At 53.1% G+C, this 447530-nt stretch overlaps 11 protein-coding genes, 4 long non-coding RNA genes and 3 pseudogenes across 51 annotated transcripts, besides 69 other annotated features; 9 read left to right on the top strand and 9 right to left on the bottom strand.

The window, feature by feature from the left end:
• The first annotated feature begins 1519 nt into the window (after positions 1-1519).
• Positions 1520-11657, top strand: LOC105372244 (uncharacterized). The gene is made up of 3 exons (NR_187753.1): positions 1520-1573; positions 5387-5626; positions 11412-11657. It is a non-coding gene; the product is annotated as an uncharacterized LOC105372244 (long non-coding RNA).
• Positions 7113-7307: a silencer, noted in NCBI's record as "fragment chr19:3301113-3301307 (GRCh37/hg19 assembly coordinates)". NCBI's record gives its function as "represses an EF-1alpha promoter that drives an FKBP-Casp9 reporter gene in an ReSE screen in K562 erythroleukemia cells {active_cell/tissue: K562}" and the evidence as "EXISTENCE:reporter gene assay evidence [ECO:0000049][PMID:32094911]".
• Positions 11346-83761, bottom strand: CELF5 (CUGBP Elav-like family member 5). Of its 14 annotated transcripts, none has more exons than XR_430147.2 (13): positions 83424-83761; positions 57355-57437; positions 34499-34550; positions 32438-32566; positions 30312-30391; positions 27077-27223; positions 26155-26296; positions 25924-26070; positions 23458-23520; positions 22397-22480; positions 18048-18150; positions 14936-15103; positions 11346-13378 (listed from the first exon to the last, which is right to left on the bottom strand). XR_430147.2 is itself a non-coding variant. In XM_006722832.2 (13 exons), the coding sequence occupies exons 1-12, from the start codon at positions 83680-83682 to the stop codon at positions 14976-14978; spliced, it is 1458 nt and encodes a 485-aa protein (XP_006722895.1). In that variant the 5' UTR covers positions 83683-83761; the 3' UTR covers positions 11346-13378; positions 14936-14975. The 14 variants fall into 14 exon arrangements, 10 of the variants coding, with proteins under 10 accessions (XP_006722895.1, NP_068757.2, XP_006722896.1 ...); XR_001753733.2 differs by having other exon boundaries at positions 11346-11664; NR_033342.2 differs by lacking the exon at positions 83424-83761 and adding an exon at positions 82804-83144 and having other exon boundaries at positions 11346-11664.
• Positions 32120-32419: a silencer, noted in NCBI's record as "silent region_9835". NCBI's record gives its function as "represses an Ori minimal core promoter by ATAC-STARR-seq in GM12878 lymphoblastoid cells {active_cell/tissue: GM12878}" and the evidence as "EXISTENCE:reporter gene assay evidence [ECO:0000049][PMID:35858748]".
• Positions 32650-32779: a silencer, noted in NCBI's record as "silent region_9834". NCBI's record gives its function as "represses an Ori minimal core promoter by ATAC-STARR-seq in GM12878 lymphoblastoid cells {active_cell/tissue: GM12878}" and the evidence as "EXISTENCE:reporter gene assay evidence [ECO:0000049][PMID:35858748]".
• Positions 34825-35025: a silencer, noted in NCBI's record as "peak3244 fragment used in MPRA reporter construct". NCBI's record gives its function as "represses an SCP1 promoter by STARR-seq MPRAs in K562 erythroleukemia cells {active_cell/tissue: K562}" and the evidence as "EXISTENCE:reporter gene assay evidence [ECO:0000049][PMID:32103011]".
• Positions 78409-78948: an enhancer, noted in NCBI's record as "H3K4me1 hESC enhancer chr19:3229472-3230011 (GRCh37/hg19 assembly coordinates)". NCBI's record gives its function as "activates a minimal SCP1, AML or CMV promoter by ChIP-STARR-seq in naive H9 embryonic stem cells {active_cell/tissue: H9 hESC(naive)}" and the evidence as "EXISTENCE:reporter gene assay evidence [ECO:0000049][PMID:30033119]".
• Positions 79490-80029: an enhancer, noted in NCBI's record as "H3K27ac-H3K4me1 hESC enhancer chr19:3228391-3228930 (GRCh37/hg19 assembly coordinates)". NCBI's record gives its function as "activates a minimal SCP1, AML or CMV promoter by ChIP-STARR-seq in naive H9 embryonic stem cells {active_cell/tissue: H9 hESC(naive)}" and the evidence as "EXISTENCE:reporter gene assay evidence [ECO:0000049][PMID:30033119]".
• Positions 80030-80570: an enhancer, noted in NCBI's record as "H3K27ac-H3K4me1 hESC enhancer chr19:3227850-3228390 (GRCh37/hg19 assembly coordinates)". NCBI's record gives its function as "activates a minimal SCP1, AML or CMV promoter by ChIP-STARR-seq in naive H9 embryonic stem cells {active_cell/tissue: H9 hESC(naive)}" and the evidence as "EXISTENCE:reporter gene assay evidence [ECO:0000049][PMID:30033119]".
• Positions 83821-83940: a silencer, noted in NCBI's record as "silent region_9833". NCBI's record gives its function as "represses an Ori minimal core promoter by ATAC-STARR-seq in GM12878 lymphoblastoid cells {active_cell/tissue: GM12878}" and the evidence as "EXISTENCE:reporter gene assay evidence [ECO:0000049][PMID:35858748]".
• Positions 98847-122492, bottom strand: NCLN (nicalin). Of its 2 annotated transcripts, none has more exons than NM_020170.4 (15): positions 122208-122492; positions 115762-115952; positions 114994-115138; positions 112145-112239; positions 109525-109605; positions 106796-106899; positions 104578-104666; positions 104278-104417; positions 103671-103849; positions 102396-102483; positions 102232-102270; positions 101997-102160; positions 101171-101224; positions 100953-101031; positions 98847-100793 (listed from the first exon to the last, which is right to left on the bottom strand). In NM_020170.4, the coding sequence occupies exons 1-15, from the start codon at positions 122389-122391 to the stop codon at positions 100734-100736; spliced, it is 1692 nt and encodes a 563-aa protein (NP_064555.2). In that variant the 5' UTR covers positions 122392-122492; the 3' UTR covers positions 98847-100733. The 2 variants fall into 2 exon arrangements, with proteins under 2 accessions (NP_064555.2, NP_001308392.1); NM_001321463.2 differs by having other exon boundaries at positions 101997-102157.
• Positions 118070-118573: an enhancer, noted in NCBI's record as "H3K27ac-H3K4me1 hESC enhancer chr19:3189847-3190350 (GRCh37/hg19 assembly coordinates)". NCBI's record gives its function as "activates a minimal SCP1, AML or CMV promoter by ChIP-STARR-seq in naive H9 embryonic stem cells {active_cell/tissue: H9 hESC(naive)}" and the evidence as "EXISTENCE:reporter gene assay evidence [ECO:0000049][PMID:30033119]".
• Positions 118574-119077: an enhancer, noted in NCBI's record as "H3K27ac-H3K4me1 hESC enhancer chr19:3189343-3189846 (GRCh37/hg19 assembly coordinates)". NCBI's record gives its function as "activates a minimal SCP1, AML or CMV promoter by ChIP-STARR-seq in primed H9 embryonic stem cells {active_cell/tissue: H9 hESC(primed)}" and the evidence as "EXISTENCE:reporter gene assay evidence [ECO:0000049][PMID:30033119]".
• Positions 122006-122575: a silencer, noted in NCBI's record as "silent region_9832". NCBI's record gives its function as "represses an Ori minimal core promoter by ATAC-STARR-seq in GM12878 lymphoblastoid cells {active_cell/tissue: GM12878}" and the evidence as "EXISTENCE:reporter gene assay evidence [ECO:0000049][PMID:35858748]".
• Positions 122532-123414: an enhancer, noted in NCBI's record as "H3K27ac hESC enhancer chr19:3185006-3185888 (GRCh37/hg19 assembly coordinates)". NCBI's record gives its function as "activates a minimal SCP1, AML or CMV promoter by ChIP-STARR-seq in naive H9 embryonic stem cells {active_cell/tissue: H9 hESC(naive)}" and the evidence as "EXISTENCE:reporter gene assay evidence [ECO:0000049][PMID:30033119]".
• Positions 123086-123225: an enhancer, noted in NCBI's record as "active region_13731". NCBI's record gives its function as "activates an Ori minimal core promoter by ATAC-STARR-seq in GM12878 lymphoblastoid cells {active_cell/tissue: GM12878}" and the evidence as "EXISTENCE:reporter gene assay evidence [ECO:0000049][PMID:35858748]".
• Positions 127406-127455: an enhancer, noted in NCBI's record as "active region_13730". NCBI's record gives its function as "activates an Ori minimal core promoter by ATAC-STARR-seq in GM12878 lymphoblastoid cells {active_cell/tissue: GM12878}" and the evidence as "EXISTENCE:reporter gene assay evidence [ECO:0000049][PMID:35858748]".
• Positions 128066-128295: an enhancer, noted in NCBI's record as "active region_13729". NCBI's record gives its function as "activates an Ori minimal core promoter by ATAC-STARR-seq in GM12878 lymphoblastoid cells {active_cell/tissue: GM12878}" and the evidence as "EXISTENCE:reporter gene assay evidence [ECO:0000049][PMID:35858748]".
• On the bottom strand, positions 128090-129653 carry S1PR4 (sphingosine-1-phosphate receptor 4). Its single transcript, NM_003775.4, has one exon. It carries the CDS (start codon positions 129627-129629, stop codon positions 128475-128477), a length of 1155 nt encoding a protein of 384 aa, NP_003766.1. The 5' UTR covers positions 129630-129653; the 3' UTR covers positions 128090-128474.
• Positions 128336-128515: an enhancer, noted in NCBI's record as "active region_13728". NCBI's record gives its function as "activates an Ori minimal core promoter by ATAC-STARR-seq in GM12878 lymphoblastoid cells {active_cell/tissue: GM12878}" and the evidence as "EXISTENCE:reporter gene assay evidence [ECO:0000049][PMID:35858748]".
• Positions 128556-129205: an enhancer, noted in NCBI's record as "active region_13727". NCBI's record gives its function as "activates an Ori minimal core promoter by ATAC-STARR-seq in GM12878 lymphoblastoid cells {active_cell/tissue: GM12878}" and the evidence as "EXISTENCE:reporter gene assay evidence [ECO:0000049][PMID:35858748]".
• Positions 129436-129985: a silencer, noted in NCBI's record as "silent region_9831". NCBI's record gives its function as "represses an Ori minimal core promoter by ATAC-STARR-seq in GM12878 lymphoblastoid cells {active_cell/tissue: GM12878}" and the evidence as "EXISTENCE:reporter gene assay evidence [ECO:0000049][PMID:35858748]".
• Positions 130789-131671: an enhancer, noted in NCBI's record as "H3K4me1 hESC enhancer chr19:3176749-3177631 (GRCh37/hg19 assembly coordinates)". NCBI's record gives its function as "activates a minimal SCP1, AML or CMV promoter by ChIP-STARR-seq in naive H9 embryonic stem cells {active_cell/tissue: H9 hESC(naive)}" and the evidence as "EXISTENCE:reporter gene assay evidence [ECO:0000049][PMID:30033119]".
• Positions 144151-145011: an enhancer, noted in NCBI's record as "H3K4me1 hESC enhancer chr19:3163409-3164269 (GRCh37/hg19 assembly coordinates)". NCBI's record gives its function as "activates a minimal SCP1, AML or CMV promoter by ChIP-STARR-seq in naive H9 embryonic stem cells {active_cell/tissue: H9 hESC(naive)}" and the evidence as "EXISTENCE:reporter gene assay evidence [ECO:0000049][PMID:30033119]".
• On the bottom strand, positions 144673-172389 carry GNA15 (G protein subunit alpha 15). Its single transcript, NM_002068.4, has 7 exons — positions 171827-172389; positions 159647-159831; positions 158137-158291; positions 156587-156715; positions 152470-152599; positions 150541-150694; positions 144673-145629 (listed from the first exon to the last, which is right to left on the bottom strand). Exons 1-7 carry the CDS (start codon positions 171969-171971, stop codon positions 145403-145405), a joined length of 1125 nt encoding a protein of 374 aa, NP_002059.3. The 5' UTR covers positions 171972-172389; the 3' UTR covers positions 144673-145402.
• Positions 145012-145873: an enhancer, noted in NCBI's record as "H3K4me1 hESC enhancer chr19:3162547-3163408 (GRCh37/hg19 assembly coordinates)". NCBI's record gives its function as "activates a minimal SCP1, AML or CMV promoter by ChIP-STARR-seq in naive H9 embryonic stem cells {active_cell/tissue: H9 hESC(naive)}" and the evidence as "EXISTENCE:reporter gene assay evidence [ECO:0000049][PMID:30033119]".
• Positions 145012-145971: a biological region, named in NCBI's record as "Sharpr-MPRA regulatory region 13242".
• Positions 145677-145971: an enhancer, noted in NCBI's record as "tiled region #13242; HepG2 Activating DNase unmatched - State 10:DNaseD, and K562 Activating DNase matched - State 10:DNaseD". NCBI's record gives its function as "activates a minimal TATA promoter and a strong SV40 promoter by Sharpr-MPRA in HepG2 and K562 cells {active_cell/tissue: HepG2 | K562}" and the evidence as "EXISTENCE:reporter gene assay evidence [ECO:0000049][PMID:27701403]".
• Positions 152674-153631: an enhancer, noted in NCBI's record as "H3K4me1 hESC enhancer chr19:3154789-3155746 (GRCh37/hg19 assembly coordinates)". NCBI's record gives its function as "activates a minimal SCP1, AML or CMV promoter by ChIP-STARR-seq in primed H9 embryonic stem cells {active_cell/tissue: H9 hESC(primed)}" and the evidence as "EXISTENCE:reporter gene assay evidence [ECO:0000049][PMID:30033119]".
• Positions 152927-153016: an enhancer, noted in NCBI's record as "active region_13726". NCBI's record gives its function as "activates an Ori minimal core promoter by ATAC-STARR-seq in GM12878 lymphoblastoid cells {active_cell/tissue: GM12878}" and the evidence as "EXISTENCE:reporter gene assay evidence [ECO:0000049][PMID:35858748]".
• Positions 153057-153386: an enhancer, noted in NCBI's record as "active region_13725". NCBI's record gives its function as "activates an Ori minimal core promoter by ATAC-STARR-seq in GM12878 lymphoblastoid cells {active_cell/tissue: GM12878}" and the evidence as "EXISTENCE:reporter gene assay evidence [ECO:0000049][PMID:35858748]".
• GNA15-DT (GNA15 divergent transcript) lies at positions 153247-166846 on the top strand. Its single transcript, NR_110670.1, has 4 exons — positions 153247-153404; positions 158632-159806; positions 165229-165359; positions 165992-166846. It is a non-coding gene; the product is annotated as a GNA15 divergent transcript (long non-coding RNA).
• Positions 166376-166876: an enhancer, noted in NCBI's record as "H3K4me1 hESC enhancer chr19:3141544-3142044 (GRCh37/hg19 assembly coordinates)". NCBI's record gives its function as "activates a minimal SCP1, AML or CMV promoter by ChIP-STARR-seq in naive H9 embryonic stem cells {active_cell/tissue: H9 hESC(naive)}" and the evidence as "EXISTENCE:reporter gene assay evidence [ECO:0000049][PMID:30033119]".
• RPL35P10 (ribosomal protein L35 pseudogene 10) lies at positions 176985-177752 on the bottom strand (annotated as a pseudogene).
• On the top strand, positions 181791-184110 carry LOC124904615 (uncharacterized). Its single transcript, XR_007067092.1, has 3 exons — positions 181791-182814; positions 182955-183824; positions 184014-184110. It is a non-coding gene; the product is annotated as an uncharacterized LOC124904615 (long non-coding RNA).
• Positions 184423-214060, bottom strand: GNA11 (G protein subunit alpha 11). The gene is made up of 7 exons (NM_002067.5): positions 213635-214060; positions 198089-198273; positions 194938-195092; positions 193350-193478; positions 189369-189498; positions 189063-189216; positions 184423-187433 (listed from the first exon to the last, which is right to left on the bottom strand). The coding sequence occupies exons 1-7, from the start codon at positions 213768-213770 to the stop codon at positions 187243-187245; spliced, it is 1080 nt and encodes a 359-aa protein (NP_002058.2). The 5' UTR covers positions 213771-214060; the 3' UTR covers positions 184423-187242.
• Positions 200046-200547: an enhancer, noted in NCBI's record as "H3K4me1 hESC enhancer chr19:3107873-3108374 (GRCh37/hg19 assembly coordinates)". NCBI's record gives its function as "activates a minimal SCP1, AML or CMV promoter by ChIP-STARR-seq in naive H9 embryonic stem cells {active_cell/tissue: H9 hESC(naive)}" and the evidence as "EXISTENCE:reporter gene assay evidence [ECO:0000049][PMID:30033119]".
• Positions 203966-204015: a silencer, noted in NCBI's record as "silent region_9830". NCBI's record gives its function as "represses an Ori minimal core promoter by ATAC-STARR-seq in GM12878 lymphoblastoid cells {active_cell/tissue: GM12878}" and the evidence as "EXISTENCE:reporter gene assay evidence [ECO:0000049][PMID:35858748]".
• Positions 204236-204285: a silencer, noted in NCBI's record as "silent region_9829". NCBI's record gives its function as "represses an Ori minimal core promoter by ATAC-STARR-seq in GM12878 lymphoblastoid cells {active_cell/tissue: GM12878}" and the evidence as "EXISTENCE:reporter gene assay evidence [ECO:0000049][PMID:35858748]".
• Positions 204677-204971: a silencer, noted in NCBI's record as "tiled region #3290; K562 Repressive non-DNase unmatched - State 23:Low". NCBI's record gives its function as "represses a minimal TATA promoter and a strong SV40 promoter by Sharpr-MPRA in K562 cells {active_cell/tissue: K562}" and the evidence as "EXISTENCE:reporter gene assay evidence [ECO:0000049][PMID:27701403]".
• Positions 211294-212281: an enhancer, noted in NCBI's record as "H3K4me1 hESC enhancer chr19:3096139-3097126 (GRCh37/hg19 assembly coordinates)". NCBI's record gives its function as "activates a minimal SCP1, AML or CMV promoter by ChIP-STARR-seq in naive H9 embryonic stem cells {active_cell/tissue: H9 hESC(naive)}" and the evidence as "EXISTENCE:reporter gene assay evidence [ECO:0000049][PMID:30033119]".
• Positions 212282-213267: an enhancer, noted in NCBI's record as "H3K27ac-H3K4me1 hESC enhancer chr19:3095153-3096138 (GRCh37/hg19 assembly coordinates)". NCBI's record gives its function as "activates a minimal SCP1, AML or CMV promoter by ChIP-STARR-seq in naive H9 embryonic stem cells {active_cell/tissue: H9 hESC(naive)}" and the evidence as "EXISTENCE:reporter gene assay evidence [ECO:0000049][PMID:30033119]".
• Positions 212308-212397: a silencer, noted in NCBI's record as "silent region_9828". NCBI's record gives its function as "represses an Ori minimal core promoter by ATAC-STARR-seq in GM12878 lymphoblastoid cells {active_cell/tissue: GM12878}" and the evidence as "EXISTENCE:reporter gene assay evidence [ECO:0000049][PMID:35858748]".
• Positions 213268-214255: an enhancer, noted in NCBI's record as "H3K27ac-H3K4me1 hESC enhancer chr19:3094165-3095152 (GRCh37/hg19 assembly coordinates)". NCBI's record gives its function as "activates a minimal SCP1, AML or CMV promoter by ChIP-STARR-seq in primed H9 embryonic stem cells {active_cell/tissue: H9 hESC(primed)}" and the evidence as "EXISTENCE:reporter gene assay evidence [ECO:0000049][PMID:30033119]".
• Positions 213268-214391: a biological region, named in NCBI's record as "H3K27ac-H3K4me1 hESC enhancer GRCh37_chr19:3094165-3095152".
• Positions 213552-213681: a silencer, noted in NCBI's record as "silent region_9827". NCBI's record gives its function as "represses an Ori minimal core promoter by ATAC-STARR-seq in GM12878 lymphoblastoid cells {active_cell/tissue: GM12878}" and the evidence as "EXISTENCE:reporter gene assay evidence [ECO:0000049][PMID:35858748]".
• Positions 214002-214121: a silencer, noted in NCBI's record as "silent region_9826". NCBI's record gives its function as "represses an Ori minimal core promoter by ATAC-STARR-seq in GM12878 lymphoblastoid cells {active_cell/tissue: GM12878}" and the evidence as "EXISTENCE:reporter gene assay evidence [ECO:0000049][PMID:35858748]".
• Positions 214142-214391: a silencer, noted in NCBI's record as "silent region_9825". NCBI's record gives its function as "represses an Ori minimal core promoter by ATAC-STARR-seq in GM12878 lymphoblastoid cells {active_cell/tissue: GM12878}" and the evidence as "EXISTENCE:reporter gene assay evidence [ECO:0000049][PMID:35858748]".
• Positions 231731-231988: a silencer, noted in NCBI's record as "fragment chr19:3076432-3076689 (GRCh37/hg19 assembly coordinates)". NCBI's record gives its function as "represses an EF-1alpha promoter that drives an FKBP-Casp9 reporter gene in an ReSE screen in phorbol 12-myristate 13-acetate-treated (for megakaryocytic differentiation) K562 erythroleukemia cells {active_cell/tissue: K562(+PMA)}" and the evidence as "EXISTENCE:reporter gene assay evidence [ECO:0000049][PMID:32094911]".
• Positions 232948-242476, top strand: LOC105372242 (uncharacterized). Of its 2 annotated transcripts, none has more exons than XR_001754027.2 (4): positions 232948-233061; positions 237945-238142; positions 241596-241689; positions 242394-242476. It is a non-coding gene; the product is annotated as an uncharacterized LOC105372242 (long non-coding RNA). The 2 variants fall into 2 exon arrangements; XR_936250.4 differs by lacking the exon at positions 232948-233061 and adding an exon at positions 237770-237861.
• Positions 234857-235151: an enhancer, noted in NCBI's record as "tiled region #11171; HepG2 Activating DNase matched - State 9:DNaseU, and K562 Activating DNase unmatched - State 5:Enh". NCBI's record gives its function as "activates a minimal TATA promoter and a strong SV40 promoter by Sharpr-MPRA in HepG2 and K562 cells {active_cell/tissue: HepG2 | K562}" and the evidence as "EXISTENCE:reporter gene assay evidence [ECO:0000049][PMID:27701403]".
• Positions 241345-241553: a silencer, noted in NCBI's record as "fragment chr19:3066867-3067075 (GRCh37/hg19 assembly coordinates)". NCBI's record gives its function as "represses an EF-1alpha promoter that drives an FKBP-Casp9 reporter gene in an ReSE screen in K562 erythroleukemia cells {active_cell/tissue: K562}" and the evidence as "EXISTENCE:reporter gene assay evidence [ECO:0000049][PMID:32094911]".
• Positions 242462-242651: a silencer, noted in NCBI's record as "silent region_9824". NCBI's record gives its function as "represses an Ori minimal core promoter by ATAC-STARR-seq in GM12878 lymphoblastoid cells {active_cell/tissue: GM12878}" and the evidence as "EXISTENCE:reporter gene assay evidence [ECO:0000049][PMID:35858748]".
• On the top strand, positions 245456-255512 carry TLE5 (TLE family member 5, transcriptional modulator). 4 transcript variants are annotated; one of them, XM_006722664.2, is made up of 7 exons: positions 245456-245722; positions 247165-247262; positions 250680-250743; positions 252066-252110; positions 252696-252758; positions 254228-254302; positions 254385-255512. In XM_006722664.2, exons 1-7 carry the CDS (start codon positions 245495-245497, stop codon positions 254601-254603), a joined length of 792 nt encoding a protein of 263 aa, XP_006722727.1. In that variant the 5' UTR covers positions 245456-245494; the 3' UTR covers positions 254604-255512. The 4 variants fall into 4 exon arrangements, with proteins under 4 accessions (XP_006722727.1, NP_945320.1, NP_945321.1 ...); NM_198969.1 differs by having other exon boundaries at positions 254382-255512; NM_198970.2 differs by lacking the exon at positions 245456-245722 and adding an exon at positions 245927-246248.
• Positions 245712-245921: a silencer, noted in NCBI's record as "silent region_9823". NCBI's record gives its function as "represses an Ori minimal core promoter by ATAC-STARR-seq in GM12878 lymphoblastoid cells {active_cell/tissue: GM12878}" and the evidence as "EXISTENCE:reporter gene assay evidence [ECO:0000049][PMID:35858748]".
• Positions 246844-247113: a silencer, noted in NCBI's record as "silent region_9822". NCBI's record gives its function as "represses an Ori minimal core promoter by ATAC-STARR-seq in GM12878 lymphoblastoid cells {active_cell/tissue: GM12878}" and the evidence as "EXISTENCE:reporter gene assay evidence [ECO:0000049][PMID:35858748]".
• Positions 248703-248906: a silencer, noted in NCBI's record as "fragment chr19:3059514-3059717 (GRCh37/hg19 assembly coordinates)". NCBI's record gives its function as "represses an EF-1alpha promoter that drives an FKBP-Casp9 reporter gene in an ReSE screen in K562 erythroleukemia cells {active_cell/tissue: K562}" and the evidence as "EXISTENCE:reporter gene assay evidence [ECO:0000049][PMID:32094911]".
• Positions 249860-250424: an enhancer, noted in NCBI's record as "H3K27ac-H3K4me1 hESC enhancer chr19:3057996-3058560 (GRCh37/hg19 assembly coordinates)". NCBI's record gives its function as "activates a minimal SCP1, AML or CMV promoter by ChIP-STARR-seq in primed H9 embryonic stem cells {active_cell/tissue: H9 hESC(primed)}" and the evidence as "EXISTENCE:reporter gene assay evidence [ECO:0000049][PMID:30033119]".
• Positions 250425-250989: an enhancer, noted in NCBI's record as "H3K27ac-H3K4me1 hESC enhancer chr19:3057431-3057995 (GRCh37/hg19 assembly coordinates)". NCBI's record gives its function as "activates a minimal SCP1, AML or CMV promoter by ChIP-STARR-seq in primed H9 embryonic stem cells {active_cell/tissue: H9 hESC(primed)}" and the evidence as "EXISTENCE:reporter gene assay evidence [ECO:0000049][PMID:30033119]".
• Positions 253249-253814: an enhancer, noted in NCBI's record as "H3K4me1 hESC enhancer chr19:3054606-3055171 (GRCh37/hg19 assembly coordinates)". NCBI's record gives its function as "activates a minimal SCP1, AML or CMV promoter by ChIP-STARR-seq in primed H9 embryonic stem cells {active_cell/tissue: H9 hESC(primed)}" and the evidence as "EXISTENCE:reporter gene assay evidence [ECO:0000049][PMID:30033119]".
• TLE2 (TLE family member 2, transcriptional corepressor) lies at positions 260787-310778 on the top strand. Of its 6 annotated transcripts, none has more exons than NM_001144761.2 (20): positions 260787-260859; positions 262623-262696; positions 279619-279716; positions 280040-280103; positions 280549-280593; positions 283340-283402; positions 288649-288723; positions 288956-289139; positions 290563-290582; positions 292662-292769; positions 293808-293852; positions 294604-294753; positions 297262-297400; positions 298720-298880; positions 299477-299553; positions 301753-302002; positions 302454-302701; positions 302838-302985; positions 305919-306069; positions 310467-310778. In NM_001144761.2, the coding sequence occupies exons 2-20, from the start codon at positions 262634-262636 to the stop codon at positions 310496-310498; spliced, it is 2121 nt and encodes a 706-aa protein (NP_001138233.1). In that variant the 5' UTR covers positions 260787-260859; positions 262623-262633; the 3' UTR covers positions 310499-310778. The 6 variants fall into 6 exon arrangements, with proteins under 6 accessions (NP_001138233.1, NP_001138234.1, NP_003251.2 ...); NM_003260.5 differs by lacking the exons at positions 260787-260859; positions 262623-262696 and adding exons at positions 279142-279541; positions 307699-307775 and having other exon boundaries at positions 288959-289139; XM_011528230.2 differs by lacking the exons at positions 260787-260859; positions 262623-262696 and adding exons at positions 279142-279541; positions 307699-307775 and having other exon boundaries at positions 298720-298844.
• Positions 266617-266740: a silencer, noted in NCBI's record as "fragment chr19:3041680-3041803 (GRCh37/hg19 assembly coordinates)". NCBI's record gives its function as "represses an EF-1alpha promoter that drives an FKBP-Casp9 reporter gene in an ReSE screen in HepG2 liver carcinoma cells {active_cell/tissue: HepG2}" and the evidence as "EXISTENCE:reporter gene assay evidence [ECO:0000049][PMID:32094911]".
• Positions 271922-271981: a silencer, noted in NCBI's record as "silent region_9821". NCBI's record gives its function as "represses an Ori minimal core promoter by ATAC-STARR-seq in GM12878 lymphoblastoid cells {active_cell/tissue: GM12878}" and the evidence as "EXISTENCE:reporter gene assay evidence [ECO:0000049][PMID:35858748]".
• Positions 272642-272811: a silencer, noted in NCBI's record as "silent region_9820". NCBI's record gives its function as "represses an Ori minimal core promoter by ATAC-STARR-seq in GM12878 lymphoblastoid cells {active_cell/tissue: GM12878}" and the evidence as "EXISTENCE:reporter gene assay evidence [ECO:0000049][PMID:35858748]".
• Positions 272952-273151: an enhancer, noted in NCBI's record as "active region_13724". NCBI's record gives its function as "activates an Ori minimal core promoter by ATAC-STARR-seq in GM12878 lymphoblastoid cells {active_cell/tissue: GM12878}" and the evidence as "EXISTENCE:reporter gene assay evidence [ECO:0000049][PMID:35858748]".
• Positions 301067-301264: a silencer, noted in NCBI's record as "fragment chr19:3007156-3007353 (GRCh37/hg19 assembly coordinates)". NCBI's record gives its function as "represses an EF-1alpha promoter that drives an FKBP-Casp9 reporter gene in an ReSE screen in K562 erythroleukemia cells {active_cell/tissue: K562}" and the evidence as "EXISTENCE:reporter gene assay evidence [ECO:0000049][PMID:32094911]".
• Positions 301373-302307: an enhancer, noted in NCBI's record as "H3K27ac-H3K4me1 hESC enhancer chr19:3006113-3007047 (GRCh37/hg19 assembly coordinates)". NCBI's record gives its function as "activates a minimal SCP1, AML or CMV promoter by ChIP-STARR-seq in primed H9 embryonic stem cells {active_cell/tissue: H9 hESC(primed)}" and the evidence as "EXISTENCE:reporter gene assay evidence [ECO:0000049][PMID:30033119]".
• Positions 305095-305241: a silencer, noted in NCBI's record as "fragment chr19:3003179-3003325 (GRCh37/hg19 assembly coordinates)". NCBI's record gives its function as "represses an EF-1alpha promoter that drives an FKBP-Casp9 reporter gene in an ReSE screen in HepG2 liver carcinoma cells {active_cell/tissue: HepG2}" and the evidence as "EXISTENCE:reporter gene assay evidence [ECO:0000049][PMID:32094911]".
• Positions 313243-331021, bottom strand: TLE6 (TLE family member 6, subcortical maternal complex member). Of its 9 annotated transcripts, none has more exons than XM_011528300.3 (17): positions 330955-331021; positions 330138-330224; positions 328240-328322; positions 326839-326884; positions 326233-326274; positions 321531-321593; positions 321184-321439; positions 321050-321066; positions 320632-320698; positions 320448-320524; positions 320294-320331; positions 319109-319361; positions 318637-318887; positions 316438-316579; positions 314840-314990; positions 314327-314403; positions 313243-313522 (listed from the first exon to the last, which is right to left on the bottom strand). In XM_011528300.3, exons 2-17 carry the CDS (start codon positions 330186-330188, stop codon positions 313418-313420), a joined length of 1719 nt encoding a protein of 572 aa, XP_011526602.1. In that variant the 5' UTR covers positions 330189-330224; positions 330955-331021; the 3' UTR covers positions 313243-313417. The 9 variants fall into 9 exon arrangements, 8 of the variants coding, with proteins under 8 accessions (XP_011526602.1, XP_005259702.1, NP_001137458.1 ...); XM_005259645.3 differs by lacking the exon at positions 330955-331021 and adding an exon at positions 330803-330858; NM_001143986.2 differs by lacking the exon at positions 330955-331021 and adding an exon at positions 330812-330858.
• Positions 323894-324410: an enhancer, noted in NCBI's record as "OCT4-NANOG-H3K4me1 hESC enhancer chr19:2984010-2984526 (GRCh37/hg19 assembly coordinates)". NCBI's record gives its function as "activates a minimal SCP1, AML or CMV promoter by ChIP-STARR-seq in naive H9 embryonic stem cells {active_cell/tissue: H9 hESC(naive)}" and the evidence as "EXISTENCE:reporter gene assay evidence [ECO:0000049][PMID:30033119]".
• Positions 324929-325445: an enhancer, noted in NCBI's record as "H3K4me1 hESC enhancer chr19:2982975-2983491 (GRCh37/hg19 assembly coordinates)". NCBI's record gives its function as "activates a minimal SCP1, AML or CMV promoter by ChIP-STARR-seq in naive H9 embryonic stem cells {active_cell/tissue: H9 hESC(naive)}" and the evidence as "EXISTENCE:reporter gene assay evidence [ECO:0000049][PMID:30033119]".
• Positions 325446-325964: an enhancer, noted in NCBI's record as "H3K4me1 hESC enhancer chr19:2982456-2982974 (GRCh37/hg19 assembly coordinates)". NCBI's record gives its function as "activates a minimal SCP1, AML or CMV promoter by ChIP-STARR-seq in naive H9 embryonic stem cells {active_cell/tissue: H9 hESC(naive)}" and the evidence as "EXISTENCE:reporter gene assay evidence [ECO:0000049][PMID:30033119]".
• Positions 330827-331136: a silencer, noted in NCBI's record as "silent region_9819". NCBI's record gives its function as "represses an Ori minimal core promoter by ATAC-STARR-seq in GM12878 lymphoblastoid cells {active_cell/tissue: GM12878}" and the evidence as "EXISTENCE:reporter gene assay evidence [ECO:0000049][PMID:35858748]".
• Positions 357778-357847: an enhancer, noted in NCBI's record as "active region_13723". NCBI's record gives its function as "activates an Ori minimal core promoter by ATAC-STARR-seq in GM12878 lymphoblastoid cells {active_cell/tissue: GM12878}" and the evidence as "EXISTENCE:reporter gene assay evidence [ECO:0000049][PMID:35858748]".
• Positions 363056-363215: an enhancer, noted in NCBI's record as "active region_13722". NCBI's record gives its function as "activates an Ori minimal core promoter by ATAC-STARR-seq in GM12878 lymphoblastoid cells {active_cell/tissue: GM12878}" and the evidence as "EXISTENCE:reporter gene assay evidence [ECO:0000049][PMID:35858748]".
• Positions 363286-363535: a silencer, noted in NCBI's record as "silent region_9818". NCBI's record gives its function as "represses an Ori minimal core promoter by ATAC-STARR-seq in GM12878 lymphoblastoid cells {active_cell/tissue: GM12878}" and the evidence as "EXISTENCE:reporter gene assay evidence [ECO:0000049][PMID:35858748]".
• Positions 363451-375204, top strand: ZNF77 (zinc finger protein 77). Of its 2 annotated transcripts, NM_021217.3 has the most exons (4): positions 363451-363584; positions 369015-369141; positions 371718-371898; positions 373607-375204. In NM_021217.3, the coding sequence occupies exons 1-4, from the start codon at positions 363582-363584 to the stop codon at positions 374931-374933; spliced, it is 1638 nt and encodes a 545-aa protein (NP_067040.1). In that variant the 5' UTR covers positions 363451-363581; the 3' UTR covers positions 374934-375204. The 2 variants fall into 2 exon arrangements, with proteins under 2 accessions (NP_067040.1, NP_001413479.1); NM_001426550.1 differs by lacking the exon at positions 369015-369141.
• Positions 363676-363755: a silencer, noted in NCBI's record as "silent region_9817". NCBI's record gives its function as "represses an Ori minimal core promoter by ATAC-STARR-seq in GM12878 lymphoblastoid cells {active_cell/tissue: GM12878}" and the evidence as "EXISTENCE:reporter gene assay evidence [ECO:0000049][PMID:35858748]".
• A 14744-nt stretch (positions 375205-389948) lies between the features above and the next one.
• Positions 389949-407494, bottom strand: ZNF57 (zinc finger protein 57). 3 transcript variants are annotated; one of them, NM_173480.3, is made up of 4 exons: positions 407374-407494; positions 392774-392900; positions 392173-392344; positions 389949-391498 (listed from the first exon to the last, which is right to left on the bottom strand). In NM_173480.3, exons 1-4 carry the CDS (start codon positions 407374-407376, stop codon positions 390133-390135), a joined length of 1668 nt encoding a protein of 555 aa, NP_775751.1. In that variant the 5' UTR covers positions 407377-407494; the 3' UTR covers positions 389949-390132. The 3 variants fall into 3 exon arrangements, with proteins under 3 accessions (NP_775751.1, NP_001306012.1, XP_011525984.1); NM_001319083.2 differs by lacking the exon at positions 407374-407494 and adding an exon at positions 401263-401314; XM_011527682.3 differs by lacking the exon at positions 407374-407494 and adding an exon at positions 401178-401196.
• Positions 407297-407446: an enhancer, noted in NCBI's record as "active region_13721". NCBI's record gives its function as "activates an Ori minimal core promoter by ATAC-STARR-seq in GM12878 lymphoblastoid cells {active_cell/tissue: GM12878}" and the evidence as "EXISTENCE:reporter gene assay evidence [ECO:0000049][PMID:35858748]".
• Positions 407297-407877: a biological region, named in NCBI's record as "H3K27ac hESC enhancer GRCh37_chr19:2900543-2901114".
• Positions 407306-407877: an enhancer, noted in NCBI's record as "H3K27ac hESC enhancer chr19:2900543-2901114 (GRCh37/hg19 assembly coordinates)". NCBI's record gives its function as "activates a minimal SCP1, AML or CMV promoter by ChIP-STARR-seq in naive H9 embryonic stem cells {active_cell/tissue: H9 hESC(naive)}" and the evidence as "EXISTENCE:reporter gene assay evidence [ECO:0000049][PMID:30033119]".
• Positions 408057-408106: a silencer, noted in NCBI's record as "silent region_9816". NCBI's record gives its function as "represses an Ori minimal core promoter by ATAC-STARR-seq in GM12878 lymphoblastoid cells {active_cell/tissue: GM12878}" and the evidence as "EXISTENCE:reporter gene assay evidence [ECO:0000049][PMID:35858748]".
• LOC100419704 (zinc finger protein 57 pseudogene) lies at positions 411196-411826 on the top strand (annotated as a pseudogene).
• Positions 420660-420837: a silencer, noted in NCBI's record as "fragment chr19:2887583-2887760 (GRCh37/hg19 assembly coordinates)". NCBI's record gives its function as "represses an EF-1alpha promoter that drives an FKBP-Casp9 reporter gene in an ReSE screen in K562 erythroleukemia cells {active_cell/tissue: K562}" and the evidence as "EXISTENCE:reporter gene assay evidence [ECO:0000049][PMID:32094911]".
• Positions 424977-441087, bottom strand: ZNF556 (zinc finger protein 556). Of its 3 annotated transcripts, none has more exons than NR_145838.2 (4): positions 440998-441087; positions 434804-434926; positions 432146-432329; positions 424977-431149 (listed from the first exon to the last, which is right to left on the bottom strand). NR_145838.2 is itself a non-coding variant. In NM_024967.3 (4 exons), exons 1-4 carry the CDS (start codon positions 440998-441000, stop codon positions 430093-430095), a joined length of 1371 nt encoding a protein of 456 aa, NP_079243.1. In that variant the 5' UTR covers positions 441001-441087; the 3' UTR covers positions 424977-430092. The 3 variants fall into 3 exon arrangements, 2 of the variants coding, with proteins under 2 accessions (NP_079243.1, NP_001287772.1); NM_024967.3 differs by having other exon boundaries at positions 434800-434926; NM_001300843.2 differs by having other exon boundaries at positions 429905-431146; positions 434800-434926.
• On the top strand, positions 432353-433614 carry RPL35AP38 (ribosomal protein L35a pseudogene 38; annotated as a pseudogene).
• Positions 441088-447530: the final 6443 nt, after the last annotated feature.

The following is a 447530-nucleotide window of genomic DNA, read 5'->3' as shown; positions in this document are numbered from 1 at the left end:
ACAGGGAAGGTCTTGCCAGCCTTATAGGTCACAGGGAGGCTTTGACCCAGAGGAAGGTGGGAGCCTTGGAGTGCTGTAGGCAGAGGAGGGACAGGCCCTAACTCGGGTGCTCACAGCCCCCCTCTGGTGGCTGCTGCAGGGAGGACAGACTGTGTGGCAGAGGGTGGAGCCTAGGACCAAGGCAGAGGCAACTGCGCCAGGTCCAGGTGGGCAACGATGGGGCTGGACCCAGGCAGAGGAACAGGAAGAAGTGAGCGTTTGAGGATGGAATAGTGAGGGCAGGGGCGACAGGACCTGCTGATAGATTGGAGTTGAGCAAGAAACAAAAGATCCAGGATAGCGTTGATATTCGGCTCCAGCACCCGGAAGAATGGAACTGCCGGGCCGGGCGCGGTGGCTCACGCCTATAATCCCAGCACTTTGGGCGGCCGAGGCAGGCGGATCACGAGGTCAGGAGATCGAGACCATCCTGGCTAACACGGTGAAACCCCGTCTCTACTAAAAATACAAAAAATTAGCCAGGCGTGGTGGCAGGCACCTGTAGTCCCAGCTACTCGGGAGGCTGAGGCAGGAGAATGGTGTGAACCCGGGAGGCGGAGCTTGCAGTGAGCCGAGATCGCGCCACTGCACTCTAGCCTGGGCGACAGAGCGAGACTCCGTCTCAAAAAAAAAAAAAAAAAGAATGGAACTGCCATCAGCTGAGATGCAGACGACGAGGGAGGAGCAGGATTGGGGACCAAGGACAGAGTGTTGTCCTGACTAGCAACCCCTTAGCTGTCAGAGATTAGGGCTGAGTTCATTTGAGGCTTTGATGGAGGACAGACAGGCAGAGAAAGCTCAGACCCTTGTCCCCAGTCATCCTGCATGGGAGCCCCTGCGACCAGAGCCGGGAGCTGTCCGCGACCCCCGGTGCTGAAGCTCCCATTCTAAGCAGGAACTCCGGAGCCCCCGCTGGAGTAAAGTGTCTGACATGTAGTGAACGCTCAAAACGTATCCCTGAATTTCACCCAAGGTGGCAAAGCGATTTCAGCGTCATCGTACTGCGCTGGTTTCTATGTCCCGCACGCCCCAACCTGTACTTTACGGATATGCAAACTGAGACCATGAGAGGTTGCTGCACCTTTAAAAATCACGCAATGCATCACTTTATTATTATTATTATTTTTTTTGAGACGGAGTCTGGCTCTGTGGCCCAGGCTGGAGTGCAGTGGCACGATCTCCACTCACTGCCACCTCCGCCTTCTGGATTCAAGCGATCCTCCTGCCTCAGCCTCCTGAGTAGTTGGGATTACAGGCACTCGCCACCACACCCGGCTAATTTTTGTATTTTTAGTAGAGACGGGGTTTCACCATATTGGCCAGGCTGATCTTGAACTCCTGACCTCGGGTGATCTGCCCTCCGCGGCTTCCCAAAGTGCTGGGATTACAGGCATGAGCCACGGCGCCCGGCTACGTAATGCATCACTCTTGACGTCACAATCAGCTAGGCTCTGAAGACAAATCCGAGTTCAGGCTGTGGATTGGCTGATCCCTCATGAATATGTAGATTACTCTCACCCTTCACCTCGCTCTGGTAGGTTCAGAAAAGTGAGGGGGTGGAGAGGAGGCGGGGCTGGGGGCGGGGCTGGAAACTGTTCCTGTGAGGGTTGGGGCAAGTAGTGGGGCGGGGCCAGGGACTATGGACGTGGTCAGAATTTTTGTACATTTCGTTCCCTGCCTTCTCCCCAGTACCTTTCTACAACAGCTCCTAGTACCCAGTAGGTGCTTCATAAATGTTTATTGACTCTGGATTCCAGTAGGAGTGATGCCTGAGAGTTCACTTTTCTGACCGGGGAGAAGGTCCTATTTTGCCTATAATGTGATAGTATCATTGGTATCATTCATCTTGATCTGCCCAGTTCTGGATGTTTGCATAATAACCTGAGCCCAGGCCGGGCGTGGTGGCTCACGCCTGTAATCCCAGCACTTTGGGAGGCCGAGGCGGTTGGATCAGGAAGGCCGAGGCGGGCGGATCAAGAGGTCAGGGATTCGAGACCAGCCTGACCAATATGGTGAAACCCTGTCTCTATTAAAAATACAAAAATTAGCCGGGTGTGGTGGCGCGCACCTGTAATCCCAGCTACTCGGGAGGCTGAGGCAGCAGAATCTCTTGAACCTGGGAGGCGGAGGTTGCAGTGAACTGAGATCGCGCCACTGCACTCCAGCCTGGGTGACAGAGTGAGACTCCGTCTCAAACAACCAACCAAAAATTATGTGTATACACACACACACACACATACACACGTATATATACATATATACACACATATACATTATATGTATATACACACATATGTATGTGTATATATATATATACACACACACACACACACACACATATATATATATATATCTCATGAGCCCCGTCTTACAGATGAGGAAACTGAAGCTTGGAGAGAGAATGCAAGGCTTAAGGGCATGCATGTCTTAAGTCAATCAGCAAATATTGAGGACCCAGAGGTGAGGAACTCCAGCTCCCTTGGTCGGGACTCAGCTCCTATTTGGCCCTCAGTTTTACCCCCACACATCCTGCTTCAGTCCTCTGTGTGGTTTCGAGGCCACAGTTGAGGGGCTCTCTGTTTTCTAACTCGGACCTAGGTAATTCCTACTTTTTTTTTTTTTTTTTTTTTTTTTTTTTAGACGGCGTTTCACTCTTGTCGCCCAGGCTGGAGTGCAGTGGCGCAATCTCGGCTCACCGCAACCTCCGCCTCCCAGGTTCAAGCGATTCTCCGGCCTCAGCCTCCTTAGTAGCTGGGATTACAGGCATGCACCACCACACCCGACTAATTTTGTATTTTCAGTAGAGACGGGGTTTCTCCATGTTGGTCTGGCTAGTCTCGAACTCCCGTCCTCAGGTGATCCACTCACCTCGGCCTCCCGAAGTGCTGGGATTACAGGCGTGAGCCACCGCGCCCGGCCAGTAATTCCTACTTCTACCCCCACCTTTGCTAACGCCATGCCCTGGGCCTAGCAGGTCACGGGTGTCTCCATCCCAACCCAGCATCTCCGACCTCCAGGGTGGGAACAGAGTGTTCCAGGCTAGGGAAACCGCACGTGCAAAGGCCTGGCAGCCAAACCACATTCAGTTACTGGAGAGAAAAGGGGAGGAGGAGCGGGGCCGACCTTGCAGGCTAGAAAGTTTGCACGGGGCAACTTTTGCGTCCCAGGAGAGAAGCCAGGGAGTCCCCTCACAGTCTCCCTCCGAGCTCAATAAATCTTGCACATTTCAAGCCAAGGCACAGAGCCTGAAAGAAGGCATGGGTTTTTGCTGCCCCCTGCTGGTCGCTGGAGCGAAAGCATCCGGAAAGTAATTTTAAAAAAAAGTCTCATTCTGTCGCCCAAGCTGGAGTGCAGTGGCGGGAACTCGGCTCACTGCAACCGCCGCCTCCCGGGTTCAAGCGATTCTCCTGCCTCAGCCTCTCGAGTAGCTGAGATTACAGGTGCGCACCACCACACCCGGCTAATTTTTGCATTTTTAGTAGAGTTGGAGGGGGGGGTTGCCATTTTGTCCAGGCTGGTCTCGAACTCCTGATCTCAAGTGATCCGCCCGCTTTGGCCTCCCAAAGTGCTGGGATTACAGGCGTGAGCCACCGCACCCAGCCGGAAAGTGAATTTTTAAGGGCTGATTTATTTTAAAGCTTCTGCAGTGCTTTCTCCGGGCCAGGAAGGACTTTATACATATTAACGCTTTGTGAGCTGGATTGGCCTCGTTTTCCAGAGAGAGAGAGAAAAACTGGTCCCCAGAGGATTCAGCTGCTGGCTCAAGGACACACAGCCATTCAATGTTATAAACCGGTTTCAAACCTGGGACAGTCTGGTTCTAAACTCAACCATTGTGTTTTTAGTGCATTTATTAATGGTAAGCAGGTATCATGTGCTAGGCAACAGGGAACAGAAAAACAAAATTCAGCCAGGTGTAAGGGCTCATGCCTGTAATCCCAGCACTTTGGGAGGCCAAGGCAGGAGGATCGCTTGAGCCCAGGAGTTTGAGACCAGCCTGGGCAACATAACTAGTCCCCGTCTCTACAAAAAATACTGAAAAAAATTAGCCAGGTGTGATGGTATGCATCTGTAGTCCCAGGTACTTGGGAGGCTGAAGCAGGAAGATTGCTTGAGCCCCGGAGTTGGAGACTTCAGTGAGCTATGATTGTGCCACTGCATTCCAGCCTGAGTGACAGAGGGAGACCCTGTCTCAACATAAAAACAGGCTGGGCGTGGCGGCTCAAGCCTGTAATTCCAGCATTTGGGAGGCTGAGGCGGGTGGATCAGCTGAGGTCAGGGGTTCGAGACCAATCTGGCCAACATGGGGAAACTCCATCTCTACTAAAAATACACACACACACACACACACACACACACACACACACATACACACACAAAAATTAGCTGGGCATGGTGACCCATGCCTGTATTTTCAGCTACTCGGGAGGCTTAGGCAGCAGAATTGCTTGAACCCAACAGGTGGAGGTGGCAGTGAACTGATACCGCACCACTGCACTCCAGCCTGGGTGACAGAGTGAGACTCTCTTTCAAAATAAGTAAATAATTAAAAAAAAAAAACCCCATAACATTAAAACAAAGCCAAACACACTTACTGTGCACTCATACCATCCTGTCATGAAACCCGCCAGGTTATGTTGGGTAGACAGACATCAAACAAGCCAGCGCATACATAAGCAGGGGGTTATAACTGTGATCCCTGCAGTGAATGAGAAGGGAGGGGAACCGAGGCAGGAGTTAACGGGTCGCAGTTTCAAATCCTGGCTCCACCACATACCAACTGTGTGGCCTTGGGTTTTCCTCTCCACAAACCTGCCCCTCCGTTTTCTCATCGGCAAAGTGAGAATTATAATAGAAACCTACGTTGTTGGTTGGTTGTGGTGAGGACAAAAAGAGTTGATCACAAGCTGCACATAGCAGGTGCTCAATAGACGTAAGGCTTTACTGTGTGGCTGTAGCATGCTCTGGGGAAAAGGAAGCTACCAGAGTTGTGAAGAGTAAATGTTTGCAGTGGGCACAGTGGCTCACGCCTGTAATCCCAGCACTTTGGGAGGCCCAGCGGGGAGGCTTGCTTGAGCCCAGGAGTTCGAGACCAGCCTGGGCAATAGAGTGAGACCCCGCCACTCCAAAAAGTAAAATAATAAACTGGGCATGGTGACGCACACATTTGTAGACCCAGCTACTCAGAGGGATCTCTTGAGCCCAGGATTTCAAGACTGGACTGAGCTAGGATGGTGCCACTGCACTTCAGCCTGGGCAACAGAGCGAGACCCTGTCTCAAAACAAACAAACAAAAAGTCAGTGCAGTCTCTCTCTCTCTGTCTCTCTCTTTTGGATCACACTCCAGGAAAAACCAGCCACCATGTTGTAAGGATGCTCAAGTAGCACTATGGAGATTCACACGTGGCAAAGAGCTGAGGCCTCCCACCAACAGCCACATGAGGGAGCCAGAGTAGGAGTGGCTCCTCCAGCCCCAGTCGAACCTTCAGATGTGACAGACTTGGCTGCTGACAGTTTGCAATCTCATGAGACCCTGAGCCAGAACCACCCAGCTAAATCAGTCCTGGACTCCTGATCAACAGAAATGGTGTAGGTCAGATAATAATGTATGTTTTAAGCTGACAGACTGGGGGATGGGTAAATTGTTATGCAGCAACACCTAACTAATGCACCCTGCATGTCACTTAGCCTATGCCTCAGATGAGCACTTATAGCATAGCTAGTGTTCCTCTGTCCTAAGCACATCCTTGCTCATTCTTAAGGAGACACTCAGTGGCGGAATTGGTGTATTTTATTTTTATTTTTTAATATTTATTTATTTATTTGAGATGGAGTCTTGCTCTGTTGTCCAGGCTGGAGTGCAATGGCACAATCTTGGCTCAATGCAAACTCCACCTCACAGGTGCAAGAGATTCTCCTGCCTCAGCCTCCCAAGTAGCTGGGATTACAGGTGCCCACCACCATGCCTGGCTTACTTATTTATTTATTTTTTGAGATGGAGTCTTGCTGTGTCACCCAGGCTGAAGTGCAGTGGCATGATCTCAGCTCACTGCAAGCTCCGCCTCCCAGGTTCACGCCATTCTCCTGCCTCAGCCTCCCGAGTAGCTGGGACTACAGTCACCTGCCACCACGCCCGGCCAATTTTTGTATTTTTGGTAGAGACAGGGTTTCACCGTGTTAGCCAGGATGGTCGCGATCTCCTGACCTCATGATCCACCCGTGTCAGCCTCCCAAAGTGCTGGGATTACAGGTGTGAGCCACCGTGCCCAGCTAATTTTTATATTTTTAATAGAGATGGGGTTTCACCATGTTTGGCCAGACTGGTCTCGAACCTCCTGACCTCAAGTGATCTGCCTGCCTTGGCCTCCCAAAGTGCTGGGATTACAGGCGTGAGCCACTGTGCCCAGAATTGGTGTATTTTTAAGGGTGCACATTCTAAATGTTTAACAACATTGGGTTAAATTTTAAAAGCTTAAATTGGCCTATTTCAAACAATAACCTGAATTCTAATCTAATACATTTGATTTTGGGCCACTACACAGCAGCTAAGAGAATGCCAGAGAGCCAGGGTTCAAGTACTGCTGTGCAGCCTCAGGCAGGTCCCTTAACCTTTCTGGGCTTTAATTAACTTGTAAAGTGGGGATACTATTAACAGAACATACCTCAGGGAGTTGGGGCGGGTTAAATGAGTTGAGTCATATAAAATGCTTAAACCAGGCTGAGTGTGGTGGCTCATGCCTGTAATCCCAGCACTTTGAGACACCAAGGCCAATGGATCATCTGAGGTCAGGAGTTTGAGACTAGCCTAGCCAACATGATGAAACCCCGTCTCTACTAAAAATACAAAAATTAGCTGGGTGCAGTGGCAGGCGCCTGTAATTCCAGCTACTCAGGAGGCTGAGGCAGGAGGGTTGCTTGAACCCGGGAGGCAGAGGTTGCAGGGAGTTGGAGGTTGCAGTGAGCCAAGATTGTGTCACTGCACTCTAGCCTGGGTGACAGAGCGAGACTCTGTCTTAAAAAAAAAAAAAAAAAAAAAAAAAAAAAAAAAAAAAAAAACAGAAAAAAACCCCTGCCGGGTGCGGTGGCTCACGCCCATAATCCCAGCACTTTGGGAGGCCAAGGCGAGTGGATCACGAGGTCAGGAGATGGAGACCATCCTGGCCAACATGGTGAAACCCCATCTCTACTAAAAATACAAAAAAATTAGCCGGGCATGGTCGTGGGCACCTGTAGTCCCAGCTACTCGGGAGGCTGAGGCAGGAGAATGGCGTGAACCTGGGAAACGGAGCTTGCAGTGAGCTGAGATCACGTCACTGCACTCCAGCCTGGGTGACAGAGCGAGACTCCATCTCAAAAAAAAAAAAAAAAAAAAACCCAAAAAATAAAACATAAAATGCTTAAACCAGTGTTATATGATTGAACATTCTTTTTTTTTTTTTTTTTTTTTGACAGGATCTTGCTCTGTTGCCCAGGCTGGAGTGCAGTGGCGTGATCATAGCTCACTGCAGCCTTGACCTCCTGGGCTCAAGCGATCCTCATGTCTCAACCTTCTGAAAAGCTGGGACCATAGGCATGCACCACCACACCTGGCTAATTGTTTGATTTTTTTTTTTTTTCGAGTTGGAGCCTTGCCCTGTGGCCCAGGCTGGAGTGCTATGATGCAATCTCGGCTCACTGCAACCTCCGCCTCCCGGGTTCAAACGATTTTCCTGCCTCGGCCTCCCAGGTAGCTGGGATTACAGGCTCCTGACACAATGCCCAGCTAATTTTTGTATTTTTTTAGTAGAGACAGGGTTTCATCATGTTGGCCAGGCTGGTCTCAAACTCCTTACCTCATGATCTGCCCACCTCAGCCTCCCAAACTGCGGGATTACAGGCGTGAGCCACTGCGCCCAGTCTGTTTGATTTTTTTTTGTAGAGACAGGGTCTCTCTTTGTTGCCCATATGGTCTTAAACTCCTGGGTTCAGGCAATCCTCCCGCCTCAGCCTCCCAAAGGGCTGAGATTACACGCATGAGCTTCGGTGCCCAGCCTGGTTCAACATGCAACACAGCAAGACCCCGTCTTTACAAAAAAAATGTAAAAAATTTTGTGGAGGATGGTGGCGCATGCCTGTAGTCCCAGCTACTCGGGAGACTGAGGCAGGGAGATCACTTAAGCCCTAGGAGTTCGAGACTGCAGAGAGCTATGATTGTGCCACTGCACTCCAGCCTGGGCAGTAGAGCAAGACCCTGTCTCTAATCAATCAATCAATCAATCAATCAATCAATCTATTGTGTAGCAACTGTGGGTGAAGGTGTGGACCAATCGGAACCCTCATGAACAGTGCGTGGGAATGTAAAATGGTGAAAATGCCGCTGTGAAAAACAGTTCGGCGGCTGGGCGTGGTGGCTCACACCTGTAATCCCAGCAATTTGGGAGGCCAAGGTGGGCAGATCACCTGAGGTCAGGAGTTCAAGACCAGCCTGGCCAACATGGCAAAACCCAGTCTCTACTAAATACAAAAATTAGCTGGGTGTGGTGGCGTGTGCGTGTAATCCCAGCTACTCGGGAGGCTGAGGCAGGAGAATCGCTTGAACCCGGGAGGCGGAGGTTGCCATGAGCTGAGATTGTGCCCCTGGACTCAAGCCTGGGCGACAGAGCAAGACTCCATCTCAAAAAAAAGAAGAGGAAGAAGAAAGAAGAAGAAAAGGAGAAGGAGAAGGGGAAGGGAAGGGGAAGGAGAAGGAGAAGGAGAAGGAGGAGGAGAAAGAAGAAGAAGAAGAAGAAGAAAAAGAAGAGGAAGAGGAAGAAGAAGAAGAAGAAAGAAGAAGAAGAAGAAGAAGAAGAAGAAGAAGAAGAAGAAGAAGAAGAAGAAGAAGAAGAAGAGGAGGAGGAAGAAGAGGAGGAAGAATTATTTGGCAATTTCTCACAAAGGTCAAACATGGAGCCACCATTTGACCCAGGAATTCCACGCCTAAGTGTCTACCCAGGAGAACTAAAAACACACACATCCATGCAGGGACCTGTCCATGAAGCTCAGAGCAGCAGGCTCATAATAGCCAAGACATGGAGGCAACCCAGGTATCTACTGAAGGATGGATCAGGACAGCATGGTCCATCCACACACTGGAATATTACTTAGCCATGAAAAGGAAGGAGCCTCTGACCCAGGCCACAGCGTGGATGAACTGTGAGGACCTCGTGCTCAGTGAGAGAAGCCAGACACGAAAGGCCACGCAGTGTGTGAGCCCATCTTTCTTTCTTATTTCTCTTTCTTTTCTTTTTCTTTCCTTCTTTCTTCCTCTTTCTTTCCTTTCTTTTTCTCTCTTTCTTCTTTCTCTTTCTTTCCTTTCTTCCTTTCCTTCCTTCCTTCTATTTCTTTCTTTCCTTTCTTCCTTTCCTTTCCTTCCTTTCCTTCCTTCCTTCTCTCTCTTTCTTTCTTTCCTTTCCTTTCCTTTCCTTCCTTTCCTTCCTTCCTTCTCTCTCTATTTCTTTCTTTCTCTCTTTCTTTCTTTTTGAGATGGAGTTACACAGTTTCGCTCTTCTTGCCCAGGCTGGAGTGCAATGGCATGATCTCGGCTCACTGCAACCGCCACCTCCCAGGTTCAAGTGATTCTCCTGCCTCAGCCTCCCAAGTAGCTGACATTACAGGCATGCACCACCACGCCCGGCTAATTTTATATTTTTAGTAGAGGCGGGATTTCTCCATGTTGGTCAGGCTGGTCTTGAACTCCTGACCTCAGGTGATCCACCCGCCTCAGCCTCCCAAAGTGCTGAGGTTACAGGCGTGAGGTACCACACCCAGCCGTGTGATCCCATTTCTATGAAATGTCCAGGACAGGTGGACCCACAGAGACAGGAAGGGGATGCGTGGGTGCTGGGGGGTGGGGAAGGGGGTAGGGAGTGATGGCTGATGGGGACAGGATGTCTTTTGGGGTGATAGGCTGTTCTGGAATTAGAGGTGGTAGTGGCAACACACCGTGAATGCACTACAAACCACTGAAGTGCACACTTTTAAATGGGTAAAATGGTAAATGCTGGCTGGGCACAGTGGCTCAAGCCTGTAACCTCAGCACTTTGGGAGGCCGAGGTGGGTGGATCACTTGAGGCCAGGAGTTCAAGACCAGCCTGGCCAACATGGCGAAACCCCATGTCTACTAAAAATACAAAAATTAGCCAGGTGTGGTGGCGCTCACCTGTAATCCCAGCTACTCGGGAGGCTGATGTAGGAGAATCGTTTGAACCCAGGAGGTGGAGATTGCAGTTAGCCAAGATCGTACCACTGCACTCCAGCCCGGGCAACAGAGTGAGACCCTGTTTAAACAAAACAAAACAATAAATAAAATGGTAAATTCTGTTATGTGAACTTTACCTGCATTTTTTCAAAATTGTATAGTTTATTCTATAGTATCTCTCTGCCCCACTGGACTATCTCCATGAGGACAGAGACCAGAGCGATCTTAGTTAAACAACTGCTGGCTGTGGGCGGCGGTTCACATCTGTAATTCCAGTGCTTTGGGAGGCAGAGGCCAGATCACTTGAGCCCAGAAGTTCGAGACCAGCTTGGGCACCATAGTGAGACTCCATCTCTACAAAAAATATAAAAATTAGCCGGCTGTGGTGGTATGTGCCTGTAGTCCCAGCTACTCAGGCTGAGACAGGAGAATTGCTTGAGCCCAGGAGGTTAAGGCTGCAGTGAGCTGAGATCATGCCACTGCACTCCAGCCTGGGCGACAGAGCAAGACTCCATCTCAAACAAACAAACAAACAAACAGCTGTAATATGATCAAGAAATGCATCTGGCTTCAGCAGACAGATCCCAGATACCCGATCATTAGAGCTGGTAACTTTTTTTTTTTTTTTTTTTTGAGACAGAGTCTCACTCTGTCACCCAGGCTGGAGTGCAGGGATGCGATGTCAGCTCACTGCAAACTCTAACTCCTGGGTTCAAGTGATTCTCATACATCAGCCTCCCGAGTAGCTGGGATTACAGGTGTGTGCCACCAAGCCTGGCTAATTTTTTTGTTATTTTTTTTTTTTGTATTTTTAGTAGAGGTGGGGTTTCACCATGTTGGCCAGGCTGGTCTCGAACTCTCAACCTCAGGCGATCCACCTGCCTCGGCCTCCCAAAGTGCTAGGATTACAGGTTTGAGCCACCACGCCTGGCCCCTGGTATCTATATCTACATTTGGTTTCTCTGAATATCCCCTCCTTCAACCCCTCACCCTAAACCTGCATTTCTCTCCAGCCCAGGTGCTGGATGGGGCCAGATACACTTGGTCTGTGTGGATGACAGAGAGAGGAAAGAAAGAGAAGAGTCAGCCCTTTAGCAAGTAAAACTTTTATTAAATAAATTTTTAGTTGTTTTTTTTTTTTTTTTTTTTTCTCCAGACCAAAGAGAGGCGTTTTGAACATTAAGACGCTTTGCTGCTTCTCACCTGAAACACGTAACAGGAACACCAACCTCTTCAGCCGCGGGAAATCTTCTTTGACACAAAACTCAAACCGAGTCAACCCAAAGTTCCAAGTTCTTTGCTTTCTCTTCTGTGTGTGTGTTGGTTTGTCCCAAAAGTCAGTTTGCAAGTTGAAACTTCATGAAATTACTCGTAGCAGAAATAAAGTACATTGTACAAATCACGCAGGTCTGCGATGTGGAGTATAAAAATGGTATTTACAGCCAGTAAACATGGACCAGAAAGACACGTACAACTGCACACCGGCACACACTCCCAAGCAGGCCCTCGGGGGCCTCGGCGGGCGCCGCGGACACGGGTGAGGCCCCCTCGAGGCAGATTGGCATGGCACACGCTTGCACACGGGGACACACGGAACACAGGCACGCTAGAGGAGAGTCTCGAAACAATTATCAAACTCTGGAATATCGAAACAAGTTGGTTCAGAAGATTTTTTTTTTTCTTTTCTATTTTTTTTTCTTTTTTCTTTTCTTTTTTTTTTTTTTTTTTTTTTCTGTGTGGTTTCCCCCACCCTACCGCCCCCCCTCCGGGTCAGTCAACACATTTTGGTAGAAAGAAAAGGAAATGCTTGGTTTTTTTTTTTTTTTTTTTCTTTCTTTTTAAATGTTTTTTTCTTTTGAGCTTATTAAGTTATCTGGCGCCTCATTTGGTAAGAGGCCTTGCCGGATGTCCAAACGAACTTGATGCTGTGCTTTGACGTGGGTGTCGCGGATTGGGCAGCTGTACAGAGGCACCCTCACAAAGACACCCCACCCCACCCCACTCCCAACTAGGAAACAAAAATCCATTGTGGTTTGATTTTTTCCCCCCATCTTTTTCTTCTCTTTTCTTCTTTGTACCTGCTCAGAAAGACCGGAAAAAAAAAAAAATCTCTGTAGAGGTATGAAGGTCATTATCAAGTTCGTCTCCAGTTAAAGGGGTGCTTGGCCGGTCCGGGTAGGGTCTTCCGCTACGCTTGGCAATCCTGGTTACAAGACCTTAAATTCGAGGCTGGTGATTCGAAGGCAGGGACAATGGCTGCCTGGCCTTGGGAGGGGGTGGTGAGGGGCAGGGGGGCTCCCCCCAACCCTGTCCGCCCCCCCCCTCCGACGGAAAGCTAAGGGCTATTGGTCACATGAGTAAGGCTATGACTCGGGCAGGGGAGCAGAGAAGGGCTGAGGCAGGCCAGAGCGTCTCTGTTGTACCTATATCCATCCCGGAGGGCAGGGCTCTGGGACGAAGGGGCGAGGTGGGGTCTGGAGGCTGCAGCTGGGACCAGGGACACTGAAGCTGGCAGAGCCCAACGGCCCTGGAGAATTGGTGGTGGGGGGTGCCAAAAGTCCTGGAGGTATGTTGTGTTGGCGGGTTCCTGGTGGGATGTGCCAGCCAGGAGGTGGTGGGGGTGGGGGTGGGGCACCTGGTATGTGTTGCGCGGGGTCCCGCCAACCTCAGCCCTTCCTGTGTCCCCCGCTGAGTGACCGGCCCAGGGTCACTCTACTCGGATGGAAGGAAGTCGGAAAAGTTTGGTCCCATGATCCGTACTCAAAATATATATATACTGTCTATAGATCTATATATATATGCATATATATATATATAGGAAAAGGTGTGATTTAGTTTGGGGAAGTCACCAAGTTTTGTGGGGAAGAAGCGAGAGCGTTTCCCAAAGCAGGGGGGGCGTGTGAACACTTCTGCCCACGATTCAGGAGCCTCCCCCACCCCCGCCCCTGCCCCAGGACAGACCCCAAAGGCCCCTCGCCACTCCAGGTGGCCTCCAGTAGAGGGGCAGGGCAAGGGGAGAAGAGGGGAGGAAAGGGCTGGTGTCCAAAGAACGGTTGGAATTTATGGGTAAGTCCTGGATCGGTTGGAAGCAGAAAACCCTCCTGGGATGGGAAGGCCCCTCACCTGGGGGAGAAGGGACGGGCGTTAGGGAGTGAGAACGGGGCCACACAGGTGGACACCACCTCCCCACCCTACTCCACCCGGCCAGGCTGGGATCTAGGAACACAGGGGCTCCCATCTTTTCCAAAAGAACAGATCCCACAAAGGCCAGAGTTCAGAGGCCAACAAACCCAGCTTTCAAAGAACTTAATGTCACCATCACCAAGCCCATTTCCTCCTCCTCTGGCAGCTGGGGACAGATATTTCTGTTTATTTTCTGTCTCTCCTTCCCTACCCCCTGCCATCTAAGGCCCGTGAAGGGGGTTTCTCCCCTGTCCTCCATCCCCCGTTTCTGTTCATTCACAGCTGCGTCCCCGAGCACTGGAACAGTGCCTAGCACATAATAGATGCTCAGTTAAAAAAAAAAAGTGCAGACTGAGAGTTAAAAGTGAAGGGATCGCAGAGAGCAGCTTTGGATTTTGCTTCTGGTTGGCAGTTCCTGAAGGTGCGTTCTGTGCAGGTAAATACTCCCAAATCTGTGTGTGCTGACCCGGGAGAAGGTGAAAAGGCCAGACAGCTTCTAACTGAGCGTCTACTCTGTGCCAGGCCCTAGGCGAGACTCTGATGACGACAGCGATGGTGATTTAAAAAAAAAAAAAATCAAAACGAATCATCCAGAACTCTTTAGGTGATGGGTTCTGGGCTCGGCTGCGAAAAGATGCCCCACTCTGTTCCCTAGGTGGACCGTTTCCGCCGTCTCTGGGGAGATGACTTTCTTGAACCCATTTTACAGATGAGGCTCATCAAGGTTTGAGACCCACGGTTAAGTTTCCACAGTGGCCCCACAAGGTTTACTGTTCATCCCCCCACAAAAAAATGTTGAGAAAGTGGTTTGCCCTGATGGCAAACTACAGTCTGGGTTTCGTTTTGCTTGTTTTTCTTGCATGATGGTGGGTGGGGCACGAATCCCACTTTTCCATCAACTCATTGGGTAGGAATGACACCCAGTGAGGGGCCGCTTGTCCCAGGGGAACTAGTGGAAATGGAGCGGGGACACTGGAAGCTGTCAGTGCCAACTGGACTGGGCCCTGAGCACTGTCCCCACCTTCCACGCTCCACTCCTGGTTCCGAGTTGGGGTCCAACCTTAGGGTTTGGGGTCTGGGGTGGGCACTTGGCATTTCCGTCTGGTGTTGGGTTTTCAGCAGGGAAAACAGACTCATAGGACAGGACAGAACCCCCTCCCCACCGCACCCCCACCCCCAGAGCAAACCTGGCCTCTCAGGTGAACTTCTATTCAGCCCTCAAAGCCTTCTCCGGGAAGGATTCCCTAACCGACCTCACTGGGCCCTGGCTCACCTCAGTCCCTACCCCATTCCCACCCTCTGCTCCAGCCCCAACCACAGGGGGATCGGGGGTGTCTACATCCAGCTCTGTCCCCGCCAACCCAACCCGGAGGTTTCTTGTAGCCTCTTGAAGCATCACCCCACCTGGGGAGGGTTTGGAGCATGAAGTGGGCCGCGGGAGGGGGTTTCAGACAAGACGGGGGGCTTGGGCGGGGGTGGGGCCGCCTGGCGGCTCACCTGGGCCATGCCTACAGCCTCAGGGCGGCTGTGGGCGCGGTCAGTAGGGGTGTCCCGGGTCTTTGGGCCGCTTCAGCTGGACTTTGAGCCTCTTCATGCCGATCTGGAAGCCGTTCATGGCCTGGATGGCTGCCTGGGCGCTGGCCGGGTTATCAAAGCTCACGAAGCCTGCAGAAACCAGGGTGGACCTCCGTGGTTGGCGCTGCGGGTGTCCTCGGCTTGTTCCTATGCTGTGGCCCTGGCTTCCCGGCTCACGGGGTCCTGAGCAGGCCTGCGTGCACACCTGCACAGGCCAGGGTGTTTGTGGTGGAGGACACACAGCAGCCCTGGCTTTGTTCTGACACCTCTGGACTTGTATACCTCTGAGGATGGGGCACTCACTCCTTATCTTGGGGTCGGCTGTGCTGAGACTTCCCAGCTGGTATAGGGGCCAGGTGGGGCTTCCGAGGGTCCTGGAGGGCCACCTTTTCCCCACCTTCCCTCAGGAGGATGCCTGCCTCCTTCCAAGCCCTCTGTCCAGCCAGGATCTGTGTCTCCAGCTGACTGTGTGTCCACAACTTTGTCTCTCTCTTTTTTTTGCAGAAGGGAGTGGGGACAGGATCTCACTCTGTCACCCAGGCTGGAGTGCAGTGGCGCAATCTCAGCTCACTGCAGCCTCGACCTCCTTGGCTCAAGAGATGCTCCTGCCTCAGCCTCCTGAGTAGCTGGGACCACAGGCCCATACCACCATGCCCAGCTAACTGTCTCTGTTTCTCTCCCCTCCCCTCTTTCTCTCGTTCTCTAGCTTGAGTCTTTTCTTCCTCTCCCTCTCCTTCTGTCTCATCTCTGTCTCTTTCTCTCCATCTCTGTCAGTACCTCTGCTCCAGTCTCTGTCCAGAGGCCATCAGAAATACTCCACCCCATGGCCAGGCGTGGTGGCTCACGCCTGTAATCCCAGCACCTTGGGAGGCCAAGACGGGCAGATCACCTGAGGTCAGGAGTTTGAGACCAGCCTGGCCAACATGGTCAAACCCCGTCTCTACTAAAAATACAAAAATTAGCTACGCATGGTAGTGTCCACCCGTAATCCCAGCTACTCAGGAGGCTGAGGCAGGAGAATCGCTTGAGCCTGGGAGATGGAGCTTGCAGTGAGCCGAGATCGCACTGATGGCACAAGACTCCATTTCAAAAAAAAAAAAAAAAACAAAGTCAAGGGCTGACCCTTTAAACAGGACAGTGTGAGGTTAACAGTCTGGTCTTTGGCCGGGTGTGGTGGTTCACGTCTGTAATTCCAGCACTTTGGGAGGCCGAGGCGGGTGGATCACCTGAGGTCGGGAGTTTGGGACCAGCCTGGCCAACATGGTGAAACCCCATTTCTACTAAAAATACAAAAATTAGCCAGACGTGATGGCGGGTGCCTGTAATCCCAGCTACTCGGGATGCTGAGTCAGGAGAATCACTTGAACCCAAGAGGCAGAGATTGCGGTGAGCTGAGATCGTGCAATTGCACTCCAGCCTGGGCAACAAGAGTGAAGCTCTGCCTCAAAAAAAGCCAAAAAACAAAACAAAAAAAAAGAGTCTGGTTCTACTCCAGGTTCTTCTACCTCTTTCCTGCTGTGTGACTTTGGACAAATTGCAGCCCTTTTCAGAGCCTTAATGTCCTCTGTCTTTGGGTACAAGGAAGTCCTCCCTGAGGCTCACAAGGCCCTGGTCACCCTCCCCTGTCCCCTCTCCATGTTCCCCCTCCTCCCTCTCTCCCCCTCCTCACTCTGCTCCAGCCACATGGGCCTCCTCACTGCTCCTCCAACATGTCAGGCGCCGTCCTGCCTCGGGGTCTTTGCATGGGCTGTTCCCTCTGCCTGGGACACTCTTCCCCCAGATTTCCCATGCCTGGTGCTCCTCATTCAGGCCTCAGTTCTTTTTTTTTTTTTTTTTTGAGTCGGAGTCTTGCTTTATTGCCCAGGCTGGAGTACAATGGCACGATCTCGGCTCACTGCAACCTCCACCTCCACCTCCTGGGTTCTAGTGATTCTCCTGCTGCAATCTCCTAAGTAGCTGGGATTACAGGCACCCACCACCATGCCCGGCTAATTTTTTTGTATTTTTAGTAGAGATGGGGGTTTCACTGTGTTAGCCAGGATGTCTCGATCTTCTGACCTCGTGAACCACCCACCTCAGCCTCCCAAAGGTCTGGGACTACAGGTGTGAGCCACTGCGCCTGGCCATTTTTGTTTTTTTGTATGAGACAGGGTCTTGCTGTGTTGTCTGGGCTGGAATGCAGTGGTGTGATCATAGCTCACTGCAGCCTCGACCTCACGGACTCAAGGGATCGTCCCACCTCCATCTCCCAAGTAGCTGAGACTACCAGTGTGCACCACCAAGCCTGGCTAATTTTTTTTTTGTATTTTTTGTAGAAATGGGGTCTTGCTATGTTGCCCAGGCTGGTCTTGAACTCCTGGGTTCAAGGGGTCCTCACACCTCAGCCTCCTGAGTAGTTGGGACTACAGGCACACGCCACTAAGCTCAGCTAATTAAAAAGGTTGTCTTTTGTAAACACGGGGTCTCATTATGTTACCCAGGCTGGTCTTGAACTCCTGGACTCAAGCAATCCGCCCACCTCAGCCTCTCAAAGTGCTGGGATTGGCCAGGCGCAGTGGATCATGCCTGTAATCCCAGCACTTTGGGAGGCCGAGGCGGGCAGATCACGAGGTCAGGAGATGGAGACCTTCCTGGCTAACACTGTGAAACCCCGTCTCTACTTAAAAAAAAAAAAAAAATTAGCTGGGTGTGGTGGCGGGCGCCTGTAGTCCCAGCTACTTAGGAGGCTGAGGCAGGAGAATGGCGTGAACCCGGGACGCAGAGCTTGCAGTGAGCCGAGATTGCACCACTGCACTCCAGCCTGGGCGACAGAGCGAGACTCTGTCTCAAAAAAAAAAAAAAAAAAGAAACCCAAACCAAAACAAACAAAGTGCTGGGATCACAGGCGTGATCCACTGTGCCCGGCCACAGGCTGGTTCTGATTGTGATTATTTCAGCACAGCCCTGTCCCGAGGCCGACCAAAACCCTCCCATTCCCTGTCAGGGGGCAGGCGAGGGAGGTGGATGGGGAGGGGTGGCGTCGGCGGCCACTCACCGAAACACTTGCTCTGGTTGGTAGCTCGATCCATAAACACCTTGGAGGAAATGATATTGCCGAAGGGTAGGAACATCTGCGTCAGCTCCGTGTCTCCAAACTCCTGGGGGAGGTGGTAGATAAACAGGTTACAGCCCTCGGGACCTGCAGGTGGGGGAGAGAAAGACATAAAGCCCCCAAGGAGAGGAGGCGAACCCCCCCGGGGGAGGGGCACAGGTCTGGAGCCCGCATCTGGCTTCTCCAGCTGTCGGGAGAGGGGTGCCTCAGACACCCAGAAAGAAGGGGCCTGGCCACGGGCTGGGGAGGGAGACGGGACACACCCACCCCTTGCCTGCACTGTACGATCTCACACGGGGCTACTCCGCACCAAAATGGTCCTCAGACTCCAGATAACTGACAAGACCCAGGGGATCCCCTGCTCCCCAAAGCCCAGATCAACCCTCAATCTCTGACCCCAGATACCTGAAAACCCCGAGGAAGGCCACCCTCCAGAAAATCCCTCCCTAAACTTCAAACTCTGGATCATTTACAAAAGTCAGATGAGCTGGGTGTGGAGAATAAGGAAACTTGGTAATATCTTTGCAATAATAATAATAATAATGTCTCTAAAATAAAACTCATTTGTAAAACTCTGGTGTTCAGCCACCATGCGTTGCTAATTTTTTTTTTTTTTTTTTTTTTTTTTTTTTTTTTGAGATGGAGTCTCGCTCTGTCGCCCAGGCTGGAGTGCAGTGGTGCGATCTCGGCTCACTGCAACCTCTGCCTCCTGGATTCAAGCAATTCTCCTGCCTCAGCCTCCCAAGTAGCTGGGACTACAGGTGCCCACCACCAAGCCCGGATAATTTTTGTATTTTTAGTACAGATGGGGTTTCACCATGTTGGCCAGGCTGGGCTCAAACTCCTGACCTCAAGTGATCTGCCCGCCTTGGCCTCCCAAAGTGCTGGGATTACAGGCGTGAGCCATTGCACCCAGCCTGGCTAATTTTTGTAGAGGTTTCGCTATGTTGCCCAGGCTAATCTGGAACTCCTGGGCTCAACCGATCCTCCTTCCTCAGACTCCCAAGGTGATGGGATTACAGGGGTGAGCCACTGCGTCTAGCCAAAAAAAAATTTTTTTTATTATTTCCCTTTCTCAAACCCCAGCTAGGGATAACTCCCCAGACCTTGGATAATTTTCAAAACTCAGATGATGCAGAAACAAAATCAGGTGAAATAAAAAGATAATTCTCTGGTCCCCAGTCCCAGATATCCTAAAACTACAGATAATTAAACTACAACATAATATACCAACCATAAATAATTATTTTTAAGTTACAAATAATCCTCTAAATTGTCCCCTCTCCAAATCCCTGATGGATGGCTAATATAAAAACTATAAATAACAATAGCCTTTAAAACCTTGTTCATCTGAAGCCTTAAACAGTCCCTCAAGTCTGCTGCTAATCCCAAACCTAAAAATGACCTTCTTCCATTCCCACCCCACAACAAGAGGAATCCCTGCGCTTGCCAGCAATGGATTTTTTTTTAAAGGGACAGGGTCTCTTTGTTACCCAGGCTGGATTGCAGTGGCACAATCATAGCTCACTGCAGCCTCTAACTCCTAGATTCAAGCAATCCCCCCACTTTGGCCTCCCGAGTAGCTGGGACCACAGGCACGCACCACCATGCCTGGCTAACTTTTAATTTTTTTGTAGAGATGGGGTCTCACTATGTTGCCCAGGCTGGTCTTGAACTCCTGGCCTCAAGCGATCCTTCTGCCTTGCCCTGCCAAAGTGCTGGGATTACAGGTGTCAGCCACTGCACCTGGCCAAAGCTTGTTTTCTTTTGTTTTGTTTGTTTGTTTGTTTGTTTTGAGATGGAGTTTTGCTTTTGTTGCCCAGGCTGGAGTGCAATGGCGTGATCTTGGCTCATCGCAACCTCTGCTTCCCAGGTTCAAGAGATTCTCCTGCCTCAGCCTCCTGAGTAGCTGGGATTACAGGCATGCGTCACCACGCCCGGCTAATTTTTGTATTTTTAGTAGAGACAGGGTTTCGCCATGTTGTCCAGGCTGGTCTCGAACTCCCAACCTCAGGCAATCTGCCCACCTCAGCCTCCCAAAGTGCTGGGATTACAGGTGTCAGCCACTGCACCCAGCCAATGCTTGTTCTTGAAATGTAAGTCTGTTCCAATGTAACTGAACAATTTTGAGCATAACCTGAATTTTGCATTTGTTCGTGCACTGCTTCATCCCCACCAAAACTGTGGGCGACCGCTGAAAAACACATCCAGCTGCACTGACCTTCAGAAGAAAATACACGCTGCATGCCACACACCCTCCCACAGCTCCCCCAGTGTGCTGTGAGCTGCACCTTCCCCATCCGGGGTCATGCTATCTGTCTGATTTCAGACAACCCTCCCTCCACCGTTTCACAGTCACATGCAACAACCCTTTCGATGCCGTTTCCACGTGCACATTCTAGGTCTTCTCCAAGGCCAAGCACGGTATTTATTGTAGTCTCATGCATTTCTAAACCACATAACATGGAGAAAACAGTGCTACCATTTCTACTACGTTCCCATCTTTCTTTTCTCTTAACGTGTCACTGATAAAGATTTTTGATTTTGTTGTTGTTTTGTTGTTTTGAGACAGGGTCTCCCTCTGTTGCCCAGGCTGCAGTGCAGTGGCATGATCTTGGCTCAGTGCAGCCTTGACCTCCTGGGCTCAAGTGACCCTCCTGCCGTGGCCTCCCAAAGTGTTGGATTACAGGCGTGAGCCACCGCACCCAGCCAGCTTTCCTCGTTTTTATTTTTTTAATTTAATTTACTTATTTATTTTTGAGATGGAGTCTCGCTCTGTTGCCCAGGCTGAAGTGCAGTGGCGCAATCTTGGCTCACTGCAACCTCCGCCTCCTGGTTCAAGAGATTCTTCTGCCTCAGCCTCCCCAATAGCTGGGATTACAGACACACGCCACCACGCTCGGCTAATTGTTGTATTTTTAGTAGAGATGGGGTTTCACCATGTTGGCCAGGCTGGTCTTGAACTCCTGAGCTCAGGCAATTCACCTGCCTTAGCCTCCCAAAATGCTAGGATTACAGGCATGAGCCACCTCGATTGGCCTACTGTTTTAAAACTTCATTTAAGTGAAGTCTTTTTTATCTGGCTTCTTTCACTCAATATTCTGCCTGTGAAGTTATTCCATGTTGTTGTGAGTATTGGCTACTTATCCTTTTTCACTGCTGTATAGTGTTCCATCGTGCAGCTCCATCCTAATTTATTTATCCATTTACCTGCTGATGAACACTTGGGTTGTTACCAGCTTGGGATTTTTTTCTTTTCTTTTCTTTTTTTTTTTTTTTTTTTGAGACGGAGTCTTGCTCTGTCGCCCAGGCTGGAGTGCAGTGGTGCGATCTCGGCTCACTGCAAGCTCCGCCTCCTGGGTTCATGCCATTCTCCTGCCTCAGCCTCCCGAGTAGCTGGGACCACAGGCGCCCGCCACCACACCCAGCTAATTTTTTCTATTTTTTAGTAGAGACAGGGTTTCCCCGTGTTAGCCAGGATGGTCTCGATCTCCTGACCTTGTGATCCGCCCGCCTCGGCCTCCCAAAGTGCTGGGATTACAGGCGTGAGCCACCGTGCCCGGCCTTTTTTTTTTTTTTTTTTTTTGAGATGGAGTCTTGCTCTCTCACCCAGGCTGGAGTCCAGTGGGGAGATAGTAGCTCACTGAAGCCTTGACCTCCTGGGCTCAGTGATCCTCCTGCTCCAGCCTCCTGAGTAGCTGGGACTACAGGTGCACACCACTACACCTGGCCAATTTTTAATTTTTTTGTAGACATGGGGTCTTGCTAAGCCAGGCTGGTCTTGGACTCCTGGGCTCAAGTGATCCTCCCACCTCGGCCCCCAAAACGCTATGTAATTACAGGCGGGATCTACCGCACATGGCAAGAACTGTATGGATTTGAACCCTGACTGTCAGACTCCAGAATCGAATCCCTCCCTCCTTCGACAGCCTTGGCTTTACTGGGGAGGCCTCATTACCTGATACCTCATCGTGCCATGCCCCAGCCTCAAAAAGGGTTTCCTTTCCAAAAAATCCAGAGAATCACTCTTGGTTCTGGAGAGGGCTGGTAGGAAGTCACTGCTATTCCTACGGGGTCGGGGCGAGCATGGTTCTCTTTTCGGAGGAGGAAACAGAGAGGGAGATTCCCAGGGGTCAGCGGCTGCACCGGGACTCAACTCTGGCCTGTCCAGCCCCCAGGCCGCACTCTCAGCCCCGCGGGTCCCAGAGGCCCGGGCCAGACACGGAGCCTGCAGGTGGACAGGGCGGGCAGAGGGCGGGGCTGGCGCCCAGGGGAGGTTGCGGCCGCCTCACCTTCTCGCTGCTGCTGCTGCAGGAGGGGCGGCGGCTGGGGGACGCTGTGCGCGATGGGCGTGATGGCCGCGGTGGGGTACATGGCTGCGGAGACCGGAGCGAGACACAGGGCGAGGAGGGGCGTGAGGCCACGTGGGCGGCCTGGGCCGCTGGGCGGGGAGGGGGCGGGGCCATAAGAGGGTGGGGCCAAGGCAGGAGTGGGTGTGATCATGGCCTTTGTGGGGAGGGTTTGGGGGCGGGGCCAGGCCAGAGGGCGGGGCCAAGATCACAGACGAAACGGGGAGGGGCTATTGCCTGAGGGGCGGGGCCATGGTGGAGGGCAGGGCCAATACCGAGACGGGGCGGGGAAGGGGGGGTGGGGGCGGACCCCATGGCGTGAGGGGAGGGGTATAGGGGTTGGGCCACAGTAGAGGGCGGGGCCAAGGCTACAGGACAGTCCAGAGTGGGCGGGACCATTGCTTGAGGGGTGGGGTCACAGTGGAGGGCGGGGGCAAGACTGGGATGAAGGGCATGAGTGGGGCGGGGCCGTGACTTGATGGAGGGCTATGTGGGCAGGACCATGAGTTAAGGGGCGGGGCCGCAGCAGAGGGCGGGGTCACAGCCAGGCCTTAAGAAGTAGAGCCAGAGGTAGGGGCGGGGCTTTATCAGAGAGGCGTGGTCAGAGTAAAGGCAGGAAGTGAGGGGCGGGGCTAGGAGCTGCAGGAGGGAGGGTAAGGGGCAGGGCCGAGAGCTGGGGTTGGGTCAGAGCTAGAGACGTGGTCAAGGGGAATTCCCTCTCCCCAACACAGAACATGAGAGGGTAAGGCCATGGGTAAGCGCTGTCCTTAAAGGACAAGGGAAGGTCCTGTTTGCGGGTATAGGTGGTGGTGGGGTGGGACCAGTAACAGGGCCCGGGGTTGAATACAGGACAAGGGGCTAAGGGTGGGCCCTGAGGGGCGGGGCCAGAGGTAGGAGGCGCGGCTAGGCACAGAAGAACGACACGTCCGGGGCGGGCCCTGGGGGCGGGGCCCTAGGCGGGGGCGGGGCCAGGGCCCAGCGCGGGCACGCGGGCTGCCTCCTACCTGTGTACTGCTGGACTCCGGAGAAGGCAGGATGCAGTGTCTCGGCCACAGTCGGGCTCTGAGCTGCGGGCAGACAGAGGGGCTGAGTGGGGCGGGAGCAGCAGAAGTCTTCCATCCACCCCCGATCCTTAAGAGCCGCAAGGACAGCAACAAACACCCCGCCCAGCTTCTCCTCTGTGCTAAACCCTCTGTAGGACCAGGAAGCTGAGGCCGAGGAAGGTGAAGCCACTTGCACAGGGCCACTCAGATAGCAAATGGCAGAAGCTGAACTGGAATCCGGGTTTCTCGGACTCCAGAGAGAGATCACCATCGTCCCCATCTCCCTCTCCCTATCCCGACCCGGTTGCCTCCCAAGGGGGACCCTTCACTCCTCTCTACTCCCTGGATTCACCAGGACTTCAGCCTCCACCTCAAATCACCACCTGCCCCCATCCCCTGCCCCGTCTCCCTCTCCACATGAGTTTCCTCATCAGACACCCTGTAGCTCCCCCATCTAGCTGTAGCCTTCCTGCTACCGCTAGGGAAAGGGGTAGGGGAGGGAAGAAGTTGTCCAGGCCACCAAAGCTGATGATTCTGGGGAAAAATTCAGCCAAACAATTCTGCCCGAATGGAGAGTGTGCTGGAGGGCAGGGGATAGTGGTGGTGACTGTGACTTCAAAGGGGTGGCAGGAAGGAGTTCACTTTGTGGGCAAGAAGCAGTTCTGTATCTTCACTGTGGGAGATCCACAAGTCTGCATCTGTGACAAAATGGCAATTAACCGCCCCTGCACACACACACACACACGTGCACAGAGTGCATACAAAAACTCGTGAAATCAGCTGGGTGTGGTGGCTCACACTTGTGATCCCAACACTTTGGGAGGCCGAGGAAGGAGGATCGCTTGAGCCCAGGAGTTTCGAGACCAGCTTGGGCAACATAGCAAGACCCTCATTTCTTAAAAAATAAAATAAAATCGAAAATTAGCCAAGCATAATGGCACGTGCCTGTAGTCCCAGTGACTTGGGAGGCTGAGGTGAGAGGTGAGAGGATCGCTTCAGCCCAGGAGTTCGAGAGTTCAAGGCTGCAGCGAGCTATGATCACGCCACTGCACTCCAGCCTGGGCGACAGAGTGAGACTCTGTCGCTAAATAAATAAATGGTGAAATTTGAATACCGTCTGGAGTTGAATTAATTGTATGGTGCCAGTGTTAGTTTCCTGGGTTTGACAGTGACCTATGATTAGATAAGCTGCTGGCATCAGGGAAGCTGTGTGAAGGGTACCTGGGACTGCTCTGTGGTATTTTGGTAACTCCCTGTGAACCTCCAATCATTTCAAAATAAAATGTTAAGGCCAGTCACAGTGGCTCACACCTATAATCCCGGCACTTTGGGAGGCCTGCTTGAGCCCAGGAATTTGAGGCCAGCCTGGGCAACACAGCAAGATCCCGTCTGTACAAAAATTTAAAAATTAGCCGGGCGTGATGGCACATGCTTGTAGTCCCAGCTACAAGGAAGGCTGAGGTGGGAGGATTGCTTAAGCCCCAGAGATGGAGGCGGCAGTGAGCTGCGACGACACCACTGCACTCCAGCCTGAGTGACACAGTGAGACACTGTCTCTAAAACTAAATAAATAAAAATAATTAAAAAAATAAAAAGTTAGAAACAAATTCTCCTACATGGTGGAAAGACAGATAACTTACTTCACATAAATTAGATGTTGGAAGATGTTTGCCCTAAAATTGTAGGTGTAGCATAGAGAAAGGAAGGACCTCTGCTTCATGAAAGCAGGTGCAGCCTAAATCAGTGGGTCATTCATTCTGTGTTGAATGGATAAATGAATGAATCCAGGCATTGATATCTCCCCAAATGACACAGATGAATAATTAAGATTTATGGGCTGGGCGCAGTAGGTGAATCACCTGAGGTCAGGAGTTCGAGACCAGCCTGGCCAACATGGTGAAACCCCATCTCTACTAAAACTACAAAAATTAGCCGGGCATGGTGGCATGCGCCTGTAATCCCAGCTACTTGGGAGGCTGAGGCAGGAGAATCACTTGAACCTGGGAAGCGGAGGTTACAGTCAGCCAAGATTGTGCCACTGCAATGCAGCCTGGGCGACAGAGTGAGACCCTGTGTGAAGCCTTTTGCACACAGATTAAATTGTCAATGCAACCCTCTGAGGCTACTGATGTTATCTGCCCCATTTTCCAGATGAGCAAACTGAGGCTCAGGGACGTAAAGAGCCCATCCAGGGTCACTGAACTGGAATTTAAGCTCAGAAACATCCAGATGCACCGTTTTAATGTGTTATTACCCTGCCACGGCCTCCCTTCCTGTGTCCACAGCTCTTATCTGCTCAGCGGAGACACCCTTTTTCCTGCCCTTCTGTTCCCTGGGCACTGTGATGTAGGGACTCATACTTGTTCCAGAAACACCATCTTTATTCCCCACCACTCTCCTAGGCCCCAGAGGACGACCCCAATTTACCTGGGTAGGGCACAAGGCCATTGGCATAGACGGTTTCCAGGGCAGGGTGCCCACCTGGAAAGGGCACGACACCTGCAAAGCCATTGGTGATGGGAGCCACGAGGCCAGGCACAGCGGTGGTGCCCAGCAGCGGGGGTGAGTGCAGCCCTGCAGAGCGGAAGAGGGTCATGGGGAGGCCAGTTCTGGCTCCAGCCCTGCCCACCCATCCTTGGGTGCCTGGAGGAGGCTCACCAGAGGCAGGAGCGATGGGTGTGGCAGGCAGCCCGTTGAGGCTGACGGCGCCTATCTGCTGGATGTGACAGGGTGAGAAGGCCACGCCGGGACTCAGGTAGCTGCCCGAGGTGGACAGGACTGTTGTCTGCTGTTGCATGAGCTGGGGGTGAAGACATGTCACAGTTGGGGTGATATCTGCCCTGAGATCATGGCTTATGAGGGGAGGCTTGGTACCCCAGTTACTAGTGAGGAGGTCAGGCTGGGTATCTTGGCTCAGGCTGAGATCAGAATTGGAGCTCAGACTGGGATCAAGGCTCAGCCTGGGAGCAGAGATCGGTTCGGAAGTGAGGCTCAGGCTGAGATCAGGGCTCAATCTAGTCAGGAATTGGGGCTCAGCCTGGGATCAAGGCTCAGCCTAGGATCAGGGCTCAGTTAGAAAAGCGAGGCTCAGCCTGGGACTAAGGCTCAATCTAGGATCAAGGCTCGGTTAGGAAGTGAGGCTCAGACTGAGATCAAGGCTCCATCTAGGATGAGGGTTTAGTTAGAAATTGAGGCTCAGCCTGGGATCAGGGTTCAGTCAGGAGCTGGGGCTCAACTTGGGATCAGGTCTCAGCCAGGGTGGAGCTTGATCAGGTCAGGTCTCAGTTTGGGATCAGTCTGGATTTGGAGGTTCAGCCAGAATTGGGCCTAATTTAGACGTGGAGCATAGCCAGGTTCTGGGGCTCGGTCCAAGATTGGGTGTTACTGTGAGATTAGGGCTCAGTCTTCTGGATTTAGGGGCTCGGTCTGAGCTTGGTCTCAATTTGGAGTTGGGGTTCAGCCACGCCAGGAGAGGACCCTGAGTCAGGGAGATGGAGGGAGAGGCAGGAGCCCGACAGAGAGTAGACAGAGACTGAGAGAGACGGAGCCGGAGCCCCGAAGCTGTCACTGGGTCACTCACAGCCTGGGCGTAGGCACTGTAGGGGCTGAAGGGCAATGTGAGGGACGGCGTCAGGATGCCCAGCTGGCCCACCATCTGCTGCATGCGCCGGAGCGTCCGCTCCTTGTCCGTGTCGGCGAACTTGACCACCAGGCTGGAGGAGGCTCCCTGCAGGGGCAGCGGCGAGCAGGGAGGGAAACGGGCTGGGAGGTAGCCAGGACTCTGGGGTCCCTGGATTCATGTTAGCTCAGGCCTCCTGGGTGAGGGGTGTAATGCCAGTGGCTGTCAGCCATGTCCACGGGCCCCCACCCCAGGAGCCAGGGCCACAGCGAGGACCGCGTGGAGATCAGCATCCTGGGCCCAGCAGCATCTGCACAGGTGCAGCGCCCAGGCCTAGGAGGCTGTGATGGGGCACAGGTGGGGGCCCTGACTGTCAGCCACACACTCAAAACAGATGGAGAATCCCGCCGCTGGAGAACAGGGAGGCACAGCTGGAGGCACCTATGACTTCCGCTCACCTGAGAACAGGTGAGAAACCAGCTTCCGAAGGAAAACAGTGGGCTCAGGTGGACGAACCTGCCATTGTCACCCCACACCTGAAACTCCAGTCTCCAGAGAGGAACAACTGGGGCACAGATGGGTGAGCCTCCAATTCTCACCCACACCTGAGAACAGGTGAGACTCCAGCCACAGGAGAGGAACAAGGCGGGACAAGTAGATGATCCTGACTCTGTCCTCCATGCCCTGGAGCTAGCAGGCAGTTCGGACCCGGATTTTTTTTGTTTTGTTTTGAGACGGAGTTTCGCTCTTGTTGCCCAGGCTGGAGTGCAATGGCGCGATCTCGGCTCACTGCAACCTCTGCCTTCCAGGTTCAAGTGATTCTCCTGCCTCAGCCTCTTGAGTAGCTGGGATTACAGGTGCCCGCCATCACGCCCAGCTAATTTTTTTTTTTATTTTTAGTAGAGACGGGGTTTCACTATGTTGGCCAGGCTGGTCTCTAACTCCTGACCTCAAGTGATCCGCCCGCCTCGACCTCCCAAAGTGCTGGGATTACAGCCACCACGCCCAGCCCCAGCCCCAGATTTTTGTGCCCTTTGCAGGCAGATGAACCTGTGGCCCATCCACCCAGTGGACAGCGGACAGTAGCCACTGGTGGGGACTGGGGGCCCTGCTTTGCTGGGGCACAGACAGAAACCCATGTGACTGCCATCCCACTCCATGGCTGTCCAGGTGCCACAGGGCTGGGCTGAAATCCACCAACAGGCAGCCCTGGGCAGTCGAAGCAGCGGTGAGCCAGGGAGTGTCTGTCTGTGCAGTCAGGATGCTGCAACAGGTCCTGATATCGGTAACAAGAGAAGCCTGGTGGCCGGGCACAGTGGCTCATGCCTGTAATCCCAGCACTTTGGGAGGCCAAGGTGGGCAGATCACCTGAGGTCAGGAGTTCGAGATCAGCCTGACCAACATGGTGAAACCCCGTCTCTACTACAAATACAAAATTTAGCCAGGTGTGGTGGCGCGTGCCTGTAATCCCAGCTACTTGGGAGTCTGAGGCAGAAGAATCGCTTGAACTCGAGAGGTGGAGATTGCAGTGAGCTGAGATTGCCCCATTGCACTCCAACCTGGGCGACAGAGCGAGACTCTGTCTCAAAAAAATAAAAGAGAGGCCTGAGGCAGGGGCCAGGAGGCCATTCCCACCCCTCACAAACCAGCCCACACCCCGACTCTGGGGCTCAAGAAGGAAAATATCTTCCCCTTCGACCAGCTCCTCCCTGGTGAGCTGGCTCCCACAGGATGCACCCTGTTGCCTCCCTGTCTTCGCTGACATGCCTCCTCCGATAGAGAACTCACTCCTCCAGACGCCTACCAGCCCTGTCCTGGGACATCTCTGAGCTTGGGAACACTTGCCCTTGTGCTGAACTAAGCCCCTCCCCTGGGTTTTAAGAGCTGAGAGAGGTGGCTTGTTCCTCTCAGGTCCCATCTTCCTTGTAGCAGATTCGGAGATGTGGGTGCAGGAACAATGGCTTCTGGGGACTCCTTCCTCGGGGGAAGGGCAGTCCCCAGTGCCTCCTTGGTCCTCCCCAGCCTCTCACTGCTGCAGACTCTGGGACCTGTCCCCAATCCCCACCCCTCCCTCAACCAGTGAGTCAACAGGCCCCCCATCCATTCTCACCCTAATGTCTGTTTTCTGATCAGCCCTCCTCCCTGTCCACCTGGCCCCAGCTCAGGCCTCCTCCTACCTCAGCTGGACCTTGGCCTAGCCTCCTCTTTGGCCTCCCAGCCTCTAGTCTTGCACCCTGCCCATCCTCTACATTAGCCCCAAAGGGATATTTGCAACCGACCTGGCCTGTCTCCTCCCTTGCTCTAAACCGTCTGTGGCTCCCCACTGCCCTAGGAGAAAGTCCAGGCTTCTCAGCCTCGCATTGCGGCCCCATCTTCTATGGCTCCTCTGGGCTACCTGTTGCCACCTCCCAGCCTTTCTTTTTGTCAGGGCCTCTCCTGGCCTCAGCAAATCCAACCCAGGTGTCATCCCCTTAGGATACCCTTACATGTACACACATACACACTCACCCACTCACAACCTATACTCACACAGACCTGCATATACTCACAAACGTGTACACAATCACCCACAATACTGACACACTCACAGTCATGCACACACACAAACACACACACACACACACACAAACCTGCCCACAAATGCACCTGCAGATGCACACACATGTGCTTCCTCCCCCGTGGCCCAGGCATACTCACACACACGCTCACACACATAGAAACACACATGTACACTCTCATACACGCACACGCACTAGTATCTCTACACTAGCACACAATGGCACACTTATCCATACATATTTACGCACACCCCTCGTGCACACAGCACTCACATAACACTCGCCTACTAGTAATGACACACTCAAACACGCACTCACACACACACATGCATGCAGTCTCGGGCACACTCACACCCAGACATGCACACTCACCCACACGCACACACTTGTAATACATCCATGCACACACATACACTTCGCTTGCCTACTCACCTCCACATCTGCACACACTCACACGTGTATACCCACTCCAGGGACCACAGCCAGGGACTGCGCCTCTTTCTCCACCTGTGCCCCCTCTGAAGGACAGCCAGGGGCTACCGGATGACAGCGACGGTAGGAATATGGCCTGTTTCATCCCTGTCCCCCTCACCCCTTTCCCACCCCCACCCCCACGGCCAAGGGCAGCTCCAACTCACCGGCATGGTCTGGCTCCCATGCAAGGCGTGGATGGCCGCCTGCGCCTCCGTGTGGGAGGAGAACTTCACGAAAGCACAGCCTGCTCCAAGAGAAGAAGAAGAGGTAGAGGGTGATGGGGTCACAGGACTGGCTGAGCGGGGGCCACAGGAGAGGGGACACAGAGACCTACATGGCCAGTGTCAGACACATGCAGCCAGAGAGAACTGATAACAGAAAGACAGCCAGCCGTTTGCTCAGACGGACAGCTGGACAATCAGCCAGATCAAGGGTCAGAATGGAGGAGAATCACACAGACAGACAGCCACAGTTAGACAAAGACCTGGTCACCCACACAGCCAGCCAGGCTAATGCAGACAGACAGCCACACACACAGAGACCACCAGACACAGGTGAATGGAAACACAGTCCCACCGACAAAGTCCATAGAACATACAGAGGCCACTGCACCTGGCTCCAGACTGGTAGAGTACTATGGAAGGGCCAGCCATATTGTGGAGGGAGGGGGTGGAATGTTCTGGAATTACATAGTGGTGATGGTTGCACGGTTTTATGAATAGAAAAAAAAAGCACTTCATTGTACATTTTTAAAGGGTGAATTTGGTAGGATGTGGAAGACATCTCAATTTTTTTCTTTTTTTGAGTCAGAGTCTTGCTCCGTCACCCAGGCTAGAGTGCAGTGGCGTGATCTCGGCTCACTGCAACATCTGCCTCCCGGGTTCAAGCAATGCTCTTCCTCAACCTCCCGAGTAGTTGGGATTACAGGCGCCTGCCACCACGCCCAGCTAATTTTTGTATTTTTTGTAGAGACGGGTTTCACCATCTTGGCCAGGCTGGTCTTGAACTCCTGATCTCGTGATCCACCTGCCTCAGCCTCCCAAAGTGCTGGGATTACAGGCGTGAGCCACCACGCCCAGCCCTCAATTTTAAAAAGGAAGAACCAGGTAATGGTCTGAAACCGTCAGACACATTCAGTTCTAGTAAGGTAAGAAAGACCAGAGTGGAGTCGGTCCCACATGATGAGCTCTGTGGACAGAGACCGCCAGACACCGTCATTTGGACTCTCAGGCAGGAAGATAGACAGACAGACACAACCAGAGACCACCAGTCAGTCATATGGACAAATCACATAGACAGAACCAGGAGGAAACAGTTTTACGAATAGTCAGGTGGAGGAATCTGAGACCACAGGGCACAGGTAACTCTGTCCGTGGAGAAGCCCCGCCCCTCCCCAGACCCCGCCCCATCACAAGCCACGCCCCTGCATCCCTACTCACAGGCAGCACCTGGAGAAGCCCCCCCGCCTCCCACCAGACACCGCCTCATCCCAAGGTACTGCCCCTGCATCCCCATCCATAAGCAGCCCCTGGAGAAGCCTTGCCCTTCCCCAAGGCCACGCCTCTGCATCTCCGCCCACCCCACCGCAGCCCCGCCCCTCTTCAGGGCCCGTCCCCACAGCCAGCATGCAGAGAGAGCATGCAGGTAGGATCAAGCGGGACCAGTCTCTGCTCCACCCAACCCCTGTGAACCAGCTTCTCCCAGCCAGCCCCAGCCTCCTATTGGCCTGGCCCCGCCCCACCTGGCCAGCCCCACCCCCTATATGCTCAGCCCCGACCCTTCCCAGGGCCTCTCCCCCTGGAGCCAGTCCCTCCTAACTCTACGTATTTCACCCCTCCCTGCAGTACCTCCCCTACCCAAGACCCCACCCTTGCAGCCTCACCCACAGACTTCAGCTCTGGAGAAGCCTCGGGCCTCTCCAGGGCTACATCCTCAGAGCCAGCTCCTCCCCACCCCTGCAGCCACACCTCTCCCCAAGGGCCCACCTTTGGAGAAGCCCCACCCCTCCCCAGGGCCCTGCCCCACAGGCCCCGCCCTCAGAGGCAGCTCCTCCCCACCCTGCAGCCCCATCCCCTCCCCAGGCCCCGCCCCTGCAATTCCGCCCCTCTCCAAGGCCCCGCCCCTGCAGCCTCACCCACAGACTCCACCCCTGGAGAAGCCCCGCCCCTCCCCAGGGTCCCACCCCAGAGCCAGCTCCTCCCCATGCTGCAGGCCCCACCCTCCCCACAGGCCCCGCCCCCAGAGCTAGCCCGGCCCCTCTCGCAGTCCCGCCCCGGCCCCCGCCAGTCACCTTTGCTGCTGCCGTCAGGCCCCCGGAGCACGGTGCACTCGTCAATGACCCCGAAGGGCTGGAACAGCCGCAGCACGTCCTCCTCCGACTGCTGCTTGTTCAGCATCCCCACGAACAGCTTCCGGTCCCCTGTGGGCGGCGACACCCACCTCAGCCGAGTCCCCGGCCTCCGGGAGGGCCTCCGGGATTCCTCCCTCCCTCCAGCAGAGTGGAGGCGGCAGGGCAGGAAGACGCGGCGCCCGGGCCCTGCCGGCTCCGGTTCTGCGCGTGCGAGGGAGGACCCAGCCGCGCCCTTTCCCTGCCCCGGATCTCTCCACCCTCCCACGGGCCCTGCACGCTCCCATCTCCCGGCCTTTGCCCAGGTGGCGCCCCCGCCTGGAATGCCCTCCCTGCAGTCTTTTGGGGTCTCTGCTCCACTGCTCCCCCTCCAGGCGGAGATGACCTTTCCCTCTGGTGCACTCAGAGAGCCCGCACCGAGTACTAGGGCTAGGAGCTGCCTCGCCGGGCCTGGGTCCCTGTCTGTCTGTCTGTCTGTCTTTCTGTCTGCTCCCCGGACCTGCCAGGCGGAGGTGGGCACTGATGGTCCCCGCACTTTCACGGTGCCCAGCAGAGGCCCCTGCCCAACTTTGTCGGGATCAAGAGGGGCCAGGCAGTCACCATCTGTGGAGTGGAGTGAGGGTTCACGTGCTCAGTGGACCAGGGGCCTTGGCAGGCTGGACCCCCTGCTGGGTGGGGCTGGGCTGGAACCTGGTCTGAGGCCGGAGCTGGGCCAGCCTCTCCTGTGTGAGCTCTGCCCCCTTGGGTAACTGCATGCTCCCTGGTAATGGGGAACGTGGTGGCTTCATCTCCTAGGGACGGTGAGCTGGGTTACTATGGAAACCGCTCTCGGCAGCTGTCACTCATGGGGGTGGGAGGGAGAGAGAGAAACCAGCAGAGAGACTGAGAATCAGGGAGAGAGAGAGACAGATCAGAGAGAGAGTGCGCGCGAAAGAGACTGTGAGAGACAGAGAGAATAAGAGGGATGAAGAGACAAGAGAAGAGAAAAAGGAGAAGGAGATACAGAGGGAGATGGAGAGAGAGACAGAGAAATAGAGACAAAAATGGAGACATACAGACCCCACCTCGCTACTCCCTGTCCCACGCTGGCAGCCAGGGTGGAGAGTGTGAAAGGGGCTCCCATCCCAGAGGGCCTTTACCGGACTCCTACATATACCTAGGTATCCTAACACTCCTGCTCCATGCCTCCACTCAACCAAATCTGGCTGCCCTCCTTCAGTCTCCACTTGAGATGGAGAGGAAATATACAAATTTCCAAGAATGACTAGATTTGGGTCCCATGGGAACAGCTGAGTATGCCCCCACCATGGGCACACCCTGACACCAAGGTCCAGCCCCACACAGACAACACTGGCCCCAGCCTGCATGTCTGCCCACATGCCCAGCCTCCAACAGTCAGGCACACATGTGCAAACACACACACCCATGCGCGGGCTGGGCACACGCACATGCACACAGGCAGGAAGGCATCCCCACTGCATACCACACATGTGCGCTTATGTGCACCAGCTGCAGAAACACAAATGCACATGTGCACGTACTCACACACATCTGCACACAGGCATGCCAGGTGTGCACAGTCATATACACACACATTTAAGCATGCACACATAAACACACACATTTCCACACGGAGACCCCAGAGAGCAATCCACAGCCCTTCAGGCCCCCATTGTCTGTGTCTGAAGCCCCCCAGTTATTGCACCCTGAAGGGAGTGGAGTATTTCAAACTCAGGAGAAGGCAGCTGGACCTGGCTAGACCCCCCATCCTCCCTTGGGGCCTATGGACATAGCCCCTTCTGCTCTCTGGAACCTGCTTCTCCCCCCACCAAAAGGTGTGTGAGCAGGCATGCGACTACTGCATGCTTTGGGGCAGGGAGGCCAGTTCCAGATCCACAGGCCTCGGCCACTGCCCCTTTTGCAGGAGAGAGGAAGGAAGAGATTTTCCTTCTTCTCCCATTCCTCCGCCAACCCCCAGCCTGGCAGCCACGGAGAGATGACAACTACCTCCGCGGCTTTCACTGTCCGCAGGCTTCACCTGGATTGGCCGCGCCATCTGCAGAGAGAGGGGGAAGGGAAAAGTCAAGCTTAGCAGTGGGGGTGTGGCAGGCGGGGGGTTTTGCCTGAGCTCTGCAGGCCAGCCCTGCCCACCTCCCACCACCAGCCCTCAGCACCCCACCACCCAACTAACACCCCAGTCAAAGAAATTACACACTGTCCCACCTACAGCGGAAACTGTGTGGCGAACTCTTAGCTCTCAAAACCCAACAATATCCCTTCCTCCAGGAAGCCTCCTTGCTTCCCCAAATGTGATAGGCCCAATTCCTCCAGTCCCTTTATGCGATGTGACTTTGCAGTTCCTACCATCAAGAACTAGAGTCTATTTTCCCACTCCTGGCACCTGAACTTGGCCAAGTGACTTGCTGTGACCCATAGAATGTGGTGGAAGTTAAGTTGCGGGAGTTCTGAGCCTAAGCCTCAAGAGACCTTGTGGCTTCCACTCTTGGAACTCTGAGACTGCCAGGTGGATAGGCCCAGGAGGAGGCCCCTCCTCCTCAGTAGGGGAGGAGGAGGGGCCTCATGGAGACAGAGGCCTCTCTGACAGCCACCTCAGGGGAGTGAGGCCACCCTGACCCAGCTAAGCCCAGTCAAGTCTCAGCTGACTGCAGCTGCTTGAGCGACCCCAGGAGAGCCCAACAGAAGAGCCGTCCAGCTGAGCCCAGACCAAGCTTTGCAGAATCGAGAACAAATACAATGACTGGAGTAGTTTGTTACTCAGCAGTGCTGACTGATACACCAAAGTAGCTACATTTAGCCACATCTCCCAGGAGCTTTGGGTGGAGTCATGCCAGGAGCTTTGGGTGGGGACATACCTGAGTGGACCAGCCTGCCATCTGGATTCATTGTTCTAGACACTTTTGTCCCCCACCCCAGGCATTGAAAATGATATTTAATGAAAAAAAAATTCTCACTGGCACCAACTCTCACAACATACCAAGTCCTAGGTATGAGCTATTTTGGATCGTTGAGAACAGGCTCCAGGGATGTGAGAGTTGGGGAGGCATTTGCATCTCCACTGGTCCTGGGACACAATCCTTCTCCCAACCTGATGTCTGTGGCAAACTCCCACTCAACCTTCAAAACCCAACTTAAAAGCCCCCATGCAGGGACTCTTCCCACTCTTCTGGGCTCCTTCCTCCCCCTCCCTCAGGCTGTAAGTGTCTATGTCTTGCTCTGTCTCTCTCCAGACAGGGAACCACGGCATCTCCCCACATGGGGAAGGACACATGGAGGAATTGGAGAAACCTGCTGAACAGAATGGGCCAGAAGGAAGTGGCCAACTTCCACCAACACAGAAAGGCGTCTGGAATGGGAATGAGTGCTACTCTCAGACCTTTTTCCAAGTCAGACAAACTTGAAATAGATTCCCACATCCCCTGAGTCCTATGGGTTCCAAAGTGCTCTTTCTGATCTTCTGACTTTTGAGTTTCAGCAGAGAATACGCTTGAAAAAGTGCCAGGTTTTCTTTTTTTTCTTTTCTTTTTTTCTTTTTTTTTCTTGGGACGGACTCTCACTCTGTTGCCAGGCTGGAATGCAGTGACGTGATCTCGGCTTACTGCAGCCTCCACCTCCTGGGTTCAAGCAATTCTCCAGCCTCAGCCTCCCAAGCAGCTGGGACTACAGGCACGCACCAATACGCCCAGCTAATTTTTTTTGTATTTTTAGTAGAGATGGGGTTTCACCATGTTGGCCAGGATGGTCTCGATCTGCTGAGTTCGTGATCCGCCCACCTCAGCCTCCCAAATTGCTGGGATTACAGGCGTGAGCCCCTGCACCCGGCCAAATGCCAGGTTTTCTAATCACAGCATAGCTGCCCAACAAGCTTCAGAGAGAGGTGCAATTTTCACCCCTTTCTACAGATGTCAACATTGAGATTTCTGTTATTTGTCTAAGAGAGAAGTTATTTGTGTAAGGCCATGGTGAGTGAAGAGTTTCTGGACTCCAGATTCAGTGATCTGTCCACCCACTGCCATAAATAATGCCTCCTCCCCATTTTGGGACCCCCAAAGTCTCCCCACTGAGCTCTGTCCCTCGTGATCTGACACCTTCTCTAAGACCCGTTCCAGCTCCGTGCCCACTCTTCCACCCTCAGCAACCCCTTATTTTGCACTCCCCTCCTCAGAGACCCCTCTGGATTTCCACCTCCCACCCCCTCAGCTTCCCTCCTCTCGCTGAGCCTCTCCTGCTTCAGAGGCCCTTCCTCATCTCTGGGTCCCCTCCCCTCTCTAAGACCCTCTCCCATTCTGACACCCTCCTTCCTGAGTGTATGTCCCGGGCACATATGCTTTCCTCAATTTGAACTCAGTCTTTGGGGCCCCAGAAACCAAGAGGCCCCTGCCTCCCTGATCCTGTGCCCCCAATCCTCCCAGCCCAACCTTCCTGCCGCCCAGCCGCACCCTCAGAGGGACCCTGATCACCTAGGAGAGGAAAACCTCCATGCTCTTCCCCCACCCAGCCAGCTGGACCCCTTTCCCACCCCACATCACCCATGCATACACACCGGGGCCCTTTCCACCTGGGTACCACACCCTGCTAGGCTGGAGGCAGGAGGGGAGATGGTTTCAACCAGATGGGACCAGCTTCTGGGCTGGAAGCGGGGGGGTGCCAGGGGAGGTGGGGAGAGATGGGGGGGCACCTGCAGGAGCTCCAGACTCCTGCTCCCCCCACCCCTCCCACCCCACCTCCGTTGGCCCTCACCTCCTCCCCCCTCCCAGCACCTTGGGCAGATGAGGATGGGGTTGCCATGGCAACGCTGATTCACCACACGGAAGCTGGCAATTGTTGTTGCCATGGAAACCGCCTCTTAGGGGCGAGCCCAGCTCCTGCCTTGCACAAAAGAGATATTTAAATATAATCTTCTGGAGATGGACGAGGGAGGGAGGGAGGGGCGGCCGCGGGGAGAGAAGCTGCCCCCATCACCGAACCCTCCACCCCCACCTTGTTCTGGGGTTGGGGGGCTGGTGTACCTGCTCCCCATCTCCCCACCCGCCACAGAGCCTGGGACCTTCCGCCTCCTACTGGGAGGTCCCTTCCCCCCACCGCTGGGTCAGCTCGGGGAGAGGGTCGGCCGGGGAGAGGGGGTCCTGGTCTGGTCCAGTGAAGCCAGTTGGGTAGCCCCCTCCTCTCCAGGCCTCCACTCTAAAGCCGAGCTCCGCGGCCCGGCCGTCCCCACCCCGCGGCCCGGCGCCCGCCTTACCCACCGGCCTGGAGACGCGCGCCAGGCTGGCATCCACGTGCCGCCGCCCGCCCGCCCGGCCGCCCCGGGCGCACAGGCGCGCACCCGCCGCACTGCACGCTCGGGCCCCGCGCCGCGCGCCCTGCGCCCGACGCCCAGGCGGGCCCTGCCCGCGCTGCCCGCCCGAGCCGGGAGGAGGCGTGCCAGGCGGGGATCTGGGTCTCCCCACACCCCACCCCTCCTGTCGCCCCTGCCCGTCCATCTGGCTCTGCCCACCTCCTCCCGGCTCCCTCTCTCCATCTGTCCCACCGAGGTCTCTGCCGAGTGCACTCCCTCCCTCCTCCACCTTCTCTGGCTCCCCATGGCTGCGTCCCTTCCCTGACCCTTCCCTTCCTCTCCGTTTCTTCAGCAGTATTCCTGCTGTGCCCCATGACTCTCTGGTTCTGGGGCCCCCAAGGCTGAGTTCAATTTTGGAACTCCAGGAAGGACCCTTCACCAGCCTGGCGGAGCGGGAGACAGAGCCAGACACAAACTCTCCCATGGGGTCAGGGTTGGAGCTGGGAGAGCTGAGGGTAGAGGAGAGTGAAGAGCCAAAGGCTGTCCTGGGCCTGCACTGAAGATGGAAAATTCACTGTGAATTTTGGAGTAGGAGTCGGAGTTTGGAACGATTGGAAACAATTTTTCATGTTGGAGCAACACCCACATCTGCTGACCCGTTTAGTCTTAAGACAACTTAATGAGATGAAAACATGCATTTCCATTTTACAGATGGGCAAACCAAGACCAGAAAGAAGGGAGAGGTCGGGAGGCCAAGGAGGGAGGATCGTTTGAACCCAAGGAGTTTGAGGCCACAGTGAGCTATGATCGCTTCCACTGCACTCCGGCGTGGACGACAGAGCCAGACCCTATCTCCAAAAAAGGGAGAGGGGGAAGGGAGAGGTGTCCTAAGGACCTAGACATCCCTCCAACCAAGGGGTCCTGTGGGCTGGGGAGCGTTTTGGCACTGTGGGCATGGGTGGGCTTGCACTGGCTGGCCGAGAAACAGTCCTTTCTGTCTGACCTGTGTATGCTAGAGATGGGGAAACTGAGGCCCCTTGGGGGGTGGGGAATGGGAACGACTGCAGGAGGAGTGTCTTGCAGTGAGGCTGGGGCAGCCAAGGAGTCTCTGGGATCTGCAAAGTTGTGCCTTTGGAAGAGTAGAGGTTCAGAGGAGGGGCCGGGCGCGGTGGCTCACGCCTGTAACCCCAGCAGTTTGAGAGGTCGAGGCAGGTGGATCACCTGAGGTCAGGAGTTTGAGATCACCCTGGCCAACATGGTGAAACCCTGACTCTACTAAAAATACAAAAAAATTAGCTAGGTGCGGTAGTGCACGCCTGTAATCCCAGCTACTCGGGAGGCTGAGACAGGAGAATCACTTGAACCCGGGAGGCAGAGGGTGCAGTGAGCCAAGATTGTGCCATTGCACTCCAGCCAGGGCAATAAGAGTGATACTCCGTCTCAAAAAAGAGATTTAGTGGAAGCCCCAGATGGGTTATTTCCAAGTGGTGTGGAGAGAAGGAAGGAAGGTGGACCCCTTATCTGGGCTGCCCCAGACACCCATTGACCTTCCTCCCCTCCCACCTAGGCCCCAGTCCAGCCTCTCTGAAACACCCAGGCCAAGCCCCTCCCCTGCTCTAAACGCTGCTGTGGCTCCCTATTGCTCTCTGGGTAGAGGCTCAGCCCTTGATCCTGGCATTTGAGGGCCCTTTGCTGCTCAGCCCCAGTCATTCCTCCCCGCTCCTCCTGCCATGGCCCCCTGAACGTGGCTGGTGACAGAATGCCCCCCCGCTGCACCCCATCCTTACCCCTCAAACGCCACCTCCTCCCTGAAGTCTTCCGTGCTCTCTCTCCATCTGCTTCCATTGTCTTGCCCAGGCATTACCTTGATTACGACCCCTCCCCACTAAACACACACACTGCCCCTCACTTGGGGTAGCTCCGGTGGGAGGCAGGGGCACAAGGGCACTGGGCTTTGTGACCCTCCGTTCCCCACCAAGACCCTTAGCCCAGGGTCCACAAATGACAGCGGAAATGATACACGGGTTTGTAGACTCCTCGGAAAGCAAAACCCAGGCTCCATCCCCATCAGCCAAGAGCATGCCGGGCACAGTGCCTGGCACGGGAAGTCACCCAAGAGCTGGTGCCAGGCAGTGTCTTACAATTTGGTGTCTGCACAGGCCCAGAAAGATGACACGACGCCCCGAGTCTCGCAGCTTGACGTGCCCAGGATGGTTCATTCATTTATTCATTATTCATTCATTTATTCTGTGCCTGTGTGCCGAGCTCGGGTTCTGCGTTCAGCACCTGACAGGCCTCACCTTACAGAGTCCTCCAAACACTTCTAGGTGCCGGGTGTGGTGGCTCACACCTGTAACCCCAGCACTTTAGCACTTTGGGAGGCTGAGGCGGGCGGATCACCTGAGGTCAGGAGTTCGAGACCAGCCTGGCCAACACGGTAAAACCGCATCTCTACTAAAAATACAAAAAGTAGCTGGGCGTGGTGGCGGGCACCTGTAATCCCAGCTACTCGGGAGGCTGAGGCAGAAGAATTGCTTGAACCCAGGAGGCCGAGGTTGCAGTGAGCTGAGATCAAATCACTGCACTCCAGCCTGGGCGACAGAGCGAGACTCCATCTCAAAAAAGCAAAACAAAACAAAACAAAAATCTACTTCTAGGGCCCCATTTTATAGATGACAAAACTGAGGTCTGGGGAGGTGAAACTGTCACACTGGGCGTCTTAAGGCCCCTTGCCCATTCTCAGGTTTGGTTTCACTCTGGGCCAAGTCCTGCAGCATGGAGGTAAGCAGGGGAGGTAGGGGTCCTGCCAGGGGACCACCTCTGTGACCCTGCACAGAGAGGGGTTTCAGGAGGGCAGCATTACTCAAGGCAGCTGCCACGTCTGAGCAGGGAAGGACACGCAGACACACAAATTCATCTTTTTCCAGGGCAATCAGATGAGCAGCAGGGTGGCTGAGGGTGCTGGGATGTACCTCAGCCCCCAAGACTCTTGTAAAGAAAGAGACAGCAAAGTCCCAAAGGTCCTGGCCCCTCCCTCACTGGCCAAGGGACAGAAGCTGGACCCTCTGCCCCTCCCCGCACTGTCCCAGTGTTGGGGGGCTCTCTGTCTCCAGGAACCCCAGGCTCTGGCTTTGGGGATGGGAAGTGGTGTCCGGGGCTGTGACGGCCCAGCCAGCAGCTTCCCCTGGAATCTGAGCCTCAATTCCAGGGTCCCACGGTCCATTCCAGGATCTATTCTGGGATTCTGTTATTCAATTTCGGATCCTATTCCAGAATGCTGAGAGTTGATTAAACTACGTCCCCCATGGACACTGCTGTCACACTTGTGCGGGAACCGGAAACGGGGGGGTTGCCCTCTCTTCAGAAAGCAGCAGTATTGGGCCGGGCGGTTGGTGGGGGGGGCTCCCCTGTGCCAGGATGAGGGGGTAGAAGTGGAAAGTCAAGCAAATGACCTGGATCACTCCCCTCCTGGCTTATAAAGAGACAGAAGGGTCCACTCGTACTGTCCCCCAACACACACGCACACGCACACACACACACACACATGCACACACGCACACGCACACACAGAGGTGTTTTCTTGGGTGGGGGAAGCAGGGCACAGGAGAGATGGTGGCTGTCTCGGTGTCTCACGTGACCCAGCTCCTCCCCGACTCCCAGGCTGTGCTCGTGCGGGCGTGTGCAGGCACGTGAGCCGCCTGGGTGGGCTTTTCCAGCACAGGGCGAACCTCGTGCTTCAGCTCCCTGCAGAGGAGCTGTCAGCAGGAGCTCAGATGAGCGAGCGTGCTCAGACGTGGCTGGCAGGCCGGGGGGTCTTCCTCCCCAGCAGCCCCCATCCGCCCCTCACCAGCCTCCCATTCTCACTCCAAAAGGCTGGCTCCATTTCTGCAGGCATTCCTGGGAAAAGGTGGCACACGCCACAGGTCTCACCTTTGCCAAGCAGGTGGGTGTTAGCCACAGAGGCTGATGATCCTGGGGATACACTTGAGAGAAGTGTGACGTGTGTCCACCAAAGAACACCCTTGAGGATCTCTATTTGTCTCAACAGACATGTGAAACAACCCAAGTGTCCCCCAACAGGGGAATGGATGAGTAAATGACGTATTTGCATCCTGGAATACTAGACAGCAGTGAAAACGCCCAAGACGCTGATACACACAGCAACACACGTGATTCTTTCTTTCCTCTTCTTCTTCTTTTTTTTTTTTTGTTTGTACTGGGTCTCACTCTGTCACCCAGGCTGCAGTGCAGTGGTGCGATCATAGTGAGGTAGGAGGTGAGACTCGACTCAGGAGGCGGGGCTGAGATACGGGACCAAACTGAAGACTAGCTAAAACAGGGATGGAGTCGAAGCAGCTCTCCCTGAGACATGCCCACCGGGGTGCCATGTCCGTTTACCGTTGCCACAGCAACACCTAGAAGTTACCGCCTTTCCATGGCAATGACCCAATGACCCGAAACGTCCCACTCTTTTCTTAGAAATTTCTGCATAATCTGTCCCTTAATTTAAATGTAATTAAAAGTGGGGGTCGGGCGTGGTGCGCTCACGCCTGTAATTCCAGCACTTTCAGAGGTCAAGATGGGCAGATCACCTGAGGTCAGGAGTTCGAGACCAGCCTTACCAACATAGTGAAACCTCGTCTCTACTAAAAATACAAAAATTGGCTGGGCGTGGTGGTGGGCACCTGTAATCCCAGCTACTCGGGAGGCTGAGGCAAGAGAATCACTTGAACCCGGGAGACAGAGGTTGCAGTGAGCTGAGATCACGCCATCACACTCTGGCCTGGATGACAGAGTGAGACTCCATCTCAAAAAAAAGAAAGAAAAAAAGAAAAAGAAAAGAAAAGAAAGTAATCAAGAATGGCTACTGCATAGAGCAGCCGCCTGGGCTGCTTGTTGGCTATTTTTATGGTTACTCCTTGATCACATGCTAAACAAGGGATGGATGATTCACGAGCTTTCTGGGAAAGGGGTGGGCAGTTCCTGGAGCTGAAGGGTCCTCCACTTTTAGGATAATTTCCTGACATTGCCATGGCGTTTGTAAACTGTCATGGCGTGGGTGGGAGTGTCTCAAGATACTGCCTCAAAAAACAGCGAGACTCTGTCTCAAAAAATAAACAAAAAACAAAACCAAGTGGGTACAAATATACCTGCAGAACTGCCTCTGAACTTCTGCTCGGGGCTCACTGCCCATGGGGTGGCCCTGCTCTGCAGAGAGCAGGACCTCCACTGCCGTTTACACTGCTGTTGCAATAAAAGCTGCTAACATCACCAGCTCACCCTTGAATTCTTTCCCAGGTGAAGCCAAGAACCCTCCCAGGCTAAGCCCTTGTCTGCTTTGCATCAATAGCTCACTGCATCCTCAATCTCCTGGGCTCAAATGCTCCTCCCACCTCAGCCTCCTCAATAGCTAGGACGCCAGGCACAAGCCACCACACCTGGCTAGTTTTCTTATTTTTTTGTAGAGATGGGGTCTTGCTATGTTGCCCAGGCTGGTCTGGAACTCCTGGGCTCAAGCAATCCTCTGGTCTTGGCCTCCCAAAGCACCGGGATTACAGGTGTGAGCCACTGCGCCCGGCCTTCCATAGATAAATCTCGTCATCATTAAATTAAGTAAAACAGGCCAGGCCCAGTGGCTCGTGCCTGTAATCCCAGCACTTTGGGAGGCGGAGGCAGGCAGATCACTTGAGGTCAGAGTTTGAGACCAACCTGGCTAACATGATGAAACCCTATCTCTATTAAAAATACAAAAAATTAGCTGGGTGTGGTGGCAGACGCCTATAATCCCAGCTACTTGGGAGGCTCAGGCACAAGATTTTGAATCAGGGAGGCAGAGGTTGCAGTGAGCCAAGATCACGCTACTGCACTCTGGCCTGGGTGACAGAGTAAGAGTCTGTCTCAAAAAAGAAAAAAAAAAAAGGCCGGGTGTGGTGGCTCACGCCTGTAATCCCAGCACTTTGAGAGGCCGAGATGGGTGGATCACCAGGTCAGGAGCTCGAGACCATCCTGGCTAACATGGTGAAACCCCATCTCTACTAAAAATACAAAAACATTAGCCGGGCGTGGTGGCGGGTGCCTGTAGTCCCAGCTACTCGGGAGGCTGAGGCAGGAGAATAGCGTGAACCCGGGAGGCCAAGCTTGCAGTGAGCCGAGATTGCGCTACTGCACTCCAGCCTGGGTGACACAGCAAGACTCCGTCTCTTAAAAAAAAAAAAGAAAGAAAAGAAAAAGAAAAAGAAAAAACAGTGAAACAAGAAGGCACACATAAAAGATGACAGACTATTATCCCATTTATGTTAGGTTAAAAGGAAAACAGGCAAAAAAAAAAAAACACCTAGTGCTTTAGGGACATATTTATAAATGGCAAAACCATAGAGAATTTTGTTTTTTTTCAGATGGGGTGTCACTATGTTGCCCAGGCTGGTCGCAAGCTCCTGGGCTCAAGCGATCCTCCTGCCTCAGCCTACTGAGTAGCTGGAATTCCAAGGGCACACCACTGTATCCAGTAAAACCACGAAGAAAAGCAAAGGCGTGTTACCGACAACCAGATAGTGGCTCCTTCAGCAGAAAGAAAAGAGTTGGGCTTAGTAATACGGCATGGGGTGGATTCCAGAGGACCGGCTGGGTAGTGGTCATCAGGATGTTTGTTTTGTAAGTATTTATGTTTCATGCACTTTTCTGTAAGTGTGTGTACTACTTTTACTTATTTATTATTTATTTATTTATTTTCGAGACTGAGTCTCACTGTATCGCCCAGCCTGGAGTGCAGTGGTGCAATCTCGGCTCACTGCAGCCTCCATATCCCAGTTTCAAGCGATTCTCCTTCTTCAGCCTCCTGAGTAGCTGGAATCACAGGTGCCCACCACCACGCCCGGCTCATTTTTGTATTTTTAGTAGAGACGGGGTTTCACTATGTTGGCCAGGCTGGTCTTGAACTCCTGACCTCAGGTGATCCACCCGCCTCAGCCTCCCAAAGTGCGGGGATTACAGGCGTGAGCCACCGTGCCCGGCCGTGTGTAGTACTTTTAAATAGTTTAAGAAATATTTGTTTGTTTGTTTGTTTCTTTGTTTCTAGAAACAGTGTCTTGTTCTGTCGCCCAGGCTGGAGTGCAGTGGCACAATCTCGGCTCACTGCAACCTCCGTCTCCCGGGTTCAAGCGATTCGTGTGCCTCAGCCTCCTGAGTAGCTGTGATTACAGGCACGCGACACCATGCCTGGCTAATTTTTTGTATTTTGAGTAGAGACGGAGTTTCACCATGTTAATCAGCCTGGTCTCGATCTCCTGACCTTAGGTAATCCCACCTCTGCCTCCCAAAGTGCTGGGATTACAGGCATGAGCCACAGCACCCAGCCTGGTCTCCCCTCCCTTTTTTTTTTTTTTTTTTTTGAGACAGAATCTCGCTCTGTTGCCCAGGCTGGAGTGCAATGGCGTGATCTCGGCTCACCGCAAACTTCACCTCCTGAATCCAAGCCAATCTCATGCCTCAGCCTCCTGAGTAGCTAGGATTATAGGCGCCTGCCACCATGCCCAGCTAATTTTTTGTATGTTTAGTAGAGACGGAGTTTCACCATGTTGGCCAGACTGGTCTCGAACTCCTGACCTCAGGTGATCTGCCCACCTCGGTCTCCCAAAGTGCTGGGACCACAGGCGTGAGCCACAAATTTATCTATTTTTTTAATTTTTAAAAATTTTTTGAGACAGAGTCTCACTCTATCGCCCAGTCTGGAGTGCAATGGCGTGATCTCCACTCACTGCAACCTCCACCTCCTGAGTTCAAGTGATTCTCCTGTCTCAGCCTCCCAAGTAGCTGGGATGACAGGCATGTGCCACCATGCCCGGCTAATTTTTGTATTTTTAGTAGAGATGGATTTCATCATGTTGGCCAGGCTCCTGACCTTGGGTGATCCACCCCCCTCGGCCTCCCAAAGTGCTGGGATTACAGGAGTGAGCCACTGCGCCCGGCCCTTAAGTGTAAATTTAAATCTTGCCTTTCTCTTGCTTTAGATTCTAGACTCTAGATTTGTGCTGTCCGATATGATCCAGACCCTGGGTCTAGAATATTCTAGACCTATGCTGTCCATGATACAGTAATTGACCTCTCTGGTCTAGAACAGTCTACGTCCCATATGGTAGCTGGGCTCCAGTCTAGAACACTCTGGATCTGTGCTCTGTAACCCAGCAGCTGCCCCCGGTCTAGAACATGCTGGATTGCACTGTCCGATATTGTAGCCATTAGCCACATGTGGTGGTTTAAGTTTAAATTTCAAATTACTAAAACTAAGTAACATTAAAAATCAGTTTCTTGGCCGGGCGCGGTGGCTCATGCCTGTAATCCCAGCACTTTGGGAGGCCAAGATGGGCGGATCCCCTGAGGTCAGGAGTTTGAGACCAGCCTGGCCAACATGGAGAAATGCCATCTCTATTAAAAATACAAAAATTAGCTGGGCGTGCGTGCCTGTAATCCCAGCTACTCGGGAGACTGAGGCAGGAGAATGGCTTGAACCAAGGAGGCGGAGGTTGCAGTGAGCCGAGATCACGCCACTGCACGCCAGCCTGGGGTACAGAGAAAGACTCCGTCTCAAAAAAATAAAATAATAAAATAAATGAATTTTAAAAATCAGTTTCTGAGTACACTCGTCCCAATTCAAAGGCTCAACAGCCTCACGGAGCTAGTGATCAGCACACTGCACAGCACAGGCAGAGAACTTATCCACCACTGCAAATGTTCCATGGATAGTGTTGGCCTAGAACAGGCTTCAGCAAACTTCAGTCCATTCTGGGCCCCTCCTGTTTTTGTTTTTATTTTTGTCTGAAACAAAAATAAAACTCCACTGCCCAGGCTGGAGTACAGTGGTGCAATCCTAGCTCACTATAGCCTCAACCTCCTGGGCTCAAGTGATCCTCCTGTCTCAGCCTCCCAGGTGGTTGGGACTACAGGTACATGCCACCATGCCCAGGTAGTTTTTAAAATTTTTTGTAGAGATGGGATCTCTCTATGTTGCCCAAGTGGGTCTCAAACTCCTGGGCTCAAGCAATCCTCCTACCTCAGCCTCCCAAAACACTGGGATTACAGGTGTGAGAACCACCAGGCCTGGTCTTGAAAATTATTAATGAGCTATTTCACATCCAATCCAATTTTTCCATACTAAATGTTCAAAATCTGGTGTATATTGTTCTCTCACAGATTTGGACATTTAATTTCTTTTTTTTTTTCTGAGATGGAGTCTTGCTCTGTCGCCCATGCTGGAGTACAGTGGTGCAATCTCGGCTCACTGCAACCTTCACCTCCCAGGTTCAAGCAATTCTCCTGCCTCAGCCTCCTGAATAGCTGGGATTACAGGCATGCACCACCATGCCCAGCTAATTTTTGTATTTTTAGTAGACAAGGGGTTTCATTATGTTGGCCAGACTGGTCTTGAACTCCTGACCTCATGATCCCCCTGCCTCGGCCTTCTAAAGTGCTAGGATTACAGGCATGAACCACTGCACCCGACCTGGACATTTAATTTCTATCAGCAACCCTTGATCTGTAGGTGCATTTTGTAAAACTGATGAAAAAGTAGAGTCATGGCCAGGCACAGTGACTCACACCTGTAGTCCCAACACTTGGGAGGCTGAGGCAGGAGGATTGCTTGAGCCCCAGAATTTGAGACCAGCCTGGGCAATGTAGCAAGACCTTATCTCTACAAAAAAATTAAAAATTAGCCAGGTGGCCAGGCGCAGTGGCTCACACCTGTAATCCCAGCACTTTGGGAGGCCGAGGCGGGCAGATCACGAGGTCAGGAGATCGAGACCATCCTGACTAACACGGTGAAACCCCGTCTGTACTAAAAATACAAAAAATTAGCCGGTCATGGTGGCGGGCGCCTGTAGTCCCAGCTACTAGGGAGGCTGAGGCAGGAGAATGGCGTGAACCTGGGAGGCGGAGCTTGCAGTGAGCCAAGATCACGCCACTGCACTCCAGCCTGGGCGACAGCGTGAGACTCTGTCTCAAAAAAAAAAAAAAAAAAATTAGCCAGGTGTGGTGGCACACACCTGTGGTCCCAGCTTCTTCAGAAGCTGAGGCAGGAGAATTGCTTGAACCTGGGAGGTGAAGGTTGCAGTGAGCCATGATCTTGCCACTGCACTCCAGCCTGGGCAACAGAGCAAGACCCTATGTCTAAAAATAAAATAAAATAAAATACATACATATATTTAGCCAGTCTTCGGTGGCTTACGCCTGTAATCCCAGCATTTTGGGAGGCTGAGGCAGGGGGATCATTTGAGGTAGGGAGGATCACCTGAGGTCAGGAATTCGAGACCAGCCTGGCCAACATGGCGAAACCCCATCTCTACTAAAAACACAAAAATTAGCTGGGCGTGGTGGTGGGTGCCCATGATCCCAGCTACTTGGGAGGCTGAGGCAAGAGAATTGCTTGAACCCGGGACGTGGAGGTTGCAGTGAGCCAAGATCACGCCCCTGCACTCCGGCCTGGGTGATGGAGACAGACTCTGTCTCAATAAATAAAAAAAGAAAAATAGAAATACATAGACTGCATGTTAAAATGGTAAGAATTGGGATATATTGGGTTCAAATGAAATATATTATTAAAATTAATGTCACCTGTTTCTTTTTTACTTTTTAAATATTGCTCCTGGAACATGTTAAATTATATATGTGGCTCACATTCTCTTTCTATTAGATAACACTCTTCCAGAACATTACTTGCTCCTTATCTTCCTAGGCAAGGTCTCTCCCACCCGGGCACTGTGGACATTGGGGCCGGATCGTTCTCTGGAGTCGGGCCATCCTGGGCACTGCAGGGTGCTGAGTAGCGTCCCTGGCCTCCACCCACTCCATGCCAGCAGCACCCCCACGTCGTGACAACCGTAAATGTTCCCAGACATTGCTCAGTGTCTCCTGGGGGCTGGATCACCCCTGATTGAGACCCCCTCCCCAGGTTAGGGGATTCCACAGACCCCCAAGAGACTATGTCCCATGACCCGCTTCCCTGCTGAGGTCCCAGGAGGCTGCACACATTAAAATCCGCACCCTGAGTGGGGAGGGAGACAGGAGGTGAGTCCCAGGAGCTGGGGTCCTCCTGGTTTCTACTGTCTACCCCATCGGGAGCTTATTCTGGTGTCTGATGTGAGCAGGGAGAGGATTCAACTTTTTCCCCAAAGTAATGAACACAGGATCTCTCCCCCGGGCACTGTGGACATTGGGGTTGAATTGCTTTCTGGGGTGGGGCCGTCCTGGGCACTGCAGGGTGCTGAGTAGCGTCCCTGGCCTCCACCTACTCCATGCCAGGTGCATCTCCTCCCCAAGTCGTGACAACCACAAATGTCCACAGACAGCAGCCAGTGTCCTGGGGCGGGGGCAGGATCACCCTGGTTGAGACCCCTCCTTACCTAACCTGACCCCCTTCATTAGCTGACAGAGGCTCCCATGAGCTGCCACTCAACAGCACACTGGGCATGTTCTGGCCTCCAAATCTTGGTAAGTTTTGTCCCCACTCACCCCCATCTCCACCTCCATCTGTGAAAATCCTTCCATCTCTCGACTCATCCCAAACATTCCCTCCTTCAAGAAGCCACCCTGTCCACCCTTCACTAAATCGTCCACGCAGGCTGCCTGCTTCTCCCTCAGGGTGCTGTCCCTGGGTCACCCTGACATTTGGTCATTGGTTCTGTGGTCACCCCTGGAGTGAGTTAGATGGTGGCTCCCCAAAAGATAAATCCAGGCTAAGCACAGTGGCTCACGTCTGTAATCTCAGCGCTTTGGGAGGCCGAGGCGGGAGGATCGCTTGAGCCCAGGAGTTCAAGACCAGTCTGGGCAACATAGCAAGACTCCATCTCTGCAAAAAATAAAAAACTAGCCAGGCGTGGTGGCATGTGCCTGTAGTCCCAGCTACTCAGGAGGCTGAGGCAGGAGGATTGCTTCAGCCTAGGAGGTCAAGGCTGTAAAAAGCTATGATTGCAACACTGCACTCCAGCCTGGGCGACAGAGCAAGACCCTGTCTCTAAAAAATAAAAATAAAAAATATGTATATATATATATCCCCAAATCCTAGCCCTGGGGATCTGTGGATATGCCCTTATTTAGAAAAGAGGTCTTTTGCAGATGTAATTAAATGAAGGATCTTGAGATAAAATTATCCTGGATGTAGGCTGAGCCCTAAATCCAATGAGAAGTGTCCTTCTAAGAGAAAAGCAAAGGGACACAGACACAGGCCGGGCGCAGTGGCTCATGCCTGTAATCCCAGCACTTTGGGAGGCCAAGGCGGGAGGATTGCTTGAGGTCAGGAGTTCGAGACCAACCTGGGCAACATAGGAAAACCACTGTCTCTACAAAAAAAAAAATTAAATCAAAAATTTAAAATTTAAAAATCACAGGGCTGGGCGTGGTGGCTCATGCCTGTAATCCCAGCATATTGGGAGGCCAAGGTGGGAGGATCACCTGAGGTCAGGAGTTGGAGACCAGTCTGGCCAACATGGTGAAACGCCATCTCTACTAAAAATACAAAAATTATCCTGGCTTGGTGGCAGGCACCTGTAATTCCAGGTTGGGAGGCCGAGTCAGGAGAATTGCTTGAACCCGGGAGGTGGAGGCCACAGTGAGCACAGATCGTGCCATTGCACTCCAGCATGGAAAACAAGAGCAAAACTCTGTCAAAAAAAAAAAAATCAGCCAGGTATGGTGGTGTGCACCTGTGGTCCTAGCTACCTGGGAGGCTGAGGTGGGAGGTCAAAGCTGCAGTGAGCTATGATCGCACCACTGCATTCCAGCCTGGGCAACAGAGTGAGATTCTGTCTCAAATAAATAAATAAATAAATAAATAAATAAATAAATAAATAAATAAATAAAAAAAAATGGAGGCTGGGCATGGTGGCTCATGCCTGTAATCCCAGCACTTTGGGAGTCCGAGGCAGGCGGATCATCTGAGCTCGGGAGTTCGAGACCAGCCTGACCAACATGGGGAAACCCCGTCTCTACTAAAAATACAAAAATTAGCCGGGCATGGTGGTGCATGCCTGTAATCCCAGCTACTCGGGAGGCTGAGGCAGGAGAATCGCTTGAACCCGGGAGGCAGAGGTTGCAGTGAGCCGAGATTGCACCACTGCACTCCAGCCTGGGCAACAAGAGTGAAACTCGGTCTCAAAAAAAATAATAATAATAAATAATAATAATAAAAGTGGAAACAAACAAACCAGATCGTTCCTCTGGTTGCTACTGTCCCCTGGTCCCAGTCACCCTTGGAACAAAATTCAAGCTGCTCACTGTGGCGGTCCTGTCTCTGCTTCCTCTTCCCCCTCTCCTCCACCTACTCTCCCCCTCACTCCCCGTCACTCACTCTTCTTCACTCCTCTGACCTCAGTGGTCCTCACATGCTTCGGGCATGGTCCAGCCTCAGGGCCTTTGCACTGGCCGTTCCCTCTGCCAGAAACGCCCTTCCTGCAGAGAGTGCACGGCTTCCTCCTCTCCAGGCCATCTCCTCAGAGAGGCCTTCCCTGACCACCCTGTCTAAATGGAACTCCCAGCCAGGCACAATCTGGTAGCTCACGCTTGTAATCCCAGCACTTTGGGAGGCTGAGGTGGGAGGCTCGCTTGATCCCAGGAGTTCGGGACGGGCCTGGGCTACATAGTGAGACCCCCATCTCTGCAAAAAGTTTAAAAATTAGTGGGACGTACCATGAGCTATGATCGTGCTATGAGCTATGATTGTGCCACTGCACTCCAACCTGGGCGACACAGCAAAACTTTGTCTCAGAAAAAAAATAATAAGGCCAGGTGCAGTGGCTGACGCCTGTAATCCCAGCACTTTAGGAGGCCGAGGCTGGTGGATCACTTGAGGTCAGGAGTTTGAGACCAGCCTGGTCAACATGGTGAAACCCCATCTCTACTAAAAATACAGAAACTAGCATGGCACGGTGGCACATGCCTGTAATCCAGCTACTCGGGAGGCTGAGGCAGGAGAATCGCTTGAACCCAGGAGGCGGAGGTTGCAGTGAGCCGAGATCGCGCCACTGCACTCCAGCCTGGGCGACAGAGTTAGGCTCCGTCTCAAAAAAAAATTAATAATAATAATAATAATAATAATAATAATAATAATAATAAATGAAACCTCCGTCCTGAGTCATTGCTCTGAAAGTCACCCCATTTCTTGTCTCAATGTTGTTCTCACTGGCTTGCTTATTTTCTGTTTGTACTGTATCCTCATTCTGTCATAAGTCAGATGCTCAGTAAATGCTGAATGAACAAAGGGGTTTGGAGGACTCAGCCCAGGGACTGCCCTTGAGGGGCTCCCAATCTGGGGGAGTCAGAGCCAGACACAGACACCCCCAGCCCTGAGAGGTCAGGGATGAGCAGAAGGAGGAGACGGCCAGCTGTTACCTTGAAAGTAAGGTAGAAATTCTCCAGGCGGGAGAGGCAGTTACCCACGAATACTTTAGGGGTGGGAACCCTGGCTGGGTCGTCAGTGTCTGGGGAGTGAGAAATTTTTAGAAACTAAAGATGGCCAAGGACCAGAATATAAAGGCTTAACACCTCCAAAAATAGTATCCACTTCGCACCTTTCCTTTTTTTTTGAGACAGGGTCTTGTTCTGTCACCCAGGCTGCAGTACAGAGGCGTGATCTTGGCTCACTGCAACCTCTGCCTCCTGGGTTCAAGTGATTCTCCTGCCTCAGCCTCCCGAGTAGCTGGGATTACAGACCCCTGCCACCACGCCCAGCTAATTTTTGTACTTTGAGCAGAGATGGGGTTTCACCATGTTGGCCAGGCTGGTCTCGAACTCCTGACCTCAGATGATCTGCTCGCCTCGGCCTCCCAAAGTGCTGGGATTACAGGCATGAGCCACCGCGCCTGACCCACCTTCACGTCTTTAAATCTTCTCTGCAGCCTGTTAGGTGGAGAAAGTGTTACCCATATTGGAGATAAAGAAAACTGAGGTTTGAGGGGAAAGATGCTTGTTGAAGATTACACAGCTTGGGAGAGGGGAAGCTAAGGTTTGAACTCAGGAGAACACAGAGGTGGAAGCAGAGAGAAGGCAACAAATGAGAGGGCAGGATGTGGGGGCCATGAGCTCTGGGGGCGAGGAGGAGGGAGGAGAAGAGGCTGATGCCCAGGGACTGAGGGAGAGAAACTGGTTCAAAAAAAGCAGTCGGGGGCAGTAGGCTCAATGGCTTACGCCTGTAATCCTAGCACTTTGGGAGGCCGAGGCAGGTGGATCACTTGAGGTCAGGAGTTCAAAACCAGCCTAGTCAATATGGTGAAACCCCGACTCTACTAAAAATATAAAAATTAGCCAGCGTGGTGGCTCATGCCTGTAATCCCAGCTACTCAGGAGGCTGAGGCAGGAGAATCACTTGAACCCGCGAGGCAGAAGTTGCAGTGAGCTGAGATCAAGCCACTGCACTCCAGCCTGGGTGACAGAGTGAGACTCTGTCTCAAAAAAAATTGGGGGGTGTGCCATAGCCAGTTTGAGCCCCATTGGGTCTAGGGGGATGGGGACTGGGGGACGGCCACAGGAGTCACTCAGGAGGTGACCAGTCACAGAACTGATGATGGGAGTTTAGCATAGCGTGGGGTAAATAGTAGGTGCTTGATAAAAATTTGGTGGATAGATGGAAAGAAGTGTAGATGGGTGAATGGATGTGTGGGTGGATGGGAGGATAGATAGGTGGATGGATGTATACATGAATTAATAGATGGATGGGTGGAAGAGTGAGTGATGAATGAATGGATGGATGGAAGGGTAGATGGATGGACAGATGAATGGATAGACAAGTGGGTGGATGAGTAATGGATAGATGGATGGATGAATGGATGGATGGATGGGTGGATGGATGGATGGATAAAAGGGCAAATGGGTGAACAGATGGATGGATAGATGAGTGGGTGGATAGATGAGTGAGTGACTCAATGGATGAATGGTAGATGGATGGATGTGTGGGTGAATGGATGGGTGTGTGGCTGGATGGGAGAATGGAGGGATGCATAATAGATGTGTGGGTGGGTGGGTAGGTAATGAGTAGATGGGTGAATGAATGCATGGATGGATGGATGGATGGATGAATTGATGGGTGGATGGGTGGATGAATGGATAGAAACATGGATCAGTGTGTGAATGGATGGATGAAAGGGTAAATCAGTGGATGGATGGATAGATGGGTGGGTGGATGGATAGATGGATGGATGGATGGATGCGTAGATGGATGGACGTGTGGCTGGATGAGAGGATGGGTGGATGATGGATGTGTGGGTGGGTAGGTGGATGAGTAGATGGATGAATGAATGAATGGATAGGCAGGTAGATGGGTGACAGGTAGGCAGGCATGTAGACACATGGGCAGATGGGTGATGGGTGGATGGAAAGGTGCATGGATGGATGGAAGCTATGAATTTATGGGCTGACCCAGGGAGAGTAGGCATGGAGAGAAGGACAGAGTCCCCTCAAGATGGATGCAGAGAAGGAGCTGCTGGTGATTGCGGCATCTCTTCATCTCAAAGTGGACTCAGATCCAGGACACCAGCCTGGCAAGAAGGGCATGAGGTTTCGTGGCTCTTGGTCCTTCCACCCTCTTCCATCTTCCCTCCTGGCTGCCAACAGAGTGCAGAGCTCAGTTTTGGCCCCCAACAGGAAAAGAACCAGTTCCAAGGTCCCTAAGGCCTCAGACAGTGGAATAGAGACTGGGTTTGTGTCTCAGTTACCTTCATCAGGGAAATGAGGACAAAGGAATGGGGGAGAAGTGCTTAGCTGGGAGGACTCCTTAGAAGTGTTGGTAAATCTCCATCTATGTACAGATTTCTCTGGACAGAAGGACCAGAGCTTCCCCCAGGACCTGATGCCAAGCAAAAACATGGTTCACTAAACTTAGATGAATTAGGCAACAGCACAGGGTCTGGAGTCAGACTATGAAGGTCCAAATCCCCACTCTGCAGCTTGCAGGCTGCCTAACCTTGGACAAGTCCAGTATTGAGCTGGTTTGTTCCTTGAGTTCCTCCCTCCACCTTTGCCCCCCCTGCTCTGCACCCCTGGGCTTCTGGTGCTAGAATGTGGTGGAAATGATGGTGTGTAATTCCGAGGCTAGGGCTTAAAGGGGACTGTGGCTTCCTCCTTGATCACTCTTTGGTTACGTGTGCTGGGGGAAGATGCCATGTTGTAAGGAAGCTCAAGCAGCACTGTGGAGAAGCCCACGTGGTGAGAAACTGAGGCCTCCTGAACAGTCACTAGAGGGAGCCAGCTTGGAAGCAGATTCCTCAACCACAAACTCCTGCTGATATCTTGACTGTAACCTCCCTGAGCCAGGATCATGCAGCAAACTCAGTCCCAAATTCCTGACCCCTGGTAGCTGTGAAATAACAAGTGCTTATTGTTTGAAGTCTTTATTTTGGGGATAATTTGTTATGCAGCAATAAATAACTAATATGGTCCCTAGAACTCTGCTGTGCCCCTGGGCACTAATCTGTATGGACTGACCTGCCCTCCAGCTTCTGGTTGGTTTGATTTTTTGTTCGGTTGTGGGATTTCTTTCTTTCTTTTTTTTTTTAATGTACTTTTTTAGCTTCTGGTTGGTTTGGGTAGGCACCAGCAGAAGGTCCAAGATGAACAGTGAATTCAGGGAATTTACCGCAGACTCTAGATCACTTTTGCACATGCTGTTCCTTCTGCCTGGAGTGCCCTTCCATGCCATCTTTCAGGTTTTTTCTCAAATGTCACATCCTCAGTGAAGCCCTCCACTGAGCACCTTCTCTATAGATTGCTAGCCCACCCTGCCCTGTTATTCTCTTCCAGTGCTGAAGATCAGAGAGGTTAAGTCACTGGCTTACTGTCACACAGCAAGGATGGAGCTGAGCAACGAGCCCACAGATGTGGCTGCCAGACCCCACACTCTAACTTGCATCACATCACACCCAAAAGAGGGGCTCTCTATTCTTCAAGACCAAGCAGAGGCCACCCCCAGGCCCAGAACCTTCCAATGCTCATGGAGAATCAAGTCAAACTCATGCCATGACCTCGGGTCCCTGGAAGGCGCACGTCAGATTTCCTACAGTCAGCCAAGCACGAAGGCTACGAATGCCCTGATGTCCCTGGAGGCTGAAAGGTCCCTGAGAATTCCGGAGGGAAGGGTGAGCTCCCTGCCCCAGAGCTCACAAGGTGGGGCGCCGTGGCTCACTGTGGTTCCTTCAGTCTCCATCAAGAGGCATGGCCTGGGGACCCGGATTGACTGGCTCAGGGAGACCACTCATCCTTCACTGGGGGCAGGGGCCTCCTGCCCACCCAAAGAGGACAAAGCTGACCAGGAGAGACTCATCAGGCTGGGTGTGCTGGCTCACACCTGTAATCCCAGCACTTTGGGAGGCCGAAGCAGGAGGAACGCTTGAGCCAGGAGTTCAGGATCAGCCCGGGCAATATAATGAGACCCCGTCTCTACAAAAATTAAAAAATTAGCCACGTGTGATGGCATGCACCTATAGTCCCAGCTACTCAGGAGGCCGAGGTAGGAGGATCACTTGACCCCAGGAGGTGGAGGCTGCAGTGAGCCATTGTACTCCAGCCTGGGTAACAGAGCAAGACCCTGTCTCAAAAAATAAAAATAAGGAGAGACTCATCAGAGACAGCACCCAGGCCAGCCTCCTCTGCAGACAGAAATTGTGATGAAGAAGCCCCTGTGTTGGCCGGGCCTGGTGGCTCGCACCTATAATCCCAGCACTTTGGGAGGCCGAGGTGTGCAGATCACTTGAGGTCAAGAGTTTGAGACCAGCCTGGCCAATATGGCAAAACCCCGTCTCTACTAAAAATACAAAAATTAGCCAGGCATGGTGGTGCACGCCTGTAATCCCAGCTACTTGGGAGGCTGAGGCAGGAGAATCACTTGAACCTGGGAGGCGGAGGTTGCAGTGAACCGAGATCATGACACTGCACTCCAGCGTGGGTGACAAAGCGAGACTCCATCTCAACAACAACAACAACAACAAAAAAAAAAAAAAAAAAAAAAGAAGCCCTTGTGTTAAGGAACTGTGGCTCCGTTTGCACCATAAAGACAAGCGAGGAAAATCATTTTCCTTTTTATAGTGAGAAGCAAGCATGGTCTATGCTTCTCCCCATGGTCCACACAGCCTTCAGCAACCAGCCCTGTCACCTCCCCTGCCCTTCCCGCCTTTCTTTCTCCACCTCCTCACTCTGTTCCAGCCACACGGGCCTCCTCCCTGTTCCTCCAACACGTCAGGCATGGTCCTCCCCCGGGCCTTGGCACATGCTGTGCCCTCTGCCTGCTAATGCTTCCTTATCCTTCAGGTCTCAACCCAAAGACAACGACACACTGGGCCAGGTGCCCTTGTGCAGTATACAACCTGCACAACCACACACAACCACTCTGGTATGAAATATAGAGCACGGCACACAGTAGGCACTCAATAAATGCACACTATTATGATGATTTCTATACCTCTGCTCCTCATACCTCTTTCTGAGTCCCGAGACACACAGAATTCACAGCCAATCTCAGGAAGAGCCTTGGCTCCCACCCCAGGCTGAGAGCCATCCCCTGTCCCCTCCTCCCCAGACACCACACAGGACTCACTCCGGGCAAGGTCTTCTGCTCGTGCAGGGCAGTCTGAGCTTTGATGGCGGAATCCCTGGCACAGTAGGTGAGGAAGGCACAGCCTGGAAGGGAGAGAAACGGGGGTGTTAAGAGAGCACGGGCACACCCATGGTCACAGCAGCACCACCCACAGTGGCCACTAGGTGGAAGCAACCCAAGCTTCCATCCACAGATGCATAGATCTACACAACCTGGTGCATCCACGCAACGGAATATTATTCAGCCAAGAAAAGGAAGGAAATTCTGACACAGGCTGCAACATGGATGCACCTTGAGAATGTCACTCTCAGTGAAATAAGCCAGACACAGAAGGACAAATCCTGTGTGATTCCACTCCTAGGAGGTCCCTAGAGTCATCAGATTCACACAGACAGAAAGTAAAATGGGGAGGTGCCAGGGGCTGGGGAGGGGAATGAGGACTGAGTGTATCATGGGGACAGAGTTTCAGTTTGGGAAGATGAGAAAGTTCTGGAGATGATGGTGGTGATGGTTGCACAACCGTGTGAATATGCTTAATACCACTGAGCTGTGCAATTTTTATTTTTATTTATTTATTTTGAGACGGAGTCTGGCTCTGTCACCCAGGCTGGAGTGCAGTGGCGCGATCTCGGCTCACTGCAAGCTCTGCCTCCCGGGTTCACGTCATTCTCCTGCCTCAGCCTCCCGAGTAGCTGGGACTACAGGCGCCCGCCACCATGCTTGGCTAATTTTTTTGTATTTTTAGTAGAGGCGGGGTTTCACCGTGTTAGCCAGGATGGTCTCGATCTCCTGACCTCGTGATCTGCCCGCCTCGGCCTCCCGAAGTGCTGGGATTACAGGCGTGAGCCACCGCACCCGGCCTGAACCATGCATTTAAAATGGTTAAGACGGTACATTTGAAGTTGTGTATATCTTATTACAATCTCAAAAAATAAAAAGAGAAGAGGATGCTGAAGCCACCATGTTTTGGGAGGGGACAGTCGAAGTGGCTCAGTGTTTTCCACCCGTTCCACCCCTGCACACACATACACCCCCGCAAAGGGTGAGACCAGGAAGAGGGAGAGGAGGTCCAGCCATTAACAAAGTCAGTGGCTGAGCTCAGAAAAGAGATGCTGAGAGCCCTGGACAAGGTGGGGTGAGGGGAGTGGGCAGAGGGGCTGCCCAGCGGGGAGGATGGGGAGGGCACTAGTGGTCCCAGAAAGATGGAAGAAGGCCTGGCCCTGGGATAGGGAGCAGTGGGCTCTGCCACTGACCAGCAGTGTAGCCTTGGATCATGCGCTCCCCCTCTCTGGGCCTCACCTTCCCCTATCAGAGGGAGAGGGGATGGTCTGAGAGGACCACAAGTTGGACCAGCCAATGGATGGGGGTGGAGCTTGAGAGGGTGTGGCATGGTGGCAGAAATCAGGACCAATCAGGAGAGGTGAGGGGCGGGGCCAGCCCCGGAGTGGCCCAGAGTGAGGCTGGGATTGGATGACATTAGGGATGGGAGGCAAGGGGCGGGGCCAGCCCATAGAGTGGCCCAGAGTGAGGCTGTGATTGGGCAACATTAGGGATCGGAGGGTGGGAAGCGAGGGGCGGGGCCAGCCCTCTGGTGGCCCAGAGTGAGGCTGTGATTGGGCGACGTTAGGGGTGGGAGACCAGAGACGTTGACAGAGACAGAGACAGGAGACAAGCAAGTCAAGAGAACCCGCCCTCGCCCTGAAAGCCTAATTAGATCAAAAGTATTTTGAAAGACGTTTCCCCAAGGTGGGGTAGGGATTGCACACAGGAGGTCAGGGGTCCTGGGATGGATACAGGGGACTGAGTGGTCCTGTCTGGGGACCTGTGAAATGAGACCATCGTGGGCTGCTCCGATGTTGTCAAACCCTCGGTTCCCCCTCAAACCCCGCCCCCTATGGTCCCTGGTCTCCCAGGGACACGCTGTACGGAGCTCCACGGTGTCCACTTCTCCAGGCAGGAGCTAATTAAAGTGGCCACCTGCTGGTCGCTCCCGCCAGCTGGGCTGTGTGGTGGGGAGGGGGTAGGGAATCCGAGGGAACCCACCCCAGGTCCAAAAAGCCCCCTGGAACCCTGGGGGTACCAGGCAGAGCTGACAACAGTTTCCAGCATTAAGAAAAGAAAGAAAAGAAAAGAAAAGAAAAGAAAGAAAGAAAGAAAGAAAGGAAGGAAGGAAGGAAGGAAGGAAGGAAGGAAGGAAGGAAGGAAGGAAGGAAGAAAGAAAGAAAAAAGTTTGTAGTAGGAATGTAAAATGGTACGGCTGCTGCAGAAAACAGTTTGACAGTTCCTCCAGAAACGAAACACAAAATTACCACGGAAGCCAGCAATTCCACGTCTGGGTGTATATTCAGAAGAATTGAAAGCAGGGACTCGAACAGAGATATTTGTATAACAATGTTGACAGCAGTAAGATTCACAGTGGCCGGAAGGCGGAAGCAACCCAGGCGTCCATTCACAGATGAAGGGATCGATACAATACGGTCGACCCACACAGTGGAATATTATCCAGCCACAAAAAGGAAGGAAATTCTGATACCTGACACAACGTGGGTGAACCTTGAGAACACCATGCTCGGTGAAATAAGCCAGACACAAAACGACAGACAGAGGTTTCATAGGAGGACCACAGAGCCATCAGATTCACAGAGATGGAAATCAGGATGGGGGGTGCCAGGGGCTGGGGAGGGGGATGGGGAGTGAGTGTTTCACAGGGATACAGTTTCAGTTTGGGAAGATGAGAACGTTCTGGAGGCCAGGCAAGGTGACTCTCGCCTGTCATCCCAGCACTTTAGGAGGCCAAGGTGGGAGGATCACTTGAGCCCAGGAGCTGGAGGCTGCAGTGAGCTATGATAGCACCACTGCAATCCAGCCTAGGCAACAGAGTGAGACCCTGTCTCTAAAATAAAGTAAAATAAAAGTTCTGAAGATCAGATAGTGGTGATGATTGCAGAACAATATGAATGTACTTAATGCCACTGAACTCTATGCTTAAAAATGGTTAAGATGGGCCGGGTGCGGTGGTGCACACCTGTAATCCCAGCACTTTGGGAGGCAGAGGCCGGTGGATCATCTGAGGTCAGGAGTTCAAGACCAGCCTGGCCCAAAAGGCGAAACTCCATCTTTACTAAAAATACAAAAAAAATTAGCCAGGTGTGGTGGTGGGAACCTGCTATTCTAGCTACTCGGGAGGCTGAGTCATGAGAATCGTTTGAACCCGGGCGGCAGAGTTTGCAATGAGCCAAGATCACGCCACTGCACTCCAGCCTGGGCAACAGAGCAAAGTGCTTTCTCAATTAAAAAAAAATTTTTTAACGGTACATTTCATATTATGCATATATCACCACAATAAACATTGTAATTGGGATATATTACCAATGTACCCCTCTGAAAAGTGCAGAACACGTAAGCGTGCAATGTAACAAATGATTATAAATCCATACAACCATCTCTATGTCTCGACCCAAGACAACTATGTCACACTATGTCTTGGGTCGAGACATAGAAAGAGAGACCGGGCGCAGTGGCTCATGCCTGTAATCCCAGCACTTTGGGAGGCTGAGGCGGGAGGATCACTTGAGTTCACAATTTCAAGACCAGCCTGGGCAACATGGCGAAAACCCATCTCTATAAAAAATACAAAAATTAGGCCGGGCGTGATGGCTCACGCCTGTAATCCCAGCACTTTGGGAGGCCAAGGCAGGTGGATCACGAGGTCAGGAGATCGAGACCATCCTGGCTAACACGGTGAAACCCTATCTCTACTAAAAATACAAAAAATTAGTCGGGCGTGGTGGCAGGGGCCTGTAGTCCCAGCTACTCGGGAGGCCAAGGCAGGAGGATCGCTTGAGCCCAGGGTGTGGAGGTTGCAGTGAGCTGTGATTGTGCCACTGCACTCCAGCCTGGGTGACACAGTCAGACTGTCTCAACAACAAAAGTAAAAAGTGGCAGCCACCATGAAGCCACCAGAAGTCCTAGTGTCCCCCACCCCAGCACAACCCCCTCCATCCTGCAGGGGTAACCACCCCAGCTCTCGTGTATGCCTTCACGATGGTGTCCCCACCATGTGCGCATCACGTATCAATGTGATTGAGTGCTTCCTGTTTTTGGACTTATATAAACGAAATCATAGCATAGGTCCGCCCTTGTGTCTGGCTTCTTTCATTCAATATATAGTCAACAGCATGTGGTTGTGTGCATCATGGGGGAGTTCCTTTTTGTTTCTGGGTAGTATTGTGTCCTATGAATACACTAAAAATTGCTTATCCATTCTCCCATGGGTGGGCATTGGGATGTTTGCTATTTGGGGCAATTATGAATAAAGTTGCTCTGCAACAGTCTTGTCCAATTTTTGTTTTTTTGAGACAGGGTCTTGCTCTGTTGCCCAGGCTGGAGTGCAGTGGTGTGATCACAGCTCACTGCAGCTTCCACCTCTCAGGCTCAAGTGATCCTCTGGCCTCAGCCTCCCAAGTAGCTGGGACCACAGTTGCATGCCACCACACCCAGCTGTTATTATTATTATTACTATTATTATTAGAGATGGGGTCTTGCTATGTTGCTCAGGCTGGTCCTGAACTCTTGGGCTCAAGTGATCCTCCTGCCTTGGCTTCCCAAAGTGCTGGGATTATAGGCATAAGCCACTGCACCCAGCCTTGTCCATATATATATATACATATGAGAGAGAGAGAGAGCCAGAGAGAGAGAGAGAGAGAGACTGAGTCTCAATCTATCGCCCAGGCTGGAGTGCAGTGGCGCAATCTCAGCTCACTGCAACCTTCCCCTCCTGGGTTCAAGCGATTCTCCTGTCTCAGCCTCCCAAGTAGCTGGGATTACAGGTGTCCGCCACCATGCCCGGCTAACTTTTGTATTTTTAATAGAGACAGGGTTTCACCATGTTGGCCAGGCTGGTCTCAATCTCCTGATCTCAAGTGATCCACCCGCCGTGGCCTCCCAAATTGCTGGGATTATAGGCGTAAGCCACCGCACCCGGCCTTGTCCGTATATTTTAATGCAAAAAGCATACCCAGGAGGGACGTGCTGGGCATAAGACAGGCGTGTGTTTAACTTTCATCGATTCCTTCAAATCGTTTTCTGAAGTGGGTTGTGCCTATGTCGGGCTCTATTAGTGCTTCATCTTCACTAATGCTTGGTTTTTGCCAACCTTTTAAATGTTAGTCATTAAGGTGGGCGTGCAGTTGTATTTCATTGAGATTTTAATGCACCTTCCAAGAACTATTAATGAAGCTGGGCACCTTGTCACTTTGGGGGAGCTCTTCACAGAGTCTATGTGCTCATCTTTCCTGTTGCCGTTGTTGTATGTGATGGTCTATTCTTGATGTTTGTTTTCCGAATTTTATTCCCCAAGCTCTTCAAAAGAACTACACTAAGACAACGAGCCCTAAGGCCTGAGAGAAATCAGGTTTGATCGGCAAGAAATTGGGCTGCAGGCAGATGTAAAATAAGGGTAAAAAACCTTCTTCCTAGGTTCCTTTTTTTTTTTTTTGCCTGTGGACTCCTTGTCTGCAGGGTTTGGAGGGTGGTGGCCCTAGGAGGCTAGGGAGTGGGTAGGTGCCCTGAGCAACATTTAAGGCCATCAGCCCCAGGGTCTGGGAGCTCTGCAGTGAAAGGGAAAGAAACACCACACACACACACACCACACACCACACACACACGCACACACACACAGATGCATACACACACACGCACACACACACAGATGCATGCACACAAACACACGCACACACACAGATGCATACACACACCACACACACACAGATGCAAACACACACGCACACACACAGAGATGCATACACACACCACATACACACGCACAGATGCATATACACATCACACACCCACACATGCACAGATGCAAACACACACCACACACACACGCAAAGACACATGCACAACACACACAGAGATGCACGCACACACCACACACTACACACACACATGCACAGGTGCATGCACACACCAAACGCTACACACACACAGATGCATACACACACAACACATACGCACACGTGGACAAGATGCATGCACACACCACACACTACACACACACGCACAGATGCATATACACACCACACATGCACACACACACGCAGACAAGATGCATGCACACACCACACACCACACACACACGTACAGATGTATGCACACACCACACACACATATATGCAGACAAGACACATACACACACCACACACTACACACACACATGCACAGATGCATACACACACCACATACGCACACATATACCAGACAAGACGCATGCAAATACCATACACACACGCATAGATGCATGCACACACCACACACTACACACAAGGCACGCACAACACACCACACACACATGCACAGATGCATACACACCACACACTACACACACGATGCATGCACAACACACACTATGCACACAGATACATACACACACCACACACGCACACACACGCAGACAAGACACATGTGCACCACACATAGATGCATGCACATACCACACACATCACACGCAATGCATGCAAAACACACTACACACACACGCAGACAAGACGCATGCACACCACACAGATGCATGCACACCGCACACACAGATGCATGCACACACCACACACTACACACAGAGATGCATGCACACACCACACACTACACACACATACACACAATGCATGCACACCACACACACTACACACATACAGATGCACACACCACACACTACACACACAATGCAATAATGCATGCACACCATATACACTACGCACACACACATACTGCATGCATACCATACACACACACACTCGCACGCACAGGCCCATGCACACGCCACACACAGACGCATGCTCACAAAAGCCCGCCCTGACGCTGTCCCTGGTGCTGAAAATCTTCCTTATGGCTTCCGTGATCTCTTGGCCCAACCTCTTCTTGGCCTCTTTGCTTGTCGTTTCTAGCTGGTGAAAATGCGTAATGTTTACCCACCCCTGGATAAATAGAGCTTTGATTCACAGTTCCTGTTATGGGCTGAATGTGCTTCTCCCCCTCTCCAAATTCATCATTTGCAGTCCTAATCCCCAGGACCTCCGAATGTGACTTTATTTGGAAACGGGGTCATTGCAGATGGAATTAGTCAACATGAGGTCATCAGGGTGGGCCCTGATCCAATAAGACTGGTGCCCTTATAAAAAATGGAAAAATAGACACAGAGACACGCACAGGCAGGGGGACGTGAAGATGCAGGCGGAGATGGGACGATGCCTTTACAAGACAAGGAACGCTACAGGGGAACGGCCTGGAATAAACGCTCCCTCACAGCCTCAGAAGGAACCAGCCCTGCCAACACCTTGATTTCGAACTTCTGGCCTCCAGAACTGAGCAAAAATAAATTTCTGTTGTTTAAGCCACCGTGTCTGTGGTGTGTGGTTACGGCAGCGCCTGCAAACTCGTACAGTTCCCCATCAGCACAGACGTGCAGTGATGTTAATAAAGTCCACTGGGCCAGGTGTGGTGGCATACACCTGGAATCCCGGCACCTTCAGAGGCCGAGGCAGAAGGATTGCTTGAGCCCAGGAGTTCGAGACCAGCCTAGGCAACGTAGTCAAATTCCATCTCTGCAAATAATTTTAAAAATTAGCTGGGTGTTGTGGCATGTGCCTGTGGTCCCAGCTACTCAGGAGGTCAAGACAGGAGAATCGCTTGAGCCTGGGCCGTCGATGCTGCAGTGAGGCATGATTGTGCCACTGTGTTCCAGCCTGGCTCCAGCCAAGGTTTTGCGACATAGCAAAACCTTGTCTCAAAAAAACTCCATTGATATTTAATGTTAATAAGCTTATACTCAGAAAAAAATTAAAAAACACACACATACACAAATACCCCAAAACAAAAAAATTAAAAACCAAAGAAAAAAAGAAAAAACTGAAAAAGAAAAGAATAAGCTTATACTCTATACTGAATCATTTAATACTCATAGTAGCCCCTATGCAGTAGCTGCTGGCATTGTTCCCATTTTACAGATGAGAGATGGGGGCACAGAGAGGGGAAGTGGCTTGCCCAAGGTCACACAGGTGGTAAGTAGAATGTCCAGGCTTTATTATTATTATTATTATTATTATTTGAGATGGAGTCTCGCTCTGTTGCTCAGGCTGAAGTGCAGCAGCACCATCTCACCTCACTGCAACCTCCACCTCCCAGGTTCAAATGACTCTCTTTCATCAGCCTCCTGAGTAGCTGGGATTACAGGTACCTGCCACCAAGCCCAGCTAATTTTTTTTTTAGATAGAGTCTTGCTCTGTTGCCCAGGCTGGAGTGCAATGGCACAATCTCGGCTCACTGTAACCTCTGCCTCCCAAGTTCAAGCGATTCTCCTGCCTCAGCCTCCCAAGTAGCTGGGATTACAGGCGCCTGCCACTATGACTGTCTAATTTTTGTATTTTTAGTAGAGACAGGATTTTCACCATCTCGGCCAGGCTGATCTTGAACTCCCGACCTTATGATCCACCCACCTCAGCCTCCCAAAGTGCTGGGATTGCAGGTGTGAGTCACTGCGCCCGGCCATTTTTTTGTATTTTTAGTAGAGACAGGGTTTCACCATGTTGGCCAGGCTGGTCTTGAACTGCTGACCTCAAGTGATCCGCCCACCTCAGCCTCCCAAAGTACTGGGATTACAGGCATGAGTCACTGCACCCAGCCAATTTTTTGTATTTTTTAGTAGAGACGGGGTCTCACCATGTTGGCCGGGCTAGTCTTGAACTCCTGACCTCAAGTAATCTGCCCGCCTCAGCCTCCCAAAGCACTGGGATTACAGGTGCGAGCCATCGTGCCCGGCCAAATGTCGAGGGCTTAAATCTAGGTAGTCTAGCTCTGCAGACCATGCACTAACAGCTGAGATCCACTGCCTGGCTTTCGCATCTTTTCCAAAATTCTCCCCCAAGGAATATGAGGAAGAACACAGCCTCTTGCCGTACCTGCTTCCCTAGAAATAACCTTAAAATAGTGCCACCTTGGGCCGGGCATGGTGGTTCATGCCTGTAATCCTAGCATTTTGCGAGGCCAAGGCAGGTGGATAACCTGAGGTCAGGAGTTTGAGACCAGCCTGCCCAACACGGTGAAACCCCATCTCTACTAAAAACACAAAAATTAGCTGGGCGTGGCGGCGCGCGCCTCTGGTCCCAGCTACACGGGAGGTTGAGGCAGGAGAATTGCTCGAACCCGGGAGATAAGGTTGCAGTGAGCCGAGGTCGCGCCACTGCACTCCAGCCTGGGCAAGAGGGAGACTCTGTCTCAAACAAACACACAACAACAACAAACTAGTGCCACCTTTGTCAGAAACACGGGGCTGGATCAAATGCTGAGGGCCCTGTGGATCCCATTTCAACTGTGAGAGCTCTGGTTGGTTGCATCCTAGACCCAGAGGGATCCCCTGAAGGAAGCCTCAGCCTGAGCCACAGCTTATCCCCCACCCACGCCAGGTGAGCCTCTCACCGTGTCCCAGCCCCAGCCACTCCCACCCCACACACCTGCCCCAGATGGCAAGGGCACCAGAGGCAGGTGTGCAGCCTTGCTGCACACCTGGAGAGCCTTGGGGTTCTGGAGGGGGTAGACAGGGAAGTCCCACCTGGGATCAATGGTTCAGAATGCTCAGTGATTGGCAATCTGCACCCACCCTATTTTCAAAGCCTGGACAAGAACTGATCTTTAGGCCGGGCGCGGTGGCTCACACCTGTAATCCCAGCACTTTGGGAGGCAGAGGCGGGTGGATCACAAGGTCAGGAGATAGAGACTATGCTGGCCAACATGGTGAAACCCCATCTCTAGTAAAAATACAAAAAAAAAAAATTAGCTGGGCGCGGTGGCTTGTGCGTGGTGGTTCGTGCCTGTAATCCCAGCTACTTGGGAGCCTGAGGCAGAAGAACTGCTTGAACCAGGGAGTTGGTGGGTGCAGTGAGCCAAGATGGTGCCACTGCGCTCCAGCCTGGTGACAGAGCAAGACTCCGCCTCAAAAAAAAAAAAAAAGAACTGATCTTCAAGTTCATAGACAATGCACTGCACACAAATCTCTCGAGACCCAAGGGTACCAAGGGTACATTGGGGATCAAGGTGGGGGATCCTTGGGGAACATGAGATCTGCTCAATGGATAAGTTTCTCCAGCCCGGGCAGCTGGGGACCTCAGCCCAAAAGGACACTCCAGTCTCCAGCCCAGGAAAATGCTCTTTTTTGGGAAGTGATTCTCTGTGATCCTCCTGCTAGGAGGAGGCAGAGCCTGACACTCCTGTCCCCTCCACACCCTGTGTGGTCAGCCCGGGCCAAGAGAAAGGCAGGGCTGGGGACGCTCTGAAGGCAACCTGGTTCTGCTTGGAGACGGCTTCCTGAAGGATGATTCTTGGAGCTGGGGCCATAGAACAAGAGCCTGCCTGGTGTGTGGAACATAGGCTTTCAGAAGTGTGTGGTAGGGCCGGGCGCAGTGGCTCACGTCTGTAATCCCAGCACTCTGGGAGGCCGAGGCAGGTGGCTCACCTAAGGTCAGGAGTTCAAGACCAGCCTGGCCAACACGGTGAAACCCCCTCTCTACTAAAAATACAAAAACTAGCTGGGTGTGGTGGTTCATGCTTGTAGTCCCAGCTACGTAGGAGGCTGAGGCACAAGAATGACTCTTGAACCCGGGAGGCAGAGGTTGCAGTGAGTTGAGATTATGCCACTGCATTCCAGCCTGGATGACAGAGTGAGACCCCATCTCAAAAAAAAAGAAAGAAAGAAAAAGAAGGGCCAGGTGCAGTGGCTCATGCCTGTAATACCAGCACTTTGGGAGGCAGAGGCAGGCGGATCATTTGAGGTAAGGAGTTCAAGACCAGTCTGGCCAACATGATGAAACCCCGTCTCTACTAAAAATACAAAAATTGGCTAGGTGTGGTGGCGTGCACCTATAATTCCAGCTACTCAGCTACTCAGGAGGCTGAGGCAGGAGAATCACTTGAACTTGGGAGGTAAAGTTTGCAGTGAGCCGAGATCTCGCCACTGCGCTCCAGCCTGAGCAACAGAGCAAAACTCTTGCCTCAAAAAAAAAAAAAAAAGTGTGTTGCAGGAGATGGGGGATGCCATTGGAGGGGACAGATGAGGGTGAAACAGGCAAAGAACTGCTGGACTGATGTCAAGGGCAGTGGGGAGCCATGGAAGGTGTTTGAGCAGGGGTTGGGCATAGTCAGAGGTGTGTGCGGGAAAGAGCCTCCTGGGGCCAGCACGAAGAAGGGACTGGAGTGCAGGACAGAAGACTGGAGGCCAGTGAGGGGGCAGAGTCAAGGTCAGTATGGGAGAAGGTGAAGACTACCCCAGAGGGCCATGGGGACAAAGACAGGAAAATCTAAGGTAGGGCTTTGGTGGGGGACGAGGGGAGGGGAGGGAGGAGGCAAGGATGGCTGGGATGCACTTGGATGGTAGGGTGTGAGGATGTAATGGGTTGAATGGTGGCTCCCTGAAAAAGAGCTACATCCATCCTGAGCCTGGGCAACATAGTGAGACCCCAACTCTACTGAAAAAAAAAAAAAGTTAGCCGGGCATGATGGCTCACATCTGTAGTCCCAGGTACTCGGGAGGCTGAAGTGGGAGGATGGCTTGAGCCCAGGAGTTTGAGACGAGCCTGGGCAACACAGTGAGACCCCATCTCCAGTAAAAATTAAAAACAATTAGCCGGGCATGGTGGCACACACTTGCAGTCCCAGCTACTTGGGAGGCTGAGGCGGGAGGATTGCTTGAGCTCAGGAGTTTGCACCAGCCTGGGCAATGTAGTGAGACTTTGTCTCTAATAAAAAAAAAACAAACAGCTGGGTGTGGTGGTTCACACCTGTAGTTCCAGCTACTAAACGGGCTGAGGCGGGAGGATCCCTTGAGCCTGGGAGGTCGAGGCTGCAGCAAGCTATGATCATACCACTGCACTCCAGTCTGGGTGACAAAGTGAGACCCTGTCTCAAAAAAATTAAAATTAATTTTATAAAATTTTAAAAAAGATATAGCCACTCTGGAACCTGAAATGTGACCTGATTTGGAAAAAGAGACTTTGCAGATTTCAATAAGGAATTTGGGATGAAGTCAAGCTAGATGAAGGCAGGCCCCAAACACAAGGACAAGCATCCTTAATTTTTATTTTTTATTTTTATTTTGAGATGGAGTCTCGCTTTGTTGCCCAGGCTAGAGTGCAATGGTGTGATCTTGGCTCACTGCAACCTCCACCTACTGTGTTCAAGCAATTCTGCTTCAGCCTCCTGAGTACTGGGATTACAGGCACCCGCCGCCACACCCTGCTAATTTTGTATTTTTAGTAGAGACAGGGTTTCGTCATGTTGGCCAGGTTGGTCTCGAACTCCTGACCTCAAGTGAACCACCTGCCTCGGTCTCCCAAAGTGCTGGGATTACAGGCGTGAGCCACCACACCCGGCCTCAAGTGTCCTTATAACACAGAGGAGAGGAGACGCAGACGCACAGATGATGGAGCAGAGACCACAGTGATGCATCCATCAGCCAAGGACACCCGGAGTCCCCAGAAGCTGAAGAGGCAGGAAGGACCCTCCCCTTGGAGAAAGTGAGGCCCTACCCACACCTTGATAGCTGATTTCTGGCCTCCAGGACTGGGAGAGGCTGTTCCAAGCCCCCCAGTTTGTGGTCATTTGTTACAAAAGCCCTGGGACAACAAACCCAGGTAGGAACCCAGGAGGAGGTGCACTTTGGAAGAAAGACATGAACCCTGGTTTGGGCCCTGCGGGATCTCAGGGTTTGGGGGATATCAGAGGGAAGTACTGTCAGAAGCGTTTGAACCAGAGCAACTCCATCTTGAATAGGAGCTTGGTAACTGGGATTACAACTCTTGCCACTACTGCCCAGCTAATTTTTTATTTTTAGTAGAGAGGGGGTTTCGCCATGTTGGCCAGGCTGGGTCTTGAACTCCTGACCTCAAATGATCCATCTGCCTTGGCCTCCCAAAGTGCTGGGATTACAGGCGTGACCCATGGCGCCCGGCCAAGTTAGATATTCTCTTTTTTTTGAGACAGAGCCTCTCTCTTTCACCCAGGCTGGAGTGCAGTGGCGTGATCTCGGCTCACTGCAAGCTCCGCCTCCTGGGTTCACGCCATTCTCCTGCCTCAGCCTCCCGAGTAGCTGGGACTATAGGCGCCCGCCACCAGGCCCGGCTAATTTTTGTATTTTTTAGTAGAGACGGGGTTTCACTGTATTAGCCAGGATGGTCTCGATCTCCTGACCTCGTGATCCACCCGCCTCGGCCTCCCAAAGTGCTGGGATTACAGGCGTGAGCCACCGCGTCCGGCCTCAAGTTAGATATTCTTAATCACGAGATGAGATAGGAGGTTGGCAGAACGGTATCAAAAGATACAGGTCATAAAGACCCTGCTTATAAAACAGGATGTGGTAAATAAGCTGCCAAAACCCACTCAAACCAAGATGGGGGTGAAAGTGACCTCTGGTCATCCTCACTGCTCATTACATGCTAATTATAATGCATTAGCATGCTAAGAGACACTCCCACCCGCGCCACGACAGTTTACAAACGCCATGGCAACGTCTGCAAATTATCCTAAAAGTGGAGGACCCTTCAGCTCCAGGAACTGCCCACCCCTTTCCCGGGAAACTCATGAATAATCCACCTCTTGTTTAGCATATGGTCAAGGAGTAACCATAAAAACTGCCAACAAGCAGCCCAGGCGGCTGCTCTATGCAGTAGCTATTCTTTATTACTTTCCTTTTTTTTTTTTTTTTTTTTTTTTTGAGACGGAGTCGTGCTCTGTCACTCAGGCTGGAGTGCAGTGGCGTGATCTCGGCTCACTGCAAGCTCCACCTCCCAGGTTCACGCCATTCTCCTGCCTCAGCCTCCCGAGTAGCTGGGACTACAGGTTCCTGCCACCATGCCCGGCTAATTTTTTGTATTTTTAGTAGAGATGGGGTTTCACCGTGTTAGCCAGGATGGTCTCGATCTCCTGACCTCGTGATCCACCCGTCTCGGCCTCCCAAAGTGCTGGGATTACAGGCGTGAGCCACCACGCCTGGCCGGAGTAGCCATTCTTTATTACTTTACTTTTTTTTTTTTTTTTGAGATGGAGTCTTGCTCTGTCGTCCAGGCTGGAGTGCAGTGGCGCGATCTCAGCTCACTGCAATCTCCGCCTCCCGGGTTCAAGCGATTCTTCCACTTCGGCCTCCCAAGTAGCTGGTATTACAGGTGCAGGCCCGCCACCACACCCAGCTAGTTTTTTGTATTTTTAGTAGAGATGGGGTTTCACCATGTTGGCCAGGCTGGTCTCAAACTCCTGGCCTCAGGTGATCACCCACCTCGGCCTCCCAAAGTGCTGGGATTGTAGGCGTGAGCCATCGCGCCTGGCCTAGATTCATTTTTGTCCTTCCCCTCCCTGCCATGCCTAGCTCAGAGTCATTCAATATTCCTGAGCACCTACGATGCACCGATGGTGGTGGGGAAACAGAGACAGGGAATACATTGCTGTTCATCCTCTTCTTCTCTCCCCAGCCAGGAACCCCCCTCCCATCTCAACCCCTTTGATCCCGAACCCCCTGCATGGCAGGGGTCTCCAAGTTCTTAGTCTTTAACTCAGTTCTGTAATCTAGTGATTGGAGATAAGGATCAAAGCCAGCTCAGTACCTTTCTGCTGTGTGCTCTTGGGCCAGCCACTTAACCTCTCTGAGCCTTCACAGTCTCATCCACCAAATGGGAACCACGAGGCCACACATGCACTGAAAAGGACACAGGACCCTCCCTTCTCCACCTACTCAGCTTTGCTGCTCATCCTCTCCACTTCCTCCTCCACCTTCCTAGCCCAAAGTTCTCCCCAACTTCACTAGGAAAACCGAGACAGACGGGCTCTCTGCCCCCTTTTTACTGTCCCTCAATGCACGCATAAATGCCTTGATTCCTGTGCTGAGGCCCTGGTGTCCTCCTCCTGGACCCTATGTCAACCATGCTGCCTCCAAATGAGGTCCAGCCCTGCTGGCTGTGGCTCCTCAGCCTCCATGCTGCCTGCTCCTCTCCACAGCCTGACATATGGGGGTTCCTTGAGGCTCATTCTAGACCCCAGATCTCTCGCCCAGGCATCTTGACTCCTACGGCTTCAGTCCCCATCACTACACCAGAAATTTCCCCATCCATACACCCACCCAACTGTCCACCCATCCACTTGTCCATCATCCAATCAACCATCCTCCCACCTATTCATCCATCCATCCATTCATTCATCCATCCATCCATCCATCCACACATCCATCCATCCATCCATCCATCCATTCATCCATCCATCCATCTATCCACCCATCCACACATCCATCCATCCATCCATCCATCCATCCACCCATCCACACATCCATCCATCCATCCATCCATCCACCCATCCACACATCCATCCATCCATCCATCCATCCATCCATCCACTCATCCACCCATCCACCCACCCACCTATTCATCCACCCATCCATTCATTCATCCATCCACCCACCCATCCACACATCCATCCACCCATCCACTCATCCACCCATCCACCCACCCACCTATTCATCCATCCATCCATCCACCCACCCACCCATCTATCCTCGCGTGATGTTCAAAGCACTCTTTTAGGCACTGGTGACACAGCAGTACACACAAAGGTGAAAATCTCTGTGCTAATGAGGCTTACAGTCTATTAGGAAGGAGAAAAAGCAAATAAAATTAAAAGCGATATATATAGTATGTTAGAGGTCTTCATTTGCACAGGAAAAAAAAAAGGAAAGGAGGAAAAAGGAACTTGGAGTTCTGGGAGTGACTAGATTACAAATCCTGCCATCACAGGGGTTTCACAAAAAAAGGTGAAGCTTACAGAAGAGAAAGGAAGGAGCTATGTGAGTATCTGGGGGAAGAACATTTATGCAGAGGGCACAGCCCATGCAAAGGTCCTGGAGTAGGACCACGCCTTGCCTGTTGCAGAAACAGCAAGGAGGCCAGTGTGGCTGGAACAGAGGGAGCGAGGAGGAGAGAGGGGGCAGGGGATGGTATGAAGGGGATGAGGCAGGTCACGGGAGGACTTCAGCTTTGACTCTAAGGGAGGTGGGAGCCACGGAGGGCTGCAGGCAGAGGAGGGACGGGTCCTGACTCAGGTGCTCACAGGCGCTCTCTGGTGGCTGCTGCGGGGAGGACAGACTGTGGGGCGCGAAGGTGGGAGCCAGGGACAAGGGCACAGGGACTGCACTGGTCCAGGTGAGGGATGAGGGGGCTGGACCAGGTGAAGGCAGAGGAGAGAGAAGTGGGCAGATTCTGGAGAGGTTTTGAAGGCAGAGCCATCAGAATCTGCTGATGGAGGGATAGGAGGTGCGGTTGTTGTTGTGAGAGAGGGAAGTCAAGGGCATTCCCAGGTTTTGTCCTAGGTACCTTCAGGCCTCATCCCCAGGACACTGCACTGTGTGCCAACTGCCCAAGCCAGGTCACTGGTGTACCCTGGACCAGGGTTTCTCAGCTTCTGCACCGTGGATGCTTGGGGCCGGATCATCTGTCACCCTGGGCGCTGTGGGGTATTGAGCAGCATTCCTGGCCTCCACCCACTCGACACCACTCGCAGCCAGAAGCACCCCCAAATCATGACAACCACAAATGTCTCCAGACATTGCCAAGTGTCCTAGAATAACTCCCATTGAGAACCACATCATGGCTGGGCGCGGTGGCTCACACCTACGATCTCAATGCTTTGGGAGGCCAAGGCGGGAAGATTGCTTGAGCCCAGGAGTTTGAGACCAGCCTTAGCAACATAGTGAGATGCCAATCTCTTGAAAGAGGGAGGGAGAGAGAGAGAGAGAGAGAACGAACCACATCACTAGATCCCTTCCTCTTCCTCGCCTCCCTTGCCAAGAGCTGGTGAATTGACCTCCCCTCCTCTACCTGGGCCTCCATTTCCCTATGTGTACAAAGTTCTTCTGGTGGCTCCTAGCTCTGCTAGAGGCATGCCCTCTGGTCCTTCCCCCTAGTGGAGGGTCAGGGACAAGAATGCAAATCCTCTTGGATATAAAGACCCCACCCTCAAAGGCTGCTGGGAGAATGGGAGGGCACTGAGGGGCCTGCTCCACTCTGTCTTCCAGCTACCTCCAGGCGCCGCCGTCTTCAGGAGCTCCTCAGAAGAGCCAGGCATAAGCCTAGTGGCAGAACTTCCTGACACATTCTAGGGCCTTCTGTGCCTTAGTTTCCCCATCTAAAAAATGGAGGACCCAGAATCCACATTGTCCATATTCCCCTGAGAGACCCTGTCCCTCCCCTGCCACAGGTCTCCATGGCTCCACCTCTCTTGGGGTAAAAACCAAAGTCCTTCCAAGACACACAGAACCCGCTCAACAACCTGCGCGACTCCCTCTCTGCCCTCTTCTCCTCCCTCTCTCCCCCTCCTCACTCTGCTCCAGCCACAAGGGCCTCCTTGCTGTTCCTCCAACACACCAGATGTGGTGGTCCTGCCTCAGGGCCTCTGCACTCTTCCTGGAACGCCTTTCCCTTGGTTGTAGCATAACAGCCTTCCCATCTGTCATTCAGGTCTCGTCTCAAACGTCACCTCCTAGAAAGGCCATCTCTGGCCCCCAAGGAAAGCTGTCATCTCCCAACACACATCTTTAGTTTGTTTGTTCACAGCAGCTCACCTCACACCTATCTCAACTTTATTTGTTTCCTAGTTTATCGTCAGTCTCTCCTACCCCCTGAATTGCTTTATGTCCTCAAGCCTCGCTCAATGGCTGGCACACAATACAGACTTAATAAAGTTGTTGCCTTTTGAATTTTGAGACAGGGTTTAGATCTGTTTTCCAGATTGGAGTGCAGTGGCATAATCATGGCTCACTGTAGCCTCCACCTCCCCAGGCTCAAGCCATCCTCGCACCTCAGCCTCCCAAGCAGCTAGGGCTCTAGGCACATGCCACCACGTGCAGCTTTTTTAAAAACTTATTTATTTATTTATTTATTTATTTATTTTTAATTTTAATTTTTATTTTTTTTGAGACGGAGTTTCACTCTTGTTGCCCAGGCTGGAGTGCAATGGCATGATCTCAGCTCACCACAACCTCTGCCTCCCGGGTTCAAGCGATTCTCTTGCCTCAGCCTCCCGAGTAGCTGGGATTACAGACATGCACCACCACACCCGGCTAATTTTGTATTTTTAGCAGAGATGGGGTTTCTCCATGTTGGTCAGGCTGGTCTCGAACTCCCGACCTCTGGTGATCCACCCACCTCGGCCTCCCAAAGTGCTGGGATTATAGGCGTGAGCCACCACGCCCAGCCTAAATTTATTTTTTGTAGAGAAGGGGTCTTGCTATGTTGCCCAGGCTGGTCTGGAACTCCTGGGCTCAAGCAATCCTCCCACCTCAGCCTCCCAAAGTGCTGGGATTACAGGCGTGATGCACTGCAGCCAGCCTGTTGACTATTTTGACTGCCTGACCATTTATGGAGAACACCTACAATATGCAAGTCATTATTCAGGTTAATTACATGAATCACACCACATTTTTTTTTTTCTTTACAGACTCACTCTGTAAAGGGCCTCACTCTATCACGCAGGCTGGGATGCAGTGGTGCGATCATAGTTCACTGTAATCTCTAACTCCTGTGATCAAGCAATCCTCCCTCCTCAGCCTCCTGAGTGGCTGGGACTACAGTTGCACACCACCACACCTGGATATGGTTTTTATTTTTTGTAGAGCTGTGTTGCTCAGGCTGGTCTTGAACTCCTGGGCTCAAGGGATCCTCCCACCTCAACCTCCCAAAGCAATGGGATTACAGGTGTGAGCTACCACGCCTGGCCACATCATATAAATTAGTTCCAATTTTGACAACTGCTCTGTGAACTAGCTACCTGTATTACTTCTCTTTTACAAAGTAGCTAAGGTTCAGAAAAGATGAGGTGACTTTTTCAGGATTACACAGAAATTTAAAAATGGAGCCAGGATTGGAACCAAGCCTGTCTGAGAGCAAAGGTTCTGAACATTCGTATTCACCAGGTGAGGAGGAAGGTAGTAAAGGTTGAGGAAGCATCCTTCCATCCTTCAGTCTATCCCATCTTCTATCCATCATCCATCCATCCATTCATCCATGCACCCACCCATCTATCTAGTATTCCATCCACCAATTACCCATCCATCTTTTCATCCATCCATCCAACCATTAATTTCTCCATCTACCCATCATCCATCCATCTATTCATTCACTCATTCACTCATTCATTCATGCATCCATCCATCCATCCATCCACTCATCTATCCACCCACCTACCCATCCATCCATCCATGCACTCATTGACCCACCAACCCACCCACCCACCCATCCATATGCCCATCCATCGCTCCCCCATCATCCACCAATCTATTCATCCGCCCATCCATCCATCCATCCACCCACCTGCTCATCCATTCACCCACCAATCCATCCATCCATCCATCCACCCATCTACCATCCATCCATCTATCCATCCATCCATCCATCCACCCACCCATCTACAAATCCATCCATCCATCCACCCACCCATCTACAAATCCATCCATCCACTACTCATCCACCCATCCATCCATAAATCCATTCATCCACCCATCCATCCATCCATCCATCCATCCATCCATCCATCCATCCATCCGTTCACCCATCCATCAATCCATTCAAACCTTCCACTGATCTACCCACTTTTCTATCCATCAAATCCACTCATATCTAGAGTCACTGTCACCCATTCATCCATCCATCCATGTCTGTATCCATTGATTCACATATCTATCTCTCCATCCATCTGTTAGCCAGCCCATCCATTCTCCAATCCCCAGATCGTCTCATTTCCTCATGCCCTTGTTCATCCACAAGCTCACTTCCAAATGGCAAACAAGACACAATTTCTGCCCTCCTAGAGCTTACATATCACTGATGTTGACTATGACTCCAGACCAACTGGACTCCTGCTAGGCCAGTGTCTTCCAAACCTAACAGCCCTTCCCTTTGGCCCTGATCATCTTAAGTTCAAGGACAGCCAGCCTCCCTGGATGGCTCTGACCCTGGTCTATGTTTCCAAAATCATGTTTCTTTTTATCCTTCCAGAGCGGGTCAAAGCTCAGGCTGGGAGGCGTGAAGCCCAGCTGTACTGCTGTATGACTTGGGCTGGGTGTTGCCCCTCTCTGGGCTCCGATCTCCTCCTGTGCTTCACATGGAGGAGGGGAACTTGGTTCTCTAAGAGCCAATGTAATCGGAACACACATCTGCTTCTTTGTATTTCTCTCTTCCCACACTGTGGGCCTCACCCCAACTGGAAGCTTCTATTTTGTCCATCCAGGTGTGAAGGAAACGAGCATATTTTGAGCAAGGCTGGGAGGCTGGGAAGAGGCTGGTGGTGGCAATGGGAGTTAACAGGATGTGAAGCCCGCTTCCCATGCAGGTCTGCCTGAGTTCCTCCCTGCTCTAAACTCTTCCATGGCTCCCCAGTGCCCTCAGGAAAGAGTCCAAGCTCAGTCCAGCATCAGAGGCTTTCCTGGTCCAGCCCATGCTGACTCTCCAGCCTCATCTCCCACGCCTCACCTAATCCGTCCTCTACCCTAGCTGTGCAAATTCTTCATGCCTCCAGGCCTTCATAGATCCAGTTCCCTCTCCCTATATCCAGGAAGTCAAGACATGTACCTATCTTGTTCACTGCTGTGTTTCATGCCCATCATAGGGCCTGGAACACAGTAAGTGTTTCTGTGAATGCATAAATAAAATGCTTTCTCCACCTGGAAAGCTCCTGTCGATCCTTCAAAGCCCCATTTCTAATGCCCCTCCTCCAGGCAGAGCTCCTGCTTCATTATCCAGTTCCCTCAACCCTGCACCCCTCCCTCTGACCCAAGCCAGACCACTGGACTATAGGTGCCAATGTCTAGCTCTGGCCTCAGACCCCTCTTGCTCAGTACGAGGTAAGGCCACAGAAGGTTTTCAAGAAGTGTTGTGTGAATGAATGAATGAATGAATGAATGAATGAATGAATGAGTGTGGTCCTACCAGGTGTTTCCAATGGCCAAGGCCTCACTTGCCAATTTGAGGGGTGAAAGAGAGAGACACAAGCCCACTTCAGAGATAACCTCCCGGGTCCAGCCCCAAGCTAAGACCCCTCGGAAGAGCCTCAACAGGTGAGCCCCATAGAAGAAGGGGACCCTGAGCTCCCAAGCCCCTCTGCTCCTTTCCTACCAGGGCAAAAACTCCATCCTCCCTGCACCTGAGCTTCCCTGGAGTTAGCGCCCCTCTGGGCCCTCGCACATTGTCAGGAACACCTTTCCCCGTCAGTGCATCCTCCTCACGCTTCGGGCCTCAGCGTAGTCATGTAACAAGCCCGCTCCCACTGACCAAGCACATACTCTGTGCCCGGCCCCATGCCAACAGCCTCTTCTGTTCTCTGCTCTCCCTGCCACTTCTGCTCTCACCTCCCTCATTTCCTCTGAAACGGGAAGACCCACTGCAGCCTGGAGGGATGAAGACATCTGCCCAAGGCCACAAGACGCAGGGAAACCAGACTCATCTCATCTCCAAGCTCTCAACGACTCTCCTACACTAACTGCCTCCTCCAGGCGGCCCTCCTGGCCTCCACTCCTGCGGGGGCAGGGCCCCCCTCTGGGCTGTCACTGCTGGTGTGTGTTTTGCCATCATATTCCTGAGCTCGGTGCCTTGTAAGCCCAGTTCCCCAGCTGTCTCCGTCCCCTAAACTGGAATCTGGTGGGAGGGGAGGTCTGGATGGGGGGTAGGGATGGCAGATTTTATTTGTTTTGCCCAACCCAGTAGCCCAGGGTCTAGAACAGGGCCTGGTACACAGCAAGCTCTCAATAAATGTTGGTCATACAGGTGGACGGATTAACATCTAGCCCACTCCATCATGAATCCTACAAGGAATTCTGTTCACACCAAATGCCCAGCTCTGCATAAATGCTGGAAAACAGTAGGCGTTCAATAAATGCTCTTTGCCTGAAGCGGGGGGCGGGGGGAGGGAGGTGCAGAAACGATGTCACAGTCACAGGTGTGAGGCTCCGGGGCCTTATGAAAGTCTGTTAAATAAAGGAGAGAATATGCAGCAGGGGAAAACGAGGCACAGAGAGGGGCGCGCTCAGCTTGAAGCCACACAGCACCCCGGCAGGAGTCCTTCCCAGGCGCGCGCCCGCGTACACACACACACACACACACACACACACACACACACACACGCCGGCCAACCCTGCCAGCCACCCCCAGCCCCCTGCCGCTGTCCCCGCCACCACCAGGGGTGCCAACTGCTCCCGCGGTCCCCCCGCCAGGCCGCCCAGCCCGCCTTCTCCCTGGAGCTGGTGCGTCACACGCGGAATCTCACGCCTCAGAGCTCAGCCTGCTACAGCCTCCTCCTCCCCCCCTCCCGAGTCGAGCCGGCAGCTGGTGCTCCCATGGAAACCGCGGGCCCCCACCCGGGCCCCCGCCGGGCCCCCCCCCCACCTGCACCGTCCCCCAGCGCAACCTCCGCTTTAAGACAAATATTGTCATTAACATGCAAATGTATATGCGATTACCATAAACGGGGGGCCCAGTGGCAGCGGCGGACCAGTACCACCGTGGGCACCTTCCCCTGGCAGGGTGGGCACCCAGGCAGCCACCATCCATAGACAGGGGCAGCCACAGCTCCAGAGGTGCCTGCCTTGGAGGGAGGGTCCCCGGGGCAGGAACTGCAGGGGGGCCAGCGGGAGCCCCAATCCCAGCCTCCAGTTCTTGGCCTGAGCCCCTGGCCTGGGGTGGGGGTCCTTCCTGGGGGAGGTCCCCGCTCTCTGGATGCGGAGTTCTGGCAGGAGCAGGCTTGTGGTCTTCCTGTGGGCCTGCATCTCTCTGCAGCCCCCTCCCTGTCTGTGTTTCTCTGTCTCTGTCTCTCTGTGGGTCTCTCTGTCTCTCTTTCCCTGCGTGTCTCTCTCTCTCTCTCTGTGTCCTCATCTCTCTCTCTCTCTCTCTCTTAAAAACAAACCCAGCGCCCCAGGGCCTGCCCTCTTTCGGAAGACCACCTCGACGCATCCCTCTCCCCCTACCCCTGCCCCGCTCCTGGATGAGGCCTCCTGCCTTTCTCTGAGTCTCAGCACGGCCTCTAGGAATCTGGCTGCCCCCACGCCACCTTCGGCCAGGCCAGCTGTGGCTGTCAGGTGTCACGGGCCCCTCCATCCCCAGCACCATCTCTGGGGGCCTCACTCTTGGCTTTGGGGAACCTGTCACCCCTATGTCACACAGATACAGGCACAGCTGCTTCTCCTGGCCTGGGAGGAAGGCAGGGGGGGTAATGGGGGCCTAGCTCCGGTAAATGTGGGACCCAGGGTATGTCTCTCAAGCCCTCAGTTTCCCAGAAATGCGCTGTCACTCGGAGCCCACCTCCATGGCGATGGGTTCCATGGGGAAATCAAACAAGTCCCTGCAGCCTGGACACCAAGGAAGGGCTAGAGGTGGTACCAGCTGACCCCCTCCGGGCTTGTACCAGGAGCCGGGTGCACCTCCAGGGTGTTCTCATCCCACCCCACTCTACTCCTTACAGATCTCCTGTGCCCAGTCTCATGGGCCCCGCCGGGCATCCAGGGAAAGGGATTTCTCTCCAGGCCTGGGGTCCATATCCCCAAGGCCCTGCCACTCTGAACAGGCACACTAAACCACGCCAGGGCTCCCAGAAACAGCCCTAATAAGGTCATGTTGGTGGCAGGTGTCTGAACTCACTCCTCTCCCCAAAAATCCTGACTTCCCATTCACCATTCCACCTCCCTTCAGCCAAGGCCCAGAGAGGGCCCAGAGAGGGGCAGTCACTAGCCAGAAGTCACACAGCTGAGCCCCAAACGCAAACCTGGATCACAGATGCTGATTCTGAAGACACCCCCCCACCCCTTCGTGCCAAGCACCTGCAGGCAAAGACCAGGTGAAGTCCAGCCAGGCCCCACGCAGGTGGGGATTCACTTCCCCGAGGGTACTGGACCCATTTTCGACACGAGGTGAAGCCCCTGTATCTCACACACAGACGGACCTGGGACCCCTAAAAAGTGGAGGGTGATTGCCGGCTGTCGTGCACACGGCTTCTCAATTCTCACCCTCCAAGGAAAGCCCGCAAATGGGAAATACCCCCGAGGTACCCCAGGGACCCCAACATTCTCCAACCTGTAAAAAAAGAACTGGGGATGCGTCATGGTCCTGCTCTGTTGACAGCAGGGAAACTGAGGCTCAGGGCCAGGTGAAAACCCAGCCCCAGCCCCTCCTTCACCCCTCACTTCTCCCGTGCCCAGGTTTCCCAGAGATTTAAAAATAAGAAGGAAAAAAAAAAAAAGATGAAGAAGAGTCACCAGGATGCTCCAGTCCCTGCACCCCCACCTGTCTCTCCGACCTAGAGCTCAACCAGCGGCCTTTCAATGCAACCGTTTGGGGGGCCATGTGGACTCCCCCATTCCCACGGGAATCTTTCTAGAAATGGGTGCTTTGGGTGTACCCAGGGGTGGGGGCGTGTGGGAAAAGCCCACCTATCACCTCTGGACTCCAGATATTGACTTATGGGGGCCGCATGGGAGCCCCTCTGCCCTCCTAGGCCACATGGAGGAGTTAGATTTTTCAGGCCCAATTTTGTGTGTGTGTGTGTGTGTGTGTGTGTGTGTGTGTGATGGTTGGTTTTGAAAAGAGATGGGGAATGGGGAGGGGTTTCTTTCCTCCCTCAAGATAACCAGCTGGAGGGTCTAGCTGAAGTGACAGGCCTGGGCCCCATCTCACCAGACCCTCCCTAGGGCCTTCTTGAACCCCTTCATTCATTCATTCATTCATTCATTCATTCATTCAATTCATTCATTCAATAAACATGCATTCATGCTTACCGGGCACGCAGCGCTGGGGAAAAAGTGGGTGTAAAATAGGTCATGGGCCCCGGTCCTTCCCCAAGGCCTCTCCAGGGTCTTCCTGGAGGATGGGAGGGGGAGGGCCGGGGGTGTCCAGCACAAGGCCTTTGAAGTGGCACCCCCAGTCCCCAACACCTGACCGGAAGGCTGTCAAAGCCACCCCAATTCAGACGCTGGGCCCATGATGGGAACCAAGGGCTGGGGATACAATTGCCGGACACCCCCACCCGGGATGCCATCGGAGGGAGAATCCAGTGGGAGGGAGGCAGACAGGCCTGAGGCCGCCCACGCCTCCCTCCTCCTCCCTGTCCACCCCAGAATTTGGGCTCTGCCCAGATGGACACGTCCAAGCTCATTGTCTTGGGCCTGAGACCCCAACACATTGCTAAGAGGCTCGGCCAGTTTCAACTTGAGCCCAAGGTGGAGGCGGGGGAGGGGGAGGGCAGAGAAATGGAGGAGAGAATGCTGATCCACGCGGAGGTGGTGGGGCCAGGGGGTGGGCAGCGACGGGAGCCTCTCCGCCACCCGAGGCAGGCGAGGCGGGCGCGTCCCCCCGAGCCGGGCGCCCCCAACCCGTCTTCCTTTGTAGTTACCGATTAGCCTGGGGTCCTGGGCATCCGTGTCCCCCGCGGCCGGACCTGCCCCGCCGGCCTGGCTTTGTGAAAATAACCAAAGCAATGGAGTCCGCAGGTGCAAACTTCCCCGACGGGGCCTGGGGAGGCTGAATGAATGGGGGTGGGGGGGCAGGGAGGGGTGCCGGCGTTCCCGAGGCTCCCCTGGCAAACGGGCAGGAAAGAGTGGGGTGAGGGAGGGAGGAAGGGGTGGGGGTCTGGGGGATGGAAGGGTGAGGGAGGGAGGGAGGGAGAGAGAGGGTGCTGTGGGGGGAAGGATGAGAGGTCGAGGGAGATGGGAGAGAAGAGAAAGGGAGAGAGAGAGGGAGAGAGAGAGGGAGAGAGAGAGGAGATGCCGGAAGGTGGGGAGGGAGGGAGAGGGGGCGGAGGAGGGGAGGGGGCCCGCTCGGATCTGTCAGCTGCACCCCCAGAGAGGGGAGGAGGGGTGGGTGGGAGGGAGGGGGTAAGAACCGATGCTCCGGCAGAGGCAGGCAGAGGAGGGAGGTGAGCAGAGGAGGGATGGTGATGGGGGAGAGAAGATGCCGGAAGGTGGGGTGGGAGGCGGAGGGAGGGGGAGAGGGGGGAGGGGGCCGGGCGCCCACCTTTGTGCATCCCCGTGTAGGGGTCTTTGAGCACCGTGAGCTCGTAGATGCGGCCGAACTGCTCGAAGAGCGGCTTGAGGTCCTTCTCGTCCAGGTGCCGCGGGATCTGGCCCACGAAGAGTTTGATGGCGTCCAGGTCCTTCATGCCGTCGGGCTGCCCCCCGGGGGGCTCGGGCCCGCTGCTGCCCACGGGCGAGGGCCGCGGCTGCAGGAGCTGCTGCTGCTGCCGGCGCGCCTCGCTCTCCGTCAGGCGGGCCATGGCGGGCGCGGGACCGAGCCGGCGGCGGCGGCGGCGGGCGGCGGGCGGACTCGCAGCTGGAGCGGCGGCCGCGCCTCCCGCCTCCCTCCCGGGCCCCCGCGCCCTCCTCCCGCCCGCGCCCGCCCCGGCATCGGGACCACAAAGGCGGCTCCGCAGCGGCCCCTGGCGGCCGCGCCGCGCGGGGCAGCCGGCGCCTCCCCGCATCCCCGGGCCGCGGGGGGAAACTGAGGCCGGAAGGCCCCGGGCCCCGCCTACGGGTGGGCGAGGGCGGAGCTGCGGGCGGGACGGGCCTTAGCCGGCTTCCCAGGGGTCCCCGCCGGCTCCCGCGGAGGGCATCGGCCGGAAGAATGTCAAAAGTTGCTGGGATAATGTAGGGGGCTTGTCGTTGAAAGCGCCCGTGATCCTTAAAGTAGGTAACTCATCAATAATATTAATAACACTAATAATATGGCTGGGCGCGGTGGCTCACGCCTGTCATCTCAGCACTTTGGGAGGCCGAGGTGGGTGGATCACTTGAGGTCAGGAGTTCGAGACCAGACTGGCTAACACGGTGAAACCCCGTCTCTACTAAAGAATACAAAAATTAGCTGGGCTCGGTGGCGGGGGGTGCCTGTAATCCCAGCTACTCGGGAGGCTGAGGCAGGATAATCACTTGAACCCAGGAGGCGGAGGTTGCAGTGAGCCAAGATTGTGCCATTGTACTCCAGCCTGGGCAACAAGAGCAAAACTCCGTCTTGGTAAAAAAAAAAAAAAAAAACACCTAATAATAACAACACTAATAATAATTAATCAAGAGCAAGACAAAGTGCTCCCACTAATCACGACAGCACAGGAGAAATGGTAAAAGTATCTTCCAGTTCTATAGGGTGCTTACACATAGAAAGTGTCCTTGGCCCTTTAAGTATGTAACTCATCAATAATGTCATCAACAAGGAGGGAGACTGGCTCGCACTGATAATGACAGGATAGGAGAAATACTGAAGTATCTCCCAGCTCTAAAGTGCCCGTGATCCTTTACGTATGAAACTCATCAATAATATTAATAAAAATAATAATACGTGCTGGCCGTGGTGGCTCACACCTGTAATCCCAGCACTTTGAGAAGCAGAGTCAGGAGGACCACTTGAGCCCAGGAGTTGGAGACCAGCCTGAGCAACATAGTGAGACGCCATTGCTGTAAAAAATAAGAAAACAGGCCAGGCACGATGGCTCACACCTGTAATCCCAGCACTTTGGGAGGCTGAGGCAGGTGGATCACCTGAGATCAGGAGTTCGAGACCAGCCTGATCAACATGGAGAAAACTCTGTCTCTACTAAAAACACAAAAATTAGCCAGGCATGGTTGTGCATGCCTGTAATCCCAGCTACTCAGGAGGCTGAGGCAGGAAAATCGCTTGAACCCGGGAGGCGGAGATTGCAGTGAGCCGAGATTGCGCCATTGCACTCCAGCCTGGGCAACAAGAGTGAAACTCTGTTTGAGAAAAAAAAAAAAAAAAATCAGCCAGGAGTGGTTGGTGTGCACCGTTGGTCCCAGCTACTCGGAGGCTGCGGTGGGAGCATCGGTTGATCCCTGGGATATTAAAGCTGCAGTGAACCAGGATCGCACCACTGCCTCTGGTCTAGGCGACAGAATGAAATCTTGTCTCAAAAAAAAAAAAAAAAAAAACACTTCCCAAAGATGTCCCATAATTAAAGCCCAAGTCCTTCTTGAGGCCCACAAGGCTCTGCGTGTCCTGTTCTGCCTTGTCCCCACCTTCCCCTGCTCCCTCTCTCCCCCTCCTCACTGCTGCAGCTACACAGGCCTCCTCGCTGTTCCTCTCACTTGTCAGGTGCGGTCCTGCCTCAGGGCCTTTGCACGGGCTGTACCCTTTGTCTGGGATGTGCTCTCCCCAGATGATGTGTGGCTCATTCCTTAATTCCCCATCACTTTCCCCATCTACCTTATCTAAAACCGCTCAGTCACCATTATCTCCTTTCTCAGCCTTCTTTTTCCCTCCACAGAGTTACACCCATTTAAAATTTTATTTTCATTTTTATTTTTATTTTTTTCGAGATGGAGTCTCTCTCTGTCGCCCAGGCTGAAGTGCAATGGTGTGATCTTGGCTTACTGCAACCTCCACCTACCAGGTTCAAATGATTCTCCTGCCTCAGCCACCTGAGTAGCTGGGATTACAGTTGCACCCCACCACACCCAAATAGTGTAAAATTTTATTAACGTACTTATTTATTTATTTATTTATTATTGAGACAGAGTCTCGCTGTGTCACCCAGGCTGGAGTGCAGTGGCATTATCTCGGCTCACTGCAACCTCTGCCTCCCGGGTTCAAGCAATTCTCCTGTCTCAGTCTCCAGTGTAGCTGGGATTACAGGCATGTGCCACCACACCTGGCTAATTTTTGTATTTTTAGTAGAGATGGGTTTCACCATGTTGGCCAGGCTGGTGTCGAACTCCTGACCTTAGGTGATCTGCCCACCTCAGCCTCCCAAAGTGCTGGGATTACAGGCATGAGCTACTGCGCCCAGCCTAAAATTTAATTTTTAATTCTTATTTTATTTATTTTTTGAGACAGGCTCTTGCTGTCGCCCAGGCTGGAGTGCAGTGGTGCAATCTCGGCTCACTGCAACTTCCACCTCCTGGGTTCAAGTGATTCTCATGCCTCAGCCTCCTGAGTAGCTGGGATTACAGGCTCCCACCACCACACCTGGCTAATTTACAATTTTATTTATTTATTTATTTATAAGGCAGGGTATCGCTCTGTCACCCAGGCTGGAGTGCAGTGGCATGATCATAGCTTGCTGCAGCCTTGACCTCTTGGGCTCAAGCGATCCTCCTGCCTCAGCCTCCAGAGTAGCTGGGACCACAGATGTCCATGCCACCATGCCTGGCTAATTTTTAAATTTTTTGTAGAAATGGAGTCTTGCTATGTTGTCCAGGCTGTACGCAAACTTCTGGGCTCAAGCAATCCTCCCGCCTCAGCCTCTCAAAGTGCTGGGATGACAAGTGTGAGCCACCATGCCTGGCTTTAGAGGACATTTTGTGCTCCATCCAGCCAATGGAACACGACTCAGCCATGAAAAAAAAAATGAGGCTCTGACCCAAGCCATACCTTGAGCACATCATGCTTGGTGAAAGATGTCAAACACAGAAGACCACACAGCGTGTGACGCCATTTGTATGAAATGTCCACCCGCGTTAGAGGGGGAACTGAGGCCCAGAGAGCTCCAGTGGCTGGTGCAAGACCACACGGTAAGAGAGCTGGGATGTAAACCCAGGAAGCCAGACTCTGGAGCACACACACTTCCCACCATCCCATACCATCTCCCCACACATCAGGCAGCTGAGCCCCAGTTTCCTTATTTGCCAAGCAGGACTAAAGAGAGAGGAGAGGGACCGGGCACGGTGACTCACACCTGTAATCCCAGCACTTGGGGAGGCCAAGGCTGGCAGATGATCTGAGGTCAGGAGTTCGAGACCATCCTGGCCAGCGTGGCAAAACCCCATCTCTACTAAAAATACACAATTAGCCGGGCGTGGTGGCATGCACCTGTAATCCCAGCTACTTGGGAGGCTGAGGCAGAATCGCCTGAACCTGGGAGGTGGAGGTTGCAGTGAGCCGAGATCGCACCACTGCACGCCAGCCTGAACGACCAAGTGAGACGCCATCTCAAAAAAAAAAAAAGAAAAAGAAAAAGAGGATATGGTGAAGGCCCTGGTCTGGTGTGGACTCATGAACTAAAATGTGGGCTTAGCAGAGTGTCTGGGAGCTTAGCTCAGTGAATGGCTATTCATCATTGCTGTTACTGGCAGCCTCCTGGCCACCCCCAGATGGAACAGAACATCAGAACTGGGTGACGAGCAGAGCTGGGCAAGGGGTCAGGGGTTCTCCCACAACATCCTGCCACTCGGCCCAGCACAGACGCAGGTGCTTAGACTCAGCTGAGGCTTGGCCGGGCACAGCGTGGCACTGGGGCTGGTGGAGTCGGCCAGGAGACATAGGCTTCGTCTCCATGGAGACTCAAGCAGGATGCTCAGAGCCCCGTGAGCCTCTGGTGTTCTGGGAGAGTCCTTAATAAGAATTTTAAAAATCACGCCTGGCCGGGCGCAGTGGCTCACGCCTGTAATCCCAGCACTTTGGGAAGCCAAGGCAAGTGGATCACTTGAGGTCAGGAGTTCGAGACCAGCCTGGCCAACATGGTGAAACCCCGTGTCTAAAATTTGGCCGGGTGTGGTGGCTCATACCTGTAATCCTAGCACCTTGGGAGGCCGAGGCAGGCACATCATGAGGGCAAGAGATTGAGACCATCTTGGCCAACATGGCAAAACCCCATCCCTACTGAAATTACAAAAAGTTGGGCGTGGTGGTGTGTGCCAGTAGTCCCAGCTACTCAGGAGGCTGAGGCAGGAGAATTGCTTGAACCCGGGAGGCGGAGTTTGCAGTGAGCCAAGATCGCGCCACCGCACTCCAGCCTGGGCAACAGAGCGAGACTCCGTCTCAAAAAAAAAAGAAAAATCATGCCTGTAATCCCAGCACTTTGGGAGGCCGAGCTGGGAGGACTGCTTGAGCCCGGGAGTTCCACACTAGCCTGAGCTGTAACATAGCAAGACTCCATCTCTACAAAAAATACAAAAATTAGCCGGGTGTGGTGGCAGGCACCTGTGGTTCCAGCTACTTGGGAGGCTGAGGTGGGAGGATCGCTTCAGCCCAGGGAGGTCCAGGCTACAGTAAGCCAAGACTGTACCATCGCACTCCACCCTGGGCAACAAGAGCAAAACTCTGTCTCAAAAGAAAACAAAATCAAAAGAGAAACTCACAAACTCCTATGAGCCAAAGATGCACTTTTTTCAGCCTCTTCCTCCTCTTTCTTCCACCCAAAACAAGAGCCCAACCGAATTCGGGTCTGACTTCTGAGCACTTAAACCCAGCATTCTGCCTCCTGAATTTCATCCGTGGCACAGCTAAGGGGGTGGGTGAGCACGGAGAATAGCGAGGCTGTGAGCCTGGAGAATAGCGAGGCTGTGAGCCTGGAGAATAGCGAGGCTGTGAGCACGGAGAATAGTGAGGCTGTGAGCTTGGGCACATCTGGGTACCACAGGCCGGTCTCCCTGTCTTGTTAGCGGATGCAGTCTGGTGGGCATCGGTCACTGCAGGATGCCCGTGCCATGGATGTTACTGAGGAAGTAAAGCGCGTGGGAGTGGCAGGGCGCGGCGACTCACACCTGTAATCCCAGCACTTTGGGAGGCCGAGGCGGGCAGATCACCTGAGGTCGGGAGTTTGAGATGAGCCTGGCCAACATGGTAAAACCCTGTCTCCACTAAAAATACAAAAATTAGCTGGGCGTGGTGGCGGGTGCCTGTGATCCCAGCTACTCAGGAGGCTGAGGCAGGAGAATCGCTTGAACTGGGAGGCGGAGCTTGCAGTGAGCTGAGATGGAGCCACCGCACTCCAGCCTGGGCCACAGAGCGAGACTCCGTCTCAAAACAAAAAACAAACAAACAAAAAAAAGGAATCTGCAAGCCTTTTGTTCTTCTTCCTCCTCCTTGGCCTCCTTAGGTTTTTCTTTTTTTTTTTTCTTTTTTTGAGACGGAGTCTCGCTCTGTTGCCCAGGCTGGAGTGCAGTGGCACAATCTCGGCTCACTGCAACCTCCGCCTCCGGGGTTCACGCCATGCTCCTGCCTCAGCCTCCCGAGTAGCTGGGACTACAGGCGCCCGCCACCACGCCCGGCTAATTTTTTGTATTTTTAGTAGAGACGGGGTTTCACCGTGTCAGCCAGGATGGTCTCGATCTCCTGACCTCGTGATCCACCCGCCTCGGCCTCCCAAAGTGCTGGGATTACAGGCGTGAGCCGCCGCGCCCGGTCTTTCTTTCTTCTTCTTTTGAATTTTTCTCGTCTTCCCACGACGACCGTGAATCACTTTGGAATCGAGAAAGTCTAAAACTTGAAAACAGGAAGGGAAGCAGAGCCGATTTAGCAGTCACGGCTGTCAGATGGAGGATTTGGGTATCGAAGCCAACACAGCTTATTCTTTTCTCTTCGGTGCTCAAAGGAATTCAGAGCTTCCCAAAGCCAACTGGGCTCACCGGCTGCCTGGTCTCAAACCCACGCCATGCGGCGTCAAGGCGTCTCTGCCTTGCCGGCCAGCACACGGACCCCCTCCCAGGCCCCCAGGCCCGTCCAGCTCAGGGTGACACTGACTATTTATCTGCCACGTACCAGGCACGGTGTCCTCCGTGCACACAGCAGGACCTGTCATCCCCATTTCTCAGAGGGGCAAGTCGAGGCACCCAGAACTTCACAGGATGCAGCTCATGTTTTCCACCTTCATGGATTTTGCCAGAGCTGTGGGCTCCAGGGGCTATTTATCTATTTCTTTTTGAGACGGAGTCCCGCTGTGTCACTCAGGCTGGAGTGCAGCAGTGCGATCTCGGCTCACTGCAACCTCCGCCTCCTGGATTCAAGCGATTCTCCCGCTTCAGCCTCCTCAGTAGTTGGGACAACAGGCGTGCGTCACCATGACTGGCTAATTTTTGTATTTTTAGTAGAGACGAGGTTTCACCACATTGGCCAGGCTGATCTCAAACTCCTGACCTCAGATAATCACCCACTTCAGCCTCCCAAAGTAATGGGATAACAGGCGTAAGCCACCACGCCTGGCTTATTTTTTTTTTTTTTTTTAAACAGTGATAAAATACACATAACAAAATAATACACTTAACCATTTTGTATTTTATTCTTTTGAGACAAGGTCTCGCTTTGTTGCCCAGGCTGGAGTGCAGTGGTTCAATCATAGCTCACTGAAATCTCAACTTCCCGGGCTCAAGTGATCCTCCCACCTCAGCCTCCCGAGTAGCTGGGACACAGGCTCGAGCCACAATGCCAGCGAATTCTTTTATTTTTTGTAGAGATGGGGTCTTGCTATGTTGCTTAGGCTGGTTTTGAACTCCTGAACTCAAGCAGTCTGCCTGCCTCAGCCTCCCAAAGTGCCGGGATTACAAGGATAAGCCACTGCACCCGGTTTCTTTTTTTTTTTTCTTTTTTTTTTTTGAGACAGTCTCGCTCTGTCACCCAGGTTGGAGTGCAGTGGCGTGATCTCAGCTCACCGCAACCTCCACCTCCCAGGTTCAAGCAATTCTTGCCTCAGCCTCCCAAGTAGCTGGGATTACAGGTGCCCGCCACCATGCCTGGCTAATTTTTGTGTTCTTAGTAGAGACGGGGTTTCGCCATGTCGGCCAGGCTGGTCTCGAACTCCTGACCTCAGGTGATCCACCCGTCTTGGCCTCCCGAAGTGCTGGGATTACAGGCGTGAGTCACTGTGCCCAGCGTGACCTACTTCTAAGTGCACAGTTCAGCAGCGTTAAAAACACATTCACGTGGCTGTGCAACCATCACCTCCACCCTCTCCAGAACTTTATCTTCCCAAACTGAAACTCTTTGAGTCTATGAAACACTCACTCCCCATCTCCCTCCCCAGCCCCTGGCATCCCCATCCTACTTTCTGTCTCTGTGAATTTGATGACTCCAGGGACTTCCTAGGAGTGGAATCACACGGCATTTGTCCCTCTGTGTCTGGCTTCTCTCACTGAGCCTGAGGTCCTCAAGATGCCTCCGCACTGTAGCCTGCGTCAGGATTCCCTTCCTTTTCATGGCTGAGTAATATTCCACTGTGTGGATGGACCACAGTGTGTTGATCCATTTTTCTGTCCACCACCCCTTGGGTTGTTTCCACCTTTGGGGTTATTGTGAATTGTGCTGCTGTGAACATGGGTGTACAAATATCTCTGTGTCCCTGTTCACGGTGACACTGTTCACGGTGTCTGCCATACACCCAGCAGGAACTCTCATCCCCATTTCTCTGAGGGGGCAAGTCAAGGCACCTGGAATTTTGCAGGATGCAGCTCATGCCTTCCGTTTTGCTGGGAATATACCCAGGAGTGGGAATGCTGGCTCTTATGGCAATTCTATTTTTAAATTTCTTTTTTTTTTTTTTGAGATAGAGACTTGCTCTGTCACCCAGGCTGGAGTATAGTGTCACGATCTTGGCTCACTGCAACCTCCACCTCCTGGGTTCAAGTGATTTTCCTGCCTCAGCCTCTCGAGTAACTGGAATTATAGGTGCATACTACCACACCTGGCTTTTTTTTTTTTTTTTTTTTTTTTTAGAGAGACGGAGTCTCACTCTGTCACCCAGCCTGGAGTGCAGTTGCAGCGATCTTGGCTCACTGCAAGCTCTGCTTCCCGAGTTCACGCCATTCTCCTGCCTCAGCCTCCCGAGTAGCTGGGACTACAGGCACCTGCCACCACGCTGGGCTAATTTTTTGTATTTTTAGTAGAGACGGGGTTTCACTGTGTTAGCCAGGATGGTCTCGATCTCCTGACCTCGTGATCCGCTCGCCTCAGCCTCTCAAAGCGCTGGGATTACAGGTGTGAGCCACCGCGCCCGGCCACGCCTGGCTAATTTTTGTATTTTTAGCAGAGATGGGGTTTCACCATGTTGGTCAGGCTGGTCTTGAACTCCTGACCTCAAGTGATTCACCTGCCTCGGCCTCCCAAAGTGCTGGGAAAACACGCTTTTTTTTTTTTAATGGTAGCCATCCTAATGGGTGTGAGGGGCACCAGTACTATTTGATGTTTTCCTTGATATCAATCAGCTCTTTTAAAAATGCTTAATTTGCGGCCGGGCGCGGTGGCTCACGCCTGTAATCCCAGCACTTTGGGAGGCCGAGGCGGGCGGATCACGAGGTCAGGAGATGGAGACCATCCTGGCTAACACGGTGAAACCCCATCTCTACTAAAAGTACAAAAAATTAGCCAGGCGTGGTGGCGGGCACCTGTAGTCCCAGCTACTCGGGAGGCTGAGGCAGCAGAGTGGCGTGAACCCGGGAGGCGGAGCTTGCAGTGAGCCGAGATCGTGCCACTGCACTCCAACCTGGGCGACAGAGCCAGACTCCGTCTCAGAAAAAAAAAAAAAAAGCTTCATTTGACCAGGTGGCTGGCGTGGTGGCTCACGCCTGTAATCCCACTACTTTGGGAGACCAAGGCAGGAGAATCGCTGGAGCCCACGAGTTCCAGACCAGCCTGCGCAACAAAGAGAAACCCTATCTCTACAAAATTACAAAAATACAAAAATAAGCCGGGCGCGGTGGCACATACCAGCAGTCCCAGCTACTTGGGAGGCCGAGGTGGGAGGGTCGCTTGAGCCTGGGAGGTCTAGGTTGCAGTGAGCCATGATTGCGCCACTATACACCGGCCTGGGTGACAGAAAACACCTTACTATCTCTTAAAGGAAAATTTACACCACTGGCTGAAAAAAAAAAAAAATTAGCCAAGCATGGTGGCGGGCACCTGCAAATTCCAGCTACTCGGGAGGTTGAGGCAGGAGAATCACTTGAACCCAGGAGGCGGTGGCTGCAGTGAGCCAAGATCACGCCACTGCATTCCAGCCTGCGTGACAGGGCGAGACTCTGTCTCAAAAGAAAAAGAAAGAATTAAATGTCTAGCGTGGAATCAGGGAGGCTGGGCGGTCTCCAGGCTCTTCCAGTGTCTTCTCCCCAGCCCAGGAGGCAGGCCGGCTCCCTGGCTACTCGCTCCCGCTGGGGCTCATCCTCACCTGCTCTGTGGCCTCAGGTAAGTGCCGTCCATCTCTGGACACTGGTTATCCCGGTGACCTAAACCTGGGCCCTTTTCGCCCACTCCACTCAGTATGTGGCTAATGGCGTGGCCCTCAGATTCGTCCAATCCACGTCTGAACCCCTTGTGCTCGGCCTCCATGTTACCATCTGTAACATGAGCATCTGAAAAGCAATTACCCAAGTCTGGGCGCGGTGGCTCACACAGGTAATCCCGGCACTTTGGGAGGCCGAAGCAGGTGGATCACCTGAGGTCAGGAGTTTGAGACCAGCCTGGCCAACATGGCGAAACCCCATCTCTACTAAAAATAACAAAAATTGGCCAGGTTCAGTGGCTCACGCCTGTAATCCCAGCACGTTGGGAGGCTGAGGCAGGTGGATCACGGGGTCAGGAGTTCAAGACCAGCCTGACCAACACGGTGAAACCCTGTCTCTACTACAAATACAAAAATTAGCTGGGTGTGGTGGCACGCACCTGTAATCCCAGCTACTCAGGAGGCTGAGGCCGGAGAAACACTTGAACCCAGGAGGCAGAGGTTGCAGTGAGCCGAGATTGTGCCACTGCATGCCAGCCTGGGTGACACAGCAAGACTCCATCTCAATAAATAAACAAATAAATAAAAATAAAAAAATTAGCCAGGCATGGTGGCGGGTGCCTGTAATCCCAGCTACTCGGGAGGCTGAGGCAGGAAAATCACTTGAACCTGGGAGGTGGAGGTTGCAGTGAGCTGAGATCGTGCCACTGCACTCCAGCCTGGGCAGCAAAAGCGAAACTCCGTCTCAAAAAAAAAAGCAAAAAAAAAAAAAAAAAGCATCTACCCAGGGGCCCAGGCGCGGTGGCTCACACCTGTATTCCCACAGCTTTGAGAGGCTGAGGCGGGAGCATCACTTGAGGCCAGGAGACAGAGGCCAGCCTGTGCAAATAGCAAGACTCCATCTCTACAAAAAATATAAAAAATGAGAAAGATGCATAGAGTGGACAGCACCTCTGGAGAGAAACTGTGCTGGTTTCAAGGGACATTAGCTGATGTTTTATCAACTTAAAAGGCCTCCAGGAAGAGATCATGGCCCCTGGACCTGGCCTCTGGGAGGTAGTACAATACCCTTGCTGGGGGGACGTCTTTGTCTTCCTCGTTCACTGCTGCCCAGGGTTGACCGGGGCTAAGGTGAGGCCTGAGGGCACCGAGGGAGCCCCGGAAAGAGGCCTCACATGTGCCCAACACGGGCAGCTCGATGTCATTTCCTTTCTTTTTTTTTTTTTGAGACAGAGTCATGCTCTGTCGCCCAGGCTGGGGTGCAACGGCACGATCTAAGCTCACTGCAACCTCCGCCTCCTGGGTTCACAGGATTCTCCTGCCTCAGCCTCCCGAGTAGCTGGGACTACAGGTGCGTGCTACCACGCCCGGCTAATTTTTGTATTTTTAGTAGAGACGGGGCTTCACCATGTTGGCCAGGTTGGTCTCCATCTCTTGACCTTGTGATCCGCCTGCCTTGGCTTCCCAAAGTGCTGGGATTACAGGTGTGAGCCCCAGCGCCCGGCCTCGTTTCATTTTCATAACTGTCCTCTGGCTGCCGGTGACCTTTCCAGATTCAGTGAAGGTCAGACACCATTTCTGCTCTCCTTACCCTCCCCTTCCCCCAGGAGGCCCTGCATGGCCTGAAACCTCCCTGCTTCCTCCCTCTCCCTCCTCCCTCTCCCCTTCCTTTCTCCCCCTCCTCCCTCTCTCTCCTGCCTCACTCTCTCCCCCAGCTCACTCTGCTCCAGCCACATGGGCCTCCTCACTGTTCCTCCAACACACCAGGCGCGATCCTGCCCCAGGGCCTTTGCACCGGCTGTGCTCACTGCCTTAACCACTGTCCCCACATTTCCACATGATGTAATAATCCTTGTCATTCCAATTTCACTCAAAAGCCCCCTCCAGGCCGGGCGCAGTGGCTCACGCCCATAAACCCAACACTTTGGGAGGCTGCGACGGGGAATCACCGGAGGTCAGGAGTTTGAGGCAAGCCTGGCCAACATGGTGAAACCCTGTCTCTACTAAAAATAAAAAAATTTAGCCAGGTGCCTGTAGTCCCAGTTACTCAGGAGGCTGAGGCATGAGAATTGCTTGAACCCAGGAGAAGGAAGTTGCAGTGAGCCGAGAACACATCACTGCACTCCAGCCCGGGTGACAGAGTCAAACTCAAACAGGCCGGGCGTGGTGTCACACCTGTAGTCCCGGCACTTCGGGAGGCCGAGGCGGGCAGATCTCCTGAGGTTAGGAGTTCAAGGTCAGCCTGGCCAATATGCCAAAACCTGATTTCTACTAAAAATACAAAATTTGGTGGCATACCTCTCTAGTCCCAGCTACTCAGGGAGGCTGCAGCAGGAGAATCGCTTGGACCCAGGAGACGAAGGTTGCCGTGAGTCAAGATAGGGCCTCTACACTCCAGCCTGGGTGACAGAGCAAGACTGTCTCAAAAAAACAAACAAGCAAACAAAACAAAACCTCAAAGTCCCTCCTCAGGGAGCCTCCAGTGTGGACTCAATTGTAAAACAGCACCCAGCCATTGATCACCATCTGAAGGCAGCCCACCTACTTGACCACTTATTATCCAACTCCCACAGTGGACTGCGAGCCCCATGGCGTCCAGGCCAGCGTCTCTTGCACACGCCTGTATCCCTGAGCCTGGCACAGGACCTGGCAGAGCAGAGTTCAAGTGTTCGCTGAATCGATAGTTGAATGAAACTAATCCGGCCGGGCACAGTGGTTCATGCCTGTATTCCTAGTGCGTTCAGAGGCTGAAGTGAGAGGATTGCTTGAGGCCAGGAGTTCAAGACCAGCCTGGGCAACATGGCAAGATCCAATCTCTACAAAAATATTTACAAAATGTAGCCGGGCATGGTGGCATTTGCCTGCAGTCCCAGCTACTTGGGAGGCTGTGGCAGGAGGATCACTTGAGCCCAGGTCAAGGCTGCAGTGAGCTATGATTGCACCACTGCACTCCAGCCTGGGTGACAGAGCAAGACCCTATTTTATGTTTTTTGAGTCAAAGTCTCGCTCTGTCGCCCAGGCTGCAGTGCAGTGGCATGATCTTGGCTCACTGCAACCTCCGCTTCCCAGGTTCAATGGATTCTTCTGCCTCGGCCTCCCGAGTAGCTGGGACTACAGATGTGTACCACCACCCCCGGCTAATTTTTATATTTTTAGCAGAGACGGGTTTTCATCATGTTGGCCAGGCTGGTCTCAAACTCTGACCTCAAGTGATCCTCCTGCCTCTGACTCCCAGAGTGCTGGGATTACAGACGTGAAGCCACCATGCCGGGTGTGAGACCCTGTCTCTAAAAAAAAAAAAAAAAAGGAAAAATTACCTGTGTATGTTAGCAGGGAAGATGATGGGCTGGCTTTTCCTCTAAAATGGGGTTTGCCTGGGTCCACGATGGGGCCAAAGCCACCTTCTGCCTGCACAGAGGTGGGCAGCCACTGTCCACTCTTGGCCCTGCTAAGCTCCTGGAGAATCACGCAGGACCCCAAGAAGGTCAAACCCCTGGACCCTAGAGCCCCCTGAACTGGTAAAATTTGGTCCAGGGAGGCACAGCCCCCATGCCCCAGGGCCACACAGCACGTGGGGGCCGAACCTGGCCTCTGCTCGCCGCCCAGGGAAGCCCAAGCACTGCCCCCACCATTCCATCCCCAGTGGCCAGCGGCCCCATGCTCCGGGGTCAGGTAAGCACTGCCCCCGCCATTCCATCCCCAGTGGCCAGCGGCCCCATGCTCCGGAGTCAGGTGAGCCTCTTTCTTTTCCTGCAACCCTGCCCTGCCTGCCTTTCGCTCTGGGTCCATCCCCTCCCTCCTCTCCCTCCTGAACAAGCTTCTCCTGCCACATGTTTTGGGGAGGCAGAGACCCCGTGCTGGGTTTGAGGCTCTGTTGCCGATTCCTAGGGGACCCTGGTGGGGGGGTGGGTTCCCTGCCTGTTTCTGAAGTTCCCTGGTCTGAGAAGAGGCAGCTTTGACTGCAGGGATGTGGGTCTTGCTCAGGAAGCCCCCAGCAGTCCAGGTCTTGGTCCAGGCCACACACTGGTTCTGGAAGCATCTCTGTAGCCCCTCCTCTGCACTCCAGGAACACAGCGGTGGAGGGGGAACAGGATGAGCCCATCCTTCTCTGCCTCCACTTGTGCCAGCCCAGTCACCTCTACCCGGTCCTAGGCTAAACCCTCGCCACTCCCGTCTGTCCTCCCTGCGGTAGCCGTCAGAGGGCGCCTGGGAGCACCTGAGTCAGGGCCTGTCGCTCTTCTACCCACAGCCCTCCATGGCTCCCAGCTGCCCTGGGGTCAAAGCCCAAGTCCTCCCCGTGGCCCACCAGGCCCTGCACAACCTGCCCTGTCCCTTCCCCACCCTCACTCCCTCTGCTCGAGCCACACAGGCCTTCCTGCTGTTCCTCCAACACGCCCGGTGCCGTCCTGCACCAGGGCCTTTGCACAGGTGGGCTGTGCCTCTGCTTGCAATCTTCTCCTCCAGGTTTCACCCCGGCTGCCTCATCATTCAGGTCGCAGCTCAGACACCCTCCCTTCCAGCCAGTCTGCAGGACACTGCCTCCCTCAGGGCAGCTTCCTCAGCTGCCCTGGCCTCCCCACGCCCCCACCTCTCCCTGCTTCTTCTCACCGGCACATCTCTGCCTCTCCTCCTTCCCCGAGAGCACGGATCTCAGGCCAGGGACACATGGCAGCTCCACCAGCATTTACTGAGCCCGACAGCTGGGCAGGCCAGGAAGGGGGCCTGGGCACCGGGCAGAACCTGGGAGGGTCCCCGGGGCTTCTGACCAGGAGGGACCAACCCTAGTTCTGCACCTGCTGTGTAGGTTCTCAGTAAACCAAAGCTAGCCGAGTATGGTGCCCTGCTGGGACCTCTCTGAACCTGGGGCTGGGGTTGGAAGCCGACTTCACACAGCCCACTGCCCGCCATCCAGGGTTGCAGAGTCCTCCCAGATTCATGTCCAAAACAACCTCAGCCTTTAGCCTCAACTGGAAATGGGATCTTGGCAGAGGTCATTAGTTAGGGGGAACATCTTCCTGGAGCAAGATGGGCCCTGATCCAATGTGACGGAGGTCCTTGGAAGACAGGGACAAGGTGGGGGCTGGAATGACGCGGCCACAAGCCGAGGATGCTGGGAGCCCTAGAAGCTGGGAGGAGAGGCAGGAAGGACCCGCCCTGGGGGCCCTGCCAACACCCTGACTTTGGACTTGGGGCTTCGGAGACACTAAGGGTGGATTTCTGGTGTTCTGAGCCCCATAGTTGGTGGTGCTTTGTGATGGTGGCCCAGGAAACAGGTCCATCCATCACCTACAAGACCCTGTACACAGGCCCTCCTCTCCTGCACGGCCCAGCAGCCTTGGGCACAGGCCTGGCCCACGATAGGCTGGAGCCTCACTCCAGCAGAGGGCAAGTCAGTGACGTACTCTCCACACAGCCCTGCCCCTACTGTCACCCCCTGGAGGAACATGAACCCCCAACAGTTGTCACAATCCAATTCTCACAGCCCCCAGACCAAACACTGGTGGCGATCATTCAATATGGCTTTATTTTCTCATCGGCCGGCTGCATCCCACACCAGCCTGAGCCCCAGACGGTCAGTCAGTGCATCCATCATGACGACCTGTCCAGGAAGGAAGGAAGGAAGCTCCCTCCAAAATGCTGGCCCCGTGGCACCCAGACAGGAGCCTGCTGGCTAGCATGCAAGCACTCCCCAAATTCTCTCATGGTGACAAGGTGGCAGCTGCCTGGGTCCCAGAGTCTCAGCACAAGTGCCCAGAGGCCAGTGGTGATGGGCCCTTGGGCAAGTCTCTGGAGGAGGCGGGCAACCCGCAGGGCAGACGGGAGAAGAGGGTCCCCTGCCAACCTGGAGGAAAGAGGGGTGGTTGTCCCCTCACCCCTCCAGGCTGCAGGTTCTGGAGGGCAGAGGTGCTGGCCGAAGAACTGGTGGCCAAAGTGAGACCCCCTGGTCCTATCTGGACAGAACCCCAGGCTCCCATGGGCCGGCCCAGGTCCTTCGGACAGCAAACACCTCCCTGGGCCACGGAAGGGAGACGGCTGCGGGTGCCAGGCCAGGACTTGCCCAGCTCAAGTCCCTTCCCCACCAAGCCTGCTCGGCACGCACTGGGTAGGTTATATTGCTAAAGAACGGACACACCGGGGTCTCCCTGAGCTCAACACGGGCCTCCTTCTCTCCCACACACACACGACGCCTGGTCTGCGGGGTGGAGGGTTCTGTCCAAGGCTTCCCGAGGGCCCGGACCTTCCTCTCTGAGTTCCAGGAAGGGTGGCCCCAGAGGCCATGCCCCAAGTCCTCTCCTTCCCAGCAAACGTTCTCACCTGACGCCCCCACCCCGAACACATCCTTTCTATTGATGAGGAAGCTGAGGCCCAGGGCGAGGAGCGAGGGGAGGAGCCACAAGGCCTCCCCGGGCCACCTCCTGCCTCCCAGTACTCCACCCGCACCCAGTTCCCCAGGGAGGACCAACTGGCCGTGGCAAAGCCTGGATGGCCTGGGGGCCCAGTACCGAGCCCAGGAAACACCAGGCACTGGCTCAGGACTCAGGGCAGGGAGCTGGGCCAGGGCCAAGCAGGTGACGGCCCTGGGAGCTGGGCTGGGGCCGCAGAGGCACAGGGGCCGGAGGGATGGGCTGGGAGAAGAGGAGTGCAGGGGAACGGGGATTTGCAGTGGGTCGGGGGTCGGGGAGGCAGGGGCCCTGCCAGGCCCCCACGAAGCAAAGGCTGTCAATGATGACATCAGACCCTGCAGTCGGAGAAGGGGAAGGCTGGGTGATGCAGCTCCCCGAGCCCACTGTCAGGGGGACGGGTCACTGAGACCACATGGGGAACAAAAGGCTCCAGGAGGGCTGGAATCCCAGAACCCCAGGGCTGGCACTGCCCTCCTCCAGGCAAGAAGGAGCAGAGATAAATAACCATGTCCACGCCACCATCGGGGAGCGGGAGGGGACGTCCTAGGACAGACACGGAGCAGGGAGCAGGTCAGGCCTGCAGTCCAGGCCCCTTGCGGCAGGAGGCGGTGGGCGGAGGCCGCGCGCGATCGGGCAGGGGGTCCCGGCGTCTCCTCTTTAATCGTGCATGTGTGCTTACACCAGACCGAGGGCGGCCGGCTCCCAGGACTGGGGGGCTCGTCCGCAAGTCCGTAGCCTGGCCCCGGGACGTCTCCCAAGCTCTCCTCCAAGGAAGTTCAAAGACAAGGAAAAGAAGAAACAATCCCCCCCCAGTCTCGGAGAGCAACAGAAAAAAGCTCTGTAATTCAGTGTTCCAACCACCGCCGGGGAGGGAGAGGGCCCCTGTCCCTGCAGGGCCGCCCGCGGCGGGGCAGTGTCCACTCACTCGTGCTCGGCCCCAGGGACTGTGGAGCGGCGGGGGCTCCGGCTGTGGGGGTGGCTGTGTCACTGTGTCTTGGCCTTCACGAGCAGCCTCTGGACGGTCTTGTAGAGGAGGCTGAAGTGCTGGGGACACAGCAGGAGGGAGTGAGGATGTGGGCGGGGCCAGAGCCCCAGGTCATGTGACTCTAGGCTGAGCCAGGGGCCAGGATGCACTTGGAGACGCCCAGCCCAGCTCCTCCCGGCGGGCGGCCCCTGCCCCACCTGAGCCTGGGCACTGCTCACCTGGACAGCCACGTAGGCCATGCCGAGGTAGGCAGCAATGCCAACAGCCAGGAGCAGGTCAAAGACGGCCGGCTTGACTCTGTGGAGAAAGCAGGGTCCCTGAGGTCGAGGATGGTGCGCGGCAGTAACATGAACCCCTAGACCCCCGTGGGCCGCAGTCCCCTCGGCTGTAACCCGTAGGGGGTGAAGGGCTCCAGGTCCCGCTGGCCACCACTCACCTGTACGCATTCATCACTTGCTTCAGCTGGTCGTAGAAGACAAACTCTGGGTCCCTGGGGAGAGAGCACTTTCTCAGGGGGCACCACTGCGCCCAGCTAATTCTTAAAAAAGGGTTTGTAGAGATGGAGACTGGGCACGATGGCTCACACCTGCAATCCCAGCACTTTGGGAGGTTGAGGCAGGCGGATCACTTGAAGTCAAGAGTTCAAGACCAACCTGGCCAACACGGTGAAACCCCATCTCTACTAAAAATTAAAAAAAATTAGCCGGGCATGGTGGCGGGTGCCTGTAATCCCAGCTACTCAGGAGACCGAGGTCCGAGAATCACTTGAAGCCGGGAGATGGAGGCTGTAGTGAGACAAGATCACGCCACTGCACTCCAGCCTGGGTGACAGAGGAAGACTCCATCTCAAAGACAAATAAATAAAAACTTTAAAAAGTTTGTAGAGATGGGGTCTTGCTATGTTGCCCAGGTTGGTCTCCAACTCCTGGGTTCAAGCGATTCTTCCGTCCCGGCCTCCTAAGTAGCTGGGATTACAGGTGCCCACTGCCACATCCGCCTAATTTTTGTATTTTTAGTAGGGATGAGGTTTCACTATGTTGGCCAGTCTGGTCTTGAACTCCTGACCTCAAGTGATCCACCTGCCTCGGATTCCCAAAGTACTGGGATTGCAGGCACAGCCGCCGTGTCCGGCCCTCATCCCACCCTCTCTTTGTATTTGCTCCACCTGGCATCCCCCAGGGGTGAGGGGGTGGGAGATGCAGTAGGGGGAGGTCCCCCTCGGCCCCAGGCTGAACGGGGCCAGCGCGGAGCCCCAGCCTCACCGCTTGTCAGCCTTGACGTGGTGCTGCTTCACGTCCTTCAGGTAGCGGCTCAGGTGGTGCTCCAGCGTGCTGAGGAAGGTGCTGTCCTTGTCCACCAGCTGCGCGGCCCGCGGCTGGTTGGTGAGCCAGTCCATCACCGAGTCCAGCTGCTCCTGCTGGATCTGCTGTAGGGACGGTGGTGGTAGTCATGGCCTGGCCCCGCCCACCCACCCACCCACTGGCCTGGCCCCCTTACCATCTGCTCTGTGAACACCGGCATGTCTGGGGGTGTCCCCTGCGGAGAGAGGAGGGGATGGCCCTGAGTCCAGGCCCCTGCAGTGGGGCTGGGGCCAGGGGTGGGGCCGGGGCCGGGGGCAGGGCTGGGGCTGGGTCTGGCGGCACAGAGGGCTCAGGGCTCACCTTCTCTGTCAGGTTGTAGATGACTCGAGTCAGGGCCTCTGCAATGATCCTCGTGTTACGGGTCAGGGTCTTAGAATCCACCCGGGACCTTCACGATTCAAAAACAATGTTTTAAAATGTGGACTTTGGGCCAGGCAAGGTAGCTCTCACACTTGTAATCCCAGCACTCCAGCCTAGGAGACCGTGAGACTCTGTCTTTAAAAAAAAAAAAAAATTAAGCTTAGCTTTAACTACTTGGCTAACATGTAGATGCAGATTCACTGGGGGCCCCACACCTCCAGGCCCCTTGCCCTGACCCGTCCCTGTGCGCAGGTAAGGCTCACGCCCTGAGGCCTTGGTTCCTTCTGACTCGGTTTTCTGCTCTTCCAGAATTTAAACTGGACTATTCCGTCCTGGTGGAAGAATCCATTCTGGGACCCTCTGCAAATCCCAGGTGGCCCTCCTGGGCTGACCCCTGGTGGTCTTGAGAGAGCTCAGCACAGCTGGGACAGCCGTGCACCCACCCTCATTTCCTGGCAATCTTTCCTGGCTGGTGGGCGACCGCCACCTCCATCCTTTCCAGGACTGCGATTACCCAGGGATGTGCCCCTCCCTCCCGCCACTGGCTTCTGCAGGCCTCCGATGGCTGAGCTCAAACCACTCCTGAGGGCCCAGTGACCGCAGAGCAGAGTGGATGAACGGGAAGGATCTATGCCGGGACTGCGGGCGCTGGGGGAGGAGACGGCGCCCACCTGCTGGTGCCAGGACTGGCCAGGAGTGTGCCTGGGGTGGCCAGACAGTTCCAGGCTCCACAAAAGCCTGCCCAGGGGCTCACATGATGGCAGAGAGACGGGCAGGACACAGGGTCAGAGGACATAAGAAGCCAGAGACACAGTGCCCAGAGGGAGGCGGGGCGAGGAAGGGCCGGGGTGTGGTGGCGGGCCAGGCTCCCCAAGACGGTGGCCGGGGCCAGGCAGGACTTTCGGGCTGTGGCAGGGCCCTGAAGAGGCCCAGAGGCAGGAGCTGCTTGCTCCTAACTCAACAGGTGACGGGGTCTGGGGGTCCTATATGGGGCCACGACCTCAGGCTGCTGGCCTCGCCCTCCCTAGCCCCAGTAAGGAAGAGCTTGCGAACGGCCTGACCGTGCAGCCGGCCTTGGCCACGCACCGGCCCCTTCCTCGCAGCCTGTGTGTGGGGGCCGCTCCCTCCAGGCTCTCATGGCCTCTGCAGTTGCGACCAGTGGCTCAGCCCCCAGGAAAGCCCTAGGAGGGGCCGGGCAGGTGCTGCCGCGCTCACCGCACGTCCATGATGCTGCTGCGCTGGCCGTCACGGTGGCTCTCCAGGTGGGACAGCGTGAAGGCGGGCAGTCGGCGGATGGCGAAGCGCTCGTGCTCCCAGGCCAGCACGTCCTCCGCCAGGTTGATCCGCTTGTGCACCATGGAGAACCGTACCTCAGGGAACTGGTGCGCGGCCACCTGCAGCCGGAGGCGCCATTAGCAGAGGGCAGGCGGGGATGGCGGCCACCCCAGCCCATTCCCCAAATGCTCCAGGGGCCTCCCAGAACCCCCGAGGGTGCAAAATGAGGAGAAATCCACCTGCCCCCGGGGTCCCCCTAAGGCCTGCTGGAGCCCCGGCGGGCAATGAGCAGTGGGTAAGGAGGGACAAGGGGACACTCTGGGACAGGACACCCCAGCCCGGCCCTGACGCAGTGTGCCCCTCAGAGCCCCGGGGTTGGACAGCAAGGACACCCCAGGACAGAACACCCCAGCCCGACCCCGACACAGTGTGGCCCTCAGAGCCTGAGGGGCGGACAGCAAGGACACCCTGGGACAGGATGCCCCAACCCGGCCCCGATGTGTGTGCTCCGCAGAGCTCCGGACCCATCCATGAAAGGGGCACCCACCGTCTCCAGCTCCCGCAGGAAGGCGTGCTGCAGGGTGCCCTCCCGAGGCGGCTTGGACACGTGCAGGTGCAGGCTGCTGCCCCGGCCCACGGTGTCCAGGCACAGCACGAAGGCCACATTGTCCTGAAGCAGGCTGGAGTCTGCAGGACACCGAGAGCTGGCGGGGTGGGTGGGGACCAGGAAGTGGCCCCCGGCCCTCCCTCTGTGCCTCCTGGCTGCCCCCATGGCAACCCCTGGGCCTCCGTGCCTCCCCACGGCACCACCACCGCGGCACCCCCACCCCCACCCGGGGCCGCTCACCTGTGTGGTCCAGGTTGTCTTCCAGCCAGCGCTTGGTTCCCTGGTAGTTAAACTTGCCTCCTCCAGACGCAAAGAACAGGAGGTTGTAGCTGGGAGGGAAGACCCAGTGTTAGCTTTGACGGGCAAGCGCCTGGGGTGGAGGAGGGACCAGGCCAGGTCACAGGTCCCCCAGGAAGGGTATGAAGGTCTCCCCAAAGCAGGAAATCCTGACCAGCCCCTTAGGGCGGGGCATGACCCCTCGGCCCTGTGGACACTGGGGCTGGATGGTTCTCTGAGGTGAGGCTGTCCTGGGCACTTCAGGGTGCTGAGTGGCATCCCTGGCCTCACCCACCCCATACCGGGAGCTTCCCCCAATGACAACTGCAAATCACTCAGTGTCTCCAGGCAGCAGGGCCACCCCACGTTAGACCCCAGCTCTAGAGGCTTCTCTGAGCCCAGGAGGAACCGGGGTGACCGACCAGGCAACAGACACGAGGAGATCAAAAAAATAAAGTCTATTCACTTAAAGAAGAAGAATTCTTTTTTTTTTTTCTTTTGGGACGGAGTTTCGCTCTTTCTGCCCAGGCTGGAGTGCAATGGTGCAGTCTCGGCTCACTGCAACCTCTGCCTCCCGGGTTCAAGCAATTATCCTGCCTGAGCCTCCCAAGTAGCTGGGATTACAGGCATGCAGCACCACACCTGGCTAATTTTGTATTTTTAGTAGAGACAGGGTTTCAACACGTTAGGCAGGTCTCGAACTCCTGACAGGTGATCCACCTGCCGCAGGCTTCCAAAGTGCTGGGATTATAGGCATAAGCCACCCAGGCAGGCCAAAAATTCTAATGGAACACAGCCTTGGCTATTAGAAGGGTCACCAGAGTCAGAGAAGGAAACTGCTCAGCACGCCCCCTACCCCCATCTTCCCACATCTGCCCCGGACTCTCTCCAACCCAGTTTCCCTCTGCCCCAGAAACCCAACCTCTCCCCAGCTGCCAAGAAGCCCCCAGGCCTGGCAGAAACCAGCCCCGTTCACACGTTTTTGACAGCATGAGCTTCTCAAAAGGCATCAGTGGGGGGCTGGGGGAAGAGGTTCTGCAGCTTAAAAAAAAAAAAACAAGTTTTGGCTGGACATGGTGGCTCACACCTGTAATCCTAGTGCTTTAGGAGGCTGAGGCAGGAGGATCGCTTGAGGCCAGGAGTTCGAGTCCAAGTTCCTGCCTGAACCAGGACATGACTCCCGGCGCCTTGTGACTGTGAGAAGGCTGAGAAACGTCTCAGCCACAGTGGCCCTGGCCTCTCTGAGCTGCTGACACAATGACTGCAGCAGTACCATCTCGGGAGCAGGTGACTGGGCCGGGGTCTCACCCGGAGGTGATTCTACCCCACCCCGCACAGGAGACACAGTCATGTCTGGAGACATCTGTGGTTGCTACGTCTGGGGGTGCTCCTGGGATGGAGTGGGTGGCACCCAGGAGAGAGTCATGCACAGAAGACATCCACAGGGCCACGGGGACGAAGCCTGCATTCATTATCTGGGGAAAAATCAAGTCTGCCCCCTGCTCACACCAGACACCAGGATAAACTCCCAACGGGGTAGACGGGATAAACCAGGGGGACCCCAGCTCCTGGGATTCACCTCCTCTCTCCCTTCCTACTCAGGGTGTGGATTTCAATGTGTGCAGCCTCCTGGGACCTCAGCGGGGCAGATGATCACGGGACATAGTCTCTCGGGGGCCCGTGGAATTCCCTAACCCAGGGGGGTCTCAACCAGGGGTGCTTCTGCCCCCAGCGGACAGTGGGTGATGTCGGAGGGCACCTGTGGCTATCATGACTATGGCGTGTTCCTGGCATGGAGTGAGTGGGGCAGGGATGCTGCTCAGCGCCCTGCAGTGCCCAGGACGGCCCCCACCCCCAGCGAAAAATCCGGCCCCGACCACACAGGGCTGAGGGGATCCCCTAGTTCCAGGGCCCTTAACCGGGCGTCTCTAACACTTGCAGCTGACAGCATTCCCAGCAGGTTCCTGGGGTGAGCAGCAGCTGGGCCCTGTGGGACTCCAAGAGACAGAGCCTGCGAGGGCTCAGCTTAGCCCTCGATAAATAAGGCGCCCCAATTCCTGGGCTCAGGCCCACTTTGGGGCCAGGAGGCTCCAGAGAAACATCTGCAGAGGTGCCTGGTGGGCAGCGCTGTCCGGCAGTGTGGCCCCCGCACCCCCATCCCCCTGCCCACCCCGGCACTCACGCGGCGTGCGTGCGCTTGTAGGTGTAGAGCCGGGAGAAGAGGCGTGCCAGCTCCAGCAGCACAGAGACGCCGCTCCCGTTGGAGTCCGCGCCCAGCGACAGCCACTACAGGGACGGGAGAGGCAAGGCCACAGTCACCCCCGCCCGGCTCCCGCACCCCATGACCTCCGCCCACAGCAGCCACAGTCATCTCTCCGTCACCCCCACCCTACTCCCGTAGCCCCATGACCTCTGCCCACAGCAGCCACGGTCATCTCTGTGCTGTCCCCCAGCCCCTCTGCCACGTCCAGTGGGCAGCTGTGGTCGCTCCCCTCCTGTATTCAATCCCCGACTGATGGCCTGGGGTCTGCGGGGCCCCGCCAAGCCCAGGACTCTCCTCATCCACCTCGGCTCGGCCCGCGCCCGGGAGAAGCTACATGCAGAATTTGGAGCCCAGGGCCAGGCCAGATTCGCTCACAGAGGGCAGCATCTGTCCAGCCCTGGTCTCTGTGCGGGGTCCCCTCTGTGGGACCCACCCTTCCACCCTCGAGCCCCGGCTGTGGAGAGACCTGCACAGCCCGACCACATGCCCTTCCCGCCCTTGGATGCACCTTTGTGATCTAAAGCAGCATTCTCAATAAGGCCACACTGTTTCTTGGACATTGCAATGGCTTGGGACCGTCCCAAGGCCACAGCATATAAAGGGGACCTCGGTGGCACTGAATTCAGGGGGACAATAAACACCCTCCTCAGTGAGAGAAGCCAGATCCAAAAGACTTTGTCCACAGTGTAGGATCTGTTCATAGGACCCGTCCAACAGGCCAGTCCACAGGCACTGGGACGGATGCGCACATGCTGGGGTTCTGGGGCTGGGGAGGGGACCAGGAGTGACTGCTGATGGGGAGGGGCTGCTTTTTGGGGTGATGGAATGTTCTGGAATTAGAGGTGGAGACCGTACAACTTTGGATGTACTAAAACCCACTCGTACGCTCTAAAATGGTGAACTTTATGTTCTATCATTATCTCAAAAAATAAATTTGCCTGGGCTCGGTGGCTCACGCCTGTAATCCCAGCACTTTGGGAGGCCAAGATGGGCAGATTACAAGGTCTGGAGTTCAAGACCATCCTGGCCAACATGGTGAAACCCTATCTCTACTAAAAATACAAAAAATGAGCCAGGTGTGGTGGCACGCGCCTGTAGTCCCAGCTACTCCGGAGGTTGAGGCAGGAAAATCGCTTGAACCCGGGAGGCGAAGGTTGCAGTGAGCCCAGATCTCGCCACTACACTCCAGCCTGGTGACAGAGCGAGACTCCGTCTCAAAAAAAAAAAAAAAAATACATAAATAAAATAAATTTAAAACAAAAAAAGCTTCATAGGGGACAATGAGGACAGAGAAAGGCAGTGGGCGCGGTGGCTCATGCCTGTAATCCCAGCAGGTTAGGAGGCCGAGGCGGGTGGATTGCCTGAGGTCAGGAGTTCAAGAGGCATTGCTCTGAGCAGCTTGAGTTTGTGTGGGCCCAGCGGGACCAGGCATTCTCAAGGCTGGGGGCCTGGCCCTCCAAGGGGTCGGGCACTCAGCCAGGCAGCAGATCTGCCCAGACCCTCCGCACTCTGCCTGGTTCAGCTGATTTGTGTTCAAAGGAGGCAGGACTGGGTGCGGTGGCTCAGGCCTGTAATCCGAGCACTTTGGGAGGCTGAGGAGGGCAAATCATGAGGTCAGGAGATCGAGACCATCCTGGCTAACGTGGTGAAACCCCGTCTCTACTAAAAATAAAAAAAATTAGCCAGGTGTGGTGGCGGGTGCCTGTGGTCCCAGCTACTCGGGAGACTGAGGCAGGAGAATCGCTTAAACCCAGGAGGCAGAGGTTGCAGTGAGCCGAGATTGTGCCACTGCACTCCAGCCTGGGGGACAGAGCAAGACTGTCTCAATTAAAAAAAAAAAAAAAAAAAAAAAAAAAGGAGGAGGCAGGGTGCTGGTTGACACCGTGGTACATGCCCCCCCACCCCACTCCCGCTCAACCCACGCTGAGCAGAACCAAGCTTGTGCCGCAGGCCTGAGACCAGGAACCTGCAGCAGGGCCCCCGACCCTCGCTGACAGGACAGGCTCTGGGTCCAAAGCTGTTCCTGCAAACACCATGGTTTACACACGGGCCCTGCTTCCCTCCGGAGTCTGGAATCCCGGCATGGGCCAGGCAGCAGGGGCTGTAGAACCAGCTCCCATAGGAACCGGGCGCTGGGTCTCTGGAAGTCTCGCTGGTGACAGTGCTTTGGGCTGTCGTCCCAGCTCACTGCTGACAATGAGGCGTGTTCCACGTGACACACAGGGAGAGGGCCTGGAAGCCAGGACTGGCCTCCCCAACTCACCGCACGCGCCTTTCCCTTCGCGGACTCTGCTACGTGCTCCATGACCGCTCGCTGGGACAAACCACAGCCTCGAGGAGGCCTCGTGTGGAGCCACGGCACCCAGCGCTGGCCCGGGGAACCCTGACTCAGACTCCCTGGGCTCAGCCTCTGACACAGACACCGCCGTGCCCTGGAACCTGCGACCCCGGGGCAAGAGCCGGGCCTGTTTCAGCCCCACGACACCCACCCTGAGGCCCTCGCGGGGACCAGGATGACGGGCAAAGGCCGTCACAGGGAGAGCCGCTGACCCTGGCCGCCATCCCCTACAGGCGCTTTGCCTCGGCACTGGACTGGAGCCAGAATCCAAGCCCTGTGGGGTGGGGGGAATGGGGACACACATACGTACGGGGGCCACTCCAAAGGCGTCGTAGTGGGCCACGATGACGATGGTGGGAAGGTCCTCTCCGCCCAGCCCCGTCAGCCGCCCCTGTGGATAGAGAGCAGGGGAATGGCCTGGCTGTTCCTGGGGCAGGTGACCCGTGTGTGGGGCTTGGAGACCCCTCCCCTCTGGGCCACGTGGGGCCCGTCCGCTGGGTGCCAGCATCGGCCTCAGCACTGAGGACCACAGGAGGTGCCAGCCTCTGACTCTGGGAGCCCCAGGGAGCTCCTCCAGGGAGGAGGTAGAGCCGGGAACAGGGACCCACTCCTGCTCTGGCCCTCAGGTCGAAATCTTTAAAAATCGGGGAGAGCAGGAGAATAAGTTTTTTTTTTTTGTTTGTGTTTTTTTTTTTTTTTTTGAGACGGAATCTCACTCTGTCGCCCAGGCTGGAGTGCAGTGGTACGATCTCGGCTCACTGCAAGCTCCACCTCCCGGGTTCACGCCATTCTCCTGCCTCGGCCTCCAGAGTAGTTGGGACTACAGGCACCCGCCACCACATCCGGCTAATTTTTTGTACTTTTTAGTAGAGACGGGGTTTCATCATGTTAGCCAGGATGGTCTTGATCTCCTGATCTCATGATCCGCCCACCTCGGCCTCCCAAAGTGCTGGGATTACAGGTGTGAGCCACCGCGCCCGGCCAGGAGGTTAAGTTTTTATAGGAACGGGGCTGAGCCCCTCAGGAGGATAACTGTTTGTGGGAACGGGGCTGAGCCCCTCAGCCAGGCATTCGGGTTCCTTCAGGGTCTGTGTGCACCCCTCCCTGCCTCTTACCCCACCAAAGTCGGATTCTGCTCTAGCCCGGGGGCCAGCAGACTTTCATAAAGGGCCAGAGGGGATATTTTCAGCCTTGGGGACCAGATGGTGTCTGTTACAACTAAGAAACTGCCATGGACGGCTTGCACATGCATCAGCATGGCTGTGTGCCATAAAACTTTATTTACACAGCCCGGCACGGTGGCTCACGCCTGTAATCCCAGCACTTTGGGAGGCCAAGGCGGGTAGATCACCTGAGGTCAGGAGTTCCAGACCAGCCTGGCCAGCATGGTGAAACCCCGTCTCTACCAAAAATACAAAAATTAGCTGGCCGTGGTGGCGGGCACCTGTAATCCCAGCTACTTAGGAGGCTGAGGCAGGAGAATCGCTTGAACCTAGGAGGCGGAGGTTGCAGTGAGCTGAGATCGCACCATTGCACTCCAGCCTAGGCAACAGGAGCGAAACTCCATCTCAAAAAAAAAAAAAAAAGAATTACAAAAGATTAGCTGGGCGTGGTGGCACATGACAGTAATCCCAGCTACTCGGGAGGCCGAGGCAAGACAATCGCCTGAACCTGGGAGGCGGAGGTTGCAGTTAGCAGAGATCGCGCCACTGCACTCCAGCCTGGGTGACAGAGAGAGACTCTGTCTCAAAAAACAAAAACAAACAAGCAAAAACTTTATTTACAAAAGCAGGTAGAGGGCCGGCTGTGGCCTGGGGACTCCCCGTCTGGCTGTGGGAGTCTACTTGCTGTTTTTGCAACATGCTTTTCCACTTGGAGATCCTTCAACGGCTGAACTCAAAGCCCAGCTGCCAAGAGGGCTCTGCTCACAGGAGAAAGGGCACAGCCAGGGGAAAGGGAATCGACATGGCCCCATGGGATGCGGAGCCCAGCGCCTGTGCCACTGTGGAGTGACGCAGGCCAGGCTACCGGGTCTCACTGCACACTAACTGGCGCTGGGAATAGGACGCGCCTCCCGGGCCCACAGTACAATCCAACAGGAACAAACAGAACAGCCGCCATCGACAAACCCCAGGGCTCCTCCGCCAAGGCCTGTCTATGGGGAGCCGGGGCCTCCAGGACACTTTCCCCACCCCGGCCTAAGCCGCTGCTTTTCCACTCGGGCACCCCCCAACAAGGCCTGGGTCCCCAAAACAGCAAGCACGTCTTGTTCAGGGCTCCCCCGACAGTGAGGCAACCCCTCATCTGTGTGGACTCATCTGCACCCCTCACCGGCGCCGTCCCGCAGGGAAATGCTAGAGGAGTCGGTGGGTGCTTCCTCGGGTTTTAAGGCCCCTGCCAGTGCTGCAGCAGCAGCGACACAGGCTTCACCCTCTGGATCTGCCCTGATGATCCGAGAGGCTACTTCCGCACCGGCAGCTCCCCACCCTCTCTTGACTCTGCTGATATCCCGGGGTGCTCGGAAGGGTCTGTGAGGACGCAGCGTCTGGGCTGACGGGTGAGGTTATGTGATGAGAGGGGGCTGGCGACACTGCAGCCTGGAGGGGGCTTCCTGGGAGGGGCAGCCGGTGCAAAGGCCCTGGGGTGGGAGGCAGCGGCTTGGTGTGTGGGGGTCCATGATGGAAGGAAGGAGATGGGCCGGGGGCTGGCAGGGGCCTGGGCACTCCACAGAGCGACTCCCCGGCCATGTGAGGAGTTTGGGTTCCTGCAGCTGCCAGCGGAGCCACAGGAGGTTTTCAGCCAGGCAGGGGGGCGATCCGACTCCAGTTTCCCATCAGCGGCTCCCCTCTAGTACGGCCGAGCCGGGGAGCCAGGCGGATGGCAGGAACCCCTGGGGACGTGGGGCTGGCTCCGGGGCAGGCGGCACTCACCTCCACGCTGGCAATCAGCCAGTCACTCACGGCCTTGCTCTGTACCCCGCTGGTGACCATCTGGAAGCCGTTGGCAGTGGCCGTGCGCAGCAGTACTAGGGAGAGGGAGAGGGCGCATCAGCCTTGGCCCAGCCAGGGCCCCAGCCAGGGGGCATCCCCAGCACTGACACCCCAGGTTGGGGGCTCGGGCAGAGCCAACCAGCCGGGTGTGGGGACGTGACCAGCAGATTTCGATACCACAGGATGCCCGTGCTCCCCCTAGGACAACCTTCTCTCGAAATTATTCACATCTCCTTTCTGGAACGTTCTGCTGGGGAATTTCTCCTCCATGCCATTCTGATCCTTTCCTCCCGGGCCCTCAATAACAGCTGTTCACTTAGGGACTTAGGGCCAGGACCTGCCCGAAAATGCCTGTGAGTTCACACAACTTTGAGTCCGCACTTCTGTGCTTTAAAGCATTTTAAAAACACAACTTTTTTTTTAATTTGAGACAGGGTCTCATGCTGTCACCCAGGCTGGAGTACAGTGACGCAAACATGGCTCACTGCAGCCTCTACCTCCCAGGATCAAGCGATCCTCCTGTCTCACCCTCCCAAAGTGCTAAGATTACAGGCAATGAGCCACTGTGCCTGGCCTAAAAATACAATCTTTTGAAATAAAATAAAAGATAATAAGAAAGAATAAAATAAAAATGAAAACACAATCATCATAGGTATGTAAGATATGATCGGCCGGGCGCGGTGGCTCACACCTGGAATACCAGCACTTTGGGAGGCCGAGGCGGGCGAATCACGACGTCAGGAGATCGAGACCCTCCTGGCTAACACGGTGAAACCCCGTCTCTACTAAAAATACAAAAAATTAGCTGGGCGTGGTGGTGGGCACCTGTAGTCCCAGCTACTCTGGAGGCTGAGGCAGGAGAATGGCGCGAACCCGGGAGGTGGAGCTTGCAGTGAGCCGAGATTGTGCCACTGCACTCCAGTCTGGGTGACAGAACGAGACTCCGTCTCAAAAAAACAAAACAAAACAAAACAAAAAGATATGATCACTGGGGGAAGCATGCTCCTGGGAACTCTCTGTAATTTTTTTTTTTTTCAAGTCGGAGTATCGTACTGTCACCCGGGCTGGAGTGCAATGGCAAGATCTCAGCTCACTGCAACCTCTGCCTCCCAGGTTCAAGGGTTCAAGTGATCTTCCCACCTCAGCCTCCTGAGCAGCTGGGACTACAGGCATGCACCACCACACCTGGCTTTTTTAAATTTTCTGTAGAGACAAGGGTCTTGCTATATTGCCCAGGCTAATCTTGGACTCCAGGCCCTCAATCGATCCTCCTGCCTCAGCCTCCGTAAGTGCTGGGACAACAGGCGTGAGCCACCTTGCCTGGCCCTCAACATCATTTTTACCAGCTGCATAATACTCCACCAAGTAGAAGATTCCTCCTTCAGGTTGCAGTGAGCTAAGATTGTGCCACTGCACTCCAGCCTGGGCAACAGAGTGAGACTCTGTCTCATAAAAGAAAAAAAAAAAAAAAAAGAAGACGACTCCTCTTTCCTTCTTCTCTAACAGGATACTTAGGTATCTGCAGAACTATACTCTTCTATTACCACAACAAAAATGGCCACTGTCAAGACTTTTAATCTAAACCAGGGGTTGGGAACGTTTTCTGCAAAGGATCAGATAACACTTTCGGCTTTGCAGGCTGGATGGTCTCTGCCGCAGCCACGGCAATTCAGTTCTGCTGCTGGGAAAGCCACCGTGGACTGTGCATAAATGAATGTGGCCCAGTGCCAATAAAACTTTATCAACAAAAACAGGTGGCCCCTGGCCAGTGTTAGCCAACTCTGCATCTGGAATTCCACTGATCTGGCTGTGTAGGATGAAACTTTTTTTTTTTGAGATGGACATTTGCTCTTGTTGCCCAGGCTGGAGTGCAATGGTGTGACCTCAGCTCACCACAACCTCCGCCTTCCGGGTTCAAGTGATTCTCCTGCCTCAGCCTCCCAAGTTGCTGGAATTACAGGCACCTGCCACCGCGCCCGGCTAACTTTTTCTATTTTTTTAGTAAAGACAGGCTTTCGCCAGGTTGGCCAGGCTGGTCTCGAACTCCTGACCTCAGGGGACCCACCCGCCTCAGCCTCCTTTACTATAGCTTGAAACCACAGCACCAAACTGTTTTTGTTGGGGCTGGGCCAGGACACACCTGCCTGTTCTCTGCGGCCCTGGGCTCTGGCCTCCCTTCTCAGCCCTGCTCCCCCAGTAGCTGATGACAGCCCCGGGCAAGCCCCTCAGCTGGCTTCTCCAGTTCCTCTTTCTCCTCACTCTCCACAGCGGCAACTCCCATCTTTCCCCACCACAGGTCCCACCACAGAGCTCCGGGTTCCTGCTCTGAGTTCGCTGCCAGGGCCCCCGTTCACGGGGCTGGAGGAAAGGCGTGTGCCCCTTCTCCGTAAGGACACCGCCGACGCACCCACGCCGCCCACTCGAGATGTGATGCTGAGAATGTCCTTGGCAGGTAGAGAACTGAACAGATGCCCGTGTGTTTCATAAACCCCGAGCCCCTGAGGATCGGAAAGGCTCCTCCTGAGTCCGTGGTTCTGGTCTTTCGTGTGCACAGAGCCAGCAGCTGGGAGGGGGGACAGGCGGCTGCAAAAATGCAGAGTCCCAGGTCCCAGCCCGGAGGTGGTGATGTAGCAGGTCCACACGGGGCCCAGGAACCCCCACTGTTAACCCCGGCGAAGGGATGCCACACGCTGAGAGCAGAAACAGCCCAGGGTGACCGCAGCCCTTGGGATGGGGACGCCTCCCCACACCCACGCCCACGGGCCCCGTCCCTGCAGCCCAGAGCACACCTTCAGCAGCAGAGGCGGAGCCCTGGGAGGCGGAGGCAGCCTGGGTCTGCTTGTAGATAGACAGCAGGGCCTCGTCCTCCACGGCAAAGTACACGGGGACGGCGGTCTCCATGGCCAGCATCTCCGGCTCGATCTCCATGAATTGCTGTGGAGCAGACACACACTTAGGGGGCTGCTGGCCTGGTGGGGGTGGCAAGGTAGCAGGGGGCCCAGTGACTGTCCCTGGTGGGGGTAGCAGGGGGCCCAGTGACTGTCCCTGGAGGGGGTAGCAGGGGGCCCAGTGACTGTCCCTGGAGGGCAGGCAGGCCCTCAGAGGGCGGCATGAACCATGAGGCACTCACAGAAAACCAGGGCTTCCCCCAACCCACCCACCCCTTCTCATCTGCAAAAGTATCTTCACCCAGGGCGTCTGCTGGATTCTACCAGGTCTTGTTCACTCTAGGCAGGTTCTCCTGCGCAGCCCTGTGGACCCTGGGGCCAGATCACTGTCTGGGGCGGGGCCGTCCTGGGCACTGCAGGGTGCTGAGCAGTATCCCTGGCCTCCATCCACTCCACGCCCGGAGCGGCCCTCCCTGAACACCTCCGGTCATCACCCAGCGTCCTCTGAAGACAGAATCACCCCTTGGAGATCAATGGAGCAGGGGAACAGTCCATCCTACTTTCCAAAGGGCTCAGAGAGGCGAAGTGACCCGCCTAGGGTCACACAGTTGCCTCCAACTCCCGCCGCAGCTCTGGACCTGAGCCGGGCGGGGCAGGGCAGACGCTCACCCGGACGACGTCCTGGGGCACGGCGGCCATGGCCCTGGGCAGGATGATGACCACGGCGCCCGCCGACTGCCGCAGGGCCTTCTGGTACTGCTCGTAGGAGAAGTCCAGTAGCCGCATGAGCACGCAGCGGCGGCTCAGCACCTCCGCCGCCATCGTGCGCGCCTCCGTGTTCAGCACTGCATTCCGTGTGCCTGTGGGCACAGGGGCGGGGTCGTGAGCCTCGGCGGGTGGCCAGGCCGACGGGAGGGGACAGATCCAGGCCAGGGACCCACTCAGCAGCCCCAGCCCCAGCCCCAGCCCACAACCTGGAAGACCACCGATTCGAGAAGCTCCCAGGGTCCCCCCAGCCTGCCCCCGACATAACGGGTCACAGGGGCCATGAACGCGTGCCGGGTCCATGCCCACAGGCTCAGTGCCACGCGAACCCTGGGTCTCAGACCTCCTGAGAATCTTTGTTTTTTGGTTTTGTTTTTGAGACAGGGTCTCACTCTGTTGCCCAGGCCGGAGTGCAGCAGCACAATCTCGGCTCACTGCAGCCTCCACCTCCCGGGTTCAATCTATTCTCCTGCCGCAGCCTCCCGAGTAGCTGGGATTACCGGCACCCACCACCATGCCCGGCTAATTTTTGTATTTTTAGTAGAGACGGGGTTTTGCCTGTTGGCCAGGCTGGTCTCAAACTCCCGACCCCAGGTGATACTCGCACCTTGGCCTCCCAAAGTTCAGGGATTTCAGGCGTGAGCCACCGTGCCCGGCCCCTTTCTAATGACAGCAGAGCCCCTTCTCCTGGGAGAAACCCACACTTCCCACCCCACACCGAAGTCTACACAGGATCCTAGACCAGGGCTCGGCAAACCTCTTCTACAACAGGCCAGAGAGTGAGTATTTCCGGTCTGTGTCTCAACCACTCAGCTGTAAAACTGCAGGCAGGGTGAGTGCAGCCATATACAACAGGTAAGCCAACAAGTGGGACTGTGTGCCAACAAAACTCTTAAATAGGCCAAGGGCAGGCTGGATTCAACTCCTGTTACAGGGGGTCCCAGATGGGGACGGCCCTTCCCTGAAGCCTGTTGATGGGCCCCAGGTTAAACCCCTGTGTTGAGCCACAAGACCAGCATGGAGCGCCCCTCGGGCTCGCCTGCTCTAGGACCACCCTACTGCGCCTTGGACACGTAAGCTTTCTAGAAATCCAGGGGCTGGGGTGGCAGAAGGCTCAGCAGCTTGGGCTATGGTGTCTCTGGGGCGAGGCGGGGTCTTCCCTGGAAGGCCACGGCCGTCGCTGAGAGCCTGGGGCTGTCGCTCCATCACGGGCTTATTCACTTCTGCGGTGGCGCTCCCCACGGTCACCGCTCTGGAAACTCGCCAGGGCTTCTGGTTTCGCCGCTGCCTTTTGCTTCCTGGGACTGCTCTTCCCTCCTCTCTCAGCAAAACGTCCTCCACCCAACAAGACGCAGCTCAGGGGTCCCTGCTCCGCACACCTGAGCTGCACACGGACCCCCCACTTGCTGCCACTTCACCCCTGCAAGTCTCAGCACCGCGACGATCTCCCTGCTGCCCGCCACGCACCGCGACGATCTCCCTGCTGCCCGCCACACACCGCGACGATCTCCCTGCTGCCCGCCACGCACCACGACGATCTCCCTGCTGCCCGCCACACACCGCGATGGCCACCTGAGTTGCCCTGGAAAGACCCTGGAGAGCACCGGCCCCTCTAAAAGGGCCACCCACGTTCAGCTGGGGACACGGACCTCAGTGGACCACCCCAGAAGCCGGAAATCCCAATTCTTACGTCACATCACCCAAATGTTAAAAGACAAGCAACGCTCTAAAACATCTCAGCGCTGCACAAGCCAACAGAATGCCACGCAAAGCCCGCAAGCAGACCTGACGCAGGGGGGCCGGGTACAGGCCTGACGCAGGGGGGCCGGGGGCGGGCCCCGGAGCCTCCCGTGTGAGACCCGTGCAGGAAGCACTCAAAATCACGATGCCCAGGACCGACTCCAGCGTCCCCGTGGGAGCCAGCCTCGCTCTGAAGGTGGATGCTGGATGCTGGGGACCCTCATTCTCTCATCTCCCCACAGACGCAGCTCTTCCCGGGGCCTGCGCTGAGCCTCGGGCTTGGGGCCAGGGGCGTGCATGAGTCCCCAGCTCTGTGTCCAGCAATGTGCTGTCTGGGAAGCGGTGGGAGGGAAGCAGCCTGCTCCAACGGGGTGTCTGATGGGCTGAGCTGGGTGCATGGGGGGACAGGCGGGACACAGGTCTCAGGTGGGAATGGGCGGGGTCTCGGGTGCAGCACAAGGAGGTGGGCACAGAGAACCAGCTCTGAGGCCTGGGATGGAGGAGCCACAGGGGCCCACGCACCCCAGGCCCAGCAGCCTCACCCCTGCTCCCCTCTCAGAGCCTGACATCACCAGGCCTGCTGGGAGCCTTTCCTCTGCCCTTGGGAGGCCCCTCAGGGACATGGCAGCAAAGACCTCGAGGGAGTCCTTGGGGCTCCTGCAGTGCTGGGAGCACCCCTCCCCTGCACCCCACCTGTCCCCACATGCCCTGGCCTCCCAGGGGTGACTCGAATGTCACCCCTTTGGGGCCGGGAGATGAGGCCAACTGGCAGGCACCCCCGTTCTCCGGGCCTCGAGCTCCCGCAGGCGGGATAGGGAGTGAGCGAGGAGGGAGAAGGGAAGGAGCAGCAGCAAGTCAGAGGAACGGAGGGGGACACCAGCACCCAGAGCTCCCTGAAGGCCACGGCCTCCCATTCCGAAGCCCCGCCCATCGGAGCCCCGCCTCGCGTCAGCACCAGCCAAGGCCACACTGCCCTCTGGATCCCAGCCCCCGCTCGCTCGGGGCCCAATGGCAAGGGCTCTCTGTGGCCAAGGCCCATCTCCCCAGGAGAACAGATGGCCTTGGGTGGCCCCAGCCTCCCTCGAGGGCCAGGGTCGGGCCGGGTGGCCACAAGCTAGTGTGGACACGGCCCTCTGCGGAGGCGAAACCAGCACCAACTCCCTCAGACCCGCGTCTGAATGGGCTGAGACCACTTGTGGTGGACGCCATGGAGGGCACCGGGCATCCTGAGAGAAGTCACCAGTTGGCGTGACAGGACTGGACCTGAACAGTGGCCTGGGCACCTGTCTATCTATCGGGGGCCAGACGGCCAACCTTTCCCCTCTCGGGCCATAGGGCTCTGGCACAATCACTGGGCTCAGCTGTTTCTGCGTGGAAGCAGCCAGCGACAAGATGCCAATGGATGGGCATGACCGCGTGCCGATAAAACTTTATTAACAACAACAGGCAGAGAGCCAGACGTGACCTACAGGCTGCAGTTAGCTGTATCCCAGATGAAGGAGTTTTGGCAAGTCTGATGGACTTGACGGGTCCTGGGAGCTGGGCGCTCCAAGGGGTGCTAAGGTTCCCACCTCACATGGGCCATAAGCTCAACGAGCCCCACCTGCTGTGAACGGCCACCGAGCCGAGAAAGCCTTCACCCGGCAGGGCCAGAGTCCACTCCCAGGAGAGGGGTGCTGTGCACCTGGCCAGTGAGACCCAGATCACACCCAAACACAAAGGGCACCGCCCCGCCCTGTGCCTCTCAACAGCAGCAGGAAGGAAGTTGGGAAAGGACTCCCCAGCGAGTAAGGGTTGCAGCTCCTCCGGGTAGTGGGCCCGGGGGTGAAAGCACACCGGGAAGATGGTGGTGGAGGGTGGCCTCAAAGGCAGCACGCTGGGGCTTCTCAAGGGCCTGTCCTCGGCAGGGCTCTGGCCCAAACCACCCCCAGTCTCTCAGGGGCGGCCAGAGTGACACAGAGGGGTGTGCTGGCTGGGCCTCGCCTACCCTGCGAGAGCTGGACTGTGCTTCCCAGGGCGCAGATGAGGAGCATGGAGGCTGAGGCAGGGCGGCTGCCCCATGGGCTCCTCCGCTCACCCCGGGAGCCCACGGACCAGCTGGGCGAATGCCACATACAGGGAAAGCTGCGTCCAGCTTCCTCACTAGGAGAAAGAAAAGCTGGGGTCCAGGGAGGAGGGTACAGGGGAGGAGGCCAGTGAAAAGAAGACTCAGAAGAAAACCCAGGATTGTGGGCAAAGGCCCCAGAGAAGCGAGGAAAGAGAGAAAGGACTGCAGGGGAAAGGGAGGGAGGCGCCACCAAAAAGGGGCCGAGGGAATCGGGGAAGGAAAACGGGGTGAACGTCAGGAGGCTGCGAAGAACAAGAGGCCACACAAGGAAACTGGGAGGGACTCTAGGAGGCTGGAGAGGGCGTCCGTCTGGCCGTGGAACGGGGAGACATCTGCTCACTCGATAGACAACATGCATTCCCTGGGCGGACTTGCGGGGAGAGAAAGGGGGCCCACATCTGCCCAGGGACAGTGTAGGGAGCCGCCAACATGCATTCCCTGGGTGGGTTCTTGGGGAGAGAAAGGGGGCCCACACCTGCCCAGGGACAGTGTAGCAGCCACCAGATCACACCTGCCCGGGGGGCTGGAGGGAGGCCGGGTGAGCTGGAGGACCAGGCAGGAGATGCCAAGAGTGTGAACAGGGTATCTCGAGCTCTAGGAGTGGGGTCTTTGGGGTGCAGACTGCCCTGGAAACCCCACGGAAGCCGCTATGAGAGCCGCAGGCACGCGTGGCTACTTGCGTTTATTACCCTCAAGCAGCGCTGAAAATCCTGCCCCCCGGTTGCACAGGCCACGCTTTGGGGGCTCGGCAGCCTCCTGTGGCTGCTGGCTCCTGTGCCAGGCAGCAAAGATGGAGGCGATTCTACAGGATGGTGCCCGTCAGGACCCTTCCCCCGGGAAAATCCCAAGCAGCACGGAAAACGCGGTCACTGCATGAGGAGCCTCTGGCCTTCCACTCCCACCCTCCAGAGCCTGGGCCTTGGGTTTATACACCACCACTGTGGCCCCAGGGCGCTTCCCCTGGACACTGTGGACATTAGGGCCGGATCGTTCTCTGGGGTGGGGCCGTCCTGGGCACTACAGGGAATTGAGCAGCGTCCCTGGCCTCCACCCACTCCATGCCAGGAGCACCCGTGGTCGTGACAACCACAGATGTCCCCAGACATCACCCAGCGTCCCCTCGGTTGACAACAATGGCTCTAAGTAAAAAAATCGTAACTCTGGGGCAAAATGGGACCTGAGGCCAAAGTCTGGTTCCATCTCCAGAGATGGGCTCCCCAAGGGCTGGCAGAAGCTGGGGGTCCCCGCGCCTCAGGTTGAGCCTGAGATGTGACGAGAGGGACCAATCCAAGAGAATCCGGGCTGGGAACTAAGGGGGCCAGGAGAACAAGCGGACGGGACTCCTTCACAGGGAAGGCCAGGCCTTGACTTCCAGGGACCTGAGGGGCCAGGCTGAAAAGAAGAAAAACCAGGGACCAGGTTCTGGAATGTCAGGGACAGCTATAGCCAGGCAAAGACAAGGGGATGTGGAATGGTCTAGACACTGGGGTCAGGGCCACGACGGGAGGGGGCGAGGCTGTTGAGTGGGAGACTTGCAGAATGCAAGGGCAAGGGGGTGCGAATTTGGAAAGGGAAGAGGAAATCCTGGAAAGATGGAACAAGTGGGGTTCTGGGAAGTGGGTGTGAGGAGGCTGAGCTGAGGGCGTGGGTATGCATCAAAGGCGGGACAGAAAGGGGGTCAAAGGGAACCCCAGGCGAGTGGACTGAACTGGGGACGTGGGAGGAGACCAGGGAAGCTGGGCTAGCAGATTCTGAAACATGACTCACGAACTGGGACCAGAGAGCGTCAGGGGTCTGGGGACAAATGTGCCCTTGACGTGGGGGCCGGTGACTAGAGCGAGAAAATTCAGGGGAGTTGAATTTGGGCACTGGACAAAATGCACTTGGCACCCAGGGCCGTGGGAGGGGGTGGGGAATGCTGGACCACCGCGTCGGGTGGCTCAGCCTGGCAGAAATCAGTGCAGGGACCTTTAACTCCAAACGCAGTCAGCTAAAGGCGAGAGGCCTGGGAACACGGACGTGACCCAGTGAATCCAGAGACCAACCAGATGGTCTCCAGAACAGGACCCTGGGAGCTGGAGGTCAGGACGGGAGCGTCTGCTCAAGTGAGCCCGGACCAGGAAGCCTAAGGGGCGGAGGGGGCCCAGGAGGGAGAAACTCGGCAAGGCAGGCAGACGCCGGCCCAGCTGGGGACAGGAGAGAGGGGACTTAGGGCTCCAGGGACGCGGGACGCTTGGCCCGGCCATGGGTTCCGGGGCAGGGAGACCTAGGCAGGGGCCGGGGGCTGTGGGAGCGAGCGCGGGGGGTCCCTGGGCGCTAGGCAAGGAGAGCAGGGATTCCAGGGCGCCCGGGGGTCCAGGGCGGCAGGGCTCTGCCTCGCCTGGGGCCTGAGCATGGGTCGGGCAGCCCAGGCCGGAGCTAGGGATCGGCCTGGGGATCGCCGGGCCGGAGTGGCGTGGCCGGGGAGCCCGGGGAGCCCCGAGGGTGGGCCGGGGACACGCACCGTAGGGCTGGCCCTGCAGGTCGTACTGCTGCATGCGGTACACGGTGAACTCGTGCGCGGCGTCGGCGGCAGGCAGCGGCGGCGCCACCAGCAGCAGCACAGCGGGCAGGAAGACGATGAAGCCGAGCGGCAGACAAGACGCCTTCAGCATGTTCTCCAGCACCTCGCCCGCTTCCTCCAGCATCCTGGCCGGCGGCGGGGCCGCGCGGGGCGGCAGCTGGGACGGGACGGCGGCGGCGGCGGCTCCCGCGGACTCACCTCGGCATGGGTAGCCGCCGGGGTCCTGCGGGCGCCGCGCGGGGCAGCCCGCACTCGCCCTGAGGTCCTGTGGGCACCGCGGCGAACCGCCCCGCCAGCCGCGCTGCCTGTCGGGAATTGTAGTCCGTCCGTCCGGCGCTCGCGGAGCCCTGTGGGAGTTGTAGGCCCACTCTGGAACTCCCGGAAGGTGCGGCAGGCTGTTCGGCTAATACCGTTGAGGTTTCACATAAACTCCAAGTCATAAAATGCAATAAAATGCTTTAAAAAACTATTTCGCGATATCACTTTCTTAACCTTGTCTTTGGCGTTGGGGGAGCTAGGGTGAGGGGCGAAAGGTGGGGACAGGACGTGACCTTGCGACCTGGAAGGAAGTTGGGGATAAAGAGAAAAGGAAGTGCCTGCCTGGCGCGCTAGGTCTTCTGGGAGTTGTAGTCCCGTCAAACACACAAAGGGTCACGGGAACTGTAGTCGTCCTGGCAGAAATTGCTGAGAAAAACAAAAATCACTTAAAACTCCCGAGGATGTAGATGTCAAACTCCACGAAGGCAAAAACTTTTGTCTGTTTTGTGCATATGATGTATCCCCGGCATCTAGCACAAGACCTGGCGCACGGCGGGTGGCCTATACCATTTTTGAATGAATGAATGAAAAATAGAAAGTCATGATAGTCAGTTCCTAAGGGAGGCCGCAGTGGGTTGTGGGACTTGTAGTCTGGAACCTGCGGTTTGTGCAGGGGTCGGTGGCAGGTATTTATATTTATCTTTATTCATATTTGGGGCATACTTATACTAAAAAAGTATTTGTTGTTCATCAGAAATTTAAAGTTAAAACCCAGTGTCTCAGGGCTGGAGGTACCTAAGGAACGTCCCTTTGTACAGATGGGGAGACTGAGCCCCAGGGTGCAGCAGACAGTAGCCCTGGCTCTCAGCACGTTATCATCCCAGGCTCCGTACAGCTGCCTAAGGAGTCAGGGCTTCCTTTCTGTCCCAAGTGAGAAGTGGCATTGGTGCCGATTAAGAGCCTGGGCTCAAATCCCAACTCCTCCATTTCCCAGCTGTGTGGCTTTGGGCAAGTCGCTTCACCTCTCAGAGTCTCAGTTTCCTCAGATATAATGATAAAGAATCAAGCACTCTCCCTGCCAGCAGCATGTGAGAATTCTGTTTGTTTGTTTGTTTGTTTGTTTGTTTTTGAGATGTAGTCTCTGTCACCTAGGCTGGAGTGCAGTGGCTTGATCTCAGCTCACCGCAACCTCCACCTCCTGGGTTCAAGCAATTCCTGTGTCTCAGCCTCCTGAGTAGCTGTAAATTACAGGCGTGAGCTACCGCGCCCGGCTAGAAAGGGAGTTTCTGAGTGTGCTGCTGGGTCACTGAGCACCTACTGTGTGCCAGCCGTGTGGTGGGTGCTGGGGACACAGCCGGGACCCCAGCAAAGCCACACTATCCACCGACACGGAGCTCGAAGTCCAAAGGAGGAGGTGGATTGTGTGACCAGGGGTGATGGGAGCTGGGATAGAGGACACAAAGGCAGCTGGGAGAAGCCCAGAGGAGGCCTAGGGAGGAGAGGAAATCAGAGGAGGCTTCCTGGAGGAGGTGACACTTAAGCTGAAACTCAAAAGATGAGCCAGAGCAGATGAGTGAAGAAAGAGGGAAAGTTGTGCCCAGTATAAAGCAGAGCTGTCATGCAGGGAACACAGGCAGCTGTGGGAGCCTAGAGGAGACCTAGGGAGGAGGAGAAATCAAAGAAGACTTCCTGGAGGAGGTGACGCTAAAACTAAGGTACAAAGAATGAGCAGGCAGAAGTCAAGTGACGAAGGAGGGAAGGTGCGGGCTAACAAGGCCCCTTTATCAGGGACAACAAAGGAGGTTAAGCGAGAAGCCCCCAGAAGGGAAGGACCAAGAAATAATTCAGCTCAGCCAAAGCAGGGCAGAGGGGGCAACAGGGTCAGCCAACACGGGCCCAGAAGGCAGACAGAGAGCTCCAGGCCTGCCCAGACTCCACTTATCCCAAATTCCACCAACACCCCACCCTGCCTGCTGTGGTCCCCACTAAACACACAGAGAACAGGAATCAGGAAAAGATAAGAACTACCCTAGCTTATCATGCCTGCAGAGGGGTGTTTGGGACTTCACTGGTGAAGTGGCTGGCCACAGTTCCATCTGTCTGCAATTGGCCAGCCACAGTAGCTCATGCCTGTAGTCCCAACACTTTGGGAGGCTGAGGCAGGAGGATCACTTGAGCCCAGGAGATTGAGACCAGCCTGGGAAACATAGCAAGACCCTGTCTCTCTCTCTCTCTCTCTTTTTTTTTTTTTTTTTTTTTTGAGACGGAGTCTTGCTCTGTCACCCAGATTGGAGTGCAGTGGCACGAACTCAGTCCACTGCAACCTCGGCCTCCCGGGTTCAAGCAATTCTCCTGCCTCAGCCTCCCAAGTAGCTGGGATTACAGGCATGCACCACTACGCCTGGCTAATTTTGTATTTTTAGTAGAGACGGGGTTTCTCCATGTTGGCCAGGCTGGTCTCAAACTCCTGACCTAAGGTGATCCACCTGCCTCGGCCTCCCAAAGTGCTGGAATTACAGGGGTGAGCCACAGCACCCAGCCCCGTCTCTACAAAAAATATAAAAATTAGCCAGGTGTGGTGGTGTGCACCTGTAATTGCAGCTACTCGGAAACCCAAGGCAGAAGGATCACTTGAGCCCAAGAGATCGAGGCTGCAGTGAGCTATGATCACACCACTGCACTCCAGCCTGGGTGACAGAGCAAGACCCTGTCTCTAAAATATAAAAGAAAATAAAGAACTGTCCCATCAAAATCTACATGATCACATCCTAACCCCCAGGACCTCAGCATAGGATGTTATTTGGAAAATGGTTGTGGCAGATGGCATTAGTTAAGATGAGGTCATACTGGAGCAGGGTGGGCCCTTAATCCCATGTGACTGGTGGCCTTATAAAAATGGGGAAATCGGCCGGGCACGGTGGCTCACGCCTGTAATCCCAGCACTTTGGGAGGCAGATGGATCACCTGAGTCAGGAGTTCGAGACCAGCCTGGCCAACATGGCAAAATCCCGTCTCTACTAAAAATACAAAAACTAGCCAGATATGATGGTGCGTGCCTGTAGTCCCAGTCGGGAGGCTGAGGCAGGAGAATCGCTTGAACCCAGGAGGTGGAGGTTGTGGTGAGCTGAGATCGCGCCACTGCGCTCCAGCCTGGACGACAGAGCGAGAGTCCTTCTCAAAAAAATAATAATAACAATAATAATAATAAATGTAAAAATAGGAAAATGAGCCAGGCTTGGTGGTGCACTCCTGTAGTCTCAGCTATTCAGAAGGCTGAGGTGGGAGGATCACTTGAGCCCAGGAGTTTGAGACCAGCCTGGGCAACTTAATGAGACCCTCATCTCTTTTTTTTTTTTTTTTTTTTTTTTTTTTGAGACGGAGTCTCTCTCTGTCACCCAGGGTGGAGTGCAGTGGCCTGATCTCCGCTCACTGCAAGTTCTGCCTCCCGGGTTCACGCCATTCTCCTGACTCAGCCTCCAGAGTAGCTGGGACTACAGGCACCCGCCACCACGCCTGGCTAATTCTTTGTATTTTTAGTAAAGATGGGGCTTCACCGTGTTAGCCAGGATGGTCTCTATCTCCTGACCTCGTGATCCGCCCACCTCGGCCTCCCAAAGTGCTGGGATTACAGGCGTGAGCCACGGCGCCCGGCCCCTCATCTCTTAAAATAAAAAAGGTTGAAGGAGTTGGGGGAGTTTGGATACAGACCCAGGGAGGGCGCCTTGTGGAGATGGAGGCAGAGATGCGGCTGACGCTTCTCCAAGCCAAGGAACATCAAGGACGCCGGCCACCAGCAGGAACTGGGAGAGGCCTGGGCAGATCCCCGTCAGCCTCAGGAGGACCCAGCCCTACTCACACCTTCATCTCAGACTTCTGGCTTCCAGAATTATGGCAGCATAAATGTCTGTTTTCAAGCCTCTCCATCTGTGAGACTGTCATGGCTGCCCTAGCAAATCAATACACTGAGAGACTAAATTTTTAACTTTCATTTAATTTCTTTTTTGTTGTTGTTTTTGTTTTGTTTTTTGAGACGGAGTCTCACTCTATCGCCCAGACTGGAGTGCAGTGGAGCAATCCCAGCTCACTGCAACCTCCACCCTCCGAGTTCAAGCGATTCTCCTGCCTCAGCCTCCCGAGTAGCTGGGATTACAGGCGCCTGCCACCGCACCCAGCTTATTTTTTGTATTTTTAGTAGAGACAGGGTTTCACCATCTTAGCCAGGCTGGTCTTGAACTCCTGACCTCATGATCCACCCACCTCGGCCCCCCAAAGTGCTGCGATTACAGGCATGAACCAATGCACCTGGCCTAACTTTCATTTAATTTCAATGAATTTTCTTTTTTTTTTTTTTTTAATTTTTTTTTAGAGACAGGGTCTCACTCTGTCACCCAGGCTGGCACGATCACCGCTCCCTGCAGCCTCGACCTCCCGGGCTCAAGTGATCCTCCCACCTCAGCCTCTCGAGTAGCTGGAACCACAGGCATGCAACAACATGCTCGGGCTAATTTTTTTAATTTTGGAGGATTTTTTTGTAGAGATGTGGTTTCGCTATGTTGCCCAGGCTGGTCTGGAACTCCTGCACTCAAGCAATCCTCCTGCCTCGGCCTCCCAAAGTGCTGGGATTACAGGCATGAGCCACCACACCCAGCAATTTCCATGAATTTTCAATAGCCGTGTGTGCCTCACAGCTGCTGTGTTGGTGGGTAAATGGCCCCCACACACCGCATTCCCCATCGTACAGTGGAGAAATAATGACTTAAAGCAGAACTTTCTGAGCCCAGGCGGCGGGTGGTGTGGATTCTGACTCTGCTCAGACACTGGACTGGACGGGACTGGCTTGGTCCTGGGAGAAGGTGGGCGAGAGCTGTCTATGAGCTGCAGGTGCTGGAGGCTTCCGGATTTACATCTGCACTGAAACTGTGGCCACCCGCCCCATGGGGCTACCGAAATATAAACAGATTCAAATTAAACACAACCTACACTTCGAAATTCAGTTATCTGCTTGCACCGTAGCCCCGTGGGGCTGGCGTCTCCCATACTGAATGGTGTGGAGCTGAAACGTCTCCACTGGAGTTTCACGGGGCAGGCAGTTGTCAGCCCCTGTGGCTGGCGGGGAGCGTGTACAATCAACCCTGTGCTTCGGCTTCAGTGATTAAACTGTTTTACCCACCGGGAAAGCCGAGGCCGTTCATGCTGAAGGGGATGTGAGGGAAGATTCCCCCAGCCCAGGAAGCCAAGGTGGTGCCTCTGCCAGCCCCAGAGAGTGGGTCCCCAAAAGATGCAGAGGCCAGAGATGGGGCATGGGCCCTGCCATTTCTAAAGGGGAAGTGAACAAGAAGAGGCGGCATTAACTGTCATTGTCACCCCCACTTCCCGCAACGCCCAGAGGTTGTCCACACACACACACACACACACACACACACACACACACTCCACCCTCACAGGGCACTGGCCCGTGGCCCTCTCTAGCAAAGACACACCCGGCTGCCCCTAGATCCACAGCCCCCCTGAGCCACGGCCCCCACGCATGCACGCACCAGGGAATAAGAGGCCGCAACATCACGTACCATGATCGAACTTCAATGTTGCCAGGGCATGCATCCCACAGTCCACCCCTTGCAGCCTGGGAGCCCTACTGAGGCCCAGAGAGGGGCCGGGACTTCCCCAGAATCACACAGAAGCGGGGTTGTGGGGAACCCACTCGCCCCCACACCAGGGTGCTCTCTGCTCCTACGGGGAGGTGGGGTGGTTGCCTCCTTGTCCAGGGTGACCATGGGAAGCCCATTTGGCGTCAGAAGCCCCGAGAGGCCACCGGGAAGACCATGGGGGCCTGTCCCGTTCCCTGCTCCCCATACAGGCGAGGCTGCGTGCACACAGCTTCCTGTACCCCAGGAGGGCCTGCCTGGCACGCACCCGGTGGCTGCACCATCCACACGCAAGACTGCAACTTCAGATGCTCCGCACGCTGGAGATGCTGGACAGGGGCTCCCGCATCCGAAAGCTGAGCGAGCGGGAGCCGCGAAAGCTGTCCCTTGGCCTCAGAGAGCTGTCGGTGGTGGAAGCTCCGGAGTGAGCCTCGACGGCCCGGGCCAGGCAGTCCCCGGGCCCTCGCATGCCCAGCCGGAGACACCCGCAGCAGAGGAAGCTGAGCACGGCTCTGCACACCTCCCTGCTGCGGAAGGAGTAGATGATGGGGTTGACCGCCGAGTTGAGGACGGCCAGGGCCAGGATCCAGTCCATGCCCCGCAGGTACTCCTGGGCCCAGAGGTTGGAGCCAAAGACGTCGGCCAGCAGCAGCCCGAAGAGTGGGCCCCAGCACACCAGGAAGGCCAGCAGGATCATCAGCACCGTCTTCAGCAGGCGGCGGGCCTTGCGGCGGGCCGCTGGGCGTGGGGCCTTCTGCCCGCTGGCCTGCACCAGGCGGAAGATGGCCCCATAGAGGCCCATGATGGTGGCCAGGACGCCGGCGAAGATCACCAGGCAGAAGAGGATGTAGCGCTTGGAGTAGAGGGGCAGAAGGCTGGAGCAGCGGTCAAAGGCGCACAGGCAGTTCCAGCCCAGCAAAGGCAGCATCCCCAGCAGCGCGGCCAGCAGCCAGCAGAGGCCGATGAAGCCGTAGACGCGGCTGGTCTTGGTGGCCCCGCTCTCGGCCACCGGCCGCACCATGGTGGCAAAGCGCTCCCCTGCAGTGAAGAGCAGGCTGAAGGTGGAGGCGGCCAGGGCGGTGAAGAGCAGGCCCTCCCGTAGGAACCACTGGGCGGGCGCCAGACGGAAGGTGCGGGCCCCCGACAGCAGCACGTTGGCCAGGTAGGCCGCGCCCGTGAGCAGGTCACTCAGCGTGATGTTCACCAGGCAATAGTAGACCCAGCGTCGCGACCGCATGTGGCTGGTGATGGCCGCCAGCACCAGCAAGTTCTCCAGCACCACCAGGCAGCTGGCGGCCACCGACAGCCCCCGCAGGGCCCCCAGGCCGCCATCCTCCGGCCCCCCGCGCCCGGCCAGCCGGCCCGAGTGGTTGTAGTGCAGAACAATGAGCCGGCTGTGCCCGCCGGCCGCCAGCTGTTGGCAGGACTCGGGGGCCACCGGGGTCCCCGTGGCGTTCATGGCCTCCCCCGGGGGCTGACTGAGGCCCGACGCAGGGTGGAGCCACCCGCCTTGCTGGTCTTGGTTTCCTGTTATTTGAAATTTCCTGTTATGTTCAAGGTGCCCTCCAGGGTGGAGGTAAGGCCGAGGACAGGGAGGGGCACCCCAACGGTCGGCCCCCACCCGGGCTCCTGGAGCCAACGCGCTGGGGCTGCCCTGGCTGTGAGGACCCCCACCCCTGCCCTGGCTGCCTTCTTCCTGTCCTCGAAAGCCGGAGACCCGCAGGGAGCCCCGGAGCCGTCAGTCACGGAGGGGAAATGAGTCCCCACTCGGGATGGGCCACCCCTTTCCAGCCGGACGACTCCTCCCCACCAGCCCTGATCACCCCCGAAGCACCCGTCGGCTCCACTGAGGTCTCCCCACATGCTCCACCGGCGCTCAGCACACAGCAGGTGCCTAATAAATGTCAAGTGCCTGCATGCCCTTGAGCACTGACTCATCCGACTTGATCCCCGAAACAGGGCCTGATGCGTTACAGAAGAGGAAACTGAGGCCCAGAGAGCCCGGTGCGTTGCAGAAGGGGAAACTGAGGCCCAGAGAGCCCGATGCGTTGCAGAAGGGGAAACTGAGGCCCAGAGAGCCCGATGCGTTGCAGAAGGGGAAACTGAGGCCCAGAGAGCCCGAGGCGTTGCAGAAGGGGAAACTGAGGCCCAGAGAGCCCGAGGCGTTGCAGAAGGGGAAACTGAGGCCCAGAGAGCCCGATGCGTTGCAGAAGGGGAAACTGAGGCCCAGAGAGCCCGATGCGTTGCAGAAGGGGAAACTGAGGCCCAGAGAGCCCGATGCGTTGCAGAAGGGGAAACTGAGGCCCAGAGAGCCCGAGGCGTTGCAGAAGGGGAAACTGAGGCCCAGAGAGCCCGAGGCGTTGCAGAAGGGGAAACTGAGGCCCAGAGAGCCCGATGCGTTGCAGAAGGGGAAACTGAGGCCCAGAGAGCCCGAGGCGTTGCAGAAGGGGAAACTGAGGCCCAGAGAGCCCGATGCGTTGCAGAAGGGGAAACTGAGGCCCAGAGAGCCCGATGCGTTGCAGAAGGGGAAACTGAGGCCCAGAGAGCCCGATGCGTTGCAGAAGGGGAAACTGAGGCCCAGAGAGCCTGATGCGTTACAGAAGGGAAAACTGAGGCCCACAAAGGCGGCCTGAGGCCAACTTTCTGCCCATGGGAGGACACACAGGTCCAGGGAGAGAGACCCCCAGGGACAAGCTGGTAGGGTCTCGGGGCCAGGCGCCCATTTTGGGATTCATGGTTGCCTCTCCTGCCCCTGAGCTCACCCTGCTGGGAGCAGAGCTGCTGGCCCCCTGGGGCAGCCCCCCACTGGGATTGAGGTGCATAGGAAAAGTAGGGACTTGCTCACCCCATCCCCATGGCCCTGCTGACAACGGCTCACGGTGACTCAGCCTGAGGTGAGGTGGCTGTGGGTCTAAGTGGGAGACACACCCTGCTCTGGCGTCTGAGGAGGGAGGCAGGCTCTGCCCTGGCGTCTGAGGGGGAAGCTTGGACCTGCCTGGGGTCTGAGGGGGGAGGGTTGGCCTTGCCCTAGGTTCTGAGAGGGGAGGCATGACCTTACCCTGGGGTCTGAGCGGAGAGGCTCAGCCTTGTCCTGGGGTCTGAGGAGGGATGCGAGGCCCTGTGCTGTGGTCTGAGAGGGGAGACACACCCTGCCCTGGGTCTGAGGAGGGAGGTATGCCCTGCCCTGAGGTTTGAGCGGGGAGGCTTGAACCTGCCTGGGGTCTAGGGGTGAGGGTTGGCCTTGCCTTGGGGTCTGAGTGGGGAGGCATGGCCCTGTCCTGAGTCTGAGGGGGGAGGCGAGGCCCTGCCTTGGGGTCTGAGGGGAGAGGTGAGGCCCTGTCCTGGGGTCCAAGGGAGGAGGCGAGGCCCTACCCTGAGGTCTGAGTGGGGATGCTCAGCCTTGCCCTGGGGTCTGAGGAGGGAGGCTCAGCCTTGCCCTGGGGTCTGGGGCATGTAGGGGCTTGGACATCATCTGTCACGGATGGAGTGTGAGGTCTCTGCTCTCCAGCTCCCCCAGTGTCTGTGACCCCCCACTCGTCCCCATCCAGAAGGCCTTGGGGTGTGGGGTGATTTGGGAAATAATGCAGGCCCCAGAAGTGTGAGTAGGACCCAGGATAAGTCCCTGCTGGGAGCCTCCTCCCGCCTGCAATCACCCCCAGGCCAGGCCCACTTACCACCAAGGAGGGTCCTGAGGGGCCCCACCTGCCCTCTGTCCCCCCAGGAGCCTGTGGTCTTCAGCCTTCCTGAGACAATGGTGTCCTTGGCCTCAGGGTGGGGGCAGCTACACTAATTCTACCAGTAAGGTGTCCTGGAAGGGTCACAAGTGTACTGCGAGGACACAGGTGTCCCATGAGGGGCACAGATGTCCCGTGAGGGCTCAGGTGTTGAAGGCCGAAAGAATGAGGGTTGTGATCAACTCAGTATACCACTGGAGGCTACGTGAGTAAACAGCAAACTGTTCTCATGAAAGCAGGCTGTTGGCAAACTGACAAACTGCGTCTGCCGCCCAGAAGGAATGCTGAGGGCAGTCACGCCCCAGGCACAAGTGTTTCTTGCAAGTAGGCAAATCTGAAACCTGTTAGCAATAACGTGAACGTGTGAACAATCAAGCAGCTGGCCAATCGTTTCCTCCCCCTGCTTTCTACCCAATAAGTACGAAGGGCTGTAGAAGCTTGGGGGGCTGCCTTTGCTCACTAGAAGCAGGGAGCTCTCTTTTTCTTCCCCTGGTCCCTTCCTTTAAAACAGTTTCTTCTGTCTTAAGTTTTCATTTCTACATTCGTCCCTTCGTTCAGTCTTGTAATGATGGTCTCAAGTAGTAACAATAGTAACTGTCGTAGTGACAGTCTCAGGTAGTAATCATGGCAACCACACACAGGCGTCCCATGAAGGGTACAGGCATCCCATGAGGGCACAGGTGTCCCATGAGAATGCAGGCGTCCCATGAGGGGCACAGGCATCCCATGAGAACACAGGCATCCCATGAGGGGCACAGGCGTCCCATGAGGGTACAGGCATCCCATGAGGGCACAGGTGTCCCATGAGAATGCAGGCGTCCCATGAGGGCACAGGCATCCCATGAGGGGCACAGGCATCCCATGAGAGCACAGATGTCCCATGAGGGGTACAGGCGTCCCATGAGGGTACAGGCATCCCATGAGAACACAGGCGTCCCATGAGGGGTACAGGCATCCCATGAGGGCACAGGCATCCCATGAGAACACAGGTGTCCCATGAGAACACAGGTGTCCCATGAGGGCACAGGCGTCCCATGAGAATGCAGGCGTCCCATGAGAACGCAGGCGTCCCATGAGGGCACAGGCGTCCCATGAGGGCACAGGTGTCCCATGAGGGGCACAGGCGTCCCATGAGAACACAGGCGTCCCATGAGGGGCACAGGCGTCCCATGAGAACACAGGCGTCCCATGAGGGCACAGGCGTCCCGTGAGAACACAGGTGTCCCATGAGGGGCACAGGCGTCCCATGAGAACACAGGCGTCCCATGAGGGCACAGGCGTCCCATGAGAACACAGGTGTCCCATGAGGGGCACAGGCGTCCCATGAGAACACAGGCGTCCCATGAGGGCACAGGCGTCCCATGAGAACACAGGTGTCCCATGAGGGGCACAGGCGTCCCATGAGAACACAGGCGTCCCATGAGGGCACAGGCGTCCCATGAGGGGCACAGGCGTCCCATGAGAACACAGGCGTCCCATGAGGGCACAGGCGTCCCATGAGGGCACAGGTGTCCCATGAGGGGCACAGGCGTCCCATGAGAACACAGGCGTCCCATGAGGGGCACAGGCGTCCCATGAGAACACAGGCGTCCCATGAGGGCACAGGCGTCCCATGAGAACACAGGCGTCCCATGAGGGGCACAGGCGTCCCATGAGAACACAGGCGTCCCATGAGAACACAGGCGTCCCATGAGGGCACAGGCGTCCCATGAGGGCACAGGCGTCCCATGAGAACACAGGCGTCCCATGAGGGCACAGGCGTCCCATGAGGGCACAGGCGTCCCATGAGAACACAGGCGTCCCATGAGGGCACAGGCGTCCCATGAGGGCACAGGCGTCCCATGAGGGCACAGGCGTCCCATGAGAACACAGGCGTCCCATGAGGGGCACAGGCGTCCCATGAGAACACAGGCGTCCCATGAGGGCACAGGCGTCCCATGAGGGGCACAGGCGTCCCATGAGAACACAGGCGTCCCATGAGGGCACAGGCGTCCCATGAGGGCACAGGCGTCCCATGAGAACACAGGCGTCCCATGAGGGCACAGGCGTCCCATGAGAACACAGGCGTCCCATGAGGGCACAGGTGTCCCATGAGAACACAGGCGTCCCATGAGAACACAGGTGTCCCATGAGGGCACAGGTGTCCCATGAGAATTCAGGCGTCCCATGCGGGGCACGGGCATCCCATGAGAACACAGGCATCCCATGAGGGGCACAGGCGTCCCATGAGGGTACAGGCATCCCATGAGAACACAGGCGTCCCATGAGGGCACAGGCATCCCATGAGGGGCACAGGCATCCCATGAGGGCACAGATGTCCCATGAGGGGTACAGGCGTCCCATGAGGGTACAGGCATCCCATGAGAACACAGGCGTCCCATGAGGGGTACAGGCATCCCATGAGGGCACAGGCATCCCATGAGAACACAGGTGTCCCATGAGAACACAGGTGTCCCATGAGGGCACAGGCGTCCCATGAGAATGCAGGCGTCCCATGAGAACACAGGTGTCCCATGAGGGCACAGGCGTCCCATGAGGGCACAGGCGTCCCATGAGAACACAGGTGTCCCATGAGAGGCACAGGCGTCCCATGAGAACACAGGCGTCCCATGAGGGCACAGGCGTCCCATGAGAACACAGGTGTCCCATGAGGGGCACAGGCGTCCCATGAGAACACAGGCGTCCCATGAGGGCACAGGCGTCCCATGAGAACACAGGCGTCCCATGAGGGGCACAGGCGTCCCATGAGAACACAGGCGTCCCATGAGGGCACAGGAGTCCCATGAGAACACAGGCGTCCCATGAGGGGCACAGGCGTCCCATGAGAACACAGGCGTCCCATGAGGGCACAGGCGTCCCATGAGGGCACAGGCGTCCCATGAGGGGCACAGGCGTCCCATGAGAACACAGGCGTCCCATGAGGGCACAGGCGTCCCATGAGGGCACAGGCGTCCCATGAGGGGCACAGGCGTCCCATGAGAACACAGGCGTCCCATGAGGGCACAGGCATCCCATGAGGGCACAGGCATCCCATGAGGGCACAGGCGTCCCATGAGAACACAGGCGTCCCATGAGGGCACAGGCGTCCCATGAGAACACAGGCGTCCCATGAGAACACAGGCATCCCATGAGGTCACAGGCGTCCCATGAGGGCACAGGCATCCCATGAGGGCACAGGCGTCCCATGAGAACACAGGCGTCCCATGAGGGCACAGGTGTCCCATGAGAACACAGGTGTCCCATGAGGGCACAGGCATCCCATGAGGGGCACAGGCATCCCATGAGAACACAGGCATCCCATGAGGGGCACAGGCGTCCCATGAGAACACAGGCATCCCATGAGGGGCACAGGCATCCCATGAGAACACAGGCGTCCCATGAGGGCACAGGCATCCCATGAGGGGCACAGGCGTCCCATGAGAACACAGGCATCCCATGAGGGCACAGGCGTCCCATGAGAACACAGGCGTCCCATGAGAACACAGTTGTCCCATGAGGGCACAGGCGTCCCATGAGGGCACAGGTGTCCCATGAGAACACAGGTGTCCCATGAGAACACAGGTGTCCCATGAGGGCACAGGTGTCCCATGAGAATGCAGGCATCCCATGCGGGGCACAGGCATCCCATGAGGGTACAGGCATCCCATGAGGGGCACAGGTGTCCCATGAGAACACAGGTGTCCCATGAGGGGCACAGGCGTCCCATGAGGGTACAGGCATCCCATGAGAACACAGGCGTCCCATGAGGGGCACAGGCGTCCCATGAGGGTACAGGCGTCCCATGAGAACACAGCCATCCCATGAGGGCACAGGCATCCCATGAGAACACAGACGTCCCATGAGGGGTACAGGCGTCCCATGAGGGGTACAGGCGTCCCATGAGAACACAGGCCTCCCATGAGGGGCACAGGTGTCCCATGAGGGCACAGACGTCCCATGAGAACACAGGCGTCCCATGAGCGGCACAGTATCGGCCCTGAGAAGCGGGGGCACCCCAGGGAGGGCAGGGCTGGCAGGAGACGGGGGCTGATCGCAGCACATGCTGGGGCCCCATGGCCCCTCCCTTTGCTTACGGTTCAGTTCTGAAGCAGGACAGTGTCGGGAGGCTCCATGCGAGGAACTGACTGGGGAGGCAGCTGCCTTTTGTCACTGGAGGTCACCAAGCAGAAAGGGGATCTGGAGAGGGATGTGGGGCTCGGGGAGGAGGGGCCGGCAGCTGGGAGGTGAGGCCAGGAGGGAAACAAACAGCCAGGTCTTGCCCAGGCACTGCCCTGCCCAGTGAGTAGACAAGTGAGCCTCAGTCCAGCCTCACATGACTCAGGCACCTACACAGAGAGACATTGTGTGTTCTGAGGTTGAGTGCCTCATGATGGACTAAGCCCTGATCCCAGGCTAAGCCCCCTATGCTTGACTGAGCCCTGCTCCTAGGCCCAGCCCCCCACTCTGCACTGAACACTGATCCAAGGCTTAGTCCCTCATCCTAGACTGAGTCCTGATTGCTGAGTCCCAGGCCCAGCCCCCGTCCTAGACTGAGCCTTGATCCCAGGACCAGCCCCCCACTCTGTACTGAGCCTGCATCCCAAGCCCAGTCCCCATCCTAGACTGAGCCCTAATCCCTGGACTGAGCTCTCATCCCAGGCTCAGTCCACATCCAAGACTAAGCCCTAATCCCAGGCTCAGCCCCCTACCCTGGACTGAATGCTGATCCCAGGCTTGGTCCACATCCTAGACTGAACCCTAATCCCAGACACAGCCTCCAATCCTGGACCAAGACCCCCAGGTCCCAATCCCAACCTCCAACCTAGACTGATGCCTGACCCCAGGCTCAGCTCTGACTCCAAGATGAGCCCTGACCCTGGCTGAGCCCCAATCCTGAACTGAGCCCTGATCCCTGGCTGAACCCTGACCCTGACTTAGCCTATGATAATGGACAAACCCAGACCTTGACCCTTGATCCTGGTTAGAACTTGCTCCTGGACTGGACCGGGCACAGTGGTTCACACCTGTAATCCCAGCACTTTGGGAGGCTGAGACGGGCAGGTAATTTGAGGTCAGGAGCTGGAGAACATCCTGGCCAACATGAGGAAACCCTGTCTCTACTAAAAATACAAAAGTTAGCCGGGTGTGGTGGCGGGTGCTATTCGAAAGGCTGAGGCAGGAGAATCGCTGGAACCCAGGAGGCAGAGGTTGCAGTGAGCTGATCGAGCCACAGCACTCCAGCCTGGGAGACAAGAGTGAAACTCCATTTCAAAACAAAACAAAACTTAATCTAACCATTATCCCCACACTGCAGAAGGGCAGGCCCCTCTTCTAGAAATTCACCCTGAAGACAGGGCTCTAACGAGACCGAGTATATGTGCAAAAGGTCATCGCCTAAACTGCTGTTTGTGAATGCACAACGCTGGTTTCAACCCGAATGTGCACACACAGGACAGAGGTGAATGAATGAACTATGCCACAGTCCAGAAAGGAGGGCTCTGCAGCTGTGCAAAAGAACAAGAACGAGCTCCATGAATGGAACGCAGCGCTTGCCGGGACATGTTGGGATTTTACAATTTTTATTTTATTTATTTATTTATTTATTTATTTAGAGATGGAGTCTCGCTCTGTTGCCCAGGCTGGAGTGCAGTGGCACGATCTCAGCTCACTGCAACCTCCGCCTCCTGGGTTCAAGCGATCCTCCCACCTCAGCCTCTCTAGTAGCTGGGACTACAGGTGCACTCCACCTCGCCCAGCTAATTTTTTTTTTTTTTTTTGAGACGGAGTCTTGCTCTGTCGCCCAGGCTGGAGTGCAGTAGCACAAACTCAGCTCACTGCAACCTCTGCCTCCTGAGTTCAAGCGACTCCCCTGCCTCAGCCTCCTGAGTAGCTGGGATTACAGGCACCTGGCACCACATGCAGCTTTTTTTTTTTTTGCATTTTTGGTAGAGATGGGGTTTCACCATGTTAGTCAGGCTGGTCTTGAACTCCTGACCTCAGGCAATCCACCTGCCTTGGCCTCCCAAAGTACTGGGATTACAGGCGTTTTGTTTTGTTTTGTTTTGTTTTGTTGTATAGATGAGGTCTTGCTATATTGCCCAGGCTAGTCTTGAACCGCTGGGCTCAAGCAATCTGCCCGCTACAGCCTCCCAAAGTGCTGGGATTACAGACGTGAGCCACCATGCCTGGCCTTTTGTGTAGTTTTAAGCCCTATTCGTGCTTTCTATATTGAAAGATAAAATTGATCAACAAGGATGGAGGGAAAAGCTTTAAGATGGAATAACAGTAGAAAACAAATGAACCAAACTGTATTTCAAATGAAAAACGTAACCACATAGAGATAGAAAAGAATCAGCCCGCGGAACTTGTATACACAGTACTCACTCTAAAGACAAAAAGAGGCTGGGCACGGTGGCTCACGCCTGTGATCCCAGCACTGTGGGAGGCCAAGGCGGGTGGATCACGAGGTCAGGAGTTCAGCACCAGCCTGGCCAACATGGCGAAACCCCATCTCTACTAAAAATACAAAAATTAGCCGGGCGTGGTGGCGGGCATCTGTAATCCCAGCTACTCGGGAGGCTGAGGCAGGAGAATCGCTTGAACCCGGGAGGCAGAGGTTGCAGTGAGCCGAGATTGCGCCACTGTACTCCAGTCTGGGTGACAGTGGGAGACTCTGTCTCAAAAAAAAAAAAAAAGAAAAAAGTTAGCCAGGCGTGGTGGTGGGTGCCTGTAATCCCAGCTACTTAGGAGGCTGAGGCAGAGAATTGCTTGACCCTGGGACGCGGAGGTTGCCGTAAGCCGAGATTGTGCCATTGCACTCCAGTCTGGGTGACAGAGTGAGGCTCTGTCTCAAAAAAAAAAAAAAAAAAAAAAAAAAGAAGAAGAAGAGAGACAAAAATAATTGCAAAGAAACTTTGACCTTTATTTAGCGGATTTGTCATTGGGGAACGTATGGGTGGAGCAATTTTGAAACTATCATGTGTTTTACAGGACTGAGCAAAGTAGCAAATACAAAGATATTATTAGGAACTAGGGTCTTTGCTGGGAGAGAAAGATGTAAATATGACCTGGGAGAAAGCAAGAAAGAACCCTTGCAGGGTTAAATAGGACTTCAAGTTTCCCAGCCTGTGCAACACGGCAAGACCCCATTTCTACAAAAAATAAAAATGAAATAACATGGGTGTGATGGCATGCACCTGTGGTCCTAGCTACTTAGGAGGCTGACATGGGAGGATTGCTTGAGCCTGAAAGGTTGAGGCCGTGGTAAGCCATCATTGCTCCTCTGCACTCCAGCCTGGGTGATGGAGAGAGATCCCGTCTCTTAAAAAAAAAAAAAAAAAGGCCTGGCATGGTGGCTCATGCCTGTAACCCCAGCACTTTGGGAGGCCAAGGCGGGTGGATCATGAGGTCAGGATTTCGAGACTAGCCTGGCCAAGATGGTGAAACCCTGTCTCTACTAAAAATACAAAAATTGGACCGGGCACGGTGGCTGACGCCTGTAACCCCAGCACTTTGGGAGGCCAAGGCGGGTGGATCACGAGGTCAGGATTTCAAGACTAGCCTGGCCAGGATGGTGAAACCCTTTCTCTACTAAAAATACAAAAATTAGACCGGGGACGGTGGCTCATGCCTGTAATCCCAGCACTTTGGGAGGCCGAGGTGGGCAGATCACGAGGTCCGGAGATCAAGACCATCCTGGCCACTACAGTGAAACTCCGTCTCTACTAAAAATACAAAAAATTAGCTGGGCGTGGTGGTGCACTGCTGTAATCCCAGATACTCAGGAGGCTGAGGCAGGAGAATTGCTTGAACCCGGGAGGTGGAGGTTGCAGTGAGCCGAGATTGTGGCACTGCACTCCAGCCTGGGTGACAGAGCGAGACTCTGTCTCAGAAAAAAAAAATAATAAATAAATAAATAAATACAAAAATTAGCCAGGCACGGTGGTGACTACCTGTAATCCCAGCTACTTGGGAGGCTGAGGCAGGAGAATCGCTTGAACCGAGGAGGTGGAGGTTGCAGTGAGTCGAGATCGTGCTGCTGCACTCTAGCCTCAGTGACAGAGCAAGACTCTGTCTCAAAAAAAAAAAAAAAGAAAGGATTGCAAATATCAGTGTGAATTCAGGATCTCATGATTTATGCAAAAAACATAAAAAAACCCTGTCCTAACTTTCCACTGAGACAATCCCAGAGCAAGGAGCACCTAGTGCCCAGATCGTGGCTTCTAAAGATCACCTCCCTCCCCCTACAGCCCCTTGCTGAAAGGATCCAGGGAACCTGGGAGGAAGGGTTGATTCCAAGAGTAGGGCAGGAGATGAGCCTGGAACATCTCAGTGTGCCAGAGAGGGAGGGCGTGATCACAGAGGGAGGAGGACCTGGCAAAGAACACAGGAGCCAGCTCGGAGGGGCTGCTGCCGGCCAACCCTGGGTTAGAAATGGATGGATGACCTCAGCACATGACCCAGCAATTCTGTCGCTAGGGTCACACTCAAGAGGAATGCAAGCATGTCCACTCGAAAACTCACACCTGGCCGGACACAGGGGCTTATGCCTGGAATCCCCGGGGAGGCTGAGGCAGGAGGAACCCTTCAGCCCAGGAGTTGGAGGCAGCAGTGAGCTGAGGTTGCACCACTGCACACCAGCCTGGGTGACGGAGCAAGACCTTGTCTTTAAGGGGAGTAAAAAACAAACAAAACAAAACAAAAAGGCCAAATAGTAAATATTTTTGGCTTTTGGGGCCAGACAGTATCAGTGGCAGTTACTCAATTCCATGGATGCAGGAACAGCCTGCGTAGACACAGGTACATGAATGGACATGACCGTGTTTCAATAAAACTTTACAAAAGCAATTGAAGTAGTATTTGGCCTGTGGGTAGCAGTTTGCCGGCTCCTGACCTGGATGAAAAATACAGGGGAATACATTGTAATGGTTTTGTAACTTCTGTAGGTTTCAAATATTTTTGCACTAAAAATAAGCGAACAAAAGATGTGTTTCCGCAAAGACTTGGAACCAACCCAAATGTCCATCAATGATAGACTGGATTAAGAAAATGTGGCACAGGCCGGGCGTGATGGCTCACGCCTGTAATCCCAGCACTTTGGGAGGCTGAGGCGGGCAGATCACAAGGTCAGGAGATCGAGACCATCCTGGCTGACACGGTGAAACCCCGTCTCTACTAAAAATACAAAAAATTAGCCGGGCTTGCTGGTGGGCGCCTGTAATCCCAGCTACTCAGGAGGCTGAGGCAGGAGAATGGCATGAATCCGGGAGGCGGAGCTTGCAGTGAGCCCAGATTGCACCACTGCACTCCAGCCTGGGTGACAGAGTGAGACTCCGTCTCAAAAAAAAAGAAAAAGAAAATATGGCACATATACACCACAGAATACTATGCAGCCATAAAAAAGGATGAGTTCATGTCCTTTGTAGTGACATGGATGAAGCTGGAAACCATCATTCTGAGCAAACCATCACAAGGACAGCAAACCAAACACCGCATGTTCTCACTCATAGGTGGGAACTGAACAATGAGAACACGTGGACACAGGGTGGGGAACATCACACACCGGGGCCTGTCGTGGGGTGAGGGGAGGGGGGAGGGATAGCATTAGGAGAAATACCTAATGTAAATGACGAGTTAATGGGTGCAGTAAACCAACACAGCACATGTATACCTATGTAATAAACCAGCACAGTTGTGCACATGTACCCTAGAACTTAAAGTATAATAATAAAAAAAAAGACAAGATGTGTTTCCTCACTTGGTGCTCAGATTGTGGTCTCTAAATATCATCTCCCATTCAAAGGAAAGAGGGCTCCTTGGAGAAACGATCCAGTGCAGATCTGAAGCTGACAAAGTAAAGGATGAGTTAAAAGCATCTCGCTGTGCCCAGTCAAAAAACTCTTAAGACCCACTGGGTCATGGCTGGGCACAGTGGCTCACGCCTGTAATCCCAGCACTTTGGGAGGTCGAGGCGGGAGGATCACCTGAGGTCAGGAGTTCGATACCAGCCTGGCCAACATGGCAAAACTCCGTCTCTACTAAAAATATAAAAATTACCTAGGTGTGGTAGCGCATGCCTGTAATCTCAGCTACTCAGGAGGCTGAGGCAAGAGAATCGCTTGAACCCAGGAGGTGCAGGTTGCAGTGAGCTGAGATCACACCACTGCACTCCAGCCTGGGTGACAAGAGTAAAACTCTGTCTCAAAAAAAAAAAAAAAAAAGAGGAGGCTGGGCGCGGTGGCTGACGCCTGTAATTCCAGCACTCTGGGAGGCCAAGGCGGTTGGATCACGAGTTCAGGAGATCGCGACCATCCTGGCTAATACAGTGAAACCCCGTCTCTACTAAAAAATACAAAAAATTACCCGGGCGTGGTGGCGGGTACTTGTAGTCCCAGCTACTCAGGAGGCTGAGGCAGGAGAATGGCATGAACCCGGGAGGCAGAGCTTGTAGTGAGCCGAGATCGCATCACTGCACTCCAGCCTGGGTGACAGAGCAAGACTCCGTCTCAAAAAAAAAAAAAGAGGAAAGAGACTTAAGAGACACAGCACCCAAGCGCCACGCACGGGCTTTGTTTGGGTCCTGACTCCGACCAACCAATGGTGAAAAGACATCCGCAACGTATGATCGCCAGGGATGAGCCACTTTGTCATGATGAACCCAGTCAGGTGATGCCCTGAGTGGCTCTGACATCCCTTTCTGTCACCAGCAAACCTCACACCAACCCAACCTGAGGAACGGCTCAAGAAACAACCAAGCAAAACTCCTCCGACGTGTCACAAAGGAAACTGAGGCACTGCCCCAGAATGAGGAGAGGGAGGCAGCTCATGGCGATGTGGGATCCGGGATTGGATCCTGGTCCAGGAAAGGAGGACGGGAGCGAGAACCCGCCACATTCTAGTAAGGTCTACACACAGGTTCGTTCATAGGACGCTCGCTGATGTGAATTTCCTGGGTTGTACTAGGGTTACGTAAGAGGTAAGAGGAAGCTGGGTGGAGGGCATTTGGGAACTGTGTACAACTTCTGCAACTTTTCTGTGAGTCTAAAATTCTTACAAAACAACAACAAGAGGCAGAGCGCGGTGGCTCACACCTGTAATCCCAGCACTTCGGGAGGCCGAGGCGGGCGGATCACAAGGTCAGGAGATTGAGACCATCCTGGCTAACACGGTGAAAGCCCGTCTCTACTAAAAATACAAAAAATTAGCCAGGCGTGGTGGCGGGCGCCTGTAATCCCAGCTACTCGGGAGGCTGAGGCAGGAGAATGGTGTGAACCTGGGAGGCGGAGCTTGCAGTGAGCCGAGATCACACCACTGCACTTCCAGCCTGGGTGACAGAGTGAGACTCCGTCTCAAAAAAAAAACAGAAAGATAGGATGTGGTGAGAAGGGCTGTCACCACTGAGGTCTTCCTCCCTGAAACCCATCACCCCAGTCTGACCAGCAGCAAAATGTCAGACCAAACTCAGTGGAGAGGGTTTCTATAACATACTTTTATATTTATTTATTTATTTATGTATTTATTTATTTATTATTTGAGACAAGGTCTCACTCTGTCGCTCAGGCTAGAGTGCAGTGGCAGGATCTTGGCTCACCGCAACCTCCGCCTCCCGGGTTCAAGCAACTCTCATGCTTCAGCCTCCCAATTAGCTGGGATTGCAAGCATGCACCACCACGCCCGGCTCCTTTTTGTATTACAAAATACCTTTTATAGGTTCAAATGTGGCTCCCCTACAAAGATATGATGAAGTCATAACCCCCGGTATCTGTGAATGGGACCTTATTTAGAAATACGGTCTTTGCCGATGTAATCAAGTTAAGATGGGGATGACAGGCTGGACCCTGATCCAGTGTGACTAGTGTTTTTATAAGAAGAAAAATTAGGCCAGGTGTGGTGGCTCATGCCTGTAATCCCAGCACTTTGGGAGGTCGAGGGAGGCGGATCACTTGAGGTCAGGAGTTTGAGACCAGTTTGGCCAACATGGTGAAACCCTGTCTCTACTAAAAATACAAAAATATGGCCAGGTGTGATGGCACACAACTGTAGTCCAAGCTACTCAGGAGGCTGAGGCAGGAGAATCACTTGAACCTGGGAGGTGGAGGTTGCAGTGAGACGAGATTGCGCCACTGCACTCCAGCCTGGGCCACAGAGCGGGACTCCATCAAAAAAAAAAAAAGTAGCCAGGTGTGGTGGCGGGTGCCTGTAATCTCAGCTACTGCAGAGGCTGAGGCATGAGAATCACTTGAACCCAGGAGGCAGAGGCTGCAGTGAACCGAGATCGCACCACTGCACTCCAGCCTGGGCAACCAAGTGAGATTGTCTCAAAAAACAAACAAATAAAAAACCACAAATGTGTTCAACGTAGGAACAGGCTCCTGCCTCTGTCAATTCCAGGTGTGTGAGCTTAGTCAAATTACTCCACTTCTCTGCGCCCCGGTTTCCTCACCTGTAAAGTGGGGTGCTACGGCTTGCACCCCAGAACACTGCCCTGAGGATAGTAAGAGGCCTTCTCAAAGCTGGGTGGGGGCTGCTACTGGAATTTCAGGTCAGTAGCCACGGAGGAGTCTGCTTCAATGTCCCCCCCAGCCTGGGAGGGAGGTTGGACTCCACGTCCCGGCTTGCGGGACTCACAGCCTCCACAGTTCTGGGTACCATGGCCAGGACAGGTGGGTAGACAAGAAGTATAACTTTTTTCCTTCCTACTCCACGTTGCTCCCCGCACTGTAAGCACTGCCCCCGGGACACGTAAGCCGAGAAAGGAATGCAGAGGGGATAAACAGGACGCTGGCGACGCAGCCTCTAAGAAATCTTTAATTTCAGCCCGCACGGAGCCCTGCAGAAGGTGAGGGAATAAATACAAAAGGTTAAGATGCAGCATGCCCAGCCCCCAGCCTGCAAGGGATGGGGGGATGCTTGTGGGCCGCGATTTCTCTCGTCCGCAAACCGGGGCAGGACACGCTGTGAGCCACCGAGCTCTGAAAGTGACAGTGTTTTCCAGCGGTCTGTTACCCCTTGCAAAGGGAAGTCCCTGCACCCCTAGTCCACAGGTTCCTGGAAGGCGTTCCTTCTCCTGTCCACTAGAGTGCGCCAGAGTCCACGCCCGAAGGCGCCTGAAGGCTCTACTAGCCCCATCCCAGGGTGTGCGTCACCCACAGAGGGTCCCAGAACCCTGCCCAGGAGGTGACACGCCCGGAGATGGGGCTCCTGAGAGATGCCCACCCACCCAAGTCCTCAATCCCCTGATTTCTTCACCTTTTCATCCACCCTGGCATCCCAAATGGCCGTTTTGCTCCTTCCCTTTCAAAGGAGGGAAACTGAGTCAAGCAAGGGCAGGAGTACCCTGGGGGGCGGCTGTCCTGGTGAGAGGCAGAGAAGAGAGCGGCCAGCAGCGGGCCGTCCGTCCCCCGACTCCCTTGCGTGTGGGCCGAGGCTGGAGAGATAGACCAGGGACACTAGGGGTCCCTGCAGCCACTCCCACCTCCCACCCGCCCGCCGGTGCCGCCTGCCCCAGGTGGGGCCTGGGTCACAGCAGGTTGATCTCGTCCAGGTAGCGGGCGAGCACCGAGTCCCGCACGTCCTTGAAGACCTTGCGGATGTTCTGTGTGTCTGTGGCACATGTGTAGTGGCTGAAGAGGCGTCGGGATCGTGCGCCCTTCTTGCTGCCCTCGGGGCCGTCCACGCACCCGGTGTACATCCTCGTGTACATGTCCAGGATGAACCTCTTGGCTGCCTCAGCATCCTGCTTAGGGCCTGGGGAAACAGTGTGGGAAGGGGGTGAGGACCCTCCCTCTTTGGACCCAGGGGGCCTCTGGAGACCCTCTTCCCTGTAACCAGCACTGAAGGGACCCAGGGATCGCGCCTGTCATTTTTCTGTGCGTTGACTCCATCTTTTGTAGTCATAGCTGGTCACACGACTCCGGCCCAGCCAATGGGAACACAGGAGATTGTCTCACACGAGTCATGTGACCTGAAATGGACCAATGAGACCCAGCTCTGGGACTTCGGGCAGAACTGTGTTAAAGAGAGACACTCTCTTGGCCTCGCTTACAGCCAGTGCAGTTGGAAGACTGGAATCGCATAGACAAATATCCCAGGACTGTGAAGATGGCGGCATCAAGGCCAAACGAGGGGAAGAGAGTCCTCTTTTTTTTTTTCTTGAGATGGGGCCTCGCTCTGTCGCCCAGGCTGGAGTGCAATGGTGCAATCTTGGCAGTAGCTGGGATTACAGGCGCCTGCCACCATGCCCAGGTAATTTTTGTATTTTTAGTAGAGATGGGGTTTTGCCATGTTGGCCAGGCTGGTCTCGAACTCCTGACCTCAAATGATCAGCCCGCCTTGACCCCCCCAAAGCGCTGGGATTACAGGCGTGAGCCACTGTGCCCAGCCCTGCATAGGGTTTTAACATGAAGATTAAAGAAGCTTTGTAGAGTGCTTCCACCAGTGCGGTAGATGTGTTAGCTGCTGTTATCAATTTTATTATTATTATCATTATTATTATTATTATTATTTTGAGACAGAGTCTCACTCTGTCACCCAGGTTGGAGTGAAGTGGCATGATCTCAGCTCACTGCAACCTCCACCTCCTGGGTTCAAGCGATTCTCCTGCCTCAGCCTCCCGAGTAACTGGGATGACAGGCCCCCGCCACCACACCCAGCTAATTTTTGTATTTTTAACAGAGATGGGGCTTTGCCATGTTGGCCAGGCTGGTCTCAAACTCCTGACCTAAAGCGATCTGCGCGCCTCAGCCTCCCAAAGTGTGGTTTCTTATTATTATCACAAATATTATTTAGCACAGTGGAGGGTAGGGCTGGGAGTCAGCAAAGAGTGCACCAGTCACTTGTGCTGGGAGACAAGGATGAGTCATGGGTGGTTCCCTTTGACCTGAATGAAAAAAATATCTACCTTATCCTGTTCCCAAATTCTCTAAACTATGAGCTGATTCCCAGGGCTGCTTGGCAAGGAAGAGGGGCTATCCAGGCCACCATCCTGGAACAACTTGACGTCTATCTCCCAGACCCTGAATCTTGTGGGTATAATTGGCTAAAATTGGCCTCATGGGCTCTGAGACATGACAAGACCAGGGATCAAAACCTGGTGACTTCACCAAAGTTTATGTTTACTGATTGTGGACCTGGTGTCAAGCATGTACTAAGGACTCATCTACTATGGTTGCTTGTATATTGAGGTGAACAGTGTCCCCCAAAATTCATGTCCACCTGGAACTTCAGAATATGACTTTTAGAAATCGGATATTTGCAGATGTAATTAGTTAAGTTAAATTAGGTCATGGCCAGGCATGAGGGCTCACGCCTGTAATCCTAGCACTTTGGAAGGCCAAGGCAGGTGGATGACAGATGTGTGGTTGGGCCCAGGAGTTCCAGATCAGCCTGGGCAACATGGCGAAACCCTGTCTCTACAGAAATATACAAAAATTACCCAGGTGTGGTGGTGTGCGCCTGTAGTCCCAGCAACTCAAGAGGCTGAGGTGGGAGGATCACCTGTGCCCAGGAGGTTGAGGCTGCAGTGAACTGTGATCACACCACTGGACTCTAGCCTGGGCAACAGAGCAAGACCTTGTCTCAAAAAAAAAAAAAAAAAAAAAAAGTGGTCATACCAAAGTATGGGCCCTAAATCCAATGACTGGTGGCCTTATAACAACAGGAGAGGACACATAAAGGCATGGTGAGAAGACAGCCATGTGAACATGGAGGCAGAGATTGCAGTGATATGTCTACAAGCTAAGGATTGTAGGCCACCACCAGAAGCTGAGAGAGAAGCATGGAATGGATTTTCCCTTAGAGCCTCCAAAAGGAACCAACCTTGCCAATACCTTAACTTTGGACTTCTGTTGTTTCCTGTTGTTTTAAGCCACCCAGTTTGTGGTACTTTGTTACGGCATCCCCAGGACATGAAGGCAAGTTATCTCCAAGATGGCTGCCGTCACTTCCTTCCCTCCCTGTATGCATGTGTCATGCTGCCTTCAAGAGATGGAGTCTCTTTCTTTTGAATCCGGGCTGATATGAGTGATGTGCTTGACAAATAGAATGTGGCAGAGTAACGTCTGACATTTCTGAGGCTATCATGAGAAGCAGCTTCCACCTGGGCTGAAGTCTGTCTACCCTGAGGCAGCCATATTGTGAGTAAGCTCAAACCATGTGAAGAGGCTGTGGATCATGAGGCCCCAGATGGAGACAGAGAGAACAGGGGAGGTGGAAAAGGAGAGACAGACTAGGAGAAAGGGGAGGAGAGAGAGATGAGATGGGAGAGGGAGGCAGGGAGAGACACAGAGAGAGAGGCCAAGAGTGCCAAGAGCACCAAGGCACCAGACATATGGGGGAAGAAGCCATCTTGGAAGTTTATCTCCAATCCCATAGAGCCCAGCTGATGTCACATGGATCAGAGATGAACTTACCCAGCTCAACCTTTCCCAAATTCCTGACCCACAAAATCATAAGCAAAGGAAAATGACCAGTTTAAGTCACTAAGTTTGGGGATGGTTTGTTACTCGGCAGTAGCTAAGCAGGACACCCGCCACCACACTTTATCCTCACAGTGGTGTTCTGGGGAAAGTGCTAGTGAATATGTACCTTCCCCACGTTGGTCCCTGGATTAACCACAACTCTGCCTCCCCTTTGTAAAATATACTAAGTGGTGCCCAACACTAGATGGTGTTTCTCTGTAGTTGCCCTGTGGCCCTTTCACCCTCTGGATGGACTGAGAGTTTGTTCCCAAACCTGTTTTTGCCCATTGTACGTGTCTTGATTCATATGTAATTAAAAGAAACGTTATGCAAATCTGTAGCTACAAGTGCCGCATGAAAGAAGGTCATTGTATTACAAAACTAAGCTGTGTGCTTTGGAAACATTGTTCAAAGCTCTGCTTTAAAAATTAAAGAGAAAGGCCAGGTGTGGTGGCTCACGCCTGTAATCCCAGCACTTTGAGGCCGAGGCGGGTGGATCACCTGAGGTCGGGAGTTCAAGTCCAGCCTGACCAACATGGAGAAACCCCGTCTCTACTAAAAACACAAAATTAGCCGGGGTGGTGGCTCATGCCTGCAATCCCAGCTACTCGGGAGGCTGAGGCAGGAGAATCCCTTGAACCCGGGAGGCGGAGGTTGCGGTGAGCCGAGATTGTGCCATTGCACTCCAGCCTGGGCAAAAAGAGCAAAACTCCATCTCAAAAAAAAAAAAAAAAAGAAAAGAAATTAAAGAAAAAATAGACTGGGCACGATGGCTCACGCCTGTAATCCCAGCACTTTGGGAGGCCGAGACAGGTGGATCATGAGGTCAGGAGATTGAGACCAACCTGGGTAACATGATGAAACCCCATCTCGACCAAAAATACAAAAAACTAGCCAGACGTTCTGGCGGGCACCTGTAATCCCAGCTACTCGGGAGGCTGAGGCAGCAGAATGGTGTGAACCCAGGAGGCAGAGCTTGCAGTGAGCTGAGATTGCGCCACTGCACTCCAGCCTGGGCAGCAGAGCGAGACTCCGTCTCAAAAAACAAACAAAAAAAAATTAAAGAAAAAATGGATTAAAGAAAAAGAAATTGCTATCCAATTAGGGATAGATGAGATCACTATGAAAGATTAGAAAAAGAAACGTTATGGCCAGATGCGGTGGCTCACGCCCGTAATCCCAGCACTTTGGGAGGCTGAGGTAGGTGGATCACTTGAGGTCAGTTCGAGACCAGCCTGACCAACATGGTGAAACCCCATCTCTACTAAAAATAGGACAGGAAACTACTAAAAATTAGCCAGGCTTGGTGGCACGTGCCTGTAATCACAGCTACTTGGGAGGCTAAGGCAGGAGAATCACTTGAACCGGGGAGTTGGAGGTTGCCATGAGCCAAGATCGCACCACTGTACTCCAGCCTGGGTGACAGAGTGAGACTCTGTCTCAAAAAGAAAAAATAGAAGAAAGAAAGAAAAGAAAAAGAATCATTCTTAAAACCTAGGCAGATTCTGGAAATAGTAGACAATCTTTCCAGAAGTGCTTTACAACAGTGACCTCTACATAGCAAACCCATGCTTGAAGGATCTTGGCTCAAACCCCAAATGTTGGCCAACAAGCATAAAATAAAATGTTTGGCCGGGCATGGTGGCTCCTGTCTATAATCCTAGCACTTTGGGAGGCTGAGGCGGGTGGATCAGGAGGTCAAGTGATCGAGACTATCCTGGTCAACATGGTGAAATCCCGTCTTTTCGTACTAAAAACACAAAAATTAGCTGGGCGTGGTGGCGCGCACCTGTAGTTCCAGCTACTAGGGAGGCTGAGGTAGGAGAATCGCTTGAACTCTGGAGGGAAAGGTTGCAGTGAGCCGAGATCACGCCACTGCACTCCAGCCTGGTGACAGAGCAAGACTCTGTCTCAAAAATAAATAAATAAATAAAATGTTTAAGGTGTACGTGATATGCTACGTGTTTTTAGAATTCCTCACTTTACTCAGTTCCAAGGGCCTCTGCTATTTTATTCCATTCCACAGAAGGGAAAACAGATTCAATGAGGTCGGGCAGTGGATGGAGCTGAGTCTAGAACGCGGGTCTGATCCTATGTGAAAGTTCCGGTGACTCCAGGCTGAAGTAGAGTCTGGATTAGCATCTCTCTTCGGAGCTGCTTTTGGGAGTTGAAGGGTATAGAAAGTTCTAGAATTACTTACCCTGGAAACTGGGGAAATAGGTAGCCAGGTGGGAGGTGGGGATTTTCTCCTCCAGGATGTCGGTTTTGTTGAGAAAGAGGATGACGGATGTGCTTTTGAACCAGGGTAGTTCCAGGATAGTCCCAAACAATGCGAGGCTCTCCTTCATGCGGTTCTGTGTTGGGGGCAGAAGCAGGTTAGTGCTTCAACCAGCCAGGTGGGACAGGAAACCCTCCCATCGCGGAGACGGGGCTGTTGGCTCCAGGGGCATGGGCTCACCCCTATCTGCCTGGCTGGGGCTGAGGCGGGTGTGCCCGTGTTTCCATATGGACAGCTGCCTGGGTGTGCCTGACATGGTTTTGTGCCTGTGCTGGTTGGAAGTGTGTCCTCCCGAAATTCATGTCCCCCCAGAGCTTCAGAGTGTGACCTTATCTGGAGAGAGATTCTTGAACTCCTGGCCTCCCAGCGTGCTGGGGTTATAGGCATGAACCACTGCACCTGGCCTGGAGATAGGGTCTTTGAAGAGGTCGTTAAGGTGAGGCAATACTAGAATACGGTGGCCCTCAAGTCCGTGACTGCTGTCCTCATAAGAAGAGGGAGACCTGGCCGGGCGCGGCAGCTCACGGCTGTAATCCTAGCACTTTGGGAGGCCAAGGCGGGCAGATCACCTGAGGCCAGGAGTTGGAGACCAGCCTGGCTAACATGGTGAAACCCCGTTTCTACTAAAAATACAAAAAATTAGCCGGGCATGATGGCAGGTGCCTGTAAACCCAGCTACTCGGGAGGCTGAGGCAGGAAAATCGCTTGAACCCGGGAGGCGGAGGTTGCAGTGAGCTGAGATCGCGCCACTGCACTCTAACCTGGGCGACAAAAGCGAGACTCCATCTCAAAAAAAAAAGTACAATAAGGTCTCAAATGCCTTGTGTTATGGGGTACATCATATTTCCCCAAAATTCATACGTTCAAGACCTAACCCCCTAGAACCTCAGTTTGTGACCTTCTTTGGAAACAGGGCCATCACACGAGGAATTAACCCAGATGAGGTCGTACTGGAGTAGGGTGGGCCCTGATCCTAGACGACTGGTGTACTTATTAAAAGAGGCTATTGGCTGGGCACAGTGGCTCACGCCTGTAATCCCAGCACTTTGGGAGGCCGAGGCGGGCGGATCACGAGGTCAGGAGATTGAGACCATCCTGGCTAACATGGTGAAACCCCCTCTCTTCTAAGAATACAAAAAAAAAATTAGCCGAGCGTGGTGGCGGGTGCCTGTAATCCCACCTACTCCGGAGGCTGAGGCAGGAGAATGGTGTGAACCCGGGAGGCGGAGTTTCCAGTGAGCCGAGATCGCGCCACTGCACTCCAGCCTGTGCGTGTGCGTGCATGTGTGTGTGCACGCATGTGTGTGCCTGTGTGCCTGTGTGTGCGTGTGTGTGCCTGTGTGTGCGTGTGCATGTGTGTACTGTGTGTGTGCATGTGTGTGTTCATGTGTGTGCGCATGTGTACATATGCGTGTATTGTGCACGTGAGTGCATGCAAGTGTGCATGTGTGTGGTGCATGTGTGTTCGTGTGCATGTGTTGTGCATGTGCACTGCGTGTGTACATGTGTCCCGTGTGTGCACGTGTGTATGTGCATGTATTATGCACGTGTCTGTGCGTGTTTGTGTGCATGCATTGTGTATGTGCGTGTGTGCACTGTAGTGTGTGTGTGTGTGTGTGTGTGTGTGTGTGTGTGTGTGTCTGGGGTCCTGACCAAACAAATGCTGTAGGTCTGTGTCTTGGGTTGCTGCAATCTGACCACAAAAGGCTGAAGGGTCAAGTTCATAGCCATGCTGGGCACACACAGGCCCGTTCAAGAGCAGGGATCCCTCCCTTTCTGCACCAGAGCTTCCTGCTCAGGTGAGGGTCCCTGGGCCAACAAGTGGGCAGGGCGAGGGAGGCGGTGGCGCACCTCCTGGTTGTTCTCCTCCAGGCACTGGTCGTATTCACTCAGTGAGGCCAGGTAGATGAGGGCGATCACGTTCTCGAAACAATGGATCCATTTCTTACGCTCTGACTTCTGGCCCCCGACGTCCACGATCCTACAGGGAACCGAGGTGCCCCCTTTCAGAGCTCAGGAGCCTGCTCCGTGACACCCCCAACCCCCATCACGTCTGGGATATGCCAAGATCCATAATAGCGACAGCAAGAATAGGTGCTAGCCTCTCGTGGATTTGCCATGTCATTCCCGCGAGGCAAGGATGAGTCTTACGCCCATTTTACAGATGAGAAGCCTGAGATCCAGGGAGGAGCGGGGACTTTCCCAAGCTTCTACTGTGCTGGGCTGCCTGCTTTCTACCCCCATATTAGAGGGGAGCAGGTTGGACAGATCTGAGATGTGCCCTGGTGCTGGCTGGGCGACCCGGCGGAGGAAATTGCCAAACATCTCCAAAACTCAGTTTTCCCATCTGTGCTATGGGGCTCCTGTGCTCTGGCTGGCCATGGGCATGTCCAGTGGCCACACAGATGGGAATGAGGGCTGTTCCCAGAGCACACGTCCTCCCCTCCATCTGTGACTCAGCCCCACGCACCGTAACAAAAGCCTGAACCCTGCCCCCACCTTCCTGTTCTCTCTCTTCTGAGAAATGTGGGTCGCTGATAACCATCTGTGCGTCATTTCCCTGGGGATGCAACCGTTACTCAGGAAGTCCCAGAACAGAGGCTTTGGACGGGCCCGGCCCAGGGCCTCAAGCAAGAAGGGACTTGCCCCATTGCACAGGAGGGGAAACCGGGACTGATGATGAAGCAGTTAGGCTGCAGCTGCTGGATGTGTCTCCTGATCCCTGAGACCCACTCCTCCCATGCATCCTCAGAGTCCCTCAAACCCCACATCCAGAGCCAGACAGGGTAAGCAGCCGTCGAGAGGGGGCTCTGGAGACTGAGACGGGAGTGGGATCAGCAACTGACCAGTTGGGAACTGTGGGCATCACCTCTCATCTCGGGTCTCAGTGTCCTCTGAGCCCTCACTCCATTCATTCGTCTCACTCCTGGGCCACACCTAAAAATCACTTCCTTGGCCCAGACTTCCCCATGATTTCCCAGCCTCTACCTTCACTCCTAAACTTTTATCCACCCACCCACCCCATTCATCGATTTATTCACTCATCCATCCACCCATCCACCCACCCACTCATCCATCCACCCATCCAGCCATTCACTCATCCATCCATCTATCCATCTACCCATCTATCCATCCATCCATCATCCATCCACCCACCCATCCATCCACCCATCCAGCCATTCACTCATCCATCCATCTATCCATCTACCCATCTATCCATCCATCCATCATCCATCCACCTGTCCACCCATTTACGAAATCCACCCACCGACCCACCCATCCATCTCTCCATTTACTCATCCATCCATCCATCCACCCATCTGTCCACCCATTACCCAGCTACCCATCCATCCATCTACCCATCTATCCACTCACTCATCCACCCATGTACCCATCCACCCACCCTCCCACCCATCCACTCATCCATTCATCCACTCACCCATCCACCCATTCATCCATTCATCCGTCACCCACCACCCATCTACCCATTCATTCATCCATCCATCCACTCATCCACCCATCCATCCACCCATTCATCCATCCATCCATCACCCACCACCCATCTACCCATTCATTCATCCATCCATCCACTCATCCACCCATCCATCCACCCATTCATCCATCCATCCATCCATCCATCCCACCCATCCATCCATCTATCCATCCACCCATCCATCTATTCATTCACTCATCCATCCATCTATCCGTCTATCCATCTACCCATCTATTCATCCATCCATCATCCACCTGCCTGTCCACCCATTTACTCAATCCACCCATCCATCCATCGCTTCATCTACTCATCTATCCATCCACCCATCTGTTCACCCATTATCCATCTACTCATACATCCATCTACCCATCTATCCACTCACTCGTCCACCCATCTACCCATCCACCCACCCACACCCCCATCCACTCATCCATTCATCCATCCATTCACCCACTCATCCATCCATCCTTCACTCACCCATTCACCCATTTATTCATTCATTCATCCATCACCTGCCACCCATCTACCCATTCATTCATCCATCCATCCACTCATCCACCCATCCATCCATGCATTCACCCACCCATTCATCCATCCATTCATCCATCCCACCCACCCATCCATCTATCCACTCATCCATCCATCCTTCACTCACCAATCCACCCACCCATCCATTCACCCATCACCCTTCCACCCATCTACCCATTAATTCATCCATCCACTCATTCACCCATCCATCCACCCATTCATCCACCCATCTATCCATCTATCCACTCATCCACCCACTCATCCATTCATGTATCACCCATCCACCCATCTAACCATCCATCCATCCATCCATCCACTCATCCCTCTTTCAATCCATCCATCTATCCATCCATTCATCCATCCACCCACTCATCCATCTATCCATTGATTCATCCACTCATCCATCCTGCCACTCCATCCATCCACTCATCTATCCCTCAACTTATCCATCCATCTATTCATCTATCCATCCACCCATTCATCCACCCATCCATTCCCTTCCATCTTTCCTTTTTTTTTTTTTTTAAAGATTCCCAGACCAAGTATCTCTCCCATAGAAGTCATCCTTGGGTACTAACACTACTATTGTGTCCCAGAGCTGGTTCCTTCTCGTGGGTTCTCGGTCTCGCTGACTTCAAGAATGAAGCCGCAGACCTTCGCAGTAAGTGTTACAGCTCTTAAAGGTGGTGTGGACCCAAAGAGTGAGCAGCAGCAAGATTTATTGTGAAGAGCGAAAGAACAAAGCTTCCACAGCGTGGAAGGGGACCCGAGCGGGTTGCCCCCATTCCATCTTTCCAACCATCCACCCACATTTACCAACTTCTACTCTGACCTTTAGCTATTCACTAAAGAAGCAGAAGAATCAAACTCAGCCCCTAACCTTGTGAGGCTCTCCATCTTGTAGAGGAGACCCACAGAAAACAGATAAATTATGAACCTTCCTAGTAAGGACTATTGAAGAGGCCAAAACAATAGGTTTGGGGGATTTAGGGAAAGGAAGGCCAAATAGGGGTAGGTCAAACACAATCGCTGTCTCTGGGCATGACTTTGCACCCCTGCTCAGCTCCCCGCCATCAGCCCATGGAAACAGATCTTGCTAAGGTCACCAGTGACCCTCTAACTGCCAATCCCAGAGTCATTCTTCTCACTGTATTCTTGACCTTTCCTTTCCTGACCTTTGACATTGGCCATTGCTCTGCTGGGTTAGGGTTAGGGTTAGGGTGCTGCACTGGCCATTCCCACCTCTGTCTGCCAGCTAAGGTGGAGTCCCCCTAGGCCCCTCAGACTCAACCTGTCCCAAAGGACTCCATCACCACCTTTTCATCCTCTAGCCCACCGGCTCCACTGTCTACCCCCATCACCTTGACAAAAAACTCAGGTGTCATTTTTGACTTCCTGTTCTAATTCCCACACTCATCCAGTCCTGCCCATTCCACATCAGAAACAACTCTTGCCCATCCCTTCCTTTCCATCCCCACGCCCGCTGTCCTGGCTCCTCCTTTTTCTGAGTTTCCTGACTTCCAGCCTCACACTCTAGTCCATCCCCCAGTGTTGATGACTACAGGGATCACCTCTGAGCTCCCCAGACCAGGCCTCCCCAGACCTGGTCCTGACTGTATAGTCTCTATTTCCTCCTCCCCAGCAGCCCCTTCAGGGTTAGGACTACTGAACTCCTATTCGTCTTTCAAAACCCCATTAATATTCCCTCCTCCAAGAAGATATTCCCTCCTGGATCTCTGATGCCTCAGCCTGGGCTCCTACAGGTCCCAGTCCTGACTACCTGGGGGCCTGGAGGTGTCTACATGGAGCTTTGCTTCCCCTAGCTTGGCAGCTCCTTGAAGGCTGGGCCTAAGAAACTCCTACTCATCCCTCAGGGCCCCAGCTCCTTTGCCCTTCCTACAGGAAGCCTTCCCTGCCCCCTAGGCTGGGCCTAGGTGGAGCGCTCACCGCAGGTTGGTTTTCTGCACGGAGAAGCAGTACTCGTTGATGCCAGTGGTGGGCATGCGGCTGCGGAGCACGTCCTGAGCTGTGGGGACGTAGCCCTCCTCGGTGATGCGCTCCAGGTGGGACAGGTAGCTGCAGAGCAAGGAGTCCTGAGGCCCAGCCTTGCAGCCAGCCTCCCTTTGCTTCCCAGGCCCTACGAAAGGCCCAGCAAGGACCCTGCTGGGGGAGGAGAGCTCCCTGGGTGGAGGTGGGGTCCCTGGAGTTGGCAGATGGCCCAGGAGCGTCCCCCACCTGAGGCAATGGAGCCCCAAGGAAAAGCAGCTTCACACGCAGAGCAGGGTGACCCGAGGGATGGCGTGACATGAGGAATGGCCTCATCGAGGAGTGGTGTCCCCCGGGAGAGCTGCTATGGCAGGGGTGGCGCTACCCCAAGAATGCTGGTAGCCTGGGAACAGTCTTCCCAGACATCAAGCCACCTTGGACATCCACCATCACACCTAGTACAGGATCCCACTAGGAATAGGGTCACCCCCAGAACAGGGTCTCCCCTGGAACAGAGTCCCCCCTAAAACAGGGTCACTTTAGGAACAGGGTCCCCCCAGGAACAGGGTCACTCCAGGAACAGGGTCCCCCCAGAATAGGGTCCCCTCAGAAACAGGGTCACTCCCAGAAAAGGGTCCCTTCTAAAACAGGGGCACTCTAGGAACAGGTTCCCGCCAGGAATAGGGTCACTCCGGGAACAGGGTTCTCTAGGAATAGGGTTCCCCCAGGAACAAGGTCCCCCCAGGAACAGGGTCCCTCCAAGAACAGGGTCACTCTAGGAATACAGTCCCCCCAGGAACAGGATCACCCCTAGGAACAGGGTCACTCCAGGAAAAGGATCAACGCCAGAACAGGATCCCCCAGGAAATAGGGTCTCCCTGGGAACAGAGTCACCCCCGGGAACAGGGTCCCCCCAGAAACAGGGTCACCCCTGAAACAGGGTCCTCACGGGAACAGGGACTCCAAGGCCCAGGGTCACTCCAGGAACAGGGTTCTCCAGGAATAGGGTTCCCCCCAGGATCAGGGTTCCCCCCAAGAACAGGGTCACTCTAGGAATACGGTTCCCCCAGGAACAGGGTCACCCCTGAAACAGGGTCCTCGCAGGAACAGGGAACCCCAGGCACAGGGTCACTCTAGGAACAGGATACCCCCTAGAACAGGGTCTCCCCAAGGAACTGGATTCCCTCAGGAACAGAGTCACTCCTAGAACAGAGTCCCCCTATGAATAGGGTCATTCCAAGAACAAGATCACCGCCAGAACAGAGTCCCAAGGAACAGGGTCCACCCAGGAACAAGGTCATTCCATGAAGGGAGTTCCCCCAGGAAAAGGGTCACCCCCAGAACAGGGTCCCCCGGGAATTAGGGTCCCCCTGGAAGGACCTCATCCTGGAGCAGGACCACCTCACAGCCCATCTGCGCCCACAATATCTCCTGCTGCAGGAAGCCAGCCAGCCTGGCCCCTGCCCTCAGCCCCTCCCCACGCGCCCATCCCCCGCAGACCCCAGACTCACTACACGGCTGAATCGAGCAGGTGGAATTCCCGCCGACGCTCATAGCAGGCCCGGATGCCGGCATCCCTCCACAGCCACTGCATGGCCGCAGCGTAGCGCTTCTCAAACGTGGTCACTTTATAGGGGTCCTGGCTCATGACCAGGCTAGCGTGGTGCTGGGGAGGGAGGACGGGGGCAGTTAGGGTAGCCTTTCTGAGTGGGGCTGCCCTCCGCAGGCATCTCTGCAAGCCCCCACGTCCCTCCCTGAAACACGCTCTCTTCCCACTGCTCTCCTTCTTCCCCAGAGCTCCCGACCCCCCCGCACACTTCTGATTTGTCCTCCGTCTGTTCTTGCATGGATCCCCAGAGGGAAAAGCACAGACCACCACATGAGGGGCTGCAGAGGGCACATGTGCTCGGGCGAGCCCAGGCTCAGGGGGAGCATGGCACCCAGCCCCGCTCTTTACACTAGCTGGCTCCCAGGAAGCACGGCACTCACAGTCCCCCCTTCCACAGATGAAGCGACTAAGACACAGAGCACTGAAGCAATCTGCCCCTCAGAAGTCCCCCAGAGGCGCGTGAACCCTGAGCTGCCCCCCAGACTCTGGGTTTCCCCTTCTTTTCCCCAAACAGCCCTAGCTCCCCCCAGGCACTCGCGTTGCTCAGACCTTTGTGATGGACTCTGAGTGTTGTGTGTGCATTTCTCTGTGTTTGTTCATGTACAAGCGTGCTCGTGTGTGTGTGTGTATAGATGTACACATGTACATGGGTGTGTCTGGGTGTGTGATTTGTTTGCATATTTGTGTGTGGGGCACGCGCATGTATCCTTGGCTGCATTTGTGGGTGCGTGCATAGGTGTGCTTGTGTGTGCATTTGTATGTGTGCACACATGTGCGTGCATGTGCATGGGGGGATTGCATGCAGGCATGTGTGTATCCTTGTGTGTTTGTGTATGTGCATGTGTGTGTGTGCATGTGGGAATTTGCATGCATGCTTGTGTGTGTTTGTGTATGTGCATGTGTGTGTGTGCATGTGGGAATTTGCATGCATTCTTGTGTGTGTTTGTGAGTGTGTACACGTGCATGGGCGTGTTTGAGTGTGTACATTTGTGTGTGCACTTATTTGTGTGCATCTGTGTGGGGGCATCTGCATGGATCCTTGTGTGCATTTGTGTGTGTGCACACGTGTGCACGTGTGTGCATTCATTTGTGTATGTGTGTGGGTGTGTGCATGTGGGCATGCGTGTGTATCTTTGTGAGCATGTACGTGTGTGTCCTTGTGTGCATGTCTGTGCGTGTGCATACATGTGCGTGTGTGCATTTATGCGTGTATACTTGTGTGTGCACTTGTATGTATGCACATATGTCTGGAGGACATGGCCTTGCCCCAGGGTCTGGGGACCCTTCCCTGCCTGCCCTGCCCTGCCCTGCCCTGCCCTGAAGTCTGGGGAACTTGGCCCTGCTCCGGGGTCTGGGGAACCCTGCCCTGGGCCCCTGCCTGCCCTGGGCCCCTGCCTGCCCTGGCGGCTCACCTTGCTCTCGGGCCTGCTGAATGGAATCTGCAGCCGCTCCATGGCCTCGATCATGGCCCGCATGGACACGAAGATGTTCTGGTAGACCAGGGGCCGGAAGCCCTTGCGCTCCTCCTCCGAGTAGCCGGCGCCGTGGATGATCCGCATCTGCTTGATGAAGGTGCTCTTCCCGCTCTCGCCTGGGCCTGGGGATGGAGCAGCAGAACCGCTCAGCCCTCCACGGGACTCCCACCCCCGACACCCCCAACCCCACGTCAGACACCCCCAACTCCACGCCAGGCCTCCTGGGTTCAAACCCCGGTGCAGCCGGGACCTCACTCAGTGACCCTAGGCTAGCGGCTTTGCCGCTCTGTGCCTTGGTTTCCCCATCTGTAAAACATGAACCTCAGGCTGGGCACGGTGGCTCATGCCTGTAGTCCCAGCACTTTGGGAGGCTGAGGCAGGCGGATCACCTGAGGTCAGGAGTTAGAGACCAACCTGGTAAACATGGCGAAACCCCATCTCTATTAAAAATACAAAATTAGCCGGGTGTGGTGGCTCACGCCTGTAATCCCAGCTACGCAGGAGGCTGAGGCAGGAGAATCGCTTGAACCTGGGAGGCAGAGATTGCAGTGAGCTGAGATCACACCATTGTACTCCAGCCTGAGCGACAGGGCGAGATTCTGTCTCAAAAAAAAACAAAACAAACAAACAAAAAAAACAAAACATGGACCTCAACAGACCATGCCTGCTGCATCAAACTGAGGGCCAAATGAATTGATTATAAAATGCTCACGGTAAGGGTCGCAAACTCCGGCTGCTTGAGGGCCAGATCCAGTTATCTTTGTGTGGCCAGAAAGTTTTTGTTTGTTTTTGTTTTCTTTTTCTCTTCTTTTTTTTTTTTTTTTTGAGATGGAGTCTTGCTCTGTCACCCAGGCTGGAGTGCAGTGGCGCGACCTCGGCTCACTGCAAGCTCCGTCTCCCGGGTTCACACCATTCTCCTGCCTCAGCCTCTCTGAGTAGCTGGGACTACAGGCACCCGCCACCACGCCCGGCTAATTTTTTTGTATTTTTAGTAGAGACGGGGTTTCACCGTGGTCTTGACCTCGTGATCCACCCGCCTCGGCCTCCCAAAGTGCTGGGATTACAAGCGTGAGCCACCGCGCCTGGCCAGTTTTTGTGTTTTTAATACTTTTTATGGTTATGGTTCTTATGGGTTTTTTTCTTTTTTCTTTTTTTCTTTTTTTTTAGACAGATTCTCTGTTGCCCAGGCTGGAGTGCAATGGCGCAATCTCAGCTCACTGCAACCTCTGGCTCCCAGGTTCAAGTGATTCTCCTCCCTCAGCCTCCCAAGTAGCTGGGGTAACAGGCGCGTGCCACCACGCCTAGTTAATTTTTGTATTTTTAGTACAGCTGTGGTTTCACCATGTTAGCCAGGCTGGTCTCAAATTCCTGGGCTCAAGTGATCCGTCTGCCTCGGCCTCCCAAAGTGCTGGGATTACAGGCGTGAGCCACCGTGCCTGGCCTATTTTTATTATTTATCATAACAATACTAATATGTATTATTATTTGCTACAATAATTTCAGGTAGAGAAACTTTTACGAAAGAAATAACATAGGATAAATAGGGCAAGGAGTAATTAGGTGACTACGATAGCCACGCAGTCAAGGAAGGCCTCTCAGTGGAAGTGATTTGTGAGCAGTCAAGGAAGGCCTCTCAGTGAAAGTGATTTGTGAAGGCCGGAAGGTGGCTGTCAAAATCTTAGAGGGCACACCAGGTGACAGTAACAGCTTGTGCAAAGGCCCTGGGGCAGGGCCGCACCTGGCATATTGGAGGAACAGTGAGGAGGCCCTTGTGGCTGGAGCAGAGTGAGGAGGGGGAGAGAGGAAGGAGGGGAGGGTGGGTTGTGCTGGGCCTTGTGGGTTGCAGGGAAGTCTTGGGCTTTGACCCTGAGGGACTTGGGAGCCATGGAGGGCTGTGGGCAGAGGAGGGACTGGCCCTGACTCAGGTGCTCACAGGCGCCCTCTGGTGGCTGCTGCAGGGAGGACAGGCTGTGGGGGGTGGTCTGGGGGAGCCCGGACCAGGGCAGTGGGGACTGCGTTGGTTCAGGTGAGCAACCGTGGGGCTGGACCAATGTGGCTGTCATGGAGCTGGAGAGGAGAGGACATATTTGAGAGACACTGGGGAGACAGAATCGACCTGACCTTGCTGACAGATGGTACAAAATCTGGCAGGGTCCTTGCAGGGCCAGCCACAGATTTTCTGGGGCTGGGTGCAAGCTGAAACTTCAGGCTCTTCTGAGCCTGGAACCCTCTGGGACAGCCCAGTTCGCGCACCTGCCAAACCGGCCCTGGGTCCGGGATACTGATGCTGGAGTCTTCAAGAGCCTGGGACTAGAGGTTCAAAGACACCAGCTCAGCCCCCCGCTAAGCTCTGACATCCCAAGGCTGCCCTTCCCCCTCTCTGTGTCTCAATTTTCTCATCTGTAAAATGGGTATGATCCACCAGGTGGGAGGTGGGGGCTGGAGGCTTGCCCAGCATCTCGTCTGGCTCCTGGGGGCACCAGCATGGGCCCCAACCAGCGATGGGAGAGGGGATGGGACTGCTTCTGCCTCCAGGGTTGGCGTGCAGAGGGCGGGGGTAGGGGTCGGTGCAGGCAGGACTTGATCGAGCAAGCGGCAGCAAAAAGGGAAGGAGTGGCTTGGTTGGGGCCCAGAAAGAGGAAATGGGAGCAGAGGAGAAGGCCGGAGCACGGAGAAGGGGCGGGGGTGTCACCTCCCATCTCCCCAAAGGGCTGTCTCCAACGCCTCCAACTCCACCTAGCAGGTGCCACCTGCACACTGGAGAGCCATGGGGGCAGGTCGGGGGTGGCCGCCTCGACTCTCCAGTCCTCAGTTTCTCCAGGGGTCATGTCTATTTGGCTCAAAGTCAAGAAACAGGCTTTTCTCGGCTGGGCACAGTGGCTCACGCCTATAATCTCCGCACTTTGGGAGGCTGAGGTGGCCAGATCACTTGAGGTCAGGAGTTCGAGACCAGCCTGGCCAACACGGTGAAACTCTGTCTCTACTAAATATACAAAAATTAGCGGGGCATGCTGGTGGGCGCCTGTAATCCCAGCTATTCGGGAGGCTGAGGCAGAAGAATTGCTTGAACTCGAGGCAGAGGTTGCAGTGAGCTGAGATCGTGCCACTACACTCCAGCCTGGGTGACAGAGTGAGACTCTATCTCAAAAATAAAAAAATAAAAAAAGGTACCAGGTCTGCAACTTAGTCAAAAATGGTTCAGAAAACAGTGTATATGCTTGGGCATGGTGTAGCGGCTCATGCCTATAAATCCAGTGCTTTGGGAAGCTAAGGGAGGGGGGCGGCTTGGGCCAAGGAGTTCAAGACCACCCTGGGCAACATAGTGAGACCCCATCTCTACAAAAAAAAAAAAATATATATATATATATATATATATTTAGTCAGACGTAGTGGTGCACACTGGTAGTTACAGCTACTCATGAAGCTGAGGTAGGAGGATCATTTGAGCCCAGGAGGTTGAGGCTGCAGTGAGCCATGATCACACCACTGCACTCCAGCCTGGGTGACAGAACAAGACCTTGTCTCAAAAAAAAAAGTTTCCAAAAAAAATTAAAAACTAGGGCTGGGCGCAGTGGCTCATGCCTGTAATCCCAGCACTTTGGGAAGCTGAGGCAGGCAGATCACCAGGTCAGGAGTTCGAGACCAGCCTGACCAACATGGTGAAACCCTGTCTCTACTAAAAATACAAAAACCCTGTCTCTACTAAAAATACAAAAATTAGCTGGGCATGGTGGCGCGCACCTGTAATCCCAGCTACACAGGAGGCTGAGGCAGGAGAATTGCTTGAACCTGGGAGGCGGAGGCTGCAGTGAGCCGAGATCATGCCACTGCACTCCAACCTGGGTGACAGAGCCAGACTCTGTCTCAAAAAAAATAAAAATAAAGGGCCGGGCCCGGTGGCTCACGCCTGTAATCTCAGCACTATGGGAGGCCAAGGCGGGCGGATCACGAGGTCAGGAGATCGAGACCATCCTGGCTAACACGGTGAAACCCCGTCTCTACTAAAAATACAAAAAATTAACCGGGCATGGTGGCGGGCGCCTGTAGTTCCAGCTACTTGGGAGGCTGAGGCAGGAGAATGGCGTGAACCGGGGAGGCGGAGCTTGCAATGAGCCGAGATCATGCCACTGCACTCCAGCCTGGGTGACAGAGCGAGACTCCGACTCAAAAAAAAATAAATAAAATATAAATAAATAAATAAACAAACAAACTACTCAAACGACAACATCCCCCAGGTCCACAATCTGAAATTCTCTGATGCAGAGCTGTGAGAGCTTCAGATTCCAGAATTTATTGCATGTTAGGATGGGGACATGTCAACTCACTAATATTCCTGCAGCGGAATGTAGGAATGGGAGTCAGTGCAATAAACAAACATCCTCCCACCCGTTTCTTTGAGTTTCTCATGGAGACACTATGGGGGACCATCAAGTTTTTGGAGCTTTGGCTATTTGGGGCTAGTAGCAGAGGGAATTGTGAGCTTGCTGGCCCTTGACTGGGTGTCCCTGGTGAGCTAAGAGCTGGAGTCCCACCATCTGTCCTGAGCCTCACCACGAGAGGGGGACAACTCTTTTTTTTTTTTTTTGAGAGGGAGTCTTTCTTGCTCTATCGCCCAGGCTGGAGTGCAGTGTCGCGATCTCGGCTCACTGTAAGCTCCACCTCCCGGGTTCACGCCATTCTCCTGCCTCAGCCTCCCAAGCAGCTGGGACGACAGGCGCCCACCACCATGCCCAGCTAATTTTTTTTGTTTTTTTTTAGTAGAGACGGGGTTTCACCATGTTAGCCAGGATGGTCTCGATCTCCTGACCTTGTGATCCACCCGCCTCGTCCTCCCAAAGTGCTGGGATTACAGGCGTGAGCCACTGCGCCTGGCCAAGAGAGGGACAACTCTTAGCCCTGTTTCCATGTGGGGAAACTCAGTCTCGGGGCCGTTGAGGGAATTGCTGTGGGTCGCACAATTCCTTCAATGGTCCTGGTGAGTGGCAGACTGGGATTCAAACTCAGTTCTGTTTGAGTCTAGAGCCTATGGGCTTTTATTTTTTATTATTATTATTATTTTTGAGACAGGGTCTCACTCTGTCACCCAGGCTAGAGTGCAGTGGCTTGATATTGGCTCACTGCAACCTCCACCTCATGGGTTTCAAGCGATTCTCCTGCCTCAACCTCCAGACTAGCTGTCATTACAGGTGTGCACCACCGTGTCCGGCTAATTTTTGTATTTTTAGTAGAGACAGGGTTTTGCCATTTTGGCCAGGCTGGTCTCGAACTCCTGGCCTCAAGGGATCCACTTGCCTTGGCCTCCCAAAGTACTGGGATTACAGGCATGAGCCACCTTGAGCTTATGGGTTTCTAAATTATTATACCTGGAGGTTCCTTTACCCTGCCTGAATGATTATAACAATCATAATAAAAATCACAGCTAGCATGATTTAAATCTTACCGTCTTCCCAACCCCGAGCCCAGAGACTCTACGGATCCCCAGTTAATCCTCACAGATTCTATGATTTTCCCATTTGCAGATGAGACACAGAGGACCAGAGAGGTTTAGTGACTTAATTTGGGTCACACAGCAAGTGGAACCCCAGGGGAGTAAACTTGGGGTCGTGTGAGTCCTTCACCAACAAAATGGGACACGGCCAGTCGAGCTGGGGTAGGTGTCATTAACACGTCTGTTAAAGCAATGTTTTTACAGAGTCTGGGAGGCTCGACAGCTCCTTGGGGTGTGGCATTGAGCCCAACTGCCGATGACTGGACTTTTTGAGCTCCTGTCCCCCAATTGCCTTCCAACCCTCAGATCTTCTTCTTCCTTTTTTTTACTTTTTGTTTTTATTTTTATTTTTTGATATAGAGTCTGGCTCTGTCACACAGACTGGAGTGCAATGGTGTGATCTCAGCACACCGCAACCTCCTCCTCCCAGGTTCAAGCGATTCTCCTGCCTCAGCCTCCCAGGCAGCTGGGATTAGAGGCGTGCACCACCACACCCGGCTAATTTTTGTGTTTTTAGTAGAGACGAGGTTTCACCATGTTGGCCAGACTGGTCTTGAACTCCTGGCCTCAAGTGATCCACCCCTCCTCAGCCTCCCAAAGTGCTGGGATGACAGGCCTGAGCCACCGCGCCCAGCCAGGACTGGACCTTTTGGGCTCCTGTCCCCCAGTTGTCTTCCAACTCTCAGATCTTAGTTTGCCCCAAAGTGCAGAGAACAAACATAAGTCTTGGCAAGCAACAGTTGGCTTTATTTTGTGATGCACTGATTTTTTTTTCCTCTTCTGCTTTGTTATAGGAAATAAATGATAATCCTGTTGCCACCCGCGACACAGATTTGATGACTCAGGGATGGGTCATCACCCGAAGCCTGAAGAGCTGCGTGAGAACCCCCTCTTTGCAATCCATTGCTGTCCTGAAGCCACAAAGGATTCTGGGACCTCTCCATTGCCCCCCGACCCCCAGACATCCCCCAGCTCCTGGATAGAAATGGTGGGAGTGATCTGTTTTAGGATACCCCCAAAGGCCATGCGGCCCAGACGGGAAGTTCCTGCTTCCTCCTGGGCACGGAGGAGGACAGGAGGAAGTGGAACCGGCAGATGCCAGGAAGGAACTGGGTTAACCGTGCCAAGCCCCAGTCATCACAAGGCAACTGGAGCCAGCTATGTGCACAGAGTCCAGCACCAGGCCCTCACAGGAAACGCAGCTGCTGGGGAAGTGGGGAGCCAGGCCAGGCAGCCGCAGGGGCAGGAGGCTCGGCCTCTCAGTCCCGCTCTGGCTCAAACTAGCTGCTGACCCCCAATCAATCCTGCTGCCTCCTTGGGCCTCATTTTCCCCATCTGGCACTGGGGTTCTGTGGTGTTTCTGTCCCCCAAGGCAGGCGAACAGGGCAGTCAGGAGCATGGACTTTGGAACCAGAATTCTAGGTGCGAGTCTCAGCTGTGTGACCTTGGGCAAGTCGCTCTGCCTCTCTGAGCCTCAGTTTATCCTTTGGGGGAAACTAGGAGTGCCTGCCTCAAAGTGCTAAGAACAGGCCGGGCACAATGGCTCACATCTCTAATCTCGTCACTTTGGGGAGGCCAAGGCAGATGGATCACCTGAGGTCAGGAGTTCGAGACCAGCCTGGCTAACATGGTGAAACCCCGTCTCTACTAAAAATACAAAAATTAGCTGGGCATGATGGTGCACACTTGTAGTCCCAGCTACTCAGGAAGCTGAGGCAAGAGGATTGCTTGAACCCAGGAGGCAAAGGTTGCCGTGAGCCGAGATCGCACCACTGCACTCCAACCGGGGTGATAGAGTAAGACTCTGTCTCAAAAATAAAAATAAAAAATAAAATGTTTAAAGTGCTAAGGACATAACTGGTCCCTTTCACAGCTTTATTTTCCTGTTTTTGTTGTTGTTCACTTTCTTTTCTTTTCTTTTTTTGTTTTTGTTTAGAGACTGGGTCTCGCAATGTTGTCCAGGCTGGTCTTGAACTCCTGGGCTCAAGCAATCCTCCTGCCTTAGCCTCCCGAGTAACTGGGACTACAGGTATGTGCCACCATACCCGGCTCACGGCTTCATTCTGACTCTCCCCCTTCCCCAATATGAGGGTTGCTTCATGTCAGGGACAGACCCACCCCCACCCTGGTCCTTTTTGCCATCTTCCTCAAAAGGATCAGCCACCTCCAGGTAAAAAAAAAACAGCTTTTGGATTCAATTCCTGTTTCCAAGAAGGGACAGAGGTCTGGAGGTTGCCCTCAGACCTGTCTCCAGGGATGAGGTGGTTTAAACCACAGTCCACAGTGCTACATCAGTGCCTGGGGACATGGATGTCATCCCCTGCCCTCCATCAGTAGAAGGGGCTTCCTGCTTTGAGGCTGGCTGAGTAGTGCCCAGAGTGGTATGTGGAAGGGACTTTCCCAGCTCCAGGAAGATATGATACAGTGTCTGGGGGAAGTTCTCCCCAAAAATGATTCATTCATTCATTCATTCATTCATTCAGCATTTCTTGAGCATCTACTATATGGCAGGCTCATTGTACACCTGTGCTAGATGCTGGAGACACAGGGATGAAGAAGACAGATGTGGTCCCTACCCTTTTGTTGCTTGCTGTATAGCTGGAGAGATAAACAATAAACAAGTGAACAAATAGTGAGGGCCAGGAAGAAAAATCAAACAGAGTAAGGGGAAGGAGAAGATAGGACTGTCTTTATAGCTAGGGTAGTCAGGGAAGACTTCTCTGAGGAGGCGACACTTGGGTTGAGACCTACATGGAGTGAAAGGGCCAGCCAGGCAAAGGTCAGGGATAAATGACCTTGAGGTATTCGAGGAAAGAGCACTAAAAGTGATAAACCCCTAGCTTGATAGATCAAGAAAAAAATGAGCAAAGGCAGAAATGATCGATACCAAGAGCAAAAGAGAGGACATCACTGCAGATCCTACAGACAGTAGCAGGAGAACAAGGGAACGTTATAAATGTTATGCCAATAAATTTGATAACACAGGCAAAATGGACAAATTATTTGAAAGACACAAATGATCAAAACCCACACAAGAAGAAGTAGATAGCCTAAGTAGCCCTATTTATTTAAAATAATAAGACATATCGATATGATACGTCATAATGTGACATAATATGACACATTAATATGTCAAATATAGATAGATAGATAGATAGATAGATAGATAGATAGATAGATTTTTTTTTTTTGAGATGGAGTTTCACTCTTATTGCCTAGGCTGGAGTTCAGTGGTGTGATCTTGGCTCACTGCAACCTCTGCCTCCAAGTTAGAGCAATTCTCCTGCCTCACCCTCCCAAGTAGCTGGGACTACAGGTGCGCACCACCACGCCTGGCTAATTTTTGTATTTTTAGTAGAGATGGGGTTTCACCACATTAGCCAGGATGGTCTCCATCTCCTGACCTCGTGATCCACCCTCCTCGGCCCCCCAAAGTGCTGTGATTGCAGGCGTGAGCCACCGCACCCAGCCCTGATTTTTTATATTTTTAGTAGAGACGGGGTTTCATCGTGTTAGCCAGGATGTTCTCAACCTCCTGACCTCATGATCTGCCCACCTCGGCCTCCCAAAGTGCTGGGATTACAGGCATGAGCCACTGCACCCGGCATTTTTTTTTTTTTTTTTTTGAGACAGAGTCAGCTTTGCTCTGTCACCCAGGCTGGAGTGCAGTGGCATGATCATAGCTCACTGCAGCCTCAACCTCCCAGGCTCAAGTGATCCTCTCACCTCAGCCTCCCAAGTAGTTGGAACTACAGTTGCGCACCACCATGCCTGGCTAATTATTTTATTTATTTATTTTTTTTAGAGACTGGGTCTTGCTAAGTTGCCCAGGCTGGTCTGAAACTCCTAAGCTCAAGCAATCCTCCCACCTAGGCCTCCCAAAGTGCTAAGATTACAGGAATGAACCACTATGCCCTGCTGAGATATTCTTTTATCTCGTTCAGTAAGAGGGATCAAGGCTAGAGTTGAAAGGGCCCTTGACTGGGTGCAGTGGCTCACGCCTGTAATCCCCACACTTTGGGAGGCCAAGGTGGTAGGATCACCTGAGGTCAGGGGTTCGAGACCAGCCTGGCCAACATGGTGAAACCCCATCTCTACTAAAAATACAAAAATTAGCCAGGTGTGGTAGTGCGCACCAGTAGTCCCAGCTGCTCAGGAGACTGAGGCAGGAGAATCACTTGAACCCAGGAGGCGGAGGTTGCAGTGAGCTGAGATCTCACCACTGCACTCCAACCTGGGGGACAGAGCAAGACTCAATCTAAAAAAAAAGAAAAAAAAAAAAAAAGAGGCTGGGCGCGGTGGCTCACGCCTGTAATCCCAACACTTCGGGAGGCCAAGGCGGGTTGATCACCAGGTCAGGAGTTCGAGACCAGCCTGGCCAACATGGTGGAACCCCATCTCTACTAAAAATACAAAAAAAAAAAAAATTAACTGGGCGTGGTGGCGCGTGCCTATAATCCCAGCTACTCAAGAGGCTGAGACAGGAGAATTGCTTGAACCCGGGAGGCGGAGGTTGCAGTGAGTTGAGATCGCACCACTGCACCCCAGCCTGGGTGACAGAGCAAGACTCCGTCTCAAAAAAATAAAAATAAAAATAAGAAAAGAAAAAAGAAAGAAAGGGCCCCCAGTGAAGGTGCAGTTCCTGGGGGTCCCCACCATCCCACTCGATGTTCTCTCTCTTTCCTCTCGGGCGGCCTCTTCCCACTGAACGAGGAAAGGACGATAGCAACCATCACGGGATGATCAAGCTCTTTGCCCGGGGCAGACAAACGCGAGTCCAGAAGACTTGAGACCTTCTCCAGCCCCCAACCCAGAGCTCGGGGATCCCAGAAGACCCTCCCAGGCTAGCATCCCGGGCTTAGGCCAACGGGGCCATAATCAGGGAAAGGTAATTGGGGAAACAAGCTACGGGAATGAGAAGACCCCGAGGTTTCAGAGATCAGAATTTTTTTTTTTTTGAGACGGAGTTTTGTTCTTGTTGCCCAGGCTGGGGTGCAATAGTGCAATCCTGGCTCACTGCAGCCTCCACCTCCTGGTTTCAAGCGATTCTCCTGCCTCAGCCTCCCCAGTAGCTGGGATTACAGGCACATGCCACCACACCCGGCTAATTTTTTTGTATTTTGAGTAGAGACGGGGTTTCGCCACGTTGACCAGGCTGATTTCGAACTCCTGGCCTCAAGTGATCTGCCCGCCTTGGCGTCCCAAAGTGCTGGGATTACAGGCATGATTTATTTATTTATTTTATTTATATTTATTTATTTATTGACAATGAGTCTTGCTCTGTCATCCAGGCTGGAGTGCAGTGGCCCGATCTCAGCTCACTGCAACCTCTGCCTCCTGGGTTCAAGCGATTCTCATGCCTCAGCCTCCCGAGTAGCTGGGATTATAGCTGTGTGCCACCATGCCCAGCTAATTTTTGGTTTTGTTTGTTTGTTTATTTGTTTGAGATGGCGTCTCACTCTGTCGCCAGTCTGGAGTGCAGTGGCATGATCTCAGCTCACTGCAGTCTCCACCTCCTGGTTTCATGCAATTCCCCTGCCTCAGCCTCCCGAGTAGCAGGGACTACAGGCACGCACCACCACATCTGGCTAATTTTTGGTATTTTGGTAGAGATGGGGTTTCACCGTGTTGGTCAGGCTGGTCTCGATCTCCCGACCTTGTGATCCACCCACCTCGGCCTCCCAAAGTGCTGGGATTACAGGCATGAGCCACCATGCCTGGCAAATTTTTGGTATTTTAGTAGAGACGGGGCTTCACCATGTTGGCCTGGCTGTGTCTTGAACTCCTGACCTCAAGTGATCCCACCCGCCTGGGCCTCCCAAAGTGCTGAAATCACAGGCTTGAGCCACTGCACCCAGCCAGAGTTCAGAATCTTGAACCGTTACTGACGTCGACTCCCCCATCTGAAGCCTCCGCATGGAAGCCATCACCCTGTTTTGTTTTCTCCTAGATAATTCTTGTTGCCAGAATTATTTTATCTGCTTATGAGTTTACAGACTAAATGTCTTGGCTCCTTCACAGGAAATGAGATCCAGGAAGACAGAAATATCTTCCCCTGTTTGGCTGCCTCGTTCCTGGGAGCTACCCAATAAATCTTAAATGAATGAATAATGAATGAATGAACCAATGAACCAATCAATCCATCCTTTCTAGCCCCCAAAGGAGCCCTAGACAAGCCCTCTCCAGCCATGGCAGGGAGGTAAAGGCGAGAGGGAGCGTCCTGGTGAAGGAGAGGCTGGAGCCGGCCCCTCCCTTACGGGTGGGCTGGCCAGAACGGGTTGCACACCTGAGCTCATCATTCCCTCGCCATGACACAGACAGGTAGGGCGTGCTGGGCCTGCCCGGCAGGGGCCCGGTAGAGCCACGTCTGCTATTGTATATGCCCCACACAGTGGACAGGCCTGGGCACCTGGCCGCTGGTCGCACGTTGGACAAGGAACTTGGCTTCTCTGAACCTCAGTCTTTCTCATCTGGAAAATGGGTTCCAGGCTCCCCATTCCCTGGGAGGAGGCGACGGCTCCACGATGCCAATGTCTGACCTAGCCTGATCCGCCTCCTTGCCCCGACACCCCTGCCGGCTGGCCACCGCCCACTGCCCACCACCCACCGCCCACCGACCCTGGACTCACCCAAAAGCAGCAGCTTCAGCTCCCCGCGGTCCTGCTTCTTCTGCTCCAAGAGGATCCTGTTGATCTCCTGGTCCACCCGGGCGGCGGCCTTCTCATCCTCCGTCAGGCACCAGGGGCAGCAGCGCCAGGTCAGCGAGCGGGCCATGGTGCGGTGGCCTCAGTCGGCACCGGGTGGCATCGCCCCCGGGCCCCTGCTGGCCAGGGCAACCCCCAGCCCAGCCGGCCCTGGAGAGGGCTCCGGGCAACCGGGTGCGCAGGGAGGCTGCCTTTTCCTTGGGGGTCACCCCCCAGGGACCTAGACTTCCTTGCCTGAAACACCCAGGAAGCCCGGCTCGGCGGTGGCAAGGCTTGAGTGCTGGGAACAGGGTGGGGACGGGAGGAGGTGGGGAGGCCAGGGCTCCCCGCCCACCTCCAGACCTGCTCAGACCCGGCCCGACAGGTTGACGGTGAAGGGTGCCAGGAGAGGGTGAGGTGGGGGCCCCAGGGAGGGCGGGGCGGTGGCGGGAAAACCCCCACCGCAGACTGGGTCCTGTGTGACCAGCAGGGCCCTTCTTCCTCCTTCTGGAGAAGGGGCGGATTCTCCTCAGGCTTCACCCGGAGCTGTCCCCCTCCTCGGAGCCAATCAGGAACCGTCAGACCCGTGCTACTGCTGATACATTATATATATATCATATATATATGTGTGTGTATATATATATATGTGTATATATATATATATATATATATATATATATATATATATATATATATATTTTTTTTTTTTTTTTTGAGACAGAGTTTCACTCTTATTGCCCAGGCTGGAGTGCAGTGGCAGGATCTTGACTCTGCAACATCTGCCTCCCAGGTTCAAGCAATTCTCCTGCCTCAGCCTCTCGAGTAGCTGGGATTACAGGCATCCACCACCACGCCGGGCTAACTTTGGATTTTTAGTAGAGAAAGGGTTCCACCACGTTGGCCAGGCTGGTCTCAAACTCCTGACCTCAGGTGATCCACCCGCCTCGGCCTCCCAAAGTGCTGGGATTGCAGGCATAAACCACCACGCTCGGCCCTTCTGATATATTTTTAAGAAACAGCTCAGGCCAGGTGTCATGGACTGTTTCCAGCGACTCTGCCCTGACCTCAGGTGATCCACCCTGCAGAGGTGGGCAGCTTGCCTGAGGTCAGGAGTTCGAAACCAGCCTGGCCAACATGGCGAAACCCTGTCTCTACTAAAGATACAAAAATTAGCCGGGTTTTGGCTCACATTAGCTGGTTTTACACTCACATCACCCTGTATAGTTACTACTGTCATCCCTGTTTGACTGATGAGGAGGTTGAGGCATAGAGCAGGGGAGTGACCGGTGGGGCTGGCACAAGGCAGAGCCGGGAGCCTATCCCTCACCTGCGGGGCCCCAGAGTCTAGACGCCTACCAGGCAGATTCCAGGCAGGGCCATCCCTTCATTGTGCGTGCATTCATGGAGCGCCAACTGTGTGCCAGGCACGGTAGCCAAGAGACACAGATCCCAGACCTCCTTACCTAAGGTTCTAGTTAAAGAACAGATAATAAAATAAATTTTAGGCTGGGCCTGGTGGCTCACGCATGTAATCCCTATACTTTGGGAGGCCAAGGCGGGCAGATCACAAAGTCAAGAAATCGAGACCAGCCTGGCCAACACGGCGAAACCCCGTCTCTACTAAAAATACAAAAATTAGCCGGGCGTGGTGGTGCACGCCTGTAGTCCCACCTACTTGGGAGGCTGAGGCAAGAGAATCGCTTGAACCCGGGAGGCAGAGGTGGCAGTGAGCTGAGATCGTGCCACTGCACTCCAGCCTGGCGACGAAGTGAGACTCCATCTCAAAAAAAATAAAAAATAAAAGAATAAAAAATTTGGCCAGGTGAGTGCGGGAGCTCACATCTGTAATCAAAGTACTTTGGGAGGCCGAGGCAGGAGGATCACTTGAAGTCAGGAGTTTGAGACCAGCCTGGCCAACATGGAGAAACTCCATCTCTACTAATACAAAAATTAGTTGGGCATGTTGGCACGCACCAGTAGTCCCAGCTACTTGGGAGGCTGAGGCAAGGGAATCACTTGAACCCCGAAGATGGAGGCTGCAGTGAGCCGAGATCATAACACTGCTCTCCAGCCTGGGCAACATAGTGAAACCCTGTCTCCAGAAACAAACAAAACAAAACTCTCCCTCTCTCTCTATGTATATATATACACACACACACATACATATATATACACATACATATATATACACAATATATAGACACACATACATATATGTATATACACATACATATATACACATACATATATATACACAATATATAGACACACATACATATATACACATACATATATACACACATAAAAGTATACATTTTAATATACATATATGTATATTATACATAAAAATATATATGTGTGTATATATATACACACACGTGTAAAATATATATATTTTTTAATACACCTGAGCCCGTTGGATGGTGAAAAATTCTGCCAGAAAAATTAAGCAGAGATGTTGTTGGGGAAGGTTCAAGGTCATTGCTCTAAATGGATCAACAAAGGTCGCACAGACAAGTGATATTCAGGATCAGAAGTCAGACAGGCAGATCGGGTGTAAGAGGGACTTTGGGAGTGGACCTCACTGGTCAAGGAGATCTTCCCAATGAGTGCCATGAGGCCGCCCTGACCTGATCCCTCTGGGACTTCAGGGCCCTAGGGGTGGGCTGGTGGCTGGCAGCTTGGTAGAAACGTTGCTGCTTCCTAGGTACTCAGAGCCAGAGTGTTTGGGTGAAGATTCCCCACCCCCATTGACAGGCTGTAGAAAATTCTAGAAAGTTCTGGATCAAAACTCTCCTCCCCAAGAGATACACGTAATTCTTGTACTTCGGGGGCCTCTGGTCCCTTTACAGATAGGGCAAGGCACAGAGAGGGCGAATTACGTGCCCAGGGCCACACAGCCATTGGCAGCCACCGTCCCCACCTCCTCCCAGACACCAGGGCTCGGTGACAGCCGTTGACGCAGCTTCACCAGCTCAGCACAAACGTGTGGTTTTCTCCACTGTTGATTCATAACGAATGACAGATGGGAAGTACGATAGGGGCCCCCATCTGGTCACTGGGGCTGGCAGGTGCCATCTGCCCACCCAGCCACCCACCTTCCCGCCCCCAACCGGATAGCAGCAACGAGGGGCAGTCCCACCCAGGACAGGCAAAGAAACGCAGAAATAGGTCATGGCCGTGCAGATCTTCCAGGATGGTTGAAACAGAAATGACCAGCAAAACTGGGAGACGAGGCTGAGCCACAGGCCCCACAGGGTGAGCCCAGGGGGCCACTCTCCTAGCATCTCCCTGCGGCATTTTTGGACAGGATACCAGCACCCGCCATCTTCACAGCCTGGACCAGGGTGGCAGACCCTCTGTGGCTCCCGCTGGCTTCAGAATTAATGAGCCGGCTCCCTGGATCCAGGGCCCAGGCTCTGCCCACTTCTCCAGCTGCTGAACAAACCTCCCTTGCGGTTCCCTAAACGGGCTGAGCTACTTCCTTGCCACATGCTGAGCATTTGTCGTGTATTATTAGCTCAGCTGGGAACACCAGGGTGAGCTTGTGTGTGTAGAAAATATTTCTTTCAGAAAACACATAAAACCTGAATGTATTACCTAATAAATTGTTGTGAAGCCGGTATCCACAGAATCCACTGAGGCCAAGACTAAGGACATTTTCAGGCCGGGCGCGGTGTCTCACGCCTGTCATCCCAGCACTTTGGGAGGCCAAGGTGGGCAGATCACCTGAGGTCAGGAGTTCAAGACCAGCCTGGACAACATGGTGAAACCCCGTCTCTACTAAAAATAGAAAAGTTAGCCAGGTGTGATGGTGCACACCTGTAATCCCAGCTACTCGGGAGGCCGGGGGAGGAGTATTGCTTGAGCCTGGGAGGTGGAGGTTGCAGTGAGCTGAGATCGTGCCACTGCACTCCAGCCTGGGTGACAAGCAAGACTCTGTCTCAAAAAAAAAAAAAAAAAGACCTTAGCCCCACAAAGACCCCTAGTGTTTTCCTCATAGTAATCTCTACCTTCCCAGCAGTAACTATCATTCTGACTTCTGTGGTATTAATATTTATTTCCGGGTTTGGGGGGTATTTTTTGCTAATAAGATCTATTTCAGCTGGGCATGTTGGCTCATGCCTATAATCTCAGCACTTTGGGAGGCTGAAGTGGGAGGATTGCTTGACCCCAGGAGTTCAAGACCAGCCTGGGCAACATAGTGAGACTCTATCTCTTTTTTTCTTTTTTCTTTCTTTCTTTCTTTTTTTTTTTTTTTTTTTTTTTTGAGACGGTGTTTTGTTATTGTTGCCCAGGCTGGAGTGCAATGGCTCGGTCTCAGCTCACTGCAACCTCCACCTTCCCAGTGAGACCCCATTTCTAAAAAATAAAATAAAATAAATTAGCCGGGGGTGGTGGCTCATGCCTGTGGTCCCAGGTACTCCAGAGGCTAAGGTGGGAGGATTGCTTAGGCCAGAGAGGTTGAGGCTGCAGTGAGCTATGATTGACCCACTGCACTCCAGCCTGGGTTGACAGAGCAAGGGTCTGTCCCCCCCAAAAAAAGATCTTGTTTTTAATTGTCTAAATTTATGTAGCATTGTATTTACTTTCTTTGGTGTATGGTTCTATGAGTTTATTTATTTATTTATTTATTTATTTATTTATTGAGACGGAGTCTGTCTCTGTCACCCAGGCTGGAGTGCAGTGGCACGATCTCGGCTCACTGCAAGCTGAGCCTCCCGGGTTCACGCCATTCTGCTGCCTCAGCCTCCCGAATAGCTGGGACTACAGGTGCCCACCACCACGCCGGGCTAATTTTTTTTGTATTTTAGTAGAGACGGGGTTTCACCATGTTGTCCAGACTGGTCTCGATCTCCTGACGTCGTGATCCGCCCGCCTCGGCCTCCCAAAGTGCTGGGATTACAGGCGTGAGCCACCGCGCCCGGCCTGGTTTCTATGAGTTTTAACAGCTGTAGAGATTCGTGTAAATTACTGCTATAAACAGGATACAGAATGTAGTTCCATCACCGGAACAACTCCCTCCTGACCGTGGATTGGCTCTTTGTGGCTGTGTTTTTTGTTTGTTTGTTTGTTTTGGTGTTTTTTTTTTTGTTTTTTTTTTTCTCAGCCAGCTGTGCTTTATTGACAACGCGCCACTCGGGCCTTGACCGCGCACTTCCGCACTGGGGACAGCTGCTCGCTCTGCTGCTGCTTCTTGATCGTCAGGTTCTCCTCGTGCTTGCTGAGCGGGCGGCGCACGGCGCGTGTCTTCTTAGGCCGCAGGTGCAGGTGCTTGTACTTCTTGCCCTTGTAGAATTTCCCGAGGTTTTCTTTCTGAGTCTGGTTAATAACCGTGAGAACACGGGCAATGGATTTGCGGACGACTCGGATCTTTTTTTTTTTTTTTTTTTTTTTTTTTTTTTGAGACAGAGTCTCCCTCTGTCGCCCAGGCAGAAGCGCAATGGCGAGATCTCGGCTCTCTGCAAGCTCCGCCTCCCGGGTTCACCCCATCCTCCTGCCTCAGCCTCCCGAGTGAGTAGCTGGGATTACAGCCGCCCGCCACCACGCCCGGCTAATTTTTTTGTATTTTTAGTAGAGACGGGGTTTCGCTGTGTTAGCCAGGATGGTATCGATCTCCTGACCTCGTGATCCGCCCGCCTCGGCCTCCCTAGAGTGCTGGGATTACAGGCGTGAGCCACCGCGCCCGGATCTTAGGGAGCTTGGAGGCCGCGCCGCCCGTCACTTTGGCGACGCGCAGCTGGGACAGCTCCACCTTTAGGTCGTCCAGCTGTTTCAGCAGCTCCTCCTCCTTCTTCCCGAGAAGGTCTTGGGCCTTGATCCTGGCCGTTGCTGCACAGGCCGCCGCCCCCGCTCGCTCCGAGGGAAATAGCTGTTGCTATGTTTTTTATTTTATTTTTTGAGACAAGGCCCTTCTCTCTCGCCTAGGCTGGAGTGCAGTGGTGCAATCATGGCTTACTGCAGCCTTGACCTCCTGGGTTCAAGCGATCTTCCCACCTTAGCCTTCCGAGTACTGCGCACCACCACCATCTAATGTTTTTTTTTTTTTTTTTTTTTGAGACAGAGTCTCACTCTGTCGCCCAGGTTAGAGTGCAGTGGCACGATCTCAGCTCACTGCAAGCTCTACCTCCCAGGTTCAAGCAATTCTTCTGCCTCAGCCTCCCGAGTAGCTGGGATTACAGGTGCGAGCCGCCGTGCCCGCCTAATTTTTGTATTTTTAGTAGAGACAAAGTTTCCGCCCTGTTGGCCAGGCTGGTCTTGAACTCCTGGCCTCAAGTGATCCACCTATCTCAGCCTCCCAAAATGCTGGGATTACAGGCGGATGCCACCGCGCCCGGCCCTAATTTTTTTATTTTTGTAGAGATGGGTTTCTCTGTGTTGCCTAGGCTGCTCAGGAGCTCCTGGCCTCCCAGCTCAGCCTCTCAAAACGTTGGGATTACAGGCGTGAGCCACCGCACCTGGTCCAGAAAGTAGCTTTTGAGACTGGCTTCTTTCAGTTAGCATTTGCGATTCCTCTGTGTTGCCGAGTGTATCAGAAGTTCGTTGCTTTGGATGGTCCAGTGGTATTTCCCTGTGTGGATGCATTCCCCTTTATCCAACCGTGAGGGGCATTTGGTTGCTTCCAGTTTGAGGTGATCATGAACAGAGCTGCTATATACATTTGTGTACATATTTTTTTCTTTTTTTTCTTTTCTTTTCTTTTTTTTTTTTTTTGAGACAGCGTTTTGCTCTTGTTGCCCAGGCTAGAGTGTAATGGCGTGATCTTGGCTCATTGCAACCTCCCCCTTCCATGTTCAAGTGATTCTCCTGCCTCAGCCTCCCGAGTAGCTGGAATTACAGGCATGTGCCACCACGCCCAGCTAATTTTTGTAGTTTTAGTAGAGACGGGGGTTTCACCATGTTGGCCAGGCTGGTCTTGAACTCTTGACCTCAGGTGATCCACCCACCTCAGCCTCCCAAAGTGCTGGGATTACAGGCATGAGACACCACACCTGGCCAATAGTATTTTTGTTGTTGTTGTTTAGCTGTGGTTTGTTACAGATGCCCTTTATCAGGTTGAGGAAGTTCCTTTCTACTCCTAATTTGCTTAGAATTTTTATCATGAATGAAAGTTGAATTGTATCAAATGTATTTTCTTTATCTATTGATATGATCATGTAGTTTTTCTTTCGTCTGTTAATATGGCAAGTTATATTGACTGATTTTCCAATGTTGAGCTTGTCTTGTATTCCTGGGATAAATGCCACCTGGTGGTGAGGTGGTTTTCTTTCTGTATATCACTGGATTTCATTATTTCACTTGCTAATATTTTGTTAAGGATTTTAGTATCTATGTTTTTGAGTATACTGATCTGTAATTTCCCTGTACTGTCTTTAATTTTGGTATCAGGATAATACTGGCCTCTTAAAATGAGTTGGGAAGTATTCCATCCTCTTCTATTTTCTGAAACAGATTGTGAAGAATTTGATGTTATTTTTTCTTTAAATGTTTGATAGGATTCACCACTAAAACCATCTGGGCCTAAAGTTTTATTTTATTTTTCATTTTTTATTGTTGTTGTTGTTTGAGACAGAGTCTCGCTCTGTCACCCAGGCTGGAGTGCAGTGGCATGATCTTGGCTCACTGCAAGCTCTGCCTCCCGGGTTCACGCCATTCTCCTATATCAACCTCCCAAATAGCTGGGACTACAGGCACCCACCACCATGCCCAGCTAATTTTTTCGTATTTTTAGTAGAGACGAGGTTTCACCGCGTTAGCCGGAATGGTCTTGATCTCCTGACCTCGTGATCCACCCGCCTTAGCCTCCCAAATGTTTTATTCTTTAGAAGACTTTAACTTCAAATTCTGTTTCTTTAATACGTATAGGACTGTTCAGGTTTTCTGTTTCTTCCTGAGTGAGTTTTGGTAGCTTGTGTCTCTCGAGAAATTGGTCCATTTCCTTTAAGTTGTCAAATTTATGTGCATACACTTATTTGTAGTATTCCCTTATTATCCTTTAAATTTCTTTAGGGTGAGTAATGATATCCCCTCCTTTGTGCCTGTTGCTGGTAATTTCTTTTTCTCTCTGGAGGGTGAATCTAGACTAAAGGTTTATCAATTTCATTAATTTTTTTCAAAGAACCAGCTTATGGCTTTATTGATTTTTCTATACTGTTTTTCTATTTTTTATTCCATTGATTTCTATTCTATTATTTTCTCTTTAGTTTGTGTTTAGTTTGCTCTTCTCTTTCTAATTTCTTGGGAGTAGAAGCTTAAAATATTAGACCTTTCAGGCCAGGCGCAGTGGCTCACAGCTGTAATCCCAAAAATTTGGGAAGCTGAGGCAGGTGGATCACCTGAGGTCAGGAGTTCAAGACCAGCCTGGACAACATGGAGAAACCCTGTCACTACTAAAATACAAAAATTAGCCAGATGTGGTGGCAGGTGCCTGTAATTCCAGCTACTCAGGAGGCTGAGACAGGAGAATCACTTGAACCTGGGAGGCAGAGGTTGCAGTAAGCCGAGATTGCACCATTGCACTCCAGCCTGAGCAACAGAGCAAGACTCCATCTCAAAAAAAAAAAAAAAAAAAAAATCCTCAAAATCATGGTGAATTTTTGCCAGTTTTGAACTTTATGCACACAGAATTACATAAAATGAGTTCAGGTACATCTGGCTTCTATCATTCCACGTGATGTTTGTGTGATTAACTCATATTGTGTACATGGTTGTGGTTCATTAATCCTGATTGTCATAGACTATTCCTCTGGATAAATAAACTACAATCTATTCATCCATTCTACTGTTGATGGGCATTTGGTTAAATTTTAGTTTGGGGCTGTAATGAATAGGGCAGCTATGGGCATTTGGTACATGTCTTTTGTGATTATATGTGTGGCTTTCTGTAGGTAAATACCCAATGGTAGAATTGCTGGGTTATAAAGTATTTCCTAGATATTAACTATCTTTTGCCAAAGTGCATGCACCAATTTACACTTCCAATAACTCTAAGATTTTGCTTTTTTTTTTTTTTTTTGACACAGAGTCTCACCCTGTTGCCCAGGCTGGAGTGCAGTGGTGCGATCTTGGCTCACTGCAAGCTCTGCCTCCCCGGTCCATGCCATTCTCCTGCCTCAGCCTCCCAAGTAGCTGGGACTACAGGCACCCGCCACCACACCCGGCTAATTTTTTGTATTTTTAGCAGAGACCGGGTTTCATAGTGTTAGTCAGGATGGTCTCAATCTCCTGACCTCGTGATCCGCCCGCCTCGGCTTCCCAAAGTGCTGGGATTACAGGCGTGAGCCACCACTCCCAGCCACCTTTTTTTTTAGAGAAAGTTTCACTCTGTCACCCAGGCTGGAGTGCAATGACACGATCTTGGCTCACTGAAACCTCTGCCTCCCGGGTTCAAGCGATTCTCCTGCCTCAACCTCCTGAGTAGCTGGGACTACAGGCGCCCGCCACCACACCCAGCTAATTTTTGTATTTTTGGTAGAGACGGAGTTTCACCTTGTTGACCAGGCTGGTCTCGAACTCCTGACCTCAAGTGATCCACCCACCTCAGCCTCCCAAAATGCTGGGATTAGAGGCGTGAGCCACCACGCCCGACTAATTTTTGTATTTTTAGTAGAGATGGGTATGAGCCACTGCACCTGGCCTATTTGTTTATTTATTTATCTTGAGGAGTCTCACTTCTTCGCCCAGGCTAGAGTGCAGTGGCATCATCTCGGCTCACTGCTACCTTTGCCTCCCAGGTTCAAACGATCATTGTGCCTCAGCCTCCCAAGTAGCTGGGACTACAGGCATGCGCCACCACACCCGGCTAATTTTTTGAATTTTAAGTAGAGACGAGGTTTCGCTATGTAGGCCAGGCTGGTCTTGAACTCCAGACCTCAAACGATCCGCCCGCCTCGGCCTCCCAAAGTGCTGGAATAACAGGCATGAGCCACTGCACCCGGCCTCCTCGGAATTTTTAAACAGGGACCCTGTGTTTTCATTTTGCTCCGGGTCCTATGGATTCTGCGGGGGGTGCTGGAGCTGCCTGCCCAGCTGAACAGGCTAGGGCTGTTGTCAGGACCTAGGAAGGACTGGCCAGCCGTCAGGGCAAGCTGCCTCAGGCAAGACGCTCACCCTCTGTGCCTCGGTTTTCCTTTTAGGATGGGCAGGGGGCTAGGGGCAGGCAAGGAGCTGTCTGGGGCGACTCCTGCTGGCCACTGGGGGCACTATATGCACCTGCGATATCCATGCCGGGCCCAGCTCCCCCCAGCACTCAACGCCCCTTAGCTGACTCACCCACCTCTGCTTCTGCCATCTGATCCACACCTATCATTGCCACCTGCACCAGCCTTGTCCCCTGGCTCCCGCCCTCACCCGTCTGTCCTCCCAGCAGCAGCCACCAGAGGCCGCCTGTGAGCACCTGTCAGGTCCTGTCTCTGCTCTGCCTGCGTCCCTCCAGGGCTCCCACCTCCCTCTGAGGGTAAAAGACCAACCCTCCCTGCCCTCCCCCCCTCCCTCCGCTCCAACCACACGGGCCTCCTCGCTGCTCCTCCAACACATCAGGCATGGTCCTGCCCCAGGACCTTTGCACAAGCTGTGCCTCTGCCTGGCTCACCCTCAGGCCACAGCATGGCTCCTTCCCTTCCTGTCTCCCAGGATGCTACTCACGCACCACTTTATCAGGCTTTTCCTGTACAGCCCACCAGGAACAGCCCACCAGAATCAGCCACCATTGGCTGGGCGCTGTGGCTCACGCCTATAATCCCAGCACTTTGGGAGGCCAAGGCGGGCGGATCACCAGAGGTCAGGAGTTTGAGACAAGCCTGGCCAACATGGTGAAACCCCGTCTCTACTAAAAGTACAAAAATTAGCCGGGTGTGGTGGTGGGCGCCTGTAGTCCCAGCTACTCGGGAGGCTGAGGGAGGAGAATCGCTTGAACCCAGGAGGCAGAGGTTGAGGTGAGCTGAGACCGCACCACTGCACTCCAGCCTGGGTGACAGAGCTAGACCCCAACTCAAAAAAAAAAAAAAAGAAAAGAAAAGCAACAGCCACCATCTCCCCATCCTGTCCCACTTCCCTGCTCCATTTCTCTTCCTAGGTGAAGTCGTGCTGGTAAGTGCCACCTTCTCTGCTGCACTGTAGTATCTGGGGCAGCATCGGGCACAGCAAGGGGCCTTAAGCCTGACGGACAGGCCTATCGGACTCAATGAAACTGAAAGAGGATGTGGGGAAATCGCACCCTTGTGCACAGCTGGCGGGATGTGACATGGCACAGCTGCTGTGGAAAAGTCGGGCAGCTCCCCAAAAAATTAAAATAGAGGCCGGGCGCGGTGGTCCACGCCTGTAATCCCAGCACTTTGAGAGGCCGAGGTGGGAGGATCATGAGGTCAAGATGGAGACCATCCTGGCCAACATGGTGAAACCCCATCTCTACTAAAAATACAAAAATTAGCCGGGCGTGATGGCAGGCACCTGTAGTCCCAGCTACTCAGGAGGCTGAGGCAGGAGAATTGGTTGAACCCGGGAGGTGGAGGCTGCAGTGAGCCGAGATCGCGCCACTGCATTCCAGCCTGGCGACAGAGCGAGACTCCTCAAGGTGCATCCAAAAAAAGAAAGACCAGAGGACCCAGCAATGCTACCTCTGGATGCACACACACGAGGACAGACAGGAGGGACTCAAACAGAAGCTTGCACACGCAGGTGCACAGCGGCACGACTGCCAACAGCCACAAGGTGGAAACCACCCAGACGTCCATCGATGATAGATGGATCAACACAGCGTGGCCCATCCACACAGTGGAATATTACTGAACCACGAAAAGGAAGGGAATCCGGACATGGGCTTCAGCGTGGATGCACCTTGAGGACATCATGCTCAGTGAGAGATGCCAGAGACACAGAAGGACACACCCCGCATGGTTCCACTCCTAGGAGGTCCATAGAGCTGTCAGATTCAGGGAGACAAAAGGTAGGATGGGGGGTGCCAGGGGCTGGGGAGGGGGACGGGGAGTGTTTCATGGGGACAGAGTTTCAATTTGGGGAGATACAAGTTCTGGAGAGGATGGTGGTGATGGCTGCACAACCGTGTGGATACACTTAATGCCGCTGAGCTGTGCACTTAGAAATTTATCTGTATTTTACAATTTTTTTTCAAAAGGAAAAAATAACTGAAGGAAGGCTGCAGAGGTCCCACATCCGCAGCTTACAGAAACGGAGGCCCGGAGGGCATGATGTCCCCACAGGTGCCCTGGAAGGTGAGGGGCAGGCTGGCCTGGGACCTGGGCTCCTCCCCGTCTCACTCCCTTGTCCCCAGCCCCCAAACAAGGTGGCATTTCCCAAGCAGGTTGCTCTGGCCTGGTGCTAGTGAAATGAACTTGAAGTGAAGGGTCAAACAAGATGACAGGGGAGGGGCCCCGGGACACCGTGCGGAGGCACCCAGGCGGCCCCACTGAGGTCAGGCAATGCCCTAGGTAACTCCAGGGCTCCTGGGGGCCAGGCCTCTGCACACTTCCCCCCAGCCCCCTTTGAAGGACAACAGGAAATAAACCAGAAGGGGGCCGCCAGCATTTAGGAACAAAATTTATTCCAATTTAAAACAGAGTTCATTTCAGGAGAAAGATATGAAAAGTCGACTTCCATCGGTGTCTGGATTAAGGGTCAGGGCCGGTGGCTGTGGGAGGTGACACTGAGCCGCTCCTCAGCCCCTCCTCCCATCCCCAACGCGCACAACACATGCATTTCAAATGGTAAAAGGCTTAAAAACAGCTTGTATAGAATATTCTTTTTTAAATAGATTAAGGTTGAAATTGTCTGAAATCAGGACTGTGTAATATACAAGTATCACTGGGTCCCGTCCGCCAGGCCGGCCACAGGATCTGCTGCCACCACTGGGGGACATTGGCACGGGGATGCCTCCCTGGGGGAGCCGGGGGACCCAGGGCATGGGTTTGCAGTGGCCGGGGGCTGCTGCCGCCCGGGCGTAACATGGTCGGAGAAGGTGGTCGGCACTCACGAGAAATCGTTGGCAGGTGAGATTCACCAAGGTAAAAACACACACCCCACATGCCCACGTGGCCCCACACGTGGCAAGGGTGGGGGTTGGCTGTCCTTGCCCCTGGGTGCCACTGGCACGAGAACCACTGCCTGGGACTCTCCTGGGGCAGGCACCCCTGCCCTGGGCCTGCAACACCTACCTCTGCTTTTTTGGGGGGCAGGGGATCAGGCACTCAGACCCAGAGGATCCAGGCCACGACGTTTTGGCGGTCCCAGCCCGGCTCTGGGATGCTTGGCACGCCCCCTCCCTGGGAAGGCCTAATACTTAGCCCCGCAGCGCCCCGGCCTGCGTGCTGGGCGACTCCACCCTCAGGCCACGGCCAGGTCACCTTGTGCAATCTAGGCCCTCAGAGATGCCACAAGCACAGGCCCCCCAGAGGGCTCCGCTGCTGGAAAAGGTTGTAGCGGCCCTGCCAGGGGTGGCCCCATCTGCTCCCCCAGGGCACCGCCGGGCCCCAGCACTCGCCATGGGGGGCTTCTGGCACCAACCCTCTTAGGTAGACACCTGGCACAAAAAAAGGACGCTTCCGGGTGAGACAGAAGTGGTGTGGGGAAGCCGGGGGGGGGGTATCCCGCCAGCCCCGTCTCCCCATGGGGCTGATCACCAGAAATGTAGCTGCCCTGACCTGGTCTCCCCTGACCCTTCCACGGGGCTCCCCGCTCTTCTGCCCCCAGAAGCCAGCAGACAGCCCTGCGGACGAGGAGGCCAGGGCAGGCCTGACAGTGGCGGGCAGGCAGGCGGGAACTGCTGGTTGGAGTGGTCGTATTTTGGGGCTGTTTCTTTTGTCATCTGTCGAGGCCAGAAGCAGCCGTGCAGGGTCCCGGTGTGGCGGCGGGCGAAGGCAGCACAGGCGATCCATCCCTGGGACAGCTGTGCGAAGCCCGGAACCACAGGGCGCTGTAGTGTTCAGTCAACAGCAGACGAAAAAGCCACCTCCCCAAACACAGTCCCCTCGTTCCCCACCTTCCGAGTCTCTCGGGGAGAACCAGTCTCGGTGCCTCAGTGCCTCAAGGGGCCCCGGGAGGCGGCCCCCGGGGCTGTGGCTCAGTGCGGCGTGGCCTGGCGGGCTCCCCCTCGGGCCGTGGTCGTGGCCAGCCAGGCCTGGAAGCTGCCCAGGCCGGTGCCTGCCACCACCTTCCACGCGCCCCTGGCCAAAGTGCGAGTGCTGGCTTCCCGCTCCCCGGGGGCGGCGCTCGGGGGCGGGCGCAAGTGCTTGGGACAAGGCCACGCACAGAGCTGCCGGCCACGTCCCTCTCTCTGCCTCTCGGGTACACACCTGAGAATATTCTGTAAAAGTCCCCACCCACCCTCGCTGTTTCCAAATTGGTGACATCACAAAGCGGAACAAAACAGAAACGCCCCCATCCAAGTGGCCTTTCTCCCAGTGTCACCGGGGGACCATCCCTCCAGCCGCCCAGCCCACGTGGGCTCCGGTGGGGTGCGCTCTAGCCAGGGCAGGGTGGCCGTGCAGCCCTCTGGAGTCCCCGGGCAGCCCCAAGCAGCCAGTGTTGGCCCCGGAGGCACAGCCCAGAGAAGCCCCCGTGGCTCCAGCCCGGGGACCCTTCCCAGCCTCTGCAGAGGGACGGGGAACCCGGCCATGAGAGAGGGCCCAGGGTGTTTCTTCAACCTGTGAGTCAGGCGTTCTTTTTCCTCAAAAAAATAAAATAAAATAAAAGGTTAGGCACTTCCCAGGGTGGGCGACCGAGGGAGCCCCCCACCCCCTCTTCAGGAGTCCAGTGGGCAAAGCACAGCGTTGATGGGTGAAGAGGCGAGGCGCGCTGGGCGTCAATAACTTAAAAAAGGGGAAAAACGTCCGTCTCCGAGTCTCCACGCCTTTTGTGATGAAGAAAAGAAGCGGGCAGGAGAAAGAAAAAGCACGTGGGGTTGGAAGGACAGCCACGGGGGGCTGCGGTGTGGGGGCGCGTGACTGGCTGCAGGGCGGGGCCCCATGCTGGCTGGCGGGGGCTCTGTGAGGCCCAGAGTCACTGGGGGCACGGGGCGCTTGTGTGTTTTATGTTTCGTTGCTTTTTTTCTTTCTTTCTTTTTTTTTTTTTTTTAGAAAAAAGCGAGCCATAAGTCAAGGCCAGAAAAAGGCTGCCTTTGCCGTTGACAAAAGGTGAGAAGGTGCGCGAAGTGTACGGAGGGAGAGATGTACATCCCCTGATAACTGTGAAATAAAAACCATTTGTTAAAAATATGAAAAAAAAAAATCTCCTCCCGCGGGCAGAGGCCCCGGCCCGGACTCGGCAGCGCCACCCGCCCGGCAGCCGCAGGCTCCGTGGAAGGAAGGTCCTGCCCCGTGTCTCCATCCCGTCTCCCTGGGCCTGGGCGCTCAGACCAGGTTGTACTCCTTGAGGTTGAGCTGCAGGATGGTGTCCTTCACGGCCGCGAACACGAAGCGGATGTTCTCCGTGTCGGTGGCACACGTGAAGTGTGAGTAGATGATCTTGTCGCTGTCGGGGTTCAGGTCCACGAACATCTTCAGGATGAACTCCCGCGCCGCCTGGGCGTCCCGCTGGGGACCTGGGGGAGGGCAGAGGGTGAGGCTGTGCCCCAGCCCGGCCCAGGGCAAGGGACTCGTGGGCCCCTTTGTCACTCCCAGGGGATGAGCGAGTAAGGCCCACGGCCCACCCAGCTCGACCCCCAGCCCACTGCATGCCTGACGGGCCGCAGCTCCCCTCCCTCCCCAGGTGAGCTGCGGTGCCAATCCCACTGTAGCCCCAGGGCACTACTGTCACGGCCCAGGCCTCCAACCTGGGGCTCTGCACCCACCGCTGCTCCCTCTGCTCAGCCCTCTGCCGGCCTCTATCCACTCAGCTCCACAGCCACAGCCTTCCAGGGCAGGCCTCTGGCATGGCTGCCCTGCGAAGGCCCAGGGTGAGAGGAGAGGCCCCCAGGGCTGGGCACAGAGCCTACAGAGCAGGAACAGTGGCCCCCACCCACCCACGGTGCCCCTGCTGCAGCCAGGCCTCAGAGACATCCAGGGGCTCCAGCAGGGGCGCTGCTTCCCACCGGCCACCCCTGCCCCTCCACCACCCTGGACAATGCAGGCGACCCGCCCAGTAACTCCTGCCTGCCCCGGTGGAAAGGCCCCTGGGGGTGTTCAAGGGGCTGCTCTGGGGACTGGTGGGACAGGGGTCTATGCCCCAGTCCCTTGGCCTCCCCCCACCAGGGCTCTCTGAGCCCACAGGACAGGCTGCTGGGCAGGGGCCACGTGCGGCTGGAGCAGGTGCAGCGCCCCCCGCCACTCCCCTGCCCAGGGACAGCAGGGCCCTGCGCCTGCAGCCAGCGGCCGAGGCTATACCGTGTGCCAGACCCCTCCCTCTCGCTGCACATCCAGAGGCAGGGCACCCTGAGGGGCCCTCCCGAAGATGACACCCGAGACTCACGGGAGGAGCACAGATCCGGGGTGGAAATGAGGGCGCCAGAGCTGCCCAGGGCCTCACTGTGCCTGGCAGGGACAGCTCTGAGTGGTGACAGCACTAACGGCAGCCACTGACCACACAGACGAGGGCACACAACACCCTCCCCTGGCCGCCATCCCCAGGCCCAGAGAGGGCTGGGCATGTGAAGACCCTCAGTGCTCAGCTGCCCTGACACACCCCGTGGGGCAGGGGCCACGTAGGGAGGGACGGGTCCGAGGGTGGGGGCAGTAGGGCACAGAGGAGGATGCAGGGACTACCACCAAGGTCCCCACGGGGCTGCGCTGGCAGTGTGCGTGAACCCTTCCTGTGAGACCCCTCCCATATGGGATCACCTATACAGGACACCCCCATACGACAACTCCCTCCCGTACAAGACCCACCAATACAAGACTCCCCCTCCCATGGTGCCCTCCTTGTACAAGACTCCTCCCACCCGAGATCCCCCTGCCCGAGACCCCTCCCACCCGAGACCCCTCCTGTATAAGGAGTCCCTGCATTAACAGATCTCCCACGGGTATGAGACACCCGCGTCGGAGAACTCATTCCCGTACAGGCCCCCCTCATACGAGATCTCCCTTCCCTGAGACTCCACTCCCATACATGACACCTCCCATCAGACGCCCTCCCTTAGAGCTCCCGGCCTGTATGAGCCCCTCTCCCATATCAGCCCCCTCCCCCCAGTAAGGCCCTGCCCGCGAGCCCCTCCCCATGCCGCAGCCCGGCGCACCATCGAACTCGGGGAAGTAGTCCACCAGGTGCGAGTACAGGATCTTGTCCTCCAGCAGGTCCTTCTTGTTGAGGAAGAGGATGACGGAGGAGTTCTGGAACCAGGGGTAGGTGATGATGGTCCGGAACAGGGCTTTGCTCTCCTCCATCCGGTTCTGGCGGGAGCGAAGGCAGAGGGAATCAGAGGGGCCCTCCCCACTGCACACAGCCCAAGGGGCAGCTGGGGGGACCCAGGTGAGGGGACCCAGGCTTGGCAGGTGGGGAAGGCCCGGCCCCCAACGCTGCCCCTGCTCAGGGCAGGGCCCACCTCGTTGTCCGACTCCACCAGGACTTGGTCGTATTCGCTGAGGGCGACGAGAAACATGATGGATGTCACGTTCTCAAAGCAGTGGATCCACTTCCTCCGCTCCGACCGCTGGCCCCCCACATCCACCATCCTGAAAGGACACAGCGCCAGGACTCAGCCACCTGGCGCCCCAAGGCCCAATCTGCAATCCCAGGACGGCTCCCACCCAAGCCCCTCCTGCCACACCAGACTGACATCGGCTGGAGCAGGAAGAGCCCCCACTCTTAGAACGGGCAAGGACGCTCTCAGAGAGCGGCCGCACCGCCTCCAGGGGTGACCACCGCAGACCCTTCCCTCACTGGCAAAGGGGCCTGAGACCACTGGGCCCAGGGAAGCGGGCGCTAGTGTGGGGGTGTGAGAACCCAGAGGATTCTGGGCGCCAGCTGCTGCGGGAACCTGCGATGGGTGCCCAGGGACCCTACATCTGGCATCTGGATGTCACCCTGAGCACAGAAGCCTTTCCCCTCACTGGGCCAGGGACACAGATGTTCACCAAGCGTCACTCGCAGGAGTAAACACTGATGCCACAGTTGCTCCCTGCAGGGACCCTCCAGTGACGGCTGCAGAGGGCAGAGTTGCCGGTATCCTCCTGGGGCAGAAGAGCAGGCGCAGCGCCCTGCCCCGCGTGGTGAGCAGCTCAACCTCACACTCTCAGGCCACGCACAGGCGGGAGAAAGAAAATCAGCTCAGACGATGTCTGCGGGCGTGCGTTCCTTACGGGACGTTTGCCTCTTTCTACTTGTGACTTTTCTAAGTTTTCTATAACGAGAAAAGGCACTTTGGTCTCCTTGAAAGAATACAAAGGCAGAAGCGGAGAGTGCCCCTCAGGCCCTGGCCCCAGGCCCCAGGGAAGGCCGGGGTCCCTGCAACTCTGCCGAGGAGAGCGGGGCTGCTTTGGGCATGTGAGTGGTGAAATCCACCTGGTCTGGTCTGCGGGGGAGTCCAGCAGGCACCGGTGGATGACAGATGTGCCAGGTGACTCTAAGGGACAAGAGGGCCCGCACCAGCAGCTGTGGCCAGGCGGGAGGACAGTGGGTGTGCCGACACCAGGCCACAGCCCGTCTGGAGCGCGAGGCCTCTCCTGCACGCCTGCGGCGGCCGGCAGGGCTGGGATCCGGGTCCCCCCGTGTCTTGTCCCCACCTGAGGGAGCAGGAGCCTCTCCTCACGCACTGGGACGATCCCACCGGCCTTCAAGGCCTCCAGCTGCATCCCACAGCACCTGGCCGGCCCTCTGCCAGCGTGTGGTGGACAGAGGCGGCTGGCAGAGAAACAATGGTGGCAGAGGAGTAGGCTCAGGACGGGGGTCTGCACCCGGCACAGAGGGCACAGCCGGGCCGGGCGCGGTGGCTCACGCCTGTAATCCCAGCACTTTGGGAGGCCGAGGCAGGCGGATCACGAGGTCAGGAGGTCGAGACCATCCTGGCTAACATGGTGAAACCACATCTCTACTAAAAAGTACAAAAAATTAGCCAGGCGTGGTGGCGGGCGTCTATAGTCCCAGCTACTCGGGAGGCTGAGGCAGGAGAATGGCGTGAACCCGGGAGGCGGAGCTTGCAGTGAGCCCAGATTGCACAGCTGCACTCCAGCCTGGGCGACAGAGCAAGACTCCGTCTCAAAAAAAAGAAAAGGGCACAGCTGGAGCTGGGAAGGGCCTGGAAGATGGTGGAGAGGGGGTGACACACCCAGCCTGAGCTCAGCTCAGGGAGGGGACAGGACATTTCTGACAGAGGACACAGAGGCCTGCGCTGTTAAGAGGCCAGCGTGGGGCTGTGAGGGGACATTCATGCCACAACCTGGCCTATGCCTGGCTCGCCTCAGCTGTATCCTGGGGTCATGGGCCCCGTGTGAATAAAAAAGAAGAAAAACTTGAATTCTCGTAACAATATACACCATCGCCCATGTCCAGAGAGGACACCGCAGCTTCTGAGGGCCCAGCGCCTGCTCGGGTCCCCGGGAACCATCCCAGAGCTTGGCATTCCTTGGCTTGTGGCCACATTGCTCCATCCCTGCCTCCATCTTCACGCCGCATCCTCCCTGCCTGCGCTGGGAGGCCGAGCTGGGAGGACGGGTGGGGAGAACAGGCAGATGGCAGGGGGTGGCACCCCCAGCCCTGGGGTGGGTCTCAAGGCAGGGCTCTCGAGGAAAACCCCACAGACTTCCCGGAACCCTCACAATGGCCTCGGCAGTGCACCAGCTGGGTGGGGACACCCTGGCAGGGAGGCGTCATTCCCTCATGAGGGCCAGTGCCAGGGCGAGCTTGCACTGCAGGAGAAGGCACCCGCAACCGGAGCCACCGCGAGGCCCTCCAGGACAGAGCCGTCTAGCGCCCCACACGCACGAACACCAGAACCCGGGGACGGCTCTGATCTGGAAACAGGGTCTGTGCGGATGTCACTGGTTAGGATAACGTCACACAGAGGTAGGGTGGCCCTGGCCAAGGACAGGTTATAAGAGAACAGAGGCAAAGGCGCAGGCGGGGAGGACGCTGCATGAGGATGGGGGCAGGGATGAGGCAACCCGGCCACAAGCCAAGGATGCCAAGGATGCCAAGGATGCCAAGGATGCGGCCGCCACTAGGAGCCGAGTGAGGCCTGGGCAGATCCCCTCAGCCTCAGAAGGACCTGGCCCGGCCCACACCTGCATCTCAGCCTTCTGGCCTCCAGCACTGGGCGGGAATAAGGCCTGCGGTGGGAGTCTCACGCCCGACACCAGCAGCCCAGGACAGGCACGCATAAAGCCGGGACCTCAGCGCTGGAGATGTTATATGGGGCCAGGAGACAGGCAGGCAGGGTCCACGTTCCCAGGGACAGCAGAGTCCAGCCAGCTGAGCAGCCTACCAGACACAGGACCCACTGAGGGTCCCCAGGGAGAACCCGGCTCTGCTGGCCGGCCCCCAGCCACAGTGGACCTGGAGCCCCGGAGGCCCAGCAGGATCCGCAGGGGCAGCCCGTGAAGAACAGAATCCACCCCACACCACCCAGCTCCTCCACCCCAGCCTGGAGCCCTCCTCCCCACTCAGTCCCTATGACCCCTCCTCCCCTCAAAGCCTCGGTCCCCACGACCCCTCCTCCCCTCACAGCCTCGGTCCCCATGACCCCTCTTCCCTGACAGCCTCGGCCCCTATGACCCCTCCTCCCCTCACAGCCTCAGTCCCTATGACCCCTCCTCCCCACTCAGTCCCTATGACCCCTCCTCCACTCACAGCCTCGGTCCCCGTGACCCCCCCCCTCCCCTCACAGCCTCGGTCCCTATGACCCCTCCTCCCCTCACAGCCTCGGTCCCCATGAGCCCCCTCCCCTGGCAGCCTCAGTCCCTATGACCCCTCCCGCACCATGCGGCACCCCCTGCTCCGGCCAGCACTCCAGACCCCAGCCCCATGCTGGCTCCAACCAGGCCCCCGGCCCGTCCTGGAGGCCCTGTCAAATGTCCTCCCTGCCAGGTCTCTTCGGCTGCCGGTCTGGATGGATGTGGCCACGCCCCCCACACCCCCACAGCTCCTTCCCTGTGTGGCCCTGGCTCACACATACTTAGAGATAAATCTTATCCCCTGACCTGGTCAAACACACACTGAGGATGAAGACCAATGGGCTTTCTTTTGTTTAATAAGACGAAACAGGGTCTCCCTCTGTCGCCCAGGCTGGAGTCCAGTGGTGCCATCATGGCTCACTTCAGCCTCAACCTCCTGGGCTTGAGCGATCCTCCTGCCTCAGCCTCCTGAGTAGCTGGGACCACAGGTGCACACAACCACGCCCAGCTAATTTTTAAAATTTTTTTTAGATATGAGGTCTGGCTATGTTGCCCAGGGTGGTCTCAAACTCCTGGACTCAGGCGATCCTCCCGCCTTGGCCTCCCAAAGCACTGGGTGCGCAGGCATGAGCCGGCACACCGGGCAAATGAGCCTCTCAGTGCCCCCTCCCCGCCTGCTGTGGCCCGGGCGGTACCGGAAGATGATGTTCTCCAGGTCGAAAGGGTACTCGATGATGCCGGTGGTGGGCACGCGGACCCGCAGCACGTCCTGCTGGGTGGGCAGGTAGCCCAAGGTGGCGATGCGGTCAACGTCGGTCAGGTAGCTGCAACACAGCGGTGGGTGCTCAGGCCGGCTGCCGGGGGTGGGGGGGCAGGACAGGGACACAGCACCCAAACCAGCGGGAGGACGGAAAGCCACCAGGAGGGGGTGGACCGCGCACTGCGCCACCTACGGCAGTGTCTGAAGCAGCCCGGAGGGCTCGGGCCAATGGAGACCCTGGGGTCGGGATACGAGCCTCCCAACCTCTATCCTCTCTGGGGTCTCAGGGGACAGAAATGACCCAGCACAAGAGAAAGTCCCAGGACGAGGACTCCAGCTGGTTCGGGGGGTTTGTAGTAGAGCTGTCCAGAGACGGCCACCAAGGAGGGAGACGGTGACCCAGGGCAGGGGACTTCCCGAGAGAGGCCTGGCTGGCCCCAGGGATGAGGCTTCACAAACAAGCGCATCATTAGGAGAGTCGCAGCTGCAGAGGCTGCAGAGGTCCCAGCAGATCCCCGTGCCCGTCTCCCTGCTGCTCCCTGTACGTGGGTGCGGCACCCACCACGAGCAATGAGCCAGTGTCTACACAGCGCAGCTACTGAAGTCCACGCTTGATTCCGGCTTCCTTGGTTCCCCTCATGCCTTTTCCTGCCCAGCCCTCTGGGTTGGGACAGTTTCCCGTTTTTGACGCCCTGGGCAGTCCTGAGTGGGGCGCCCCTCGAGTGGTCTGCCTGGGGTGGGGGTTGTAAGAGGCCGGGTGCCTGCTCAGACCTTTCCGGCACCGCGAGGAGGCCCTGGCGTTTTGTTCCAAGTGCTTGGTTATCTGGGCCCTCCCACAACCTCCCAGAGGCAGGGAACACACAGAGGACGGGCAGGAGGGGCGGGGGACAGGCCTGTCCCTGTCGCCTTAGGGTCTCTCCCGGTGCTGGGGGAGGGCCGGGGCCTCTGCCTGCCAAGCATGGAGGGCAGCAGTGCACAGCCTGCCACGCGGGGGCCTCCACCTGCGGCCATGGCCCGGCCACCTGTCAGCACACAAGTCACCCCCTATCCCAGGCCCAGAGACTGGGAGAACCCTGACATCAGTCAAGGTCACAGCCAGTCACTAGTGGGAGACGTGGCTCTGGGGACGATGTCCCAGGCAGGAGCGAGACGGCCCAGGTTGTGTCTACCTCCCATCCCACGGCCCTCCTAGGAGACCCTGGGTTTCCCCCACAGGCCACAGGCCGGGCTCCAGCACCGAGGGTGGCCAGGAGCTCACTCCTGACCCAGGGAGGGCAGCGGCAGGGCCAGGCATACAAGCAGGCCAGTGTCACACCAGAGTCCACCGGCTCCTGCCAAGGCGTGGCCCCTCCAGGGATCTGCTCTGGTCCCTCCATCCGGCCAGGTGGCCCGGGCCCACCGCATCCCTGCCCCCGGCGAGCAGGCAGGGGGCACCACAGACGCCGCGGAGGCCTTCCCGAAGGGTCCCAGGCACCGGCCCGCAGCTGCCGTCCCCAGGCCGCCAGCGGTGCGGCCGCACTTACTACTTGGCAGAGTCGGAGAGCTGGTACTCGCGCCTGCGGTCGTAGCATTCCTGGATGCCCGGGTCCTCCCACAGGGTCTTGATGGCACTGACGTACTGATGCTCGAAGGTGGTCACCTTCTCCACGTCCACCTCCCGGATCAGGAGCGCATTGGCCTGCGAGGGCGGGCAGGGGAGACGTCGAGAGCTCGCTGGGGCCACACATCCACCAGAAAGCTTGTGACGGCCCCTCTTCCAGGCCTCGGCTGGCCCGGGCGGCATTCCGCAGGCTGTGCAGTCAGGACCACTGACAGTTCCGTGTGAACACGTGTCAGAAAAACGCGAGGCCGCCTGGCGGTGTGGTTCCTCCGAACAAGGCCCCACAAGCAAAGCCTCCCGGCGGTGCGGTCTGCAGGGTGCCGGGGAGGCCGGGCTTCGATTCACTTCTTAGAGGTGGGGAGGGGACGGTGTGGGGAACAAGCACGTGTAGAACACACACACTTCAAACCCAGGACCCACAGGAGGGCAGTGCAGCGCCGAGCACGACCAAGCACGACGACAGAACTAACCAACAGCCCCAGCACTCGCTGCCTCGAATTCTCCAGACACACCGGGAGGCAGGAAGCCCAGTCACAGGACGTTGCAACCAGCGGCATCGCCTGCAGTGTGCAGCTCCAGACTCGGTTTCTGCCCCGCCGGCTTCTCTCTTTCGTCCGAAAAATGCTTATCAAACATCATCAAGAGCAGATACCACACCCGGTGCTAAGGACGGCGTGTGGCCCCCGAGCTGCCGCACTCAACAGTTTACATGGTGCCCCAACACGAGCCGCCTCCCCCTCACGGAACCCTGGGCGGCGGGTGGCATCAGGCCCCAGCTTGCTGCCCTGTCACAAAGGAAGGCCAACCGCACAGACACGTGCTTGCACACACATGTGAACACCCTTTGGGGCAGACACTGTGGGGGGGCCATCCTTTCCCCTCCTGATGCTCTGTGTCCCCGTCCCCGGGGCGCACAGGCCGACATGACCAGCCACAGTTTGGCTGAGGGACTGGGGAGGGGACATACTGGGTGGGACCCAGATGGGAAAGAAGGGAGCCTTGCCCTGGGCTCTGGGAGCCACGGGGCCCTCCCAGGCCCCCCAGAGTGGAGACTCAGCCCTTGCTTGTCCCCTCTGAGCAACGCTCCCTGCCCCGGACTCCGACTTCAGCCCTCCCCTTGCCCTGCCCCCAGCCTCTCAATCTGGGCTGGGATAAGCACACCTAGGGGGACTTGGAAAAAGAGACACAAACCCCAAAAATCCCACTCCCTGGAAACTTCCAGATTAGACAGCAGCAATCTGCTTCTGCAGAGAGCCAGAGAGCACACCCAGCCTTCCCGACCACACGGACTGTCTCCAGCACTCGGCTCTGCTGCTGCTGCTGAAGCACCATGGGCAACATGGCAGAAATGGGTATGTGCCAATAAAACTTTATCGACAAAATCAGTCTGCAGTTTGCAGATGCGTGTTTCAGAAGCTGATGGAGATCTAAGCCCAAATATGAATATGGACTCTCAGAGAGGGCCACAGCTGGAAGAGATCACAGCGGGAGACAGGGCAAGTGGCAAACCAAGATCTAAGGGCAAGAGCCCTACCCCTGAAAGCAGGGCTACGAAAGCGGGATCAATGGCCCCTCAGCTGAAAGGCCCCAGGGAGGCCACTGGCAGGAGCCACGGCTGCACGGCTGCTGGGCCTGCCCCATAGGGCGGCCACTGGGGCAAACTCTCTGGACGCTTCTCAGAGGGCAAAGCCAGAGTCACCCTGGGACCCAGCAATTCTGCTCCCAGGCGTAGCATGCAACTGAGGGAAGGGAACACATCATCCACATAAACACACGTCCACAGACGGTCACGGCAGCTCCGTTCCCAACAGCCCACACATGAAGGCACTCAAATGTCCTCCAGGGGATAAATGGGCAAATACGCGGTCCCTCCATGCACTGGAACATGACTCAGCCATGAACAGGGACGAGGCTCTGACACAGGCCACTGTGTGGATGCACCTTGAGGACGTCACACTCAGTGAGAGACGCCGGACACAAAAGGCCACATGGCGTGCAATCCCATTTCTATGAAATGTTCAGGACAGACCGATCCACAGAGGCAGGAAGGGGATGTGTGGGTGCCGGGGCTGGAGGAGGGGGTGGGAGTGACGGCCGATGGGGAAGGGGCTTCCTTTGAGAAAATGAAATCTGGAATCCGACAGCGGTGATGGCTGCACGACTATGCAAACATATCGAAAACCACCAAATTATACACTTTAAGCAAGTGAAGTGCATAGAATGTGAATTATAACTCAATAAAGCTGTGATTTAAAAACAGGGCATCAAATGACCTCTACTTTATCAAAAAAAAAAGAAAAAAAACCAGGGCGGAGGCCAGGCATGGTGGCTCATACCTGTAATCCCAGCACTTTGGGAGGCCAAAGCGGGAGGACTGCTTGAGCCCAGGAGTTCAAGACCAGCCTGGGCAACATGGTGAAATTCCATCTCTACAAAAAATACAAAAATTAGCTAGGCGTGGTGATGCACCTGCAGTCCCAGCTACCCGGGAGGCTGTGGTGGGATCACCTGAGCCCAGAAGGTCCAGGCTGTGATGAGCCTTGACCATTCCACTGCACTCCAGCCTGGGCGACAGAGCGAGACCCTGTTTTCAAAACAAAACAAAACAAAACAAAACAAAAAAACAGTGTGAGAAGGTGAGAAGTACAGCCCCATGGGTGAGTGTCAGGGCCGAAACGAGGTGCCTGGTAGGCTGCTCAGCCTGGGGAAGGGGCCGGAACCAGGAGCTCACGCTGCTTACTCCCAAGGCGACCTGGGCGAGTGGCTCACCTCACAGGGCCTCAGCTTCCCCAGGGCCTCAGCTTCCCCACCCACAGGATGTGGGCGCCCACAGCTACTTGGGAGGGAGGCTGTGGGGCTTGGCCACGCAATGCCCATCACAACTCTCCAGTTGGCCCCCAGGAAGTCAGCGGTTGCTGTTTCCATGTCCATGACAGGAACGGATGGATGACCAGGGGTAGCCTGGGCCGGCCGGGACCCCCGGCATGGCCCCACCCTGGCAGCGCGGCCACCATGCTCACCACCAAGCCCACAGCTGCCCAGGCGCTCCCCTCCCCAGGCGCCCGCGGGCTCACCTTGTTCTGCTCGTACTTGTAGAGGATCTTGAGCGTCTCCATGGCCCGGATCATGGCCTGCATGGCGGTGAAGATGTTCTGGTAGACGAGCTTGGTGAAGCCGCGCTTGTCCTCCTCCGAGTAGCCGGCGCCGTGGATGATGCGCATCTGCTTGATGAACGTGCTCTTCCCGCTCTCGCCCGTGCCTGGGGGACGGGGCACGTGAGGGCGGGCGGCAGCCGGGGCCTGACTCTCGTGCTGCTGCCCCCTCTTACCCAGACCCTGCCGTGCTGCAGCACCCAGCACAGGAAACCAAGGCACGTGAGGCTGACCGTCTCTCCACCAGACGCCACGGCCTCCTGACTCCTCGGAAAGAGTTTACAAAGCGCCCTTCCCATCTTCCACCAAGCCAGGGTCTTACTGGAACCACCCCTTTTCCAGAAGTTCTGCAAGGACACACTTTCCTGGGGGCCAATTGTTGGTATTTACGTCAAAGACCACACGGTCTCAGGCCAAATCAAGTCGCACGGCACCGGCCCCGCAGCTGGGACTGTGCAGCTCCACCACGGTCACGCCAGTTCATGACCAATGCTCACCAGAGGGACAGCACACAGACGTGGCGGCGGTGCCCTGACAGACGGACTCACCCCAACGGCATCTCTGCACAGACCACCCCAAGGGCTGGGCGCCCCCTTCCCCAGAGCTTTGCTCAGCGGCCACGGCCACACTGCCCCCTGCGCACCAAGCACCCACGAGGCTCTCCCCTCTCCCTCTTGGTGCTGTGGCGGGGTCAGCCAGGACCGTTGTGCCTGCCACAGGTGGCCCTGAGCACATCCCTGAACCCCTTTACGTCTCCACGCCTGCCACGACCTTGCTAATACCCACAATGCTTCCAGAGACGAGTACGCTACCACCCCATCTCAGAGATGGGCACACTGATGGTCCCAGGGCCCCAGAGGATGAAAAGGATTAGCAAGTCAGCCTGGAAAAACTATCGGGAAGGGGGCCCATGTGGCCAGCTGTCGCTCCACCCCAGCCTCCAGATGAGCCCCCCACACATTCTGGGTGACATGGGGGTCCTCACTCCAGCCCCTCTCCTGCCTCTGCCTCTCACCTGGTCACCTCCTGGGCAGAGACTCCGTCTCCCCACTTTTCTTCACCCTCACACGCTGGGATGCCAATGCTGGGTTTTCCAGTGTGTCCACAAATCTCTGATGCTCATCCCTTCCATACTGGAACCTAATTCCCCTCCCCTTGAGCATGGGCTACACTTAGTGACCTGCTTCTAGCAAACAGAATGTGATGGAAGTGACAGTGTGCCATCTCCAAGGCCAGTTCACAAAAGGCACAGGCCTTCCTCCTTGCCCTCAGTCTCGGGTCAGGGGCTCTGGGGTAGGCAGCCGCCACGCTGTGAGGACCCTCAAGCAGCTTCACGGAGAGGCCCACGTGGTGAGGAACTGAGGCCTCCCACCAACAGCCACTAGAGGGAGCCAACTTGTGAGTGGCTCCTCCAGCTCCAGTCCAGCCTTCAAATGATGTGGCCCCTGCTTGGCTGGTATCCTGACTACAACTTCTGAGAGACCCCAAGCCAGGATCACTCAACAAAGTGCTCCCACATTCCCAACCCTCAGAAACTATCTGAAATAAGTTTTGTTAATTTAAGTTGCGAAGTTTTGGGGTGACCCCATTACACAGCAATAGTTAACTTCTAATTTCTAAAAAGAGACTGCCTCAACTCTCTACTCAGGTATTAACCTTGCTCAGGCCCCCGGTGCCCTAGAGACTCAAGCGTCACCGCCCCCTCCCAGCATGCCCCCAGCCCACTTCTCCAGGCTCGCCTTCACCACCCTGTGTCTCTGAATCTTCCGGCACCTCCCCACTTCCACACACGTCCTACGCTGTTGCCCTCTGCCCACAGTGCTGTTCCAATCACAGCTGCCTAAAGGCTGCCTGGTGCTGGGACCCAGCTCACTTCCTCTCACAGCCTCTGCTCTAGAAAGCCCCCAAGCCCCAACACAACTCTCCCTCCGGTACTTTCTGGAACCTTCCTTGCTGCCCATGGTAGATATCTTTGCACAGGTGCCTGTCGCAGGACCCCTCACCTGGCAGCTCCTAGAGATGAGACAGGCTGCATGTGTCCCACGGTGGCCACAGTGCTGCCTTCGGGAGGCCCTCGACAAAGCCCAGGAACTGCCCACAGCACCTGAGCTCCCTGTGGGGGGTCTCGCAAAACACCCAACACATCCCGAGTGGGGAGCCCCGGTGGCAGCTGCCTCTCCCCAGTACTTTTCTCAAACACCCTGAGTCCTTTTCAGAAGAAAGAAAATTGATTTTGATTGTCTCAGGTAGTAATCCACCTCTCAGCCCTCACCTCATCCACAAAAGGTCAAACCCACCCAAGTTCCAGGACAGGAGGAGTGAGGGTGAGTGTGAAGGTGAAAACACCTTCTCCCCAGAGGGACCCCCACACGCCCTTCCCTCACCGCGCCCTGAAGAGAAGGGCGGTGGCATGGAGGGGATGCAATCTGAGGCCAGGGATCCTCGGCCTCAGCTCTACTGACCGGTGCTGAACCCTGGGCCCTGAGGGGTGCTCAGCAGCAACCCTGGCCCCCACCCACTCCATCTCAGGAGCACCCCCCCGAATTGTGACCACCACAGATGTCCCCAGACAGTGCCAGTGTCCCATGGGTCAAGACTGCCCCCAGATGAGACTCTATGTCTAACAAAATGCTATTACAAAAGATGGCTGCTCCGTGTTTGTTTGGAAGGGTGTTTCACCTGGAAACAGCAAACACTCACACACACTGAAAGCCACACCTGACACGAGACCAGCACACACTGCAAGCCTGCACCCCAGCACAGGCCCCATGCTGCAGGCAGGAGGCGAGGAGGGCCCTGCACTCGGGTCAGAAGGCGCCGCCCCTTGGTAACTTTGCACCCAAGACACAAGGTCCCTCAGGCCATAAACATCTCAACTATGAAACAGAAAAGCAAGCCTCAGCTCTCAGCGAGGATGCCGGGAAGACCAAGACGGCCGAGAAGGAGTCTGAAACGCCACAGGTCACTGCCCAGATGAGAACTGGCTCGGTACTACTGTTTGGGGTTGTGTTTTGTTTTTTCAGATGGAGTCTTGCTCTGTTGCCCAGGCTGGAGTGCAGTGGCGCAATCTTGGCTCACTGCAAGCTCCGCCTCCCGGGCCCAAGTGTTTCTCCTGCCTCAGCCTCCCAAGTAGCTAGGACTACAGGCATGCGCCACCACGCCTGGCTAATTTTGTATTTTTAGTAGAGATGGTGTTTCTCCATGTTGGTTAGGCTGGTGTCAAATTCCTCACCTCAGGTGATCTACCTGCCTCAGCTTCCCAAAGCGCTGGGATTACAGGCGTGAGCCACCGCGCCCGGCCTGTTTTGCGTTTTGTAAGGAAGGCAAAAATGACAACCACAGCCCTGGCTCGCCAAGGACCCCCATGGAGCTCTGCAGAGGCAATATGGATACACTGATGGGGGAGGGAGGTGGCTCACACCTATGCACCCAGGCATGCACACATACATATGCATTAACGTGCATATATGCACACAATGCACACGTGCACACCCACACATACATGTATGCATGCATGTACATCAGCACACACGTGCATGGTGCACGCACACATGCATGTACATGTACACACACATGCAGCCCGTACACAGCTGGGTGGCTGGCATGTTAACCCATGTGCACCACTCCCGCTGGGTGAAGCCACTCGTGTCTCCCACATAACCCACCAAAGCCAGGAGAGGTTGCAGAGGGAGGCAGGAGCCCAGCAGGAGTTCTGGGCCACCGGAAGCCAAGCCAGGCCCAGGTGGCCCCGGGCCTCTGGTGGCCCTGAGGTGCTGGCCACTGTTAAGCCCTGCCGTACAGAGGCCAAGGGCGAGGCTCTGGACAGCACTCAAGCCAGGCAACGTGACTACATTTGGGTTTTCAAGATGCTTTGGTCCCAGCCTGCTTTTCAAATCGCCCTGTCTCCCCGCGCCAACTCAGCTGCTGCCGCCTCCCGTCACACAGCGTCTTGGAGCTGGGACGCAGGGGTCCACACACAGTGGACCCAATGTCTGAATGCCTGGGTCCTGCCTGAGACCTCACACCCCGCGGCTGGGGCTCAACATCCAGGGCCCTGGTCAGCAGAGACTCGCTCCCACCCGACCGGCAGCCATGTGGCCCCAAAGCCACAGCCCCAACTCGGGCCTCAGCCCACATGGCTCCACCCTGACCCAGCCTGCCCCACCTGCAGCCACACTCCACCTGAAAGACATCTGAGCTGGAACGCTCTTTTGGCTCCAAAATCTTCAACAGCTGCCCACTGGAAAGAAATGCCAGCCCACTCCTCCTGAGACAATGTGTGAGCCCCTCCGAGATGCCGCCTCACTCTGGACTCGTCCACAGCCCCTTGCCGGCCCTCATCTCCCGGTCTCAGGCCACTGCAGGGCACCTGCCAGGACAGAGCCTTCTGTCCACTCCTCACCGCACACCAAGCACCACGGCAGCTTTACTCGTAAAAGCCAAAAAGCCAAAGCTCCAGAGACCCTTCAGCAGGTGCACGGGTGCAAAGACCCCACGCACAGACCGCTGCTCGGCGCTGGGCAGGAATGGACCACTGACCACACCGCCACCCCAAGGGCAACGCACCAAGTGGTCCCACCCATAGCAATGAATGTCTGTGATCCCCCCAAATTCCTATGTTAAAATTCTCACCCCTAAGACAGTGGTGTTGGGAGGCGGGATCAGCTTCTTCCGCCACGGAGCTCTTGGGGGGCTCTTTCATGAGGGCACTGATGGTTCCAGGAGGGATCCCGTCCGCATGAGGACACAGCAAGAAGGCACCGCTGTCTATGAACCAGGAAACACAACCACCCCCTACACCAAATCCACAGCGCCGCTGTCTATGTACCAGGAAGCACAACCCCCCCTTCCCCCCAACCCCCCAAATCCACAGAACCTTGATCTTGGACGTCCAGCCTCCAGAACCATGAGACAAACTCGGGTAGTTTACAAGCCACTGTGCCTGCAGTATTGTCACAGCAGCCCGAGCTGACTGAGACGGTGACAAAATGTTAGGAAAAGAGAACACTGCAGGAAGCCAGGGATCCAGCCAGGGGTCCGGCCATGAAAGGGCAGCTGGGAGGGTCCTGCAGGACAGATGCTGCCTGGCCCCTGCCTGTGGCAGGGGAGCACGCACTCCACGGGTGACGAGTCAAACCCAACTTCACATGCACCCCTCCCACCCTCCCTCCCTGCCACGAGGCCACACCCACCACCGGTCCCGCTGTGAGACCCCCAGGTTCCTGCCTCAGACTGGGTCTGGAGCTGGTGAGCTCAGCCTCCCAGGAGGCCGTCGTGGGCACTGGCAGCTGTGTGCGACCCTTGCTTCAGCACCAGAGTTAAATATAAACTACCCCTTCCATCAGGTCCTTCCCCTTCCCAAACGCCCGGAGAACCCCCACTGCAGAAATCCAAGAGCCCGGCGTTCAGGAAGCGCCCAGCACCCCCACAGCACAGGCCCTTTGAGGGTGGCTCTGCCATTCCCTCCTCAGTGAGGTGTGGCAGTGCCCGTCTGCAGCCTGCCTCGCCAGCTTCCTGAGCGCAGGGGCTGTGGCTGCCCTGCCCACCTGCATCCCTAGCCCCTATGCAGAAGGCGCTGTGTACATGTTTCCTGAGCGAACCAAATGAACCTGGCCCTGGTCCACAGTGCTGGATCCCTCATGTCCCCATTGGGTCCCCCGCACTCCAGTGCCCGTCAGGATGGACCTGACTGCATGTCACCAGCCATGGCTCCTGGGAGAATGGGGCCCACATCTCCCACACCTGAGGGAGCCCCCCACACAACCACAAGCAAGGTGCTTTGCCTGTGCAAGCATGGTTCCTGGTGGGCCTGCCACAGGCCGCCCCACAGTGGACCCCAGACGCTAGGGAGCCTGCAGGAGGTACATCCTCAGGTACACTCAGCACGCCACCACTAGGAGGGGCCAGAGTCCGCCCACTGCTCCCACTGAGCCAGCTTCCAGAGGAGAAAACCACCCTCCCGACTGGACCCGCTGGCCAAGATCTGGAGAGGCCAACCAGGAGGAACGAAGTCCGTGCCCCAGCTTCCTTTTCCCCGGTGGGAAAGGAAAACGGAAGAAAAGGAGGCTCCAAGCGCCACAAGAGGGCGCAGCCCTGACAGCAGGAGCTGGGGGCTCATCCGATGCTCAAGATTCAAAGCCGGGCGCGGTGGCTCACGCCTGTAATCCCAGCACTTTGAGGCCGAGGCAGGTGGATCATTTGAGGTCAGGAGTTCAAGACCAGCCTAGCCAACATGGTGAAACCCCGTCTCTACCAAAAAATTTACAAAAATGGCCAGGCATGGTGGCTCACACCTGTAATCCCGGCACTTTGGGAGGCCAAGGTGGGCGGATCACGAGGTCAGGAGATCGAGACCATCCTGGCTAACACGGTGAAACCGCGTCTCCACTAAAACTACAAAAAATTAGCCGGGCATGGTGGCAGGCGCCTGAAAGCTGAGGCAGGAGAATGGCGTGAATCAGGAGGCGGAGCTTGTGGTGAGCTGAGATCGTGCCACTGCACTCCAGCCTAGGCGACAGAGCAAGACTCTTGTCTCAAAAAAAAAAAATTTACAAAAAAAAAAATTAGCTGGGTGTGGCAGTGGGCGCTTGTAATCCCAGCTACTCAGGAGGCTGAGGCAGGAGAAACGCTTGAACCCAAGAGACAGAGGTGAGCAAACATTCTACCACTGCACTCCAGCCTGGGTGACAAGTGAGACCTTGTCTCAAAAAAAAAAAAAAAAAAAAAAAAAAAAAAAGATTCAAGGCCGGGCGCAGTGGCTCACGCCTGTAATCCCAGCACTTTGGGAGGCCAAGGCAAGCGGATCACCTGAGGTCAGAAGTTGGAGACCAGCCTGGCCAACATAGTGAAACCACATCTCCACTAAAAATACAAAAATTAGCCGGGTGTGGTGGCATGCGCCTGTAATCCCAGCTTCTCGGGAGGCTGAGGCAGGAGAATCACTTGAACCAGGAGGCAGAGGTTGCAGTGAGCCAAGACTGCACCACTGCACTCCAGCCTGGGCAACAGAGTGAGACTCTCTCTCAAAAATAAATAAATAAATAAATAAATAACAAATAAAAAGTATATAAAGATTCAAGTAACCCATGACCCCAGTGGCAGGGCTGAGACCTGGGAGCCGACACCTGGGAGTCAGACTTCCAGGGTTCCAGGCTGCTTCCCGTCTACGACGCCTGAGCCGAGCCCCACAGTGCCCAAGACTGTGAGATGTGGGCCGAGAAGCCAGGAAGCCCCCACCAGGCTGCGGGGAGGCCAGGCCAGTGCACACACCGGGAGCAAGGCCAGAGCCACAGGGCCCCACCTGGGGGATACACATGACCGTTTGTCAGCACCCATGAGAAGGCGGGTGGTGGCAGCCCACGCGTGTGCATGCGTGTGCCTGTGATCTTGGCTCTTGGAAACAGCCAGGAAATCTAACCCTGACCAAGAGCTGTACTGGTGGGTGTGGGGTCAGAGCCAGGCACCAACCTGACGCAGGGGCCCGAGGAGGGGCAGCCCTCCTGCAGCGGAGGACGGACGCCCCTCATCCAGCTTCACAAGGGGCCTCATGCCTGCTTCGCTTCAGTCTCAGAACCCCAGGAGGTAGACAGCACCTCAGCGCCTGATTGACTGGAGGGGAAACTGAGGCACGGAGAGGACAAGCTGCCTCCCTGAAGTCACACGACCCCTAATGGCAGGGCCTGAAGAGACTTCGGTCTCCTGGCTCCGCAGCTTATCCCCGGCAGGCAGCCCAGGACGTGCTCTTCTGCTCCAGCACGCACCCTCAGGCAGGGAGGCAAGAAGACAAGGGGGCGCCCTGAGAGAGGAAGTGCACCCGGCTCACCCCGCTGCTGAGGCTCAAGAAAGAGCTGCCCCGAAACTCACTACCCCAGGTGGGGCATGACAGCCAGGGGCAGCGATGGCAGGACAGCCTCTGGACTGGAACCCAATCCCATCTCCACAGCAGCAGAGTCCCCAGGTGCCTCAAAGGTGCAGATACTAACTGCCCCTCGCCGGTCAGGGGCCATGCCACCTTGTTCTGTTCCCACTGAGGCTTCCGTGCAGACTGGCTCCCAAGTGGGAGTGACCCCACCCCTCCACTGGAAGCGGATGGTGTCACTCACTCATGTTTTCTACGTTTTTTTTTTGTTTGTTTTGTTTTGTTTGTTTGTTTGTTTTTGAGACAGAACCTCTCCCTCGGTCGCCCAGGCTGGAGTGCAGTGGTGCAATCTCGGCTCACTGCAACCTCTGCCTCCTGGACTCAAGTGATCCTCCCACCTTAGCCACCCAGGTAGCTGGGACTACAGGTGCACATCACCAAGTCTGGCTAATTTTTTGCATTTTTAGTAGAGACAGGGGTCTCGTCATGTTGCCCAGGCTGGTCTCGAACTCCTGGACTTGAGTGATCTGCCTGACTCGGCCTCTCAAAGTACTTGGATTACAGGCATGAGCCACCGCACCTGGCCATACAAAATTTCTAAGCTCCCGTCTCCTCACGTGCTGGGTCTTCCCACAGCCATTACTGAAGCCCCCCGACAGCCTGGGAGACTGGTCCCCAGCCTTGTGCAGCCCATCTAACCCAGTTGTGGGCACTGGCCTGGACATCTCCACCTGAGGGACAGGGACAGACCCCCGCCCCTGCCCAGCTCACTGACCATCGCCAAAGAGTGTGGGATAGGATCACTGATGGGGGAAGGGCAGGAGTCCGGAGCCCAGGCCCCCTCTCCAGACATCTACCCAGGCCACCAGCAAGGGCCTGACCGGTCAACCCTCGCCGCATCCAGTGGGACTAAGGCCGAGCAAACCAGTGTGGCTGGAGAAAAGGCTGCTTCATTCATCCCACAGCGTGGACCCGGCCCCACAGTCCCTGGGGGCTGCATTCATCCCACAGCGTGGACCCAGCCCCACCACAGCCGTGGGGGCTGCACTCATCCCACAGTGTGGACCTGGCCCCACAGTCCCTGGGGATTAAGACAGGCAACAGAACAGCCACATCTCTGCAGGCCGCACAAGTCCCGCTCGGTGGCGGGGCCCAGCACCCATCAGTGTGGACACGGTTAACAATAGCAACAGACACAGCGCCCTCCAGTTTGACCACACCCTTCAGCCCCCCACCCCACTCCGTCCCTGCAGGGCCCCTGAAACATCAGGGTGACCACACAGTTTGACAGAAGAGAAAACGGAGCCTGGGCCACCGGACGGTGCGGTACCCAGAACACCAACTCCGAGGTCAGACAGGGACAGAAACCTGGGCCAGCACCGTCCCTCCTGGAGCCTCCCAGGCCTTGGGGTCCCCATGTGGACGCCATCCAGGGAGCACCACCGCCCAGGGTTACTCCGCAGCTTTTCGGTGCAAAGCAGCCAGCAGGAAGGGCAGCCACAGGGGACAAGAGGGCTCCCTCCCCGCTGTCTGCCGCACTGGCCTCAGCTCATTTAATCCTTCCACAATCCTACAGGGGGAGGGACAGCCTTCCCACGTGACCGATGGGGAAACTGAGGCCGGGAGAGGGAAGTGACTCGCCCCTGGCTCCCTCCAGAGTGTGCCCCCACTGCCCCGTGCTGGCCAGCCCAGGGCAGCCCAGGCCACAGGCAGGACTCAGAAAGAAGCTTCTGAGAGCCAGCTGCGCACTGTCCCCGGAGACCCCTTCTGCCCAGTGCACAGGCCCACAGGCAGGTGGCAACCGAGCCTGCCCCAGCAGAGACCCCTGGCGTGCACCAGACCAGCCTGCAGGGCATTGGGGAGGTGTCGGGCCACTCCTCTCCACTTCCCTGCGTGATCTGCCTTCAGTCAGCCAATGACGGTCACTCGCCAAGCATCTCTGAGACCTGCACAGCTCAATGACATGGGCAGGGAAGCAGGGGACCAAGGACACGCAGCTGACGATGGCGACGAGAAGGGAAGGGGGCTGCTAAGACACACGGGTCAGGGGTCCTGCTCCCAGGGACACTAGGCGATGTCTGGGGACTTCTGTGGTTGTCACAACTTGGGGGTGCTCCTGGTCTGGTGTGGGTGGAGGCCAGGGACGCTGCTCAGTACCCTGCAGTGCCCAAGACAGCTCCACCCCAGAGAACGATCCAGTGTAAAACACCCACGGAGCCGAGGCTGGGGAATCCTGATCAAGGTGTCTGTGGGCAGATCCCAGATCCCAGATCCCAGGGCAGGATCCCCCATGGAGCAGTTTCTCAGAGCACCCAATGTGTGCCACACACGCCAGGTGCTGTGGACGCGACAAGATATCACCACACCGGCAGCGGAAGCAGCAGCCAGCATTCCGTGGGTCCCCACGTGCGGCAGGATGGGGATCACCACCGAGTCCTCACCCCACCGCCCCCTGAGGAAACTGAGGCACAGACCTGAAGTCCCACAGTTACAAGAGGCAGAGGTAGGCTCTGAACCTGAGTCTCCCCAGGCCACGTACCTGATCCGGACACCACACTGCTCCCAGGCCCTGCAGGTGGCCCGAAGACCCACCCACCAGTGCTGTCCTGAAAGCGCCTGTCGGCAGACTGCGGGAGGCCAGGCTGGACCAGGAACCCCCACAGCAGAGACCATCGGAGGCTTCTGACCCAGAGGCAGGGAGTGGGGATGGAGGGTGGGAGACTGGACCACAGACATCTTGATGGCAGGGGAGGGATGTGGCCAGGCCCAGATGACAGCGAGAGTCTGGATCCAGGGCAGCCAATTCTAAGACCTGCCAGGTGCCCTACAGATGACAGACATGGTGGGAGGCCCCCCGGGCGGGATGCTCCACACAGGGCCTGGCGGCAGGAGCTACATGCACCTGCAACCACCTGCACGCCAGCAAACCGGCACTTAGGATCCCGGTTCTGCGAAAGGACTTAATTTCTGCCAGATAATGACCCTGCACGTGGGCCTTCCCAGAGCCCCTGGCCGCCCCTAATCGCATCCACCGCTCTCAGTCACCCAGGTGGGCAAGCCATACAAGGCTTCCCATCCTCCACGCACAAGCTGGGGTGCCCAGTGGGGAGAACACAGCCCTGCTGGGGACCCAGAAGGGGCGCTGGGTCCCAGCTGTCTACAGGGTAGGGCCGAGCAGGCCCCGCGAGCGCCCCTCTAAGATCCGTCCGACTCCACCACACACCTCTCCAACCTCCTGATGCCACGGCGTCCTCCCCGTGCTGCCCAGGGTCCAGGTCCCAGACAGAGACAGGCTCCACCACAAGACTCAGAAAGTGAAACCTCTCGTGGTTAAATCTCGGAGGAAAGCACTTCCTCCACTCTCACTACAGCACCGGCAGAGCCGGGCAGGAGGCTCGGGAGGAAGCTCCACGGAGCTCACAGCTGTGGAACGGAGCTTCCCGGACCATGCCCGGGAAAAGCAGACCCTTTCAGCCACAATCATCATAACTGATTACATGTAAACACAAAGGACGTGAGAGCAGGCCCGGACCAAGTCCCCACGTCTCCCTGGCCTGGGCTCGGGCTTGGGAAGTCAAGGTTGGACGAGGCCATCCAAGGGCGCTTCCTGCTCCCAGAGTCTTCTGGGACACGGCACAGCCACCCTGCCAGGCGCCAGAGGCCACGCTCCACGCCTCCCAACACTGGGCCAACAGAGGCCCGGCCCTTCCCGTGGGGCCACCGCACCCCATGCTGGATCCCGGGCCTTGTCACTGCCCCGTGGGGGCTGGCGCAGGCCGGACAGGAAGCCTCCGGAACTAACCATCCTGCTTTATTTAGAAAGCCTGGAGCCACTCCGGCTCAGCCTCGCTAGCAGCCTCAGGCCCTGGGAACAGGCATTCCCATGGAAGTCCCCACGTTTCCAACCACAAACCTGCCACAAAGAACTATACGGGGGTCCCCTCCACAGTTTACCAGTGAGACGGAAACCTAACAGCCGAGGGCTGCCCGTGATAGGCAGAAGCCCAGCGGGCCTGGGGAATGGGAACCCAGATCCAAGAGCTGCTGGCAGGGCCTGCAAGAGCTCTCCAGGCCACAGGGCGGACCCCAGGATGGCGGCGGCGCGGACGGAGGCGGGAGCAGCGTGTGCACTAAGTGCGCAGTACGTGCTTGCCACTCCTGTACCCATCCACAGCTGTCACCAGCATCGACAGAAGTGTGCATAGGGACAAACCTGGAATACCACGGGTATAAAACAATACATGCATTCACATTCATGCATACACTGAGTAGTGAATTCACACACACACGGCTTTGACGGTGCTTAGAAAAATACTCTATAAGCACTCATGGAAACTTCTGACAAAATAATTTGCACTCATTATCCCTCAGCTTTGCCACGAGCATTTTACGTTGTACGCTACCACACAGTAAAGGGTCTCAAATGGGGGCAACGTGCCCCCCAAGGGACAATGGGCACTGTCTAGAGACATCTGTGGTTATCACGACTTGGGGGAGCTCCTGGCATGGAGTGGGTGGAGGCCTCGGACACTGCTCAGCACCCTGCAGTGCCCAGGGCAGCCCCACCCCAGAGACCAACCCGGACCAATGTGCACAGGGCCCCGGGGAGACCTGTTGTACGTAACGGAGAGGCCCATCTGAGGCGTGAACAGCACATTTTAGCCGCCGCGGGAGAGGCGGCACGGCAGCCGGAGCCCCGTCCAGCTCTAGGGCTCCGTAAGGTCCCCCCCACCCCGAAAACGGGGCACGGAATGTCCTCGCCAGGCTGACCGACCTCACAGGCCGTGTGCAGCCCCAGGGAGGCAGTGGATGAGAGCGAGCAGACGCGGCGTTCTTCCAGAACATGCTCCACCTGGTTGCAAACCCAGGAGTCAGGGCAGGGCCCTGGAGCCCTGCTGCCCCAGAGCCTGGAAGAAACCAGCACCACCCACATAAACGAGACCCTCCTGGGCCCCAGATGCCACAGGGGTGTGGTGGCAGGCCCCTGCCTCCCTCCCCGACATCCACTCCACAACGCTGTACGGGAGCCATGGGGGAGGAGGGATGGAGCCCCCACTGCTAAGGGGCAGGGGAGGAAAGAATTCTAGGGAGAGGCAGACCCAGCTTGGCTGGGCCTCCTGCGGAGTGCCAGGACCTCCACCCAGAGGTCTCTGAACATTCCGTGGGCCGCAGGCGCCATAGCCACCTGCTGCAGCCCAACAGCCCCTTCCTTCCGGGGAGCCTCGGCCCCACCCTCTAGCTGCTCCCTGAAAAACGGGGGCAATCGCAAGCTCGGGGCTGGCCTACTGGGAGAGTGGAATGAGTTCCCACAAGCAGGCAGGGAGCCTGACAGAGGTCCCCTCCCCTGCACCCTGAGGCCCCAGCCCCTGGACCTCAGGTGGTCAAAGTCCTCCCAGCAAGGGGCCCTCCAGCTGGGATGCAAGGTTGCTTGGACGGGAAGTTTTCTGAGGGTCTGTCGCATCAGATTCCCAAAGGGGTCCCTGGCTCCAACACCTTGGGTGTGAAGCCCTCCCAACCCCCTGACAGCCCCGGCTCTCTGCGTGGCACTGACACCAGTCCTCCTTGGGTCGCACGTGAGCTCACATCTTCCTCACTGTCCTATCTGCCACGCCTGGCCCTGAGCCTGACAGCAACCTCCCGTCTTACAGGCTGATAGGGGTCAACTTTCAGGCTCACAGAGTGGGAGGGGGTGGGACTGCAGACACAGGTGCTCCTGCAGCAGACACCCCCGGGCCACAGGCGGGCACTGGACAGAGGATGCGGGAAGGGCCGCATCACTTCCAGACTTGCTCCAAGCAGCCAAGGCGGCAGACACGGGAGCCCCTGACCTTCGTCCTTGAACCCCGTGTCAATCTCAAGTCCAAAGTGCAGGCACAGAAGACCGGGTGCATGCAGGGATGGCGGCGGGGGTTCTGGAGGTCACAGAGCCACAGGGCAAGGCCATCTGGTAAGATCTTTATGACACCAGTAATTCCTAACTCCCCTCCATCCAAACAAAGTCCACGACCCACTACAAAAGCCAGCCAGTGCCACTCTGTGCAAAGTGCCACCACGCGGGCCGCACTGCACATTTCCTCCAAACGTGAGGACCACGGCTCTGCCTACCCGCGGCCCCCTGGAAAGATGGCCCATTTTAGAACCCTTAGGTAAATCAAAACACAAGTTTGGGGAAAAAAATCAGGAAGGCGTTTCATCCAAGGCACCTCTGTAACCCGGGACACGGAGGGCCCTAAGAGGCTCACGGCAGGAGAGGCAACGTGTTCCCCACACAACATGCGACCTGCCTCCTCCCCAAGAGCCACCGCCACCAGCACGCCCCCTCCTCCGTCACCGCTGCCTCTCACGCATTTCCGACCTTCCCCACCGCCCCGCCCCCGGCCCAGGAGCTAACCTAGGAGCTCGGGAGGGCAGGGGCGGGGCAGGGCAAGAGCTTCTGTTTTGTAAACCACTGAAGGGGCCCTTATTTGGAGTGACAACACTTTACAGCTGGCCCGACTGGCTCCCTGCAGCAGGTGTGCCTTGGGGAGAAGGAGGTTCACCAGCAAACCTTCTCCAGGACGGTGGGGAGGAGCCGGCAGGTGGGGGGCTGCTCTCAACGAGGACTCAGCGTGGCTCCCACCAGGACTCTAAGGAAGGGGGCGGGGGAGGCTGCCGAGATAGCTGCTTGGGACAACAAGCAAAGGCTCCCTCAGGTGTCAACCGCCCCACCCTCAGCTGAGCGGAACCCTGAGGAGAGGAAAGACTGTCTTTTTCCCACAGGGTGCATTCCAGCCAAGAGGAGTACGGGGTTTCCCGGAACAGGAAGGCAGGAGAATGGCCCTGAAGGGAATGTGGGGATAGGGGACACGGAGGAGTCTTCGGGGGGATGGGGGGGTGTACAGGGCCTGCATGGAGGGTACAGGGCCTGCATGGAGTGTACAGGGCTCTGCCTGGAGGGAAGGGTCAACGCGGGGCCCTGAGCAGTGAGGGGTGAGTGTGCCCTGTGGGTTACAGCCCAAAGGTCTGGCCCTGAAGGGGTAGCGAGGGGTGGGTACTCCGGTGGGGTAAGGTCAGAAGGTCCCTGTGCAGGGAGGGACTGGTCCCTTGAGAAGGAACAGAGGGCAAATCCTGAAGAGTCCTGGAGGCCCAATGTAGACAGCAGAAGCTGGGAGCTGACCTAGGAGTGATCGGGGGCCTGATCCAGACAGGACAGACACAGGCTGACACCGGAGAGTCCCAGGTGCCAACATGAACAGTTAAGGCAGGGGCTGACCCCAAAGAAATCAGGGGCCCGCAGCTGACCCCGGAGGGTCCCAGGTGCCGACCTAGACAGCAAAGGCAGGGCTGACCCCAGAGGGTCCCGAGCCGACCCAGACGACACAGGCAGGGCTGATCCCGGAGGGCCCCGCCCCGACCCGGACAGGCAGTGAAGGCACAGGCAGGGCTGACACTCGAGGGTCCCGCGACCCGGACAGGCAGGGAAGGCACAGGCAGGGCTGACCCCGGAGGGTCTCGCGACCCGGACGGCACAGGCAGGGCTGACCCCGGAGGGTCCCGGCCCGACCCGGACAGGCAGGGCAGGCACAGGCAGGGCAGGGCCCGCAGCCGGCAGGCCCGGGGGCCGCACTCACCGAGCAGCAGCAGCTTGAGCTCGCGCCGGGCGTCGCGCTTGTCCCGCCGCAGCTGCTTCTCGATCTCGGCGTTGATCCGCTTGGACTCCTTCACCTCATCGCTCAGGCAACACGCCATCATGGACTCCAGAGTCATCGTCCCGGCCCCGGCCGACGCGGCCGCCTGCCCGCCGCCGCCCCCCGGCCCCCGGCCCGGCCCTGGCCGGAGCCGCCTCGGCCGCCGCCCGCCGCGGCCCTCCGGCCTCGGCCACCGGCCCTCGGCCCCGGGCCGGCCCGCCCCGCCTCGGCCGCCGCCTGGCGAGCCGCCGGGTCCCCGCTCGGGCCGCGCCAGCCGCGGACTCCCGCGCGGCCGCACTCAGCCCGCGCCGCCGCCGCAGCCACCGCCAACCGCAGCCGCCGCAACCGAGCGACAGCGCCGGACAACCTAGCAGGCTGGGAGCGCAGCCCGCGACGGGCAGACGGTGCGGCCAATGGGAGGGGCCGGCGGCCAAGCGCGCCCACCATGGGGGCGGGACTAGCGGCCTGGGCGGGGCGTCGGCGGGCGCGAAAGGGGCGGGGCGGGGCGAGGGCGGGGGGCCCGCGGGTTTGGTTGCGCCGACGTGGGAAGGGGGACGCGCAGCCGGGAGCCGGGGCGGGGCCGCCCGGGATTGTGGGAATGTGGCGGACTCGGCCCGGCCAGGCTCGGCTCCGCTCGGCTCCGTTCGGCCCCGCTCGGTCCCGCTCGGCTCGGCCCAGGCGCGGTGGCGGAGGCGCGCACGCGGCCGCTGCGCTCTCTGGGTCTCCAGGTGCCTGGGCAGCAGTCGCTGCCCCCGGGAAGCGCCCTGACATTGCCTGACAGGAACCTTCACTCATCCATTAAAAAGCGTTAATGGAGGTCGGGCGCGGTGGCTCACGCCTGTAATCCCAGCACTTTGGAAGGCCGAGGCGGGCGGATCACCTGAGGTCTGGAGTTCGAGACCAGCCTGACCAACAGGGAGAAACGCCGTCTCTACTAAAACTACAAAATTAGCCCGGCGTGGTGGTGCACGCCCGTAATCCCAGCTACTCGGGAGGCTGAGGCAGGAGAATCACTTGAACCCAGGAGGCGGAGGTTGCAGTGAGCCGAGATCACGCCATTGCACTCCAGCCTGGGCAACAAGAACGAAACTCCGTCTCCAAAGAAAAAAAAAAAAAAAGAGGGCCGGGCGCGGTGGCTCACGCCTGTAATCCCAGCACTTTGGGAGGCCGAGGCGGGTGGATCACGAGGTCAGGAGATCGAGACTATCCTGGCTGACACGGTGAAACCCCGTCTCTACTAAAAATACAAAAAATTAGCCGGGCGTGGTGGCGGGCGCCTGTAGTCCCAGCTACTCGGGAGGCTGAGGCAGGAGAATGGCGTGAACCCGGGAGACGGAACTTGCAGTGAGCTGAGATCATGCCACTGCACTCCAGCCTGGGCGACAGAGCGAGACTCTGTCTCAAAAAAAAAAATTAAAAAGCGTTAATGGGACACCTACTGTGTATCAGGCATTAATGGGACACATTCTATATGCCAGGCACGGACCAGAGATTAATGGAGTGCCTGCTGTCCATCAGGTGTCAATCAGGCCTTACTGCAGTGCCTGCACCATTCCAGGCCAGGTATACGCATTCATGAAATGCCTACAGGATACCAGGCACTGCTGTAAGCCCGTTAAGCTAACCCTACCCAAGGGATATCTTTTTTTTCTTCTTCTTTTTTTGAGATGGAGTCTTGCTCTGTCGCCCAGGCTGGAGTGCAGGGGCGTGATCTAGGTTCATTGCACCCTCTGCCTCACAGGCTCTAGTGATTCTCCTGCCTCACCCTCCCAAGTAGCTGGGATTACAGGCGCGCCACCATGCCTGGCTAATTTTGTATTTTTAGTAGAGAGCGGGTTTCGCCACGTTGGCCAGGCTGGTCTCAAACTCCTGGCCTCTAGTGATCTGCCCTCCTCGGCCTCCCAAAGCGCTGGGATTATAGATGTGAGCCACCTCACCCAGCCATATCTTTATCCTTACTTTGCAGATGAAATGGAAGTGGCCACCAGAATTTATAAAAACGTGTGTTCCCACCACCTTGCTGACTACTGAAAACCCTTTTCCCTCTCTGGCCTCCTTGGCCAACCCCTGAGCATCCTCTCCGTTTCAATTCAGACGTCAGCTCCTCAGGGAGACTTCTCCTGACTCCTCAGACCAAGCCAGGTACCTTCTCTTGAGCCACAACTTGAAATTGTATGTTCTGGCCAGGTGCGGCAGCTCCTGCCGGTAATCCCAGTACTTGGGAGGCCAAGGCAGGTGGACCGCTTGAGCTCAGGAGTTCGAGACCAGCCTAGATAACATGGCGAAACCCCATCTCTACTAAAAATACAAAAAATTAGATGGGTGTGGTGGCACATGCCTGTAATCCCAGCTACTCGGGAGGCTGAGAGGATCACTTGAGCCCAGGAGGCAGATGTTGCAGTGAGCGGAGATGGGGCTACTGCACTCCAGCCTGGGACACAAGAGTGAGACCCTGTATCAAAACAAAACAAAACAAAACACCAGAGTGGCCAACATGGTGAAACCCCCTCTCTACTAAAAATACAAAAATGACCCGGGCGTGGTGGCGGGCACCTGTGGTCTCAGCTACTTTTGCTGAGGCAGGAGAATCGCTTGAACCCGGGAGGCAGAGGTTGCAGGGAGCTGGGATCATACCACTGCATTCCAGCCAGGGCAACAGAACGAGACTCCGTCTCAAAAAAAAAAAAAAAAAAAGGCCGGGTGTGGTGGTTTATGCCTGTAATCCCAGCACTTTGGGAGGCCGAGGTGGGCAGATCACCTGAGATCGGGAGTTCAAGACCAGCCTGACCACCATGGAGAAACCCCGTCTCTACTGAAAATACAGAATTAGCCAGGCACGGTGGCTCATGCCTGTAATCCCAGCTACTTGGGAGACTGAGGCAGGAGAACCTCTTGAACCCGGGAGGCGGAGGTTGCAGTGAGCTGAGATCGCACCATTGCACTCCAGCCTGGGCAACAAGAGAGAAACTCCGTCCAAAAAAAAAAAAAAACAAAAAAGCAGGGTGTGGTGGCTCATGCCTGTAATCCCAGCACTTTGGAAGGCCAAGGCAGGCAGATCACTTGAGGTCAGCAGTTTGAGACCAGCCTGGCTAACATGGCAAAACCCTGTCTCTATTAAAAATACAAAAAAATTAGTGGACACCTGTAATCCCAGCTACTCGGGAGGCTGAGGCAGCAGAATCTCTTGAACCCAGGAGGTGGACGTTGCAGTGAGCCGAGACCACACCACTGCACTCCAGCCTGGGCGACAAGCGTGAAACTCCATCTCCAAAAAAAAAAAAGAAAGAAATTATATATTCTTCTGGGTGCCTCTCTGTAGACTCAGTTTCCCAAATTGGCCATCAGCTCCATGAGGTCAGAGCCTGTCTGGTTCACCTAGAACAAAGATTGGCAATCCACAACCCTCGGCCCTATGGTCCATAAGCTTCGAATGGCTTTTACTTTTTTTTTTTTTGAGACGGAGTCTTGCTCTGTCGCCCAGGCTGGAGTGTAGTGGCATGATGTCAGCTCACTACAAGCTCCGCCTCCCAGGTTCACGCCATTCTACTGCCTCAGCCTCCCGAGTAGCTGGGACTACGGCACCCGCCACCACGCCTGGCTAATTTTTTTGTTGTATTTTTTAGTAGAGATGGGGTTTCACCGTGTTAGCCAGGATGGCCTCAATCCCCTGACCTCGTGATCTGCCTGCCTCGGCCTCCTAAAGTGTTGGGATTACAGGCGTGAGCCACCGCGCCCAGCCTGGCTTTTACATTTTTAAACGGTTTTAAAAAATCAAAAGAAAGTAATATTTAGGTAGACATAAAAATTATATGGAACTCAAATTTCAGTGTCCATGTATAGGATTTTGTTGGAAGCCAGTCACATCCATTGATTTCCATACTGAGTGTGGCTACTCTTACCCCACAGGGCAGCATTACAAGAACTCTTCAAAGATTTCCTATGTGGTCCCTTACAGAAAGAGACCTAGAATGAGGCTCTAACACACACTAGGTGCTCAATCGATGTGTTTGGAATGATGGGAAAGGAATTAAAAAGCCTGGTCTGGGAAGAGTGGCTCATGCCTGTAATCCCAATACTTTGGGAGGCCAAGGCAGGAGGACTGCTTGAGGCCAGGAGTTTGAGACCAGCCTGGGCAGCATAGCAAGACCCCCACGTACACACCCTACAAAAGTAAAAATAAAATTTGCTGGGCACGGTGGCTCACGCCTGTCATCCCAGCACTTTGGGAGGCCAAGGCAGGCAGATGACCTGAGGTCAGGAGTTCAAGACCAGCCTGGCCAACATGGTGAAACCCCGTCTCTACTAAAAATACAAAAATTAGCCGGGCATGGTGGCTTGCACCTATATTCTCAGCTACTCCGGAGGCGGAGGCAGGAGAATCGCTTGAACCCAGGAGGTGGAGGTTGCAGTGAGCCGAGATCACACCAGGAGGTGGAAGTTGCAGTGAGCTGAGATCGCACCACTGCACTCCAGCCTGGGCGACACAGTGAGACTCCACCTCAAAAAATAAAATAAAATAATGAAATAAAATTAGCCGGGCATGGTAGCGTGTGCCTGTAGTCCCAGCTATTCAGGAGGCCAAGGTGGGAGGATCACTTGAGCCCAAGAAGTCAATGCTGCAGTGAGCCATGATTGCACCACTGCACTCCAGCCTGGGTAACAGAATAAGACCCTGTCTCAAAAACTGAAATTAAGGCAGGTGCAGTTGCTCACGCCTATAATCCCAGGACTTTGGGAGGCCAAGGCAGGAGGATCACTTGAGCCCAGGAGTTCAAGACCAGGGTCTCAACATAGTGAGACCCTGTCTCTACAAAAAAAAAAAAAAAAAAAAAAAAAAAAAGACAAAGGGAAGATACTAAAAATGAATACTAGAGCCTAGATTGTTCTTGGAGCTGGAAATTCATTTTAAAGAGGAGGAAACTGAGGCACCATTGCATACAACTTCGCTGACTGCCACGCCTCTCCCAGCCCCTGACACTGCCTGACCTCCCCACCACCTCCTCCCTCTACCTGGCCCTTCCCAGTTTCCAAATGTCAGGAGCCTATCCCTTATCCTCAGAGGTACACCTTGATAGACCCTTCTCCCTTGTCTTGAGATAAGAGGGCAAAGGGAGGGTCAAAGTCTCCGTTTATCAGTTCCTTGGGTGTGTGGGAAGATTAGCTCACTTTTTTTTTTTGAGACAGTCTTGCTCTGTCGCCCAGGCTGGAGTGCAATCAATGGCATGATCTCGGCTCACTGCAACCTCCACCTCCCAGGCTCAAGCAATTCTCCCATCTCAGCCTCCCCAGTAACTGGGACTACAGGCACCCCCACATCATGCCCGGCTAATTTTTGTATTTTTGTAGAGGCAGGGTTTCACCATGTTGGCCAGGCTGGTCTTGAACTCCTGACCTCAGGTGATCCACCCACCTCGGCCTCCCAAAGTGCTGGGATTACAGGTGTGAGCCACCACACCCGGACAAAAGATTAGCTCCTTGAAAAGCTCATCTTCTGGGGTTCCAGTCCCACCTCAGCTGCACGTAGCCAGGGGGCTCCTGGAGTTCCCGCCTCAATAGATCAAAGCTCCAATTGCATGTGAAACTTACAACCAGAGGGCAAATTGTGGCCAAAAACATTGTCACTCACTTGGCCAGGCAGAGTGGCTCATGCTTGTAATGCCAACACTTTGGGGGGCCAAGGCAGGAGGACCGCTTGAGCCCAGGAGTTAGAGACCAGCCTGGACAATACAGTGAGATCCTGTCTCTGTTAAAAGCAACAATATATGGCCGGGCGTGGTGGCTCATGCCTGTAATCCCAGCACTTTGGGAGGCCGAGGTGGGCGGATCAGGAGGTCAGGAGATCGAGACCATCCTGGCTAACATCGTGAAACCCCATCCCTACTAAAAATACAAAAAATTAGCCAGGCATGGTGGCAGGTGCCTGTAGTCCCAGCTACTCGGGAGGCTGAGGCAGGAGAATGGTGCCAACCCGGGAGGCCGAGCTTGCAGTGAGCTGAGATCGCACCACTGCACTCCAGCCTGGGTGACAGAGCACGACTCCATCTAAGAAAAAAAAAACCCAATATTGTCACTCAGGCCTCGGCTAAAAACACCTCCCCCTCCAATGGGTCCTACCTGAAAATCCATAACTAATGCCACCCCCACTCCAAGCCCTCCCTCCTGTCACGTCCTGTTGAGTTGCCTTCATAGCCCTTTTTGCAGCTTGAAATTATCGTATTTACCTCTTTATTCATTGATTACCTCTCCTGCCATGATACAGGGTGTATTTCTTTCTTTCTTTCTTTTTCTTTCTTTCTTTCCTTTTCTTTTTTTTTTTTTTTAAGACGGAGTTTCACTCTTGTTGCCCAGGCTGGAGTGCAGTGGCACTATCTCAGCTCACAGCAACCTCCGCCTCCCGGGTTCAAGCGATTCTCCTGCCTCAGCCTCTCCAGTAGCTGGGATTACAGGCAGGCACCACCACCCCAGCTAATTTTGTGTTTTTAGTAGAGACAGGGTTTCTCCATGTTGGTCAGGCTGGTCTTGAATTCCCAACCTCAGGTGATCCGCCCACCTCAGCCAGCCAAAGTGCTGGGATTACGGGCTTGAGCCACCATGCCCGGCTTTTTTTTTTTTTTTTTTGTGATAGGATCTTGATCTGTCGCCCAGGCTGCAGTGCAGTGACACGATCTCAGCACACTACAGCCTCGACTTCCTGGGCTCAAATGATCCTCCCGCCTTAGCCTCCCGAGTAGCTGGGACTACAGGTGCCCACCAATACGCTCAGCTAAATTTGTTTAATTTTTTGTAGAGATGGGATCTCACTAGCTTGCCCAGGCTGATCTCAAACTCCTGGGCTCAAGCAATCCTCCCTCCTCAACCAGTCTCTGCCATAACACGCTGTTCTTTTCTTTCAGATACTTTGTCACAATTTGAAATGGGATCTATTTATTGATGATTATTGATTGGGCGTCTGCTATGGGCCAGGTACTAGACTGGATATTTACTTACTTTTTTATTTTTACTTACGTTTTTATTTTTTTTATTTTTTTGAAATGGAGTCTCACTCTGTGGCCCAGGCCGGAGTGTAGTGGCATGCTCTCGGCTCACTGCAACCTCTGCCTCCCGGGTTCAAGCGATTCTTATGTCTCAGCCTCCCAAGTAGCTGGGGTTACAGACATCCGCCACCACGCCCAGCGAACTTTCGTATTTTTAGTAGAGATGGGTTTCACCACGTTGGCCAGGCTGTTCTCGAACTGCTGACCTCAAGTGAACTGCCCGCCTCAGCCTCTCAAAGTGCTGGGATTATAGGTGTGAGCCACCACACCCGGCCTTGAGCAATTTTTTTTTTTTTTTTTTTTTTTTTTTGAGACGGAGTCTTGCTCTCTCGCCCAGGCTGAAGTGCAATGGCGCAGTCTCGGCTCGCTGCAACCTCCACCTCCGGGCTCAAGTGATTCTCCTGCCACAACCTCCCAAGCAGCGGGGATTACAGGCATGCGCCACCATACCTGGCTCATTTTTGTATTTTTAGTAGAGCCGGGATTTCACCATGTTGGCCAGGCTGGTCTCAAACTCCTGACCTCGTGACCTCCCCACCTCGGCCTCCCAAAGTGCTGGGACTACAGGCATGAGCCAGCGCGCCCAGCCTTGAGCATTTATTAAAGAAACTCCGTGGACCGGGCGCAGTGGCTAACGCCTGTAATCCCAACACTTTGGGAGGCTGAGTCAGGCAGATCACAAGGTCAGGAGATCGAGACCATCCCGGCTAACACAGTGAAGCCCTGTCTCCACTAAAAAAATTCAAAAAAATTAGCCAGGCCTGGTGACGGGTGCCTGTGGTCCCAGCTACTTTGGAGGCTGAGGCAGGAGAATGGCATGAACCCAGGAGGCGGAGCTTGCAGTGAGCAGAGATTGTGCCACTGCACTCCAGCCTGGGCGACAGAGCGAGACTCAGTCTCAGATAATAATAATAATAAAAGAAACTCCGTGGAAACCCCCTCCTGGCTGCAGGGCTGTCCTGGGCATTGTTGGGAGGAGATCCAGTGGGGAGCAGGAACAACAGTTGGGGCCAGGCTCAGCGACTCACGCCTGTAATCCCAGCACTTCAAAAGGCTGAGGTAGGAGGATAGTTAGAGGGCAGGAGTTGGAGCCTAGCCTGGACATCACCACAAAACCCCATCTCTACAAAAAAATTTAAAAATTAGGCCGGGCGCGGTGGCTCAAGCCTGTAATCCCAGCACTTTGGGAGGCCGAGGTGGGCGGATCATGAGGTCAGGAGATCGAGACCATCCTGGCTAACACGGTGAATCCCGTCTCTACTAAAAATACAAAAAATTAGCCGGGCGAGGTGGCGGGCGCCTGTAGTCCCAGCTACATGGGAGGCTGAGGCAGGAGAATGGCGTGAACCCCAGGGGGCGGAGCCTGCAGTGAGCCGAGATCGCGCCACTGCACTCCAGCCTGGGTGAAAGAGCGAGACTCCATCTCAAAAAAAAAAAAAAAAAGAAAGAAAAAAAATTTAAAAATTAGCTGGGTGTATTGATGCACGCCTGCAATCCCAGCATTTTGGGAGTCTGAGGTGGGAGGATTGCTGGGGCCAGGAGTTTGAGGCTGCAGTGAGCTGTGATTGTGCCACTGCACTCCGGCCTGGGTGACAGAGTGAGACCCTGGCAGAAAGAAAAAGAAAAGAAAAGGCCAGGCGCATTGGCTCTCGCCTGTCATCCTGGAACTTTGGGAGGCCAAGGCGGGCGGATCACTTGAGGTCAGGAGTTTGAAGCCAGCCTGGCCAACATGGTAAAACTCTGTCTCTACCAAAAAATACAAAAATTAGCTGGGCATGGTGGTGGGCACCTGTAATCCCAGCTACTCAGGAGGCTGAGGCAGGAGAATCACTTGAACTCGGGAGGTACAGGTTGCAGTGAGCCGAGATTGCGCCACTGCACTCCAGCCTGGGCAACAGAGTGAGACTCCTTCTCAAAAAAATAAAGAAAAGAAGGAAAAGGAAAGGAAAGTAGAAGAGGAGAGGGGAGGGGAGGGGGAAAAGAAAGAAAGAAAAGAAACAGGCCAGGCGTGGTGGCTCACGCCTGTAATCCCAGCACTTTGGGAGGCTGAGGCAGGCGGATCACCTGAGGTCAAGAGTTCGAGACGAGACTCAACATGGAGAAACCCCGTCTCTACTAAAAACACAAAATTAGCTGGGCGTGGTGGTGTACGCCTGTAATCCCAGCTACTTGGGAGGCTGAGGCAGGAGAATCGCTTGAACCCTGGAGGTGGAAGTTGCAGTGAGCTGAGATTGCGCCATTGCACTCCAGCCTGGGCAACAAGAGCAAAACTCCGTCTCAAAAAAAAAAAAAGAAAGAAAGAAAGAAAAGAAACAACAACATCATGGGGGGTCTTCCGTTCTCAGTGCCTACTGTGTGCCGGGAACTGGGCCAGGACACAGAAAGCCTCCTGTGGGGAAGATGGGGAAACTGAGGCCCATCCAGAGATGGGGAGTTGACCCTGGGCCCCAACCCGGAGCTGAATACTGACTCCAGCGTCCCCACCCAGAGGCTCAGAGTGACAAAGTCCACACTCACAGCAGTGCCTTCATGGCGTTGGCGGCCCCTCCCTCCCTCCTCAGCTCCCCACGGCCTCCTCCCTTCCTTGTGGCCTTGGCCTCCTGGACCTTGAGGAACTGGATTTTATGAGGGCCCGGGGTGAGAACAAGGCCATTTCCTGGCACAGAGCTGCGAGCGAGGACAAAGGTGATGGGGACCCAGGCTGAGGACAGGCAGGGTGCAAGGGCACCTATTGCCAGAACTACAGCTCCGGAGTCAGGGGGCAGGACCCTCCGCACCCAAACACCAGCCCCTCCAGGCCTCAGGGTGGAAAATGAGCACTCATTGCCTGCCATAAAGAAAATCAGCCGGCGTGGTGGCTCACGCCTGTCATCCCAGCACATTGGGAGGCCGAGGCGGGTGGATCACCTGAGGTCAGGAGTTGAAGACCAGCCTGGCCAACATAATGACACCCCGTCTCTACTAAAAATACAAAAATTAGCCAGGCATGTTGGCAGGCACCTGTAATCCCAGCTACTCAGGAGGCTGAGGCGGGAGAATGGTGTGAACCCGGCAGGCCGAGGTTGTAGTGAGCCGAGATCACGCCACTGCACTTCAGCCTGGGCGACAGAGCAAGACTCTGTCTCAAAAATTAAAAAAAGAAAAAGAAAAAAGAAAATCATCAGGCCAGGCTTGGTGGCTCACGCCTGTAATCCCAACACCTTGGGAGGCCAAGGCGGGTGGATCACCTGAGACCAGCCTGGCCAACGAGGTGAAACCCCGTCTCTGCTAAAAATACAAAAATTAGCCAGGCATGGTGGCGGGTGCCTGTCATCTCAGCTACTCGGGAGGCTGAGGCAGGGGAATTGTTTGAACCCAGGAGACGGAGGTTGCAGCGAGCAGAGATGGCGCCATTGCACTCTAGCCTGGGGGACAGAGCAAGACTCTGTCTCAGAAATAAAAAATTTAAAAAATGGTCAAGCTGGGCATGGTGGCACATGCCTCTGGTCCCAGCTACTTGGGAGGCCAAGGCATGAGGGTCACTTAAGCTCAGGAGTTCAAGAGCAGCCTGGGCAACACAGCAAGACCCCATCTCTACAAAAAATAATAAATGAGTAAGGCATGGTGGTGCATGCCTGTGGTCTCAGTTTCTTGGGAGACTGAGGTGGGAAGATCGATCGAGCCCAGGAGTTTGAGGCTGCAGTGAGGTATGATCGCACCACTGCACTCCAGCCTGGCACACAAAACGAGAACCCCTGATCTAAAACCAAACAAAAAAAAAAAGGAAGCAACTGGGATTCTCCTCCATGACTGGTGGGAATGTGAAATAGTGCGGCTACTTTGGAAAAAAGTCTAGCAGATTCTTTATTTAAAAAAATATTTTTTTGAGACGGAGTCTTGCTCTGTTGCCCAGGCTGGAGTGCAGGGGCGTGATCTCGGCTCACTGCAAGCTCCGCCTCTCAGGTTCACGCCATTCTCCTGCCTCAGACTCCTGAGTAGCTGGGACTACATGCGCCCGCCACCACGCCCGGCTAATGTTTTTTGCATTTTTTAATAGAGACGGGCTTTCACCGTGTAAGCCAGGACGGTCTCAATCTCCTGACCTCATGATCCGCCCGCCTCGGCCTCCCAAAGTGCTGGGATTACAGGTGTGAGCCACCGCATCCGGCCGGATTCTTCAAAATTTAAACAAGATCAGTTGAGCGCTGTGGCTCACGCCTGTAATCCGAGCACTTTGGGAGGCCGAGGTGGGTGGATCACCTGAGGTAGGGAGTTCGAGACCAGCCTGACTGACATGGAGAAACCCCGTCTCTACTAAAAAAATACAAAAATTAGCTGGGCATGGTAGCGCATGTTTGTAATCCCAGTTACTCGGGCGGCTGAGGTAGGAGGATCGCTTGAACCTGGGAGGCGGAGGTTGCGGTGAGTCGAGATTGCACCATCGCACTCCAGCCTGGGCAACAAGAGCAAAACTCCGTCTCAAAAAAAAAAAAATTTAAACAGGATCTAGGGCTGGCCGTGGTTCATACTTGTAAATCCAGAACTTTGGGAGGCCGAGGTGGGTGGATCACTTGGGCTCAGGAGTTCGAGACCAGCCTGGCCAACATGATGAAACCCCATCTCTACTAAAAATACAAAAGTGGCTGGGCGCGGTGGCTCACGCCTGTAATCCCAGCACTTTGGGAGGCCGAGGTGGGCAAATCACGAGGTCAAGAGATCGAGACCATCCTGGCTAACACAGTGAAACCCCGTCTCTACTAAAAATACAAACATTAGCCAGGCATGGTGGCACACGCCTGTAGTCCCAGCTGCTCAGGAGGCTGAGGCAGGAGAATCATTTGAACCAGGGAGGCAGAGGTTGCAGTGAGCCAAGATCATGCCACTGCACTCCAGCCTGGGCAACAGAGTGAGACTCCTTCTGAAAAAGATAATATTAAATAAATAAATAGATAGATAAATAAATAATATAAACAGTATCTATTTATATTTATTTTGAATAAATAAACAGGATCCAGCCATTTCATTCCTAGGTATTTTGCCAACAGAAATGAAGACATGTCAGTACAGACGCCTACACTCCATACTAACAACAGCCGTGGTTTATGCTGCTGGAAGCTGGGAGTCCGGCTCTCTGGTTCTCATCCAGCACACCCTCCCCAAGCTGTGTGACTTTCAGGGGGAGACTTGCCCTCTCTGAATCTCCATCTCTTCATCGGTGAAATAAGCGTAGTGATAAAAATTTCCGTAGGCCAACGGGCACATGGAAAGTTGCTTGGCCAGGCCCAGTGCCGCACACCTGTAATCCCAGCACTTTGGGAGGCTGAAGCTGGAGAATCGCTTGAGCCCAGGAGTCCAAGAATAGCTTGAGCAATATATCGAGACCCTATCTCTACTAAAAATACAACATTAAAAAGTAGCCACGTGTGGTGGCATGCACCTGTAGTCCCAGCTACTCAGGAGGCTGAGGTGAGAGGATTGCTTGAGCCTGGGAGGCTGAGGGTGTAGTAAGCTATGATTGCACCACTGCACTCTAGCCTTGGCAACAGAGCAAGGCCTTGTCTGAAAAAAATAACCAGGCTTGGCCCCGTGGCTCACACCTGTAATCCCAGCACTTTGGGAGGCCAAGGCAGGCAGATCACCTGAGGTCAGGAGTTCGAGAATAGCCTGGCCAACATGGTAAAACCCCGACTCTACTAAAAATACAAAAATTAGCCAAGTATGGTGGCACGTGCCTGTAATCCCAGCTACTCAGGAAGCTGAGGCAGGAGAATCCCTTGAACCCAAGAGGCAGAGGCTGTGGTGAGCCAAGATCTTGCCACTGCACTCCAGCCTGGGTGACAGAATGAGACTCCATCTCAAAAAAAAAAAAAACAAAAAAAAACTCCCTTTCTAATACCACTTGCCCTTGAAATCTTTCCTGGGTGAAGCCAAGAACCCTCCCAGGCTAAGCCCCAATTTTGGGGCTCACCTGCCCTGCATCGAGGGGACCAGGGCAGACAGGACTTGGCTTGTCAAGCTGAGGGAGGATAGGGCTGGGTCCAGGTGGAGGCTGTGCACATGTGGAAAAGTTTTGGGGCAGATAACAACACAGACCCTGCAATCACAATCCCTGGGTTCAAATTCCCACACTCCCTCCTTGCTCTCCCTCCCAACTCCATGACCTTGAGCTGTGACCTTGAACCAGGGACTCCTCCTCCCTTAGCCTCCATTTCCTTTTGGCAAAACAGGGATATAAGAGTTACCTGTGGCCGGGCTCCCACCTGTAATCCCAGCACTTTGGGAGGCAGAGGCAGATGGATCACCTGAGGTCAGGAGTTTGAGACCAGCCTGGCCAAGAGGGTGAAACCCCGTCTCTACTAAAAATACAAAAGTTAGCCAGGCGTGGTGGTGGGACCTGTAATCCCAGCTACTCGGGAGGCTGAGGCATGATAATTACTTGAACCCGGGAGGCGGAGGTTGCAGTGAACCAATATCATGCCATTGCACTCCAGCCTGGGCAACAAGAGGGAAACTCTGTCTCAAAAAAAAAAAAAAAAAAAAAAATTGGGAAGCCGAGGCAGGCAGATCACCTGAGGTCAGGATCACTCCGTCTCTACTAAAAATACAAAAATTAGCCAGGCATGGTGATGCAAGCCTGTAGTCCCAGCTACTGGGGAGCTGAGGCAGGAGGCAGGAGAATCACTTGAACCCGGGAGGCAGAGGTTGCAGTGATCCGAGATCACACTACTGAGCTCCAGCCTGGGCCACAGAGCAAGACTCCATCTCAAATATATATATATATGTGTGTGTATATATATTAAATCTGGCAGGGTGCCATAGTGCACACCTTAATCCCCGCTACTCAGGAGGCTGAGGAGGGAGGATCACTTGAGCCCAGGAGGCCGAGGCTGCAGTGAGCTATGATCGTGCCACAGCACTCCAGCCCAGGCGAGAGAGCAAGACCCTGTCTCTAAAAACTATATATATAAATAAAGAAATGCACTAAATCCGAACGAATGAATGAAGGTTTTGGTTAAGCTCCTTGATTATCCCAATTCTGGCTTCGGGCAAATAACTGAGCCAAGACTTTCTCTTTTAAAAAAACAAACATTAGAAACCATTTCCTCCTGTGAGCAGGTTGAGTTTCTTATTCCCAAGTAAGGGCAAAACAGATTGCACCCAGGGCTGCAGGCTCTGGCCACGCACACGGCCTCCTACAAAGCTTCTGCCCACAGGCTCATCTGATCTTATGATTCGGGAAACACCCGGGACACGGGGTCACAGCTCAGACTCTGCCCCGCCTTTGCTGAATTAGACTGTGCGGAGAGCCAGCCCCAGGAAGCTGCATTTGAAACAAGCCCATTCCGAGCCCAGGGAGGTCTGACCATCCACAGACATCCCCACGCACAGCCAGGGACAGCTCGTGCCCGGTTTCTGCAGACATGGATTTAGTGGAGAAGCCTCTTCATGTTAAAGTCACACTGAATTATTGTTATTTTATTTATGTATTTATTTTTCTGATGGAGCATTATTCTGTTGCCCTGTCTGGAGTACAGTGGCACAATCTCGGCTCGCTGCAACCTTCCTCTCCTGGGTTCAAGCGATTCTTGTGCCTCAGCCTCCTGAGTAGCTGGGACTGCAGGTGCGTGCCACCACGTCTGGCTAATTTTTGTATATCTTAGTAGAGCCGGGGTTTCACCATGTTGGCCAGGCTGGTCTCGAACTCCTGACCTCAAGTGATCCTCCCCACTCAGCCTACCAAAGTGCTGGGATTACAGGCATGAGCCACCACACTCGGCCTTCATAACTGAATTCAAATCTGAGTCAGGGCCTGTCCCTCCTCGGCTCACAGCCCTCCATGGCTCCCACCTTCCTTCAGGAAAAGCCCAAGTCCGCCCCATGGCCCACAAGGGCCTGCACCAGCCCCTCCCCGTCCTCCCCTCCTCCCTGTCTCCCTTTCCTCCAGTCACACAGGTCTCCTTAGTGTTCCTCTAACTAGTCAGGCACAGTCCTACCCCAGGGCCTTTGCACAGCCTGTGCCTTCTGCCTGGAACTGTCTACCCACAGTGTGAGCTCTGTCCCTACACAATGTAACTTTGTCTATCCCTGTTACTCCTTCTAAACCCCTCCTTCTGGGCCTGGCAAGGTGTCTCATGCCTGTAGTCTCAAAACCTTGGGAGGCCAAGGCAGGCACATCACTTGAGGCCAAGCGTTCAAGACCAGCCTGGGCTTGTCAGGGAGAACCTGTCTCCACAAAAAAATAAAATAAAATCTGCCAGGCATGATGGCATACACCTGTAGTCCCAGCTACTCGGGAGGCTGCAGTAATCCCAGCACTTTGGGAGGTAGAGGCAAGGAGATAACCTGAGATCAGGAGTTCGAGACCAGCCTGGCCAACATGGCAAACTCTCGTCTCTACTAAAAATACAAAAACTAGCTGGGTGTGGTGATGCATGCCTGCAATTCCAGGTACTAGGGAGGCTGAGTCACAAGAATTGCTTGAACCCAGGAGGCGGAGGTTGCAGTGAGCTGAGATCATGCCACTGCACTCCAGCCTGGGCGACAGCGAAACTCCATCTAAAAAAAAAAAAAAGAGAGAGAGAGAGAATCCATGAATCTATTTGGAAAATAGACAGATAAATAAAGTGAGAAGGAGGCATTTATATTTATTTATTTACTTTTGAGTCAGAGTCTCACTCTGTCACCCAGGCTGGAGTGCAGTGGTGCAATCATGGCTCACTTCAGCTTCAACCTCCTGGGCTCAAGCTATCCTCCCACCTCAGCCTCCCAAAGTGCTGAGATTACAGGTGTGAGCCACCGTGCCGGGCTACCACTATTTTTTTTTTAATTTATTTTTTTGAGATGGAGTTTTGTTCTTGTCACCCATGCTGGAATGCAATGGCACGATATCGGCTCACTGCAACCTCCGCCTTCCAGGTTCAAGCGATTCTCCTGCCTCAGCCTCCTGAGTAGCTGGGATTACAGGCTCCCACCACCACACCCGGCTAATTTTTGCATTTTTAATAGAGATGGTGTTTCACCATGTTGGCCAGGCTGGTCTTGAACTCCTGACCTCAGGTCATCTGCCCACCTAGGCCTCCCAAAGTGCTGGGATTACAGGTGTGAGCCTTGGTGCCTGGCTCATTCATTTTTTTCTACAGTGGAAGGGCCTGGGGATGTTTCTGGAGTGCGTGATTCCCAGTCGCTATTTTAATTATTATTTTTTTCAGTCTGTGGGTGGAGAAATCAATTCAGTGGATCATGACCCATATATATTTTTTAAATGAAGTAGAATAGGAAACATCACAGTGCGTGGTGCTTTGCAGAGCGAAGAGTTATCTTGTGCAATTTTTATTGGGGTTATGCAGGTACTTAAACCTCTGTCCTGAGTACATGTGTGTATATGTGTGTTTGGGAGGCCGAGGCGGGCGGATCACCTGAGGCCAGGAGTTCGAGACCAGACTGGCCAATATGGCGAAACCCCATCTCTACTAAAAAATACAAAAATTAGCCAGGCATGGTGGCGGGCACTTGGAGTCCCAGCTACTCAGGAGGCTGAGGCAGGAGAATCACTTTTACCTGGGTGGAGATGTGATGGTCAAGAAAAGTTTACAGCTCCCTCACCTCATATAACTGCTTCTTTCTTTCTTTCTTCCTTTCTTTCTTTCTTTCTTCCTTCCTTTCTTTCTTCCTTCCTTCCTTCCTTCCTTCCTTTCTTTCTCTCTCTCTCTCTCTCTCTCTCTCTCTCTTTCTTTCTTTCTTTCTTTCTTTTGAAATGGAGTCTCACTTAGTCACCCAGGCTGGAGTGCAGTGGCGCGATCTCAGCTCACTGCAAACTCCACCTCCTGGGTTCGCGCCATTCTCCTGCCTCAGCCTCCCGAGTAGCTGGGACTACAGGCGCCCGCCACCACACCCGGCTAATTTTTTTGTATTTTTAGTAGAGACGGGGTTTCACTGTGTTAGCCAGGATGGTCTTTATCTCCTGACCTCGTGATCCGCCCATCTCGGCCTCCCAAAGTGCTGGGATTACAGGCGTGAGACACTGCGCCTGGCCATAACTGCTTATTTCATAATTTAAATATATTTATGTGTGGGCTGGGCACGGTGGCTTACACCTGTAATCACAACACTTTGGGAGGCTGAGGTGGGTGGATCATGAGGTCAGGAGTTCAAGACCAGCCTGGCCAATGTGGCAAAACCTCGTCTCTACTAAAAATACAAAAATTAGCAGGGTACAGTGGTAGGTGCCTGTAATCCCAGCTACCCGGGAGGCTGAGGCAGGAGAATAACTTGAACCCGGGAGGTGGAGGTTGCAGTGAGCCGAGATCGTGCCATTGCATTCTAGCCTGGGCGACAACAGCAAGACTCCATCTCAAAAAAACTAAATAAAAATAAAATAAACAAATAAATATTTATATGTGTGATGAGTTGATTCACTAGAAAGGAATTTTTGGCCGGCTGCGGTGGCTCACGCCTGTAATCCCAGCACTTTGGGAGGCTGAGGCAGGCGGACCACGAGGTCAGGAGATCGAGACCATCCTGGCTAACATGGTGAAACCCCGTCTCTACTAAAAATACAAAAAATTAGCTGGATGTGGTGGTGGGCACCTGTAGTCCCAGCTACTCGGGAGGCTGAGGCAGGAGAATGGCATGAACCTGGGAGGCAGAGCTTGCAGTGAACCGAGATCGTGCCACTGCACTCCAGCCTGGTTGACAGAGCGAGACTCTGTCTCAAAAAAAATTAAAAAAAAAAGAAAGGAATTCTCAGGTGGCGGTGATTTTGCACCCCTTGATCAAGAGATTGACAGCAGTGTCTGGGGACATTTCTGGTTGTCGGGACTTGGAGGAGGTGCTGCTGGCATGGAGTGGGTGGATGCCAGGGACTCCGCTCAGGACCCTGCAGTGCCCAAGGCGGCCTCATCCTAGAGGACAATCCAGCCTTGAATGTCCACAGTGTCTAGAATGGGGATCTCTTAGTTAATTATTTGGGGGGAAAATTGAGTCTGCTCCCTGCTCACACCAGAAAGCAGAATAAGCTCCCGATGGGGCAGATGGTACAAACCATGGGGACCCTTGGGATTCACCTCCTCTCTCCCTCCCCACTCAGGGTGTGGATTTCAATGTGTGTAGCCACCTGGGACCTCAGCAGGGCAGAGGATCATGGGATCCAGAGTCTCTTGGGGGTCTGCGGAATCCCCTAACCCAGGGATTCTAACCTGGAGGATGATTCTGCTCCCAGGGGGCACTGGGTGATGTCTGGGGACATCTGTGGTTGTCACGACTGGGGCGTGCGCCTGGCATGGAGTGAGTGGAGGCCAGGGACGCTGCTCAGCACCCTGCAGTGCCCAGGACAGCCCCACCCCAGAGAACCATCCCTCCCGTAAAGTCCACGGTGAGAAAGCATGGATAAGACTCTCTGATTTACTGAGCTGTCCCAGCACACAGCCTGGCACACAGCAGGTGCTCGCAAAGGATTTGTAAGCCGAGGGGCTGCTGTCTCCAAACCCCCAGCGGCCTGGCTCACCCTCCTGGGGAGAGGGCAGGTGCAGGCGACCTGAGCCAAGGTGCGCGAGATCCTGATGACACACTGCCCCCGTGTGGGCATCCGTGGAACAGCGGCCGGCGGCACGGGCGCCGCGTGGGTGGGGGGCGGGGAGCGTTTGCACCCGGGGAGGTCTCCGCGCTGCGCGGCCCGCTAGGACTTTCTGCCACATCGCCTACATTCTAGCTCCGTGGCGTCCCACGTGGTGGTCACTGGTGGGCTGCTGAGCCCCTGAACCGTGGCCAGGGCAACTGAGGAAATGCATCTTTCATCTCATTTTTATCTATCTATCTATCTATCTATCTATCTATCTACAGCTTGTCACTGCTACCTAGGCTGGAATGCAGGGCCGCGATCATAGCTCACAGCAGCCTCGACCTCCTGGGTTCAATCAATCCTCCCGCCTCGACCTCCCAAAGCGCTGGGGTTAATTACAGCCTGGCCCGTTTCCATCCATCTCAGTGTAAACCTAAGTAACCATGCATGGTTGGTGGCTATCGAGCTCTGGAATGAGGTCTCTCCCCTGGCCGCTGTGGACATTTGGAGCCAGATAGTTCTCTGGGATGAAGCCGTCTTGGGCACTGCAGGGTGCTGAGCAGCATCCGTGGCCTCCACCCACTCCATGCCAAGAGTACCCACCATTGTGACAACCACAAATGTCCCCAGACATCACCCAGTGCCCCCTGGGAGCAGAATCACCCTGGTTGAGACCCCCTGGGTTATGGGATTCCACGGACCCCCCCAAGAGACTCTGTGTCCCATGATCATCTGCCCTACTGGGTCTAGGAGGCTGTACACATTGAAATCCACACCCTCAGTGGGGAGGGAGAGAGGAGGTGAGTCCCAGGAGCTGGGGCCCCCTGGTTTACGCTGTCTGGCCCATTGGGAGTTTATCCTGGTCTCTGGTGTGAGCAGAGATTGGACTCAATTTTTGTGGCTCATGCCTGTAACCCCAGGTCTTTGGGAGGCTGAGGTGGGCGGATCATTTGAGGTCAGGAGTTCAAAACCAGCCTGGCCAAACTGGTGAAACCCCATCTCTACTAAAAATACAAAAATCAGCTGGGTGTGGTCATGGGCAGCTGGAATGCCAGCTACTCGGGAGGCTGAAGCAGGAGAATTGCTTGAGCCTGGGAGGTGGACGTTGCAGTGAGCCAAGATCATGCCACTGCACTCCAGCCTGGGCAACAGAGCAAGACTCTGTCTCAAAAAAACAAACAACAAAAAACCCCACAAAATTTGGCCAGGTACAGTGGCTCACAAATGTGATCCCAACAATTTGGGAGGCCGAGGCAGGTGGATCGATTGAGCCCAGTATTTCAAAACCAGTCTGGGTAACATAGGGAGACCCCTTCTCTACAAAAAAATTTAAAATTAGCCAGGTGTGGTGGTGTGCACCTGTAGTCCCAGCTACTCAGGAAGCTGAGCTGGGAGGATCATTTGAGCCTGGGAGGTGGAGGCGCAGTGAACTATGATCATGCACTGCACTCCAGCCTGGGGGACAGAGCCAGACCCTGTCTCTGAAATTTAAAAAAAAAAAAAAAAAAAAAGTAGTAATAACTGCGCCTACCTTGAAGGCCTGGATCAGTGCTGGGGCTCTGAGAAAATTTGGTAAACCTCAGCCATTTATGATAAAGGGGATGATTATTTTGCTGGGAGGAGAGGTTAGAGGTATCTGAGTAACAGAGCAAGAATAGTGGCTCTGGCTCCTACAGGACCATAGTATATGCCCACAGCCCACTAGATAGATGGGAAAGCAGATAGATGGGACCAGAGAGGGACAGCCACTTGTCCAGAGACACAGAGCCCACCTGTCGTAAAGCTGAGGCTGGCACTTACCCCTTGGGTGTCTATGGGGAGGCAATGGGGCCTCTGGAGGGCAGGCCAAGTAGGCAGCCACACTTCCCTGCTCCCCACAGTCCCCCGGTATCCCCAGGGAGACATCTGCAGGAGTCAGCCTACTAATCACCTAATTAGTGCACAGCCCCCGGGAAATGCTGGGAACACCTTTTAAAGGCCCTTAAACACCCCAACAGTGACTCACAGTCCTGCCAACACCAGGCTCCCAAGGCCGGCAGCTGGGGGCGCTGGGGACGGTGAAAAGCACAAAAACAAAACACATTTGGCCCAGTGCAGTGGCTCATGCCTGTAATCACAACACTTTGGGCAGCCAAGGGGGGGCGGGTGGCTTGAGTCTAGGAGTTCAAGACCAGCCTGGGCAACATAAAAAGACCCCCATCTCAAAACCACAACAGGCCAGGCGTGGTGTCTCATGCCTGTAATCCCTGCACTTCGGGGAACTGAGGCGGGCAGATCACGAGGTCAGGAGTTCGAGACCAGCCTGGCCTACATGGTGAAATACCATCTCTAGAAAAATACAAAAATTAGGCCAGGCGCAGTGGCTCATGCCTGTAATCCCAGCACTTTGTGCGGCCGAGGCGGGTGGATCACGAGGTCAGGAGATTGAGACCATCCTGGCCAACATGCTGAAACCCTGTCTCTACTAAAAATATAAAAATTAGACAGGTGTGGTGGCATGCGCCTGTAGTCCCAGCTACTTGGATGCTGAGGAAGGAGAATCACTTGAACCCGGGAGGTGGAGGTTGCAGTAAGCCAGGATCATGCCACTGCACTCCAGCCTGAGCAACATAATGAGACTCCATCTCCCCCCTCCAAAAAAAAAAAAAAAAAAAGATTGAAATGGAAAAGTCATGTGACCCAAGATTGGCCAATCAGAGTATTCCAGCCAGAACATAGGGATTATATCAGGGATGTCATGTCACCTAAGCCTGGCCAATGAGAATGAGTCCTGAGACATGCTGTAATTAAGCAGAAGGAATTGGCTGGAGTTGCTGAGCTGGGAGGATGAAAGCTTACAGCTGCTGGGGAACGGTGTTTGTTTGCTGCCATGGGAGACAGCTGTCCCAGCTATGCACAGTGACACAGGATCCCGATAATGTTGGAGCCCCTGGATCAAGCCATGCCTGAAGTCAGCCCTAATGTCATGAATGTTCAGTTCCATGGACTTAAGCCATTCCGTTTTTTTTTTTTTGTTATTGTTATTCCGTTGTCACATCCACTCAAAAAATACGACGTGAGATGAGAGACTGCTGCACTGAACAAGTTGATGGGGATATGAGCCAGGATGGTAACCCTATAGTTAGTGGGAATTGATTGGATTCTGGGTATATTGGTAAAGCTGGAGCCAATGGGATTGCTGAGGGATTATAACCACATATGTTTGTATAGTGATTTTATTAATGTCTGGCTCCCCTGCTAGGCTGTAAGGTTGGAGCTATGTGGGTCACTGTATCCCTAATATCTAGACGAAGACCAGGCGTGCAAGTGTTCAATAAAGCCATGTTGTGTGACAGAGCTCTGGGGGTGGAGAGGAAGGCAGACAAAATCCATGATCGCCCCTTTGTGAGCCACAGTTTCCTCATCTGGAATATGGGGATAATAAATAATTACTGTCAGCCAGGCACAGTGGCTCACGCCTGTAATCCCAGTACTTTGGGAGGCCAAGGCAGGTGGATCACCTGAGGTCAAGAGTTTGAGAGCAGCCTGGTCAACATGGCAAAACCCTGTCTCTACTAAGAATAAAAAATTAAGGCAGGGCACGGTGGCTCACGCCTGTAATCCCAGCACTTTGGGAGGCTGAGGCGGGCGGATCACAAGGTCAGGAAATCGAGACCCTCCTGGCCAACATGGTGAAACCCCATATCTACTAACATACAAAAAATTAGCCAGGCATGGCGGCACACTCCTGTAATCCCAGCTGCTGGGGAGGCTGAGGCAGGGGAATCACTTGAACCCAGAAGGTGGAGGTTGCAGTGAGCCAAGATCGCGCCACTGCACTCCAGTCTGGCAACAGAGCAAGACTCCGTCTCCAAAAACAAACAAACAAAAAAACACAAAAATTAGCCAGGCATGGTGGCACACATCTTTAATCCCAGCCATTTGGGAGGCTGAGGCAGGAGAATTGCTTGAACTCGGGAGGAGAGGCAGAGGTTGCAGTGAGCCGAGATCCAGATCATGCCACTGCACTCCAGCCTGGGGGACAGAGCAAGACTCCATCTCCAGATAAATAAATACTAACTCATTCTTTCATTTCACTAAGACCTGATGTTTGCACTGAGTAGAAATTCTTTGCCAGACCCCAAGCTGTGCCCTGGGACACAGCAGTGCAGAAGGCAGTCCGCTCCTTACTCTCATGGATCTTTCAGGGTGACAGATAATAAAGATGACAGCTGGCCTGCCTGGTGGCTCACGCATCTAGTCCCAGCACTTTGAGGGGCTGAGGTGGGAGGGTCACTTGAGGCCAGGAATTCGAGGCTGCAATCAGCTATGATGGCACCACTGTTCTCCAGCCTGCATGACAGCCCAAGACACTGACTAAAAAAATAAAATAAAATTAGGCCAGGCACGATGGTTCATGCCTGTAATCCCAGCACTCTGGAAGGCCAAGGTGGGAGGACTGCTTGACCCCAAGAGTTCAAGACAAGCCTGGGCAACATAGTGAGACCCTGACTCTTGGAAAAAAAAAAAAATCAGCCCAGCCAGGGTGCAGTGGCTCACACCTGTAATTCCAGCACTTTGGGAAGCTGAGGCAGGCAGATCACCTGAGGTCAGGAGTTGGAGACCAGCCTGGCCAACAAGGTGAAATCCCATCTCTACTAAAAATACAAAAATTGGGCCAGGCGCGGTGTCTCATGCCTGTAATCCCAGCACTTTGGGAGGCTGAGGCGGGGGGGATCACCTGAGGTCAGGAGTTCGAGACCAGCCTGACTAACATGGAGAAACCCCGTCTCTACTAAAACTACAAAATTAGCCGGGCGTGGTGGCACATGCCTGTAATCTCAGCTACTAAGGAGGCTGAGGCAGGAGAATCACTTGAACCCGGGAGTCGGAGGTTGCAGTGAGCCGAGATCATGCCACTGCACTCCAGCCTGGGTGACAGAGCGAGACTCCGTCTCAAAAATAAATAAATATCAAAATGTTAAATAAACATAAATAAATAAAAATAGATAACAATAAAATAGAGTGATATAATAACAATATTTTTTGTTTTTTCCATATGACTGGTTAGAGAAGGCCTCTCAGAGGAAGTAATTGTCCAGGCCAGGCCTGCTGGCCCACACCTGTAATCCCAGCACTTTGGGAGGCTGAGGCGGGTGGATCACGAGGTCAGGAGATCAAGACCATCCTGGCTAACACAGTGAAACCCCGTCCCTACTAAAAATACAAAAAATTAGCCGGGCGTGGTGGCGGGCGCCTGTAGTCCCAGCTACTCAGGAGGCTGAGGCAGGAGAACGGCGTGAAACCGGGAAGCGGAGTTTGCAGTGAGCAGAGATCCGGCCACTGCACTCCTGCCTGGGCGAGAGAGCAAGACTCTGTCTCAAAAAAAAAAAAAAAAAAAGAAAAAGAAAAAAGAAAAGTCATGTGACCCAAGGCTGGCCAATCAGAGCATTCTACTCGAGCCATAAAATTTGTCTCAAGGATGTCATGTGACCCAGGGCTGGCCAATCAGAACATTGTACTCAGGCCATAAGGTGTAGATTAAGGATGTCAGGAGCCAACTGGGTGCTGTGTGCTAATTACTTCCAGGGTCTTATCTCATTTAATTCTGCAACAACCTGGTGTGTCATCTTAACCCATTCATTTATTCATTCACTCATTCAGTAACTATTGGGCATTTATACTGAGCCAGGCCCTGTTCTAGGTATTGAGGATACAAAAGTGACCAGGACTCACCAAACCCCCTGCCTCCCGGGGCCTACATTCAAGAAAGTAAACACACAAACCGCATTACACGTCAGACAGTGCTGTGTCCCATGGAGCAGGGAAAACGCTGACCTCATGACCTGCACGCGGAATATGGGTTGAGGCCTCTATGAGCTGGGCCTAGGAGGCAGTCTGAGTGAGTTATGCAAGATTTTTATTTAACATTTTGATATTTTGTTCATTGTGGATTTTTTTTCATTAATTTTGATTTGTTAAAATATTGTTGGCTGGGCGCGGTGGTTCATGCCGGTAATCCCAGCACTTGGGAAGGGGAGGTGAGTGGATCACAGAGGTTGCAGTGAGCCGAGATTGCGCCATTGCACTCCAGCCTGGGCGACAGAGCCAGACTCCGTCAAAAAAAAAAAAAAAAAAAAAAAGTGGGCCGGTCGTGGTGGCTCACGCCTGTAATCCCTGCACTTTGGGAGGCCGAGGGGGGTGGATCACGAGGTCAGGAGATTGAGAGCATCCTGGCTAACACGGTGAAACCCCGTCTCTACTAAAAATGCAAACAAAATTAGCCAGGCGTGGCGGCGTGCGCCTGTAGTCCCAGCTACTCGGGAGGCTGAGGCAGCAGAGTGGCGTGAACCCGGGAGGCGGAGCTTGCAGTGAGCCGAGATCATGCCACTGCACTCCAGCCTGGGCGACAGAGCGAGACTCTGTCTCAAAAAACAAAACAAACAAACAAAAAAACACGTAGATTGCATCAAAACAGTGTTTATCCTGATGACTTAGGTATTTGGCATCCCCTTAACTTTTTTTTTCTTTCTTTTTTTTTTTTCTTTTGAGACGGAGTCTCACTCTGTTGCCCAGGCTGGAGTGCAGTGGTGCGATCTCGGCTCACTGCAAGCTCCACCTCCCGGGGTCACGCCATTCTCCTGCCTCAGCCTCCCGAGTAGCTGGGACTACAGGCACCCGCCACCACGCCCGGCGTGTGTGTGTGTGTGTGTGTGTGTGTGTGCGCGCACGCCAGGATGGTCTCCATCTCCTAGCCTTGTGATCCGCCAGTCTCGGCCTCCCAAAGTGCTGGGATTACAGGCGTGAGCCACCGCGCCCAGCCTTCTTTCTTTTTTTTGAGACAGGGTCTCACTCTGTCACCCACGCTGGAGTGCAATGGTGTGATTTTGGCTCACTGCAGCCTCAGCCTCCCGGGCTAAAGCAATCCTCCCACCTCAGCCTCCTGAGTGGCTGGGACAACAGGCACACGCCACCACACCTGGCTAATTTTTGTTTGTTTGTTTTTTGTAGAGTTGGGGTTTCACCATGTTACCCAGGCTGGTCTTGAACTTCTGGGATCAAGCAATCTGCCCTCCTTGGCCTCCCAAAGTGCTGAGATTACAGGCGTGAGCCACCTCACCCTGCCTCTCTTAAGTTTTATGCCTTAAGAAAGGACCTCACTCCCAGGTACATTCACCCTGGTCCTAGCCCTGCCTCAGTCAAATAGGGAAGCTGAAGGCAGCTTCATTGAGAGAGTGACACTTCAATCAAGAATGGGGCCAGGTGCAGTGGCTCACGCCTGTAATCCCAGCACTTTGGGGGGCCGAGGCGGGTGGATCACCTGAGGTCAGGAGTTCAAGACCAGCCTGGCCAACATGGAGAAACACCATCTCTACTAAAAATACAAACAATTAGCCAGGCGTGGTGGCTCACGCCTGTAATCCCAGCTATTCGGGAGGCTGAGGCAGGAGAATCGCTTGAACCTGGGAGGCAGAGGTTGCAGTGAGCCGAGATCGTGCCACTGCACTGCAGCCTGGGCAACAAGAGCTAAACTCCGTCTCCAAAAATATAAATAAATAAAAGTTTTAAGCTTATCAGCTCCAAAAGGTGGAGTGGGGGGATTTCTCTCCTTGGTCACTGCTCAGAACCTCCACTTACAAGCATGCCTGACACACAGTAACTGCTCTCTAAGTATCTGAAGCTGCATTTGGGAGTAGCAGTGGGGTGACCCTAAGGTCTTGAGCAGTGAGCTCTCATGGCCCCACGTCACCCGGCCAGGTAGCAGCAGTCCGGGAGCTCAACCCCAGGGCTGGACAGCTGAGTCCTACCTCCACCCGGGCCCAGCAGAGGGAGGTCCCTGCTTCTGCACGGCGGCCACCTGTTTCCTCCCCGGCCTGTGATTAATGGCCATGCGGCCCCATCCATCACGCGCCAGCGCCAGGCTCTGCCCTGGAGGCCGCGGGGCCCAGCGCTCATTTGTAACCAGGCCTTGAGCCTGGTCTCAGACGATTGGATCCATGAGACAGATCCCCGCCCCGCCTTGGCCCCAGATGTGGCCCTGAGAATCCCAGGGAGAGGAAGGACCGTGAGCCGGACACGTGGGGTCAGGGACGGGGGTGGGGGGTTATGTGTGTGGGGTAGGGGGGCTCAGTGGCAGCCACCCAGACACTGTGATGTGCTTAAACCCCAATTCTCGCCAATTAATTACACATTCCCTCCTGCGGCAAGCTGTCTGCCCTTCCTCACCCTCCCGCCATCTGCATTCTGTTCTTGTTATGCTCCCCAAAAAAGCTCTTTGCCATGGGCCCAGCCCAGGCTGCCCATCTCTCGCCTAATCCTCCCATCACACTACCGGGGAGAATCTTCTACCACCAGCTGCCCTGTTTCTTCCATGCTCTAAGCCAGGGGTGCTCATTCTCGTGTCATTGTGCCCCCCACGGGACACTGGGTGATGTCTGGGGACACCTGTGGGCGGAACATCTCGGGGGTGCCCCTGGCATGGAGTGAGTAGAGGCCAGGGACACCGCTCAGCACCCTGCAGTGCCCAGGACGCCCCTTGCCCCCCAAGAGAATGAATGATCTGGGCCAGAATGTCCAAAAAGCAGACTTTGCTATTTGACTGAGGCAGGGCTAGGACCAGGATGAGTGTACTTGAGAGTGAGGTCCTTTTTTTTTTTCTTCTTTTTTTGAGATGGAGTTTCATTCTTGTCGCCCAGGCTGGAGTGCAATGGTGTGATCTCGGCTCACCGCAACCTCTGCCTCCTGGGTTCAAGCGATTCTCCTGCCTCAGCCTCCTGAGCAGCTGGTATTACAGGCACCCACCACCACGCCCGGCTAATTTTGTAGTTTTAGTAGAGACGGGGTTTATCCATGTTGGTCAGGCTGGTCGCGAACTCCCGACCTCAGATGATCTGCCCGCCTCGGCCTCCCAAAGTGCTGGGATTACAGGTGTGAGCCCGCCCGGCCGAGAGTGAGGTCCTTTTTTCAGGTGTCAAACTTAAGAGGGGCCAGGCGTGGTGGCTCACACCTGTAATCCCAGCACTTTGGGAGGCCCAGGAGGGCAGACTGCTGGAGCCCAGAAGTTCAAGACCAGTCTGGGTAACATGGTGAAACCCCATCTCTATGAAAAACAAAAATTAGCCGGGCGTGGTGGCACACGCTTTTCATCCCGGATACTCGAGAAGCTGAGGTGGGCAGATTGCTTGAGCCTGGGAGGTCGAGGCTTCAGTGAGCCGAAGTCACACCACTGCGCTCCAGCGTGGGTGACAGAGTAAGAACCCTGTCTCAAAAAAAAATAAAAAAGCTAAGGGGATGCCAAATACCTAAGTCATCAGGATAAACACTATTTTGATGCAATCTACTTTTATTTTTTGAGATGGAGTCTCCCTCTGTCGCCCAGGGTGGAATGCGATGGCGCTAACTGAAGAATCTTGCTCTAAAACCTCCTGTGGCTCCCTAGTGCCCTCCAGGTAAAATCCCAGCTCCTCAGCCCAGCAGCACGTGCTGCCATCGTGTCCCGGCCAGAAGCCACACTGCAGAGTGCTCAAAGGCCCAAGGTCAAGATCAAAGGCCTGGGATAACATCGTGGTTCTGCCCCCTACCCACTTGGCCAAGTCACTTCACTTCTCTGTGACTCACTTTCCCCATTTTTTTTCGTTTTCTTTTTTTTTATTTTTTATTTTTGGAGACAGAGTCTCATTCTGTCGCCCAGGCTGGAGTGCAGTGGCACGATCTCGGCTCACTGAAACCTCCGCCTTCCGGGTTCAAGCGCTTCTCCTGCCTCAGCCTCCAGAGTAGCTGGGATTACAGGCGCCCACCACCACGCCTTAATTTTTGTATTTTTAGTAGAGACGGGGTTTCGCCATGTTGGCCAGGCTAGTATCAAACTCCTGATCCTCAAGTGATCTGCTTGCCTCGGCCTCCTAAAGTGCTGGGATGACAGGCCTGAGCCACCCTGCCGGCCTGTTTTCCCCCCATCTCTAAAATGGGTGTGACAACTGTACCTAAAGGTTAAAGTGCTTAAGGCAGCCCCTGGTGCGGAGCAAAAACATACAGACCTGTGTGGCTTGGTTGATTATTTATAGTGTGGGCCACCATTCTGGGCTGCCTTCTATGCAGAAAAAAAACCTATTTTCTAAAAACGATGATTTCACAATGACTCTCTCCTTCACAGGCCTAGGTCCCTGTGGGTGGCCCAGCCCTCACCTCACCGTGCTCAAGGTATCTGTGTCCAGTTCTGCTTCCCCTGACAGTGTGGGGGCTTCGAAAATGGGGCTGTTTGGTCACTGGGCGGGCACACTGATACCGGAAGGCGCCTGCCTAAATAAACACTGGCAGGTGGCCTCCCAGGAGAGGGGGTGTCTGGTCCCCACGGCAGTGGGGGTGGGGTGGCAGGGGTGCTAGCGGCAGGACTGGCTTCAGGGGCAGTCTAGGAACGCAGTCTCTCAGGGCCCTGCAGGAAAAACAAGGGTGTTGCGGTTGGTTGAAGGCTTGGCTGTTACTAAGTAGTATTAATCTCTGTTTCTTTGTTTCTTTTTTTTTTGAGACAGAGTTTCGCTCTTGTCGCCCAGGCTGGAGTGCAGTGGCACAATCTTGGCTCACCGCAACCTCCACCTCCCAGGTTCAAGCAATTCTCCTGCCTCAGCCTCCCAAGTGGCTAGGATTACAGGCGTGAGCCACCATGCCAGGCTAATTTTGTATTTTTAGTAGAGACGGAGTTTCTCCATGTTGGTCAGGCTGGTCTCAAGCTCCTCACCTCAGGTGATCCGCCTGCCTCGGCCTCCCAAAGCGCTGAGATTACAGGTGTGAGCCACCACACCCGGCCACCAAGTAGTAGTAATCTTAAAAATCCAAAATCCTAATCCTTTCTAGCCTCATCTTTTTTTTTTTTTTTTTTTTGAGACAGAGTCTCACTCTGTCACCCAGGCTGGAGTACAGTGGCGCGATCTTGGCTCACTGCAACCACCACCTCCCAGCTTCCAGCGATTCTCCTGCCTCAGCCTCCAAGTAGCTGGAATTAGAGGCGCCCGCCAAAACACCCCGGTAATTTTTGTATTTGTAGTAGTGACGAGGTTTCACCATGTTGGCCAGGCTGGTCTCGAACTCCTGAGCTTGTGATCCACTGGCCTCGGCTTCCCAAAGTGCTGGGACTACAGGCATGAGCCACTGCTCCCGGCTTACAAAAAATGTTAAAATTAGCTGGGCATGGTGGTGCACTCCTGTAGTCCCAGCTACTCAGGATGCTGAGGTCGGAGGATCACTTGAGCCCAGGAGTGGGAGGCTGCAGTGAGCTATGATTGCACCACTGCACTCTAGCCTATGCAACAGAGGACTGTGTCTGAAAAAATTTTTTTAGGCCGGGTGTGGTGGCTCGCGCCTGTAATCCCAGGACTTTGGGAGGCCGAGGCAGGCAGATCACGAGGTCAGGAGATCGAGACCATCCTGGCTAACACAGTGAAACTCCGTCTCTACTAAAAATACAAAAAATTAGCCGGGCGTGGTGGTGGGCGCCTGTAGCCCCAGCTACTCGGGAGGCTGAGGCAGGAGAATGGCATAAACCCGGGAGGTGGAGCTTGCAGTGAGCCGAGATGGCACCACTGCACTCCAGCCTGGGCCACACAGTGAGACTCCACCTCAAAAAAAAAATTTTTTTTTAATAAAAATATTAAAACACTGCTTTAAAGATTATTAATCTTGATCACTGAAGGCTATCACCCTTACCTGCCAAGGTAAGGAGCCTGGGGTTCCAAGTCTATTTTACAGATGGGAACACCCAAGGCCCAAATCAATTGCATTCATTCAAGGGAGCAGGCTGCCTAGTGGATGACGATGATGAAGAGACTGTGTTTCGCACCTGCCAAAGGGGGACCTTAATGTCATAGCCTTATTTCAGTAGCCTCTTTGGGACCTGTTCTCTGCGTGGCAGAGAGAGGGATCCTTTAATAACCGCCACCAGGTCCCATCCCTCCTCTTCCCACGGCTCTCCAGGATTCCCACCTCACTCAGAGCAAAAGCCCAAGTCCAGGGCCAGGCGCAGTGGCTCACACCTGTAATCCCTGCACTCTGGGAGGTGGAGGCGGGAGGATCACCTGATGTCAGGATTTCAAGACCAGTCTGGCCAATATGGTGAAACCTGTCTCTACTAAATATACAAAAATTAGCCAGGCGTGGTGATGCGCACCTGTAATCCCAGCTACTCAGGAGGCAGAGGCAGGAGAATCACTTGAATCCGGGTGGCAGAGGCTGCAGTCAGCCAACATCACATCACTGCACTCCAGCCTGGGCAACAGAGTGAGACTCCATCTCAAAAACAAACAAACAGCTGATCACGGTGGCTCACGCCTGTAATCCCAGCACTTTGGGAGGCCGAGGCGGGCAGATCATCTGAGGTCGGGAGTTCAAGACCAGCCTGACCAACATGGAGAAACCCCGTCTCTACTAAAACTCCAAAATTAGCGGGGCGTGGTGGCACGTGCCTGTAATCCAGCTACTCGGGAGGCTGAGGCAGGAATCACTTGAACCCAGGATGCGGTGAGCTGAGATTGTGCCATTGTACTCCAGCCTGGGCAACAAGAGCGAAACTCCATCTCAAAAAACAAACCAACCAACCACCAGGTCCCGTCCCTCCTCCTCCCACAGCCTTCCAGGGCTCCTACCTCACTCAGAGCAAAATCCCAAGTCCTCCCCAAGACCCACAAGTCCTTGCTGGACTGGCCTGCTTCACCAGCTACAGAGTTAGCAGGGCCCAGTGCAAAAGAAAACTCAAAGGCCCCTTGTTCAAAAATGATTAGAAATCTCAAAATGCAGCAGTAAATATTAACCCAAGCACAAGCCCTGCTGTGGGGTGGGGGGGCCCTGGACAAAAGCACGAAGCCCCCGGCCCTGCCTCCCTCCGGCCTTCCTGACCTCCCCCCGGGCACTCTGCTGCCAGGCACAGTCCTGCCCCAGGGCCTTTGCACCTGTTGGTCCTGCCTCTGACTACCTCTGTACCCCATCCCCCTGTTCTCCCTCCTTCTTCAGGTCGCTTTAGGGGTGGAGGAAGCCGTCTCTGATCCTCCCTCCCACCTCTTTAACTTTGCACCTTCCTACCCTGCCATTCTCCCGGCTGGTTTTTCTGCAGAACTGTCCCCACCATCTGACCTGCCAGGAATTCAGCTTGTGAATTTGTCTCTGTCTGTCTCCAGGCACCACCACCAGGGCAGGGACCCACCCCCGCCCCGCCCCACCCCAGGGCCCTGGAGCAGCGGGGCCTGGCACACAGTAGGCGTTCTATAAATGTGTCACAAGAATGGCTTCCCTCAGGAAGGCGGCATTACCGCTGCCTTTCTGCAGAAAAGGAAACTAAGGCTCAGCAAGAACCACCGCCCAGCCAGAGCCAAGGTCACAGAGCACGTCCGTGGCACGCGTCCAGGTCGTGCCACAGCAGGGCCGGCGGCTTCGACGCGGGCAGCCGGGTCCCTTTTCTTTGACAGATGGGGAAACCGAGGCCCGGCCGGCTGCCGGGTAGGAGAGGGTGGCGGGGGCCGCTGCCCGGGGCGGGGGCGGGCCGGGCCCAAGGTCACCGCGGCGGGCGGGCCACGGGGAGGCGGGCCGGCGTGGGGATCCGCAGGCCTCCCCGGGCGCGCGCGTCCCCCCCCTCGGCGGCGCGCACGGGGCACGGGCGGCGGCAGGTGGAGCCGAAGCCTCCGCAGCAGCCGAGCCGCGGCCACTGCCGGCGTCGCCGCCATTAGACAATAGCGGTGGGGCCGGGGAGCGGGGAGGCGGGCGGCGGGGAGGGGCGGGGAGGGGCGCCGGGCGCGCAGGAAGCGGGGCCCGGGGCGCGCCGGGGCCGGGCGCGCGGGGAGGGGGCGCAGGAAGCGGGCGAGGCCGGGCGCGGGAGGCGGCGGCGGCCCCGGGAGCTGCCGATCGGCGCCGGGACAAAGGCGCGGCCGCCCGGCGCCCCCAGCAGCCCGAGCCGGGGCGCACAGCCGGGGCGCAGCCCGCGCCCCCCGCCGCGATTGACATGATGTTTCCACAAAGCAGGCATTCGGTAAGCGGGGCCCGTCCGGCCGGCGCCCCCACCCCGGATCCGGGCCCTACGCCCCCGACCCCCGGCTCCCGGCCCCGCGCCCCCCAACCCCCAGGCCCGGTGCCTCCGGCCCGGCGCCCCCCCCAACTCCCCGGCCCTGTCTTCCCTCTCCAGCTCCCAGCCCGGCGCGACCCCCCTCCCCTCCTGCCGCCGGCCCCCGGACACCCCCCCTCCAGTTCCCGATCCACCCCAGCTTCCGGGCCCCGAGCCCCCCCGCCGCAGCTCCCGGCTTGGCGCCCCCCCCCCCCAACCCGCCGGGACAGTCAGGGCCTCGGACGGCCTTGGCCTCGGGCCTGGGGCGCTCCGGAAGCCCCGCGAGGCACCTCTAGCCCGGGGATCCTTTGGGGGCCTGTGGTGGGGGGGGTGATCCGAGGCGCACCCCTCCCGGAAGAGCGTGTCCCCGAGGAAGGGCGCTGGGAATCTGGGGTTGGGCCCCCCCGGAAGATTTCGAGCACCGAGAGAGAGACCCCTCCCCCAAGAGGACTTTGCAGGGAGGAATCGCTGCCCCCCAACTTGGGGAGGGGGCTCCCTAGGGCGCGTTTCTACCCCCCTCGGATGTGCACTCCCTCCCGGCGCTTTGGAGGGCGGTAGAGGGCGCACCCTGCCCCCCATCTAGGGCGGGCCTTAAAACGCACCCCCACTGCCTGGGGGTGGCGGGGGACGGGGCGGCTCCGGGCGCACCCACCCGCTCGGCTTCCCCCGGGAGAGGCGGGGGGCAGGAAGCGCGGGTGGGGTCGCGCCAGGGGCCGTAAACACGGGCCCAGGAAGTGGGGCAGGAGGGGGGGCGCCGCAGCTGCGCGGCCGCTCCCTCCTAGCCGGCCCTTGAGGGGGGTCCAGCCCACGCCTGGGCCTGACCCGGGCCGCCCCATCCCTACAGGGCTCCTCGCACCTACCCCAGCAACTCAAATTCACCACCTCGGACTCCTGCGACCGCATCAAAGACGAATTTCAGCTACTGCAAGCTCAGTACCACAGGTGAGCTGGGGGACTGGGGGTCCCTGCGTCCCGAGAATGTGAGTCCCCCCATTTCTTCTGCGCAGATGGCAAGGCTGAGGCCTGGAGATTGGGAAAATAATATATGCTAGACTCTGACCTAATCACTTGACAAATACTGAATTCATTTATTTTAAACAGCCCCATTTTGTAGAGGAGAAAACCGAGGCACAAAAATAGTTAAATAATTTGCCCAAAGATTCAGCTGTGTGGCTTCAGAGCCCCTCCCTCCTCCCCAATACCCCCAAGTCCCCCATTGGATAAAAGACCTTCCAACAATTGGAGTTACGGCACGGACTCGCCATCCCTCAACCCCCAAAACAGAAACATTCTGCAGCCTGGTCATCTCTCTCTTTGCCCAGTTTTGGAGAAAGGGTTCCCAGCACCCGTCAGATTCTCCAAGGTGCTGCTTCTTTCAGAAATCTGGCGTTTCTGAAGAGCTTGCCACGCTGCGGTATCTAAGGGGAAGGAACTATTTAGTCCTCTTACACTTAAAGAAACTTAAGCCCAGGCCAGGCGTGGTGGCTCATGCCTGTAATCCCAGCACTTTGGGAGGCCGAGGAAGGTGGATCACTTGAGGTCAGGAGTTCGAGACCAGCCTGGCCAACATGGTGAAACCCCGTCTCTACCAAAAATACATAGTTAGCTGGGTGTGGTGGCGGGCGCCTGTAATCCCAGCTACTCGGGTGGCTGAGGCAGGAAACTTGCTTGAACCCGTGAGGCGGAGGTTGCAGTGAGCAGAGATGGAGCCACTGCTCTCCAGCCTGGGTAACAGGGAGACTCTGTCTCAAAAAAAAAAAAAAAAAAAAAAAAGAAAGAAAAAAAGAAACTTAAGCCCAGAGATGTTATGATGTTATTTCCTCGGGGGTGTCCATAGCATTGAGGAAGTGGCAAGGCTGAGGTTTGCACCAGGTCTCTCTCCTGGTTTAAGGATATAGGTTCTCGCCTGCCCTGCTCTGGAGGGGCACGCCGGGCCTGGGAATCTGGAGAAAGTCAGGCTATGCTCAAACCCCCGTTTGGCCTTGGGGCCCTCTCTAAACTGAAGCGTGCCCACCCCAGAAGTGTTCCTGGAAGGATCCTGGATTTCCTCCAAGTAGAAAGGGGAATCTCGATTTTGTTGTTGCTGCTGCAAATATCCCACCTTTTTGGGTACTCCCTGTGTGCTCAAGACCGTTCGTGCCTCCTCGTGCTTCATCCTTCCTGTCGTCCGACTGTCGTACCCATTCTCAAGCTGGGCAAACTGAGACACTGACAGTCGAAGGTGCTGGAGTCAGCTTTCCATGCAGGCCCCAGAAGCTTTTGTGCGGGTTCCTCGATATGAAGGGTTGGATACCGCCTGGTGAGCCCCGGGGCTGACCTGATTCCACAGGGAAGGGATCAGATGGCGGTCACAGTGCTGTGTGACCTCTGCTAAGCCGGAAGCCCTCTCTGAGCTTTGGGGTCTCCATCCGCTGGGCCTGGGCTTCCTGCTGTCCAACGAGGGACCCTACCATATCAGAGGCACACACCGGATGTTCGAGGCGTAACAGCCCCTGGGTGGCCAGACCATCCTATTTTTCAAGAAAGGCCAGAAATGCAGGCTTTGGAGTGAAACTTCTTTTTTATTTTATTTTATTTTTTTGAGACGGAGTCTTGCTCTGTCGCCAGGCTGGAGTGCAGTGGCGCGATCTCGGCTCACTGCAACCTCCACCTTTGGGATTCAAGCGATTCTTCTGTTTCAGCCTCCCAAGTAGCTGGGATTACAGGCGTGCACCACCACACCCGGCTAATTTTTGTATTTTCGGTAGAGACGGGCTTTCGTTATGTTGGCCAGGCTGGTCTCAAACTCCTGACCTCAAGTGATCCACCCGCCTTGGCCTCCCAAAATGCTGGGATTACAGGCGTGAGCCACTGCACCCAGCCCCGGTTTTTTTTTGTTTTTGTTTTTGTTTTTAATGGTAGCAACAAATGCACATTTTAAAAGAAAACTAGAGAAAAATTGGTGGCGGCCAAAGCATCCCTAACCCGGCACACTCTTCTCCGGTGGAGCAAAATGCCAGGTTCCTGGGGTATCCTAAGATCCATGTGCATTTATGGGATGCTTACTGTATGCCAGGTACTGTTCTAGAACTTTTCTTGTCTGAATTCATTGACTCTTCTCCACCCCACCCTGCGAGGTTGTTAGTGGTACCTCACAGAGGAGGAAATGAAGCCCAGAGAGGTAGTGGAGTTTGCCTAGAGTCACACAGCAGGGAAGACGAAGGGCTGAGCTTTGAACCCAGTCCGAGAGGGGGTGGGGATGGCAGAAGCAGGTAAGCCACAGCCAGGTCCGCAGGGCCCCTGTGCTGGGTTGGATTTAAGTAGGTTAAAGGACACCTCCCCCACCACCATCACCAGTTCTTTTCCTGGACTGGGAGGCCCTCCTGCCTGCTCTCTTCCCTCCGGCCATGACGCCCTCATGGGGGCTTTGAGAAACGCCCCACAGCTCATCCTTCCCGGGAGGGCCTGTAGGAAGCTCTGGTGTCAGCCACCCGGACTGGCCAGGTGGAGTGGGAGAAATGGTGTGTTTTGTCCCAGCTAAAGAAAAAAGGCTGTTAGGAAGGACTAAGAGGGAGCTGAGGGGTCTGCCTGGGAAGTCCAGGCCCCCCATGAAGCTAGGGTCCCCTTGGGAAGTCCAGCCGGGAGCCGCCTTGCAGCCCCAGACCCTCTCAGCCTCTTTGTACGTTCTATTTGGGTCTGGAAAATTTTCCCCTGTGGTTGAGAGCTTGGGCTGCTGCTTGGCTGTGTGACCTTGAGCCAGTTCCTCACCCTCTCTGGGTGTCCACTGTGTCATCTATAAAAGGAGCGTGACAATGACGTTGCGGGCCTCGTCGGGACCGTGAGAGGTGAAGGCTCGTGAGACTCTCAGAGCTAGCGTTACCGTGCCCCCTCTAACTTCTGTTGTTCCTATAATGTTACTATAATGTTGCTTATTTCCCCCCAACCAGATCTGCAAGGGTGGTTTCATCACCCCCTTCTTACAGTCAGGGGCCCTGATGCTCTCCCCTCCCCGCAGCATCACAGAGAGCTCAACTCTTACCAACTTCCCTGCCCCTCAATTCAATGTCCTCAGCCCCTATGAAAGTTTACGGCTTCATTGACCAGGCACGGTGGGTGGCTCATATCTGTAACCCCAAGCACTTTGGGAGGCCGAGGAAGGAGGATTGCTTGAGCCCAGGAGTTTTTGAGACCAGCCTGGGCAACATAGGGAGACCCCCGTCTCAATTTAAAAAAAAAATTATTGCTTGACCCTCTGAGAATTGGCTGATCTTGCCCTTACAGGGGACTTGGAGCCTCAGTTTCCTCCCCTGGATAACGGAGGGTGGGGGGCTCCCGCCCAGCCGCCACTAACCACCCCATCTCCCCCCTGTGCCTCCTCAGCCTCAAGCTCGAATGTGACAAGTTGGCCAGTGAGAAGTCAGAGATGCAGCGTCACTATGTGATGGTAACGTCACTCCGCCCCCAGGTCCAGTGTTGGGGGCGGGCGACAGGGCCCTCCACATCCCCTCCACCACGGGCAGCTGCTCCCTCAACCCCGGCCACCTCCCCTGGGAAGCGCGAGGATCGGGGCCTGTTCTCCATTCAGCCGGCCCCTGCTGGGCTGAGCCTGCCTCGCTAGCCTGGCAGATGGCCGAGGCAGTGGCCGAGGTGCCAAACCGCCGGGTTGCAGACCGGCCCTGCCAGGTCCCCCGGCTGTCCTTGGCAGCGGAGGAGGGAGGAGAGGGAGGCTCACCGGCTGTGAAAGCCAACAGCCAGGAACTGACGTGGGGGAGCAGCCGAGTCCCTCCCCACCGCCAAGGTCCCAGCGTCCACACGCTTAACCCCTTTGGGCCCGAGCTCAAAGAAGAAGCCTGTGGGAGGGGGTCTGAGCCCTACCCATTTCGGGGGGCTGATGTGTGACACTGCATTGCTGCTGCCAGAACCACTTGCTCGGTTTTGTAACTGCCAGGTGACGATTTCTGCATCAAAAATCCCCTCCCTTACCCACCCTTGGCCTGGCCCTCGAGCAGCGATGCTGGGGTCTCAGCCCAGTACCCAAATCTCCCAGACTGTGGGGGAGGCAGAGCCAGACCCTGACCCTCCCAGCCAGAAGAATAGGGCTGGGGTCAGAGAGAGGGACCTAGGACCTGCCTGAGGAAGACTATATGGAGAAATGGGGCACACAGCTGGGGTCTTGCAGGATGAGTAGGAGTTCACCAGACAGAGACAGAGAAACTACGTGAAGGCCTGGGAATGAACTTGGTTTTCCCCCAGGGGTGACAGGGAGCCATGGGAGGGTTTAGAGCAGGGGAGGGGCAGGGTGAGATCTGGGGCTTGGGGTGGGGGTAGCTGCTGGCCCCAGAGCCAGCAGGCTTTGTTTACCCCTCACTGTTTATACCTAGGCAGGCAAACTTCCCTGGCGTCTGGGCCCACCCGCAGACAAGACATAGAAAGATACAAGATTAGGAGCCCTGGAATGCGTGTTCTCGCGGTGCACATGGAGTGGGGGAGGAGCCAGGCCAGGGCTAGGGACCTAAAGTGCCCCCAGTCTCCATCCGCAGCCCCAGCGGCCCCCTGCCCCTCTCCAGGGCGGGCTGGGATGCTGGGTGTGGGCGTCTCTCCCTCCTCTTTCCCTCCCACCTGCCTCTCCTTTCTTTCCTGCCCTCAGCTGTCTCTTGCTGTCTCCCCCCTTTGTCTGTCTCTGCCACTCCCCTATCTCTTTGTCTCCGTGTCCCCCCATCCTTCCCCACCCCCATCTCCCGCTCCCCCTCTCTCTCCCCCATACAGTACTACGAGATGTCCTACGGCTTGAACATCGAGATGCACAAACAGGTACGCCCATCTCCTCCTCCTCCTCCTCCTCCTCCTCCTTCCCCCTCCTCCCCCCACCTCCAGCCCCGCCTTGGGCACCCCCAGGCAGGTAGCGGCCGGCCCTCGGCTGGGCACCAAGCCAGCCCGGTTATCCTGTTACCTCCTAAGCCCTCCCCAAGCTCCCGCTCTCCTCCCCCCCGCCCCGCCTCTTTTTCAGGCCTCCCTGGGAGTGTTTCTCCCGGTGGTGGGGAGGGGCAGAGACCTTCCCCACAGCCTACGGCCCCCAGCCCTCCCTACATTCGCACAAGCGCTTACTACCTGCCAGGGGCCTGAGTGGCCGACCCCCGAGGAATGTGCAGTCTGGCCTCATCCTGCACTTACCTCACTCTAAGCTGCAGGCGACAGCCGGTGTCCAGCCCCACCTTTGCCACTGACTGGCTGCCCTCGGGCCCGAACACGGCTTTGCTCATCCCACCCTGGCCAGACCTAGCCCCTCTTAGAAGCCGCAAGTGGCAGGGCTGGGCCGGGCCCCGCGCAGGCCTCCTGTGGCTAGCCTGCACCTGCCACCCGCCCAGGACTGAAGCCGGCTTCATCTGTGTGTTCCAGGCTGAGATCGTCAAAAGGCTGAACGGGATTTGTGCCCAGGTCCTGCCCTACCTCTCCCAAGAGGTAAGAGCCAGGGCCTTGGGGAGGGGTTGTGAGGGGGCCCCGCACTTGCCCAGCCCCTGTCCACTGCAGCCATCTTGGGTGGTGTGCTGGGCGCCCCAGGGCACACGCCTCCCCTCTCTGGACCTCCCTGGCTCTGAACACCAGAGCCGGCCTGTGCAGAAGAATCCCCGGGCCAGAGACACTCCAGGGGTGCAGGCGTGTGGGGGGCGGGCCTCACCCTGCTCTGGAATTCCCAGCTGGAGTGAGTCATGTCATAGGTAGAAATGTCAGATGGGCCTAAACTGCACCAGGAATGTTTTTTTCTCATCTCTCTTCCTCCTTTCACCCTCTTGAGACATCCTCCTCCAGGCCATGCGGGCTGCACAGGACCAAGGACTAGAGGGTGTTAGGGGATTGTGGGGGAAGGGGTAGCACAGGGTGGTCACACATGGACACAGCCACACAGATAGGCACGAGCACATCAACACACGGGAGATACACAGATGCAGACACGGATACACGTGTGTGCAGACAGCACAGGGACACGCATGCAGGAATGTGCAGCTACACGTGGGCACACGTGATCCTGAGCACACATTACCACATGCACACACACACCCAGATGAACCTGACGCCCAGCTCCTCTTCTCCTTTCTTGGGTTCTGAGGCTCAGGATGCGAGGCCGCCCCTCCCCAGGGCCATGTAAGGCCCATCTCCTGTCCCTGCCAAGTTTACTGTCAAAAGTTTGTAACTTCCTCTTCAATCCCTGTGGGTATCTCAGGATCCTTTGGGTGCCCTGCTTTGCCCAGGGACAAGTCTTAGCAGGACCCAATGAAAGCCCTAGAGAAAAGGGCACTTGGAGCCCTTCAGAACAGAGGCTTCCTGGTAGCCAAGGCAAAAAGGGAGATTGGTAGATTCTAGCATCTGCTGGCCACAGAGTCAGGTGTTTGGGGAGAGCTCAGGGAGGAACTGCCCTGAATCTGAGCCCATTCCCCAGCCAGCCCTGCCAGAATTCATTGGGCCCTCCCCAGCCATGGTAGGAGAAGGGCTCAATTTGGCCAGACTCAGGGCACAGTCTTGGAGCTCCTAGGATCAGGACGTCCCTGTACAGTTGGGCAGGTTGTGTACTGCACAAACATTCACATGTTTCACATCTTTGCAGGTGGCTGTGCACATAGGATAGGTCAGGATCCAGGGTTTCTCCCGGGCTCACTCAAAAGCTGTTTCCTAACTACTTAGCACAAAACCCTTTTAATTGTTTTCTGCACTTTTCCATTTGTCTCTGTTGGCCAGACGAAGAGACGAGCTTGGTGAAAGGAAGCAGTTGGAGAGAGGGAGGGTGCTTTCTGATGGGGTTGAAAACCACTGGGAGGAGCAGACATGATGGCCCACTTGGTAGTGGGGCTCCTCCTGGCCTCAGGGCCGTCCCCCTCTCCTCTCCCAGGATCAGGAGGAATCACTGCCTCTCCTCTCCCCCGACCCCCTTCCAGCACCAGCAGCAGGTCTTGGGAGCCATTGAGAGGGCCAAGCAGGTCACCGCTCCCGAGCTGAACTCTATCATCCGAGTATGTATGGGGACCTGGGCGGGTGGGCGGGGGACAGGTGGGCCCCAGGCAGCTAATGTTCCCCTCCCCCGCCCTGCAGCAGCAGCTCCAAGCCCACCAGCTGTCCCAGCTGCAGGCCCTGGCCCTGCCCTTGACCCCACTACCCGTGGGGCTGCAGCCGCCTTCGCTGCCGGCGGTCAGCGCAGGCACCGGCCTCCTCTCGCTGTCCGCGCTGGGTTCCCAGGCCCACCTCTCCAAGGAAGACAAGAACGGGCACGATGGTGACACCCACCAGGAGGATGATGGCGAGAAGTCGGATTAGCAGGGGGCCGGGACAGGGAGGTTGGGAGGGGGGACAGAGGGGAGACAGAGGCACGGAGAGAAAGGAATGTTTAGCACAAGACACAGCGGAGCTCGGGATTGGCTAAACTCCCATAGTATTTATGGTGGCCGCCGGCGGGGGCCCCAGCCCAGCTTGCAGGCCACCTCTAGCTTTCTTCCTACCCCATTCCCGGCTTCCCTCCTCCTCCCCTGCAGCCTGGTTAGGTGGATACCTGCCCTGACATGTGAGGCAAGCTAAGGCCTGGAGGGTCAGATGGGAGACCAGGTCCCAAGGGAGCAAGACCTCGCGAAGCGCAGCAGCCCCGGCCCTTCCCCCGTTTTGAACATGTGTAACCGACAGTCTGCCTGGGCCACAGCCCTCTCACCCTGGTACTGCATGCACGCAATGCTAGCTGCCCCTTTCCCGTCCTGGGCACCCCGAGTCTCCCCCGACCCCGGGTCCCAGGTATGCTCCCACCTCCACCTGCCCCACTCACCACCTCTGCTAGTTCCAGACACCTCCACGCCCACCTGGTCCTCTCCCATCGCCCACAAAAGGGGGGGCACGAGGGACGAGCTTAGCTGAGCTGGGAGGAGCAGGGTGAGGGTGGGCGACCCAGGATTCCCCCTCCCCTTCCCAAATAAAGATGAGGGTACTAAAGTTGTCTTGGTTTTTATTTTATTATTATTTTTTTCTTTTTCCAGTATACTAGCTTGTCTTTTAAGAAAGGGGATATTAAAAAAAAAAAAAGACAAAAGTGTTTTTAAAAAAAAGCAACACCCACACCTGTGTCTGTATATAGTCAGCTTATCTCGTGTTCAATCGTCTGATCTCTACAGAGAGAAGTGGAAAATGCTGTATCAAGGGTGGGCTTAGCTGTGCCTTTCCAATAAAGATGTGAGAAGCTTCGGTGCTGTGTCCCTGCCTCTGTGTTGTGGCTGCCCCCGGGGGAGGACGGGGTTCCTTCCAATGTGAGACATCCTCCTAGAACATCAGGAGTTCCTAGCTGTGGCCCGGTGCGGTGTGGCTCACGCCTGTCATCCCAACACTTTGGGAGGCTGAGGCAGGCAGATCACTTGAGGCCAGGAGTTCGAGACCAGCCTGGCCAACATGGTGAAACCCTGTCTGTACTAAAAATACAAAAAAGCTGGGCGTGGTGGTGGGCAACTGTGATCCCAGCTACTTAAGAGGCTGAGGCAGAAGAATCACTTGAATTCAAGGAGGTTGCGGTGAGCTGAGATCGCACCACTGCACTCCAGCCTGGGCAACAAGAGCAAAACTCCATCTCAAAAAAAAAAAAAATACAAAAAGTAGCCGGGCATGGTGGCGTGCACCTGTAATTCCAGCTGCTTAGGAGGCTGGGACACAAGAATTGCTTGAACCCGGGAGGCAGAGGTTGCAGTGAGCTGAGATGATGCCTCTGCACTTCAGCCTGGGCGACAGAACAAGACGCTGTCTCAAAAAAAAAGAGTTGGTGGGTCACGCTTCTGCATTTGGCCTACACTGCTCTGATGCCTAGCCCAGAGAGGGTGAGCTGAAGACTTCAGGTCACACAGCATGGCCCAGGTGGTTGATGTTTAGACAGGCAGTTAAGGGGGCTTAAAAAGGCGAAGGGATCCCTAAGCTAGTAAGTGGGGAGGCTGAGGTGGGAGGATTGCCTGAGGCCGGGAGTGCAAGGACAACCTGAGCAACATAGCAAGACCCCATCTCCTAAAAAAAAATTTTTTTTTAATAATAAAATAAGTGAGTCAGTGGCAGAGCTGATTTCTGCACCCGAGATCTGAAGACCTAAAGGACATTCTCTTCCCTTAGAGAAAGAGGAGGCCCCAGTGCCCACACAGGTACACTTCTTTTCGGTTCTGGGTGGGTTTTTTTTGTTTGTTTGTTTGTTTTTTTGAGACAGGGTCTCACTCTGTTGCCCAGGCTAGAGTGCAGTGGTGTGATCACAGCTCACTGCAGCCTCAACTTCCCTGAGCTAAAGTGATCCTCCCACCTCAGCCTCAGCCTCCTGAGCTGGGACAGTGGGCATGCACCACCATACTCGCCTAATCTTTTGTATATATATATATATATATATATATATATATATATATATATATATATATATATATATATAATTTTTTTTTTTTTTTTTTTTGTAGAAATGAGGTTTCACCATGTTACCCAGGTCTCAAACTCCTGGGCTCAAGCAGTCCTCCCGCCTCAGCCTCCCAAAGTGCTGGGATTACAGGCGTGAGCCCCCGTGCCTGGCCAGTATACTCAGAGAGAACACTGACTCGCCCCAGCTGAGCCTCCATCCTCTAAGGAACAGCCAGAAGCCCCCCAACCCCCACCGCCTCACCCAAGCTGCACCAGCCGTGGGGAAGCCAGAAGGAAAGGGGATTGCCCCCAGTTTTCCCATCTTGGCCTCAGCCCCTGGCTCCTCTGGGACTTGGGCCAAGGGAACATGTTGCTGCCCACCCAGCAAATGGGAGATGGCCATTTCTACTCTGGAGGGACTTCACGGCAGGAGGAAGTCCGAGCTGAGGGGAGCTGACAAGGGTGGAGATGGACAGCCGACATTGGGGAAAATGTCTCATGTCCCTGAGGAGAGGGCTGGGAGTGGAGGGGACAGGGCTGGCTGATCACACCAGCCTCCTGGCAGGTCCCACCCCATCTCCACTGCAGCCAAAGTGCCTCTAAAAATGCCAGTTGCAAGGGATCATCCCCTGCTGACATTTACCCTTGTTGAAACCTGAACACGCCTAGGCACACCCCTTGGCAAGGGTAAATTCTTCTTATTTCCTTTTCTTTTTTGAGATGGAGTCTTGCTCTGTCGCCCAGGCTGGAGTGCAGTGGCACAATCTCGGCTCGGCTCACTGCAAGCTCTGCCTCCCGGGTTCACGCCATTCTCCTGCCTCAGCCTCCCAAGTAGCTGGGATTACAGGCGCCCGCCACCACGCCCAGCTAATTTTTTTTTGTATTTTTAGTAGAGACGGGGTTTCACCATGTTAGCCAGGATGGTCTCGATCTCCTGACGTCGTGATCCACCCGCCTTGGCCTCCCAAAGTGCTGGGATTACAGGCGTGAGCCACCGCGCCCGGCCAGCAAGGGTAAACTCTTACCTCTACTTCAGAAGGCCACTTGGCACCACATAATCCAGCAATTCCCCTCTTGGATCCATCTCCCAACGGAAATGTCATATGAGTCCATCAAAAAGACCCGAACAATTGGCCAGGCGCGGTGGCTCACGCCTGTAATCCCAGCACTTTGGGAGGCCGAGGTGAGTGGATCACCTCAGGTCAGGGGTTCAAGACCAGCCTGGCCAACATAGTGAAACCCCATCTCTACTAAAAATACAAAAATTAGTCGGGTGTGGTGGCAGCCGTGCAGTCCCAGCTACTCAGGAGGCTGAGGCAGGAGAATCGCTTGAACCCGGGAGGCGGAGGTTGCAGTGAGCTGAGATTGCGCCACTGCATTCCAGCCTAGGTGACAGAGTGAAACTCCATCTCAAACAAAACAAAACAAAACAAAACAAAAAAACAGACCTGAACAAGAGTGTTTAGAGCTGCTGTAATTTGTCATAATTGCCCCCAATCAAATAGATGGATTGTGACATGGTCACACAGCAGAATACTACACAGTCATGAAAAAAGATAGGCTGCTCCTGGTGGCTCACACCTGTAATCTCAGCACTTTGGGAAGCCAAGGTGAGAGGATCGCTTGAGGCTGGGAGTTCAAGACCAGCCTAAGCAACATAGTGAGACCCTATCTCTACAAAAATATAAGAATTATGGCCAGGCGCGGTGGCTTATGCCTGTAATCCCAGCACTTTGGGAGGCCAAGGCGGGTGGATCACAAGGTCAGGAGATCGAGACCATCCTGGCTAACACGGTGAAACCCCGTCTCTACTAAAAATACAAAAAATTAGCCGGGCGTGGTGGCAGGCGCCTGTGGTCCCAGCTACTCGGGAGGCTGAGGCAGGAGAATGGCGTGAACCCGGGAGGAGGAGCTTGCAGTGAGCTGAGATCGCACCACTGCACTCCAGCCTGGGCAACAGAGCAAGACTCCGTCTCAAAAAAAAAAAAAAAGAATCAGCCGGGCATAGTGTTGTGCACCTGTGGTCCCAGCTACTTGGGAGGCTGAGTGAGGAGGATTGCTGGAGCCCTAGAGGTCAAGGCTGTAGTGAACTATGATCATGCCACTGTACTCCAGCGTGGCTGACAGAGTGAGATTCTGTCTCAAAAAAAAAAAAAAAAAAAAAAAGATTATCTTTGGCTCTCACTGCCCTTGGAATTAATTCGAAATTCTTCACCTCGGCCCAGGAGACCCTACCCATCCCTCCTTTCACTCCTACTCAACAGGCTGCAGCCAAGGTGAAACATCTTGCTGTCCCTTGCCTTGAGGCCTTTTCACATGCTGTTCCCTCTGCCTGGAACAGGGTTCTCTTTATTTCCCCTCCCAGGCATTCTAATTCTCTGAGACTCCCTAGAAGTCACTTTTCTGAAGGCCTCCTCTGACTCTCACCCACCAAAAGCAGGGTGGGTTTCGCAACATCCCTACCCCAGTTCCCACACAAAGACCCTGAGTCCAGCCAGACACGCTGGCACACACCTGTAACCCCAGCACTTTGGGAGGCTGAGATTGGAGAATCACTTGAACCCAGGAGTTCAAGACCAGCCTGGGCAACATAGGAAGACATCATCTCTACAAAAAATAAAAATAAGGCGGAGTGCAGTGGCTCATGCCTGTAATCCGAGCACTTTGGGAGGCCAAGGTGGGAGGATCACTTGAGGCCAGGAGTTCAAGACCAGCCTGGCTGAGATGGCACAACCCTATCTCTACTAAAAATCCAAAAAATAGTCAGGCGTGGTGTTGTGTGCCTGTAGTCCCAGCTACTCTGGAGGCTGAGGCGGGAGGATTGCTTGAGCCCCGGAGTTTGAGGCTGCAAGGAGCCATGATCGCGCCACTGAACTCCAGCCTGGCTACAGAACGAGACACTGTCTTTATTAAAAAACAAAAGCAGGCCGGGCGCGGTGGTTCAAGCCTGTAATCCTAGCATTTTGGGAGGCTGAGGCGGACGGATCACCTGAGGTCGGGAGTTCGAGACCAGCCTGACCAACATGGAGAAATCATGTCTCTATTAAAAATACAAAATTAGCCAGGCATGGTGGCGTGCGCCTGTAATCCCAGCTACTTGGGACGCTGAGGCAGGAGAATCCCTTGAACCCGGGAGGTGGGGGTTGAAGTGAGCCGAGATCATGCCCTTGAACTCCAGCCTGGGCAACAAGAGCAAAACTCTGTCTCAAAAAAAAAAAAAAAAAAAAAAAAACTGAGTGCAAAAGGCATCAGCAGCTGTCACAGAAGTGGCACAGGTGTCCTAGGATGTTCCTCGGCATGGAGTGTCCAGCCTGGATTTAAATCCTGGCTCTTCCTCTCACAGCTGGTTGATTCAGGCAAGTGGCTTCACCACGCTGGGGCTTAGTTTCTCTATCTGTAAAATGGGTATAATCACAGAACCGATCCTTGTTAGGAAGACCCCATTTTAATCCAAGGAAAGTGCTCACAGCAGAGGCTGGTGCATTCATTCATTCATTTTTTAATTTTTTTTTGAGACAGACTCTCGCTCTGTCGCCCAGATCATGCAGTGGCATGATCTCGACTCACTTCAACCCCCACCTCCCGGGTTCAAGTGATTCTCCTGCCTCAGCCCCCGAGGTAGCTGGGACTACAAGCGCCCGCCACCACACCTGGCTAATTTTTTGTATTTTTAGTAGAGATGGGGTTTCGCCATATTGGCCAGGCTGATCTCGAACTCCTGACCTCAGATGATCCGCCCGCCTCGGCCTCCCAAAGTGCGAGGATTACAGGCGAGAGACACCGCAGCCCGGCCCATTCATTCGTCTGTGGAGACTCTACCCTGAGTCCCAGAGGCCCAGCAGGGAACAAGACAGAAAGCCCCGCCCTCCTGGCTGGGGTGAACAGATAAACAAGTAAAATATACGGCGTGTCAGCGGGTGTGTCGATAGAGAAAGACTAGGCGGAGGAGAACGGGGAACGGGGAGTGTGGGTTGCGTTTTTGTGTGTGAAATCTACACATAGAAAGAACTGCAGGAATGCCAACATATTTACTTGGGGCTCCTCATCTCCGACCCTTAGGGGTGATTCGGGGCAAGTGAAGTCACGCTCTGATCTCAATTTCTGGAAAATTGTACTGAGAATTAGAACTTCTGCAAGGGCTCAAGAGTGTCAGCTAGTAATAATAATAATAACAATAGTAAGTATTACTGATATTGATGTTGCTGGCAGCAGAAGGATGCCTGGGGGGGGGTCACAAGCCCGACACCCCCACAAGGGGTCTTCTCGGAAGAAGGGGTCCTGCCTACTCAGCCACGGCCTGGCCTGCGATCCGGGGGTCTCCCAGGCCCCCGCAGGGTTTGGGGAGGGTCCCGGGGCCCGCTGGGGGGCGGGTGGCAGGAGGCGTCCTGGGGGGGCGTGCTCGGGTCCGGGAAGCCGGGGCGGGCGGGCGGAGGCGCGGGCTCCGAGCCCCCTCCCCGCCGCGGCCGCCCCGCGCTTAACGACTGCGCCGCGGGCGACCTCGGCTAATTGATCGGCTAATGGGCCCCGCGCCGCGGCCGCGCCTAATGAGGCGGAGGACGGGGGAGGGTAGGGGGAGGGGAGGGGAGAGAACAGCGGGGAGGCGGGGGTAGGGAGAGGAGGGGGAGAGGGGAAGGAGGAGGGGAGGAGAGAGAGGAGGGAAGTGGAGGGAGGGGGAGGGAGGGGAGGGAGAGGGAGGGGCGTGGGGAGAAAACTGAGGGGAGGGAGGAGGGAGAGAAAATAGCAGGAAGGGAGGGAAGAATAGGAAGGTGGGGGAGAAGGAGGGAGGGAAGGGAGGAGGAGGGGGAGGCAGAGGAGGGGGAGGAGGAGAGGGAGGAGGGGGAGGCACAGCGATGCTCCCAGCTCCTTGGATGGGACCAGAGGGGAGCAGAGAGGACTGGGGTGGGCCCATATTCCTTTCTGGTTACCTCTCCCGCTCTAACACCCTGTTTCCTCTGGAAGCCCCTTCTCCAAGGCTCTCCCCTTCTCCGACCCCACCATTCTCCCAGCCCCCCTCCCCCATTCTGAGGGACGTTCCAGCAGGTGAGGAGATCCCCTGCCCGCTGGGCCTCGATTGCCCCCATCCACACAATGGTTCTCAGTGGAGGGAGGAGAATCCCACAGGCCCCGGTGGCAGGACTCTAGCGGAGGTGGGGTGGGGGGTGGGGGGGTGTCTGTCAGGGGACTGGGGACTCCGGGGTCTGAAATCCTCCATTTCCCCCCATCTGCACCCCAAAGGGCCAGGCTCTGGCCTCCAGCAGAGGGTGGGAGCACTTACAGAATCCCCCTTCCCCATCCCCAGCCCGGTTGGGGGCGGGGAGGGGTGGAGGAAAAGGAGCGGGGAATAGGAGCTAAAGCTAGGACGCATTAGACATTCACAGTCAGGCCGGCCAGGTGCCTGCGCTGGCTGAATTGTCTGCAGCTGAGCCTTCTCCGTCCCTCTGTGTGCCCTTCAGGCAGTCTTGGGGGAGAAAATAAAAGCTGCACCTGCAGTGCTGGTGGAATTAGGGAGCTAGAAATGATCCCGCTCTCTTCCCATGGTGCAGATGGGAAAACTGAGGCCCACGGACATCAGAACATTGCTCAAGGGCAGGAATAAGTCAGGGCTGTAGCTGAGTCTCCTGCTGGCTGCTCAGGGACCTCTTTGCCCCCCTAGGGGCAACCAGACTAATTAGGAAGGCAAAGATATCATAAAGATAACAACAGTAATACCGGCTGTGTTGTCCTGAACATCTATCACGCCTCCAGCAGTGCTTGAGTGGTACAGTGAAAATTGGATCTCTCAAAGGATTCTCTCTGAAGGAGGGTCTGTTTTACAGATAAGGAAACTGAGGCTCTAAGTGGTCACAGAGCCAGGGAATCTGGATTCAAATGCAGGAAATTCAGGATCTTAACCATTTGATTGGTTGTTTTTTGAGACAGAGTTTCACTCTTGTTGCCCAGGCTGAAGTGCAATGGTGCAATCACGGCTCACTGCAACCTCCGCCTCCCAAGATTCTCCTGCTTCAGGATTACAGGCGAGTAGCTGGGATTACAGGCGCCCGCCACCACACCTGGTTAATTTTGTATTTTTAGTAGAGACGGGGTGGGGTGGGGGGTGGTTTCACCATGTTGGCCAGGCTGGTCTCGAACTCCTGACCTCAAGTGATCCGCCCGCCTTGGCCTCCCAAAGTGTTGGGATTACAGGTGTAAGCCACTGCACCCAGCCAGGATCTTAACCATTTGGTTTAAGAGAAAGAAGTTTCTGGACTCACTGACTGGTGGGGGAGGAGGAAGGACTTGAAAGACCGATTCCAGGCAGAGTTGGGGTGCAGCAGGATTGGCTGAGGCAGGGCTGACCTTGGAGGCTCACGACCCCTGCCCCGTAGTCACTGCCTCAGTCTGACCCTTCCTGGCACCTTCCCTGTGGCTGAAGGTGTTCACGCATGGTCCCAGGTAGGGCCTTTCCCTCTGCCTGGAACACGCTGTTCCTACTTCAGTCATCCCCATCACAATCACTTTTTCCTGCATTCTTTATTTTTATTATTTTGAGACAAGGTCTCACCTGGGCAACCAGGCTGAAGTTCAGTGGCGCTATCATAGCTCACTGCAGCCTCAACCTCCCGGGCTCAGGTGATCCTCCCATGTCGGCCTCCTAAGTAGCCAAGACTACAGGCACACACCACCACATCCAGCTAATTTTTTTTTTGTAGGGACAAGGTCTTGCCATGTTGGCCAGGCTGGTCTGAAACTCCTGACCTCAAGTGATCCACCCACCTCGGCCTCCCAAAGTGCTGGGATGACAGTCATGAGCCACCGCGCCCGGCTTTCCCTGCATTCTTTATCTTCACAGCATTTTTTGCTCCGCACAATTTATCCCAACAAATATTCTCTTGTCCACTGCTTTTCTCCACTCTAATATGACTTTGGCGAAGAGAGTTTGTCTGATTTGGGTTTCTACTATAGATCCTGGGGCCTAGAATCATGCCTGGCACACAGTAGGTGTGTAGCGATTAGGGAAGAAAGTGAGAAAATGGCAGTGAAGGCCAGGCACAGTGGCTCACGCCTGTAATCCCAGCGCTTCGGGAGGCCGAGGCAGGAGGGTCACGTCAGGCCAGGAGTTTGAGACCAGCCTGGGCAACATGGTGAAACCCCATCTCTACTAAAAAGACAAAAATTAGCCGGGCGTGGTGGCGCACACCTGTAATCCCAGCAACTCAGGAAGCTGAGGAAGGAGAATCACTTGAACCCGGGAGGTGGAGGGTGCAGTGAGCAGAAATCGTGCCACTGCACTCCAGCCTGGGCGACAGAGCGGGAATCCTTCTCTAAAAAGCAAAGGGCAGAGAAGCCAGTGAGATGGGTGGATGTGGGCCAGCCCTGTAGAATCCTGCCTGCCCTACAGGCCAGGAGCTGGGGCATAGGGAGCCATGGATGGTGTTCGAGCAGCAAAGGGGCGGCACACCCAGATGTGCGATTATCGAGATCCTCCATGGGACACCAGGGGGGCAGGCTGGAGGGGAAACTGAGGCAGAAAGTCACGAGGAGGCCCCTGTGCCACTTAGGTGTTTTGGTTTGTTTTTGTTTTTTTTTTTGGTGAGACGGAGTCTCTGTCGCCCAGGCTGGAGGGCAGTGGCAAGGTCTCGGCCCACTGCAACCTCTGTCTCCTGGGTTCAAGCCATTCTCCTGCCCCAGCCTCCCAAGCAGCTGCGATTACAGGGATGCACCACCACGCCTGGCTACCTTTTGTATTTTTGTTGTTGTTGTTTTGTTTTTTGTTTTTGAGACAGAGTCTTGCTCTGTCGCCGAGGCTGGAGTGCAGTGGTGCGATCTTGGCTCACTGCAACCTCTGCCCCCTGGGTTCAAGCAATTCTCCTGCCTCAGCCTCCCGAGTAACTGGGATTACAGGCCCCCGCCACCATGCCTGGCTAATTTTTTTGTTTTGTTTTGTTTTTTTGAGATGGAGTCTCGCTCTGTCACCCAGGCTGGAGTGCAGTGGCACGATCTTGGCTCACTGCAAGCTCCACCTCCCGGGTTCACGCCATTCTCCTGCCTCAGCCTCCCCAGTAGCTGGGACTACAGGCGCCCGCCACCATGCCTGGCTAATTTTTTTTTTTTTTTTTGTATTTTTAGTAGAGACGGGGTTTCACCATGTTGGCCAGGTTGATCTCAAACTCCTGACCTCAAATGATCCGCTCGTCTTGGCCTCCCAAACTGCCGGGATTACAGGTGCGACCCATGATGCAGGTCCCAGGTAGATGTTTTCTGATATTAAAAGCTGCAGAGGCCAGGCATGGCGCGGTGGCTCACGCCTGTAATCCCAGCACTTTGGGAGGCTGAAGCGGGCGGATCACGAGGTTAGGCGTTCGAGACCATCTCAAAAAAAAAAAAAAAAAAAAAAAGCTGCAGAAGGGGCCGGGTGCCATGGCTCACGCCTATAATCCCAGCACTTTGGCAGGCCGAGGCTGGAAGATTGCTTGAGGCCAGGCCGGGCATGGTAGTGTACGATTGTGGTCTCAGCTACTTGGGAGGCTGAGGCGGGAGGATTGCTTGAGCCTCGCAGGGAGCCGTGATCTTGCCACCACACTCTAGCCTGGGCGACACGGTGAGACCTTGTCTCAAAGCAATAACAAAAAACAAAAAGCTGTGCCGGGCAAGATGGCTCATGGCTGTAATCCCAGCACTTTGGGAGGCTGAGGAGGGAGGATCATTTGAGGCCAGGAGCTTGAGAGCAGCCTGGGCCACACAGTGAGACCCCTGTCTCTAAAAAATAAAAAATAAATTAATTAAAAACTAGAGAAGGGAGCTGAAACCGCCCCTGCCTGGTTTCCCCTCTGAGGGCCTAGGATTCCCCTCTAACTTTCTCTCCTGGGTAATGTCTGTCTTTGTCCCCCTCCTTCTCCAAGTCCCCACTGCCGTTAAAAAAAATTTCCTTTCATTTAAATTGTTAAGTCGAATATGAAACCGACTTCCGAGCTAGTACTGGAGAATGGACTTAACTGTTTGGTGCTTAATGAGAACAGCTTCTACATAGGATCTCTGGGGACTTGGGGAGAAGGGACAAACCCCTAATATGAAGCAAATAGAACTCAGGTTTGAAACAGATTATCCAACAATCTCCCTCGCCTCGCCCCCTCTGTCTCGGGGGTCTCTGATGGTCTCGTCTCCCTCTTTCTGCCATCTCTGGGCTTCTCCCTCTGTCCTTCAAAGTCTCCAGCTTGGGTCCCCTAACCTTCCCTGGATCTCTTCATTGGCGCCTCCCTCCCTACCATCCCCGTCCCCGCTCCCGCCCCCAGCCGCTGACCTCCCCCTGCAAACCTCTCCCACCCACCCAGGCCCACCGTCCTCCCAGGCCCCCTTACCCCTCCCGCAGTTGCTGGGAGCCTGCCAGGCCTGAAAGCCCGTCCCTCCTCCGCCCCCTCCCTCTCCCGCCACCTCCGCCCCTCTGCCCCTCCCCCGCACCTCACCGCCCCCCCTTCCTCCCTGCCCCTCCACAGGGTCCCCTCCACCCGGGGGCCTCCTCCTCTCCCCTCCTCTCCCCTCCCCTCCCCTTTGCCGCCTCCCCCTTTGTCCCTCCGTTTCCTCCTCCATTCTCTCCTCCTCCCCCTCCTCTTCCCTCCTACACCCCCTTCTCGGGTCCCGGGGAGGGGCGGTCCCCACGCTCCCTGCGCTCCCCCTACTCCCCGCAATCCCCTCACTCCCCTGCTGGGCCTGCCCGGGCCTGTCGGGGAACACGCTGGGCCGGGCCCGCGTGGCTAATGGTGGGTTCCCCCGCAGCACCGCGGGAGGAGGGGGCGGGCGACCCTGCCCTAGGCCTGCCCAACCCTGGGACTCGGGGCCCCCCGCAAAGGCAGCCACAGAGCTCCCAGCTGGAGCGCGTGGCTGTGTGACCGTGGGCAGGTCCCTAGGCCTCTCTGGGCCTGGCTGCCCCCAAAGCCTCAATTCCCAGCAACTGGATTGGTGGGGAAGAAAAACCAACCTGGGGCAGCAGCGGGCCTTTCATTCCTGTATTTATTGGGCGCCTACTGTGTGCCAGGCTTGGGTATCACGGACCCAGACGGAGCGCCTCTCGACCCTCGTGGAGCTCACAGAGTCATGGGGAAGGTTTGGAAAATAGGTCAAGACCATTGCAGAGAACACCAAGTGGTAGGAAGAAAAATCTAGCAAGGGTTGGTGACAGAGAGAGACGGGGCTGCTTGGCCCAGGAGAGGAGGGGAGGCCTCTCTGAGGAGGTGACATTTGAGCCGAGGAGGGTTTGACAGCAAGAGCCCATGTTGGGAGGTGGCTCTCAGGGAGGGGCGGGTGCTCCAGGCAGAGGGAATCCCGGTGGCGAAGCCTGGAGGCGGCACTGTACCCATCACAGGGCAAGCTCTCAGCCCATAATTCGGAGGGCCATGGTGTGTATATCAACCAGGTAGCCCAGTGATAATAGCAATGGCAGGCTGGGCGCGGGGGCTCACTCCTGTAATCCCAGCACTTTGGGAGGCTGAGGCAGGTGGATAATTTGAGGTCAAGAGTTCAAGACCAGCCTGGCCAACATGGTGAAACCCCATCTCTACTAAAAATACAAAAATTAGCCAGGCGTGGTGGCACGCACCTGTAATCCCAGCTACTCGGGAGGCTGAGGCAGGAGGATGGCTTGAGCCTGGGAGGTGGAGGTTGCAGTAAGCCGAGATCTCGCCACTGTACTCCAGTCTGGGCGACAGAATAAGACTCTGTCTCAAAAAAAAAAAAAAAAAAAAAAAAAAAAAAATATATATATATATATATATATAAATGGCAGCAGAGGCTGTCATCAAGGGCCACTCTGGGGTTGGTGACAGTACCATGCCCCTTTTCCAGATGAGCAAACGGAGGTCCACAGGGGTTAAAAGGTCTCACTGCAAACCAGAAACTGGATGAGGAAGATTCAGATTGAGGTCGATAATATAGCAAGACCCCATCTCTACAAAATCTAAAAAAATGAGCCAGGCGTGGTGGTGCACGATTGTGGTCTCAGCTACTTGGGAGGTTGAGGTGGGAGGATTTTGCTCGAGGCTTGCAGGGAGCCGTGATCATGTCACTGCACTCCAGCCTGGGCGACGGAGTGAGACCTTGTCTTAAAACAATAACAAAAAACAAAATGCTGTGCCGGGTGAGATGGCTCACGCCTGTAATCCCAGCACTTCAGGTGGCCGAGGCAGGAGGATCCCTTGAGGCCAGGAGTTCGAAACCAGCCTGGGTAACATGGTGAAACCCCATCTACTAAAAATACAAAAATGAGCCGGGCATGGTGGTGTGCACCTGTAGTCCCAGCTACTCGGGAGGCTGAGGCAGGAGAATCACTTGAACCCGGGAGGTGGAGGTTGCAGTGAACAGAAATCGAGCCACTGCACTCCAGCCTGGTCGACAGAGCGAGACTGTCTTAAAAAAAAAACAAACAAACGTTAAAAAGAAGATTCAGATTGGGCCATGCGGCCAGGGGTTTGTTCAACCCCCATCTGTGCTGTGCCTTCCAGGGGGACCAGGCTGGGCGAGTTTGGGGCCCAGCAATGAGCTCTCCAGGGAAGGAGGGAGGGTGGAGATAGAGACGGGAGTCCATGGCGATCCTAGGAGGGTGAACCCCCAACTGGGTACAGAGGGGTTACACGTGGTGTGGGTGATGGGGTTGCTGCAATGACCAGAAGGCCCTAGGGGCTTAAAAATGGGGTTTGTCTGTGGTGCCAGCCCCAGCTCTGCTTCCGCACCCCAAATTGTCCCCGCTGGGCCGCACACACTCCCACACAATAATAACGGTCGGGGCCTTTTCATCTATCGAGCTATTTGATCGTGTGATGACTCAATGAGACGTTTCTATAATTATCCCACTGTACAGGATCACAGTGACGCAGTGGCGGAGGTGGGGTTTGAACCCAGGCTTGCACATCAGTGACACTGGGTCTCACAGCCTCTGGAGGTAGTGTGATCTCTGCGATCTCAGCTGACCCCTACAGGTTGTGTTAGCGCTGGGCAGGTTAGCAGGGGACCTGGCATCGCGTCCGTCATGCTGGGTGACCTTGGTGAGGCTCTATCCCTCTATGGGCTTGTCCACTTACTCTCCCAATAAATACAGTGTAGCCGGTGGTGTGTTGGGGCCTGGGCAGACCGTACACACAGGAGGGAGCAGATAGTATGTGTTCCCAGAGCCACGAGGCCTCGGAAGACTGAGGGAAGCTGAGCAGGTAGGAGGAGGGGAGCTACTCTAGCCAGGCTGGCCTCTCTAGGATGTGATGTTTGATCTGAAAGGAAGAGAAAGGCTGGCCGTGGTTCAGGCAGAGGGAACAACCAATGCAGTGCAGAGGTCTTGAGGCTAGACTCTGGTTTGAGGAAGAGGGAGAAGGCCTGTGTGGCTGGAACAGAGGGGGAGAAGTGGGAGGAGGTGAGAGGAGGGAGGCGATGGAAGTCAGATCACATAGACAGAGGTAGGGAGTTTGGATTTTATGTTGAGGGCAATAGGGAGCTATGGAAGGTTCTTGAGCAAGGGAGGGATGGACTCTGATTCACTTTTTTTTTTTTTTTTTTTGGAGTGGGGAAAGGATAGAGTTTTGCTCTTCTTGGCCAGCCTGGAGTGCAATGGCACGGTCTCAGCTCACTGCAACCTCCGCCTCCCGGGTTCAAGCAATTCTGTCTCAGCCTCCCAAGCAGCTACAGGTGCCCGCCACCACACCCAGCTAATTTTTTTTTTTTAATTTTTATTTTTTTTTTGAGTCGTGGTTTTGCTCTTGTTGCCCAGGCTGGAGTGCAATGGTGCGATCTCAGCTCACTGCAACCTCCGCCTCCCGGGTTCAAGCGATTCTCCTGCCTCAGCCTCCCAAGTAGCTGGGATTACAGGCATGCGCCACCACCCTGGCTAATTTTGTATTTTTAGTAGAGACAGGGTTTCTCCATGTTGGTCAGGCTGGTCTTGAACTCCCGACCTCAGGTGATCCGCCCGCCTCAGCCTTCCAAAGTGCTGGGATTACAGGCATGAGCCACTGCGCCCGGCCTTAATTTTTGTATTTTTAGTAGAGACAGGGTTTCACCATGTTGGCCAGGCTGGTCTCGAACCTCTGGCCTCAGGTAGTCCCTCCATCTTGGCCTCCCAAAGTGCTGGGATTACAGGCGTGAGCCACCACGCCCAGCCCTGATTCACATTTCAATGGATCATCAAGGATGTGGGTGCAATGGAGAATGCATAGCATAGATGTGGAGCGTGAGGGGAGAGTGGGAGAGAAGGACCCTTTAGGACATAGTGGGGGCTGGACACAGTGTTTCACACCTGTAATCCCAGCACTCTGTGAAGCTGAGGGAAGAGGACTGCTTGAGCCCAGGAGTTGAAGACCAGTCTGGGCAACATAGTGAGACCCTGTCTCTACAAAAAAATTTTTTTTAAATTAGCTGAGTGTGGTGGTACACACCTGTGATTCCAGCTACTCCGGAGGCTGAGGCAGGAAGACGGCTTGAGCCCAGCGAGGTCAAGGCTGCAGTGAGCTATGACGGTGGCACTGCACTCCAGACTGGGTGACAGAGTGAGACCTTGTCTCAAATAATAATAAGGACAAAATAAATGTTGGGAGTACAAATAGCTACCCTTTATGGAGCATTTACTATGCATTATTATTATTGTTATTGTTATTATTATTTTTTTGAGACAGAGTCTCGCTCTGTCCCCCAGGCTGGAGTGCAGTGGTGTGATCTCAGCTCACTGCAACCTCCGCCTTCTGGGTTCCAAGGATTCTCCTGCCTCAGCCTCCTGAGTAGCTGGGATTACAGGCGTGTGCCACCTTGCTCGACTAATTTTTCTATTTTTAGTATAGATGGGGTTTCCCCACGTTGACCAGGCTGGTGTCGAACTCCTGACCTCAGGTGATCCACCCATCTTGGCCCAACTAAGTGCTGGGATCACAGGTGTGAGCCACTGCACCCGGCCTACTATGCATTATTGTAAGTACTTTATAGGCCTTATTTGAAGATTCTATTATTAATCTTGTGTTCCAGACAAGGAAACCCAAGCAGAGTAAACGTGCCTGGCACTGAGCCGTTGTCACTCTGGGACTTCTCCCCCAGCCGCCCAGTTCTTACTCAGGGAGAGGCTGGAGTTCCTGAGCCCCTCAGCCAATCCTAGTGCCTCCTACCACGGGCTCCCAGGCCCTGACTCCTGCTGGTCAGAACCCACTGTGACTTCAGGACCCATGCGAAAGTAGGCACAGGGGCCTTCTAACCCTAGGGGGTATCTACCTCCCCGACACTTCACAGCTGGGGGATGTTCCCAGATCCACACAGCAAAGCTAGGGGTCAGAGCCCAAGGCTCACTCTGTCACAGGAAAGGGCTTAAGGCTGCCCCATCTTTCTTCTGTCCACTTAGGGTTAGGGTAATCTAAAGGCACTGCTCAAATGAGGCAACTCCTATGCATTCTGCAAAACCCTAGCTTAAATACCGAAACCCAACATCTTTTTGTTTTGTTTTGTTTTTGTTTTTGTTTTTGAGACAGAGTCTCACTCTGTTGTCCAGGCTAGAGTGCAGTGGCGCGAACTCGGCTCACTGCAACCTCTGCATCCCAGGTTCAAGCAATTCTCCTGCCTCAGTCTCCTGAGTAGCTGGGACTACAGGAGCGTGCCACCATGTCCGGCTAATTTTTGTATTTTTAGTAAAGACCGGGTTTCACTATGTTGGCCAGGCTGGTCTCGAACTCCTGGCCTCAGGTGATCCGCCTGCCTCGGCCTCCTGAAGTGCTGGGATTACGGGCGTGAGCCACCACGCCCTGCCCCAACATCTATTAAATACTACCACCCAACATCTAGAAAGCTATCCCAACTTCCCAATGGGGGCGCTAAATCCTGGCTGAGCCTGCCCCCACTCCCACCCCCAGCTCTGATCCTCCCTAACCCCAACCCCGACCACAGGGGTTCTGAGAGAGCTGGGCTGTCTCCCCCTCCTCCCAAACTTGGGAGCCCCTCCTTGAGTTTCCACCAAGGTCAGCCCTGGCTGCTCCCAGGCAGAACAGCACGGAGTATGGGTTTCATGAAAGTTTTGTCCAGCAATCTCACTGTGCATCTGGGTAAACTGAGGCTCAAAGAGAGGCCCTGGAGGTTCTAGGGAGATGGCTCCTCATGTTCCTGGGTGGAAGGAAATGTGTGTGTGATTTTTCCGGGGGGCACACCGCCAAGCGTGGCGGGGAGCTGAGGCTCAGAGGTCACCCGCGAGCCCGGGGCCAGCGGGAGGGGACAGGCCTGGCTGGTGGCCCGGCAGTTCGGCTGGAGGGGGCGGTAGGCAGAGGTTGGCGGTGTCGGAAGCCAAAGGCTTGGCCTCCCCGAGGGAGCCGCTTTCCCGGCCCGGGTCGGATCAATGGGCTGTAATTATACCGCGCCGGGCCGGGAGCCGGCAGGGAGGGAGCGGGAGCTGGCGGGAGGGAGGCGACGGGCGGGAGAGCGCGGGCCGGAGAGGTACCCACGTTACTTTGATTGACAGCCTGGGCGGGAGCCGCGCGGGAGCTTCTGGGAATCGTAGTCTTTTTCTGAAAACCCGTGCTCTCCTCCAGCTTCCACGCTCGGGGAAACTGAGGCACAAGGCCCAGCACCACCCCCCTCCACCCCTGACTACCTATAGGCCCATCCCCCCCACCTGGGGGTAAAACTGAGACCGTTCCTGGAGCCCCCAGGCTCGGGTAAGAGCTTCAGCTCTTCGCCGGGCGTCCAGCGTGACTTAACTACTCTTTGCTTCAGTTTACCTATCTGTGAAATAGGGAGAAAGATGCAACCTCTGCTCCGCCAGCTAGCTGGTAGCATATTGCACGAGGGTCCCTTGTTTTGAAGGGGAGATAGGCCAGGCTTGGGGGTGACTCGCTTTCCCCTGTTTCTGGATAATAATGGAGCCTTAGCCCCCCCTCCTCCAATCCGGTCGAGCTCGGGCGTCCACTAGGGTCTCAGATTCTCCTAGGGAGGGGGGCCACACTCGCCAAACCCCGCCGGGAGCGCCGAGCTGCCTTCCGATTGGCCCTACTGATCCCAGTGCCTCCTGCCATTGGTTGCTGGTCTCCTAATCCCCATTGGCCAGTTTCCTATGTGACGTCACTGACCCATGTGGGAGCGTCGCGAGCGGATTGGCTGGCGCCCCCAGCCAACCACCGCGGAGAAAGGAATTTCCACAGTAGCTGGGGCGGCCAGGCTGATTTAAGGTGGTCTGAGCAATCCGGGGTCCCAGCGCAGCTTCTCAGCTTTTTCCCTTTTTTTTTTTTCCGTAAACCCACATCCACAACGTAAAACCCTAGCCAGGAACCAGGGGCTGAGCCTCTCTGTAATGGGAAGGGGGAGATCGGCGGCTGAGCTCCTTTTCCCCTCTGGCAGCTTCTTCCCTGATGGTGCAGCTGGGGAAACTGAGGCGCAAAGAGGGGGTCCGTGAAGTCCCGCGTGGCAAATGAAGTCGCTGGGGACTCTACCCACGTTGGAACACGCCTGGCAGGTTGCTTCCCTGCTTCCTGCTCTGGCCGGATGTGGTATTTTGGGGAGTTATGGAGTCACAGGCGGCCAAGGGTTCCCCAGTATGCACACAGTTGCTGGCAGCAGAGTCTCCCCAAATTCCACCCGCTGCTCCCAAAGTTGGGGATGTTGCTGCCCAGAGCAAAAACTCCTCCTTCCTGGCGGATCACACACTAAGGGATGGGGTGTGTTCCTGTGTGCGTGTGTGGTCTTGTGGCTTCTCGGGCAATCCACAAATCTGTATTTACCCTCCCCGGTGCAGTGTGCCTGTTAGAGGGATCTGAAGACTGCTGGGTAAAGATCCCCTGCTCTAGGGAGCCTCAGCTCACTCACCGGGCAATGCCCCTGTTCCTCGCCCGGCTCTGCCTTCATCCTTAGCTCGCTCCTGTGCTGACACTGACCCTATGTGACCCTGGGAGGGTACGTGTCCCTGTACCTCTGTCCCCACCAGATGCTCTGGGAGCCCCTCCCTGGAAGGCCTAGGGCTGGATCTTCTCTAGGAATCCAGCCTCTTGCAGCATGTGGAGGTGTTCGTAGACTAAACATCCATTTATCCACCAACACCAAGCAGTTTATATCCAGTGTGTGTATGTGTGTGTGTGTGTGTACGCGCGTATGGAGAAGACAGGAGGCGAAGAAGACAGGAGGCTGGGGGAGAAGGCTTTTGCAGGAGACAGTTTTTGGGTTGGGCCTTGAAAAAAATGGACTTTCTCCAGGCATAAAAGGAGGGGGAGGGAATTCCAGGAAGAGATAACAAGCAGGGAAAGGCTCAGAGGTGGGAAAGAAAGGACACAAATTAGGTGATCTGGCCAGGGTGGCTGGAGGGGGTTGGGGGTGTGGTGTGATCTGGTGGAGGAAGGTGAAGCTGGCTGGGGCAGGGTTGCAGAGGTTCCAGTGCTAGGGTGAAGAGCTGGAAATTTATCCCTAGGGCAATAGGGAGCCAGGGGAGGGTTTGAGGGAAGGAGGGCCAGGCTCCAATTGAAGATCACCAAAAACAAAGGCTGCTCAGAGGGAGGAGGTGGCTGTGGTCCAGATGGGAGAGAGGACAAAGGCCTGGTCAGGGTGGGGGCTGCTGGGGTGGGGAGAACGGAGGAGGGTTGCAGGCCAGGTGTTGGGAATAGAGGGCTAGGGTGATGCTCTGGTTTAGAGTATCTGGGGGATGTGTGTGGGAACCCTGATAGGAGCAGGGGGTAAGAGTCTGAGATCTGGGGGACCTCTAGGGGAGATGCCCAGTTGGTGGCTGGACCCACAGGGCTGGGTCTCAGAGTAGGAACCGGAGGTGGTGCCAGAGCTTGCAGCCATCCTCACGAGGCGGTCACTGAAGCCTGGAGGGAGAGGCGGTGTCTCAGAGCCCTGGAAGCCAGAGGTGTGAGTCAAGTTGACATTCAAGTGACCGGGCTAAGGAAGGACAGAGACCTACGTTTGTTATTTTACTTTTTGTAGAGATGGGGGGTGGGGGTTGGGTCTCGCTATGTTGCCCAGGCTGGTCTCAAACTCCTGGCCTCTTTGGCCTCCCAAAGTGCTGGGATTACAAGTTTGAGCCACCACACCTGTGCTTAGAGAGGGAAGAGGGCCGCCCGGACAGGAGAGCCCCGCAGAGGGAGGTGAGGCTGCTCTGAGCAAGCATTGTAATGGAGGTCAAGAAGGAGCCATTGGGTTTCCAGAGCCAGGGGCTTAGGCAGAAGAAGGAAGATCTGGAGGGGCGCGGTGGCTCACACCTGTAATCCTAGCACTTGGGAGGCTGAAGCAGGCAGATCGCCTGCCAGGAGATCAAGACCAGCCTGGCCAACATGGTGAAACCATGTCTCTACTAAAAATACAAAAATTAGCCGGGTGCGGTGGCTCACGCCTGTAATCCCAGCACTTTGGGAGGCTGAGGCGGGCGGATCACGAGGTCAGGAGATTGAGACCATCCTGACTAACATGGTGAAACCCTGTCTTTACTAAAAATACAAAAAATTAGCTGGGCGTGGTGGTGGGCGCCTGTAGTCCCAGCTACTTGGGAGGCTGAGGCAGGAGAATGGTGTGAACCTGGGAGGCAGAGCTTGCAGTGAGCTGAGATGGCACCACTGCACTCCAGCCTGGGCGACAGAGTGAGACTCCATTAAAAAAAAAAATTAGCCAGGCTTGGTGTATGTCTGTAATCCCAGCTGCTCGAGAAGCTGAGGCAGGAGAATCACTTGAACCTGGGAGGCGGAGGTTGCAGTGAGCCGAGATCTGTAATCCCAGCTACTTGAGAGGCTGAGGCAAGAGAATCGCTTGAAACTGGGAGGCGGAGGTTGCAGTGAGCCGAGATCGTGCCACTGCACTCCAGCCTGGACGACAGAGCATGACTCCGTCAAAAAAAAAAAACAACCAACAAGAAGGAAGATGTGGGGTGGACAGTTGCAGACAATGAGGACAGAGGCTACCATGTATGCTCAAGGTCCAGGCAGGGGAGATGTTGGCCTCCCAGGAGCAGTGAAACACCTGCCGGAAAGGGTTTGGAATCAGCACTTCACAGACCCCCAAGAACCTGGAATCACGGACTCTTGACAGCGTAGAATGATGGCGCTCCCTGTTTGTGAGAATTTCCAAGCAGGGAGTGTGGCCGGCGGTTTCTGGCTTTAGGCTGGTTATTGAGCACTTACTGTGTGCCAGGCCCCGCAGAGACCTAGACAGGCTCAGTCCCTCCACAGCCTTCTTCGTGGTGAGGGAGACAAACAAGGACGCGAACAACCTCCGAGTAAACATACTCACATCCAAAACACACTGTGGGCTGGGCACGGTGGCTCAAGCCTGTAATCGCAGCACTTTGGGAGGCCAAGGAGGGTGGATCATCTGAGGTCAGGAGTTTGCGACCAGCCTGGCCAACATAGCGAAAGCCGGTCTCTACTAAAAACATAAAAATTAGCCAGGCGTGGTGGTGGGCACCTGTAATCCCAGCTATTCGGGAGGCTGAGGCAGGAGAATCACCTGAGCCCAGAAGGCAGAGGTTGCAGCAGTGAGCCGAGATCACGCCACTGCACTCCAGCGACAGAATGAGACTCCGTCTCAAAACAAACAAAAACAAAAAAACCGAAGGCCAGGCATGGTAGCTCACGCCTGTAATCCCAGCACTTTGAGAGGCCGAGGCAGGTGGATCACCTGAGGTCAGGAATTCAAGACCAGCCCGGCCAACATGGTGAATCCGTCTCTACTAATAATACAAAAAAAATTAGCTGGGCATGGCGGCGGGAGCCTGTAATACCAGCTACTCCAGAGGCCGAGGCAGGAGAATCGCTTGAACCCGGGAGGCATAGGTTGCAGCAGTGAGCCGAGATCGCGCCACTGCACTCCAGCCTGGGCAGCAGAGCAAGACTCCGTCTCAAAAAACAAAAACAAAAACAAACAAAAAGCCACACACTATGGTAGGAGCTGGGAAGAGAGGGAGAATAGGATGGAGAGTGTGAAAATAACGGGGTGGGCAGAAGCTGTTGAAATGGGTGGCTAGGAGGGGCCGTTCTGAGGAGGTAGCTTTTGAGCTGAGACTTGAATGATAAGAAGCAAGGGAAAAGCATTCCAGGTACAGGGAACAGAAAGTGCAATGGCCCTGAGGCTGGACTGTGCCTGGTGTGAGGCCAGTGTGACTTGGGCAGAGTGAGTGAGGGCGAAAATGACCGGAGTTGAGATCATGAAGCTGGCTGGCCGGGTGCAGTGGCTCATGCCTGTAATCTCAGTGCTTTGGGAGGCCGAGGTGGGAGGATCGATTGAGCCCAGGAATGCAAGACCAGCCTGGGCAACACAGTGAGACCTTGTCTCTATAAACAATAAACAAAACATAAAGAGATGGTGAAGGGGAAAAGGGGAAGAGTTTTGTGAAGAGCCTTGTGGGAAGAGAGATGAGTTTGGATTTATTTTGAGGGCAATAGGGAGCTAGTGAGTACTACACACACACACACACACACACACACACACACACACACACACACAATTGTATCTTTATCCCAGGCTGTGTCTCTTTTCCTCCCTTCCCAGAGCTGCCCAACCTCATCGTTCAGGTCTCATCTCCAAGGCTACCCTCCCCCAAGGGTCCTCTCCCAGACACCCCACATAAGCAGGTTTGCTTTTGTTCATCTCTATCACTGCCCTCTAAACTCTTCCTCTGTCTGTACAAATAGTCCCATAATTACCAAGCTGTGAACCTGCCTAGCCTGTCACTCACATCCCACAAACTCAGAGAGGGCAGGGATCTGTCTCCCTTATCCACCCTTACAATCCCTGTGCCTGGAAGGATGCCTGACACGTCATAGGTGCTCTGTAAATATCTGTGGGCTGGAAAACGATGGCTTTAAATTTGATAAGGGCTTTTTTTTTTTTTTTTTGAGACAAGGTCCTGCTCTGTCACCCAGGCTGGAGTGCAGTGATGTGATCTCAACTCAGTGCAGCCTTGACCTTCTGGGGCTCAGGTATCTCCCGCCTCAGCCCCCCAAGTAGCCGGGACCACAGGTGTGCATCACCATGCCTGGCTAATTATTTTTGTATTTTTTGTAGAGATACAAAAAACACAAAAATGTTTTTTTGTATTGTCGCGGTGTTGTCCACACTGGTCTTGAACTCCTGGGCTCAAGCGATCCTCCCTCCTCAGCTTCCCAAAGTGCTGGAGCTACAGGCATGACCCACCACCCCTGGCCCATTGATAAGGGCTCTTGTGCCCTTTTGTAAGGGTACAAAATGGGTTTTTGTAACCCTAACCCTTAGGTACCATTAGGTACTCGATCACCTAAGGACACAAGTCCAAGTGTCATCAAGGGGCATGGATTTTTCTCTGTTTTGTTCCCAGCTGTGCCCCAGTGTCTACAGCAGTGTGTGGTCCACAGTATGCATTTAGTACACGTTTGTTGATTGACTTCACAAACCTCTCCTGAGGTTTCTCCAAAGAGAATAAGAACTTCCCACTCCCCGGGTGGGCCTGAAGGATGCTGGCTGGATGTCTGTGGTCTCTGGTCGGGGCTGGAGCCTTTGCCGTGGGAGAGACTTGAGTCTGATGGCAGAGCTGTGGTTCTTCCAGTTCTGAGTGGGACACGGCTCCTGCCTTCAAGAAACCCAGTCTGAGAGGGGAGACAGCCCAGTCCACTGGTGATGGCAGTAGGAACACAATTCCCATCTGTGGAAGTTTGCTCTGTGTAGGGAGAGGCTGACAGCGTTCATGCACTATCTCATTTAAGTGCAGTGCCCAGTGCGGTGGCTCCCGCCCGTAATCCCAGCACTTTGGAAGGCCGAAGAGAGAGGCTTGAGTCCAGGAGTTCAAGACCAGCCTGGGCAACATAGTGAGACGCCCCCCTACTCCATCTCTGCAAAAAATTAAAAAATTAGCTGGGCGTGGTGGTGCACACCTGTAGTCCCAGCTACTGGAGAAGCTGAGGGGGAAGGATCGCTTGAGCCCAGGAGTTCGAGGCTGCAGTGAGCCATGATTGCCCCACTGTACTCCAGCCTGGGCAACACAGGGAGACCCTATCTCTGCAAAAAATTAAACCCTAAAGATAGCGCACCACCCCTGACCTTTTGCAGAGACTACTGAGGCCCCCAGAGGGCGAGGGCCCGGCATGATCTGGGAAGCAGTGTTTGCTGTGAGATTCCCTTTCTGGCAGGGTTCCCTGCCAGCGCTTGGCAAGGCTGCGTCCTGCTGACCCTTCAATCTCAACCCAATGTCACTTGCTCAGAAAAGCCATTTCCGACTCCAGACTGGTCCCCGCTCCCCGCAAGCCCCCCCCCCCGCTCCCACGGTGGGTAACACGGTGTGAATTTCTTCACTGGTTTTTCTTCTCCCGCCCCTCCGGGAGGGGGTGGGGACCCTGTTTTAAGGCACTGGGCGCCTCCCCACCCGGCCTCAGTTTCCCCAACGGCCCAGGGACTGAAGGAAGGGGGCGGGTGCCCGGGGGCCGGGGGGGGCGCGGGCGCGGGGAGGGGCGGTGCGCGGGGGTGGGCGCGGGGCGGGCCGCGGGCGCGTGGGGGCGGCGGCGCCACCTTAAGGCGGCTCAGCCCGCGGCTCCCGGCCGAGCCCCGCCGGAGGGAGGCGGCTCCGCGCGGGGCCCGCCGCCCGCGCCGCCGCCACCGAAACCCGGCCGCGGCGCGCCCGACCTTCTGCGCCGGCTGCCGCGGCCGCCCTCGCCGCGCTCCCGCCCCGGCCGCTGCCCCTGCCCGCCCCGCTCGCCCCGCGCACCCCAACCCGGGGAGGGGCTCCCACGACCCCGGGCGCGCGCGCTTGGGGGCGCGCCAGGGACTCCAGGGTCCCTTGCCCCGCGCCGCTTCTCCCTCCTCCCTCTTTCTTCGGGCAGCCTCCCCACCACCCCACTTCAGCCTCCCCCACTCTTGCCGCCTCCATATCATCAAGCTCTGGTGGCGCCTGGGGGGCTTTTCGGATCGGCAGGATGTACCCCCAGGGAAGGCACCCGGTGAGTGCGGACTGCGGGGAGGGGGCCCCCAGTGTCCGGGAACTCAGACCCTGACGTTTCCCCCACACCCCCCCCAGACCCCGCTCCAGTCCGGCCAGCCCTTCAAGTTCTCGATCTTGGAGATCTGCGACCGCATCAAAGAAGAATTCCAGTTTCTTCAGGCTCAATACCACAGGTGAGGGGGGCCGCCCCAGGGGCCGCGGGAGTTCACCTGGGCGCCGGGGCGGGGCGAGGCCTCCGGGGTATAGGGCGGGGAGGAGGGGCTCCCGGTTGGAGGGGGGGCGCGACAAAGGCCTCCAGGTGGAAGCGCAGGTGCAGAGGGGTCTGGGGACAGTCAGAGCTGGGGCATTTGGAGCCCAGGAAGGGGCGGGGAGGGACTGGGACAGGAGGTGGGGGGAGGTCTGTAAGGAAGTCGGGAGGGGGAGATCCAGCCTCTCACTTTGGAAGCCGGCCCACATGGGGCGGGTGGGAGCCCCTTGCCCTCTCTCTTCTTCTCAGCCTCAAGCTAGAATGTGAGAAGCTGGCCAGCGAGAAGACGGAAATGCAGCGACATTATGTCATGGTGAGGGCACTTATGATGCCAGGGTGAGGGGAGAGGCGGGCAGGGCTTTGAGTCACGGTGGACTCTGGGGTAGGTCCCTGCCCCACTCCGAACCTCGTCTTCCCCGTCTGTACATTGGGCAGGTTGGGATTTCAGGCTCTCTAGGAGGGTCCTCCCAGCTCTGGGAATGGGGAGACAGGGAGGACCCCTCGCCTGATGGGAGTCTCTGTCGGGCCAGGGCCTCTGGACACTTCCTACCTGCCCTGCCTCTCTGGGGAGAGTAGAGGGGGCCCTTCCAGGCAGAGCCCCCGCTTCCTCCTCTGGGACCCCGTGGAGCTGGGGGGGGCTCTGCTTCCTGCTGTGATTCCCCTGAACCTGGGGACTCTTGGAAGACCCTGGCATCACCTATCTGGAGGAGGGCACCCATCTCCACCCTAGACGTTCTTACTTGGTTTTTCCTTTGCAGTATTATGAGATGTCGTACGGGCTCAACATTGAAATGCATAAGCAGGTAACTGGGTTGGGGTTACGCGTGTTCAGGAGGGAGGGTGGGGGTCTGGAAGCCCTGAGAAGGACCCAGAGTGGGCAGCCGGGGCCAGAGCAGACCTAGGGAACACGGGTCTCATCCTGAAATCTCCGCAGAGGTCACAGAGGGCCCATCTGGGACCAGGAAGACAGATTTCAGCCTCGTGGAAGGAAAATGAGTCCCACCTTCTGAAGACAGTATCTAGCAGTTGGAGCGTCCAGCAGAGATGCAGGCAGTGGGCAGGGGCCACCAGGCATCCCCATCAAGGAGGGCACATAGCAGAGGCAGGGCAGCCAGGCCAGGGAGGCTGTGGAAGTGACTTCTGTCCTAGGAGGGAGCTGGATGGCCACTCTTAGAGGTCCCTTTCAACCCAGAAAGTCTGAAGTTTTGAGATGGACCCCAGGTTCTGTTGCTGCTTTGAAGCTTCTGAGATTGGTCTCAGTGTGATTGGCTGGAAGGTTCCAAGATTGTTCTCCAGGCCCTGAATTTGATGCCATGGTTCAGACTGTGACCCCACTACTCCAAAATAGACCTCAAAACTCTGTGGCTGTCTTCAGGGCTTTGAGATTGACTCCAGTGTCGTAAGGCTCTGAGCCTCTTCTGGAGCTTCTCAGTGTGATCCAAGGTTCTGAGACAGACTTCAGGGTTCTGAAATAGACCTCAGGGTTCTGAGATTGACCTCAAGGTTCAGAGATAGACCTCAGGGTTCTGAGATTGACCTCAGTGTTCTGAGATAGACCTCACGGTTCTGAGATTGACCTCAGTTTTCTGAGATAGACCTCAAGGTTCTGAGATAGACCTCAGGGCTCTGAGATTGACCTCAGGGTTCTGAGATAGACCTCAAATTTCTGAAATTGACCTCAGGGTTCTGAGATAGACCTCAAGGTCCTGAGATAGACCTCAGGGTTCAGAGATAGACCTCAAGGGTCAGAGATAGACCTCAGAGTTCTGAGATAGACCTCAAGGTTCTGAGATAGACCTCAGGGTTCAGAGATAGACCTCAAGGGTCAGAGATAAACCTCAGGGTTCTGAGATTGTCCTATCTGTGTACTGAGATGTGTTAAAAGGTTCTGAGGTGTTCCTGAACTTGTGATCTCAAGGTTCAGAGATAGACCTCAGGGTTCTGAGATAGACATCAGGGTTCAGAGATAGACCTCAGGGTTCTGAGATAGACAGGGTTCAGAGATAGACCTCAGGGTTCTGAGATTGACCTCAGGGTTCAGAGATAGACCTCAGGGTTCTGCGATTATCATATCTATGTGCTGAGATGTGTTAAAAGGTTCTGAGGCTATTCCCGAACTTCTGATCTCAAGGTTCTGAGATAGACCTAAAGATTTTTTTTTTTTTTTTTTTTTTTTAAATTTTGAGACAAAGTTTCACTCTTGTTGCCCAGGCTGGAGTGCAATGACCTGATCTTGGCTCACTGCAACCTCTGCCTCCTGAGTGCAAGCGCCTCTCCTGCCTCAGCCTCCCGAGGAGCTGGGATTACAGGCGCCTGCTACCATGCCTGGCTAATATTTTGTATTTTTAGTAGAGACGGGGTTTCTCCATGTTGGCCAGGCTGGTCTTGAACTCCTGACCTCAGGTGATCCACCTGCCTCGGCCTCCCAAAGTGCTGGGATTACAGGAGTGAGCCACCTTGCCCGGCCAATAGACCCAAAGATTCTAAAATTGACTTTAGTGGTCCATGCTTAATCCTGAGATCCTGAGACTGGCCAGTGGTTTCTAAAGGGATGAGAGGGGTCCCAAACTTCTGAGCTTCATGGGCTCCTAGATTCTATCAGAATATTAGAATCAATGAGCAGAACCTTGTATTGGGACTTCCCGGTGGCTGGGAAGGAGAAGGGGGTGGGCTGGGAGTGTGGGGTGCCTGGGGTTGCCCACCCTGGCATGCTTTCCTGCATGTGTGGGGGTTCTGTTGGTTCTGATGTGGGCAGGAGGGGGCTTGTCTGCTGAAGCATGGCGTGGTCCCATGGGTCCACGCAATAGACCCCCCTTTATGGGGTGCGGGACACCCTGGGATCCCAGTTCCACCCTCCTGGTGGGAATAGGAGACACAGACTTCGCCAGACACACAGCACACCTGTAACTCAGGCAGAGGCAAAGTCCGTGGCCATTGTATGCCCGCCCCCTTCCCCACCCACACGCCTTCTCGTCTGCTCAGCCTCTTTGGGGCACCTGGGCCCAGACCCTCTCCAGATGAAATCCTTCCCTTGAGTGTGGCGTGCTGAGATCTCCACCTGGAGGCATCCCCAGCTGGTAGATCAGTCCTGGGAAGCGGAGGAGACCAAGAAAGGGGCCTTGCCTGGGACAGACGTGGGCCAAGCCGGGGCTGGAATCTGGGACTCCAGGCGGAGGCCCCTTTCCTTTGTTTCAGCTGAGCCCAGCACCTCTGAGTGTCTGCGTCTGAGTTGGGTGTCTGAGCGTCTGCCTCCTGCAAATCCCTGGCGGGTGTGCGTCTGGCGGGTGGTGTATCTGTGACTCGTAGGACCTCAGCCCTGGTCTTCCCAGCTCCAGGCCACCCTGGGCCTCGCTCAGCTGAGCACGCAGCCTGGTGGGGCTCTGAATCCCACCTCGGCCCATGCCATGCTAGCCTGAGTTCCCTCTGTGCACCTGCGGGCGTCACCTCCCCAACCCTTCGGCTTTGCCAACACCTGGTCCGCCTGGGAGTCCAGAGCTGGGTTGCAAATCTCTACCCCGCTCCAAGCTTCCTCTCATTGCTTCCTGCCAGGCGGAGATTGTGAAGCGTCTGAGCGGTATCTGCGCTCAGATTATCCCCTTCCTGACCCAGGAGGTGAGTGGGCCTGGGGGTGGGGGGAGGAGGGGAAGGGAGCCGGAAGAAGACGGGAGGGGGTAGGTCTGGGCGAGGACGCCCCAGGCACTGATTCTGCCGCGTAGCCTGCAGCACGGATAGAGACCATTTTCACTGCAGTAGTCCCGCAGCCCTGAGGCCAGGCATCCCGCTGGGGCAGGGGCTGCAGGGATGGAGGGAGGTGTTGGCTGAGGGTGAGGACTGGGGGCTGTTTTCCCCCTTGATGGGAAGCAAGGCATAGAGCTGACCCCCTCAAGCCCTGCAAGTTGGCTGCCTGGGTCTGAATCCTGGCTGTGTGGCCTCAGGCAGGACACTTGTCTCTGTTTTTTCAGTAGCGTAGGTGTGAAGTTGAGATGAGCTCATACACCCAGGGTGCTGGAGATGATGGGTACGCTTACTCAGCACCTGATGAAAGTTAACCCTACCGTCTTGCTAGAAGAAGTCACTGAGGGACAAACACTGGGTGATCCACTCCTAGGAGGTCCCAGGGTCGTCAGGTTCACTGAGACAGAAAGCAGAATGGGGGGTGCCAGGGGTTGGGGAGGGGACGGGGAGTGAGAGTTTTATGGGGACAGAAATTCAGTTTGGGAAGATGGGAAAATTCTGGAGATGGTGCTGGGGATGGCTGCACAACCGTGTGTGTGCTTTATGCTGCTGAGCTGTGCACTTACAAATGGTTAAAATGGACTGTAATTCGGCCAGGTGCGGTGGCTCCTGCCTGTAATCCCAGCATTTTGGGAGGCTGAGGCAGGTGGATCACCAGAGGTCAGGAGTTCGAGACCAGCCTGTCCAACATGGTGAAACCCTGTCTCTGCTAAAACTTAAAAAAAAAAATTAGCCGGGCATGGTGGTGTTTGCCTGTAATCCCAGCTACTCGGGAGGCTGAGGCAGGAGAATAGAATTGCTTGAACTCAGGAGGCGGGGGTTGCAGTGAGCAGAGATTGCGCCGCTGCACTCCAGCCTGGGTGAGAGAGTTAGACTCCATCTCAAAAAAAAAAAAAAAAAAAGTTAGCTCTTCTGAGAGTGCCCCAGGTTCCTTTCATCCTCAGTACCTTTGCACAGTCCCTGTTTCTTTTTTCTTTTTCTTTTCTTTTGTGTGTGTGTGTGTGTGTGATGGATTCTTGCTCTGTTACCCAGGCTGGAGTGCAGTGGCATGATCTTGGCTGACTGCAACCTCCACCTCCTGGGTGCAAGCGATTCTCATGCCTCAGCCTCCTGAGTAGCTGGGATTACAGGCGTGCACCACCACGCCCGGCTAATTTTTGTATTTTTAGTAGAGACGGGTCTCCCTATGTTGCCCGGGCTGGTCTCGAACCCCCGGACTCAAGCAATCCGCCCGTGTCAGGCTCCGAGTGTTGGGTTTACAGGTGTGAGCCACTGTACCCAGCCTGCACTGTCCCTGTTTCTGTGTGGTACGTTCTCTCTTCAGAGAGACGTGAAAGATAGTTCTACTTCAGAGTGGATACACTGGGAGGATCCTTGATGCCTTGAGGACCAAACCCAGAGGGGAGATGCTCAGTTTGTTCAGATTCCACTGAGTCTGAGATTTCTGGAAGCTTGGGGTGGGGAGAGGTCCTGTGTAGACACAGAACATAAAGAGCATCTGCAGCGGAAAGTGGGGACGAGGTGGTCTAGAGAAAGGCAAGAGCCGCAAGAAGTTTAGGTAGGCCGAGCCCAGTGGCTCACGCCTGTAATCCCAGCACTTTGGGAGGCCAAGGCGTGCGGGTCATGAGGTCAGGAGTTTGAGACCCACCTGGCCAGTATGGTGAAACCTCATTTCTACTAAAAATACAAAAATTAGCTGGGCTAGTCCCAGCTACTCGGGAGGCTGAGGCAGGAGAATTGCTTGAACCCGGGGGGTGGAGGTTGCAGTGAGCCGAGTTCGCACCATTGCACTCCAGCCTGGGCAACACAGCGAGATTCTGTCTCAAAAAAAAAAAAAAAAGATTAGGTAAAATGACTGTTGAAAGGAATGAGTAAGGCACACATTTCCAGGAATTAGCAAACTGCAGCTCGAGGGCCAGCTCCACCCCTCCACTTGTTTTTGCAAATAAAGTTTTATTGACATAGCCACGCCCACTCATGTACATATCATTTCCAGCAGCTTTCCCATTACAGTGACAGAGTTTGGTAGTTGCAACAGAGACCTCTGGCCTGCAGAGGGAAAATGTTTTCACTCTCTGGCCCTTTCTAGAAAGTCTTCCAACCCATCCTACACACACCCACACACAGGTGCACCCCCATGGGAGCTCTGTATCCGCATCCTGATACCTCCTTGGTGGAGACAGCCCAGATGTCTGTCTTCAGGAGCGTGTATACACAAGCAGCCTCAGAGTGCATACAGTGGAATATACTACTGTTCCGCTATCCTACACGGCAGTCACCAGCCCCGTGTGATCATTTACACTTAGGTTAACTATTAATAATATTTAAATCTATTATTTTTTTCCTTAAAAAAATTTTTTTTTTTTTTGAGACAGAGTCTTGCTCTGTCGCCCGGGCTGGAGTGCAATGGCACGATCTCAGCTCACTGCAATCTCTGCCTCCTGGGTTCAAGCGATTCTTCCACCTCAGCCTCCCGAGTAGTTGGGATTACAGGCACCCACCATCATGCCGGCTAGTTTTTGTATTTTTGTAGATGGGGTGGGGGGGTGGTTTCACCATGTTGGCCAGGCTGGTCTTGAACTACTGACCTCAGGTGATCCATCTGGCTCGGCCTCCCAAAATGCTGGGATTACACGCGTGAGCCACCGCACCTGGCCTAAAAAAATTTTTTTTTACAAAAATTAGCTGGGTGTGGTGGCAGGTGCCTGTAATCCCAGCTACTCGGGAGGCTGAGGCAGGAGAATTGCTTGAACCTGGGAGGCGGAGGTTAGCGTGAACCGAGATCACGCCACTGCATTCCAGCCTGTGCGACAGAGTGAGACTCCGGCTTAAATAAGTATATATGTATAATGTAACAGAGAGGGAGTCTCACCATGTTGCCCAGGCTGGTCTCAAACTCCTGGACTAGCGTAATCCTCCCACTCCAGCATCCTAAAGTACTGGGATTACAGGCATGAGCCACTGCGCCCGACCTGAAATCTATTAAGTTAATTTTATATTTAAATTTATATTTAGGCTGGGCGCAGTGGCTCACACCTGTAATACCAGCACTTTGGGAGGCTGAGGGGGGCAAATCACTTGAGATCAGGAGTTCAAGACCAGCCTGGTCAACATGGTGAAACCCCGTCTCTACTAAAAGTATGAAAATTAGTTGGGTGTGGTGGTGCGCACCTGTAATCTCACCTACTTGGGAGGCTGAGGCAGGAGAATTGTTTGAACCTGGGAGGCGGAGGTTGCAGTGAGCCAAGAGCATGCCATTGCACTCCAGCCTGGGCAACAGAGTGAGACTACGTCTCAAAAAAGTAAAAATAAAAATAAGCCTATTAAATTTATTTTATATTTAAACTTGTATTCACTTAAATTTAATAAAATTAATCATTCTATTCATCAGTTGCACCAGCCACATGTCAAATGCCTGGTGGCCACACACATGGCCAGTGGCTTCTGTGTGGAACAGCAAAAATACAACATTTTCTTTCTTTCTTTTTTTTTTGAGACTGAGTCTCGCTCTGTCACCCAGGCGGGAGTGCATGGCACGATCTTGGCTCACTGCAATCTCTAACTCCCGGGTTCAAGTGTTTCTCCTGCCCCAGCCTCCCGAGTAGCTGGGATTACAGGTGCATGCCACCATGCCTGACTAATTTTTGTATTTTTAGTAGAGATGGGGTTTCACCATCTTGGTCAGGTTGGTCTCGAACTCCTGATCTCGTGATCCACCTGCCTCAGCCTCCCAAAGTGCTGGGATTACAGGTGTGAGTCACCACGCTCAGCACCCCCCCCCCTTTTTTTTTTTTTTTTTTTTTTTTTTGAGACTGGGTCTCACTCTGTCTCCCAGGCTGGAGTGCAGTGGTGCAATCTTGGCTCACTGCAACCTGTGCCTCTTGGGTTCAAGTGATTCTCCTGTGTCAGCCTCACGAGTAGCTGGTATTATAGGCACCCGCCGCCACGTCTGGCTAATTTTTTTTGTATTTTTAGTAGAGATAGGGTTTCACCATGTTGGCCAGGCTGGTCTTGAACTCCTGACCTCAAGTGATCCACCTGCCTTGGCCTCCCAAAGTGCTGTGATTACAGGCATGAGCCGCCGCGCCCGGCTCAGATATAACATTTTCTCGCAGCAGAGTCCCACAGCTCTGAAAGCTGAATATGCTGCCGCCACCCACCACATCATGGAAGAAGCTTAAAATGTTATGCTGAGAGGCCAGATGCCAAAGAGAACTCAGAGAATGAGCCCACAACGTAGTTGAAAACGGACAAATCCACGCAGGTTTAGGAAGGCGATCGTAGGAGGCAGAATTATACAGAAAAACAAAGAAATTATTGTCATGAAGGTGGAGGAGGGAGGGTGTTCTGATGGCAGGGAGTGTAGGGGGCCCCTGGAGTCTGGTACTTTCTGTTCCTTAACCTAGGAGAAGGGTCCATGGTGCCGATTTATCACAGTGTTTTTTTTTTCTTGGGGGTAGTTTTACCACCAGGAGACGTCTGTGGTTGTCACAACTGGGGGTGCCCCTGGCATGGAGTGGGTGGAGGCCAGGGATGCTGCTCGGCTCCTTGTAGTGCCTGGAACAGCCCCGCCCCAGAGAACAATCCAGCCCCAGATGTCTTTGGTTCTTCGATGCTCCAAAGGAGAGACTGTGATTTGTAATATATATATATTTTTTCTTGAGACAGAGTCTCGCTCTGTCACCCAGGCTGGAATGCATTGGCACGATCTCGGCTCACTGCAACCTCCACCTCCCGGGTTCAAGCGATTCTCCTGCCTCAGCCTCCTGAGTAGCTGGGATTACAGGTGTTTCACCATGTTGGCCAGGCTGGTCTCGAACTCCTGGCCTCAGGTGATCTGCCCACCTCAGCCTTCCAAAGCGCTGGGATTCCAGGCGTGAGCCACCATGCCCGGCCTGATTTGTAACTATTCTACCTGCACTTAGGTTTGGTTTCTTTCTCCGTGTGCTTATTTCAAAATTCCAAAAGGAAAGGGAGAGAGTGAGAGGGAAAAAGATAAAAGAGAAATGGGAAGTACCGGGGCAAAGATGAGAGGGTGGCGGGGAGAGGTCAGGTCCCCAAGGGCACCGCTAGCATGAGCAGGGGCTCAATGTACCCTCTACCTGATCCCTTCCACCCGCCAGCATCAGCAGCAGGTGCTCCAGGCCGTAGAACGCGCCAAGCAGGTCACCGTGGGGGAGCTGAACAGCCTCATCGGGGTGAGTCTCTCTAGCCCCTGCCCCGCCATGGGGAGACGCCCACTCCCAGGTCCCTGGCACCCACCCAGGAGGTGTTAAAGCTGGGGTGGTGTGTGGGCCTTGGCTCCAGTGGTCCTGGGAACCCCAGGGGCACATGCTGTGCTTAGGTCCCATCCCCTGTGTCTACCTCTTGGGCTGGGGACCGCTGGGCTCCTGCCGCCCCCCGCCCCGGCCCATCCTGCCTCCTTTCTAGCAGCAGCAGCTCCAGCCGCTGTCCCACCACGCACCCCCTGTGCCCCTCACCCCCCGCCCAGCCGGGCTGGTGGGCGGCAGTGCTACGGGGCTGCTTGCTCTGTCTGGAGCCCTGGCTGCCCAGGCTCAGCTGGCGGCGGCTGTCAAGGAGGACCGTGCGGGCGTGGAGGCCGAGGGGTCCAGAGGTGAGTGGGCAGCACGGGGTGGCATTGGCTGGGGAGACGGGGCTGGGGAGGACGACTGGCAGTCCAGGGTAGCAAACATCAGCGTGAGGGGATGAAGTGGCTCATGCCTATAATCCCAACAATTTGGGAGGCCGAGGCGGGAGGATCGCTTGAGCCCAGGAGTTCATGACCAGCCTGGGCAACAGAGCGAGACCCCGTCTCTACAAAAATTTAAAAATTTGCTGGGTGGGATGGTGCACACCTGTATTCCCAGGTACTTAGGAGGCCGAGGCAGGAGGATCACTTGAGGCCGGGAGTTAGAGGCCAGCCCAAGCAACATAGCAAGACGCCATCTCTATGAAAAATTTAAAAATTAGTCAAGCACAGGCTGGGCATGGTGGCTTATGCCTGTAATCCCAGCACTTTGGGAGGCCGAGGTGGCTGGATCACCTGAGGCCAGGAGTTCGAGAGCAGCCTGGCCAACATGGGAAAACCCCATCTCTACTAAAAATACAAAAAAAATTAGGCAGGAGTGGTGGCGGGTGCCTGTAATCTCAGCTACTCGGGAGGCTGAGGCAGGAGAATCGCTTGAACCTGGGAGGCGGAGGTTGCAGTGAGCCAAGATTGTGCCACTGTACTCCAGCCTGAGTGAGAGAGTGAGACTCTGTCTCAAAAAAATTAAAATAAATAAATAAATAAATAAAAATAGATAGCCAGGCACGGTGGTTCACGCCTGTAATCCCAGCACTCTGGGAGACCGAGGCGGGCAGATCACCTGAGGTCAGGAGTTTGAGACCAGCCTGGTCAACGTGGTGAAACCTTGTCTCTACTAAAAATACAAAAATTAGCTGGGCATGGTGGTGGGTGCCTGTAATCTGAGCTACTCGGGAGGCTGAGGCAAGAGAATTGCTTGAACCTGGGAGGCAGAGGTTGCAGTGAGCCAAGTCCAGCCTGGGCGACAGAGTGAGACTCTGTCTCATTCATAAATAAATAAATAAATAAATAAATGCCAAGCATGGTGGCATGCCCCTGGAGTCCCAGCTACTCGGGAGGCTGAGATGGGACAATCACTTGAGCCCGGGAACTCGAGGCTGCAGTGAACTGTGACTGGGCCACTGCACTCCAGCCTGGGCAACAGAGCAAGACCCCAACTCGTAAAGTGTGAGGGGATCAATGAGAGCGGCTGCAAGGCCCTGGGGTTCAACATCACCCCCAATGGGCTGTGTGTCTTGAGGCAAGTCACTATCCCTCTCTGGGCATTGATCTGAATGCAGGGGAGGGATAATCCACCACTTGCAAGGGTGTTGGAAGGGTAGAGAGACTCTGAGTGGGGTGGTGGGGGCGGGGGGCTTTATAAACTGGAGGGCTGTACCCTCTGGCGCCGTGGATACAAACGCCTCATTCTTTCTCCTTCTTTCTCTTTATCCCATTCCCAATCTGTCAGTGGAGAGAGCCCCGAGCAGGGTAAGTGAGTGGCACCCTGGGACTCTTTTTATATTCTTGGGAGGCCAACGCTGGTTCTGAGCTGATGGGGGCCTCAGAATGAGACCTAGGTCGATCATGGTGGCTCACGCCTTTGATCCCAGCACTTTGGTAGGCAGAGGTAGGAGAATCATTTGAGGCCAGGAGTTTGAGACCAGCTGAGCAACATGGCAAAACCCCGTCTCTACAGAAAAATACAAAAAGTTGGCTGGGTGTGGTGGTCCATGCCTGTTGTGTCAGCTACTCGGGAGCCTGAGGTGGGAGGATCACTTGAGCCCAGAAGGCCAAGGCTGAAGGGAGCTGTGATCGTGCCACTGCACTCCAACCTGGGTGACAGAGTAAGACCCTGTCTCAAAAAAAAAAAAAAAAGAAAGAAAGAAAAAAAAAAACCAGGCCAGGTGCGTGCCTGTAATCCCAGCACTTTGGGAGGCCAAGGTGGGCAGATCACTTGAGGCCAGGAGTTCAAAAGCAGCCTGGCCAACATGGCAAAACCCTGTCTCTACTAAAAATTCAAAAATTAGCCAAACGTGGCGGCGGGTGCCTGTAATCCCAGCTACTCGGGAGGTCAAGGCAGGAGAATCACTTGGACCTGGGAGACAGAGGTTGCAGTGAGCCGAGATTGCACCACCGCACTCCAGCCTGTGCGACAGTATGAGACTCTGTCTCAAAAAACAAACAACAGCAACCACAACAATAAAAAAACAAGATCCATAGCCCGGTTTCCTGAAGCCTTTCTGTGTGGGAGATACCCAGAAGGCTGTAGTGTTTAAAACCCCAGTACTTTGGGAGGCCAAGGTGGGTGGATCACTTGAGGTCAGGAGTTCGAGACCAGCTTGGCCAACATGGCGAAACCATATCTCTACTAAAAATACAAAATTAGCTGGGTGTGGTGGTGGGCGCCTGTAATCCCAGCTACTCTGGAGGCTGAGGCAGAAGAATGGCGTGAACCCGGGAGGCGGAGGTTGCAGTGAGCCGAGATTGCGCCACTGCACTCCAGCTTGGGCGACAGAGCGAGACTCCATCTCAAAAGAAAAAAAAATTTCAACCTCCAGCTTTTTTCGGGTAATTAAATAAATGAATGCATGACCTTGGACCCTTCTTCCCATCCTCACTTCCGTTCGCCTAGCCATCAGCCGTTCAGCAATATCTGTGGGTGCTCCCCAACAGAAATGTCATGTGAGCTGTGTCAGTAAGTTTTTCAAAAAATGGTTTAATTTTTTTTTTTTTTTTTTGAGACTGAGTCTTGCCCTGTCGCCCAGGCTGGAGCGCAGTGGTGCAATCTCGGCTCACTGTAAGCTCCGCCTCCTGGGTTCAAGTGATTCTCCTGCCTCAGTCTCCCAAGTAGCTGGGACTACAAGTGCCCGCCACCATGCCCGGCTAATTTTTTTTTTTTTTTTTTTTTGTATTTTTAGTAGAGACGGGGTTTCACCGTGTTAGCCAGGATGGTCTCAATCTCCTGACCTTGTGATCCGCCCGCCTCGGCCTCCCAAAGTGCTGGGATTATAGGCGTGAGCCACTGCGCCCGGCCAAAATGGTTTAATTTTGAAATAATTATAGATGTCAGAGAGGTTGCAGAAGAAGTAAGGCGCTGGTTGCGGTGGCTCATGCCTGTAATCCCAGCACTTTGGGAGGCCGAGGCAGGTGGATCACCTGAGGTCAGGAGTTCGAGATAGGCCTGGCCAACATGGCGAAACCCTGTCTCTATTAAAAATACAAAAATTAGCTGGGCGTGGTGGTGGCGCCTGTAATCCCAGCTACTGGGGAGGCTGAGGCAGGAGGATCGCTTGAACCCGGGAGGCGGGGGTCTCAGTGGGCCGAGATGGCTCCACTGCACTCCAGCCTGGGCAGCAGAGCAAGACTCCGTCAAAAACAAAACAAAACAGAAGAGAGAACAAAACCTTAGCACTGAGTCAGCCGTTGGAAGCTCCCATTTCCCAGATGGGAAGCTTGAGGTCCGGACCCTAATAATGGTGGGGGACCCTCAGTCTCGGCTGGATCACAATGCAATCTAGGAGCCCAGGGCCCTGACCCTTTCTCCCCCCGGCCTTTGTCTCTCCGCAGAGTGCATCTCCCTCGCCCCCTGAGAGTCTCGTGGAGGAGGAGCGACCGAGTGGCCCTGGTGGTGGCGGGAAGCAGAGAGCAGATGAGAAGGAGCCATCAGGACCTTATGTGAGTGGGGGCAGGTGCAGGACTGGGATGGGCGTGCATGGCCCAGACCAGCCTGGCCCCTCAGAGCCTTCCAGAGCCCAGCTCTGGCCATAATTCTCTCACTCCGGAGCCTCCCATAGCTCCCTACTACTCAGAGTACTGACCAATCAGAGGAGATCCTGTAATGCAAGGCTTAACTCCAGTTGCTTGAAGTCTCTGCGGCCTCTTGGCCGTACAGCCATTTTCCCACCCTCTAGCTTTTGCTCCAGCTGTTTTCTTTCCCTAGAACACACATGTTTTAGAAACCCATTTTTCTATCAAGAAACAAAGTGCCACCTCCTACAAGAAGCCTTCCCTGACCACCTCCTAGAGGCTGGGACCTCCTCTCATTGCCAGACGGCTGCACACTTGTAGTTTCCAACTCTAGCATCCCAGGGGCCAGGCCGAATGTGGGGAATGGGGCTGTGGCCAGCTGGGGAGCCCCTTCTCCCACCTACAGGGGCAGCTGCAACTTGATCCCCGGAGACTGGCAGGCTCAGGGTGGGCCAATATTGCTGTTTCTCAGAGAAGCCTTAAATCTTCCTTTTTACCTAATAGCTTTTTTTTTTTTTTTTTGGCAATGAATTTTATTTATTTATTTATTTATTTATTAAGGTGGAGTCTTATTTTCTTTGGCAATGAATTTTATTTATTTATTTATTAAGGCGGAGTCTTTATGAAGGCGGTAAGGATGATTGCTGGTCTCTGGCTCTCCCCTCACCATGCAGAGGGGTAAACTGAGGCCTGAGAGGGCCGGGAGTCACACAGGGCACTCATGTAGTCCACATCCTTCAAAGTCCTCTCCACAAGGTGCCCACCTGCCCTGCCTCCCCACATCCTTCCCGGATGCGGGCACGTGCAGCCTTCCCTTCTGCTATGAGCAAACGGGTGCAGTGGTCTGAGAATCCCAGTCATGCCCCAGGGCTGGCTGGGCTCATGCCTCCAACTCCTGAGGAGCGGATAGGGGGTGTGGAGGCAGGGGCATGACCACAATGAGCTCTCTCCCCCATCTTCCCCCAGGAAAGCGACGAAGACAAGAGTGATTACAATCTGGTGGTGGACGAGGTGAGTCCAGGGGTCCAGCCTCTTCCCCGACTCTGGGCACAGAGCAAGGGGTGGGTTTTCTGGACTGGGAGGACCCAGAGGTAGTGGGGATCCTGGTTCCCCGCTCTGTGGGACAGCTGGGATGGGGTCAGGAAGCGTCAGGGACTCCGGGACACCTCTGGCCGACCTCCTCTCCACTGCACAGGGAGTGACTTCAAGCCCAGGTTCACTGAGTGATTTGTGGGCAGTGACACCCCCTTCCCTGGCCTCACTTTTCCCCATCTGTTCAATGGGAAAATAAAACCAAGCCTTTATATAGTCCTCGCTATGGGTGCTTATGGAGTAGAGCCTATCATTAAACCCATTTTACAGGCCGGGCGTGGTGGCTCACACCTGTGATCCCAGCACTTTGGGAGGCTGAGGCGAATGGATCACTTGAGGTCAGGAGTTTGAGACCAGCCTGACCAACATGGTGAAACCTTGTCTCTACTAAAAATACAAAAAAATTAGCTGGATGTGCTCGCTTGAACCCAGGAGGCGGAGGTTGCAGTGGGCCATTACTCCAGCCTGGGTAACGGAGCGAGACTCAAAAAAAAAAAAAATACATTTTACAGATGAGTAAACTGAGGCAGCAGAAGATTTCATAATCTTCCCATGGTGGGTCATGGGTACCCATTCTAGAGATTGGGGTGGGAGTCGGGAGGAGGATAGAGAAGGGACTCTTCTTTCCCTCTCATTTCAACTCTGCTCAACGTCACCTCCTCAAACCCAGGACCAACCCTCAGAGCCCCCCAGCCCGGCTACCACCCCCTGCGGAAAGGTACCCATCTGCATTCCTGCCCGTCGGGACCTGGTGGACAGTCCAGCCTCCTTGGCCTCTAGCCTTGGCTCACCGCTGCCTAGAGCCAAGGAGCTCATCCTGGTAAGGAGGAGGGGAGGGCCTTGAAACTCACTTTATTCATCCCGGGGGCCCCGAAGCAGACGCTACCCCATGATGCAGAGGGCAGTGATGAGAAATCAGCCAGCCGGGCTGGCATTGTCCACCCTTTCCCTGTGCTTTTTTTTTTAAACCTCCTGCTTGGACTGACTTTGTTGAACCTCAGTAAATATTAAAAGGCAACTTTGTAAAGAAGCTTTGTAGATAAATTTTAAAAGGCAATTCACTACCTTACATGGAAAGCAGGTCTCTCTCTTGCAATCAATAGGAAATCCCATGGAAATAAACATAGTGAAAGCCCAGCCAGCTAGGCTGGACTCAGGCCTGCATGTGTTGAGCCCTTCCAGAGGCGCTTAGAGACACACCGGCCCCAAGCTGAGATGTTGTCCCCGGAAGGAAAGATAATTAATATAGGAACAAGTTTTCAGTTGGACCTCCTGGAGTTTAATGCCAGGCATGTGAGCCATCTAAAAGCACCCCCAGGGCATTAGAAATTCAGCTCCTTTTGCAGCTCCCCTCACCCCAAATCTTCTCCAGACCCCTCCCCTACACTTACCAGGGAAGAGTATGTCGGTTTCTAGGCCTCCCCTCCCGGTTTCAAGGCCTCCCTTCCTGGCAGGTTACCATGGCAACCGCCAGAGGTTGGGGCTCCCATTCCATCTTAAGTGCCCACCTCCCACTGCGGGAAAAACCTTACAAGGGGATGGGTCAGCTCCGTTGTATTGGAGAAGCCCTCAGGGGTCCTCCCTGACCCCACAGTCGTCCCATCCACTCTCTCGCGGGTGCCGGTGTTGCGTGGCTGTCACTGTTTGTGCGATGGTGTCATGGGAAGCCGAGACAGACGCAAGACAAGGATGCGAAGTTTCTTGGGAGGCAGGGGAGGCAGGGGAGGCGATGACATGAAGCCGAGATAACAGAGCCTGCCCCTAGATGGAGGTCCAGCTGCTGCTTTCCTCAGAGCTCTCCTTGGGGAGGGACAGCTCTGGGTGACACCTCCCTCTCTGTGGGGGCTCAAGGAGGATTGCAGTGTGTGCTAGGCACTCTTCCTTCACCTGGGAATATGCCGCTGTGGGGTCTGCCTCTCCACGAGCCCATCCCGGAGTTTCTAATTCCTTGTTGTTCAAGAATCTCAACAGTGGCTGGGTGCTGTGGCTCATCCCTGTCATCCCAGGGCTTTGGGAGGCCAAGGCAGGACGATCACTCGAGAACAGGAGTTGGAGACCAGCCTGGGCAACATAGTGAGACCTTGTCTCTATGAAAAATTTAAAAAGTTAGCCGGGCATGGAGTCGTGTGCCTGTAGTGCCAGCTACTTGGGAGGCTCAGTCGGGAGGATCACTCGAGCATGGGAGGTTGAGGCTGCAGTGAGCTATGATCGTGCCTTTTGTTTGTTTTTCGTTTTGGAGATGGAGTCTCGCTCTGTCACCCAGGGAGGAGTGTGGTGGCGCAATCTTGGCTCACTGCAACCACTGCCTCCCAGGTTCAAGAGATTCTCCTGCCTCAGCCTCCCGGGTAGTGGGTAGCTGGGACTACAGGCACGTGCCACCACGCCTGGCTAATTTTTTGTATTTTTAGTAGAGACGAGGTTTCACTGTGTTAGCCAGGATGGTCTAGATCTCCTGATCTCAGGTGATCCGCCCACCTTGGCCTCCTAAAGTGCTGGGATTACAGGCGTGAGCCACAGCGCCTGTCTGATCATGTTAGTTTTGAGAGCAAGACCCTGTATTAAAAAAAAAAAGAATTGCAAATCTTGACAGCCTATAACTTTGTAACTTTGTTGCCTTTTTTTTGTTTTGTTTTTTGTTTTTGTAGAGTTTTGCTTTTGTTGCCCAGGCTAGAGTGCAATGGCGTGATCTCGGCTCACTGCAACCTCTGCCTCCCGGGTTCAAGCAATTCTCCTGCCTTAGCCTCCCAAGTAGCTGGAATTACAGGCATGCGCCACCACGTCCAGCTAATTTTGTATTTTTAGTAGAGATGGGGTTTTCACCATGTTCGCCAGGCTGGCCTCAAACTCCTGACCTCAAGTGATCCACCGGCCTCGGCCTCCCAAAGTGGTGGGATTACAGGCGTGAGCCACTGCGCCTGGCCTGTTGTTGTTTTGAGACAGAGTCTTTTTTTTTTTTTTTGAGATGGAGTCGCTCTGTCTCCCAGGCTGGAGTGCAGTGGCGTGATCTCGGCTCACTGCAAGCTCCGTCTCCCGGGTTCATGCCATTCTCCTGCCTCAGCCTCCCAAGTAGCTGGGATCACAGGCACATGCCACCACGCCCGGCTAATCTTTTTTTGTATTTTTAGTAGAGATGGGGTTTTACCATGTTGGCCAGGCTGGTCTCGAACTCCTGACCTCAGGTGATCCGCCCGACTGGGCCTCCCAAAGTGCTGGGATTACAGGTGTGAGACACTGCGACTGGCCGCCCCCAACCCCAGTTTCTGATCAGATCGTTGGGCCACAAGACACCAGGTGCCTGGTGGCCTTCAGTCCTGCCCTTTCTCTGCAGAATGACCTTCCCGCCAGCACTCCTGCCTCCAAATCCTGTGACTCCTCCCCGCCCCAGGACGCTTCCACCCCCGGGCCCAGCTCGGCCAGTCACCTCTGCCAGCTTGCTGCCAAGCCAGCACCTTCCACGGACAGCGTCGGTGAGCACCTTGCCTGTTGGTGCCTGTCTGGAGCAGGCCTCGTCTCTGGGGAGATCTAGGAAAAGGGGCTGGAGAGGCAGAATGCTGGGATTCCAGGCTTGGTGTTCATTGCCTTGGTCCTTTTTGTGACTTCAAGTTAGACGCTGCCTCCCTCTGGGCAGTTCCTCATTGTGTCAGCTCGGCGGGTAGGGAAACTGAGGCCTGGAGAGTGGAAGCGGCTTAGTCGGGGGTTTCAGCCTAGTGCACTGGAAAGACAATCTTTGGGGCCAGACAGACTTGGGTTTCAGACCAGGCTTGGGCATTCACCAGCTGGGTGACCTCGGGCAAGTGACCCAACCTCTCTGAGCCTCAGTTTCCCCATCAGTAATCTGAGGAATGACAGTGCTCATCTTTTCTGCCTTATGGTCAGGCCCTGGGCTGGTTCTGGGGCCCCTGAAAGAAGCTGGCCTTGGAATCTGCCCTCAAGGAACTCCCAGGTGGCAAAAAGGGACAGGACCCAGACCCCAAAACTCACAGCCCTGTATAGTCAGGGCTGGTACCAAGGCAGGTACCCAAGATGGGCAGGGCTGGAGGTTGGCAATGGGGAGGCTCAAGGATGTTTCTGAGATGTTAATGGACATTGGGCCTGGGTTTTGTTTTTTTTTTTCCTTTTTTTTTGAGACGGAGTTTCACTCTTGTTACACAGGCTGGAGTGCAATGGCACCATCTCAGCTCACTGCAACCTCCCGCTCCCAGGTTCAAGCAATTCTCCTGCCCCAGCCTCCTGAGTAGCTGGAATTACGGGCATGCACCACCATGCCCAGCTAATTTTTGTATTTTTAGTAGAGACCAGGTTTCACCATGTTGGTCAGGCTGGTCTTGAACTCCTGACCTCAGGTGATCCGCCCACCTCGGCCTCCCAAAGTGCTGGGATTACAGGCGTGAGCCACTGTGCTCGGTGGGCCTGGGTTTTGAAGGATGGATAGGAGTTTGCCAATTAAAAGAAGGAGAATGGCCATAGTCCCAGCTACTCAGGAGGCTGAGGCAGCAGAATTGCTTGAACCCAGGAGGCAGAGGTTTCAGTGAGCCGAGATCGCGCCACTGAACTCCAGCCTGGCGACAGAGCAAGATTCCATCTCAAACAAAAGAAAAAAAGAGAGAGAGAAAGTCGTGTCCACTGGAGGAACGATAGTGCAGAGGTCTGGAGGTGTCCCAGGCTATGGCCAATGTGGAACCAGCACATGGAAACTCTAAATGAAAGGCCAGGGAGCTCCCAAGGCAGTGGGAGGCGGGATCTGGGTCCAGGGCGTCAAAACCTGTCCCCGACTCTTCCGTCTCAGCCCTGAGGAGCCCCCTGACTCTGTCCAGTCCCTTCACCACGTCCTTCAGCCTGGGCTCCCACAGCACTCTCAACGGAGACCTCTCCGTGCCCAGCTCCTACGTCAGCCTCCACCTGTCCCCCCAGGTCAGCAGCTCTGTGGTGTACGGACGCTCCCCCGTGGTGAGTCCTTGGGTGGGGGCGCAGGAGGTGTCAGCAGGGCCCAGGGGCTGGGGGCCGGGAGGAGAAACCAACTACACAAGGAGAGACAAGGGAGTGCAGAAAGGGAAGGGAGCCCTGGCTCAGCAAGTATGCATGGGAAGACAATCTGGGGGTCTCAGTAGTCCCACAAGCTTAATACAAAGCAAGACTTCTGATTGTGGAAAAACGCAACAGCGATTAAGCTGCATGAAGAGGAGCAGTAGGGCCTTGGCCTCGGGACACTGTTTACAAAAACAGGCAGTGGACCAGATTTGTCCTGGGAGGGGCTGGAGTTTTCAGAACCCTGGCCTAGAGCCAGTCTGGGCATTGGATGGAGAACCCTTCAGGATCCTTGGAACCGTGGAGTTCTAGGATTTCCTGGATAGAGATTTTGGTGTCGGTGTGCTCAAGTGAAAACCTCAGCCCTCTCATCTGTAGTGTGACAGGCAGAGAGAAGGCATCTCTGCTGCCTTGGGGAGGGGTGATAAACAGAGAGGGGTATGGCAGGTGGGCGTGGGGTGGCACAGAGGTGGGTTGGAGTCACCTGCCTCACTGACACCCCCCTGGCATTCTCACAGATGGCATTTGAGTCTCATCCCCATCTCCGAGGGTCATCCGTCTCTTCCTCCCTACCCAGCATCCCTGGGGGAAAGCCGTGAGTACCAGGGTGGGGCTCCCTGCCTGGGGTCCCGGGCCAGCCCCCCACCTCCTCTGAGGTCTTACCCTCTGTGGTTGGGGTCTCCCTGCTTCCCTTCTAGAAAGTCTCTTGTGTGGGCCGGGCACAGTGGTTCACTCCTGTAATCCCAGCACTTTGGAAGGCTGAGGCAGGTGGATCACTTTAGGTCAGGAATTTAAGACCAGCCTGGCCAACATGGCAAAACCATGTCTCTGCTAAAAATACAAAAATTAGCCGGACGTGGTGGCGGGCACCTGTAATCCCAGCTACTCGGGAGGCTGAGGCAGGAGAATCACTTGAACCTGGGAGGTGGAGGTTGCAGTGAGCTGAGACCGTGCCATTGCACTCCAGCCTGGGCAATAGAGCGAGACTCAGTCTCAAAAAAAAAAAAAGAAAAAAGAAAAAAAGTCTCTTGCATAAGCTACTCAGAGTTCCACTGGCTCTCCATAGAAGTAGACTCTGACCCCCCAGGGGACACTGGGCGATGTCGGGGGACACGTGTGGTTGTCACAGCTGGGGGAGGAGACGTTCCTGGCCTGGAGTGTGGAGGCCAGGGATGCTGCTTAGCATCCTGCATTGTCCAGGATGGCTCCACCAGAGGAGATCTGGCCACAGTGTCCACAGAGCTTTCTGCAGTGATGGAAGTGTTCTAGACCCACTGCTGGCCAACCCAGTCGCCACCAGCTGGGCGTGGCTTTCAGTACTTGAAATGTGGTCAGTGCAACTGAGGAGCTGAAAAGTTTTGTTTTGTTTTGTTTTGTTTTCTGAGACTGAGTTTCGCTCTGTCCCCCAGGCTGGAGTACGGTGGTGAGATCTGAGCTCACTGCAACCTCCACCTCCTGGGTTCAAGCGATTCTCCTGCTCCAGCCTCCTGAGTAGCTGGGATTACAGGCACGGACCACCGCCGGCTAATTTTTGTATTTTTAGTAGAGACAGGGTTTCACCATGTTGGCCAGGCTGGTTTTGAACTCCTGACCTCAAATGATCCACCCACCTTGGCCTCTCGAAGTGCTGGGATTCCAGGTGTGAGCCACTGTGCCGGCCTGAAAATGTTTATTTAATTTCAGTTCATTTAAGTGTTTTAACTGGTCACAGGTGGCCGGGGCTCCTAGGACAGACCCTCTAGCTGGTCTGGAACACTCAAGGTTTCTTTGTGGGTCCTCGGTTGAACGAACATTTATTAAGTGCTTGTTTACCATGCGCCACACCACAACCTAGACTCCCTGTGTATTTGTGCCACCCACTGACTGTCCCATATCACCTTTGACCACATTGTCCTGCCTTTTTCCTAAATCAGAGGCCGAGCACCATGGCTCACTCCTGTAATCCCAGTGCTTTGGGAGGCCAAGGCGGGAGGATCACTTGAAACCAGGAGTTTGAGGCCAGCCTGGGCAACATAGCAAGACCTCATCTCTACAAAATAATAACAGAGAAAATTACTTTAAAAAATGCATCAGAGGCTGGGCCCGGTGGCTCATGCCTGTAATCCCAGCATTTTGGGAGGCCGAGGTGGGAGGATCATTTGAAGTCAGGAGTTTGAGACCAGCCTGAGCAACATGGTGAAAGCCCATCTCTACTAAAAATACAAAAAAATTAGCCAGGCGTGGTGGCCTGCACCTGTAATCCCAGCTCCTTGGGAGGCTGAGGCAGGAGAATCACTTGAACCCCGGAAGCAGAGTTTGCAGTGAGTCCAGATCACGCTACTGCCCTCCAGCCTGGGTGACAGAGCGAGACTCCATCTCAAAAAAGAAACAAACGCATCAGGCTGGGCATGGTGGCTCACGCCTGTAATTCTAGCACTTCGGGAGGCCGAGGCGGGCAGATCACTTGAGGTTAGGAGTTCAAAACCAGCCTGGCCAACATGGTGAAACCCTGTCTCTATTAAAAATACAAAAAACTTAGCCAGGCATGGTGGCGCATGCCTGTAATCCCAGCTACTCGGGAGGTTGAGGCAAGAGAATCGCTTGAACCCAGGAGGCAGAGGTTGCAGTGAGCTGAGATCGGGCCACTGCACTCCAGCCTGGGCGACACGGCGAGACTCCCTCTCAAAAAACAAAACAAAAAATAAAAAACACATCAGAGGGTGCCAGGCAGGACAAAGGCGTCTCCCTGCCCTCCCAGGTGCGGGTGCGGGGGCGTGGTGCCCAGGGCTGGGTCATGCCCCGGCTTTCTCTCCAGGGCCTACTCCTTCCACGTGTCTGCGGACGGGCAGATGCAGCCGGTTCCCTTCCCCTCGGATGCACTGGTAGGCGCGGGCATCCCGCGGCACGCCCGGCAGCTGCACACGCTGGCCCATGGCGAGGTGGTCTGCGCGGTCACCATCAGCGGCTCCACACAGCATGTGTACACGGGCGGCAAGGGCTGTGTGAAGGTGTGGGACGTGGGCCAGCCTGGGGCCAAGACGCCCGTGGCCCAGCTCGACTGCCTGGTGAGGGCGGGGTGGGACAGTGGGCGGGACTCACAGGTGAGGGGTGGGGCTTATGTTCCAATGGGGCGGTGTTCGCAGGCTGGCCGTGGGTGGGGCTACAGGTGAAGGGCGGGGCTTATAGGTGAGGGGCGGAGCTCGTAGTCGCATGGGACAAGGCTTGCAGGCCAAAGGGGTGGGGCTCTGGCCAATCTGAATTGGACTTGCAAGACAATCAGGACAGGGTTTGCAGGCCAACCATGGGTGGGGCTTATAGGTAAAGGATGGAGCTTATAGTCAGATGGGGCAGTGTTTGCAGGTCAAAGGGGCGGGGCTCACCAGCCAATCAGGGTAGGGCTTGCAGGCTAATCAGGATGAGGCTACATTGGGCTCCAGAGACCCCCACGTTGAGCTAGGCTCCTAGAGACCTCACCTGGGACCAACCCCCAGCCCCTGCTTCTCTCCCCGACCCCAGAACCGAGACAACTACATTCGTTCCTGCAAGTTGCTGCCGGATGGCCGGAGTCTGATCGTGGGCGGTGAGGCCAGCACCTTGTCCATTTGGGACCTGGCGGCGCCCACCCCCCGTATCAAGGCCGAGCTGACTTCCTCAGCCCCAGCCTGCTACGCCCTGGCCGTCAGCCCCGACGCCAAGGTTTGCTTCTCCTGCTGCAGCGATGGCAACATTGTGGTCTGGGACCTGCAGAATCAGACTATGGTCAGGTGGGTGGCAGGTGCGCTGGGACCTTGGGCAAGCCCCCGGCCGCTCTCGGTGCAGGGGGAGTGGAGGAGTGTGACCTGGGACGATGCTGGGGCAGCTCGAATTCCAGGATGGACGCCTGGGCCCTTCTCCCTCCAGGCAGTTCCAGGGCCACACGGACGGCGCCAGCTGCATTGATATTTCCGATTACGGCACTCGGCTCTGGACAGGGGGCCTGGACAACACGGTGCGCTGCTGGGACCTGCGGGAGGGCCGCCAGCTGCAGCAGCATGACTTCAGCTCCCAGGTGCTGTTCGGTTCTGGCAGGAGGGGGATGGAAGCTCTAGGAATACAGCATCCCTTCCTCTCCTTGTGAGGTGCCCACTTCCAGAGGCAGGACAGGACAGGACTCCCATCTGCTGTGGTGTCCATCTTTCTTGTCCCCCAGACACATCCACAGGCTTCCCCTGTAACTCTCTAAAGATGTAGGGGAACACAAAAGAGCTGATTCATAGGAAGCTGTGGGGCTACTGAGACCCCCAGATCATCTTCCCCACCTGCTTTTGTCCAGCCATACCCTTATATGTGCCTTTCCTCGTGTAGCTGGGTGGTTCTTCTAGCCTTTAATCTCTGGACGCCGCCGAGAGCGCGGGACACACACTTCCCAACTGAGGACTAACCATGGGGGAGCTACTGGCCAGGAGGACAGAGTGGAGGTTGATGTAGGAGGAGCTGGGCATGGAGAGATCCCCATTGAAGGTGGAGTCTAAGCTGAAGGACATGGTGAACAGGCTGGACAGAGCTGGGGGCTCCTCAGGGCTGGGCAAAGAGAGTGAATCTTCAGGCACCGTGACCCCAGATCCTGCCTCTCACTGCTTTGGGGGCAGCTGTGAGCTCCTTCTTCTGTCATTCAGGGTTTCCATGGGCTGGTCTCATGCACACCATACTCCGGGACAGCTCTGAGGCCTCTGCACATTTGTTCCCTGTGGCTGAAATGCCTTTCTCTTCTTTCTGTAATTGGCAAACTCCTATTCATCCCTCAAGACCCATCTCATTTGCCCCTCCTCCTTGAAACCTAAGAGGAGCTAACTCCTAACTCCGAAGCTCCTCTTTTTTTTTTTTTTTTTTTGAGACAGAGTTGCTGTGTTGTGATCTCAGCTCCCTGCAACCTGCGCCTCCCAGGTTCAAATGATTCTTGTGCCTCAGCCACCTGAGTAGCTGGGACTACAGGAACGCACCACCATGCTCGGCTAATTTTTGTATTTGTCGGTAGAGACAGGGTTTCACTGTGTTGTCCAGGTTGGTCTTGGATTCCTGGCCTCAAGTGATCCACCTGCCTCGGCTTCCCAGTGTGGGAATTACAGGCCTGAGCCACCGCGCTTGCCCTCCCAAGCTCTTTATGTCCAACCTGCTCTTCTCTTTCAGGAGTGCAGGTGGACACAGCTCTCCATCCCGTGGCCCCGAAGCTTAGGTGGGCTAAGAACATTTCTAGGGATCCCATGGTGAATATCTCCTAGCTCACTGGGTGTCCCCCAATGCGTCTTTACACAGAAACACTTCTGTATGGCCAGGAGAGGACATTTGAAGCCCTCCAGTCTTCTCTTCTGCAAATGTGTGGTTATTTCCACAGGCATCTTGTTAGTGAGACTCCAAGAGGTTTGGGGTGGAACAGAGCCTGATTCCTGTTTGTGCTTAAAATGAGGTGGAGGACCCTGAATCTTTTAAAAATCAAACCGAGGCCGGGTGCAGTGGCTCACGCCTGTAATCTCAGCACTTTGGGAGGCCGAGGTGGGTGGATCACTTGAGGTCAGGAGTTCGAGACCAGCCTGACCAACATGGAGAAACTCCATCTCTACCAAAAATACAAAATTAGCCAGGTGTGGTGGCACATGCTTGTAATCCAAGCTACTTGTGAGGCTGAGGCGGGAGGATCACTTGAGCATGGGAGGAGGTTGAGGCTGCAGTGGGTCATGATTGCACCACTGCACTCCAGCCTGGGCGACAGAGCAAGACCCTGTCTGTCTCAAAAAGGAACATTCCAAGCTAAGAGTGAGAAGTTCTGTCTCCTAGGCCTGGTCTGTCTTATTTTTTTTGTTTTTTGTTTCTGAGACAGAGTCTTGCTCTGTCACCCAGGCTGGAGTGCAGTGGTGCAATCTCAGGTCACTGCAACCTCCACCTCCCAAGTTCAAGCGATTCTCCTGCCTCAGCCTCCCGAGTAGCTGGGATTACAGGTGCCTGCAGCCACGCCCAGCTAATTTTTGCATTTTTAGTAGAGATGGGTTTTCGCCATGTTGGCCAGGCTGGTCATGAACTTCTGACCTCAGATGATCCGCCCGCCTCGGCCTCCCACAGTGTTGGGATTACAGGCCTGAGCCACAGAGCCCGGCCAAGGCCTGGTCTTTCATAGTCTTGCTCTGTGACCTTGAGGGGACACTGCCTCAGCTTCCATCATCTGCTTAAGGGGAGTGATTGTCCTTGCCTGGCTGTTCCCTTCTCTGTCCCTCCTCCCTCCTCTCTCCCTCCTCCCTGTGCTGTTGTGCGCTCAGAGCAGATAATGGATGTGCAGCCCTAGGGTTCTGTGTAATTCTGATTAATATTAATGATTCGACATGCAGTTGTCTGCTGTGTTCCCAGTCCTGGGCCAGCTGCCTTTCTCTAGGGGGGTGCTGAAGAGGGAGAATGTTGGACTCCACCCCCGCAACCCCTGATGGTGCTGGGCACCCCCCAATATCCAAAGGGGCTCGTAGGCTGACATGGTGGCTCACACCTGTAGTCCCAGCACTTTGGGAGGCCGAGGCGGGCAGATCACTTGAGGTTGGCAGTTTGAGACCAGCCTGGCCAATACGGTGAAACGCCGTCTTTACTAAAAATACAAAAATTACCCGGGCGTACTAGCAGGTACCTGTAATCCCAGCTACTTTGGAGGCTGAGGCAGGAGAATCCCTTGAACCTGGGAGGCAGAGGCTGCAGTGAGCTGAGACTGCAACATTGCACTCCAGCCTGGGTGACACAGTGAGACTCTGTCTCAAAAAAAAAAAAAGATTATCCAGCGTGATGGTGCATGCCTGTAGTCTCAGCTTCTGGTGCTGAGGCAGGAGGATCTCTTGAGCCCTGGAGGTCAAGGCTGCAGTGAGCCATGATTGTGCCACTGCACTCCAGCCTGGGTGACGGAGTGAGACCCTGTCTCAACACAAAACAAAGAGGGGCTCGTGACCCCATCTCTTCCCTCTTTACCCCCAGATTTTCTCCCTGGGCCACTGCCCTAACCAGGACTGGCTGGCGGTCGGAATGGAGAGTAGCAACGTGGAGATCCTGCACGTCCGCAAGCCGGAGAAATACCAGCTGCACCTCCACGAGAGCTGCGTGCTGTCCCTGAAGTTTGCCTCCTGCGGTGTGTCTTCTGGGGCGGGGTGGCACGCCCTCAAAACCCCAACAAAACCCAGGGTGCCTATTCAATCTGAATCTTAGATAAATAACAAATAATGTTATTTATATACTAAGTTTTATATACTCAAAAGCAAATCGTTAGTACAAGTATATCCCAAATGGTGTGTGGGATATACTTATACTAAAAACCAAATAATGAAGTATTTGGGATATACCTGTCCTAAAAATTACTGATGACTTATCTGAGATTCAAATTTAAGGCTGGGTGTGGTAGCTCACGCCTGTCATCCCAACACTTTGGGAGGCCAAGGCAGGCAGATCACCTGAGGTCAGGAGTTCGAGACAAGCCTGGCCAACATGGTGAAACCCTGACTCTATTAAAAGTACAAAAATTAGCCAGGCGTGGTGGTGGGCGCCTGTAATCCCAGCTACTTGGGAGGTTGAGGCAGGAGAATTGCCTGAACCCGGGAGGTGGAGGTCGCAGTGAGCCAAGATCATGCCACTGCATTCCAGCCTGGGAGACAAGAGTGAGATTCTATCTTAAAAAAAAAAAAAAAAAAAAAAAGAAAGAAAAGAAATTTAAGCCAGGCACAGTAGCTGATGTGTGTAGTTTCAGCTACTTGGGAGGCTAAGGCAGAAGGATCGCCCAAGACCAGGAGTTCAAGACCAGCCTGGGCAACATAGCAAGACTTTCTCTACAAAAAAATTAAACAGCCAGTAGGTCGCACCTGTAGTGCCAGGTACGAGGGAGGCTGAGGCAGGAGGATTGCTTGAGCCCAGGACTTTGAGGCTGTAGGGAGCTATGATGACATCACTGCCCTCCAGCCTGGGCAATACAGTGAGACCCTATCTCTTTTTAAAAAAAAATCATTCATTAGTGTAAGTATATCCTAAATAGTACATGGGATATCTTATACCAAACAAACAAACAAACAAAACTTGGGCTGGGCACAGTGGCTCACACCTGTAATCCCAGCACTTTGGTAGACCACGGTGGGAGGATCGCTTGAGGCCAGGAGTTTGAGACCAGTCTGGGCAGCATAGTGAGATCCCAACTCTACAAAAAATATTTTTTTTTTTTTTTGAGACAGAGTCTGACTGCGTTACCCAGGCTGGAGTGCAGTGGCGCAATCTCAGCTCACTGCAACCTCTGCGTCCTGGGTTCAAGCGATTCTCAAGCCTCAGCCTCCCAAGTAGCTGGAGTTACAGGTGCCTGCCACAATGCCCAGCTGATTTTTGTATTTTTAGTAGAGAAGGGGTTTCACCATGTTGGCCAGGATGGTCTCAAACTCCTGACCTCAAGTGACCCAGCCACCTCTGTCTCCCAAAGTGGGGATTACGGGTGTTAGCCACTGCCCCCGGCAAAAAATAAAAATATTAGCTGGGCGTGGTGGTGCACACCTGTGGTCCCAGCTGCTTGGGAGGAGCGCTTGAGTCCAGGTGGTGGAGGCTGCAGTGAGCTATGATTGTACCACTGCACTCCAGCCTGGGTGACAGAGCAAGACCCTTTCTTGGAAAAAAAAAAAAAAAAAGGGAGAGGCCAGACCCAGACCCAGCTTCCCCGACCTCCCCCTGCAGCCCGGGTCTCTCGTTAGTGCCCCCTCCTTGAACCCTGCTGCTCTCCTTCCCCAAGGACGGTGGTTTGTGAGCACCGGGAAGGACAACCTGCTCAACGCCTGGAGGACGCCGTACGGGGCCAGCATTTTCCAGGTACTCGGCGGTCTGGAGCCCCCACTCTGGCAGGGCCATGTGCCCGGGTATGCCAGGGTCAGACAGAGAGATTGCCCCTGTCCCTGTCCCCCAGGTCCCCCCGCCACCCTAACCCCTCCTCAGGGTCCTGCAAGCCTCCCTACCGCCCAGGTACTAAAGCAGAGGTTGGAATTTCAGCCGGAGGCCTCGCCTCATCTGCCCGTAGCCTGTTGGTTTTTCTAAAATTTAGTTGCAGTAACATGCATATAATATTATAAAATTTAAAATTTGCCAGCCGGGCACGGTCGCTCATGCCTGTAATCCCAGCACTTTGGGAGGCTGAGGCAGGCGGATCACGAGGTCAGGAGATCGAGACCACCCTGGCTAATATGGTGAAAACCCGTCTCTACTAAAAAAAATACAAAAAAATTAGCCAGGCGTGGTGGTGGGCGCCTGTAGTCCCAGCTACTCGAGAGGCTGAGGCAGGAGAATGGCATGAACCCAGGAGGTGGAGCTTGCAGTGAGCTGAGATCGCACCACTGCACTCCAGCCTGGGCGACAGAGTGAGGCTCTGCCTCAAAAATAAATAAATAAAAATAAAATTTGCCATCTTACTCATTTCTTCTTTTTTTTTGGAGACAGAATCTTGCTCTGTCTCCCAGGCTGGAGTGCAGTGTTGCGATCTCGGCTCACTGCAAGCTCCACCTCCCGGGTTCAATCGATTCTCCTGCCACAGCCTCCCGAGTAGCTGGGATTACAGGCATGTACCACCACGCCTGGCTAATTTTTGTATTTTCAGTAGAGAGGGGGTTTCACCATGTTGTCTAGGCTGGTCTCAAACTCCTGACCTCAGGTGATCTGCCTACCTTGGCCTCCCAAAGTGTTGGGATTACAGGCGTGAGCCACTGCGCCCAGCTGTTTTTCTTTCTTTTTTTTTTTTTGAGATGGAGTCTCACTCTGTCACCCAGGCTGGAGTGCAGCGGCACTATCTCTGCTTACTGCAAGCTCTGCCTCCTGGGTTCACACCATTCTCCTGCCTCAGCCTCCCGAGTAGCTGGGACTCCAGGTACCCGCCACCACACCTGGCTAATTTTTTGTATTTTTAGTAGAGACGGGGTTTCACCGTGTTAGCCAGGATGGTCTTGATCTCCTGACCTCATGATCCACCCGCCTTGGCCTCCCAAAGTGCTGGGATTACAGGTGTGAGCCACCACACCCAGCCTGTTTTTCAAATTTTATATCCCCATCAGCAGTGATTGAAATTTTAAAATTCTCTGCATCCTCACCAACACTTGTTATTGGCTGTCTTTTTAATATGCCCGTCCTGGTTGGTACAGTGTTTTTAATATGCCCGTCCTGGTTGGTACAGTGTTTTTTTGTTTTTTTGACACGGAGTCCTTCTCTGTCGCCCAGCCTGGAGTGCAGTGGCGCAATCTCAGCTCACTGCAGCCTCCACCTCCTGAGTTAAAGCGATTCTCCTCCCACAGCTTCCCAAGTAACTGGCATTACATGTGCCCGCCACCATGCCTGGCTAAGTTTTGTATTTTTAGTAGAGACGGGGATTCCCCACGTTGGCCAGTCTGGTCTGGAACTCCTGACCTCAGGTGATCCACCTGCCTCGGCCTCCGGAAGCGCCGAGCCACCGTGCCAACCCTTTATATTTTCAAAGGGTTGTAAGAAAAAAATCCCAGAATATGTGACATGGACTTATTTAGACTTTAGGCAAAGCCTAAAATGTTTACCAGGCCCTTTGTGAAGTTTGCTGATCCCTGGTCTAAGCCATTGCCTTGGCCCTCTGCTGTGCTGTGTGACATCATGCCTGGTGCACACCCACTCTGAGCTTCCAGAAAGGGCAGCACTTCAGTTCCATCTCTCTTGGTATTGAGGGAATGGAGGCCCTGTTCTGCCCATTGGACTTAGCTCCAAAGCACCTGTCTGTAGAAAACAAGTCGCTCTGCCGGGCGCGGTGGCTCACGCTTGTAATCCCAGCACTTTGGGAGGCCTAGGCGGTGGATCGCCTGAGGTCAGGAGTTTGAGACTAGCCTGGCCAACATGGGGAAACCCAGTCTCTACTAAAAATACAAAAATTAGGCCGGGTGCGGTGGCTCATGCGTGTAATCTCAACACTTTGGGAGACCAAGGCAGGCGGATCACCTGAGGTCAGGAGTTCAAGCCCAACCTGGCCAACATGGTGAAACCCTGCCTCTTCTAAAAATACAAAAATTAGCCAGGCATGGTGGCATGCACCTGCAATCCCAGCTGCTTGGGAGTTCGAGACAGGAGGATTGCCTGAACCTGGGAGGCGGAGGTTGCAGTGAGCAGAGATCACACCATTGCACTCTAGCCTGGGCAACAGAGTTAGACCCTGTCTCACAAAAAAAAAAAAAAATTACACACACACACACACACACACACACACACACACACACATTGGCCGGGCGTGGTTGCGGGCGCCTATAATCCCAGCTATTTGGGAGGCTGAGGCAGGAGAGTGTCTTGAACCCGGGAGGTGGAGGTTGCAGTGAGCCAAGATCGCACCACTGCACTTCAGCCTGGGCGACAAGAACAAAACTCCATCTCAAAAAAAGAAACACGTCACTCTGTAGGCGAGTCCTGACCTCCCGTTCCTGACTCCGCCCCAGCCTTGCCCACACACCCATCTGTGGGGACCATGCCTCACTGTGCCCTTTTCTCTCTCCCTTCCCTTGGCAGTCCAAGGAGTCGTCCTCAGTCCTGAGTTGTGACATCTCCAGAAATAACAAATACATCGTGACAGGCTCGGGGGACAAGAAGGCCACCGTGTATGAGGTGGTCTACTGAGACATGACCCCCCTTCCTGTACCCGAAGTCCAGACTCCCAGGGGAATCAGCAGCCAGGACAGACATCCTAGCAGCCGCCTCCCAGCCCTGCCTAGGAACCGTACATCCCATCTGCTCTCTGGCCAACGGCTTCACACCTTCCCCTGCTGCATGTGGGGGCCGATGGGCAGGGGACCTCGGTGGAAATAAAATGTATCTATCACATCCGCACTTCTCTCTCGGGCTGGGGAACCGGTGATCATTGTTCCTCTTGGGCACGGTTACTGGGAGGCAACCATGTCCTGGGGATGGGGTCATACGTAACGAGAATTCTTTCTGCAGGATATTCAGAGGTGTCTGCCTGGTATGTGAGAGCCACTCTGAGACACAGGAGTTGCGCTGGGCAGGATCGTTAAGATGCTGTTGCGTAACAAGTAGTCCCCGAGTCTCAGGGTTCATGCATTTTTTCCTTGCTCATACCCACATGGTGTACGGGGCTCTACTCCAGGTAGTCACTCAGGCCTCCGGGTAGAAATTTTTTTGAGACAGTCGCACTCTGTCTCCCAGGCTGGAGAGTACAGTGGTACGATCTCAGCTCACTGCAACCTCTGCCTCCTGGGCTTAAGCAATTCTTCTCCCTCAGCCTCCCGAGTAGCTGGGATTACAGGAACACCACCACACCCAGCTAATTTTTGTATTTTTAGTAGAGACAATGTTTCTCCATGTTGACTAGGCTGGTCCCAAACTCCTAACCTCAGGTGATCCACCCACCTCGGCCTCCCAAAGTGCTGGGATTACAGGCGTGAGCCACTGCACCTGGCTAGATTCCAAGGATTTCTAAGAGCCCTGCGCATGGCAAAGGGCTGAGCAAACGTCCCTGCCCAGTGGAGGGGAGGGGTACACTGAGCACTAAGGGATGAGAAACAGCCCCCAGAGCCCTGAGAAGACTGTTCTGGAAAGAGGAGAATGGCGGATGCGATATCTCAGAGGCAAGGGGAACTCGGCCTGGTGGTTACCCAGAAGACAGCCAGGTTCTGGAGAACGAGGCCTGCAGACAAGGCTTCAGTGGGGAGCGGGGAGAGTGGGGGGCAATCAGCCCCGTGTTCTGGAAGCTCAGGTGGGCTACCACGTACAGCAAGGGTTAGGACCGGTGCTGGGGCTCACACCTGTCATCTGAACACTTTGGGAGGCTGAGGCGGCAGGATTGCTTGAGCCCAGGAGTTTGAGACCAGCCTGGGCAATAGTGGGACTCCATCTCTAGAAAAAAAATTTAAGGCAGCATAGGTTGGGCGGAGTAGATGCCGCTGGGAACATTCTAGAAGGAGATGGGAGGGTTCCTGCTGAGAACAGAAGGCACGCCCTGGTGGATGTTTCTGGAGACACCGCAGGAAAGGGGATAATTCTCTGGGTTAAGGAGCCTAGGCCCGTTGACATCTGGGCCCCTTCATAGCTTGGAAAAGGGAGGGTGGGCAAGTGGCGTTTCCAGAGCCCTAGCTTGTGTGGGAAGAAGGCCGACCAGTGAAGCTATTGGAAATTTGTTTCGACCTTAGCACTGTGGACCTCGGGACTGGACCATCCTCTGGGGTGGGGCCGTCTTGGGCACCACAGAATGGTGAGTAATGTCCCTGCCCCCACCCACTCCATGCCAGGGGGACCCCACAAGTCGTGACAACCAGAAATGCCTCCAGACATCGCCTAGAGTCCCCGGGGGGCAGAATCACCCTACTGGAGACTACTGGTCAAATGGGACATGTCTAGGACAGGACCACTCACACTGCTCCTGGAATCACACCAGAAACATCGGACCAGATTGGAGCTGCTCCGGGCGGCGGAGGTGGAGATCTGCTACCCCAACAGCAAAGTCTGTGGCTGTGACTAGATTCCCAGAGAACGAGGACGGAAACGGCTCAGAGGGCTGGGCACGGTGGCTCATGCCTGTAATCCCAGCACTTTGGGAGGCCAAGGTAGGAGGATCGCTTAAATCAGGAGTTTGAGACCAGGCACAGTGGCTCACGCCTGTAATCCCAGCACTTTGGGAGGCCGAGGTGGGAGAATCACATAAAATCAGGAATTTGAGACCAGCCTGGGCAACAGAGCAAGACCCTGTGTCTACACAAAATTTTGTTATTTCTATTAATTTGAGACAGAGTCTCGCTCCGTTGCCAGGTTGGAGTACAGTGGCACGATCTTGGCTCACTGCAACCTCTACCTCCCGGGTTCAAGAGATTCTCCTGCCTCTGCCTCCTTAGTAGCTGGGATTACAGGCACGTGCCACCATGCCCAGCTAATTTTTGTATTTTTAGTAGAGATGGGGTTTCACTGTGTTAGTCTCAAACCCCCGACCTCAAAGTGCTGGAATTACAGGTGTGAGCCACCACACCCAGCATCTACAAAAAAATTAAACTAGCCGAGCACGGTGGTACATATATGTAGTCTCAACTACTCAAGAGGCTGAGGCAGGAGGATGGCTTGAGCCCAGGAGTTGGAGAGGCTGCAGGGAGTCGTGATGGCACCACTGCACTCCAGCCTGCATAACAAAGTGAGACCCTGCCTCAGAAAAAAAAAAAAAAAAAAAAAAAAAGGCTTAGAGCCACCAGGCTGGACGAAGTCCTTCCAGATTTCCACAAGTTGAGCAGGGACGGGATGGGAAGGCCCCTTTCCCTTCAGAGGACAGGACGCGTCCACACTCTGCCTTTCCCGGGTGCTTTATTACACGTGATGGCGACCAGTCTACACCACAGACTAGATCGTGCGATGCCACAGAAGAGCCTTCCCGCTTCCCTCCACCATGTCCCCCTTGTTGGGGGGGGGGAAGGGGGGGGATGAAAAGAGGAGCCGGAGTGGGATGACAGCAGCGAGGCCCCTCAGTAGGTGATCTGGTACACGGAGGCGTGCTCCCCGGAGCCTGTGACAACGAGGCGGTTGTTGGAAGAGACGTCACAGCACGTGACTGGAGACATCTCAGGCACCTGGAGGGGGGGCAGTGGGCAGTGAGCTGGGGTAGGGCTCACACACCCCTGGTCTCCACCTGTCAGCTCAAGCATGAAGCATCGTCTCTTCAAAGAAAGACAGGGTCTTGCTCTGTTGCCCAGGCTGGAGTGCAGTGGTGCAATCTCAGCTTGCTGCAGCCTCGACCTCCTGGACTCACACAATCTTCCTGCCTCAGCCTCCCAAGTAGCTGGGACCGCAGGTGTGCACCACCACACTCAGCTAATTATTATTTTTAATTTTAAAAGTGTTTTTAATTATTATTATTATTTTTTTAGATGGAGTCTCTGTCACCCAGGCTGGAGTGCAGTGGCACAATCTTGGCTCACTGCAAGCTCCGCCTCCCTGGCTCACGCCATTCTCCTGCCTCAGCCTCCCAAGTAGCTGGGACTACAGGCGCCCACCACCACGCCCAACTAATTTTTTGTATTTTTAGTAGAGACAGGGATTCACCGTGTTAGCCAGGATGGTCTTGATCTCCTGACCTCATGATCTGCCCGTCTCGGCCTCCCAAAGTGCTGGGATTACAGGCGTGAGCCACCGCACCCGGCTCAGCTAATTATTTTTTGTAGAGATGGGGTCTCACTATGTTGGCCAGGCTGGTCTCGAACTCCTACACTTAAGAGATCTTCCTGCCTCAGCCTCCCAAAATGCTGGGATTAAAGCCGTGAGCCACCACACCTGGCTACTTTTTAAGTTTTTTGTGGAGACAGGGTCTTGCTGTGTTGCCCAGGCTGGTCCCTTTGGGGCCACCCCCGGGTCCTGCCCCCAGCCCACCGCAGTACCTCGAACACTTTTGTCCCCGCCGGCATGCTGTAGACGCCAAGGAAGTCGTCCATTCCAACGCTTGCCCACCACTGGCCTGGGAGAAATGGAGCATCAGCGAGACTTAGAACCACTACCTTTTTCCTTCCCAGAGTTCATCCTCCCCACCCACCTTTTTTTTTTTTTTTTTTTTTTGAGACAGGGTCTCACTCTGTCACCCAGGCTGGACTACAGTCAGTGGTATGATCACAGTTCACTGTGGCCTCAGCCTCCCCGGGCTCATGGGGACACCAGTGGCTGAAGGGGGAAGGGCGGAGGCGGACCGCGCCGGTGGGGCGGGTGGGGAGGAAGGGCCCAGGCACCCACCCCCTTCCCTCCCTCATTCCACTATAAGAGCATCCCCAAAATTGGTTTCTGCTACAGAAGGGTTCTGAGGTGTCCTAGAGGGTTGGGTGGGGAGCTGGCATTAGGTGGGGTCTTGTGGGAGGCTGGGGGCTGCAGGGGAGTCCCCTCATCTTCCGCCAGCCGCTTACCAAAGGGGGAGAACTTGACGCTCAGGATGACGCTGTCTTTTTGCCCCACCATGTGCCGCTGGCTCCCGCTGGTGCTTTGCAGCCACTGCTGGCCATTGGCCATGCCCAGCAGCACCCAGTCCTCCTGGGGGCTGTGGGACAGGCTCATTATCTAGGTAATGGGCAGTGGGGAGGGAGGAACCTGGTTAGGTCCCAGCCTGGCCCAGGAAGCAGGCAGGAGCCTGGGGACCTATCCTGGAGGCCGGGTGACTGACCCCTTCCTAGCTGTGCAGCCCTGGGACAAGCAACTTCGTATCTGTGCCTCAGTTTGTTGGTGTGTAAAATGGAGAGTCTTCCCTACTTTGCACCTGATACAGCATGAGTGTTTATTTTGAGACGGAGTCTCGCTCTGTTGCCGGGCTGGAGTACAATGGTACGATCTCGGCTTACGACAACGTCTGCCTCCTGGGGTTTAAGCGATTCTCCCGCCTCAGCCTCTTGAGTAGCTGGGACTACAGGCATGCGCCACCATGCCTGGCTAATTATTCTGTTTTTTTTTTTTTTTTTTTTTTTTTTTAGTAGAGACGGGGTTTCACCATGTTGGTCAGGCTGTTCTTGAACTTCTGACCTCAAATGATCCACCCGCCTTGGCCTCCCAAAGGGCTGGGATTACAGGCGTGAGACACTGCGCCCGGCCTGCAAAGAATATTTCTAATGATCTCTGTGTTTGGAGCATCAGTGAGACTTAGAACCACTACCTTTTTTCCTTCCCAGAGTTCATCCTCCCCCCCCCCCACCCGCCTCCCCCCCTTTTTTTTTTTTTTGAGACAGGGTCTCACTCTGTCACCCAGGCTGGACTACAGTCACTGGTATGATCACAGTTCACTGTGGCCTCAGCCTCCCCGGGCTCAAGCCATTCTCTCACCTCAGCCTCCCAACTAGCTGCGACCCCAGGTACGTGCCACCATGCTCAGCTAATTTTTATTTTTATTTTTTGTAGAAACAGGGTCTCACTATGTTGCCCAGGCTGGTCTCAAACTCCTGGGCTCAAGTCTTCCTCCCACTTCTGCCTCCCAAAGTGGTGGGATTGCAGGCATACGCCACTGTGCCTGGCCAACCTCATTTGTTTTTGAGACAGAGTTTCGCTCTTATTGCGCAGCCTGGAGTGCAATGGCACGATCTCGGCTCACCACAACCTCCACCTCCCGGGTTTAAGCGATTCTCCTGCCTCAGCCTCCCGACTAGCTGGGATTATAGGCATGTGCCACCATGCCTGGCCAATTTTGTATTTTTAGTAGAGACGGGGTTTCACCATGTTGGTCAGGCTCGTCTTGAACTCCCGACCTCAGGTGATTTGCCCTCCTCGGCCTCCAAAAGTGCTGGGATTACAGGTGTGAGCCTCTGCGCCCAGCTCTGATTTTTGTATTTTTAGTGGAGATGGGGTTTCACTATGTTGGCCACGCTGGTCTCAAACTCCTGACCTCAGGTGATCCACCCACCTTGGCCTCCCAAAGTGCTAGGATTATAGGCGTGAGCCACGGAGCCCGGCCTCAACCTCATTTTTTAATCTGAGGACCAGAGGATGCCTGGCCAAGCAGACCCCATCCCGGCCTCCGCACCTGAGACTTGAATTGGTACTCCAGAGGTTTCATGATGGTCCTCTGGTCCCAGCACCGCAGACAGGCATCCGGACCCCCAGTCCAGATGTTGTAGCCCTTGACCACGATACTCTTGACTCCATCAGGATAACCCTTGAGGTCCCTGGCCAGAAGGGACATCGGGAGGCAATCAGGTCAAGACTCTGAGGTTTGGGCCCCCGGAAACACCAGTCACTACATTTGGGCATGAAAGGGACAGTGCCACCACCCAAAAATCTCTGCCTGCACAGAGTGTCAAAGTTGGCAGAAAACAGACACAGGATCTAGTGCCGGCCCCTCCCAGCCCTCAGCCTCCCTTCTCCGTCCGCCTGGGCCTCCCCTTGGCCTCACCTAGGCCTCCCCTTGCCTCTTCCACCCTGAGTCCACCCGAGCTCTGAGGCAGGTCTACAGGAATCCCTTCAAGCAGGGAAGGGGAATAGTGCCGGGCGGGTGGTGTGCTGTATTTTACGTCAGCCATTGCTTCCTGCAAACATATGCTGATAGATATCTTATATGTTATAAATACATATATTATATATATGTGTGTGTGTGTGTGTGTGTGTGTGTGTGTATATATATATATATATATACGTATTTTTTTTTTTTTTGAAATGGAGTCTCGTTTTGTTGCCCAGGCTGGAGTGCAGCAGCACGATCTCAGCTCACTGCAACCTCTGCCTCCTGGGTTCAAGCGATTCTCCTGCCTCAGCCTCCCGAGTAGCTGGCATTACAGGCATGGGCCACCACGCCTGACTAATTTTGTATTTTTAGTAGAGATGGGGTATCTCCATGTTAGCCTGGTCTCAAACTCCCGACCTCAGGTGATCTGCCCGCCTCGGCTTCCCAAAGTGCTGGGATTACAGGCATGAGCCACCATGCCCAGCCTATTTACATATATTTAATATGTGTGTGTGTATACATATATGTATGTATGTATGTATGTATGTATGTATGTATGTAAAATTTTTTTTTGAGTCAGAGTCTCACTCTGTGACCCAGGCTGGAGTGCAGTGGCACCATCTTGGCTCACCACAAACTCCGCTTCTCAAGCGATTCTCCTGCCTCAGCCTCCGGGGTAGCTGGGATTACAGGCATGTGCCACCACGCCGGCTAATTTTCATATTTTTTAGTAGAGAGGGGGTTTCGCCATGTTGGCCAGGCTGGTCTTGAGCTCCTGGCCTCAAGTGATCCACCCACCTCGGCCTCCCAAAGTGCTGGGATTACAGGTGTGAGACACCGCACCCAGACTGTTTTTTATATATGTATATATTTATGTATATATTTATGTATATATTTATGTATATATTTATGTATTTATATATATATTTATTTATATATGTGTGTATTTTTTTTTCTTTTTTGAGACAGAGTCTTGCTCTGTCGCCCAGGCTGGGAACGCAGTGGCACAGATCTCGGCTCACCGCAAGCTCCGCCTCCCGGGTTCAAGGGATTCTCCTGCCTCAGCCTCCCGAGTAGCTGGGACTACAGGTACCCACCACCGCGCCTGGCTAATTTTTTTGTAGTTTTAGTAGAGACAGGGTTTCACCGTGTCAGCTAGAATGGTCTTGATCTCCTGACCTCGTGGATCTGCCTGCCTCGGCCTCCCTAACTGCTGGGAGTACAGGCGTGAGCCACTGCGCCCGGCCAATTTATATATACATATTTTTAAATAGACTATATAAAAATTCTATTTAATTTTTATTAAATAAAATTTATTCTATTTAATAAAAATAGAATAAATTCGTTTTATTCATTACCCAGGTTAATCTCGAATTCCTGGGCTTAAGCATTTGTCCCGTCTTGACCTCCCAAAGTGCTGGGTTTACATGTTTGAGGCACCAGGCCTGGCCTGCTGTTTTATATTTTTACAACAAATTTGCCCTCTAACAAGCCTTTGAGTTTGGGGCTGTCACATCCTGTGTCCAGGTGGGGAAACTGAGGCAGACAAAAAGTAAAATGCCCTGGGCTGCAAGGAACGCAGTCCAGCCAAGATTCAAGTCCGCACCTCTAAACTTTCTCAAATCCAAGTTCAAGGGGGCAAGGGGTTTTGGCTGGGAGAGTGCTATATCCCAGGTTCAGGAGGTGGCAGGAAGGCGGGCAGAGGTGGTAGCAGTAAGGTGGGCAGAGGTGGCCACAGGAGGCTGGCACAGGATGCTTCCCCTTCCCACCCCCCAAACGCACCTGACCACACTCTGATCCCGCAGGTCCCAGATCCTGACCACACCACTGGTGAAGCTGGCGAAGGCCAGGTTGGCATCCAGGTTGGCATCCAGGGCCTGGCAGTTGAGACCTGCACAGGGCAACTGCTCCTTCACATGCAGGGAGGGCGCCGCCAGGTCCCACACGCTCACGCTGGCCAGGTTGTAGCCACCGGTGAGCAGGCTCCTGCTGTTTGAGGACAGCAGGCAGGTGCGCAGGAAGGCCCCAGGGGTCTGGGATGGGCAGAGTCACTGTGAGCTGTCGCCCCCCGTGGCATTCTGCCTGGACTGCTTTGCCTCATGAGAGCGAACTCCTATTCATCCTTTAGGTTCCTAGCTATTATGCCCCTTTTCCCTGGAAGCCCTCTCTCCACGATCTGGGCTCTGCCAGACTCAAACCTCAAACCCCCTGTTCCCAGAAGCCCTGCATCCCTGGAAACCAAGGCCGTCCTCACCTGTATAGGCAGGTGGCTCTCAGGGAACCTGTCCTCAGCCACCTGTCCAGTCAGGCTCCACACCTTGATGCCTCTTCTGCCACAGGTGAACACGTGCCGCGTGAAGCTGCTGATGGCCGTGGCGAGCACGAGCTCCCCGTGTGCCAAGATCCGCATCTTTTCCAGTTTGCACGGGACGGCGAGTCTCTTTGACTGCCCGGGCAAGGCATCTGGCCTCTTCCATGCATCTTCAAAGTCCTCAGGGTCCCAGGATCTTGGGAGGGGAGGCCTTGGGGTAACTGACCTGCTTGTGAGCCCCTTTGCCCAGTGGGAGCCACACATCAAGGCCTAGAGGGGCTTCTTTTTCAGATTTTGGGGTCCCTCTCTCAGGCCTTGTTTTACCCTCTAGACTCCCCTCAATGTCCTGCTCATATTCCTTCAAGTATTGTCCCTTTGCCACAGCCCTCCACATACTTCTGCCTTCTTCCTAGACTGCTTTGCCCCAGGAGGAAGAACTCCTATTCATCCTTTATGGTCCTAGCTATTATGCTCCTTCCCCAGAAAAGCCTTCTTTGCCCCACCTGGGTTCTCCCAGCATCACTCCACAAGGTTGGGACAATCTGCATCCAGTTCTAACACAGCTACACCCCATCCCCTTCCATGAAAAAGTCTTCCCCAAATGCCTTGAGCCCAGTGTTGGGGCGGCGATCCTGTGAGCCTAACACTGCACTTTTTTTTTGAGACGGAGTCTTGCTGTCACTCAGGCTGGAGTGCAGTGGCGCGATCTCAACTCACTGCAACCTCCACCTCCCGGGTTCACGCCATTCTCCTGCCTCAGCCTCCCGAGTAGCTGGGACTAAAGGCACCCACCACCACGCCTGGCTAATTTTTTTTGTATTTTTAGTAGAGACGGGGTTTCACCGTGTTACCCAGGATGTTCTCAATCTCCTGACCTCGTGATCTGCCCGCCTCGGCCTCCCAAAGTGCTGGGATTACAGGCGTGAGCCACCGCGCCCGGCCTAACACTGCACTTTTCTACCCAGCCTCTGCAGCGGCTGTTGGAGAGGATGGCAGAGTAGTGATGGGAAAAGGGGAAGAAAGTCTTACACCTCTGTTCCCCTCTATGTGTCGGGAACAGAGGTATAGACAGGAAGGAATTCCCGCTGCCCCTCACCCCGCCCAAAAGCAAACAGTGCAGACACTTACATGGACTGTAGAAACCGAGAGGCTCTTCCAGGAGGCTCCTGCAGGCGGGGGAGATCACAGCTGCCCCCAGCCTCCCCGCACATCTGTGCCCACCTCCTCTACCCCACCCTGGGCAGCCTTCACGCTGGGCTACCAGCTCGGGCCTGGGTCTCACCTGGACCACACCCCAACTTGTGTTCCTGTCTTGGGAACCCTCAGGGGGACTGGAGGAGGCCTCAGGTGGCCTGGGGGCTAGTGGGGAGACAAGAGGGGCTAAGCGGCTTGCATTGGCTCCTCAGCACAGGATGCCCCCACCCCATCCCGCCTGGAGTCGGTCGGCCCCTGCCCGCTGGGATTACTGGAGGCATCTTCAGGACATGGGTCTGTTCCTGGGTCACAGGATCCTGGTGCCTTGCTTTCCTGCCCCTGGAAAATGGAAAAGTCTCATCAGGCCTGCTGACCTGCCTGTTAGGACCAGAAGACCTCGGATTCCTGGGCAGCTTGCACAGGGCTTGTCAGCTGCCTGGGGTCCTGTCTGCGGGTCCAGGCAGAGTTGCAGAGAGAGAGTCAGGGTATAGGGTCCTGGAAGCCCTGGGCTGTGGGTCCTGGGCTACTCCAGTATAGCCTCCTGGATCACCCAAGTCCCCCCCGGGGGACCCGAGGGGCAGGATGGAAGGAAGACAAATCCCACAGGAACCCCAGTGCCCTGACCTGGGGGAGCCCAACCGCCTGCCCGGAAGCCCACCCCTCTGGATAGAGCTGAGGTTGTTTACTCACCAGGCCTGGTGCCTGCTCTGTCACCATGACAACGGAGAGGAGGAGGGGGACAGAGAGAACAGCAGGGTTCACTGCACAGCCCCTGAGACGCAGCCTGTGGCTGCCCCTTCCCCCTCACCCTCAGGGACACTCACGTCTGTCTCTGGGCTTTGCCTTCTCATCGTGGACGCCGGCAAAAATCCGCCAGAGTTGCTCGGTCAGAGTGTCGTGCCAAAACCAAGGCTCCTTGTCCCAGAACAGCTGGGTCTCCGGCTGATTGTCCTCCCCCAAAGGCCGCCGGAGCCAGTCGGAGGACCTGGTGGCCATGATGTCCTCAAAGCTCGACTCCTGCAGGGTCTTGTCCTTCACCTGCTGGGGCGTCCCAGGGCTGGCTGGTTCAGCAGGTGAGACCTGGCCCGGCAGGAACAAGGCAGTGAGAGCTTTGAGGATGAGCCTTCACCCAAGCCTGTCCCCTCCCCTCCTTGAAGACCCAGAAACTCACCTCCTCAGACTGGAAACCCTGGAGTTGGCTGCAGCTCTCCACAATCTGTAAGACGTTTCCTATCTAGAAGGAGGTTGGCAGCAAAACAGTTAAATGTTGTTGCAGTTAAGGGTTTGCAATCCTACAGCATGATTATCCCCACCTGTAGAAGAAGGTATATCAATCTACTTGTTTTTTTGAGACAGAGTCTCACTCTGTCACCCAAGCTGGAGTGCAGTGGTGCAATCTCGGCTCACTGCAACCTCCGCCTCCCAGGTTCAAGTGGTTCTCCTGCCTCAGCCTCCTGAGTAGCTGGGATTACAGGTGCACACCACCACACCCAGCTAATTTTTGTATTTTTAGTAAAGATGGGGTTTCACCATGTTGGCCAGGCTGGTCTCCAACTCCTGACCTCAGGTGATCTGCCCACCTCAGCCTCCCAAAGTGCTGGGATTATAGGCATAAGCCACCACCCCCAGCCTTCATCTACTTTTTTGCAGATAAGATCTCACTCTGACACCCAGGCTGGAGTGCAGTGGTGCGATTACAGCTCACTGCACCCTCAACCTCCCAGGCTCAAGTGATCCTCCCATCTCAGCCTCCTGAGTAGCTGGGGTTACAGGTATGCACCACCACGCTCAGCTAATTTAAATACACTTTTTGTAGAAATGGGAGTCTCATTATGTTGGCCAGGCTGGTCTTGAATTCCTGGCCTCAAACTATCCTCCCACGTGTGCCTCCCAAAGTGCTGGGATAACAGGTTTAAGCCACCGCATCCGGCCTATCGCACCTGGCATATATCTTTTTTTTTTTTTTTTTTTTTTTTTTTTTTTTTTTTTTTGAGACAGTCTCACGCTGTGGCCCAGGCAGGAGTGCAGTGATGTGATCTCGGCTCACTGCAACCTCCGCCTCCTGGGTTCAAGCAATTCTCCTGCCTCAGCCTCCCAAGTAGCTGGATTACAGGCGTGTGCCACTACACAGACTGATTTTTGTATTTTTGGTGGAGACAGGGTTTCACCATGTTGGCCGGGCTGGTCTTGAACTCTTGACCTAAGATGATTCTCCTGCCTTGGCCTCCCAAAGTGCTGGGATTACAGGTGTGAGCCACCACACCTGGCCCCAGCTACTCTTTTTGGGATGTTTTAAAAAGAAAACCTGACCACCACCACACTTTGCTTCAAATGACTTCAAGCAGGCCGGGTGCGGTGGCTCACGCCTGTAATCCCAGCACTCTGGGAGGCCGAGGCGGGCGGATCATGAGGTCAGGAGATTGAGACCATCCTGGCTAACATGGTGAAACTCCATCTCTACTAAAAATACAAAAAAAAAAAAAAAAATTAGCCAGGCATGGTGGCAGGTGCCTGTAGTCCCAGCTACTCGGGAGGCTGAGGCAGGAGAATGGCTTGAACCCAGGAGGCGGAGCTTGCAGTGAGCCCAGATGCGAGATGATGCCACCGCACTCCAGCCTGGGTGACAGAGCGAGACTTGTCTCAAAAAAAAAAAAAAAAAAAAAGGCTTCAAGCAGCAAAACAGCATACCTAGGTCTCCCTAGGTGAGGAAGACGTTTTAATTTGCTTAAACTTTGGAAAGATACTAAGAAACTGAGGGTTACCTGCTGGGGAGAATTGATAGAAACAAGTCAGTGGTAATTTTTTTTTCTCTTTTGAGACAGTCTTGCTCTGTCGCCCAGGCTGGAGTGCAATGGCACCACCTCTGCTCACTGTAACCTCTGCCTCCTGGGTTAAAGCAATTCTCCTGCCTCAGGCTCCCAAGTAGCTGGGATTACAGGCACCCGCCACCATGCCCAGCTAATTTTGTATTTTTAGTAGAAATGGGGTTTCTCCATGTTGGCCAGGCTGGTCTCGAACTCCTGACGTCAGGTGATCTGCCCACCTCAGCCTCCCAAAGTGCTGGGATTACAGGCGTGAGCCACCTCACCCAGTCTGGTGTTTTATTTAAAACGAACAAACAACAACAAAAATCAAGCCATCTGACCACTGTCAATCCCGAAGTTAAATGTAGTTTCTCAGTAAACAGAATAAAATCGAGATCAATACCATCCAGTACAAGTAGAATTGGAATAATACATAAATATAGTCATGCATATGGAATGTCTAGTAGCCATGTTCAAAGTATAAAGAAATTGGCCAGGTGCGATGGCTCACACCGGTAATCCCAGCACTTTGAGAGGCTGAGGCGGGCGGATCACCTGAGGTCAGAAGTTCGAGACCAGCCTGGCCAACATGGCAAAACCCTGTCTCTACTAAAAACATAAAAGTTAGCCAGGCATGGTGACACACACCTGTAATCCCAGCTACTTGGGAGGCTGAGGCAGGAGAATCACTTGAACCCAGGAGGTGGAGGTTGCAGTGAGCTGAGATCCTCCCACTGCACTCCAGCCTGGGAGACGGAGCATGATCCGTCAAAACAACAAAAAAAGAAAGCAAGGCGAGTGATCCTATCTCTTAAGTTTTTTTCTACAAAAAGGCTACCTGTCTGTTTCCTTAGCAGGACGGCGGAGGGAGGGGCCGGGAGGGGAGACCCTCCATCGGAGCCCCGCGGGGGGGGGGGGACTCCAGGCTGATGCCTCCTGGGGCAGCCAGTGATGGATTTCCCAGCTGAGCCCGCCCAGCAGCAGCAAATCCCAGGGGAGCCCTCTCCAATTCACCCCGCCTCGTTAATGCGCAATTTACCGGCACTTTAATGCGCTCAGCATGAAAAGTGTGGCTCCCTTGTGCCTGCTAGCAGCCCTCCCGGGGGAGAGTGGCAGGCGGGCTGTCGGAGGAGGGGGCTGTGCTGATGGCGATTTTGAAAGCACAGCGAGGCGGCTGGGAAAGCCCGGAACTGGAAGCAGCGGGTGGGGGAAGCGGACTGCCCAGGACCACAGGCCAGGCTGGGCTGCCAGGGATCCTGGGGCCCCCTGCAGTGGGGGCTGGGCAGGGACCCTCCTGGGTCTGGCTGCAACCGAAGTGGCTCCTTTGCTCTGGAGCCCTCACCCCCTGCGTATCCTGATGCTCAGCAGCTGCGGTCAAGTTCCTCCCAAAACACGTCCACAATTATTCAATTACTTCTCATCACTAAGCAACCAGCATTCCACACCTGGACTGTCCTAACTGGTTCCCGGGCTTCTGCCCTCATCCCTCCTCCTTCTTCTCTGTCCTCTCCGCAGTAGCCAGGGCCTGCCCTCTGTCTGAAGCCCTCCATGGCTCCCACCTCCCTCCCTCAGGGTTCAAAGCCCAAGTCCTCCCTGAAGCTCACAGGGCCATGCGTGGCCTGCCCTCCCCCCCTCCTCCTCTCACTCTGCTCCAGCCATGCGGGCTTCCTCGTAGTGCCTTCAGGACCAACACAACAGGCACCGTCCTGCCTCAGGGCCTTCACACAGGCTGTGCCCTCTGCCTGAAATATCCCTCCCATCCCAGACAGCCACACTTCCTCTTTGATGTCCTTTAAGCCTCCGCTCAGATGTCACCTTCTCGCATGCCTTCCCTGACCACCCTGAATTGCAACCCTCGCCCACCCTGGCCTCCCCAATCCCCTTGGGGCTGCTCTCTTCCATCCCCCGCCTTGCCCAGCCCTCATCCCCTAACACTCCATCTACCAGGCTCCACTCGCCCCAAGGGTGGGAAGCTCTGCGTCGTTCTTTGCTATTTTCCTGGCTTCTACAACAGTATTTGGCAAGGAGGTGATGGATAAATATCTGCTGAATGAATAACCATGTTTTGGTTGCTTCCTGGCCCCCCCTCACCCTGTTCCCTTCGCTGCCCCCCTCCTCCCAGGCCCTGCTAAGTTGCAGACACGGCCCTGGGCCCCTGCCAGTTACATCTGGCACAGGCGGAAAATCCTGCCAGCGCCTGGGAGAAAAGGCCAGGTGGCGGGAGGACAGGCAGGGCTGGAAGGCGTACTTCTGCTTGGGCCAGGCGCCCTGGGCTGGGAGATGGGAGCCCGGGCGCCCCCTCCCATGCAGAGCTCCCCTCACTCCCATGTCATATGGCCCCTCATTGAACACTCAGACACGCAGGGGAACACAGCCGGGTGCCTGCCCCATCACAGGCTCTCTCTGTCCAAAGCAACTGACCGGCAAAGGGTCATCTAGGTTGCGCAGGGGCCCAGGGAGCGGAAGGAGCAGGACTGACCCTCTCTTGGAAGCAGCTCAGAGACAGGACAGGAGATGCTCCCCAAGATATGGGGCCTCCACTAATATCACGGGGGCTTCCAAGTCAGGGCATGTCCCTCCTCTGCCAGCAGTCCTCCATGGCTCCCACCTCCCTTGGGGTCAAAGCCCAAGTCCTTCCCACGGCCCACAAGGCTCAGCATGACCTACCCCTCGTCCTCTGTCTTCACCATCCCCCACCTCCTTTTTTTTTTTTTTTTTTTTTTGAGACAGAGTCTCGCTGTCGCCCAGGCTGGAGTGCAGTTCCACGATCTTGCCTCACTGCAATCTCCACCTCCCGGGTTCAAGCAATTCTCCTGCCTCAGCCTCCCAAGTAGCTGGGACTACAGGCGCCCGCCACCACGCCTGGCTAATTTTTTTATTTTTAGTAGAGACGGGGTTTCACCATGTTGATCAGGCTGGTCTCGAACTCCTGACCTCAAGTGATCCACCCTCCTCGGCCTCCCAAAGTGCTGGGATTACAGGTTTGAGCCACTGTGCCCGGCCCCCCTCTGTGCTTTCTCATGCCTTTCATGGAGGGACAGCCGCACCCCTGAGCTCCTGGTCACCCACCTGCTTGTGATGTTCTGCCACATCCTGCTGGATCTTGTGCAGCTGCAAAGGGAAAACAGAGATCCCATCGGGAGGTGGTCCGGGTGTGAATGCTGTGTGACCCTGGGCAAGCTGCTCTACCTCTCTGGCCCCTACTCCCCCACCTTAAATTTTTGTTTTCACCTTGTTTTCTCTTTTACTTTCTTACTACACTGATGTATGGTCCCTACCTTTTTTTTCCTCAGAGAGAGTCTTGCTCTGTTACCTGGGCTGCAGTACAGTGTGATCTCAGTTCACCGCAACCTCTGCCTCCTGGGCTCAAGCGATTCTCCTGCCTCAGCCTCCCGAGTAGCTGGGAGTACAGGCACCTGCCACCATGCCCGGCTAATTTTTGTATTTTTAGTAGAGACAGGGTCTCTACTATGTTGGCCAGGCTGGTCTCCAACTCCTGACCTCAGGTGATCCACCTGCCTCGCCCTCCCATAGTGCTGGGATTACAGGCGTGAGGCACAGTGCTTGGCGGAAAAGAACCTCTCTAGGGCACTCAGGAGGCAGGGCCGGGAAACCAGGGCCTCAGCTTGTCCCAGTGGGGCCCTCCTTGGTTGGGGCTGCCTGGGTCTGGCTCACCGAGTAGTAAATGCTCTCCAACTCCGCAGCAAAATGAGGAGAAAACCTGAGGGGGAAGGAGGACAGGCTGGAAGACCTGTGGCTTCAGGACTCCCTCCCCAGAGTGAGCCCCACCCTCAACCCCTAGGGAGGGTCTCAATGAAGCTGGAAGGCACTGGCTCCAGAAGCCAAATTTAAGGCAGTGTCAAGAAGTTCAGTAAGATTTTAATGCAGTATATTCTTTTTTTTTTTTTTTTGAGACAGAGTCTCACTCTTGTCACCCAGGCTGGAGTGCAGTGTCACTGCAACCTCCGCCTCCTGGGTTCAAGAGATCCTCCTGCCTCGACCTCCCGAGTAGCTGGGATTACAGACACCTGCCACCACACCCAGCTATTTTTTTGTATTTTTAATAGAAACAGTGTTTCACCATGGTGGCCAGGCTGGTGTCAAACCCCTGACTCCAGGTGATCCGCCCACCTCGGCCTCCCAAAGTGCTGGGATTACAACAGGCTTGAGCCACCGCGCCCCGCCACTTTCTTCAATTTTTTTTTTTTTAAACAGAATCTCACCCTGTTGCCCGGGCTAGGGTGCAGTGGTACAATCATGGCTCACTGCAGCCTCCAATTCCTGGGCTCAGATGATCCTCCTGCCTCAGTCTCCTGAGTAGCTGGGACTACAGGTGTGCACCACCACACTCAGCTAGATTTTTTTTATTTTTTAAGAGATGGCATCTCGCTATGTTGCCAAGGCTGGTATTGAACTCCGGGCTCAAGCGATCTTCCTGCCTCTGCCTCCCAAAGTGCTGGGATTACAAGTGCAAGCCACTGCACCCAGCCCATGCAGTACTTTTTTTTTTTTTTTTTTTTAAAGACCGAGTCTCACTCTGTAGCCTTAGGCTTGAGTGTAATGGTGTGATCCTGGCTCACTGCAACCCTCCGCCTCCTGGGTTCAAGAGATTCTCCTGCCTCAGTTTCCCAAGTAGTTGGGATTACAGGCACCCACCACCAAGCCTGGCTGATTTTTGTATTTTTTGTAGAGACGCGGTTTCACCATGTTGGCCAGGCTGATCTTGATCTCCTGACCTCAAGCAATCCGCCCGCCTCCGCCTCCCAAAGTGCTGGGATTACAGGTGCGAGCCACCATACCCAGCCGTTGCAGTATTTTTCAACAATAAAATTGAATGCCAACAAATCCATGTCGAACAGGAAAATCAAAATTTTAATATTTGTTGGTAATTTTGTTTAATCAAAAGCTGGGATGGGTATTGCCGGGTTCTCCATGCTGGGTATCTGCATGGCTTCCTGTTCCTGAGCCTGGCTCTTGGGCCAGCAGCCTCTAGACCACTCACTAGGACCCCCGGGAGAGAGGCCAGGTGGGGCTCCTTCCCAGCGTGAGACCTCCGGCCCCTGGAATTGCTCTCACCTGGGGAACTGCTTGAGCCGATTTAGAATGCCCTGATAATTCAGCGTCGGAGAGCTCTCAGAGTTCGAGATCCCAGGACAAGGCTGGAAAGGTCAAAGCAAGGTTACATAAAACTTACAATGCTCCAACACCCAAGACCCCCGGTCTCCACCTCAACATGGCATAGGCATTAGGTTGGTGCAAAAGTAATTGTGGTTTTTGCTTTTTTTTTTTTTTTTGGAAACCGAGTCTTGCTCTGTCGCCCAGGCTGGAGTGCAGTGGCACAATCTCAGCTCACTGCAAACTCTGCCTCCCGGGTTCAAGCGATTCTCCTGCCTCAGCCTCCCGAGTAGCTGGGATTACATGCGCCCGCGCCCCCCTCCCCCGCCCGCCCCCGGCAACACACCTGGCTTATTTTTGTATTTTTAGTAGAGATGGGGTTTCACCATCTTGGCCAGGCTGGTCTCAACCTCCTGACCTCATGATCTACCCGCCTCGGCCTCCTAAAGTGCTGGAATGACAGGCATGAACCACCGCGCCCGGCCTCTCTTATTTCAGTAAAGAGCATCTTCCATTTTGCACTTTGGCCTAAAGTCTAAAATGTTCACCACATTCTTGTGATGAAAATAGAAGCACAAAATATTTTTAAAAATAAAAGTCCGGGCAAGGTGGCTCATGCCTGTAATCCCAGCACTTTGGGAGGCCGAGGTGAGCAGAACACCTGAGGTCAGGAGTTTGAGACAACCCTGGGCAACTCAGCAAAACCCCGTCTCTACTGAAAATACAAAAATTAGCCGGGCGTGGTGGCGCGCACCTGTAATCCCAGCTACTCGGGAGGCTGAGGCAGGAGAATCACTTGAACCTGGGAGGTGGAGGTTGCAGTGAGCCGAGATCGCGCCACTGCACTCCAGCCTGGGCAACAAGAGCAAGACTCAATAAAATAAAGTCTCTTGGCCAAGTGTGGTGGCTCACACCTATAACCCCAGCACTTTGGGAGGCTGAGGCAGGCAGATCACGAGGTCAGGAGCTCGAGACCAGCCTGGCCAACATGGTGAAACCCAGTCTCTACTAAAAATACAAGAAAAATTTGGTGGTCATGGTGGCAGGTGCTTGTAGTCCCAGCTACTCGGGAGGCGAGGCAGGAGAATCACTTGAACCCGGGAGGCAGAGGTTGCAGTGAGCTGAGATTGCGCCATTGCATTCCAGCCGAGGTGAGTGTGAGACTCCGTCTCAAACATAATAAAATCATAAAGTCTCAAAACAAAATATCCCTCATCTGACTCCTTTACAAAAAAAAACGTCTGCTCAGCCCTGAGAGCCTAAATTTACAAATGGTCATCTCTGGGACGCAAAGTGCAGGGAGCGGGGATTGCTTGTAAAACATCAACCAAATACATGATGTGTTCCTGTGTTTTTATCACATATGTGATTAGATGCTACATTTTTTTTTAGATGGGATCTCACTGTCACCAAGGATGGAGTGCAGTGGCACCATCATAGTTCACTGCAGCCTCAAACTCCTTGGGCTCAAGCCAACCCTCTGCCTCAGCCTCCCAAGTAGCTGCAACTACAGGCCCACGTCACTAGGCCCAGCTGATTCTTCTAGTTTTATTTTTTACAGAGACAGGGTCTCACTACGTTGTCCAGGCTGGTTTCAAACTCCTGGGCTCAAGTGGTCCTCCTGCCTCGGCCTCCAAAAATGTTGAGATTACAGTTGTGAGCCACAGTGTCCAGCCTACACTTAATTTTTTTTAAAAAACACGGCTCCTTGGCACCTGTCTTGAGTGTAGCAGCGACCAGTATTGTCTTCAGCTGCGAGGCCTGGGCGGGGCCAGCCCAGGTCACAGGTGGAAAAGGGGCAGAACCACATTGGGCCCGGGTTTCCCTTGAGGGCTGATCCCACCACATGCCCTCCTCACCGAAGTGCTTTTCGGGGGGCCCTTGGGTCTGGGCTGGTCCCTAGAGGTCATCTTCAAGGCAGTAGCCTCCAAGACTTTAGCCAGAGTCTAAAACAACAAGGAGACGGCAGGTCTTGAGGGACAGAAAATAAGGCAGTGCCAGGGAAGCAAGGCACCCGTTACCCCACCCGCACCTCCCAGTTTGGTAAGTCTCCAGGGACCCAATCCTGCGGTTCTCCCATGCGTTCCCTAGGTCCTGTCCTCACTTATCAATGCCTCCAGCTGCCCAGATTCATGGGGGCGGGGACCCAGAAAGAACTGAGCCTTGCCTCCCAGGCCTCACCCTAGGAGGCTGGGGTGGATAGTGCACATACACTCCCTGCTGGGGGCAGTCAGGGACGGGGGAGCCCAGGGAAGGTCGCCAAAGCTCAACCTTAGTTTTGAGACAATTTCCTAAAGCGCAGGGAGATCACTAGAAAGGGGTTTTGAAGGATGACTAGGAGTTAGCCAGGTGCATTAGGCGGAATTCATCAGACAGAAGAAACGACCTCTCTCCACCTCCATCCCTGCTGCAGCACCCAGCTTCTTCCTTGCCTCAGTCCTGCCCCTCCACGCCCCTGCAGCCCCTTCCCCGGCCGGGAATCCTGGAGTCCCCCCAGCCCCCTAGAACACGCCTGGCAACTCACGTCCCTCACCGGGCGGAAGCTGCGGAGGTCAGCCAAGTTCAGGCCAAGAGGAAACTCCTCCTTCCCCCACCGGGGGCCATTTGACCCATCGGGCCCCGCCTCGTCCCGCCTTGTCCCCGCCCCGTCCCGCCCAGGCCCCACCCAGCCGCCACCTGGACCGCGAAGCAGATCAATGAAGGCGCAGTAGCTGCACGTGGGTTCGGGCTCCGGGGGGGGCAGGCCTCTGGCGGCGCCGGCCAATAGCGAGGCCGTTTACGCACGTGGGTCGCGTACGCCCTCCCTGATTGGTCGGCTCTCCCCGGCCGCCGGCCATGCTGTCACTCAGCGAGCCGGGAGCCTCTGCTTTACCCTTTCGGTCCCGCTGCCGGGAAGGGCGGACTTGCAGAGCTATAGGCAATTTGGGGTCCCAGCGGGGGCGGGGATATTTAGGAGGGCGTGGGGCTTGAGGCTCAGAGGCTGGAACTTGGGCAGGGATAGGTGGCGAGTAGTTGCATTGTTTTACGCATTTTTAGCCTTGTCCGGAAGTGGCTTATGGCTGGAGGTGAGGAGTGGGAGGTGGGTGGGTTCAATCTTTAGCGCTGTCACCCCAATTCTTAGATACGGGCTAATTACATTTTCCTCAATATTAAATAACGTGCAATGCAAACGAAGCTTCAAGTCCTCTTTCTGGAGCCAACTTACTGGGTCCCCTTGATGGTCCCAGCCCCGGGCTATGCATTTATCACCGAATTTTCCCAACTGCTCTTCCAGCCCAGTGACAAAGGCTCTGAGAGCAGAAAGCGGGACAGCAGAGGCCCTGAGGCTGATACAGTATTGCCGGATGCAAGCGCGGGGTGGGAGAGAGTGGTGGGTATTCCAGACGGAGGGAATAGCGGAACCTCTCAGGCAGAGCTGGGCTGGTTACAGGAGCAGCCAGGGAGGCTAACGGGGCTGCGTGCACTCCGAACAGGCCTGGGATGATTTCCGAGAGGTAAGTGGGTTGCTGCAGAGCGAGAGAAACCTGCTGTGTGGGGTCGTGGGGATAGGAGTAAGGGGATTTCGGAGTTTTGTTTTGGCCTATTCAAAATATGAAGCCAAGTCACCATGGCTCACACCTGTGATCCCAGCATTTTGGAAGGCTGAGGTGGGAGGATTGCTTGAGGCCAGGAGTTGGAGACCAGCCTGGGCAACACAGTGACACCGCGTCTCTACAAAAAATTTAAAAATTAGCCAAGTGTGGTGGTCATGCACCTGTAGTCTCAGCTACTGGGGAGGCTGAGGCAGGAGGATGGCGTAAGCCCAGGAGGTTGAGTCTGGAGTGAGCTATGATCGTGCCACTGCACTCCAGTCTGAGCAACAGAGCAAGACTCCATCTCAAAAAAATATATAGCTATAATATATATAAAGTATATATATTATATATATAGTGGTCAAGCTGCAGTTCTGGAGTGAGAGCCCGTTTCTTTCTGTTTGGCCCAGGACCTGGTACTGGCATTAGCAGTTCACTCTGCCAGGGACAGTCTCTCTCAGACAGCCACCGGCTGGCTCCTTACTCCCTCAGCTCCCTACTTAGAAATCACCACGTTGGGCCAGGTGCTGTGGTGCACGCCTGTAATCCCAGCACTTTGGGAGGCAGAGGTGGGTGGATCATCTGAGGTCAGGGGTTCGAGACCAGCCTGGCCAACATGGTGAAACCCCAGCTTGGCCGGGTCACACCTGTAATCCCAGAACTTTGGGAGGCCGAGGCGGGTGGATCACGAGGTCAGGAGATCGAGACCATCCTGGCTAACACGGTGAAACCCCATCTCTAATAAAAAATACAAAAAAATTAGCCGGGCGTGGCGGTGGGTGCCTGTAATCCCAGCTACTGAGGAGGCTGAGGCGGGAGAATGGCGTGAACCCGGGAGGCGGAGCTTGCAGTGAGCCAAGATTGCGCCACTGCACTCCAGACTGGGCGACAGAACAAGACTCTGTCTCAAAAAAAAAAAAAAAAAAAGAAAACCCCAGCTCTACTAAAATACAAAAATTAGCCAGGCATGGTGATAGGCACCTGTAGTCCCAGCTACTCTGGAGGCTTAGGCAGAAGAATCACTTGAACCTGGGAGGCGGAGGTTGCAGTGAGTCGAGATTGTGCCACTGCACTTCAGCCAGGGTGACACAGCAAGACTCTGTCTCAGAAAAAAAAAAAAAAAATCACCACATCAGGCCAGGCGTGGTGGCTCACGCCTGTAATTCCAGCACTTTGAGAGGCCGAAGCAGGAGATCACTTGAGGTCAGGAGTTCCAGACCAGCCTGGCCAACATGCTGAAACCCTACCTCTACTAAAAATACAAAAATCAGCCGGGCACGGTGATGCACATCTGTAATCCCAGCTACTTGAACCTGGGAGGCAGAGGTTGCAATGAGCCAAGATGTCGCCATTGCACTCCACCCTGGGCGACAGAGTACTCTGCCTCAAAAGAAGAAAAGAGTTCATGACCAGCCTGGCCAACATGGCAAAACCCCATCTCTACTAAAAATACAAAGGTCAGCTGAGTGTGGTGGCAGACGCCTGTAATCCCAGCTACTTGGGAGGCTGATGCAGGAGAATCGCTTGAACCCGGGAGGTGGAGGTTGCAGTCAGCCAGGATCGTGCCATTGCACTCTAGCCTGGGCAACAAGAGTGAAACTCCATCTCAAAAAAAAAAAAAGAAGGGAGGGAGGGAGGGAAGGAAGGAAGGAAGGAAGGATCTCATTGAAGAGACCTCCCAACCCTCCCTTCCCTTCCCTATATTTCCCTTTATTTCCTCTTTTTTTTTTTAAACACAGGGCGAGGGGGAGGGGAGTCTCAGTACATTGCCCCGGCTGGTCTTGAACTCCTGACCCCAAGTGATCCTCCCACCTCCACCTCCCAAAGTACTATGGATTACAGGCATGAGCCACTGTGCCGCCACCGGGCCTGTATCTCCCTTTCTTATTTTATTTTTTTCCGAATGTGGTTTGGATTGCAGCTAATCTTGTAATCTCAGTGGCTCCTGTGGCGGGAGCCTCCCACGATAGCTCTAAGCCCTGCATGTTCTAAATGCAGAGAATGCTGTCAGGATTCTCCTACAGAGACGCCTCCCATCCTCTGACCTCCCCATGTGACACAAATGCCCGATAGGTCTGCTGACTTCAGATCCAAACCCAGCCAGAGAAACTCTTCCCTGTTTTCTGTTCTGTGCTCTCTCGCTGCGGGGAACTGAGGGTTTCAATGCTGGGACAAGTAGCCCCCAGAGGTGGTGATGTGCACACGTGACTTGGGTTTTGCAGCTGGTCCATGGAGAACAAAGGGAGGGGCCGTCATGAAAGACCTGCAGAAAAGCTTCCCACCCACGAACCCTCCACTGTCCCATAATTATTATTTTTTAATTTTTATTACTTATTTTTTTGAGACAGAGTCTCTCTCTGTCCCTCAGGCTGGAGTGCAGTGGCGCGATCTTGTCTCACTGCATCCTCCACCTCCCAGGTTCAAGCGATTCTCCTGCCTCAGCCTCCCAAGTAGCTGGGACTACAGGCGCCCGCCACCACACCCGCCTAATTTTTGTATTTTTAATAGAGATGGAGTTTCACCATATTGGCCGGATCGGTCTCAAACTCCTGATCTTGTGATCCACCTGCCTTGGTCTCCCAAAGTGCTGGGATTACAGGTGTGAGCCACCACGCCTGGCTATTATTATTATTTTTTTGTGACAGAGTCTTGCTCTGTCGCCCAGGCTGGAGTGCAGTGGCACGATCTTGGCTCACTGCAACCTTTGCCTCCTGGGTTCAAGCGATTCTTCTACCTCAGCCTCCTGAGTAGCTTGGATGACAGGCGCCCGCCACCACACCACCTCCAGCTAATGTTGTATTTTTAGTAGAGATGGAGTTTCACCATGTTGGCCAGGATGGTCTCAAACTCCTGACCTCAAGTGATCCACTCATCTCGGCCTCCTAAAGTGCTGGGATTACAGGCGTGAGCCACTGCACCCAGCTGCATAATTAAAGTGTGTTTTATTTATGGTCCAGCCTCCTAATATGGGCTTTGCTTTTTCCCCTCCCTCTGATTGTAGACTTTCAGCTGGGCACGTTGCTTTATCCAAGACTCACAGGGTTGTCTCACAGGGTATCCAGTAAGCACATGTGGCTATTTAAGTTAAAATTAATTAAAATGAAATACAATTTAAAATTCCATTCCTCAGGCACCCTGCCCGCATGTCAGGCGCTCAGTCGTCACTGGCGTCTGGGGGTCACCGTACTGGACAGCGAAGATCTAGAACATTCTGTCATCACAGAAAGTCCCAGTGGACAGCACTGATTGGAGGCTCCTAGGAAAGAGAAATTCCTCCAGGGTCCATGTAGAAATCGGAAGCACATTTTCAGTAGTCATTCCATTTCTACTCTTTTTTTTTTTTGAGAAGGGGTCTCACTCTGTTGCTCAGGCAGGAGTGCAATGGTGCAACCTCAGCTCACTGCAACCTCCACCTCCCGGGTTCAAGCGATTCTTCTGCCTCAGCCTCCTGAGTGGCTGGTATTACAGGCACGTGCCACCACACTCGGCTAATTTTTGTATTTTTAGTAGAGACAGGGTTTCATCATGTTGGCCAGGCTGGTCTCGAACTCCTGACTTCAGGGGATCCACCCCCACCTCGTTCTCCCAAAGTGTTGAGATTACAGGCCTGAGCCTTTTTTTTTTTTTTTTTTTTTGAGACAGGATCTCACTCTTGCTCAGGCTGGAGTGCGGTGGCACAATCTTGGCTCCCTGCAGTCCCAACCTCCTGGGCTCAAGCAGTCCTCCCGTCTCAGCCTCCCAAATAGGTGGGACCACAGGTGCTTGCCACCCAGCACACCCAGCTCATTTTTGTATTTTGTAGGGACAAGGTCTTCCTGTGTTGCCCAGGCTGGTTTTGAACTCCTGGGCTCAAGCGATTCTCCTGCCTCAGTCTCCTAAAGTGCTGGGATTACAGGGGTGAGCCACAGAGACTGGTCCATTCTGTTTCCCCCTGCCTTTTTTTTTTTTTTTTTTCCGAGATGGAGTCTCGCTCTATCACCCAGGCTGGGGTGCAGTGGTGTGATCTTGGCTCACTGCACCCTCTGCCTCCCAGGTTCAAGCAATCCTTCTGCCTCAGCCTCCTGAGTAGCTGGGATTACAGGTGTGCGCCACCATGCCCAGCTAATTTTTGTATTTTTAGTAGAGACAGGGTTTTGTATTTTTAGTAGAGACAGGGTTTCACCATGTTGGTCAGGCTGGTCTCGAACTCCTGACCTTGTGATCTGCCCACCTTGGCCTCCCAAAGTGCTGGGATTACAGGCGTGAGCCACCAGCGTGGCCCATTTCTCCCTGATTTAAAACCCCCGTGAGTGGGGTTGGAGGGAATTCCCTGGAGTGTGGTCACCCTGGGTCCTTCCCTTTGGCTGTGCCCTGGCCACTCCAGCCCAGCCAGCAGGGAGCAATTTCCCTTGACCCCTCAGGGAGGAGACAGATGACACAGCAGACAGGAAGGAAGGAAGCCAATATTTCCTCCTTGTTCTTGGCTTTTGAGTTGTTTGGTTGACTTGGAAACTCAAAGTCTAGAAGGTTTGAGACAAAAGGCATTTGCATTCCAAATACTTTGGAGTTTTTGTTTTACACAAGCAAACTACCTTGCTGGGTGCCGTGGTTCATGTCTGCAATGCCAGCACTTTGGAAGGCCAAGGCAGGACGATCGCTTGAGCCTAGGACTTCAAGACCAGCCTGGGCAACAAAGTGAGACCCCATTTCTATAAAAAATAAAAAATTAGCCAGGCACGGTGGCACACACCTGTCGTCCCAGTTGCTCGGGAGGCTGAGGTGGGAGGATCACTTGAGCCTGGGAAGTTGAGCCTGCTCTGAACCGAGACTGTACCACTGCACTCCAGCCTGGGCAACAGAGCAAGACCCTGTGTCGAAAAAAGAATTGCGGCCAGGCGCAGTGACCCATGCCTATAATCCCAGCACTTCGGGAGGCTGAGGCGGGTGGATCACCTGAGGTCAGGAGTTTGAGACCAGTCTGGCCAATATGATGAAACCCCACCTCTACTAAAAACTCAAAAATTAGCGGGGCACGGTGGCAAATGCCTGTAATCCCAGCTACTCAGGAGCCTGAGGCAGGAGAATCTCTTGAACCCGGGAGGCAGGGGTTGCAGTGAGCCAAGATTGTGCCACTGCACTCCAGCCTGGGAAAGAAAGAAAGAAAAAAGAGAATTGCTTGAGTAGATCCTGAATTCCAGCAGAACAGCTGACACCAGCTAGTGTGAAGGCCCCCAGAGAGGAGCAGGATGAGCATGAGAACATAGCTTCTCCCTCCCCCGTCCCAGAACTTCACCCTGCACTCTTCAACCAGTCAACAGGCGCCACACTCCAAAACTTTTTTTGTTCGTTTGTATGTTTCAGACAGAGTTTCATTCTGTCCCCCAGGCTGGAGTGTAGCGGCATGATCTCATCTCACTGCAACCTCTGCCTCCCAGGTTCAAGCAATTCTCCTGCCTCAGCCTCCCGAGTAGCTGGGATTATAGGCACTTGCCACCATGCCCGGCTAATTTTTGTATTTTTAGTTGGTGGGGGGGAGTCTCACCATGTTGGCCAGGCTGGTCTCGAACTCCTGACCTCAGGTGATCTGTCTGCCTCAGCTTCCCAAAGTGCTGGGATTACAGGCGTGAGCCACCATCCCTGGCTTTTTTTTTTTTTTTTTTTTTTTGAGACGGAGTCTCGCTCTGTCACCCAGGCTGGAGTGCAGTGGCGCCATCTCGGCTTACTGCAACCTTTTGTCTCCCGGTTTCAAGCGACTCTCCTGTTTCAGCCTCTCAAGTAGCTGGGATTGCAGGTGCCCGCCACCACGCCCAGCTAATTTTTGTATTTTAAGTAGGGACGGGGTTTTCCCATGTTGGGCAGGCTGGTCTCCAGCTCCTGACCTCAGGTGATCCGATCCACCCACCTCGGCCTCCCAGAATGCTAGGATTACAGCCGCAGGCCACCATGCCTGGCCCTGTTCTTGTTTTTTTAGAGATGGAGTCTTGCTCTATTGCTCTGGTTGGAGTGCAGTGGTGCAATCATAGCTCACTCAGCTGTGACCTCCTGGGTTCAAGCGATCCTCCCACCTCAGCCTTTTGAGTAGCTGGGACTACAGGCGTACACCACCATGCCTGGCTAATTTTTAAATTTTCTGTAGAGATGAGGTCTGGCTATGTTGCCCAAGCCAGTCTTATACAGCTGGGCTCAAGCAATCCTCCTGCCAGGGCCTCCCAAATTGTTGGCATTACAGGAATGAGCCTGGCCTGCTTAAGCAATTCTTAAACAGAAGTATTTTGCTTCTAACGTCAGAGATGGTATCTATGTGGTGCAAATGGTCAGTGTCTAGTGCAATGTGCTTTTCTGTTACAAGGAAGCAGGTCAGAGTGCAGCCAGATTAATGCTTCATTTTAATTTTAATTTTTTATTTTTTGAGATGGAGTTTCGCTCTTTTTGCCCAGGCTGGAGTGCAGTGGTGCAGTCTCGACTCACTGCAACCTCCACCTCCCGGGTTCAAGCAATTCTCCTGCATCAGCCTCCCTAGTAGCTGGGATTACAGGCGCCCGCCACCACGCCCGGCTAATTTTTTGTCCTTTTAGTAAAGACAGGGTTTCACCATGTTGGTCAGGGTGGTCTCGAACTCCTGACCTCAGGTGATCCACCTGCCTCGGCCTCCCAAAGTGCTAAGATTACAGGCGTGAGCCACCAGGCCCAGCCTAATGCTTAATTATAACTATATGTCTGTACATAATTCTTTTTTTTTTTTTTTTTTTGAGATGGAGTCTCGCTCTGTCACCCAGGCTAGAGTGCATTGGCACAATCTCGGCTCACTGCAACCTCCACCTCCCAGGTTCAAGGAATTCTCCTGCCTCAGCCTCCTAAGTAGCTGGGACTACAGGCGCCTGCCACCACGCCTGGCTAATTTTTTTTTATTTTTAGTAGAAACGGGGTTTCACCATCTTGGCCAGGCTGGTCTCGAACTCCTGACCTTGTGATCCACCCGCCTCGGCCTCCCAAAGTGCTGGGATTACAGGCGTGAGCCACCGCTCCCGGCCAATCTGTACAGAATTCTTGTTAACCCTGTGAGGACAGCTTCACCCCCACCCTCAGGCTCCACACCAACCCCCTGTCACAGGAAGAGTGAGTTTGTGGAAGTGGCTAGGATTGATGAGGTTTGCCTCCTGCCACCTGGTAGAAAGAAGCTGATATTTGTTTTCTGTAGCTGCTGTAACAGATGACTGCAAACCAGGTGGCTTCAGACAACAGAAATGTATTTTCGCACAGTGACGGAGGCCAGAATCGAGGTGTGGGGAGGGCCACTGTGCTCCCTCTGAAGGCTCCAGGGGAGGGTCCTCCCTGCCTCTTCCAGTTTCTGGTGGCGGCCAGCAGGCTTTGGTGTGACTTGGCTTCACTCCAATTTCTGCTTCCATCACTGCTTGGCTTTCTTCCCTGTTTGTCTCTGTGTCTGTGTCCAAATTTCCCTCTCCTGATAAGAACGCCAATTATTAGATTTAGGAGCTGCCTTGAGAATCGCTTGAACCCGGGAGGCGGAGGTTGCAGTGAGCCGAGGTGGCGCCACTGCACTCCAGCCTGGGTGAGGGAGTGAGACCCTGTCTCAAAAAAAACAAAAAACAACAACAACAACAACAAAAAAACAACAGATTTAGAAGCTGTCTTAATCCAATGTGACCTCATCTTAACTAATCTTTTTTTTTTTTTTGACTCGGAGTCTTGCTCTGTCGCCAGGCTGGAGTGCAGCGATGTGATCTCGGCTCGCTGCAACCTCCGCCTCCCAGGTTCAAGCGATTCTCCTGCCTCAACCTCCCCAGTAGCTGGGACTACAGGCGCCCGCCACCACCACGCCCAACTAATTTTTGTATTTTTAGTAGAGATGGGGTTTCACTCTGTTGGCCAGGATGGTCTCCATCTGTTGCCCTTGTGGTCTGCCTGCGTTGGCCTCCCAAAGTGCTGGGACTCCAGGTGTGTGCCACCATGCCCGTCTAATTTTTGTATTTTTTTGCCGAGGGGAGTGTTGGCGTGTTGCCCAGTCTGGTCTCAAGCTCCTGGCCTCACGTGATCCACCCACCTTGGCCTCCCAAAGTGCTGGGAGTACAGGAGTGAGCCACTGCATTCGGCCATAACTAATCATATCTGCAATGACCCTATTTCCAAATAAGGTCGCATTCCCAGGTACAGGGGATGGAGGGGGCTTTTGGACTTCAACAGATATTTTTGGGGGACAAAGTTCTACCCACTACAAGGCTCAAAAAAGAAACTGTCAACCTAAATAACAAACAAGGAGAAGCTCTCTAAAACAAAAGGATATTTATTTGGAAATAGGGCTTTGCAGTGCTATAGTAAGTAAGCTATGCACATACTGAGGGAGGTAATAGAAGACAAAGATTTCTAAAGGAGAATTGAGGAAGATGACGTAACTATTTTGAGGTAATTATCCTTCGCTACAAGGATCAATAACAACGGTAGGCCAGGCACGGTGGCTGACGCGTGTAATCCCAGCACTTTGGGAGGTTGAGGTGGGCAGATCACCTGAGGCCAGGAGTTCAAGATCAGCCTGGCCAACATGGAGAAACCCCATCTCTGCTAAAAATACAAAAATTAACCGGGCATGCTGGCGCCTGCCTGTAATCCTAGCTACTTGGGAGGCTGAAGCACAAGAATCACTTGAACCCAGGAGGCGGAGGTTGCAGTGAGCTGAGATCACACCACTGCACTCCAGCCTGGACGACAGAGTGAGACCCTGTCTCAAACAAACAAACAAACAAAAAACAAGGATAAAGCTGGTCTTGTTGAAAAGATGTCCTGTAGAATAAGGTTGTGACGGGAAGTTTGATGCGGCCAGGCGTGGTGGTTTACGCCTGTAATCCCAGCACTTTGAGAGGCTGAGGCAGGCGGATCACGAGGTCAGGAGATCCAGACCATCCTGGCTAACACAGTGAAACCCCGTCTCTACTAAAAATTTAAAAAATCAGGGCTGGGCGCGGTGGCTCACACCTTTAATCACAGCACTTTGGGAGGCCGAGGTGGGCGGATCACGAGGTCAGGAGATCGAGACCATCCTGGCTAACACGGTGAAACCCTGTCTCTACTAAAAATACAAAAAAAATTAGCCGGGCGTGGTGGTGGGCGCCTGTAGTCCCAACTACTCAGGAGGCTGAGGCAGGAGAATGGCGTGAACCCAGGAGGCAGAGCTTGCAGTGAGCCGAGATCCTGCCACTGCACTCCAGCCTGGGCAACAGAGCGAGACTCCATCTCCAAAAAAAAAAAAAAAATCAGCCGGCATGGTGGCGGGTGCCTGTAGTCCCAGCTACTCGGGAGGCTGAGGCAGGAGAGTGGCAGACGGAGCTTGCAGTGAGCCAAGATTGCGCCACTGCACTCTAGCCTGGGTGACAGAGCGAGACTCCATCTCAAAAAACAAAAAGAAAAAAGGAAGTTTGATGCAAATTTTTGGGGTTTGCAGCCTTTTATTTTTTTCTTTTATTTTTTTGAGACAGGGTCTCATGCTATTGCTCAGGTTGGAGTGCAGTGGCCCCATCATGGCTCACTGTTGCCTCAACCTACGAGGCTTAAGTCATCCTCCCACCTTAGCCTTCTGAGTAGCTGGGACTACAGGCATGTGCCACCACGCCTGGCTATTTTTTATTTTTTATTGTTTTGTAGAGGCAGAGTCTGGCTGTGTTGCTCCGGCTGGCCTCAAACTCCTAGGCTCAAGTGATCCTCCTGTCTCGGCCTCCCAAAGTGCTGGGATTACAGGTGTGAGCCCCGTGCCCGGCATGCAGTCTTTTGTGATATTTTCTTGTTATCAGGCATCCATGCATGAGAACGCACTATTCAAAGCTGTCCCTGGCTCTATTTGTCACTTTGCTGTTGTTGTTGTTTTTTTGTTTTTAGACAGAGTTTCACCTTGTCACCCGGGCTGGAGTACAGTGGCGCGATCTCGGATCACTGCAACCTCTGCCTCCTGGGTTCAAGTAATTCTCATGCCTCAGTCTCCTGTGTAGCTGGAATTATAGACACCCGTCACCACGCCCAGCTGATTTTTTTTGTAGTTTAGTAGAGACTGGATTTCACCATGTTGCCCAGGCTGGTCTTGAACTCCTGAGCTCAGGCAATCTGCCAATCTCTGCCGCCCGAAGTGCTAGGATTACAGGCATGAGCCACTGCACCTGGCGTCACTTTTTTTTTTTTTTTTTGAGACGGAGTCTCGTTTCGTCGCCCCAGCTGGAATGCAGTGGCACAATCTCGGCTCACTGCAAGCTCCGCCTCCCGGGTTCACACCATTCTCCTGCCTCAGCCCCCCAGTAGCTGGGACAACAGGTGCCCGCTGCCACGCCCGGCTAATTTTTTGTATTTTTAGTAGAGATGGGGTTTCACCGTGTTAGCCAGGATGGTCTTGATCTCCTGACCTTGTGATCCGCCTGCCTCGGCCTCCCAATGTGTTGAGATTACAGGCGTGAGCCACCGCGCCCGGCCTTTTTTTTTTTTTTTTTTTTTTTTTTTAACACAAGTCACTCCATTTTGATTCTGACAACTTTCTTTTTTTTTTTTTTCTTTCATACGGAGTCTCGCTCTGTCTTCCAGGCTGGAGTGCAATGGCATGATCTCGGCTCACTGCAACCTCCGCCTGCCGGGTTCAAGCGATTCTCCTGCCTCAGCCTCGCAAGTAGCTGGGACTACGGGTGCACTTCACCACACCTGGCTAATTTTTGTATTTTTAATAGAGACGGGTTTCACCGTGTTAGGATGGTCTCGATCTCTTGACCTCATGATCCACCCGCCTCGACCTCCCAAAGTGCTGGGATGACAGGTGTGAGCCACCGCACCCAGCCTGATTCTGACGACTTTCATATGAGTAACTATAACAACTCAATGTTTTCATCAACCACTAAATCCCATTTTACATAGGAGGAAATTAAGTCCCAGAGAAGCTAAGTGACCTACTTAGGACCACACAGTTGCTAAGTAAACTAGGATTTTATCCCAGGCAGTCTTGCTCCAGGAGGTATTCCCATAACCCTTACGCCATCATAGAGAGATCCAGTTAGGATCTGCTCAGGTAGTGGCATTAGACTGGACCTCCTCATGAACCCAAGCTTGGAGGAAGGGGCATCCACATCCACTCCAAAAGTGGGTTTTGAGGGCCAGGCACGGTGGCTCACGCCTGTAATCCCAGCACTTTGGGAGGCCGAGGTGGGCGGATCACCTGAGGTCAGGATTTCAAGACCAGCTGAGTCAACATGATGGAACCTCGTCTCTACTAAAAATGAAAAAACTAGCTGGGTGTAGTGGCGCGCACTTGTAATCCCACCTACTCGGGAGGCTGAGGCAGGAGAATCACTTGAACCCGGGAGGCGGAGGCTGCAGTGAGCCGAGCTCCCACCACTGTACTCCAGCCCGGGTGACAGAGTGAGACTCCACCTCAAAAAAAAAAAAAAAAAAAAAAGAAGTGGGTTTTGAATCTCCTGGACCTGGCTTTCCTCTCAAAAGAAATCCAGAGACATTAGTTAGCTATTGCTGTGTAACAAATTGCCCCTAAACTTGCTGGGCCATTTACACGAATTGTTGAAACAATCAACATTTATTATCTCACAGTTTCTGATGGTCCAGAATCAGGGGGCAGCTTTGTTGGTTCAACATAGGGTCACTGATGAATAATTATTCATGTTCAAGCCTCTATTTTTTTTTTTTTTTTTGAGACAGGGACTGAGACTCACAGGCTAAGTGCAGTAGGGTGATCACAGCTAACTGCAGCCTCAAACTTCCAGGCCCGAGCGATCCTCTGGCCTCAGCCTCCTGCGTAACTGGAACTACAGTCCCCTGCCACCACGCCCAGGTAATTTTTGTTTGTTTTTGCAGAGACAGGGTCTCCCTATATTGCACAAGCTGGTCTCGAACTCCTGGGTGTTTGAGTCTTTCTTTATCCCCTCTTCAATCGAACACCCTCTGTCATCCAGAATTCAATTAACAAATCTCTTCTCAGTGATGTTTCTCTTATTGTATTTATTTATTTATTTATTTATTTATTTTGAGACCCAGGGTCTCTCTCTTTTGCCCAGGCTGGAGCGCAGTGGTGTGATCTTGGCTCACTGCAACCTCTGCCTCCTGGGTTCAAGTGATTATCCTGCCTCAGCCTCCTGAGTAGCTGAGATTACAGGGGCGCACTATCATGCCCAGCTAATTTTTGTTTTGTTTAGTTTTGTTTTTGAGATGGAGTCTCGCTCTGTCGCCCAGGCTGGAGTGCAGTGGCGCAATCTCGGCTCACTGCAAGCTCCGCCTCCTGGATTCACGCCATTCTCCTGCCTCAGCCTCCCAAGTAGCTGGGACTACAGGCACCTGCCACCATGCCCGGCTAATTTTTTTTTTTTTTTGTATTTTTAGTAGAGACGGGGTTTCACCGTGTTAGCCAGGATGGTCTCGATCTCCTGACCTCATGATCCGCCTGCCTCGGCCTCCCTAAGTGCTGGGATTACAGGCATGAGCCATCACGCCCAGTCTACTTTTTTTTTTAGTAGAGATGGGGTTTTGCCATGTTGGCCAGGCTGGTCTCAAACTCCTGACCTCAGGTGATCCCCCTGCCTCAGCCTCCCAAAGTGCTGGGATTACAGGTGTGAACCATCGCACCCAGCAGACACTTCTCTGATTTAAATCACTCCATCTTTCCCGAGTTTTCCTAATCGTCCCACCACCCTGTGATATTTTCTTGTTTGTTTCATTCTTCCTTGTCTGTCCTGGACGGGCTCTGTAAATTATTGCTAGAAGGAGATGACTGAGTGGGGAGAACTTTTTTTTTTTTTTAAGATGGAGTCTCGCTCTGTCGCCCAAGCTGGAGTTCAGTGGCGTGATCTCGGCTCACTGCAGTCTCCGTCTCCCAGGTTCAAGCAATTGCCCTGCCTCAGCCTCCTGAGTAGCTGGGATTACAGGTGCGCGCCACCATGCCCGGCTAATTTTTGTATTTTTAGTAGAGACAGGGTTTCACCATGTTGGCCAGCCTGTGCTTGAACTCCTGACCTCAAGTGATCCACCCGCCTCAGCCTCCCAAAGTGCTGGGATTACAGGAGTGAGCCACCGTGCCTGGCCAGAGTGGGGAGCACTTTAACCCACCCACATGCATGTTTTTTGGTGTCTGCTTTCCTTGGATGTCTCAGTTGCGAGGGTCCACGCTAGCTTTGCCCCTATGGCATGCCTGGGCCTGATGGGGCCCTGCACTTCCTCTGGACACTGGTTCCCATCAAGGCCAGTTATGGTAGCTCACACCCTCAGTCCCAGCTACTCTGGAGGCTGTGGCAGGAGGCTTGCTTGAGCCTAGGAGTTCGAGACCAGCTGGGCAACATAGCAAGATCCCATCTCTACAAAAAATAAATAAATAAAAAACAAAAAAAGAAAGTAAAGGATTGGAGTCTTTTGAAGGTCAAGCTGTGGATCGTAGTTTACATTTTACCCTTTAAGAACCATCCCCTCGGGCCAGGTGCAGTGGCTCAAGCCTGTAATCCCAGCACTTTGGGAGGCTGACGCTTGCAAATCACCTGAGGTCGGAATTTCGAGACCAGCCTGGCCAACATGGTGAAACCCCATCTCTACTAAAAATACAAAAATGAGCCAGGCATGGTGGTGCATGTCAGTAATCCAAGCTCCTTGGGAGGCTGAGGCAGGAGAATCGCTTGGACTTGGAAGGTGGAGGTTGCAGTGAGCCAAGATTGCACCACCACACTCCAGCCTGGGTGACAGAGGGAGACTCTGTCTCAAAAAAAAAAAAAAAAAAAGAAGGCCAGGCGCGGTGGCTCACGCCTGTCATCCCAGCACTTTGGGAGGCTGAGGCGGGTGGATCACCTAAGGTCAGGAATTCAAGCCCAGCCTGACCAACAAGGTGAAACCCTGTCTCTACTAAAAATACAAAAATTAGCTGGGCGTGGTGGTGGGCACCTGTAGTCCCAGCCACTCGGGAGGCTGAGACAGGAGAATTTCTTGAACCCAGGAGGCGGAGGCTGCAGTGAGCCGAGATCATGCCACTGTACTCCAACCTGGGCGATGGAGTGAGACTCCATTTAAAAAAAAAAAAAAAAAAGAAGAGAACCATCTCTTCCGGGCTTGGAGAGGGGATGTGGCTTCTCCTGGTTCCGTGGTCAAGAGACTCAACTCCCCCAGCTAATTGGTATAAATTTAGAACTGAGTGTGGCCACAGTTAGTTAAACAAGGCATTTTAGGCTATTGAGGGGAAATTCCCAGCTGCCCAATTCTTCATTCCAATCAGGACTCCTAAGTGAAAGGGATGGGTTCATCCCATTGAGACTCTCAAGGCAGGGAGGGGCTGTTCTGAATTGAACTTATGGTCTCTGCTACCCCCTACAGGTCAAATGTTATATGAGCGCTTCGTTGACGTAATTTACATAAGATGACGTCATACATTTAAAGCATATTGTTCAATGACTTTTAGCAAATGTGTCCAACTGCACAACCATAACCACAATCCAATTTTAGAAAATTTCCATCACTAGGCCGGGTGTGGTGGCTCACGCCTGGAATCTCAGCACTTTGGGAGATCGAGGCGGGCGGATCACGAGGTCAGGAGATCAAGGCCATCCCGGCTAACAGGGTGAAACCCCCGTCTCTACTAAAAATACAAAAAAATAAGCCGGGTGTGGTGGCGGGCGCCTGTAGTCCCAGCTACTCGGGAGGCTGGGGCAGGAGAATGGCGTGAACCCAGGAGGCGGAGCTTGCAATGAGCTGAGATGGCGCCACTGCACTCCAGCCTGGGCGACAGAATCCGTATCAAAAAAAGAAAGAAAGAAAGAAGGAAATTTCCCTCATCAGAAGAATGTTCCTCTTGTCTGTTTGTTGTTGTTTTCAGACGAAGTCTCGCTCTGTCGCCCAGGCTGGAGTGCAGTGGTGCGATCTTGGCTCACTGCAACCTCCGCATCCCGGGTTCAAGTAATTCTCCTGCCTCAGCCTCCTGAGCAGCTGGGATTACAGACAGGCGCCACCATGCCCGGATAATTTTTGTATTTTTAGTAGAGACAGGGTTTCACCATGTTGGTCAGGCTGGTCTCGAACTCCTGATCCGCCCGTCTCGGCCTCCCAAAGTGCTGGGATGACAGGCATGAGCCACCACGGCCGGCCTCTTCTGTTTTTGTTTCTCTTTTTGCAAAGATGGGGTCTCGCTGTGTTGCTCAGAGTGGCCTTGAACTCCTGGCCTCAAGCGATCCTCCCACCTCAGCCTCCCAAAGACTTTCATATCTTTAAGTCAGTGGTTCTTAAATTTGAGTGTGCATCACAATTACCTGGGGCGGGGGGTGTTAAAACTCAGATTGTGGACCCCCAACCTAAGACTTTTTCAGGCAGCAAATCTGGGCCTGGGGCCTGAAAACGTGCATTCCTAGCAAGCTCCCAGGTGACAATGCTGCTGCCGCCACTCAGGGAACCACGGTTTGAGAACCGCTACTCTCTTTTTTTTTTTTTTTTTGAGACGGAGTCTCGCTGTCTCCCAGGCTGGAGTGCAGTGGCGCGATCTCGGCTCACTGCAAGCTCCGCCTCCCGGGTTCACGCCATTCTCCTGCCTCAGCCTCCCAAGTAGCTGGGACTACAGGCGCCCGCCACCAGGCTCGGCTAATTTTTTTATGTTTTTAGTAGAGACGGGGTTTCACCGTGTTAGCCAGGATGGTCTAGATCTCCTGAGCTCATGATCCGCCCGCCTCAGCCACCCAAAGTGCTGGGATTACAGGCGTGAGCCACCGCGCCCGGCCAAGAACTGCTACTCTCAATACTAAAGCTCAGGCCGGGCACGGTGACTCTCGCCTGTAATCCCAGCACTTTGGGTGGCTGAGGCAGGAGGATCACTTGAGCCCAGGAGTGGCCAACATGGTGATCAGCCTGGCCAACACGGTGAAACCCACCTTTACTAAAAATATAAAAATTAGGGCCGGGCACGGTGGCTCACGCCTGTAATCCCAGCACTTTGGGAGGCGGAGGCAGGCGGATCATCTGAGGTCAGGAGTTCGAGACCAGCCTGGCCAACATGGCGAAACCCCGTCTCTACTAAAAATAAAAAAATTAGCCGGGAGTGATGGCGCGCACCTCTAATCCCAGCTACTCGGGAGGCTGAGGCAGGAAAATTGCTTGAACCCGGGAGTCGGAGGTTGCAGTGAGCCGAGATCGTGCCACTGCATTCCAACTTGGGTGACAAGAGCAAGACTCCATCTCAAAACGAAACAAAACAAAAATTAGCCGGGCATGGTCGCGCATGCCTGTAATCCCAGGTAGTCAACAGGCTGAGGCAGGACAATCTCTTGAAACTGGGAGGCTGAGGTTGCAGTGAGCCAAGATTGTGTCACTGCACTCCAGCCTGGGTTACAGAGCGAGACCTTGTCTAAAAAAAAAAAAAAAAAAAAAAAAAAAAAAACTAAAGCTCAGCGTTCTATTTTTGGATTTGCAATGGTGATTTTTGATTCCATGCAATAATAGAGGACGGAGCTTTGCTACACCCCCACCCTGCCCCCCATCTCGCTGCCCGCTCTCTGTCTTCTTATTTGAGACAGGGTCTTGCTCTGTTGCCCAGGCTGGAGTGCAGTGGCACGATCATAGCTCACTGCAGCCTCAACCTCCCAGGTTCAAGCAGTCCTCCTGCCTCAGCCCTGCCCAAGTAGCTGGAACAACAGGTGTGTACCACCATGCTCCCCTAATTTTTGTATTTTTTGTAGAGACTCAAAAAAAAAGTTAGGTAAGATCCCGTCCCTCCTCTGCTGATACTCATCCTATGGCCCCACTCACTCAGAGGCAAAACTGAAATCTTTGGAATGGCTTTTGAAGGGCCCTTGGGATCTTTTCTTTTCCTTTCTTTCTTTCTACAGAGTCTCGCTCTTGTCACCCAGGCTGGAGTGCAGTGGCACTATCTCAGCTCACTGCAACCTCTGCCTCCTGGGATCAAGTGATTCTCCTGCCTCAGCCCCCTGAGTAGCTGGGATTACAGGCACTCGCCACCACACCCAGCTAATTTTTGTATTTTTAGTAGAGATGGGTTTCACCATGTTGGCCAGGCTGGTCTTGAACTCCTGACCTCAGGTGATCCGTCTGCCTCGGCCTCCGAAAGTGCTGGGATTACAGGTGTGAGTTATCGCGTCTGGCCTGCTTGCTTGCTTGCTTGCCTGCCTGCCTGCCTGCCTGCCTCCCTCCCTCCCTCCCTCCCTTCCTTCCTTCCTTCCTTTCCTTCTTTCTTTCTTTTATTTCTTTTTCCTTCCTTCCTTCTTTCTTTTTTCTTTTCTTCCTTTTTTTTTTGACACAGGATCTTGCTCTGTTGCTGTGTTGTGGAGGCTGGAGTGCAGTGGTGCAATCATAACTCACTGCGACCTCCGCCTTCTGGGCTCAAGAGATCCTCCCACCTCAGCCTTCCAAAGTGCTGAGATTATAGGCATGAACCACTGCACCCAGCCGGGCTCAATTTTTGCACCAATCCTATCTTCAGCCCTGGAGTCAGTTGGGCATCTTATTAAGTATGCGGATTTCTGACCCCAGCGTTGGGCTTCTAGCTCAGCAGACTGGGGAGTAGAACCTGGGGGATCCCTAGGAGACTAACATCTTTTTAGGGAGCTTCCTGATGGGTTTGGGGGATGGGAGCGTTAGAGGGAGGTGGGTGTGATTGTAGAAGGATCCAAGGGGACATCCTTGTGGTGCGGACAAAGTTCTGTACCTTGACTGTGATGGATACACAGACTTACCCAGGTTAACTTCACACACACACACACAGACACACACACACACACACACACACACACAAGTAAAATGGGGCCATGGGAAGAAGATGGATAGATTTTAACAGCGTCAATATCAGGGATGTGGTAATGTACTTTAGTTTTCCAAATGTCACCATTGGAGGAATCTAGGCCAAGTATAGAAAAGATGTCTGTACAGCAAGACTCTGTTTCAAAAAAAAAAAAGAAAAGATCTGTCTGTATTTTTATCATTATTATTTATTATTATTATTATTTGAGACTGAGTCTCGCTCTGTCCTCCAGGCTGGAGTGTAGTGGCATGATCTCTGCTCACTGCAAACTTCGCCTCCCAGGTTCAAGCAATTCTCCTGCCTCAGCCTCCTGAGTAGCTGGCATTACAGGCGCCCGCCACCACGCCTGGCTAATTTTTTTTTTTTTTTTGTATTTTTTGTAGAGACAGGGTTTTGCCATGTTGGCCAGGCTGCTCTCAAACTCCTGACCTCAGGTGATCCACCTGCCTCAGCTCCCCAAAGTGCTGAGATTACAGGAGTGAGCCACCGTGCCCGGCCAATGTCTGTGTTATTTCTTAGAACTGCATATGATTCTACAATTATCTCAATAACAATTTCAGTGAAAAAAAGAGACAAGCTAATAGAAATGTAAGAAAACCATGTTATGATGAGAATACCAATAGCGTTAGAAACCAGAAAAGAAAAATAAACGGATACATTGTCTGCAGATTGCAAGCAATGGTCATTTGGAGCTAAATGAATGAATTTTCCCTGTCATTGTCCAATTACAATGCTTTTACCACGATAAATTTAAGAATAACATCCAGGATTAAATACAAAAAGCAAAGAGCTTCTGGGTGATTCAGGTTAGCAACTTTGTTTTGGATGACCCGTCTTCAACTGCCAACAGACTATTCTCAAATTCCTGAAAGGGCGAGGCGCAGTGGTTCCTGCACCTGGCACTTTGGGAGGCCAAGGCAGGAGGATCACTTGAGACCAAGAGTTTGAGACCAGCCTGGACAACATGTAAGAAAATTGAAAAATTAGCCAGGCGTGGCTGGGCACCGTGGCTCACACCTGTAATCCCAATACTTTGGGAAGCCGAGGCGGGTGGATCAGGAGGTCAGGAGTTCAAGACCAGCCTGGCCAAGATGGTGAAACCCCGTCTCTACTAAAAATACAAAAATTAGCTGAGCGTGGTGGCACGTGCCTGCAATCCCAGCTACTCAGGAGGCTGAGGCAGAGAACTGCTTGAACCTGGGAGGCGGAGGTTGCAGTAAGCCAAGATCACGCCACTGCACTCCAGCCTGGGCGACAGAGCAAGACTCCATCTCACAAAAAAGAAAAGAAAAGAAAAGAATAAAAAGAAAAATTAGCTGGGTGTGATGGCGTGTGCCTGTAGTCCCAACTTCTCAGGAGGCTGAGGTAGGAGGATCACTTGAGCCCATGAGGTCAAGGCTTTAGTGAGCTATGAGGCTGCAGGTACTGCTGCCACACTTGCTAATTTTCATATTTTTTTGTAGAGATGGGGTCTGGCTATGTTGCCCAGGCAGATCTCAAACTCCTGGGCTCAATCGATCCTCCTGCCCCAGCCTCCCAAAGTACTGGCATTACAGGTGTGACCTACTGCACCCAGCCCAACTTTTTACTTTGATATAACTTCAAACTTACAGAAAAGTTGGAAGAATAGTACCAAGAACCCCTGAACGCATCTTTCCCCGCGCTTCCCCCATGCTATTTTTGTGCCTTCTGTTGCTTTATCCTTCTCTGTGTGTGTATGGACATGCGTATTTAATATATGCATATTCTCCCCCTTAACTCAGAGCAAACAGCATTGTTTGCCTTCTGTGAACATTTCCAAAGAACAGCAAAGTGGTGGGCTGGGTGCGGTGGCTCACACCTGTAATCCCAGCACTTTAGGAGGCCGAGGCGGGCGGATCACCTGAGGTTGAGAGTTCGAGACCAGCCTGACCAACATGGAGAAACCCCGTCTCTGCTAAAATACAAAATTAGCCAGGCGTGGTGGCGCATGCCTGTAATCCCAGCTACTTGGGAGGCTGAGGCAGGAGAATTGCTTGAACCCGGGAGACAGAAGCTGCGGTGAGCCGAGATCAGATCGATCACACCATTGCACTCCAGCCTGGGCAACAAGAGCGAAACTCCGTCTCAAACAAAACAAAACAAAACAAAACAAAACAAAACAAAACAAAACCCACAAAAAAACAAACAGCAAAGTGGGACGTTTTGGGTGTAAAAGTGTGCCCTCTGGTGGTCATGCAATTTTTCCATTGACGTCATTATATATTCTAGATACAATTAGTATAATTGATTCTCGTTATCTGCGGGTTTCTTGTCCTCGAATTCTGTATTTGCTGGTTCCATACCCGTGGATTCAGCAGAATCGAAAATATTTGAAGCCAGGCGTGGTGGCTGCACCTGCGGTCCCAGCTACTCTGGAGGCTGAGGCAGGAGGATTGCTTGAGCCCAGGAGTTCGAGGCTGCGGTGAACCGCCATCCCACCACTGCACTCCAGCCTGGGTGACAGGGCAAGACCCTGTCTCAAAACAAAACATTTAAAAAAAAAATGGAGAGAAAAGAAGAAGAAAGCATTTTAATAAAAACAATAAAATTAACAATACAAGAAGAAAAATAATGCAAAGTTTAAAATACAGTATAACAACTATTTACATAGCGTTGATGTTGCACTAGTTATTATAAGCAACTTAGAACTGATCTACAGTATATGGGAGGGTGTGTGGAGGTTTTACACAAATACGGCACCATTTTATTTTATTTTAATTAATTTATTTATTTTGTTTAAGACGGAGTCTTGCTCTTGTCGCCCAGGCTGAAGTGCAACGGCATGATTTCAGCTCACTGCAACCTCTGCCTCCTGGGTTCAAGTGATTCTCCTGCCTCAGCCTCCCGAGTAGCTGGGATTACAGGTGCCTGCCACCATGCCCAGCTGATTTTTGTATTTTTAGTGGAGACGGGGTTTCACCATGTTGGCCAGGCTGGTCTCGAACTCCTGACCTCAGGTGATCCACCTGCCTTGGCCTCCCAAAGTGCCGGGATTACAGGCATGAGCCACCGCACCCGGCCACGCCTTTTTATTTTATTTTTTTGAGACAGGCTGTCACTCTGTCCCCCAGGGTAGGAGGCAATGGTGTGATCTCAGCTCACTGCAGCCTTGGCCTCCCAGGCTTAAGTGATCCTCTCACCTCAGCCTCCCAAGTAGCTAGTACCACAGGCCCCAGCTACCACACCCAGTTAATATTTGTATTTTTTGTAGAGATGAGGTCTCACTATGTTGGACAAGCTGGTCTCAAACTCCTGAGCTCAAGCAATCCTCCCACCTTGGCCTCCCAAAGAGCTAGGAATATAGGCGTGAGCCACCGCGTCTGGTTACTGCACCATTTTATATCAGGGTCTTGAGCATCCACTGACTTTGATACCTGCAGGGATCTTGCAATCTCCTGCAGACATTGAGGGACAACTGCGTGTATACATTTCACAAATATTTTTTCTTTTTTTATGGGGGGATGGAGTCTTGTTCTGTTGCCCAGGCTGGAGTTCAGTGGCACGATCTTCTCTCACTGCAACCTGCACCTCCTGAGTTCAAGCAACTCTCCTGTTTCAGCCTCCTGAGTAGCTGGGATTACAGGCATGCGACACCTTGCCTGGCTATTTTTTTTTTTTTTTTTTTTTTAGTAGAGATGGTGTTTCACCATGTTGGCCAGGCTGGTTTCGAACTCCTGACCTTAGGTGATCTGCCCTCCTTGGCCTCCCAAAGTGCTGGGATTACAGGCATGACCCACCGTGCCCGGCTGGGATATATCTATTAACATGCTATTTATCAACATGGTTAACTTTCTGTCCTTCCCTATTGGAATCTAAAGGATATAGAGAAGGATATGTGTGATGTTTACTGCTGTGTTTCCCAGTGCAGAAAACAGAGTCTGGGACATAGAAGATGCTTTATGAGTATTTATTAGACAATAGGCACACATTTCTGTGTGCACACACACACGTCTTTTTTTTTTTTTTTTTTTTTTTTTTTTTGAGATAGAGTTTCACTCTTGTTGCCTGGGCTGGAGTGCAATGGTGCGATCTTGGCTCACTGCAACCTCCGCCTCCCAGGTTCAAGTGATTCTGCTGCCTCAGCCTCCCGAGTAGCTGGGATTACAGGCATGTGCCATCACGCCCGGCTAATTTTGCATTTTTAGTAGAGACGGGGTTTCTCCGTGTTGATCAGGCTGGTCTCGAACTCCCGACCTCAGGTGATCCGCCCGCCTCAGCCTCCTCCCCTTTTCAGACCATATAAGGTAACTTCCGGACATTGCCATGGCATTTGTGAACGGTCATGGCACTGGTGAGAGTGTCTCTTAGCATGCTAATACATTATAATTAGCATATAATGAGCAATGAGGACAACCAGAGGTCACTTTCTTCGCCATCTTGGTTTTGGTGAGATTTGGCGGCTTCTTTACCATGTTCTGTTCTAACAGCAGGGTCTTCGTGACCTGTGTCCTGTGATACTGTCCTGCCAACCTCCTATCTCCTCCTGTGAGTAAGAATGCCTGACCTCCTGGGAATGTGGCCCAGCAGGTCTCAGCCTCATTTTACCCAGCCCCTATTCAAGATGGAGTCGCTCTGGTTTTTTTGTTTGTTTGTTTGTTTGAGCCGGAGTCTCGCTCTGTTGCCCACAGGATGGAGTGCAGTGACGTGATCTCGGCTCACTGCAACCTCTGCCCCCCGGGTTCAAGCGATTCTCCTGCCACAGCCTCCCGAGTAGCTGGGATTACAGGCATGCACGACCATGCCCAGCTATTTTTTTTGTATTTTTAGTGGAGACGGAGTTTTACCATGTTGGCCAGGCTGCTCTCGAACTCCTGGCCTCAAGTGATCCTCCTGCCTCGGCCTCCCAAAGTGCTGGGATTACAAGTGTGAGCCACCGCGCCTGGCCAGGCTTTTGCATTTCTGACAACCAGATGGACACCCCTGGCCCATCCTGTGGCCTCCACCCAGAAGTGGACTCACGGCATGAGGGCCGTGTTCCACATCCCTATGATCCCATCCCCAACTAGCCAGCAGCACCTAGACCCTAGCCTCCTGACCACCAAACTATCTTCAAAAAACCCCTGAGTGGGTGCAGTGGCTCACGTCTGTAATCCCAGCACTTTGGGAGGCCAAGGCTGGTGGATCCCTTGAAGTCAGGAGTTCAAGACCAGCTTGGCCAATGTGGCAAAAACCCATCTCTACTAAAAGTACAAAAATTAGCCGGGCGTGGTGGCGGGTGCCTCTAATCCCAGCTACTCAGGAGGCTGAGGCAGGAGAATCACCTGAACTTGGGAGGCGGAGGTTGCAGTGAGCTGAGATCATGTCACTACACTCCATCCTGGGCGACAGAGCCTTCAGGGAGCTTGGTTTGAGTAATGACTCCGTTTCCTGCATGGCATAGCCAGCCTCAGGCCAACTAAACTCTTTTTACTGCAATGCCACGGTCTTTGTGAATCGATTTTGTTTGTGCAGTGAGCAGGGAGAACCTGTCCGGCAGCTACAACTGTTGCTGGTGGGCTGGGCAGGTTCTTGGCTTCACTGCACAAATAATTTGAGAGCAAGTCCAAAGTGTGAGTAAGCAAAGAAATTTATTGCAAAATGAAAGTACTCTCTAAGAGGCAGAGCAGACTATTCACAGGGAGAGGCAGCAGCTAGTGCCTTAAGATAAATTCCTTTTTGGGGGCTGTACGTACATAGTCAGAAAATACCGGTGAGGTCAGGTGTGCAAAGGTGGACCTACGGTTGGACTCAGCATCTGCCTGCTCTAACACACATTGCATGTATCAATAGCATACAAAATCTCCACCTAGGGGTGGGTTTTGTTTTCGTTTTTGTTTTTGTTTTCGAGAGTCTTACTCTGTCACACAGGATGGAGTGCAGTGGCACGATCTCGGCTCACAGCAACCTCCGCCTCCCGGGCTCAAGCATTTCTCCTGCCTCAGCCTCAGGTTTTTTTTTTTTAACTATTAAAATGAGGAAAATGTTGGCCCGGCGCTGTGGCTCACGCCACAGTAATCCCAAAGTAATCCCGACACTTTGGGAGGCTGAGGCGGGCAGATCACCTGAGGTCAGGTGTTTGAGACCAGCCTGGCCAACGTGGTGAAACCCCGTCTCTACTAAAAATACAAAAATTAGGCAGGTGTGTTGGCAAGTGCTGGTAGTCCCAGCTACTTAGGAGTTTGAGGCAGGAGAATCGCTTGGACCCAGGACTTGGAGGCTGCAGTGAGTCTTGATTGTTCCACTGTACTCCAGCGTTGGCAACAGAGTGGGATTCCATCTCAAAAAAATAAAATAAAATGAGGAAAAGTTTACTATTAGCTAAACCTTAACTCTAGCTGCACATGTGGGGCCTGGAAGAAGTCCCTGGCCCCTTTTAAGGCAGGAATTTTTTTTTTTTTTTTTTTGAGATGGAGTTTCACTCTTGTTGCCCAGGCTGGAGTGCAATGGCACGATCTCGGCTCACGGCAACTCCACCTCCTGGGTTCAAGCGATTCTCCTGCCTCAGCCTCCCAAGTAGCTGGGATTACAGGCATGTGCCACCAAGCCCAGCTAAGTTTTGTATTTTTAGTAGAGACAGGGTTTCACCGTGTTGGTCAGGCTGGTCTTGAACTTCCGACCTTAGATGGATCCACCCGCCTCAGCCTCCCAAAGTGCTGGGATTACAGGTGTGAGCCACCACACCCGGCCTTAGGCAGGAATTTGTAGCTAATAGCTTCTTGGGCTTTTTGGTGTTGATTGGCTGGAGATTGGGGAAGCTGATGAAGCCGATTCAGGAATAAGGGACTTTTGTTCTCTTTCGCTGGCAGTACCGGATATGAGGAATTTGTAACCCATCTGGCGGTCTGCTGGTATCCTTCAGGACTGCTTACCTTGTAAAAGAGATAGGTGCTCAGGCATGGGAATGCAAGGGATGCGGAGCCCGCTGGGTGTCACACAAGGGGACAAGTCAGGATGGCCTCCTAATCTTAGTTATGATGCCTCACAATGGAAGGCAAAGACCCCTGCATTTTTCCTGTGTCTAAACTCTAAAGCTAAGTTCTCCAACTCAGGGCCTGCAGGCCGGATGAAGCCCAGGATGGCTTTGAATGCACCCAACACAAATTCGTAAACTTTCTTAAAACATTATGAGATTATTGGCTGGGAGTGGTGGCTTACGCCTGTAATCCCAGCACTTGGGAGGCCGAGGCAGTCGGATCACGAGGTCAGGAGATCGAGACCATCCTGGCTAACACGGTGAAACCCCGTCTCTACTAAAAATACAAAAAATTAGCCGGGCTTGGTGGCGGGCGCCTGTAATCCCAGCTACTCGGGAGGCTGAGGCAGGAGAATGGCTTGAACCCGGGAGGCGGAGCTTGCAGTGAGCCGAGATCGCGCCACTGCACTCCAGCCTGGGCGACAGAGCGAGACTCCGTCTCAAAAAAAAAAAAAAAAAAAGAAAAAAAAAACATTATGAGATTATTTTGCAATTTTTGTCTTGTTTTAGCTCATCAGCTATAGTTAGTGTTCCTGTATTTTATGTGTGGCCCAAGACAATTATTCCAATGTGTCCCAGTGAAGCCAAAAGATTGGACACCTATGTCTAAAGCAACTAAAACAAAATATCCGCGAATTTGAAAATGTGAGCTACGTGGCCATCTAGTGGCCAGAAGGGAACATCACAACGCACTCATTAATAAGAAAAGCCACATGTAAATGCATAAAAATGACCTTATTTCTGGAAGAAATAACAGACATTCAAGGAAGAAAAATCCCAACAATGGGAATATCTTTGTGCAGGAGTATGTTATCACGAGGAATGTGTTGGCTGGAGGAAATGAGCATTTATTACTTATTTTAGCGTTTATTGTTTATCAGGGTAATTGGGCGTTGGAGGATTGCGCGAAAGACCACGCCCCCAACCTCGTCCCGGGACCTCGGTCTTGTTTTAGCCACGCCCCGGGGAGGATCCAGTACAAGCCACGCCCACAGCGCGATTCTGTCCCGAGACTTGCCCTCGAGGGGCGGATCTGCCAACAATGCCAATTATCTCCCAGACGGCGGAAACTAGCTTTTCCTGCTCAGCGATTGGACGACGTAGGTCGTCCCGCCTATCTTTGAGGCTCCACCAATCCCAAGCTCATTACTAGCCCACTTTTCAGCTCCCAGCCGCCCCGGAACCGGAAACGGAAGCATCCGTCTGTGACCCGCGGCGGCCGTCTCCCTCAGTGGCCGCAGCGCCTCCCGTGAGAGCGGTTTCTCCTCCTTGTACTGCTGGACCTGGCCCCGTATCTTCGTGGCAGAGGCCAAGCAAGGGGACTCCGATGCCGGGGCGTAGGGGGGTTTGGGTCAAAGGATGGGGGCAGAGTTCAAAGTGCAGGGGGCGGGCTCGTTTAATGGCGAAGTCCTGGCACCGCGCCCCAGGGAGGAGGCTCCGGAGGCCAGTGGAACCCCGCTAGACTTCAGGGGTCTTGGTTGGGGACGCGGGGCGTTTTGACCCCCTAGGCCTGAGGATCCTAGGCCTGAGTAACCCATCGGATTTGGAGGGAAGGGTGGGGTTTAGGTGAAATGTAAATACTGCGTGGTTTCCATTTGGCAAAGAGCAAGCTTGTAAAGGGGTCACCCTCGGGTCTGGGCTGCGAAGTGCAGCCGGGACCTGTTTCCTTGGGAACCACAAGATAAGACCGCTGTAGATTGTTATGTCCGGAAACCGCTTATCAGAGCCCTGCACCTGGGTTGGAAATGGAGACGGATTCTCTGTGTCCAAGAAAATCAGACCCTCCGGCCGGAAAAGGGAAGTTTATTCTTACTGATAAAATGTCAATCACTGTGTATGATTGTAATGGGCAAGGAAGGCATTTAGCGAGCTAGAAGACATTGATGGCTCAGAAAAAGGTGTCCTTGGCAAAAATACTGTTTTCTGTTAATTTTCCAACTGATACCATCTGGGTCTGTCCTCCCAGCCTGATGAATGTGTAGGCAGATACTTTCTCAGTCGGAGTTGATTTTTATTATCTTGATTGCTGCATCCTGTGCACAGAGGTTTTCTGCTCAGCTGGGCTTCATCCTGGGGTCCCAGTCCTGGCCCCAAGCCTTAATCAGCTCTCGGGTGATATTAGGCAAGTTGCCAAGCCCCTAAGTGCCTCAGTTTCCAGGTCTGTAAAATACATAACATTACCTGCATTTGTCAAATAGTGCTGTGTGTGGATTATTATTGGCAGCTCATCATCACCATTATCACCCTCCTGTAAACGTCTTGGACCCCTTAAGTGAAGACAGCAGGGTTACGGCGGATAAAATGATGGACTTCAGAGAAAAGACTCTAAGACCAAATAGAGTCTAAAGCAGTGATTATCAAAGAGGGGAGGAGAAATTTTACGCCCAGGGGACACTGGACAATGTCTGCAGACTTGGTTGTCACAACCGGGGATGGGGTTGGGGCGACTGGCATCCAGTGGATGAGGAGGTCTAGGGTGCTGCTCAACACCCTGCAATGAATAGCACGCCAGTCTTTTGGATTTGAGCCCACCTTAATCTCATTTTAATCGAATTGCCTCTTTAAAGGCCTATCTTCAAATACCTTCTGAGGTACTGTGGGTTAGGCCTTCACCTTACGGATTTGTGGGGACGCAATTCACCCGTTAACGCTATACATACACAAAAATTCATAGACTACACCTCAAAAGAAAAATTCAACATGACCATATAATACTATAAAATAAAAGAAGATGCAATACCTGGTTTGGGGTTGGATCTTCGGAGGACCAGCTGTAAAGACCATTTGGGGTATAATTGAAGGAAATACGATTATGGGCTAGGTATAAAGGAATGATTGTTAACTATCTAAAGTGCGAATATGAAGTGTGGACTTTTAGATAAAAATACAGATTTTTCTCTAAAATAGCATTTGGGAGGTGTTTAAGAGCAGAGTGTTACAGTGTCCTCAATTTACTTTTTTTTTTTTTTTTGAGACGGAGTCTCGAGCTGTCGCCCAGGCTGGAGTGCAGTGGTGTGATCTCGGCTCACTGCAGCCTCCACCTCCCGGGTTCAAGTGATTCTCCTGCCTCACCCTCCCGAGTAGCTGGGACTACAGGTGCCCGCCACCACACCCAGCTAATTTTTGTATTTTTAGTAGAGATGGGGTTTCACCATCTTGGCCAGGCTACTCTTGAACTCCTGACCTCGTGACCCGCCTGCCTCGGCCTCCCAAAGTGCTGGGATTACAGGCGTAAGCCACTGCCCCCAGCCACTCAATTGACTTTGAAATAATTCTTTTTTTTTTTTTTTTTTTGAGACAGAGTTTTGCTCTGTTGCCCAGGATAGAGTACAATGGCGTGATCTCAGCTCAACGCAAGCTCCGCCTCCTGGGTTCACGCCATTCTCCTGCCTCAGCCTTCCGAGTAGCTGGGACTACAGGCACTCGCCACCACGCCCAGCTGATTTTTTGTATTTTTAGTAGAGACGGGGTTTCACCATGTTAGCCAGGATGGTCTTGATCTCCTGACCTTGTGATCCGCCCAACTCGGCCTCCCAAAGTGCTGGGATTACAGACGTGAGCCACCGCACCCTGCGACTTTGAAATAATTCTATGTAGATATTGGCTGTCAGTCGGCTAGAACAATTGATCAGGAAACATCTCTGTCTTCACAAATTACCTGATATGTTGAGTAATGTGAGTATAACACGAATTTCATATTTGTTTATGTTCAGTTTCAACCCTAAGAAACACTAAGTGAACAGAAGAAATTGCACATAACTGAAGAGTCTGGTAGGAAAACAGAAAATGCGCGCACACACCTCAAATACCAAGTCACACTGTTTCCTCTGCTTTAAAACTTAACATTAGATTTCCGACAACCCTCTCTCCACCACTGCATACTAACTCTGGAAATTTAGATTCCCTTGCCCAATTCCACAAGCAACCTTTGGATCTTCTGCAAGGTACGTTGCTACATTTATTATAGTATTTATGTGTTTCTTTTCCTTTTTTTTTTTTTTTTTTTGAGACAGAGTTTTGATCTTGTTGCCCAGGCTGGAGTGCAGTGGCATGATCTCGGCTCACTGCAACCTCCACCTCCTGGGTTCAAGTGATTCTCCTGCCTCAGCCTCCCGATTAGCGGGGGTTCCAGGCATTTGCCACCATGTCCAGCTCATTTTTGTATTTTTAGTAGAGATGGGGTTTCTCCATGTTTGTCAGGGTGGTCTCGGACTTTGGACCTCAGGTGATCTGCCCACCTTGGCATCCCAAAGTGCTGGGATTACAGGCGTGAGCCACCGCGCCCGGCCTATTTATGTGTTTCTTAATGATGTAAGGTGAAAAGCTGTGCTACTGTTTACTTCTTCAGGGACTCTGATAATAGGCATGTTTTTCTTTCCTGTCTTTTGTTCCCACTGCTTCCTCTCTGACAGTTATTCCACTGTTTCCTATCACTTCCAATTTCTTTGTAGTTTCCTTGCCTCTTATCTTTGACACAATGTGAGTATCCTAAGCTTCATTAATATCCATTGATGAAGGCTGAGGCAAGCGGATCACTTGAGGTCAGGAGTTCCAGACCAACTTGGCCAGCATGGTGAAACCCCATCTCTACCAAAAAATACAAAAATCTGCCAGGCATGGTGGTGCAACATAAGACAAGCTTTGAGTAGCAAAAGATTGGAAACAAGTCCACTGTCTATTTAGAGAGACCTTGTTACATCAGCTTACATCATCTTACATCTGTAAGGAGTAAGGAAGTCACCTATTAAGATGAAGAGAGGTGGAGGATTTATTTTTTTCATTGAGCCACAAAAACAATTGTAATGCAATGTGTACACCATGGTACTTTTTAAAAATAATAAAGCGGGGGGAAACAAAACGTGTCGTTCAAATGGCGTTTTTTTGTTTGTTTTTGTTTTGAGATGGAGTCTCGCTCTGTCACCCAGGCGGAGTGCAGTGGTGCGATCTTGGGTCTGCAATCCCCGCCTCCCGGGCTCTAGTGATTCTCCTGCCTCAGCCTCCCAAGTAGTTGGGATTACAGGCATGTGCCACCACGCCCGGCTAATTTTTATATTTTTAGTAGAGACAAGGGTTTTGCCATGTTGGCCAGGCTGGTCTCGAACTCTTGACCTCAGGTGATCCACCTGCCTCAGCCTCCCAAAGTGCTGGGATTATAGGCGTGAGCCACTGCGCCCGGCCCTAGAGAATTTCTTAAAGTAAAAGGCTGTACTGTTCCTATGGTAATTGAATTCTTATTTTAACTCATTTGAGAAAATAATCATAGAAGTTTAAATAAATTTGAACTCGACGTGAAAATTCTGAATACTTTTATTCAGTTGAGCCGCAATTCCTAAAGCCTGGAACGCGACTGCTCATCTCCGAAAAGACTTTCCAGCTTGAGACAGAGTAGAAGTATAAACTCTATATCGCTTGCCATTTTACATACAAACATAATTGTCGTAATTCATGTTTTTACTGTGTCGACCTAAATAACAGGCTGTCTAAAAACGGTGGTAACAGTTCATTGCAGTGGGAATATGCGCGGCATAGCAAACTATGTGCTTATTCAGGGAGGTAAAGGAAGACAAAGGTTGTTTTTGGTTTTCATTTTTTTGAGACGGGGGTCTCTGTTGCCCAGGCTGGAGTACAATGGTGAGATCACAGCTCACTGCAGCCTCAATCCCCACGGGCTCGAGCGATCCTCCTGCTTCAGCCTATCAAGTCGTTGGGACCATAGGCGCACACTCCTTTATTCCCAGCTAATTTTTGTATTTTTTGTATATATGGGGTTTTGCCATGTTGCCCAGACTGGGACAAAGGTTTATAAAGGAAAAAAAAAATTTTAAATGAGGATTACATCATTTTTCAGAAATAATTATCCTTGTCTACAAAGATCAGTAACAAGGGTCACACCAGTCTGAGTGTCCCTGTAAAAGTATTTTTTGTTTAAGCCTGTGGTTTTTGTAGAGTCTTTTTCGTTATTAAGCATATAAATGTGAGACCTCTCTCTTCATGACCTTACGTGGTTCTGTTTGTGGGAGGGCTGCTTTTTTTTTTTTTGAGACTCAGTTTCGCTCTTGTTGCCCAGGCTGGAGTGCAGTGTCCTGATCTTGGCTCACTGCAATCTCCGCCTCCTGGGTTCAAGCGATTCTCCTGCCTCAGCCTCCGGAGTAGCTGGGATTACAGGCGCCCGCCACCGTGCCCAGCTAATTTTTGTATTTTTAGGAGAGAAGTGGTTTTCGCCATTTTGGTCAGGCTGGACTTGAACTCCTGACCTCTGATGATCCGCCGGTCTCCGCCTCTCACGGTGCTGGGATTACCGGCGTGAACCACCGCGCCCGGCCGAGAGTTTTAAGAACACAGGGAGCGCCTGGTGGGGTCCGGCCTCCTGGGGCCTCGTCGTCTGGTCTCCAGATCTCCAGGTCTCTGGACCCCAGGCGTCCGCGCCCACGCGGGACAGCACGGTGACGTCACGCACGCGGGTCCCGCCCCCACGCAGGACTCCGCCCCATGGGACTCCGTGCCCTTCCTCTCCTCCCCGCACGAGGGGCCGCTCCGAGGGGAAACTGAGTCTGGAGTTGCCGTGCAGTCAGGGAGGAGGACGCCGCGCCCTCCCTGGACTGGAGTGAGTTCTCCCAGATCCGCGGCTGCCCGGCTAGAGGGTCAGCCACGCGTGTTCTCGACGAGCCCGTCACTGAGGAGAGAATTATCCAATCAGGACAGGCAGGGGCGGGGCCTAGGGAACTGTCCAATCAGAGACGTTAATCCGAAGCGGAGCCCTGCCCAATCAAGGGCGCTAGGGGGACGGACTGGAGAATTCTCCAATCAGGGGTGCGGAGTCGACAGCACTGTCCAATCAGAGTCTCCACTTCCCGAGATCTGTCCAATCAGACCCCGAGGACGGTAAGCCGAGTTCCCCTCTGCCTTGCGCGCTTCCCCGCCTACCCCGAGCGGCTCAGGTGTCCTGTCGTGCTCACCTGCGCCGGTCGCTGGACCGCGGGGCGCTAACCCTGGAGAGCCCAGGAGCGGGCGGGACATGGTGAGTGCCGGGCGGGAGCCGAGCCCGGGCCCAGGGCGAGGTGGGGCGGCAGGAACCGGCTTCCGCCCGAGTTCGCAGCCGGAGAAAGCTGAGGGACGCGCGGGGCGGCGCACGACGAGCGCCTGGGCCCCGGGGACGTGGTCACAGCGGCCGAGGGGTAGGGCTGGGGGCAGTCTGGGGTGACAGCAAAAGCGGTCAGGGGCTCGAGGGGTAGTTTCTGGGGACAGTACAGGTCAGGAGTTTGGGGAGAGCTTGTGGGGACAGCAGAGGTGGTCAGGGGCTTGAGGCAATTTAAGTGGACAGTAGAGGTTTAAGGGGCACAGGGGCAGTTTGCGGGAACAGACACGGTCAGGGGCTCGGCGGCAGTTTGGGGGTTCAGTGGAAGGGAGTCAGGCTCAAGGGCAGATTAGGGGGCCAATAGCAGCGGTCAGGAACTCGGGGACAGTTTGAGGGGGCCGTAGAGGCGGTCATGGGTTTGAAGGGGCAGTTTTGGGGGACAGGTGATCAGGGGCTCGAAGGCAGTTTAGGGGGACAGTAGCTGCAGTCGGGAGTTTGGGGGCAGCTCGAGGGGACAGCAGAAGCAGTCAGGGGCTCAGGGGCACTTTAAGGGGGGCAGTAGAGGCGATCAGGGGCTTGAGGGAAGTTTGGGGGGACAGTAAAGGGAGTCGGGCTCGAGGGATGTGTTGGGGGACAGTAGAGGCAGTCAGGGGATCGGGGAGAGTGGGAGGAGAGGGCAGGAGCCGTCAGGGGCTTGGTGGTCAGTTTGGGAAGGTCTGCCAAGGAGGAGGTGGTGCCCTGTCCTGGAGCCTGTCAAATAATAAAATCCTGGGCCGGGCGCGGTGGCTCACGCCTGTAATCCCAGCACTTTGGGAGGCCGAGGCGGGCGGATCACCTGAGGTCAGGAGTTCCAGACCAGCCTGGACAACATGGCGAAATCCCGTCTCTACTAAAAATACAAAAATTAGCCCGGCGTGGTGGCGGGCGCCTGCAATCCCAGCTACCAGGGAGGCTGAGACAGGAGAATGGCGTGAACCTGGGAGGTGGAGCTTGCAGTGAGCCGACATGGCGCCGCTGCACTCCAGCCTGGCGACAGAGAAAGACTCCGTCTCAAAAACAAAAACCAAAAAAAAAAAAAAAAAAAAAAATCCTGGCTAGAGAAGGAGAGAGAAAAATAGGGATAAGCCCCAGCCTCCGAAACCTGCCAGGTCTCAAAATCAACCAGGAAAAGGCTTTACTTTCATACACAAGAAAAGGTTTGGAGGAACGTTTTAGGGGACAAGCAGAAAGGAGGTTGACAGTAAATGTACCTCCTCGTGGTCAGCTAGCTCAGGGGAGGTGACAGGGGACTCCACACTTACTGCTTGCTCAGACTCGGGGGGGCCAAAGTTCAGGGGCCTGCGGAGAGGACAGAAGGCTGAGTAAAGTTTGGGGAAGAAACGGGAGGCTGCGAACATGTGGTCAAGCTTGTGTAAACCCAAACGTAGTAAGGAAACTTTTATGAAAAAGGATTATTGCGAGGTATTGGGGGAGGGGGAGAAGGGGCTGTTGCAATAGGGAGAAGGGTTAGTTGGATTAGAGGCAGGAGAGTAATGCCAGAGGCTTGAGGTTCTATTGCAGTGGGGTGGGGGTATAAGCAACAGGGGCATGGGGACAGTTGATGATTGAGCTGCGGGACTAATGCTGTAGCCACAGGGAGACAGCTGCAGGGGGAGAGCTCTGTGACCGTCAAGTATGCAGGCATCTGAAGAGTTGGCTAGGCCTGGCGCGGTGGCTCATGCCTGTACTCCCAGCACTTTGGGAGGCTGAGGCAGGTGGATCACCTGAGGTCAGGAGTTCAAGACCAGCCTGGCCAACATGGTGAAATCCCATCTCTACTAAAAAATACAAAAATTAGCCGGGCGTGGTAGTGTGTGCCTGTAATCCCAGCTACTTGGAAGGCTGAGGCAGGGAGAATTGCTTGAACTCGGGAGGCAGAGGTTGCAGTGAGCCATGATCACACCACTGCACTCCAGCCTGGGCACACCTAACCTAGTGAATCATTTCTGATGACAAAGAATGGGATTTCGGAGGGTCTGAATCTGGCCTTGTCATCTGCGTGAATCTTATCTAAGTCGTATGGGAAGGGAGGGTCCTGGCTGTCCCAATTCCAGAGCACAGCAGGACGGGGTTTCACCTTTGCTGGTTTCCAGGAGCACAGAGCTGAAGTCAGTTCAACATTGTCACCTGACAGCTGCGAACAGCCTCGTCTGTGTCCAGCTCAGCATTGGTATTGTTCCTATTTCAGCCCCAGGTTTTAGTAAATGTAAAATAATGAGGCCGGGCATGGGGATGCGCACCTGTGGTCCCAGCCACTTGAGAGGCTGAGGGGGGAGAATCGCTTGAGCCCACGAGTTTGAGGCTGTACCACTCCACTCCAGCCTGGGCAACAGAGCTAGACCCTGTCTGGAAAAAAAAAAAAAAAAAAAAAGAGCCGGGCGCGGTGGCTCACACCTGTAATCCTAGCACTTTGAGTGGCTGAGGTGGGCGGATCACAAGGTCAGGAATTCAAGACCACCCTGATTGACATGGGGAAACCCCGTCTCTACTAAAAATATCAAAATTAGCCAGGTGTGATGGCAAGTGCCTGCAATCCCAGCTACTTGGGAGTCTGAGGCAGGAGAATCGCTTGAACCGGGGAGGCGGAGGTTGCAGCGAGCTGAGATTGTTTCACTGCACTCCAGCCTGGGAGACGGAGCAAGACCCTGTCTCAAAAAAAAAAAAAAGAATAAATGCTTTTTGCCTTTTTTTTCTTGTCCTTAGTGAGGGCAGTCATTGTCTTGGATGTGTTCTTTGCCTTCTGCCACTGCCTGGTGTTATACCATGGCTTAGCCCGAGAAGGCTGCTGTGGAAAACTCTCAAACTCGGAAGACGTTGCATCTTCCATTAGGATGAGGGGAAAGGCGCACACACAGCCCCATGCCATATTGTGAGGTGGGCGAAGGTGTGGATTGAAAACATTCATGAAACTAGCACTGACTTAGGCAGGGTGCAGAGTTTGTGACAGTGGGGGACCCTGCTCCGTCTCCTGTTAGTATCTGCGCATCAGACAGATGCGCATTCTGTAATATACGACCCACAGTACAGAGAAGCGGCAATTCCGATTAGGGGACTGACGAACAATTTATCATGAGGATAATCATTAACTGATACCTGTTTTCTGCATGAGACCCTAATCATTAACTGATACCTGTTTTCTGCATGGGACCCTTTGTGGGACAGAAAAACTTCTAGATCTTCTAGAATCCACCACTCACCCCTTTGTCCTTTAACACGGGCTGAAAGTGGTGATTTGGCTGTGTTCTTACTTATTTTTATTTTTTTTTTGAGACAGTCTCACTCTGTCACCCAGGCTAGAGTGCAGTGGCTTGATCTCAGCTCACTGCAACCTCTGCCTCTGGGTTTAAGTGATTTTCCTGCCTCAGCCTCCCAAGTAGCTGGGATTACAGGCATGCACCACCACACCTGGCTAATTTTTGTATTTTTAGTAGCGGTGCGGTTTCACCATGTTGGCCAGGCTGCTCATGAACTCCTGACCTCAAGTGATCCTCCCGCCTTGGCCTCCCAAAGTGCTGAGATTACAGGTGTGAGCCACCTCACCCAGCCTTTTTTTTTTTTTTTTTTTTTGAGGTAGGGCGTCTCTCTGTCACCCACGCTGGAGTGCAGTGGTGACATCGTGGCTCACTACAGCCTCAACCTCCTGGGCTCAAATGATCCTCCCACCTCAGCCTCCTGAGTAGCTGGGACTCCAGGTGTGCCCCACCATGCCTGGCTAATTTTTGTATTTTTTGTAGAGACAGGGTTTCACCATATTGCTCAGGCTGGTCCCAAGCTTCTGGGCTCAAACAGTCCTCCCACCTCAGTCTCCCAAAGTGCTGGGAGTATAGGCCTGAGCCACCAAGCCCAGCTGCTGATAGCATTTTATTATAAAATTGAACACATGTAGAACTTTTGTAAGACAATTACAGAGTCAGTGGAAACGTCCTCAAGTGAACAGTGTGTAACGACAGCCAGGCCATGTCTTCGAAGAAGCCTTGGCATCCAATTTGAAATGATGTGTAATGGTAGGCTTCTCCCTCCAGATCAGGCCAGTATTCTACATTCTTTTTTTTTTTTTTTTTTTCTTTTTTGTGATGGAGACTCACTCTGTTGCTAGACTGGAGTGCAATGGCGCCATCTCGGCTCACTGCAACCTCTGCCTCCTGGGTTCAAGTGATTCTCCTGCCTCAGCCTCCTGAGTAGCTGAGACTACAGGCGTGTGCCACCACGCCCAGCTAATTTTTGTATTTTTAGTAGAGATGGGGTTTCACCATGTTGGCCAGGATGGTCTTGATCTCTTAACCTTGTGATCCGCCCACCTTAGCCTCCCAAAATGCTAGGATTATAGGCGTGAGCCACCACGCCCGGCCTATCCTAAATTCTTTTAGCCTTTTTTTTTTTGGTAGAGACAGGGTTTCACTGTGTTGTCCAGGGTGATCTCGAACTCCTGAACTCAAGTGATCTGCCTGTCTTGGCCTCCCAAAGTGTTGGAACTACAGGCGTGAACCACCACACCTGGCCAATATCCTAAATTATAAGGAAATAATCTCCTTGCTTTTCTTCATAGTTGTATTTTTAAAATTTAATTTAATTTAATTTTTTTTTTTAAGAGACAGGGTCTTTGCTCTGTCACCCAGGCTCGTCTTGAACTCCTGGCCTCAAGCGATCTTCTCACCTTGGCCTCCCAAAGTGCTGATATTATAGCTGAATAAGAAATAATAAAATTTGAGCAAGTCATGTCAATTTCCATGTTACCTGAATGATTGATTTATTTTATTTTTTTGAGATTGGGTCTCACTCTGTGGCCCAGACAGGAGTGCAGTGGCACAGTCATAGTTCACTGCAGCCTTGAACCCCCGAGCTCAAGCGATTGTCCCTCCTCACCCTCCTAAGTAGCCGGGACTACAGGTGTGTACCACCATGGCTGGTTAATTTATTGTATTTTATTTTTTTTGTAGAGACGGGATCTCACTATGCAGCCCAGGCTGGTCGCCAACTCCTGGCCCTAAGCAATCCTCGCACCTGAGCCTCTCAAAGTACTGGGATTGCAGGCATGAGCCACCAGCCTTAGCTTAATGATGTTTTCAGATTTTTCAGTGTTTCCCCACCCTCATACCTGCCGTTTCTCAGTAATTCTTTGTAAGTCTCTGGCAGAGGCCGTCATTGCGCTTTGCTCCCTGTTGGGAAGGTACTCACGGCATTGAGTGTACTGCACTTTTTCATACTGTTGGTCACCTCTCACAAGGACATAAGCTCTGTGTGGCTCAGTTCCCCAGGCTGTCAGCCTCACCCCTCTTCCTGCGCACATGGGGGAGGCGGTGCCTTTGCTGAAGTGGGATGTGTGGAATGTTTTAGGACTGCGTGATCTTTGAGGAAGTGGCTGTGAACTTCACCCCAGAAGAGTGGGCATTGCTGGATCATGCTCAGAGGAGCCTCTACAGAGATGTGATGCTGGAGACCTGCAGGAACCTTGCCTCCTTGGGTAAGGGTGGTGTCATTCCCTCACTGCCTCCTTGGGTAAGGGTGGCGTCATTCCCTCACTGCCTCCTTGGGTAAGGGTGGCGTCATTCCCTCACTGCCTCCTTGGGTAAGGGTGGCGTCATTCCCTCACTGCCTCCTTGGGTAAGGGTGGCGTCATTCCCTCACTGCCTCCTTGGGTAAGGGTGGCGTCATTCCCTCACTGCCTCCTTGGGTAAGGATGGCGTCATTCCCTCACTGCCTCCTTGGGTAAGGGTGGCATCATTCCCTCACTGCGTCCTGGAGAGCAAAGAGACCTTGGTTTTCTTTTTTTTTTTTTTTATTTTTTTGAGACGGAGTCTTGCTCTCTCGCCCAAGCTGGAGTGCAGTGGCACGATCTCGGCTCACTGCAAGCTCCGCCTCCCGGGTTCATGCCATTCTCCTGCCTCAGCCTCCTGAATAGCTGGGACTACAGGTGCCCACCACCACGCCTGGCTAATTTTTTGTAGCTTTAGTAGAGATGGGGTTTCACCGTGTTAGCCAGGATGGTCTCGATCTCCTGACCTCGTGATCCGCCCGCCTTGGCCTCCCAAAGTGCTGGGATTACAGGCGTGAGCCACCGCGCCCGGCCTAAGATACCTTGTTTTTCTTTTTATTTGAGCTCAAAAATTGAAATATGTTGGAAAAGAGATAGACATGATCCCAACACCCATGGAACATGGGAGTCAAAATGCTTCTCCATGAAAACAAAGTTTTGTGTATGATTGATATTTAGGTTTTCTTGATCACCAGTCCTTGGCTGCCCACATTTTATAAGTCTGAGTAGAGTATTCTGTGTCACGTTGGGGCAACAAAAGCAGCTTTGTGGTTCACCACACAGAGTAACTGTACTTTGAAAATCAAAGTACACTGTGATAAAGTAAATCCAAGTTACACTGTGAGTAATCCACGTTTGACATGGTAATTTTGCTGCAATTAAAACTCACACTCGGACATCATCGGTGGTCTGGGAAGTCAAAGTGTTGGCCTGTCTCAGGGGAACATTTGTTGCCCTTCACAATCCTTCCTCATCATGTGATTCTCCAGGAATGGGTGGTGCTCACACCTGAGGGCAGCCGGGCATAGTGGAGGAAGGACTCCTGTAAGGGCCCTGTGCCTGTGAGCACCAGGAGAGCAGCAGCCCTCGGGAGGAGTGGGTTCTGGATAAGAAGGTTCCGTTTGGCATCGTGGGTTAGAAGTACAAACCCCTGGCCGCACGCAGTGGCTCACGCCTGTAATCCCAGCACTTTGGAAGGCCTAGGTGGGTGGTTCACCTAAGGTCAGGAGTTCAAGACCAGCCTGGCCAACGTGGTGAAACCCCATGTGTACTAAAAATATAAAAAGTAGTCGGGCGTGGTGGCAGGTGCCTGTAATCCCAGCTACTCGGGAGGCTGAGGCAGGAGAATTGCTTGAACCCAGGACACGGAGGTTGCAGTGAGCCAACAAAGTGCCACTGCACTCCAGTCTTGGTGACAGTGTGAGACTCTGTCTCAAAAAACAAAACAAAACAAAAAAAAGAAACACAAACCCTTCTCTGAGGAGGAGGAGGTGTGTCCTCTCTCAGCTGCCCTGTGTGGCTTCTCCTGCACCCCCCTGCACTGTCCTCCTTCGCAGGGGAAAGCCTCTGGATTTCCTCGTATACGAGGAGCATTTGTGCATGTGCAAACTTTGCTTTTCTGATAATATTTTACTAAACATCAGTCTCCATCTGTTTGGAACTATTCTGTTTCTTAGTAAATGGGTTGCCACGTTTATCTCTTCTTTTTTTTTTTTTGAGACACAGTTTCACTCTTACTGCCCATTGCCCAGGCTGGAGTGCAATGGTGCGATCTTGGCTCAATGCAACCCCCACCTCCCAGGTACAAGTGATTCTTCTGCCTCAGCCTCCCGAGTAGCTGGGATTACAGGCACGTGCCACTATGCCCGGCTGATTTTTTGTATTTTTAGTGGAGATGGGGTTTAACCATGTTGGTCAGGCTGGTTTCGAACTCCTGACCTCAGGTGATCCACCCGCTTCGGCCTCCCAAAGTGCAGGGATTACAGGCGTGAGCCACCGCATCCAGCACTATTCTTTTTTTGAGACAGGGTCTCACTCTGTCACACAGGCTGCAGTGCCGTGGTGCAATCATGGCCCACTGCAGCTTTGACCTCCTGGGCTCAAGTGATCCTCCCTCCTTGGCCTCCCAAGGAGCTGGGATTATAGGCACACAACACCACGCCTGGCTAATTTAAATTTTTTATTGTTGTTTAGAGATGAGGTCTCCTTATTTTCCTATGTTGCCCAGGCTTGTCTTGAACTCCTGGGCTCAAGCAATTCTTCTACCTTGGCCCCGCAGTGCTTTGAGATTACAGGCATGAGCCACTGCACCCGGCTCATCTGCTTTTTATTATTGCCAAATTCTCAAGTAGATGAGGTCCTCAGAGTCTCACTTTGATAGCATGTCTATTCTTCCTTATAAACGGTACATTTTTGGATTACTATATGAAAAGAAATCCGTATGTGGTCTATTTCCTTTATCCCAACATATTTCTCCTAAGAAATTGTGTAATTGATTGTTGCAGATTGTTACATTTATGTTAGAACCAGTGGATCAAGTTCTCAGAGGGACGTTTTTGGGAATGGAATATCCAATGATGAAGAGATTGTAAAGTTCACAGGAAGTGATTCCTGGTCTATTTTTGGAGAAAATTGGAGATTTGATAACACTGGAGATCAGCACCAAATCCCACAGAGGCATCTGAGGTGAGTGGCGCTCAACCGGAGGGATGGGCCTCTCCGCAGAGCATCAAACTAACTTGCAATTCAAAGAAAAGTATCGGCTGGGCACAGGGGCTCGCGCCTGTAATCCCAGCACTTTGGGAGGCCGAGGCGGGTGGATCACCTGAGGTTAGTAGTTCGAAACCAGCTTGGCCAACACGGAGAAACCCCATCTCTACTAAAAATACAAAACATTAGCTGGGCGTGGTGGCTCATGCCTGTAATCCCATCTACTCAGGAGGCTGAGGAAGGAGAATCGCTTGAACCCAGGAGGCGGAGGTTGCAGTGAGCTGAGATCGCACCATTGCACTCCAGCCTGGGCAACAAGAGCAAAGCTCCATCTCAAAAAAAAAGTATAAACCAACTACACAATTTCAGACCCACAGAGACATTTTTTTTCTTTTTCTTTATTTTCTCTTTTTAAAAATATATTTTAATAATTACTTTTATTTATTTTATTTTATTTTTATTTTATTTATTTATTTATTTTTGAGATGGGGGTCTCACTCTGTCAACCAGGCTGAAGTGCAGTGGCACGGATCTTGGCTCACTGCAACCTTTGCCTCCTGGGCTCAAGCAATCCTCCCACCTCATCCTCCCAAGTAGCTGGGACTATAGGCACACACCACTGCACCTGGCTAATTTTTGTGTTTTTGTAGAGACGGAGTTTCACTGTGTTGCCCAGGCTGGTATCAAACTCCTGGACTCAAGCAGTCCACCCATCTCAACCTCCCAAAGTGCTGGGATTACAAGTGTGATTCACCGTCCCTGGCTGAGACTTTTCCTAAGAGAGTATTTTTATAAATGTGATGTCAATGTCACGTGTCTGAAACAGTTGGAAACAATATCAGGAAACTTCATCTATAAGAAACACCGTGGGCTGGGCGCAGTGGCTCACGCCTGTAATCCCAGCACTTTGGGAGGCTGAGGCAGGTGGATCACCTGAGGTCGGGAGTTCGAGACCAGCCTGACCAACATGGAGAAACCCCATCTCTACTGAAAAAAAAAAAAATACGAAAAAGAATTAGCCAGGTGTAGTGGTGCACGCCTGTAATCCCAGCCACTTGGGAGGCTGAGGCAGGAGTATCGCTTGAACCTGGGAGGTGGAGGTTGCGGTGAGCTGAGATCATGCCATTGCACTCCAGCCTGGGCAACAAGAGTGAAACTCCATCTCAAAAAAAAAAAAAAAAAGGCTGGGTGTGGTGGCTCACACCTGTAATCCCAGCACTTTGGGAGGCCGAGGCAGGCGGATCACGAGGTCAGGAGATCAAGACCATCCTGGCTAACACGGTGAAACCTCATCTCTACTAAAATACAAAAAAATTAGCCAGGCGTGGTGGCAGGCGCCTGTAATCCCAGCCACTTGGGAGGCTGAGGCAGGAGAATGGCATGAACCTGGGAGGTGGAGCTTGCAGTGAGCCGAGATGGCGCCACTGCACTCCAGCCTGGGTGACAGAGCGAGACTCCATCTCAAAAAAAGAAGAAAAGAAACACCGTGAAATTTATGGCTGCAGTTGAGCCTTCAGCTAGAGCATTAAGCTTGTTCTCCATAGAAACCAGGCAGACAGTGCTGAAAATAGAACCATTCAGTGAAATTGGCAAATAATGTAATCAAAATAATCACTAAAAACCATTAATAAATTAATCACTTATAGTCATTCATGACTAGTAGCTTGCTTCCCATTTTGAACAGAAGTCAGCTGGGGAGACTCTGTGAAAGTAATGAAGGTCATCAATGCGGAGAGACCTTGAGCCAGACTGCGAACCTTCTTGTGCACAAGAGTTACCCTACCGAAGCTAAACCCTCTGAGTGCACTAAGTGTGGCAAAGCCTTCGAGAATCGGCAGAGATCTCACACTGGACAGAGACCGTGTAAGGAATGTGGGCAAGCCTGCAGCTGCCTCTCCTGCCAAAGCCCTCCTATGAAAACGCAGACTGTAGAGAAACCCTGTAATTGCCAGGACTCAAGGACAGCATCTGTGACATACGTGAAAAGTCTCAGCAGTAAAAAGTCTTATGAATGTCAGAAATGTGGAAAAGCTTTCATTTGTCCCTCATCTTTCAGGGGACATGTGAATAGTCATCATGGGCAGAAAACCCATGCATGTAAAGTATGTGGGAAGACCTTTATGTATTACTCCTACCTTACACGGCACGTAAGAACTCACACAGGAGAGAAACCCTATGAGTGTAAGGAGTGTGGGAAAGCCTTCAGCTGTCCCTCATACTTTCGAGAACATGTCAGAACACACACTGGAGAGAAACCGTATGAATGTAAGCATTGTGGAAAATCATTCAGCTGTTACTCCTCCTTTAGAGATCACGTGAGGACGCACACTGGAGAGAAACCCTGTCAGTGTAAACATTGCGGAAAAGCGTTCACTTGTTACTCGTCTCTTCGAGAACATGGGAGAACGCACAGTGGAGAGAAACCCTATGAATGTAAGGAATGCGGCAAAGCCTTCAGGTACCCCTCCTCTCTGCGAGCACACATGAGAATGCACACCGGAGAGAAGCCCTATGTGTGCAAGCAGTGTGGGAAGGCCTTCGGATGTCCCACTTACTTTAGAAGACATGTGAAAACACACAGCGGGGTGAAGCCCTATCAATGTAAAGAGTGTGGGAAAGCCTACAGTTTTTCCTCCTCCCTTCGAATCCACGTGAGGACGCATACTGGAGAGAAGCCCTTTGAGTGTAAGCATTGTGGGAAAGCCTTCAGCTGTCACTCCTCCCTTCGAGAGCATGTGCGAACCCACAGCGGAGAGAAACCGTACGAATGTAATCAATGTGGGAAAGCCTTCAGCCACGCTCAGTACTTTCAAAAGCATGTGAGATCACACAGTGGGGTCAAACCCTACGAATGTACTGAATGTGGGAAAGCCTACAGTTGTTCCTCGTCCCTTCGTGTGCACGTGAGAACGCACACTGGAGAGAGACCGTATGAATGCAAGCAGTGTGGGAAAACCTTCAGGTATCTCGCATCGCTTCAAGCACATGTGAGAACACATGCTGGAGCGTGAATCTACGAATACAGTGGACCTGGGAGAGTGTTCAACCGTAAAACCTTGTTGTAAATGTGAGAAACGTTATTTATGTAGAGCATGTAGGAAAACCTGGTATAGCACTTATTTTGTACCTAAAAATTCAGAGTAGGAGAGAAATCTCTTAATTATGATTAATATGGTATTGCCTTTACATGCCTCAGCCTTAATAGTGATTCCTTTTGTATTAATTTCTAGTGTATGTTTGTGATATAAACATTTAATAAATATCCTGTTTTGTACGCTTTCAGCTATGTATATTTTGTAATTTAGGACTTTAAATAATTGTAGTTATATAAAATCTGTCTCATTTCCATTGAAATGTCTTTTGGACCCAGGGATGCACAAGTTGGTGTGAGTTTAGATGAAACGTTTTTGATTCCTACTTTCTTGTTTTTTTTTTTTTTTTTTTTTTTGAGACAGAGTCTTGCTCTGCTGCCCAGGCTGGAGTGCAGTGGTGCCATCTCGGCTCACTGCAAGCTCCGCCTCCCAGGTTCATGCCATTCTCCTGCCTCAGCCTCCCGAATAGCCCGGCTAATTTTTTCTATTTTTCAGTAGAGACGGGGTTTCACCGTGTTAGCCAGGATGGTCTTGATCTCCTGACCTCGTGATCCGCCCGCCTCGGCCTCCCAAAGTGCTGGGATTATAGGCGTGAGCCACAGCGCCTGGCCATTTTTTTTTTTTGAGATGGAGTCTTGCTGTGTTGCCCAGGCTGGAGTGCAGAGGCACGATCTTGGCTCACAGCAACCTCCACCTCCCTGGTTCAAGCAATTCTCCTGCCTCAGCCTCCCAAGTAGCTGGGACTACAAGCACGTGCCATCATGTCCAGCTAATTTTTGTATTTTTAGTAGATATGGGGGTTTTGCCATGTTGACCAGGCTGGTCTCGAACTCCTGACATCAGGGGATCTCCCCGCCTTAGGCTCCCAAAGTGCTGGGATTACAAGTGTGAGCCACCATGCCTGGCCTCATTCCCACTTGCCATTATGTTTCCAGTGTGTGATCATGAGACTGTTATTTCTTTTCCAGTCCACTATTGCAGGTACTGGAATTTGCTGTCACTCTGCCTTTCCCTTCAGTCATTTTTTTTTTAATTAAAAGTTTTATTTTATAGAGGTAGTGTCTTGCTATGTTGCCCAAGCTAGGCTCGAACTCCTGGGCTCAAGCAGTCCTCTCGCCTTGGCCTCCTAAAGTGCTGGGATTACAGGCATGAGTCTCCATGCCCAGTGTCCTTCAGTCTTTATTATTTAAAGATGTGTCTTCCAGCTGGGTGCGGTGTCTCATGCCTGTAATCCCAGCACTTTGGGAGGCCAAGGCGGGCGAATCACGAGGTCAGGAGATTGAGACCATCCTGGCTAACACAGTGAAACCTTGTCTCTACTAAAAATACAAAAAAATTAGCTGGGCGTGGTGGCAGGCGCCTGTAGTCCCAGCTACCCTGGAGGCTGAGGCAGGAGAATGGTGTGAACCCGGGAGACGGAGCTTGCAGTGAGCAGAGATTGCGCCACTGCACTTCAGCCTGGGTGACAGAGCAAGACTCCATCTCAAAAAAAAAAAAAATGTGTCTTCCACATTTGTTTGTTCCTTGTGGATACCACTTGTGTGTAACTCAGATACATTAGTCCTTATAGAAGACTCTTGACAGACATCATTCTCAACTGGTTTCTGGTCATATTCTGAATTACAGGCATGAGCCACCACGCCTGGCCCTATTTTCTTGTTCACTGTCCTTGATCTTGGTTGGAAATTGGACAAACTGCATTAAGAAGAAAGACCTTTTGACATGAAGATGAAAGTTAGTGTATAGCTTGTTCTACTTGATTGTACTGTCAGCCCTAATAAGGTTGGAAACTATATATCCAAGACTCCCTTCTGTTTATGGTTGTGAGTTAATGTTCATGAGAAGATGAAGGCACATGAGTTTTGAAAAGTAGAAGCGAAGAAGGCATTATTCTCAGTTCTTTTTTTTTTTTTTTTTTTTTTTGAGATGGAGTCTCACGCTCTCCCCCAGCTGGAGTGCAGTGGTGCGATCTTGGCTCACTGCAAGCTCCACCTCCCGGGTTCACGCCATTCTCCTGCCTCAGCCTCCCAAGTAGCTGGGACTACAGGCACCTGCCACCATGCCCAGCTAATTTTTTGTATTTTTTTTTTTTTCAGTAGAGACGGGGTTTCACTGTGTTAGCCAGGATGGTCTCGATCTCCTGACCTCGTGATCCACTCTCCTTGGCCTCCCAAAGTGCTGGGATTACAGGTGTGAGCCACCGCACCCTGCCTATTCTCAGTTCTAATAGACTACCCGGAAACAAACACGTGGTAACCTTACGGACCTAAATTGCAATACATTTTTCTGACTTCTGGCTCTGCTAGTCTAGAACAGCCCCCAAAGCCAACATGACATTTGACTTTAGTTTCCTCTTAGCACACTCCATAGACTGTTCCACAAGCATCCCCACCACCGTCCCCTCTTTAGGATTCAGGTACACAGAGATCCTTGGATTTCACCATCCCTCTGGTTTTCATCAGGCCATTCCAGGCTACTGCATTTAGTGATCTCCTTTCTTCCTGTGAACCCCTTTATCTCCAACTCTTCTCATATTTACATGATTTCTGTAGTAAGCGTCTTGTTCCTTAATCGTAACCTGTTTCCTCACTCCACCCTGGCAGTTTTAATGTTGCAGCCAAGAATGCATTCGTTGCATTGCTGATGCTGAGTGGCGGCAGTGACCACTGAGCCTCCATTTTCTTTTTCTTTTTTTCCTTGAGATGATTTTCACTCTTGTTACCCAGGCTGGAGTGCAATGGCATGATCTCAGCTCACTACAACCTCTATCTCCTTTTTTTTTTCTTTTTTTTTTTGAGATGGAGTTTTGCTCTTGTTGCCCAGGCTGGAGTGCAATGGCACGTCTTCTGCTCACCGCAACCTTCACCTCCTGGGTTCAAGCAATTCTCCTGCCTCAGCCTCCCGAGTAGCTGGGATTACAGGCATGCGCCACTATGCCCAGCTAATTTTGTATTTTTAGTAGAGACAGGGTTTCTCCATGTTGGTCAGGCTGGTCTCGAACTCCCAACCTCAGGTGATCCGCCCGCCTCGGCCTCCCAAAGTGCTGGGATTACAGGCGTGAGCCACTGTGCCCGGCTCAACCTCTATCTCCTAGGTTCAAGCGATTCTCCTGCTTCAGCCTCCCGAGTAGCTGGGATTACAAGTGTGTGCCACCACAACTGGCTAATTTTTTTGTATTTTTAGTAGAGACAGGGTTTCACCATGTTGCTCAGGCTGGTCTCGAGCTCCTGACGTCAGGTGATCCACCTGCCTTGGCCTCCAAAACTGCTGGGATTACAGGCATGAGCCACCACACCCACCCTTTCTTTTCCTTTTTGATACTGAGTCTCACTCTGTTGCCCAGGCTGGAGTGCAGTGGCATGATCTTGGCTCACTGCAAGCTCTGCCTCCCAGGTTCAAGTGATTTTCCTGCCTCAGCCTCCTGAGTAACTGGGACTACAGGTGCACACCACCACAGCTGGCTTTTCTGTATTTGTATTTATCTATTTAATTTTTTGAGACAGTGTCTCACTCTGTTGCCCAGGCTGGACTGCAATGGTGAGATCTTGGCTCACTGCAACCTCTGTCTCCTGGGTTCAAGCCATTCTCCTGCCTCAGCCTCCCAAGTAGCTGGGACTTCAGGCATGCGCCACCACACCCAGCTAATTTTTGTATTTTTAGTAGAGACGGGGTTTCACCATGTTGGCCAGGCTGGTCTCGAACTCCTGACCTCAAGTGACCCGCCCACTTCGGCCTCCCAAAGTGCTGGGATTACAGGTGTGAGTCACTGCACCCGGCCTATTTACTTATTTTTGCGACAAAGTCTCACTCTGTTGCCCAGGCTGGAGTGCAATGGCACAGTCTCGGCTCACTGCAACCTCCAATTCCCAGGTTCAAGCAATTCTCTTGCCTCAGTCTCCTGAGTAGCTGAAATTACAGGAGTGCATCACCACACCCAGCTAATTTTTTGTATCTTTAGTAGAGACGGAGTTTCACCATGTTGGCAAGCTGGTCTCAAACTCCTGACCTCAAGCGATCCAGCTGGCTCAGCCTCCCAAAGTGCTGGGATTACAGGCATGAGCCACCATGCCTGGTCTTCTTCTTTTTAATTATTAAAAAAAAGAAGAGACAGGGTTTCGCCATGTTGCCCAGGGTGGTCTCGAACTCTTGAGCTAAAGGGATCCATCCACCTTGGCCTCCCAAAGTGCTGGAATTACAGGCATAAGCCAGCGTGCTTGGCCTCTATTTTCTCTTTTTTTTTTTTTTTTTGAGATGGAGTCTTGCTGCTTCACCCAGGCTGGAGTGCACTGGTGAGATCTTGGCTCACTGCAACATCCACCTGCCGGCTTCGAGCGATTCTCCTGCCTCAGCCTCCTGAGTAGCTGGGATTACAGGTGTACGCCACCATGCCCAGCTAATTTTGTATTTTTAGTAGAGACAGGGTTTCACCACGTTGGCCAGGCTGGTCTCGAACTCCTGACCTCAACCGATGCAGCTGGCTCGGCCTCCCAAAGTGCTGGGATTACAGGCATGAGCCACCATGCCTGGTCTTCTTCTTTTTAATTATTAAAAAAAAAAAAAAAAAAGAGACAGGGTTTCGCCATGTTGCCCAGGGTGGTCTCGAACTCTTGAGCTAAAGGGATCCATCCACCTTGGCCTCCCAAAGTGCTGGAATTACAGGCATAAGCCAGCGTGCTTGGCCTCTATTTTCTCTTTTTTTTTTTTTTTTGAGATGGAGTCTTGCTGCTTCACCCAGGCTGGAGTGCACTGGTGAGATCTTGGCTCACTGCAACATCCACCTGCCGGCTTCGAGCGATTCTCCTGCCTCAGCCTCCTGAGTAGCTGGGATTACAGGCGTACACCACCATGCCCAGCTAATTTTGTATTTTTAGTAGAGACAGGGTTTCACCACGTTGGCCAGGCTGGTCTCGAACTCCTGACCTCAACCGATCCAGCTGGCTCGGCCTCCCAAAGTGCTGGGATTACAGGCATGAGCCACCATGCCTGGTCTTCTTCTTTTTAATTATTAAAAAAAAAAAAAAAAAGAGACAGGGTTTCGCCATGTTGCCCACGGTGGTCTCGAACTCTTGAGCTAAAGGGATCCATCCACCTTGGCCTCCCAAAGTGCTGGGATTACAGGCATAAGCCAGCGTGCTTGGCCTCTATTTTCTCTTTTTTTTTTTTTTTTTTTTTTTTTTTTTTTGAGATGGAGTCTTGCTGTTTCACCCAGGCTGGAGTGCACTGGTGATATCTTGGCTCACTGCAACCTCCACCTCCCAGCTTCGAGCGATTCTCCTGCCTCAGCCTCCTGAGCAGCTGGGATTACAGGCGTACGCCACCATGCCCAGCTAATTTTGTATTTTTAGTAGAGACAGGGTTTCACCATGTTGGCCAGGCTGGTCTCGAACTCCTGACCTCAAGCGATCCAGCTGGCTCGGCCTCCCAAAGTGCTGGGATTACAGGCATGAGCCACCATGCCTGGTCTTCTTTTTATTAAAAAAAAAAAAATAGAGACAGGGTTTCACCATGTTGCCCAGGGTGGTCTCGAACTCTTGAGCTAAAAGGATCCACCCATCTTGGCCTCCCAAAGTGCTGGGATTATAGGCATGAGCCAGCGTCCTTGGCCTCTATTTTATTTTCTTTCTTTTTTTTTTTTTTGAGATGGAAGTCTTGCTGCTTCACTCAGGCTGGAGTGCAGTGGCGAGATCTTGGCTCACTGCAACCTCCACCTCCCGGCTTCAAGCGATTCTCCTGCCTCAGCCTCCTGAGTAGCTGGGATTACAGGCATAGGCCACCATGCCCAGCTAATTTTTGTATTTTTAGTAGAGACGGGGTTTCACCATGTTGGCCAGGATGGTCTTGATCTCCTGACCTCGTGATCCGCCCGCCTCAGCCTCCCAAAGTGTTGGAATTACAGGCGTGAGCCGCCACACCCGGCCCTATTTTCTATTTTGGTTATTTCAGACTAGGAATACAGAGACGCAGAAAACTACAGCTGTGCACTGAGACCACTGACACTTGGGAGTCACCGCACTCCAGGTACAGGGACCGCCACGAACAAGCGAGTCCTCCCAGACACGCAGGAGTAGCCCCCAAGGCTGACAAAAATCACATTTGTTCCAGGGACAAAAGGATGGACACATCCAGAGACACGGACACACCCACAAATCATCGCCCCCACTCTTCAGCCTCACAGCGGCCCCCTGGTCCCTCCAGAATCTCTGTCATCAGTCACCCCCATACACAGAGCATCGTCCATCGTGGGTGGGGGCCCCGCCACAGATGCCACTCCCCAGACCCAGAAGATGACCGCAAGCTGCTGCAACGCGGGGCAGGGGTTCAGGATGTCCGTAATCTCCCGCCTCGCCCTGTCTGAGTCCCCTTTTCTGTCGCCTGGAAAAACCACAGCAGCCGCCCTCGCAGAAGTAGGGAAGTTCGCCCGTGCTACAGCGGCGTCCGCAATCCCAGGGGGCCCCACGGGACGAGGCTTAAGAGGCGAGGCGCGCTGCATGCCGGGAGGAGCTCGATGGGCGGGGCTTTGAGCGACTGTGCAGCCTCCGTTTGAGGTCGCCGTTTCCCACAAGCCCCCGGGGCAGGGACCTCGCCGGCGCAGTTGTCGGGCTGGGACTGCGCGGGTGCTGCGGTGAGCTTCGGGGTCTGGTATGGCTGGTGCTTGTGCAGCCACTGCCTCCGGCCTCGGTGATTGCGAAACTGAGGGGCAGTTGGGTGCAGGTGCGCCTGCAGGTGTGAGGGACCGAGGGGCGGTGGGTGTGGGTGGGCCTGCTGGTGAGGGTGGGTGTGGGTGCGCCTGTGGGTGTGGGGGACCGAGGGGCAGTGCATTTGGGTGTGGCTGCCGGTGTGGGGGACAGAGGGTGGGTGTGGGTGCGCCTGCAGATGTCGGGGACCGAGAGGCAGTGGGTCGGGGGAACCTAGGGTGGGTGTGGGTGCGTCTGCGCTGGTCGTGGTGGGGCGCCTTTGAGGTTGGTGGTTGCGGTTGTCCTGGGGAGCCGAGGTGGCTACGCGGCTGTGGGGTGGCTGTGGCCGTGGTCGGCGGGTGTCCGTGGAACATGGACCCAACCACTCTTTTTCCAGCTCTTTCTCCCGGCAGCCGCAACTGTGCTCCCGAGAGGGTGCAGGTGCGGGTCTTTAATGAGGCTTGTTGGGAAGAAGTCGTGGAACTGGGTTGTTATGGGAGCTGGAGAGTCGAAACTGGCCTGAAGCCAAGTCCTCGGCTGATGCTTGAGGATTAGGACCCCCCACTAGGAAGGGTCCCCCTTTGGGAGAACTGGAGTGCGCTTTTAGGTTTTCAAAACCACAGCATCTCCAAAGATCTGACCCTGGGGACGTGAATAAACTGAAATCTCACAGAAGCGTTCTTAGCAGGCGCGGCCCGAAAGGGCATTTCCTAACATCAGTACAGGCAAATTTGGGGCATGAGCCCTCCTTCCTCAGACCTTCAGTGCTTCCTGAGTATCCAAAGGTGGTAAAAGAAACGTTGCACGTTTTCTTTTCTTTTCTTTCATTTTAATTATTTATTTATTTATTTATTGAGATGGAGTTTCGCTCTTGTTGCCCAGGCTGGAGTGCAGTGGCGCTATCTCGGGCTCACCGCAACCTCCGCCTCCCAGGTTCAAGCGATTCTCCTGCCTCAGCCTCCCGAGTAGCTGGGATTATAGGCACCTGCCACCACGCCCGGCTAATTTTTTGTATTTTTGTGGAGACGGGGTTTCACCATGTTGGTCAGGCTGGCCTTGAACTCCTGACCTCACGTGATCCGCCCACCTCGGCCTCCCAAAATGCTGGGATTACAGGCGTGATCCACCGCGCCCAGCCACATTGCATGTTTTCAAAGTTCAGGAGAGTTTACATTTTCTCTTAGTAAGCGAAAGCGGTTTGTTGTTGTTGATTATTTTTAATATACATACAGTAAGACTATTTTAAGCGTATTTCTATGAGTTTTCATAAATGCATATTTACACCACCAAAACAGAGAACATTCTATCACTCCCCAAATACTCTTGGATTGCCCAATTGTACTCAACCTTTCACCCCTAACCACTGATCTGCTTTAGCCACCTGTATCTTTGCCTTTTCCAGAATGTCATGTTACGTGAAATATGTAGCCTTTTGAGCCCTGTTTGTAAAATTCGATGCCATATTTGTAAAATTAGCTAATTATACTTGTCATTTATTGATTGATTGAGACAAGGGTCACATCCTGTCACCTAGGCTGGAGTGGGAGGGGCACAGTCATAGCTCACTGCTGCCTCAAACGTCTGGGCTTAAGTGATCCTCCCGCCTCAGCCTCCCCGGTAGCTGGGACTCCAGGCATGCAGCACCATGCCTTGCTAATTAAAAAAAATTTTTTTAGTAGAGACAAGGTCTCCTTATGTTGCCCAGGCTGGCCTCGAACTCCTGAGCTCAAGCAATCCTCCCACTTTGGCCTCCCGAAGTGCTGGGTTTACAGGTGTGAGCCATGGCGCCCAGCCTATTATTGTCTTGTAGAATTTTCAGTTTAAAAACATTTGACAGGCTGGGCACAGTGGCTCACACCTGTAATCCCAGCATTTTTGGGAGGCCGAGGTGGGCGGATCACCTGAGGTCAGGAGTTGGAGACCAGCCTGACCAATACGGAGAAACCCCGTCTCTACTAAAAATACAAAAAGTTGGCCGGGCATGCCTGTAATCCCAGCTACTCAGGAGGCTGAGGCAGGAGAATCGCTTGAACCCAGGAGGCAGACGTTGCGGTGAGCCGAGATCGCGCCATTGCACTCCAGCCTGGGCAACAAGAGCGAAGCTCCGTCTGGAAAAAAAAAAAAAAAAACAATCGACAGAGCTAAGTATAAGAGGTGGCAGATAACAGGCCTTCAAAACTGAGAGGTTAAATTACTATGTTTACATCAAGATATGTGAGTTAAGGTTAAGATTCTGTGTTCCTTGTGCTTAACTTTCTTCATTTGTATGATGGGAGGGAAGCTGGGAACAGGAGGTGCAATGAGATGGTAAGTCATATTAATCTCTGCAGTACTTAACATCGAGAAATTGACAGAATTTCATTTGCTTTCCTCATTAACAAAATGCAAAGCTATTGGCCAGGGGTGGTGGCTCTCAACTTTAATCCCAGAGCTTTGGGAGGCTGAGGCAGGAGGATTACTTGAGTCCAGGAGTTCCAGACCAGCCTGGTCAACATAGTGAGACCTCATCTCTACAAAGAAACAACGCCCCCCACCACACGCACACAGAAAGCTATTACATTTTCTTCTCTTTCCTGTGAGCCCATTTGGTGGAAGTGCAAACTTATGAAAATCATATCTTTGAAAAGCAAAATGGGCTTTTTGAGCTTTGCAGATTATTAAAACACAAAACTTCCATCCACTCTTATGAAAATGCCTTTAAAATTTCCCAGTTTCAGGATGTCAAGTGTACTGGGGGGCCTCAAGGCCACCCCCAGTGGTTCAGTGATTTGTTAGGGGTACTGAAGGGAACTGGCATATAGTCAGCCTTACAGCTAAGACTTATTACAGTGCAAGGAAACAGAGCCAACTATTAGCAAAGGGATGAGGCACATGGGGTGAAGTCGGGGAAACCAGGAATGAGCTTCCAAGGGTCCTCCCTGGTTGGCAGCGTACAAGATGCTTTTACTGCCCGGGAAACTAATTGTAACAGCATGTGTGACTATTTACCAACCTGAGAAGCTCAATAGATACTCTGCCAGGGTTTTTTTTTATTGCCAGCTGGTTATGATGCACTCACTGCTTGGCAAATACCAAGATTCCAGATGCCTGGAATGAATGGTGTTTTGCATAAACCATATTGCTTGTGCAATTTTGACACAGCTGACCTTGTAAACGGGCCTTTCAAGGGATAGCACTCAGGCCTGTTTTGCTAAGTTTTTTGCAGTGCAGCCTATTGGCCCCTGCTTTACAACAAAATAATCATCAGTAAGACCGTCACAGCATGGGGGTAATGAGCTTGCAGGAATGATTCCAGCTATGCCCTTTAGGGGTTTCGGACTTAGTTAAAATAAAGGTCTATTTTAGAAAGCCACCTGGCTTCCTCCTTAAACTTGTGTATGAATCCTTTTTACCTGTCCTAACTTACCAAGTGTGTGGTAGAGCAGAACTCTTGCCAGTAATTTGAAGCTTCCACAGCTCAGACGGTGTTGCAATAGGTTCCACACCTGATTACAGTCCCACAGGACACACAAGGTACTGCCGGAAACTGAGTTTACAATTGTCAGGGCAACCTAAGCAAGACATCCATTAGTCAGCAGTGAAGGTTAACAGACACTCAGCGCGGACTCCCCCTGTAGGGAGAATTCTCAGTCCTGTCCAATGAGGTTAGTTGAGTCCCCGATTTCAGAGGGACTGCCTGAGGCAGTCAGTTCCACATGGTTTGCTTGTCTATGACCACAGATCATCACTTTCACCACTGTGGCCCTAAGGGTGTTCTGCAGGGCAGGAATAGCAGCTGGGTGGCTCCCTCACGGCGTGTCAGGGTGGTCTAGGCTCAGCAGTCAGTTTGCGTTCAAAGAACTTACTGGGCGGGCACATTGGCTCACGCCTGTAATCCCAGCACTTTGGGAAGCTGAGGCAGGTGGATCACCTGAGGTCAGGAGGTTGAGACGAGCCTGACCAACATGGTGAAACTTCATCTCTACTCAAAATACAAAATTAGCCGAGGATGGTGGCGCATGCCTGTAGTCTCAGCTACCTGGAACGCCAAGGCAGGAGAATCGCTTGAACCCAGGAGGTGGAGGTTGCAGTAAGCCAGGATCACGCCATTGCACTCCAGCCTGGGCAACAAGAGTGAAACTCTGTCTCAAAAAAATAAATAAAATAAAATAAAAAGAACTCACGGGACTTTGGAAAGCAGCACAGAGGGTTTTCCTTCAGGAGGAAGGAAAAAGTTGCAGGAAAGATTCTGAAAAATAAGATGAACACTCGCCTCTGCCCTCCTCCAGCCACCTCCTCAGATGCTTTTGGATATTTCCTCCTGTTACAAAGTCACTGTGTCCCATTGGGCAATCATTTTACATTTAAAAAAATCATCCTTTAGTGTTATCCAGACCTTTCTTCTGGAAGGGTTGTATGGAATAGGAACAGTTTTTCCACAGAAAAACCTTTTAATGCTATTTACTCAAAGACACAGGTTTAAAAATTGGTTGTGATAAAATATGAAATTATCAAAAAAATTTCAAGATGGCTTTACGTAACCTCCCATCCCTTTTGTCCTGATCATTTATCCAGTGAGCAGCTCAGAAAAGATGTCTGTTTCCGAGGGATAAGTACCTTACTAAGTTGTGTGTACCAGGAGATGGTGAGGGAAGCAGGGTCAAACTGTCCATCCACTGTTACAAACTGCAGTGAATCCAGAAAGCCAAACACAAGCCATCAGCAGTGAGGCATCCCCCAGGTGGGGGGTCAAGAGCCCAGTGTCAGGAATGGGTGGAGGTCACAGTGCCTGGCTATGCCCTTACCAAACTCCAGCTTTTGGCAGCAATCACGTTTGCCATGCAGTCATTCTCCGTATAAGATGAACCCTCTACTATTTATGAAATTTCAAAAATTTAATGTTTTATGTCAATTTTTAACATTCAGATGCAAGAGCCACATACGACAAAGGCTTTTATTTTTATTTATTTTTGAGACAGAGTCTTGTTCTGTCGCCCAGGCTGGAGTGCAGTGGTGTGATCTCAGCTCACTGCAACCTCCGCCTCCCGGGTTCAAGCAATTCTCCTAGCCTCAGCCTCCTGAGAAACTGGGATTACAGGCATCAGTCACTGCGCCCAGCCAATTTTTGTATTTTTTAAGTAAAGACGGGGTTTCACCACGTTGGCCAGGCTGATCTCAAACTCCTTACCTCAAGTGATCTGCCTGCCTTGGCGTCCCAAAGTGTTGGGATTTACGGGCGTCAGCCACCTGGCCTGGCGAGCCTTGCCATACAAAGGCTTTTTTATTTTTTAAAGACAGAGTCTCGCTCTGTCGCCCGGGCTGGAGTGCAGTGGTGCGATCTCGGCTCACTGCAAGCTCCATCTCCCGGGTTCACGCCATTCTCCTGCCTCAGCCTCCCGAGTAGCTGGGACTACAGGCGCCCGCCACCACGCCCGGCTAATTTTTTGTATTTTTACTAGAGACAGGGTTTCACTGGGGTCTCAATCTCCTGACCTCGTGATCTGCCCGCCTCGGCTTCCCAAAGCGCTGGGATTCCAGGCGTGAGCCACCGCGCCCGGGCTTTTATGAAGGCCCCCCCTTTATAAAATAATGGCAATTGTGCCCCCAGTATCAAATGCAGCATTTGTAGCCTTAACATCATAGCCGTCAGATGTTGGATGTCACCCGGCACCCAGGTTGGAATGCAGGAGGCTGGGGGAGGGACCTGCTGCAGCAGGAGCTAGGCTAACACTCAACTTACAACTTGTGTAGGTAAGATGCTCTGTGGTCCACATCAAATGGGAACCCTCTGATCAGTGACAATCATGTTCAAATTCATGGCCGCATATCACATGGCCTAAAAGTTTAAACCATTGCAAAAATGAAGCTGAAGCATACCCGTGTTTATTGTTACGGGGAGTCATTACTGTTAACTCCAACAATGCACACCTGTGTATCTATTGCTCCCCACCATTTAAACAGCCCTGAGTAGTTCTTTGGTTAAGATTGTCAGGGTAGAAGTGCCGGGTGTGGTGGCTCACGCCTGTAATCCCAGCACTTTGGGAGGCTGAGGCGGGTGGATCACGAGGTCAGGAGATCGAGACCATCCTGGCTAACACGGTGAAACCCCATCTCTACTAAAAATACAAAAAAATTAGCTGGGCGTGGTGGCGGGCACCTGTAGTCCCAGCTACTCGGGAGGCTGAGACAGGAGAATGGCGTGAACCCAAAGGCGGAGCTTGCAGTGAGCCGAGATCACCCTACTGCACTCCAGCCTGGGCGACAGAGTGAGACTCCATCTCAAAAAAAAAAAAAAGAATTTATGTTAATGTCAAAAGTTTTAAGTATATGAAAAATTGACCTTTAAGAAGAGTGCATGAGCTGGTACACATCTGGGAATGCTAATAGATAGTGCCTAAACTGACAGAATTACAAAGTTGATTTCATATTCCATAATTGCAATGGAATATTTATATCTTCAGAGTAAAAATATTTGTTATTATATAATTTATCTGAACATGGTTGATAAAATCTAAGAAACCACTACAGAGGAATTTGACAAAAAGTGTCTTGTTCTTAATAGCATATAATTAAACATAGTATTGAACATATACTGAAGGGTTGCACTCGGCTCTGAGTAATAGGAAACTCCACCAGTCTGCCTGATATGAGAGGTGATTATTCTTACATGGACTAAGTAGTCATTCAGCGATGCTGTACACGATCAAACGTGTGTGTGCGCGCTTTTTGGCTGGTGCATAGGCTGTCATGGTTGTGTCTGCACACAGAACCATAAGCAGTACTAAGAGAACAAAAGAAAATGTTTAGTATAAAAATAAGGTAAGACCTGGGCTGGGCACGGTGGCTCACACCTGTAATCCCAGCACTTTGGGAGGCCAAGGCAGGTGGATCACGAGGTCCGGAGTTCAAGACCAGCCCGGCCAACATAGTGAAACCCTGTCTCTACTGAAAATACAAAAGTTAGCGGGGCATGGTGGTGCATACCTGTAGTCTCAGCTACTTGGGAGGCTGAGGCAGGAGAATCGCTTGAACCCGGGAGGCGCAGAGGTTGTGAGCCGAGATCACACCACTGCACTTCAGCTTGGGCAACACAGCAAGACTATGTCTCAAAAATAAATAAATAAAATAAAAATAAGGTAAGACCTAAAGGAGGGAGTTAGCTTCAGAGATGATCACCACGACAGTCAGAATCAGTGGCCTGGTGGACGTGGCAGGTGTTGTAGCAATCCACACTAAATGTCTTCATGTTGGGAGAGCTCATGGAGATGTCTGGCTGAAAGTTAGGCAGCTGGTGTCTGTTGTAGAGACACTCTTCATTAACAGTGGCAGGAATGAGTACAATGATCCAGAAGGCTGTGTGCATGGTGCGCCTGTGTGCCACCTTTATGTCTCTGAGTATGCTGGCTCTACAAAGCGGGTAATGACTTCTCTAGTCCTGACTGCCAAACCTCATGCACAGTAGAAAATCAGCAGATTTTAACTTGGTGCCATAAAGGAAAGACATTCAGGGAAATGTCGTTCCCAGCCTTACACATATATCCGTAACAAAACCATCTACAGATTTCATTCTTGTTTTGTAGGTCCCCATTCCTAATTCAAAGGCTGCTGTCTAACTCCCAGTGAGAAATGAGGAAAAACAAATTGCAAAAGATGATTAGAGACTATACTTTATAGAGAACTCTGCATATTTACCAGGTTTTGCAAAAAAAAATTTGGTAAGGTACAATATATAAAATAGGTAAGTGATATCCACTATCTGTAGCAGTAGGCCAGTAAGAAATACCAAAGTTTTATTGTTGTAATGATCCCATACAGAAAAATATAGAAACTATAAAAATTATGTCATGTTTGGCCGGGCATGGTGGCTCACGCCTGTAATCCCAGCACTTTGGGAGGCCAAGGTGGGCAGACCATGAGGTCAGGAGATCGAGACCATCCTGGCTAACACGGTGAAACCCCATCTCTACTAAAAATACAAAAAATTAGCCAGGCGTGGTGGCAGGTGGCTGTAGTCCCAGCTACTTGGGAGGCTGAGGCAGGAGAATGGCGTGAACTTGGGAGGCGGAGCTTGCAGTGAGTGGAGATCGCACCACTGCACCCCAGCCTGGGTGACAGAGCAAGACTGTCTCAAAAAAAAAATAAAAAAAAAAATTGTGTCATGTTCAAAGTATGCTTCAAATCACCATGGGTCTAATACAGTTCGAAATGAAAATATTTAAGAGACAAAACACTTAACTATTAAAACTTAGGTACTATAGCTGAAAGAGGACTTAGAGAATTATTTTCTCACATAAACATTTATTTTTGAAAGAGCTGGAAATTCACGACTAATGGGTCTGTTTTACAAATGAGGTATTGACAAAGACAATATCATACTTGTAAGATTTCTCTCCTGGTGTGAATTTTCTGGAGCATTATACATGAATTAATGTGAGGTTACCCCATTAAAGTTATAGAATTTCTCTTTAGTGTGTGCTCTCACTGGTTTTAGAAAGAATGACTTGGCAACTGAAGGCTTTTGAGTATGACTGACATTCGTGGGATTTCTGTCCTGTGTGCATCCTCAGATGGTTCCGGAAGGAGGAGTGCCACTTGAAGGACATCCCACATTGTTTACATTTGTGAGGTTTCTCTCCAGTGTGCATCCTCACATGATTATGTAAGGTTGAGGACCAAGTGAAGGTTTTTCCACATTGTTTACACTCATAAGGCTTCTCTCCAGTGTGCATCCTCAAATGACCTTGGAATGCTCTGGAAGAGGTAAAGGCCTTCCCACAGTGTTCACATTTATGGAGCTGCTCTTGCGTGTGAATTCTCACATGTTCTCTAAACGTTGAGGACCAAGTGAAGGTTTTTCCACATTGTTTACACTCATAAGGCTTCTCTCCAGTGTGCGTCCTCAAATGACCTCGGAATGATCTGGAAGAGGTAAAAGCCTTCCCACATTGTTCACATTTATAGAGCTGCTCTTGCGTGTGAATTCTCACATGTTCTCTAAACGTTGAGGACCAAGTGAAGGCTTTCCCACATTGTTTACACTCATAAGGTTTCTCTCCAGTGTGCGTCCTCAAATGACCTTGGAATGATCTGGAAGAGGTAAAAGCCTTCCCACAGTGTTCACATTTATAGAGTTTGTCCCCAGTGTGGATCCTCATGTGGACTCGCAAGGTTTCAGACCAACTGAATGTTTTCCCACACTGCTTGCATTCATAGGGCTTCTCTCCCGTGTGCGTCTTCTCATGTCTTTGAAAAGCCTGGGGGTAAGTGAAGGCTTTCCCACAGTGCTGACATTTATAGGGCTTCTCTCCAGTGTGTGTTGTCATGTGTCTTTGAAATGTCGAGGGATAAATGAAGGCTCTCCCACATTCCTGACATTTATATGGCCTGTCTTTTGTGTGAGTTCTCACATGTCTAGTGAAGCTTGCGAACCCATTAAACGCCATCCGACACTGCTCGCATTTGTAGGTTTTCTCTGCTGTGTGAGTCTTTACGTGGTGGGAGAGGTAACGAGGATGTTGGAAAGTTTGCCCACATGCTTGACACTTATACGGCTTCTCCTCAGTGTCAGTTCTTCCGTGACTGTGTAGGTGTGAGGGACAAATGCAGGCCTGCTTACATTCCTCACCTGGAGGTGCTTTTCGTCCACAGTGAGACTTGACGTGCCTTTTAAGAGAAGAAAGATGCGTGAAGACTGTCCTGCACTTGGTGCATTCATATGGTTTTTCTCCAGCAGAAACTTTCTTGTGCAGGGTAAGATCTGGCATTTGATGGATGGCTTCTCCATATTGATTACCTTCATTATGTGTACAGAATCTGTCCACCATATGATTTCTGTTAAAAATGAGAGACATTTTTATGTATGGTATGTTTAGTAATGATGTGTTGAGATGTATTAACAAGTATTAGAAATAATGTCTAACTACATTTCAGTATACGTGAAGTTTTTCTATTCTGAATTGTTTGAAGAGACATATTTTTTAATGCAGTATTTATTATATATGGGGTTTTCCTGTAATTTCTTTTTATTTATTTATTTTTTGAGATGGAGTCTCACTCTGTCACCCAGGCTGGAGTGCAGTGGCGCAATCTCAGCTCACTGCAAGCTCTGCCTCCCAGGTTCACAGCATTCTCCTGCCTCCGCCTCACAGGTAGCTGGGACTACAGGTGCCTGCCACCACGCTCGGCTATTTTTTTTTTGGTATTTTTAGTAGAGGCGGGTTTTCACCATGTTAGCCAGAATGGTCTTGATCTCCTGACCTCGTGATCCGCCTGCCTCAGCCTCCCAAAGTGCTGGGATTACAGGCGTGAGCCATCGCGCCCGGCCCCCTGTAATTACTTCTAACAATTATGTTTCAAATTCTCAATGTCTTAGTCAAATACAAATTTTTTTTTTTGGTTAAAATTCTGAGGAATAAACAAATTTGGAGCAATGCTTATATTTGGAGCAATACTTAGATATATATTTAATTGCATACAAGGATTTTTCTCTTGTGAGTGCAACTCACCTCAGATTTTTGTGGTGGTCTTCAGTGCCATAGCCTTCACAATTTTTTTCTAAAGTGTAGGCACAGGAATTATTTCCTGTGAAGTTTGGTATTGTCTGTTCCTTAGATTTTTCTTGCCCGTACATATCCTGCAGAGAAACTGACCCATTGGCTTTAAATTGAGTCCCATCATCTGCAACAAAAAAGTAAACAAATCTCAAAAGGAATAAGACACGTATTAAGCAAAGGAAGACACTGAGGAGTTTAGCATTTTGAGGACCTCATCAATAACAGACATAAGGGGTCAAAATGTTAGGTATTTCACAAACACAGTAAGTCACAGGTATCAAACAAGGAACCACTCTGTGATCCTAAATGACCAGTGAAATCTATACCCCTACTAATGACACTAAAGGAACTTCAAGTCCTTTAAACCAAGACAGAAATAACATCTGTTTCACACATGTTTTCACTGTTAGGGAATAATGACTAGATTCTAGGTCCATGGTGGCTGTGAACATGTCTGTCTTAGTCCTTTCCCACATTTCACATCTTGCAACAGAACTGATGAGAAAGAAATGAGTTCATTAAAAACCAAGGGAAGGAATGATGCCATCCTCACCTACTGAGGCCAGGTTCCGGAAGGTCTCCAGCATCACATCTCTGTAGAGGTCCCTCTGAGCAGAATCCAGCAAAGCCCACTCCTCCAGGGTGAAGTCCACAGCCACATCCTCAAAGACCACTGAGTCCTAAGACAAACCACACAGGTGTGCAGGAGGATTGGAGACACTGAAAGTACTGGGGAACTGGACTCAATTCATAAATTCAAACAAGATTCTGTGGTGTCCCAACACCTCCTCTATGACGCGAATGTTAGATCTTTTACTTATTCACAATCACTTCCTAGTAAACTTCATGGCACCACTATCAGTCTGAACTTATCTCTGCCTTTTTACTGCGACTGCTCTTATTTTCCTCTACCAGGAGGGTCTAGAGAAATGCTATGCAAATGAAGTAACTTTTCCATTTGAAACGTTGCATAACGCAGCAGGCCTCGGTTGTCCAAACGATGCACATTTCATAGGACTTTCGGAAAAGCCTTCCACCAGCTACTGCAGAAAATGGTAAGTCCTTGGAATCCCCTGCCTGGTGAGGGGATCTTTGTATGGACGGGCCTGAGGCTGGCCAGGGAGTTTCTAACAATGTGACTTAAGAATTCCTGTCTTTGTCTGCCTGGAGCCCTAGGCAACATTGTATCCGTTTTCCCCCTTTATTCCCCTTTATTTTCTTAAATTATTTTAAAGGCAACTGTATGAATATGTTTGGAAAGCACTGTTGGATGTATAACACATAAGAATACCTATTTGCCAATAACAGCACAGAGGAGGAGGGTGGGAGGGAGCAAAGGCATATTTAAGCAAAGGGACATGACTACAGATGGTAAAGTACTAATTAAAACGCACTGTTTTGGCATATAATATTCATGGATGTAGCATGTATTCATATTGCCATAGAAGTTGGAGGGGCAGGAAGGAATAGAGCTACACACGCAGCATTTCTGTATCTCACTGGAATCGAGCGATGAATATAAACCCGAAGCTCATCTGATAAGCCTCGCATTGACAATACAGTAACCCCTAAAGAGACCAACAAACAGTAAAAAGTTAAACAACTGAAAGGTTTCATTAGAAAATACTTAATGAAAATGAAAGTAGTGGCCGGGTGCAGTGGCTCACGCCTGTAATCCCAGCACTTTGGGAGGCCGAGGCAGGCAGATCACCTGAGGTCGGGAGTTTGAGACCAGCCTGACCAACATGGAGAAACCCCCGTCTCTGCTAAAAATACAAATTTTGCTGGGCATGGTGGTGCGTGCCTGTAATCCTAGCTACTCAGGAGGCTGAGGCAGGAGAATCACTTGAACCCAGGAGGTGGAGGTTGCGGTGAGCCAAGATTGTGCTCTCCAGCCAAGAATGTCACTCTAGCCTAGGTGACAGAGCAAGACTCAAAAAAATAAATAAAAATAAAAGAAATGGATAATTAAAAATACAAGTTGAAACATAAACACCCATTCTTTTTTCTTTTTTAGTTGAGCACAGCATCATCAATTACCCCACTTTTTAATGAGAGAACATCTAGGTGAAATACGAGGAAATAAAATAATTGAACACTATAAGTCATTTAGACATAGCAGACATCTGCAGAACACTGAACCCAACAACAGCAAAACACACATTCTTCTCAAGTGCAGAAGAACGTTCTGTAAAAGAGACCCTTTGCTAGGCCATAGAAGAAACCTCAACACATTTTAAACAATAGAAATACAAAATATTGGCCGGGCGCGGTGGCTCACGCCTGTAATCCCAGGATTTTGGGAGATCAAGGCAGATGGATCGCTGGAGCTCAGGTGTTCGAGACCAGCCTGGGCAACATAGTGAGACCCTGTCTCTACTAAAAATGCAAAAATTTGCTGGGTATGGTGGCACACACGTGGATTCCCAGCTACTTGGGAGGGTGAGGCACGAGAACTGCTTGAAGACAGAAGTTGCAGTGAGCTCTGATCACATCACTGACAGAGTGAGAGTTAGTCTCCCCCCACCAAAAAAAAAACCAGAAATAAGTATGTTCTCTGACCACAATGGAATGAGAAATGAAATCTGAAACTAATACAGAAAATTTGGCAAATTCACTAATATGTGGATATTAACACACTCCTCCATAACTAATGGATCAAAGAGAAATCAAAAGGGAAATACTTCGAGATGGATGTAAAATAAAGACATAATATACCAAAACTTATATAAAGGAAGTTAATAGCTATAAATACCTATCCTAAAGATTGCAAATCAACAACCTAACGTGGTCCACCTCGACACAATAGGAAAATAAAACTAAACCTAAGCAATTAGGAGTAAGGAAATAATAAATATTACAGGCAAATTAATGAAATAGAGAACAGTAAAACAATAGAGAAAAATCAATGAAACCAAAGCTAGTTGTTTGAAAAGATCAAACAAAACTGATTTAGCAGCCAGGCACAGTGGCTCACACCTGTCATCTCAGCACTTTAGAGGTGGGTGGATCACAAGGTCAGCAGTTTGAGACCAGCTGAGCCAATATGGTGAAACCCCGTCTCTACTAAAAACACAAAAATTAGCTGGGCGTGGTGGCGGATGCCTGTAATCCCAGCTACTCAGGAGGCTGAGGAGGGAGAATCGCTTGAACCCAGGAGGCAGAGGTTGCAGTGAGCCGAGATCGCACCATTGCACTCCAGCCTGGGTGACAGGGCAAGACTCAGTCTCAACAACAAAAAAGTGGGGAAAGGATGTAAATAGACATTTCTCCAAGAAAAATAAACATTGTCAGTAATTAGTCATCAAAGAAATGCAAATCAAAACAAAAAGGAGATACCACTTCTCACCCACTAGGATGGGTAAAATAAAAAACTAAAAAAGAAAATAAGTTTTGGCAAGGATATGGAGAAACAGGAATCTTCACACATTGCTGGTGGGAATGTAAAATGGTACAACCAATTAAGAAAACAGTGTGGCAGTTCTTTTTAAAAGTTAAATGACTTCTAGTTTTTGGTCCAGCATGTAAGGAGCTTGGAAGTTATTATTCCCTTGTAACAAAAAGCTGAACAAACTGAAACCTCAACAAGCTCTTCTTCCATCCTTCAGAGAACTGATGTCACAAGGCAAGCTCTGCCCCCTCAAACTGAAGAGAGAGGCGGATACAGAGAGTCATAACTTACCAGAACACGCAACCATGAACAGAAGCCTCTGTGGGAACCGTTACTTAGATGGGAAACCCTGAGCTGTAACTGATGAATTGCTGGGGGCACAGCGGGCCCAAGTCTGAGTTAGCAATCTCAGGGGGCCCAGTCTTGTAGAGGAGAAGAATAATGATTTTGAAATAGGCTAGATATTTCTGCTCTTTCTCACCGGGCCTTTCCCTTAAAACTATTTGATCAGAGCCTCACCTGTTGGGGTTTCATCAGTGTCTAAATTACCTGTGGAAAGAGATGTATCCCCCATCATCTTCCTCTATTCATCTTGTCCCGCCAAGTGAGAGGAGAAGGAAGAACTGAGAAGCACTTGTGAAGTTCAGTGTCGCGGGGCACAGGCTCAAGAATAGACTGAGACGTCATCAAAGGATCAGGGAATCCTTGCCCTCTGCCCACATCTCACCACTGGGTTACTAAAGGTCTATTTACTTCAGTGCCTTTCACCCAGTACATTGCGTCTGGCTTTCCAGAAAGAAATGACAAGGCATACTAAAAGGCAAAAGACAGAGCTTGAAGAGATAAAGCAGAACCCCTCATATATGGCAGGGACATTGGAATTATCAGACTGGGAATTTAAAACAAGTATGATTAACAGGTGAAGTGCTCTAATGGAAAAAGTAGACAACATGCAAAAACAGGCAATACAGGCTGAGAAGTGGAAATCCTAAGAATGAAAAAGCCATGGGAGAGATTTGAAAAGCACTGTAACAGAAATGGAGAATGACTTTAATGGACACATGAGTAGACTGGGTGTGGCTGAGGAAAGACTCTGAGCCTGAAGACATGTAATGAAAACTTCTAGGTTGGGTGCGGTGGCTCATGCCTGAAATGCCAGCATTTTGGGAGGCTGGGGCGGGAGGATTGCTTGAGGCCAGGAGTTCAAGACCAGTCTGGGCAACATAGTGACACCCTGTCTTTACAAAGTTTTTTTTGTTGTCGTTTTTTTTTGTTTTTGAGACAGACTCTCCCTCTGTCGCCCAGGCTGGAGTGCGATGACACAATCTCAGTTCACTGCAACCTCTGCCTCTCGGGTTCAGGAGATTCTCCCGCATCAGCCTCCCGAGCAGCTGGGATTACAGGCACCCGCCATCATGCCCAGCTAATTTTTTTGGTATTTTTGTAGAGACAGGGTTTCACCATGTTGGCCAGGCTGGTCTCAAACTCCTGACCTCAGGTGATCCACCCACCTCGGCCTCCCAGAGTGCTGGGATTACAGGCATGAGCCACCGTGCCCGGCCACAAAAAGTTTTTAAAAATAAGCTGGGCTTGGAGGCATATACCCTGTGGTCCTAGCTACTTGGGAAGCTGAGGTAACAGGATGGCTTGAGCCCAGGAGATTAAGGCTGCAGTGAGCCATGATTGTACCACTGCACTCCAACCTGGCTGATAGAGCAAGACCCTGCCAAATAAATAAATAAATATCTCTAGGGCTATCACTAAAAAAAGGAAAGAGAAGCATACCTGACTTGCTAAGAAAGGAGAAAAAATGGAATCACACAAAACATGCAATCAAAACCAAAAAAGGCAGAAAAAGAGTGGAAGACAAAATAAGGAACAACGAACCAGGGCAACAAAAACAGAAAACAGTAACCAGGCCGGGCCCGGTGGCTCACGCCCGTCATCCCAGCACTTCCGGAGGCCGAGGCGGGCGGATCACGACGTCAGGAGATGGAGACCATCCTGGCCAACACAGGGAAACCCCGTCTCTACTAAAAATATAAAAATTAGGCCAGGCGCATTGGCTCACGCCTGTAACCCCAACACTTCGGGAGGCCGAGGCGGGCAGATCACGATGTCAGGAGATTGAGACCATCGTGGCTAACATGGTGAAACCCTGTCTCTACTAAAAATACAAAAAATTAGCTGGGCATGGCGGGGAGTACCTGTAGTCCCAGCTGCTGGGGAGGCTGAGGCAGGAGAATGGCGTGAACCCAGGAGGCGGCGCTTGCAGTGAGCAGAGATCGCGCCACTGCACTCCAGCCTGGGAAACAGAGTGAGACTCTGTCTCAAAAAAAAAAAAAAAAAAAAAGAAAAGAAAAGAAACAGATCAAGCACGTGGAACATCAATAAGCACAGAGTTGAATTCAACAGCACCCCCAATGATGAATGTCTGTAGACAACTTCAACAACAGCAGAAAACACATTCTTGTCAAGCTCACGTGGAACACTCCTCAACCTAGACTGTATTTTGGGACATAAAACACCTTAACAAGTTTAAAAGAATATCGTACATCATATGCTCTTAGACAATACTGGAATTAAATCAGCATTGCCCTAAAATAAAACATACAGGTATAAATCTAACAAAATGTGCACAAGATCTTAGGAAAATTGTAAAACTCTGACAGAAGAAATCAAAGAACTAAGTGAATAGTTATTCCATGTCCACGTATAGAAGACCCAATATTGTCAAGACATTGGTTCTTCCCAACTTGATCTATAGATTCAACACAATCCCAATCAAAATCCCAGCAAGTTATTTGGTGGATATTGACAAACTGATTGTAAAGTTTATATGGAGAGGTAAAAGACTCAAAATACCAACACAGTATTGAAGGGGAAGGTTCAAGTTGGAAGACTGACACTATGCATTTTCCAGGCTTTCTGGAGAGCTGTAGTCATCAGGAGAGTGCGATGTAGAGTAAAGCATGTACAAATAGGCCAGGTGTGGTGGCACATGCCTGTAATCCCAGCATGTTGGGAGGCCAAGGTGGGAGGATTGCTTGAGCTCAGGAGTTTCACATCACCCTGGGCAACACAGTGAGACCCCATTTCTAAAATTAAGAAAAAATTAGCCAGGTGTGGAGGCTAAAGACCTTAAGACAACTCATCTGTGAAGATATAGATGGCAGATGAGTATATAAAAAATGCTCCACATCATGTCATCAGGGAAATGCAAATTAAAACAAGATACCGGCCAGGCACAGAGGCTCATGCCTGTAATCCTAGCACTTTGGGAGGCCGAGGCGTGCGGATCACGACGTCAAGACTATCCTGGCTAACATGGTGAAACCCCGTCTCTACTAAAAATACAAAAAATTAGCCGGGCGTGGTGTCGGGCGCCTGTAGTCCCAGCTACTCGGGAGGCTGAGGCAGGAGAATGGCGTGAACCCAGGAGGCAGAGCTTGCAGTGAGCCGAGATCGCGCCACTGCACTCCAGCCTGGGCGACAGAGCGAGACTCTGTCTCAAAAAAAAAAAAAAAAACAAAAATAAATAAAATAAAATCTATTATAAGGAAAAAAAGTTAACATAGTATTATCAAATGGAAATTCCACTCCTAAATATATACTGAAGAAATTTGAAAACATTTAAAGAAACATTTGTACCCAAATGTTCACAGCAGCACTATTCACAATAGCCAAAAGGTGGAAACAACTCAAAGTTGATCAACTGATAAACAAAATGTGGTACAGCCCACACAGTAGATATGACTCAGCCATGTAAGGAATGGAGCTCTAACAGGCTAAAACATGAATGACCCTGAAAACATGCCCAGTGAGAGAAGCCGTCAGAAAAGAACACATATTAGGATTCCATTCATATGAAATGTCAAAAGAACAAAAGAATAAAAAGGAAAAAAAGAGAAACAACATACGAAATGTCAAGAACAGCCAAATCTCTAGAGACAGAGGCAGATGAGTCATTTCTTAGGGTGGTGGAGGGGCTCCGGGGCAATAGGAGAGTGATAACTGAAGGGTCTGGGGGTTTCTTCGTGAGGTGATGGAAATGTCCTCAAGTTGACTGTGGTCTTGGTTGCAGGATTCTGTGACTGTAAAAACCAATGGCCGGGCGCAGTGGCTCACACCTGTCATCCCAGCACTTTGGGAGGCCGAGGAGGGCGGATCACGAGGTCAGGAGGTCGAGATCATCCTAGCTATCTCTACTAAAAATGCAAAAAATTAGCCGGGCGTGGTGACGGGTGCCTGTAGTCCCAGCTACTGGGGAGGCGGAGCTTCGAGTGCGCGCTACTGCACTCCAGCCTGGGCGACAGAGCAAGACTCCGTCTCAAAAAAAAAAAAAAAAACCAAAAAAATAACAACAACAATGAAATGTGCACGTTAAATGGCTGTACGTTCTATATGTCAGTAAAGCTGGTTTTTAAAAAACATAAAGAATGTGAAGTTCACTGTCTTCCTCAAAAACATGATACACAAAATGAAGACGCCCATGACCTCACCTCTAGTCAACGTTATACTAGTTCCAGCACCACCAGGAAATATACAAGAATTATAAAACATAAACTTGTCTTTTTGCAAATTTCTAAGAATTATGCACATAAAACCCCAACAGAACAAAGAGATAATCCTAGAAAAAGATTTTTACCAAGATTCCAAGAAATTGCATTATGTTTCTACTTCATAATAGTTGGAAAATTAATTTTTAAAAGCTGATACATACTATGGGAAAATCCAAAGTTAAATAAGTACTTAAGGCTAGTAAAGGATTTCAATGGAGAAACAAATCTTGATTGGGGCCCTGTGAGGTGGTTCATGCCCATAATCCCAGCATTTTGGGAGGCCGAGGCAGGAAGACTGCTTGAGGCCAGGAATTTGAGACCACCCTGGGCGACATAAGGAGACACAGTCTACAATTTTTTTATTATTTTTAAAATTAGCCAGGCATGATGGCATGTGCCTGCAGTCCTAGCTACTAGGGAGGCTGAGGCAGCAGGATCACTTGAGCCCAGGAGGTTTCAGTGAGCTGTGATCACACCACTGTACTCCAGTCTGGGCAACAGAGTGAGATCCTCTCTTAATGAGACTTTTTAGGACTTGACAAAACTACTTTCCAAATCTAACAGAGAAAAAGAGTCTAAAAATAGCCAAAACTTTCCGAAGAACAGGGTGAAGGCTTACCTAACACAGGGCAAGGATTTAAGAGCTGTCAATCTTGCCAGTACAGTATTAGCAGAAGGATGGACAAACGAACCAATGGAAAAGAATGGATCTCTCTGTGACATAACGATAATGAAAATCCTACTGAAGTGTAGGATGGGGGAAAAATAATTCCTATGACATTATGAAGTGCAAGAGGGTAGCTGGCCTTGGGGATGAGAGGGTTTTAGATTTTAGAGATTTAATTTGCGCTTTCGGAAGAGCCAGGCACGGGGACAGGCTCGTGGGCCTGCTGCAGAACTTTCCAGGTGGGGCGAGCTGCTGCACCCCACTAGACTCAAGTCCCCACCACTTTGTTCATATTTCTGGTCGTTATTTGAAGCAGCAGCCCAGGCAGGAAGCATACCTCATTTATCAACACCCACGGCCAGAGCAAGCCTAACACTTTTTAGGTCTATCTGGGTTTTGGAGAGAACGTATTCCTCACTTACAGGTTTTACTCTGACCCATCTGTGCGATCAGAAATCAGCCTACTTGTGGGACAACAGAGGTTCTAGATTCTGTGGAAAATGCAATGACGACAGGATTCCACTCTGCCCCGCCCCCACCCCCCGCCTGGACTCCTCTGGAGAGGTTCTCGAAGCCTCCGCTCCAGCCTCAGGGAATCTCAGACCAGTCCCAGTGGCGGTGAATTGGCCATGGGGATCTGGTGCAAGACACTGTCCTCCCATGTGGCCTCCACAGCCCACTAGAGACCGAGGCTCCCACGGGCCCTGTGCCTCTCTGCCCGGAGCTGCCCTGATGCCTCCGGTGGTGACACTCACGGGTCCACAGAACCTCCTTCCTGAAATGGAAATGATACTTATGGCACCGAGGCAAACCTGGGCCCTCTGGCCCATCCCCCGAGGACAGTCTTGTGCGCACACAACACGGATGTCCAAGTCCTTCTAACCACACACAGCAGACAGTGACTGTCTGGAAGCTTCACAGCCAGGACGACGCTCCCTGGTAGCCACGCAGCAGATGACCGTGTGGCTTTGGACTGTTTCTTTACTGGCCAGCTAGGGAGGGGGCGGTTTCGGCAAAGGGGCTGCTTCTTGCATATGGGTAGACGGGCAAGGCTGTGCAATCAACTCCACAATGACAACAGAATAATCAACATTGCTAAAATACTTGATCTGAGCCCCACTGGCATATTTTTCTTGCTCTGTCTTCAGTGTTCCAAAGCTCCTTCAGGCCTGCTTGTCCTTACTAAGATACACTGCTTGGGCATTAGCCTTTTAAAATTCACACTCAGGGCCGGGCACCATGGCTCACGCCTTTCCTCCCAGCACTTTGGGAGGCTGAGGCGGGAGGATCGCTTGAGCCCAGGAATTTGAGACCAGCCTGGGCAACACAGCAAGACCCCAGCTCTATAAAAATTTTTTTTAATTAGCTGGGTGTGGTGGCATGAATCTGCAGTCCCAGCTACTCAGGAGGCTGAGGCCGAAGATCGCTTGAGTGCAGGAGTTTGAGGCTGCAGTGAGCCATGATTGCATCACTGCACTCCAGCCTGGGCAACAGAGGAATTTTATATCTAATGAAGGATATAAAACAATCATCATGGAACAATTATAAAACACTACCGAATGACATCAAAGGAGAGAGAAATGAGAGATGGCACGCGGACTGAGGAAGGAAACAATGCCACCACGTCAGCAGATCTCTCAGACCGATCTGGGGTTTGAATACAATTCCATTACATCCAAAACCAGCCTCATTTTTTTTCCTTGTTTTTGAATTTATGAAAAACTACTTCTAAGAACTGAAATGAAAGGCAAATGTCTAAGAACAATCAGGTTTCCTACAGAACAAGGTAGAGGGACAATTCTTTTTTTTTTTTTTTTGAGACAGAGTCTTGCTCTGTCACCCAGGCTGGAGTGCAGTGGCGCAATCTCAGCTCACTGCAACCTCCGTCTCCTGGGTTCACGCCATTCTCCAGCCTCAGCCTCCCGAGTAGCTGGGACTACAGGCGCCCACCACCACACCCGGCTAATTTTTTGTATTTTTTAGTAGAGACGGGGTTTCACCCTATTAGCCAGGATGGTCTCGATCTCCTGACCTCGTGATCCGCCCGCCTCCGCCGGTAGAGGGACAATTCTAAAACACATCAAGGCACTTAAATCACAATCATAATTAGGAGGGCCAGGTGCAGTGGCTCACGCCTGTAATGCAAATACTTTGGAATGCCGAGGGGGGGGGGGCGATCACCTGAAGTCAAGAGTTCGAGACCAGCCTGGCCAACATGATGAAACCCCATCTCTACTAAAAATTTAAAAATTAACTGGGCGTGCTGGCATGTGCCTGTAATCTCAGCTACTCGGGAGGCTGAGGCAGAAGAATCGCTTGAACCCTGGAGACGGAGGATGCAGTGAGCCAAGATTGTGCCACTGCACTCCAACCTGAGCAACAAAGCAAGACTCCATCTCAAAAAAAGAAAAAATAGTAATTAGAGGATGGTATCGTCAGGATGGACAAATAGACCAACACAAAAGGATGGGAAGCTGTGTTTATGGTGCATGAATATATGACAGAGCAAGCGTTGCAACAATGCTGGAAACGAGGGGCAGTTTAACACCTGGGCAAGGAGAGATGCTATCTATGGGAGAATAAGGAACATCCACATCAACTGCAAGTTCAATCGTCGGCATAATGCACATCTCACTGTGAATGACAAGAGCAGAGCCCATTCAGAAGTTAGTTCTTACAACGTCCAGGCATGGAAAGTGCTCACATATGCCCACACACAGACAGTAAGCTACGAGGGAGGCCAGGTGCAGTGTGGCTCACACCTGTAATCCCAGCACTTTGGGAGGCTGAGGCAGGTAGATCACTTGAGGCCAAGAGTTTGAGACCAACCTGGCCAACATTATGAAACTCTGTGTCTACTAAAAGTGTAAAAATTAGCCAGGCTTGGTGGCACATGCCTGTAACCACAGCTATTCGGGAGGCTGAGGTAGGAGGATTGCTTGAACCCGGGAGGTGGAGGTTGCAGTGAGCCGAGATGGTGCCACTGCACTCCAGCCTGGGCCACAGAGCGAAACTCTGTCTCAAAAAAAACAAAAACAAACAAACAAAAACAAAGAAACAAACAAAAAAAACTTTGGCTGGGTGTGGTGGTGCACACCTGTGGTCTCAGCTACTTGGAAAGCTGAGGTGAGGGGATGACTTAAAGCCAGGAGTTTGAGACTGCAGTGAGCCACGATCACACCACTGCACTCCAGCTTGGGCAATAGAACAAGACCTTGTCTCTAAAAATAAATAAGTACACAAAATAAATGAACACACTTGAATTAACCCAAGCCTGACAAACGCTGGAATGATTGAACTAACTGCGTCACCCACTGTCTCAGACACCAGCATGTGCGCAAAGGAAAGAAACCACAGAAAAGCCTTTTGAGCTGCTATTCACGGTGCATTAATGGTCACAGTCACTTATTGAAATTTCAGGCCAGGTGCAGTGGCCCATGCTTGTAATCCCAGCACTTTGGGAGGCCAAGGAGGGCAGATCGCTTGAGTCCAGGAGTTTGAGACTAGCCTGGGGCAACAGCGAGGCCCCCCGTCTCTACAAAAAAATATAAAAATTAGCCAGGAATGGGCCGGGCGCGGTGGCTCACGCCTGTAATCCCAGCACTTTCGGAGGCTGAGGCGAGCGGAACACCAGGTCAGGAGATCAAGACCATCCTGGCTAACAGGGTGAAACCCCGTCTCTACTAAAAATACAAAAAATTAGCCGGGCGAGGTGGCGGTCGCCTGTAGTCCCAGCTACGCAGGAGGCTGAGGCAGGAGAATGGCGTGAACCCCGGAGGGCGGAGCCTGCAGTGAGCCGAGATCGCACCACTGCACTCCAGCCTGGGCGACAGAGTAAGACCCTGCCTGAAAAAAAAAAAAAATTCAAAGGAGGCAAAATTAAAACTCTGTATGGTGATAAATAATAAATGGTAAAGGTAGAGAGAATGAAAAAAAAAATCAGGACAGTGGTTACCCTGGGGGCAGAACAGAGATGAGCGCTGGGAGCAGCACACAGGTGTTGAAGAGAGGCCGGAGGCCTATTTATGCGGGCAGTAAGGCCACTGGTGTTTATATTAAAACTTAATCCAGGCCGGGCGCGGTGGCTCACGCCTGAAATCCCAGCACTTTGGGAGGCGGAGGAGGGTGGATCACTTAAGGTCAGGAGTTTGAGACCAGCCTGGCCAACATGGCGAAACCCCGTCTCTACTAAAAATATAAAAATTAGCCGGTCGTGGTGGCAAGTGCCTGTAATCCCAGCTACTCGGGAGGCTGAGGCAGGAGAATTGCTTGAACCCGGGAGGCGGATGATACAATGTGTGGAGATCACGCCACTGTACTCCAGCCTGGGAGACACAGTGTCTCCAAAAAAGAAAAACAACACTTAAAGCATAAACTAAACCCACTGCTTAGAAACGGCTCCAAGACAGCACAGGTGCAACCTCAGAAAGGCTAAAACGCCCACAAGCACATCTCCAGGACAATCGTCTTTCCCATGCTCAGCAGCCTCAATCAGCATGAACAGTTCCCGCTGCGGCTGTTCTACGAGGCAGGAGGACTGAGCAAGTGGAGGCTGCCCAGCCAGACCCCGCTGCACCCTCAGCGGCCTCCAGTGCAGGCTCAACTGTGGGCTCAGCTGGAGTCACCGGTCTTGGGGCTCACCTCCCTGCTCCAGGTGCTACACTTTAAATGCCACAAAGACCCTCATCCCGTAGAGTGAGAATGCAGCAGAATCAGTGCTTTCCACCCCTTGTGTAAGTGGGGGAAGGGAGTTCCAAGGCAGTCTTTATGACTTTACATGGCCAGAAACTGCTTTTCCCAGTCAGCAAACAGATGATGGATCAGTGAAGCAATACTCCTGGTGACAAACTGGAAACTAACCAGAATGGAACACGCCTCAGTTTTACAGGTTTTTGCAGAATTTGCATTAATCTCATGTCTAGCTGAACTGAAATGGAACACGATCACACACTGTCGCAAACTCTGCACCTTGTATGGAAGAATAACTATTATTTTTTGTCTGATTGCTTTGGCATTTGAAAAACTACTATTTTTATGAACATTTTAATCCATCTCTAGCTGCTATAAGATGTGGAACTGCGCACACTTTCTCTACAATTCTGGTGGGAGACAGAATATTCCTGAGAGACTTCCTTAGGCCATGCTTAGCCTGTACCCCACGATAAACAGGTGTTATCCTGACGGACCAGAAGGCAGAAAACACACTTGAACATTTTCCTATTGTCACTAAGGAGAAGAAAAAAGCCAAACAGGAGAACAGTACAGTACATTTACTGACACCGGCTGCCCGAATAAAGCTTTCACAGCATTAGTGATACCCTGCAACAAAACCCCCAGGGCAGCTAACTCCCACCGCTGAGGTCGTCCCCCAAACTGCCTCTGACCCCCAGGCCGTCCCTTGCCATCCCCCCAAGCTGTCCCCTGTAAGGTTCTCTGAGCTGGCCGCACCATGGTCAAGCCCCCCGCCCTTGTGATAATGTACTTTGTGATATTCCCCCGCCCTTGTGAATGTACTTTGTACGATACGTCCTCCTCGCCCTTGTGAATGTACCCCGCCCTTGTGACAATACACGCTCGCGCCCTTGTGAAGGTACTTTGTAATATTCCTCCCAGCCCTTGTGACAATACATCCCCCAAGCCCTTGTGAATGTACTTTGAAACATCGTCGCCGCCCTTGAGAATGTACTTTGTAACACCCACCAACTGTCCTCAAAAAAACTGCTCCTAACTCCGATGCCTGTCCCAAACCTATAAGGACTAATGATTGCCGGGCGCGGTGGCTCACGCCTGTAATCCCAGCACTTTGGGAGGCCGAGGCGGGCGGATCACAAGGTCAAGAGATCGAGACCATTCTGGCCAACATGGTGAAACCCTGTCTCTACTAAAAACAAAAATTAGCCGGGCGTGAGGGCGGGCGCCTGTAATCTCAGCTACTCCGGAGGCTGAGGCAGGAGAATCGCTTGAACCCGGGAGGCGGAAGTTGCAGTGAGCCGAGATCACGCCACTGCACTCCAGCCTGGCGACAGAGCGGGACTCCGTCCCAAAAATAAAAAAAATAAAAAAATAAAACCAATAATAATCCCATCACCCTTTGCTGAGTCCTTTCTCAGACTCAGCCCACTTGCACCCAAGTGAGTAAACAGCCTTGTGGCTCACACTAAGCCTGCTCAGGTGACCTCTTATACGGACACGCGTAACATCCCCAACCTGCTGACCGTCCCTTGCCGTCCCCCCAAACTGGTCCCTGACCCCTGACCGCCCCTACCGTCCCCCCAAACTACCTCCAGCCCCCCTCCTGCCCAGGCCTCCCCCTAAGTTACCCCCAAGCTCCTTGCCGCCCCTTCCGTCCCCCCAAACTGCCCCCAGTCCTCCAGCCCGGCCGCTGTGATGGCGTCCCCGGGTCCCAGGTGCTAGTCCTGCGCCGCCCCGCGCGTCCCTCAGCCAATCCCGGCCGCAGACTTCGGCGGACTCTGGTTCCAGCCGGTTCCCGTCGCTCCGACCGTCCCCTGGCTCTGCTCCTGCCTCGCACTCACCATGTCTCCCCTGCTCCTGGGCTCTCCAAGGCGAGCTCTCCGTGGCCTCGCGGCCGGCGCAGCTGAAAGGTACAGGTACTCCCGGGCCGCTCGTGGTAGGCAGGGCACGCGCGGCAGGGAGGACGAAACGTCCCGCCCTCGGGGCCTCGGAGCTCAGGAAGCGGCGCCCTGATTGGACAATCTCTAAGCCCCCGCCCTTTCAACGCTCTGAGCGGACAGCGTTTTGGACACGCCCCCTTCACCCCTGGGGCCTTCGATTGGACACTACTGCAAACCTGCAATCCGCTTCCCGGTGTCCGCCCCGTGCCTTGATTGGACAGTTTTCCGGACCCGCCCCCGGAGCACCTGATTGGAAGATAACTTCCGCGCCGCCCCGCCTCCTGTCGCCCGAGTGACCGGCGCGTAGCCAACGCTAGTGGCTGACCCGCCAGCGGTGGACACTCCCGTTTGCGCGAACTCGCTCTGGCCCGGGGTGAGCCCAACCTCTCCCCGCAGCTCGGCCGCGCCTCCCGCGTCCTTCTCCCGAACGGGCACGAGAAGTCCAGACTCAGTTTCCCCACGGAGCAGCCGGAGTGCTGCGTGGAGGGGAGGGGCGAGCGAGCGGCGTGGGTCGCGTGGGGTGAGCCCTTCGTGGGGCGGGGTCCTCAGCCGTGACGTCACCGCGCTGCCCCGCGTGGGCGCGGACCCCATGGAGGCCCTGCCCCGTGCTGGAGCACGTGCTGTCAGTGTCCTGATTTTTTTTTTTTTTTTTTTTTTTTTTTTTGAGGTGGAGTCTCGCTCTGTCGCCCAGGCTGGAGTGCAGTGGCGCCATCTCGGCTCACTGCAAGCTCCGCCTCCCGGGTTCAGGCCATTCTCCTACCTCAGCCTCCCGAGTAGCTGGGACACAGGCACCCGCCACCACGCCGGCTAATTTTTTTGTATTTTTAGTAGAGACGAGGTTTCACCGTGTTAGCCAGGATGGTCTCGATCTCCTGACCTCGTGATCGGCCCGCCTCGGCCTCCCAAAGTGCTGGGATTACAGGCGTGAGCCACCGCGCACGGCCAGTGTCCTGATTTTTTTACCCAAACGTTTCCCAGCCTCCTGTCCTTCCCACAGGCCCCTGCACTTTGGCTCGCCCCCGACATCTGAGCCTGCACTAAAATAAGGACCAAACCTCGAGTCACCTGATCCCGAAAATGGGCGGACCCCAGGGAGCCCCTATCCTGTCTGGCCTCGCTGGATTTGTTTTTTTGTTGGACATTGTTTTTTGTTTTATTTATTTTTTTATTTTGAGACGGAGTCTCACACTGTCGCCCCGGCTGGAGTGCAGTGGCGTGATCTCGGCTCACTGCAACCTCCGCCTTCAGGGTTAAAGCGATTCTCCTGCCTCAGCCTCCCGAGTAGCTGAGATTACAGGCGCCTGCCACCACGTCCGGCTAATTTTTGTATTTTTAGTAGAGACGGGGGTTTCACTATGTTGGCCAAGCTGGTCTTGAACTCCTGACCTCGTGATCCGCCTGCCTCGGCCTCCCAAAGTGCTGGAATTAGAGGCGTGAGCTACCGCGCCCGGCGGACATTCTTTAGATCAAGAAATCCGGGGCCGGGCATGGTGGCCCAAGCCTGTAATCTCAGCACTTTGGGAGGCCGAGGCGGGTGGATCACGAGGTCAGGAGATCGAGACCATCCTGGCTAACACGGTGAAACCATCTCTACTAAAAATACAAAAAAATTAGCCAGGCGTGGTGGCGGGCACCTGTAGTCCCAGCTACTCGGGAGGCTGAGGCAGGGGAATGGCTGAACCCGGGAGACGGAGCTTGCAGTGAGCCGAGATGGCGCCACTGCACTCCAGCCTGGGCAACAGACGGAGACTCCGTCTCAAAAAAAAAAAAAAAAAACAAAATCCAGGCCAGGCGTGGTGGCTCACACCTATAATCCCAGCACTTTGGGAAGCTGAGGTGGGTGGATCACCTGAGGTCAGGAGTTCAAGACCAGCCTGGCCAACATGGCGAAACCCTGTCTCTACTAAAATACAAAAATTAGCTGGGCCTGGTGGCGCGTGCCTGTAATCCCAGCTACTCAGGAGGCTGAGGCAGGAGAATCGCTTGAACCTGGGAGGCGGAGGTTGCAGTGAGCTGAGATCCTGCCACTGCACTCCAGCCTGGGCAAAAGAATGAGATACTGTCTGAAAAAAAAAATTAAATTTAATTTAAAAATAAAATTAAATAAATAAATTTGGGATAAACCAGTTAACTGTCTCTCAATCTCTCTCTCTTGTTTTTTTTGTGTTTTTTTTTTTTTGAGACAACGTCTTGCTCTGTTGTCCAGGGTAGAATGCAGTGACAAGATCATAGCTCGGCCGGGTGCAGTGGCTCACGCCTGTAATCCCAGCACTTTGGGAGGCCGAGGCGGGTGGATCACGAGGTCAAGAGATCGAGACCATCCTGGCCAACATGGTGAAACCCTGTCTCTACTAAAAATACAAAAATTAGCTGGGCATGGTGGCGAGCGCCTGTAGTCCCAGCTATTCGGGAAGCTGAGGCAGGAGAATGGCTTGAACTAGGGAGGTGGAGGTTGCAGTGAGTTAAGATCGTGCCATTGCACTCCAGCCCTGGTGAAAGAGTGAGACTCCATCTCAAAAAAAAAAACCAAAAAACAAAAAACAAAAAAACCAGCTCACTGTAAACCAGAACCCGTGGACCAGTTAACTCTTTTTATTTTTTGTAGACAGGCTCTACCTATGTTGCCCAGGTTGATTTTGAACTCATGGCCTCCCGCCAGGACCCCAAAATGCTGGGATGACAGGCATGAACCACCGTGCCTGGCCCACTGAACTCAATATGCTTACAGAATGCAAATGCATTTGAATTGAGGAGTCTTCGCCCTCACAAAGTTGTTTATATACCCATGGGCGACCTCTCTGTCACCTTCTCATGAGATACCTGAAATTGTCCTCACACAGACCCGGCAGGTGGTGTTTAGCCTCTTCCTCAATATTTTATATACTTTTTCCAGAAAATGAAATTTTAGTCCATCAATACATTTAATTATGTATATTGCACGTATTTTATCAAGTTCTGGCAGTTTTGCAGTTATGTTTAGTTTCTCAGAAAAGCAATATTATCACTTCCAATGACAAGATTTACTTCTACCGTTACATTCTTTTTATCTATCATGGTGATTTTTGACGATGTTACATTCAAGCAGGGATAAATAATTGAAGTGAAAATGGGTGTTCCTTTCACTTGGAAGCCTGCTGGCACCTACCTGTTCTTCTCATGTTCTGTAGCCAGACCTTCTATGAGTAGCAGGCTGGCCTGTCAGTCATTGTGTCTGAAATTGACCAGAGAAATTTTAGCAATGGAAAGTAATTGAAAAAAATGTGGCCGCCTACTTAGAAGGTTTTATGCAAGTTGGGCCAGATGTGGTTGCTCACACTTGTATTCCCAGCACTTTGGGAGGCCAAGGCAGGAGGATCGTTTCAGTCCAGGAGTTCGAGATCAGCCTGGGCAACATAGGGAGAGCCCATCTCTATAAAAAAAATACAAGCCGGGCGCGGTGGCTCATGCCTGTAATCCCAGCACTTTGGGAGGCCGAGGCAGGTGGATCATCTGAGGTTGGGAGTTCAAGACCAGCCTGACCAACATGGAGAAACCCTGTCTCTACTAAAAATACAAAATTAGCCAGGCATGGTTGTGTGTGCCTGTAATCCCAGCTACTCAGGAGGCTGAGGCAGGAGAATGGTGTGAACACGGGAGGCGGAGCTTGCAGTGAGCTGAGATAGTGCCACTGCACTCCAGCCTGGGCGACAGAGCGAGACTCCGTCTCAAAAAAAAAAAAAAAATGTTCACAGTCCAGAGAAAGCCTACAAATGCAAAGAATGTGGGAAGGCCTTCTTTCGTTCCTTCTACCTGATCATACATGCCAGAATGCACACGGGAGAAAAAGCCTACAGGTGTGTGGAATGTGGGAACACCTACAGTTGGCCCTCGGACCTTAGGGTTCACATGAGAACACACTCTGGGGAAAAGCGCTGTGGATGCAAACAGTGTGGAAAATCCTTCAGTTCTCCCTCCTCCTTTAAGGGACACATAAGGACTCACACTGGAGAGAAACTGTACACCTGTAGGGAATGTGGGAAAGTCTTCAGTAGTCCCTCATACTTCCGAACACAAGTGAGAATTCACATTGGAGAGAAACCCTATGTGTGTGAGCAGCGTGGGAAAGTCTTCAGTTGGTCATCATCTTTTCGAGGACATTTGAGAACTCACAGTAGAGAGAAACCCTACGAATGTAAGGAGTGTACAAAAGCCTTCGGTAGACTCTCGTCCTTACAAAGACATAAGGATTCACATTGGAGAGAAACTCTCTAAATGTATGCAGCATGGAAAAGCTTTCTGTGGTCTCCCATCCTTAAAATAACACATGAAAACTCACACTGGAGGGAAACCCTATGTTAGTAAGTAATGTGGCAAAGGTTCCGTGCGGATGACTTACTGTACTGAATAAATTCAATACCGTTAGAAAATGTTTATAAAGGTCTTAAGTCGAGCCATGGGTTTATTAGTGCCTTATGTTAAAGTAGACCTCTAGCCCATTATTTCTCATTCTTTTTGAGAGAAACAGCTGGTAAATACTCCTTTAAGTGTTTGCAAGGGGTGCTGTAACAAATCACCACAAAGTTGGTGGCCGAATGAAACATATTTATTCTCTCATAGTTCTGCAGGCTGAAAGTTTGAACTTAAAGGTTATTTATTTTCGTTTTTTTTGTTTTTTTGTTTTTTTTTTTTGAGACGGAGTCTCCCTCTGTCTCCCATGCTGGAGTGCAGTGGCGCGATCTCGGCTCACTGCAAGCTCCGCCTCCCGGGTTCACACCATTCTCCTGCCTCAGCCTCCCGAATAGCTGGGACTACAGGTGCCCACCACCATGCCCAGCTAATTTTTTTTGTATTTTTAGTAGAGACGGGGTTTCACCATGTTTTTTGAGGGTTTTAGTCTTTAGTATTAGAAAATGTATATTCAGCATTTTTTTTACTCAGTGGACACAGTATTTCATGATCCTGGCAGAAATTGCAAAATACAAGGCTGTGGCCTAGGGACACCCTCATCTGACTCATTTTTCTCTTTTACCCTTTTCTGTGTCTCCCAGCTCCTGGCTGGGAATTGGACACAAAAGTTATGAAGTAAGAAGGTAGACCTTGTTATTTGAAGATGATAAAATCTAGAGTACATCATGTGTTGTACAAGATTTCCCATGTCAACGTCGGTACTTTTTTTTTTTTTTTTGGAGGCAGAGTCTCACTCCCTAGCCCAGGCTGGAGTGCAGTGGCGTGATCTCTGCTCACCGCAAGCTCCGCTTCCCGGGTTCACGCCACTCTCCTGCCTCAGCCTTCCGAGTAGCTGGGACTACAGGCACCCGCCACCATGCCCGGCTAATTTTGTATTTTTAGTATAGACGGGGTTTCTCCATGTTGGTCTGGCTGGTCTCAAACTCCCGATCTCAGGTAATCCACCCGCCTCAGCCTCCCCAAGTGCTGGGATTACAGGCGCGAGCCCCCGTGCCCGGCCTGTCCTCATGTTCTTGACTGTACCCTGAAAGTTACAATTATGGCATCAGGAAATTGTTTCCTGATTGTAGTGTTGGGTGGTTGCATTTACCCTGTACTTTTTGTTTCTGGACAATACATATGAGAAGTATGCACTTTGTAGATATACGAAACAGATTATAGGAGTCTTCTGTCATTCAGAGCTGAATGCAGTTTCTAAATGATAAACTTGTGTTATCATAATTTTTATGTTTGCAAAAATAATCTACTTTTTTGCCAAACACAAGGTTCTGTAGGTATTTCTTAGAACAATCCTAGAACTGTTTTTATATTTGCTGTAAACTTAAAATTTTAACTATCTTTCATGTATTGAGAAGGGATATGTTAAAATATTCCAGTACAATTATGGATTGTCAAATCATGTGTATAACTGTATATTTTTAAATATGTTCTGATGCTATAGTGCATGTTCCAGAATTTTTATGTGAATTTTTAAACTCTTATAATGTTAAACATTTTTCTCATTAAAATGACTTATTCAGAAGAAGAAAAGCTCACACATTAATTATGTCAATGCTCACCAGCCCAAACCCATGAGAAACACAACTGCAGTTGAACAAAGTAGGGTCTGTTGACTTATTTCACAATGAGGTGACCACACAGCATGAGGAATGGAAATCTCAGAAGTTGCATGTTAGAAGGCTGGGAGCGCCAGGTGTGGTGGCTCACGCCTGTAATCCCAGCACTTTGGGAGGCCGAGGTGGGCACATCACGAGGTCAGGAGTTCGAGACCAGCATGGCCAACACGGTGAAACCCCGTCTCTACTAAAAATACCAAAATTAGCTGGGTGTGGTGGTGCGCGCCTGTAATCCTATCTACTCGGGAGGCTGAGGCAGGAGAATCGCTTGAACCCGGGAGGCGGAGGTTGCAGTGAGCTGAGATCGCACCACTGCACTCCAGCCTGGGTGACAGAGTGAGACTCCATCTCAAAAAAAAAAAAAAATTTGGTATTCTTTCTTCTTTTTTTTTTTTTTTTTTGAGACAGAGTCTCACTCTGTCGCCCAGGCTGGAGTGCAATGGCCTGATCTCAGCTCACTGCAACCTCCGCCTCCCGGGTTCAAGTGATTCTCCTGCCTCAGCCTCCCGAGTAGCTGGGATTACAGGCGGCTGCCACCACGCCCAGCTAATTTTTGTATTTTTAGTAGAGACGGGGTTTCACCATGTTGGTCAGGCTGGTCTCGAACTCCTGACCTCGTGATCCACCTGCTTCGGCCTCCCAAAGTGCTGGGATTACAGGCGTGAGCCACAGCGCCTGGCCTGTTTGCATAATTTTTTATTCCGTGTAATGACATGATTACACAGTACTCTTTGTGAAGCAGGTTCAGTGTGCACTGGTTAGCAACTTATCTGACTCTGGTGAGAGAGAACACCCACATACAACAAGTTACATGGAACTCGTTGAGTTACATGGAATTTCATGGGTTTATTACTTACAGATAGGCAGCAAGGGACAACAGAAGCCTACAATTCATTGTGAGCTGCTCCTCCAAGGCTCAGACAGCTGCCTGGAGCAGATGGAGTCTCAAATGGAGCAGATGGAGCCTCACTTGCACTCCATATTAGGGACCCCAAAAGGCAGCCTGCCCCAGGTGATATACCTCAGGGGCAAGAGAACATGCTGGGCTAAAGCAGAACATCCTGTTCTTGCGGGGACTAGAGCAGAACCTGAGTGTTCTAGCCAGCTCCCCGCTTATCTCGGAATGTTGCATTCCCAGTACATTCTTTCTTTTTTTTTTTTTTTTTGAGATGGAGTCTGGCTCTGTCGCCCAGGCTGGAGTGCAGTGGCGCAATCTCGGCTCACTGCAAGCTCCGCCTCCCAGGTTCATGCCATTTTCCTGCCTCAGCCTCCTGAGTAGCTGGGACTACAGGCGCCCGCCACCATGCCCGGCTAATTTTTTGTATTTTTAGTAGAGACGGGGTTTCACTGTGTTAGCCAGGATGGTCTCGATCTCCTGACCTCGTGATCCGCCCGCCTCGGCCTCCCAAAGTGCTGGGAGTACAGGCGTGAGCCACCACGCCCGGCCAATTCTGTATTTTCAGTAGAGACGTGGTTTCACTATGTTGGCCAGGCTGGTCTCGAACTCCTGACCTCAGGTGATCCGCCCACCTTGGCCTCCCAAAGTGCTGGGATTACAGGCATCAGCCGCCGTGCCCGGCTGCATTCCCAGTACATTCTAGTTATTCTTGAGAGCTACAGTCAAGAGTGGGGAAGATTGGGTCAGTCTCAGGCCACCTGGAGAACTTCCCTGCACTCTTGTTTTTGCTTTGCTCATTCTCACCCCGTGGCCCCATCTGATGTCGGGGTGGTGTAAAATCATTGCTGTTCAACAGAATCATGTGGCGTGGGACGAATGCCAGGCCAGGTCCCAGTTCTCAAGGGCTGATTTTTCCTTCCATGTAAAGAGTTGAATATTGCTTACCATATATCTGGTATGGTTTTGTTTCCTATAATTCAATGAACATATATAAATTCACTTAATCTTCCAAAACTATAATGTAGATACATTTATTGTCTCCTTTTGTGGGTAACAGACTTACAGATTACAAAGCTAGCAAGTTATAAGGTAGGATCAGGATTCAGAACAAGTCTTCGTAGGCTGGGTATAGTAGCTCACGCCTGTAATCCCAGCACTTTGGGAGGCTGAGGTGGGCGGATCACTTGAGCTCAGCAGCTCAAGTCCAGCCTGGGTAACATGGAGAAACCCCATCTCTATAAAAAATACAAAAATTAGCCATGTGCAGTGGCATGTGCCTGTAGTTCCAGCTACTTGGGAGGCTGAGGCAGGAAAGTCACTTGAGCCCGGGAGTGAGCCGAGTTTGTGCTACTGCACTCCAGCCTGGGCAACAGAGAAAGACTCTGTCTCAAAAAAAAAAAAAAAAGAAAAGAAAAAAGAAAAAGAAAAAGAAAAGAAAAGAAAAGAAAAATTCCTTCTAGCCCAAAGACCATGATTTTAACCTGATCCTACTTTTTGAGCCTCTCTTATATACCAGGCATTGTAAGCTCAAAACAAAAAATTAGGCTGAAAAGTAATCAAGACACAGCAGGCTCTCAATATAGAATAAGTCCTCGCAGTTCGAGGGCGTGTATTTTTCTGGGAAAAGAGATTTTTTTTAAAAAGTAAAGATTTTAATGTAACAAGTAGAGACTTGATATAAAAAATACGGGTCTTGGGGACCAGGCGCGGTGGCTCACGCCTGTAATCCCAGCACTTTGGGGGACTGAGGTGGGCGGTTCATGAGGTCAAGAGATCGAGATCAGCCTGGCCAACATGGTGAAACCCCGTCTCTACTAAAAATACAAAAATTAGCCGGGCCTGGTGGCAGGCACCTGTAATCCCAGCTACTGGGGAGGCTGAGGCAGGAGAATCACTTGAACCCGGGAAGTGGAGGTTGCCGTCAGCCGAGATCCTGCCACTGCACTCCAGCCTGGCGACAGACCAAGATTTCGTCCGAAAAAAAAAAAAAAATGGGTCTTGGAAGAAAATAATCCACAAGGGAGATAATCGGGAAAACAGAGGGACGTATTTTGCATTTTTTCTATGGATGGTGGGGCATTGGAGAATGAGGATGTATTTATTAATTTATATTTCCATCACTCAGTATGTGTTAAGTAAACACTATCACAGGGACTGCTCAGGGTGTTTGTAAATAGTGTGGAGTGATACCCAGTCCTGCATTCATGGAGTTAACAGAGTAATAATTTCCTACAAAATAAAACTCTCATGGTCCATCTTTATTTATTGATTGATTTTTTGAGATGAAGTCTTGCTCTGTTGCCCAGACTGGAGTACAATGGCGCAATCGTGGCTCACTGCAACCTCCGCCTCCCAGGTTCAAGTGATTCTCCTGGCTCAGCCTCTTGAGTAGCTGGGATTACAGGTGCCCGCCACCACACCCGGCTAATTTTTTGTATTTTTAATAGAGATGGGGTTTCACCGTGTTAGCTAGGATGGTCTCGATCTCCTGACCTCGTGATCTGCCTGCCACGGCCTCCCAAAGTGCTGGGATTACAGGCGTGAGCCACCATGCCTGGCCGGTCCATCTTTATTTTTGCAATGCTCAAAAGCTTTAGGTAATATGATATGTACCTATGAAGTGAAAAGGTCACCAGAGTCTCACCAGTTATTCGGGCCATCAAGTGTGGCTGTTTATAGAGTCCTTTTGAATGAATTGTAAATTGTATTAAAGAGGTGGCCTTCTCAATTTGCTGCTAGTGTAGTCTGAGAGAATCTGTAGCCTAGGAAGCCACAGAGTTGCCCCTGGTTTGTAAAAGGATGTGGTCATCTGCACGGTTTTAATCCAGCATGTGCCCTTTCCTACAAGCAGAATGATAGCTGTGCAAGTTCTTGGTGATCCGGTAGATGCAAGAAGAGCTGTGGATGGTAAGGGAGAGTCTAGGAATAATGAAGGTGAGCTGCAGACACTGTGTCATTTTGAACAGCGTCCCAATTTAGTATCAAAGGATATTTGGCATTCTCAAAAATACTTTGATACTAAATTGGGACGGTGTTCAAAATCCCAAATTTTGGAAAATTTTAATGCCCTTTTATAGGAGATGGTAGTTTTTGTTTTGTTTTGTTTTTGAGACTGAGTCTCACCCTGTCACCCAGGCTGGAGTGCAGTGGCACAATCTCGGCTCACTGCAACCTCCGGAAAGGCCAGATTTTTTTCTAATGAGGCATAATGCCCAAACAGGAGCACATGCTGCTCTTCACACTCATTATTTCCATATGCTCAATTTTCCGATACATGTCACAGCAAAGCAGAAATACAACACCTTTTTGCTGAATTAAACAGCAAGTCGGCCAGGTATGGTGGCTCACGCCTGTCATCCCAGCACTTTGGGAGGCGGAGACAGGTGGATCACATGAGGTCAGGAGTTCAAGACCAGCCTGGTCAACACGGTGAAACCCGTCTCTACTAAAAATGCAAAAATTAACTGGGCGTGGTTGCGAATGCCTGTAATCCCAGCTACTCAGGAGGCTGAAGCAGGAGAATCGCTTGAACCCGCGAGGCGGAGGTTGCAGAGAGGTTGCACCATTGCACTCCAGCCTGGGCGACAGAGCGAGGCTCCATCTCAAAAAATAAATACATATAAATAAATAATAAAAATAAACTCACCTGAACCTTTTTAGATAAGCAAAACCAATTTTTTTCCACTTCCTTGGCAACCGAACAGAGAATGGCGTGAGAAAGAAGAAATCGCGAGCCGTCATTGCTTTCTTGGAACCCAACCTGAAATTAAGAAAGGCCACCAGGGCCATGCCTCTCTCACCTCAGACACAGATTCAGAGAGAAGCGAGAAGGCACCTCTGTCCCCAAGTTCCTGGGGCCTGAGCTCTGCACACACCGTAGGTCTGAAACGTGAACTTCCCTTTGAGGGTCATCCTGGGCGGAATTCCAGTCCTTAGGTATCTGCACGTATTCCCAGGCTTGAGGCCATTTCAACCCTAAATCAGGAATTCCAAGTCTGGTTTTGTGTCTTCTGACTACGAATCTTGCCTAGAGATGCAAAGGTGTGACCGGGTGTGCTGGCTCGCGCCTGTAATCCCAGCACTTTGGCAGGCCGCGGTGGGTGGATCACCTGAGGTCAGGAGTTCGAGACCAGCCTGGCCAACATGGTGAAACCCCGTCTCTACTAAAAATACAAAAATTAGCTGGGCGTGGTGGTGCGCGTCTGTAGTCCCAGCTGCTCGGGAGGCTGAGGCAGGAGAATGGCTTGAACCTGAGAGGTGGAAGTTGCAGGGAGCCAAGATGAGGCCACGGCACTCCAGCCTGGGTGACAGAGCGAAACTCTGTCTCAAAAGAAAAAAAAAAAAAGAGGCCAGGCGCGGTGGCTCATGCCTGTAACCCCAGCACTTTGGGAGGCCGAGGCAGGCAGATCACAAGGTCAGGAGATGGAGACCATCCTGGTTAACACGATGAAACCCCGTCTCTACTAAAAATACAAAAAATTAGCGGGGCGTGGTGGCGGGCGCCTGTGGTCCCAGCTACTCGGGAGGCTGAGGCAGGAGAATGGCGTGAACCCAGGAGGCGGAGCTTGCAGTGAGCCGAGATTGCGCCACCGCACTCCAGCCTGGGTGACAGAGCGAGACTCCGTCTCAAAAAAAAAAAAAAAAAAAAAGAGAGATGCGCAGGTGTCTCATCTTAAGCGTATTCCCCTGGAGGCCTGCCATGTGGCAGTGAGGTGACCGGAAGTAGAAAACGAGGACAATCAGACCTCGAACTCACACCCCTCAGCTACAGGAACCGGCGCTGCCACCTCGTCATTTCAGCATCAATCCTGCAGGCGTCACGCTACGTCACATCCGGGAGAGGCCGCGCTGCCGACAGGTGCAACATGCGGCGGCGACGCCCCACTCTAGTCCCGAACGCTAGCCTGAGGCTCGGGACCGCACATGCGCATTCCCCACGGAGGCCACCGCCCCCTGGCTTCCTGGTAGTCCGTGGACACCAGGCGGTGTCTGTGGTCCCCTCCTTCTCGGGCACCTTGCTCGTCCACTGCTTGGGGCACCACTCGGGGAACCCGAGCGCTTTGGAAATGTGGTTCAAAAAAGGACAGCCCTTAAACGCTAGGGTCCCGCCCCTCAGATTGCTCCCAGCATGCAACGCGGCCCCTCCTCCAAAGCCGCTGTGCCCTGGAGGCAGCTGGGAGCTCCAACCGAGCATGGTGCACAGGTGCAAGCGGGTTGTGCTTCCTGTTTGGGGAGTTGTGTCGTTGGTTTTCCGGAAAGCTCGGAAGGAAGGGGCTCCACCACAATAAGGATTTGTGTATCTAAACATACCGAGCCATGCAAAAGGCACAGTTTTCCAAAGACGTTGTAGCAACTTAGCATTTTTTTAATTTTTATTTATTTTTTCTTTTTAGAGATGGGGGGGGTGGTCTCACTGTGTTGCCCAGGCTGGTCTTGAACTCCTGGGCGCAAGCGATCCTCCCGCCTCAGCCTCCCAAAATGCTGGGACTACAGGCGTGAGCCACTGTGCCAGCCACAACTTAGCATTTCTGTTGCACATATTCAGCAATAGCATTTTCCTGGATGTTTTGGGCTTTCAGTCAGTATGGTAGGGAGTAGTAGTATGTCATTTTCGCTCTAATTTGCATTTCCCTTAAGAAAAAACTGAATTATCATTTAAATATTAGCCACTTGGACAAGCTTCCTTTGTGAATGATTAATCAAATCTGTAATTTTACTTCTCTATTGTGCTGCCTGCCTTCTTAGTAATTTATAGGAGCGTTTAGACTCTGTATGCAAGCCCTTTGCCAGATCTGTGTATCGCACGTTTCTTCTTCCATTCTATAAACTCTCTTTTCACTCTGCTATGGTGCCTTTTGTTTTGTAGCTTCTAATATCTGTTCATTCTATTTTATGGTGTTTTTGTGTTTTCAGAAATGTTTGCTTATTCCAATTCATGATCTCTTATGTTTTCACATTTATCTTCGGTGATAAATCTGGAAACAATTTTCATTTATGGCATGATGTAGAGGTATAGATACATTTTATGTTTGTGTAAAGTTCCTGGCTAAGGGGCAGAGGCAAGGACATGACCAAGCAGACACATATTGGCTGGAAATGCTCTCAGAGAAAGCGGGAGAAGCTCAGCTCAGATCCACGTGGAGATGTACTGAAGAGTTCCGGTAGATGGCGGGTGGTACCAAAGCAGAAAAAATGGTTGTAACCATCAATAAGGCCACGCAGCACTAAATGCCAGCCTACACTGACAGCCACTTGGCAAGACACAAGGTCCAACAGTAGAGGACTTTACAAAGGTTCCTGGGCCCCACGTGTGTGTAGAATGGGTGGGCTGCTTCAGCCATAGCCTTGGTCTGAGCAGCTTCCTAAATACTACAGCCATTGGCTTCGCTTGCTTGAGCTGGTTTAACCCTCTTTTATTAATTCTGACCGATGCTCTCTGCTACCATCTAGTGATAACTAATGAAAACGCAGACTACTTAAAACCTTAAAACAACTGATGTCAGGCTATTTACAAGACTGCAGAGGACAATGACTTGTGCATTTTAGAGCTCAAGCCAGAATAACCTTGCTCTTTTGTGATGGGTTTGACTTTCTTTCATATTGGATTAAATCTAGACTTACTGATGGTGCAGTAAAAATTGACACTTGTGTGCACAAAAAGAGAAAAATGACACCGTCCTGTTTTATGTGTGAACATTGTTACTTGCCGTAAAGTTCCCCATGGTTCCCGAGATAAAAAGACATCGTGAAAGGCCCTATAAAAACGAATGCGAAAAAACCACCCCAATTTGTGCCCGTGTGGAACTGGAGAATGGCAAAGATGAGCTGCCTCTGCCCAGTCCTGGATAAATATCAGGTTCCTCAGCAAAATAAATGTGGTTGTTGTGATCTAAATTTTAGGGGGGCGGGGGCAGGCGCGGTGGCTCACACCTGTAATCCCAGCACTTTGGGAGACCGAGAAGGGCGGATCACCTGAGGTCAGGAGTTTGAGACCAGCCTGACCAACCTGGAGAAACCGCGTCTCTCCTAAAAATACAAAATTAGCCAGGCGTGGTGGCACATATCTCTAATCCCAGCTACTCGGGAGGCTGAGGCGGGAGAATCGCTTGAACCCGGGAGGCAGAGGTTGCGGTGAGCCGAGATCGCACCATTGCACTCCAGCCTGGACAATAAGAGCAAACCTCCGTCTCAAAAAATAAAAAATAAATAAATAATTTTGGGGGCGGCATTATGCAGCCATAGAAAGTCAGAACACTGGCATTATGTGACATGTCCTTCCATCCACACCAGGTGACCCTACTAATGTATGAAGTCTTTGAATTTGGCTCTAATTTTGAGATAGTTGTATTTTTAATCACTTTAAGGAATTATTTTCCTAAACAAGTATTTTTACGCTTGATCTTACCCAAAAGGCCGAGAAGCGATCTAAACAAGTATTTCTAAACAGAAATAGAAATTTACTTATGTACAAATACACCCTTACCTCCCTGAGGATATTTCTCATCTCCTTGGTGAATTATATGAACGTATTTGGATTTTCCAATATGGAAACATTTAAGTTCCTGGAATAAGTCCCACTCCTTTATAAATATATGAACAGTTGGGCACCCTATTGTCCCATTAGGATTCATGATTCTTCATTCAAATGTGAGATTACTTTATTCATATATATATATATATATATATATTTTTTTTTTTTTTTTGAGATGGAGTCTTGCTCTGTCGCCCAGGCTGGAGTGCAGTGGCGCGATCTCGGCTCACTGCAAGCTCCGCCTCCCGGGTTCAAGCGATTCTCCTGCATTAGCCTCCCGAGTACATGGGACTACAGGCATGCGTCACCACGCCCGGCTAATTTTTGTACTTTTAGCAGAGACAGGAATTCGCCATGTTGGCCAGGCTGGCCTCTAAGTCCTGACCTCAAGTGATCCGCCCGCCTTGTCCTCCCAAAGTGGTGGGATTACAGGCGTGAGCCACTGTGCCCGGCCTGGACGCTTCTGAAGCTCTAACTTCACGTCTCTTGGCCACAGGCAGGTGTTTTCCACGACCAAGTTGCTAACTGGAAGCGTAAGCGACAGCGTGAGGGGCGGGACTAGAAGGAAAGCTCCTCAGCACTTCCGGTTCTGGTTCTGAACTTAGCGTGTGTTCCAGATCTCCAAAGATATGCAGGTTCAACTTGCAGGCCCAGGCGGGCGAATCACCTGAGGTCAGGAGTTCGAGACCAGCCTGACCAACATGGAGAAACCCAGTCTCTACTAAAAATACAGAATTAGCCGGGCAGGGTCGTGCATGCCTGTAATCCCAGCTACCCGGGAGGCTGAGGCAGGAGAATCGCTTGAATCCGGGAGGCGGAGGTTGCAGTGAGCTGAGATCGCGCCATTTCACTCCAGCCTGGGCAACAAGAGCAAAACTCCGTCTCAAAACAAAAACAAAACTGGGTTTGACCCTGATATGTCAGGGAGCTAGAACTGAGCTGCAAATGGCCTCAGGATAGAACCTTGGAAGACGTGATTCAAATGCCCAAGGATAAGACACTCCTTCCCTCCACCCAAGGATCCCCTTTGGAACTCTGTAGAATTCCTTTTAGGTTCCAAACCACAGCATTCTCAGAGTTCTGACCCCAGGAACTTGGTGTGAACTTAGAGGGGCATTGCTGGTGCCCTGTGGCTTCCCTCAGGTTAAGTGGCTGCGGTGAGGGCAGCTATGACCCTGGCAAGTGCTTCCTAACTTTATAATGGGTTCCAAAAAAGTCTTGATGGGTCACGAGTCTTTGAGAAGTGGAAACTACTATTGTTGCAAACTAAACATCAAAGATTGGATGAGTTTTAATTTTTTCTTAGTTCATCAATGAGACTTTGCTTATTTTGTTTTCCGTTATTTAAAATTAGTAAACTTTACAATTTAAATGGAGCTGGGTTTTCACAAATGCATACTTGTACCACCATAATCAAGATACAAAACACTCTGTCACCCCTAAAAGCCTCCTTCTGCCCTTTTGGAGACAAACTGTCCTGTGACCCTTAATGCCTCATCTGGTTCTAAATTCCTATACTCTTGCTCTATCCAGAATGTCATATAAATGGATGCTTTTGAATACTCTGGTTAAAAACTAACGCTGGCCGGGCACGGTGGCTCACGCCTGTAATCCCAACATTTTCGGAGGCCGAGGTGGGTGGATCACCTGAGGTCAGGAGTTCGAGACCAGCCTGGCCTACATGGTGAAACCCTGTCTGTACTAAAAATACAAAATTAGCTGGGTGTGGTGGCATGCGCCTGTAACCCCAGCTACTTGGGAGGCTGAGGCAGGAGAATCACTTGAACCTGGGAGTTGGAGGTTGCAGTGAGCTGAGATCACGCCATTGCACCCCAGCCTGGGCAACAAGAGCAAAACTCCATCTCAAAACAAACAAACAACAACAACAACAAAACACCTAATGCCATACTTGGCAAACTGTGTAATTTTATTTTTTATCCAGAAGAAGATGACTTGTCTTGAAATATAAAAATTCGAACAGTGCCCAATACAGGTGGTAAGACACATCAGGCTTTCACTATGGAGACATTCCATTACTATTTTGGGATATGTAAGGTTAACCATGAGTCTGCTGCTTGTGATTAACTTGTCATTTTGAGGCAGGAGAATAGGGAATTAGGATAACCAGTTAAGGCATAAGCAAAGGAACAGCAGGTGCAGCCACTTCTAGGCAAGATTAGGCAGAAACAGGCCACATCCTCACTGCTGTGATAACAAGATAGAAGTCTCCACTTCAGACTCTGATTTGACAGGGCCAAGTCTCCACCTCAGCCTCTGATTGGCCATGGCCAAGTCTTCACTTCAGCCTCTGATTGGTTGCAGGCGAATCCTTCATAGGGGGTAACCAATTGGAGTTCTCTAAAGGGCACCTAGGGGTGTTACAAAATTCTTGTAGCCTTATAAAAACCCTAAAGAACATTGCAATCAGGGCTCTTGAGCTGCCCGCTAGGGCCGGCTCCCGCTCCGTGGAGTGTACTTTCATTTAAATAAATCTGCGCTGTCATTGCTTTGTGTGTTTTGTTCAATTCTTTGTTCAATGCGTCAAGAACCTGGACATCTCACAGTCAGCACTTTCCATCTGGTACCAATTTGTACAATGAGAGGAATGTAGGGAAGGAGTGATCAAATAAGCTAACTGTGATTGTGAAATGACACGAAGTCTTTGCAGTGCTATCAAGACTATTTTTTTTTTGAGGTGGAGTTTCGCTTTTGTTGCCCAGGCTGGAGTGCAGTGACGCCATCTCGGCTCGCTGCAACCTCCGCCTCCCGGGTTCAAGCAATTCTCCTGCCTCAACCTCCCAAGTAGCTGGGATTACAGGCACGCACCACCATGCCCAGCTAATTTTTGTATTTTTAGTAGAGACAGCGTTTCTCCATGTTGGTCAGGCTGGTCTCGAACTCCCGACCTCCGGTGATCTGCCCACCTCAGCCTCCCAAAGTGCTGGGATTACAGGCGTGAGCCACTGCGCCCGGCCCGCTATCAAGACTATTAACATTGAAAATGGACACAGACTGGATTTCATTTGCCTTTAATTAAACACAAAGCTGTTACATATTTTTCTCTTCTAATAGCTGCTGGAAGTCTAAGCATATGGAAACGATACCTATGAAAATCAAATGGACATTTTGGGCTTTGTGGATCATTAAAGGTTTACACTTAAAAATTATTTTTTAATTAAAAAAATAAAAATTAATTAAAGGATGACAAATACATTGGGATGTTACTCAAAATGATAATCCTGTCTGCAGCTCACTTCAGTTATTCCTTGACTAGTTCTCTCACCGTCCATAGATTTTATCCTCACCAGGAAATCATGGCACACTTGCCTAGATATCACTGTGCACATGGGAAAACACTCGCAACGGGCTACAACTGTGCAGATGACCATAACTCTTCCTCACCCTGTGAGGAACTCTAGTTTTCTGCAGAACACAATTTTTCCATCAGTGTGTAGGGGCAGCAAAGTGACAATGCCAAATATATAAGGCAATTTAAAATTATTTCACAAAGGTATTAAAAACAAACACCCACATTGTGGTTCAAATCCAGATGAAGTACCTGGTCCCAGATGCCAATGTCCAAACTCATAAAAACATATGACATGGGCCTGGTGCGGTGGCTCACGCCTGTAATCCCAGCTCTGCGGGAGGCCAAGGCGGGCAGATCACGAGGTGAAGAGATCGAGACCATCCTGGCCAACAAGGTGAAACCCCACCTGTACTAAAAATACAAAAAATTAGCTGGGCGTGGCGGGGCACGCCTGTATTCCCAGCCACTTGGGAGGGTGAGGCAGGAGAATCGCTTGAACCTGGGAGGTGGAGGTTGCAGTGAGCTGAGATCGCACCACTGCACTCCAGCCTGGCAACAGAGCAAAACTCCGTCACACACATTCACACACACACACACACACACACACACACACACACTATATATATATATATATAAAATGTATACATCATGCCCTAAAATTTTTAATATTTGCAGAAATGAGGCTGAACCATAAATATACCTTTTGTCTCTTTTTTTTTTTGAGACAGAGTCCCACTCAGTCGCCCAGGCTGGAGTGTAGTGGTTCGATCTCTGCTCACTGCAAGTTCCGCCTCCTGGGTTCACGCCATTCTCCTGCCTCAGCCTCCCGAGTAGCTGGGACTACAGGCACCTGCCACCACGCCCAGCTAATTTTTTGTATTTTTTACTAGAGACAGGGTTTCACCGGGTTAGCCAGGATGGTCTTGATCTCCTGACCTCGTGATCCACCCGCCTCAGCCTCCCAAAGTGCTGGGATTACAGGCGTGAGCCACCGCGCCCGGCCAGGGAAATAATTATTGTTTCTTTTTTTCTTTTTAATTTGACACACGGTCTCATTCTGTCACCCTGGCTGGAGTACAGTGGCAAGATAACTCATTGCAGCCTGGACCTCTTGGTCTCAAGCCATCCTCCACCCTCAGCCTCCTGAGTAGCTGGCTCTACAAGTGCACATCACCATGCCTAGATACTTTTAAAAATTTCTTTTTATAGAGACTGTGTCTCACTATGTGCCCAGACTGGCCTTGAACTCCTGTGCTCAAGTGATCCTCCTGCCTCAGCCTCCCGAAGCTTTGGAATTACAAGTGTGAGCCACTGCCCCTGGTCCTGCCGTTATTTCTGTATTACTGCTCACTATTTCCTAACTCATGAGCAGTTCTTGAAATAGTATTAAAAAAAAAGAAATAGTATTTAAGACATATTACATGGTGGAACTATAAATGAATTCATGATGAGATTGTCACTTACTGAAGCCCGATCCTTTATTCTGCATTCCCTATTATCTACCTTGTCAAGTTTGATACTATACTTTATTCTGCCTTGATATTATCCAAAAAAAAAATTTTTTTTTTTTTGAGATGGAGTCTTACTCTTGTCGCCCAGGCTGGAGTGCAGTGGCGCAATCTTGGCTCACTGCAACCTCTGCCTCCCGGGTTCAAGCGATTCTCCTGCCTCAGCCTCCCAAGTAGCTGGGATTACAGGCGCCTGCCACCACGCCTGGCCAATTTTTTGTATTTTTAGTAGAGACAAGGTTTCACCATGTTCACCATGTTGGCCAGCGTGGTCTCGAACTCCTCACATCAGGTGATCCACCCGCCTCGGTGGGTCCTGGGATTACAGGCGTGAGCCATTGCTACTGGGCTCCAATAAAGTTTAAACTTGTTTTATTAGTTATCTTTTTATGTCTTTTGCTAGACTTATTTAATACTTAAATTTATAAAACCGTTACGTAAGTTTTTGTCATTATGAATAAACAAGAATTTATTAGGCTGGGCGCGGTGGCTCACGCCTGTAACCCCAGCACTTTGGGAGGCCGAGGTGGGCAGATCACAAGGTCAGGAGATCGAGACCAGCCTGGCCAGCATAGTGAAACCCCGTCTCTACTAAAAATACAAAAATTAGCCGGGTGTGGTGGCGGGTGCCTGTAATCCCAGCTCTTCAGGAGGCTGAGGTAGGAGAATCACTTGAACCTTGGCGGGGGGGTTGCAGTGAGCCAAGATCACGGCACTGCACTCCAGCCTGGGTAACAGAGCGAGAATCTGTCTCAAAAAAAAAAAAAAGAATTTCTTAGACAAAATTATAACAGTATAGGAAACAAATGTACTAGAAAGAAAATGTCTAAATCTGAATGCATCTGGTAATATTAATTCAGAAGTATAATTCTTTTTTTTGAGACGGAGTCTCGCTCTGTCACCCAGGCTGGAGTGCAGTGTCGCAATCTTGGCAAGCTCCGCCTCCCAGGTTCAAGCCATTCTCCTTCCTCAGCCTCCCGAGTAGCTGGGACTACAGGCACCTACCAGCACACCCCACTAATATTTTGTATTTTTAGTAGAGATGGGGTTTCACCGTGTTAGCCAGGATGGTCTCGATCTCTTGACCTCATGATCTGCCCGCCTTGGCCTCCCCAAAGTGCTGGGATTACAGGCGTGAGCCACTGTGCCTGGCCCAGAAGTATCATTTTTAAAGTCACCATGTTGATTTGGCAATTTTCAATATTTTAATACATTCTCCCAGTAAATAAAAAACAGAGATTGACATTTGTTAGTATACAACTTATTTGAAAAACTCAGTTAAATAGGCTATTTCTAAGAAACATTTTATCCATTTGTATAGAATCCAACTTCTTTAAAAACACAAACACAGTAAATAGATATTTCTCAGAAACAGAAACTTTTGTTTTAATAATACATAATCAAACATAATAACTGAACACATACTGAGAGATTGTATTCAGCTCTATGTGACAGGAAATTTCCAGAGTTTACCTGATAAGCCAGTATTGTCTTTCATTTTCTCATGAAAGGTAAGATTTATCTCACGAAGAATACTAGGTCACAGTAGATGCAGTAGGGAAACAATCCCCTGTGCTTTTTTAAAAAATTATTCTTTATTTATTTATTTTTGAGACAGAGTCTCGCTCTTTCGCCCAGGCTGGAGTACAGTGGCACGATTCCAGCTCACTGCAAGCTTCGCCTCCCAGGTTCACGCCATCCTCCTGCCTCAGCCTCCCGAGTAGCTGGGACTACAGGCGCCCGCCACCACACCTGGCTAATTTTTTGTATTTTTAGTAGAGACGGGGTTTCACCATGATAGCCAGGATGGTCTCGATTTCCTGACCTCGTGATCCGCCCACCTCAGCCTCCCAAAGTGCTGGGATTACAGGCGTGAGTCACCGCGCCCAGCCGCAATCCCCTGTGTTTTTATGGTTGTACCATTGTATCTGTCATGGAAGCAGGAACACAGAAGCACAAGAAATACTGAGACAATGAGGTATTAAGATAATGATAATATGGCCAGGCATAGTGGCTCACACCTGTAATCCCAGCACTTTGGGAGGCCAAGGCGGGCAGATTTCAGGAGTTTGAGACCACCCTGGCCAACATGGTGAAACCCCGTCTCTACTAAAAATACAAAAATTAGCTGGACATGGTGGTGCATGCCTATAGTCCCAGCTACTTGGGAGGCTGAGGCAGGAGAATCGCTTGAAACCGGGAGGCGGAAGTTGCAGTGAGCCGAGATCGTGCCGTTGCACTCCAGCTTGGGCAACATAACAGGACTCTGTCTCAAAAAAGAAAAAGAAAAAAAACCCAAAAAAACCTATTTTCCAATTCCAACCCAGAAGCCAGGTCAAAGAGCAAACAGCAACAGATGAAAAAAATAGTTCCCACGAGACTACACTCCTCCAAGAATTTGCATGCATACGTATTTCTACCAACTACCTATTAGTCCACAAGCAAAATGAAGAAGGATTCTCTGACCAATAGCATAAAGCCACTGAATTACTTGCCTGTATAAGTAGAAAGTATTAACATTAAAAATAGTTTTTCCCTGTAAAATGGAAAGGTGGAATAAAAGTAACATGGTAGTAATATCCAGCTTGGAACACACAGGGCCAGTCAGAAAATGTCAACAAACACCCATATTTCATTGGTCTAATGGCCTCACACGGAGTAACAAAAAAAATATATAAAAATTAAAGTTAATGCATATTAAAATACATCAGATCACCCATGGGTGCAATACACTTCTAAATGAAAAGAGAAACATTAGTAATTTATAAGAAAAAACCATTATGTATCAAAATTTCAGTACTATAGGTGAGAGAGGACTTACAGGATTCTCCCCTCAACTTTACCTGCAAGAGAACTGCAAATTCATTTGCTAGAGGCCCACTTTTAGGATGTGGTCCTGATAAAGGCAATACCATATTTATAAACGTCATGAGATTCTTCTCCTGCCATGAATTTTCTTTTTTTGGAGATGGAGTCTCGCTCTGTCACCCAGGCTGGAGTGCAGTGGTGCCATCTCGGCTCACTGCAAGCTCCGCCTCCCGGGTTCACGCCGTTCTCCTGCCTCAGCCTCCTGAGCAGCTGGGACTACAGGTGCCCGCCACCACGCCCGGCTAATTTTTTGTATTTTTTTTTTTTTTAGTAGAGACGGGGTTTCACCATAGCCAGGATGGTCTTGATCTCCTGACCTCGTGATCCGCCTGCCTCGGCCTCCCAAAGTGCTGGGATTACAGGCGTGAGCCACTGCGCCCGGCCCTCCTGCTGTGAATTTTCTGAACCATGTATGTGAATTAATTTGCACAGGTTTTCCCCCATTACTTAGATGTACAGGATTTCTTTCCTGTGTGACTTCTCACATGACCTTGAAAGGCTTTGGGACAACTGAAAGCTTTCCCACATTTTTCGCATTTACTGGGCTTCTGTCCAATCTGCGTTCTTACATTTTTGGAAGAGCAAAGCCCGCCTGAAGGTTTTCCCACACTGGCTGCATTTACAGGTTTCTCCCCAGTGTGCTTTCTCTCATGTTTGTGTAAAGATGAGGACCAACCATACGTTTTCCCACACGTTTCACATTTATAGACTTTCTCTCTAGTTTGTGATTTGACATCTGTGGAGGGGCGAGGCCTCGCGGAAGACTTTCCCACGCTGCCCCCACTCACAGGTTTCTTTTTAGCATGCGTTCTCGCGTGTTTGTGTAAGGATGAGGGCCAACCGAATGCTTTCCCGCATTTTCCACACTTATAGGGTTTCTCCCCGTTGTGAATTCTCACGTGTCGTTGAAAGGATGTTGCCCAGCAGTAGGCTTTCCCACACTGCTTGCACTCATACGGTCTCCCTCCGGCGTGCATGATCATATGGACTCGAAAGGATTTCTGACACCTGAAGGCTTTCCCACAGTGCTTGCACTCATACGGTCTCCCTCCGGCGTGCATCATCACATGTGCGCGAAAGGATTTGGGACAACTGAAGCCTTTCCCACACTGCCCACATTCGTAGGGTTTCTCTCCAGTGTGAGTCCTTACATGTTCAGTGAGAGAGTGGGAACGAAGAAATGTCTTCCCGCAAGATTGACAGGCATAGGGTTTCTCTCCACTGTGAGTTTTCTCATGCGTCTGTAGGTAGGAAGGGCGACTGAAGGCTTTCCCACATTCCTTACATTTATATAATTTTTGTCCAGAGTGAGCTCTTTTGTGCCTTATCAGGGATGAGGAATGGGTGAAGAGTTTTCCACACTGACTGCATTCGTACCGTCTTACACTAGTACAACAATTCTTGCGCAGATGACGATTACAATTTCGAGTCTTTCTGAAGGTTCTTCCACGTTTATTACCTTTACTGCTTTTACATGGTCTCTCCACCCTTGGATTTCTGCTAAAAATGGGTAGCACATTATTAATGGTTTATGCCTTAATAATTTCTTTTTTTTTTTCCTTGAGATGGAGTTTTGCTCTTGTTCCCCAGGCTGGAGTGCAGTGGCATGATCTTGGCTCACTGCAACCTCTGCCTCCCAGGTTCAAACAATTCTGTCTCAGCCTCCTGAGCAGCTGGGATTACAGTCACATGGCACCACGCCCAGCTAATTTTTGTATTTTTGGTAGAGACAGGGTTTCACCATATTGGTCAGGCTGGTCACAAACTCCTCACCACAGGTGACCCACCTACCTTGGCCTCTCAAAGTGCTGGGATTACAGGCATAAGCCACTGCACCGGCCAATTATTTCTTAATATATATTAATGAATATTAGGATAACATTTTTGCCATTTTCTATACAAGGGTAAGTTTCCTGTACTGTTGAAATTATTTCAAACTAGAATAAACGAAATACTCTGGTAGATAGTTCAACCACAGTCCATTACAAAAACAATAGTAATATGTGGGGCTCTCTGATAATTGTTTCTAACAGAATTATCATTTTTTTTTTTTGAGATAGAGTCTCACTCTGTTGCCCAGCCCAGGCTGGAGTGCAGTGGCACGATCTTGGCTTGCTGCAACCTCCGCCTCCTGGGTTCAAGCAATTCTCCTGTCTCAGCCTCCTGAGCAGCTAGGATTACAGCCACATGCCACCACGCCTATTTTTGTATTTTTAGTAGAGACAGGGTTTCACCATGTCGGTCAGGCTGGTCACAAACTCCTCACCCCAGGTGATCCGCCTCCCTCGGCCTCCCAAAGTGCTGGGATTACAGGTGTGAGCCACCGCGCCCATTTTTGTATTTTTAGTAGAGACAAGGTTTCACCATATGGGTCAGGCTGGTCACAAACTCCTCACCCCAGGTGATCCGCCTCCCTTGGCCTCCCGAAGTGCTGGGATTACAGGCATGAGCCACCGTGCCTGGCGATACTGCCTTTTTCTTCTAAGTACAACTCACCTCAAATGTCTCTCCTTGGTGTTGTGCTTGTCTTTAACGCTATGTTCTTCCCAATTTTTTCCTAAAAGGGAGGCCCATATATTCTTTCTTGTGAACTTTTCTATTTTCTGTTTGAGGGATAATTTTTCTCCAGAAGTATCCTGCTGAGAAATAGACCCACTGGCTTTAAGCTGAGCCTCATTATCTGAAACAAAAAAGTGAACCAATATGATGAGGAAGGCATCTGCAAAGAAAGAAGTAATTCAGGTGTTTAATTGTTTCATGACTTCATTATGTGATTTTATTTTATTTATCTATTTATTTATTTATTTTTGAGACGGAGTCTCACTCTGTCGCCCAGGCTGGAGTGCAGCGGCGCGATCTCGGCTCACTGCAAACTCTGCCTCCCGGGTTCAAGCGATTCTCCTGTCTCAGCCTCCCAAGTAGCTGGGATTACAGGTGCGTGCCACCATGCCCAGCTAATTTTTTTTATTTTTAGTAGAGACGGGGTTTCACCATATTGGCCAGGCTGGTCTTGATCTCCTGACCTTGTGATTCGCCTGCCTTGGCCTCCCAAAGTGCTGGGATTACAGGTGTGAGCCACTGTGCCCGGCCTGACTTCATTATGAAGAAGTACAAGAGCTCTCCTTCTGCCATCTTGGAGCCTGTGGAGGCCTGCAGGGAACACGACTCCCAAAAGAAAATGTGTCTGGAAGGTGGTGGTCCAAGGCCATTTTGGCTGCCTATAAGCAGGGTCTCCAGAACCAAAGGGAGCACACAGTTCTTCTTAAAATTGAAGGTGTTTGGCCGGGCGCAGTGGCTCACGCCTGTAATCCTGGCACTTTGGGAGGCCGAGGCGGGCGGATCACGAGGTCAGGGGATGGAGACCATCCTGGCTAACATGGTGAAACCCTGTCTCTACTAAAAATACAAAAAATTAGCCGGGCGTGGTGGCGGGCGCCTGTAGTCCCAGCTACTCGGGAGGCTGAGGCAGGAGAATGGCGTGAACCTGAGACACAGAGCTTGCAGTGAGCCGAGATCGTGCCACTGCACTCCAGCCTGGGCGACAGAGCAGGATTCTGTCTCAAAATAATAATAATAGTAATAATTGAAGGTGTTTATGTTCAAGATGAAACTGAATTCTATTTGGGTAAGAGACATGCTTATGTATACAAAGCAAACAACAACACAGTAACTCCTGGTGGCAAACCAAACCAAACCAGAATCATCTGAGGGAAGGGCATTCAGGCCCACAGAAACAGTGGCATGATTCATGCCAAATTCTGAAGCAATCTTCCTGCTAAGACCACTGGACACAGAGTCCCTGTGATGCTGTCCCTCTCAAGGATTTCAACTAATGAGAAGCAAAAAAAAAAAAAAAAAAGTACAAGCAGTCAAAATGGTAGACAATTTTAAATACACAGAAAAATCATCACAAGGTTTCAAACAATTAACCTCTCTGTGCCGCCAGTATATACCTGCGCTGGTAACACAAAAGGACCCTAAGTCTTTTCTTTTTCTTTCTTTCTTTCTTTCTTTTTTTTTTTTTTTTTTGAGACAGAGTCTTACTCTGTCACCCAGGCTGGAGTGCAGTGATACAATCTCGACTCACTGCAGCCACTGCCTCCCGAGTTCAAGGGATTCTGCTGCCTCAGCCTCCCAAGTAGCTGGGACTAAAGGTGCCCTCCGCCACACCTGGCTAATTTTTTGTATTTTTAGTAGAGACAGGGTTTCACTATGTTAGCCAGGATGGTATCAAACTCCTGACCTCGTGATCCGCCCGCCTCGGCCTCCCAAAGTGCTGGTATTACAGGCATGAGCCACCGCGCCTGGCTGATCCTAAGTCTTTTCAACAAGGCAGAAAGAAAAGTACAGATTGATAGGTAGATTTTTATTATCACAGAGAAGCTACTGAATTTTAGGTCCAGGACATCAATGATTATAACTGTCTTATTAACCAATGTATTCCCCTTCTGCATTCTAAATCTTAGAATAGGCTTAATGAGCAAGAAATATTTATTTATTTATTTATTTATTTTTTGAGACGGAGTCTCACTCTATGGCCCAGGCTAGAGTGCAGTGGCATGATCTTGGCTCACTGCAACCTCTGCCTCCCGGGTTCAAGCAATTCTCCTGCCTCAGCCTCCCGAGTAGCTGGGATTACAGGCACGCACCACCATGCCCAGCTAATTTTTTGTATTTTAGTAGAGATGGCATTTCACCGTGTTGCCCAGGCTGGTCTCGAACTCCTGAGCTCAGGCAATCCACCCGCCTTGGCCTCCCAAAGTGCTGAGATGACAGGCGTGAGCCACCGTGCCTGGCTCTTTTTTCTTTTTTATTTGAGACAGGGTCTCAAGTTGTCACCCTGGCTGGAGTACAGTGGTGTGATCATGGGTCACTGTAGCCTTGAACTCCTGGTCTCAAGCGATTCTCCTGCCTCAGCCTCTCAAGTAGCTAGGACTACAGGAGCATGCTACCACACCGGGCTAATTTTTGATTTTTTTTTTGTAGAGACAAGGTCTCACTATGTTGCCCAGGCTGGTTGTCAACTCCTAGCCTCAAGTGATCCTCCTGCCTTAGCCTCCTAAAGCACTGGGAATACAGGCATGAACCACTGCAACCAGACAAAACATTTATTATCTAATAACTAAGTGCAGAAATAATGCTATCCTCACCTACTGAGGCCAGGTGCTTGAAGGTCTCCAGCATGACATCTCTGTAGAGTTTTCTCTGAGCAGGATTCAGCAAGGCCCACTCCTCCAGCGTGAAATCCACAACCACGTCTTCAAAGACCACTGTGTCCTAAAACAAACCACATATGTGTACATGAGGATGGGGTAAAACTCACAGCACTGCGGAACTGAACTCAGTTCATAGGACACTCACACAAGATCCTGCAGTCTGCCAATATCTATTTAAGACTCAGTCCTCAGACCTCTTCCCCTCTGTCTGTAATCACTTCCTGTGTCGTAGGTTTTTTTGTCTTTGACAAATAAAAGTTGTATACATTTAAGGTGTAGGTGATGATTTGATACACATATACACTGGGAAATGACTGCCATGAAGTTAATTAACACATCTGTTACCAGTTACCTTTTTAAAAAATCTGATGGTAAGAACAAGTAAGATTTACACTCTTAGTACATTTCATTTTTTTTTTTTTTGAGACGGAGTCTTGCTCTGTCGCCCCAGGCTGGAGTGCAGTAGGGCGATCTCGGCTCACTGCAAGCTGCGCCTCCTGGGTTCAAGCGATTGTCCTGCCTCAGTCTCCCAAGTAGCTGGGATTACAGATGCACACCAACATGCCTGGATAATTTTTATATTTTTAGTAGAGATGGGGTTTCACCATGTTGGCCAGGCTGCACTTGAACTCCTGACCTCAAGTAATCCAGCTGTCTTGGCCTCCCAAAATGCTGGGATTACAGGCGTGAGCCACCACACCCGGCCTTTTAGTATATTTCTTTTTTTTTTTTTTTTTTGAGATGGAGTCTCGCTCTGTCACCCAGACTGGAGTGCAGTGGCGCGATCCCGGCTCATTGCAACCTCCACCTCCCGGGTTCAAGCAATTCTCCTGCCTCAGCCTCCTGAGTAGCTGGGATTACAGGTGCCCGCCACCACACCTGTGGGCAGCAAGCCACCCAGGTGCCGAGGCAAGAGACCGAGGACATGAGCTGTTCCAGTATAATAAAATATCAAGTAAGAATAGTTATACCAGATATAGATCTTAGATATGATTATATATGAATATAATTAATCATCAGTTAGTAGTACTTACTCTTTATTCCAATATTATAATAATCCTCGCTCTATAATCATAACCTAGGAAAAACCAGGCCATACAGAGATAGGAGCTGAGGGGACATAGTGAGGAGTGACCAGAAGACAAGAGTGCGAGCCTTCTGTTATGCCCAGACAGGGCCACCAGAGGGCTCCTTGGTCTAGCGGTAACGCCAGCGTCTGGGAAGACGCCTGTTGCCAAGTGAACCGTGGTCTAGCGGTAGCGTAAGTGTCAAGGAAAAACACCCGCTACTTAGCAGACCAGGAAAGGGGAGTCTCCCTTCCCCCGGGGGAGTTTAGAGAAGACTCTACTCCTCCACCTCTTGTGGAGGGCCTGACATCAGTCAGGCCCGCCCGCAGTTATCCCGAGGCCTAACCGCCTCCCTGTGATACTGTGCTTCAGTGGTCACGCTCCTAGTCCGCTTTCATGTTCCATCCTGTACACCTGGCTCTGCCTTCTAGATAGCAGTAGCAAATTAGTGAAAGTACTAAAAGTCTCTGATAAGCAGAAATAATGGCATAAGCTGTCTCACTCTCTGTCTCCTCTCTCTCTCTGCCTCGGCTGCCACGCAGGGAAGGGCCCCCTGTCCAGTGGACATGTGACCCATGCATCCTTACCTATCATTGGAGATGGCTCACACTCCTTATCCTGCCCGTTTGTCTTGTATCCAATAAATATCAGTGCAGCCTGGCATTCGGGGCCACTACCGGTCTCTGCGACTTGGTGGTTGTGGTCCCCCGGGCCCAGCTGTCTTTTATCTCTTTGTCTTGTGTCTTTATTTCTACGCTCTCTTGTCTCTGCACATGGGGAGAAACCCACCGACCCTGTGGGGCTGGTCCCTATACATGCCCAACTAATTTTTGTATTTTTAGTAGAGATGGGGTTTCACCATGTTGGTCAGGCTGGTCTCGAACCCCTGGCCTCGTGATCCACCCACCTCAGCCTCCCAAAGTGCTGGGATTACAGGCGTGAACCACCGCACCAGGCCCAGTGTATTTCAAGTATACATTACAGTATCCTTAAATACAGTCACCATTTGGACACTGGATGTAGAGAATTTATTCACCTTACAATGGAAAGTTGGTTCACTTTGACCAACATCTCTCCCCACTTCCCCTGTCCCTCAGCCGCAGGCAATCACTCTTCTACTCTCTTCCTCTAGGAATCTGGTTCTTTTTGATTCTTCATGTAAGTAAGATCATCCGGTATTCATCTTTCTATGCCTGGTTTGTCTCACATAGCATAATGTGCCCCAGGTTCATCAGTGCTGTCACCAATGGCAGGATTTCCTTCTTTATTATGACTGAATAACATTTAACTGTATATATGTGTATGTCATATACTTTTTTTTTTCTTGAGACGGCATCTCACTCTGTCGCCCAGGCTGGAGTGCAGTGGCGTGATCTCAGCTCACTGCAACCTCTGTGTTTTCATATATTCTTTATCCTGTGTCATAGTCTTTAGAATTTTTTTTTTTTTTTGAGATAGAGTCTCGCTCTGTCACCTAGGCTGGAGTGCAATGGTGCGATCTCGGCTCACTGCAACCTCCACCTCCAAGGTTCAAGTGATCCTCCCGCCTCAGCCTCCCGAGTAGCTGGGATTACAGGCACACATCACCATGCCTGGCTAATTTTTTGTATTTTTAGTAGAGACAGGGTTTCACCGTGTTAGCCAGGATAGTCTCGATCTCCTGACCTTGTGATCCACCTGCCTCGGCCTCCCAAAGTGCTGGGATTACAGGTGTGAGCCATCGCGCCCGGCCTTTTTTTTTTTGAGATGGAGTCTCACTCTGTCGCCCAGGCTGGAGTGCAATGGCATGATCTCGGCTCACTGCAAACTCCACCTTCAGAGTTCAAGCGATTCTCCTGCCTCAGCCTCCCGAGTAGCTGGGATTACAGGCGTGTGCCACCACGTCCAACTGATTTTTGTATTTTTAGTAGAGATGAGGTTTCACCATGTTAGCCAGGCTGGTCTCAAACTCCTGACCTCAAGTGATCTGCCTGCCTCGGCCTCCCAAAGTGCTGGGATTACAGGCGTGAGCCATCGTGCCTGGCCAGAAAATTTTTTAGAGACAAGGTCTCACTCTGCTGTGCAGGCTGGAGTGCAATGGCGCAATGAGAACTCGCCGCAGCCTTGAACTCCTGGGCTCAAGCCATCCTCCTGCTTCCCAACTAACTGGGATTACAGGTGTGTGCCGCCATGCCTGGCTAATTTTTATTATTATTATTATTTTTTAGTAGACTCAGGGTTTTACCATGTTGGTCAGGCTGGTCTCGAACTCCTGACCTCAACTGATCCACCTGCCTCGGCCTCCCAAAGTGCTGGGATTACAGGCATGGGGGCCCAACCCAAAATAGTAAAATGTCATCTGTTCCCTGAAATTAGCGACAAGAGAAGCTTTCAGATGTGATCCAATTTAAATTAATCATGGCGAATGTAGTATACAATGAAAAAATATAGAAAGGAGAAAATTGTTCTGGGTGGGAGAAACAGCCAGAGGTTAGGCCCTATGGAAGGAGCGGGTCTTGGCTCTTTCAGGCACAGCCAGAGCCTGTGTGACTGGACAGAGGGGAATGGGGAGTGACAGCCAAGGGGGGTCGAGTGACAGGAAGTGAGGCACATCACTTTGTGGGGAACTCATCAGCCACAGTAAGGACTTTGGCTCTGAGTGACTCCTCCAGGCCTTTGCACAGAGCAGTGATCTCATCTGACAGCTGAGACTAGATCATAGGGGACACATACAGACACCGGGACACCAGTTAGGAGGCGAAAGCCGCACTAGATGAGAAGTAGGCGTGTCAGCTTGGGTGTCACAGTGCAGTCCTGTGCAAGAGCAGCATAAGAGGAGATCTAGGCCGGGCGCGGTGGCTCACGCCTGTTAATCCCAGCACTTTGGGAGGCCGAGGTGGGCGGATCATGAGGTCAGGAGATTGAGACCATCCTGGCTGACAAGGTGAAACCCCGTCTCCACTAAAGTACAAAAAAATTAGCCAGGCGTGGTGGAGGGCACCTGTAGTCCCAGCTACCCAGGAGGCTGAGGCAGGAGAATGGCATGAACCCGGGAGGCGGAGCTTGCAGTGAGCTGAGATCGCGCCACTGCACTCCAGCGTCGGTGACAGAGCAAGACTCCGTCTCAAAAAATAAAAAATTTAAAAAAAGAGGAGATATAAAATTTCCTCATGGGCTCAAGGTGGGGCAAGACAGAGCAGGAAGAATCAAGGAAGACTAATTATTTCACACAGGAAAGCTGGAATAATGGAGTTACCAGCAACTGAGATGTAGGCGGTAATATGTGGACCAGGCTCTTGGGGAGAGGATGAGGATATACTGCAGTGCAGCTGAGAATAAGGCATTCAAGTGGACACACATGTAATAATGTCTTTAGGGGCACTGGTCACAATGGAAAAAATTTGAAAATACCCGAATAGTCACTAGCAAGCAGTGGAATTAATGAACACTAACAATATATCCCTATGAGTGAATATAAAAGAGTGATAAAGGGGCCAGGTGTGGTGGCTCACGCCTGTAATCCCAGCACTTTGGGAGGCTGAGGTGGGTGGATCAGCTGAGGTCAGGAGTTCGAGACCAGCCTGGCCAACATGGTGGAACCCCGTCTCTACTAAAAATACAAAAATTAGCTGGGTGTGGCCACACGTGCCTGTAATCCCAGCTATTCGGGAGGCTGAGGTAGGAGAATCGCTTGAACCCAGGAGGCGGAGGTTGCAGTAAGCAGAGATCGCGCCATTGCACTCCAGCCTGGGTGACAGAGCGAGGCTCCATCTGAAAAAAAAAAAAAAATTAGCTAGTCATGGTGGCACATGCTGCCTGTAATCCAAGCATTCTGGGAGGCCAAGGCGGGTGGATCACCTGAGGTCAGGAGTTGGAGACCAGCTTGGCCAACATGGTAAAACCCTGTCTCCACTAAAAATACAAAAATTAGCTGGACGTGGTGGCACACACCTGTAGTCCCAGCTGCTGGGGAGGCTGAGGCAGGAGAATCAATCGCTTGAACTCAGGAGGCGGAGGTTGCAGTGAGCCGAGATCGCGCCACTGCACTCCAGCCTGGGTGACAGAGCAAGACTCCGTTTCAAAAAATAAAAACAAAAAATAAAAGAACAGAATTATCATCTATCACAAATTCTCCATCCTGGAAAAGGAGAATAACTGATATTTTAGCGAGTTTTTGTAATTCACCAAATTATATACCAAACATTTTTTTCTTGTAGGAATGTATTCATTTCGGGGCGTGTCATAATAAAAGAGAGATTTTCTCTCTTTCTCTGCGATTCTTTTTCCCGGGAGCCCCGTCAAGGGCTAAGCCCTGGAATCCCATTTGTCATCACCGAAAATAAAACAACAGATGTGAGAAACTTAACCACACGGGCAAAAAAGGAACAGAAAATAAAAAGAAAAAAAAAAGGCACGCTAGAATTTTTAACAAATGGAATGTAAGACGAGAACTTTATTTTTTTCTGAAATTCACCTCCTTGGAAATATTTTATCTTTCAAACTCTATTATTTACTGTATGTTCCATTGACTGAAAAAATCTGAGGCTCAAGTAACCAAATCAATCTTTAGAAGGAGAGAGGCCCAGGCAGGGGCGGCTGGGCTGGAGTCCGGCCTGCGGGCCTTTGGGGTCAGGCCAGCCCGTGCCGCCACGTGGAGCGCCCGCACCACCTGTCCACCCCTCGCCCCTCCCAGGGACGTGGGCCTGGGCCCAAAGTCTGCATCCAAAGCGCATTCTGCTTTGGGGCTGTTGCACCGCCTCGCTGGGGTGAGGTTTTTTTTTTTTTTGTTTTGTTTTTTGTACTTTGGGTTAGTTTTTCTTCCAATTAACTTCGCGAGACCCCACAGGGCAGGAGTCATTTCTGCCTTTTTTTCCCCTCCATCCCAGCGTCCTGACAACTACGACTTTCCAGGGAATGAAGACTGGGGCAGGGGAGGAAACTCCCCGCAGGACCCGGGGGTGACACAGGGACAGAGGCTGCATGGGGGTTCCGGGCGGCTCCCCCGGGAGTTTCAGCGTGTTCTGGCCGCTTCCAACCCTCCCCTCCCAGGGCTCCGGCTCCGGCTCGGCTCCTGCCCTGCACTCACCATGTCCTGTCCGTTCCTGAGCTCTTTGAGGAGCTCCCTGCTCCTCGCAGCCGGTGCAGGTGAGCACGACGGGGACACCTGTGGTCACTCAGGGCAGGCCGGGTGTGCTCTGCAGGGAGGACAGCAACGCCCCGCCCCTGGGGCTGTGATTGGATGGTTCTCTTCTCTGCTCATCTCTGATTGGAGAGTTCACCAGTCACATCCCAACTCCCCTGATTGGACAGTTCTTTAGACTCTGCCCCTCCTCTTCTGGTTGGTCAGCTTGCTATCCCCTGAGCTCCCCTGATTGGGCAGTTCTTCAGGCCCCACCCCAGCTTTCCTAATTGGTCATGTTTCCACGCCCTGCCTCAGCTCCTTTGATTTGACAGGTCTCCAGGCTCTGCCCCAACCCCCCTGATTGACAGTTCTCATCCGGATGCTCCACCTCAACTCCCCTGATTGGTCAGTTCTCTAGGCCCCACCCCAGCTGCCTGATTGGTCAGTTTTCAGGTCTCGGGTCCTGCAGGCAGCAGCCCCCATCCACGGTGGTCTCCTTCCTGAAATGAAAGTGGTACTGACTTAGAGGGAAACCTGGGCCCTTGGGGTATCCACCGTAGAAAAAAGCAGCTTCTTCTGTCCTCAGTCTGTTGTCAGATTCCATGACACTGGAGGAGGTCCCCTCTCTCTCCTGACCAGTAGACACCTGGGGAGGCCCATGGGGTCAAGTGAGTGACCAACGAAAGCTTTACCATTCCCTAACTAGGGTCAGCACAATTGCTAGAACTGAACTCTTGAGCCATTAGCAATGGTCTAGCCAGCCGGGCGCGGTGGCTCATGCCTGTAATCACAGCACTTTGGGAGGCCAAGGTGGGTGGATCACCTGAGGTCAGGAGTTTGAGACCAGTGTGGCCAACATGATGAAACCCTGTCTTTACTAAAAATACAAAAAATTAGCCGGGTGTGGTGGTGGGTGCCTGTAATCCCAGCTACTCGGAGGCTAAGGGGGAAGAATCGCTTGAACCTGGAAGGCGGAGGTTGCAGTGAGCTGAGATTGCCCCACTGCACTCAGCCTAGGCAACAAGAGGGAAACTCCGTCTCAAAAACAACAACAACAACAAAAACATAGAAAACAAAACAAAACAAAAAAACCGAAAACACACTTAAAAAAAACTGTGGCAACAACTGTATCCTAGGTCAATATTTTGAGGTTAAAGCACTCTGGGGATATTTTGCCTCACAGTTTCTCAAGTAAAAATCAAGGTCACGAATATCTGTGTACCTATGAAAACTCAAACACCACAGCTGAGCGCTCAATGTGCAGGCAGATGAATAGTCTACAGGCAAATGACATATAATCAAGGAGGCATAATCCCTGGAAGCCTGTTGGTAGGGCTGAGAGCAAATAGATTTTATAGGGTCCCCGCCCACCTTTGCAGAGGCTATTCCGTATACTGTGATCACGGAAGCCACTTAAATGCAAATATTCCTTACCAATCCCACCAGACGTTCTCCTGCTGAGCCACAATACAGGGTTTCACCAAGACCCGCCCTTCCCTTGGGGTTACAGATGCTACTGACAGTGATCAAGGTGCTCAGTTCTTTTCTCAAACGACACTGTAGCGAGATTGATAAGGAATCAGAGAGACCGATGGGGTTCAGGAGGATATTTATTATTTAGCTGCACCAGCCCAGTCCGATTAACACCCAAAGGACTGAGCCCTGAACAAAGAGTTAAGTTACCTTTGAAGCATTTTGTGGGGCCGGGGGAGATCTGTGCAGGGGGAAGCATATTACAGAAGCGAGAGACAAAGAGAGTTATTCAATTAATTGAGACGTGCATTACATCATTTCTTACTTTTCAAGGCAAAACATGTTTTGCAACTTGAGTTTATCTGTCTAGTGAACTTGCAGCTGCACAACTAGGGAAACAGGGCCTTCACAATGCCTGGGAAGGGAGGAGAGATAAGGCTCACTAGCCACAGAAAAACAGGCAGTTAATTTTTAAAAGACTCCAGCTCTTTCTTGTTCTCAGGGGGAATTGGGTTTTCTTACATACAACTGAGTTTCTGCTTACACATTCTTTAATCTGTTTTAATTCCTGTTCCAACACAACACTGGGCTCTTTTATTTATTTATTTATTTATTTATTTTATTTTAATTTTTTGAGATGGAGTCTCGCTTAGTCACCAGGCTGGAGTGTAGTGGTGCAATCTCAGCTCACTGCAACCCCTACCTCCCGGGTTCAAGCGGTTCTCCTGCCTCAGCATCCCCAGTAGCTGGGACTACAGGTGCCCGCCACTACGCCCAGCTAATTTTTGTATTTTTAGTAGAGACAGGGTTTCACCATGTTGGTCAGGATGGTCTTGGTCTCTTGACCTCGTGATCCACCTGTCTCAGCCTCCCAAAGTGCTGGGATTACAGGCATGAGCCACCATGCCTGGCCAACGCTGGGCTCTTGAACAAGGCGTTCAAAGCAACTTTCTGCTCTCTTATACTCTCGGGCTAGAGGCCTCCTAGAACTGATGGCTCAAACAAACCTTGCTGACATTACAGACCACACATGGTCTTCTAAACGGGTCTTCTCCACTGTGTGCAGCTTTACTTAGGCTCGACCCCAGCCTTTAGGGCCCCCTACTTTGTCCTGATCATCAGACTTACTGGCACCTTAGAGTACAACCCATAACACATGCTTCTTTCTTTCTTTTTCTTTTTCTTTCTTTTTTTTTTTTTTTTTTTTTTTGAGACAGAGTCACGCTCTGTTGCCCAGGCTGGAGTGCAGTGGCACGATCTGGGCTCACTGCAAGTTCTGCCTCCAGGGTTCACGCCATTCTCCTGCCTTAGCCTCCCGAATAGCTGGGACTACAGGCGCCTGCCACCATGCCCGGCTAATTTTTTGTGTGTTTTTAATAGAGACAGGGTTTCACCGTGTTAGCCAGGATGGTCTCGATCTCCTGACCTCGTGATCCGCCCGCCTCAGCCTCCCAAAGCGCTGGGATTACAGGCGTGAGCCGCCGCGCCCGGCCACCATCTTTAGTTTCTACAGGAGAACTACACATCCGATGCTTCTAGCTTCCTTGGCTATTGTTTTAGGCTACCGTTACCTTCTTGCTTATCAAGTTGCATATTTACTTCTTGGGGCTAACTAGGTGACTGAAATTTACCTTGAAGAAAAGCAAGATTGTTCTTTATTTCTATGCCTGGGAGATCCACAGGCCGTGAAGAGGGAGTCCCTGCTCCATCTCACACCCACTCCCAAACCTCCTCTTGAGACAAGTGTGCTAATTTTCTGCTCATTGCACATACTTTTTGGGCCACCACGGGCACTGCCTTAGGCACACATGATGTCATCCTGTCAACTCAAACCATGAAGCCATCGGAAAACGTTCAGCACACTCTAACCACACGCAGCAGAGAGCTAATGCTTTAGATGCTTTCCGTGAAGGACAACGCTCCCTGGCAGACTCGACAGCTGATGACTGCTTGGCTCCGGGCTATTTGTTGGCCAGCCAGGGAGAGTTATGTTCCCTTAAAGGGGCTGCTGGCTATACGTGGGTACTGGAAAGTTTCCACAAATAACAATTGTTGGGGACCAGCCTTAACATCACCCGTAGGGTACCCAAAGTCCAGTGGTGACGAAGGAATGAGAAGAGACAGGTTAAGAGTGCATAAAGAGGCAAGGTGCAGTGGCTCACGCCTATAATCCCAGCACTTTGGGAGGCTGAGGCGGGTGGATCACAAGGTCAGGAGATCGAGAGCATCCTGGCTAACGCAGTGAAACCCTGTCTCTACTAAAAATACAAAAAATTAGCCGGGCATGGTGGCGGGCACCTGTAGTCCCAGCTACTTGGGAGGCTGAGGCAGAAGAATGATGTGAACCCAGGAGGCGGAGCTTACAGTGAGCCGAGATCGCGACACTGCACTCCAGCCTGAGAGACTCCGTCTGAAAACAACAACAAAACAAAAAAAAAAACAAAGAAGGTCAATATCTCTGAGGGGCAGATACTAGGCTCTGAGGCAGCACGTGAGAGGACGGCATACAGAGGTTTAGCAAAGGAGCAAAAGTAGGAATTCTCAGTGAAGAGAGCCAGCTGCTCCTAGAATTATACATATCTTTTTGTTGTTGTTGTTGTTTTGTTTGTTTTTTTAGACAGAGTCTTGCTCTGTTGCCCAGGCTGGAGTGCAGTGCCACGATCTCGGCTCACTGCAACCTCTGCCTCCTGGGTTCAAGCAATTCTCCTGCCTCAGCCTCCTGAGTAGCTGGGACTACAGGCGTGAGCCACCACGCCCAGCTTTTTTTTGCATTTTTAGTAGAGACAGGGTCTCCCTGTGTTAGCCAGGATAGTCTCGATCTCTTGACCTCATGATCCACCCACCTTGGCCTCCCAAAGTGCTGGGATTACAGGCGTGAGCCACTTCACCCGGCCCATACCTGCTTTTATTTTGCGGAGAGCGATGGATAAAATTGATTCAAGGTGTTCTGGGTGAGCTTTGGGTGCCCTGAGATACCTCGCATCCTAAGTAATAGCTATCTACACCCACTGAAATTTAGATTGGGAGACTTTATGGCTTAATTCAGCTAGTGTCTCTAGGAGAATGAGGAAATCCATAAGACCACCTTGCTTAGTTTGGCTACAAAGGCATCATCAGTATACTGAACACGAGTAGAGCCTTGGATAAATGTTACAAAGTCTGAGTAGGCCTTAAGGACTTGGGAAAATATGGATGGGGTACCAGCAATATTCCTGAGGTGTGCAGGCCATACCCACTGTCCTCCTCTAAACAGAAGTGCAAAGAGGAACTGTGAATCAGGACGCAAAGGAATGGAAAAGACAGCTGAGCAGAGGTCCATTCATGCAAACCAGGCTGCAGACACAGGAACTAGGGTAAAAATAGTGGGAACTGTAGGGTGGTGAGGAACTACAAGAATTATGGCTATTAGATTTTGTAAAATTGGTAACTTTGGTGCTCATCAAAGTCAAACTTCCCTTCTCATCTTTACGGGCAAGACTGGGGTATTATAGTGGGAGAAAGTAAAGATAATGGACACTGTGCTGTAATAAAGTCTAGTATAGATTCAGTTCCTTGTTCTGCATATTGACACGAGAGGGCATTGAGCTATTGATTGAAAAGGCTTAGGCTGGACGCGGTGGCTCCCACCTGTAATCCCAGCACTTTGGGAGGCCAAGGCGGGCGGATCAAGAGGTCAGGAGATCGAGACCATCCTGGCTAACACGGTGAAACCCCATCTCTACTAAAAATACAAAAAATTAGCCAGGCATGGTGGTGGGCGCCTGTAGTCCCAGCTATTCAGGAGGCTGAGGCAGGAGAATGGCGTGAACCCAGAAGGTGGAGCTTGCAGTGAGCCGAGATCGCGCCACTGCACTCCAGCCTGGGCGACAGAGCGAGACTCCATCTCAAAAAAAAAAAAAAAAAAAAAAAAAAAAAAGAAAAGGCTTATTCCTTTTCCAGGCAACGTGCACAGTCTCTGCGCTCTGCAGCAATGCAACTTCCTTTGCATATGAGGCCCAGAGTCTAACTGGAACATCAGTCATTAGAAGTAGTTGGAACATCACTTGAGGTTGCATCCTCTTCAGAGGACAAGTCTCAATTAGGGAAAATAGAAAGTTTGAAGTTTGGTCTCAGGTCAGGGGAATAAAAACACCTTTCCCATTACATTGCATGATGGCATTAAATTTATGTAGCAAATCACTACCTAGACAGTTTACCGGTGAGGCTTCAGAAACTGGAAAGCTATAATGAGTGTTAATCAGAACTGAGGATATTGGTGTGGCCTGAGACATGGGTGATGAAACAGGTTGCCTAAAGACTCTGACAGCTTTTCTGAAAAGAATGAAAAGTGACAGTAGAGATGAGTCCTCTGAGAAGCTGGCAGAGAAAGTCGGACCACTGTCAACTGAGAAGTTTAGTTTCTCATCTTCTATTTTAAATTTAATGGCAGGCTCTGAGGTGCAACTGAGGATTGGCTGGCCTCCATCAATCACTAGGAAATTCGGTCAACACTCCTGATGCATTTTATATGCTCCCATTTCTGAAAATATTCTATTTAAGAACCAAGGGAAGTGCAAACTCTGATATTATTTATTTACAAATCAAATTGAAGAAAACACTCATGTTTTATGATTTACAAAAAGCACTGGCCACTTTCATAAAAATTAGTGTTTAAAGGATTACCATTTAGAAAATAGGCTTCCTGTTAATAATTCATTTGATACATATTTTAAAATAAAATATGGCTGTTTTTATTTGTTTGTTTGAGATAGGGTTTGTTTGAGATAGGGTCTTGCTCTTATTTCCAGGCTGGAGTGCAGTGGCACAATCATGGCTTATAGCAGCCTCGACCTCCTGGGTCCAAGCTATCCTCCAGCTTCAGCCTCCTGATTAGCTGCGACTACAAGCGAGCCTCACCATATCTGGCTAATTTTCATGTTTTGCAGAGATGGGGTATCTCCAAGTTGCCCAGCCTGGTCTTGAACTCCTGAGCTCAAGGAATCCACCTGCCTCGACATTTCAAAGTGCTGGAATTAAAGGTGTGA

The sequence above is a fragment of the Homo sapiens genome, chromosome 19 (assembly GCF_000001405.40).
Source record: "Homo sapiens chromosome 19, GRCh38.p14 Primary Assembly".
Taxonomy (NCBI): Eukaryota; Metazoa; Chordata; class Mammalia; order Primates; family Hominidae; genus Homo; species Homo sapiens.
This window is presented reverse-complemented; position numbering and strand designations above follow the sequence as displayed.

What these genes read in the sequence shown, in the direction of transcription:
- TLE6 (XM_011528300.3), bottom strand. Translation starts at nt 330,188, where the DNA reads ATGACCTCTAGGGACCAGCCCAGACCCAAGGGCCCCCCGAAAAGCACT. An exon ending in TCTCGGTTTCTACAGTCCAT is followed by an intron (nt 319,362 to 320,293) that starts GTAAGTGTCTGC and finishes TCCCCTCCCAAG; the next exon opens with ATCCTGGGACCCTGAGGACT. An exon ending in AGTACCAATTCAAGTCTCAG is followed by an intron (nt 314,991 to 316,437) that starts GTGCGGAGGCCG and finishes CCCATTACCTAG; the next exon opens with ATAATGAGCCTGTCCCACAG.
- S1PR4 (NM_003775.4), bottom strand. Translation starts at nt 129,629, where the DNA reads ATGAACGCCACGGGGACCCCGGTGGCCCCCGAGTCCTGCCAACAGCTG.
- ZNF77 (NM_021217.3), top strand. An exon ending in CAGGAACCTTGCCTCCTTGG is followed by an intron (nt 369,142 to 371,717) that starts GTAAGGGTGGTG and finishes TGATTGTTGCAG; the next exon opens with ATTGTTACATTTATGTTAGA. An exon ending in ATCCCACAGAGGCATCTGAG is followed by an intron (nt 371,899 to 373,606) that starts GTGAGTGGCGCT and finishes CATTTTGAACAG; the next exon opens with AAGTCAGCTGGGGAGACTCT.
- GNA15 (NM_002068.4), bottom strand. Translation starts at nt 171,971, where the DNA reads ATGGCCCGCTCGCTGACCTGGCGCTGCTGCCCCTGGTGCCTGACGGAG. An exon ending in CTGCTCGATTCAGCCGTGTA is followed by an intron (nt 156,716 to 158,136) that starts GTGAGTCTGGGG and finishes CTTGCTCTGCAG; the next exon opens with CTACCTGTCCCACCTGGAGC. An exon ending in TGGAGGAGAACAACCAGGAG is followed by an intron (nt 150,695 to 152,469) that starts GTGCGCCACCGC and finishes CCCCCAACACAG; the next exon opens with AACCGCATGAAGGAGAGCCT.
- ZNF556 (NM_024967.3), bottom strand. An exon ending in CAAGCACCTGGCCTCAGTAG is followed by an intron (nt 432,330 to 434,799) that starts GTGAGGATAGCA and finishes TTTTTGTTTCAG; the next exon opens with ATAATGAGGCTCAGCTTAAA. An exon ending in ACCAAGGAGAGACATTTGAG is followed by an intron (nt 431,150 to 432,145) that starts GTGAGTTGTACT and finishes ACCCATTTTTAG; the next exon opens with CAGAAATCCAAGGGTGGAGA.
- NCLN (NM_020170.4), bottom strand. Translation starts at nt 122,391, where the DNA reads ATGCTGGAGGAAGCGGGCGAGGTGCTGGAGAACATGCTGAAGGCGTCT. An exon ending in GGCTGATTGCCAGCGTGGAG is followed by an intron (nt 109,606 to 112,144) that starts GTGAGTGCCGCC and finishes CTCTATCCACAG; the next exon opens with GGGCGGCTGACGGGGCTGGG. An exon ending in TCTACAACCTGACAGAGAAG is followed by an intron (nt 102,271 to 102,395) that starts GTGAGCCCTGAG and finishes CTCTCTCCGCAG; the next exon opens with GGGACACCCCCAGACATGCC.
- GNA11 (NM_002067.5), bottom strand. Translation starts at nt 213,770, where the DNA reads ATGACTCTGGAGTCCATGATGGCGTGTTGCCTGAGCGATGAGGTGAAG. An exon ending in CTCTCCGACTCTGCCAAGTA is followed by an intron (nt 193,479 to 194,937) that starts GTAAGTGCGGCC and finishes GCTGTGTTGCAG; the next exon opens with CTACCTGACCGACGTTGACC. An exon ending in TGGTGGAGTCGGACAACGAG is followed by an intron (nt 189,217 to 189,368) that starts GTGGGCCCTGCC and finishes CGCTCCCGCCAG; the next exon opens with AACCGGATGGAGGAGAGCAA.
- TLE5 (NM_198969.1), top strand. Translation starts at nt 245,495, where the DNA reads ATGTGTCACAAGAATGGCTTCCCTCAGGAAGGCGGCATTACCGCTGCC. An exon ending in TGCAGCGTCACTATGTGATG is followed by an intron (nt 250,744 to 252,065) that starts GTAACGTCACTC and finishes TCCCCCATACAG; the next exon opens with TACTACGAGATGTCCTACGG. An exon ending in ACATCGAGATGCACAAACAG is followed by an intron (nt 252,111 to 252,695) that starts GTACGCCCATCT and finishes TGTGTGTTCCAG; the next exon opens with GCTGAGATCGTCAAAAGGCT.
- TLE2 (NM_001300846.2), top strand. Translation starts at nt 279,518, where the DNA reads ATGTACCCCCAGGGAAGGCACCCG. An exon ending in GAGCCAAGGAGCTCATCCTG is followed by an intron (nt 294,754 to 297,261) that starts GTAAGGAGGAGG and finishes CTTTCTCTGCAG; the next exon opens with AATGACCTTCCCGCCAGCAC. An exon ending in TGTACGGACGCTCCCCCGTG is followed by an intron (nt 298,881 to 299,476) that starts GTGAGTCCTTGG and finishes GCATTCTCACAG; the next exon opens with ATGGCATTTGAGTCTCATCC.
- ZNF57 (NM_173480.3), bottom strand. An exon ending in CCGGAACCTGGCCTCAGTAG is followed by an intron (nt 392,345 to 392,773) that starts GTGAGGATGGCA and finishes TTTTTGTTGCAG; the next exon opens with ATGATGGGACTCAATTTAAA. An exon ending in GACCACCACAAAAATCTGAG is followed by an intron (nt 391,499 to 392,172) that starts GTGAGTTGCACT and finishes CATTTTTAACAG; the next exon opens with AAATCATATGGTGGACAGAT.
- CELF5 (XM_006722832.2), bottom strand. Translation starts at nt 83,682, where the DNA reads ATGGCCCGCCTGACGGAGAGCGAGGCGCGCCGGCAGCAGCAGCAGCTC. An exon ending in ACAGTGCCTACGCCCAGGCT is followed by an intron (nt 26,297 to 27,076) that starts GTGAGTGACCCA and finishes CTTCACCCCCAG; the next exon opens with CTCATGCAACAGCAGACAAC. An exon ending in ACCCATCGCTCCTGCCTCTG is followed by an intron (nt 26,071 to 26,154) that starts GTGAGCCTCCTC and finishes TCCGCTCTGCAG; the next exon opens with GGCTGCACTCACCCCCGCTG.